Source organism: Eubalaena glacialis, chromosome 2, assembly GCF_028564815.1.
Source record: "Eubalaena glacialis isolate mEubGla1 chromosome 2, mEubGla1.1.hap2.+ XY, whole genome shotgun sequence".
NCBI classification, from domain to species: Eukaryota; Metazoa; Chordata; class Mammalia; order Artiodactyla; family Balaenidae; genus Eubalaena; species Eubalaena glacialis.
Window position 1 is genome coordinate 165,901,008 of NC_083717.1, and position 559,090 is coordinate 166,460,097.

General features: G+C 43.1%; 6 protein-coding genes and 1 pseudogene across 11 annotated transcripts; 4 read left to right on the plus strand and 3 right to left on the minus strand.

The window, feature by feature from the left end:
* Nucleotides 1-5,151: 5,151 nt before the first annotated feature.
* On the minus strand, nucleotides 5,152-263,525 carry DPF3 (double PHD fingers 3). The gene is made up of 11 exons (XM_061182707.1): nucleotides 263,494-263,525; nucleotides 156,822-156,982; nucleotides 132,667-132,774; nucleotides 118,466-118,593; nucleotides 111,648-111,743; nucleotides 102,944-103,022; nucleotides 83,413-83,550; nucleotides 59,648-59,776; nucleotides 15,887-15,999; nucleotides 6,344-6,425; nucleotides 5,152-5,815 (listed from the first exon to the last, which is right to left on the minus strand). The coding sequence occupies exons 1-11, from the start codon at nucleotides 263,523-263,525 to the stop codon at nucleotides 5,745-5,747; spliced, it is 1,137 nt and encodes a 378-aa protein (XP_061038690.1). The 3' UTR covers nucleotides 5,152-5,744.
* A 37,034-nt stretch (nucleotides 263,526-300,559) lies between these two features.
* DCAF4 (DDB1 and CUL4 associated factor 4) lies at nucleotides 300,560-334,755 on the plus strand. 3 transcript variants are annotated; one of them, XM_061182708.1, is made up of 14 exons: nucleotides 300,560-300,705; nucleotides 311,766-311,862; nucleotides 314,005-314,105; nucleotides 314,497-314,654; nucleotides 315,337-315,419; nucleotides 316,597-316,699; nucleotides 318,525-318,668; nucleotides 319,545-319,594; nucleotides 323,779-323,858; nucleotides 324,943-325,041; nucleotides 325,164-325,261; nucleotides 331,210-331,383; nucleotides 331,742-331,856; nucleotides 333,747-334,755. In XM_061182708.1, the coding sequence occupies exons 2-14, from the start codon at nucleotides 311,774-311,776 to the stop codon at nucleotides 333,938-333,940; spliced, it is 1,488 nt and encodes a 495-aa protein (XP_061038691.1). In that variant the 5' UTR covers nucleotides 300,560-300,705; nucleotides 311,766-311,773; the 3' UTR covers nucleotides 333,941-334,755. The 3 variants fall into 3 exon arrangements, with proteins under 3 accessions (XP_061038691.1, XP_061038692.1, XP_061038693.1); XM_061182709.1 differs by having other exon boundaries at nucleotides 324,946-325,041; XM_061182710.1 differs by lacking the exon at nucleotides 311,766-311,862 and having other exon boundaries at nucleotides 300,618-300,705.
* LOC133084726 (CBY1-interacting BAR domain-containing protein 1-like) lies at nucleotides 300,846-303,125 on the plus strand (annotated as a pseudogene).
* A 3,868-nt stretch (nucleotides 334,756-338,623) lies between the features above and the next one.
* Nucleotides 338,624-388,179, minus strand: ZFYVE1 (zinc finger FYVE-type containing 1). Of its 2 annotated transcripts, XM_061180993.1 has the most exons (13): nucleotides 387,983-388,179; nucleotides 387,687-387,771; nucleotides 385,668-386,598; nucleotides 364,820-365,324; nucleotides 359,215-359,429; nucleotides 349,484-349,590; nucleotides 347,370-347,478; nucleotides 346,022-346,119; nucleotides 345,820-345,937; nucleotides 343,364-343,534; nucleotides 342,445-342,625; nucleotides 341,802-341,915; nucleotides 338,624-340,294 (listed from the first exon to the last, which is right to left on the minus strand). In XM_061180993.1, exons 3-13 carry the CDS (start codon nucleotides 386,178-386,180, stop codon nucleotides 340,062-340,064), a joined length of 2,364 nt encoding a protein of 787 aa, XP_061036976.1. In that variant the 5' UTR covers nucleotides 386,181-386,598; nucleotides 387,687-387,771; nucleotides 387,983-388,179; the 3' UTR covers nucleotides 338,624-340,061. The 2 variants fall into 2 exon arrangements, with proteins under 2 accessions (XP_061036976.1, XP_061036975.1); XM_061180992.1 differs by lacking the exon at nucleotides 387,687-387,771.
* Nucleotides 388,180-411,497: 23,318 nt separating this feature from the next.
* Nucleotides 411,498-463,908, plus strand: RBM25 (RNA binding motif protein 25). Its single transcript, XM_061180994.1, has 19 exons — nucleotides 411,498-411,671; nucleotides 419,289-419,409; nucleotides 425,099-425,148; nucleotides 427,027-427,194; nucleotides 431,485-431,542; nucleotides 434,249-434,409; nucleotides 440,590-440,775; nucleotides 442,189-442,242; nucleotides 442,483-442,566; nucleotides 446,050-446,336; nucleotides 448,299-448,521; nucleotides 448,631-448,720; nucleotides 451,281-451,354; nucleotides 452,847-452,997; nucleotides 456,292-456,616; nucleotides 456,997-457,271; nucleotides 457,611-457,709; nucleotides 458,727-458,774; nucleotides 462,294-463,908. The coding sequence occupies exons 2-19, from the start codon at nucleotides 419,304-419,306 to the stop codon at nucleotides 462,384-462,386; spliced, it is 2,532 nt and encodes an 843-aa protein (XP_061036977.1). The 5' UTR covers nucleotides 411,498-411,671; nucleotides 419,289-419,303; the 3' UTR covers nucleotides 462,387-463,908.
* A 6,781-nt stretch (nucleotides 463,909-470,689) lies between these two features.
* LOC133084727 (transcription and mRNA export factor ENY2-like) lies at nucleotides 470,690-471,043 on the minus strand. The gene has a single exon (XM_061181493.1). The coding sequence runs from the start codon at nucleotides 471,035-471,037 to the stop codon at nucleotides 470,690-470,692; it is 348 nt and encodes a 115-aa protein (XP_061037476.1). The 5' UTR covers nucleotides 471,038-471,043.
* A 1,774-nt stretch (nucleotides 471,044-472,817) lies between these two features.
* On the plus strand, nucleotides 472,818-546,184 carry PSEN1 (presenilin 1). 3 transcript variants are annotated; one of them, XM_061180997.1, is made up of 12 exons: nucleotides 472,818-472,932; nucleotides 481,693-481,774; nucleotides 481,867-482,006; nucleotides 504,695-504,951; nucleotides 507,299-507,440; nucleotides 515,721-515,788; nucleotides 519,150-519,370; nucleotides 523,826-523,924; nucleotides 532,720-532,806; nucleotides 535,760-535,933; nucleotides 543,412-543,530; nucleotides 544,924-546,184. In XM_061180997.1, the coding sequence occupies exons 3-12, from the start codon at nucleotides 481,920-481,922 to the stop codon at nucleotides 545,077-545,079; spliced, it is 1,410 nt and encodes a 469-aa protein (XP_061036980.1). In that variant the 5' UTR covers nucleotides 472,818-472,932; nucleotides 481,693-481,774; nucleotides 481,867-481,919; the 3' UTR covers nucleotides 545,080-546,184. The 3 variants fall into 3 exon arrangements, with proteins under 3 accessions (XP_061036980.1, XP_061036978.1, XP_061036981.1); XM_061180995.1 differs by lacking the exon at nucleotides 481,693-481,774; XM_061180998.1 differs by lacking the exon at nucleotides 481,693-481,774 and having other exon boundaries at nucleotides 481,867-481,994.
* Nucleotides 546,185-559,090: the final 12,906 nt, after the last annotated feature.

A 559,090-nucleotide genomic window follows, 5' to 3' on the forward strand; every position in this document is an offset into this window, starting at 1 on the left:
GGGATGCGGTGAGTGTGAATATAACCTGGAGACTTGAGGGGTCGTGTCGCTGAGGGAGAAGAGAGGTCTTGGGGGCTCACACCCCACCCCCATTTCCTACAGCAACCACTCACCCCTTCATTTCCCCACCACAGCAGCCTTTTTTGCCAGGCTGGGCTGGTGCCATCCTGAATGGCCACTCTGCTCACTGCCTGGGCTAGAGGTCATGATTAGTCATTACATCTCCGTCGAAGAGGGTTCTGGCTGCCCGCCAGCCCCGCTCCCTGCCTTCCTCTGGCCTGCCTGGGAAATGTCACCATCAGCACAAATACTTCCTTCTCTTGGCGGGGCCAAAGAGGGGGAAAGCCTGCAATGACCCTCTTTCAAAACACTGGCGCGAAGAAAGGGAGGGGGCTGGGAACAAAGACCATGAGCAGGGGCGTTCCTGTGCCCTCTGACCCCCGTCCTGCCCCCCACAGCCTCCAGGGACCCTGGGAAGTTACCTCAGGTCTCAGCCATCTGAGGGGACACGACCAGGGCTCACTCAGAGCCCAGAGTGCCTCCTCCGGGAGCCCGCCCCCTTCCAAAGCTTTCCGCTCACACAGGGAGCCCCTGTTCCTTCTGGGCAGGCCCAGACCCTTCCCCTCCCAGCTCCCCGCAGGCGCTTCCTTGGGCCTCTCTTCCCAGCAGCCTGGGGAAGGCGCCATGCAGCCAAGCCTTCCCGGGAGCAGCTGCTGAGAGGCTCAAAGGGCGTCCCTGCTCTCACAGCCAGGGCACCCGGGCAGGCAGCACCCAAAGACATCTTCCTCTCCCTCTTGCCTCCCTCTCAGAACAATTACCTCAGCTGTCCCACCTCCTTAGAAAGGGACCCAGCTTCCCAGGGTCAAAGCCCCGCTCTAGCTGCCTCTAAGGCCCTGAACTAACCCATCTGCTCTGCTGCTTCTCCCCCCAGGGCTGGTGGCTGCAGAGAATCATAACCAGACCCCCAAGCCCTGGAATGTTCAGGAACTCAACCCACTGACAGCTGCAGAGCCCACCTCTGACCACGGACCATTTAGACCCAAGGAAACCAGCAGGGCCGTGGGCCCGGGTGGGGAGGCTTGTAGGCCTGAGGCAAATGAAAGTATCTGTGCTTCCCACCCACTTCCCCATTCCTCACCTGACATCCAGAGGAATCCAATCGCATCCTTTGGGGGCGGGGGGGTAAGATCTCAAAAAGGGGAGCACACAACAGGGGTAGGAGGAACCCCATCCACTTTGCCGGGCGGTGGGGGGGACCGGCCAGGTGCCCCCTCTCTTGGTGTCCCAGATGCTGGCATCCTGGACTCGGGGACTGGAGGGGGAGGGCCTCCCAGGCCTGACCCCTCTGGAAGCAGTGCCTAGAAATCCTCTGTTCCCAAGGTTGCAGGCCGTCCGTGATCTAGCCCGTCCTTTGCTGCCACCTCTTTCCCCACCAAGCCCCCTCCTTCCATCCAGACCAGGAGGACCTCAACAGCTTATCTCACTAAGTTCGAAGGACACTTTCTCTGTGGGGTTGGGAAAATCCACATTGACCAGAAGACCCTCGGTACCTCCCACCTCCAGCTGGGTGAGGGGCACCACTCCTGCCTGCTTTGCCCTCTGAAGCCCCCCAACCAACAGGGAGCCAGAGGCCAGGTGGTCCTCAGCACTCCACACCAACCCCCTACACACAACTCAAAGAGGATACTAGGGGCCCCTCTTCTCTGAGTCTGGAAGCCTAAGGGTGCCCATAATCTTTCTTCAAGAGCAATAGATCTCTCTCCTAAACTTGCCCCCATAGGAAAAGTAATAATAATCCTCTCATTTTTCTTCCTTAAAATATCTGAACTTTTAAAGGGAAGGGCCAAAAGGAATCATGCTGTGTTCAAAGCACAAAGACTAAATAAGATGCACCATGAGTGTAACTCTCCAGGGTATCATGCAACCATCACTGTGAAACCCAAACCCTCCCCCAACCTTAAAACCTGTTATCTTCCCCAGCTCTGAAGGAATCTGGCCTCCCTCCCTCCCCCACCCCCGTGGGCTGGCTACGTCCCAGACGGCATGCGCTGAGCCTGGGGAAGCAGCTGCTCTCCTAGGCCTGCCTGGCTTCCTACCTGACCCTGGGGCAATGACAGGAGCAGGGGCTCCTTGGGACCTGCTGGCTCCTGCCTTAGGGGCTCTGAGCCAGTGGGGGGTTTAGAAGGAAAGCCGCCGGAAGGTAAATCTCCTGGCAGGGGCCTTGTCTCTAATTCCTCACGCCAGTGCCTCCAACTGGATTTGCTGCAGGCCCGAAAAGCAGTTTCAAAAATACCCACAGGAAACAGAGGGTTTCAACTTCCAGCTGGGATCCCGCAGCCTCACCTCCTCTCTGGTCGGCGGGAGCCACAACATCAGGGTGAACAGAAGAAAGGCACCCTGGCGGTTCCCAGGGTTTGAGCTGTGAGGCAACAGCACCATTATCTCCACGTGGTGGCCTCTGTACCCAGTGACCAGAACTACCAAGGTGTGGGTCCCTCCCCACACCAGGGCCCATGCCCAGATCTTCAGCAGCATTACCTCTCATCCCCGCAAAAATCCTGCCGGAGAAGCCATATCTCCCTGCCTCACAGATGTGGGAAATGAGGCTCAGAGAGGTTAAGTCATTTGCCTGAGGTCAACCAGCTAGAAACTAACAGAGCTGGGCTTTAAACCAAAGTTTTTAAGTGACTGTTACACTGAGCTGAATTATAGCCCTCTCCAGAAGTTAGCACCCCATTCTAGGCTGTGTTGACCTTATAGAAGGGAGCATCTTCATTCTGAAATCCCCAGCCCCAGGATAAATCTCTCACCTTCCACCACAGATCCATGCTCAGTCACAGTTTTCTTGTCACAGCTTGACCTAGTGGCCCTGACCACAGGCAGCCTGTTCCTTAAAACATAAACCCCCTTTGGTCAAAATGGAGATTCCAAGAAGGCGTCTAACTCACACAAGAAAGGGGGTGTAGAAATCATTTGGGGTCCCTACCTGACAAGCCCAGCTCTCCAGTGATGATTTATATAACATTATACTTTTTAAGACTCCTGATGTCACTGTGGGACAGGCAGGACAAGTATTTTCTCCATTTCACAGCTGGGCAAACTGAGGTTCAGAGATGTTAAGTGATTTGCCCAAGGTCACACAGCTACTCAATGGCAGGGGCAAAACGAAAACCCTGACCATCCATGTGCACGCTGTGATTCTAGTTCATTCTCTGGGGCTCAAAGAAAGAGCAATTGTTGACCAACACTTTCCTTTTCTCAATACAGAAGGTGATAAATGTGACCATGACTTCTGTTTGCTTGCAGTATCCTGCAAGTGCCATCTCACAAGCTGGCTTTGCTGTCCCCATTTTCCAGATGGGGAAACTGAGGTCTCCAAAGAAGAAGGGGTTGGGCCCATCCTTCAGGGAGTGAAACTGGGAAGGGAACTATGGGCTTTCCTGATGTCTGGTCCAGACTCCTGGCCACCCTCATCCCTGTGGAAGGTTACAGCACTGTCCTTGGTCTGCGAGACCCAATCCTACCCTCTCAGCTTCTGCGGCGGCAAGTGTGGCTGGAGAGAGAACAGAGCCACTCCATCATCTGCGTTGAGGTGGGGAACAGATTTGCACACACTCCAAAGAGGGTCTGTCACTTGTAGGACCACTATTTTGGTTTCAGATTTGCTTTTTTTAACTTTTAAGCCATTTGTGGCGTTTGAGAACATTTTGATGACTTTTCTCCTAAAATTAAATCAAAGTGATTTTTCAAAACCAATAACCAGCCTTTGAGGATGCTCACTTTGGGTTTTGTGGGAGGACAGAGAGCCGAGTGGTCAGGAGAGGAAATCTGGCCCTCTGATATGACCCGCCCGGGGTAAATGGACGAGGCGACCACATAGCAACTTCCCAGACCCTCCCTGGGCCTCCGGAATCCAAAACGGGTTCACCAACTGGCAGGGGGAAGGAAATATCTCATGAGGAAGATGAAAATCTCATCTGGTCAGGCCCTTGAAACGAGGTCATTATGTATGCATGGAACCCCCTCCAAGGCCACAGCCTCCTGCGGGAGACTGACTCCCGTCTCTGGCCACAGGTCACCCCGTAGAGGACCTGGGGGAGACCAGCACAGCTCGGCTGCGCGCCAGGCTGCCCCGGGTCTGCCGGCCAAGAGCAATTAGCCAGGAAGAAGGGCTCTTGCCAAGTCTCGGCGAGAAGGCCGCAGCCGGGCAGAGGTAGCCCAAGCGGCCAGAGCCTCTGGGCCTCCAGGGGCTTCTTCAGGAGCTGAAGAACTAAAAATAACTTGGGCCTTTGTTGTAAGCGGCCGGACCACAGAGATGGAGCTGATTTCAAGGAAGCTGAGCGTGCGCCAGGGTCCTGCTCACCGAGACCTGCCCTTTAGGCAAATGATTTTTCCAGAAATGTGTCAGTTTTTGTGTGTTGCTGCTGTTGCCACTGCTGCGGAGATTCAAAGGCAGCCCGGTCCGCTCCAGCCCACGGGGCTGACTTCCAACACTGACTTCTCGGAACTGAGCCTCCCCACCTCTGGCTTCTCAAAACGAGAGTCCAGCACGTACTGGGGAGCTTAGGAGACAAGAGCAGCCCTCGAGCTGAAGCTTCTGCATGATTGTCGCCCTGGTCGTAAATAATCACATCACCCCAATTATTTGTTTAGGGAACAGTCATTTCTCCCCCATCCTGAAATTTCCAGAGTCAGGTCTCAGTAGACAATGGCAAACATACACTATGTGGAAGGAAGGAATTACTTGGGAAAAGGAATTCGTAGTGTCACATCAATACTGAAGGGTTTCTCAGAGCTGCAGTCCTTGGGACCAACATTCAGATTCTTGACCTGGCAGCCTTCACTCACCTTCCTGGTTCTTGAGTCCCACCAGGGAAAGCTCCAGACCCAGGCTGAGTGGAAGGCAGAGTCTTGGTCTCTTCCTCTGCCACAGGCTGTGGCCTGTCTCTCCTCAAGGATGCCCCAGCTCTGAAGGTCTGGTGCCTTGCCAGGCCGCTCCTGACGGACAGCAAATACTGACTGGCTATGGCGGGGCCTCAGAATTATCTTCACAACATTTCCGTCCACCCCTCAGGGCCTCCCCCCTCCCTCCCCAGCCCCATCAAGAGATCGCCCTGGCTGTGGATGCCACTGGATATCTGCTGGGGAAGCAGCTCTTCCTCTTCACAGGGACCAAGGAACAAGGAGGGATTTCAGGGCTCCATCGTCTAGACAGCCTGTAGGTTCCGAGTCTAGAAGTTTCCAGCGGGGCTTGTAATAAATAAAAACTTCTCCACAGCCCTTTGCTCCTCTGCTGGGTTCAGGATGAAGAGGCTAAGCTGGGGGCAGGGAGGCTGTGCGAAGATTTCTTGGAACACAATAGATAGAAAACACCAAACCACGCATGAGTGACTGATGGGTGGTCACAAAATGGGACCAGTGGTTCCTTAAATGGGAACCAGTGAGAGGGCTGCAGTGCTAGGGTGAATGTGAGGGGGGTCCACAGGGCTGTGGCTGGGGTCCTTCTTCAAAAGTTTACGATCTTTCTGGCAGAAACAGGAGGGGCTGGCTGAAGAACGGAAACCCGTGTATAGGATTAAGCAGATATCTCGCCCCCTCGGTTCCACGTGTCCACGCCCTCTGTGGTTACTGATGTCCCTTATGGTTGGTCTGTCTGGATATATGGGAGTAGGGGCTCCATCTGGTTTCAACTGGGCTCTGCTTCAGCCTTTCCGGCGGCAAGCCACATTCTGTGACCTGGGGCCCTAGGCCTGGCAGCCGAAGGCTGAGGCTTTTTCTTTGAGCAGTTCCCAGCATAAGTGGCAGCTCCAGCTCCCTACGAGAAATGAGATGGCATTACTAGCAGCCCCTCCCCCAACCCTCAAGCCCCACCCGTTGACCCTAACCTTTCTGTAAGCCCTGTTTTAGTCTGACTTTCACGATTCAGAGACAGAGTCCCAGTTCTGAAAATGTGCTGGAGTCCGTCGCTCAGCTGCTCGGGAAACAGTAAGTGCTCAGAGATGATTGGTTGAACTGCGGTGAAGACCCTCCCTCCTTGGCTGTGCCTCTTAACCAGCATCACCGGGTCTGGACCACTTCCCCTAGAAGCTCACACCTCCCCCACCCTCTCAGCCATATGTCTGGGAAACATCTCCTTGGCCCTCGAGTTGAAATTTCAGCTGGTTGAGCTGTGCCTCAGTTTCATCATCTGTAAAATGGTAGTGGTCACACCTGCTCCGTAGGGCTGTGACGATTAAATGAGACAAGACACGTAAAGCCCTTAGCACAAGGCCTGCACATTAGTGAGGGCTCGGTAAGTGGTAGAAGTAGCTGTTGTTGTTATTGTTGACTTCATCACCATTACCTTCTGGGGGCTCAGCCACTGGGGGATTTAAACAGTACATGTGGTAGCCGCGGTCACAGTCATCGCAGAAGAGGAGCTGGTCCTGGTGGAATGCAGAGTAGGAGGAGAGGAGGAAAGATTGAATTATTTAGAACCAACATCTGGCCCCCACCTACTCCGCCTGCCTTATTTCCATTGATCACCTTCCCTGGATGCCCCTTTCCAGGCCCCATTTAGAGTCCTCACTGTCCCTTGAACATGCCTTGTGCTTTGCCCACACCTGGAATTTCCCCCTCTGTCTCCCAAACTATGCACATCCTACTCCCACTTAAGAGTTCCGCTCAAATCATAGCTCCTCCAGGAAGCCTTCCTACACCACCACCTCACACCCAAGCTTAAAGGGATTCTTTATCCTTCTGAACTCACATAGCCAATAATTCTGCCTCCATAAGGGCGGAGAAATAATTTCATGCATTTCTGTGTTCTCCAGGACGATTGCCTAGTGCACAGAAAGTACTTTCAATGTTTGCAAATTTTAATTGAATTCCTCTCAACCTCACTCTTTCCATTTGTGCAATGGGCAGCAACCATACTTGCTGGTAACATCCATAACACCTCAGAACTTTTTCAGGGTTTCATTATGCAAGGTCAGAGAAATGCAAGTGATGTGATGCCACCTTTCAGCTCTCAAAAGCCTCTTCGGGGGCTGGAGGCTGGAGCCAGATGAGAAGAGTCCCCTCCAGTGCTGTGGTTAACTTCCAAGGACACAGTAGGCATCTTTGCTCCTGCAGTTCCCTCTGCCTGGAGACTCTGCCGGTGCCTGACCCCTTCTCTTCTGGACCATTCCCTACCCACCCTTCAAGTCTTCAAACACTTCTCTTCCACAAAGACTTCACTAATCTACGTCAAGTGGAATTTCTCTGACCCCTCTTGCATCCTCATAGTACTTTCTCTTCCTTAGGACATTTAATTGCACTTTCCTTTATGCTACAAAGCCTGGCATGTGGTAGACATGTACACCCAGTCCATCTGGAACATGCCTCTTTTGTCCACTCCTTTATAGATTGCAAGGCCCTTGGGGCAGAACCTTGTCTTACTCATCTCCACATCTCCTTCAGAACTTCCTTGCTCATAGTAGCTACTCAGTAAGTGTTTGTGATCTGGTCCCCATTCTCCAGGTTCAGCCCTGTTCTATTCAGTGACCTTTGCGCCTGCTTTGATGGCTTATAAGACGTCTGCAAAGTTAAGTTCTGTATCAAATCTCACCTTGGCTCTCACCAGTGTAGAGATCCTAGAAAAAGTAGATATAGAAATTGAAAACCCCTGTGAGCAAGCAATGGGGCAGGAGAGATCATGAATGATCTTTTTTTTTATATTCAATAGGACAATGGGAAGCTTTCGAAGAGTTAGCAATAGAGGAATAACATGGTCAGACTTGCAGTATAGAAAGATCTCACTAGCTGCTGTATAAGAAAAGATATCCAGGTGGAGAGAGATTGGTTTTTGAGGCCGGAAGGCCACTTAGGAGGCTACTATAGTCGTCCAGGTAAGAGATAACTTATGATGGTGGCCTGAACTAGGGTTGTGGCTTGGGGGAGAGAAAAGGGGCTTGCTTCCATCTGAGAGTCATTGATTAGATGTAGAGAGTGATAAGGAAGAAATCAAGAATGTCTTCTAGGTGGTGGCTTGGCCGGCAAGCCAAACGATGTAGCCATCCACTAAGGCGTGGGCAGAGGAGCAGACCTGTGGGAGGCAGAAGGCAACCTCAGCTATGAACATGATCTGTAGGTCTACAGATCACCTGGTGAGGGTGCCTGGAGGAAGCTAGAGGTCAGGAGAGAGGCCTGGGCGTAAGACATGGACTGGGGAGTCACTGGTGATGAGATGGCACTGGAGGTCCTGGGAAGGGAAGCCCAGAGTACGTGAGAGCAGATGTCTTTGAACTTGTGCTCATAGAGGGGTGTTCATGAACTCCTTGAAATTATATGCACAACTCTGTGTATAGGTACAGAGGTACATTTTTCTGAGCAAAGGGTAAATCCATAGCTTTCGTTGAATTTTCTGAAAAATCAAGGACTCAAAAAAGTTACTGAGGAGAAGGCCAAGAATAGATGCTTGGGGAACACCAAAGCTAAGGCCCAGGCAGAGAAGAAAGAGACTAAGAAACAGCAGTCAGAAAGGTAGGATGAAAACCAGAACAGTGTGGTTTATTCCAAAAGAGTTACACCATTATTGTTGGAGCTGAAATAAGCTAAATGACAATATGATTTAGGGATAATACAAGGAGAAACCAGTTAGGATAGGGACAGAAAACAGGGAGAGACTTGTGAGAAACAGTATTATTAATATCTGAAATACATTGATAACTCCTACTCTAGTGCTGACACGAGAAATACAAGGAGGTAGAATATCCTGGATGGGACTTTCCCAAAGGGAGACCAAGGCATCTGTGGGTTTAAATGTCTCTTTCATGGGTTGATCATTGTCTAGCACCATATTCTCTTCTTTTCCATTTGCTTCTCAGATAATTGCCAGCCAAAACCACCAAAAAAAACCCAGCTCATGTGGACCCCCATGAGAAACACAATTTAAGAACATCTTACTTCCAAGTATTCAAGAACCAGAATTCACCTATGGCTACAGTTCCAATAGAATGGGAATCCCTTTCTGGGATGTGCAGGGTAAATCCCTGGCTATGTGAGAGGAACCTCCTGTTGCCCGAGCAGCCTCACTCCTTGATTCCTCCCCTAAGGTTCTGCCAAGTCAACAAAAAACCTCTACATTAACACTATTTGTAAAGCCAAAGACCAGAATCAACCCAAATGTCCATCAATAAAGGACTGGTTGAATAAACTAATGAAGAGCTATGCAACTGTAGGAAGGAGTTAAGATTATGTCTATACATTGCTGTGGAGTAACCTCCAGGATATTCAGTGAAAAAGCAAAGTAAAGAAAACAGGTATATCTTTCTACCATTTTCTAAGAAAATGCATCCACTTTCTTATGGATTCATGTGCACGTACACATGTTTCCATTTAACAAAATAGAAAGATAAACCATAATTTTTTTAAATGGTCCTATAAGCAGAGTGTAAAAGAGGTAGGGATAGAAGCTAGATTTCTTTGAACATACTGTTTATTTTAAAATTTTGATTCTGGAGCCAGTAAATATTTTACATGGTCATAAAGCAAAATTCACATGGTAACTGTCACTTAAAAAAAAGAAAAATGAAACAAATGAATCTAATCATGTACTAGTTGGTGGCATAACCACACAGAAAGAAACTATTCCAAGTGACTTGGAAACAAGTAGTCTGACTGTACCTCCTCAGTCAAATATATCTTAAGGACAAAAACAAATGCAAATATGCATATACATATACATACATATATATATTTCTTTTCAGCAATCATATTATTGTTGTTAATAGTGGAATTGATATTCTATGTGAGTATCAAATGAGTGCTTATGTTGGTAATGAGAAGCAAAAATTTTGACATGGTTAAAAGAAAATACAGATGTAAGAGTGATAAGGTTAAGTAAAAACCCTATAATTAGTTCTGGCAATGAATTGGAAGTATCAGTGTAAATTCACAGTGTATTTTATCTTTAAAACAAGCAAATCCTATTTTCTAGCTCTGTCCATTGAAAATGCCCCCAAACAATGACTAATGCAGTAAAAATTAGCACCCCATCACCCATATTATATCTTCTAAAGACCATTGCCCACTAAAAGGAACCAGGAGTCCTTGGAGAAATGGCTGATTCCAGGTCTGGAGCATGAAATGTATAAGTATCGTTACATATTGGAAAGCAAGGAAACAAATACTACTGAGATAGGGACTTCCCTTGTGGTCCAGCGGTTAAGAATCCGTCTTGCAATGCAGAGGACGCCAGTTCAATCCCTGGTCAGGGAACTAAGATCCCACATGCCGCGGGGCAACTGAGCCTGCACGCCACAATTACTGAGCCCGCTCTCTCTGGAGCCCCTGTACCTCAACAAAGAGCCTGCGCGCTGCAACAAAAGATCCCGTGAGCCGCAACTAAGACCTGACGCAGCCAAAAAATAAATAAATATTAAAAAAACAAAAAGCGAATACTACTGAGATCATGTCAAAAGGACTCAGGATCCAAACTGTGTTCCCACTGGAATAAAAGTGGGAACACAGTCCCAAAGATGGGACAATTTTAACTGTAATGGATTGAAATAAATCAAGTATGTATAAATCCTCAAGTCCATAAAGATACTATTTTTTAAAAACTTTGTCACTTTTGTTAGATGCCAGGGAAACATCCCATCATTTTTTAATTTATTATATTGAAATAATTTTAGTCTTAGAGAAAATTTGCAAAAATGATACAGAGTTTCTGCGCACACTTTACTGAGCTTCCCCTAAAGTTAACATCTTACCTTACCATAGTACAATCATGAAAAGCAGGGAATCACCATTGCCATTAGCATGACACTATTGACTAATCTGCAGACCTCACCTCATTTGAATTTCACCAGTTTTTTCCCCACTTACGTCCTTTCCCCAGGATTCAATTCAGGATCCTACATTCCATTTAGTTGTTAGGTATTCTTACTGCCCTTGAATCTGTGACAGTTCCTTGGTTTCTTTGTCTTTCATGACTTTGACACTTTTGAAGAGTCCAGGCCAGTGATTTTGTAGAATGTCACTCAGTTTGAGTTTGTCTGATCTTTTTTCCATAAGAGGAGATCTTCTCAGTGCATCTTATCAGGGGGGAACGGATACCAATATATCTTATTACTAGTAATGTTACTCTGATCATATAGTTAAGGTAGTATAGTACATGTAGTGTAGTTTTTCCACTGTAAAGTTACGGTTTTTCCCTTTGTAACATATTAATAAGTAATCGGGTGGGGGAGATACTTTGAGATCAAGCAAATATTCTGCTTCTCACCATACTTTTGCCTGCTAATTTTAGCATCAATTGATGATTCTTGCTTACAACAACCATACCATGATGTTTGCCTATTGGTGATTTCCCTCTTCCTTCTACATTTATTAATTGTAATCCTGCTCTAAGGAAGAGTTTACCTCTTCCCCATTCATTCATTTAATTCATTCATTTATTCAATTTTTAAAATGTTAATATGAATATTTATTTTGTCTTTGGGTTATAATCCAATACTATCATTATTTACTTTGTTGCTCAAATTGTCCCAGATTGGGCCATTAGGAACTCCTTCAAGTTGGCTCCTGTGTCCTTTACCAATTTTTTAGCTCCTCCTTACTTTCTAGTACCACAGGAGGCTCCGGCATCCTCTTACGTTTTCCCAGCTCCAGCCATTTCTCCAAGAACCCCTGGCTCCTTTTACTGGAGAATCGTATTTAGAAACCAATATCTGGGTGCTATGGGTCCTCATTGCTTCTGGGTTGTCATTGCTTCTAGGCCCTTACGACAGAGTTAGGAAATAAATGTACGTGTAGGTGTACATCTATATTTATTTCTGTATTTATCCACATGTGTGTGTACATATAAATAGTTATAGATATATAATATATAAACAAAATATATTACATTTAAAAGCATAAATTCATACTGATACCCCCTATTCCAACCCAGGACCACAGGGTTCAGTCTAGCCTTCCCCCTTTATTTGATTTTTCTTTCTCTGACATTGGGAAACCTGGCTCTCATTATTCACAATATATAGGTATCAGTTCAGACCTGCAGACACATCAAGTAGTTTCAGAATGACTAACTCACATGCCTGTGAGAAACAAATTTACTAACTAGCATATAATATGTGTATAGTCATTTCTGTCTTTAGCCTTAAAATACACAGTCAAATACTACTTTCCAAAGTTATCTAGGTTAATTTTTTCCTTCCCTACCCTTCAGTATGGCCATGTTACTATTTATATTATAGTTAAGTTCATTTGTTACTGTTCATATTCCATTTTCTCTTCCCCCACATCCTGGTTGAATTTCAGTATTTATCTTGAGGGTATGTGAAACAATACCTCGGTTCAAAGAGTCAGAGCTATACAAAAAGGCATTTTCAGAGAAGTGTTAGCCCCCATCCCTACTATTCCACTCCCATTTCCCCATTCTTTCTACCCCATTCCCACCTACCCTGTAGATAACCAATCTCTTTAGTTTTTTGCTTATCCTTCCTATATTTCTTTCACACAAGTAAATAGATACATGTATATTTTCTGATGCCTTTCTTGCAAGAATGGCAGCTTACTGTAGATATCATTTTTACTGTGCTTTTTTATTTAACAATATATTCTGGAAATCACTCCATATTAATTCATAAAGATCTACATCGTGTTGTTGTTGTTTTACAGCTGCCTAGTACTTCATTGTGCCATCCTTTATTCAACCATTTTGTGTATAAGCATTTAGGTCATTTCCAATATTTTCTAATTATAAGCAGTGTGACCATGAATAACCTTACGCATATGTATTTTCATAGAGTTGTGGGTATATCTTTAGGGTAGATTCCTATAGGTGAGATAGCTGAGTCAAAAGTTAAGTGCACAGTAGCTGTGTTAGGTATTGCTAAATTTCCCTCCAGAAGGGTTGTACCACTTTGTATTCCCACTGACAATATATAACGGTGCCACCTTTCCCACAGCTTCATCAACAGAATGCACTGTCATAATTTTTTGCACTGCCATACTTCTTTTTCCCGATCTTATGGGTAAGAAATAATATCTCAGTTTTGTTTACATTTTAATTTCTTTAATTATGAGTGCATTCAAACATTTTTTTTGCAAATACTTAAGGGTCATTTTTATATCTTTTGTGAACTGTTTTTCATATCTTTTTCCCATTTTCTATCAGGTTTATGGTCTCTTGTCCCTCAAATTTTAAGAGTTCTTTATATATTGCCACCTTTATCTGTGGTATATGATGCAAATATTTTCTCCCATTTTGTCAGTTGTCTTTTTACTTTATTGTGTTTTTTACTATGCAAATGTTTATGTGGTCAGATTTGTCAACATTTTCTTTTATTCCTTCCGAATTCTGAGTCACAGAAAATCTTTCCTTATATTTAAAGAGAAATTCACCCATGTTTTCTTCTATTACTAGTATGGTTTTATTTTTTATATTTATATCCCCAGTCCACTTGAAGGCTGCTCTTACATATTACATGAGATATGGACCTAATTTTATCTTTTCCCAAATGGTTACCCTGTTGTCCCAGCACTGTTCATGAAAATGTCCATCTTTGATCCAGTAATTTTAGATACAACCTTTATTTTATACTAAATGTCCGTATGTAGTTGGGTCAATTTGTGGGTTTTCTATTCCATTCCACTGGTCTTTTTGTCCATACTGTTTTAATTTCAGAGGCATTACAGTATGTTTTAATGTCTAGCAGGGCTAGACTCCCTCCATAATTTGTTGTTTTTCAGTGTTTCCTTGGCTATTCTTGCATGTTTGTTTTTCCACATGAACTTTAGTATCAACTTGTCTAGTTCCATTAAAAAGCATGTTGGTGCTTTTACTGGGTTTGAATCAAATTTGTAAATTAACTTAGGAAGAACTGAGATCTTTACAATGTTGAGTCATTCTATCCAAGATCACACAATGTCTTTTCATTTGTTCAAGTCTATTTCTATGTCTTTTCAAAAGCATTTAAAAATTCTCTTCATTTAGGTTTTACGTACTTACGTACTTACTGTTAAGTTTATATCTAAATATTTCTTATTTGTTGCTACTGTAAGTGGAGTTTCTCTACCATAATGTCTTCTAACTGGTTATTATTTGTGCATATGAAAGCTATTAATTTTTGTATGGTAATTTTATATCCTGCTACCTTTAATGTTTGGGTTAGCTTTATTATTGATTTTCTAGACTTTCCCAGATATACTATTAAAGTTATGAAATACAGAAAAACTTTCTACTTTGTTGCCATTCTTATACTTATCATTTTCTCTTGTCTAATTGCATTAGCTAATATCTCTAGAAAAATTATGAATAGTAATAGAGATAGTGGGCATCCTTACCTGGTTCCTGATTCTAGCAGAAATGCCTCTAGTATTTCTCCATTAAATAAGACAATGGCTTTAGTTCTAAGGTATAAAAAGTTTATCATGTTGAGAAAATATCCCACAGTTTCTATTTTCTTGAGGGTTTGATCATGAATATGTGTTGAATCCACCCCTTATTTTGAAAACTGATAAATAAAGGGAAAGAATCTAGTATTTATCTTGCCTTTTCTATATAATCTATACATGAAGGTAACCAAATATGAGGTTGGAAAAGTTTCTCTTTAAAGAATTATTCCAGCTAATAAACAAAGAAGAAATTATGGAATAAGAACATCACTATTTGTAACCCCTAATGAAATAGTCAGTGTAGTCGAAGATGCTACCATCATGAAAAGAGAGACACCAGGTATTACATACCTCCTGATGAAAGTATACCTCACTATTTATGAAGTAGTCTTGCTATTTATATATTTTAGAGACAGAGACAGAAAGAGACAGAGAAAAAGAAAGAGAACCTGGATGTGATCAAGCCTCTAGCTCTAAGCACCAATGTACAAGAAATACAAGAGACAGAGGAAAATGTCAAACACCACCACAGGGATGCAGTTAGTAAAATACAGTCATGGGAAACTCTATTGAACAAATAAATTGATTTCTTCAACCAAAAAATCAAGGGGAAAAAAAAGATCAAAATAGAAGGAAACCCTATATATTAAGAAACTTTAAAGACATATCAACTAATTGCAATGCATGAGTCTTATTTGAATCCCAATTCAAATAAATTGTAAATAAAAACATTTTAAAACAATTTAAGATAATTAACACAATGTTTAAGACAATTGAGGCAATAGGAATGTTGACTGGATGTTTCATTATATTAAGGAATTATTGATTTTTAAAAATATTATTGTTAATATTTTGGTAATTTTTGTTAGTAAGTAAGTCCTTATCTTTTTTTTTCAACTTGAAAATAAATATATTCACAATCTGTAAAGCGTAAGTCCTTATTGTTTTAGACACATATGGTATTTACAGGTGAAATGATATTATGACTAGGACTATAATATCGTGGAGAAAGAGGTGGCAATATTTACAAAACAGGATTGGACATGTATTGATCATTGTTGAAGCTAGTGATGGGGGTACATCAGTTTCACTATTTTCTCTATCTTTGTATATGTTTGAAATTGTCCATAACAAAATGTGGGTTTTTTAAATTCTGCATCTATTATACTTAACATTTAGACCAAGTGAGATGACACACTGCAGAATGTGGTGTAAAGAGCCAAGCACATCCCAACCGTAAGCAGTGCGCACCATTGTCTATCAGTGAACCCTTGAGGGCTAATGGCCAGCAAAGCAGCCTCTGGCCATCATCTCCTGCACCTCTCTCCACAGGCACGAAGAGTACCCAAGGTCCCTGTAGCACAAGGGTCCCAAGGGTCCTCAGGGCAAAAGTCAAGAAGGAGGTCCTGATGGATATTTTCCCCAGGAGTCCAGTGATGAGAATCCTGCCTTCCTCTCCAATCCTCAAAGGACTCCCAGCTCCTTGTATTTCTCCCTCCCATGCGGGAAGCCCCACACTCACATCATTCTCCGAGGTCCCACAGAGGATGCAGGATTTGCACTCTATGCACTGCCACTTGTAGGTCTTGACAGCCTCGGTCATGTTCAGGGTGAATTGCAGGCAGGTGGGGTGACCTGGAGGAAGCAGAAATGGCAGCATTAGGGCCAGAGGGTCTGACCTGTCACCCCTCAATGCCACAACATCATGGCCAACTTGGAGGGAGGGTGGGGTAGCACGGGTTGGGGAGTAAAGTGGGAGCCTGGCTGGAGCCCTACCCACCATCCTCACCACCACCCACAGTTACATCAGATCAATGCCCAAAGAGAGAAATAGGTATTAAGCCTTTTGCTGGGGAGAGATGTCATCCAAGTCCTCTTGCCCTAAAAGCCATGGTCCCGCAGAGATGTAACCAGTTGATGAGGACAGAAAGTGGTGATCAGAGAGAAAGAGAAAGGAAATCGCACAGCACAAAGCGACACCATGAGAGTCAGCAGCATTATCTCGCCGGCATCAATTGTGGTGGGAGGTAACACATATGGGCTATTTGCAGCTGAGCCTTCTGATCTGCAAAGCTGTGCACGCTGCCTTAGGGCACCGGTGGGGAGATCAGAGGGACCATGTGAGGCTCCCGGGGACAGAGCTCGGGGGGCACTGGGAGGCACTACACTGCTACCTAAGGTGTCTATGCCCACACCCAGGGGACAAGCAGAAGTCCACGCTAACAGGCCCTATGGAGGGAAGCAGCCTGGCAGGGAGGGCGAAGAAGTGCAGCGTCACTGCCAGGGCGCACAACAGCCAGGTCTACCCTGAAAGGACTCGTCACGGGCTCCAACTCTTCTCTCCATCCTATGTATCACGTTAGCCAAGCCAATAGTAAGAGCAGGGAGGGACATTAATGTGACCTTAGAGGACCCAGCCCCAGCAGACCTACACCGGAGGCTTGGCCTGCAGAGCCGGGCTCTGCTGTCAGCCACTGCCCGCCCAAAAGAGAGACACCGGCAGCGGGACAACTGTGAGCCGTAGAACGTGAAGACCTTGACCTCCTATTTGGCCGGGAAGGGAAACTTGGATGATGTCCCCAGGTTTCCCAGGGCTGTGAATCAGACGGGAATCTGCCCAGACACCCTGGGCAAAGCCCTTTACTGACTCTGTCACAAAAGAATTGACAGTTTTGCCTATTGCTAGGGGTTCACCCTTCTCCCAATTCTGCCAAATCCACCATATAGTGCATGTGTTGCCTCTTTCACGTGAGGGATTGTGAGCTTCTAAAGAAGGATAGTATAGACGGGGCACCAATTAGGGGCAACCAACACAGCGTCCAACCCAGTGTCCCACACAGACAGTCAAGATCCCACACGGTACCACCACTCCTGGGCAAAGCCACATCCCAGCAAGAGGCCCCCATTTCTTCTTTTCCAAACCCTCACAGAGTTCTGTCATGGTCCTTTGGGGGAAATACTATTCAGTAAATATACGGACCCTTCAGATCTGGGCCGCCACCAATGCAAACCACACTGAGTTATCTCTGAGAGTGAGAGTGGGGACAGAATGACTCATGGTGAGGGGAGTTGGGGACACCTAGCAAATAGCAGGTGGGAGCATTGAGGAGGGGACTGATCTAAAAGCATTTCTAGGACTTCTCAGGAGCCATGCAACTTAGAAACCCTCACAGCTCTGAATAACCCTCTCAAAGTGACACCATGCCAGTGACCCTGGAGAGAGCAAAGCCTTACGTTAAAAGCCTGGATGAACATCCAGCTGATATTCCTGACAGCATCTCAAAGATCTGTCTAAGAAGAACACTAGCCAGGGTTGTTCCCTATTCTGATCTCTCACACAGAACACTGGGATGGGAATAGGAGAGAAAATACCAGTTTGAGATTCTGGGTGTTCTGGGCCACAGATGCGCAGGTTCTCAGGACACCTGAGAAGGTTGAAGATGAATTCATGGAGCATATACCTAGAACAGCAGGTTGATGTTGCCCTGTTCCACAGCCTTAGGGCACACCCAGCCACAACCAGCCAGCTTACAGTAATTGTTCATGAACTAGGGTTTATTGAACACCTGCTAGGCCAGCCATGACACTAGACAGAAAAGATACAGTGGTGAGCAAGACCCCCACCCCCAAATCCCTCTAGTTTGGTCAGAGAGAACTCTAATTAATAAACTACCCACATACCTATTTACCTATAATTGTGTAAGTACTGTAAAGAAAAACCATAATTGGCATTGAAAAATCACAGGAGAATCGAATCTAGTCTGAGATGTCAAGGAAACCTTCCCTGAGAAAGATCTTTAAGCTGATACCTGGCAGATGAGGAGGAGTTAGCTGAGTGGGCGAGGGAGAGGATTCCACGTGAGGAGAACAGCACGTGGAGAGGCTCTGAGCAGTGGAGGAGCTTGGCAAATTCAACGGAAGGGAAAGGCCAGTAGGCAGAGGCTTGGCGAGCAAAAGGAGGAGGGCAAGAAGTGCCCAGAGAGGTAGCTACAGCCAAGTTACATGGGCACTTGTGGCCCTCATTTAAGAATTTGGGGCTTTAAAATCATTAAAGCATTTTGAGCAAGGCAGTGACTGAATTGCCTTGTGTTTTTAAAGGAGCATTCCTTCAGCACGAGGGATCTTTGGGTGGTGAAGCAGTTCTGAACCTTGATTGCAGTGAGTTACGTATTGATAAGATTGCATAGAACTATACACATACATGCATAAACACACATGTGTGTGAATGTAAAACCAAAAACATATGGATAAGGTCTGTGATTGCATCGTGTCAATTGCCTGGTTCTGATAGTGTACTATGGTTACGGAAGATGTTACATTGGGGGAAACTGGGTGAAGAGTGCATGGCACATCTCAGTAATATATTTCGTAACTTTCTATGAAGCTATAATTATTTCAATATAAAAAGTTGAAAGGGTCTTTTTAAATAAGGAAAACACAAAGAAAAATTTAAGTCATCAAAAAGGAGGGAAGGAAAGGGAGGGAGGGAGGGAGGGAAGAAGGGAAAGGAAAGGAAAGGAAAGGAAAGGAAAGGAAAGGAAAGGAAAGGAAAGGAAAGGAAAAGAGGAAGGAAGGAAGGGAAGAAGGAAGGAAGGAAGGAGCTGCTGTCTAAGGAAAGAACTGGGGGGAGGGGGGCAGAGGGAATGTAGAGATGTAAGAATTGTTGCCAGGAAACTAGTTTGGAGGCGGATGCTGCTGTTAGGAGAGAGACAAGGATGGTGGAGGTGGAGATTGGAGAAATATTAAAGAAATCATTAACAGGACTTGACCATTATTTGAGCATTGGGAGTGTGGGAAAGAGATGATGAGAAATAGTTTCAAGATTCCGACCTAAGAAACAAGGTGGGTTGCAGTGAAACTTACTCAAATGAGGAAGACTACAGAAAGCATACAGGGACCAAATGGAGGAGGGGGAGGAGTACTCTCTTTTGAGCATGTTGAATTTGGGAAGTCTGTGAGACTTTGGGTGGAAATGTCAAGCGGATGGTCGAATATAGGGGTTTAGAGCTCAAAAGAAATATGAACCAGACATATAAATTTAGCAGCTTTTGCTAAATAGGTGGTCATTGAAACCATGAGAGTTAATGTAATTATCTAGGAAAAGGAAAAAAAGAGAAAGGAAGAGGAGAGAAGAGAGAAAAAAGTCTAGGACTGAGCTTTGAGTAACTCAACTATTTGAAGATCAAAAGAAAGGACCAACAGAGGAAACTGGAAGGACGGCTGGAGAGAGGTAAGACGCAAACCGTGCAAGTACGGGTCACAGTGGCGCAGAGAAGAGCTTTCAGGAAGGAGAGGATGGTCAGCTGTGTTGACTGCCAAAGGTTCATGAGTTTGTCATTGCTCGATAAGGACCCTGAATGAGGGCGTGCTGACAGAGCTGAGCAGAAGCTGCCCTACTAATAATAATACCCCCAGCAGTGTCACCTTCCCTGGGAAGGAAGGTCAGCACATTCCAGAGCGTGACATGGAACTCCACAGCCAGCTGTGCCTCTGGATGCCTCCGGGGTGGTGGTGGGGGGGGAGGGGCGTGCGTGCTTCATGAAGCTGACAACACTCCCCAAATATTTACTGAGAGCCAACTCTCTTTTCAAGACTTCTCGACCACTGTGCTGAGCTCTGAAGACATTTTCTGGGATAGCTTTGGACCAGTGAACAGTAGCAAGTGGGCTTGAGAAAATCCTGTTGGAAGTGTCTCAAAAAATCCCATGGGCTTTCTCTGTGTTCCGGTTTTGAGAAAGTCACCAGCCTCCCCCCCAAAGACCTTCACACCCAAAGGAAGGGAACGAAGCTCACACAGCCTCCACCCCAGGTAAAATGTAAGACTAAGATTAGCCTCAGCTCTGGCCACAGAGCTCCTTCAGCTCAGAATTCAGACTCAAGTGGGAGAGGAAAGGAGGGGATGCAACTTCTCAGCTGGGCAGGGTGAGACACAAAGAGTTAAGTCACCCAAGCTGCCATTAGCAGGTGCAAAAACTAGGCCCAGAACTAAGTCCTCCTTTCTGTGCCACCAGAACAGGTTGCCTGTCTGCTGCCTTTCTCTACAAACAGGAAAATCATTTCCCAGATAAAACTATAGGGATAAGACTTCTTATCTACCATGGAAATGACTGGAATCAAGCATACTGTTGGACAAAAGGAAAAGTTGCTAAGGAAAGTGCTAGAAGCCCATATCTAAGTTTTACTGCTAGAACTCCTTATTTTTGCCCAGAACTAATTTCTAAAATCCTTGGAAGTAAGTGGATAATAGTCTTTCCAATTCAAGGGTGGTAGAAAACAAAGAGGCACATTGGCAGTAAAGCAATTTACTTATGGCCACCCACTACTTAAAGATTCCTGTCTTAATCTCTTTTGTAAAATTAACCATCATTCTCTAACGTGCTTGCTTGGAAATCTAGATTTTCCATCTATCCAGTTTTCTTAAAGCGAGGAATACCTGCATTGCTATTTAAATGGCCCAATGGAGTGAAGGGGAAACAACACTTCCCGGGTCCCCTGGGTGAGATGATTCAACAGGACATTTATAAGATTTCAATTACCAAAATGGATTTAGAAAGTGGCATGGTGTGCATGATTCATCCCAGCCAGATCATTAAAAACCAAGTCCTTCCTGAGTGTTCCTCCAAATTTGTTCTATTAGGAGGGTTCAATAAACCTTCTGCCCGTTTGTTCAGTTGGTCCAGTGGTGAACTTGGTGTAAAGAGACATTCTTAGTCCAGCCCTAACCCCTTCCAAAACGGACCTCAATCTTCCCTACAAGTTGAAACAGGAAATATAACCCATGGCCACCATATGCAGAGACCTAACTTCTGGACAGGGCTTTCAGACAACGGAGATTTGGCTTTGGGGTGCTATTTCAGCAGCTGGGTAGAAAAGGGAAACCAGCGGGATGTGAGACGCTTCTCAGAAAGAAGATTGTTCATGAGGTTGGTATGTATGAAATTGCAGTCTACTGAACTCAGTGAAAAAGAGAAGGCAGGCATCTGAAAGCAGGGACTGCCCCCTTGCCACCTGAAGGATACATGTCATGGCTTTCCAGAACCCATGTGCATAGACGCTGACAATGTTCAGGACAGCGAACAGGAGTTCGTGGTATTCGAGTGAGAAGGCACACAGATAAATACCCAGGCAAAACCAGTGTTCGTTTTATATTTACAGCTGCCTACTTCCACACATGCTCATACACAACTGCCCACACACATGGATATTTCCAACCTTTTAGGGACAAAAATATCTAAATATACCTTGCTGATTGAGTTCACATTACAACTGTGACTTAGAAGCTAACAGAGTCATCAACCAGTCAGTGTCACTCTGTAGATACTCAGCACAGTGAGAGAAACACAGTTCATTTTCAACAAACCCTGGGCAAAAAGAAATCTACAAATGGCTATGACATGTGTCTCTTACATTATGATCCTTATTAAAAGAGTTTTTCATTACATTATTGCCAATATTTAATTTGGACTACGCTAAGCCAAATCACTGATTAAATTAGAGCTCCAGAAAAAAAATTATCTCGCTAGGTATGTGCTGAAAACATAAATAAAATAGATACAAATAACTGTGGAACCAGCATGGTCTATTATTTATTCATTGTGAAATTATAAACACCCAATTTATTTTATTACCTTATTCATCAATGTTGATCTCTTAAAAACTAATTTCTCAGGAAAGGAAAACCTAAATATCCATGGTTCTCAGGCAAGTAACTGCAAAATTCAAATTGCACTCCCTGGTCTGATGCCTGGTTTATAGAAATCATATTATATAAAATATGTAGGATCGATTCCAATCTGAAAAAGCACCAAAAACAAGTCTCCATAGGCATTCATTAGAAAATAATTTGGCTCAAATTTCTAGCAGTTCTCTATATTCATACACACATACAATTTCTAATATTTACATATTGCAAAAATATATAAGAAGCTTTAGCTAAAGAATTTATGCACAGTGCAGTCAAATCTGAATCACCCATGTTAAAGAGTAATTTGCGGAGAAAAAAATATTACTAGCTCACTCCATCAGATCCATTCATTTTCACTTATCCTCTCTCTCCCTCTCTCCTTCTCTGTCTCTCTCTGTCTCTGTCTCTCCCTTCCTCCCTTTCTCTCTTTCTCTCCTTATCTTCCTCTTTCTAACCTCCTCCACTTTGAGACCCAGTTTGTCAGGTGGAAGAAGGAATGAGGCTCTGAGTTATTATACTTAATCTGCAAAGGGAGGAACCAATTCTGAGCCATCAGGAATTTGAACTCTGTGCACATACATTGTGACAAGCATGTTATCTGGGCACTGCTTCCCCACATGGATTACTTCTCCAGCCCTGCTTTGCAAACCTTCTACAAGGATCTACAGGCTTACCTCCCATCTGCCCCGCAAACCTTTTACAATGATCTACAGGCTTACCTCCCATCTGCCCCAGATGTTCTTCTAACACTAAGACATCTACAAATCAAGGACCACAATGGCACTCCAGAGGCACCTGCATGGCTCCCTTTTTTCTCACCATTTTAATGTACTTCAAAGAGGACAAAGAAGAGAAAGAGAGTAGAAAGGATAAAGACCATACAGACAAAAACGCATTCAAGATAAATGATGGTTTATGCCATGGCTGCCTTTTGCTTGGCTAAAACACTTTACCATCAGCAAGTTTGACCCATCTTAGGGGTCTGTTTATCCTCCCTCAAAGCTGTCACACTCTAGGGCATCCAGGTGTCACACAGGAGACAAGCCACAGGGATTGTTGCTTCAATCATTATCATCAATAATCATAGGAAGCCATTCATGCAAGAACATTAGGAGCACTTTTAATGGGCTAAATCACTAAGGGCTCATGGCTCCATTCTCAAATGGCCCTAGATATTCTCCAAGTTTTCACAGTCAAGTGTGGTCTGAGTAGTCTCATATATAAACCTGAGGGCATTTCAGCTGGTCCTCTTAAAGTGAAATAAGGGGATGGGACAGCCTTGACCTGGTTTTATATAACTTACCTGACTGTCCCAGGTTGGGGCCAAGGTACCAGAAAGATGTCAAGAACCACCGTAATGATCCCAGTGCCCCTAGTTAGTCACTGCAGCTGAGTACCAAGGATAATTTATTCATTTACTCATTCCCTCAACAGTGTTTTTTGAATAAATAAATGTGGCCGGCAGTGTTCTAGGCACTGGGGATACAGTAGTGGGGAAAACCAAAACCTGCCCTCATGGAGCAAGTACCACAATTTGATATATGATGCAGCATCTGAGTCCCTGAGAAAAGTCACTTTGCCTCACAGGCCTTAGTTTTCCAATATATTAAATGAAATGATAGGAATCTGTTATCCATGAAGCTGTGGCTCTGTCTATGCCACCTATAAACACTATTTTTAGAGATATTCGTGATCCCAAATTGCCCATCTGGTTGGTGAAATAAACAAGCCTTCTAAAGTTTGCCAGCTGACACTCAATGTGAAAGAAACTAAGAAGGAAATTAAAGTAACCAGTTAGTTCTGCTAGAATTTCTGGCAAATATTCCACTGAACTAGCCCACTCCTAGTCCAATATCACGACAGAAAGCACACGAAATCTAGAAACCAAAAGCACTTTTCATCAACCACACCACCCACCCCCATGCAAAACGTTGGGTCTGTACAGATGGGTGGTCAATGAGTCTGCAGGCAGCAGAGGCCTTGGGTAAGGTTTCATCATGAGCAATATTGAGCTGTTTGTGTGACAGTGGGCAGATATTGCCAGGCAGGAATGGAAGAAGAGGGTCACCAACATGAGGCAACTCAGGTTAAGTCTCCTTCTAAATCTTTAGTTGGAACTGTAGATTGGAGGCAACCATCTGCCAAAGTGATGCTTGTCCCACAGCAGTGCATGGAGCCCAGACTGAGTCGTTGTCCAGAGCCCAACATCAATATTGGATGTGAATCCCTGACATTGGCTGTGCATATCAGGCCTCTCTGGACATCATGAGCATCTAGCCATGGGCGCTGGCTAAAGGCTTTGGGTTTTCTTTGGAAAAGTGAGCCAGAAGAAGAAATTGTTGCTCAGATTGGAGACCCTGCAATCTTCTGTCTGGGAGGATTTTATGGTATAATTGATGGACAGCTGGTGGAAAAGAGCAGTGATTAGTCAACACTTGATTGTCTGTGATCCTCCAACTGCTGATCTTCCATGAATTGGAAGATGGACTCACGGGTGGTCTAAGTTCTCGAGTTGTCTGAGGAGCTTTGCGATGGTATTCCATTTTTTTCTTTCAAAAATATTTCAGAGTTGTACCAAGTCAAAAGAAAAATGATGCTTTCTTGCTTTTCTGGCCTTTTCTATATGCTACTGGGAAGCAATCATAGAAGTGCCTAGAAATAGAGGACTGACAGTGTGTCCATGACACTTAAACACTTTGTCTTTCATTTTATCTTTTAAATCATTTTTAATTCTAATTTTGAGGGTTCTTCTGACTTTGCAATTTACTTTATTGTGATCAGGTTCTTATAGAAGAATAATTCTATTGAATTTGACCAAATTCAATGAGCACCTACAACTGCCAGGAACTATACTAGGTGCTGAAGTTTCAAAGATGAATGAGGCGTGGATCCTGCCTTGAGGAGTTCAGGTTTAGGAGGTGTGATAGGCAGCTTCTGAGATGACCACCAACGATCCCCATCTCTTGGTATTCATAAGCTTGTGTAATTCTCTCCCCTTGAGGGTAGGCTGGACTTAACTGGCTCACCTCTAGCAAGTAGAATATGACAGAAGTGATAGGATGTCACTCCTAATATTAAGTTATAAAAAGACTGTGGCTTTCATCTTTGGCACTCTGTCTTGTGCTTTCTCACTCATTTGCTCTAAGGGAAGTCAGTTGCTGTGTTGTGAGATGTCCTTGGAAAGGTCTCAGTCCAACTTCCTGGGAGGAAATGAATCCTGCTAAAAACCATGCGAGTGAGCTTGGAACAGGATCCTCTCTCAGTCGAGCCTTCAGATGAGACCATAGCCCTGGATGACAATCTGACTGCAACTTCATGGAAACCTTGATCCAAAGGCACTCAGCAAAACCACACCTAGATTCCTGACCAATACAAACTATGAGATAATATTTATGTTTTAAGCTGTTACGTTTTGGAATAATCTGTTATACAGCAACAGAAAACTATTATAGGTTATATCTTTTGAAATGACTATAATACAATGTAATAAGTGCTATAATAGGGGAATGAATAAAGTGCTTACAGATGGAGAAGCAATCAATAATGGGAAGCTTGGGGAAAGCCACTGAGAGGAGGTAGCATTTGAGCTGTGCCTTGAAGGACGAATTTCCTAAGGGAAAAAAAGGGTAAAGAGAATTACAGGGAGAGGAAATCGCAAGAAAGTTAAGGTGCATGGTTTATTCAGGCAAAGTAGAGTAGCTCAAGAAGAGCAGGAGAAAAGGGAAGTGGCAAAAGATGACGCTGAAGAGGTAAGAGGAAAGATTGTGAAGGGCCCCTTATACAGGCATACAGATTGGAATTTGACTCTGTAAGCAGTGAGGAGTCCTCAGAGTTTTTTAAGCAGGGACCTGATTTGCTTGTACCCATGCTTTAGAGAGATGACTCTGGTGGTTAGGACAGAGGGTTTAGTGGAGACGGCTAGGGCAGGATGACCAGTTACAATACCCATTTATTCAAAAAATTTTTATTGAGCACTTACAATGTGCCAGGCACTGTGTGAGGTGCCAAGCAGTGAATAACACAGATAAAAGTTCCTACTCCTATGCAGCTTATGTTCTAGTGGGGGCACTAGCCCAGGACCAGCCTAGAAGCAGTGGTGATTAATGTAGGAAACATTTGAGAGGTAGAATTAGTCAATGGGACATGATTCTTGCCTGGACATTGGTGTGAGCAAGAGGGAAAAATTAAAAATAACACTGAGATTCTTAGGTTGGGCCACAGAGTAGATGATAACACTGTTAGCTGAGATGGAGACAGCAGGCTTGCAGAGTAACAAAAGATTCATGTTGGTACATTGCACTTGTTGTGATGAGACTTTCAGTGGAGCTGTCCTTGGGTCGCTGAGAAAATACAGGTCTATACTCAGGAGAGATGACCAGGCTGGAGATATAGATTTAGAAATCATCAGGTGTGGGTGGTAGATGAAACCTTGGCACTTGGTGAGATACTCAGTGAGAGACCACAGATTGAAAAATAAAAAGGACCTTGTTGGGAGGAGGGGGGAGGGTAATCACCAGAACTAAAAGCATGAAAGGGCATCAAGAAGAGAATTCAGTGAGAAAGACAGAGACAATGGTCACAAAAGGAGGAGAACCTGGAGAGAGCCCTTCATGGCATCCATGGCCACCACCATCAAGGGAGAGATGAAGTAAGATAAGAACTGAAGAGAACGTATTACACTGTGAACCATTGCTGATTAGAACTGGGTAAAGTGATCCCCAAGAGTAGTGGACCCTCATCGTTCTCTGAATGACTGGGTGGTTTCAGCGTTGTAGAGGGAAGAATTCACCAGTAGATTATCTCACAACATGCTTCTCCTTCCACAGGCTTTGTCCATCAGGCTCAGGTTTGGAAATACCATATAAAATAGTCTTAGGAATATTGCCTTTATCTGATTCCATTCGTTGATAGCAGGGGTCATTTTTTTGATGTAGGTTCCATGGCCAAAGCTAGGCCCTGCCAGCATCACTTTCCATCCTTGCCCTAGGAGATGCATCAAGTCTCTGGAAGCCAGTTCGTTCCTTCTGACCTTGGATTGAAGCTCTTCAGTCCCAGGTGTCAGAGCCCTGCCTGCAAGGCTGGGGCAGGTCCTAGTGGAGGCTTTTCCCACAGTTCCAGAGTTTGGTCGAGTGGCCCTGCATATTCTCCAAGAATGGCCAGATCCAGGAGAGATGCTGGTGCCCAGGCAGGAGAGCAGCATTGCAAGTCAGACTGAACAGTGGAGAGGATGGAAATAATCACCAGCCAGTAATGTTGGTGGCTGTGGTGTTTTTTAAAAATGCTGTTGAATTCTTTGATCCTCCTCTTTTCAAGAGGTGGAGAGGCTATTCCTCAACTGTTGAGTGCGGGCTGAACTTAATGACTTGCTTTAACAGATATAGTAAAAAGGAAGTGACAATATGAAACTTTGGAGGCTAAATTATAAAAAGGCACTCAGGTTTCCATTTTGACCTCTCTCTCTCTCTCTTTCCCTCTCTCTCTATCTCTCTCTCTCTCTCTCCCTCTTTCTCCCTCCTCCTAAAAAAGTCAGCTGCTATGTTATGAGCAGCCCTATGGAAAGGTCCACATAGCAAGGAACTGAGAGGGGCCTCTGGTCATCAGCCAGTAAGGAACTGAGGCCCTCAGTCCAACAGCCCAAGATGAGCTCAGCCCTACCAACACCACATGAGCAAGCTTGGAAGCGACTCCTTCAACCCCAGTCAAGCCTGGAAATGACTGCAGCCCCTTCCAACATCTTGACTACCACCTCCTGAGAGAACACGCACCAAAACCACCCAGCTGAGCCATTCCAAGATTCCTGGTCCACAGAAACTATGACATAATAAATGTTTGCTGCATCTGGGGGTAATTTATTACATAGCCACAGATAACTGAAACAGTAGCAAAGGAGAAACAGTAAGGGGTCTGGTGTGAAGGCTCTAGAAAAACCAGGCACTTGACAGGACTCCTGCTTAGGCGAGTCCCAGACACAGAAGGACCAGCACTGGGCTGAACAATGAAGGGCAGAAGTGGGGTTTGGGATTTTATCTCATTTCCTCTGCTCCACGCAGGGCTGTTAATTTTTTAAACGAACAAATAGCAGGTACTAAGACAATTTATGCAACAATGTGGGGATGACTAAAAAAAGAAGTGAATAGGTCTGAAACCTCACCATGCAACAAGAGCACGTCTGCGGCTTCCTGGGCCCAACCTGTCTGCACGGTGCGGGCCAGAGAGGACCTCTTCACCATAGAAGATGCCATCTTTGGCCTCTGGTCTTGACCTCTATTCCCATCTCACCCTCACCCTGCTCCACCCTCCTTCCACCTTCCTGAGCCCCTCTCTCACCTCCAGCAAGCTTTCTATGTAGGTTTTCTGGAACAAGTCCCCCCATAGTAGAAAGTCAGGGACTTCCTGGAAGTTCCACAGACTGATATGAGCAGAGCAGCAACCTACAGCCAGTATGTTAGCTAAAGAAAGCAATGCCTGGACATCTTAATGATAATTCTCACAACGTTTTCAAGTAAACACCTTTCTATTCCCCGCTTTCCTTTGATTCCCCACAATAATCCTGTGAGGTAGGCAGGACAGATATAAGTATTCCTGATTTACAGGTGAGGAAACTGAGGCTCAGAATGGCTCAGGTGGACAGCAGGTCGTGGAACCAGGGCCAGAAGCCATGTCTTCACACCCTCATCCTTTGGACTCTTTCTACATCATGGTCTCTCACTACATCATGACCCAAGATGGCCAACCCAAACGTGGTGGCCCAGCTTGAGTTCAGCTCCTTACTTGAAGCTGTTAAATATAATAGCATTTTCCCCTTTTATTCACAAGAAGTTTGCTAAGGAACAGTAATGTAGGTCACTGAGTTTCTCTGTGCCTCAGTTTCCTCAATTTGTACCACACACAGGTGACTAGTTGTCCCCTAAGGCCTTTTTGGGCCTCAGTGTTCCATGCCTCTAGCGAAATCCTTCAGGAAGCCGGGCTTGCTCACACGAGGCAGGACATCAAGCTCTCACTATCTGGCAGTGGCTAATCTTGGAAGACTCACCCCAGAGTGAGACAGTCCAGCCCACGCAAAGGGGCCCTGGAGGCTGCAGGAAGTAGGGTAGCAGCCTGTGGTGACACTATTGGGCTTCAGCTCCTGAGAATCTCAACAGAGGTCCCCTGACCCCATTGGCCACAGCTTCTCTGCCAGAGGCTGGGGTGGGGAGGTGTCCTTCCTCTCTCCCCACCTCACCATCCCATGCAGCTTTGCTGGGCCAGTTATCCCACATGGAGCTACCAGGATGGACATCCCATCACCAGCTCCCCCAGTTGAGCCTCTGAGAGGAGCACACAAAGACATCTAGCATCCAAAGCCAATTTCACATCAGCCCCAGACACCTCGAGTACACTGTCAGTTAAGAAAGGATAGGAATGTTTCTTACTCACCTTATTTAGGAGAAGAAGAAAAGAGCAGACAGGGCCCCCCTTTTGCATTCACCAGACTGCACCACAATCAAGACACCTACAACCCTACCACCCACCCTGAAGCCCCAAAAAGGGTTCACCAACTCCTTTTAATCCTTTTCCCTCTTCACTCCCCAATTCCCCCACATCACGAATCCACTTTCCAAGTTGTGATGGCAGGAGAATGGAAAATGACGATGACGGTGGTGACAACCAGCTTCCCCTGAAGCCTCTCTCTCAGGCTCCTTGAGCACCTGAGGTCCCTGATATCTTTCAACACCCTCAATGAGAAGGAAACTAAAATGAAGCTGAACCAACCCTACTTAAAGGAGAAACATCCTTGGGCTCCAAACCCAGCACCATCTGTCTGGCCTTGTATTAACTCAGAATTTGCTTCCAACCCCCAACACAAAGGCAGCACCAGCTTTGCACTCGTCCTGCATCTTCGGGCACTCAGTCCAATGCATAGATCATTTTCCAGCAGTCAAATTCTCATCTAAGATTAATCTGACTTTTCCTTACAATCAAATATTTATCCAACAAATTCATGAATGAGAATTGATCTCGCTGTTTATTTAGAAAGCTGGAGGAGTTGATTTTACACGGGCTTTATTTTTTTCCTCTGGATAAATTAGGGAGTTGAGATAGAACAAGAGAAAGCAAATCAATGGCTATTTCCAGTTACCAGCATTGTCTTCAGATTTAATAGAAATGATGCCCTAAGACACATAGTTTATTCAGTATGAAAATACCCATCGATATTAGAGTAATGCAAAAGGAAAGCCTTTCCTGGTACTTTGTAAATGTAGACAAGAGCCTCACAACTGTTTGAAGATTCACAAAGCCCTTCTGATAGGTGGTCATCAACACCGTTCCATAACCAGGGAAATTAAGGCACTGAGTATCTCTGAAATGGCTCTGGTTCACCTGAGGAATAGGTATGAGAGGATATTCATCACCAGAAATCTGACCTCCCTTCAGAGACAGCTAAACAAGTGGCACATGTGCCACTGTTCCATCCCATACTCATGGCAGACATCATTAATCAATTCAACATGCTCTTCGCTCCTCCTGCTGAGGCCTTGGGTCCTTGTCCACACAGCACTCCAATCCACCATGACCATTCTGTGAGTTTGCATACACGAAGAAACCTAGTTGCTACCTCCGAGCTGGAAACTGTTAAGCTTAATAGGTTAAAAGTCTCATGTGAGCACTAAGGATTCGAACCTTAAGGAGGTCACCAAACAGATATTTAACTCCTGTTTGCCTTTCTGTGAGTCAGAGACCCTATCAAAACAACTAGGACCACAAACCAGATGGTGGCCTTGTTTTGTGGTTGGACTAACAGACAGTATTCCTGCAGTCACATACTTCTGTGTACACAGAAAATCATCTGAAAGACCCTTTCTAAAAAGAAAAAAATTTAATAGTGGTTAGTGTTTTTTTCTACTTCATTAGTTATGAGGTACCAACCCACCCCTCCTTAAGTCATTCCTATGTCTCTCATTGCCCACAGCGGGAAGTAAGCTTCTTCGTGTTACAAGCCTCTTTGCTGCCTGGCCACAACTGCCTGTTTTAGATTCATCTTCTTTCTGACCACTGACCCAGCCACTTCTACACCCTATGCAACAGCCTCAAGGAAAAGTACTTGCCGTGATCCTCCCTCTCCCCACCCCCATCCCTAAAAACCTCCTGCTCTTTTTGCACTTCACACTTTTGCACACAAAGGTCTCTCTGAGCCGTCTCTCAACTCCCATTCACAGCCAAACCTGTCAAGCAGATAGTCTACACTCTGGTTACATGAAGTGTGGTCCATGAACCAGTGGCATGAGTATCACCTAGGGGCTTGTTAGAAACACCCACACCAGACCTATGAACCTAAATCTGCATTTTAACAAGATGCACTGCCCTAAATTCACTCCCTCCCTTTCTGGGAAACCCCACCCAGTCTTCCTTCTCTCTAATCTGACTTCCTTCCCCACCTCTCCATCAAAAAGATTCTCATTGAGTGAGTGAATCCGTCAATTCATATATGAATAAAAGGATCCATGAAATATCACTTCCACTTGTGCCCACCCTAGGAACTTCTATTCAGCCTTCAAGTCCAGTCCAAACAGCCCACTTCTGTGAAGACATTTCTGCTCTCCAATGCAGACAAGGAAACCAAAGTGCTGAGAGGCTGGACAAACTGCCCGAGCACACCCAGTGCACCCATGGTGTGCCACCTTTAAGAATGACATCAGGAAGGATTCCCTTGACCTCCCCAGAAGCCCCTCGTGGCCACTGCCGAGGGCAAAACTCCGTGGCTGCAACGGGTATGGCAAGTCACAAGTTGCTTTGTGGACGAGGCCCCCGCATGGGCTGATCAAAACCAGGTTTCCTTGTTCAGGTTCTTAACCACTGGGGCGCCCTCTACCCAGTCTCTCAATCCCCTTGAAGACTGTTGTATGCTCTCTTCCTTCAACACACATCCAAAGAACACACCTCTTTCACTCTCCTGGCCTCAAGGGGGAATTTTTCCTTCTTCTTTGGCGAACAAAGACCTCAGAGAGGAAATATCAGTTGCTGGTCTTTCCACTTCCCCAGGCCACAGCAACGCCGTTCTGGTGACCCAGTGGCTTTCCAGCTTTAGAGTACAGGGGAGAGGTTCTAAACATGCAGGTCCTGATGCAGTGTCCTTGGGCTGCACTTGGTGACACTCTGCTTCCTAGGCTCTCCTCGAGGCTCCTGCATATCGACAAACTGTGCCATGACGCAGGTGTGTAGGACCACGGGCAAGTCCCCCAGCTACCTTGAGTCCAGCTTGGTCAAAAGAGGGCTCCAAAATCTTTCCTGCCCACCTCATCCTTTTATTGTGAGGATCACAGCAAAAGGGTATGTGCTATGGCTTTGTTAAAATGGAAAACGTTCTTTTTGAAGGCAAGGTTTTACCACTCTTCTGCTTGGTTTTGGCACGAACAAGTAACCCTCTATTCCCATTCCCAGAAATTCTGTATTTCTCTCAACCTCAGAGCCTACTGTCAACATACTCTTAAGTGTTTCAGACAGTCCTGTGATTGTTGGATGCAAAGGACATCAATTCATACTGGCCAGTGTCCAGACATACATAAGCTATCATCCCGATAGCAGTTCTGTTCGCCAGAGACCTGGGGGTCTTGTGCATAAGCAGGAGGCCTTAGCTTCCTCTCAGCAGCTTGAGACCGGCAACACACACTCTCTCCCCAAGATAAGGACTTTCAGACAACAAAGCACTTAGAATATTTCCTTTGTGCTATTAAGAACAAACACAGGAGCCCATCCCAGTGTTTGTGGAACTGCTCTGACAGGGGTAGGAGAGATGAAAGATATCATTTCCATTGTGTCATCATGAACCATTGAAAATCTTTGCAACCTAATTAAACTGCACTCACTGAATGACGAGTGAATTCAACAGCCCCAGAACAAGCATTGCTTTTCACCATTTTCTATTTTAGTGTCTATTCAACTATTTTAAGAAGGACATACCTGAGCCAAAATCAAAAGAGCACAGCTAGTAATAGCCAGCGTGGTCCTAACTTACTGAGGATGCCATCAATTCGTGGGGTCAGGGGCTCCAACACACTGACCTCACTGCTTCTTACCACTTACCACCCTCTCAGTCATCACCTCTCATACGTCCGTAGCCATAGCCTCCATATCCATCCCTAACATCACACCCTTGCATCTATCTACTCACCCCTCTTTCCTACTCACCCCAACTCCAGTTAAGCCCAGCCCTCCACCTCCTCCATGCTGAACCCAAGCAGAGAAAATCACACCCCTGTGCTAACCAGTCTCCACTGAATTGTGACCACAAATCTTGGCAAACCATTCTCCCTCATCTCTCCATCTTCTCAAATCTCCCATACCTCGTATGCCTTTCTCGCACTCTTCTCATTTAGCTGAAAAAATACATAAGCAATGAGCATAAAACTTTCTCATCTTCTCCATGTGCTTCCACCCATCTCCCCGCACCTGTGCCCCTACGCCTGTCTCCCTCCTGTTACCAGGAACAACTCTTCCAGCTCCGACTTGTGCCTGGATCCTGACCTCTCACACCTCCCTGAGAACTTCGTTCCTGCTATAATTCCCTCTTGCATCATCAGTTTCTCTCTCTCTAGTCGACCGTTCTGCCAGCGTACAAATATGCTCTAGACAGAAGAGCACCCATCTCTCAAGGAGACCCTGACCGAGCATCCCCTCCATCGAGAGACACATTCCTTCTCCTCTTTTTAGCACAACTCCTTGAAAGGGCCGGTGCTCTCCATCCCGCTTTCTGCACACTCTCTCCTCGGCATACTCACCTGCCCTTCTCCCACCTCCCCGCTGCCTTTTTTCAGTCTCCTTTACTGGATCCTCTTCCTTACTCCAGTCTCTTATTTTTATCCAGTTAGACTCACTTCCCCTAAATATCATCTACACACTTGTCACTCCCAAAGCGATATCTGCAGCACAGACCTCTCTGCTGAGTTTCAGACTCATATATTCACTGCCACGGTGGTTGGGAACCCGAAGAATAGAAAGTAAGAAAGATCTGAGACGGCAAAGGATCATTGTGGGAAAATTCCCATCTCAAGAGGTGGTGCTGACCCTGCAGCCAGGAAGGGAGGCTGCAGCTGGGGGGCACTGCAGGGTCTTCCTGGGGTTGGGAGGTGGAACTCACAGTGAGCAGAAAAGCTGATGGCACCAGCTTTCGGAACAGCCAGGATGCATTTTGGACCATGAATAAGTAAAGAAAAGAGGTCATCACGGTTCCAGAATCATGAGAACAGAGAAGAGAGAGAAAGTGAGAAGTGGAAGAATTAGTAAATCTTGGGGGAAGGACTGCGGAAGGAAGAACGGAGACAAAAAGGTGGGAGACAAAGAAGAAGGAAGCGAGAAGGAATGGGTAAGAGAATGAAAATAAGAACCCAGAAAAGAGATTTTGGTCCTTGCTTATTCAGGAGATACAACCAGAATTCTGGCTGAATTCTTAACAAGAGGCAGAAACTCAATTCTCTGAGTCTTCCCCAGAGGGGTATTAGTATTATTACTATTAATGGCTACCATTTATCAATGTGTTTCCTGGGTGCTAGGCACTTTGAACACGCTTCCTCATTTAATTCTTAAAACAGCCTGTGACTCGGGTGTCACTGTCCCCATTTGATGGAAGCTAAAGCTCAGAGCAGTGAAGTAATTTACTCAAGACCACCTAGTAAGGGGGTGGCAGAGGCAAGATGTAAACCTACATCTCGTCCCAACCTCCCCACAGGTAAGCACCACACCACCGGGCCACAGGAAACAGGCAGCGGAGAGAGACCTTCTCCTGACACACAGAGGCTGAGGCGGGGGCCGGGGGGCGACGAGCAGCCCTGCGGAGAGCACTGACCACCCGGCAGCTTCCCAGGTCAGAGGGCTGCCCACCTGCGCCAAGGTGCTGCTTTCCTCTCCACAGCCCGCTGTCCCCTGTCCACACTGCCCGCTGCCCGGAGGGGAACCCGAGGACTCAGCAGGGTGGCGTGACGATTCGGGCGAGCTGCTTGTCCCAGCCCTGGCAGCTAATCTAGGATGTGGGATTAAAAGCACTCCCAAATTATCCTAGGGCAAAACCAGGTCAAGCTCACCTCCAAACCCAGCCCTCACAGAGCTAAAGGTGAGGAACTCGACGGGCTTAAAAGGCAAAGAAGTTAAGTAGCTCCCTGAAACCAAAAGGGGAGGAACAGAGCCTGGATAAAGGGGTAGCTGGAGGCGAGGGAGAGAGCTGGGAGTCCAAAGCCTCACACCCGCAGGGCCTCCACGGAGCTCTGAGGTCTGGGCCATGACTCTCCTGTGTCTCTGTTTCCTCCTCTATCGGACCAGGTCTGAGGCCTCTTCTCTGCACCTGACAGCCTAGGACAGAGCAGCATATGGGGCCAACGCAGCCTCGTCTGAAACGGGTCCAGCGGGCAGGACAGTGGGGTCTGACTCTGGAAGTCAGAGCTAGGAGACAGCAGTGATTCTCGGCAGGTGTGCCCTCCACAGGCGCCCCGGACCCACAGGGAAGATGCCCCGTCCAACCCTAACCCAGCCGGGTCTCCATCTGCCTCTTCAATCAGGAGAAGAAGTGGATGGAGCTGGGGGGCCAGGGGAGTCACACGTGTGGCTGGACAGAGAGAGCAGGCGGAGGGGGCAGCTACCTCCCAGACATGATCAGTGGTCATGCTGCAGCGGGTTGGGGGGAGAATATAAACATATAAACCACCAGGTCCCCTCCACGACCCCCGGAACAGTGCCTAAACCTTCCACCACCAGCACAACCCCAGGGGCTTGAAAAATGCAAACCAGTTTCTCTGACAGGATAGCGCAGTGTCCCATTCCTGACTTGATCCACCCGAGCCTCTGACTGTCAGCACAGGGTGAACCTTGGACCACCTGGTCCAAACCCTTCTTTAAAAAATACAAGGAAACTGAGCCCCCAAATGGTGAAGCGACATACCCAGGGTCACAGGGCACGGTGGCAGCAGGGCTGGGACTCTCACCCAGGCCTCATAAATCTTTCCACAGCGCGGACTGTCCCCTGGGAGCGTCCCCTGGGGGGTCTGGCATCCTGGCATCCCATTCCCAGGGCTGCCTCCGCTCCTGTTCAGCCACGACAGCAAACGAGCCCCTGGGACCTTGCCAGCTGACCCCTCCTGACCCTGCCTTCCGGAAGGGTGAATGCACATCAAAACCCTGTGGCTAAAATATTCCTGGGTACCGTCCGCTTGGCGCCCAGCTCCCTTTACCACAGCCTACTGGGAGGGAGAAATTTCCGGAAGGAATAGCTCTAAAGGCTTTCACAGAAGGGGGACTCTCCTTAGAAACATTCCTTTGTTTGGACAATGGGGATAAGGCAGGAAGATGGGGGGGATGGAAGAAAAAGGTTAATTTTTTATAACGTCACATTCTCACTAAAATGGCGCCCTGGAACTTTCAAGATCATCTGACCAATACCAGGTTGGACTCCTTAGTTACAAAGATGGAGACTGAGTTTCTTTTGAAGCAGGTCAACCAAATGATGCCCAGGGGCCTTAAAAAGAAGTAATGAAAGGGAAAGAAGTCCCAGGAAAGGAAAAGTGCCCTACCTGGGAGTGAGAGAGAGCTCTTTGCTCCCCTGCTGACAGGCTCACAGCTACCTAAAATGGTCCTACGGAGCTGCCCGGCACAGAGAGGCCTGGCCAGGGCAGCTGGCTCTGTGCAACTGCCCAGTCTGTCCTTTGCTGGGAAACCCGGGTTCATTAGCATATGGCTAAACCCACAATGCTGGCCAGCCAATGGGTAACAGGACTCCCAGCGAAGATGGATTTGCCCAGTAGCCAGCGGGATTCTTGTTACTATAGGAAAAAGCCAGGTTCCCAGAGGAGGCTGGAGGAGAGGAAACAAGAATGAACAGAAGCCCAGAGCCCATGGTTTAAGGAAGGAGGGGGAGGATGCGGGAGGGTCCACCTCCCTGGGCAATGGTTAAAAGGGAAAGAAAGAAAAAAAAAAAGGAAAGAAAGAACCCAGCCTTTGAAGTCAAATAGACATATGCATTTACCAGGTTTCGGGCAAATTACTATTTAACCTTTCTCCACCTCAGTTCCCTCAGCTGTAATATAGACCCAACATCACAGGTCGTTAAAGGAGGTGAGGAGATTAGAGAACCTATGATGACGTGTAGTTGGCGCTCAGAGAGCCTGGTCCCCCTTCTCTCCTTAGCATCCAAAGCCAGCCCCACCTGGTCCTGGGAAAAACCCACGGAGAAACTCTCACCTAGTGAGCCCCGGACAAAGCACAGGGGCCTTCCAGGGAGGAGGATGGCGGTCCCAGTGATGATGGACTGACCCATTTGGCCAACCATCCTTAATTTCCCTCTTCACATTTTGGGAGCCCTGGAGCGCTCTTCTCCCAAATGAGGCATGCAGCAGAAATGAGCTGTGATTAGCGCAGGGGAGAGACCAGAAGGACAGGAGAGCAGGGAGAGCAGCTGCAGAATTTCCTGGAATTAATGAAGAGGGAGCAGGGAGGGCAAGTTGCCGTCTCTGAAGCTCTGTCTCCCTGCGCCAATCACCAGGCAGAGACTTCGTTTAAAGCCAACCTTCTCAGCCTCTGCAGGGCAAAACCAACTCTGAGGGTTGCCTATGATAGACCTCATGCACCATTTGAGGCAGGCCTGAGGTGTTCTCTGTGGGACACACAGGGAAATTTCAAGCCAGTATGTAGATGCATGAAACACACAGAACACTGCGGTAGAGGCAGTTAAAACTCAGCCCCGGAACGCTGGCTGTTCCAGATCTATGGCAATGTTACAGTCTAAAGGCAGATGAAGGAGAGAGCGATTTTGAAAGAGTTTGGTGAGATAGTGCTGTACGAGGCCCAGGTGCTGCATAAATGTTGGGCGGGTGGGTGGAAGGGGAAGGGGTGGATCCAATCATTTTTTCAGGGAAGGTGGTTATTATTCTACTGTTTCAATTCACAGGGTTTCAATTCTGTGCTGTCAGATGACCTTTTCAGTCCAGGGCTCTGCCACTTTTAGCCATGCTTAAGCCAAGGCAATTGTTACTGAACATTACAGGCGAGTAACAAGCAATGCAAATGCACTCGTGTTAATATCAGAAAGAAGATCTGGAGTCTAGTCTGGGCCCTTCCACTTCTGTGTAGCTTTGGCCAAGTCACTTAACCCTTCTGAGTTTTGGTCTCTCATCTGCTAAGTGGAACAGTAACCCCTGTCAAGGCTGCCAGGAAGATTCCATGGAGAGTGTGGTGGCTATGATTTAGCACGTCAGGAAGAGCCAACCATACTTGGCTACCATGGAGAAGATGGCCCATGAACTTTGAACTTACTGTCCATAGTCTGCACACACGGCTACACCTCTTCCAGCCTCAGGGGCCAGTGAGGAATCCATCAACAAGATGAAGTGGGGAGTATGAGATAGAAATGGAAATGAGGACAGGGGATTGCAATCTCACAGCTTCTTCATCCTCCAACATGTAAATCAGCTAAGGGTGTCCAGACAGTGGTACCAAAAGGAGCTTCTACACCCAAACAAAGGCCATGGCCAGAATCTAAGCCTGGTTTCCTTGATTTTCCTCAATGACATTCACTGACCTTTCAGTCTAAAGGGTGCTTTTCCAAATCAACCCTTTCTCCAACTTGACTAGGAGGACAATCATAGATTTTGATCCCAAATTTCAACTGGTCTGTCAGATATAAAGCTCTCTGGGGCCAACCAGCCTCTTGGGATATCCCATACTCCTCCCCAAATGAATTGCAAACCAATCGGTAGTATAATAGCAGATTCTCTGGTTTCAGAGTATACTTCACGGAAGATGCCCACGGAATCGTTTGATACCAAGCAAGATGAACCTTTCATCAGCTGGACAAGTGTCACAGAGAAGACGGGATACAGTGGGGTTCTGTTAAAAGGCATTTAGAAGGAATTCTGATCACTTCTTTTCCCCACAAGGGCTAGGATCCTATAACCACAACAGGGTCAGAGGCAGCCTGGTGGGAAGCGTGTACGAAACCCAAACTTCTTGACGTGTACATTGGGGCTGTCCTCACGTAACCATCCTAAACATCACATTCTCCTGCTCAAGAACTCACGACGCTCCTACCATTCCTGTTTCCGTTGCTATGGATCAGGCCCCACCACAATGAGGATGCTACTTACATTCCTATGACTCCTCACTACAGCCCAGGATCTCCCCCAACTCCCTTCAGGCTCATCTCTGTGATGGCTTCAAACCTACAGTGTCACTTGCACCTCTGAGCTTTTCTTCAGACATTCCCCACTGCTGCTGTCAGTGGCCTGCCTTCTCTTTACCCACCCGACTCTACTCATCTTTCCATGAAGACATACTTCAGCCTGCACTCCTAATCCTAACTCCCTTTGCTGAACCCATCTGATACTTTGCTGAGCTCCCTTTGCTGGGCCCATTTTGCACCAACTTGGCACTTAATTAGATGGTCTTGTCTTAAATAATATACTAACTGCCTGTCTCTCCTCCTCATGAACAGAAAAGCTGTCTTATACAGTGGAGAGGGTCTTAGGGCCAGAAAACCCTTGATTAGAAATATCAGACTTTACCAGCTGGGACTACTATCTTTGTCAATTCCATCTCCCTGAGCTTCAATTTCCATTTCTGTGAAATAGGAATAATAATCTTAACCTGAAAGGACTAAATATGGCTTTCACAAGCTAACACCTATAAGAAGCCTATCAGTGACTAGCACATAGAAAGTACCCCCAAAAGTTTGTTTCAATTCCCCTTTGCTCCTCTTTTATGTCCTGCAAAACCTAGCACAGTATTGCAACATAGAAGGCCTTCAATAAATGTTTGACTAATTGATCCGTATCATAAAGCAAACCAATAACTAGGGGGTCATTATGCAAGGTAACAGTATACGGTCAAAATGTATTGATCTATTTTTCAATTGTGGACGAAAGGTTGATGTCTACCAAGGGAAAACAATCTATTTTAACCGAAGAAGTTTTCAAGATTACAAACTGCCAATCTCTCTGAACCCATAACTCAGCCAGGTAGCAGTTTCAGCATTGTGTTCATGCTAGCAATTCCTCACGCCCCTCCTCCACCCCCTCTTACACAAGTTACCTCCATTCCCAACCTCTTTTACATATTTCTGGCCCACAGAAAGTTGACTTCACACCCTAAATACAGCACAATCCTTGCTACTTCTTTAAATCAAATACCAAGCAAAACCATTCTATAGGAGTTCTTTTCTAAGTTATTTAGAAAGCATCCTCATCACTGCCTTTCCCAAACAGAATTTTTGTCTAATATACACAAATATAAAATTAACTTTGTCTTCTAATAAGACCTTTCTTCCTCCACCAAGTTGGGGAGAAGAGAGTAGACAACCATGAATATTAGTGAGGTCTTCAACCAAAATCCAGCTGAGAATAATATCCAGGCCCTATGAGCAACTATGAAGTCCATGCACCAAGGATGACACCGGACATGGTGGGGTCCGATGACCTGAGAACTGGAGGGGAATTCAGATGGAGTTTCAACAGAACAATTTTCACTTCGTGGCCTTTTTGGCCTTAGTGGTTTTTTCTGCTGCTTCTCACTGTTCCTTTTTCACATGTTTGGTGTTTCTCTGGAGGAAAATGTCTCTTGCCACCTCATTCACTCTCCAGCTGGTGTCTCACACTATCAAAACAAGAAGAGTCCCCATACGGGCTTGGGACATTGCTTCAGGGTGAATAGGAGCAAGCCTAGAAATGTAATTTTAGTTAATGATCGTAATAAGCATTCATGAGACTAATTTTCCCCATGCCTCCCACACCCTGGTGGTGAGTCAGGCACTCACTCTTTCAGGTTGCCCAGCTGCAATTCAAAGCATTGAAGAGCTAGACAGGTCCCCAAAAGGTCATCTAGCCCACATCCCTAACTCCACGCAGGAGAAATCCTTGACCATCAACGAGTTCCATTTGAGCCTCAATAGTCAAAAATCTTTGATATCAAAAGAAGTTTGTCAACTTGTTCTAAGCCCCAAGGTGCTCCTCCTGTCCTCTCTAGAGACCAAAGGCAACTGGTCAGTCTCTTTTTCTCAACGATACAAATAATGATGGTTACTAAGTGACCCCTAATTCTCTTCCCCAAGTTAAACAAGCCCAAATCCTTTAACCTTTTCTTAAGGGGCTTATTGTCCATCCCTTTAAACATGGTGTTAATCTTTTTTGTACCTTTTGGGTTTTCCACAGTTATTTTCAGCTAATTCGAACATGGTGGTGTCAAATATTAAACAGGGTGGCGAAGTACTTTCCAACCCTTGCACGTTATTCCCAATATAACACGGCCTGGTAACATGCTCACTTAAAAATAAACAACACAACACTCCTTCAGCTAGTGTTCCACTAGGACTTCCAGATCCATCTCAGCTATGATTATGCCTTGCCGGGCGATCACTAACAGCACAGTCAATGTAATTGTATCAGTCAGATTGGTGCTAAACCATTGATGACCACTGTTACCACCTCTCAACAAAGTATTTCCTATTCTGGTGTAAGGAAAGGTCAGGTAACCAAGGGATTGTGCTGCTTATACCATGTTTATGTAAAATACATAACAGGAGTTTCTAACTTTTGGTCTGAAGAATCTTTCTCCTTTTTTTAGTCTATGCCTAAAAGCTGACATCTGGGTGACCTCAGATGTGATCACAGGGTAGAGCCTGCAGCAAATGGAGCTGACATATAACATGCCCATCCCAACCCCTGCCCCTTTTAAGGAAACTTGGAAATAACCAGGGGAACCTAGCAATAAGCGCCACTAAAAGGTATCCTGAGATCTGAAAAGTTACGGATCCTTTCCAAACAACTGAGCATCCTCTAATAAGGGCTAAAGAGGGATCTTGGGTACATTTGGCATAGCTGCTGCCACCTGGCATGACTAGCTCAGAGGCCACCCTTCAGGATCATCTCCTATATTTGTAAGAAGGTTTTTTTTTTGGTAATTTATTTATTTTAATTAATTTTTTTTTTTTGGCTGTGTTGGGTCTTTGTTGCTGCGTGCAGACTTTCTCTAGTTGTGGTGAGCGGGGGCTACTCTTCGTTGCGGTGCGTGGGCTTCTCATTGCGGTGGCTTCTCTTGTTGCAGAGCACAGGCTCTAGGCACATGGGCTTCAGTAGTTGTGGCACACGGGCTCAGTAGTTGCGGCTCGTGCGCCGTAGAGCACAGGCTCAGTAGCTGTGGCGCACGGGCTTAGCTGCTCCGCAGCATGTGGGATCGTCCCGGACCAGGGATCAAGCCCATGTCCCCTGCATTGGCAGGCAGATTCTTAACCACTGCGCCACCAGGGAAGTCTGTGTAAGAAGGTTTTAATTCAATAGGATGTCTGGTATCAGGAATCTTCCCCACCATCCAGGGAGGAAAATTATTTCTTAACAGTTCTTTTGGGATGTGAGGTTGAGGAGGTGGGGGAAGTCTCCTAATTCTAAATATGACCACAAGAATCTGAGTTCTTAGAAAGAAAGGCATCACAGCAACATCCTCAAAGGCATCACAGCAATTGTTAAACACCCCATGATTAACAATTTCAGAGAGCCACAGTCATTGAAGAATCGGTAGTCACCAGAAAGAGACCATTTCTCTAACTACAGCAATTCCATGCCTCCTGTGTCAGGTTCCACTAAATTTCCATTATCATTTATCTCATAAGATGACACGCATTTGCACAAATCCGTCCATTTTAAAGTCGCCCTTTTTTCATACTTAAGTTGCCAGAGATGAACATTAGTCATCATGTCCCCAGAGTCACTATTCTGTATGGCCAGCACATAGACTGGCTAGATTATTGACAGACTCTTTAGATAAGCATTGTACTATTGTAGTTTGGACTCGGCACTCAAACTGGAAAATCTAGTAGACAGCTTTCTAAGATCTTGTGATGGAATATTTTGGCTCTGAAACATTTTGCAAATAGGCCTCAATACAGTTGACATTGCTGACCCTGAAATGCACTCCTAGCCTTTCACCTCATGATGTGAAATTCTTCTCTTTCCTTAGTCCTGAGACCTAGAAAATGCCCTAAATATTACCACCATCCAATTTAACAGTATAATAGTCGCTTTCTAAATCAGGGATCAGCAAACTGTGGTCCCTGGGCCAATCTGGCCAGCTGCCTATTTTTGTAAATAAAGTTTTATAAGAACACAGCCATGTCCATTCATTTACATACTGTCTTGGGCTGTTTTCATGCTACAACTCCAGAGCCCAGTAGTTGCAACAGACTTCTGGCCTACAAAGCCTGAAATATTTACTATCTGGGTCATTATAGGAGAAGTTTGCAAACCCCTCATTATAAACCACAAGGAAAACAAATTGCTTATTCAGAATAACCTTCTCTCTACCCTGACAAAAGAAAACACACACACAAAAAAACCCTGAGCCAAGTGAGTAGTTTTTGCATACTACTTTGCATAAAATCTGGCCTGGCTCTCTTACAAAGTGTCCTCTGAAATAAGATGCATATAAGATGTAAATCACAAGACAAATCTAAATAAAAATTCTAGAGTAATAATAATAATATATAAAAATATGTTATATATAATATATTATGGTATATATAAATATATATTATAAATAATATAAATATATATATCCCTCCGAATTTTTATTTAAATTTATAAGTATTTCACATCTTATATGTATCTTATTTCAGAAGACACTTTGTGAGATATCATATATGTTTTTCTTTAAATCAAAACCAGTTGTGAATTTGCTGGTTTGGGGATACAATAAAACTTGAATTCCGTTCTAGTCTCATGGAATAATTGGAAGTTCTTAGAAAAGAAGGGTAAAAGAAATGTGATATGAGAGATAACTCATCATCAATAATAAAGAGAAATAAAAAACATATCTCTAAACTATACAGCTGTGCCCAGAGTTTTAAAGGGGAGCTCTTTCAGAGGGAAAAGGACTGGATGGGGGGAATGTTTTTTTACTGGAACCCCATCCTGAATCACTAGCATGTGGTGGATAATGATCTAGCTCCATCCAGAGAGCAACCCAGGGACCCATTCCCAGCACATAACAGTTCTAAGGCAGAATACACTAGACACATCCCTAGGTTAAGTCAAGGTTCTGCTGTCATGAAAGAGTTTGGTCAAGGCATCCTAACCTCGACTTCAACTTTAACCAGACTTGCAGCCCTTGGGGAGCTGCCCCAAAGCCTTCAAAGTGTGTCTGCTACATGCTCACCTTTGGTTTCATCCAAACAAAGTTGATCTTCAGTGTTTTTAATTTACAACCAACATTTTAAAATAGGGAGATCTCACCAAAATTTTTGAATTTTTGGCCCCTCTTAAAAACCCAGAAGACCTGGGAACCCGGGGCCCATGTTCTTTCAGGCAGCATCCCTTGAGCTGGTGGCAGCTGCCCCATTCAGAGCACAGGTGCTCTCTGGCTCTACACACCCCCTAACACTCTCTGTTGCTCCCCTGTGCCCTGAAGCTCAGCGTAACGGCTACTCCCTGTCTCCCTGGCACTGTTCATTTTCTCATCCCTGGCCTGCTTTACTCACTAAAGATACCTGCTCTGTAGGTATCTGAATGTCAAACCCAGAGCTAACCCTTTATACAAACTAACATATTTCCAAATGGATGAGGAAAAATGACTTCTTTTCCTCTTTCTCATTCTCTGGCTCACATGTATACTTTCCCCCTCCCACTTGGTCAGTGATCACCTACAGACAGAAAGTACACATAGGCTTTGCCAACAACTCACCATCAGATATTTGGAAAAGGCAGTCCCTGCCCTCAGGACCTGCCATTAGAGACATTAGATTCTCCTGGGTCTCCTCTATCCTTATTTACGCTGATACTATAGCTCCATGCTAGACATCTCGTCCCTACAAGCAGCCCAAAGACAGTCTCTACAAAGAAAGACTTAGTCCTGAGGTAAAACACACTTTCGGTAGAAATTGTTTGCCCATCAAAGTACCCTTTTCCAAGGTATAAAGTAGAAGGAAGATTTCAGGTGTAATCACTTCCCTCCTAAGAAGATACTGAATCCTCTAGGTAACCTCTGAATTGGATAATGTCTCAAATGAGTCGCTGTAGGAAGTGGGTGTGTAATAAATGTGCAAAACTTCCTTTCTATTCCAAGTACCTATAAGCAGATGAATGGGTAAAGAAAAGGTAATATATACACGCAATGGAATATTATTCAACCTTAAAAAGGAATGAAATTCTGACATGTTACAACATGAATGAACCTTGAAGATACTATGCTAAGAGAAACAAGTCTGTCACAAAAGGACAAATATTGCATGATTCTACTTATATGAAGTACCTAGAATAGTCAAATTCACAGAGTCAGAAAGTAGAATGGTGATTGCCACGGGCGGGGTGAGGGAGAAATGGAGAGTTAGTGTTTAATGGGTATAGCGTTTCCATTGAAGAAGATGAAAAAGTTCTGGAGTTGGATGGTGGTAATGGCTGCACAACAATGTGAATGTAATTAATGCCGCTGACCATACATTTAAAACAGTTAAAATGGTAAAGTGTATGTCATGTATATTTTGCCACAGTAGAAAAAAGAAAAAAGCCTAAGGAGGGTATATTGGGGGGAAAAAATCCTTTTCACTGCTAGAGAAATGTATAAAGTCCAAAATGAACGTCACAAGGTGACGTTCATTTTAAAGATAGAACATGCTAGCAGGAGCAACATGATGTCATGTTCCATCTCCACCTGGCCTCAGCGTGAGCTGGCAATGCTCAGAGGGCAAGACCCGGCCTGAGAGGCTGGTCCGGTTCTCTCTGACCTAGAGGACCCAACAGAGAAGATGGGAGAAACCTATCTCAGGTGGGGGGGGTGGTAGGTTTACAGCTGCACCAACTGGCAGCTGGGGAGGCTACGTCACTACCTTTCAGGCAGGGGAAACAGTAACCTCTCAGCTTTTTCCAAGCACACGCTAAATCTTGCATTCTTGTGCAAAAGTATCTTAGCACAGGTGCGACGGCAACATTGTACGGGTATATTAAGTCAGTATCCATAACTAGGCTCTCCATAGATCCATTTAGGCCATGGAGAGGGTGACAGTGGCTGTGGTGATGGTGGGTAGGTGACAGCAACTCTGGACTCAAAGCTCAGATGCTGGTACCAACCCTGGACATTGTTCACTTTCCAAGCCACCTCCTGTCAGCTAAGCCAGTGGCAACCTCTGTTCTAGACTGCGCTTCTAAATAAAACAATAGGGTTCAACAAATCCCAGGCATGCAAATGGGCAGAATCCTTTCAGGAGTCCCTTCTACAGGATGGTATGAAAGTTGAACTCATGCAGGATGAGGTTGGAAAAGCAAAATTTACAGAGATGCTATAGGAGCATTGGAAACAGACTTTTATTTAACAGAAACTTACACAAACTTGATACAAACCCTACATTATGCAAAGCTTTATCATGACTCTACACATGTTATAACTTGTGGGAGTTGGCTGGAGAGCGGATTATTATTATAATTATTAGCATTTTGAAAAAGGACATTTTCTATCAGAAAATGTCAAAGAAAGGACTACAAAATGATACAGAGAACCTCTTGGTGATCTCCCCCAGAGACTGGCCTTGAAAGGGCTGGCAAGAAGTCTGTGCCCATCCAATCTGCCCTTGCAAAGGCGAAAGAGAGATTCTCGGGCTCAGAACCATTTCACTAACACTGTCACTCAAGACTTTTGCGGAGAGGAATATCCAGCGTTAGACTGTACATTGATCATTATGACTCTGCGTACCAGTGAGGGAAACTCAAGAGCATGAACGTGTAAGACTGGGAGTAGAACCCGGTGACCCGGCCGGTCACCCCAGCTCCTTCACTAGGCCTCAGACACAATGTCGAATGCATTTCAGAGTCCACCTTCACTTCCACCAACATGGCCATAGAAGGACAGGTCAGACCACTCGCCTTTTTCCTTTTTACCCCCACCAGCAACTGAATCTGAGGCTTCCGTCTTTCAGGCTGGCCTTCCTTGCCTTGGGGACACCCAGCATCTCAGGCCCCCAAAGCCAGCTCAACAGAAGGCTCCCTTTGCAAGTCTCCTCTAGGAGCTGTTAGGGAACAGAATTAATATCATCCCAGCTGATGTTTATTTTTTGTTTTTTTTCCCCTCTCTCTCTCTGCCTTCACTGCATTATTTTAAACAAAGCTGTCTTTGTTCAAATCTATTGAACTCGTAGAGATACATTTAATCGCTAGATGGAATTCCTTTCAGAACTAGGCCTTGTCAGACATGATAACCAGGAGGCAGGCTGCTTCTTGACATCAGATAAATGGGGCTTGCCTTGGGTGAGGGGAGAGTTTGTTTGTCTGTTTGGTTTGGGTGGAGCAGAGAGACTGCTGATAGCCCTTGTGGCTAATTTATTTCAGTCAAGTCTTAACACATAATCAAACACTTTCAATAGACTTTTGAAGAAGAAGGAAAAAAAAAACTGATCACTCCTCACTTACCACATCCAACTTGCAGAAATAAAAATACCTAAAGAACATACATGAATGGCTTTTTAAAAAGCCTGAGAGAGCAGAGTTGATCTTTATTCTCTTATTAAAAATGTGGGCTATTTTTCCTTAGAGTTAATATGCAGTCTTTATTTTACATTAAGTCCTCTTTTGATTTTCATGTCTTCACAAAATTGCTTTTAACTTTTGAAGTTGAAGGTACTTTAAACAAAAATACTGTGCCACAACAGCACCTTTTCTTTTAAATATTGAAATAAATAAAATAGTTAACTTTTTTCTTTTGTCAGTCTGTATGTGTTCAGTTATTTCTATTGTAGAGCAATTCCAGTCTGACCTGGATACTTTCTCACAGACACTTACAGAAAATGTAATGGAGGATTTTTAAAAGAAAAAAAAAAATCTTCTTATTGCACAAAGTGAGGCCATTCCAGAGACTTCTCTGAGCTGAGCTGAGTTGTGTTGGAGGCTCTTCCACAATCCAGGCTCCTGTGTTGGCGGAAACACATGCGCAGGAGGGGGCCAGGCAAGGGAAGAGGAAGAGGAGGAGGAGGAGGAAGAGGAGGAGGAGGAGGTGCAAATCCTCATGGCTTCTTTCCACCTTCTTCAGAAATGGCTTGCTTGAAGGATGCCGGAGTCCCCGGGTCATAGTGTTGACTGCAGAGGGAAAGGCAATGAAAGATAAAACAAAAAACAACAGCACAGGACAACTGCCTAAAAAAGAAAGATTTAAATTAAGGAAGTGGTGGAAATGAAATGAATTGAAAAAAAAAAAAAGAAAGAACAGAAACAACTAACTAATTGCCACATGAACGAGGCCACAGCTATGTACAACGAGAACCAGACTAGTGTCTCTTGTGCCTTCAACACCAGCAGCTCGAAATCAATCAGGAATAGGGCAGGTCAGTTGCTCCTGGGCAACAGAATGACACAAGAAACAGGATGCAGCTGGATTTTCAATGCCTAGGTGGCGTAGTAGGCAAAACTGGGTGTTGGCAAAATCTTTTTTTTTTCTCTTCTACTTGGAAATGAAACAAACAATCTTTTCCCTGTTAAAATACTCCAGAAAGACCATTACGATATAATCTGTCGCCTGTCACCTAAGTGGAAATGAGTAGTTCTATGGTACAGGACCAGTTGCAGTCATAGAAAACCCCAGCGGACGCCCCATTTGGTCTAAGGCCAAAAGGACACTGCTTTGATGCATACACTCTCACCCTCAATCCTGCCCCAAGTGTTTCCAGGATGTCAGAATTACTCAGAGAATCAAGCCAAGATATCTGTTCCAGTCCTCAACTAGCCCCGTGATCCCAAGTGTCAGCCTTGGAACGTGGTAGCAGTTCAAACCCGGTGGGTCCTTTAGCCTGGATGGTTACCAACCAGGCATGGATTTTGCTTCTAGCCGAAACGAAATCTGCCAAGTTATCTTGGTCTTTGGAATGGATTAGTCGGCACAAAGGAGTAAGCAAGAAAACCAAGTACTATCACGTTTCACCCCAGAAGCAGTTCTTGAGGGCAGAGGTGGGTGCCCCCAAGAGTGTCCAGCTCACTCTGAGTGGCGAGGGAAGGAGGAAAGCAGGGGCCAGGGTGGGGTGGGGTCCAACTGGAAAGCGGCCAAGCCAGCAGGGAACAAAGTTCAAAATCAAATGAGCCAATCAGCCTCTTCCAAGTTGAAACTCCCCTTCCCATCCCCTATCTCTCCTAGTACCCAAGGCATGACTCACTGGTCAGGTGTATAGGACTGGATTAGATGGACTTCCAAAGCTAAGACTCTACCCATCCACCTATGCTTTCAAAGGGAGGCTGAGAAAGGCCTCATTTCCACCCACCACCAAGCCCTCCCTCCACACCTGTTCCTGTTTCTTTCCTCTCCATCCCATCCCATCCCTCTGTCTCCCTCTCAGATATGCTTCTCTGCTGCCCCTTCCCAGGCTCCCCTCCTCTTCCCTCGTGCTCATCTCTTCACTGTTCCACCTCCTCCAGCCCCTTCACTCCAGTGACAGAACCAGCTGGCCTTTCTCCAGACCTCCCAGAGAGCACCTGCCAAGTTGGGCTTTCAGTCAGACTTTCACCACCTGCCAGGAGTCTTCTGTCCCTCTCCCAATGCCCCAGACCCCCTGGCCCCTCTGCCGCTCATTTGGTGAGTCTGTCTCATAACCATACCCCATGCCCTTTCCATTTCCTCGAATTTCTACCTTTGACCCCCCAACACACACACACACACACACACACACACACACACACACGAGTCTTCCTCTGCCCTATTTAAGCCATCTAGAAAATAGCTGGTTGGTTCCCAACTTTCTGCTCCTAAATCCATTTTCTCTTTCTGGGCCAACTGCAGGCCACTGGGAATGTCCTGCTATGTCTTGGTCTCCTCCTCTCAGTCCCCTTCAGGAGGCTTACTTTCCATCCCTCCACACATCTTCAACTTCCCCCTCACCCCATCCTCACATCCTCATTCACTTCCCCCCACCCCACATCACTGCCTCCTGGCTCTCATCTACCTCCTCACTTGACCAATGGATGCTGTGTCCAGCTACGACTTCAACCTTTCTGCCAACAAAATTTCTTGAGCATCCACTATGCATAGAATGAGACACTAAATCCTTCCACTAATTAGCTCAGAAACATTGCTCAGTTCTGTTTGTTTCAACAAATAATTATGGCACAATGGTGTCGGGTACTGTCCAAGGCACACGAATGACATCATCTTTGCCCTCGAGGAACACATCATCTGTTTGATGAGAAAGACCACAAAAAAAGCCTAATATGTTGTAATAAGCACTAATCCTAGTGACATGAACAAAATGCTACAGAACAATACTTAAGCACTTTTTTAAAAATAATGTGATTTTTGCCATTTTACATTTTACATGTTTCAGGTTGTGATTCCCAGCTTTGCTTTTTGTTGAGCTCTATCTCCATTCTCTCTGACAATAGACACTTTTGCCTACAGATTAAATAGTCAAGCTAGAGCTCTTTGTTGATCTGGATGGCTTCCCCTAAGAAAATCTCCCTGACTACTGTGATTCCCAGCAAAAATAATCACATACCACCCCATGACACTCTTACACATTTTTAACTACTTATGAATATCTAGTCTGCCCAACTAGATTACAAATAAATCCACTGGCCCCATGTTTAATTTCATCCTATCCTTCACAGGGCTGAGCTGCTATTACTCAGTCCCTAGCCACAAAATGAGTGAAAATATTATCCTCCAAGGTCTACAAACATACTAGCCTGAACCTCAGCTTAAGGCCAAATTTCTAAGTCACTCGTAATGCAGTAAATCAATCATGAACCCCCTGATACTATGCACTAAGAAGGATACAACCTCATTTTTGTGGTATTCTTACCAAAAATGCATAACCTGCTTTCAATCATTAGGAAACAGCACACAATCTTAAAGTGAAGGACTTCCTATGAAATGATAGCCAGTGTTCTTCAAAGGTGTCAAGGTTATGAAAGTCAGAGAAAGACTGTGGAACTAACTACCCCAGATTAAAGAACTTTAAGAAAACATGACAACTAAATGTAACATGTGATCCTGGATTGGACCCTGGACTAGAAAAAGGACATGAGTGAGACAACTGGCAAAATTTGAATAGAGTCTGTAGATTGTAGTATTGCATCAATGTGAATTTCTTGGTTGTGATCATTGTACTGTGGTTATTTGAAGTATCTGGGTAAAGAGTATGTGGGAACTCTTTGTATTATTTGTGCAAGTTTTTTGTAAGTATGAAATTATTTCAAAACTTAAAAAAAAGTTTAAGTCTTAGTCATTGGTTAAGGACCAGTGTTGAAATACTTTGGAAACCTAATTGCCAATGCTTTTTAGCCAGAAAAAGTTGGTAAAGTTTAGTTCTGACAGGGATCTTCTATCACTCTGAGCTGTTTTGTAAATCAATCAAGCTGAATGTTTTTTCCTAAACCGTTATTTTGAGTAAATGGTCAGAAATCCCTTTTATTAAGTGCAACAGTATCATATAATTCAATGTTTCAGTGTTAGAAGTACTTGGGTATGTGAACAAAACACAGCCTGAAGTGTTCACTCCCTGCCACCTCACCCCTCCCACCCTCACCCCCACCCTGATGTCACCATCAGCACATTGACCATTTAGAAAGCTCAACCTCAGTTCTTTGGGAAAGTTCATGAAGACTTAGACCTAACCTCTCAACAGGATTCTAAGATGATAATAGCTTGGGGTTTTTTTGGTTTGGTTTGTTTTTACAGCATCAGATGCCTCTTCTCAATCCAGTAAGGTTTTGAATGAAAGACCTCAAAGCCCTTGACTAATTTTACTCAAGAAATCTTCAAACTGAGATCTGTGGAGACATCACTACAGACTGAGGAAAGAGTTTTAGAAGACCCAGATAACACCTACTGACCCTGGAACCTCAGACCAGTCATTTAACCTGATCAAACCTCAGTTTCCTCATAAGCAAAATGGAAATAAATAACATCTACTTTACCTCATGGGGTTGTTTTAAGAATCATGGTGAGGTAATGTTGGTTATATATTATGATAGGGTAAGGAACGTCCATATCCTAGGGATAGAGAAACCGTGGCAGAGATACACGGAAACAAACTCACAAAGGAATTGAGTCCAGAATCCAGAACTTTTCTACTCTAGGCTTCTACTCACTGGATCAAAAATGCCTCACTCAGAAAATACACAACACAAGTAACTTCACTTCCAATGGCTGAACAAAATCCCCCACAGAAAAATTCCTAATACATGAGTCTGCTCAAACTTCAAGTACAAGTTCAAGATCATATTCATCAGATGTAACAGGAGGCATATTGGGATAATATTAATTAATTTTATTCCACCATGAAGTGAGAACCTCCAAACAGTCTTTAGTTCTCTCCCCAAGTAATGATCTTGTGTTCCCTCAAGTGCTACATAAAGGCAGTGGGGCAATACCCATTAGGTGCAAAGAGAGATGCAAAGTAAGCAGGAAGACTTAAAGGGACACTATTGATGTGAACATCATATTTTTATTAAATCCTTCTCTCTAAAATACCAGCAGCAAATTGCATTAGTGACTTTAAAGTACCTTTAAAAAAATTAAATGCGTTATTTCTCACTCCCAGTGTTAATGGTGATTAGAGGGTCTAATCTCTACATAGTCTCAGTAACAGATGTAAAGGATTAGATTGTCCTAGGTAGGAAAAAACAACAGGTAGACAACAATGATAATCACCTTTACATCAGCAGTTCCCCCCAGGGGATTTGAATGTTGCAACAAATTTAGAAAGTTCTATTATCTTTGATTCTCCTATCTTTGGGCTAGGTCTCAGAAAATTCGGTGACATTTCTGAAGGATTTGGGGTGGTGCTTTACTGAGATGACGATAAAGGAAACTAGTCAGACCATTTTCATCCTGATGATTCTAATTTATTTTATATTAATATTTGAGTACCGATACTTTTTTAACAAAAGCAACAACAAAACGATAGATGCGCTGACTGCTCACACAACTCTTGCAATTTCTGAGGTCGCAAAAAAGTAGATCTTTGTCCCTAATAGGCATGAGGAGGGAATGTCTGGAAATGATGATTTAGAAGATGAGCTCTCTATAAAATTCTGCATAGAATTTTAATTGGAATTATCTTTTTGGGATCTAATTGCTTACTCTTCAGTTTTGAAATTGCTTTTAATAAAGTCACCTTTTAAAGTTCTCAGGTGGACCTGAGAAAAGGGAAGGGAGATATATATGTATATATATTTTTTCCATGTATATGCAAGGGGCAGCACAGAACAATAACAAAAGTAAATAGTGTAAGTCCTGGGGTCAGGTTGCCAAGGACCAAAATCTGGCTCCTTATTAGCTGCAGGGCTTCAGGTACATTTAATTACTAAGCCTCAATTTCCTCATCTGTAAACTGTGGATAATACAAGCACCTACCTCACGGGTAGTCAAGAGGATTAAATGAACTATTCCAGGGGAAACAGAACAAGACCTGGCATATAAATGTTTGGCCATTGTTATATAAAGAATGGAGGATAAAGATATAACAATGACCATCAAGGCATATGGAAATCCAGGAAAGCCAGCTTCCTCCTCCTATGCCTCCTTTTAGAGTTTTCTTCCTTCCTCTTAAGACATTTTCCTCCAAAGCAATGTCCATTTTACCCTCTCAGATGTAACTCAGTCTCTCCAGGTTGACCTTTCTCAATGAAAAGTGAAAGATTTGAACTTGATTATCTTCAAAGTCCCTTCCAGTTCTTTTCCTGTTTTTTTAAAGGATGTAAATTTTGAGTCTGTTGAAAGATACTATTAGCAAGGTGAGACAAGGTACTCAGGCAATGCTAAGATGCATGACTATGCTCACCTTGGCTACACCAACTGAGAAAGATGAGGACATCTGCCACCTCCAGCAAGAGACCCTGAAGATCAAGCTATACTAGTCAAACTAAAATAGATAAGCAATAGCCATCCTCAGATAAATCTTTCCATGGGAGTTTGTTTAGACAGTTCATTATTTGTTCTCCCTCAGAACCCCAAGCTAGACGCTGAAATTAGGTGACTTTTTATAATTTGTTTTGATTATGCGGGTTTTTAAAAATTTCAAGTTCAAAGTCAAGCTGTCATTGAGAATTTCAGGACTACAAACAACTGTTGGGTTGGCCAAAAAGTTCGTTCAGGTTTTTCCATACGCTCTTACGGAAAAACACGAATGAACTTTTTGGCGAACCCAATACAAGATTACAAATGACGGTATAGATTGGTTGGACATATTTTTATTAATGTAGAAGCTCACATTTTACCAGTGAGAGCAAGTCGTAATGCTGTGAATCCAATGTCTAAGTCGAAGTAACAGAACAGATGAAGTAAAGAGGTGGAGGATGACAGCAAGAGCAGGTTGTATCCACTAAGCAGAAACCAACTGGAACCAACTACGCTGGCTTTTTCACACACGTGAGCATGTAGGAATATTACAATGTTGGAGGTTTATGCCATATTTCCTAGGAACAGGGCCACATACAGATTAGGTAGAACATCCCCAAAGTGGGTGAGGTGGTTACTTTCATTCTCTCACAACTGAGCACAAACGCCCAGGACAGCACTTACACATTTCAAGCAGGAGAAAAGTGGAAGCCCTGTCTGTCTCAGGCTACCAGGGAAGCACAAGGAGTCCATTTGTGGGTTTCTTTGCTTGGTCCTTTCTTCTGTTGGGTTGGTTTGTTATTTTAATGAGAGGTCTAATTCGTGAGGTTCTGCAAAGGCTGGATTGTCAAAGCAGATCTTCCCAGACACTTACAGCCTGTTGCCTGGGCGGCCTCCTGGATCTCCCAACCCAAGCCAAAGGGCAGTGCCTACATCTCTGGACCTACGCTCTCATGAAGGCCGGAGACCCTGACCACATTTAGTGGGAGTTTAGAATCTTCAAATCAACTAGGTTGAATGTTGTGCCTAATCAGAGATCTTCTTTGATTTGGATGCATCCCCCTGGCTGTTGAATTGGTAACTGGAGCAAGGAACTCCACCCTAGACATGCAGTCCCCTCGATTTCTACCCAAGGACAGCAGCCAACTCCAACCTCAGTTCCCTGGACTTTGCTTCCAGGTATGGCCAAGGAAGGCAGAGTTAGCCAAGCACTCCCCAGCCGTTTTCTCTTGCAGTTGAAGCCAGAAGTCCACCATTCTCCACACAGAGCCTCCCAGAGCCCAAGCAAGCCTCAGATCCCACACCTAGGCCCGGGCCCACATAGGTATGCATGCACACACAGACAGCAGATGGCTGGGTAGAAGATGTTCCAGTGGCCACTCCCACACGAATAAGGGGGTCCGAACCCAGAAAAACAAAAGACAAGTTAGGAGCGGTGGAAAGGAAAAAAAGAAAGAAGGAATAAACTTAAAACAACTATGATGGTTTTCCCTTATTGTAAGACAGGTCAGCCAGGACATACCTTTTGACTAGGACCGCACAGCTGTTCATCCTTGGGACCGGCTGGCCAACAAGGTGGATGGTCTTCATCACCCCAGGGGCCTTGAGCAAGTGTTGCTTTGGTTTATTTCAGGAGGTGCTACTGGAAACATAAAACAAAGTGCCTGGAGGGCACTATAAAAAATAGAAGAAATATGGGAGACTTGATCATCCAATGGGTGTTTATACGTTTTTAAACAGGGGTGAGGGGAGAGGGAAATCTACTGTGAAGTAACGTCCTTTCTTCCATGAGCGCGGCCTCGGGTGGTGTGGTCACTGTTGAGTCCACGACTTTCTGCTTATACTCCATTCCTGTGTTTGGAAATTTCTCTTCACCAGGAGGAAAGTGAGGAAAAAACCAGCAACAACAAAACAGCAGCTCGGCTGACGGAGAAGGAGGATCCCACAGGCTCTGCAGGTCAGGGCCCAGGAGTAGGACGGGGGCCACACACGGGCTACCCGGCTTCTCAGGAACTGCTGGCATGTTCTCGCAAGCAGGGAGGAAGATGGAAAGGTCGGGGGAGGAGAAATGGGGAGGGGGTCTGCCGTGGGGAGCCACCAGCTCCATGGGGTACAAAGTGCCATCCTCTCCCGTCAAGGAAATCCTCCCCCATACAGGCTTTCTTCTAAACAGGATATTACTTCAATTTCTTTGATTTCCCTTCTCTCTCTCTCTGTCTCAAAAAAAAAAAAAAAAAAAAAAAAAAAAAAGGCCTGCTTCTAATAATAGCTAGAAGATACAAAAAATCATTTTTTAACCTTATTGGTTCTTTATTTCCAAACCCAATGTTCCTCCTGTCTTCGTTTTGCCAATAAATAGGAAAACTGAGGAAATCAACTCTGCTCATGTCAAAAAGATCCCCTCCCCCACAAAAAAGAGATAATCCGCCTAACTTCCCATTTCTATGGAAAATAAATAGTACATCACGATGCCATCTCTCTGAAGGACCGTTATTCTTTCTTTTGTTCTGTTTCGTTTCAGTAGTCTGTGCTTCTGCTGTATGTACCCTAAATAAAGGGAAGAGGGGGGAGGGACACGTGGAAAGTGAGAGGAAAAAGCAAGGATGAAGGGAAAACCTAAATTGTCTTTCATTAAAAAAATATATATATCAGAACCAGAGCAATGACCAAAGTCACAGGGTGATGGCTAATTGCCCAGAAAGTCCATTCCGTGCGTTTAGCAACTGCCCTTTTTATCTGCTGTGGGCGAACCCCGGCCACTGCGGCGTCCTCGGCAGGAGCGAGGCTCTTCCAAATCGTCCTCATCAAAGCCGTGGAAAGTTGAGGTGTCACTTTCTGATGTGGAACCGAATAAGTCCTCCGTGGTGCGTGCTGCGGCCGCTGCCTCCTTCTCCTTCCTGCCTTCTCCTCCCAAATGAGCTGACATGTATGATGAATATATCAGCACATGGGTTAAGCAACAGACAGCATTATTAATATTCTTATTACATTATTACAGTGTTATTCTTAATAGCAAAATCATAAACCATTTCACACCAAAAGGGATTAACTGGGTGCGTCACCTGGTGACAGGGGTTTGGGGTAACGGGACAAAGGCAACATTTCCAGGGAAAAGGCTTCTCCCCTCCCTGAAAAGGCATCATCTCTACCATAATATATTTGTCCACAGCTCTGACAGCGCAAGATTCAACCACGATCTTTCTTTCTTCTCTTCCGAAGGCACACATTCGCATGCACGCTCGCTCAACCCACCCCAGACAATGCGTTTCCTTGGTGGTTTTTAAGCCTGGTTGGTATTTCTTTGGTGTTTTCAGTTGGCGTTTCTTTGCACAATGTTTGTCCTTCACTTTGACAGTCAGCGTTACAAAGGTATTACTGTCAGATAACCCGGTCAAGGTGGTTAAGCCTCCATCCGTTTTATTTTTATTTTTACCCGTTTCTAATCCCATTCTTTCCATACCCTTTCAATTCTGCCCTTACGTCATGTAGTTCATTTGCACTGAAAGCAAAAAGAAGTTGGAAAGTCTGATAAGTGGTAGGTAATAAAAGAGTCTCCCATTTTCTTTAACCACTGGAGGACATTTCTGTGATCTGCACCCACACACGTGTGCATACACATACACGCGTGTGTGCACACAGGCACGCACACACGCACACCAGGCCCTAAACACACCCAGGTCTGAGTTACTCCAGAAAGTCCAGGGTTGTCAAATCTAACTCAGAGCACTGAGAAAGTGGGAAATAGGGGTGGAAAAGCTGAATAAAAGACTGTATCCTGAAGTCCATAAAACTCCGGTAGAAACTTTTTCATGTTCCAGATGGGCCCCAGGACTGCCCCCGATGAGGTCATAAGGCACCACTTAGGGTGCCAATTTCCGGAATCTCACTTTTTCTCCCAGGAAAAGTAGGTAGTGGGGTAGATGGGAAGGAAAAGACAGCTCTTCCAAGCTCCACACTCTTCCTTGGAAGGACTCCAGGGAGGCCCTAGAGAAGTATTGGCCCACCTGCCTTAATGAGCATATCCCATGGGCTAATGCCACCTGCTTATTCCCAAGGTGTTGACTATTTCAGGAACATCAGAGTCAGACCTTGACTAAATCATCCACCAAAATTAATCCCTGGCGAATGCAATGAGAACACCTAGGCTGGTATAAAATGGCCCCCTGAGTCACATAGCAGACAGATCCTGGGAAGAATAAGCTGAGTAAAGGCTGTGAAGAGAGAAGCTTTGGATAGAAAAAACCAACTGCCCACTTCTGGTCCCCCATGGATCAGATTCAAGTACCCATCTTTTGTAGGAAAGGAAGAGGAGAAATTTCAGAAGTTTTCACTGAGAATTCTGAAGCTGCCCTCTCTAACTCATCCCAAACCCATAGCAGTCCATAAAATTCTGCCTAGAATATCATGCCACCAAGTAACTTTGTTTCTGGTGGTAGAGATTTTGTCTGATCGCTTGCTTTTTAAAAATGCTGAAGTGAATTTCATTTGTTTCATTCTCTTTTTGAGTATCTAAGTCCCTCCACTATCACATGGGCCCTTTCTTCTAAGCTGGCACCAGTAGGATAAAAAGTTCAACGTTAGGTATCACGTTTGGCAAGTAAAGAAATTGACAGAATTGCACAGATGGGCCACCCTGTCAGGGTCCTTAAGGGTTAAATGCGGAGGGTTGTATGCAGTAAAAATCACAGTGCTTTTCCAATTACTGATTTGCTGTTCAAGTCAGTCTTAAAGCTTAAACAACCCAAAACCAAATACAAAAGGACTAAAGTTAAGGTCTGCGGACGGAGCGAGGGAAGAACTGAGCTGCTGTAGTAAAGCCGGGTGTGGTCATCTCAGGCCTTCTCTCACGACTAGGAGTAGAACAGATGCTGGGTAGAAAGGTGGGAAGGAGCCATGACTCCTGGCTGGTGGAACCAACTACCCAACCAAACTGTATTTCACCTACTAGTCAGCAGTTGATGAGACTAAAGATGAGTCTGAAACCTTCTCTCCTCCCTGCCTTGCACTTTGGCCTCGTTATAACATAAAACAATGTGAAAAGCCAACCACGATCCAGCGCAAAATAATGGAATTGAAAAGCAAAACAACAGCTTGCACAAAACTTGAAGACCTGTGCTCATTCTAAGAATGGAAGAACAAGACCAATCTTAGTCTCTGAATAGATTGAAGATGAAAATTCAAAACATCCCAAGTCAACTGCAGAGGAGTCCTAAGAACACCTGCCCTTTGCCTCCTTGATCGACCGGGCTCTCTTTTGCTTTCCGCATGAGAAAAGGGGATGAGTGGCCAATGGGGTGGCATCTATGCAGCTACCCAGGAGCGCAGGGGTCTGTGCCCCCCACAGCTCCAGATGTAGCTGCTCTCCCAGTATTCACGTCTCCACGTTCTTCCGGTTTGCCCCGGGCACTTCCGCAGAACCAACGCATCTCTTTGTTACGGGCACGTCACCCGATAAAAGGAAGCACGTTGCCTGTGTCTCCGGGTGTTTCCACACTGTCTCACTGTCGTCCACAACAACACACACAAAGAAATATCCACCTCATGGAAAGGCCGGACAGACAAAAGCCCACACCTTCTTCTTTCCCTTTTCCCCAGATCCCAGGGCATAACTTCTAGTTCTTACGCCTCAAGAAGAAACAAATCAAAATAACCTGAAAACCCGTCTCCACTCGAAGTATCATCAGCGTCACTTCTGCACCCACCCTTCAGCCCCTGACCCCCACAAGATGGCAGAGAAGTGCGAGTGGAAGAGTTCCTGGTCTACGGGCACATGATGCGAGAAGGGGCCACACTCACCAGAGCGTCCACAGTCTGCACAGGACACCAGCTCTTCTGGCCTCCCACTCTTCTTGTTCATGTTAGAACCCCCCAAGCAGAAGTCACAGTAGTTATTGGGAATGACTGTCCCATCCGGTCCTTTCTGGGCTGTGAAAACATTTTTTAAAAAATCCAATGTTAGGCTCTGGTGAGTCTCCACTGGCCCCTCTTCTCCCACAGTATGGCAGAATCTGCTCCAGAAAGAATATGAAGTTTCAAATCTGACGTTTTGTTACAACCAAGTTGTTAACTTGGGCAAAGTTTTCTTTATGATTCTCCTCGGTTCAACCATGCCAATGTCTTGCAAGCCATCCAGAGCTGAGTTTGAGTGCAATATTTGTCAGCTCTGTGTTTTTATAGAAACTACTCTGCTCTTCTGATTGTATCCCTGGATCAGCGAAGCATCCAGAAGGCCTTACTAATCAAGTGAACTTCTCTTATCCCTGAACAACGAGCCCTTGGGACCCAAACATCAGATGGTAACCATCAACGGTGGTGTGACTAGAGGGAGAGAGAAAGGTCACTACCTAGGCCTTGCCCTTGGGAAAGATGCTCTTGTTTATGAGATATTCCTTCTGTCTCTGAAAAGGAAAACAAAGAAGCATTGATGGGGGATCATTTGCAGGAAGGACCCTGAAGATGATCTGGGGGGCTCTGATGCACATGTGGGCAGGTACACAGGTATCCACTCCTGTTCAGCCGCATCTCCCTGAAGTCCAGACTTGTTGGTCATGGAAAGCACCCAGGACTAGTTAATCAGCAGACCCCAAGTGCCTAGAATCAGAACTGAACACTTAGCTCAGCCTCATACCAGAGATGGGTTGAACGGTGAGTTAGTGAGCATATCTGAGGCTTAAGACTTTCATAAGCCACCCTTACGGAAAGGCCCTACACAAAGACAAAGGAATCTCTTGGGACACGATTTTAGAAACAAAGCCTTGTGAAAACAGCACATGTCCTCAAGCCCTGAAATCTCAGTGTCTAAGGGGCTGGTTAAAAAGCCTGGGACAGGTTCTTTGCATGAGAAGAAATGCCTCCATTTTACTTGTTTTTTGATCCCTACTGTGGACATTTCTTTGTCATGTTAACGCTCCCTATTTGTGACTAAGAAGAAAAGTCTCTCTGTTTATGGGATCAGCCTGAACCACCGGGGTATCTTCCTCCCCCCTATCCCCAATGTCTGCCCCTATCTTTCATTATTCACTGCCTAACATTAATCAGGGTACAAATCTGTAAAAGGAAGCAGATATGTGAGCAGAAATACCATCCAGACAGTAAGTGATAAACGGATTCACCGACTTTAATATGATTCCCCCTGGCCTCTGCTTCCTCCATGCCTCTGCTTTGCCTCTAGGAATAGAAAAACTTACCTGGGGAAGGCGGAAGACAAAAGCTCACAGAATTGCATTATAGAGGGTTAATCCATTTATCAGTTGCTATTTGGATTGTTTAATCAGTTTCTAAGTCATTGATTTTCATCTTCAGGGAGGCAGACAATTCTCTGCAAGAAAAATGTGGGCTGTTTGTGGCAGACAGAGGAGGGGGACACACCCTGTGGCCTGCGGAGTGTGGGGTTTTCTTCATCAGTCACTGCATCTCAAAGACGGATGTGTGTCATACAGAATGGTTTTGCAAATAATCTCCAAAAAGCAGGACGTCCGCAAAAATTTTATTCTGCCTATAAAATTTTCACTGCCCAAATCCAGAAAGAAGTCCCTTTCTTCTTTCTTTCTCAGTTGCCATCTTAACCATTTTTAGAACTCTCTCAGGACTTCCCTGGTGGTCCAGTGGTTAGGACTTTGCCTTCCAATGCAGGGAGTGCAGGTTCAATCCCTGGTGGGGGAGCTAAGATCCCACATGCCTCGCAGCCAAAAAACCAAAGTATAAAACAGAAGTAATATTGTAACAAATTCAATAAAGACTTTTTAAATGGTCCACATCAAAAAAAAAAAAAAAAAAAAAAGAACTCTCTCAAGAAAATCCAAGTATGTCTATGAAGCAAATAAACTCGGGGTTTCCTGATTAAGCGACTATCATGGAAACCAATCAAAAGATGAACAGTAAGAAGAAGTGGGTTATATTAAATGTAGGGGCTGAGTGTAAAACAGAGCTAAGTTTCATGATTGCTATGAACTAGATATAAAATGTGGACATGCCAATCACAACTTAGGTAGCTTCCTGCATGAAGAGTGACCAAAGAATCCCATGTATATCATCACACTAAACCTCTCAGGAAGCCCAGTCTCATCATCTGTCTCCTGTTCTCTTCGGGATTCCCTTTTATGTCAGATTTTCTCCCCTTTCACAAAATCTTTAAGCAACCAAAGCCTCTGGTTTTCCTCCAACACACTATTCCTTGTGATTTATGAGGATGAAGAAGTAGAATATAGAGTATAAGAATGCCCAGATAATTCTACAGTTTTCACCACCAACAGACCATTGGTAGAACACCCTACCGAATCAGGGACGCCAATATGGCAAGAAATAAAAAATTCAGAAACAATCTAGTAGAGCAAAGCAGACAGTGATGGAGAAATCAATCCTATGGAGAAAGACCAATGGAAGAGAATTTAATTCATCTGATGAAGAGAAGCTTCCGAGGAGACTGAAGCAGAGCAGGGTCCCCGCATATATCTGTTGGTTATACAAAGTTCCTGGCCAAAGGGATGAAAATGGTGATAAACTTCCAGCTGCAGGCCCTGGTGTGTACAGCTGTGACATGCCAGGTGAGTGGGTACCATTTTAGTCCAGCTAGGGCCCAGTGTAGAAAGTGATAGTGAGCAGTTAGACTTCATTTTCCAGTGAAATCCTTTCCACTTCAGTTCCTACTCTCCTCTCACAACAGCGAGCTCAAGCTTCCTTCCATCTTGGTAAAATGGCATGGGATGGACTAATCAATAGCTTTCACCTCTGGTTCTCGTACATTTTGGGGTATTTAGGATTAGTGAGAGTTCTCCCATGGAGCTCTCCCAAGTCCCCAGCCAGAAATGACCAGTCAGGCCTTAGGGAGAGCACACTGCTGACATTGCTTCTATGACCCTTCGCTTGTCTATACGTGTATACACCTGCCTCATCACCCCATATTCAGTGGTTTACTCCTTCAGATCAGGGACCACATCCAACTCATTGCTGGAAAACCTATGTGTCCTGCACACAGGAAATGGTTAACAATGATGTGTGAGATGAATGGCTTAGAAAAGGATGGCAAAGAGGTAGGTAGGCAGCCCAGTGATGCCTCGGGAGCTCCTCCTAGGGGGACTGAGGCAGAGTTATCTGTCACTCTGAATATCACTCACTGCCTGGTTTATTTCCCCAGTCCCCAAAACGAAGAGCTGGTCCATGTCCAAATGAATGGTCGGTCATCTGGCCCGGGTCATGTCTAGCTCCCAGAGTACACAGAGTGGGTGGCCGAGAGCCCTGGGTTGCTGGAAGAACAACACTGTACTATTCCCTACTATGGTAGGTGAGACATCCTCCTGTACACAGACATACAAGAAAAGTATAAGACTAGGACTCACTGTCTCTTGAGAAGGGGACACCAGTTTGTGCCTACCCACCCAGCCCCCTCATTCAACTGTTTTTTGAGAAGATGAAGAAACAGACACATATGACACTACAAAATGGTGACAGATCTTACGCTGATGCTTTACACACACTATTTCACTGATTCTCACAAGCATTTTGTGAAGTAGGGAGCATTTGACAGATGAGGTAACTGAAGCCCAAAGAGATTAAGGGGCTGGCTTCAAGCCCCAGTTAAGAAGTGGAGGAAGCGGGATTCACCCCCGGGTTGTCTGTGTCCTCAGAGACTCTGTCTCTAATCACACTTCTCTGCCTCTGGGAAGTCCAGAGCCAACGTTGCATATATAATATTTCATAAACGTGATTCACCCAGTACTTTATTTGGGAAGCCCAAAGCAATAAAAAGTATTGAGATTGGCCTGATGAAGCGGAAATTCCCTTTGAACTTAAGTTTAATGTCTCTACCACTGTAATCCATCCTGGTGGCCCCATTTATTGTCATATACTCCGCGAAAACACTTCTCCAAAGAATTCCAGAGGCTCATGAAGGAATTTTTTTAAGTAAAGCTCACACCGTGGCTTTATTGGCCTTTGGCCTGACCCATCCGTGAGCAATTTCCTGGCACCATCTATGAGGTCATTATAAAAAGGATTTTACTGTAAATAGGAAGCTTGCCCAGACCTTGCAAGTGCATTTAAATAGAGATTCTGCTTCCGCTTATGGGAAATTGAGTCCCACTTTATAGAGCAAGATGACGGGGAGGCCATAGACACGAGTGGTATCTCGATGGCAGCGTCCGCGATGATGGCTTTGGTTTTCTGTTGATGAATGTTCATGGGCTGAGATCATATAAGTGATACAAGGAAGCTGCTGAGAAACTAAAGTGAGGCTTGAGAGCTTAGGAGTTTACTTGGGGGGCGGGAGGGGAATAACTTTAAAAAGCTCAAAGGAAAAAAAATGGAAATCAGAACAAAGTTCATGAGGAAATCCCCAAAAATAATAATAATAATAACAGAAGGTGGGAGGGAACATTCAAATAAGTCAACCCAAGAGAAAGGAAAAGCCAAGCCCCACAGAGTCCCACCAGCACACTCGGGAAAGGGTGAGCAGTCATTCTGGAACGGCAGTGTGGCACATGACCATACTACAGGGTTTTTTACTTCAGTCAGGCCACGTGTCGAGGGCAAATAAGGCCCCAAATCTTCCTGAACTACCCCCGAGACAGGGCTGTCTTTTCCCCTTTCAGCCTGATTTCTGCTGCAATACGCCTGCCGCTCAAGAGGAAAATGAGCGGTGGGCACAGGCTGGGCACAAGCAACAGCCCTTCACCTGCTTCTGCTGAGACCAGAGCTGCAGCCCTAGTGTCCTAGGGAAGGAGGAAGCAAGCCAGAAGTTTAGGCTCCTCCATGGCACATCCATGAAAGCGTGACTTCACATCCTGGGCAGACGCTCCGACCACCTGCCAGGGCCTGGTGTGCACAGACGTGGTGCCATGTCCCGTGCCCGCCACCCAGCCTGACCCCAGCCCCAGGCCAGCAGCTGTCTTCCCAGGGCCTGCTAGCAGGGCTGTGCAGCGCTCCGGGACCCCAGGGGCACAGAGACGAGCCCTCCAGGAGGCGCTGTGCCTTTCCTCGCTCCCCTCACTCATTCCCCCACCACCCTCCACGGCTGACAGCTCCCGTCCCTCCACGGGTCTGACATGTTGCCATGGCAACCAGAATCCTGGGCTCCGGCAGCCTCTGGTCTTGCCACCTGTTATTACTTCATCTCTCAAGTGTAAAGCCTCCTAGCCTGGTGCCATTTGGCGGTGCAGAGCGCATCTTCGGAGGACAGAGTAAAGAGAAGGGGAAAGGAAAAGACGGAGAGCGGAAGGCAGCCTCAGGCTGGCCACATAGGGCATACTGGACAGGCCAGGCTGGAGGAGGAAGCTGCGGAGACGGGGCGGGAGGGGAGGGAGGGGGGGAGCCAACGTGCCTTCCCTTCAGAATCAGCGAGCAGGCCTCAGCTGGAGGCCACCGCCGCAGCCTGCTCCCTTCCACCCAGCCTTTAATGAGGGACCCGGGAGGGGCGGGGGAGGCAGCGGAAGGCTGAGGCTGTGAAGAGATCCGTGCTGGGCCCAAGTGGAGTAGAGCCAGGAGAGGGTTAAAGTGGCAAGATAAAGACTGTGGGGAAGGCTGGACCAGAGGGCACACAGAGCCTCCAAGCCTGGATAAACGGCCTTAATTCTCATGCTCTTGCTCGCCCTACGCCTTACGTGTTTACTCATATAAATTATCCCCAAGGCCTGACACCTTTTCTCATTGCTTCCCTAGAACTGATGAAAAAATAAATCCCACGGATCCAAGGAATAAACATGTTGGGATTCCATTCAGGCTGGTTCTTCTTGGCCACCTAATAGCAACTCTGGTCCCACCCTGGGGCTCCAGAGGGAAGACAAATGATGGCTTCCTCCCTGAAAGTGGAAGGCGGGGCAGCTGGGGAGCCCGGTGGGGGAAACGAACACCAGGGTCCACTCAGCACATGACCGTCAGACCTCACGCACCATTCTGCCACCTGGCCTTGAGCACAGGGTGAGTGTATGATAGGGACTGAGGAGGGGGTACTGCTAATGCAGAATGATTCCAGGCCCCGAGATTAGTCCTCCTGGAGACGAGAAGGCCGAGGGCTGATTTAATAAGCCTTTGGGTTTATGGATGGGCCTAAGTCACCGTATTGTCAAAGACAACAGGAGACAGAAGGAGCTGAAATGGCAGTGCATGCTACCAGAAAGCTGGACTTGAGCGCGATTCAGCAGTTAAAGGCACGGTCGCAGAAGCAGGCTTCTCTGGAGAGGCGTCTGCACCTGGGAAGGTGTCCCTGGCCCAGGTTTGTTTGAGGGCAGGCCCATCTAGAGGCAAGAGAATATGCTAGATGATGTCTTAAGGCCCCTTTTAGGCCTATTATTTGAGGATTATAATAGGGCGAAAGAAGAGCGAAGTTTTTCAAACCCAGAGGAACTCAGCCTTTCATCCTTGCTTCATATTTGTGTACACATCTCTCTCCCTATTAGCCGTGAGCTCCCTGAGGGCAGGAGCGGTGTCTTTAATCTCTGAATCCCCAGCACCTGGCACAGTGATTGACACAGAGCTGACAATAAATACTTAATGAAAGGATGGCAAATCTTCACAGAGGTTTTTGGGAGGGGAAAAAAAAAACAACTGCCAGGCAAAGGGAAGTGAAAGACCAGGAATTCAGTGGATGTAAAGTGTCCCCTGGGCACTGAGTGACCATCCTAAGGCACTGCCAGCATCAGTCCTGCCCATAACAGGGGACATAAAGAGTGAGGGGCAAGGCTTCCCTGGTGGCGCAGTGGTTAAGAATCCGCCTGCCAATGCAGGGGACACGGGTTCGAGCCCTGGTCCGGGAAGATCCCACATGCTGCGGAGCAACTAAGCCCGTGCGCCACAACTACTGAGCCTGCGCTCTAGACCCCGCGAGCTGCAACTGCTGAAGCCCGCGCGCCTAGAGCCCATGCTCCGCAACAAGAGAAGCCACCGCAATGAGAAGCCTGCGCACTGCAACAAAGAGTAGCCCCCGCTCGCCGCGACTAGAGAAAGCCCGCACACAGCAACGAAGACCCAATGCAGCCAAAAATAAATAAATAATTTATTTAAAAAAAAAAAAAAAAAGAGTGAGGGGCAGAAGCAACATAAATTGTGGGGGAGCCCACTGGAGAGAATAAAGTGGTGGTGGAGAAAGCCAGTGGGTCTGCCCTCCCGCGGGAATCCTCTCCCTTAGGCATTTCTTGGAAAACCAGGATGGAAGGAGTTAAGAACTCCCAGATGCATTTGGCCCCCAGGGCCCCTTGAACCTCACGTTTGGTCTCTTGCCAGGAGCCCTGAACCGGCCCGTGAGAATATAGGCCCTGTCTTACTATGTGCTTTGGTAGCTGTAGAATCTTTCTAAAAATTTTAAATGTGTGTCAGTCATCCCACCCTTCCTTGTACCTATCTCCTTTTCCTCTATCTTTATGGAACACAAAACTCATACCGTTAGACACACACCTTGTAAATATTTACTCCAAGACACTGTGCTGTAAGATCAGAAATCACGTGTCTGCTCACACTGATGTCTCCATCTTAATGGATGTATTTGGTTAGAGTTGCCATTTGCCAGGAGTTTGGACACCATGTCACTACTTCGGGGACTAGATGGTCACATGACCCTTCGGTAATGTCCTTTGTGCTCCAGCCTTAGGCCAGCAACCCCAGGTCTGTTACTGACGCTTCGGAAGAGTGAGAAAAAGACTAAGCAAAGTTGATTACTTTTCTCAGTGCTGATTAAGGAAAGCACAAGATGTTTCCATTTTCCAGTGGCAGGTCATGTGGGTCAGTTCATGCCCTGGTGTAGCAACTTGTTATTGCCACCAAATGAGTCAGTTGAGGGGGAAAACGTTTCACTTGAGAGGAACTATGTCAAAACGGCTGTGAATGAAGTGGTGTCATTCCTCTGAGAGAAATGCAGGACATCCCAGTGCTGTAGAGCAGGATAAGCCTCGTCTGCTTCAGTTGTCAGGATATTATTATCGTGATGTCAGAATTCAGCAAGCTCCCTTCCTCTCTTGCTCAGCCTTGCCCCACTCCACCCCTCCTCACCACCACCTCCACAGGACTCGGGTATGTCAACCCCATCAGTCCACAAGGGACCAGCATTTTCTGTGTCCTTCAGACTAAAAAGCAGTACTCAGGCAAAAGAAAAGGTTGAGTCTCAAGCATCAGACCTGAGGATGAGGAGAGAGTCAAGGGACCACAGAGATGACAGGCAGCCCAGCCCAGAGATGAGGGCCCAGACCAGGAACACACCCAGAAAGCAAGCCGGGAAGCGGGTGCTGGGAGCCACAGAGACATTTGCCCGTGGTAGGACAGGGCCTTAGGAAAAGAATGAAAACCAAGTTTCTCCCCCCAGATTTAACAATGCGACCTGTTTCCTTGTTACCTGACTCAATGCATCCAAAAGTAAAAAGAATTAAAGGGAAACACAGATTGGCCATCGGTCTTCGAAAGCTGGATTTCTCTAAGGCAGTGGTTCACATAGTTCACATGACTTCTTAAAAATGCAAATTCTAGGCCTCCACCACAGATCTACTGAATCCAGAATTCTGGGGTGGGAGATCTGGGAGTCTGCGTTTTAAGAACAGGTGATTCTGATGTGCTCAAGCTGGAGGACCACGGCTCTAACAAGACACGTGACAGTCATATCACATTGTGTCATACACATCTGTTAGTGCTGTGCTGTATATGAATTAATTTATTTCACCATTGCATAACGCTATGATACAGAGGCATTAGTGTTCTTATTTTACACAGATGATACTTAAGGCACGAGGAAGCTTGTCTAAAGTCACGCTACGTTGTGCCTGAACCCAGGCAGTATGGCTCTTAGCTGGCCCACCTGATACTATCCTGCCACGGGTACATACAACAACACACCCGAGGGAAGTCAAGTCAGAGTGGTCAGCAGGCCCTGGAGGCAAGGGCTTCTCAAATTTGAGTGTTGTGCAAATAAATCACTTAGGGATCTCATTAAAATTCAGATTAGGATTCATAGGTCCAGGTAGGGCCTGAGAGCCCCCATTGCTTACACGCTTCCCCGTGGGGTAGCCAAACATCCAGGTTTGCCTAGCACTGAGGTGTTTCCAGGGCACAGAACTTTCAGTCTAAAACTGGGAATATCCTGGGCCAACCTGGACAGGTTGATCACCTGAGTCCCGGGTGATGTGGATACTGCTGACCACACTTTGAGAAGCAAAAATGCACGCCCTCAAGGTGAGGAGTTTGGATTGTATTCAAGTGTGATGAAAGTTTTGAGAGCATGGCATGGCATAATCTATTTTATACTTTTGAAAGACCACTTTGGCTACTCCTTGGAAAAAAGACTATAAGAGGTAAGAACGAAGGCAGAGAGACTAATGAAGAAGTTGCAATGATCCAGACAAGAGCCAGTGGTGATAGGGATGGAGAAACAGAAACTGATTCGGGGTATATTTTGGAGGGGAAGCCAAAAGGGTGGTGAAGGAAAACAGAGCCAAGGATTAGTCCTAGGATTTTCACTTCAGGTACAGTATTATTTTTTTTTTTTAAGAACAAGGTCAGAAAGAGATATAAGAGCTTGGAAAGACTGAGATATAGAATGAGAGAGAAAGATGCAGGAAAATTATTGAACTGAGTGATGTGTGATTTTTTTCTAGAGCAAAACTCATTTACAAATTGAAGTCTCAAGCAGAATTTGTAAAGGGGGGTTCCATATAACATCATAAACAGTTAAAGTTCGTTTTGAAGATTAAATTTGCCTGCTATGGACTGAATTGTTTCTCCCCTAAAATGCATATGTTAAAGCCCTAACCCTCAGTGTGATGGTATTGAGAGATGAGACACTTATGGTGGGATTAGTGCCCTTATAAGAAAAGACACCAGAGAGCTTGCTTCTCTCTACTGACATGTACCAAGCAAAGGCCATGTGAGGATACAGCAAAAAGATGGCCATCTCCAACCCAAGGAGAGAGTCCCCACCAGACACCGACCCTGCCATCACTTTTACCTTGGACTTTCAGCCTCTAGAACTGTGAGAAATAAATTCCTATTGTTTAAGCCACCCAGCCTATGGTATTTTGTTACACAGCCCAGGCTGACCTCAATACTGCCCATTAATACATTCATTACTTTTGAAAAGCCACTATGCAATATGATGCACTTGACGATTGGCCTACAGAGGGAAATTAAGGGACATCAGTAGGACTATGATAAACATCCCAGGTTGAGATTGGGATCCATCACTTGGGGTTCCAATGTCCTGACATAACTGAATGGTGTCCAACTCAAGCACTTTCACATCTCAGCTTCTCATCTTGCTAACTGTGTGACCTGGGGAGAGTTCCTCAACCCTTCTGAGCCTCTGTTTCCTCATCTGTAAAATGAGAGTGATAGCATGTGCCTCACAGACTTGCAAACATTACACAAGATGACATGTGTAAAGTGCCTGGCACAAGTAGGTATTCCACCATGTCTCCCCCTCTTTCTTTTCCTCTGTAAAATAATTTTATTTCTGAAAAGGCAGGAAAAAACATCAAAGGTGTAAATAAGTAGGCTTTCCCAAGAAGTGACACATGGCTGGAGAATTCACATTCATGCTCTGTGTCCAAGGGCACATCCCTCAGTCTCTGTGTGCCTTGGTGTCCTCTAGGGGACACGGCACCTACCTTATAAGGTTACTGTGAGGAATGAATGAGATAAACGTGGCATGCCTAGCACAGTGTCTGACACATTCAAGGAATGTCAGCAAGTATTATTGCCCTTGTCATTGATCAGGACATGAAACTCTTCAATCCCGAACATTCTAGGTAATTAGGCCAAAAAGGTGAGAGAAATAAAAGAGGCTCACAGAAAGGCAAGTGGCAGGTAGATGCCGGATCCTGGGGAAACGGGATGGTAAATACAGGGATGCACACCGGCTAGATTCTGCTCCACAGCTTCCTCCCACGGGGTTTCACATATCCATCTTATTTCCCCAATTAGACCAGAAGTGTCCTGGGACCGAGCCCACATGTTATGTCTTTTTGGAGCCCCAATTACACTTGGCCCCGCGAGCGGGTGCCTGCACAGTAAGTGCTCAGTAAATACTCATGTTCAGCTTATGTGGAAGGATTGGGGTCCCATATCTAAGATTTAGCAAAGGATGTGCCAGGGCTGGGTCAGGCTCTGATAGTTCCTCCTGATGCCAGTGAGACCCCCATAGGCAGTTAGCTTCCCAGCAACAACATGGCCACAGACGGGCCCCGACTCAGATTAGCCATTTGTGGTCCTGGACATGCTCTGCTGGCCTGAATGGCACAGAGATGGGATGTCGGCACCCTCAGAGTGTGGGCCTGGTGCCAGACACCCACATCACCTCAGGCAGGCTCACGGCAACCCCGTGAGGGCAGAATGACGGTTCTCTTTGTTTTACGGATGAGGCAATGAAGGAGCAGAGAAATGTAAGTAACTGACCCACATCTACACAGACAGAAGATGGCAGGGTGGCCGAGTTGTGATTCACACACTGGCCCAGCCAATTCCAATGGCATTTTCTCAGTCACTGGGTCAAGAGTGTGGATGACGCACAAGTCTGGAGAGTTAACTCCAAGTATACCTTCAAGGCCAGAGCAACCTCAGATTCTCCTTTGCTTTGTAATCTGTAAAATCTGTTTAGTGAAATCATAATTCACCTAAGGAACACCGGTTGTTAGTTTCCAAATTTGCTCTTTGGGGAGCGAGAAGCAGCTCACTTTTCCAGACAGAGCCCTGGATCTGAATTGCCCTCTCTCTCCCCAGTAACGAAGCCTGAACGTCCTGCGTCAAGGTTGGGTAAGTGGTGAGTTGTGTGGGTTTTATAGGCTTTCAGGCACCTTTCAGACTGATCCAGAATTCTTAAGCTTGTGTCAAACGTGATTTTCACTCTCTCTCTTAAAGCTGTATCCATTGCCCCTGGGCTGTATGTTAGAGGACAGAGATGTCAGAAGACTAACATCTGTTCGATCTTTCCCATCAGTGTGGCAATGACATCATATGCTTCTTTTAGATAATTTACACATTATCAGACTAATTTTCAGATTATCTAATCAGCCAACATTACCCTTAATCAACTCGGCTCTCCTCTTTCAGTTCTGCAGAGTACAACATGCCCTCCACAGGCACACTGGTGTGGGGACTTTTCTTCTCCTGACAGATATTGAGAGCCTAGCTATATGCCAGGCCACCACTATTAGACAGAAGACTGAGACCTCCCGGGACTGAGGACAACCCAACTTCCATTCCAGGGACTGGAGAAATAGGCTTGGAATAAATTTTATAGATCCATACTTTAAAACACATTTCCCTCGTAGGAGCTCCAAGTATGCTGTAGAGAGCATTTTACATTCATTTATGCTATTAAATAAGAGATACACCATACGATAATTTATAATATGCCACACATATTTCTTTATAAATCATTTGTTCTTACTTCTAGTAATTGCTATCATGGTTCTCCCTTTCCTACAAGATGACAACTACACAGCCTGGCAGAGAAGACACTTCCAGCTGTGGCCCCTGCCCACGTTCCATCATTTCTCCAGTACCACTGTCAGACACAACTACTACCAATTGTCTGAACGCACCATGCTGTTTCACACCTCCCTGCCTTTGTACACGCAGTTCCCTCTATCTGGGAAGCCCTCTCCCACCCAGTAAATTTCTCCTCATTCTTCAAGGGCTAACTTGAAGGTCACCTCCTCAGGGAAGCCTTTGCAAACCCCCTAATGCTTTTTAAACGTTCTAATGTTTCTAACGTTCTGAAGCTTTCAATGCCCTGCAGGGCTTTTTAAAACATAGATTGCTGGCCCGCACCCTCAGAGCACCTGTTTCCAGATGGAGCCAAGAATCTGCATTTCCAGGAAGTTCCCAGGTGATGCTGATGCCACACTTAGAGCACTACTGCCCTGAGGAGTAGAAAGTGTGCTGTGCCTTTGAGCCCTTGGCTTCCTTCACCATATTCTATACATACCCTAATACACATTCCTGCTCACAACTGAGAGATCCTCGAGGACAGGGACCAAGGCAGTATTCGATACATGGTTACTAAACCAATAGATGGGTGGTGGATAGATGGATAAATCGATGGATGGACAGATGAATGTATTAGACGGAATTTATTCACACAGCTTTTTCATACAGGTCCATGACCTCAGACATCCCCATACCCACCCCCCAAAAAAGGTACCTTGAAAACATCGTCTATAATAGATTCCCACTGTGCAGAGAAGGTAAAAAGAAATTCAAGAAGAGCTTTCACACTGTGAGCCTGTGTCAAAGGAGTTTTGAATTCTAACCCAGTGCTCTTTCTGCTACCCTGTTTACCAAGGTGACATTTAAGGAGTCACGACAGGATGCCTCTGAGTGACACCTCTCAGAGTCCTAACCTGCCCAAACCCTCCCTCCTTTTATTCGTATATATGTAGTCTATGTGTGTGTGTATCTATATGTATGCACGTATACACACATGTGCACACACACAGTGATTTCATTTGTAGAAAGTAGATGAAGGTGGTCAGAGAAACAGAAGAAGGAAGAAGAATCCAGCCTCCCACAGGGAGGAGAAGGGCAGCAGCTCAGGTAGGGAAGACCCCATCAGAAAATCCGATCTCCCAAGGGGGAGTGTCTGAGCTCCAAGCATCCCTGGGCTGCCTGGAGTTGAGACAGAGAGGTCAGGACACAAAGGAAAGGGGACAAACCTACCAAGGAGACAAACAGTGTATATTCAGGAGAAAATGAGAGACTAGGAGAGGAACAAAGGCGGGAGAACATCAGCTGGGAGGGGGCGGAGGATGGGAGGAATGACAGTCGAGCGCTGAGCTGGCAGCACAGGGCAGCATGGTGGGGGGTGGAGGGGGGGGCGGTCAGTGCTGGCTCCAGCACTCCACTCTGCCCTTTCAGCAGCAGCAGGAGCAAGGATGAGCAACGGGCTTTGCTGGAGACACAGCCGGGGGGATGCAGCAAGGGACAGCAGGAGGACCAAAGTCAAAAGGTCTCTACTGCTGCAGGTGGTGCAAACGCAGATGCCCGTGACATTGACAACTCCTGAGTCTGTAGGGCTATTTTTCCCATAGGCCTGTGCTCACAAGCAGCGGGGGTCCCGCTGCAGCTCTGCTCAAGAGGGAAAAGTCAGCATTCCCACCTCACTGGCATCCAGAACTTTCCCTGGGGGAACTGCAGATTAGCCTCTTGGATTAAGCTCTCTTGCCTCCCTCCCCCACTCCAAAAGCCTTGCCAAGGGAGGATCACAAAGCGGAGACCTTAGGATGCTGCAGAGCTGTCACATTCAATTCACCACAGAGCCCCAGTGGCATTTAGGGGCAGGATGGATGGGAGCCCACCCCCACCCCACACAGTGGGAGCAGCTAACAACTGGCTATTAATGATGCTGGCAATTAGCACTCACGAGAAAATGGTCGGGGGGCCGCTCACCAGGGGAATGTGGGAGGGAACAGAGCACACATTCAGAGAAGCAAACAGATTGGTGGTGTTTGTGGTGCAGGGAACCTGGGAAAAGCCGCTGTCTCTTGGATTTGTCCAGAGAAATTGGGGAAGAGGAAAGGGAGGGCTTCTGTGGACACTGAGGGCCTTTCTGCTGCACCCTCCCCGCTAGTAAAATCAGAGCTAATCACAGACTTCTCAGAGGCCTCATGAGGAGATGTTGTTAAAATGGTGTTTGTGAGGGTTCTGGAACCTTCCTCGTGTGAGAAGACCCCAGATGAGCTCAGGTACAGCTATTCTTTTCTATGCAGTTTTTTTATGTGTGTGTGTGTGTGTGTCTGTGTGTGTGTCTGTGTGTGTGGCCTCACCGCGCGGCATGGGGGATCTTAATTCCCCAACCAGGGATCGAACCCGTGTCCCCTGCAGTAGAAGTGGGGAGTCTTAACCACTGAACCGCCAGGGAAGTCCTCTATGCAGTTTAAATCCCTTGGGTAGTCGGATGACCCTTTAGGAAGAACCCAATTTCTCATCAGCAGGGAGAGGGGAAGGGGAGTCGAGGGGGGCTGGAGTGAGAGTGCTCACGGGCAAACCCACAGAGAGAGGAGAACACACGGCCGGATACTTAGGGATGCGTCTCCATCCAGGAGAAAAGATGCAGCTTCCTCCCTAAGCAAGGCTGTCTGGCCTCACGGTGAGGACATGAAGAGACAGAAGACACTGACCCACAAGACTGCGTGAGGAGATCCTGGTGGACAGAGAAAAATAGGGGCCAGTGCCCATCTTGGAAGTCAACAGACAGGCAGGAGGGGCCCGCAGGAATGGCTAAGGAGGAGACGCCCTGGATCCACTGGGGGTCCGCAATATACTTGGGGGTCACAAGGAACCCTCCTCTGTGGCTGCTATCACCGTGCACACACATGAAAGAGAGCCAGACCAAAGAGAAGCACCCCAAACCCCGTGGCTCGAGGAAAGCGCCTATACACAGGGACAAAACAGCCTGACATTTGAGAGGAGATGTAAAGGAGATAAGCCAGCACTGGGGGAAGTGAGAAATCATACCAAGCTAATAAATAACTTTAGAGAGAGCAACCATCACTAGTAAACACTTTTCAGACAGCAACTCAAATCAAAGGAGATCATTCTCGGACTCCTCGCGGCATGAGACAATAGCTATGCCTTCACCACTTAGATCAGAGAAGGGATGAGAGGAGAGACAGGGAAACGCAAAAACCAGCTGACCAGTACAGGTCAATACATTTTCCTTTCTGGAAGACAAGGGTGACTGGACCAAGGGAACCTCTCCCCAGGGGGCAGGCAGAGACCTCAGCATCATAGCTATTCAGAAGCTGGCATGGGGAGGTGGGTACCTCCTGCCTGCTTTTCAGGTTCTGTCCAGATGACAGTAGTTGGTAAGAAAACAAAGGATCTGTCACATGAAAGGCTTGAACCCTGAAAGAGAGCAAGAATTAAAGAAGGTGCTATGGCCTGAACTGTGCACTCCCCCAAACTCATATGTTGAAGCCCTAACCCCCAGTACCTCAGGATATGACTATATTTGGATCTATGGCCTTTAAAGAGGTGATGTAAGGGCAAAAGTTAAAATGAGACTGTTAGAATGAGCCCTAATCCAATCTGACTGGTGTCCTTATAAAAAGAGGAAATTTGGGGACTTCCCTGGTGGCGCAGTGGTTAAGAATCCACCTGCTAATGCAGGGGACATGGGTTCAAGCCCTGGTCCGGGAAGATCCCACATGCCGCGGAGCAACTAAGCCCATGCGCCACAACTACTGAGCCTGCGCTCTAGAGCCCGTGAGCCATAACTACGGAGCCCGCATGCCACACTACTGAAGCCCGCGTGCCTAGAGTCTGTGCTCTGCAACAAGAGAAGCCACCGCATTGAGAAGCCAGTGTACTTCAATGAAGAGTAGTTCCCGCTCGCCGCAACTAGAGAAAGCCCTCATGCAGCAATGAAGACCCAATGCAGCCAAAAATAAAATAAATAAGTAAATTTATTAAAAAAAAAAAATAGGAAGAGGAAATTTGGACACACAAAGAGACTTTGGAAGTACACGTGCACAGAGAGATGACCATGTGAAGAGGTAGCAAGAGGGCAGCTGCCTGCAAGCCAAGGAGAGAGGCCTCTGAGGAAACCAACCCTCATGGCACATTGATCTGGGACTTCCAGCCTCCAGAACTGTGAGAAAACAAATTTCTTTAAGCCAGCCAGTCTTTGGTATTTTGTTATAGCAGCCAAGGAAACTAAGACAGGAGGCAATGCTACAGGGGGAAAGTTGGGGTGGGGATTAGGGGAAAACCCACACTAATCCAAAGAAAGGTTTTGGCCAAGGTGTGTTCATTGTTTCAGATATTTGGTGAAGGCAGCCAATTGACATCAGCTGATTGAGTTGATTGACTGAAATGCACAGGAATCACCCTCAAACCCTAGAGTCTAAATATTTTTAAAGGTCTGATCCCTTGAATTACACTGAATTGTTCAATTTATGAGCACCTACCACAAAATCCTTTGAGCAAAATTAAAAACACATGGCATGAATCCACGCCCACATGCGCCTTGGCTGTGAAAGCGTGTGCTCGGCTTCCCGAGGCACCCCTTTCCCCTTCACGAGTAGAGCCTGGGTACAGAATGTCACCACCCTTGGCCTGATTTCATCAAACAAGCCTTCTGACAGGTCTCCCATCCTCTAGTTTTCTCCTGGCTTCAGTCCATCTTCTCCAGGATGACCCAGCCATGTGGCTGACAGGGTGTTGGTACTCCGGCCAGGTGTCAGGCCTGAGCCTATGAGGTGGCAGAGTCGAGTTAAGGACATTGGTCCACCAGAGACCTCTCAGCCCCTCGTAATATCAGTCGGTGAGAGCACTCCCGGAGATCTCCATCTCAACGCTAAGACCCACCTCCACTCAACAACCAGCAAGATGCAGTGCTGGACACCCCATGCCAAACAACTAGCAAGACAGGAACACAACCCCACCCATTAGCAGAGAGGCTGCCTAAAATCATAATAGGTTCACAGACACCCCAAAACACACTACCGGATGCAGTCCTGCCACCAGAAAGACAAGATCCAGCCTAATCCATCAGAACACAGGCACCAGCCCCCTCCACCAGGAAGCCTACACAACACACTGAACCAAAATTACCCACTGGGGGCAGACACCAAACACAATGGGAACTACAAACCTGCAGCCTGTGAAAAGGAGACCTCAAACACAGTAAGTTAAGGAAAATGAGAAGATGGAGAAATACACAGCAGATGAAGGAGCAAGGTAAAAACCCACCAGACCAAACAAATGAAGAGGAAATAGGCAGTCTACCTGAAAAAGAATTCAGAGTAATGACAGTAAAGATGATCCAAAATCTTGGAAATAGAATGGAGAAAACACAAGAAATGTTTAACAAGGACCTAGAAGAACTAAAGAGCAAACAAACAATGATGAACACCACAAAAAATGAAATTAAAAATTCTCTAGAAGGAATCAATAGCAGAATAACTGAGGCAGAAGGACGGATAAGTGACCTGGAAGATGAAATAGTGGAAATAACTACCACAGAGCAGAATAAAGATAAAAGGATGAAAAGAATTGAGGACAGTCTCAGAGACCTCTGGGACAACGTTAAACACACCAACATTCGAATTATAGGGGTTCCAGAAGAAGAAGAGAAAAAAAAGGGGGACTGAGAAAATATTTGAAGAGATTATTGTTGAAAACTTCCCTAATATGGGAAAGGAAATAGTCAATCAAGTCCAGGAAGTGCAGAGAGTCCCATACAGGATAAATCCAAGGAGAAAAGCCAATACACATATTAATCAAACTATCAAAAATTAAATACAAATAAAAAATATTAAAAGCAGCAAGGGAAAAGTAACAAATAATATACAAGGGAATCCCATGAGCTTAACAGCTGATCTTTCAGCAGAAACTGCAAGCCAGAAGGGTGTGGCAGGACATATTTAAAGTGATGAAAGGGAAAAACCTACAACCAAGATTACTCTACCCAGCAAGGATCTCATTCAGATTTGACGGAGAAATTAAAACCTTTACAGACAAGCAAAAGCTAAGAGAATTCAGCATCACCAAACCAGCTTTACAACAAATGCTAAAGGAACTTCTCTAGGCAGGAAACACAAGAGAAGGAAAAGACCTACAATAACAAACCCAAAACAATTAAGAAAATGGTAATAGGAACATACATATCGATAATTACCTTAAATGTAAATGGATTAAATGCTCCAACCAAAAGACATAGACTGGCTGAATGGATACAAAAACAAGACCTGTATATATGCTGCCTCCAAGAGACCCACTTCAGACCTAGGGACACATACAAACTGAAAGTGAGGGGATGGAAAAAGATATTCCATGCAAATGAAAATCAAAAGAAACCTGGAGTAGCAATTTTCATATCAGACAGAATAGACTTTAAATAAAGACTATTACAAGAGACAAAGAAGGACACTGCATAATGATCAAGGGATCAATCCAAGAAGAAGATATAACAATTGTAAATATTTATGCACCCAACATAGGAGCACCTCAATACATAAGGCAAATACTAACAGCCATAAAAGGGGAAATCGACAGTAACACAATCATAGTAGGGGACTTTAACACCCCAATTTCACCAATGGACAGATCATCCAAAATGAAAATAAATAAGGAAACACAAGCTTTAAATGACACATTAAACAAGATGGACTTAATTGATATTTATAGGACATTCCATCCAAAAACAACAGAATACACTTTCTTCTCAAGTGCTCAAGGAACATTCTCCAGGATAATCATACCATGGGTCACAAATCAAGCCTTGGTAAATTTAAGAAAATTGAAATCATATCAAGTATCTTTTCCAACCACAACACTATAAGACTAGATATCAATTACAGGAAAAAACCTGTATAAAATACAAACACATGGAGGCTAAACAATACACTACTAAATAACCAAGAGATCACTGAAGAAATCAAAGAGGAAATCAAAAAATACCTAGAAACAAATGACAATGAAAACACGATGACCCAAAACCTATGGGATGCAGCAAGCACAGTTCTAAAAGGGAAGTTTATAGCAATACAATCTTACCTCAAGAAACAAGAAACATCTCAAATAAACAACCTAACCTTACACCTAAAGCAATTAGAGAAAGAAGAACAAAATAACCCCCAAAGTTAGCAGAAGGAAAAAAATCATAAAGATCAGATCAGAAATAACTGAAAGAGAAATGAAGGAAACGATAGCAAAGATCAATAAAACTAAAAGCTGGTTCTTTGAGAAGATAAGCAAAACTGAAAAACCATTAGCTAGTCTCATCAGAAAAAAAGGGAGAAGACTCAAATCAAAAGAATTAGAAATGAAAAAGAAGTAACAACTAACACTGCAGAAATACAAAGGATGATGAGAGATTACTACAAGCAACCATATGCCAATAAAATGGACAACCTGGAAGAAATGGACAAATTCTTAGAAAAGCACAACCTTCCAAGACTGAACCAGGAAGAAATAGCAAATATAAACAACAATCACAAGCACTGAAATTGAGACTGTGATTAAAAATCTTCCAACAAACAAAAGCCCAGGACCAGATGGCTTCACGGGCAAATTCTATCAAACATTTAGAGAAGAGCTAACACCTATCCTTCTCAAACTCTTCCAAAATATAGCAGAGGGAGGAACACTCCCAAACTCATTCTACGAGGCCACCATCACCCTGATACCAAAACCAGACAAAGATGTCACAAAGAAAGAAAACTACAGGCCAATATTTCTGATGAACATAGATGCAAAAATCCTCAACAAAATACTAGCAAACAGAATTCAACAGCACATTAAAAGGATCATACACCATGATCAAGTGGGGTTTATCCCAGGAATGCAAGGATTCTTCAATATACGCAAATCAATCAATGTGATAAACCATATTAACAAATTGAAGGAGAAAAACCATAAGATCGTCTCAATAGATTCAGAAAAAGCTTTTGACAAAATTCAACACCCATTTATGATAAAAACCCTCCAGAAAGTAGGCATAGAGGGAACTTCCCTCAACATAATAAAGGCTATATATGACAAACCCACAGCCAACATCGTTCTCAATGGTGAAAAACTGAGACCATTTCCACTAAGATCAGGAACAAGACAAGGTTGCCCACTCTCACCACTATTATTCAACATAGTTTTGGAAGTTTTAGCCACAGCAATCAGAGAAGGAAAAGAAATAAAAGGAATCCAAATCAGAAAAGAAGAAGTAAAGCTGTCACTGTTTGCAGATGACATGATACTATACATAGAGAATCCTAAAGATGTTACCAGAAAACTACTAGAGCTAATCAATGAATTTGGTAAAGTAGCAGGATACAAAATTAATGCACAGAAATCTCTTGCAATCCTATACACTAATGATGAAAAATGTTAAAGAGAAATTAAGGAAACACTCCCATCTACCACTGCAACAAAAAGAATAAAATACCTAGGAATAAACCTAGTAAGGAGACAAAAGACCTGTATGCAGAAAACTATAAGACACTGATGAAAGAAAATAAAGATGATACAAACAGATGGAGAGATATACCATGTTCTTGGATGGGAAGAACCAACATTGTGAAAATGACTATACTACCCAAAGCAATATACAGATTCAGTGCAATCCCTATCAAACTACCAATGGCATTTTTCACAGAACTAGACCAAAAAATTTCACAATTTGTATGGAAACACAAAAGACCCCGAAGAGCCAAAGCAATCTTGAGAAAGAAAAACAGAGCTGGAAGAAGCAGGCTCCCTGACTTCAGACTATACTACAAAGCTACAGTAATCAAGACAGTATGGTACTGGCACAAAAACAGAATTATAAATCAATGGAACAGGATAGAAAGCCCAGAGATAAACCCACATATGGTCACCTTACCTTTGATAAAGGAGACAAGAATATACAATCGAGAAAAGACAGCCTCTTCAATAAGTGGTGCTGGGAAAACTGGACAGCTACATGTAAAAGAAGGAAATTAGAACACTCCCTAACACCACACACAAAAACAAATGGATTAAAGACCTAAATGTAAGGCCAGACACTATAAAACTCTTAGAGGAAAACATAGGCAGAACACTCTATGACAAAAATCACAGCAAGATCTTTTTGGACCCACCTCCTAGAGAAATGGAAATAAAAACGAAAATAAACAAATGGGACCTAATGAAACTTAAAAGCTCTTGCACAGCAAAGGAAACCATAAACAAGACAAAAAGACAACCCTCAGAATGGGAGAAAATATTTGCAAACGAAGCAACTGACAAAGGATTAATCTCCAAAATATACAAGCAGCTCAGGCAGCTCAATATCCAAAAAACAAATAACCCAATCCAAAAATGGGCAGAAGACCTAAAAAGACATTTCTGCAAAGAAGATATACAGATTGCCAACAAACACATGAAAGGATGCTCAACATCATTAATCATTAGAGAAATGCAAATCAAAACTACGATGAGGTATCACCTCACACCTGTCAGAATGGCCAGCATCAAAAAATCTACAAACAATAAATGCTGGAGAGGGTGTGGAGAAAAGCGAACCCTCTTGCACTGTTGGTGGGAATGTAAATTGATACAGCCACTATGGAGAACTGTATGGAGGTTCCTTAAAAAACTAAAAATAGAACTACCATATGACCTAGCAATCCCACTACTAGGCATATACCCTGAGAGAACCATAATTCAAAAAGAGTCATGTACCACAATGTTCATTGCAGCACTATTTACAATAGCCAGGACATGGAAGCAACCTAAGTGTCCATCAACACATGAATGGTTAAAGAAGATGTGGCACATATATACAGTGGAATATTACTCAGCCATAAAAAGGAACTAAATTGAGTTATTTGTAGTGAGGTGGATAAACCTAGAGTCAGTCATACAGAGTGAACTAAGTCAGAAAGAGAAAAACAAATACCATATGCTAACACATATATATGGAATCTAAAAAATAAAAAATAGTTCTGAAGAACCTAGGGGCAGGACAGAAATAAAGGTGCAGACATAGAGTATGGACTTGAGGATATGGGGAGGGGGAAGGGTAAGCTGGGATGAAGTGAGAGAGTGGCATGGACATATATACACTACCAAATGTAAAATAGATAGCTAGTGGGAAGCAGCCACATAGCACAGGGAGATCAGCTTAGTGCTTTGTGACCACCTAGAGGGGTGGGATAGGGAGGGTGGGAGGCAGATGCAAGAGGGAGGGGATATGGGAATATATGTACACGTGTAGCTGGTTCACTTTGCGATACAGCAGAAACTAACACACCATTGTAAAGCAATTATACTCCAATAAAGATGTTAAAAAAAAAAAAACACATGCCATGTCCACAGTTATTCTTCACCCCATGATCCTAGAATGACCCACATCTTGAAGCAAGCCCTAAAGATCCCATTATCCCATCCCATTCTGATTTTGGGGTGGCCCAGAAACCATAAGGAATGTTGTAGAGGGAAGTCACATGGTGAATGCTAAGCCCTTTGTGACTCCCTAATTCATAACTGGAAGTTGAGGAAGGAAAGAAAGAATAGAAATGGAAACAAAAATCTTCAGGATCATTTTGGGTCTTCAGAGCCCAACATCCCAAGTGACAAGTGTACCCAGATCATGTTTGCTGATTGAGTGCTCAAGCGAAGAGCATGGAGGCTCCAGGGCCGTATTTCTAAGGCAGGAGAGCCCTTACCAAAAGTGTGACCCTATAAGAGCCAAGACAATGAAGCAAGAATATTCTATGTCTCTTGGTGGCCAAGGAGACATTTGGAATGTCTGTCTGAACTGACACACCCCATGGCTTTGCCCACCTCAGGTTAGCAGCTGTGAATGGATCTTCTGGAGCTGAGGGAAAAGAGTAGCAGGTCTGGCATTTGACAATGGCCAGGCAAGGATGTTTCCCTTCCGCCTTAACACTTACCTCTCATCCTCTGGGAACAGAGCTGGGTGTGCCACACCTGCCCGGCTCACTCTAAGCTTAGGGCTCAGCTGACCCACAGGGGCATCTGGGGCTGGGCTGAAATAGCCAACTCACCACAGGTCCTTGAGACCAATCAACAGGTGCCACCAGAAGATGCCCGAGGTGAACAAAAAGGAATGCTCCATAGCCCTGCCCACCCACCTCATCACTCCCCCAACCCAACAACTGGGAACTCACGTCTGTGGTTCTCGTTTCTGTGGTTGGGTGGGGACCGGGTCTCCTGGTCTTGGGCCTCATCCCCCTCCTCGCTGGCCAGGTGAGTGTGAGCGTAGTGGTAGCTGAGTCCCGGCCGGTTTTTATAGCGCTTGCCGCAGACTAGAGAGGAAAAGAGGAAAGGAAGGGAAAACGCAAATGTTAGCAACCTCTGCAGCCACTGCCATCATTCTCCCAGGCAGTGACTCCCATCCATCCACCCCAGAGCTGGGTTTCCCCGAAAAAGTGTCTCCCACTCCCAACACCCCCCCACCCTCACCCCAGCACCAACACCGCTGCAACAGCATGGACCCAGGTAAAGAAAAACCATAGAAGATGGAAGTTGAACTGTGTAAGAGCGCCATCATTTCCTAGCTGTGAGACCCTGGGAAAGTCACTTGCCCTCTCTGTGCCTCAGTTTCTTCAGAGGGAAAATAAGAATAATAGTAGTACTTAGCTCTTCGGTTGTTATGATGAGTTAATCTCTATGCAAAGCACTTAGAACAGTGGTAAGGGTGATAAGTATTATAACTTTGATAAGGGTGACACTTATAACTTTGAAGTTAAAAGGCATTGGGAGTCTATTTAGTCCAACACCCCATGGCACAGATGAAGCAAGTGAGGCCCAGCAAGGTTAAGTGATTTGCCTGGGAACACACAGTGGCAGAGCCACTGGAACCCAGGTCTCCTGGATTCCTGTGCAGTACTCCTTCCACCACCCTGTGGTTGACTCTGTATGAAGTACAAAAGCTTTATATGGATCATATTTTTGATCTATCACCCAGTGATTTTGTGCCAGAAAAACACATTCTACTTCCACCATGAAAACCATGAATCTGAGGCATCCTTGGTAGATTTCGCAACCAAGAGCTTGTGCCCTTGATGGCCCGGGAAGCCTCTGATACCTCGAATCTCTAAAAATGTGTCCTGGCAGGCACTACCTCTCAGGTGGATAGTAGGAGACAAGGGCAACAAGCAACACAAATATGATTTCTTGGAGCCAAGAAGAAGAAAGGGGCAGCTCCCTTGGTTGGCTGCTCAGTACCTAAATGGCTAAGACTAGACCACTGCCACCACCCTCCCCGTCACAAAGCCCAATATCTCAGCCCATGGAGGGATGGCACTGCTGGTAGCAGAAGCCACAAGGGTCTTCCAGTAAAAATCCCGTGCCAACCCTCTCCTCTTGTCCCCACCTCTCCCCAGCAGAGCAAACCCCACCGGATCTGCTGGAGTAGCTGAGGTTGCCAGCTTTAAGAGACTCTCCCTTCACGTGACTGGGTTATAGTTGTGAGTGTAAACACTTCACAAGGTGGAAAGAGTACAGACTTCATCATCAGACATGGGTTCAAATCCCACTTCCAGGTGCCAAAGTTGACCAGCTGCATGACCTCCACAGTATAGAGAAGAGCTATTACCCACCCCTCTTACCCCCTCCCCTTATTATTTCTGGTGGGGTTTCCTTTCTTACTAGATTCTCTTAGGTTTTTCAGGTATTATAACCATTGGCAAAAATGGATAATGTCATCTCTTCTTTCTCATATATATATAAACTATTGTGTCTTCTTAGCTTAATTCATTTGTAAGAATCACCAAGACAATATTTTAAAATAGCAAAAGCAAGCTTTTCCAATTGTAGTGAAATTGGATTTAGTGGTTCACTGTTTAGAATGATATATGTAGCTAGTTTTTAGTCTTTATCAAGTTTAAGTAGTTCTTCTTATTCCTGAGTTAGAGTTTTATTACAGGAGAATTTTACCAGCTGTCCTTTCAGCATCTACTAATATATGACTATCTTTTAGTTTGTTGATATGGTGAATTATGTTGATTTCCTAATGCTTCCTACTATTGAGCCATTCTTGCATTCCTAGAATGTACCCCATTTGGTCAGGGTGTATTATCTATTTGATATACTGCTGCATTCTACTTTCTAATTTTGCATTTTGCATCTATACTCAGACTTGAGATAGATATATAATTTTGGGTCTTTTACCATGATTTTCAATTGCATAGTTATGCTGACTTCCAAAAATGAATTAAGGAGTTCTGTGTGAAATTGGACAAGACACATAATCTCTTTGTGCCTTTTTTTTTTAATCTGAAAATGATGATGGTATTACTTACCTTGAGGGATCATAAATAATATTTGTAAAGTATCTCGCTCAGTACCCAACACCTAATAGATGCTCAATAAACAGTAGTGAGGGGCAAGGGGCTTCAGTGTGGTCTACCACAGCTTAAGTGCTGGAACCTCCTTGAAAGAGGGAGTTTGACCCTTACCTCCACTATGGAATCTGGGAATTGGCTGGACTTTCTTAAGAAGGTGAGAGTCTGAAATTCAAGTTGGTGATCAAGTTGGTGACCTAGTGACTATAAATTCAAGTCCTACAATTGGCTCCTCTCTCCCTCTCTCTCTCTCTCTCGTAAATATTGCAAATAATAATAATAATAACATGTCACTACACAACTCAATTCCATTTGACTCAGGAAGTGGGACCTAAGGAGACCCCTGAGGCACACCGTGGGCCTGCTTGTGGCTTTTTCTATTTAACTTTTAAATGATCTAAGGTCAATAAACAGCAAATTATGGGGTCACTGGATATAAATTCATTTCATTACAAGGAATATTGCTGGTGAGGAATAAATGTTTATTAAAAATAAGGACAATAATGTCAGTATTTATATGGGGAAGCCTCAGCTGCCTCTGCAGATCTCCCCACTGCACACTCCACGGTATTTTATTTGTTTCATTTTGTTGTGTCTTCCTTAATCACAGAATCCCAGGATCTTAAGATCCTGGTCTAACTGACTATCAAATTGTTTTATTCCCATGAACACTCTAGATGCCTTCCTGGAACAACTCCACTGATGGGGAACTCACTACCCACCCGAGCAGGCATTTCTTCTTTGATCTCCTTGAATTATAGTTATGACTGCACTGGAGGACCTCTCTTAAGGACAGTGTCATATCGATTCCATCTTGATGTCAACAACTCCACCTGCCGTGCTGCCATGCACATTTTACACCTTCAAAACATACCCATTGAATAGTTGATGAGTGAACACAGAAACGTTTTGTAGGAAAGCCAGGAGATGGGGGAGGAGGTAAGTGTGTAGAATCGGCTCCATCTATCCACAGTAATCTCACACTAATAGTTCTTAAAACCTACAAAACCAAACCCAAGCAAAAAGCTTCCCATATCTCCTTCCCCAATACCATAGAAAGTTTTAGAGCAGATCCTTTTGCCTAAAGAGAGATTCTCAAAGAGTAGTCACCAGATCAGCCCCATCAGCATCACCTGGGAAGTTGTTAGAGATGCAGTTTCTTGGGCTCCACCCCAGACCTACCAAAGCGGAAAGTCTGGGGGTAGGGCCCGGCAATCTGTGTTTTAACAGGGCCTGCAGATGATTCCAATACACACTACAGTTTGAGAACCACTCTGCTAGAAGATTGAATATATTGAGGCTTGACTCTGCCCGCCCTGCATGCGCCTGCCCTTCTGGATGGATGGAGGTGGCAGGAGGGGGCAGCAGGAGGCAGCCCTGAGACCTGTGTTCAGTTATTAGAGAAAACAGAAGCGGACAGCACACGGTGGCCCTGGAAGCCGGACCCCTTAACCACAATCCCTGTATGCGGAGCTTTCCAGGTGGAGCTTCATTTTTCACCACCTGCTTATATCATGTCATTCCTTCATCACCAGGTCTTCAAGGAAACATTTATTAAACACCTAATGTGTACCCAGCCTTGAAGCACCGGAGGACAAAGATAAATGAGCCCCAGTCCCCTCCCTCCAGGAGTCCGAAGTCTAGCAGAGGAGATATACACTAGCAAGGAGGGAGGTGGGATAAATGCACCAATGCGAGCCTGTGCCCCGCAAAGAGGAGGGGCCAGCTCACAGGCTTAAGTGGGGTGGGGGGATGGCTTCCCAGAGGAGGTGGATGAGCTGCAGCTTGTGAGACAGCAGGACATCACCAGGCAGACAAAGGAGGAGGGCATGAAGGCACCAAAGCACATTCCGCCAGCACCTTTGGGGAACTGCAGGATATTCAGTAAAGCCAGTGGGAAGGGGGCATCGGGGTGGGTGTGAGGGGGACTAAGGAGAGGAAGGTGGGCAGGACTTTATCCCGACAGTGGGAAGTCGGGGGAGGACTGTATGTATCCCGAGGACCAACTTAATCAGATTTACATTTTAGAAGTACTTCTTAAGGTTATAGCGCAGAAGATGGACTTGGAGGTGGCAATAGGCTATTTTAATTTTCCGTGTGTGAACAATGAGGACTTTGGGGTAGGAGAGAGGTTAGAGAGAATCTGGTAGAAGGGGGAGCGGGTGGGAGTCAGCAGAAAGGAGGAGCCCAAAATGACTTCCACTAACTCGGCCTTCCTGGCCACGCGCCCTCCAGCCCCCATCCACCTCCCCAGCCTCACCTGAAGCCACCTTCTGCCTCCTTCTCAGCCCTCCTGCCCACTGGCCTTTTCGTTTCTTAAACATTTTTCTTTCCACCACAGAGCCTTTGCACAAGCTCTTCCCTCTGCCCAGAATGTCCCGCGGCCCCAGTTTGCCTGATTAACGCTTCACAATCCTTCAGTTCTCGAGTCTTTCCAATCAAAACTAGGACACTGGTGTGTTACCTTCCCAGGACTAGTCGTGTATCAATATGTGTCTCTCCCACCAGCAGCAAGCGTGGCAGGCCCTGTGTGCTTGCACGCTGTTGCAGCCCCAGTGGTGAGCTCGGGGCCCGCACTCGATGTCAGCTAAGGGAAGCAATAAAAATACCTAGGTTTCTGACTTGGGCAACTGGGTGGAAGCACGTAGGAGGAAAATCAGATTTAAAGAAGGAAGGGAATGAGTTCAGTCTGGGGTTGGCTTACACACCTGGCGCTTGGGAAAGAGACGTGGATGCTGGAGTTGCCAGGTGGCACTGGAAGTTATGGATATGGAGAGAAAAGTGCCAGGAGAGAACGAGGAAAGAAAGAAGAAAGGTGTGGACACAGGACAGAACTCAGAAAACACCGGTATCTTAAAGAGTCTGGTGGAGAAAGAGACACCGATTTAAAATTTTTAAGAAACACTCACAAAGGAGTGAGCAACGTAAGCCAGAGGAGCAGGGCTTCCAGGTGACAGAAACGATGACACCCCCAGCCACGGCCCCTGCTAACCGCTGCTGAGCATGTACCATGCGCCAGGGCCGTTCTGGCGCTTCAAGTAAATCAGCTCACAGCCACGCGCATCCCCATTTTACAGAGGCAGAGCCAGGATCACGTCAGATGCCCCAGAAGGGCCAAGAGGGCTGGGGACTCAGAAGACAGCCCTGGGCTTGGCAATTAGCAGGTCACCTTAGAGAGCAGGGAATCCACAACCTCGAGTAGGATGACGCAAGACTACAGGGAGCTGGGATGCTTTGGGGAATGAGGAAGTGGTGATGGGGCCGACAGACCATTCCTTCCAGCATGGCTGTGGAAGGGGAAAGAGTCAGCTGGTGGGCAGATGGGACTGCAGAGTCCAGGGAGGCTGAGTGGGGCTTGTCCTTTAACAGTACAGATCTTGAGCAGGCTCGTAGGCTAAAGGGAAGGAGGCAGGAGGGAGGGGAGTTTGAGAGGCAGGGTTAGGAGAGATTGGAGTTCATGGAGCAAGATGCCTGACCCCAAAACAAAGCTGCTGACCCAAGTCCCAGTCCTTCAAATGACTTCATCCTAGGGACGAGAGATCTCTAAGATTTATTTTGGTTGAAGTGCATCTGGGTCAGACTGCTACATTGTGATGAAAAGAAACGCCTTGGAAATCCTGCTTTGACTGGTTTGGAAGAGAAGGAAAATCTAGCACTGTCTCACCTTCTATATGTATTTCATCACATCTCCCTGCCACTCTGAACACTTGTGAGCCAGCTTCGTAGACGTGTGAACTGTACATTCAGACAGGGTCCTGGGCTCGGAAGGGTCCCATACTTAGTTTAATGCCTTGCTCTTACCACATCTTGAAATTTTTAATACTATTAAACAAAGGGCCCCTCATTTGCATTTTGCACTGGGCCCTGTACATTATGCATCTGGCCTTGGAAACCATTTGGGGCAGGGGGTGGAGATCTGGGACTAAGTTATTCCAAACAGCCACCTTGGTCGTGTAAGAGCTGCCACAGTGAATGCAGGACCCAGCCAGCTCTAGTCGAGGGCAAAATTTCCCTCTGAGGTAACTAGGAAGCCTGGCCAGAGGGGTTAGCCACTCAGCAGTGGTCATTTTAGTGCCACCAACAGCTCTGGCCCTTCTTTTGGGTCGACCCTCCCTTCAGAGAGGCAGGCTCTGTATTGATGCGTGGGTAGGCTAGATCCGAACTGCCTGGGTTCAAGTCCCAGCTCCGTTGCTGACTGACTGTGACCTTGGGTGAGTGGCTCAATCTCTCTGTGCCTCAGCATCCTCTCTGGAAAACGGGGATGATCATGACAGCACACCTACTGCACAGTTGTAAGGCTGTGTGAAAGAATACATTGAAAATAGTGCAGGGCTCACAGTAAGCCTCAGCCATCGTCAGCTGCTATTGTCAACACTGTGGACCCGCAAAGGGAATAAACCCGAAAGGGAAGGGGGTGGGGAGGACTAGTAGTTTCTTCTCTGAAGTCTGCGGTGATGGAGTTGCAAGGAAAAGAATGTTGGGAAAGATACATTCTGAAAATAAAGTATTAGAACCATCTGCTATCCCTTTATCATGTCAGCAATCTCACTCCCCACTCCTGTGCAGAATCAGACTGAGAGCCCCAAGACAGCTGAAGCATTCAGAGAGGGCGGCGCCCCCATCCTCCCACTCCAGTCTCCCTCCCCAGGGCAAGCTCCTTGGCGTCATGCGCCCCTGAAGCCATCACCCCTGGGACCAGGTACAGGCCTGTGCACAACCTCAGGTCCTTCTTTTCACCTTGGCAGCACGCACCTGGATTGTGTGTTCCAGGCGCCATGCACGTGGAGAGGAACGGCTGTGACAATGAGGAAGGTCCAGCTTGCCTTCCCCTCTCTCCTTCCCCCTGGGGCAGATCCATCTGTCAAGCTGCAGAATTAGTGCTTGCCCACTTCCCAATCCAGAGCTGCATTCGCCAGGCAGGACCTCCTGTCTGGAGTTATGAATACCTTCAGTGCCACCCCAGAATATTTACAACACGCCTCTGCCACCCCACTCCAACCCTATACCACTCACTCCTTATGAGGATGGGGGAGGAAGCGGAGAAGGGGGAGGAGGGAGGAACAATCAGGGGCAGTTTGTGTGAACAAAGCCGGCTGCAGCAGACAGCAGAATCCTTCCTGCCGGGGAGAAGCGGCTGCCTTCCCCACTGATAACTTAATGACTCTGGCACATTTTCATCAGCCCAACTTGGAGCACGCAGTGGGTATCTGAGCCAGTGGTTTCCAAGAGCCTGAAAGCAGCGACTGAAAGCAATTACAGGATGGGCGTCCAAGACACAAAGCCTGGGCCTTGGGAGTCACCGGGCCACATCTCTTTCCCAGCTCTGCCCTGTGGCACTTACACATAGCCCTGAGGACACCACTTCCCTTTCTCTGCAGCTTGACTTCCTCTTCTGTAAAATCGACCCAGCAGTGCCTGTCACCTGCCGATGCCTCCAAGGCATCATACTTACAGACTATCAGGCAGGCACACCTTCTTACATTGAATCTCACAACAGCTCAGGAGGTAGGGATTATCATCCCATTTTACAGAGAAGGAAACTGAGTCTGGGGGGCACTGAAACAATTCACTAAATGGCAGAGTCGGGATTTGAACTCAGGTCTGTCTGACTTTGAAGCACACAGAATCAAAGATGTGCTAGTCATTCTCCATTCATCACCCCTCCCAGTGCCTGGAGCTGATCTCGATGGCCTCTTGCCCTCTGCTTCCGGTGGAGTTTGGCCATCGGGAGGCACTGGCAGGAGAACGGAGGGTGAGAAGAGAGGAGGTGGGGATCTGTGCCCTGCCCACCCCACTCGGGCTACCCTCCCTCCCAGATCCAGCTACCCCTGGGATCCAATGTCCTCCCTGCTCCTTGGAACTCAGGATGGGGAGGGCTCCCCCTCTCCCCTGTTGCTACCTTTATCCTGCCCACACCTCCACAATCACTCTGACATCAAATTCTCTGCCATTCAGCCCATCTAAGGTTGAAATTTATGTCCTGCTGGAGCCAAGACAGATACAAACAAGGGCCATTTTGACAGGAGAATCATAGCCCACCAGACCGGTTCAGATGTTTGGGGACCTCCACACCTTCCTGAAAACCCTCGGTCTTCTCTCTGCAGAACCATCAAGGCGGGTGGTGGACCGTCTATACCAATCCCCCGGGTGGGAGGAAGCCCCAAGTGAGAAAAGCCCTGCTGTGAATGAGCTTGGGACAAAACCCAGGGAACACTGCAAAAAGCCACTAGCTCAGACTTGTGTACTCAGGGTGGGGTGTTAATCCCTACAACTAGGTTAAATGCCTAGGCTTTTTCAAGAGCCAATGATGGCTCCACAAAGCTCAAGCGATAAAAGTGGTGGCTTCACAAATGGCCCAGGTGCTGCAACATTTAGGCACCAAGAAGCTCCTCTTGGACAAGCACAGGTGGGCTTCCCTCCCCACCCCTTCTCGAGCCAGAGGCCAGCAGCGCGGGTGGCCCTCTGCAGACCTGGCATCTGGCCCTGGCTCTGATACTAACCCACCGTGCATCCTTAGACAAATCCCACAGCTTTCTGGACTTGGTTTCCCTATTTGTAAAATATGGCAGTTGCATCAGATCATCTCTAAGTCTTTCCATTCTAACACTGCACAACGCTTTGTTTCTCTGGGTCCTCCGAGGACTGTGTGCCTCCTGAAGCAATTATTCCCTCAACTGTGATAGAAAAATGATGTAGATTCCCAGCCACAGGATCCATCCAGGGGCTGCCTACGCCCTTCTCCCCACCCCACCAAGCCAGGTCGGCAGATGCCCTTCTGTGGCTTCATGTCTTCTTCCAGGCCACCCTTGATGCTTATTTTAAGCTGAATTCTTCTGGACAGAAACACAGGGGCTGGAGTAGGGGTGGGGTGTAATATCCTGATTTTTCAAAGCCACATTCCTCGGGGCCTGGCACTGATCCATATATTAGGAGTGAGCCCAGAGCCAGGATCTATCAAATGCCAGCGATCCACAAGTCCTGTGTCTTCATCAAGGGAGGGCATTCTGCGTATTTTAGGAATTTACTGTATGTGAACGTGGCTACATGTTTTAAAAAAAAAAAAAAACAGGAAGAACGGAGATAGGCAACAAGGTTTCATTTCAAAATACTCTATAACCTGATTCTGGATCCCCCGCAGAGAAATGCAGAAACTTCCAAAACCAAAGCATTAAATGTGTTAGCAGAACTCTTTCCTGCTCTGTTGGGAAGCAGGGTAACATAATTCTGGTGAACTCTGGGGTCAGTCGTCCTACGTCAGCTAATTGGTTGTGTGACCTTGGGCAAGTTACTTAAACTCTCCAGACCTCAGTTTCCTTGTCTGTAAAATGGGGATAATAATAGTTTTATACCTCATGTGGGTATTGTGAGAACTGAATGAGTCCATCCTTGTAAAAGCACTTAGCACATTGCCTGGCACGCAACAAATGTTCAACAAACAGTAGCTATTTCTGATCATTCAGTTCACTCTCAGAATGCTTCCCTGGTCTCTGACAACTCCAGCAGCCAGAGCACAAAACACCACTGGGGACTCAAGTGTGAAATAAGTACCCTTTCTTGAATTAGTAGAAAAACAATAAATATTTATTGAGCATGTTTATGAACCAGGCAGTGAAATAATTATTTTTACACACGGTCTCATTTCACCCTCTTGAAAACCCTCTAAGGTCAATCTTATTGTCCTCACTTGACAGAAAAAGAAACTGAGGCTCAGAGAGGTTTTTGTGATTTGTCCTAGGTCGTGGCTAGGGAGTGTTGTAGCAAAGACTCAAATCCTGGGCTTCTGATTCAAGAGCCATCTTCTTCGGGCCACCATCCCTTATAGAGATGGTATCTTTGATTCCTTATTCTAGTGAAATCATACATTAGCATGTCCTTAATTCACTTAAAGAGTCAAATATCATTCTTTTTTTAATCATCATGGAAAATAATTTAAATAATAAATATTACTGTCAACATTTCTGGAGAAGATAAACAGAGAAAGGCAAAAAAATCAGATGCAATATCATAAAGTGTGGTAGCCTCCAAACATTTGGGAATCTGGCCAGTGTGCTCTCTTTGGGGATCTCTGGGTGAATACCTGACATAAACGCTCCTTCAGATGCTTGATTTGTGAGTCCTGACCTACCAAGTGCATCTCAAAGACCCTTACCTGAAGCAGGCCCCCATCCACCTGCGACATCGGTATAAGTTCCTCACAAACTTTGGGGAAACAAATGTATACTAGCGTATTTTAGACATTTCTGCCTGGATGTCCTGCCATTTCCACAAACCCATATGTCAAAGTTTCATCACTTCCCCAAATTACCTCCTCCTCCTCTAGAATATTCCAGTTAATCCTCCCTCATGTCTCCATTACTCAAGCTCAAGACTTTAAGAGTCACTGTTGCCACCTCCCTCTCTCTTGTACCCCACATCCTGTCTGTCCTCTGCCAAGTTCTGTGGATTTTTCTTTCATAAAGTCTTGCTTGTTGGCCCCATCCATTTTGTTCCTGCTGTCACCACTGTCCAGACTTCATGTTTTCTCCTTCCTGACTGGAAAAGCCTCCTCTTAGCCACAGGCTTCAGGCTCTCTCCCCTGAACACCTAATCCTCAAGATTAACCATTCCAGAGATGTCTCCAGGATCATCCATGATTCACCATTGACTATACAGGCCAAACTCTAAGCAGCTCAGTCTAATGTTCCCAGCATCCTTATCCAGCTCTGTGCCCCTCAATCTCCCCACCCAAACACTCTGCTTCAGCCACGCTGGTCTATCTTCTGTCCTGGTAGGTGCATCCCACATTCAGCATTTTGGGAGCAGCCGCTGTGCTGGGTCTGGGATACAAGTGGAATATGACACGGTCTCTGCCCTCAGGAGGCCCACAGTCCAGCTTGAAGAATGGACAAATAGACAAATTGTTCTCACACTATGTGAGAGGTAGCCTATGCAGAGTTATGCACAAGGTAAGGTAGATTCCAGGAAGAGAGGAGTGACTGGTGGGGGGATAGGGAGATTGCAGGGGAGGGAGAGAGAGATTGCTAACTGGGATCAAGTCCCGGCTCTGCCACTTACTCACTGGGTGACTTCAGGAAAATTAATTAACCCCTTGTCTCCCCAGAATCCTTATCTGTAGGATGGAGATGATCATGCCATCTATCTCCTGGTATTCTTCAAGGAATAAAGAATTAATATAGATGAAACCTAACATTCCAGGCCCATACTATAAATCAACAAACTTTTGCCATTACTATTATTACCTCCGGCTGATTCCCACGTACCCCTCCTTCTCTGGAGACCTCCGTCAATTCAATACACCCTCACTGAGGACCTGCTTGGCATCCTAGGGAAGCACCCTCTGACATACCGGTCCCCAGCCCCAGACCACTCCCTCCCCTGGACTCCTGCAGTGCTCACTGCCTACTCAGTGAAAACTGCCTGTGTTATCTCCTCCTGGGATATCAGCCTTATCTTGCCAACTACATTGGTGACAGAGGAAATAAGGAAAAGGCAAAGGTGGAAGAAACAGTCATTAAGCACATACCATGTGCAAACATTTTAATATATATTATCACATGTAGCTTTCCTAACCGTGTACATCCCCACTCCACATCTCAGGACAATGGACACTCCCAGAAGCAAGACAATTTTCTCGAAAAATTCTGGATAACAAGCTAACAAGTGGCAGGGTCACAATCTGACCTCAGGCTTCTCACTCCAAAGTCAGCGCACCTTCTTTGTGTAGCTCTTGCTAACCCACTTCCCTGACCCCCTGCCAGGACCTGAAATAAGAGAAATCAAAGGCTGTGCACCAGACACTTTGACCTCACAGTTCTGCTTCTAGGAAATAATAAAAGCATTATGCAAAGATATAGCTGCAATATTGTTTTTAATAGTGAACAAATTTTAAACTGTCTAAACATCCAACAAGTGGAACAATGATTGAGCAAACTGGGGCATGGCCATATCATGGAACACCATATAGCCTTAAAATGTTGTCATAAAAATGTCCTTATTGACATGGAAGGATGGTCCTCACGTGTTGTTGAGTGGGGGGATGGGTTAAAGTGGTATGTATCATTTATTGGGGGGAGGGTATAGTAGACAGAGACAGAGAGAACCCTAAAATAGGATACAACAAAACAAAATGGAAATTACCTCTGAAGAGTAAGAGTATGGGTGATTTTTATTTTTCCCTTTATGCCTATCTGTAATTTCTGATTTTTCTGCAATGAACGTATACTGTTTCTGACTGGATAAGAAAGTAATTCAAGAGGGTGTGCACATAGGTATAAAACAAACTTACGATTACCAAAGGGGAAGGGGAGAGGGATAAATTAGGAGTATGGGATTAACAGATACACACTAGCATATATAAAATAGATAAACAACAAGGATTTACTGTACAGCACAGGGAACTATATTCAGTATCTTGTAATAACCTATAATGGAAAACAATTGAAAAAAAGAATATATATGTATAACTGAGTCACTTTGCTGTACATCTGAAACTAACACAATACTGTAAATTAACTATACTTCAATTAAATAAATAAATAAATAAAAGAGGGTGTGAGTTACACCCCAGAAAAGGCAAACCTAGGTTTGGTGGTCAATGGGCAAGGTTCTTGAGAGAGCTAGAGGGTATGAGGGTATGAATGAGAAATTTCAGCCTCTCCCCAGCCCTGTCTCCTACCAGCCCTGCTGGGGCAACCTGCAACCTGTGTCCATGAAGCGAGGACATTTAAATATTTAAACAGACCCAGCTTTGCAGGAACAAATGCACTCAGTCTCCAGGGATCAATCCCATGCCACAGGCCCTGCTCCACAAATCAAGTTTCTGGGGCACGGAGCCCTTCCCACCCCTCCCCCGCCACACCCCACGCAAAGACCTGCAAGATAATAGCGGCAACAACTGAGTGATGAGGCCGGCTTCCCTTCAGCGGCAAGGGCAGCCAGCCTGAAGGCCGCGTTATTGGCTTTTACCACTGCAGCTCGAAGCTAAAAGCACGTGAGCCTTAGAGAATGGGGGACCTTAATGCCCTCAAAAATTTTTTTAATAAGACTGCAGTAGTCATCTGATTCTTCCTGGGCACTCAGGTATGGGGGAAACCGGAGTGATTTTAAGGAGGTTGAGGTCAAGCAGAGTTTCTAGAACGCCTTGGGAGCAACTGTGCCTGCCCCATGCGCCAATCCAGTCTGCTCTCGGCCCCGCAGGGTGGTCTCCTGATATCCCATGGCCCAGCATCCTGTCTCTCAGGAAAAGAGCCTCATTGTTAAGCTGAGAAGAAAGGAGCCCATGGCGTGGGGGAGACGGCTGATTGAGGAGGTCTAGAGACTCAAGAAAGGAGCTCCCCATCATTGACAAATGAGGAAAATGGTGCCATAGCCACTGAGGAGTGGAACCAAGACTACACCCCCAGACCCTGCTTCTTGCCCCATACATTCTCCCTGGGGTATACACCACCCAGAAGAGCAGGGAGGGACCCAGACCCTATTCTGACACTGCCCCAACTGGACAGAGTTACACCCCACCAGATTTCTAGAAGGGAGGAAACACTGTGAAGTCACAGGCCACACGATCAAAAATACACGTCTGTGGGATGATGGTGGTAGAGGAAAAAGTTCTTGCTGATATGGAGGCTGAGTTGAGAGAGATCACTACTGATGTGTGAATACCTGACATGACTCAGAGGTAAGTCAAGTTCCCAGGAGGGCTTCAATCACGTCTATTTGCCTTTTGTCACTAGGCTACCCTAATGACCCAGTTAGGGGTGGGAGGCAGAGTGATTTTAATAGATTTAAATTTAAAAGGCTCAAAATTATGTAAACTATTCCATTCCACTTCAGCTATAATTACTACCTGACTCCAGCTTACCAACCTGACACCTGGAAGCCGTCTGTCAACAGCAGCCAGGGCTTCACCTCATAAATAAAAAATAAAAATAATGAGCAAGCGCTCACTCATTCACAGTTAAAGCATGTTTTTTCCTCAGCTCTTAGGACAGCGAAACTCCATACTGGTTTGGAGGAGGGCACATTTAGCCAGAGGTTTGTGCAGAGATGTCCTGGGGTGTATCAGCTCTGGAGTTGGAGAAATGAGGATTCACATCCCTGCTTTAGCATTAACCAGCTGTGTGATCTCGGACAAGTCCCCTCACTCCTCTGAGCCTGTTTCTTCTCCGTAAAGTGAGGTCAATTGTCCCTGCCTCTCAAAGTTAGTGTGGGGATTTACAGAAATAAGGTATATAAAATGCTTAGCACAGTGCTCTGCACACATAAGTACCCATTAGCAGGGGTTATCACCGTAATCAGAAAAAGCTGGGAGCAAAAGACAAGTGTTGGCAAGGATGTGGGGAAGTTGGAGCCCTCGTGCGCTGCTGGTGGGAAAGCTAAATGATGCAGCCGCTATGGAGAGCAGTATGGAGGCTCCTCAAAGAATTAAGAATAGAACTACCATCTGATCCAGCAATCCCACGTCTGGGTATTCATCCAAAAGAGTTGAAATCAAGATCTCAAAGAGATATTAACACTCCTATGTTCATTGCAGCGTTATTCCCACTAGCCAAGACGTGGAAACAACCTAAATGCCCATCAATGAATGAATGGATAAAGAAAATGTGGTATACACATACAACGGAATATTAGTCATCCTTTAAAAGGAATATTGCATTATTCAATATGCAATCACACGGATGAACCTCAAGAACATTATGCTAAGTGAAATAAGCCAGTCCTAGAAAGACAAATACTGCGTGAGTCCACCTATATGAGTTATTTAAAGTAGACAAATTCATAGCATCGAAGACTGGAATGGTGGTTGCCAGGGGCTGGTGGGGAGGGGGTGATAGGAAATTGCTAACCAACAAGCATAAAGTTTCCATCAAGCAAGATGAGCAAGCTCTAGAGATCTTCTGTACAACAATGTACCCCTACTGAACAACATATATTGTGCACTTAAAAATTTAAGAGGGTAGGTCTCAGGTTAAGTGTTCTTTCTGCAATGTAATTAAATTTAATTTTTTTTAAAGAAAAAATTGGGAAAGGAAAAAAAAAACTTCACAAATCACTTCCATTGTGCCCCGCAGAAGGGCAAATGGGTGCTTTGTTCCTCCCTAAATGGCTGAAGCTTAGAGACAAAATGTTCTCCTTCTCCCTGAATATCACCCCATCACCACCATCTTCTTTCCTATGATGCTTCTTGAACAAAGAAAATAGAAAAGTGAGTCTCTCATCAGGAGTCTGCCCCAGTGATGCTAACAGAAAATCCAGGGCTGGGAACAGTTACGAAGAGAAGTGGCAAACTCTTGAAATTATTTTCAAAATATCTCAGTAGCCCGAGCCCAAGGATTTCTTTCATATGTCTATCCCCAGTTATCATCTCACCTATAAAAGGGAGTTAATTACATTATTGGGATTTAAAGCCATTAAGTAAACTAAAGTCAAGTGCTGGGTTGCTGAATTTTATTTCGGACTACTGAGTTTTATATCAATGTTGAAAGAACAGGAAAGGAAAGATTCTAAAGAGACCAACTAAAACAGCAATGCAAGCTGGTGGCACTCTGCCTGGAGAATTCCTGGAGATTCCAGAACTTCCAGATGCAAAAAACAGGGAATAATAAAAGGGCTGATCAGTCAGAGGCCAGAAGCCTTCGAATTTGAATGCGGTAGACCAGTCATTCTCAAAAATCAGTATTCATAATTATCGCCTGAGAAGCTCTCAAAAATGCAGATTCCCAGGCCTGCTCCCAGTGATTCTGATGTAGGAGCTCTGGTGTGAGGCCCAAGAATCACATTTTAATAAACATCTCGGTTATCTCTGCACAGGTGGTCCAGGTCCACACTTTGACCAGAACCAACAGCCTTTCCTACAAAGTCACATGTAGGTGCTTTGCTGTAGGGAATGAACACTTTCCCTTTGGCAAGAGATTGAAAGGGAAGAAACAGAACTTTAATCCTGAAGCTGGGTAAACTTTCAGGATAATTAATAGAGATTGGTTACTTGCTGGAAAATGAAGTATTCATCTACACACACACCATGGATTGGGTAAAAAATAAATTATGTTCAGATGATTTTAATATTTCTCTGAGATGGAATAAATTCAAGGGCTGAGTGAAAGGTAACAAGCAAACTATCTATCACCTGAAGTTAGCAGCTAAGATAATATTTCAACCACCCACCTTGAAAGGGAAGCTTGGACCGAGAACAGAGCAGGGCAACTATATAGGAATATACACCAGGGATGGCTAAATACAATCACATCTGAAAAATAGCTACAACTACTCCACAGAAACCCGGAAAGAGGTGGTGGGGTCCAAGGTGGCCTAATATTTTCATAAATAACTCGAAAGATGGAGTGGGGATTATGCAAATCAATCCATAGACAATACAAAAATGGCAGGGATTGTGAATCTGTGGTGAATGAAATTTAACTACTGGGCAATGTCTTTAAATTTGCCTTTATTGAATCTTGCATATTGAAGTCACATATTATTGTATCTCTTTATGGAGACTCAATAGGGCCAAATGCATAGTGATTTATGGAAGCAGGAATAATCAAATGTAGAAGTAGAAAAGAGCACACACCTGGAGAGGCATTAGCCCGGGGGTCAGGACAGGCACCGGGTGGGAAGTGGTTGAGATGGTGCACAGTGCAATGGGGTGGCCAATTACTTCTATTCTCTACAGATGTGGGTGGTGTTAAAAGCCGATGTGTAAAATAAACAAGGAAATGTGTCTGTTACTCTTTGAACCACTTGGCCTGGGTGCTACTTCCAATGAGAGTGCTGAGCTTAAATTAAACCTGGAAGAGAATTCAGAGCCGGCCATCGCAGAAATTATGGGATGCGTCCCTAGGTAAACCAAGAATACAAGGGGATGTTAAGAGGGCCTCCAGCATAGACGAAATCCTGAAGGTGCCTATTTGTTGGGAAAAGATGCACAAAAGCTAAGCGGTCCTGTAGGAGAGAAAAATTTCAGCTCCTATTAAGGAAAAAACAATCATTCAAAGCACAGTTGGAATCATGGAAGAAAGGGCAGCTTATGGTAACACCATCCCTGGGGACATTCAAGGAGTTGACGAGACACCTCTCTACTTAGGATGCATTAGAGATTATTAAAAGCATTCCTTGCTCAGCCTGGGGGGGTGGGAGGTGGGCCTTGTGACCTCTCCAAAGGTCATTCGTATCCCAAAGGATCACATGTCTGAAGGGCACCAGATAAAAATAAAGTCTATTAATCACTGAGCTGCCACACAATTTCCTAAGAGAGCCAGGATAGAGACGGGCGTTTCACGGTGGACCTTGTCCCGCCGAGGGAGGAAAAAGCAGGCAGTGCCTGTGCGGGCAGAGCCAAGACATCAGCCCCTGAGACTTCCAGAAAGCTGCCACCAGGCCTGCAATCAGGCTTCCCAAGCTCCACAGGGTAAACAGGAGGAGGAAGAGAGCCCGTGGGGAGGGGAACAGGAAACAGCAAATGGCACTGAGAGCCCTGAACAAAGCCACAGGAGCTCGGGGGAGAGGGGGTGAGCCAGGCCAGACAGGGACACCCACAAGGGCGCTTTGTGGATTTAATACTAAGGAGGCAAAGGCGGGGAAGACAGGAACTGAGGGGAGGGTGGAGAAGGGCGCACGGGTGTGTCTGGGATTATTTCCGGCTGAGAACCCAATGAAAGCTGGAGAGAGAGCGTGAAAGGTAATCCCACTATCTGCGGTAGCAGAAAATCACCTAAGAAAATACAGCTTTTTAAAAGAGGAATGGAGTGGCAGTGCCCCAGTTCCAAAGCAGCTCTTGGCCTTCTTGATAGCTGGGCTGCTCTGGCCAGACACAGCTGGAAAGCCTGCCCCCTGGGAGTCTGAAGGACCCTTCCCAGCCCAGAATCAGTCTCCTGAGGGCTAGCATGCTTGGGCTTTTATACATCAGAACAAAACTGAACCCCATCCAGGAAGCAAGACCGAGGTGGAAGCAGGCACCTCCTGGTATTGCCGAGAGACATCAGACCCATGCCCTGCTCCCTCCTCATCCTGAACCGGCCTTGGCTTGGGATGGAGATGTTACCTGCAGGAGTCGTCTCAGGAATGTCATCTGCACGGTGTATTAAGCAGCCAAGTGGGGGTCATGGAGTTTGAGTTCTTCTAGCAAAATGTTCTCCAACCAGCTGTCACCCCACCGGGCACAGAACAACTTTTTGAAATCAAAAGAGGCCAGTGAAGAGGGAGGAAAAGGGCACCACCCCCGATGTACTCCCTGTGCCCCATCTTCCCCTGGGTCTCTCCCACTTTCACAGAGACTGCAGACACTGGCAAGACGGGCAGGACGCCCGAGGAACCACTGTGCCCGGGCCCTGCCTCAGCAGTCCCGCTGCCATCCTCACTGCAGCCCCTTCTCGCCCACGGCAGAGCTCTGCTTCCTCAGAGAGGAGAAGGTGGGAAGGGAAGATGGTCAGGGAGAGAGGTTTCGAGGGCTGCCCTTGCCATGGAGAGAGCAGGTGGCACCCGATATGGTGAGAAGACAACTAGGGAAAGGATTTTTTTTTTTTTTTTTTTTTTGGCTGCACCACACGGCATGCGGGAAGGTATCTTAGTTCCCCAACCAGGGATTGAACCCATGCCCCCTGCCGTGGAAGCGGGGAGTCTTAACCACTGGACCACCAGGGAAGTCCTTAAGGCAAGGCTTTTAAATCCACCCCCCAGTGCTCTGATAGGTGAGAAAGACAAAAGCTCTCTCAAGCTGACAGCAATCCCTCGGAAAGCTGCAGGTCTCTGGAGGTCCACCCGCTGCCACTGCTCCCGCTGCTCTGCCCCTCGGCCCCTCCCCAGCTCTGTCTGCAGACCCTAAACCCAGGAGCCGGGCAGTCGCTTGACCAAAGATGTTTCAGAAGCAAGCAAGAGAAGCTGGAGATGGATCGAGGGCCATTTATTAAACTAAGTCATGGTCAGAGAAAGATTCATAACCTGCCCCACCTAGGACAGGAGAGCGAGAAAGAGAAAGGAAGTTAAAGGGAAACAAATGAAAAGCCACAGGAGCCAAGTACCTTTGTCGGAGGATTTTGAGTTATGCTTTTGTTTGAATTCTCTGAAACAGAGAAAGAAAGAAAGGATGAACCTTAAGGAGACAGAGAGTGAGAGAGAGAGAGCTGGAGGAAAGCCACGAAGGAGGGCACTGCAGGGAGAGGAGCATGGGGCCAGGAGGCCTCCCGGGCTTGCTTCTCCCTCCTGCAAGCAACACCAGGGCCTGGAGCAGCAACTAGAGGAGTCAGGGGGTGACTGCGGTGAGGCAGCAGCAGGCAGGCCCGAGAGGAGGAGCCAGCGAGCCTGAGGCTGGGGCACAGGAAGCATGGGGCCCAGGCAGGAAGGCGGCGTCTACCATACTCACTGTCACAGACGTAAGGTTTGTCATGGTCTTCCTGAGAGGCGGCGTCGTGCCTCCTTCTGCCACCTGCAGAGCCACGGGCCTGGGGAGACACGGGAATATTGGGATGCTTGTTATGCTGACAATCACTATGGTTCCTGAGCACGTTTTCTGTGAGGCCCTGAGCGCTTCACCCATATCTCCTCATTCAACCTTATACTACATTTGTAGTCTCTCATATACCAACCCCATTTTACAGGCCAGGAAACTGAGGCCCAGAGACGCTAGGTAACTTGCCCAAATCACTCAGCTACTCACCCGTATCACTTCATTAAATCCTCACAACTCCAAGAAGCAGGTGCTACTATTATCTCCATTTTACAGACTTAGGAGACTGAGGCAACAGAGAGGTTAAGTAGCTTCCCCAAGGTCACTTGCTCACTAAGTGCAGAGCCAGGACGCAAACTCAGGACAGTCTGACTGCAAAGCCTTGAGCAGTCAGAATTCCCATCCTCTACTGTTCCTCCAGCTCCTTAGCCTTCCAGCTTCGCTGACACCACATGTGGGTGCCAACCCAGCTCCCCTCAGCTGCCCAGATAATGGGCTAATTAGAGCAAGTAGCATAATTGCATCTATCACCCCAGACTCCTGTGTTCACACTCCCCTCCAGCTCAAGTCTCTCAAGAGGCAGCCAGGGCATCCCTGGTGGCACAGTGGTTAAGAATCCGCCTGCCAACGCGGGGGGCACAGTTCGAGCCCTGGTCCAGGAAGATCCCACATGCCTCGGAGCGGCTAAGCCCACGAGCCTGCACTCTAGAGCCCGCGAGCCACAACTACTGAGCCCGCGTGCCACAGCTACTGAAGCCCGCGTGCCTAGAGCTCATGTTCCGCAACAAGAGAAGCCACCGCAATGAGAAGCCCACCGCACCGTAGTGAAGAGTAGCCCCCGCTCGCCACAACTAGAGAAAGCCCACGCACAGCAACGAAGACCCAACACAGCCAAAAATAAAATAAATAAAATAAATTTTAAAAAAAGATGAGATAGACCAGAAAATGCTTTAAAAAAAAAAAGAGGCAGCCAGGCCCAGCATCGGGGCGTGAGCTCCCCTCCCCCCTGCTCGGCCTACTCCATGGGGCAAGCTTCCACTGAGGCCCCCCTGTGTGGTCTGCCTCGGGGCTCCAGCCAGTGGCAGAGACCTTGACACCTGACACTCTCCTGGGGCTGGACTCTTGATACCCCCACCCTGTGTGCATCTCCAGAGAGGCCAGCATCATCTGGGGTGAGGGTGGGATGGGCTCTACCTCCAAGGATAGACAAGAGCAGCCAGAGAGGGAGCTGGCGGCTGGGCAGCCCCAGGACAGTGGCTACAAGAACATGGCAAGGTTTATTTTTAGACCTTTGTAAGTCCCACACCGGTCACATGGGTAGCACCCTAGCTTCCTCCAGGTCATTCTCTGGTAATGAGTAGCAGTAAACTCCCAACCAAGGAAAGGGCCTGCTGGGGTCTTTGGGGACAGAGAAGAAGGTGCAGCAGATGAGAAATAAAACATGGCAACATCTGGTGTGCAGGGGAAATGGGGCAGTCCCAGGGGCCTGGTCTGCAAAAGTGACCCCCGGGGGGACTTCATGGTCAAAAGGCCTTGAGGTGCACACACACACACACACACACACACACAGTTTCCCTGGGGATGTCACAGTGGAAAGGCCTGTACGCCAGCCCTACGGGGCTCACACTCTCCCCAAAAACACACCCTTCACAATCAACACCACCTGCCAAGCTACCAAGGCCACCACCTCCTCGGCTGTCTCTTTCCAAAACAAATTACAAAGTTCCACCTCCCTCCTTCCCTCCCCTCCAGGGCGCTTTCCCTCCTTGTCTCCCTGCCCCCCACCCCTGCACACGCACCAGCCCGCAGTCCCCTCCCCTCGCCCTCATTACTCAGAGTTGACCCCAAGAGGGAGCTGTGTGGCACTGGCAGTCACCCCGAGGCACTGACAGGCCTCCCCGCCTGCCCACGTTGAGGGTGGTCACCCTCAGCTGCCCGCGCCCCCGCCCCCGCATCCCCCCTTGGAGAAGCCGGGAACAGCTTGACGTGTGCAGCCCGCAGCCCTGTCACAGGCGCCTGGGAGCAGGTGAAAGCAAGTCAAGCAGAATGACAGAGGCAACAGCAGACTCAGGGAGGGGGTTCTGGGAGACTAAAAATACCACCCAGGAGAAGAGGAGGAGAGCTGGAGCTGGGAGCAGCCAGCAGGAAGCGGGGGCCCTGCCGAGAGCCAGGGTTTCATCGCACTCGGCAGGGCTGCCGGCCGGGCGGCTGCTGCGCCCACTATCTCCCTGCACCTCAGTTTCCTCAACTGCAAAATGGGGATTGTGGCTATAGGGCATTGAGGGGACAGGCAAGGGACGCCTCCTGTGGCTGGAGCACACTTCTAGTCTCCTGGAATGTTTCAAGCTTGGAAACTCGGAATCCTACTTGTCTTGCTCAAATGTCACCTCCTCAGAGAAGCCCTCCTGACCAATGCATGTTCACTCATCCCCTCCATCTCTTACCCCTACCCTACTTAATGTCATAGCACTTAGCACTGTCTGACGTTATACTTGGTGTACTTGTTGGTTTTCCATCTCCCCCACATAAGGGTGGAAAACGTCTATTTGGGTGACCGTTATACTTGGAACCTGGCACAGGGCCAGTCACCTAAGCAGCACTTAATAAATGTTTGCTGCATAAATGAATCAATCCATCAGTCGGCTGGTCAGTGAGTTAATCATCTTTGGTTCTTCTTCTTCATTCTCTGTATCCAAGTGCTATTGTGTCTTCCTTCAAAAGCCATCTTAGGCTTTGCATTTCCCTTCTATTCCACATCTTAATCCAGGAGCTCATCAATTAACCCCTGAACTGCTCAAAGAAGCCGCCAGCTGGGGTTCTACCTCTGCGTTGCCCTACCCAATCCATCCTGCATGAGTCTCAGACCAATTAGACAAAAGGAGTGAAGGACGGGAGCCCATGGTCATCCATTCATTCACTGCCATCCAAAGCCCACTGACATATCCACTGACGACCTAGTGCCAGTCCTACCAGGATCACCTCATGCTAATGCTACGTCCAAGTCTTTGTTTTGATTGATCCCGGTCATGGACCAGCCTCTACTCTGCCCATCCACATCTGGTCCATGCTTTAGCCTTGCTAACATGCCACACCTCCAAGAATCTTCCTCTTGCCACACTGAGGAGTAAAGCATCAGCTTTAAAGTCAGACAGACATAGGTTTAAACACTAGCATGTGTTTTTGGACAAGTTACTTCTCTAAGCGTTAGTTTTCTCAGCTGTAAAATGGGCATAGCAACATCTTTATTGCAGAGTTGTTGCGGTGCTAATAAGGGGGTGTGAAACCACAGGGGACAGAGCTAGGGCTACAGGAAGTACTCAATAAATTATTTCCCCTCCTTGCCCAGTTGATTGCTCTTTCCTCTGAACTCTTATTGCATTTGGTAAGTGCACGGTCAGAAGCCTGCTGCTTTCTAATTGTATCATGACTATTAGCATTTTCTCCTCAATTTAATTCCAAGGTCCTTGAGGGCAAAGATGGCACTTCATACCTTATTATGAACCCGTGACATTTAGCACTATGCTAGGCACACAGCATCCAAAGCTCTTTCACATATACTAGCTCAGTTAATTCCTACAGTACCATCTGAGTTTAACCAAGTAATATTATTCCCATTTGGCACTTGATGAAACAGGTTCTGAGAGGGTTCATGATTTGCCCATAGTCACAGAGCCAGTAGAAGGCGGAGGCTCAGGTTTCCAGAATCTGTTACAGAAAACTTTGAAGCTGATGTCCAAAAGAAACCATCCTCCCTCTCTGAGGACTGCTCACCCGACTCCACTCCTCCCCATTCCACCTCCCCATTCACACACTGGTGGGCCATGGCTGCCATGACTGCACCACACAGCCCTGCCCTACTGGCCGCCGTTGATTGGCTGGCTGAGGAGTAGACATGTGACCCAAGCTGGGCCAATCAGGTTCTACCCCCAAGGTACTCTGAATTGGGAAACAGTGACTCTAGTTTGTACAGGTCACTTGGGGGACCCATAAATTCAGGAACTATGGGGCCACATGCACAGAGAAGCAGGAGAGGCGATCCTGCAAGAGAAGAGTAAAGGAAGGAGAAGTAGAGGCCAGAGCTGCCTGGGTTCCTTACTCTTTCCCAATCCTAAATCCCCGCCACCATCTTGTCCTTCCTGAATCTTCAAAAATTGCTCAGATATGGGACAATGGCTCAGCGGCTTTTCAAATACTTCCCACTTTTGCTTAAGCTGTTGAGTTTCCTACAACTAAAAGACTCTCAACTGGGACAGACTCAGTCCCGAGCAGAGAGCTAGTTGCTCTATACCTGTTGTTCTCAAATAGTGGTCAAGGGATCCCTGGAGGTGTCTGAGACCCTTTCAGGGAGTCTCCAGTGTCAAAACTATTTTTGTAATAGTACTAAAATGTTATTTGAAAGTTTTCACTCTCATTCTCTCACAAGTGCACAGTGGATTTTTCTAGAGGCTACACGACACAATGATGTCATCACTCTGTGTGCTCGTGTATTCTTAAATTTAACGTTTTTTCTGTTTTGATTTCTAATATGGGAAGTATCACTAGTTATAACCCACCAGAACAATAGCTTTTGGGGCTCTCAGTAATTTGTAAGTAAAGAATCCCCGAGACCAAAAAAAAATTGAGAACCACTGCTCTACACTCTTGCCATTTAAAGTGAGGTGCTCAGACCAGCAGCACTGGCATCACCTGGGATCTTGTTAACCAAGCGAGATCTCAGTCCCCACCCACCAAACCTACTGCATCAGAATTTGCACTTGAACAAGATCACCAGGTGCTTTGTATGCACATTAAAGTTTGAAAGTACTGGACTACACCACAGTGCATCATAAACACTTACTGATTGATCAACTGATTGATAATACTCACATGGATGACTCACAGGAATTTCATGAACTTTAAAGAGCTTTGATTTGTTGGGCTAAAGTTACCACAGTTACAATTATTCATTGTTGGGTCTCAATTTCTCTCACCCCTCAGGGAATCTCCATTGTCAAGGTTCTGAGAGTTGTTCCCTTTGCTTGCACCCTCCTAATAATATCTAGCCTTTAAGCACTCAAAATTGGTTGTGTATTATTACCCCAATTTTGATGATGAAGAAACTGAGACCCAGCATACTTATTCAATTTGGTCAGGGTCACAGAGGTTACCTAAACCCCCCAAAGTCTAGTAAGTGGTAGAGCTGGGATTTGAACTCACGGTTCAAACAAAGCAGAGACTGTTCTTGTCATTACTACCTTAGCCCCGACTTCCTCAATGAACACACAGAGCACCTGGGAGTCCTGTTAAACTGCAGACTCTAATTCAGCCCACCTAGGGTAGAGTGTGGGGGTCTGTATTTCTAACAAGCTCCCAGGTGACACTGATGCTGCGGCCCAAGGGCCACATACTGAGATGTACAGCCTCAGACTGCCTCTCAGTCCCGACAACAGAAACGGAGTGACTGTCCTCCAGGAGCCAGTGGCAGCTTGAATACACCTTAAAGGGTAGCTTCATTGAGCCTGTGGGTTAAGCAGCTCCATACCTTATTCCAGCACAGGTAGGCTCACCTGCACTTTCCAGGTCCTTCCATGGCTCCCACCATGGATGTCTACAATGTCACTGCACAACGTAGAGCCGTTTGACTGCCCCTCAGCCAGCCTCGGGTGGGCCCAGAGCTAGTCTAGGCCCCATCCAGCCCCCTCACTGTGTTCAGGCCTTTTCTCAGCTCCCATAAATCTGAAATATGACTTTCTGTTCTTTTTCCATCATTCAATCATTCATTCAACAAAATGGTCAGTGGCCACATGCTGGGCACTGGGCGACGTGTGACCCAGTAGAAAAAGCACAGACCTGTGTTCAAGTCCTAGCTTCTTCCTTACTAGGTTGGATGTCCTTGAACAAATTCCTTAACCTCTCTAGGAGTAATAATACCCACGTACGGGAATGAAAGAAGCAGTGCTGTCCAAGAGAAATACAACGGGGGTCACATGTCATTTTAAATTTTCCAGTAGCCACATTTTTAAAAAAGAGTAAAAACAGAAACAGATGCAATTAATTTTAGTAATACATTTTATTTAATCCAGTCTATCCAAAGTATTACCATTTCAATATGTAATCAATATAAAAATATTAATGAAATGTTCACCATTCTTTTCCTACTATATCTTTGAAATATGGTGAATATTTTACACCTACACCACATTTCAGTTTGAATTAGCAACATGTCAAGTGCTTGGTAGCCACCCACATGTGGCCAGTGGCTGCTGTAAAGGACAGTGCAGAAATAGAGAAGGCAGTATAAAGGACCTATTGTCACTATCGATATCGTGTTTATGATATCGCTATCGACCTATCGTGTTTATGATGCACTGTGGTGTAGTCCAGTAACATAGCTCTTATTGTGAAGAGCTCATCACACTGCCTGATGTATAGGAAGTACACAGTAAGTACAAACGGCTGTTGCTGCCGCTTCTGCTGGTGTTCTTACAGAGAAGACACCCAATTCGTATTTGCCGACTACAAGTTCAATGCCTAGATTTCAGTTGGGAGTGGAGAAGATGTAAAGACGACCATTCTCCATCATCTACTCGAGTAAGTTTGGTTTGGGCTGAGACAAGGGTTGAAAGCAGGCCTGGAGGTACACAGCAATTGGAGTTCACAAAAGGCCCAGAAACTCCACATTCTAAAGCCTCCTTTAACGATGGAATAAGATATCCATTATTTTGTAACCCCCAAAGAAGGCATGGGTCCAGGCAAGTTCATCAGGGGCCACTAAGATGATTAGGTGAAAAGGTGATGGGGCACTTTCTAAGGAGAGATATGGCTGACAACACCCAAATCCACTGATCAATTTTACCACCACTGAAAGCAGAACGAGTGGACAGCATACACCTCCAGATGTGAAGCAATAAGAAGCACACATCACACCTAAGAAAGAGTCTAGCCCCACCAAAAAATATTTACACACACGCACAAATATACCAAATCTAATCAAGTCTCTCATCAGACCACCAGTTTTCAGGAGATAAAGAGGATTGAGGGACACATCAAACACCACCAGTCTGCCAGATCTAGAATATGAGAAATTCCACAAGACCAACCACCCAAGTTCTTCAACAAATAAATGGCATGGAGAAAAAAAAATATGTATGTGGTAGGGAGTAGCAAGGAAGAAGTATGTTATAGAATACAAGAGACCTAAGTTTCAAACAAACCAACTATAAAAAGGCATTTTTGAGAAAATCAGGGGGAAAGGATCAGGGACTGGATAGTAGATATTAGAATAGTTATTTTTATTGGGTATGATAATGATACCTGTTAGAGATATACATTGAGGTATGTACAGGTTAAATGAAAAAATGTCTAGGGGCTTGCATTCAAATATTCCACACACACACACAAATCCCACAAACATACAAACCAACCAAAAGTGAGAGTAAAGAAAAGATTAAACAAGAGTGTCAAAACGTTGATCATGGCTGAAGCTGAGTCGTGACTCTATAAGGTGTGCAGCATCAGAGGACCGCCCCGTCCAGACTGAGAAATTCCAGCTCCTGTCCAAGTCGGAGCATCTTAGCTCTGCATGGGCACTGCTAGGCCGCTTGCACCAGTCACCTAGGAACTTGCTTATAATACAGCTCTCCAGGCCGTACCCCAGACTTCCTAAATCAGAACTTCTGGGAGTGGGTCCTGCAGATTTGCATTTCGATAGGCTCTCATGGTGTTTCTGATGTGTACGCAGACACAAGAACCACGGGGATAGAGAGGCTTGCCATAATTATCACTGGACCCAAGCTCAGAGGGCATCCAGGACTAGCCTCTCATCCACAGGAGGGGTAAGCATCCCGCCTAGAGCCTGAAGGAGCCAGACAGGCCTCAGAGAGTTAATTCTCCAGATGGAAAGCAGCACTTCATCCCCGCAGGTCCCGCTTCATCTGGTTTTTGTCAGATACTCCTGCAGACCCCTGAAGGTAATCACAGAAAACCCCTCTGGGCTTGAACGTGAGGACTCTGGAGGACCACCCCGAATGCCAGAGAGCACCACTCAGGCTTGGCTCCCTCCCCTGAAGAGTCACCCTCATATTTTTATTCCTTCCACCATGGAGTTCTCCTCTGCCATTCCCCAGGCTTCTGGCCTTTCCTTGTCACATTCCAGGCCCACAGGCCTCCAAAGCCCCTGCCACACTGGCTTGGGAACCATCAGCTGCAGCCCCCATGCTTTCCCAGTTTGCTCCCACTCTCTGCCTAGTGAAACATACCCCAAAGCAGGTGTCCTGACCCTGTCATTCTGGGGCAGCGCCAGGGACGGGACACTTTCCGCCTTGTTCTATGACTGAGGAATGGGGACAGCAGTCACGTTCTCCTCATCCCCCATCCTCACCCACACCTCAACCTCCACCTTCCCCAGACCCGCACCATCCCCTCGGGGCACCGTCTGCCTCTTCTCTCCCTCTTGCCAGCTCTAAACTCTTGCAGGTTATCACTTGAGAACCAGAACTCTTCTGGAGGTTTCCTCTCTGGGTGTCCTGCAAGGAAGACCATGGATACACCCTCTATCTAGCTGCAGTGGGACTTTGAATCTAGGGACCAGATGTTTGCCAGGCCCCGGCCTCCCTGATCTCTTTCCTCCCTCACGACTTACCCGTCCTCTGGTCCGATTCTTCCGCTTGGGAATATCTTCTTCTAAATCCTCTTCTTCATTTCCTTCTTCTACATTTTCATCATTTTCCAAAACCCTCTGAAATGACAAGAAAATAGAAGCATTGAGAAATAAAATGCAAAGGAGAAAACCATCAGAGGGTAATTTGGAGGGTGTTCTGTTTTGGTGTTGTTTTTTAACACAGTGAAGATGCTGCCATGGCTTGGGAAGCTAGGCCTCCAAAATGCTGGCCAGGAATTGGAGCTCTTGGCGGTACCAACTCTCTCTCCTGGGACCCTTCCAGCCAACTCCTCCTAGAACACCGACCTTTTTCAACTCTTTTTGCCCAAGAAATGTTTTCTAAAAAGAGAATACTCTGGTAGGGGTACCCTTCTATGTGGGCCCAAGATGTCTGGTCAAAACTTACTTTAATGTAATTTTCCTTTTGTTCCTAAAGGGCCACCTCAAATATATGAAAATATGTTTCTCCTTTCCCTGGCATTCTGGAATCCTGCCCTGTTTGATGAAAACAAGTAACTTCCTCTCCATCTGACCAGAATTTGACATGAATGTGTTATTCATAATCTTCCATTGTTATTTTTTTAAGAGTAATGGATTTTCGTTACAGCACATTACTTATAATGGAGCTCAAAGATCATTAATTTAATTCTCTCTCTCCAACAGCCCCGTGAGTCACACTGCAGCAGAGAATCCAATTTCCATTTTACAGGTAAATAAACTGAGGCTGAAAACAGTTTCGACTGCTCAAGATCATATAGCAGAACCCACGACCAAAGCAAGGTCAGGTTCATCAGCTCAGAGTTTCCCATTTCTCTCTCAGCCCTTGTGTCTGAGAATTCCAAGGCATATTGCAGTACTTCCTATAGGACCTGAGCACCTCACTCGCTTTGGCAGAGGGGAGGAAAGGGGAAGTAAGGTACATATCTCTAGGTTTAAGGGAGGGATAAGAGACTGTGGCAGAGGACCCAGCCCCCCAGAGTGGAAGTGGGATAAGGGGAAGGGGAGCCCATGGATTCCATGTCAGGAGCCCTGGGGGCTTCTTTATAAGCTCACTGTGTGACCTTGGGTGAGTCATCATCGCTTCATGCCTCAGTTTCCCCAATTATAAAATAGGAACTCATTCATTCAATCAACAAACATTTGTCTAGGGCTGACTACATGGCAGGTACTGTGCTAGATAAGCCAAAAAATGGCTACAGTCCTGGCCCCAAGTGGACTCTACAGTCTAATGAAGGAAGGACAGATTCAAACAACACACATAACCATATAATTACAACTGCTATGAAAACAGTGACAGGCAAGTTCAAGGTGCTATGAGAGGTTGTTAGAAGGGACCTTTACCTAATCTGAGGTCAGGTAAGGCTTACCTGTGGAAGTGAACTAAGGAAGTTGAGATGTAAAGGATAGACAGACACTAACCTTGGGAACAGGGACCAAAGGGAGGAGAGGAGGGAAAGTATTCTACGCAAAGGGAACAGCATGAGCAAACTCCCTGAAGCAGGGAGGGGAATATGGCTTGTCCAGAGAGCATGAAGAGGCCAGTGTGACCAGAGCTCAGTGGCTCAGGAAGAGACTGGCCTAAGATGAAGCTAGAAAGGTGGGTGGGCACCAAGTTATACAGGACAACAGCATCCACCCATCCTTGTGGTAATAGTGCGACAATCACACAAGCTATGAAAAGACTTAGAAAGCGGGACTTCCCTCGTGGCGCAGTGGTTAAGAATCCGCCTGCCAATGCAGGGGACATGGGTTCGAGCCCTGGTCCAGGAAGATCCCACATGCCACGGAGCAACTAAGCCCGTGCGCCACAACTACTGAGCCTGCGCTCTAGAGCCCACGAGCCACAACTACTGAGCCCGCGTGCCTACAGCCCGTGCTCTACAAAAAGAGAAGCCACTGCAATGAGAAGCCCGCACCCTGCAACAAAGAGTAGCCCCTGCTCACTGCAACTAGAGAAAGCCCGTGCACAACAATGAAGACCCAACACAGACAAAAAATAAAAATTAATAAAATTGAAAAAAAAAAATTCATGCTGCTAAATAATTTTTTAAAAAAGACTTAGAAAGCAGCATGCATGGTACTGACTTCTGGTATCACCATCACTGTTCCAGTGGCCTCCTGGACAATGCCCTTGGCCTGTCCTCAAAGCAGGAAGCCCAGGGGTGAGTTTCCAGTGACCTTCTCCCATTGCCTTCTTGTCAGAGAGTTCCATTCCCATCGCAGGGGTCAGGATATTGCTAATTGCCAAATCCTCCCAAAGAACTCAAAATAGGTCTAGTAAATTCTTCTCTGGCTTCTCTACCAGGTTTATATGGGAAGCCATCAGCTGATAGTACTTAGGCTCTCTGGGCCAACCTTAGCCACCTAACAGAGAAGCAACGGCATCTGCCGGACACGACCTCTGGCCCACAGCTAGGAAACGCTGGCCCGGGTCCACAGCAAGCGTCCTAGCCTTCCTGCGCCTTGGCTTCCTGAACCGTAGAAGGGAACACTAGTGAGACAATGACAAGTCAGATGCTCTGCAGCCTTTGGTGAAAAGATGTAGCATAAATACAAGGTGTCGTTCTTACGACAACTGTTGCTGTTTGTATAGCCATCTTGCAAACTCTCTGGGTGTTGAAGCCATTTAATCATGGTAAGTTCCAAGTGTCTCGAATTTAAAGATCATTGCCTCTGGCATCTCAGCGCAATTCTGATGCCACTCTCATTTTTTATTATGAAGGTAGTTATTACCTGCAATATGGACTCTGGGTTGGAAGGTGAAAGCTGGTGAAGGCAGCTGCACTAGTCCCTAGACGTGCCGCACAGCTTCATCATCCCGGAGAAAACTGACTTCTCCCTCCCTCTTCCGACTGGCTTCCCTGTGTCCCTAGAACCTCTGGTCCGAGCCCCAGGCCTCACATGTGACAGCAGCATTTCCTGTGTTTCTGCATTTCCTGCGACGTGGCCCTGACACCAGAAGCCTCTCTACACAACTCGGGAGAAGCCAGGAGTTCCTAACAAACAAAGCCCATATTCAGGGCTCAGGAAGCAGAGGGAGCATCCTGTACTAGGAATGAAGGGCAGGGGTGTCCCGCTAGAGATGCAGCTCATCCCCCGTGACACACTTGCATTCCCTGTCCAAGGACATTATCTGGAAAATAGACACATTTTAAAACAACTTTGCTCCCTGCTACTCTAACCAGTCTTTACGGTGATGATAATGATCGTTTGTGGTTGTGCTTTTTTAGAAAAGAAGGAATTCCTCTTTTTTTTTTTTTTTGCGTATCAGAGGAATTCCTCTTTAAAGATTCCATTATCTCCAGCTGGAAGAGTGCAAAATTCTCCTATTTCCCTCCTTGCACTGCTGGCCCTGCATCCAGTCTCCTTTCCATGCAGCATCCAGAGGGGTCTTAAGGAAACACAAATTCACTGCCCTGGTTAAAATCCTCCAAATGGCTTCCTTTTTCATGTCCCATGAATCCAAGAGCCTCCTGCAGGTCTGGCCCTGCCCACCTCTCCAAGTGCCTCCCCGGCCCTTCCCTCCCTGGCACCCTGCTCCAGCCACACCAGCCTCTGTCTGTTCTTTCCACACAACGTGCTCAGAACTATCGCGATGCATTCAAGAGCACTGTTCCTCCGCCCAGAAAGCCCTTCCCAGGTTCCTCACTTTGCTGGCTCCTTCTCATCTCACAGGACCGGGGTATAGCCCTTGTCTCCCTTAGGATGCTACCTAGAATCTGTCCCTCCTCTTATACTGAGCCTTCATAGTCTGTTCTTTTCATGGCATTTATCCTGAAATGCAGTTATTTTACTTGTTCGTTTACTTGCTTTCTGTCTGTATGTCATGCTACAAAATAAGTATGAGAAGAGGGGACAGGTCTCTCTTGGTTTCCCTGTCACCCCAGAGCCCAGCACAATGCCTGCTCAGACGAGGCACTCAATAAACTTTGATGGAATGAATGAATGAATGGAAAAATGAACAAAACAGTCCATTTGTTACATGTGCACTTTATTTTAATAATCAAAGCCAATAAAAACATGTAAACTCATCTGGCTTTGGTCCTGGTTTCGGCTTCTAGCACAGCAGGTGGTAGGCCCATGTTTTGCATATAGTAGACATTCTGGTTACATCGGGGATGATGGTGATGATGATGATTCGACAATGACAACCCGTATACTGGCCCAATGCTGCCTGAGAAGGACTCGAACCCACCGCCAGCTCGAAAAGGAAAGGGCTGCCTGTCTCTAGAGCATCAAGGCTTCTGGGCAATAGTTCTGTCCCACCCATTGACTCAGTCAAATTACCCCAACTGAGCAAAAATACTCTTAACAGGCAATACAGATGGGACAGACGGTGACTTCAAAGATCTAAAAGTCCAAAAATGGGGGATAATACATGAATAGCAAAAAAAAAAAAAAAAAAAAAAGATGAAGAAGAAAAAGAAAGTACTAGGTGCCCTAAATGCCAGCGGTAAAAAGAGAACTAGGGGGCGGGGGGTGATCAAGAAAGGCTTCATGGGGAAGGTGGTATCAGGGCTGAGCCTAATAGGTGGGTGGAATTTGTACACGTGGTGATGGAAGAAAAGGCACGCCAGATAAAGGGCACAGCATGACCAGAGGCATGGAGGGAAGGAGGCTGGAGAACAGAGGGAGTAAAGGAATCGTGGGAAATAAGCCTGAAAACTAGGTTAGGAGTGGAGAGAGGAGGCCCAAGAAGATCACACTCATCACCTTAGATTTATTTAGCGAGAAACAAAAGTGTTTTAGCCAAGTTTTTTAAACAAGGGCATGGCACAAGCAGCACTGTGTTTTGGGATGAAAGGTCAGCTATCAAAGTAGGACATGGTGGAGAGGGGACAGACTGGGGACGGGCAACTCACAGGAATCTGTTCACTCGTGCATCCATGCAATAAATATTTATTGTGCACCTACTATGTGCAGGCACTGTTTAGGTCTTGAGATACAAAGGGGTGCAAGCAAGAGAGACAAAGATTCCTGCCCTTGAGGAGTTTACATTCTACTAGAAGAAAACAGAAAATAAACAATAGCATCATAAATCAGTAAATTATGAAGTATGTTAGATGTTGATAAAACCTATGGGGAAAAAGAAGAAGAAAAGGAAAGCAGAGTAAGAGAATCGGGAGTGCTGCGGGGCGGAGAGGGCACAGGATGTGGTATTACATTCAGTGGTCAGGGTAAACTTCACAGAGAAGAAGAGACAGGAGCCAAAACTTGAAGAAGGTGAGGGTGAGAGCCCAGCATATGGGGAGAGGGCCGTGAGGCAGAGGAAGCAGCCAGGGCACAGCCGGAGGTGGAGCGCGCCTGGTGTGTACGTGAGTAGCCGAAGGTCGGTGTGCCTGGAGCTGAGTCAGCCAGGAAGAGAGGAAGCAGCGAGTCAGAGAGAGGTGAGAGGGCCGCGACTTTTTCTCTGGAGAACAGGGGCCAGTGCAGGGTATGAGCACAGGAAAGGCTCCCTCTCAGCCGCGAGCAGGGGACTACTTAGAAAGCAATCGCAACCGTTCAGACAGGAGATGTGAGTGCCTTGGACCAGGGCAGCAGCAGTGGATGTGGTGAGAAGGGGCCACGCTCTGGATTTGTGTTGAGGGCACAGTGGACAAGATTCCTGATGAATGGATATTGGGTGTGAGAGAAAGACAGGGGTCGAAGACAACTCCAAGGTGTGTCAGACATATAAAGGTTTCAGTCAATAAGGATCTTTACTAGGGCTGTAGATCTGACAAGTAGAGGAGGGAACAAATATAAGCCATGTTGTGACGACCAAACGGAAAAGACTGGACCATTCATCTGAACGCAGGAATGGCGGAGAAGGAGGCCACATTCACTGACTCATTCAACGCCTTTATTGAGACCAGACTCTGCCGGGCACATGCAAGGCCCCAAGGGTACAACAGTGAACATGAAGGCACGGTCTCTGACTCGACGGAACCCACACACTGTGGTACTGACGAAGCAAACCAAACATTTTACTGGTAGTCATTTAATTACAATGTTAATAAATTAATATGTAAATATTAGATTGGATATAAAATTAATAAATATGTAATTGTATAATATATGTATAACATAAAATATATAATTTTAATATAAAGTATTAATGTAATACAAATGTAATTTAATTTTAATAATTTCATTATGTTTAATTATTAAAAACTACGATTTCATGTTTGTATTCATTAATATTATTACAAGCTTCTGTGCCAACCATTGGATTCAACAATGGGGACTCAAGACACATAAATAAGACACTGTCAGAGCGCACCATTGTAATCCTGCGTGGTGACCCTGCGTGGTGGCAGCCTTGGCCATGCTGTGCACAGAGGGTGGTGAACACATGGGGACGGGAGCCACCAACCCTGCCTGGGGGATGACTTCTAAACTGGCCTTGAAGGAGAGGTGGGTGGTGCTGGGGAAAGACAAGACAGCCGGTGAACTAGAGCTGAGGAGGGGGTGTGAGGCAGGGGTGCGGTGGGGATCCCTGCGGGGGCTGGCTGCCCCAGACAACCGAGCTTTCCAAGCCTGGGCTGTGGCTGCTGGCTCCCGCGGGGGTGGGGACGCGGTCAGTTTCGCTCACCACTGTGTCCCCAGAACCTCGCACGGTGCCTGGTGCACAGTAGGCTCCAGAACTACATTTTGAGTGGGCTAACAGGGAGACCAAGGCCAGCTTCCCAGTTGTGGTGGGAAGTTGAGACGCAGCCCTGGCCCTTGAGAGGACGACCGGAGCTGGGGCTGGAGTTCCGGAAGCACGACGGTGATGCTTGGGGGCCACCCCCCAACCCGTCCCGCAGGCACACAAATACCTGTATTTCCTGGATGTTTTCCTCCTCCCTGGTGTCCACCTTCTTCTCGATCCCCTCACCACGGAGCAAGGCTTCCAGGGTGGTGCTTTCTGAGGTGAACCCATCTTTCTTCAGAGGCAGCTCCACTTCTGAAAAACAAGGACAGGAAAGCAGTGTCAGGCCACTGGAAACAGGAGAGACAGGAGGGACAGGAAGGGTGGCCCTTGAGGGCATGCGGGAACCGCAGCCCCCGGCAAGGATTCAAGATGCCTGCGATCTCTCCTCCGGGCCGAACAGGAACACTGGAGTTCAGCTTTTCCATCTCCAGTTCACAGTCCCAGAGCCAGAGCCCAGCCCTGCCTGCTGCCTCAGAGACGGCGGAGACAGGGCAGAAGGGGCGCCAGAAGAACACGGGGTCAGACGGCCCGCGTCTCTGTCCTGCTTCTGCCACCCTCCGGCTCTGTGACTTTGGGCGAGGCGCTCAAGGATCCCCGAGCCCTTTTGCACATCTACAAAGTGAGGGTGACAATGCCCAGCACCCCACCAGGCCATTTTGTGGAGCATAAATGTGTTCCTTTACATTCAAGCACTTTGAAAACTCTAAAGCGGTGCACCAATGTCGGCCTCAAGTTTTATTATCCTCTCCCTCTATGCCAACTCTTGTCTGCCAACTCCATGACCTCCCCCTGGCCATGCTGGCTGCCCAGCTCCAGTCTGCTCCATGAAAAGCTATTTCAACCTCAGAGAGGCTGTTCTTATCAACTCACCAGGGAAGTAAAGGCCTCTGAAGCCCAGGGAAGAAAAAGAACGAGAGCAGATGCCTAACAGGCCCCTGATCAGCAGCTGGGAGCTGCAGTGCCCGCACACTTGGGCATTTGTTCTGAAGACATCAGAGTTTGATTGGCTTCGTGGGGCTCGAGATCATGGGGCCACCTGAGCAGTGGCAGCCAGAGCCGGCCCTGCCCATGAGAGAAATCAGAGAGAGAAACTGAACCCCTTTCTCAAGAATTCCCCCAACTCCGAACCCAAAGGAGGGTGGTTGAGCGTCTTTTGGTTTGTTTTTTGGGGGGGGGAGGTTCTGTTTTTTTCATTAAAAACAGAAACCTCAGGTACAGGCGATCATACTCGGATTTACTACAAAATATTCCTCCCACCTCTTCCCGGACCCTGTACTTCATACCCCCTGCGATTAGATGCATAGTCCCTACCCTGTATCAGGTAAGATGGGTGCAAGACCATGAGGGGGTGGTGCCAGAGCAAACGCTCAGGGGAACGAATGGCCCATCTGTATGGAGTTTACAGACGTGTGGATAGGAATTAGGGGACAAGGAATGGGGAAGCACCAGGGCAGTTAACAGTGGGGGGTCAGGAGCCCTGCTATCCCTGGAGGGACAGAGAGAGTGTGTTTGCAAGACCTGGAGAGAGCCATGGAAGGCTCTCGGGCCAGAGAATCTGGGTACACACCCCCAACCTCTCTCTCCTTGCCCTGTCTTCCTGCTCTGCCCTCCCACTGGCCAAGCTCAACCAGAAGCCACAGGGCAAGGGAGCCTCACTGATGCAGCCATTGAGGTCAGCTTCCTGGGGCACAGGGCAGCGTAAAGAAGGGCAAAAGACTGATCTGGGGGGACAAACAGAAATAACCAGCACAATCAACCCGCGTTCCACTGGCCTTTATTCAAATGGAGCTCCACATTCCCCTTCTATCTCCTCCACCAGAGCCAGATGCAGGCTGGCCAGCCCATAAGAAAGGGTGCTCAGGCAGTCCATTAAAACTGAAGAAACTCACACCCATGCATGACCAGCCCCCAGGAGATGATGGTGGGAAGGAGAAACAGTATCTCAAGTCCCTTGAAAGACAAGGTCTTTGGGATTTTCTTACCAAAAAAGGCAAGCAGAGGATCCACCTCCATCAAAAAGTACTACCCCCAAATCAACCACCTCTGAAACTCATTCACCCACTTATTCATTCAACAAATATTTACTGAGCACCTGCTATGTGACGACCACCGTGTTAGAACTAGGTACATAGGAGGTGAACCAAATAGCGACCAACCCGGCCTTTAGATGGTTGACAATCTAAAGAGACAGAATTGGGAGATTGGGATGGACATATATACACTAATATGTATAAAATGGATAACTAATAAGAACCTGCTGTATAAAAACATAAATTAAATAAAATTCAAAAAAAAATAAAGAGACAGACATTAAATGCTAAGTACAAAATAAATATGCAATTACAAAATGTCATAGGTGCTACAGAGAAAAGCAACAGGGTGAAATGTGAAGAAAGAATACAGTGCGGGGGGCGGTGTCTACTTTAGATCGGGGGTCAAGGAAGGGCTGTGTGGTGAAGTTACATCACACAGAAAAATAGCCAACTGTCTGCTTTGGTGAGTGTGCAGCTCCAGAGCCTGCTCCAATGACATATTAGTCCTTCTCCCAAGTCACAAAAGGCTTCCAAGTGTCTAATCTAAAACAATTAAAATATGTTGCCTCATGCCCTGTCCTCAGCCAAAAGAGAACAGCTGTTCACCATCCCTCAGATTTATAATAACCATATATATATATTCATTTATGAAGTTCATATTTTAGTATCCCCCTTAGCCTTCTCGACACTAAATAAATCCTATTTCCAGAATTGCACAGTATTTTAGAGCTGAAAAGACCTTACAAATCATCTGCTTTAATCATCTCATTTTCTTTTTCTTTTTTTTTTTTTTTTTTTTATTTTGTCCGCACCGTGCAGCATGTGGGATCTTAATTCCCCAACCAGGGATCGAACCCTTGTCCCCTGCATTGGGAACATGGAGTCTTAACCACTGGACCACCAGGGAAGTCCTATCATCTCATTTTATAAATGAGTCACCTGAGGCTCAGAAAAGTTAAGTAACGTCACCGAAAGCCACACAGCAGGACAAGAATGCAGCCAAAGGATCTTTCCTAGACACGGTTAAGATCGTGACAAGAGCCCCACTCATTGTATTCTTATTAGTAGTTTGCAGGCTCAGGCTGAGTCCCAACAAGCACTGATATGTTTGTGTACATGCAGAGTGCCTGGCACATAGCAAACATTCAAAATGTGTCAGCTGTTATTGCTATGTATCACTTAATCCCCACCGCCACCCAAGTGGTGAGCACAGATATCATCCCATTTCACAGATGAGGATGCTGCAGCTTAGGGAGGCTTAAACTTGCTCAGTATCAGACACCTGGTAAGGGGCAAAGTCCAGCCTTGACCCCAATCTGCCTCAGAACCCATTCACCTAATCTCTAGGCTGTATGGACTTCACCTTGCCTCGATCTGGTCCCTCCCTGAAAAGTCGTTTCCCAAACCTTTGTGCATGTTCACTGCCCTCCTAGACCACCTCCACAGTTTTCATATTTCAAGATAAAAGGCAGACCTTTGCTGAGGCTGAGGGCAGGTCTGTGTCAAGGTCCTGGGCTCTGTTCTATATGAGCATCCCCATGGGGTGTGCACTCAGCACAACAGCACTGAATTTTCCATCACTGGTAGACTCCCCCATGCTCCTCCCCCTACTGCCCCTTCTTCCTCCCCTGCTAACTATTCCTCCATCCTGCTTTCCCATCGTTCAGTCTACCCTGTTGGTCCCCTGGTCCTGATCCTCTGAGATGGGCACAGGGTCAGAAACATGGGGGAGAAGAGAAGCAATATGGGAAGAGTGAAATGGGCTCTCCTACACTCGAAGAGCTAGAAGGGACCCCCAACAGCATCCAATCACTTAACGAGGAAAGTAGAGCACAGAAAGACAAAGAGACTTTCCCAGGGTCACAGAGAAATTTAGTGGCATTATCCTTGCCTAATTACCAAAATATTTAATTGGCTCATAGAAGTTCTGCTTTCAGAAACGCCTGGAGTCAAACCCTGGCCTTGCCATGCATTAGCCAAGGGACCACGGGCTGGTTACCTAAACCTCTAAGTCTGTTTCCTTATATGTTAAATGGGGATGATCATAGTATCTATTTCATCACGTTGGTGTGAGAATTAAACATGGTAATACGCTGCATAAAGAAACTCTGAAAAGATCCCCACAAAAACTAGTGTGAGAAACAGAGTGGAAAAGGAGGCTTACCAATTTTTGCTTCGCTTTTTTTCTATTCAAAACAAGATTCAAAATTAGATCATATAGTAAATAGCCTGGGATGTTCTCAGTGTCCTATAAATGCTACATGTTATTATTATCAAAGTTTGAATGATTCTGATTTAATGGCACAGCAACGCTGTCCAATAGAAATATAATGCAAGCCATTCATGTAATTTTAAACTTTTTAGTAGCCACATTAATAAAAGTAAAGAGCAACAGGTACAATTAATCTTAATATATATTTTATCTAACCCAACATATCCAAAACATTATCACTTCAATGTGTAATCAATATTTTTATATTATTGCGACATTTTACATTATTTTATTCACATTAAGTCTTTGAAATCTAGTGAGTATTTTACACTTACAGTGCATCTCAATTCAGATTAGCTGCATTTCAAGTGTTCCATGGCCACACGTGGCTGGTGGCTACCGTATTATACACTACAGGCTTACAGAATTAAAAGCAACATTTGCTATGATTTTGCTTCTAAAAAATGGAAGGACGTTAAATATGCTCTTAGTGTTGTCTACTTGATACCCGGCTGAGCACCATTCCAGAACAACATTCTAGCTGATCCCTGGCAAACCCTGGTTTCAAAGCACTATGGGTAAAGCCTGCAAGGTCAGAGTGACAGGCTAACCAGTGCCCTCCCAACAAAGCAGCAGAGGGTACATTCTCTGGCTCCAGACCACAGGAGGTCCCAGAGGGAAGGAAAAATAAGGTAACAGGTCCAAGCTCTTGCACAATGCACGTCCTAGACACGCTCCCTATGGAGCCCTTAGGGATTTCATTGATTCGGTTTTATTCTAATACAGCTCATCTGGATATAAGATTGAATAATTCTTTAAAAGCGTATTCATTTTGACCCTCGCACAAATTTGGGGACCGCATAACCTGACAGGAGCCACCAAACACTTAACATTAAAAGAAAATGGTCTAAAACACACACACATAATTCATCTTTAAATTAGCCTGATTTTATACACATGGATACAAACCCACGGATCGGTACTCTCTCCGGAGCGGCAGCAGCTGTCACCCAAGCCAGCCACCTCCCCGGGCCCCCGTATGCAGCACTGCCTGCACTTCTAATTGGGAACAGAGATACTCCTTGGGTGACTTCCAGCACGATCCATCACACCAGAGACAGCTTCTGTGCAAGCCGAAGCAAATCAGTTTCCAAATAAAAAACCTCTCAGACAAACAAGGATTGAAGCATAGAAAGTCTTGGAAGGAAGGAAGGAAGGAAGGAAGGAAGGAAGGAAGGAAGGAAGGGAGGAAGGAAGGAAGGGAGGGAGGAAAGGAAAGCACAAATAAAAGCAAAGCAAAAAAAAAAAAAAAAAAGAAAGAAAAAATCACCAGTGAAGAGCAATGGCTTCTCCCCAGGGCTGTGGACAGGGCAGCCATCCTCTCGGGTGGAGATCAAAGCCACAGGCTTTTGACACAGGTGCCCCAAGCCTGCCACCCAATGCACCAAATGCAAGGCTTCCACTGGGTTGTTGGAACCACTGAGCTCATTAACAGGATGCAGGCAAGATGAGGCTGAAAGTGCAACATGGGAGCACGGTGAGTAATTAAATCCCAGGTCATTTAAAAATGCAAACGCTTGGATGTCACAGGCTCACGGAGCCTCTGACTCCTCGTGCATTTTTTGCCTCAGGATGGAGGACTGGGAACCTGCAAGTCGTATATGGATTACAATAAAATATGCCATATAAAAAACAGATTAAGACAGTTCTTCTTTGGGGACGTATACAAAGAGAGGAGCTGTCTGTTAGCTGTCGAGTTTGCAAGAGATACCACCTTTGGGGAGGCTGCGCTCTGCCTGCCAACAGACAGACTGCCCCCAGGGAGATGGTGGTGAAACACCCTGACAAGGCACATCCATCCGTCCATCCATCACGGGCGCTCTCTGACGCAGGAGCCTAGAGATAGAGTTACGGTGCAAAGGAGGTAGAAACCCCACAGACAATGGCAGACAATCCTCCTGCTACATCACGAGTGTTCAGATTTCTTTTTCCACCCGACGCTAGTTTTTCTTTAAAAATACAAATGTGCAGTTTTCTCTTCTGGCCACTTATTATTATTAATCTTATCACATTTCCTTGGGTTTATACATCAACTTACACCAAGGAGCAAGAAGCTTAAGAATCATTTTTTTCATTGATGCCCAACAGACTCTCGGGCTCATGGGGAAGGAGAGGGGTATTGTTATCGCTCAGCCTACGGAGGAAGAGATTGGAGGGGACCAAAGCCCTGATTTCCTGAGACGGTGGCAGGCCCAGGAATCCGGCTGCTCATTCCTCAGGGGTGCCGTTTTCTTGGCTGCGTTTGACTCCCTGCTTTGTGATTCATAAAGCTCAAAATAGATGAGGTTCACAATGAGGACCCATCACCCAGGCTGCACCCTGCAGGCCCTTGTTACTGCTTCTTTTAGAAGCCCAAGATATGCACACAACAGGAGGACTGATCATGGCCCCAAGAGCCCTGTGGTCCCCACTCTCTGCTGTGCCTACCCACTCACCCCTAAGCCAACACGCAATGATGGGCCCCTGGAAGCAGCACCCAGAGCTTGGCACCATAGATAAGCATTCCCTCACCCCTGAGACACAGAAAAACACCCACACTATCAAAGGAAGCTCACCACTGGGCTGGTCAGCAGACCAAGTCGATACAACTTAGTGGGAAGGTGAGGGAGTGGAAGGACGGTGGGGATGGACTGAGTGGCGAAATGGTTCAAGGGAATACAGATTGCTGGAAAGTGCAAGAAGCTGTGTGGGGTGAATTCTCAGCTCTTGTACCCTACACTGCACACTTGGCCTTGATCTCCTCATCTGTACAACAAAGCCCACTTCCCGGTGTTTTTACAGGGCCAGATGAGATAATGGGTATACAGCGTCTGCACAGGGAGGGATGCTCAATTCATGCGAGCCCCCCCTTTTCCCCTTCTAAAGTCTCCTTCTCCTTGCACTTCTCAGCAAAACTCCTCACCTTCTGACGCTCTCAGACCATCAGACATGGTGAGACACAGCTCCCTGCAACTGGGCATGGGCCCAGGGGGAATGCAAGCGAGGAAGCCAAGTCTAGAGCAGTTAAGAGGACAGAGGAGGCTGAGGATGGGACTCAGCTCACAGGTCGAGATGCTGCTCCAATTCCAGGGGGGCCCATGGAAGAGGCCTTGCTCTACTCATTCATTTTACAAATAATTATTGAGCACTTACTATGTACCAGGCTCTGTTCTAGGTGCTGAGGACACAACTGTGAACAAGAGACAGAAATTCTTGCCCTCATAGAAGTTATATTCTAGTGGGGGAGAAACAAGACATAAACAAGCAAGACCCATAGTATGGCAGATGGTAATCAATGTTTTGGAGACAAACAGAGCAGAGGAGGGGAAGCTGGAGCATCAGGGGTGATGGGAGGGTGGTTCCACTTTTAGATGTGGCCAGGAAAGCACAAGCCTGAAGGAGCAGGAAGGGGGCCATGCGGCTAATAGGAAAGGACGTCCTAAGCAAAGGAGCCATTGCGCAAAGGCCCTGAAACTGGGGCCTGTCTGCCCAGAGCACAGTGAGCCAGGGAAAGGGTAGGAGCCTAGTTCAGAGAGTTCCGGGGTCTTGAAGGGCTGTGTAGGCCATTGCAAGAATGCTGACTTCTAATTCTGAAGCCATTGGTAGTTTCAAGCAAAGGGTGACATTATGATGCTTATATATTTTTTTTAATTTTATTTTATTATTTTTTTATACATCAGGTTCTTTTTAGTTATCTGTTTTATACATATTAGTGTATATATGTCAAGCCCAATCTCCCAATTCATCCCACCACCACCACTACTCCCCCCGCCCACTTTCCCCCCTTGGTGTCCGTATGTTTGTTCTCTACGTCTGTGTCTCTACTTCTGCCTTGCAAACCGATTCAACTGTACCATTTTTCTAGGTTCCACATATATGCGTTAATATACAATATTTGTTTTTCCCTTTCTGACTTCCTTCACTCTGTATGACAGTCTCTAGGTCCATCCACGTCTCTACAAATGACCCAGTTTTGTACCTTTTTATGGCTGAGTAATATTCCATTGTATATATGTACCACATCTTCTTTATCCATTCGTCAGTCGGTGGGCATTTAGGTTGATGATGGCTATATTTTAACAGGATCACTGTGAAGTCAACTGAAGGAAGGTGAGGGTGGAGTGAGGAGACTAGTTAGGAGTGACTGCAGTAGGTGTGGAGCCCCGCCAACGAGCCGGTGCTTAGGAGAGGGCCCTGTCCTCACGGTGCCTGTGTCCTGGTTGCTAGATACAGCCAGAGGGCAGGCCCCTGGCCCCTGAGCAGGGGGCATCCCCACACAGTGAAGGAGGCTGGGTGCCCAGTGCCAAGGGGCAAAGGTACAGAGCCATACCGGAGCAAGTCCACAGAGGAGCGGTTCTCAGAGAAGAAGGCAGATCAGCCTAGGCCAAGGGCAGGAGAAAAGACCCAGCCAGACAGGCCTGGCCCAGCACCATGGGATGACAGGCGTTAGTAAAACAGAGAGGAAGCCTTCCAAGTTTATCCCTGTGCTCTGGACAATGTATGCGAGAGGACTCAGCTCTGGGACACAAGGGGTGAGCTTGGGCAAGCTGTGGTTCTGGGAAAGGTAGATCCCACAGTCAGACGCCAGGTCTTTTCTCCTCAGTATAGAAGATACTAGACTCGGGCTTTTAAAAGACTCTAAGACAGACTGTGTTCCCATTCTGGCCAGACAGCACACACTCTTCCAGCTGGGCAGTGAGCTGCCTGCAGTGAGCACGTGCTGGGGACAGAACAGGGTCAGCTGAGGCCCCCTCGGCCCACCTAGCAGCGCTGCGTGGAGGTGGCATCAGGGTGCCTCCTCACACTTGCCAAGTCCTCCAGCTCCACCCTCCCACTGGACCCCCAGAACAACCCCGGGAAACAAGCAGAGCAGCTGCCATGATCTGCATTTCAGATGAAGAATCAAGGCCAGAGTGGGTAAGTGACTGCGCCAAATCACACAGCCAGTGGGTGGAGAGGTCTGGACTTGAACCCAGGTCTTGTGATTCCTATTTGAGGCCTTTTCTCCTGCAGAGCACAGCTGTTCGACATAATGAAGGCCCCTATGGGCTAAAACCAAAGAGAGGCAAGATGGCAAAGCTGGGACAGGCCCCACAGGCCAGGCTGGGTGCTAGATGGGGAGGCCAAGTCAGCTGCCGAAGGCTCCTCCTCTCCCACTCAATCTCCCTCACCTGTGCAACGGGCACGATGAGAGCTAAGCCACGTTCTTCAAGCTTGAGACCAGACACCAGGCACTTTTCTTTCCTTCAGCCCTTTCATAAATCTTTGCTGTCCACCTACTATGTGCCACGTCCGGTGCTGGGTGTTGGGGATACAGATGAAGGATTGGGTGGGCCTCTGCACTCAAAATGTGCGCCTTCCAGCAGGGAGAGACACAAGTGAACAGGCCCTGGTGTAACAGGGCGACAGCCTTACAACCTATGCTCTAAACGTGGCTCCCCCAGGTCCAACTGAAAAACCCAGCCATGGAAACTCTGCAGCAGCTGTGCACGCCGCCACCCAGCCGACTCCCAGCTGCCGCCCATTTCCTGGGCCAGCCCAGGCTCCCAGAGCCCTGCGAGACTCGAGCAGTGTCACAGGCCCAGGCCCAGGCCCCCGGACCCAGCACCTTCCCCCAGACTGCCAGGAGGGCACGAAGCAGGGGCCGGAGTGGTCTGCCCACCTCTCTCCAGCTCACGAGGCCAACAAGAGCTGTGAAAAAGCTGCTGCTGCCGGCCTCCAGGATGGATGGCTGCAGCTCTGACACTGCAGGAAAGAGATAAATGACTGGTCATTTCCCCCTGATGCACTCGAAGGCATCCATTCTCCCCGCCGTACCACGCTCAAGGAACCCCCTCGCAGAGACAGATAAGCACTGACATATGGGGTGGGAGCTCAGCGTCCTTCCCCCTCGGAAGGACACAGCCAGACTCCTCTGTGGGCCAGGGGACGGTCACGTTGTCCGTTGGCTCACACCTGGCTGGGGGCTCCACGGGTCCCTTCCCCCACCTCCCCCAGTCTCGCCCACCCCACCCGGCTCATCCCTGTGAGGAGCACACGGGAGACGGGGAGGCGGGGGCAGAGGGAGCCAGCTGACAGGCCCATCAATCTCAGGCTACATGCTTGGCACATCGGCGGCGTTCTGTAAGTTGTTCCCGGGCTGGGAGGGCTGGAGGAGTCGAGGGGACTGTCTCGAGGAGAAGAGAAATCGCGCCGAACATCAGAGAGAAAACGGTGGAAGGAGCCCGGAGATTATTAAAATGTGGGCCATGTACAGAAGCAGTAGGGAACTAATTAAGATGCAGGATTTTCAAAAGCTGGGGAAGTTGGCCACAGCCTGCTCCCATCTGTAGAGTTCTGGCAGTTCAGTGCGGCAGGGACAGCACCCCAGGCAGGCAAAGCAGGCCTCTCCACCGCTGCCCTCACAGGTGGGACTCAGGCCTCTGCCTGGACCGCCCCCTTGGGGGGCACCCCTCCGAGGGCCCCTGGGACTTGCTTGTTGGCCAGCTATGGCACCCTCTGCTTTGGGGCCGTACCCTAGCCTACCATCCCCTGAGGGTCCCTGCCTGACTGTTCATGTTCCCCCAGCATGTGGTAGGGTGGTGATTATCCTGGTCATTCATGCCTAGTCACTGAGTGGCTGCCAAAAAAAAACCAAGAGAAAGAACCAGAACCCTATTCCTGGCTGCCTTCCTTCCCATCACCCCTGGAATTTGGCAAGGGTGGCAAAGAGCCAGGCTGCTCCCCAAGTGTCCCGGAGCGGAAGGGCATTACAAGGCCTCAGGTACATTCCGGGAGCCCTACAGGTCTGAGACACCAGGATGAATGTGCGTGTTGAGTCCTGGGGCAACATGGCGCCAGTTCCAACAGGTTCCCCCATAGGGTTCTTTTCCTTGGCTTCACCACTGATATCCCCTTGGGAAATTAACTTCCTAATTCAGTGCCACAGTTTCCCAACCTCTAAAACAAAGATAAAATCTGCTCCAGACCACAGGGACCAAAAGGTCTGGGGTCAGAATATGTTAAATTGATCGAAGCAGACTATCTGAGAATTTAACCCAGAAGGACACAAGTAAAAGTTTGTTCCCAGCCCTTTTTCCTCATTCAAAAAAAAAAGGTGAAGTTAAAGGCTCTTTTTTAATCAGCTGGCTTTTGCCCAACATCTGCCCAGCTTCAGGGCCTTCTGGTGGATATTTACTATCCACCTTTCTCTCCTGCCAGCTCAGCTTCCCCTTTGCAAGGACAGAGCTCCATTCTTGGGGGAATGGTCCAGGGGAGGCCCCTCTCTGGCACCAGGCTCCTGCCCCTCTTCACGTTGCCTGAATTGTGATGGCTGTGCCCTGAAACACCTTGCATGCGCCTCTGCAACCAGGTGCAAGCTGCAGAGAATGCTGAACTCCGTTGTCAGTCAGCGGAGAGAAATAATGTTGCGTGTGTTGTCCTTCAGATGCCCAGGCAAGTGGGAGGTTTGCAAGATGTTTATTCAGGACTGATCGGAGGGGTGATGTCAGGCGTGAGAAACACATAGGTCCAGGGACGTTGAGAATGCTTTCAAATTCCAAAGAGCTCGCCCCAGCTCTCATCCTCATCCCACCCACACACAGACACATTTTTATTTTCAGCAAGTAGTAAAGAAACATAGGCAGGATGGCATATTCACAGTGAGGGCGATGGGATGAGGACTGCAGGCCTAGGGAGGACTCCATCAGTGTATAGTTTAGCCCAGGAACAAACGACTTCACAGCAGCCACGATGGGCTCCCCACTCCCCACCCCGTGATGTCATAGATGAGCTCTGTGCTGGGCGGGGGCTGAACAAGAAGGGGACAGTTCTGCAGCCCTGCCCTCAGACCTGCTCCAAGGTCCCTCAGATTCCTGAGTGGACACCCCCTCCCCTTGCCCTGACCTGGTTTCCTGACAAATCTCTCAGCTCTGAAGACCTGGGGTCAAGGACAAGTCTAAGCCACGTTTAACCCTGGCCTTTGTTGCTGAAAGCTGCCCGCCACTGGCTGGACTCAGGCAGGGACACAAAGGAAGACAGGAGGGACAAACCGGGTGTTGGCATGACAAATTGCTTGTGGCATCTCCTTATTATGCATAGAAAGGTCTGACATGGAAGGAAACTCATGCCTTGAGACAATTCCTCTCCAGGCCGGTGCCCAGTCTCTCACAAGTCAGGGGAACTCTCTCCCCTGAGAACTCTACTGATGGTAGAGCCCAAGGGAGGCTCCAAGAATCACAGACATAACTGCAGTCCTAGAGCCTGTCAAGGGGAGCTCAGCAGCACAGGCATCACCTAGGAGCTTGGTGGAGATGCAGAATCTTGGTCCTCACCCCAGACCTGCTGAATTAGAATCTGCATTTTATCAGATCCCAAGGACTGCATCCCCAGAACGCACACTGAAGTTTGAGAAACACTGGTTTTGCAGACTTACAGGTGGCCGGACCACAAGTCCGTATGGCATGACTCCACACCATCTACGGTTTCTTTATTAAACATAAACGATTGTCAATAAGAACAATTTATTTTGGAGGTATGGGCTTCCTCCTTTGTTGTCCCAGATCTGGAAGTGGTCTGGGTCCTGGTCTCTTGGAAGTGGCATGGATGAGTGATGAGGTAATCCTTAACTGGATTACACTTTGAGTGTAATTCTAGAACCACTCTGGCTAATATGGGTACCACTAGCCACGTGTGGCACTTGAAATGTGGCTAGTTTGCAATGAAATGTGTTAAAAGATACACACTGGAATTAAAAAACAATACCAAAAAAAGTAAAATACCTCGTTCATAATTTTTATACTGATTACATGCTGAAATGATATTATTCATATGTTAAGTTAAATAGAATCTATTGTTAAGATTAATTTCACCTGTTTCTTTTTCCTTTTTTAAATGTGGCTACTAGAAAATGTAAAATGACACGTGTGGCTCACAATCGTGATCCAGGAGACTTGGCTCTCCTACAACCTGCATCTCAGGGAGTTTGGGACAACCCCAGTTATCACCCTGGAGTGTCTGCAAGGGTCTGTAAATTGTGCAAGGCCATTTGAGAACTTGGGTGGAGCACCCACCCCTAACAAATAAAACTTTTGCACAACTGAAATGTGAGTTAGAGTGAAAATCTGAAGTATGCTTAACAATGGAACTGTGAGAGAGCATCCCGAAGAACTGTTAAGTAGAGATTTTGCAGAAAAAACACAGCCTAAGGAGCCAGTGTGGAAAGGCAGGAGTGAGGTAACATTGCCAGGCAGCCGGCCTTGACAGGCCTGTGTTGTTTGGTGACAGTGGGAGGGGGCATGTCAGCTCTGCCCTTGCCCCACTTAACAGCACTGTTGCCACCACTCTGAGTCATGTCGCAGCTCTGGCATCCCCCAAACCAGACATTCCCTTAAAGCTAAGGACCCAGGGCAATCACTTGGCCTTGCTGCAACAAGGTCTGAAGACTGCCACCCGCTCAGAAGTGTAATAACAGATCAGTAGTCAAGAAGACTAACCAATTCCTTCTGCACGGCCACAAAGCAATCAACATCACCTAGAGGCAAATTTTGAACTCAAACTCTTTCATTTCCATATCCAAGATGGGTTCTATTTTTAGTGACTGGCCCCGCTCGTGTAAGATGCTCCATTAGCTCATTTCCAGTAAGGGTGGGAGAGGGTACATGGTGCACTGTCCTCCTCTGAAACAGTCTGGGACGAGTTTTCCTTACTTGAAGCCATGGGAAGGTATCACCTGGCCCAAAAGAGCTGCAGCTCCTTCGGCTCTGTTGGGAAAGTCATTCGTCCTGAGCCTGTTCCCACACTGTGCCTGCTTGCTCTCCTCTCCTGGGGTGGCAAGAGAGAGACAAGAGGAAGGGGAAGGCCCGAAACACCTAGAGGGAGAGAAGCTCGGTGAGGCTGGGGGCACGTGGATGTGTTTATTCCTGAGGGCGCCATGTAGGCACGCTCACTCTCCTGGAAAACTCAGCTCTACGGACAAAGCGGCAGAGCAACCTTGTCCTCAGCCAGCCCAGCACCCCCGACCTCTCCCATCGCTGGCCCAGCCAAGCTCCACAGGGCACTGACCAGGTTTTATTTCCAGCAGCCGCAGCTTCGGATCCTCAGGTGGGTGCAATCGTCTCTTCTTACGCCAGCAGCGGGCAGGGTACGTGTACAGCTGGCCTGGGGCGAGGCCTGTGGACAGAGACAGTGTAAAGATTAAAGGCTCCAGGCTGGATCTAACCTTCTCATTCACAGTGAGGAAAGTGAAGCCCAGAGACGTGAAGTGACTTGTCAAGGTCACACAGCTGGTAGATGGTAGAGCCCAGGCAGAATCTAGGTCATCTGACCCCAGGACCCTTGCTCTGTCTGCTCTACCATGCTGCCTCAGTAGACACATGCCAAAATGAGCCATCACTGTGACCAAAATCAGTTCTGTTCTCTTGGCCTAGGGAGAAGATCAGAGGGACCTCCAAACCACAAGAAGGACTTTTCCAGATTTACCCTCATCACAGTGTTTCCAAGGCAGTGCATATCCAGCTACTGCCCATCAACTGCCCCTCTGTCCAGGTCAAGCAGGTTCCCTTCACGATGGAGCAGCACAAGTCATTCTGTCTACCTACGGACAGCCTGGCTGGGAAACATTTCAAGGAAACAGGATCAAGGCGCTAGATCTCCTACCCACTGGCTTCTTCCACCCACTGATAGCTGCTGGCAGCTCGCTGAAGCCAAAGGGAGCCCTGTGCAACCTCCATCAGAATATAAGCCTGCTCCTGTGAGCAGGCTCCATGCCTGCATAGCCAGCATACCTGTACAGCCCTGCCCACCTGCCTGGGCATTACAAAAAAAAAAATGGGCAGGAGTTCAGTGGCTGGCCTTATGTGTCACACGGTCTCCCAACAAGAATCACCATTTAGATTTGGCTTTTAACACGAAAGCTCCACACCAGCATCATCTGTCATGCCGAGCACCCCATGAGGAGCCTTCCTGCTCAACAGACAACACTCTCGTGGCTCCTGGGGCATATGCTGGGCAGCCAGAGGCCTTGGAGGAATGTGGGCTCCCTGCACTAGACCCTGGTTTGTTCCCAGAGAAAAGGGCAGGGGGTGGAGGCTGAGGGGAGAGGAAGAGGGCTGAAGACTGGTTAGGCGGTTTGCAGATTAAAAAGACTGCTCAATGCACCCCCAAAATAAACCAGCAAGCCCACTGACCCACCCCCGCTAGAGTGAAAGCCTGGTGAGGACAGGGACTTTGTCCTGTTCACGTCGGAATCCCCAGAACCAGAACTGTGGCTGACACAGAGGAGAATCAAACTAAACATTTGCAGAATGAGTGAGTGAGTGAGTGAGTGAATGGAAGAATATGTTCCAGTTCACTTTCATGGAAGTCACAACTCGGTCTTCTGTAGTAAACATGGCATGTGACAGCTGTTAGAGACAGGCAGCCTCCCATGAGAGGGGCACTTCCTAGGCCTAGGACCATGAGTAGAAAACATCAGGACCCTATTCCCATCTGCTGTCTTCCATTTTGGGGGTTTTAAAAGTTAAAAGAAAAACCGGCTTCACTTTTGCATTTTTCAGAGAAAAACCTACAAAAGTTTCATTGCTACACATCCATTCATTCATTTTTCATTTGTACTTGTCATCTCTACCCATGCATAGATTTGGGTCCAAAGCAGAGGCAACTATTCCAGCATTAAAGGAAACAAAATTTTCCAATTCTTTTATGTGCTAAGTTTCGTTTTTAATCACACAGCTGCTCCCACAGGTTGCTAGGCTGTGAACAAGCTGGAGGTTCTGACCCTTCCCCCTTTGATTCTTAGAAACCATCAAGGGTGATAAAGCCTACAGGCTCCAGAAATATCTCTGATGTTATGAGCTAAGGGCTCATCATGTCCTAGAGTCATTCTAATACTTGACTTTGTTGATAACTGTAAGGTCTTCTGCACAGTAGGAGGATCCTGAAGCTCTGAGCGCCTTGAGCCCTGAGGACCAGACTTGTGACTGATTTATAGAAGACACAATGAATCCAGAAAATAAGCTTGGTCTCGCTCCCATATGAGGTCCAGTTTTGACCTCTGTTTGAGGGAAGGCATCACTGGGAATAGTTTGATGTTTCTGGTGTGGTTCACTCCAGGGCCGTGTCACCTCTCACCCCATAATTCCTGAATGGGGACATTGAGTCAGAGTCCCTTCCAGATGTTTTGGCCACTTCTGGGGCTGGTGTTCCCCAGGATCCCAGAGAAGGCCAAGTACAAGGGCTGGCCTGTTGCTCCATATCCCAGAACTCGTCCCATAATCCCACTTATCTTGGATTAGCAATTCTTAATCCAGGCTGAAGCCAAAATCACCTGGAGGACTTCTTATTAACACCAATGCCCCAAATCCATGCCAGAGCTACCCAATCCAAATGTAGGTGGGCGGGGGAATTGAGCAACTCTTTTCTTTTTAAGAACTCTATAGATTGTTACCATAGCTGACAAAGAACCTCTGGATGTCTAAGCATCATCTAGTTACTGGCTGGATGTTCTCTCTGATGTACCAAGACTAGTCTAATGGTTTTTCCAGTAGATTCCCAAGGTTCCCTGTATTTTTCCCAAGCCACTGTCATTACCTGCCTGCTTACTAGACTGTCATCTCCACTGGTTTTATAAGATCCAGGGTGGCAGGAACCATGTCCACCTCAAGTATCCCCAATGCTTAGCACAGTGCCTGGCAGGCATATCAAGAAATACTTATCAAATAAATTCAACCAGAACTGAAGCAGCCTCAGAAACGCGGGAAGTGAATGACCCTTAGCCCCTGCTGTTCCTGGCTCCAGGAGACTCCTCCATCCACATCCAAACCATCCAGGAAGGACCCCTAGAACGGAGCACAGAACCCACCCCACCCATACCAAGATGGGAGTCTCTGTGCCTTAGGCTCTTTCTTGCCCCACACACTGTTTCATGGTATTTCCAACCTGACCAAAAGCAGGTTAGTGAGAAGGAACTGGTCCAGACCAGCATACGCAAAAGGTCTAAGTGACAAGAGGTCAAAACTGTCAGCACTTGTCCAAGTCCTCCACCCTCCCTGAGACTGCGGTCACCACACTTGTTGGTCAGCTGCCTGGGGCCACTCAGCTTGTGGCTGCAGGTCCACTCTCCCAGGAGAGTCCATTTTAGTAAGTAGTTTGAATGTCCAGAAGAAGGGATTGTCTTTATTTCATTCTTTAACCTTCTCTGGTAGATTGGAGAAGCTCCACAGTGCGGAGGACAAGCACGAGTCCTCATACCCCCATTCCCTGTTACCTTGGAAATCTCACCACACCTATCTGAGCCTGTCTCTTTGCCTGTAAGATAAGGGCGGTAATAATACCTACCTTACAAGGACTGTTGTGGGGATTAGCTTATATTCAAGAAGAAGCTCTTTATAACCATGAAGCATTGTACAAATGTCAGTTATTAATTATCATGAATTAGCTGACTTAGACGAGCCTGGACTCTCTGCCCACGTGACATGACAAGGCTGCTCTTTGCTCCTTTAGCCACAAGGGTGGAAACAGGCCTCCCTTTGATGTCTGCTTCAACTCGTATCAACAAGCAAATGGCCCCAAGAACTCTCTCAGGGCTCTCGCCCCCTTCTTTGCCCTCCTCCCTGGGCTGACAGGCACCAGGGTGCCTTTACAGGGCCAACACGTTCAGCCCTGGAGTTCCACTTATAGAGGGATGAGCAGAGCCCTGTGAGAGTTATGTTGTTTATCTCATTAGAACAGGAGGCACATAACTCAAGCCCATGTGTGTGGTAGACAGAGGAGGGAGGAAGAGGAGGGGGGAGGAGGAGGATAGAGGCACAGCTGCGGCCCGGGGAAATTAACCTGAAGGAGGGAGCCTGGGGCTAGGGGGGATATGGAAGAGGGGAAGGGGGAGGCAGGAGACAAGAGGGGGGACCAATCCTCCCAGTAACCAAGGCCACAGCAACTCCTCCATTCACACACCCCACTGAGCAAACTGCTTTGCTATTACTTTGATCTGCAACTCCAGGTACACTTAGTTGCAAGCACAAGCATGACGGACGCACATGCACACACGCACATCCACATGGGAACTCACACACTGGTTGGTGGGAGAACTGGCTTCATAGGAAAAATCAGCAGGATGAGCTCGGTGCCTGTGCAGTCAGCAGACTTCAGGCAAATCACTTGTTATATGCGTGGCCTACGTTCGGCAGGTGGATCCTGAGTGTTATGAGCATCTCTGACAGACACAGCATGAGCCATTAAGAATTCAGAAGATGAAGTGGGATGGGAACAGATGTGTAAAGAAGAAACAGAATGGCTTCCTCTTCCCCGGACCAGAGCTGAGCAGTGGCATTCAAGCCCACCCAGAGAAGGGCTTTGCCTGCAGCAGCTCAGGGAGGTGGCCCGAGGCTCCCCACAACAGAAAGCTCATTACTTCACAGGACAGACTGTCCCACTGTTGGCCAACTCTTACTGTGATAAAGAGTTTCACCTTGCCCTTATTTTGAATCAAAATCTACCTTCCTGTTATATACTTATGCCAATTTGTCCACCCTCTGTCCCAAGAGTGAACAGGTGTCCTCTGCATCCCAACCACCCACCCCATCCACCTGCTTGGGTTTGAAGGAGAGCCTATGGAGAGGACGAAGAACTGGAGGGCAATGGGAGTTGGAGGAAAGAGGCAGTGACTACACCTGCTCGTGAGCCTGGGATTCTTCACCAACACTGGGCATCAGAATTGCAGAAGTAGTTATTGAAAAGGGCAGATGGTTTGGTTCCAGTCCAATCCTACTGAACCAGAATAACAGAGATTCACCAAGACAACTGTAGTTTGAAAAACTCCCACATAAGGAACTTCGAACAAGATCAAATCTTACTCATATTTATTTCCCCAGGGCCCAGCACATAATAGGTGTTCCATTAATGTTTGTGTCTGAGGATGCCAATTTGGACCAACTGCAGAGTTGGAGGGATGAGTGATAAGCCCCGGGTAGGGCTTGAGGAGCGGGGAAGATGTATTTCCCAAGCACTTATAGCCACGTCATTTCCTAGTGCTCTGTCCTCCTCTCTTCTCCTGGCTTATATAAGAGCTGCCCTGATCTCATGGACCACCTCTTCAGTGAAGCATTCCTGAACCACCCCAGGCCACAGTGCCTCTTCTCTTCCCTGTAAGTCTGGAGTCCTGGGCACTTGGCACCACGTGACAGCACTCAGCGTGGCTCTCTGTCTGGTTCCCCGACCATCCCCTTCCTGCCTCCCCTCCCATTCTTCTCTGTGAGCTTCTCTCTAAGATTCAATTTCAGTGTCCCATGTGCCAGGACTGCCCTGGCAAGGTAGACCTCAAATCCATAATGCTGCCTGCTTCTTCTGGCCCAGAGGTTCCCAAGCCCCTCACTGGTCCCATCACACTCAAAAGCTGACAGAGTAACAGTAGCTAACATTTACTGAGCTCTTACTCTGCTCTAGGCTAGCACCTTATACTCAATGCTATCTCATTGTGACAAAAAGCCTACAAGACATTTAAAGGATGAGGGCAGTGATTAAGTAACTGGTGCAGGGTCATACAGCTCATAAGCATAGCCTAGTCCCCAGCCCACACTCAAAATCTCTCCACTATCCTATCTAACTCCCTACTGAGTTGCTGGTACACATGCAAGAGGCTTGAAACGCAGAGCCCTGCCCTTGAGAAAGCAGCTCCCCAAACCAAAGCTCACAGAAAAAGAACCCCTGGCCCACCCACCTGCCCCCATCCAGCCACTTCTTGTGGAATTCATTTTTCCTTTCCTCACATCACCAACTAAAATTGCTCATGGAGAAATGCATCCTGGTATTGTAGTAAGGCATATAAAATGTGTGGAGAATCAGATACTTACCAGGACATGCTTTCTAAATTTATCAGAAGAATTTTTTTCAGTAATAACATTATAATGCGAGGGGGGGGGAGCTGAGATGTTATTGGATCTGACTCTTACCTGATACAAGAATTGCCTCTCCAATATCCTTGACTAGAGTCCCCACCCTGGCCTCTGTTTCAAGAATTCCAGTCCTTACCCTTCCATGAGGCAGTCTGCTATGCTGTTGAAATATTTTGTTGTTAGAGATATGCTTACCAATCTCATCTCATCGGTGAGAACGCAAAATGGCACAACCCTATGAAAGAGAATTTGGCATATCTAGCAAAACCATACATATTTGCCCTTTGATCCAGCAATTCCACTTCTAGGAATCTTCATCACAGATTCACATAAAAAAATATAAAAATATGCATTCATTGTAGTATTTTCAATACTAGAAAAAGACTAGAAACAATCCAATGTCCATCTATAAGGTCCTAGTTGAATAAACAATAGTATATCCACACAATTGACTATAATGAAGCCATTGAGAGAGAGAGAGAGAGAGAGAGAGAAGTATACACTGCAATGGGATATATTGTTAAGTGAAAAAAGCAAGATGGAGAGCAGTATGCGTAGTGTACTATCATTTCTTTAACAAATGGGGATATACACATATATATATATATACATACATATATGTTGTGTGCTTGCATAGAGTTTTTTAATGGAAAGATAAACCAAAAACTAATTTTTTTAAAAAGTTACAGGGAAAATAAAAACAAAATAATAGTAACAAGAAGAAGAGAAAGTTGCCTTTAGAAAGAGGAAAGGAACAGGGTAAAAGAACAGAGATAGAATAGAGCTAGACTCTCTCTCTGAATATACCATGCTTTGTAGATTTGACTTTAGAACCATGTAAATATTTTATAATATTAAATTAAATTAAAATATAAAAGCAAACATCTGCTTCTAGCTAAAATGGTTTACCAAGGACCAGATTTACCTTCCCACCTGAAGCCAAGACAGAGAAAAAAATGAAACAAGAGTTTTCAAGACACTGGCCATCGGGCAATGAAGGACCATGATCCCTGAGATACTGGAAATGAACAAGATGAGTCATATGACTGCCCCAGCTTACTTCCTTGAGAGAGTTTCCAGAGTGCAGCACAGGGAGGAGGAACATGGATAGAACCCAGCCAACTTCCTGAGTCTGAATTGAAGAGAAAGCGCTGAGAGTCTGGGAAGACCAAGGTGACTAGAATTCAAGGAAAAGAATAGTAAACAGAAGAAAGTGGCACAGAGAAAGAACTGTGGAGATACACAAAGGGTTCCCTTCAAGAATTCAGCTCAGTACCGATGAGCGCATGCTTATAAGGAATCTACTCAATGCCGAGGAAAGAACCACCTGTAAGAACAGAGGTGTGCCTGGTGTGCACAAGGGGCTGAGAATAGTCTGTTCCCACAAGCACACTGGGAAAGTCTCATGATTCATGGAGTACTGGGTAGGGTACACAGAATGGTCTTGCCTCACTAATGAGGAATAATTAGCCCTAGGCTAAGCACTGCTCCAGTTCCACCTAACAAATCTTAAAAGCAAGATAAGAAAAGATCAAATTGTTTCCAAGTAATTTGACAGTGAACCAAAACAAAGTTCCAGAATATTTACAGGAATAAAAAATATATACCGTACCCAGCAAGGTAAAATTCACAAAGTTGGACATCCAATCAAAAATTACAAGGCATGTAAAGAAGCTAGAAAATATGACCTACAATGAGAGGGGGAAAAAATCAATTGAAACCAACCCAGAATTGACACTGATGTTAGAATTAGCAGCAAGAACACTAAAACAGTTATTATTTGTATTCCATTTGTTTAAAAGTTAAAAACAGTTTGTTTTAAAAGACTCCAATTTGACTTCTAAAAATGAAAACTACAATGTGTGAGATTAAAAACATACTGGATGGAATTAATGTCAGATTAGACACTGGAGAAGAAAATATTAGAACACTTAAAAACATAGCAGGGGAGGGGAGGGGCAAGATGGCGGAAGAGTAAGACGCGGAGATCACCTTCCTCCCCACAGATACATGAGAAATACATCTACACGTGGAACTGCTCCTACAGAACACCCACTGAACGCTGGCAGAAGACGTCAGACCTCCCAAAAGGCAAGAAAATCCCCACGTACTTGGGTAGGGCAAAAGAAAAAAGAAATAACAGAGACAAAAGAATAGGGACGGGACCTGCACCAGTGGGAGGGAGCTGTGAAGGAGGAAAGGTTTCCACACACTAGGAAGCCCCTTCGTGGGCAGAGACTGCGGGTAGCAGAGGGGGGAAGCTTCGGAGCCACGGAGGAGAGCGCAGCCACAGTGGTGCGGAGGGCAAAGCGGAGACTCCCGCACAGAGGAGCGGTGCCGACCAGCACTCACCAGCCCGAGAGGCTTGTCTGCTCAGCCGCCGGGGCGGGCGGGGCCTGGGAGCTGGGGCTCGGGCTTCGGTGCTAGCCGGGAGGGAGTCCGGGAAAAAGACTGCGGCTGCCAAAGAGGCAAGAGAATTTTTCTTGCCTCTTTGTTTCGCGGCGCGCAAGGAGAGGGGATTCAGAGCGCCGCCTAAACGAGCTCCAGAGACGGGTGCGAGCCGCGGCTATCAGCGCGGATCCCACAGCAACAGGGACGCAGAGGGAAAAACGGAGAGATTCCCGCACAGAGGCTCGGCGCCGAGCAGCACTCACCAGCCTGAGAGGCTTGTCTGCTCACCCGCCGGGGCGGGCGGGGGCTGGGAGCTGAGGCGCGGGCTTCAGTCGGATCCCAGGGAGAGGACTGGGGTTGGCTGCGTGAACACAGCCTGAAGGGTCTAGCGCACCACAACTAGCCGGGAGGGTGCACGAGAAAAAGTCTGCAGCTGCCGAAGAGGCAGGAGACTTTTTCTTGCCTCTTTGTTTCGCGGCGTGCAAGGAGAGGGGATTCAGAGCGCCACTTAAACGAACTCCAGAGACGGGCGCGAGCCGCGGCTATCAGCGCGGACCCCAGAGACGGGCATGAGACGCTAAGGCTGCTGCTGCCGCCACCAAACAGCCTGTGGGCGAGCACAGGTCATTCTCCACACCGCCCCTCCCGGGACCCTGTGCAGCCCGCCACGGCCAGGCTCCCGTAATCCGGGGACAACTTCCCTGGGAGAGCGCACGGCGCGCCTCAGGCTGCTGCAACGTCACGCCGGCTTCTGCCTCCGCAGGCTCGCCCCGCCTCCTCCGTACCGCTCCCTCCCCCCGGCCTGACTGAGCCAGAGCCCCTGAATCAGCTGCTCCTTTCACCCCGTTCTGTCTGGGTGGGGAACAGACGCCCTCAGGGGACCTACATGCAGAGGCGGGTCCAAATCCAAAGCTGAACCCCGGGAGCTGTAGGAACAAAGAAGAGAAAGGGAAATCTCTCCCAGCAGCCTCAGAAGCAGCGGATTAAAGCTCCACAAACAACTTGATGTGCCTGCATCTGTTGAATACCTGAATAGACAACGAATCATCCCAAATTTAGGAGATGGACTTTGGGAGCAGGATATATTAACTTTTCCCCTTTTCCTTTTTTTTGTGAGTGTAGATGTGTATGCTTCTGGGTGAGATTTTGTCTGTATAGCTTTGCTCTCACCGTTAGTCCTAGGGTTAGGTCCGTCCGTTTTTTTTTTTTTTTTTTTTTTTTTTGGCTTAAAAATTTTTTTTTCCCTAATAAATGTTTTCTTAATAATTTTTTCCTTATTTTCTATTTTTAAAAAAATTTTTAATAAGTTTTTTCATATTTTTTATTTTAAAAAATTAAAAAATTTTTTTTCTTAATAAATTTTTTCTAAATATTTTTTTTCTTATTTTTAGTATAAAAAATTAATAAATCTATTTTTAAAAATTAAAAAAAATTTTTTTTTCTTAATAAATTTACTCTTAATAATTTTTTTTCTTATTTTTTATTATAATTGCTTTATTTTATTTTATTTTATCCTCTTTTTTTCTTTCTTTCCATTTTTTCTCCCTTTTATTCTGAGCCGTGTGGATGAAAGGCTCTTGGTGCTCCAGCCAGGCATCAGGGCTGTGCCTCTGAGGTGGGAGAGCCAACTTCAGGACACTGGTCCACAAGAGACCTCCCAGCTCCACGTAATACCAAACGGCGAAAATCTCTCACAGATCTCCATCTCAACATCAAGACCCAGCTTCACTCAACGACCAGCAAGCTACAGTGCTGGACACCCTATGCCAAACAACTAGCAAGAGAGGAACACAGCCCCATCCATTAACAGAGAGGCTGCCTAAAATCATAATAAGGCCACAGACACCCCAAAACACACCACCAGACGTGGACGAACCCACCAGAAAGACAACATCCAGGCTCATCCACCAGAACACAGGCACTAGTTCCCTCCACCAGGAAACCTACAAACCCACTGAACCAACCTTAGCCACTGGGGACAGATACCAAAAACAACGGGAACTACGAACCTGCAGCCTGTGAAAAGGAGACCCCAAACACAGTAAGATAAGCAAAATGAGAAGACAGAAAAACACACAGCAGATGAAGGAGCAGGGTCAAAACACACCAGACCTAACAAATGAAGAGGAAATAGGTAGTCTACCTGAAAAAGAATTCAGAATAATGATAGTAAGGATGATCCAAAGTCTTGGAAATAGAATAGACAAAATGCAAGAAACATTTAACAAGGACGTAGAAGAACTAAAGAGGAACCAAGAAACGATGACAAGCACAATAAATGAAATTAAAAATACTCTAGATGGGATCAATAGCAGAATAACTGAGGCAGAAGAACGGATAAGTGACCTGGAAGATAAAATGGTGGAAATAACTACTGCAGACCAGAATAAAGAAAAAAGAATGAAAAGAACTGAGGACAGTCTCAGAGACCTCTGGGACAACATTAAACGCACCAACATTCGAATTATAGGGGTCCCAGAAGAAGAAGAGAAAAAGAAAGGGACTGAGAAAATATTTGAAGAGATTATAGTTGAAAACTTCTCTAATATGGGAAAGGAAATAGTTAATCAAGTCCTGGAAGCACAGAGAGTCCCATACAGGATAAATCCAAGGAGAAACACACCAAGACACATATTAATCAAACTATCAAAAATTAAATATAAAGAAAACATATTAAAAGCAGCAAGGGAAAAACAACAGATAACACACAAGGGCATCCCCATAAGGTTAACAGCTGATCTTTCAGCAGAAACGCTGCAAGCCAGAAGGGAGTGGCAGGATATACTTAAAGTGATGAAGGAGAAAAACCTACAACCAAGATTACTCTACCCAGCAAGGATCTCATTCAGATTTGATGGAGAAATTAAAACCTTTACAGACAAGCAAAAGCTGAGAGAGTTCAGCACCACCAAACCAGCTTTACAACAAATGCTAAAGGAACTTCTCTAGGCAAGAAACACAAGAGAAGGAAAACACCTACAATAACAAACCCAAAACATTTAAGAAAATGGGAATAGGAACATACATATCGATAATTACCTTAAATGTAAATGGATTAAATGCTCCCACCAAAAGACACAGACTGGCTGAATGGATACAAAAACAAGACCCATATATATGCTGTCTACAAGAGACCCACTTCAGACCTAGAGACACATACAGACTGAAAGTGAGGGGATGGAAAAAGATATTCCATGCAAATGGAAATCAAAAGAAAGCTGGAGTAGCAATTCTCATATCAGACAAAATAGACTTTAAAATAAAGACAATTACAAGAGACAAAGACGGACACTATATAATGATCAAGGGATCGATCCAAGAGGAAGGTATAACAATTGTAAATATTTATGCACCCAACATAGGAGCACCTCAATACATAAGGCAAATACTAACAGCCATAAAAGGGGAAATCGACAGTAACACAATCATAGTAGGGGACTTTAACACCCCACTTTCACCAATGGACAGATCATCCAAAATGAAAATAAATAAGGAAACACAAGCTTTAAATGATACATTAAACAAGATGGACTTAATTGATATTTATAGGACATTCCACCCAAAAACAACAGAATACACATTTTTCTCAAGTGCTCATGGAACATTCTCCAGGATAGATCATATCTTGGGTCACAAATCAAGCCTTGGTAAATTTAAAAAAATTGAAATCGTATCAAGTATCTTTTCCGACCACAACGCTATGAGACTAGATATCAATTACAGGAAAAGATCTGTAAAAAATACAAACACATGGAGGCTACACAATACACTACTTAATAACGAAGTGATCACTGAAGAAATCAAAGGGGAAATCAAAAAATACCTAGAAACAAATGACAATGGAGACACGACGATCCAAAACCTATGGGATGCAGCAAAAGCAGTTCTAAGAGGGAAGTTTATAGCAATACAAGCCTACATCAAGAAACAGGAAACATCTCGAATAAACAACCTAACCTTGCACCTAAAGCAATTAGAGAAAGAAGAACAAAAAAACCCCAAAGCTAGCAGAAGGAAAGAAATCATAAAGATCAGATCAGAAATAAATGAAAAAGAAATGAAGGAAACAATAGCAAAAATCAATGAAACTAAAAGCTGGTTCTTTGAGAAGATAAACAAAATTGATAAACCATTAGCCAGACTCATCAAGAGAAAAAAGGAGAAGACTCAAATTAATAGAATTAGAAATGAAAAAGGAGAAGTAACCACTGACACTGCAGAAATACAAACGATCATAAGAGATTACTACAAGCAACTCTATGCTAATAAAATGGACAACCTGGAAGAAATGGACAGATTCTTAGAAATGCACAACCTGCCGAGACTGAACCAGGAAGAAATAGAAAATATGAACAGACCAATCACAAGCACTGAAATTGAAACTGTGATTAAAAATCTTCCAACACACAAAAGCCCAGGACCAGATGGCTTCACAGGCGAATTCTATCAAACATTTAGAGAAGAGCTAACACCTATCCTTCTCAAACTCTTCCAAAATATCGCAGAGGGAGGAACACTCCCCAACTCATTCTATGAGGCCACCATCACCCTGATACCAAAACCAGGCAAAGATGTCACAAAGAAAGAAAACTACAGGCCAATATCACTGATGAACATAGATGCAAAAATCCTCAACAAAATACTAGCAAACAGAATCCAACAGCACATTAAAAGGATCATACACCATGATCAAGTGGGGTTTATTCCAGGAATGCAAGGATTCTTCAATATACGCAAATCAATCAACGTGATACATCATATTAACAAATTGAAGGAGAAAAACCATATGATCATCTCAATAGATGCAGAGAAAGCTTTCGACAAAATTCAACACCCATTTATGATAAAAGTCCTGCAGAAAGTAGGCATAGAGGGAACTTTCCTCAACATAATAAAGGCCGTATATGACAAACCCACAGCCAACATTGTCCTCAATGGTGAAAAACTGAAACCATTTCCACTAAGATCAGGAACAAGACAAGGTTGCCCACTCTCACCACTATTATTCAACATAGTTTTGGAAGTGTTAGCCACAGCAATCAGAGACGAAAAAGAAATAAAAGGAATCCAAATCGGAAAAGAAGAAGTAAAGCTGTCACTGTTTGCAGATGACATGATACTATACATAGAGAATCCAAAAGATGCTACCAGAAAACTACTAGAGCTAATCAATGAATTTGGTAAAGTAGCAGGATACAAAATTAATGCACAGAAATCTCTTGCATTCCTGTATACTAATGATGAAAAATCTGAAAGTGAAATTAAGAAAACACTCCCGTTTACCATTGCAACAAAAAGAATAAAATACCTAGGAATAAACCTACCTAAGGAGACAAAAGACCTGTATGCAGAAAATTATAGGACACTGATGAAAGAAATTAAAGATGATACAAATAGATGGAGAGATATACCATGTTCTTGGATTGGAAGAATAAACATTGTGAAAATGACTCTGCTACCCAAAGCAATCTACAGATTCAATGCAATCCCTATCAAACTACCACTGGCATTTTTCACAGAACTAGAACAAAAAATTTCACAATTTGTATGGAAACACAAAAGACCCCGAATAGCCAAAGCAATCTTGAGAACGAAAAATGGAGCTGGAGAAATCAGGCTCCCTGACTTCAGACTATATTACAAAGCTACAGTAATCAAGACAGTTTGGTACTGGCACAAAAACAGAAATATAGATCAATGGAACAGGATAGAAAGCCCAGAGATAAGCCCACGCACATATGGTCACCTTATCTTTGATAAAGGAGGCAAGCATATACAGTGGAGAAAAGACAGCCTCTTCAATAAGTGGTGCTGGGAAAATTGGACAGGTACATGTAAAAGTATGAAATTAGAACACTCCCTAACACCATACACAAAAATAAACTCAAAATGGATTAAAGACCTAAGTGTAAGGCCAGACACTATCAAACTCTTAGAGGAAAACATAGGCAGAACACTGTATGACGTAAGTCACAGCAAGATCCTTTTTGACCCAGGTCCTAGAGAAATGGAAATAAAAACACAAATAAACAAATGGGACCTAATGAAACTTAAAAGCTTTTGCACAGCAAAGGAAACCATAAACAAGACCAAAAGACAACCCTCAGAATGGGAGAAAATATTTGCAAATGAAGCAACTGACAAAGGATTAATCTCCAAGATTTACAAGCAGCTCATGCAGCTCAATAACAAAAAAACAAACAACCCAATCCAAAAATGGGCAGAAGACCTAAATAGACATTTCTCCAAAGAAGAGATACAGATTGCCAACAGACACATGAAAGAATGCTCAACATCATTAATCATTAGAGAAATGCAAATCAAAACTACAATGAGGTATCATCTCACACCGGTCAGAATGGCCATCATCAAAAAATCTAGAAACAATAAATGCTGGAGAGGGTGTGGAGAAAAGGGAACACTCTTGCACTGTTGGTGGGAATGTAAATTGATACAGCCACTATGGAGAACAGTATGGAGGTTCCTTAAAAAACTAAAAATAGAACTACCATATGACCCAGCAATCCCACTACTGGGCATATACCCTGAGAAAACCATAATTCAGAAAGAGTCATGTACCAAAATATTCATTGCAGCTCTATTTACAATAGCCAGGACATGGAAGCAACCTAGGTGTCCATCATCGGATGAATGGATAAAGAAGATGTGGCACATATATACAATGGAATATTACTCAGCCATAAAAAGAAATGAAATGGAGGTGTTTGTAATGAGGTGGATGGAGTTAGAGTCTGTCATACAGAGTGAAGTAAGTCAGAAAGAGAAAAACAAATACAGTATGCTAACACATATATATGGAATCTAAGGGAAAAAAAAAAAAAAAAAAAGAGGTCATGAAGAACCTAGTGGCAAGATGGGAATAAAGACACAGACCTACTAGAGAATGGACTTGAGGATAGGGGGAGGGGGAGGGGTGAGATGTGACAGGGTGAGAGAGTGTCATGGACATATATACACTACCAAATGTAAAATAGATAACTAGTGGGAAGCAGCCGCATAGCACAGGGAGATCAGCTCGGTGCTTTGTGACCACCTAGAGGGGTGGGATAGGGAGGGTGGGAGGGAGGGAGATGCAAGAGGAAAGAGATATGGCAACATATGTATATGTGTAACTGATTCACTTTGTTGTAAAGCAGAAGCTAGCACACCATTGTAAAGCAATTATACTTCAATAAAGATGTTTAAAAAAAAAAAATAAAAAAAAAAATAAAAACATAGCAGGGGCTTCCCTGGTGGCGCAGTGGTTGAGAATCTGCCTGCCAATGCGGGGGACACGGGTTCGAGCCCTGGTCTGGGAAGATCCCACATGCCGCAGAGCAACTAGGCCCATGAGCCACAACTACTGAGCCTGCGCGTCTGGAGCCTGTGCTCAGCAACAAGAGAGGCTGCGATAGTAAGAGGCCCGCGCACCACGATGAAGAGTGGCCCCCGCTTGCCACAACTAGAGAAAGCCCTCACACAGAAACAAAGACCCAACACAGCCAAAAATTAAAAATATATATAAATAAATAAATAATTTTTAAAAAAACAAAAAAACCATAGCAATATGGGCTTCTCTGGTGGCGCAGTGGTTAAGAATCCACCTGCCAATGCAGGAGACATGGGTTTGAGCCCTGGTCCGGGAAGATCCCACATGCCGCAGAGCAACTAAGCCCATGTGCAACAACTACTGAGCCTGCATGCCGCCAACTACTGAAGCCCGTGCACCTAGAGCCCGTGCTCCGCAACAAGAGAAGCCACCTCAATGAGAAACCTGTGCACCACAACAGAGAGTAGCCCCGACTTGCCGCAACTAGAGAAAGCCCGCATGTAGCAATGAAGACCCAACACAGCCAAAAATAAAAATAAATAAAATAAATAAATTTAAAAAAAACAATCAATGTAACTCATCATATTAACAAACTACAAAAGCAAAATCACATGATCATCTCAATAGACTCAGCAAGATCAAACATCCAATCCTGATTTAAAACTGTCAAACTAGAAATAGGAGCATCCACAATCTGATAAAGAGCAACTACAAAAAACCTACAGCTGGGACTTCCCTGGCAGTCCACTGGTTAAGACTCCACACTTCCACTGCAGGGGGCAGGGGTCTGATCCCTGGTTGGGGAACTAAGATCCTGCATGCCACGCAGTGTGGCAATAAAAAAAAAAAAAAAAACCTACACCTAACATCATACTTAATAATGAAAGAATGAATGCTTTCATCTTAAGATCAGGAACAACATAAGGATGTCCACTCTTTCCATGTTTACTTAATATTGTACTGGACATTCCAGCCAGTGCAATAGAGAAGTAAAATAAATAAAATGCATAGATATTGAAAAGTTTTCTTTATTCACTAAAATAATCAACTATGTAGAAAACGCTGTGGAATCTATAGAAAGCTTCTAGAACTAATAAATGAGTATAGCAGGATTGTAGGATTCAAGTGAATACACAAAAAATAATTGTATATCTGTATACTAGCAAAGAAAAATCAGAAATTTAAATTTTTTAAATCCATTTACAATATTATCAAAAATATTAAGTGCTTAGAGATAAATCTGACAAAAATGTGAAAGAACTGTACATTGAAAACTAAAAATTATTGATGAGAAAAATTAAAAGGGATAATAATAAATGGGGAGATATATTATATCCATGGGTTGGATGACTCAATATTGAGAACTGTCAGTTTTCCCCAAGTTGATCTATAAACTCCACACAATGTCAATCAAAATCCCAGCAGACTTTTTGTAGAAATTGACAAATTGATTATAAAATTCTTATGGAAGTATGAAGAACCTAGAACAGCTGAAATAACTTCAAAAAAGAAAGACAAATTTGGAGAGGTCTTGTATCTATTTTCATTAATAAGAAAACCAACAAATAACCCAATTTTAAAATGGTCCAAAGATTTGAATATTTTACCAAAGGATATACATGGATAGTAAATAAGCACATGTAAAGATGCCCAACATCATTAATTAGGGAAATGCAAAGTAAAACCACAATGAGATACCACTATATAACAATGGGAATGGCTAAAACTTTAAAAAGTTGACCATACCAAATGTTAGTGAGAATATAGAGGAACTGGAGCTCTCGTACATTGCTGGAATGGATATAAAATGGTACAACCACTTTGAAAAACAGCCTGACAGTTTCTTAAAATGTTAAATATATACCTTCCTTATGATATAGCCGTTACACTCCTAGGTACGTTACCAAGGAGAAATGAAATTATAAGTCCATATGAAGACTTATACACAAATGTTCATAGCAGCTTTATTTAAAATAGCCAAAAACTGGAAACAAATCCAAATGTCCATCAACAGATGAATGAATAAACTGTGATATAGCCATACAATGAAATACTACTCAGCATAAAAAAAAATGAATCATTGATACATGCTAACATGGATGATCTCAAAATAATTACTCTGAGTGAAAGAAGTCAAGACCCCATCCACCAGCAACCAAAAAAAGAAGTACATATTATATGATTCCAGTATAGAAAGCATGCCTGGGGGTTGGGAGACATATAAGGTAGAGGTAGGAGGAAGAACAGGAAGGAGGAATTACAAGGGACACAAGGAAACTTTTGGGAGTCATGGATATATTCATTATATTGATTGTGATGATAGTTCCACAGGTATACAGATGTCAAAACTTATCAAATTGTACATGTTAAATATGTGTAGAGTACTGTATGTCAGTTATACTTCAATAAAGCTGTTAAATTTTTTTAATGAAAAAGCAACCCGGGGACTTCTGCTTCTGGAAAGATAGAGTAGATATACTCTTCCATATTCCTCCCACTAAGTACAACTAAAACTCTTAGACTTTGTTTACACAACAAAAATAAGATACTGAAAGGTAAAGAGGCTGACCAGCTAGGGACTTTCAGACCCAAGAAACAACAGGATGGTGAGTTCCCTGGGCATTCTTTTTGCTTTATATATCCCAGACTGAGTTCTGGAAAAGCTGATAATCCAGAAACACCTACAAATGTAGACCAAAAAAAGCCCCAAGAAAATCCTGCTCTCAGGATTTTCATCAGGATACACCTGGTGGTGCAGTGGTTAAGAATCCATCTGCCAGTGCAGGAGACATGGGTTTGAGCCCTAGTCCAGGAAGATCCCACATGCCATGGAGCAACTAAACCTGTGCGCCACAACTACTGAAGCCCAAGAGCCCTAGAGCCCATGCTCTGCAACAAGAGAAGCCACTGCAATGAGAAGCCTGTGCACCACAACAAAGAGTAGCCCCTGCTCACTGCAACTAGAGAAAGCCCGTGTGCAGCAACAAAGACCCAACGCAGCCAAAAATAAATAAATAAATTTAAAAAAAAAAAGAAAGAAAGGAAATCCTGCTCTCTCTAGCTAAAGGACCAGGAAAGGGGCAGCCTAGCAGGGCATCCCAATATCCTTGCTGGGTTAGTGTCAGAGAAGGTCAAGTAACAAACTGACCCCCCATCGTGTCAGTGGAGCCCGCACAGGGAAGAGTAATGAGGCACTCTTCCTCCTCCCAACTAGGGTGGTATTGGTGAAGGCTTAGTGGGGAATCTGAACTCCCACCCCCACCCAGCAATAATGAGGTACTCCTCCCCCACCAGGGTGTCAACAGAGACCGAGTGGGGAACATGGACTTCCACATCCATCCGACAGTAACAAGGGGCACCTCTCTTCCCCTGTCAGCACAGTGTCAGAGGAGGTCTGTGAAAATAGAAGATTTAGATAACACCTAGAGTCTCATAACATTATAGCCAAAATGTCCAGGATTCAATCAAAATCACTCATATGAAGAACCAGGAAAATCTCAACTTGAATGAGAAAATACAACAGGTACCAACACTGAAATGACACAAATGTTAGAATTATCTGACAAGGATTTTAAAGTAGCCGTCATAAAAATGTTTCAAACAAACAATCATCAACACCTGAAACAAATGAAAAAATATAAAGTCCCACAAAAAAATAGAAGATATAAAGAAGAACTAATAACAAAAACAAAACAAAACAAACCCTCAATGAATGGGCTCAACAGCAGAATGTAGAGGATAGATGAAAGAAGTAATGAATCTGAAGAGTGTATAATAGAAATCCTCCAATCTGAGCAACTGAGAGAAAAATAGATTGGAAAAAAGAAGAAGGAGGAGGAGGAGAAAAGAAGGGAGCCTGGGGGACTTATGGGACTATAACAAAAGATGTAACATTTTGGAGTTCCAGAATTTTCTTTCCCAGTGGAGTCCCAGAAGGAGAAGGGAAAGAGAGTGAGGCTGAAAATATATTCAAAGAAGTAACGGCTGAAAAATTTCCAAATTTGGCAAAAAAACATAAGATTCAAGAAGCTGAGTGAATTCTGACAAGGATAAACTCAAAGAAATCTACACCAAGACATATCAAAATCAAATTTCTGAAAACTAATAACAAAAAATCTCAAAAGCAGTGACAGAAAAATGACACCTCACTTATAAGAGAAAACAATTTGAATGACAGCAGATTTCTCATCACAAACTACGGAGGCCAAAAGGCAGTGGCAAGACATTTTTCAAGTGCTAAAATAAAAGGACTGTCATCCTAGAATTTTATATACAACAAAAAAAAATCCTTCAGATGTGGCACGTATATACAATGGAATATTACTCAGCCATAAAAAGGAGCTAAATTGGGTCATTTGTAGAGACATGGATGGACCTAGAGACTGTCATATAGAGTGAAGTCAGTCAGAAAGAGAAAAACAAGTATCGTATATTAACGCATGTTTGTGGAATCTAGAAAAATGGTACAGATGAACCAGTTTGCAAGGCAGAAATACAGACATAGATGTAGAGAACAAACGTATGGACACCAAGGGGGGAAAGGTGGGGTGGGATGAATTGGGAGATTGGAATTAACATATATACACTAATATGTATAAAATAGATCAACACTTGAAATGAGAACCTGCTGTATAGCACAGGGAACCCTGCTTCACTTCGCTGTACAGTAGAAACTAACATAACATTGTAAAACAACTATACCCCAATAAATAAATAAATAAATAAAATAAAATAAAATAGAAATATCCTTCAGGAATGAGGGGCGGAATTCCCTGGCAGTCCAGGTTAGGCCCAGGTTAGGACTCTGCGCTTCCACTGCAGGGGGCACAGGTTCAATTCCTGGTCAGGGAAATAAGATCCTGCATACTGTGCAGTGTGGCCAAAAAAAAAAAGGAATGAGGGGAAAAATCAAGACATTCTCAGAAGAAGGAAAACTAAGAATTGTTACTATCAGACCTACTTAAAAAGAATGGCTAAAGAAAGTACTTAATCAGAAAGGAATTATAAAAGCAGGCATCTTGGAACATCAGAAAGGAAGAAACAACAGCAAAAGAGTAAAAATATGAGTAAATACAACAGACACTTAAGTTTTCTAAATTATGTTTGACAATTGAAGCAAGAATTAGACATCTGTCTGATGTGGTTTCCAACGTACGTAGAGGAAATATTTAAGATACTGTTGTTACAAATGCGAGAGGATAAAGGATTTAAATGAAGAGAGGAAGGGGTGGGTGCGACTATAAAGGGGTAGGATGAGGGAGATCTTTGTGGTGATGGAATAGTTTTGTATCTTGATTGTGGTGGTGGTTCCACAAATCTATACGTGTGATAAACTGGCATAGAGCTATGCACACACATTTCACCCATGTCAATTTTCTGGTTTTGATATTATACTATAGTTACACAAGATATATCCATTGGGGGAAATTGGATGAAGGGTACAGGTGATCTCTCTGTACTATATTTACAACTTCCTGTGGATTTATAATTATTTCAAAATAAAAAGTTAATTTAAAAATGTAATTACATAAAATCCAAAAAAAAAACCCCAGCAATACCTAATAAGTGAAAGCAAAAATGAAACAAATAAATCCAACTGTGTATTGAGTTAGTAGTACAACCACACAGAGGAATTATTTTAAGTGACCTTAAAACACAGTAATTTAACTCTACATCCTTAATAGGAAATACGCTAAGGACAAAAAAACAATTGCAAAGAAAGAAATAAAAACTTAAACCATTTAAGTAACCTTATTGTTGGTAGTCTCATTTTATTCTGATATTGCTGTGTGTTTATCACAGAATAAAGCAGATAAGTAATTATGCTGGCATCAAGAGCCAGTATCCTTTTTTGGTGTGGGAGAAAGGAGATAGAGAATTAAGATAGTTAAAACTGTCGAAAACTGAATTGAATGGGAAATACCAGTAAATTTCATAATGTATTTTCTCTTAAAAAGAGAAAAAAAGAAAGATGAAACAAGAAATCATATTTCTTAGTTCTGCTCACTGCAAAGTCCTAGAATCAACAACCAACCCAGGAGCAATGAGCACCACGAGATTGTGGTCTCTAAATAATATCCCTACAAAGAGGAAACAGGGTTTCTTAGAGAAATAGCTGATTCTAGGTCTGGGGCAGGACATGTACAAGATGAGCCTGAAACATTTGTCCCAATATTAGGATATCAAAGATGCTAGAGAAACTACTAGGCGGTTTCAAAACACCAGCACTGGACAAAACCCCTACTGTCCAAAGATGGGACAATTTAAGCATCAATAATAACAGTTGCAATGGATTAAAATGTAGCCAAAATGTATAAATCTGTGAATTCATGATGGTACTCAAGATAATAAAAATAACTATATTGATCACCTTTGGAGAATACTAGGGAACCAACGCATTATTTTGAAAACTGATAAATAAAGGGGAAAAATCATTTATCCATCCTTTCATATGTGAACTATACCACACAATAACCAAAACTTTAATGAGGAGATATTTCTCTTTATAAATGCTGTAGAGCTAATAAATGAAGAAATAATGATATCCTCGAATTGAACGCACCATTTTGCAATTCTTTATAGAATAAAGGATCTAGGCAATTTTCATCAAGGGCTGCTAACATCAGTAAAAGAGTGATATCTAGACCCCATGAACCTCCTGATGAATGTACACATCACCACTTAGGAACTGTTCTAGCCCAAAAAATTGAACCTGAATCTGTTCTTACCAATTCACAGGAATAACACCATGGGGATGCAGTGAGAAAATCCAGACTCTGGGAAACCCTACAGTGCAAACAACCCAGTTTCTTCCACAAATAACGAGAGAAAAAGAGAGAGAGAGAAAGAAACCTACAGATTTAAAGAGACTTAAGAGACACATCAACCAATTGTAATGTAGGAGTCCTATTTGGATCCTGATTTCAACTATAGGGGGAAATAAATGTTGAACAAATATTTGATGCTATTAATGTCTTGTTTTTAACTTTGAGCTTTTTTTTTTTTTTAAAGATTTATTGATTGATTGATTGATTGATTGCTATGTTGGGTCTTCGTTTCTGTGCTAGGGCTTTCTCTAGTTGCGGCAAGTGGGGGCCACTCTTCATCGCGGTGCACGGGCCTCTCACTATCGTGGCCTCTCTTGTTGCGGAGCACAGGCTCCAGACGCACAGGCTCAGTAGCTGTGGCTCACGGGCCTAGTTGCTCCGCGGCACGTGGGATCTTCCCAGACCAGCACGCGAACCCGTGTCCCCTGCATTAGCAGGCAGATTCTCAACCACTGCGCCACCAGGGAAGCCCAAACTTTGAGCTTTGATAGCTATGGTTGGTATGTTTATTTATGTTCTTACCATTTAGAGATACATACTGAAAAATTTACAGATGAAATAATATGCTGTCTTGATTTGCTTCAAAATAACCTGGGTTCAAGGAGGAAAGTGGGAGGTGAGTATAAATGAAATGATTGCCTATGAGTTGATCACTGGGTGTTGAGGCTGTGTGATAAGTACGTAGAAATTCATTTTACTAGTCTCTCCACTTTTGTATGGCTTTGAAACTTTTCATAATAAAAATTTTAGGGCTTCCCTGGTGGCACAGTGGTTAAGAATCCACCTGCCAATGAAGGGGACACGGGTTTGAGCCCTGGTCTGGGAAGATCCCACATGCCTCGGAGCAACAAAACCTGTGCGCCACAACTACTGCGCCTGTGCTCTAGAGCCCACAAACCACAACTACTGAGCGCATGGGCCACAACTACTAAAGCCCACGCACCTGGAGCCCTTGCTCCACAGCAGGAGAGGCCACTGCAATGAGAAGCCCGTGCACCGCAACTAAGAGTAGCCCCCACTTGCTGCAACTAGAGAGGGCCCGCACACAGCATCAAAGACCCAAAACACAGCCAAAAATAAAAAACTTTAAAAATTAAAAACAAATTTTTTTAATATACCCATATAGAGCCAGAAAACTGAATTCTTATAATTGCCTCCCTGATCTCCACCCATTGGTCTTTCTTCTGTTCTCTGGAGCCTAGAAGACTAGTATCACAGTAATAGTAATAATAATAATATCAACAATAACAGCCAGCATTTTTGGAGCACATACTTACTATGTGCTAAATTCAGGTTATGAGCTTTTTATGAAGATTTTCATTTAATCCTGACAAGGTCCTGAAGTAGTACAATTATTATCCCATTTTACAGATGAGGAACCTGAGGGCAATAGGTTTGATGACAAAGCTCAGCCTCAAACCAAAATCTGACTGCAGATTTCCAGCTTATAACCACTAAGCTACACCAACACACAGGGTAAAAGGTGAAGAGGGCTGTCATGGCCTCAGTCTTCCCTTTTTGGGGTTAAGCATCCTGACTTCTTTCACTCTGCCCCTCCTTGCCAATGTGGCTTCAATGTCCCACACCATCCTTGGAGCATCCTTGGAGCACCTTGGAGTTACAGAAGCAGTTGAGTTTCTTGAAAGCATCCTGGGCTCCCTGTACAGCTTGCGCCACCCCCATGCCCACACAAGCTGCGGGGATTTCCAGACAATCTCTGGTCGGCCTGCATCCAGGCTGGGATCCTGAACATGTGCAAGTCCCAGGGGTGGCATGGCTCACCTGGGCCTCGGTGCCTCTTCTCCATCCAGATGTAGCAGTTGTTCTGGGCCACCCCGGTCTGCGAGTCCAGGAACGGGAGACGCACGCTGCGCTCTGCGCACAGGCGCGAGTTATAACTCCGGCAGTGCTCAATGGCCTCCTTGTAGAACTGGTCCCCGAGCCTGCCGGGAGACAGAGAGAGGAGGAATGAGGCCAGGGAAAAACCAGAACACACGCAGAAGGAAACTGAAGTCACCCACCCACCTCCTAGGGAAGATTTTGCGGTTATGAAGACCAAGGCAATGTGCACCAAGACCTTTACCAAGCAGCAGAATCCAACTCAGTGTCAGGTCTCCAATAGGTTCTATTTCCTGTACTAAATCCACCAGGGAACTTAGAAACCCCTTTAACAAAGAAATGAGGACCCCAAGAATAAACCACCAGTAAAAGTGACACTTCCCTGTTCTAGGAAGCATGAGGTCCCACTCCAGAATGGAGGTAGCTCTAGAACAACCTTCTGCATGGGATCTACTAGGACACCAGTCTTCTAGAGCCCCCTGCCCCTTAAAATCCCCCATTAGCCACACTTTTTTCTCAGTGGTAACCAACAAAGGCACTCTAGATTGAACCCAAACCACCAGCATAGATACAAAGATTTCCATTACAATAGAAGAGAAACACTCCATAGAAAAGACTAGAAGGTCAGAGGAAACATCCTGTAAAAGTAGAGCTATTATGGGGGAAGGAGGTGAAGAAGGGCATGCACCAATCTTTTAAAACCACACACTTAAAGAAAAATAACTTTCTGATGGAAAACAGACAAAAGAAGCATTTGAAATAATAATAGTTGATTTTTGACCTCAAAATAATTCAATTCCCAGAGTTTAATACACAAATAGAAAGACCTTTCAGGTTTGCTGAAGTGGTGATCTGATTAAGCACAGTAAATTTTAGGTGTCTGAATCTTTGGTATCCTTGGACATGTGGTGATGCTACTAATTTTAAGATAATGTCCTTTTCAAAAACCAAAAATATAACATTCTATAATTGATCAATCTTAAAACACAAACATAATCAATGAGATCAAATACCTAACAAATAAAAGGTAGGCATATGGCAGAGGTTAATAATGGCCCAAGGGAGCTTCCCTGGTGGTGCAGTGGTTAAGAATCCACCTGCCAATGCAGGGGACACGGGTTCGAGCCCTGGTCCGGGAAGATCCCACATGCCGCAGAGCAACTAAGCCTGTTCACCACAACTACTGAGCCTGAGCTCTAGAGCCCATGAGCCACAACTACTGAGCCCTCATGCCACAACTACTAAAGCCCATGCACCTAGAGCCCATGCTCCGCGACAAGAGAAGCCACTGCAATGAGAAGCCCGTGGACTGCAACGAAGAGTAGCCCCCGCTCGCTGCAACTAGAGAAAGCCCGCGCGGCAACAAAGACCCAACGCAGCCAAAAATAAATAATAATAAATAAAATAAATTTTAAAAAAATAATGGCCCAAGGAATTACAGATGTAATCACACGATGTCTACCAGGTAAAGCGGAGCTTCTTAGTGAGGAGAGTGAGGAAAAGGCAGGAAGCGGAGGAGCCTCAGGGATTGCAGAGCCAAAAGGGAGACTCAAGTAGCTCATTTTGAAGGGACATTATGAATGTCCCTTTTTTTTGGTCTATGTAGATCCAAGGATGCCAAAATGGGGGGGGGGGGAGGGGTCTAAGTTTAAAATAATATATTTCTTAACCAAAATATTTAGAGAGTAAAGAAAGAAAAAATTTAAATGGATTCTTGTGTACTCTTTTTCACTTTTTTATTGAAGTGTAGTTGATGTACAATATTTTGTAAGCTACAGGTGTACAATATATAGTGAGTCACAATTTTTAAAGGTTATATTCCATTTATAGTTATCGTAAAATATTGGTTATATTCCCTGTATTGTGCAGTATATCCTTGTAGCTTATTTTATATCTAATAGTTTGTACCTCTTAATCCCCTACCCCTATCTTGCCCCTCCCCCTTCCCCCTCCCCACTGGTAACCACTAGTTTGTTCTCTTTATGTGTGAGTCTGCTTCTTTTTTGTTATATTCACTAGTTTGTTGTATTTTTTAGATTCCACATATAAGTGTTATCATACAGTATTTGTCTTCTTACCCTTTTTTAAAAGTCAGTGGGTCAGATTCCACCAAAAATTTTAAAGCAAATTCCTTATTCTGGGAGGATACAATCATTGAAGCTTCTGAGGCATCTTTTGGAAACTACCTGTGGACATGCCTCCTAAAAAAAGTCCTTTGCTCCTTTTTTACCTCTGGGCATCTTCCCTCTCACAAGGACGGCATAACAGCTCAGAAAGTGTCTAGCAGTTGCAAAACCTAACTGTAATCAAATTATAATAGTCACACAGCTGGAAATGAATTGGGGAGGGGGAATGAAAGCCCATCAAAATGCTATAAAATGGAACTGCACATAAGCTGATGTAATCAAAGTTAGTAACAAGGATCATGAGATTGATCAAAAATAAAGAACCATTTCCTGCGAAGCGTTCGCATCTGTGTCCCACCAGCTTAAATGCCTCCTTCTGCTAAGGCGATGCAGCTCAGTGTAACAGAACTGTCGAGGGCAGCTCAGCCCAGGCAAGGTGACACACAGCCTGTCCAGGGTGTCCTGGGGGCTCCAGCTTCCCTCCACATAACAGAGACCAGTCACATCACATGCATGAGAACTGACAAGAACACACGACAGAGAAGCGTCTGATGTGAGAAGCCGTTATCTGGTTTCCCAGGATATTTTGACAGACTGCCAAAAAAGATGTTAACTATTCCAACTCCAAAAATTCTGCTTAAAGAGAAACCATGGAAGGAAAGGAGGGAGGGACGGAGGGAGAGGAAGGAAGGAAGGAAGGAAGGAAGGGAGGGAGGGAGGGAGGGGAAGGAAGGAAGAAAATTGTACACTAAAACTCATCAACTGGATAGCTAGTGGGAAGCAGCCGCATAGCACAGGGAGATCAGCTTGGTGCTTTGTGACCACCTAGAGGGGTGTGGGATAGGGAGGGTGGGAGGGAGGGAGATGCAAGAGGGAAGAGATATGGGGACATATGTATATGTATAACTGATTCACTTTGTTATAAAGCAGAAGCTGACACACCATTGTAAAGCAATTATACTCCAATAAAGATGTTAAAAATAAATAAAGATGGCTTCAAAAAAATTTTAAAATTAAAAATAAAATAAAACTCATCAACTGGAGAGAAGAGGGTTTCCATTTTCAAAACAAACTTCTGGAAGCCAGTACAAAAGAAATCTACAATAGGATCTCAAATCAGACTTTTCTCGATATGCCTGGAACTCGCTTCCAACAGCTTCAATCCCAAAAAGAGAAACAAGAAAGTGAACTTGCTGAAAATGAGAAGTGCGTTTGGCCAAGTCCATGCCCCATACTGAATGGAACGAAAAAGTCAAACAAAGTGGCTCACTGGGTGAAAATTAATTTCATCTTAAATACTTTCCACTTTCATAACATGCAATGTTATTAGTAACAGGCATGCTGGGGGGAAATGTGTATTTTTTAATGTATCTTTGTGTGAATGATACCTCCCTTATGTAAACAGGAGAGATTTTCTGAGGACTGGAACAACCGTATTAAAGACTGAAGCTACAAAAATGTGACAGCCATCACCCTCTGCCATCGTCTCCAGGGAAGTCACTTTTAAACAGGCCAGGCATTGGCAGCGATTCGGAAACAAAAGTTTAAAGCCTTTTTTAAGATATGTGAGGAGAAAAGAGACTTCATCCTCTGATAAATTCAAGCTGCACTTCTCCAAAAGTTAATTAGCCAAAAGCTTCACAGGGCTTGCTCTGTTATCTAGAAGAAAATCAATGGCCAGGTCTCCCTAACCCATGGAAAGCAATTTAAACAGGAGAGGGGACAAACGTCCTTTTCAATGTGGTATTTCTTTTTTCTTTTATTGAAGTATAGTTGATTTACAATGTTGTGTTAATTTCAAGTGTACAGCAAAGTGATTCAGTTATACATACATATATATATACTTTTTCAGATTCTTTTCCATTATAGGTTATTATAAGATATTGAGCATAGTTCCCTGTGCTACACAGTAGGTCCTTGTTGTTTACCTATTTTATATATAGTAGTATGTATATGTTAACCCCAAACCCCTAATTTATCTCTCCTCTCCCCATGTGGTATTTCTTTTTAAAAAATCCCACATTGATAGGATCCCAGGGGTGACATTTGCATTAAAGTTGCAAGGGGCAGGGACTTCCCTAGTGGTCCAGCGGTTAAGACTCCTCGCTCCCAATGCAGGGGGCCCGAATCAGGGAACTAGATCCCGCATGCATGCCACAACTAAGAGTCCGCATGCTGCAGCTAAGACCCAGCACAGCCAAAATAAAAAATAAATAAATATTTAAAAAAAAAAAAAAAGTTGCAAGGGGCAGAGGAAGCTGGGAAAGGCTGGCAGCAAATGAATCATTTTGTGCAGTGGTGACCAGTGTGCCCCAGGCTGGGACAGGCACGGCCCAGCCTCAGCCATCACCTGTCTACATCAAACCAAGGGGGCTAGATTTTCCACAGGGTGATAGATGTCTTGGGCTCAAAGAAGCTGGCATAAGGCAGAGTAGAATGATGGTCTCATCAACAACTGACTTCAGGCTACTCAAGGCTGCAATCAGAAGCAGGAAAGGCAGGGGGAACAAATTGCTGGGCTCTCTGCCAGAGCAGAAGCCCCTCACGGCGTGTTGCTTGGAGCAACACGGGTTTTGTGGGATCCTTAGCGATCCCTTCTGGAGTGAGAGAGCCATCCTAGCTCCGAGAGCTTTCCAGTGGCCCGCCTTGAGCATATCTGTGGAGAAATGGATTCTAGGCACCAGAGAGGATTCAGAGTGGAAAAAATAAGACTTCTCCAAAATGACTGCCAACTAGGCTCCACATGTGATTTTCAGAGCCTGTCATATCCTCTCCAAGACGCCCTGCTCCTCTTCCTCACATTTCCACCTCCCTCTCTCGAGACCTTGCCTGTTCTCTTGGATTCCATGTCCACTGTGCTAAACAGACTCCCAGCTCCGACCCCCAACCCAGACACCTAGGGCCCCTCCCTCTTCATTGTCCCTGTGGTCCCATGTTCTGACCCAAGGACAGGTGTCCTGCCCTACCTCAAACACGTGTCCAAGAGTGAATTCTTCATGCCCTGCCAAAGCCTGCTCCCTCCCCAGTCCCCATAGGGGTGGGAGCGGGGACCTGAGGGAACCCTGCTCTGTCTCTTCCCAGCACCGTGTCCTTGACCCTCCCCTATCCTTCAGCCCAGCTGGCACCGAATTCTTTCATGTCTCAGGGAGCTCTCCCATTCTCTCCTTTCCCACCCCGTGGCCACAGGTCCCTTCCAGCTGTAAAAACAGGACCTTGGCCCATCACAGCTATTTGTGCTCATAAACAGAGATAAGCAGAGATAAAGAGGAGCTCAGGCCTGTGGCAGATTGCTGGCCCTGCCTTCTCCCATCGGCCCCTCTTCTCTGTGGGCACCTGGCTTTCCTGCTGTCTCACTCAGCTGCCCAACTTCCACAACGGCCCACACACACACATTAAAACTCATCTACACCAATTTGCTAACTTCCTCCTGTTTGCATTTAAACACGTTTAACTCTAACTGTGGCACGGAAAGCCATCTCACATTTGTGTCGCGTTTTGTAATAATTAGCAAGCAGGGGGCAATATTTGGCAAGGTTGGGGAACCTTTTCATTTTCCTCACAGTTACACTGTTCCTAAAGCTGCCCTTGAAAGAAAACCAAGTTTAGTGTTTGCTATGGACTGAATTGCATCCCCCCACCCCTGAAATTCACGTGTTGAAGCCCTAACCCCACAATGGATGGTATTTGGAGATGGGTCCTTTGGGAGGTAATTAGGTCATGAGAGTACAGCACCCACGATGGGATTATCGCTTTCTCTCTCCCTCTCCCTCCCTCTCTGTCTCTGTCTCTCTCTCTCTCTCTGCCATGTGAGGACATAGCAAGAAGGCAATTACCTGCGACCCAAGAAGAGGGCCCTTACCAGACCTCACCTAGACCATGCTGCCACACTGATCTCAGACACCTCAGCCACCAGAATTGTGAGAAATAAACGTCTGTTGTTTAAGCCACCCAGTCTATGGTTATTTTGTTATAGCAGCCCCAGCTAAGACAGTGTTTCTTATATAAAATAGGAAGGGATATAGAGGATTTTAAGAGAGAGATTCAATCCCCTTCCTCCTCATTCTGTCCTCTTCCAACAAAAACAACAATAATAATACTATTAACAATGTCAATTTTAACTCAACTCAATGTTTAATATTTGTCTTCCCTACTAGACTACAAACTCCATGAGGGCAGGGACCACGTCTGCAGGGCCACTGCACACAGCCACTCAGATTTTGCACTAAACCACACCAGGCGCACCTTTCATATAAACTCCAGTGTGAACGGTACTGGAGCAGTGTAACCCAGCAGCCCTGCATACCTGGCTTTTTTACCGGTTCACCTCCAGCATCTAGCACAGAGCCCAGCACACAGTAAGTGCCCAATAATTCTTTGTTGAATTGCTTTCAACAACTCATATACCACTCACTTATGGTAGGAGTTTCAATCAGAGCAGTAAAGCATATGGTGCATGCATGGTCTTCTGAGTTTTTTGCACATATAGGTTGGTGATTTAGATTACATGACTGTCTACTTGCAACTTTAAAAAAAATATTAAACGAATGTTTGCAGGCACTTCCACTTAGTCCTCAGCACCCGGCCCCTGTTATTGCAGCAGTCTCCTGACTGCAATCACTATAGCTCTTCTCCTACCCAGCTGACAAAAAGAAGTCTCCCTCGAACCCAGTTTTCAATCTTGCCTTCCTCAGTACAGAAGCCAAGATGGCTCCCAATAGTGCCAAATTCTTCTACTGAGCTGTTAAGGCCCTTGGAGAGTCTTGGTATTGAGGTAGAACAGAGACTTGGAATCAGGCAGATCTGAGTCCAGCTCCACTGCTTACTGGCTACACAAATCTGGGGCAAGTTACTTACTCTCCCTGAGCCTAAATTCTCCTTCCCACAATATGGGTACATAGCCCCTACTGCAGCTCCAAGATAATTAAATGAGATAGAACCTCTGACTCACAGAGGTAAATGCCTGTAATCAGTGGTGATTCCTCTCTCCTTCCTTCAAAGAGCAGTGTCTTCTGCCAGTTTATGACTTGACCCTCTGCCTGAGCAGGCTAATGCCTTCCATGTGACACACATACACACAACAGTATCTTTGAGGTTGTCAGGTACCCACACAAACCTCCAACCCAAGACATTAGGCAGCAGGGTGGTGAGGCCAACCTCAGGCATCAAGGAGAGCAGAGTAGATGCTGCACGATGATCTCAGGAGTCTAAAGCCTGCCCCAGGTACAGAAACCACATCTGGCTTGTTTGCTGCTCTATCCCCAAGCCCAGCAGAGCTTGCTGTGTTGGGTTGATGATGAAGGATTGAGTGAATGAATGAATGAATGAATGAATCCTTATCTGACCTTCCTGCGTATATGAAGCAGACAGGCCTTCCCTGGACCCCAACAAAATACTTTACTCAGACGCCACCCCACCAAGTCTGGAATTCTTGCCTCCTGTCCTTGGCCTGGCTGATCTTACCCTGTTCAAGGGCTGGCTGAAGTCCCACCTCTTCCAGGAAGCTTCCCCAGTTATTCCTGCCAATGGTTCTTGCTCTCTGCCTCTCTGAGCTCCCTAATTGTCTCACTCATGTTTGCCCAGTCTCTACCACCCTCCTTCTCTCTCCCCACCCAACTAGATTATAAACGTCTTGAAGACAGGGACTAAGGGTTATATACTTGTATGCTACCCCACCAAGCACAGCGCTGAGAATGTAGAAGCATGTGATAAATACAGATTGCTTGTTTGAAATGTCACGCCATCCTTAGCAAACTCATGGAAGCTTCACAGTTGAGGGATGCTGAGGACCTTCTTTCTTCAGATGATAATGAGGTGAGCCTGAAGTTACGTGGCTTCTCCAGAGCACAGGATTAGGCATCTGAAAACAGATATCCTATAAGTTCAAATCCTACTGAATTATCTTCATCATCTTAAAAAGGGTCACTTCAGCTCTTGAGATTATATTTCTCCATCTACAGTACTCACGCCAAGATGCAGAACTAACATTCCTCTTCTGTGAACTCTATAAGAAGCTCACTGAATGTTGTGCTGTGCTGTCATCAGATCACCCCAGGAAGACTTGCTCCTCTTCTGCTGATGCAGGAAACACCCCTTCTGTGCTTATCAAGAATGCCGTCACCCCACCTTCCAGAAGAAGGATCTAGGGCAGAGGTTCTCAAACTTTGGTTTGTATCAGAATCAATGCGGGCAGGAGGGTGGGGTGGCATTGTGAAATTCTGATGCTGGAGGTGTGCCTGTGATCCAGACATCTGGATTTTTGACAGATTCCCCCAGTGATTCTGAGAAATATGAGACTCACTAATTGAAGGACAGCTCCCCCAAACTCCAAAGCAAGGGCAAGAACAAGAGAGCCCTGTGATGCTCTTCAGCCATGTTGTAACAGCAGAGCAGGAAAGCCTGGTTAACTGACTTTAACTCAGCTTGTTTTGTTCCTGTGGGAAATTTTTTTCAGGCAGCAGACATGGATTAACCTGGCAGCACTCACCTGCAGCAGACGAGTCCCACAGAAGTCCGCACCTCTCACAAAACATCCACAAGGCCTGGTCAAGGCAACCGTACGGAGATCCTGACTTCCTTAGGGCGGTCACTCTGGAGGCGACTCTGACCTTCCTAACATCACAGGAAAGGCACCTGGGGAACGAGGGTATCGCCTTGCAAAAGCCAAGTCAAACGAAGAATTTGAACCCTAAAACTCCCATCATGACTTGAAATGCCGCTCAGTCTGACGTTCAGGCCCGATAGACCCAATAAATCCCTTTTCCGGCATCTGCTCTGGTGAAGATTTTTCAGGGACTTATTATGCAAAGCTGCCTAAGCAAGACGGAATTTATATTGAACCGGGCCATGATTTCTGAGCTTGCCACTGGGTGTTCTGATGACATACGCAACTTGGGGTTGAAGTCAAGGGGCAGCCAAGGACAGGAGACTAGAGGTAGGAGAAAAGCAGTGTGATTCCTTCCAGTAAATAATGGGAGAATGGGGGAAGGGAAGTGAGAAAAGGGGGATGCTCTGGGGGGGAGGAAGACTGTAGCTTTTCTTGTATCCAAGGTTTGCCTTTCAAATGGCATCCAGACTTGACAAAATAAATCTCTCCTCCAGAGGCTAAAAAATGTGTAGAATGCAACCAACTTTCAAAAGTGGGGGGAAATAATTGCTTTATCTAGGGTGAAGCATACCTAGAAAGAAAACACACACCCATCACAGAAACTTCATTGATTAAGTATTTTTAGTTTCCCTGGTTCATAGACTAAGTCCTTTCTAAAATCCCAGCTATGTGCTGGACACAAGTATGCTGTCCCCCGAGTGTGATTGCCAGGAGAAGCAGACCATGGATTAGAGACAGTTCTTGGACAAACATATCCTTAGACCCCATCGTTGCTGCTGGAAAATAAGAGCCTCAGTGCTGCCCTCCCCAGTAAAGGGAATATTGGTCTGGCATTTAAAACACAGCCACAAAGAACACATCCTCTGTAGTCAATTCTCGATGCAGCAGTCCAAGGGATCTTTTTAAAATGGAAATCAGATCATGACATTCTCCTCCTTAAATCCTTCCAATGGCTTTCACTGCACTTAGAATATAATTTGAACTCCTTCCCATGGCTACAGGCCCCCAGACTATCTGGCTGTGCCCACTTTGCCTACTTCATCTTGTCTCCTACCCCCCTTCCCTACTGGACTCCACCCTCACTGCACTTCTTTCTGTCCCTCTAATAAACTAAAATCATCTCATCTGAGGATTTTGCACATGCTATTCCCTGTTCCTGGTATACATTTCTCCCAGATCTTCTCATGGCTGGCTTCTCTTCAAAGAAGTCTTTTTTCACTCACCGAATCTAGGGTAGCCCAACCTACTCCACTCCTGCTCTAGCCCTTACTATCTCATATCCTATTTTATTTTTTCCATACTATTTACCACTCTAAAAAAGTCTCTGGGGCTTCCCTGGTGGCTCAGTGGTTGGGAATCTGCCTGCCAATGCGGGGGACACGGGTTCGAGCCCTGGTCCAGGAGGATCCCACACGCCGGGGAGCAACGAAGCCCGTGCGCCACAACTGCTGAGCCTGCGCTCTGGAGCCCGTAAGCCACAACTACGGAAGCCCACGTGCCTGGAGCCCGTGCTCTGCAACAAGAGAGGCCACCATGATGAAAGGCCCACGCGCCGCGGCGAGGGGAGGCCCCGCTCGCCGCAACTAGAGAAGGCATTCACGCAGCAGGGAAGACCCAACACAGCCAAAATAAATAAAATAAATAAATAAATTTTAAAAAATAAAAAAGTCTCTGCTTTCTCTTGGCCTGCTGATCATCTCTACGTAACAAAATTGTGAACTCTGGGCGAGAAGGGCCTTTATCTCCCTGATAACTGGATCCCCTACACCTAACACAGGATTTGGCACATAGGAAATGCTCATCAGATAACACTGAACAAATAAATGAAAGATCCAGGCCAACCTGCAGCAGAGAGTTTGGAGGGTATGGAAGCCCAGCCTTCCAGAGGGCAAGAAGGTCAGTGCTCAGGAGAGGACTGTGCCCCCAGCACAGGCAATGAGAATCACACCGCCACCTTCTCACTTCCGATCCTCTCACACACCCGTGACAGTGGGTGAGGGACCAAGTCTACTGCCCATACCCAAATCCTGCTCATGACCCCACAACGCCAGCTATACAACCCAAAGCCTGGAGAGAAGTGGGACCAAGTGGGTAAATGCTGGCATTCATGGTATCCGCCACTCCTTTCTATGCCCAAAAAGGACTTTCCAGGACTGATACTGGCACCATAAGCTAGTGGTGGCCAGAAGTGGTCCCCAGAGTAACTTACTCCAGTGCCCTGAAAGGGCCTCTCTCTGAATTAACCTCGTCTGCATGTACGTTCTCAGAGAGCTGATCCATGTCCTCTTCCAGAGCCCCAAGCCCACCGGTAGTGGCAGAGGCAGAAGCAGCATGCGGGTGGGGAAGCACTGCTTGATGGGAAATCAATGGGAACTTGAAGGTCATCTGGAGGGCGCTGTCTCCCCATCATGCACCTGCTGGGATGGGATTTGTGGTCCTGACCTCGCTTGGAGACCTCTGCCCTCCTGTCAGAGTTGGTTAAAATCAGCCTGCAGAAGCAAACACCCTGCAGACCAAATGATCTCTGGGCCGTCCTTCTAAGGGACATCAAGCCAAACAAAGAAGCACTGAGTCTCATTTAACCTGCCACAAGGTTGAGAGTCACCCCAATTTCTCTTGGCAGCCCCCTGGGAAAACTGTCCCAGGCCTGCTGCTTTTGGAGGCACATACTTGTAAACCTTTTAATAAAGACAGAACAAAGCCAGGCTAACCAAGAGGCTGGTCATGTCTCCAAATTTAAATTCTCTGGTGGAAAAGGTAGAACAGTCTTGAAAACTCAAGATCAAAACTGAAAGGTGAGTACACTCTAGAAATACCTACATCTGCCCTCATAACCTCTACATCCCAGGATAATGACAAAGGATACCAAAACCTCCACACTGCTTAAAAAAGGTCTATTTTTCTTCCCATCCCAACAACTATTAGGAAACATGACTGGATTTAGAACCTGATTCTCCTTTCCTCATGGATCTATTTTCCCAAGTCCCCTTCCTTCCTTCCATCTTTCCTTCCTCCCTCCCTCCCTCCCTCCCTCCCTCCCTTCCTTCCTTCCTTCCTTCCTCCCCTCCCATGCCTTACCTCATCTTCTTCCCCGAGTCTTTCCACCTCATCAAGAGTCACTTAACATACAGAACAGGAGAAAAGCATTCAGCCCACATCTCCAACCCAAAAGGTGAACATGAGTCTGGTATAAAAATGAGGACGAGACACCCTCAACATATTTACAGAAGGATGACAAGATGATAATGATCATAAAAATAATAGTGGCAAGGTTTCCATTTGTTGGGCACTTACTATGTGTGCCAGGAACTGTTCTCAGCACTTTATACATATAATCTCATTTCATCGTCACAACAACCCCATCCTTCTATTTCCCCCTATTTCACAGATTAGGAAACTGAGGCTCAGAGTTTTAAGCGACGTGCCTAGGGTTTTAAGCGGCACTGTGAAGACAGAAGCCCAGGCAATTTCAGTCTTGCTCTTGGCTGCTACACTATCAACCTCCCACAGGGACACCACCACCCTTTCACGGTGAGTTGAGCCTCCAGAACTGGAATGACTTGAACAATACTTCTTTTTTTGGAGGCACCTGGTTTCTCTAAGAGCATCACCGATTTGCTGGGTAATCTTAGCTACTTCTCTTTTTTGGGCCTCAGTTTCCCAAACTGCCAAACAGTCCAGAGGTAAACCTTCCAGTCACAGAGGCATCCTCAGTAACTCAAGAAGTAGGTTGGTTACGGGGCTGCCTGAGAAGGTACCATCAGAGAAATACAAAATGTCATGGTGTAGTTTAGAAACCACAGCCATCCCAAAGGTGGACAAGTGGTGATGGGCTCTGAGAGGCCCTGTGGGTCTGAACATCTACTGAAGGGAGGAAAAGAAAGATGCCAGGTTATCATAAACTAGGGTCAGAGTTAAGAACCGCAGAGTGTTAGAGACCGTCTGGTCTGATGCCTTTGTTGTACTGCAAGGAAAACCAACAACCAGAAAGGTGAGGTGACTTCCTCCAGTCACACAGGGGCAGGGCTGAGAGTCAGTCCTCAGCCTCCAGGCTCCCAGCTCAGGGACTTCTCCACTGTTTACAGTAGGGGTCCGCAAACTGCAGTCCCTGGGCCAAATCTAGCCCACCGTGAATTTCTATAAATAAAGTGTAACTGGAAGACAGTCACACCTATTCATTTATGTATTGACTATGGCCACTTTCACGCTACTGTGGTAGAACTGAGTAGTTCCAATGGAGATCGCACGGCCTGCAAAGCCTGAAATATTTACCTTCTGGATCTTTATAGAAAAAGTTTGCCAACTCCTGGTTTACAGTATAAGCCTTGAATAATGAAAAGACTCCACCTTTGGAATGAAAGAAAATAGAATGGGAGGCCAAAGAGTCTTAAGCAGATAGTTTTACAATTATCCCAGCTGGGTACAACTTAATAAAAACCCATAAATACAGTTAATAATAAGGAAAACAAGCACTAGCTCACCCTACCTATTTAATAATTATCATTAACCACAGCAAGTAAAACTCATCACTGAAAATTTTTTTCTAGCCTCCCTTGAAAGCCCTTTTTCACTTAGGAAATACTCTCGGCCAATGGGCAAAATGATGCTTCATACAATTGCACAGACCTCATTTCCTCCTGATGAGTTAACGACTATTGCTGAGGCAGTGGGGGAATTGAGAGCAGTGCCCCTCCCTGGGGTGCTCTCTGTCAAAGAGGAGGTGTTAAAACCCACTCGTCCCCCTCACTCTGAATAAAATCGTCAAGGAAAACCAGGCACAGCAGAGACTCTCATTTATGCTTCTTCTGCCCCTGGTGCTTCCCTGCCTCTCTCATCCATCTCTCTCTTCTTCAGAAAGTGGTCAGGATCAGCATAAGGCTGATAGAAGCATCCCAGCCCTTGGCTGTTTTGATGAGGATGGTCCATCCCATGGAACAGAGGGATGGTGCTTGGCCCCTGATAGGCTGAGGTGGGAATCAAGGCTGGACCTCCGTTCTAGGTCAGAGTTGGAACTTAATCACTGTGGGTAGGCAAGTCTCTCAACCTCTCTGGGCCCTGGGCTCCCATCTGTCAAATGGAGAGAATCATCCTCACATATTCCAAATGATGGAATATGGACAGAGCCAAATTAAGGGACAAGGCAGGTCAGCCAGGCAGCACCCTGGGTCCAATCTCTAAGTCATACTAAAACACCACCAGGAATGTAGAAAGCTGGAGAGGCTTATATTTACCAGCATTATCTCAGGCAGAGAACTTCAAGAAGTAGGACCCGGTCTGTGTGGAACAGTCCTGGTTCCCATCGAGGTCCTGACATAACTGCTAATAACGCATGCTTTCCCTCTCAGAAGTGCCTCTGCTTGGCTGATAAATGATCAGGTCACCCTACTGATAAGCTGTTTAGAGTCAGAGAACAGTGAGATCCCCCCACCCAGAACATGGTCAGTGATGGCAGGAAATGGGCTTCTAAGGAAGACATGTCCAGTTCGGTCAAGAATTGGGGTGCAGGTCAGGGGCCAGAACTGAATTGTTTGGGACAAGAAAGGAGAGGTTGCCTCCAGTGACCCGGCTTCTCTGGTGGCCCCTCAGCCAGCCCTTTGCCTCTTCTTATATTTGTTAAATAAATATTTAGAGAATATCAGCCCTGGAGAGAAGAGGGGGCTTCAGAAAGTACTGTAAAAGCAGCGATGTACCAACAGGTACTTACCACCTGCCTGCACTGCTAAGTACCTGATCTAAAATCCCCAGGACCAGGTCCAGTCCAGGCCCTTCACTGAGCCCAACCCTGACTCGTTCTGGGGACCTGGACCCAAGCGAAGCTCAGAGCCTCCTTTTCTTCTTAGAAACTCCTTCCCACGGGGGCTGCACCTCGTCCACCAATCCTGCTCAACCACAGGGATGCACGTGGCCGTGCTGTGTTCTGGGAACTCCATCATTAAGCAAGCTGAGAGGCAAGCGAAAAGAAAGAAAGGTCCAGAAGAGCCACCTTGAGCCAGAGGCTGACATCTGTGGGGGAAGAAGGACGGGCAGGGCAGCTGATTAGAGAAAAGGCAACAGAGGAGGAAGAGGAGGGGGAGGAGGAGGCCGGGGACAGGAGTCAATATTGCAGAAAGGGAGCAACCTGGAGCACCTGCCTGCCCCACAGTCATCAATATCTCTTCTGAGGACAGGTTATCTGGGGAATTTACGCTCTCTAATAATTACCTTGCAGAGGGTTCCACTTATCTTACCAGAAGAATCTGCCAGTTGCCAGACAACACAGGGTTCTGGTTAATTCCACCCACCCTGCCCTCCACCTCTACCCAGCCCTCCCAGCTCCCCAGCTCCAGTCCTCTGACCTCTAACCTTTCCTCACCTCTCTGGCCTGGGGGAAGTTGAGGGTAGAAGAGTCTCAACAACTTCCAGCAGATTTAAAGGCTCACTGGAGCTGACCGAGGAGGTTGGTGGGCTGTCCCATGTTGATAGACATGAGAGATCAGTTGAGGCCGGGCCAGGGGATGCAGCAAAAGGCTACACAGGAAAAGCAGAAGCAATGTTTTGGGGCAGACTGATTTAACTATTTTTGTCTTCAGTTGACTGATGCCAGCAGATCTGGTTAGCATTAATTTTTTTTTTTTTTTTTTTTTTGTCTTCACATCCCTCCTCAAAGCCTTCTGTCCCCACCCCCAGCCCTCCGATGATGGCTCCCTCCAGTAATGGTCTGGCCATTTATGCAGTAACCATCACATGCTGCCTTGGGGGGCCGGGGTCTCTATAAACATATGTCCCAGCCCCAACTGTGAGCTCCTGAGAGCAGGCCTTGGTTCAAGTCCCCTTGTGCCAGCATCTGCTCCTGAGCCTCAGCAGTACCACTGACCGGGCCACGCACTGTTCTAAGCGCTTTAGAAATAGTGATACGGACTTCCCTGGTGGCGCAGTGGTTAAAAGTCCACCTGCCAATGCAGGGGACACAGGTTCGAGCCCTGGTCCAGGAAGATCCCACATGCCGCAGAGTAACTAAGCCTGTGCGCCACAACTACTGAGCCTGCGCTCTAGAGCCCGCGAGCCACAACTCCTGAAGCCCGCGCGCTTAGAGCCCGTGGTCTGCAACAAGAGGAGCCACCGCAATGAGAGGCCCGCGCACCGCAACGAAGAGTAGCCCCCGCTCGCCTCAACTAGAGAAAGCCCGCGTGCAGAAACAAAGACCCAACGCAGCCAAAAATAAAAATTAATTAATTTAAAAATAATAATAAAAAGTGAAAAACACAGATGAAATCAAATTTAATAAAAAATATTAAAAACAAATAGAGATGCATTTCATCTGCACAATGGCCCCATGAGAGAGATGCTCTTCCTATCTCCCATCATTCAGGTGAGGACACTGGGGCTCAGACAGCTTAAGTCATGAGCCCAAGATAACCTAGGGAGTGGCCAAGTCAGGATGTGAGCAGGCCATCTGTCTCAGAATCTCCGCTCTTCAGCATTCCACTCATGCTGCCTTGACAGTAAATGTTTGCCGATCCATCGGAACATTTTACATTGTATCTACCCACTTATTTACGCTACTCTTTTCTAAAATAATAATTTTTCTTAAAGTGATAATAAGAACAGCCATCAGCTAACAGTCGTTGCGCATGTGTAGTTGCACATATGTAGGTGCCCGTCCGCCCGTCCACCCTGCAGGGAGACGCCATTATTCGCCCCATGCTCGGCTCCAGCCGCCTGTCTGCCCCAGAGACACCAACCTCCTCCTCGCTCAGGGCCTTTGCACCTGCAGCTCCCTCTACAGGCACCCTCTCTTCACCGTCACAGGGCTGGCTGCCTCTGCTCCTCCTGCTCCGCTCAGCCCACCCCCTCAGAAAGGCCCTCCCCAAATTCCCGACCCACAACACCCATTCTTAACCCACCTCTCTGGTTTATGGCCTTTTCAGCACCTTGCCAACTATCAAAACTTATTTTATTTATATTTACTTGCTACCTGTCTTCCCCCCACTAGATACGTCAGCTCCCGGAGAGAAAGGCTGGTCTGGTTTGTTCACCCCAGTATTCCCAGTGCCTAAGACTGGGTACCTGGCAGAGAGGAGGCACTCAATAAATATCCCGTAGGCACTGGATAAATGATATACCACTGGGCCTTACGGAACACATGGCGGCTGCTCAGTTGGACACTTTCATGTAAACCCTCCGATCTGTTCAATTTTCATTTATTGAGCCTTTACAGTGTACCAGGAATCTTGCTGAGTACTTAGTATTTCTTTGTATCCCACTATGAGACAGAGAATGTCTTTACCATTCCCATTTTACAGATGAGGAAACTGAGGCTTAGCAAGGTCACACATTCACCCAAGACCACACAGAAGTAGGGTGAGTTCAGTCCCTGTTCTGTCTGCCTCCTGAGTGTCTTGCATTGGCCCTTCTAGGTTCTCTCTGCCATACTTCTTCGGGCTGAGTCCCCCCAGGAGTCCTGTATGGTCAGCCACTTGCTCGCTCCCCTCTGCTTCTGGTGGCCTGGGCCAGCGGCAGATCAGAGCGAAGGAAAAGAGTGAGATGGGGTACTTAATTCCCCCAGTCGCCTCCTCACTGCATCACTGTGGGGTGGCTGCAACATCTACTGAAGGTCCCAGCTCCTGTCGGGCAGCCCTCTCCACACAGCTACCCCCTGCCACCCCAGTGACCTTCCCCTCTCCCCTTGACCTCGCCCTGGGGTACTGCCATCCCCTTGTATGTTTCCCTGTCCGCATTTTCATAAATAGCCATCTTATTAAACACTCCTCGTTTCCTCCGGGGCAGTCTGCGGCTTTCTGCTGGAACCCTGAAACACAGAAACGCCTCCTCCTCCAGTCCCCCCGCCAAGGCCACTGCCCCCTCTGCTGCCCCTGCTCACTGCGGCTGCCCCCGCCAGGCCCTTCCTCACGGCCTGGGGGCTGTCTCCCTCCAGGACCTATAAATAAACGTTGACTTGCTGGCTGGAAGGTTTTCCTGGCAGCCTCTGCTCTTTGCCAACCACTGAGGCAATACTGGGGGGAAAGGGGCGCTCCAGGGCAGCCCTGCAAGGACCACAACAAGCTGTTGCCTGGGACAAGAACGAAAACAGAGGTTATCGGGTCCAGGGTAGGGGTCTCCTTTGCTGGGCTCAGGGGTCTCCTTTGCTGGGCTCAGGCTTCTCCTGGGCAGGCTGCTGGGGACCCTGCAGATGATGCACCAGTAACTCAAACAAAGCCAACCTCCCAACTTCAGTGATCACAGTACCACCTGTCGGGCCACCACAGTGCGGCAGGTACAGAACTCAGTTGCCATGTGCAGACGTTCGCCCTAAAATCAACAGATGAGGAAACTGCAGCTCAAAGAAGACAGAGCATTTAACCAAAGCTGCTAAGTGGTAGAGCTGGGATTAGAATACAGGTCAGTCCGAGGCCACAGACTTTAACTTCCCACCAGTGCACGCATTCTCACAGCCCAGCGCTTCACTCCGCAGGAGCGCCACAGACTCGAACTCAGTCCAGGCAGGCAGCTCAGAGTCACTGGCCGCCCGTGGCCAGATGGGAGTCGGGTGGAGTGGGGTATGGGCTAGGGAAGGGTGTGGAGGGCCCCGTGCTGCCTGGAATCACTTTGTCCAAGGGGCATGGCATCACTTGGCCACAGCGAGCACTGACCAGCCGGGGGTCGGGAACCTGCAGAGCCAGCAGGAAGCCGTGTGCTCGTCCTGGGGCACCAGCATTTCAACAAAACCCGCCGCAGGCTCGGACCTTCCACGCCCCTGCCCTGGACAGTCATGAGGCAACTGTGAAGGGGAAGGTGGAGGGACCAGGTGGAAACAAAAAGGGAGGAAGCCTCCCTGCTGTGGGACCTAATATTCCCCATTCCCCCAATTCAGGGACTAAAGACTTTGTTTTTTGGAAGGCAATGGCAAAAAAACACATTTTTGGTCTTGGGAGTGATTTTTTGGAGGACACGCACTCATGAGGATGCACACACACACACACACACACATACACACCAGCTCTGTCACCACACAGCCCAAAATAGTCCACGCTTTGGTCCTGGCTGCTGGGCTCCTGGAGAACCCAGCTCGGCACAGCCTCCTGACCTCGGTCCACATGACTGCTGGCCTGCTCGTTCCCCAGAGTAACAAAGCACTCCCAGGACCCAGCAGCAGTGACACCTGCTCCTCCAGACCATTCCACCCCCACCAAGCTCGGGTGTCGCCGTGGCCCTGTCTGATGTGTCCTGACAGGACAAGGTCCAATTAGCAGAAGCCATTTCCAGTGACCCAGCGTGAGATGGGGCCCAAATCTCCAGAGCCATCCTGAATCTCCTCTCCCCCAGTCCCTCCAAATCTGAAATCATTGATGTGACATCTCTAGGTGAATGGCTCCCACCGCATTTTATAGACTGTTTGGAAAACATCCAGAACAGAAAATGTCCTTTTAAAAATATATATATATTGAAACACACAAAACTTGTTCTAAATCTGTGTACTACTGTAATTTGAATACTCTCACTCTAATCAAAAACACTCCCTGCCCTTCCCTTTAAACACCAACAATTTAATCTCCCCTAAAGATAGGAGAATGGCAAACATGATTAGACCCAATTAATATACAGAGCAACTGAGAACAAAAGAAGGAAAATCAATACAATTGCCTTGCTCTGACCAGTGCTGCAAATGAAGTAATAAGTTGAGGGAGATTTGGAGAGGAAGGAAACCAAAACTGTCAGACAGCAGTCATGAGGCAATTTAATGAAGCAGCAGCGGCCCATAGGAACTGGCTGGGCAAGGAAGACCACTATGGCTGACAAGACATTCCTGGGGATGGTAGGAGGGGCAGAGACAGCTGGGGTCACTTGCCTTCTATTCATTATCTGCCATGAGGTTCATCAGTGGTAAACTCTCTCTCACAAAAGCAAGACATAAAAGAAAGCAAAAGGGAGGAAGCATCCACGCAAGCTGGCAATCTATTAGGGACATAGGTAATTTCTAAGCAGGCACAGGCCATGTGGGTTCCCCCGACAGTTTCACACTAAGTTTAAATCCGCCATCACTCTCCTCCCATCTCTCTTCCATATTCAGGGAGGAAGAAAGGAAATTAATAAGCCCACACCCAACTCCCACCCTAGTTGGGCCCTTTGGAGCATCCAAAGATGGGGTGAGAGAAGCCCCAGGAAAAGGGAGACCTTGAGAGATCACTATCCCCACCTCCTGCTTGGAGCCTGGAGCTCTGTTGGAGAGAAGACACCAGCAAACTCAACAAGAATTTAGTTGGGCCCGCCCACAAGTCCAGGCACAAGATGCTAAGTGAGATAGCCAGCTCCATGTTATCTTTGCACCAGCAGGAGTAAATTCCTCTCTGTCCAGCTGGGTTTCCTGGCAGCCCCTCAGTCTACCCTGCCACTCCTGGATGGGGGTTCACAAAGCTGCTCCTGGCCTATCTGAGTGACAGCCATTCATTCACTGAGCCAGTAAGTGTGTCAGGAGTGCCTACTCCATGCATGCCACACCACTGAGAGGCAGCAAAGCATTTCAGTGAAGGGCTGGGCGCTGGCATTAGGAGGCCAGGTTTGAGTCCTGGCTCCTCATGTATTCGTTGTCTGACTTGTTGACCTGAGCCTCACTTTCGTCATCTGTAAAATGGGGATAATAGGACCGTCTTCGTAGATCACTGAGAACAGATGAGATAACCTCACTGCGAGCAATGAGTAAATATTAGCTGTTGTCACTATGAGTTGGGGTCTCACCTCCACTCGCTGCTACCACCAGTGGCAGAAAAGACAGCTGGCGTCACTCTCAGAGAGGACTGTCTGTTCCACTAGGCTCTCTGTCCACAAGGATGAAGAGCAGCAGAATGTATTAAAAAATAAAATAGCTCAATGCCACTGGCTCAGATAGCACCTCCACCACCAGTCAGCTGTCTAGCCAATAGGATCAGTGCTCAGAAGCTCAACCGTGAGTGTGTGGTTGATTCAGTACAAACCATCCGCACCAGCAGGAACCTAACTCATAGCACAGATCTTCCCAGTGGTGGGTCAAGGGCTTCTATCCCCTTTGCTTAAAGCGCACTTGGTCACAAAAGAGGAAAAGGCCTTAGCAGGTTGGAACTTTGGAATATTCAACAGGACATGTGGAAAGGTGGTGCAGTGGTTTCCTATTGCTGCTGGATGTAACAAATGATGACAACTTAGTGCCATAAGAAAACACAAATTTATATCTGACAGTTCTGGAGGTTAGAACAAATGATGACAACTTAGTGCCATAAGAAAACACAAATTTATATCTGACAGTTCTGGAGGTCAGAAGTCTGAAATGAGTCCTAGAGGGTTAAAATCGAGGTGTAGTCAGGGCTGTGCTCCCTCTGGAGGCTCTAGGGGAGAATCTGTCTCCTTGCCCTTTCCACCTTCTAGAGGCCGCCCACATTCCTTGGTCTGTGGCTCCTCCCTCCACTGCACCACTTCGATTTCTGCTTCCCCTGTCACATCACCATCTCTGACTCTGACCCTCCTGCTTCCCTCTACAAGGACCCCTGTGACTGCGTCGGGACCACTCACATAATCCAGGATAACTTCCCCATCTCAAAGTCCTTAATTTAATCACATCCGCAAAGTCCCTTTCCCCATATTCACAGGTCCCAGGGGTTAGGGTGTGGACATCTTTGAGGGGCCCCTAGTCTGTCTGCCAAAGGTGGGTTCTGCTGCAAAGGGCACTGGAGAACTGTTACAGCAACAGTGAGACTGTGAAGAGTAAGGTTCCTCCCTAAACTCAAGAATATTGAAGGTGTACACCTGAAACTTACACACTATTGTACATCAACTATAGTTCAATTTTAAAATAAATTAATAAATAATAAAAATAAAAAGAATATTGAAGATGTCCTACTTTGAGAAAAAAAATCTAATTAAAGTGGAAGGCATATGGTGCCTAAGGGCACGGGCTTTGGACACCCAGCCCTAGCTCCATTACTCAGTGTCTGTGTCAGCTTCTATTTCGCCAACTAGAAGTATGTACTAACTTACTACTTATATCATAAGGAATAAAGAATGAAACACACCCTTCTCTCTACGCTGGGTTCACAATAAATGCATAGTAAATGGCAATCAATGAGCTACCCACTAGTCCCATTGGTCAGTTACTCTGCTCTTATCAGCCCAGTAACTAAATAAACCAGTTTGACATGAACTACTTGACTGTCAGCAAATACCAGCAGCTCCTGTCAGGCCCTAGGAAGCAGAAGGGCCACTCAGCCCAATGCAGACTGACCCTATGAGGCCAGAGGGGCCCCAGCAGAGACACCCAAAGACCTAAATTCATGCTCAGAATTTCCTAGTCGGGACATAGTCCTGAAACGGGGATCTCAGTTTACTTTCTGCAGAAAGAAGAGTGTGAGGCCCAAGTACTCTTCTCTTCCACAAACTCATACTCCATTCCCCTATGTGTCTTTTTCTCTTACAGATAATTGCGTATTATTTTAGTTTGTATTGTGATCAATTTGGGCTGCAGGTTACAGTCAACAGTTCCCATTATGAATCTTTCTACCTTCCCATTTTGTAGACGGACAAACTGAGGCCAGGACCCAAGGAAAAAGGACTTTATCTTACAACATCATCGTGAGTCACTTGATTCCTTCACTGAAGTATCTCAAGTGAGGTTAAAAAGAGTTTTAGAATTTGAATCTCAGATCTCCTGCTAAATTAGCTGCGTGACTTCAGGAAAACTGTATAACTTATCTGAGCATCCCTTTCTTCATCTGTAAAGGAGATAGGAAAATTTGCCTTTTACATGGTTGAATGGTTAAATATCACATAAAACCCTCAGCACGTCGGATTTATGGAGCCCTTACCATGTTTTAGACATCTTGAGAGGCATTGTGCATATTAATTCATTTAATCCTTACAACAACTCTATGAGGTAGGTATTGCTTATTATTATTATTATTTCTGTTTTCCTAGAAAGTAGACCTCTTTGGGGGCAGGGATATTCTTTACATCTTCAGCCCCTAATTCAAATACCCTGTGAGTGCTAAATGTAATCTATAAATACTGTTGCTGATAAAAAGAACTGAGAGGTCAGTTGAGTCTAGAATCATCCCCAGAAGGTTTTATGAAGGTAGAATCTGAAAGGTAGGTAGAATTAGAGAAAAGGAAAAAGGAGAGAGGGTAGGTCTTCCCAACAGGGTAAGGTGAGAAGCAAGGCATGTAGGGGATAGGACTAAGCATAGCACCTGGATCGGACACTAAGTAAAACTGCCTTCCTGCAGCTGCAGAGTCTGCTAGGATACACTCATTGACTTGCCTTGGCCAGTAGAATACAATGGAAGCTAGGCTGTGCCAGTTCCAAGCCCAGGCCTCAGGAGGCCTTGCAAGCTTCCACCCTGCTCTCCTGGAAGCCTGCCTAGCTGCTTGGCATGTGAACAAGAGTGGGCTAGCCTGCGGGAGGGTGAATATAGATGTGGAGCAGAGATAAGCCATCCTGGCTGAGGCGCTTCTACTCCAGCCAGCCCACAACCTACTCAGCAGCTGACCAGAAACACATAAGTGAGCCCAGCCAAGATCAGAAGAACCACCCAGCTGAGCCCAGATCAAGCTGTTGACCCACAGAATAGTAAGCAAAATAAATGGCTGCTCTTTGAAGACACTAAGCCTTGGGGCGTTTTGGTAAGAAGCCAAACTAATAGGAACCAGTGTCTCTTTCATCTTTACGTCCTCAATAGCCAATACAAGCCCTGGCATATAACAGTTACACAGTAACTGCTTCATGAATAAAGTATTGAATCAATAAATCAATAAAACTGTGAATTAATGAATGACATGCTGGAAAGTTGAAACTATGTCAGATCGCATAATTCTATTGAGATACCTTGGTTTAAGGAATATTCTCAAATTGGGTTGTGAGATACCTAATAAAAAGACCCACTTCCTTTCTTCTTCTCAGTCAACATTCTTTTTCACCAAGTTTAGTCAAGTGAAAAAGAAAGTTTCACCTGAAGTTATAATGTAGGGTACGGTGATTAAAAAACTAGACTAGTTGTTTAGAGATTTGAGTTCTAGACTCAACTTTTCCAATAACTGCAAGACTTTACTAATTCTCTTAATTACCATTTCTACCTCTGTAAAATAGATATTAAAAAGAAAATGACCCTCCCCTGTCATCCCCTCACTGAGTTGTTGTAGCAAATGAGATAGAATGTGAAGGCTCTTGGGTGCTTTTCGCCATCAATAATTCTACTTCTTAATAAGCAGAGTTTTACTTATTGACAGTTTCAAGTGCTTTTATAAATATATCCTTCTATAAGCTCCATTTACCCTTTCTCTATCTTTCTTTCCACATTTTGCTCTCTGGTAGCCATCTTTTCAACAACAACAAAAACAAGGTAGGAAACAGTTAAAATTATCCTTGATGGTGAGGGGGAAACTGCTGCTCAATCCAAGAGGTGGTATTTCTGGCACTGAGGATTCCATGTGACTAAGGTCAAACCTGACACCTGCCTGATTTACTCTCTGGGACCAAAGTCCCAGTAGAGAACTCTGGGTCCCCACTAGGCCACACCAGGGGCTGCCAGCTGCTGAGGATACAGCCTGGTCCCACTCCTCTTCCAGCAGCTTCTGCCCAGGGTGGAAAATCAAAGTCTCCAAATTCCAAGTAGGGCTCTTCCAACAGCCTCAGTTCCTGCCTTGGGCCCAGTCATGGGATCAGTGTAGCCGAGTTCCGAGCCCAAGTCAGGCACTGTCGAAACGAGTCTTGGCGACCCCTCCTACAATGGCAGGACCAGGTTGGAAGTTCACAGAGTTCTCTGAGCACTTTGTGACCCTCTTGGTTTACTGCCCTCTCCCAAACTGCAAAACCTTTGAAAGTCATAGTTCTGCGGTGAGCGTCAGGTTTGCTTAGACCCAAGCGTCTCGGAGCATAGAGGAGAGATAGTCTGTGCCCACTAAGCCCTGTGCTACATTCATCCTGTGCCTGATGAGGGCTGGACAGAGGTCAGGGGTGGTCGCTACTCAAGCCAGGCGGGTAGGGCTGAAGAGTGGGCAGCTCTGGTCCTGCTCAGTGTCCGGGGTCTCGCTCACAGAGACGGTGCATCAACCCATCCTCCCTGTGCTGGGCTTGGGTTATCTGTCTGCCAAGCTGCCATTCCACCTCCTTCCAGTAACAACACTTCTGATTTCCTCCAGGGAACCAGCTTTCCCCACCATCAGTTGAGTAAAATCAACCCCACTTCATCCCTCAACTTTAGAGAGAGGCTTGTGACCCAGCCCTGGCCAGTGAGAAAACTACCTCCCCAGGCCTTAGTGATTGCTTCAAAGATGAATGAACATGTGGTCCAGGGCAGGCAAATTTGGGCCAGACTTGGAATTGCTGTGAGAAAGAGGCACTTACTTTCTCTTGGTATGGAAAAGCTAACACACTGTATATCTGAAGCTGCTGGGAGACCCCCATGAAGCAGACCTCTCTGCAAAGGAGATGTAGCGGAAAGCAGAACTGAGAGAGAGGGAAGGTGGAGGGAATCCAGATGACCTAGGTGAGCCCTTAGATCCAGGCCCAAATGAAGCAGATGTACTACCGAACTTTTAGTTTCATGAGCCCCTACATTTCTCTTTGTGCTTAAGCAGTCCGAGTTGAGTTTCTTGCCATTCGCAACCTTTAAAAGCCCTGACTGATGCACATTCCAGAGTCTGGTTTTACCAAGACACTCTAGACAAGGCTGAAGAAGAGGCCAAGGGCCCCATCCAAAAAGCTCTAGGCCACTCCAACCCAAATGCTTTTGAGATAAAGATGGTTCACTATGGCCATCAGGTGCCACACATCAAACCTGAGAGGTCAGAGCCAGAGAATGTTATATATGGCAGCTCAGTAAACTGCACTCTCCAGCTCACCACAGTTCCCACCACTCCCTATTGTATTTAACAAGCCCATTTTCCTCATTTACTTTACCTGCCTTGTCTCCTTAAATGGATGGATGGATGGATGGATGGATGGATGGATGGATGGATGGATGGATGGATGGATGAATGTATAGATCAGTTAATCAACCAATGGATGAATTGATGGATGGATGGTAGATGGGCAGACAAGCAAGTGGTTATATATTTGCAAGCTGAGCCTACCTACAAATAGGCATGAGACAAAGAATAATACCCTCAGGCCACTGCATTCAGGGATCACTTGATAATACGGGAAAGGAAATAACCACATGCTTAATTCCATGTGGCTTTCATCTTTGGAATACTAGGGGACAAGACTCTCTGGGTAGCGTTCACCCCGCAGTTATTCTCCTCCCTCCCAAGCCAGGGTGGTTAACATAATCCCACCGATACTGCGGCACAAGAAGGAACCATTCCTGGCATTCACGGGCAGCTACATCACATGAAAAACTGGCCCAAGGCAGTGGCCTCTCCTCAATCCTCAGCATCTACTCAGATCTGGGCAGCAGCCACACAAACAGAAAGAGTTACTGAGGATGCGGGCACTGTGCTTTGGTGTCTGGACTTGGAGTCATTGCAGGCAGACATCCACAAATGTATCTGTGAGGCTCGGGCCTTGAAGCAAAGATATGAGGAGTCCAGGGTGGCTATGGAGGGACACTAAGTGGCTCAAAGAACTAAGAAAAAAAAAAAAAAGAGAGAGATAGCAGCTAGAGAGATAAGGCTCAGAGCAAGGACAAGGCCTGTTCCTCTGCCCCCTGGCTGAAGGCATCACCATGACCTCAGGGAGGTAACAGGTGATTCACACAGAACCACACTGTGAACCACTCATTGTGGTTGTGTATGCTCACAGGCAATCACTTAGGAAACCATATACCATTCACTCCACTATGAACCATAGTCCCCCTTTCATTGTCTTTGTGAAGTCATCTCAAAGTTCTGAGCAAAAGATGTCTCTTTGCTTGGGATGTAGATGCCCAGCGGGGACAGACCAGGAAAGCAGCACCCATACTCAACGCATCTGGACAAGGCACAGTCGTGCTGGGTAAGCCACCACAAAGGTGAGGCACAAACACAAAACGTGAGGCTCTGCATCTCATCTCTCCTTACAGCCAGGAAATGACTGCTTACAAGAGTGGGAGAAAATAGAGCTACACACATAACTAGTCCAAGGACATAAAAGAAGGGTAGCTGCTGGGGGGTAAGAAGTACTATTTTCTTTGGGAATAACCCTTGATGGTGTATACCATCCCTGCCAGGCATCCACCTTCAGGATGACTCAGTCCCAGAGCCCAGGAATCACAAGCATCGAATGAGCCGTGTAAAATAAATTGCCACAGAGGAGCAAAGGGAATGGCACCAACAAATGGCAGCATGTGGCTACCAGTCAGCAAATGTGCCATTGCCTGTGGCTAACAGGAACAGCTGGTGTGCAGGACTGTCATTGGCCCCCTGGGACACTATGAAACAGACGAGGCGCATGGTCCCTGCCCTCAATATGCTTGTATTTGAGAGAGGCTACAAGACCAGTGAGTATACAGTCACAGTAAAACACATACAACCTGGGAGTCAGGAGACCTGGATCTCATCCCGCTCTGTTGCTTTGGGTGTGAAGTTCATCACTAAGTTTTCTGGGCTTCAGTTTCCTCATCTGTAAAGTGAGGCCCCTCACAGCTGGTTAGTTCTGAGTGTTCCTGGTTCTCAGATTGGCTGATCTCCAAGGACTTGCCCAGTGTTCATACATTATGCTTTTGAGAGTCATGTAGAAATCAAAGTTCAGAGTTAACTTCCGGGATTGGGCGCAAAGGTGCTGAGCCCCCAAGCCCTCGCATCAGCACACACCTCAAGGCACACGCCCCCAAGCAGCCCCAGGCCTGAGACACACTTTTGATTGCCCCTGGGCACATGGACTTTCAGCCCTGGGTGTTTGTTTTAATTCATCAGGAGGAAAGAATTCGGATTCTTTTTAAAATATACACAAAGGGAATACATTTGTTTATTTTACGGAATGTATTTTCAGATACAACTGGGTGAGAAGCAAGGCTAAAGACCACTCTTTTCTCTTGGTTCATGAGAGTACAATTCCTCCATGGTGACTTCTCCAAATGGCAGAGATTTTCAGTCTCCTGTCCTCTGATCTGTCTCGTTCGCTCCCCTGTTTATAGGGAACTGTCACATCATCCTTCGGGACCTCGGCACTCCTATAACTGCATCCTGCCACCATCAGCCCTGTGGGGATGCAGGGTACCTGCCCACTGCCCACCTTTCTACCTACCCTGCCCTGTAAGGTCACCAGATAAAATAAGGATCCCCAGTTAAATTTGAGTGTTAAATAAAGAACATAAATTTTTAGTATAACATTTGCCTTTCCAGGTGGCAAAACTGAGGCAGGTTCCTTCCGAGGATAGAAAAGATCTTCTCTCCTTCTAAGCTTGTTTACAGAATCTCAGCCCAGTGGCCCTCATGTCGCCTGGCTTCAGTGAAGCCTGCCTTTGCTTCTTTAAGGGTGAACTGTGAAGGCCATGGCCTCTGAGGTTCATGGTAACATAGGTAGTCATCCCATTCAGATGCCAATGGTGCTTGGTCGAAAAAACTGCTTATGGCTAGAATCCAAAACATTTCTACACATAACTACCAGCCCCAGTGCAGAAGAATCTGGTGAGAGGGGGAGGTGGGAGAGAAGGAGAAATGTGAGACAGGTATTACCCTAAAAATCTCCAAGGGAGATCTCAGTCTAAGAGATCTCACTACCCTTAATAAAAAATAAAAAAAAAAGAAAGAAAGAAAGGTGTTGCCTGGCAATGGCTGACACATGGGCCATGAAGATCTGGTCCTAATTTCTAGCTTCAAGAGACAAGGCCAGCATGTCCCCCAACCCTGGATTCCATAAGGGTTGAGTGGGCCTAACAACACCTGCAAATCTTTCACCTGCCTACATGGGCACCTGGAGTGGAAGCTCCACGAGGGCAAGATTGGTGCCCTTTTCTTCTCATATACCCACCGTCTAGCCCAGGACCTAGCTTCATGGCAAACACTCTGTAAGCTTATGCTCAATGAGTGGATGAATGCCCAGTTATCCAATATGTCCCAGAAAGTAACATGAGCTTTGTAGCGCAAGGGCTGTGAACAACTCAGATGTCCAGTGAAAGGGGTTGGCCTGGATGACGTCTGAGGTCATCTGCAATACCACGAGCCCTTGAGCCATCAGACTCAGGCAAATAACTTCACTGAAACAATTTTTTTTTATTTTAAAAATCATTTTATTACTTTTCTTAAAAATTAAATATGTAAGAGGAAGGTAAAATAACCATTTCACTCTCACTAAAATATGATTAATTACAAATATTTTAAGTAAAAGCAATGTGATTAAACATGATGTTTTTTCCTTGAAACAACAATTCAAAGATCTAGTTCTAAATTCAGTTTATTTCAATACTTGATTCTAAGGGTGCTATGAGCTGAATTAGGTCCAAATTCATATGCTGACGTCCTAACCCCTAGTGCCTCAGAATACAACTGTATTTGGAGATGGCACTGAAACAATTTTAAACACTTCCTTCAACACCCCAGCTCAGCATCTCTAGCTGAAGTCCTCAAACTAGGCCCAGTGATAACCCCAGGAGGGAAGAGTATAGAGAAGCCAAAAATGGGAACTTGGTGAAGAAAATAAGGGATGAACAACTGGGGGAATAGGGCACAGGTGGCTAGGGATCCAAAGAATGGCAAAAGAAAAATAATTCAAGATGCAGCATGGCTGTCCAGGACATACACACTCACACAAGCACAAAGATCCTCCTTCTAGATCCACACTGCACGCCCCCCCAGCCCCATCCCATCACTCTATGACAGTGCTTCTTTGTGGAACAGAACAATAGCTACATTATGCCAACCTATAATTATCCTAGGAGAAGCGATAGTAAAGTCAAGACATTGCGTGAACACTGGGATACTGGACACCATCCCACAAGAACAACAACAAAACAACAACAATCCACAAAATCCCTAATTTAAATAAAGACTGAAAACTGCCCACGCCAGTACCCTTTCACATTTATCTGAGGGCAGGATTTTTTTTTTCCGTGTAATTATCTAAGTACAAGGACTTCTTTCATTGGAATTGATAAAGAGTATTGGGGGAAGGAGTCGGGAGGTTGGTTTTTTGGGTTTATTTTTTTTCAATAAGGAGGCAGAACGTAGAGGAAGCAGTCGGGGGGTGGGGCATGAGAAAACACCAAGGATAGGGGATGACACACAGGAATGCGGGACAGGGGATGACACACAGGAATGTGGGACGGGGATGACACACAGGAATGTGGGATGGGGATGACACAAAGGTAGTTGAACCTGCCTCTACTCAGTGAATCCATTCCATTAATAAAGAGATGCCGTTTCACTACTCCAGTGAAACTAGTTTCCAGGGACTTTGGTATAAAATACACAGAACCCTGGATGGTGACATGGAAAAGACAGCGACCAAAAAAAAAAAAAAAAAATCAGAATACTGAATTCTCATCTCTCTGCAATAACTAGTTCTTTCCTTGGTTTATTCAAGAAACAGGTGTTCCGTTTCTGCCCCATGCAAGGCATCGAGCTAGCAACTGAGGGAAACAACAAAGAAGTAATCACTCTCCTCTCTGAGCCTTAGTTTCCTACTATTGCCAAGTGAGAGTCCCTACCAGCCCTGGCCACACACACACACACACACACACGCACACGGCCACACATACACACACGCACGCTTCTAAGTTCCTGGTGCAGCCCCAGCCCCGCATGGGACCTGCCTCCATAGGCCATCACGGAGGAAGGAGAAAGTCTGCTGCTTCTAAAGCTGAGATGAAGCCTGAACTCTGAGCAAAGGAGCCCCATGCCATGGACACGCAGGGTCATCTTGGTGAGTCCTGGTAACAGCAAGCGTGTGGGAAAGAGGGCTGTCTCTAGTTTCTAAGGAAAAGGTGTCTCTTCTCTCCAAAGGGGCCCATCCTCCTGAAGGGTGGCCTCTGTGTTCTGCCTCTCCTGGACTCCGGGCCGGGCGCCCTCCCACTCAGGCCTTCTCAGCCTCCTTTCCTCTCACCTGCCCCACACACTAACACAGGGGCTGCACGATCATTCTTTTAAATCGTCAAAGGCCCTTCTAGCAATGATCCAACCTCGCTCCTACATTTCCTGAGAAGCTCCTCAAATATACAATATTCTCATCTGTCCATTCTGCTGAGCTCTTCACCATCCTTCCTCTGAACTACTTTTTCATAGTCATTAATTTCCTCCTTTTTTTTTTACCACTTCCTAGTCATAATGCTGCTTTACCAACATTTGACAGTATTAGCCACGTATTCCTTGAAACCCACAGAACCTTGATTCTCATCTTTCATTCAGTTCCCTCAATGAAAGTTCCTGCATCCGGGGCCAGGTGGTGGGGCTAGGGCAATCGTAGGACCCAGTCCTCACCCCTCCACCCATCTCTCCATATCTACTACCTTGGCTCCAACTCTCACCTCACATCAGCCAAGGGCTGTAAAGGACTCAAAGCACCTCCATACTCATCACCTCTTTTTTTTTTTTTAAGTCTTTATTGAATTTGTTACAATATTTCTTCTGTTTTTATGTTTTGGTTTTTTGGCCGCCAGGCATATGGGATCTTAGCTCCCCCACCAGGGATCGAATCTGCACCCCTCGCATTGGGAGGCGAAGTCTTAACCACTGGACCACCAGGGAAGTCCCAGAAATCTGTAACTGGCTATGATCAATTAAGTGTAAACACCACTGCACTCTGACCAGCCCCTACTCATCACCTCTTACAATAACAAAGTTCAGTCCTGCAAACTCTGGGAAATCATTTTACATTTGCAATAATCTCTTTCACTTAGAGAGAGGCTACTCTTGCAAGGAACACTGTTTTGGAAGCGCGGAAAACCTGTAGTGGAAGTGCAACCAAATGACTCCTGAAATGTGACATGCTCTCCCCAAATCCTCCGCTCACTGAGCCGCTCTCCCTTAGCACGGTGCCGTGCGCCTTACCACAGATTAACTGTGTCAGTCTCCCCTGCACCGTGAGCTCCTGGAGGGCAGGCTGGTCTCTTTTTAGTCCCCATACTGCCCAGTGCTTAAATATTAGTCGAAACGCAGCAAGATCAGGGAGAAGTTCAATACCAAATCTCATCTCTATACGATTCGTCCCTTTGGAAAACTATTCCCAGGTTTATTTCTAGCATGGCCCAAGGGAGTGCTTGCCTACCTACCTACAGGGTTTAAGAAGGAGAGCTTTCTCTGATCTTGGGCATTTCAGAGGCCACCATCACACTGCACTAAGATATCCAAGCAGGCCCACCAGTTGGACATCCACAAGGAGGACCTTGAAGGAAACACCTCACAAGGTGTTTCCGTAATTCTGTAATTGCCTTTCAGGACACAAGGCTCCGTAATTCTGTAATTGCCTTTCTTACTTACTGTATGCTTTTGACCAAAATCCTTAAGATGTTTGTTCCTGTTTTCCCATCAATAAAATAAGGATTAACATACCTGACTCCTAGGGTTTGCTGTGAGGGTTTGACAAACAAGTACTAGAGAAAGTGCCTAGTGCTATGCTTAATACGTAATAAAGGCTCAATAAATACTTTATTATTATTATTATTATTAACAGGTTAGAAAGGGGGTATGATATTGACTCCAGCATAACTTTCATACTGCCCTTTGACTTGGCTAGTTTTGACAGAAGGGCCTTTTGACAATGCCTAAAAAACAAACCACTAAACTTTCAGCTTTTAGAAAATACCAGGTAATGTGAGAAACAGATAACCTCCCTCCCTTCCTAAGGTCACCCTACCCTGACCTCAGGGATTGAAAAAGATAAGCTCAGAGATGGGGTGAGGGATGCGGTGAGGGTTAGAACTGGGGTAAAGATCTGGGATAGAGTGATAATTAGGAAAAGAAGAAGGAAAAGCAAAGGGTCAAGGATGGATGGAAGGTCTGGAAGGGGGGAGATCAGAAATGGAGTAAGGGTCAGCTTTGGAGAGCGGCAGAAATTAGGTGAAATTAGGAATATCTGATGGATGCTCACATTAATAATTTTAACTTTCCACCACCATCACCCCCCACTATAGAGTCAAAATGTCCTGCTTTGTAAAGAGGAGTGCATGTGCTGGGGGGGCAGAGGGAAGAACCCTGAACTAAATGAACATTTTTAAACAAACAAGACATTTTAAACTCAAACAGTAAACGTCACTAAGCTGGTCCAATCCCACTGGTCCTTCTCCACAAGTGGGGCTCACAAGTGGGACTGGCAAGAAGGTTCTAGTAACTAGGTCCGCCCACAGGATATAAAATGACTGGTGAATTTTGCATTCCAAGGACAAGAGTTTTCCAAATTAAAATTTTACTAGTGTGTGAAAATAGTTCACCATTTACTTTTAGGATGAGGTAGTGTTTAGAATATCAGCCTAGAAATCCAAGCTAGCATTTTCAGAGATGCTGTCTATTCTGGGAGGGGGGAAAAAACCCTCCCAAAAGCTTGTTGCTTCTATCCAGACCTCTGAGATCTTGGACCCAGAAAGAGAGAGGAGTCTCAACAGCTTCTTCCACCAGGGAACCAGCCAGAGGTCTCTGGGCTTATATTGGGTTGGCCAAAAAGTTCATTAGGGTTTTTCTGTAAGATGTTACAGGAAAACCCAAACGAACTTTTTTGGCCAGCCCCCATAGGATGTAATTCAGAAGCCATGGCTTGGATTTTGATATTCTTGGGAGTTCAGGAACAGTCCTGTTGATCTGAGTTCCAGCCTCAGCCAGACCACCTACTTGCTGTGCAAACTCAGGCAAGTGATTTCCCCTCCCTGAGCCTCTGTTTGCTCATCTGGCCCTTCTGGACAAGCTTAACTTGGCAGTGCCTTTCAGCTCTAATACTCATTCGGTCAAAAAAGAAAGTGTTCACTGAGCACCTACTACATGTCGGACACCTTCTAGACTCTGGGGATACAGCAGGTTCCTGCCCTTATGGGGCTTACATTCTAGCTCCAACGTCCTATGAGCTCCAAAGAGCCTATGAAGAATACACCCTGTATGGTGTGCTTGTACATCTCAGAAAAAGAGATGGGGCAGAGGCTCCATAGGATAGAACGTAAAGTTTATGGGTGATTAAGTAATTGTCGCCCAGTTAGTAAGTAGGACAACAGTAACTTCTTCCTCCAAAAAAGTTTTAAGTTGCTGAAATATACTGGGTTTTTGTGGGGGTTTTTTTGGGGGGGGGGCATTATTTTTTGGTAGTGGTGTGTTTTTTCTGATGAGGGGCTGCAAAATGGAACTGTGGGTACAGGAAGAGCCTTGAGGAAGGTCGAATGTGTGCAGAGGAAGACAGAGCAGAGAACAGATGTGTGACTCTAATGGAGGCCCCGGGAGAACCCCACGCTTCTGCCAGGGTCACAGACTTCACTCCAGAATATCCACTCCCTTTTCAGTCACGGGAAACTTTAATATCATCACCAAACATGGTTCAGGACTGCCCAGCCCTGCCCAGCTACTGCCTGATGACCCAAGACCTGGTCCCTCCACCGGGGCCTTGGGGCAGAGTGGAGCTGGGGAAGGATACGGGGACATGGGGAAAGGGTAAGAAGCCAGCAGGTCAGCACAGGTCACACAAGCCACTCTTTCTCCCAACCCGTGTACAAGCCCGTGTCAGGGAGGAAAAAATTTTCCTCTACCCTTCTAGGTTCTTCTGGCTGGTCTAAGAATTACCTTGACTTGAGACAGATTAATAGGAAAAAAAGCAAACAAAAATTTAATAACATGCATGCATGGGAGAAATCCAGGAAAACTGAGTAATTCCCCAAAACGGCCCAAGTCCTCATCCTAATTACCATTCTCAGCTGAAGACCAGAGAGGCTGCTGGGGCTGGGGGGAAAGGGGGGTGGGGGAGGGGGGGTCAGCTCTGGGGGGTGACCAGGAAAACCACAGTCAAAAAGGGTAAGGTCGTTAGGCAGCTTAAAGTCATTGCCTTCTCCATGGATAGTGTTTCCAGAGATTTGGTCAATCCTTTGGTACAGTGAGAGAGACGCCCTTACAAACGGAGATTTCCCTTACCAATGTAAATGTTGCTTACAAAGCTGTTAACTCCTACTCGGTGTTCAGAGTTCTTTCCCTGTCGGCTGTTTCTTAGAAAATAACTAGCTTAAAATAATTAATATGCCAAAGAGACATATTTGGGGGTGGCAAATTCTGCTCCCCTATGCCCGAATGCCCTCTCTCCACCAGAACTTCCGGGCCGCTCAACACCAGGGAAGGAGGACATGGGGCTGCAGAGAACACGTGCCCTACATTTCAGACGCGATCTGTGGGGAAGGGCAGGTTCTGGGCAGCCACGGTGGAACAGGAAGGGAAGAAGGCGCTGGGGAAGAAGCAGACCCCTGGGAGGGGTTCACAGCCCATGGGGTGTACCAGAGTCCCTGAGGAACTATGAAATGTAGATTCCCGGCGCCCCGCCCCACTCTCTCCTGATTTAGTAGATTAGGGTGGAGACCAGGAGCCTGACTTTTCACTCTGCTCTCCAGCTAATTCTGATGCAAGTGGGCCATTGCCCACCCTTTGAGGCCCCCTGTGGATAAGAAGAGTAGAACTTGAGGTTCTACTTGAGAACTGTATGCATCCCTCTTTAGCTGACTGTTTGGGAAGTTCACATTTCCTTTATTTTCTTTCAAAACTTCAACTGTACATCTGCAAAATGAGGATAAGGAAAGTACCTGCTTCTCGGGATTACTGAGAGAAATAAATAAGAAAAAGGATGGAAAGCACCTAGCACTGTGCCTGGTACATGGTAAGAATTCAGTAGATTCCCTCTTATTATTCAGGGGGTGGTTTTTATAAACGCCTTCTTCCTTGTCAGCCCCTTCCTAAATTGGAGCATGTCCCGGGAAAGATGGTGATGGCCGGCAGTGAAGCCTCAAACACAGAAGGCAGGGCACCAAGGTGTCCCTGTGCCCTCACAACCAGCACCAACACCATGGTCCAGGAACACCACCCAGAACATGCTTTGATGTGCAAGCACCCAGAGCAGAGGGGGGTGCTCATGGAATGAGGGGGATCCCATCAGAGATATGCCCTGGAAAGAGACTGTGGTAGGGGACAAAAAGGGTGACAAAGGGAAACAGGAGGGAAGGGGGCAGGGCACAACCATTAGAGAATGAATTGTGAGTACGACATAAACTGCTTAGAACCAGCTAGGCCCAAGATGGCCAAAGATTTGACATCCAGTGGATTTTGAGCCTTGGTATATTAGCATATGCTAAATGACACACCCACAGGTGCCATGACAGTTCTGAGGCTGATCATAAAAGGCCAAAAAGTAGGCAGCGGCCCAATTCCTGGAAATCCCCACCCCTTCCCCAAAATAGTTGGAATAATCCTCCCACTCGTTAGCATATGATATTACTCAGCCCATAAGAACTAACCACCCCATATTTCAGCCGCTCTTGCCTTTTGACACAGACCACATTCTGTCTGTGGAATGTATATCTCTCTAAATAAATCCACTTCTTACCTATCGCTTTGCCTCTTGCTGAATTCCTTCTGCGCTGACACATAAAGAACCTGAGCTTCATTAAGTCCTGAGACTCAATTAAAAGACAGTGGGTTCGAGTCCCAGCCAGTGGGTTTGAAATCGCGCGCCTCAGATTGGGACTTGAACCCACGTGCCAGGACTAGAACCCAGCCAAAACCAGATTAGGACTTGAATCCATGTGGCCAGGACTCGAACCTGGCCAAACCCCACAATCTTCCAACTGAGATCACACACCTGGTTTCAGAACTTAATGAAGCTCAGGTTCTTGATGTCTCATCACAGAAAGAATTCAGTGAGAGACAAAGTGATAGGTGAGAAGTGGATTTACTTAGAGAGAAACACACCCCGCAGAGTGTGGGCCATCTCAGAATGTGAGAAAGGCACCAGGGTATGGGGTTGTCAGTCTTTATAGTGGTGGGTAATTTCATAGGCTAATGAGTGGGAGGAGTATTCCAGCTATTTCAGGAAGGGGCAGGGATTTCCAGGAATTGGGCCACCACCCATTTTTTGATCCTTATGGTCGCCTTAGAACCATCATGGCGCCTGTGGGTGTGTCATTTAGCTTGCTGATATGTTACAATGAGCGTATACTGAGGCTCAAGGTCTAGTGGAAGTCGACTTGTCCGCCATCTTGGACCCATTTGGTTTTAATCAGTTTATGTCATGTCCTTGGGCTATGGCATTCTTTCAAAGGTTGTGCCCCGCCTCCTTCCCTCCTGTTTCAAGTTCAAGACACAATCTGAAAGTTTTGGCTGGGTTCAAGTCCCACCTGAGTTGTGCAGTTTCAAAAGGAGGAAGGGAAGGGCAGAGAATGGGAACCATATTCACCCCGCAATGTCCTGCATTGGCAACTGAGTACCCACGTTTCAGAGTTGGAAGGTGAGTCCTGCGTGTATGGGGTCAGTGTCTTGAAGGGAAAGAGGGGCACAAAAAAGAAAGGGGGATGAAGAGCAAGAACAGGTATTGCATTTGGGTCTAAACACAAATGGAGAGATTTTATTTAACAGGAACTGCTCAGAAGGAAAAAAAACAAAACAAAACTAAGTCTAGGAACAAACCCCCACACCCCAAATCCAAGAATGGTAGTAGAAAATGGGGTCCCTCACCCACAACCACCTGCATCTGCATCAGAACTCTTTTCCTAATCAGGCTTGGCACACTGCCTTGGTCTTCCCTATCCTCCACTGGCTCCTGGGCTCAGAAGACCCCTGCCCACCATGTCAGGAAATAGGGCTAAGAAGTAATTAGTTAGAATGAGGTTATGAGGGTGGACCCTAATCCAACATGTCTGGTGTCCTTTTAAAAAGGGGAGATTTGGGTACAGAGACATGCGTACAGGGAGGACACTATGTGAAGATGAAGGCAGAGATCAGGGTGATGCTTCAACAAACCAAGGAACACTGAAGGTTGCCAGCAAAGCACCAGAAGCTACGAGAGGCCTAGAACAGATTCTCCCTCACGGCCCTCAGAAGGAACCAACCTTGTGGACACCTTGATCTCAGACTTCTAGCCTCCGGAACTATGAAGCAATAAATTTCTGTTGTTTAAGCCACTTAGTCTGTGGTATTTTGTTACAAAAGCCCTACCAAACTAATACCCCCATAGCCTTACTTTTCTTCACCACACTGACCATCAATGGGCAAATGAGATACTTCCAGAAAATCACCATATTTACTTTTCTATCCAACAAACCAACATGGTAGAAGAAATTCAAAGATGAACAAAACAGAATCCCTGCTCTCCAGGAGCTCACAGAAATACAAATGTTTGCCACTTTACAGTTTACAAAACACTTTCACATACATCATCTCTTGTAGACCCCAGACCTCATACTGAGATGGAGGGGAGGGTCACGTGAGCCCTTCCACAGATGGGAACAGCTGAGTTCTGGAGAGTTGGTGACTTGCTCCAGAGCACTCAGCTACTAAGTGGCAGGAAAACAACTGCAGCAGGTCCAAGAAGATGTTTGGTGGGGCTGTTTCATTTTACTCTGTCTTTCTGCCTCTTGTCTCTCCCACAAGCAGAAGCCACAGCACAGTGGCAACTGGTATCCAAGATCTGTTCCAAGCTAGCTCCAGAAGGCAAGAGGGAGGCCAGCCAGGGAGAAGAGGCTGCTGCGCCCACCACCCCAACCCCAGGACCCCAGCCACTTCCAGCTCACAGGCCCCGCAGGTTCCTGGTAACGGTGCCACCCAGTGTTGTCAAAATAGCGAGCAGCTGGAAAGAATTCCAGAATGAAATCTATGTGCCTCTGCAGCTTCCTAAATGGCTGCAACTGTGGCAGCTAAACCCGCTAATGTGCTAAGCATTTTCTGGCAGGGCCAGGAGGCAGGGCTGGTATTTTGGGAGCTGGGAGGGACTTGGAGGCATCATCCTCGGCAAGTCCTGGAAGGAGGTGGAGGCAAGGAGAACCAACCCAGAACACTTCCCATGAAGTCACCGAGGGCCACCGGGGCTGCACTTCAGAATTCCTGGAGCGCTGCTGGCGGGCAGAGAGTGCGCTTGGCCTGGTGGGCAGGGCCAGCCGGGCGCAGAGCCCTCACAAGGCGGTGGGGGGAGGGCTCTAGGATGCAGGTGACGGTGGATGCTTTTTCTGCTGACACAGAGCAGTGTGTGATGCTGTCCGCAAGGCTGGGCAGCCTGGACCCAGCCCTATCTCTGTTTGCCTCTGAGTTGGCAGGGGCAGGGCCCATCGTGACCAAACAAAGGACAAGAAGCCAATGCCCAGGGCAAGCCGGCAAGACTCCCTGAGAGGGGTCTGAGGATAAGGGCATTCCGTGTGGTCAGGGCATTGGAACAGAGTCGGGGGCAATGGGAACTTTCATACGTGGGGCCCTCTGATTTCCCAGGCACATCCGAGCCCCTCAAGCATTTGCTTCTCATGGTGCCCTTGTTTTTGAGTGCTCTTTTAAAAATATGAGACCAGGGGCTTCCCTGGTGGCGCAGTGGTTAAGAATCCGCCTGCCAGTACAGGACACACGGGTTCAAGCCCTGGTTGGGGAAGATCCCACATGCCTCAGAGCAACTAAGCCCATGCGCCACAGCTACTGAGCCCGCGCTCTAGAGCCCGCGAGCCACAACTACTGAAGCCTGTGGGCCTAGAGCCCGTGCTGTGCAAGGAGAGAAGCCATCGCAATGAGAAGCCCACACACCGCAATGGAGAGTAGCCCCCGCTCACCGCAGCTAGAGAAAGCCCGCGGGCAGCAACGAAGACCCAATGCAGCCAAAAATAAATAAATTAAATAAATAAATTTTTTAAAAAATATGAGACCAGGAAAAGGAGTAAACCCCCAAAGCTGGATCAAAACTAGGTCCTGGCGTTCCTTTGTCCCTGATGTGCTTGAGTCCACATTTCTTGGAGAAACCAGAGGGTTTTGACAGAGTGAAGAGGCAGGTGTTGGGGACCAGAAGGTAGAGGTGGTGAAGAATTCTTTCTTGAGGAGGCACTGGTGACAGGAAACGGTATGAGGACAAAGCAGGGCTGCTCAGGTGAGGGAGACACAAGTCAATCTGGGAACACAGAAGCCAGTAAAACCCTGACAGGATTCAATCTGGGGGGAAAAATCCTGACTGATAGAAACTGCTGAGAGCTTGCAGCTTTTAAAGCCCTCCTAGCAAAAGGATCTTTGGAAGCTTTGCAAACCCTGACCACACAGCCAGTCAGCCGCAGCCCGGCCCAGAGCGCTGAGTGTTTTTGCTAAATCAGAACAAACCCACTCACAAATATCTCGTCCTGACCTCCCCCGGCACCCATTCCTTTCCTGTCTATGTGCCTGCCTTCCTCGGAAGTGAAGTCGTCTCAGAGCCCAGGGGGAGAGTGCTGCAGAGGCCGAGGGGAGCTAGGGGGGCAGACTGCAATCTCAGCTCCGCTACTCACTAGCCGCTGACCCTGGGCGAGGCATTTAGCCTTTACAAGTCTCATTTTTTAATCTGCAAAAGTGGAGATAAAGAAACTGCGATTGTAGAGTTGGTGGGAGAACTGAGATCAGGCACAGAGCCAGGGTGCTCCACAAGGGCTGGTCCCCTTCCTCTGCAGAGCCTCCAGCACCATATTCAATGGGGGGAGGATGCAGATCAGTGGGAGTTTAATTAAAAAGTTGGGGAGACAAAAGCAGTCTTATATAAAACAACCAGTCATGAGTTTAATAGAGTCCCCTCAGAAACGGTACCCCTGCCCACCCCACCCACCTTCCCCATAGTCTTTCAGCTGGTAGATGTATTTTAGCAGGGCCACTGTGCTTACAACTCTAGGTGGGTGCCATCCATGTTCTATTCTATGATCCCTGAAGGGAGCACCATTCAATAGACTAGCGTCTGAACAGTGACCCCAAGGGCGGGCAAAGTTGCAGCCCTACTAAAGCGCTTTTTTAGTGTCACCACCTTCAGGAAGCCTTTCCTGAGGCTTCCCACAGCCTCTTCCTTCTTGCAATGCCAAAAGCAGTTCATCTGTACTTCCCTTATGGAGCTCATTAAACTCTGCCTTTATAATTCTTGGGGTGTCTTTATGTGTGTGACTCCAGCAAGAGTTGGATCTGACCTTTACATTCCCTGCAGCACCTAGTATAATACTAATTCATTTTGTGAGGCCAGCATTAACCTGGTACCCTAACTAGTCAAAGGCATTACCAAATTTTTTTTAATTTTAAAAACCTTAACCCTTACCTCACACCACATATAAAAATCAACTCAATATGGATCATACAGCTAAATATAAGAGCTAAAACTATCAAACTTCTAGAAGAAAATGTGGAAGAAAATCTTTGTGACTTTGGGTTAAGCAAAGATTTCTTAGGACACAAAGAGCATAAGCCATTAAAGAAAAAAAATTGATATATTGGACTTGATCAAAATTGTAAATGCCTGCTCTTTAAAAAGGCACTAATATGAAAATAAAAACACAAGCCACAGACTTGGAGCAGATATTTGCAAAACATATATCTGATAAAGGTTATGTAGTCAGAATATATAAAGAACTCTTAAAGCTTAATAATAAGAAGACAAATGACCCAATTTTTTTTTAATGGCCAAAAGAACTGAAGAGACATTTCACAAAAGAAGTAATATAGATAGCCAAAAAGCCTGTGAAAAAATGTTCAACATCATTTGTCATCAGGAAAATGCAATTAAAATCACAATGAGCTATCACTAAACATCTATTATAATGGCTAAAACTAAAAAGACTGACAATGCCACGCACTGGCAAGGATATAGAATAACTGGAACTCTCATGTACTGCTGGTGGGAATGCACCACTTTGGAAAGCACTTTAGCAGTTCTTATAAAATTAAATATACACTTATGACCCAGCAATCCCACTCCTAGGCATTTGCTCAAGAGAAATGAAAACATATGTCCACACAAAGACCTATATATATGAATGTTCATAGCAGCTTTATTCATAATGGCCCAGACTTGGAAACAACCCAAATGTTCGTCAATTGGTAAATGAATACACAAGTGCTGATACATCCATACAATGGAATGCATCCACACATGCAATAACTTGGATGAATCTTAAGTGCACTGTATTAGTTTCCTATTCCTACTATAACGAATTATCACAAGCTTAGTGGCTTAAAACACCACACATTTACTATCCTATAGTTCTAGAGATCATAAGTCCAAAATCAGTTTCACTGGACTGATGTCAAGGTGTCAGCAGGACTAGATCCTTCTGGAGGCTCTGAGGAGAAAATCCGTTTCCTTACCTTTTTCAGCTTCTAGAGACCACCTGCATTCCTTGGCTCATGTCCCTTCCTCAGGGCCAGCAGTACAGGCCCTTTCTCTCTCTTTCTCTCTCTCTCTCTTTCTCTCTCTCTCTCTTTCTCTCTCTCTCTCTCTCACCTCTGCTTTGAAGGAGCAGGACTTTGACCAAAGGCACAGAGGCATAGCAAGTTTGGGGAACTTATAAGCAGTTCCGTATTTCCAGAGTATATAATGAGATGTTTCAAAGATAAGGAAACTGAGATTCAGAGAGATCAAGTATCCCACCCCAGGTCTAGGGCATGGTGAAAATCACGTGCAAGCCCAAGGCCTCAGAATCCAAATCCAGAGTTTTTCCCAGTACATGTGAGCTCTCAGATGTCCCCATGTTAACCTTGAAGGCCACCAGTCTTGGAGGCTGAATGGGCATCTTCACCACATCTCAGAGCCCTGCATCCCCTCCCCGCTCCATGAGAGATGGTACCTGCCTCTGGACACCTCAGCAGCAACTCGGCCTGTGGAGTCAGGATGACCCTGGGTCTCCGGCTCTCCCTACCCTGGGACCAACCGATTCCCAGCCCCAGTTTGATGAAATTACAACCTTAATAAGATTGATATTTGCATCCTGCTTTATATTTGTCAGCACTCTTTCACACAGGTTATTTTGCTTGGACTTCCCCATTGTGTGAGGCTAAGGGTGCAGATATTATCAACCCCACTTAATAGATCAGAAAGCTGAGGTACTATGGGTGGGAGGCTGGCTACACTCTCCCAGCAAGTAGATAGAAGCCAAATCAGAATTTACTGCAGGCTTCCTGATCCCCACGCCACAGTGCCTGTAACTCAGAGAACAGAATTGGGGCACGCCTGCTAACCTCGCTGAGCCTCACATTCCTCATCTGTAGGACAGATAATGGGGTAATATCTGCCCTGCCTATCACACAATGCATAACTGAAAGAATTTCAAGAGGTGGAAGAAAGTATGTATAAAAGCATTTTGGAAACTTTAAAATGTACAAAAGGTAAGGAACTGTTCTGATTATACTCTTAAGGAATGTCATAAATTCTCTCCAAAAGTATCTTTTTAAAGTTTCTTTGGGGACTTCCCTGGTGGTCCAGTGGTTAAGACTCTGCGCTTCCACTGCAGGGGGGCGCGGGTTTGATCCCTGATCAGGGAACTAAGATCCCGTATGCCTCGCAGCATGGACAAAGAACAAATAAATAAATTGTGCTGGGAAAAATGGACAGCCACATGCAAAAGAATGAAACTGGACCCCTATATCACACCATACACAAAAATTAACTCAAAATGGATTAAAGACTTAAATTTTTTAAAAAATAAAGTTTCTTTTATTCCCTCGGAAAGCCAGTTTCTCCTCCTGCCTTCTTTATTTCTGGTTAGAGCAGAGAAGTTCTACCCAACAGCTCAACTTGAATCTCAAGGTCACTGTTTAATTCCTCCTTCCAGCTTCACCCTTTCTGGGGGCAATTCCTCACCCCCACCCCCATCCCGTCCTCTCTGTCGCAATCAGTCCCCCTTTAATGCTAGAAGTTGCCAGCTCCCACTTTCTGTTCTCCTCCCTCTCGTCTCTCCCTGGTCAGAACCAACCTTCACATTGTTAAAGCAACACTCCCATCGTATCTCTCAGTGGCTCATGACCCCCGAGGGGACAGAGTCCGGGGGTCCTCCATGGGCTGCCGCTACCCCAGCCAATCTCTCTGGCTTGTCTCCGACAACTACGTCTTCCTAGGCGAGCCCAAGTGGCCCGCATTTCACAAAAGCTCTACCCTCTGCCCACCTTATGTCCCCATTAGGAACTCCCTCTCCCACTATTCAGTTAACTGTTGAGGGGGTATCAAATTAGTCCCTCAACTCTTAACATAAAGCTCAACACATTCCAAGTGAATCAAAGAACTGAGGTTTAAAAAAAAAAAAACAGAAACAATTATATAGGTGATTATCTATCTGATGGCTGAATGGGGGTGAGGAATTTCTAAGCTAAACAGCAATGAAATAAATCAGTGGCTAACAAAAAGGAATAATAGTTAACATCTACTAAGTTCTACTTATTTTAAGTGGATATCAGTATTAAAAATAAATAAAATCAAACTTGACCTCATGTAATACACAAAAAAATAACTCCAAATGGATCATAAAATTAAAGTAAGCACTAAAATTATAAAACTTCCAAAAGAAAACATAGGGGGAAATCTTCATGACCTTAGTGTAGACAAAAATTTCTTAGGACACAAAAAGCAAGAACCACAAAAGGAAAAGAATAATTTGAACTTTGTCAAAATTTTCTCTTCTTCAAAAGACCCTTAAAAACAGGAATAACGGTTGCCCAACTATGTAAGTGTAATTGATTCCACTGAATTGTACACTTAACATGGTTAAAGTGGCATCTTGTATGTTACATATAATTTTATTGACACTGTTAAGAAGATGAATAGGCAAAACACAGACTGAGAGAAAGTGTTCATCATACATATATGTGACAAAGGACCTATATCCAGTACATATAAAGAACCCTAGCATCTCAGTACTGAGAAGTCAAACAATCCAATTTTTTTTAAATGGGCAAAGATTTGAACAGACTCTTCACAAAAGAACACAGACAGCCAATAAGCACGTGAAAATATGCTTAGTATCGTTAGTCATCAGGGAAATGCAAACTTAAACTATATCACACCCACTAAAATGGCTAAAAAATTTTTTTTAACTTTTTATTTTATATTGGAGTATAGTTGATTAACAATGTTGTGACAGTTTCAGGTGTACAGCAAAGTGATTCAGTTATACATATACATGTATCAATTCTTTTTCAAATTCTTTTCCCATTTAGGCTGTTACACAATATTGAGCAGAGTTCCCTGTGCTATACAGTAGGTCCTTGTTGGTTATCCATTTTAAATATAGCAGTGTGTACATGTCAATCCCAAACTCCCTACCTATCCTTCCCCCCTCCACCCTTCCCCCCTGGCGACCATAAGTTCATTCTCTAAGTCTGTGAGTCTATTTCTGTGTTACGAATAAGTTGATTTGTATCATTTCTTTTTAGATTCCGCATATAAGCGATAGGTATTTCTCTATCTCTGTCTGACTTACTTCACTCAGTATGACAATCTCTAGGTCCATCCATGTTGCTGCAAATGGCACTATTTCATTCTTTTTAATGGCTGAGTAATATTCTATTGTATATATGTACCACTTCTTTTTTATCCTAAAATGGCTAAAATTTTAAAAATTGATAATATTAAGTGCTGGTGAAGAGGTGTAGCAACCAAAATGCTCATACATTGCTGATGGGAATATAAAATGGCTCAGCCACTTTGGAAGAGTATGGCAGTTGCCTATATAGAAGCATGCTTGCTATATGACTGAGCAGTTTCATTTCTAAGCATTTACCCAAAAAGGCAGGAAAAAATTTGTCTACAAAAAGACTTATACACAGATGCTCATAGCAGCTTCTGTCATAGTAGCCAAAAATCGGAAACAACCCAAATGTCCGTCAAGTGGTGAATGGATAAAAAATTGTGGTATATTCATAGAGTGGAATAAAAAGGAACAAACAAACAAACAAACATACACAATAACATGGATAAATCTTAAAAGAAAAAAAAGGCTGAGTAAAATAAGCTAGATCTAAAAGAATACATACTGTATGATTCTATTTATGTGAAATTGTAGGACCACAAAATTAATCTATAGTGACAGAAAGCAGATCAATGGTCACCTGGGGCAAGAGATGGGGTGGACTGCAAAGAGACACAAGGGAATTTTGGGGGATGATAGAAATATTCTGTTGTGGTTGTGGTTACATGGATATATACATTTGTCAAAACTCATAGAACTCCATACTTAGATTAGTACATTTTATTGTATGTAAATTATACCATAATAAAGTTGATTTAAAATAATTTTTTAAAAGTCAAACCACAAACTAAGAAAAACATTTGCCACATATATGACAGATATGACAAATCAATATCAATAAGTACCCATACAAATTGATATAAGAAGCATTAAGACCTTAACAGATAAAAGGCCAAAGGACACAGACAAGCCACAAAAGAGGAAATAAGAATAGCTAATAAGGGTTTCCCTGGTGGCGCAGTGGTTAAGAATCCGCCTGCCAATGCAGGGGACACGGGTGCGAGCCCTGGTCTAGGAAGATCCCACATGCCGCAGAGCAACTACGCCCGTGAGCCACAACTACTGAACCTGCACTCTATAGCCTGCAAGCCACAACTACTGAGCCCACGTGCCACAACTACTGAAGCCCGCATGCCTAGAGCCCGTGCTCCGCAACAAGAGAAGCCACCGCAATGAGAAGCCCACGCACCACAACAAAGAGTAGCCCCCGCTCACCACAACTAGAGAAAGCCCGCGCGCAGCAACAAAGACCCAACACAGCCAAAAATAATAAATAAATAAAAATAAATAAATTTATTAAAAAAAAGAATAGCTAATAAACAAGAAAAAATTAAAACAATGAAATGCCATATTTCACATACCAAATTAGCAAAGTTTTTTTTTTGTTTGTTTGTTTTAATAATAAGGCTAGTCTTGTAGGGCAAGATAAGCACTCTGCTGGCAAAACATAAGTTGGTACATTTCTGGAATATAATTTGGCAATAAGGATCCAATTAACAATTTCCAGATTATTTGACCTACTTCTAGGAACCTATGCTAAAGAATAATCAAAACTAGAGATCAATATGCAAGAATTTTCATTACTGACTTAGGACAAGCCACTGGGCTGAGTAAATACAAATATCAATATGATGAAATAACAAATATTTGTTCATAGTAGGAACTTAACAAATATCTCTTAAATGTACTTACTTTATATACTACACAAGAATTTTAAGAGGGAAATATATCGATGACTTCCACTAGTGGGTACAGAAATGTATATATAAATTTTTTCATTACAGCAAAGATTGGAAATCACCTAAATGTCCGTCCAGAGAGGTGAAGTTAAATAAATCGTGGTATATCCACACAATGAAACACCATGCATCTGTTAAAAATAGGACAGACGTAAACCTATTGATACGGATCTCTGAAATACATTGTTAAATTGAAAAAGCAAGGTGCAGAAAACCAAGGCACGTAGAATGCAACTATTTTAAGGGGGGAAAAAAAAGGATAGATATACATTTATGCTCATAGAACATCTCCAGAAAGACACAGGGAAGAAACAGAATGGGTGACAGTGGTTGGCTCTGTATTGAAGAACTAGGGGGAGTTCTCTGGTGGTCCAGTGGTTAGGACTCAGCACCTTCACTGCCGTGGCCCGGGTTCAATCCCTGGTCGGGGAACCAAGATCCTGCAAGCCATGCGGCTTGGCCAAAAAAAAAAAAGTAAACTGAAGAACTAGGGACTGAGGATGGGAGGGAGACTTACTTTCCTCTCCTGTTTACTCTCTGTAGTGTTTTAATTTTTTACCACATAGAGGTCTTTCTTTTTCAAAAAGTAAAAACCCCTAAAAAAACAAAAAAACAAAAAACCACCTTTTTCAGAAGAAGAAAGGGGAGTGTTATTGAATTGTGTGTGTCCTCTCAAAATGCATATGTTAAAGTCCTAACCCCCAGTATCTCAGAATATGATCTTATTTGGAAATAGGGTCATTGCAGACCTAATGAGTTAAAATGAGGTAATTACAGTGGGCCCTAATCCAGTATGACTGTTGTCCTTATCAAAGGGGGAAATTTGCACACAGAGACATGCACACAAGGAGAACACTATGTGAAGATGAAGGCAGAGATCGGGGTGATGCTTCTACAAGACAAGGAGCACCAAAGACTGCCAGCAAACCTCCAGAAGCTAAGAGAGGCCTGAACAGTTCTCCCTCACAGCTCTCAGGATTCCACCCCAATGACACCTTGATCTTGGACTTCTGGCCTCCAGAACCGTGAAGCAATAAATTTCTGTTGTTTAAGTCTCTCAGTTTGTGGTACTTTATTACAACAGCCCAAGCAGACTAATACAGGGAGGAATATTAACAAGAAATCAAACAGACAAAAAAAATGATAAGGTTCACAAAGATCAAACTAGCTATCCTAGAAACAAACATCCCCAGCACCTTGTCCCATAGCCAATCAACCCATCAGCTCACCCCACCCCCATGCCTGTAGCTATGGGGTAAATTCTTCACATTCTCTCTCCCTCCCTCCCCCCACCCCTCACACACACACAGACACACACACACACACACAACACTTAATTTAAAAACATAAAACAACAAAGTCATTTGACTTTATTACAATCCCATGCGTGTGTCAGTACTGTCCCACTCACCTAAAGAGAACTGAGCCATTGTCCAGAATCCCATGGTGTTGCATTAAAGGCACTGGAAGAAAAGAACACACCAGGAGACCCCTGGTAACTCTAGCTAGTGACTCAGCTTTTGTCTGGGGAATGGAAACTACCCTTTCTAACAGTGCCCAAGACATCTTCAACAAGGAAGCTTTAGCTTCCACAACTGTACTGCAGCTCTATCAGCCATTGTGCCCAGTATACACCCAAAACAGAGCTGCTCCCACAGCAAGAGCACTCACAGCAGGTTCCCCCACCATGTGCCTCTCCCACACCTCCAGTGCAGGCTCCAGACCCCCAACCAGACCTCTCCAAATTTCCCAGCAGCCCTTGCTCCCATCAGGCTAGACAGGTTCTTCTTTCCAGTGGCCTTTCCTTTCCTCGTCCCTATTTCTGCCAGGTCAAAAAGCAAAACAGAAAGACACTAAAGCAAAACCAAAATACTGGTCATAAAAAGCAAGTGAGCTGGGTGGGGTTTGATAGAGAAGGTTTAAGCTCACAAGGCCCTTTAACTGAGATTTCAAAATGGCAACTAGCTAAATGCCATTTGGCCTAAATCTGCTCACCCAAACCTCCCTCCCATTCTCCAAGGGGTGTCCTAATTACTAGCACAGCCACCTGCAAACATGGAATCTGAATCTCCCTTCTTTCAAAAATTAGAGAGGTGGGACCACAAAGACGAGTTCCCAATGCCAGAGAAAGGTTGGAAGCGGGGAAAGGGGAGAAGGGAGAACTTCACGGCGGCATGCAAGGACGTGGTGGGCTCGCCCCATCCCATATCTCAGCTATTATGCATTCCCAACTGGCTTGGCCAAAATCCAGGGAGACTCCAGGCTGGTAAATCTGTGAATGTGTGAGGCAGAGATAAGCAACTCGGAGAGGGAGCGCTCGCCCACAGTTATATATGGCTGCAGTGCTGCTGGAAAAAGGAGCCAAGGGAATCTTCCGTTTCCAAGACATTTCTGCACTCAATCCTGCTCCTCAAGATTAAGAATTCTCTTTCTTGGCTTCCTCCCACTCTCTGGAAGGTAACTAAGCAGTTACCTTGAGAACATGAAAAATCAGGGGGGTTTGCAACGTTTTTTTTTAATGTGTTAAAAACATGTTGACCCTGGATACTTGTTTGTAATAAAACTGGGACAGTAGGAAGCTCCATTCTTTCCTTCCATCTCTGGGACGGCCATCCTGTGGCATGTCCCAACAGACAGGGAGGGGCCAATCTCCAACCCTGCCCTCGGCAGGAGATCTGCTTTGGGAGCTCAGAAAAAAAAAGATGCATTTCCTTGGGAATGTAAATTGATACAGCCACTATGGAGAACAGTATGGAGGTTCCTTAAAAAACTAAAAATAGAACTACCATAAGACCCAGCAATCCCAGTACTGGGCATATACCCTGAGAAACCCATAATTCAAAAAGACACATACACCCCAATGTTCATTGCAGCTCTATTTACAATAGCCAGGACATGGAAGCAAACTAAGTGTCCATTGACAGATGACTGGATAAAGAAGATGTGGCACATATATACAATGGAATATTACTCAGCCATAAAAAGGAACTAAATTGAGTTATTTGTAGTGAGGTAGATGGACCTAGAGTCTGTCATACAGAGTGAAGTAAGTCAGAAAGAGAAAAATAAATACCGTTTGCTAACACATATATATGGAGTCTAAGAAAAAAAAAAAAAGGTTCTGAAGAACCTAGGGGCAAAACAGGAGTAAAGTTCTACGCAGACGTAGAGAATAGACTTGAGGACATGGGGAAGGGGAAAGGTAAGCTGGGATGAAGTGAGAGAGTGGCATGGACTTACATATACTACCATATGTAAAATAGATAGCTAGTGGGAAGCAGCCACATAGCACAGGGAGATCAGCTCCGTGCTTTGTGACCACCTAGAGAAGTGGGATAGGGAGGGTGGGAGGGAGAAGCAAGAGGCAGGAGATATGGGGGTATATGTATATGTATGGCTGATTCACTTTGTTACAAGGCAGAAACTAACACACCATTGTAAAGCAATTATACTCCAATAAAGATGTTAAAAAAAAAAAAAAAAAAAGGTGCATTTCCTTCCAGAAGGAGGCTGGGCCTTTGGGGAAGGGTGGATGAAGTTGGACAAACAGAAAGGAGAGGAAGGCCTTCCTAGAGAGGGAACAGCATGAGCAAAGCCTCGGAAGAGGGTGACGCCAGTCCTGGCAACGAGAACGGCTGGGGGGAGGGGCAAGAAACTTATGGAGACTGAGGGATCTAGTGCTGGAAGCTTATCCATCCCCTTCACCAACTCCAGGGCATCCCTGAGTTTGTCCTATGCACCCTCCAAAGAGCAAAATCCAGCAACGTGGGGCCCTAGCAGTCTGGAGGAAAGGAATGTCTGCCCCAAGCCTTGCCCCAGGGTCAGACGCCTGGAAAAAATTCCTGGGATTATTTGGTGTTGTCTGAGATGGATTTGGAGCCACCCTGGCTGAAGACAGAAGTGGCTTTGGGTGGCGCTGCCAGGCCTGGTCTGTGGCAAGCTGAGGGCACTGTCATGTATCAAAACTTTTGCCCTTGCTGTTTACCAGTCTGCATCTGCTTTCCTTTCTCTTCTCTTGTTCACTGAAATCCTTAAAAACCATATCCTTCCCCAAGATCTCCTGATCCCTTCATTCAGAATTAACCCACCACCCTTTATACTCCTTCAACAAGTCGCTGTATCTCTATTTCCATGTGTGCTTAGAGTCTCACTTCCCTCCAGATATAAATGCTTGAATATCAAGAACAAGGTCTTACACATCTTTTGACCCCCAGCACCAACTCTTCCGCAGCATAGTCTCAGTAAATACTTAATGAGTTGACTACACAGCCCCATAAGGAGTGCCCTGGTACTTGCTGACATTCCTTATTCCTATATCCATCCATTCATTTGTCCAAAAAGCATGTGAGTGCCCAAGATCTGGCAAGCTGGCTCATCTCTAACAGAGCACACTGGAACTCTTCAATCAATCAGCTGAAAAGTGAGTTTCAGTATCCAGGCTTCAGTATGAGGGCTTCTTTTCAGGTCCAGGACATAGAACATTCCACAGAATCACAGGACAAAAACCTGACCACTGCAAGGTGGGTGCAGCCTACATCCTGATGCCCATATCTATCCAGATGGAAAGTCACACCCCTCAAGAAGGATCCCTGGGGAAGATCGATTGTCTGGGAGGTGGGTAAGGGCCCTCAAGGGCTCTGCCCAGCCCACTCAGGGGAAGCCTAGATAAGCCTATCACAGAAGAGGGCAGAGTAAAGACAACCCCTCCATCTAAGTGCACAGTACTCCGGGAATGCTAGGTAAGGGGCTGGCAATGTGGAGTGTGGGGAGGGCTCTAGGAAGCCTTCTCAGCAGAGTAGACATGATCATGGAGGTGGGAGGATTCACTGAAGGTCATGGTAAAAGTCGCCCTGCTCAGAGCTCAATAGGTGCAAATTCCTTGAGAAGCTGGTATGTCCAGGAACTGCTCTGCTCTGGGGGAAAAATAGGGGTAGAGGTGGGAGAGGGAGGGGGTAGGTTAAGGACAGTCATTTATCTCGGGTCTCTTCCAGTTCCAAAGTTATGGGATCCTAATCTGAACCTCCCCTGCCAACAACTCGAAAAACTTGTCTGAGACCAGGGACGTTGGGAGAGAAAGTTGACTAGTGCGTCAAATAATAAACCAAGAAGAAATTCTGAAGTCAAAACAAGGGATAAATTTTCCTTATCGCTCTAAGACATGCATCAAAGCAGCTAGCTGCTGTCTGCCCAGCCTGGGAAGACAATATTGGTTTTTAATGGCCTGTAAACAATAGGACCAGCCTTTGTAATAAAGTTTAACCAATTCATTCTTTAGGCTCTCTCCCTGCACCCTGTAGGGCTCCGCTCCCCCCAGCTCTGGGACAGGGCAACCTTCAGGAGTCTGAGAAGAGGAGGGATCCAGGCCCAAGACTCAATGCCTCTGAGTCCTCAGGTGGTGTCCAGAGAAATATCAAACCTGTGGGGCAGCAGCAGGGGTGCCCACAGAGAGTGTCAAAGACAATTGACTTGTCCTCCATCTGGGTAAAAGGAAGAAGAATCCCTCCTTTCAGAAAATACCAAAAACAAGAGAGAGACACGACACACCAGGGAATTGGCACAGGGGGTAAACTTTGTCTTTACTCTGTGAGTTCACTCATTCATTCAGCAAACACCCGTGTACACCTACTACGGTGTGAGGCACCTGCAGAGAGTGCCAAAGTATACAAAGAACATACCTGCTCGGGATGGAATTACAGTCTGGGGGCTGGTGCTGGGGATAAGGTACCTATGCAGATATTGATAATAAAGGTGAGTACAATAGTATTTGCAAAGTGCTACCCATGTCCAGACCTCTATTTCCATTTCTTTGCTTCTCCTTTCTTTGATGCACCATGTTCAATGTGGGTGACTAGGGCAGATAATATTCAGAAAACAGAGGAATCAGAAAGAGGGGAAAGAAAGGGGACACAAAAGAAAAAGGAAGCCAAGCCCCGCCCCCTCCTGCCACTGTCCTCTCTACACTCAGCCCCAGTTCTGGGAAAGAAGAGGACCTATTGTCACTAGAGGCCCTGAGCAGGTCCAGGCCACCGAGTCACAATTCATGCCACGTTTGTTCCTGCACCAACGAGGCATATTTTCGCTGAATTGTGCAAAGCTCTGGCTATCTGAATTTTTCTAATTGATACACCCACTCCCAGCACCCGACAACCTTTACTCTTAGACCTGCTCTGTGTGTGTGTGTGTGTGTGTGTGTGTGTGTGTGTGTGTTTAGGCATAAACACATGTGCACACACATGAATGATGATGTGATGGAGGAAATTCTAAGGTTTTTCATCCATGGTTCCAAAGTTAACAATGTCTCCTTTTGAAAACAATGATGAATACCTTGTTTTGCATTTGTATAGCCTCTCATTTTTCAGTTCTTCAAAAAATATTACCTCCCGTTCATGCCACGAGTAACTTTGGATGGTAACAAACAGTAAACACTGTTATCTCCACTCTAAATTTTTCCTCCTTTCTCCATTTGCTTTCTACGCAGCAACGGTTGAGCACCTACCATGTACCACGCAGGGTATGACGTTCACAAGACAGAGCAAGACAAATGCGGGCCCCGCCTTCAACAGCTTCACAGGCCGGTGGGGGAGAGAGACGGGACACGCACTCAGTCTCCAGGATCTGCGGCAGCTTCCAGAGGAGATGACTGAGACAGACCTTAAAAGATACGTATGATTTTGCCGAGAGGAAAGGAAATTCCGAGGAGGTGGGCCTGCCATCTGTGCTCAGAGAAGAGTGATGCTGCGTCCAGATCACGGGGTGAGCGGTGGTGAAGGGCACAGCATGAGAAACGAGACTGGAGGGGTGGGCTGGGGAGCCAAGAAAGTCTTGCCAAGGAGCTTGGACTTTGTCCTGTGGGTAATGAGGAAACCACCAAGGGTTTTAAGCAGAGGCAGGTGACGTGATCAGATTTATGTTTTAGCAAGTTTATTCTGGCTGCTGGGTGGAGAATGCACTGGAATAGGAAGAGACTGAGCAGGCCCTGGAGACTTTTCCAAAATAGAATCAACAGGACTGGGTGTCCCCTTGGCAGTAGGAGGGAAAGGAGGTGTCAGAGACGGCTTTATCACGTGGGCTTGAGGGGCCCTCGTCCAAGACAGGAAACCAATAAGAAAGCAAGAGGCAGAGAAATGAAGTGCTTTGCCTAAGGTCATGTAAACTACCTGATGGCAGACCCAAACCAGGAATCTAAAATTCTTTCTGGTAGAAACCCCTTGGTTTGCCATGTTAGCATCAACCAGTGACTTAGCCATCATCTGCCAGGTTATTTCCTTGTTCCCTACTTGTTTTACGCATGTTCACTTTTTATCCTACAGAGATCACAAGCCCGTCAAGGCAAAATTCCTTTGACCTCCCATAGGGCCTGGCACAGTACTAGGCACTAAGTGGTCAGTGAATGTTAGTTATTAAATCAAATCCAGGAGCCCCAAGGGCACCTTAGGCATTGCCTGCCTTAACTGCAATGTGAGACTGTTTCCTTCTTTAATCCTTAACAAACAGTGTTTTTTAAATAATACCTAAATGGAGTAATTCTTTGATGTTTGGATTTCAAAGTTCAGGAAACTTTTCACAACAACAGAAAAAAAAAAAAATTAGAGAGATCACCATAGTCTTGCCAACTTGTTTATTTTGCCCAATAAGGACATTCTAAAACCCAACTGCCATCTACTAACTGCCATCTACTACACTGTTTCTTAAAAGAAAGGACACAATACATGTCCCACAAGTCAGAATAATATAGTTTTAAGATTAGGGATAATCCTTCAAATAAAATCAGAGTTCCTCAGTCTTAGCACGATTGATGGACACTTTAGGCCAGATAAGGCTTTGCTATGGGGATGGGGGAAGGGAGTGGGGAGCGATCCTGTGCACTGTAGGATGTTCTGCAGCATCCCTGGCAACTACTCAGTATATGCCAGTAGCACTCTCAAGTTTTTTCGTAACAACCAAAAAATGTCTCCAGGCATTGCCAAACAGCCCCTGGGGGCCAGATCATCTCAGTTGAGAAGCACTGAATTAAATAAAGTAAGCCTTATTAAAAATCTAGTTATATTATCCTTATATTTTAGAGCAGTGAAAACTTCATCACAAACTGGCATCAGTCCATAAAACAGCTTTGAGGAAGGAGAGGCACAGAGGTTAAGAAGATGGGATTTGAAATCAGACTTGACCTCAAATCCCAAATCTGCCTCTTACTCATTGCCTGACTTTGAATGAGTGCCTGCTCTAAGCCTCCCTTTCCTCTCCTGAAGGATGAGGACAGCACCTTCCATCAGAGTTGGGAGGATTAAATGGAATCGATGTAACCCACTTAGCAACATGCCTGGCACGTGACTGTTGGGAGAGGGGGTATGACAATTACTAATATTATTTCTACCTCTTCTATACCATATAGCACAGCGTCTGGCACATAATGATGGCTACCCAGATTTAGGATGTTCTGGGTAAAGGGACCTTGCCCATAATGTAGAAGGTCTTTAATAAACATTTATTGAATGAATAAATGAACCCCCAATCACCCTGCTCTCACCAATTCCTTTCCTCAATCCCAGCATATCTAAGTTCGTTCCTCTGTTACCAGAACTTTCTCAAAACCTACTCATGGGAATTAAACCCATAAAAGAAGTCTGGCCACTCCCGGACCCCTGCTCTGCGGGCGAGAACTCTGGGGAACCCTCTAACAATCTGTATCAACACACTACCCACCCAGTACCTGGACTTTGAGTAACTCTCACCCCACATATGAGAGTGCAGCCTTGCTCAGGTCCACCATTTAAGTCACCCATTCCATCAACATCGTCAGGTTGCTGTCATCCTCCTTAGATATTTAAACTGGAGGTAGGCCAGGGACAGAAAAAGGAGGTGGCAATATCCTTGAACAAAAGTAGCTATAAAAGGGCATGGGAAACAAGGCAAGCAACAAATTAAACAAGCAGGCAACCTCAAGGGAAGGGGAGGTGGGGAGGCTCCAACAAAGGGGTCAGAGTTCCCGCTGCTTCCTCTGTCCCCACCAAGCCCACCTCCTGCCCCAGCAGACAGAGCACTGGTAGCTCATACAAGGGGAAAAAACACTCCTCATTATAAACCAGACATGGTGCTGGCCGAAGCCCAGCCAACATACATTTCTGGGGTTCACCTCACACGTACATTAAGCATCTTCTGACAATTTCCCGAAGGACGGAGATTTTCTCTCCATCACAGGGTCATAGGACATAATCACAGGGAGGAGACTTAAAGAGCAGTTGACCCAAGCTCTCGTTTTACAGATGGGGAAACTGAGGCTCAGAGAGAGAAAGGAACTTACTCAGGATCATCTCAGTGTGCTCCAGGCAGCGGCAGCACTGAGCTGAGAGCTCAAGGCTACAGTTTTGGCACACGGCTTTGCTGGGCGCTCCAAAACATACCCAGAGAAGAGCAAGGTGTGTTATGAACTAAACCTCACCATTCCTGAAAATATAGTTGCTCACATTTGCAGCCTCAGATGAGGAGAGGCTTAACAAGTTCTCGGAAGGGGCCACTGATCTAGTCCTATGGCTTCTCCCTCCATTTGGAAACTGTTAAGAGAAGAAATCACCTTCCACAGGAGAATCCAGAAACTCCTTTCTCTGCCCCATCATGTGTCATCTGTCTTCTCCAGACCATTTGATACTATAACCAAAATACAAAGAGAACTGTAAAGACCATTTGGAGGATGGGGGGTGTCGGGGGGTGCAGGGCACACATGTGCATAAGATGGGAGGAGAGAGAGGAAACTACTGTGGCCAAATGCTAGTAAATGGTGAATCTAAGCAAAGAGTATAGAGATGTTCATTGTACCACTCTTGCAACTTTTCAGAAGGTGTGAAATTTTTCTACGTAAAAATTTCAGGGAGAGAAAGCACTAGATCATAATCTAAATTAACTTGTTTTATTTATTTGGAAAGAATCAGGACTCACTCCTTCAGTTTCTCACAGCTTCCCTATCTAAGGACTAACATCCTCAGAAAAAGTTGTAAGACATCCCAGAGGTTAAGAGGTGTAGGGCTCCAGACAAGTATGTGCTCATAGTAGCCAGTAGCTATGGCAACCTTGGGATCCATATCTGATTTCAAATATTTTGTCCCATTAGCTCCCCAAATACATATATGCTTGTCACATCATGTATCATGGTGGTTTTGGTTCAGAAAATAACTAAAGTCACAACAGGTTATGGATGGGGCAAAGTCAGAATTTTCCCAAAACAGTTCATCACCTTTTCAATATAGGTGGTTCATAAATACAACAAAATGCAGTTTAATTCCTATTCAGTATGGAAATTCTTTCACATAAATAAATTATTGAATCAAAATCCACATCTGACCCACAGTCACCATGTTCTCTATTCACAGTAGTATTTAATTTGGGTCATATGGAATCCATAATCCAGCCCTGAAAATCTACCCTTGACCATATATATAAAACTCATGCCAATAGCATAGCATTCAAGGCATGGAGGTTTGAGAGAATACAACCCACTCAAGAAACGCGAAGGAATTCCTTATGGCCAAAGTAAGGGTTGAAAGGAGAATGGGCAGAAGAATATGAGGTTGGAAAGATAGGTAGAGGTCACATCCAGGAGGGCCTGTATGCTGGACAAAGGAATAAGAAGTTTACTTTGAGGGCAACAAGGAAGCACTGGGTTTTAAGATGGGATGGATATAATTGGATCATTCTGGCAGAGGATGGATGGATGGCAGTAACTCAAAACTAGGGAGTCCAATTGGAATGACAAAAATCTGAACAGTCAGAGTGGGAGTGAAGAACTGAGGACAAATTAGAGAGGGCTATTAAAGAGAGCAAATGGACAGTCCTTGACAGGAAGAGGGCGGATGTGCCTGAGAGAGAGAAGCAGTCCAAGGTGACTTCCAGCTCGGCTGACTTGGTAAATGATGCTGCTGGTCATTCAGATGGGGAATCCAGGAGAAGGTTTGGCAGAGGACTGTAGTAAGTTTTGAACATGCTGAGGTTTCACCTGAATATGTAAATATGGAGCCCCAGAGAGAAGTGCGGGTCGGATATACGCATTTGAGAGTAATCAGCATACATATGGTCATGGATGTCATGGGTGTGGAGGTGGTCAACTGGAGAGAAACTGAGAGCAAAACAAGAATTGAATCAAGAACAGAAACTCTGGGGAACAAAAGTGTTTTAAGGGTAGGCAAGGAAGAGGAGACCCCCACCCCCCCAAGAACACTGAGGACTGGTCTAAGAAGCAGAGACCTCAGCCTGATTTTAAGTGGCCTGCTAAACGCCTCCATCTCCGCAAGCTGGTCACACCACGCTGGAGTAGAGGAAGGAACAATAATGTCTTAAAATAAACTCACTTCTTAACAACAAGAAGAGAAACAACCCAATTACAACATGGGCAAAGAATTTGAATGGACATTACTCCAAAGAAAATATACAAATGGTCAATAAGCACATGAAAAGATACCCAGCACCATTAATCATTAGAGAAATGCAAATCAAAACCACAATGAGATGTCACTTCATATCCACTAGGATGGCTATAGTCACAAAGATAATTGCAAGTGTCAGCAAGGATGTGGAGAAATTGGACCCTCATACACCACTGGTAGGAATGTAAAATGGTGGAACCACTCTAAAAACAGTTTGGCAGTTCCTCAAAAAATTAAGTATAGAGTTATCATACAACCCAGCAATTCCACTCCTAGGCATATACCCAAGAGAACTGAAAACATATGTCCACACGAAGACTTGTACTTGAATGCTCATACTAGCATTACTCATAATAGCCAAAAAGTAGAAATAGACAAAATGTCCATCAACTGATGAATGGATAAATAAAACATCCACACAACGGAATATTATTCTACCATAAAAAGGAACAAAGTACTGATATATGGTACAATATGGTTAGACACTGAAAACATGATAAGTTAAAGACCTCAGACACAAAAGGCCACATGTATTGTCTGATTCCATTTGTATGACATATTCAAAACAGGGAAATCCACAGATACAGAAAGCAGATTTGTAGTTGCCAGGCCCTGGGGGAGGGGAGAATGAGAATGACTGCTTATTGGGTAAAAGATTTCTTTCTGGGGTGATGAAATGTTCTGGAATTAGATAGTGGTGATGTTTGTACAACATTGTGAATATACTAAAACCACTCGATTGTACACTTTAAAAATACTAAAAATCAATATTTGAACATTGACTGGATATAAATGTCATAAGGAATTATTTTATGTTGTTTTCAGGTGGAAGAATGGCATGGTTCTGTTTTTATTCTTTTTTAATCCTTTCCATTGAAATAAATAAATAACTTTTAAAATAAAATACTGAAAAAAAAAACCAATTAATTGTACATTGTTAAAATGGTGAACTTTATGTTACGGGAATTTTATCTCAATAAAAACAAATTTTAGACAATAAACTCACTTTACAAAGTTACCCCCAGGCAAGAGGAGCTGGGTAAGCAATTTCTCCAGCTTGCCCAGATATTCTGACTAAAGAAGCCAAAACTCCAGATATTCTAATTAAAGAAGCCAAAGAGCATGCTTCTCAAAAGACACTTAAATGTCTTCAAATGTCCATAGGTTGGGGGTGAGGGACCCTGCTGATGAGTAGAGATGGAGCAGGAGCCTCATGATAGCTACTCATGCCTTGGCCAGGCTGCCTCGCTTCTAGGACCCCAAAATGCCAAACAAGCAGCTCTGATCGGACCTACAGAGAGACAGCAAGCAGACATGGCCTGGGCATAGTAACTCCACAGAGACAGAAAAGAGAAATAATTTCCGGGTCCAGGGTACCCAGAAGCCCCAGAATAGCAACCTCCCAGCTCCTGCCCCTTATTCAACACCTAAAACCCCTGCACTATGTTCAAGACAACCTCGTGAGACAGCATTCCAAGCTGTCCAGAGCATCAGCATTCACCACATATATATAGCAGCTCCCTGCCCACACGGTGCCTCAGGCAGGTGCTCTGAATCTCTTTGGGCTTTGGACACAAGTGACTTTGAAATTAGCACAACTTACGTGGTTGACACCCAGCTCAACACCGTCGGCTGCAAAAGTCAAGGCCCCAAGAAGCCGAGTGAGGGACAGGAGATGGACCGTGAGTTTATCAGAGGAGCTCAGAGTCTCTGGGGAGCAGAACCTGAGGACAGAGCTCTGGGGTTCCGCAGAACTTCCTGATGATGATTTCATCTCTACTTCCCTCTCCAATGATGTGCTTCCCTCTCTTTTTGCTCCCCCTCTCCCACCAAACTCCCAGGGTAACCGTGGGTAGTAAAGTGACAATGAAAATGCTTCAAGGTGGCACCCCACCACCCCAGAGAGACCATCAGAGCAGGGAGGCAGATCTGGAGTGAAAAGCAAAACCTCTGGCCTGTTCTAGCCATGGGGTAAGCAACCCCTCCTCCATGCTTCCCTGCTCCTGCCCGCCCCAAAGGGAAACGGAGCACAATGAAACCAGGTCTTCCCTTGGGGTTCTGACCACCTCGTGGGGAGATTATGATTACCCTGTGGTTGCCATGCCTACTGTGATGTCACTCCTTTTATCATTCCATCTGGGTGGATTTTTTTTCCTTTTCTCTAAAGGACATCCTCCTATCCAATGCCTGGGAGCCCAGTGGGAGCTCTAGCCCTTGTCTTAATCTAGACCCAGGTAAACTACACTGTCTGGGGACCTGAGAAGACTCTACAGCCCTAATGGAAGCAGAGAAGAGTTAGGAGCAGCTCTCAGGACACAAAGAAGCTCTCCTCCCATCTGGTCAATCTCTCCCTGCATTTAAGCAGAGTACAGATTTCACCAGCTCTCAGAAATGCAAACAGGACAGGGATGTGTGATAAGGTCCTGTCAGCTTTACTTAACTGGGCAGAAAGAAATCACTTTCTAAGTAAAATAAAGGCAAAGAAAAATAAGGCTAGAGGGAAAGGTTTACAAACCCATACTTATCATGCACAGAAGAATGCAAAGGAAGAAAGAAAAATATTTCCTAAATGATTACTTTCCACGCTGTCTAGCCATGAAGCTCTAGGGGTTCCATGTCAATGAAAAGCATTTCTTTGGGTCCCTACTGTGTGCCAGGCACTGCACCAGGTACTGGAGTCCCAGTCGTCAAGGAACTAATAACAAGATGACTGTTCACAATCATGACAGCTACACAGGTTTGTCCAAAAAGATTTTGCTCCACTAAAAAGATAGAGAAACTGAGGCTCTGAAAGACCAGGCAGTTTGTCCATGGCCAGGAGGCTCAGTCTACAACCTGTGCGCAGAGAGCAAAAGCTCAGGCATGGGCAGGCCTTTCCCCAAAGCCTCAAGTGAAGACAACAGCCTGCTGCACACTTTCTCCTCCTTCTGTCCTCTGCTCTGGGATCCACAGAGGATCCTTCTCCCGGGCAGTGACGGAAGGCAGCAGGCGGAGACTCCAGCTCCAGCTGCTGCAGCCCCAGCAGGGAAATGGCGGCCATCTGCCATCCAGAAAGGCAGGAGGGCCCAGGGAAGGCCATCCCTGCAGCCAGCTCATCCTCTGCAGTCAAGTTAACCTTTATGCAACAGGACTGCTCCTGGAAGTCATCGATGCCATTGTTAAGACACAGCACCAGGTAGAAAACAGTGGTCCTGCAGCACTGGAAACGTCCAGGCTTATTAAATAAAAATGGCGATTGCTATTGGTGTCAGCAGCACTGTTGTTTTCAGCCAAAACCTAACACACAGAACTGGCTTTATCTTGCTAAATCTATAACATGTCTCTTGTGTTAAAAAAATTATACATCATAAATATATTCTTTTATTCTTAAGCAGGAAAAAAATCCAATCCCCATTTTATGAATGAGGAAACCAGGGCAAAGAAAAGAGAAAGGTCATCCCAGGTGACACTGATATGCAGAACTGAGATTTTTATCTTATGTACTCACTTTGGGGGACCCTTGGTGACAGCACAGGCACTCAGTGATTTGGATGAAAGCCCCATTACCAGGCCACCAAACAAGCCACTACTGTTAGTTCTTTTGTGTTTAGTGGGGCTGGGGGGCGAGTGGTGAGAAGAGGTGGGAGACAGAGCCCCATGAAAGCCCAGCCATTTACTCCCAAAGAGGCTGCTGATATGGTTCGGGGGCCAGGTGTCAGACTTGACTTTCCTCCTTTTTAACAAGCCAGACTGCCTTTCACCTGTCCTGAGGTAGGTGTCCAGATGCCCTACTTTTCCATGTAGCCCTGCTCCCCTGGGACCAGAGGCCCAAACAGACTGCTTTGCCCCCGCACAGGTAAGAAGCTTTACCATCCAAAACCAGGCCAGTGAGTACACACAGGAACATTCACCAGATGATGGCTTGGCTGGTTTCAATAGCAAAACCTGTCCTTTAGGACCCATACCTGTGAGAGAGAGCCCTGCAGAAACCTCAGTTTGGATCAAAGCAAGCTGGCCCTGTTCACCCCACCAAGAGCGGCAGGATGTGAACTCCGAGCATGATGAGGCTTAAAAAGCAGGAGTTCTGGAATCTGACAGACCTGGGCTTGAATCTCAGCAGCACTCACTCACTATGTGGCCTTGAGTGTTTGCTCTCAGTTTTCCTCATCCATAAAATGGGGATAAAAATAACTAACTTTGAGGGCTTCCCTGGTGGCTCAGTGGTTAAGAATCCGCCTGCCAATGCAGGGGACACGGGTTCGAGCCCTGGTCCGGGAAGATCCCACATGACGTGGAGCAACTAAGCCCATGCACCACAACTACTGAACCTGCGCTCTAGAGCCCGCGAGCCACAACTACTGAAGCCCGTGCACCTAGAGCCCGTGCTCCGCAGCAAGAGAAGCCACCGCAATGAGAAGCCCGCGCACCGCAACGAAGAGTAGCTCCTGCTCGCCACAACTAGAGAAAGCCCGCACGCAGCAACGAAGACCCAACGCAGCCAAAGATAAATAAATTTTTAAAAAAATTTTTTTAATTATAAAAGAAAAATAAGTAACTTTGAGAAATTATGAAAATGCCAACTCTTCAAAGATGGTACCTATGATTATCGGTTTGCCAGATGCAGCAGTGTGTCTGTGCTCAGCCACCCACACATTTTCCCTGATCCCCTTCTGCCCGTGTCCTTCACTTGCAACATAACTGACCTGGAGGGTAAAGCCTTCGCTCACAAGACTAAGCTCTCATCCTTGCCAAGCTAACTGACCCATATACGGTTCACAGCCTTGTTCTCATTGGAACCACTCGTTTGTTTATTTGAATTTTTTATTTAGGTATACACTTTTTATGAGTTTCTTTATGCATATATGTATATATATAATTTATTCAAATGCGTTTTATCACTTATGCTATTTTCCTATACTCTATTTTCCCACATTAGCATCCCACCCCTGACCCTGCTTTCCCCAGGTGGCCCATGTTAACATTTTAGTCTGTGTCCTTCCACATTTTTCCCCATACCCATGTAATTTTACACACACACACAAACATACATAAATAGGGGTCTGGGGAGAGGTATACACTCTTCTCCCTCTTGTTTATTCTGCCATACATTGCTAAAATCCCTTTAATAGTTCTGTAATGACCCATGGTATGAAGTTACCATTGCTATCAGACCATTTTCCTACTGATGGGTATTCACTGAGTTTTAATTCTTGGCCACTAACAAACAAAACAGCTATAAAATCCTCCTGTATATGTCCTTACCAAAGATCATTTTCTAACCAGACAAAATGCCCAAGTCTGGATGTGAAAGTCATCCATCAAAAGGACATGATGATGAGCTCCCAATATGGTCACATCATCCTTAAAAGTCCCCTTAGAAAAGGACCCCTCTGCTCTTAGAAGTACAAATCCCAAGCATTGGTCTGACCTCCAACCCCTAGTTCTTCCAGGGTCTTACTGTGTCAACTCTATAGGTCTTAATTTTCCCATCTGTAAAGTAAAATAATAACTGCTCAGTGGGGTAGGATTCAAGAGTGCTTTTGTGAGGGGAGTTTATGAGGGAGCAGTGTGTGAAGTGCTATTTTTGCTGTTATTCCATAGGATGTTGCTTCTAGCTTGTTGTTTGGTGGGTCAAGGAAGGGAGGGTAAGCCAAAACTAACAGTTTCAATTAAACTCCCTCTAAGACTCAGAGGTCCTGGGCTTCCCTGGTGGCGCAGTGGTTAAGAATCCGCCTGCCAATGCAGGGGACACGGGTTCGAGTCCTGGTCTGGGAAGATCCCACATGCCGCGGAGCAACTAAGCCCGTGTGCCACAACTACTGAGCCTGCGCTCTAGAGCCCGCGAGCCACAACTACTGAGCCTGCGTGCTGCAACTACTGAAGCCCGTGTGCCTAGAGCCCATGCTCCGCAACAAGAGAAGCCACCGCAGTGAGAAGCTCAAGCACCGCAATGAAGAGTAGCCCTTGCTTGCGGTAACTAGAGAAAGCCCGCGCGTAGCAACGAAGACACAGTGCAGCCAAAAATAAATAAATAAATTTATAAAGAAAGAAAAAGACTCAGAGGTCCCGCTTTAGAAAGTTGCTGGGGCTGGAGAGGAAGGCCTCTGTCTCTCCGCCTTCCTGAAGCACCTTTTGCACTGAGATTGTCTACAACCCAAAGTCAGAACTAGACAGAGGGACTTTTGACTCTCCACCTGCCGGGCTTTGTCACATTCCAAAGAGGAGCAGCTGTAATTGAAGTTATGAGAGGAATGATCCAGTGACCAGATTTTGGAAAATCAGTCATCTCAGTGACGTCTGATTTTCACTCAAAAGTTCCCTAAGCTCTAAATTTCATTCAGTAAAAGGTATAAGGTTGGGGGAGGGGGTGTACTTCTTTTGCAGGGGGTGTGGTATAGCATTTTCTGTTCTTGAAAAAATGGAGACACTCTGGGGAGGGGTGGACGCCTAAACCTTCCATTTCAGGTAGCAGTTCTAAGTCTTTCAAGAACCTCCCTGAAAAGAAGCAGTTACGGCAACTCGAGTGAATTTGCCTGGTTACCATATGGCTCATAGCACATGAGAGCAGAGCAATAGGAATGATAAAAATCAACAGAATTAGTGTAATGTTATTTTGCTTTAAAACTCAAATCAAATCTGAACACGGAACAATTGTCTTCATCAAACTCAAGCAGATGATGGACACCCCGACTCCGGACGAGCTCTTGGCAGCATCTACTGAACACAGCTTACCCTGGGACCTAGCCGCCCCACTGGCAGGTATGCACACTTCAGATCTCCGAATGTGCCAGCGTGTTCCTCACAGCACAACTCACAGAAGTCCCAAACCGGCAACTGCCAGGTGCCCATCAAGAATAGAAACAGGCAAAGAAATCATAGTAGACTCACATGACGGAATACTACACAGCACCCAGAATGTACAACCTACAAGACCTATAACTACAGCCAACACTATGGATGAATCTCTCAATGTTGATGGGGGAAATCCAGACACTAAAGTGGATATACTAGAAGATTCTACTCCATGGGGGGCTGAAATCAGAATGGTCACCCTTGGTGGTGGGGGGCAGGGATAGGAGGTGTGGTGGTAACTGGAAGGGGCACAGGTGGGCTTCTGTCCTCTTGTTTCTTAATCTGGACATTGATGACACAAGTAAATTTAACTAGTCAGAATTTCTTGAGCTGAATAAGTGTGTACTTTTCTGTATGTATGCTATACTTCAAGTTTTAAAACTTTAACAAATAAGACATTGAGGGACTTCCCCGGTGGTCCAGTGGGTAAGGCTTCACGCTCCCAATGCAGGGGGCCCAGGTTTGATCCCTGCTCAGGGAACTAGACCCCACATGCCTCAACTAAGAGTTCACACACCACAACTAAAAGGTCCTGCATGCTGCAACGAAGATCCCGTGCACCGCAACTAAGACCCGGCGCAGCCAAAATAAATAAATAAATATTTTAAAAAAAATAAGACATTGAACAAAAATAAAAGTGATTAAGAGGAAAATAATCAGGTGGACAGGACTCTTGGAGCCAGGTTTTATCTGGCGTGTGTCATTCCCAAGGACTCTCCTGTCCACGCAAAGACTGCTTAGCTGAATGTGGCAGAAGAGGCTTCTGTGAGAAGAGATTAAAGTGGGAACAGAAACTGGCACTTTCTTTGGAAAAGAGCGGTTTCACAAAATCTAGATGTGCAGCCTCCAGCCAGGTAGTTAATCCAATGCACTATCCATTACAGATGGACCCAGGTTTCCTTCAAAAACATTTGGGATTTTCGTTTTTGCTTTTCTTCTCTTAAAAAAATGTTTGGAGTGAGGGGGAAAGGCATCATTATTTTATATGGAAATCAAATCCATTTTTACAGATAGAGACTGGAAAGAAAAACTGATCAACGATATCAAAGTTGAAGCCAGAGATGGAAAGAGATTCTCTACAAGGCTCTAATACCACAGACAAACTTGGTTTCCATTCACTTCAATAACAATATTTACAGTAACAGCTAACACATATGCAGAGTTTACATATGCTAGGCATGGCTCTGAGCGCTCACATACATTAACTTATTCAATCTCCATCTGTGAGGTAAAGATTGTATAACCCCCACTTTGCAGACTGAGACTGAGGCCCAGAGAGGTTAAGAAACTTGCCCAAAGTCACACAGCTAGTAAGTGACAGAACTAGGCAGTCTGGCTAGAATCTGCTTTCTTAACCATTATATCATATTGCTTTCTAACAAGCGTTTACTAAGCCCTTATTATGTGCTGGGCACTATACTGGGCAAGAGAGGTACTGACACAGAAAACACCGATCCATGGGTTACAGGGTTAGTCCATGCAGTGATGAAGTTCACACAGGCATCCAGAGGTCTAATTCCAGAACGAAAAGTTAGAAAACTCTCTCCAAACGCCTGGATGTAAGTTTTCAATGACTAAAAAGCACTGCCCATTTTCTCAGTAAATTAAAAGAATAAAATTCCTTAATACTTCAAAAAAAAAATTCCTTGATACTATTCTTCTCAGTAAATTATATGGATAAATATTCCTTGACGCCCCACCCACTCCTGGGTCATGAGACTCAATAAAGCTCTCTTCATTTTGATTGGGGGGGAAAAAAACTTGTAAATATGTTTGTTTACTTTTCCTGAACTGCCCTCTTGTGTAAAATGGATTGCTCACCACTGATCTAGCAGGCTCCAATATAGGGGCCTCTCAAAAGGTGCCCAGGTTATTAAAAAATGGAAGAAATGCAAAGCAGGATTACTACACTTATGGCACATTTTAAATGCTCACACTTAACAAATTCACACTTTTTACATATACACACACACAAACTTAAATACAGTGTAAAATAATTATGATCTCAAGAGAATTACAGGATCTTTTTTTAAAATATTAATTCAGAGAGTGCCCCATGGACAGTGTGGTCTAGCCACAGACTATACATTGGATGTCTTGTGATGAACGTCTGGGTAACTACACAATATAATCTCATGCAGAGGTAACAAAGTTTCGTTTGAGTCCTCAATGAATGGGAGACCCAAGTTTAATCAGCTCCCACTACCGCCCCCACCCTCTTAATAAGCCTTTCTTAAGGGAAGAAGAATAAAGTGATTCATCCCAGTGGTAAGGAACAATGAAAGCCTAGCTGGGAAGCAGTGATAGAGAAGAACTGAGGTTCACAGAGCTGGAGAAAATGTGGGTGAAAACTCGAGGACATGGCCACTAAAGACCCAGGCCAGCCAGGTGTAGGCTCTTCATGATACCTAGAGGTCAAATCCAGGAGGTCAACTAAGGTTACAAGAGGCAGGCAGGAACGCAACCACTGCCTACTTGCCCATGAACTAGCTCCGACCCAGGCCTCCAGATGCTACACCCACACCACTGGCCCACCTTTGCTGGCCTCTCTACAGGCACAGAGGGTCCTAAACACAAATGAATCTTCCAATATGTGCTCCCTTCTCCCAAGTCCTCCCCATTTCCTGGGAATCAATTAGATATTTTTAGAGAGTCAAAAATGGTGCCCACTGTGACATGGCATCTTATGCTCCTTTCCAGAATAGTGCGAGGTCCAATTCTAAGACCTGGTAGAAAAAGGTATGAAAGCTCCTCAGACCCAAAGATGAGACAGTGCAGAAAGCTGGTTGAAAACAATTTTCCAATGTCTATTTAATTTTCCTGCTAAAATCTATCCACTGTGTGAGTTGCCAAGGAAAGTTAAGGCTCTTGTTCTAAAGCAAGGAAGGTTCTTTTTCCACACGAAACCTGTAGAGGATGGAAAATGTGATACCCTCTGCATATCACAGGACACCAGCTCCCGGTAAGCGGACACCCCAATTCCTGCCAGTGCAGCACCCAGTGGCGGCAGCTTTTTCATTTTTCTCCTCTTGCTGAAGGGGCCCTAGAAAGGCCACCAGGGCCTTCTCCAAGGGCAAAGTCCTCCCCGGCCCCCAGTGAGGCCTCACTGCTCACTATCCCTTTTATTTAGCTGAGTAGTAGAGTTTTAAAATAATTCCTGGAGCTCTTTACTTGGAGACACACCCAAGAAGAGGCCCGTGGACCATGAACTAAAGGCACTGGCTCCTACTCAAGCTATAGAAGGCTAAGTGTGACCTTGAAACATCCTCCCCTATGTCCAGGCCAGGCAAACACTAATTGATTCTATTTTCTCAAAACACCAGCCCCTTCAGATGGCTTTGTTCATCTTCATTACCATTTCTCAATGACCAAGGGTTCAACGCCCAATGTTGCATCCAGAGAGACAAGGCCCACGGGAAGACATAAGCCTGAGAGAGGTGGTGAATCCATGAGCAATGCCCCAGATACCCTTGAGTCAACTGACTTTCTCAAACACGCCCACCCTCACTCCCCAGCGGGAATGGTTTATACTTCCTGAGCCCTGACTCTGGTTCAGACCATCTTCTAAGAGTTTCGTGTGGGTTAACTCATTTAATCCTCACACCAACCCTATGGGGCAGGTGTCAGAGGTGAAAGAGATAGCTGGGATTTGAACCCAGAAGTCTGATTCCCAAGCCCAGGCTCCCATGAAGACCACAACATATTTCTCTACTCAAGGATTACAGCTGGTACTGTGATGAGGAGCATTTACCTAAATGTGTTGTGAGAGTTCATTTACTTCTCTATCTCCCTGACTCATAAACTGCTAACTGCCCCTCAGTATTCATTCTCCCTTCTCCCTTTTTATAATAACCTCCACCCCCAAGCTTTACCTAAGTATTGACACATGGTCATCAGCTCCAGACTACATTTCCCAGCATCCCTTCCAGCTAGATGTGGCCATGTGACTAAGTTCAAGCCAATGAGATGTGAGTGGAAGCCCCTTAATGACAAACTGCTTGCCTTGGATTTCCTCACCTCCTGCTTCCCACATTTTGAAAAACTAAGAGATGAAAAATGGTAAAAATAAAATAAAATAAAATACCTGGGCCCAAGAATGACTTCATAGAGTTACCTTGCCAGCCTGGTGTGATCCCCCTAGGACTTATATTAAATAAGAACCTGTTTTCTTTAGCCATTCTGTTTGGGGATGTTTATAGCAGCTTACCCTTATATGCTAGATTCAGCATCTGAAGTCCCAAACCTTGTCTTATTCTACTCAGCATCCCCAAAACCCTCTCTTAGTGCTTGGAACATAGTAGGTTCCTCATCAAATATTTGTCAAGATAAATGAAAACACCATTATGTAAACCAGGTGATACTGGGGCCATTATGTAAACCAGGTGATACTGGGGCCAAACAGACTTACCCAAGCTCAGTAGATGACCCTTATCCAGGTGGGTACAATGTCTCCCGCTTTCCTGGCAAACAGGAGCTCAGGCCAGAGACCCTATGTTTAGGGAAGCATTTATAACAGGGGAGGAGTAAATTTGTACTGTATCTGTGTCAGCTCTCTGCTGAGATGATGGATTTTGTGCTTAAGCACAAGTTAGCTGAGGTTACTGCTTGTCTCACAATAATGATGAGTTCAATTTGAGCACTTACTGCGGGCCAGGTACTGTACTAAGCACTTCACACACATTATGGCATTCGTTTTCATTTAATCCTCACAACAACCCTAAAAGGTAGGAACTTTTATTATCCCCAAATGAGCACATCAGGCTCAGAAAGAAGTTAAGTAACGTGCCCCGGCCACATGGCTAGTAAGTGGCAAAGGTCAGAGTCAAACCCAAGTTGCTTGAGCCCTATACTTACTCTTCTTGCCCACTATGCTACTCTGCCTCTCTCCATGTATGGCAGGCTTCTGTTCCCTACCATATTGGGAGGGCTGGGCCAAGTTTTATGCTTATCTGAATAGATGCCTAATGCACCGAGCTTACAGTGTGGACATGACACTTTTCCCCTGTGCATAGTTGGTGAGAGGCTACACACACCCACCAGGCTTCAGCAGGGCAGAGGGCAAACAGCCTCGGCCCCAGGGCCCACCTAGCTCCCTCTTGCTTTCTCCTGCTCCCTGGGCTGCCCTTGCTGTCCCCGGACCTCTGCACCCCGCTTCCCACACCACTGCCACCCACAGACTGCATCCTTTCCCCTCAGCTGCCTCCCCTGGATTTGATCTCTTGCCTGTCTCCATGCACAAGTCTTGCCAGGCCCTGAAACTCTCCTCCTTGAAGCTGCACGGTCCAGATCTGCCCATCTAGCTTGGTAATGGTGTGGTCCAAGTTTCACATCCCACCTTCACCCCAACTTTGTCCTCACAGCCATTCTTCACCTCCACCAGCTCCTTCCTCCTCATGCCCTACACTCAGCAAAGTAGAGTCAGCAGCCAGGGAGGGAGGCACCAAGCAGGCTTTATCCAAAGAGGTTGTAAACCTAGAGTCTATGGGCCAAATATGGCCCCCAAGTATGTTTTGTTTGGTTGTACTATGCTTTTTGAAAATTGAATTAGTTATATCAAAAGTTGTTAGAGCTTACCATAAATGCTGGAGAGGGTGTGGAGAAAAGGGAACCCTCCTGCACCGTTGGTGGGAATGTAAAATGATACAGCCACTATGGAGAACATTATGGAGGTTCATTAAAAAACTAAAAACAGAACTACCATATGACCCAGCAATCCCACTACTGGGCTTATACCCTGAGAAAACCATAATTCAAAAAGACACATGCACCCCAATGTTCATTGCAGCACTATTTACAATAGCCAGGTCATGGAAGCAACCTAAATGTCCATCAACAGATGAATGGACAAAGAAGATGTGGCACATATATACAATGGAATATTACTCAACCATAAAAAGGAACGAAATTGAGTTATTTGTAGTGAGGTAGATGGACCTAGAGTCTGTCATACAGAGTGAAGTAAGTCAGAAAGAGAAAAACAAATGCCGTATGCTAACACATATATATGGAATCTAAAAAAATGGTACTGATGAACCTAGTGGCAGGGCAGGAATAAAGATGCAGATGTAGAGCACAGACTTGAGGACACAGTAGGGGGAAGGGGAAGCTGGGACAAAGTGAGAGAGTAGCATTGAGATATATACACTACCAACTGTAAAATGGATGGCTAGTGGGAAGCTGCTGCATAGCACGGGAGGGCAACTCGATGCTTTGTGACCACCTAGAGGGCTGGGATAGGGATGGTGGGAGGGAGGCTCAAGAGGAAGGGGATATGGGGATATATGTATACATATAGCTGATTCACTTTGTTGTACAGCAAAAACTAACACAACGTTATAAAGCAATTATACAGATGTGAAAAAAAAAGTTGTTAGAGCTTACATACACATTCAGATTTCAAGCCTCTCTTGAAAAATCAGGCGTCCTGGCAACAGTGGGCCCTCCTTCCCATGCGGCAAATGGCTGGAGTTGAATTTGGGCATCCCGATGGGTGGACATGAACTTCCATTTTACCACAGTCCTCTCTATTCCCTGTTCTACTTTTCCCATCCAGACATCCCTTCACTCATTTACACGGCCTGCCTGGCCCCTATGGGCATTTGTGTTTGCAGTGCCTCCTGTGGTGTCTCTGTTTTGCTGATGAGCAAACTGAGAAAGCGGGGAGACAGCTTATTCTTCCAGGTCTCAAATTTGAATTCATCAGCAAAGCCAAGGCTGCCTATCGTTAGATACTATTTATCAAGCTCCTGGGTGTCCCAGGCACTGTCCAGAGCATCACAGAGGTTTAAATACAGGTCCCTTGCCCCTGCCTCTCTCTAGCCACTACCCGCCTCCACACTGCTGCTCCAAACTCATGGACAGGCCGAAGAAAGGCACTGTATTTTTCTTTTTTTTTTTTTTCACTTGTTCATTGATAATGTGAATGTCTTTTTTTTTTGTCTATTTATTTATTTATTTATTTATTTATTTATTTATGGCTGCATTGGGTCTTCATTGCTGCGCTCGGGCTTTCTCTAGTTGCAGAGAGCGGGGGCTACTCTTCGTTGCGGTGTGCGGGCTTCTCATTCCGGTGGCTTCTCGTTACGGAGCACGGGCTCTAGGCACGTGGGCTTCAGTAGCTCCGGCTCACGGGCTCTAGAGCACAGGCTCAGTGGTTGTGGCGCACGGGCTTAGTTGCTCCGAGGCATGTGGGATCTTCCTGGACCAGGGCTTGAACGCATGTCCCCTGAATTGGCAGGCGGATTCTTAACCACTGCGCCACCAGGGAAGTTCCCGGCACTGTATTTTTCAACACTCAGATCACAAACACCTCTTTTATCGTGTACCATGATAATCTGATTCTCCTCATCTCACCCCAGATTAACTTTTTTCAAATCTCTCATTCAGATTATACACTCTGAACCTGCTGAGATGTGACCTTTCTATAAGGTAATCCCCTCGGGGCCGAAATCCTGGATGATGTGTGTGTGTGTTTGTACACAAGTGTGCTCACACATGTGCTTCTGGATTAACACTCTATCTCCTCATGAACTTCCCACACAGGTGAGAAGTCAACATTTGCCCCAAGTGGTGAACCAGTATCTGTCCCACTGCCCCATCAAAAGGGGCAGCAGCTGCTGGTGGTCCCTTGGTGGAATGAAGGTTCAGGGTTGCCACGTCTCCGATTTTTCAAGAATCCAGGAATATAATTTAGAAAAGGGAAACAATGATTGCTATTAATAAAACCTGTGCTGAGAAACAAACCACCCGCACACCCACCCCCAGCCCTGGTGCTTGAGAGACTCTACAAGGAACAGGTGCTGGAGGGCTGATAGGTAATGCAGGCACTGCAGGCTCCCCTTGAAACGCCCCATGGGAACGGTCAGCAGCAGGTCCTCAATCCCTCGTCCCGGGTGTCCTGACACCCATCCTAGGACTTGGAAGAGGACCCTAGCCTGCTTGGCTGGCTTTGCCCTCCAGCTTTGTCCTCCATGATGACAAGACAGCTAAGGTGTCTTTGACTGGTTTGTTTCCTTTTTTTCCTAACTCCCTGTTTGGGCTGTCCTTGAAACAAACCTTATTTTTCTTATTCATCTTCTCCTTAGAACCCTCAGGTTCTTAACTCACACTGCATTATGTGGATCTGTCCAATAAGTAGGTTGCAGCTTCCATTCCTTTGATTAAGCAACTCTAACAAAGAGCTCATTGAGATGCAAGTGCTTATCATGGACCAGGTAACGCCCTTTTCCTCCCCGACCACACGCCATGAACATATAAATGGCAGGCAAAGGGACTTCTTGGGGAGGTGGCAGATTATAACTACTCTGGCTCCTTCACTTCTAAGGCTTTTTTTAAAAAAGAGAGAGAAAAGAACAATTTCCAAACGAGAAAATGTCACAGATTGCCACAAACGGGCTTCCCGTGGGATGATCATTCTGATGCAAATACTCGTTCTCCAAGTGAAAAACATACAATGTACAAAATGTCCACTTGAGGATCTGTGCCTCCTGTTTGGGTAATCGCCCTTCTACTGTGGGTACTGAGCAGGCAAACGATATGCCCAGAAAGGCAGCCAACGAGAGAGGCACGTTTGCCCAGCGTCCCTATTGGCCAGGCCTGGCACCAGCTGGAACCAGGGCCAGCTTTGAGGACAGCAGAGCGACTTGATAGGATTCTCTCTTCAAAGCATAGAGCAAACATCAATTAATCCTCAAAAGATGCTTTCAGGGAGAACATTATCCCTTTTGAGGATGTGGAAGCTAAGAGGTACCGCAGGTAGTTGAAGGGAGGGCAGAGGAGAAAACAGAGCACTGGGCCCTGGGCCCCAGATCTGTTCTCCGGAGAGAGTCAAGTTGCAGGAGAAGAATGAACCAACAGAATTGGGGCAAAGGAGGAGGCGGCTGAGAAGCCACTGCTTTTGAGGGTGCCCCTCAAGGCTCCTACTGCCCCATCCCAGAGGAGGCTGCAAAGTGAAACAGGGTGAGAGCCCTGAGCACGGCTCTGTGTGCACCAAGCCCAGAACCAGAGAAGGAGTTCAAATGACTGGATTTGGGCTCAAAACCCCTTCTTTAGTACCTACTCGCCACTGAACGTGGGAGGAAAAACGGAAATCTGGGCCCAATTTGCCACACTGAGTCTGTTTTGGTACCCCCAGCCCGCTTCTTGAAAGGGGGAGGGGGAGGATTTGTGTGTGTACACAGAGGCCATCCCCTGCCAGGCTGGTCTTTCCATCTCAGGAGAACCGATCCAGAGCTTCCCACAGCTCACAAGGATCACAACCTGTCACTGTGTTTGGCAATAAATGTCACACATTCTCACATTACACGTTTATTCGACCTTTAATATCTTGCTCTGAGATACCTGGAAAAGTTGTATGCCACTGTTAAAAATGTTATAAAACACCCCACAATCTCTTCTCCACACACAGGCAGTAACCTTACACACTGATTTCTACACTGAATGTTTTTAGTCTGTGTCTTGTCAAAAATTTCAAATAACTTTCTTTGTCGCACACTATGTGCTGTTTGCATCCCTAAACAGAGCCCATGCCGTGTGCAAATTATAGGCTTATTGGAGATACTTAAGTTTTTATAGAAAGGATTTTCCTAAAGGGTCTGAATGAGTTTGCTCTCAATTTACCATTTAGTCAAAGAAATAAAAGAAATCATCCTACAATGGACTTTTTTTTTTTCATTCAACTACCAACAGCCATTCTGACATAGCCTTCTGTATACATGTGTATGCTTTCAGAGGCGTAGAAAATATCTGGAAGGATATACAAAAAAACTGTCCTTAACTGTGGGGAGCAGAATGGGCAAGAGGGGAAGAAGTCTTTTTTCTTTTCCTGTTCTTTTTTTTTCTCTTTTTATGCCCTTCTGTACTGTGCATTTTTTTTTTACAATCAGTGCATCACATCTTAAATGCTTAAAATTATAAAATGAAAAGTCACTCTAAGATCATTTTTTCCCCAAGTGTTGCATTTTGTCCCCATGCCAGTGCAAAGTAAGCAAGTAGGTTTTGGAAATAGCTTGCTGTCTTGTACACAAAAAATATTATAAACTTTCATCACAATATTGTCAACACTCGGGCTGCTTCATCTAAAATGCACCAAGCTAAGAAAGGACAATATCTTGAAACGTACTTCACAGAGGAGGGTGAAGCTGCGTCAGTCAGAGGCAGAAATGTACCTCTAATACTTAGGAAACAACTGAGGCTTCTGGACTTGACTTCCTTAGGGATTATCTGAGAAACACAACTGAAAAGCCATCGTTCTACACAAATCAGACACGACTCCCGCTCCCAATTCTTGGTCCCTATGAATGGCCAGAACACACAAACTCACAAAACCAACCGATAGGCTGGAATCCCTCCAATTATTAAAATCATCTTTTTCTTCTCTTAAAGAATGGACTTTTCAAGTGACACCAACCTCTTCCATCATTTAAGTGTTAAGACGTAGAGAATACGTCTGTTGGAAGCTTGAGAGATGCAGATCTAATCTCAAAGGGCTCTTAACCATTTGCAAAGGAATTAGAAATGAGGTTTAAAAAAAAAAAAAAAAACCCACCAGGGTTGAAGTGATGAGGCCAACAGGAAAATCCAATTCATTTACAAAATTTTCACTTACAGCTGTTTTCCTCACGAATACAGCTAGATACAGTTATTATCAGCAAATCAGTGACTAGGAGTCTGAAATGAAGGAAAATGTACACTCTGGGTCTCTTGAACTCCTGGTATTTGGCAGAGCTGGGCAGCAGGATCAAATTGTCGATTTCAGCCTGACCCTGAAATCAAAACTCTAATAGTCACAGAAGTTCTGCAGCTAATCAGTTAGTGTTCACACTTCACTCATCACAATCCTTAAAGTCACCAGAGGGAGCCCAAATTTGCAACAGTCCAGAATGCATTCCTTGGGGGCCATAGATGTTCTTCCAATTCTACTTTTGCCCTCTCCTTCCAGTGACTGATTTAGAAATGAAGGGAAGTAGGCTAAGAAAAATCTCACCTTTAATATTAATAAGAATTGTGCAGTCCCCGGATGATCAGAGCCCAGACTACACAGGACTTGAAAGAACGATTGAGACTTTGATATGGAATATGACAAAATAACAGGCAGGAGGGGCGGGGAGACCAAACTGGGAGGCCCAGGGCCCAGCTTCTGCCAGCTCCAGTACTGACTCACCAATGATGATCGCTCTGATTTATTAAGCAAGGATGATGTACACTTACCTCGCTACCTTTTTATCTGTGAGATGAATGAAATTATCTCTCAAATGGCTTATTTGTCATGACAGGGGGAAAAAAATACACAGTACAATACAAATAAGGGAACTAGGAATTGAGCCCACCCTTGGCCTTCTTTTCAAGGAGATTTCATATATGCTATCTCATCATTATCCCTGGTGAGATAGTAGACCATTATTATTAGCCCCATTTTACAGAAAAAGCAACTGAGGCACAGAGTGGTGAACTGACCTGGGCAGTGTGGTTTGTAGAAGCAGCACTGGTCAGTTCAGAACACTGAAATGCATTCCAGTGATACTGGTCTTGGGTTGTGTCTGGAAGACTCAGCCACCTGGAGATACAGAACTCAGGCTTCCTCTGTACCAGCCTAGAGCTCTCTCCTTGAGCTCACCCTGCTTCTGCACAGAGAGTCTTTTAACTAAGACAGTCTCAGAGTCCCACTGGCCAAGGGGGTAGTAGGGAAAGCAAAGGCTTCTACTGACTCTTTATCCCATGTGTCAGTTTGATACAAAGCAGACATGGACATCCCTGGTCATGAGGCCAGGAGAGAAGATGGAGAGGTCAGGAGTGAACACTTGGGTGCTGTTAGCTGGGAACCCCTATCTCAGGGGGTTTTAACAGCTCAAGGCATGAGTGATCAGCAGTAGCCTCAGATAATGATTCTTGCACTCAGGTGTAGTTTCTATTCTTATGAAACATCAGGAAACTTATGTTCTAGAATCTAGGATCAACCACTGCTATCAAAGACCTGGGTGAATTGGAAGGAAAGACAGAAACAAGTGTATAATGAGCATCTTCTAAGGCCTGGCCTATTTTTTGGGCCCTCACAGAGCTCATCTCATGCAATGGCTTCAGGCAAGGCATGACATGGACTTTCTCCACTGACAGAATGAGGAAGAGGATGTCTCTGGTTCCTTCCAGCCCAGGCACGTTATCAGTCACTGTCCCATCCCCACCCCATTACTCAAATTCTCTTCCACAGGCACCAGGGGATGCTGCTGGGGCTACTCTGACCCCCAAAAATCCTCCCCCCGACCACTCTCTCCGAGGCAGAAGGAGAACACCTTTCCTCTTCTCTTATCACCCCTATTGTAGCCAGCAGGACCCCCACCAGAACACCCTCAAGTTACTCAGGAATCCATGAGGCAACTTTGGGAGAGGCGAGAGGGGTGAGGAGAGAGAGGAGGAAGAATGTCACAGTGGCAGCCTGCCACTTCTGGAAATGCAAGCATTTCCCAGCCTGCTTCATGAAGGCCCCCCAAACCCTGTACTGGTCTAGGGAGGGACACTGCATTCCAGGAATTGCAGGGGACTGAAGAGACCCAGGTGGAGCATGGATCCCACCCCACAGGAGACAATATTTTGAAAAGAGCACACATTTGATCAGGGAAGAAGGAAAGACCATGCTTAAGACCTGCCCCCCACACCCCCAACCCTTCCCAGCCTCAACTTGAAGCAAATGGTTAACCGACCCAAACCCAGAAGTGTGAATAATGCATGGAGCCAGCTCTCGAGCCTCCCACACAGGAGGGCATGTCAGGCTGCACAGAAGGCAGCCTCACGTGTACAGGCCATAGGTCTTCTGTGAGGGCTGAGATCCCAGCACAACCCCTATGCTCCTCAGTAACCACGCAAGAGAAAGCGGGGCTCCCCCAGAGAGGTATGAAATGTGAGGTGAGCTCTTATGAGTGAATGGGGAAGTGCCAGCCATCCTGGGGCGGACACCAACAGCTGGAGTGATTTGTTAGCCCTTTTTTCATGAGTTAATTTGCTTCCAGCAGATTCCATTAGTGACCTGACAGACCCAGGACCTGGAGGAGGGCCTTGGAAGAGCTGCTGAGTCAGCAGACTGGAGGGGCGATGGGGAAGGCCAAATGTCTTGCACCCAGCCCTTTGCCCGGCGTTTCTGTTTGAAGAGCTTAGAATACTTATTTGCGAAGCTCTTGTTAAGGCAGCACCACTAATCTACATACGGTGAGAAGACACACGAACCTTGACCACCAAACTGCCAACAAGAAGCTGATGCAATACAGGAAAAGGATTCCCACATGAGAGAATCCTTTCTTCCCAGTGGCAGGAAGAAAGCAAAAGTCAAAGTTATAGACTGTGTTCCATCTGCAACCAGGAACCTGAGGGGAGTGGAGGCTGGGAGAGGGCTGAGCTTTCTTTGAGTTCCAGGTGACAATTCTAGTAGAATAAGAAAATAATGATACTATTACTACTGCTGCTGCTCTTACTACAAATAATAATAATTACAGTTAACATTTATTTGGCACCTGGTACGAGCTAGGAACCATGCTACAAGCTTTTTAGGCATTATCTCCTTTATTCTCTGCAACAGCCCTTTGAGGTAGGCAAACCGTGTGGGTAAGAGATGTCTCACAGCCACTAAGTCAGGAGAAAGATTCAGAGCAGAAGCCCAGGTGTGTCTGACTCCCAGCTTGTGCACTGAACCGCTTTGCTACAGCTCAATCCCATGGTCCGGAGAGAGAGCATTGAAAGGGGACTTGGGAGCACGGGCTCCAGCCCCACACGTGCTCTAACTAGCTGTGGGATCTCGGCAAGTGATTTCAGCTCATGGGCCATTCTATCTCATAAGGTGGCTGAGTGATTTCTTAAGGGCCCCCTCAATTCAAACTACAGTCACTGACCACCTGAGTGCCACCTGAGTGATGGGGGAATGGGTGTATAAACATAACTGAGGCACGGCCCTGCTCTCAAGGGCTCTGCAGACTAGCCCTGCCTTATGCAAAAGCTAAAGAGCCTTGGGTGCCCTTTCAGCTCTAAAATACTATTCAGCGATTCCTTTTTAATGTAAAAAAGTATTTCTGACAGCATTTATGCCCATCTTCTATTTGTTCTTCTTTGTAAACATAGGCATGGAGAAGTGTCTAAAATGACGTTCATCTAATGGATTTGGGGTGATACTTTTGCTCTCATCTTTTTATATTTTTGTGTTGCTTGAATTTTTAGTAACAAATATACATCATTTTTATAAAAAAATAAATTCATTTTGAAACACCACTAAAACAATAATATATATGCATGTTTATATGCACACACATACATATATACACAGACTTATATATTTCAACACTAACTGGATATTTTATATTATTAAGAAATTATTGTTAACTCCAGTGAGATTGTGACTTTGTTTTTAAAAAGAATCCTTTTGTTTTGTAGAGACATACAGAAGTATTTATAGATAAAATGATGTCTGGAATTTATTTCAAAATATCCCTGGTATGGGAGGGTTGGGGTAGGCTTCTGGTGAGACTGGCTATGAGTTGCTAATTGTTGAAGCTGCGTGATGGGTATATGATATTCATTATACTATGTATGTTTGAAATTTTTCATAATATACAGCAAAAGAGAAACCTCTTTCGAGGCCAACAGGGAAGCAATATTTCCCAAAAGCTAAGCTAAGTCCCCAGCCAGCAATCTTTCTACCTGAGCTTTTCATCATCCTAGGCTAACTCTTCTCTTTCACTGTTACAGTTTAACTTCATTTTTTTCTGTGGCTTTCTTCCACTCCCACACCATTCCCCCAAACTTTCTAGAATCATCCATCAGGTCTGTTGGTACATTCTGTGCCCAGGCCACTCTATCTGACCTTACCCTTGCCCAGGGGACAGAAGGTATGGGCCTGAGCAATACTCCCACACACCCCTGTTCAAAGTCAGCTACTATCGGGCTCTGTTTATTTAGAAGCAGAACAGCTTGACTGGTAGATGGTGGGGGGCACGTTTCACTCACCCATTCAACAAATACTTATCGATCACCTACTTTGTGCCAGAAACTGAGCCAGGGACGGTGAACAAGACAAAAGTGCCACCTTCGCGGAGTTTTCACACTGGAGGAGGGGCTACTGTAGATGTAGCTCCAAGATTTAGGGTCAGGGGTATATTCCCTAAGACATCCCTGAATCACGTGGGATCTTGTCCAAAATAAAGACAAACATGATCTGATGCCAAGATATAGAATTACACCCAACAACCCACCCCAACCCGGTTCCCCATTTCATGGGACACAAAGACCAAACCAAGGCAACCACCGGGTAAGTAAATGATGGCAGAGGAAAGGGCAGCCAGGCCTCACCACGCCGGGCCCACCACTTGCCACATTCGCATCAGAGTGTTTATAAACTTTGCTGCCACTTTGACAAGGGATATGCATCCACATTTCACGGTGAACTAGGTAAAGTTTTACTAGCATGCATGACTGTAGCAGTTTTTAAAAACAAAACTTCCCTTCCAGGAATGACTTATACGACCTCAATAATACAACCAGGGGCCTCCTATGTGAATGTGCGGTCATGGGAAAACGTTTAGCATTATTCAGTGAATCACTTATGCCTGCACTCAGGGCACAAGGACTTCCAAATCAAATTTCTTGGCCAAAAAAAAAATTCAATTTGGAAAAACCACAAACATTTTCTTGCTCTATCACAATAATGGCAATAGAGTGTTATGAGTGAAGGTTTTAATTTATTCATCAAGATATAGGGTCTATTCTCATATTAATTGTGGATTCACCATTGTTCTAATAAAAATGCATGCTTTGCACATTTTCCCCCATTGACTACAAACTCAAAGAGGAAAAAAACCTTTCAGCCCTACTTTTGTGTTTTACCCTCAGCACCTAACACAATGCTTGGCATATAGTTGGTACTGGTAGATATTTCTTGAATTGAATCCAAATATGCTTTAAAAATATTTTTTTAATTAAAGTGCAATGGCACAGGACTTCCCTGGTGCTGCAGTGATTAAGAACCCGCCTGCCAATGCAGGGGACACGGGTTCGAGCCCTGGTCCAGTAAGATCCCACATGCCGCGGAGTAACTAAGCCCGTGCGCCACAACTACTGAGCCTGCGCCCTAGAGCCCGTGAGCCACAGTTACTGAGCCCACGCGCCTAGAGCCCGTGCTCCACAACAAGAGAAGCCACTGCAATGAGAAGCCCATGCACCACAATGAAGAGTAGCCCCCGCTCGCGGTAACTAGAGAAAGCCTGCTCCCAGCAACGAAGACCCAATGCAGCCAAAAATAAATAAAATAAAATAAAATAAATAAAGAAAAGAAATACATATTTAAAAAAAAAAAAGTGCAATGGCACACACCCAGCGCAACCAATCTGCATCCAGGTCCCAACAAGACTCACTGGACCACATCCTAATCTCCTCCCTGGGTGGAGGTCCAACAAGGGCAGATGCAACAACGCCCCTGCCTATTGGACATTTCCATCCAGATGTTGAATCAGCATCTCAAGCCTAACAAGGGCAAAGCTGGGCCCCCACACGCCTGCTCCCCCACGATCCACGCCTGCTCCCCCACGATCCTCACCAGCTCAGCAATCCCATTTTTCTACTTGCTCAGGTCAAAAACCTTGGAGTCATCCACGATGCCTCTCTTGTTGTCACACCCCAATTCCAATTTTTTTGCAAAAGCTGTCTTCCCTATCTACAATATGTATTCCAAATCCATCCGCTTCTTACAACCTTTGCAATCACCACCCTGGTCCCAGCCACTGCCTCGTTACTGGTCTTTCTGTTTACCCTCAACTGAGCAGCCAGGGTGATGCTGTAAAAACCCTCCAGTAGGTTCCCAACTCCAAAGATAAGCCAAAGTTTTCCTATTACTCTCCCCCTCTCTAACTCTGCTCCAGTCACACTGGCCTTCTTGCTATTCTGCAAAGCATCAGGCATACTTTCACCTCTGTCTGCCTTGAATCTTATTCCCCCAGATGACTCTCAAATGTCACTTTTCAGTGAGATCTCCCCTGGCCACCTTAACTGTCCTCCCCTCAACACTCCCTATCCCAACTCCCTGATAGACTTAGCACCATCCCAGTTATCCACTTACTTAGATTACCATCTGTCTGCCTCCACTAGAATGAAAGCTCAAAGAAGGCCAGGATTTGCCCATTTTTTTCACTGCTGGTGTCCAGCACCCAGAATAGTGCTAGGTACTCAGTAAATATTTGCTGAATTAATAAATTAATCCCAGGACACCTGGAAATAGTCTTAACTCCCCATCATGGAGGAAAAAAAAAAATCACAGAATCCCCTTAAAGACATATGATCCAGTTCATAGCAAAACATACATATTTCAGGCCTTTCTCAAGCAAACAAGCAAGTTCTAATGAATCTCGAGAGGGGAGGAAATCTCATTTCATTTTTACTCCCTCTCACCCTTCCTAAATCAGAGACCGCCTCCCCTTCTATCAGGCCCAAAGCTGGAAAACATCTGCTCAAGGGATGGAGGAGGAGGTGCAGGTGCCACCAGACCTGAAGGCGTTACCACCCACAAGTTTGAGGGGAAGAGAAGATGACTGAGAAAGGGAAGAAAAATTAGCACATCGATTAGAAACACATGTTTAAAAACCCATTCCCAGCCCATGAGTCGGCTGAGTGAAGCTGGCATCAGGGTGACAAATTAATTTCATGACCTTCTTGCTTTCACTAAGAACTGCAGAACTTTTTTTAAGCAACTGATGTGTAGAAAAGGGGCATGTATGTCTGTCCATATTTCTATATAGAGAGGTCTGGTAACAAAACAAGATGTTTTGCAACACAACATGCATCGAACCACCTACTGTGTGCCCAACACAGTGCAAGGTGCTGGAGACCCAGGAAGGTCTAAGATATGGTTCCTTCTTACAGGGAGCTCTGGCGGGCGGAGATGACCGGCACAGACACAGCTCACTGGATGTCACCGTGCTAAGTGCTCCCCTGGAATGAACAAAGTGCTATGGGACCCGCAGAGGGGCAACTGGTTCTGCCTGGAGGTGGCTCAGTTCTTGAAGGGTGAGTGGATACTGGAAGAGTTCATCAGGGAGAGGCGTGGGAGTCAGAGGAAGAAGACCTGGCAGAGACGGTCAGAGAAGCAAAGGCCTGGAGGTGGAAAGTCCACAATCTGGCGTGATTCAAGCTTAGAGTCCGTGGACAGGCGGTGGAATGGGAGGCTGAATTGTCATGCTAGGGAGTTTGGCATCCTCCTCTGAGGAGTGCCCCCTGGTCCCTCAGGTAGAGCAGATTCCTCCTCTCCTTTGTACCCCACCATGTCCTGTACACACTCCCCAAAGCACATTCCCAGCCCAGCAGGGCCTTGGCACAGGGCATCGGCTGTGCCTTCTGCTTGGAATGCTTTCCTCCCAAGCTGTCTGCAAGTGCCGCTCCCTCCCGTCCTGCAGGTATCTGCTCAGACATCACCCTCTCTGTGAAGCCATCTCTGAATACCCTCTCCAGGGGGCAACCCACACACATGTGCCCCTTACCCTCACTGTACTTCCCCATAGCATTTATACCTGTGTCTTTGTCCACTGTTGGTCTCCTTCACTAGCATGTATGTTCCGTGAAGGCAGGGACTTTGTTTTATTGACTGGCTGTATCCCCAGCACCTGCAGTGCGTGGCACATAGTGGAAACTCAATAAATAGTTGATGAATGACTAAAAAGCACCTGTAACACTTGAAGATCAGGGTTGTTTATATCTGTCCCCCCCTACAAGGTTGAAAATTGATATGAAAGCAAAGACTGTGCTCTCAGTTCTCTACCCAGCACCTCCCATAGTACACATGATCAGTGCTCAGTAAATAGTTGATGGGTGGGTGGATGGATGGATGGATGGATGGATGGAAAGGATAGATGGTTGGGTGGGTGGGTGGATGGATCGATGGGTGGATGGATGGATGGATGGATGGATGGATGGATGGATGGATGGATGGATGGATGGAAAGGATAGATGGTAGGATGGGTGGGTGGGTGGATGGATCAATGGGTGGATGGATGGATGGATGAATAGGCAGATGCATGGATGGATGGGTAGATGGATGGATTCTATAATCCAATGGCAGATGCATGGATTCTACAATCAGTAGGCACCACTGAAAGTATAAAGAAACTGAACAGTGCAAAGCTCTCCCTGTGGGTAGGGATAGCCTGACATGAGGAGACACTACAAGTTAGGAAGACAATTAGGAAGCTCCTGCCAGTGTCCCTGTGAGCACTTATGTTGCCTGAATGAGAGGTGAATGGAGGAGGGGACAGAGTCCAGAGACATTGCCAAGGTTAAGTCAACAGGACTTGGGGACTAAGTATATGTAGGAGTGAGGAGAGAGAAGAGCCGAAGATGACCCTGAGATTTTTGCTTAAATGATAGTGAACCCCAAGAGGAATAAGCAGCTTTAGGGGAAGAAGACAGTTTTATTTAGAATATAAGTTTGCGGAGGGACAACCCGATGGAGTCGAGGAGGCAGTAGGACAGTCAGGAGGAGAGAGGAAGATCAAATCATGAGCGCTGGCTGAAGTCATGGGAGTCCGCTCATTCATTTCCACGTCTGAGCACCTTCCATTGCTCCAGGCACTTACTATGAGCTAAGACTTCGGATGCCGCAGTGCCCAAGACAGGCACAGTCTGTGCTCTCATGGAACGTAAATTCCAAGAGGAAAGGCAGACATAAGACAGGTGAACAAATGCATAAAGATAATTTCTGATGGTTGTACGCACTGTGAAAAAAAATACACCAGGGTAATGGGAGAGTTATGCAGGGACAGTATTACATGGGGTGGGCAGGGGAGGCCCCTCTGAAGAAGTGGCTTTTGCCATGATGAGGCAGAGGGCAAGAATGACAAGGAAGTTCCTTGCTTCATGGCTTTGATTTTCTTGAATAAGTCTGGGGTGAAATCATCTGCTAAGAGTAAGAGGATGGAGAGGAATTTCACGTAAATGGCAAAATACTGAAACAACTGCTGTCAGGAAGAAATAAAAAGGGGTGAGAAAAGAGATTATGGTGGGGCACCAAGGACCAAGCTGAGGGCTGACACCGTGAATGTGTAAGGTAGCCTATCAATGCAAAGCATATTCATATTTTTAAAATATTATATAATGATGAAGCTCTATGTCCCTGCAGCTATACTGAAACCAGAAATAATGCCCTAGTAAGATCCGGAATCTCTACCTCTACTTGGTATGAGACGGGTTTGCCAGAGTGTTTATTTGATTTTAATTAAGTTTGATGGGCTGTGAGGGTTTTCATTACTTGGTTTGACCAGGCGCATTTCCACCACCACCCCCTCGTAGACCCCAGTCGCTTCCTGCCACAGCTTTCCCACTCAAACCATCCTGCAAATTAATCACCCTCAACATCCATCCTGACATACCTTAAATAACGCCCCAACACCTACAGGATCAGTGCCAAACTTTTCACACAGGTGTCTATAATAGGTCCTTTGTTACCTGTTCAGCCTTCTCTCTCCCAACTACTCAGCCTGGCTGGTATTCACACTTCCTTTTTGAACCCAAGTTCATTTGGATGGACAGACCCAGGTCCACGCCTCAGGTCTTGGGCAAGTTGCTTAAACTCTTTGGAGTGTTCTCATCTATAAAATAGTTAATACTGCCTGCTTCCTAGGAGGATTAAATGAGTTCATGTGTGTAAGCACACAGCACAGGGCTGCCGAGCAGACATAGGTGTTCAAGAGATGGTAGCTGGAACGAGCGTGACTCCTACTTTAAAAGCTGCCGTGTAACGATGCAGTTATCGCCGCATCCAGCACACGGCCACACACGCAGAAGACATTGGGTCCATGCCATTAATATTGTTACTACGTGTTGCTTTGTGATTCACCTCCTAGTTTCCACTGCACTCTTCTTCAGGCTGATCTTAAAAGTCAACTTGCATCTTACCGTCTTAGGGTCTCCCGCTTATATTAATATTCAACATATGTCTTGTCCCTCAACTAGACAGAAAGTTCCTGGAGAAAAGAAATTGTATCCTCTGCTTCTCGGTATCGCCCTCACTGTGAAGTACAGAACCTTCCGCTTCAGCAGGTGCTAAATAATTCCTGATCGATGTGCGGTGCTGAGAGATTGGTTCCCCTCTTAAAGGGAAGCCTTCTCTATCCTCAACTCCCTAACTTCTACCCATCCATCAATACCTACCACCTGCCCCCACCTCCTCCAGGAAGCTGGTCAGTGAAACTGGTTTCTTCCTTTCTTGAAAGTCTATGGCACTCACTAATTTGTCATATTTTGCTTCAGGGCTTCTAAAATTTTAGGGCAGGCAGAGCTAAGGGAGATTGAGCATGTGGCCCACTTTGCTTTCACCAGTACTCATAGATGTATCTATCCTAGCCAGACCAGGAGACCGCTGGGCTACACCAAGGATCTTTTTCACAAAGAGGAAGCAAAAGCTGAGGTGGTCGAATACTGGTATTTCAACCATGAGGGCTCTGGTGGGGTTTCTGTCCCACAATTTCATGCTAGAAAATACTAGAACAAAAATGCCAAGAGACCCTCTGCGCTGTGTAAGGAAGGCAGGGCTGGAGGACCTGTCTCTTATTAGCTGTGCAGAGCCTGAGGACTGTCCCCAAACCTTGCCCTGGCCTCTGCTGCCATGTCCCACAGTGAGGGAGACCACCAATGGTCTCTAAGGTATTTCTTAGATCTACAGTTCCAAGCACTAGCTCTGCCTGTGAGCTGTACTATTGACAGACAAATTGAATCAAAAGAGCTTTGTCCCTCTTTGGTCATTAGTTGGTGGGGTACTTTGAAAGCTTCTCTGTTCCTGCTGCCCACTCACCTATCACGTATTTCATCCAATGGACATAGAAATGAGAGCATCACAGAGCAAAGTCTGAACAATTGAAAAGATGCCCACCCCCCTTGTGACTGTTAAAGCTGGGTTGGGTGTTGGATACATGGAGGTTCTTTGTGTTATTCTGTGTATTTTTGTACAGGTTTGATATCTTCCATATTAGAATGTTATAATAATAATTACGATTAACTCACCTAATTCCACCCTTTCATGTACTAATTGGATACTCACTTTCTAGATGGATCTCACGAGCCCCCAAAAAGGTACTGGATCTTTTTTTAAAAAGGAACTACATCTGGAAATTATAAGTCAGTACTTTTTAACCTTTGCCCACTGGAGAATAGAGTGGGAAGATAGAAAGGCAAAGGAAAGTGCTTGGAGTCAGACATCAATTGGAGCTCTCCCCTCCCACCAACTCCATCTGGTAACTGAAGTTACCAGAGCCTTGTCTCCTCAAGCAAATTATTGTGAGGCCTAAAGAAGACCTTCTTTCCTTCTTTGCTTTGAAAGCACTTGGTACTCATCTACCCCCCACCTCCCATTTAAAGCATCATTACACTTACTGATGCATGTGCAGGGCTGAAAGAACAGCGGTTCTCAAGCTTTAGAAGAACTAAGAACCAGAGGGCACAGCCTCAGCCTTGATTCAGCGGATCCAGGAGGCAGCCCAGAATCCACCTTTCACCAGTCACACCCATGTCCCTTGTGTACGTAATCCTCGGGCCACACCTTGAGATGCTCAAAGGACAGTTGGATTGAGCAGCAGGGACAGCAGAAGGACTGCTCCAGACTCTGCTTAGGAGGAAAACAGATCTCGCCACAGTATCAAAAACTTCCGAGGATGGGGGCGGCCTGTCAGCTTCTTTAAACTACCAAATGGAAAAAAAATAGATAAAAACCACCAAATGGAACTGAGAATGAGCGGAAGGAGGGAAGCAGTTCAAGGGAAAACTCTATCGTCACAACCTTGTCCAGCTAATGCCTGTCCTTCATGACACGCACATGTCTCATTTTTATTTTCTAAATTTTACCCAGAAAAGCCTCCTCAGAACTCATTCATCCCATCCTTTCCAGGCTCTATTGCTAAATCTCCCTTCAGCCAGGGGGAAATTTTTAGAACATAAATGGGATTAAGTCACTTCCCGACTTACACCCTTGACTGCTCACTGCTCTTAGGAGAAAGTACACACCCTTAAAATATCCATCAAGGCCCTGCATGTTCTGGTCCCTCCTGACCTCTCGTACCCTATCATGAGCCACACTTTCCCTTTCTTTCTTGCACTCCAGCCACAGCAGCCTTCCTTGGTTCTTCCAACATGCCACAGGACCTTTGCACGTGCTGTTCCCTCTGCCTGGGATGAAACGTTGACTCTTCAAGGAAACTTTTCCTCAACATACCAGACTAGAGCAATTCCCTCAGCCTACTCTCTTCTATCTTCCTGGACCTTCCAACATAACACAGATTCAACTTTTATTTATATATTTATGTGATTAATGTCTATCTCCCCAACTAGACCACAAGCTCCACAAAGATAGAAGTCCATATCGATTTTGCTTACCGCTGTATACCCAGTGCCAGAGTAGCTGGTACCTCGTACACGCTTGACTAACATAGGTGCTAAGTGCACCATGGTCTAGAGAGATGTGTGAAGGAAAAAGAGAAATGGCACACAAAGCTGGAGAAATTCACAATGCAAATGACAGGCCAGTGTGAGATGGTGCACTTTCTCCTGAACTTGGAGGGCTGAGAATCTTCTCCAGTGTCACAAGGATGGTGGTCACTGACGCCACAAGATCTTGGGTTCTCTGAAATAAGAGCGTCTGTCCAGGACTGTCCCCAGAGGATGATGAGAATGTGACTTGCCCCTCGGGGAATGTGGGGGCTGAAAAAGAGGGCCAGGAGAGATTGCAGGTCCAACTCTTCAATGCCCTGCCTGTTATCTCTCTGAAAACATAGCTTTGTCCCTCACTATCGGGACGCCGAGAGAGAGCGGGGACAAGAAGGTCACAGACAGAAGGGATCTGCCCCCCTCCTATCTGGAGCCACAGAAACAGGCGAGCTCGGGTTATCTTTGTGTTCACTTCTGTTCCCCAGAGATGCGCGGGGTGTGGGGTGGGCATGAAGATTTAGACCAGTCAGCTCTGAAAACAGGGTGTTTTTCTGCTTGGTCATCAGACATATGCCCATTCAAGGGAGGCAAAACAAGCTGAAGTTTAGATTCTCTGACGAGGCTATGGAGTCCCATCAATTACACGACGTGGAAAAAACTTTGGACAGTTAAAAATAACATAGGGGTCTGGTGTTTGGAAGATCTGGAGTTTGGAATGCCAGCTTGTCAAGCACAGATCGCTGCCTACAAAAAGCGTGTGCTGGGAACATGTATACACACACCCGCTGGGCCAGGAGGGCTGCGATCAGCAAGGTGTCCGACAACGTGTTGGCGGGCCACATGGGAGAAAAGTGCACAGACCAGCTCTCACCCCTACACGCTTTGGTCTGAAGGATGTTCAAGCCCTTTTCTAGCTATGGAAAGGGCAGAGCTCATTCAGGCAGAAAGCACTTGCCTCTCCCTTGGAGGAGGCGTCAGTGAATGGAAGCAGGAGCCAGGCGTTCAGTCACATGACAGTTCACCTCAATGTGTTGTGTTTCTGCAGCTGTGAAATTCTCGTTCTTTCTCAGAAGGACCCAATATCAGCACTGATTCAGTGGCATGCAATAACCTGAACTCCCGGACAAAGCATCCCATAGCTAAATCTCTCTCAAAGTCTCTTCTAGCACATTTGTTCTAAGAGTTACTAATAATAATGCCGTCGAGTTCTAGAGTGTCTTTCTTCTAAGAAAATCAGAGCTTCTCCTACTTATTATCTCATATTCCTTAAGAGGCCACTGTGGGAAAAATCAGCTAGTGTGACTGCATTTTACAGATAGAAAAACGGGGTCACTGCCAACATCTATTACGAGGGTAAGAAGCACCAACTCTTCTAAGCACTGTACATATATTAACTTGTTTAATTCTTCCAACAACCCCTCTAAAGGCAGAAACCATCTCTCCCACTTCACAGATGAGAAATTTGAGGCACAGAGGGGTTAGGAATCCTGCCCATGGTCATGGGGCTTGGATGTGAACCCACACTCTCCAGCTCTAGAGCCTGTACCCAAGCTGTAAGCCACATGGCACTGCTCGCCACCCTCTCGCTCCCTAGGACGGGCATCTGAGCTCTCAAAGAGTTCAAGGCTCCAAGGAACCTGAGGACTGGGGTAACACCAGCCTCCCCCTGAAAGCTAGCTCCCTGGGGCCCAGGCCTTCCGGCAGGAGGAAATAAACATTAGGTGGGCAGCTTGAATGGGTAACGGGGTGCCTGGGTGCCTGGGTGGGAGTGGAGAGGCATTACCTTCAGAATAAACCACTTCCATCCTCCCAGGAAGAAACACAGCCTTAGAGACCGGTAGTCTCACTGCCTGCTCCCCATCCCACACTCCCACCTCACTCCCCGCAAACCCCACTCCCATTTGAACCATGAAACTAATCCTTGGGGCACCAGCCTTTGATTGCGCTACAAGGGTCAGCATTTATGTTTTCTTCCCTAGACTGGATTTGTATACTTTACGTATAACCATTTATGGGTTGTTATCATTGTTGCTTTTGTTGAAGAAAGGGGGTGGTGATTAAAGTATAGAAAGGGGGAAAGACCTTTAGATCCAGCACTAGGACGGGCTTTGTCCTACAATCCTGCGCCACTTGGCAAATCTGCCCAAGCAGCTGGCCAGGGCTGTCCTGTACCCGATGGGATGGATGGCTCATCCAGGGCAAGCCGCCGAGAGTCCCCCTCACCCCCACCCCCTCTGGGAGGTGCCCTGGGAAAGACCCAGAACACATAACCAAGGAAACCAAGGACCAAGAATCAGTGAGAGGGAGTCTCTGGAGGTGGACATCCTCCCTGCTGAGGGACACAGGATGACAACCCCTACCTCCCCCTGGAGTCTCTCTTTTGGCCTCTGAGGTGTTCAAGTTCTTCCCAAGAATTGGCTGCCAAACTGGGGCTCCACTCAGAGCAACCTGGCCCCAGGCTATTTCATTTTTTACCTTCTGTTCATAGACCCCTCCCACTCCCATCCAGCCATGGATCCATTTGCTCTCATCCACACATCCCTTCCTACCTGACCCTCCCACCACCACCCCAAAGGAAGAGGGTTCTCTAAGGAATTACTCAAATGCTTCCCAAATCCTTGTTCACGTTCCTTTCATGCCTGACCTTCTCCATCCTCAGCCTCCACCACTCCTGAGCCTGACCAGATCCCACTTTCCTTCCAAACTCAGCTCCAAGCCACCTCCTCCCTGAAACCTTCTCTGACATCCCCACCGTGGGACCGCTTTCTCTCTTCCAATTTCACAGACCCCTCGGGGGCTGGACCGCTCACAGAGCACAGTTAATCCCAGCATGTAACCTCACGCACCCTGTTTCTTCTCCACGGCTTCTCACCTGTTTGCTGTGTGCAAGCTTTGCCTTTTCCTCTTTCTCTCTCCCTGCTCCCACATTGATAAGATAGAGTGTGCCCTCCTGGGGACTAGGCAGAATACTCTTCCCTTCCTTTTGTGCCTCTTCAATGCTTTTTGATCAAGGTGCGATGCATGGGGAAAGGAGAAAGATGTCAACAGGGCACAGATGAAGGGGACAAGGTCAGAACGAAACCGAGGCTGGAGGTGCAAACCTTGATATGAAGCATTAAGTAGATTATTCCTCTATCTAGGGCTCACAGAGCATTGGGGAGGTTTAGGTCTGAGTCAAGGAATGAAATAAGAAGCAGAAAGCAAAAGAGAAGAGTAACCAGTGGGCTTTTCCTTCCTGGGGATTTGAAAAGCTACAATAGAGCCTGAAGGAGAGATGCCAGGAAGTTGGACTGCCCAAGGCTGGGTCTTGAAGAAAGGTGGGGACATTTCAGAGCTTTTATATTGTCCAGACCAGTTCATCTGCGTCTGGACGCAGGAACAGGAACTCCTGGCAACACTGGGCAATGATAGAGATGGTTGCATCCATCAGAGCTTCTTCTGTCCTGTATTTCTCAGGAAGCTGAACACATTCTAGGCAGATAATGGGTGAACATAAATGATCACCAGAAGAGGGACCTATATAATTGGGTCTCTCAGTTAGGCAGATCACCAAATAATAAAAGAATCTTATGCTCCAAGGATAACAAGAGCTAGCTCCGTCTCAGAAAGGTTCCTACATTCAGACCCACGAACCAGTCAGGCTCTATCCCTCCCCCATGCTGACTGAGATCTCCAGCCCCTGAGATAGCAAACAATGCCCCCTGGTGTGCTATGGACCAGGGAACTATGGGAAATTTCTGAATTTCATAGAACTCCGTAGATCAGTGTTCATCTCAGCTACCCTGTGCACAACTGACCTAAAATTGAATGATCCAAACCTGTTTCCCATCCCCCAGAGATGTGTGTAATTAGATAAAATGAGGACAGAATACGTATAAGTACCTGTTATACTGGTATGGCTGCCCAGAAGGGAAATGAGCACCAGGAACCGGATGGCCCCATGTGCACCCTCTGTACTGAAGGGCTATACCCGGGACTGAAGGAGCGTTAACTTCCAAAGTAGGTGCTGGTGCAGTATGAACCTCTCTGAATTCACAAACACTTTGGTACAATCCTGCTCCTCCAGCCTATACTTCGTGCACCATCCGCACTTTTTCTAGCTCTCCACGTTGAAGGATGTCTAGTGGACGAGAATCTGAGTTAAAACTTGACTTGAATAGCCTGTCTCCACCTCTGGCCTTCACCTTCCTTCTGACACAGAATGGCCTCTCCAGGGTGGTGTCTTCCTCCACATGGTCCCAACACTGAATGTTCTGGAGGGTCAAAAAGCAGCAAGAGGACATGCAAAAGTTATGAGGATAGAGATTTCTCTCTCTCTCAATATGAAGAATAAAGGCCCTCACATGATCCCCAGGACATCATTTTTTGTTTCATTGTCACATGAATTTACCTGCACTGAACATGGTTGGGAGAGAGTCATAGGGAAAGTTATATCTATGTAGGCATTATGAAAGTATAGGAAATTCTCTCAAAGAATATCTATCTGAAAACAGTGACTGGGCCACAGTTACCTCCAAAGCTCAGTAGGACAGGCAACAGACTCTCACCAGATCCCAACTTTGGGTTAAACCATTATAGTACCTGTACCTTCTGGTCTCTTCCATCTTAAAAACCCATAGAAGTCCTCAGGTATACCTAAGGCTAAAGGAAATCCCATACACAGCTGAGCATATAGTAGGCACTTACTAAAAGTGTGGTTGATTTATCAGTGGCTAGTCACAAGCCCTGGGTTACTTAGTCCCTGAAAGAGGACAGAGCAAAAAGACTTGCCTTTAATTCCCAAGACCAAAGGGAAGGAAAGCCAAGTTTTTTAGATCCACAAGGATGAAGTGGTAAAGAGACAAAGGGCTAGAATAAATGGCGCTGACAATCATCACAGCCTCACACGCTACATGCAAGCAAGGCAAGCTTGTGCCTATTTTCCGACTACTGAAATTGAAGAATTTGGGGAAAGGAATTCTGCTGCCTTTTCCAAACTCCTGCCAGGGAGAGAATGAGAAACAAGTCGACTCTAAAGAGCTAGAAGCAAATTAGGCGGGAAGAGCCTGCTGGCTTCATTTGCTCAGTTACTCCACACACATTTATTAAGCGCCTGCTATGCTAGATCCTATAGGGATAGAAAGGCACAGGCAGCCACCCTCCCAGTCTTCCAAGGCCTTACATTCTAACCAACCAGGGTTAATTATTTCAGTGGCGGGGAGAGAAGAGTATGCTTGGGACTATGGGGCCAAGGACAGGGGTGGCCAATTCTACCTGAGGGTCAGCAAGGGCTTTGCCAGGGAAGAGGGGACTTTGCAGTGTCTGGAAGATGAGCAAGTAGATGTTTGTCATGTGCCTCTGGGGCAGGATAGAGCTGGGGAGCCACAAGCAGTTTGGTAAGACTATAGGGGAAGTGGGAATGGTGCCACCTGTCTGAGCAGGGATACAGAAGTATCCTTTCAGGGTAACAAGTTCACCCACATCGCTCATTCTAAGGTTCTTAACCTGGAGCCCATGTACCTCTAGGGCATCCGCTGATGGGCTCCTCAGAGTCTGTGAACCCCATAAAACCATAGGCAGATGTTCACACCTATCTGCATTTTTTCTGGGGAGATGATCCAGAACTTTCATAGGATTCTCAAAAGGGCCTGTAATTGCCAAGGAAAAGTGAAAAAGAAACACTCAGTAGGATATTGAGTTGCCTGAACACCAAACTGTGATGTAGAAGCCATGGTTTTCTGTCTCTGTACCCTGAAGATAGCTTAGTACCTGACATATCACAGGTTTTCAGAATTAGCAGAGCTCAAGGGATGAATACAAGGAGATGGGAAGAAATCGCCATTTTCATCATCAAAACAAACATTGTGTGTACAGACATTCCTGTGCCAGTCAGTGGGCTAGATTTTACAAACCAATACCTCTTTCCATAAAGGCACATGGAAAAATACCTTCTCAACTTCCTGTTCACAGGATTGCAAAGCCAAGTCCCTAAATGTGGATACAAGTCACCCAGGGCAATTCACTGCAATCCCAGATCAGGCTCAAACTTTAGTTGGCAGTTGCCTAGCAACAAATAACCCTGAAGACACATCACCAAATAGAGATGCCAAAAGGGCATTCTGTGGGCAAGCTGGTTCTGAAAACTAGCCCCCGCGCAAGTTTGTCTGCCAGGCCTCTCTGGGACTGTTGGGGGAAGAAGCAGACTTTGCAGCCAAAAGGAAGCTGGAAGAGGGGGTGGGAAGGTGTTCAGATGGTGGTGTGTAAGAAGTGGGCACAGAAACAGGGAACCGAGGGCTGAGGGAGCAGACAGCCTCAAATAGAGAAAGCAATTGGTGCCTCTGCAGGTCCTCTTTCAGACCGTACCTACAATTACTCTTCTGAGCAGCTGCTGAGCAAATCCCAGCCATATCTAAAGATGCAGAAAGTGGCGGGAAGACTTGACTGCACCTACATCCAGCCCTGCCCTGAAGTCATCATCCTCCAGCAGTTCCATTGAACTATGTCAGGTTGGGGTGAGCAAGATGACAGACCTCCAGACCCAGGAAGCAGTTTTTAATCCAGCTCTCCAGGGCAGCTCACTCCCTTACAGAGGCAGCAAGCACCAAAGAGGCAAAGAGACCTCACTTTCTAAAATTCAGATTTTTTTTTTTTCTTTAATGAAAAGCTCAGAAACTCCTTCTGCTGAGTCAGGTGAGACTGGGATTCCTAAGACAAAAGTTCTAATCCAAATCATGGCACAGGCCAACACTAGGCACCTCTCCCTGTGCAATGGTAGAAAGCTTGGGAAGAAAGCTTGGGCCTTCTTCAGAACCCGTTCTCCTGGAAGGTCTTGGGGGCCAGGGGGAAGGGGCAAACAAATATGTCAGTCAGGAAGCGACTCAGGAAGAACAAATGCGGAAATCAAACAACAACAAATAAGGCGGATATAAATCCAGATAAAATATTAAAATCATTAAAGGGCTGCTGCTCCCTGAAGATTGGGAAAAATGAAGAGAGTTAATTAAAAGCAATCTCCATGCACTGCTGAGCCAGCCGGCCCTGATAAATCAACAGCTGGGGCTTCTGTGGAGGGCAGTCAGGGGGCTTCAGGAGTGGGGTGCGGGGCGGGGGGGGGGGGGAGGTGCTGGTCGGGGGAGGGAGGCTGCTGCAGAGATGGCAGTGACATCCAGTTGAACACAGTGACTTAAGTTTCGTGTCTTATTAAATATTTTATGACCACTGAATAAAGTTGTTCTTCTAAGGAGGGAGAAAGTGATCATTCCAGTGAACAAAAAGTGAGGAAGATAAGGGTGAAGAGATATTTTTTGTTTGATTCAAGACATACTTGGGACCATGATGTCAGCATCTCTGATCTTGCCCCAGATGCAGAGGCTTTTGTTTCTTCTCTCTACCTGATCTGCACAGGTAGATGCCTCTTCTAAAATCTCTCTGCAAAACCCTGGGCTATGTTTGTTTTGGGGGTTGGGGGAAGCAGTGCAAAGTCAGGGAAAGAAATGAAGAGGAAGAGGAGATAAAAAAGACCTTCAAAATTCTCATTGTTGATCCAAGCCAGACTTTTAGCGCAAAACTAAAAGGTCAGTGGAAATTGTGGGAACTTTCTTTTTTTTCTTTCTTGCTTTCTTTCTTTTTCCTCCTTTCTTTCTCTACTTCCTTCCTTCCCCCTTTTCTCTGCAGTCAGATAAAGTTTTTGTTCTTCATTTTAAACAAAAAAGAGCTCAGAACTTTGGGGGCCAATCTAAGTAAAAAAAAAAAAAAAAAAAAGAAAAACAGCAATTTTAGTGTATTACAAAAACGGCCCTTCTCTATTCTAAGGGAACCCTCCAGTTCTTCCTTGATGGAAATATAATCAAGAGAAATGATTGGGAGAAAGTGTTTTTTTTTTTCCTCCGTAGAATTGGGATTGGAAGGGGGTGTGTGCATGGGGAAACATAAGGAATTATGCATTTGGATATGCATTTTAATTAGGTGGACAGAAGCAGCCGCCTGTTAATTTTTCTTGCTTGTTTCCACTTAGCATTCATCACAGGCAAAACCACCATAGAGCACTCCCACGATAATAGATGGTTCTGCATTGGCTAAGTCCTCGGGGAAAATAATTAGCAGGAGGGAATATATTCTCTCCACTTCAACTACCCCATCCACCCTGCCCTCCCCCACCTCAAGCACCACATTGCCTCTGCCCTCCCCCCCACCCCACAACTGACAGTGGTTTCACTAGAAGCCTAAGGGAGCAGTCCGCCTCCCGGTTTACAAGCACTTACTTTGCCCTGCCAAAGAACAAGGGTCTGGAAGGAGAAACGGACTGGAGGCCTTCACTGGAGTGGAAGCTCCTAGATGCAGGGAGGGAGGCTCTATGCCGCTTAGCTGCGAGGGGCAGGCTCGCAATCAGAATTGGCCAGGACAGGATGAAGAAAGCTCCAAAGAGGGTGAGACAGTTCTCCCTGAGCTCAACTAGCAGCAAACAGAGATATGCAAAGAGTCCTTGGTTGAGGATAATGGGAGTAGGGATGACGTTTCTCACTTAATTTGCTTTTATAAAGTACAGGAATGCTGTGGGTTTGCAGCAAGCTAGGATCTGAAGCATTTCCAAGGCTGGCAAATAACTCTGTCATTCTGAGATTTGACCCTCGCCACGATGCTGTCCATAGTCTACTCTTGTATAAAGAACCAATTCTTGCCGCTGACCCCCTATGTCAACAGCACACCCTCCTTGCTCACAAGCAGATTTAAACCCCAGCCCCCCTGTCACCCCCTCTCCCTCCCTGGAGTCTTCTTGATAGAAGGAGGAGCCAGAGACTGGCTGATGACCGGAGCCCAAGTTCCAGGAGAGCATTCCCTCTGCCCGCCAGCGTCTGATTCCTCTGACCACGGGTGGACTCAGTACACGGCTGACAGTGGGAAATGAAATGAGGGCTTCCCTTGAGCTCATATTCTCACCTATTTCAAACCCAGACGATGTAAAAAAAACCCCACTGAGATCCCAGGGCTATTTACACACAGCTGGACGAGTGAGGCTTTGCATTTACTGAGAAACAATGATTAGATATGATGTGTAATGCCAGGATCTTTTCGTTTATTTTAGTTTTAATATAGTAATGTTTATGAGACATTGCTGACTCTCTGAGAAGGCCTCAGTTAGCTACGAGAAACTTTGCAGTTCTAGTAACACCTCACATTTGTACTTTACACCTTCTGAAATGTTTTCACATCTATTATTTCATCTGGGCCCCTTGCAGGGGGTAAGCAGGTCTGGGTACAGGGAAGGGAAGCGAAAGGAGATACAAGCCTTTCTCACCTTATGAAAAACTAGGCCAGATTTACTACCTCTTGACTTTCAAGCTGTCCTGTCATCCCAGGTGCTCCTTCCACCTGAACCCCTGTTGCCAGATGAAACCTCCACTCTGCCTAGGAAACCTTCACTCCAAGCCTCACCAGGTAACTACTACTGCTGCAGCTTCTGGAGTTCCCCCAAACCCAAGCCCTGACCCCCACAGGGAGTCACCGCCCTCAGAGGGTTGGGGTTAGGGGGACAAAGTGAAGGCAATCCTTGTGGCTGGGGATGAGAGAAGTGAGTCTCTGGGTTCCCAGGGCATTTACTCCTCCTCCCCAAAATAGTGGTTGTTCCATGGGGGAGGGGGGTTAGAAGGTTGAATTCTATGATACTATCAGTATTTTTTTTTTTTTAAGTTTACAAGGAGGGAGTTGCCTGTACTATCTAGAAATGTACTCTCTGGGTTTTAATAAGTCTAAAAATGAAGGGGAACCTAGGCATATACCCAAAAGAACTGAAAGCAGGGACTCAGATAGCTACTTACACACCCATGTTCATAGCAGGATTATTCACAATAGCCAAAAGGTGGAAACAACCCAAGTGCCCATCATTGGATGAACAGATAAACAAAATAAGGCATATACATACAATAGAATATTATTCAGCCATAAAAAGGAAGGAATTTCTGACACATGCTGTAACAAAGCTGAACCTTAAGGACATTATGCTAAGCAAAATAAGCCAGTCACAAAAGGACAAATATGGTATGATTCCATTTATATGAGATGCTTAGAATAGGCAAATTTATAGAGACAGAAAGTAGAATGGTGGCTAGCAGGGACTGGAATGGGGGCGGGAGGAGGATGAGGAGTTATTGTTTAATGGGTACAGAGTTTGTTTAGGATGATTTTTTAAATTCTGGGAATGGATAGTATGGATGGTTGCACGACATTATGAATGTACTTAATACCAGTGAACTGACACTTAAAAATGGTTAAAATGGCACTTCTACATGTCATATATGCTAAATATACATGTTATGTGTATTTTACCACTAGTAGAAAAAAAACGTAAGGGGCTGCCTCTGTATACTGGAGGTCAGGGTGACCATTTTGTTTGGTGTTTCTTTCATTTTACCTCTCACAATTTAGGCTTTTATGAATTCTCTGATAGGTTTTACAACCCCCCTTCCTCCTTTAGACTTGTAGAAAATTGCCAAGGGAGCTTCCAAACAAAGGAAAGCCTGATAATAATGCCCCCAGAAGAATCTGGGATGTTCTGGAGGCATGTCACTGAATGAGAGGCAGTGAATTCCAATTTAGACACTGCTAATACCCACCTGGGTATGGCCAGACTCTGTGGGTCTGCTAGACACCTCCATTTCCTCAGCAGTTATCATGGGATACAACAGAGGAAGCTCACTGAGACATCAGTACAGGCCCACATGCTTCGGCTCACTGAACAGTCAGGTAACTGCAGCTGCCCAGATGGAAGTGAAATAAGCACTTTATTTCCACGTTAATTGGGATGGGCGCCGTGGTAGAGGGGAGGGCTGTTCCAAGGAGACTGTAGATAAATGAAATCCAGAGAAGAAAAATCTTTTGCTTGGTTCCCTGTCTCCCTCCATACATTTAAAGAAAAGAGGAAGAAAAAGATAGATGTTCTCAATAATTCCAGTCTTTTGCACAACCAAAAACTTTATCTGAGTGCTTGTAAACTAGGCTAATTAGTTTTCCCACTTCTTTTTCCATCCTCTAGTTGGAGTGCTAATGAGAAGAAAAGTGTTCAAAAAGGATAATCAGAAGAAAAGTCCACATTCTAAATGGGCCACCACCTGGTCCTCAGGCTTGGGCCCTGAGAAGGGAGAGATTAGAACCCCAAATGGTAGCATAATGTGGCAAGACTGGATCAGAGAAGATGAAACTACGGAAGAGTCTACCAGTCTTAACTCCCCTTTAGAGCCACACTTTAAAAACAAGAAAGGAGACTTCCCTGGTGGCGCAGTGGTTAAGAATCTGCTTGCTAATGCAGGGGACACGGGTTCGAGCGCTGCTCGGGGAAAATCCCACATGCCGGGGAGCAACTGAGCCTGTGCACCACAACCACTAAGCCTGTGCTCTAGAGCCCGTGAGCCACAACTACTGAGCCCACGTACCACAACTACTGAAGCCCGCGCACCTAGAGCCCATGTTCCGCAACAAAGAGAAGCCACTGCAATGAGAAGCCCGTGCACCATAACGAAGAGTAGCCCCTGCTTGCCGCAACTAGAGAAAGCCTGCGTGCAGCAAGGAAGACCCAACGCAACCATAAATAAATAAATAAAATAAAAACAAGGAAGAATTTGAACACTGGACCCTAACTATCCTCCTCATCCTAATTAACCATAGTAAGAGCCACAGGTTATTGACTTGAAAGGAATTTTGGCAATCAAGGGGCATCACCCTCATCTTAAAGACAAGGAATATGCAGCTCAGAGAAGTTCTGTGTCTAAGATCGCATAGTTAGTGGGTGGTAGGGCTGAAAACAGAGCTCAGATCTCTGGGATCCTCTCCCAGAGCTTTTTCTCCCCCATTACTCTGAAGCTACAAAAGAAAAGCCACTGGTGAGAAACAAATGTGGAAGTGGGACAGAGTTTGAGACAGGGCCACACTGATGGCAGGTGAAAGTCTGGGGACTGGAAAACCTTCTCTGGTGGAGCTTCCAATTGAAGTTAATACAAACAGCAGATTTTCAAAATGAATAACAATGAAAAAAACTCACTCATTTCATAGCAACATGAGATGACCACAAGGGGGATTAGACATGTGCCATCATTGTTCCTTGGGCTCTTAACTAAGGCCTGGATAGTGCAGGACTCAATGTGGGCTATTTGAACCCCATTATTAGGAGCTCTGAGCTTAATCCCCTTGCCCCTCCCTGCTTCCAAACACAACCCCCTAAATCTTAGTCTCCTCAAGGCTTCTCTCTTCCCTTGCCACTCCCACCCATTACTACTATTCACAAACACACAACCTAGAAATTCCCACCACAGGCTGCTCCTCTTTTCCCACCCCCCACCAAAACACCTCCTAACCACTACTTTTAAAACTCTGATGCAAATCACAGGCTTCAAAAACCTTCTTTCAGTGACAGTTTTATGATGCTAGCTCCGTTCATCCATATGGTTTGACAGACTGTGAAACACTAGTAACCGGACCAATAAGAGAAACAAATTACAAAAACACCACAACACGTCATCTCTCCCCAGTTGCTCACACAACTAAAGAAAACTTTGGAACTTGCAGTAGATCATAATATCAGTCTCTCTTGCTGTTAAACAATCATCTTTTCAGAGTTCCAGACCACACAGTGGTTTTATCCACTTACCTATCCTCTCCCCACCCCCACCCCAGGCCACTCTTTTATCTTTTCTTGTTAAATACCTACATGTTTAAAGATTATTTAAAGTTAGGGTCATGCTTACATAGGCCCCTGCTGGAAAACCCTGGCTGGGCAAAAACTATTTCAGTGGTTGTGGCACTTCTTTGGCCAGGGGCTTGCCACATTGGGCTACATTTCTGTCTTCTAGTGACTTTCAGAACACTCAGAAACCACAAAAGTTACTTTGCAGAGGTTGGGATAATAAACAGGCCTGGATTCTGGTGCCTTTTTATGACCCACCCCCAGCACCACTACAATCAGCATGGCTGCACTTTCAAAACTGAAACAGCAGCCTCAGTTTCCTTTCTTTTCCTGGCACAGGCTCAGAACAAAGCCTGTTGACCGTGGCATTTTATTTTTTGCCTTGATCTGAGCAGATGGCCCTGGAACAGCTTTAGACATTACGGTGTTTCTCAGATGTGCCTAAATTTCAGCTACCTGCATGATTCCAGAAAGACAAAGGAGGATAAGGAGTCTCCAATTAAGTTGCCTCTGAATTCCTGCTCATTTTATGGAACTGAGCAGCTCCCATTCAACTGGAGACCTCTGGATGTCTCCCAGGTGGTCTGCAGGTCCGGCAATTTTCAGAGGTTTAACCTGTGACGATGCCTTCATTTGGGTTCTGGCAGAAATTAATATCCTTTATGGGTATTTCATCCAAACCAGACATTCTTCCCACTGAAAAATAATGTGTGCTAATGAAGTTTGGAAAATTTAAGGATTTTTTTTTCCAGTGGCAACCATAAGCAGATGCAGAAGTTGGTTCTTAGGCATATGTCAGCTTAAAATGTCTGAGGGTCCTTTTTCATAAGGGGCTAAAATAATGCCCATAAAAAGCTGCAAGTTCACAAATTCCCAACTGCAATGTTCCCCATTTAGTACCTACCCACTTCCCCCCACCCCAACAGAAAGAGCCAGAAGGAGATTAGAACCAGGAATGTGTCCCCCCTACACCATCCTCTCTGATATCTAAACTGAGTGTCACAGCAAGGGTGAAGTCTGGCTTCTAAGTGGCAACAATTACACAACTTTCACAGGCACAAAACCACTTTAGATTAGAATACACTGTCTCCAGATCATAGAATGTATAAAAAGACGAAGATCTGAGGTCCATCTATGCACATGACCAGCTGCTTGACCTTGGCTGAGTAAGTATATTTGCTTCTCCCAGAGCTGTGTCCTTAATAACAAAACAGAGATATAAAACCATGCCTCCAACCAAGCAAGGGAAACTCCTTACAAAAAAGTTTCAATACAATTACGTATCTGTATGTTCACATGTTACAAGCATGACCAAATAGTTTTCTGCTCTCATTATTTATAAACAAATAGTTACTTGGGATAAATCCCTATTGGCTTATATGGAATAATTAAATAATAATAACAGTTATTCTTTTCTAAGCAGGCAATTAGTATAATAGATATATACGTGTATAATCCAGTCTGGCAGAAGGTGGCAGACATTCCCAGTTAAGTGCATACAAACCAGGGTTTTGATAACTTAATAAAAGAGTAAGTTGTTTAAAGTGTTGATAGCAGATTTGGGGGAGGCTGGCTAACCTGAAGTAGAATATCAAATAAGATTAGAATCTATATTAAAAGCAAAAACAAAAAAAGAATATAGGGACTTCCCTGGTGGCGCAGTGCATAAGAATGCGCCTGACAATGCAGGGGACACCGGTTTGATCCCTGGTCCGGGAAGATCCCACATGCCGTGGAGCACCTAAGCCCATGCGCCACAACTACTGAGCCTGCGCTCTAGAGCCCACAAGTCACAACTACTGAGCCCGCATGCCACACCTACTGAAGCCCACGCGCCTAGAGCCCGTAGTCCACAACAAGAGAAGCCACTGCAGTGAGAAGCCTGTGCACCGCAACAGAGAATAGCCCCTGCTCACCACAACTAGAGAAAGCCTGAAAAAATAAAACAATAAAAATTTTTTAAAAATTTTAAAAAAAAATTAAAAAGAATATAGCAGGGCAAAAAAAAAAAAAAAAAAGCTTTATGTTTCCTAGGTATGTAGAAATCAACCAGAATATGATAGGTAATGTGGCGGACTTACACGCAGACCTTTATCAAATCCATATTTATGTTACCTACATAACATGGCCTTTTACTTCACTACATGGCCCTTATCTTGCGTGTATATGTAAGAAATAAGGGTGACTCACACATCTAGGCTCAGACAATGTAGCTGCTAAATTAAATAATGTGCAATACATATTTACACATCATACATGTCCATCGATGCTTTTAAATTCTATCAGCCCAGATGTGACTCCTTGGTTGTGAAGCCACCTGCCGTGTCCCCTTTGTGATCTGATCAGTCCAGGCAGCTCCTGTTTCTACCTCTAACACCCTATTGGGCAGTAATAAGATGTTAAAGGCGACAACAGACAGAAAAGCCAGGCTGTCAGCTTCAGAGAGGACGGGGGTGAAGGGTACAAGGAGGAGGAATAAGAAAGGGAGTTGAGGGGAGATCAAAGACAGGCAGGAAGAAAGCTAAACTGCTGAGAGAGGAGATGTGGCTCCAGGAGCTTGGGGCCCTACAGAAGACCCCAAAGCAATGAGATTCAAATTGTGCCCTCCAGTTACTCAAGCTATTGAATTATTGAATGTCCCACGTGGAAAAAGCTAGTGTAATGAAAAATGGTCTACACTCAGCATAGGCAGAGCCCTACAGAGTTGTTGCATGAAACCTGGGCTTGTTTCTTCCCAGAACATTACCTACCACCACTTTATCCCCCAATCCTAGAGGAAACCTTTGTGTGACCAGTTTCTATAGGGGGCGTCCTTGGTGTTGGCCTTTTTTTTTTTTTTTTCTAAGGGAAGGGAGAGAAAGACTCAGAACGCACACAGAGAAAATGCTGATGTTGTTCAGCTCCGTTTCATTGTCAAGAGGGACACAGGAGAATAAAAACATAGCTCTCCAAACCTTTCTCCCTGCTCCCCTCCTCCCAGCACCCCCATCCATCCCTTCCGCTGGATGTGTCTCTGCGCTTTGTTCTAATTTAGCCCATGCATAATTTATTCACGTGTGTATTGTTTCCTGATCAGCAACTTTTAAAAACAAATGAAACATATAAAGATGATCTATTAAACAAGTTGTTTTTAAAAATAAAGGCAGATGTTGTAGGTCTCGCAGTAACAACATGCGTGCTCCTGCGTTAGCAGTTTAAAACCCATCTAGGGCACAGGAGGCTCGGCTGGTCGGGGGTATTGTTTACACACGCTTACCACCAGGGAAAGGGGTCGGGATGCAAAAAATGAGCGGCTAATTATAAATGACCATTCAACTGCCACCTAGAAAAAGCAGGCTGGGGTGTTGTGTGTATGGCGACACAGAATTACAAATACATCACATTGCAACTGTTTCTAATTATACAAAGTACAAGTGTAATAATTCAGAACTAATTCCAATAACCAGCCCGCTTCTCTGTCCCTTTCCCCACTTCTAACCCCACCCCACACAGACACCCTCCCCAAATACGCACCCTTCTGCGGTCCAAAAAACAAAAACAAAAAACTGGAGCGGCAGGAATGAGTGTAGAGACCTTGCGCCCGCCCGCGCGTAAGCGGGCTCCCGGGCTCCTAGGGTACCGCTTTCCCAGTAGGAAACAAACCTGGCGCACATGTGAAAATAGATTTCTCTAACTTGAGTTTACCAGGAGGCATCAGCCCCGCTATGCGTTTTCGGCTGGAAATGTGAAAACTCCAAATCGGCTGTGGGTTCGGTAAAAACTCACAGCATCAGCTGTGTGGCAGCGCTAGCGACGAGGAGAGGGGATGCGGCGAAGTTACGCCCGTTTTTTCTGCCATAAAACATCTTCTTTCTTGGGTGAAACGCTGTGGCGTTCAAGTGCAGCGTATCCTATCCGAGCTTCCGAGCGAGAACTGAAGCCGAGAGCTGCTCTGTAATCGGCCTCAGCTTCCAGTGTCCTCTTAGCAGCGTTAATACATATACAGACATTTAAAACTCTGAGATCTGGGACATTCCTACCCTTTTCCCCTATTACCGATAGGAGATAAGCTGGTGCAAACACCTCCCGTTCTCCCCGCGCGTTCCTTCGCGTTAAGAACCCCCTGCCGCCCTCCCGCCTCCCCGCGTGCGAACCTGGCTTTCAACTCCTAGGGGAGCCCCGGGTGCTGACGCGGATGCGCTAAGTTGAAAGAACCTGGGTGGGCATCCGCCACGCACCCGCGAGAATTCGGCACGAAACGGCCCCCTCGCGCACCTCTCCCTCCCCTCGCCCGCGACTTCCAGCTGGGAAGTCCTAATCCCAGGCGCGTAGACCCACCCACCCACGCCGCGCCGAGATCCGGAGGGAGCGCCCCTCTGCCAACATTACTGCCAATAGCACCCCTTTTAGAGAGACGCTAGTTTTCCGAAGCCACCCCCGGCTCCGCGATCGCGAGCGGGCTTGGCGGCTTAACAGTTCCACCGACTGGAAGGAAGGAAGGAAGGAGGCCAGGATAAAAAGGAGGGGGAAGGAAGGCGAGCAGGAATTGGCTGTCGGACCCGGGGACTGGCCCCCGCGTGTCCTCGCCCAGCCCGCCCCCTCCGTCCCGGATCTGGGCGTCCGCTCAAAGTCTCCCGGCGGCGGCCAGAGGCACCTGCCCCTCGTCTGGCCGGGAGCAGACGCAGCCCGCTCAGGCGGGGAGCCCCAAGCTGCCTCCCGCCTGCCTCGGCTTTTCACCCGGGGGAGGCGAGAACACCATTCATAAGACCTGCAGCTTCCCGGTCTCCAAATCAACCCCAAGTTAACCAGAGTCGTTAATTTACTACAGCCAGCTCCCCCACAAACACACCCGGAGACACACCGGCGACCGCCCGAAGCGCCGTCATGCTCCGGGGGCTGCCCCGGCAGGAAAGCCCCGGGCAACCACCTGGGCCCCAGGGCTCCCGGGACCCGCTGCTCCCCCTGCGGTCCTCCCAACTCCGGAAGGTTTGCACAAACTCCCCGCAAGCGATCGGAAGGCGGAGAGCGCCTTGCAAACTCCGGAGCTGCCGCGGTCCGCTCACCACGGCGTACCTAGCTGCGGGGCGGGGGCCGCGGGCTCTGGAGGCGCGGGGCTCAGCCAAGTGCACCCAGGCCGCCCCAGCCCGGCGCTCGCCCCCAGCAGGGCCGCCCCCCGCGCCACGCTCACCGCCCCGCGAAGCCGGGGACTCAGGGGACCGTGCTGTCCCCGAGCTGCCCACGATCCCCTAGCTGTAGAGCGCTGGAGCGCCTGGCTTCCCTGCCGATAACCCCTCTCTCTCTGTCCGCCAATTTAGAAGAACACAGATGTAACAATTTTCTTCTTGTTAATTGCATCTCCTGACATTTCTGCGCGTTGGGGGAAAAAAAAAAAAAAAAAAGATGAAGAAGTAAGAGCTGAAAGAAAAGAGAGAAGCCCCGCCGCGGCTGTAGGCGCCTGCAAGCGCAGTGCATAGGCAGCGCTCGGCCCGCAGAAGGCGCCTTTTTTTTTTCAAATTGAAACCACGCGGAATATGTACATTTTTTAGTCTTACTTACGCTTTCAGGGGGTTGTGAATGACAGTCGCCATTTTGCTACAATGTAACAGAATATTGTCTGTCTCGGAGTTCTAAAGGTTTGCTCAGGGGAAGCGGAGAGCCAATCAGAGCACGGGATACCGGCCCGCCGGCCAATCGGTGCGGCTGGTCGCCAGGTGGGCGGGGCCTGCACGGTGGTAGTTATTAGGGGAGCTGTCAAAGCCCAGAGGTCACTCCCTTTTGTAGAGCCCGAGAGCAAGCAGGTCTTAAAGGGGCAGTACCGCGCGAGCAGCTCTTTTTCGGATTGAGGAAAGTGGAGACGCACGGGAGAGTATTTTAGTTTGGTTTGAATCCCTACTTTCTAAATAACTGCAGAGAGTTGCGCTCCTGGACAGAAATGTTTAAGTCCTGGACAGAAATATTTAAGTATTGCCAACAAACCACTGAACCCCATTCATTAGCTTTTGGCTTTGCTGTTACGTTTTTAATCCCCCAAAGGGCAAATCCCCTTGTTCCCGTGCAAAAGTTGAAAGGCGGCCGTTTCGTCTAACAAATTACTACACGTGTCCTGCCGCTTGCTAATACTCCGGGTCCTGCGGCTTCTTAATATTCTCCTTCCCGAAGTGTTGTCTTTATCTCGGCCACCTATCTCTCTTGGTTTCTTGAACTGCCGCCGCCGTTCCTGGCGACTCCAGAACAGCAACTCCCCTCCCCCTGCAATGTCTCAATGTCAGGCTCGCTCCCTCCTGCAGCCTGGGCTTTCGTTACGTAATGCGCGGTGGTCACTCTGGCGGTTCCCCACTACCACCTCTTCTGTTCTCGAACACACCAGAAACTTCTGAAATGGTCAGATTCCGGCTGGCTTGAGAGCTAACTGGGGCCTGACGCTCTGACCTTTAGGCTTAGGGGAGGGGAGGTTTAAGGGAACTTTGGAAACGCTTTCTACGCCTAGGAAAGCGAGTAACTAGACAGAAGTTGTGGAACCTAGGCTGGGTGTTGCCAGGCTCTCTTTCGGGGAGTAGCACACGCGATTCTGGCGTCAGTTTTAACTGATTAGACAGAAGGTGAAAAGAATTTGCTAATGAATAATCCGATGTGACCCGAAGCGTTCAGAGAGTCTCTGTCTGCTTCAAGTCAGTGCGAACGCCTCACTGGCGAACCCCTGACAAAATCGGGAGACTTCTGCGAAGCCAGGCTTCCACTGGGCAGCCTGGAAGGTCGGGGTGGATGAAATCGCACTAAATCATGAATAGGGGCCTCGTCAGTATACAGAAATCTGGCTGCCATCCCAAAGTTGTTTAATCAGGTCAAATAGCTAAGATAGTGGGGGAGGAGTGAAAAGGGGGGAGAGGAGATGCCAAATTGCCAGTTCTTCAAAGCTGTGCCCTCTCACTTCCTTTCTCAGTGCTCCCCTCAGAGCAATGGATAAAATAAAATAAAAAAATTTTTACGTTCCAGAACTTTCAGAGTTCAACTCCATACACTATTAGAGTTACAGATAAACTGAACAGGACTGAATCAGTATGTTTGTAAGACTTGACATTTTTAACCCCTTCTTTCTGCCTACTTAGTAGCAGAGTCAAGTTCTATAGATTGCTTTGTAACTTCTTTTTTTAACTGAAGTATAGTTGATTTACAATGTATTAATTTCTGCTGTACAGCAAAGTGATTCAGTTATACGTATATATATACATTCTTTTTTTATATTCTTTTCCATTATGGTTTATCATAGGATATTGAATATAGTTCCCTGTGCTATACAGTAGGACCTTGTTGTTTATCCATTCTATATATAATCGTTTACATCTGCATCTTACATCTGCTAACCCCAACCTCCCTGTGTAACGTCTTTGCACAGCATCTTGCAGTTTGAAAAAGTTATCCCCTTTAAGTTCAAAAAATCCTGTCCTTATTAATTTGTCAAGGGATTGGTTCAAAAGCTAATACTTTTCTGGGATGGGCCTTGACAACATTAAAAAGCAAGCACTGTTTTCTGACCCAAGAAGTATGAGTTTGAACTACCAGTCAGAACTCCCAAAGCCTCTTTGAGATATCAAAAGCACAGCAATTCAGATTAGAAGACAACAGTGCATTTTAATATATACAGCTAGATAAATAAGCAGGAAAGGTAGTGCCTGCCCTGAACAAGGCTTACAATAGGAAAGGGAAAACAAATTTATATTACATATTAAAGAAAAAATACATACTCTAAGCATGTATGGTCATTTATTGAGTTAAGGCCAAGATGCAGAAACCAGCATAATTTCCAAATATCCAGCACACTTGAAAATGGCAGACCAGATACGTCTTCATTTTGAGAAACTAATCCAGAATTTAAACATTTAAGTTACATTTTATAATGATTGAATTGAAAAAAAATTATTAATTAAAGACAGGATTTGGGTTTTTTAAGTACTATAGCCTTGCCTTTTATAATCTAATGGAATGTCATTTTAACTCTGTCAACACAGGTATGACTTCTAAATAAACAGAATTGTTGTGAATTCACCTTTTATCAATTATAAGACATAAGAGTTATTATTAATTTAACTTTGGTTTTTATGTCATAGATCAAGATTTTTTCTCCAGTAAGACACGTTCTGTCAATTGGCAGATTAATCCCATCTGCAATGAGACCAAATTGTTCAAATAGGACTTAAAATGTACTGATCTCACCTCACAAAAAAGGCACATATTTTTTTGCCAGAATGCCCAAAAGCAAAGGAGCTTAGAGTAGATATGTTTAAATGAGATAAGAACCCTAAAAATTTGGGGAGAATGTTAAATTTTACATTAATTTTGCAAGGAAGTGCTGTATATGGTTTAGAAGTGTGGACTCTGGAATCCACCTGCCTGAGGTCACCATTTGCCAGCTGGGTTATCTTGTTCAAGTTTACTTAGGAACTTGAATGTCTCAGTCTCCTCATCTGATAAATGGCAGTAATAATAGAACCTACTTACCTACTTAAATGAGGTAACACATGTCAAGTGTCTGGTGCATAGCAAGCTCTCAATACATGCTGATTATTATTTTTATATAGATATTTAATTCTTTCCTGTTGGCATAAGGAATGAAAGGGATCCAAATAAAAAGACACATCAGAAAGTGAAACTGTCCATCAAGTTTAGATTTTAAACTCATTAATCCAAGAAAAATAAGCAAAGAACAACTTTGATGAGAACGAAATAATAAATAGGACTAGTTCAGTCTGGGGGGTTTAACTACTTAAACCCCCCAAATGTCCTCTTACTGACTGTAATATCAAGAGACTTTTGAAATCCCATCTCTAAAGCTCTATAGAGAGTCATATATTTGAATACACTCCATCCCTCCCCATCTCTTTCATCATGATTTAGTTGGTTAGGTGGCTTCATTTGGAGGACAGAGTAGGCCCAGAGTAAACACTTCCCCACCCCACCTGGAGAGTCTAGAGCTGTGCTGTCCCATATGGGAGCCATAAGTCACATGTGGCTCCTAAGCATTTGAAATGTGGCTAGTCTGAATCCAGATGTGCTGTAAGTGTACACACACACCAGATGCCATAGACCGAGGACCAAAAAAGAATGTAAGGTATCTCATTAATAATTTTCATATTGATTACATGTTGAAATGACGATATTTTGGATTTACTGGGTTAGATAAAAAATGTTATTAAAACTAATTTTACCTTTCTTTTTAACTTTTTTAATGTGGCTACTAAGAAATTTTAAAATATTCATGTTGTGTTTCTATTGTACAGCTTTGCTCTAGGCAGTGTATGTGACCTGGGAAAGAAGGGTGAGGCCTCTCTGAATCACGTTAATCCATCCTGTGTAGCCTTCTCAAACTCAGCTTTGACATCAGTTAGCAAAACTCCCTGGTCCCGCTTAAGTATGTGTTCCACGCCACCCATCTAGAGGACCATTTGGGGTGTGACCAAGGACCCAAGTACCTGAACCACTAGGGGCACTGGAATCTGTTTTCTCTTAAAGAAAGTTTGAAGACTATTTCAGCAGACAATGAATCAAAGCTGTGAGGAGATGCTCACCCAGAAGCAGGGAAGAGTGGCATTTCTGTAGCAAGTGTCAGCCTTTCCAGCTGACTTCTTTAAGGCACATGGAAATAAGAGAAGTAAGAGAAGGAGATGCAGGCCTCACAAACAGCCAAAGAGTTCATTTGAAAGAGGAAGCTCGCCACAAAAGCCATCCAAAATAAAGGCAGTTCCCAGCGGGCTCTGAGAGCTGAAGGAGTTTGAAGTCTTGTGGGTATTTAAAAAACAAGAACAAGCTCACCCTCAATCCCTCCATTCATCCACAGAACAATCAATCATGACCTTGGCAGCTGGTTGGCCATGCTGGTTCCCTGAGATCCAGAACCAGCTCTGGTATGTTCTAGGCACTGGGCTGAAGAGGGGGCATCAAAACTGTAATCTAGTTTGCTCTCTTCTTGGGGATGGAGGTGGAGGGGTTCTTAATCCATTCCAAAATCTCAAAGCACAGGAAAAAAAAAATCAAAATCTGGATATGGGAGATGCTCCTAGGGCCAGACCTCTGAAACCTCCTGTTTCAGGGAGAGTCGAATTGAAACCAATGCACGCTGCTTCCACTCACTCCGTTCATTCATTCACTCATCTATCGGAGGCTTTCTATAAGGGAGGCTTTGTGCTAGGCACAGGTGGCAAAATAAAAATAAACCAGACGTGGAAACAACCCTCAAAAAAGCAATTCCCATCCATCTGGAGAGAGACTAAAAATAGTAGGCCAACCCTACAAGTAAGCAGAGTAATTACTTGATGTGACTTAAAAGGGAAAAGTTGTCTGCCCAGCCAGTCTTGCATTTTCCTGGCATGGTGCCCATAATCCCATCCTTGGGTGTTTGTTTTTTTTTAATAAATTTATTTATTTTATTTATTTATTTTTGGCTGCATTGGGTCTTCATTGCTGCATGCGGGCTTTCTCTAGCCATGGCGAGTGGGGGCTACTCTTCATTGCGGTGTGCATGCTTTCTCATTGTGGTGGCAGCTTCTCTTGCTGCGAAGCACAGGCCCTAGAGCATGTGGGCTTCAGTAGTTGTGGCGCACAGGCTCAGTAGTTGTGGCTCCATGGGCTCTACAGCACGGGCTCAGTAGTTGTGGCAGCCGGGCTTAGTTGCTCCGCGGTATGTGGGATCTTCCCAGACCAGGGCTCGAACCCGTGTCCCCTGCACTGGCAGGTGGATTCTTAACCACTGCGCCACCAGGGAATTCCCCCTTGGGGATTTATTGAATGCATTCACTCCTTTGGGTTTTCAAGGTTTCATGCTATCGAGATTTTCATAAATTGGCATAAAACAAGGGAGAAGTGATATATGCCAAAGAACCTCAATGGAGGGAGCAAGTACCTCTAACGCTGCGGGAGGGAAAGGCTTCATGAAGATGGTCACATTTAATTTGGGCCCTGGTTGGGTAGATTTCAGAAGTGAGCCAAGAGTTAAAGGCCTTCCAGACCCAAAACATAGCCTAAGAACATCTAATTCATTCATCAAACATTTGTAGATTCCCTACTCTGTGCCACTATGATCCTTTCTGCTGGTCCTAGGGGTATACTGAGACCTGAGACAGTCCCCACCTTTAAAGGACTCATATTTGAAAGGCAGGGGAAGGGGGAGAAGGCAGTGACGATGCCGTGAGGCGGAAGAACAGGGGGCACTATGAGGTTAGATAAGGCACCAACCAGACAGGAGGTCAGGGTTGTCATCTTAGAAGAGGTGAGGGCTTCCCTGGTGGCACAGTGGTTGAGAATCTGCCTGCCAATGCAGGGGACACAGGTTCGAGCCCTGGTCCAGGAAGATCTCACATGCCACGGAGTAACTAAGCCCGGCTGCCACAACTACTGAGCCTGCGCTCTAGAGCCCGCGAGCCACAACTACTGAGCCTGCGTGCCACAACTACTGAAGCCCACATGCCTAGAGCCCGTGCTCCGCAACAAGAGAAGCCCCCGCTCGCCACAACTAGAGAAAGCCCATGCACAGCAACGAAGACTCAACACAGCCAAAAATAAATAAATAAAATAAATTTATAAAAAAAAAAAGAGGTGATACCCGAGCTGAGTCCCCAATGACCTGTGGGACAAGAGATGTCCCTGCAGAGGTGGCAGCACATATAAAACCTTCAGGAGGTGTGACAGGGCATCATGATTTCAGGGGATCCCGTAGGAAGGTAGTTGCAGGGGGACGAACGAGACAGAAAAAGCAAGAGAGGTGGGGCTGTTGCCAATAATAAGAGATATGGAGATTTATCTGGAAGGCAGTCAGGCAGCACTGAAAGATTTTTTTTTAATAAGTTTATTTGTTTTTTATCTATTTTCATTTTTGGCTGCGTTCGGTCTTCATTGCTGCGCACGGGCTTTCACTAGTTGTGGCGAGCGGGGGCTACTCTTGGTTGTGGTGCGCGGGCTTCTCATTGCGGTGGCTTCTCTTTGTTGTGGAGCACAGGCTCTAGGAGCACAGGCTTCAGTAGTTGTGGCTCGCGGGCTCCGTAGTTGTGGCACACGGACTCTAGAGCTCAGGCTCAGTAGTTGTGGCGCACGGGCTTAGTTGCTCCGCAGCATGTGGGATCTTCCCGGACCAGGGCTCAAATCCGTGTCCCCTGCATTGGCAGGCGGATTCTTAACCACTGTGCCATCAGGGAAGTCCAACACTTAAAGATTTTAAGCTAGGGGTGAAAATGAAGTGGTTGCCTTTTCAGAAAGCTCATTTCAGCAGCAATATGACCACAGATTGGAAAGAGGCTGAGCTGGAGGGCAGGGAACCTGCTAGTAGGTGGCACTGGGGTGAAGATAAGGGGCAGGATCGGTGATTTCTAAGGAAGTAGAACCTGCAGGACTTGGTGTCTGGCTTGCTGTGGGATTGAGGGAGATAGGAGGGGCCCAGGATAATGCCAGGTTTCTGGCTCCTGGAAATGCCAGCAGCCAGCTCCCCTTGACTAGAGAAATATGAAGTCAAGGTCAAGGCCTGAAGGCTGGAGGCCAGCGAAGCCCTAGGACTTTCTACTGTGGGAGAGGAGCATGCCTTACTAAAAATCGTCCAAACTCCCCCATAATGTTAGTATAAATCTCTTCCCCTGGGGGAATGGTGACCTAGGCTGGGATTCTCTTATACCCCCTTCCTCTGGTTTTTCCTTTCTCAATGGACTCTACCTTCCATTAAGGGCCTCTTCCAAATCCCTTCCTGCTAATCTCCACCCTTTCTTTCAGGGCATGCTCTGAATCGGCTTAAAGAAGCAACTCCTCCTGGGTAGTTGCACCTTAAGAGGGGATTCTAGGACACCTCAAAACTTTCACAAGAGGGCTTCCCTGGTGGCGCAGTGGTTAAGAATCCACCTGCCAATGCAGGGGACACGGGTTCGAGCCCTGGTCCGGGAGGATCCCACATGCCATGGAGCAACTAAGCCCATGCGCCACAACTACTGAGCCTGAGCTCCAGAGCCCGCGAGCCACAACTCCTGAAGCCCGGGCGCCTGGAGCCTGTGCTCTGCAACAAGAGAAGCCACCGCAGTGGGGAGCCCGCACACCGAGAAGTAGCCCCCGCTCACCGCAACTAGGGAAAGCCCACGCACAGCAACAAAGACCCAACGCAGCCAAAAATTAATTAATTAATTAAAAAAAAAAAAACTTTCACAAGAAAGGGATCAAGACTTCATGAGATATACACACATATACATACGCACGCAGAAGCAGTGGCTTGATCAGAATCGCAGGCACCAGGAAAGGCAGCGAATGGGATATTTTTATACAAGAGCTTTCTCCACTCAAATCACAGGGAGTAATCAGTCTACTCTGAGGACTGGCCCTGGCCCCTTTTCTCCCTCACTAATGCCAGACAATCACAAGTGGGCCTTGGTTCTTCCCGATAGAGGCACTGGTTATAGAGCTCTCACCGAGTCTATTTTTTTAAGATAGCTAACTCCTCTCTCTACCTGCCAAGCCCAAATTTTCCAAGTCTGCCCTCGGCTCATCCACATGGACACCATATCTGAAATCCTGGCAGCTCTTGCATCCTAAATCAAAGCACCTGGCAAGGTCCTCCTGCAGAGAAGAACAGAATGGAGCAGGGAGGGGGGAAACTTCCTTCCACCATTACCACCACGGGGAGTGACTAGAACCATGTTTGGACCAAGACATAAATGAACCAATTTCCCTTCAGACTGTATCCACACATAAAGAAATAACCTCACCCCCTCAGCCATTTCCTGGGTAAAGAAACTTCCTTTCATCTGCAAAATGGCTGCCCCAAGAGCCCCCAAAGAGGGCTTTCCTCGGGGTATTGCTTTACGTGTGGTAACACTCCGAGGCACCTGTCTCCCTCACTCACACCACTGACATGACCTCGGGCTTGTCCTCTGTCATTAGGCAGGACTCATCCAGGAAGAGTGGAAGAGCCAAGCACAGGAGAACACACTAAGTCTGGTTGTTCTGCATATATTTACACCACCATATAAAAATAGGTGTCCACAAGCAGGAGAGATGGACAGAAGCCACAGGACCTAAAATGTCCCACACTCTGGCAAAGAAGGGGACAGAGGCTTGCTGAATTGCAGATGTTTTCTACTCTGACGCTCTAGGCGATGAACTCTGTCCTGCATAGCTGCAGAAGGACCTCAACTCCAAGTTTATTCTACTCAAGAGGAAAAAGGAAGGAGATGAGAAAACGTTCCTGAAGTCCACAGAGGACCCAGTACATTATAAATGCATCTAAGCCAACGGGGGCAGCCAGCCTGGGGGCAGCTCCTCCCAGGGGGTCCAGAACCCAAATGAAAATAATGACAGAGGGTGAGTGAGGTGGGACTGCTAGAAAAGAAAACAGAATGGAAGCAATTTGTTCCTGTAAAGAGGAGAAGCAAAAATCCAATGAAAGGGGATTATTAAGGTCTAGACAAGAAATGAAATTTATTTTGGTACCTAGATTCCCAAAGTCACCATATGTTCTCTGTTCTCACCAACCAAATTTTTTTATCCCTGCACAACAGACAAAACTTTGTATAATTGCCATTTTGTAATAGTTGGGACTCACTGACAATTCTGAAAAACAGGGCTATTTTCTAAACACAAGCGGGCTCACTCACAACGACTGTGAAAACCATCATGTTTCTAAAAAGGCTTTTTATAAAGCTGATATTAAATATTTTAATCATACCCATTTGGTAGGGTGTAGGATGTAAACCTATGTGGATTAAATGGATCTCAAGGGACTTCACTGGTGGTGCAGTGGGTAAGACGCTGTGCTTCCACTGCAGGGGACATGGGTTCAATCCCTGGTTGGGGAACTAAGATCCCGCATGTCGCATGGCATGGCCAAAAAAAAAGAAAGAAAGGAAAATATGCTTGTATTTTAGAGTATCTCATTTTCTGTCTCTCACAAAATGTGGAGGGCAGGTATGGCACCTTTAAATATCCAGAGCCTGGCCCTAAGCCTAGCGGATGGTTAATACCTGGTAGTTGAAACAATAAATAAAATCATAAATAACTATATCTAGTAATAGAAATCCCACCCTATTAAAAAACAACTCTATTTCATACGCACAAGGATGGCTAGAATCAAAAAGTCAAATGACAAGTGTTGACGAGGCTATGGAGAAATCAGAACCCTCTTACACTGCTGGTAGGATTGTAAAATAGTCCAGCTGCTTTGGAAAACAGCCAGGCAGTTCTGCAAACAATTAAACATATCATATGACCCAGCAATTCCACTCCTGGGTATAGATCTAAGAGAAGTGAAAACATATGTCCACACAGAAACTTGTACATGAATGTTCATAGCAGCATTATTCGTAATAGCCAAAAGGTGGAAACACTCAAATGTCCATCAACAGATGAATGGATAAACAAAAGATGGTATATCCACACAACAGAATATTATTCAGCCATAAAAAAGAATGAAGTACTGATACATACAACAACATGGATGAATCTTGAAAATATAATGCTAAGAGAAAGAGGTCAGTCACAAAAGACTACATTCTATGTGATTCCATTCATATGAAAGTCCAGAATAGGGAAACCCATAGAGACTAAAACTATTATTTATTAGTGATTTACTTAGGACTGGAGAGGGCAGGTGCAGGGGAACAGGAGGGTAATAGCTAAAGGATACAGGATTTCTTCTTGAGGTGAAAATGTTCTAAAGTTGACAATGGTGATGGTTGCACATATCTGTGAATAAAATAAAACCCATTCAGTTGTATACTTTAAATGAGTGATTGTACAATATATAAATTTATATCTCAATAAAGTGTTTTTTGATCTCTACTCATAATAATGGCAGAAGCTCACTAACCCAGAAATTTCTATGGCCATTTTCTCCCTGAGAACTGCATCAGACAGTAGAAAACGTCGACTACTGGAGAGAATTCAACCTTCAACTGGATAATTCTATATTCACATTAGCCTCTTGCTTTATATCAAGTAACACAGAGAGAAATTCCTTGCCATGAAAAGCTTGAAATATTGAAGCTATGACTATGACCAAACAAATGAGCTCATTAACAGATTCTAAAGGCCGATGGATTTCTGGTCTTTCTATAAAGTCAAATACAAGTGTTGTGATCTTGCATAATAGCCTCCGTGGGGTGCTTCCTAAAGTGAAATCTCATAAAGTGGGGGCTGAACCAAGAATGCATTTTACTTAATGACCAAAGCTACTCCCATCCCAAGTTTGATTTCTTTTTAATCCTTATTTATACGGGGGGTAGGAGGGCCAATTTCATCAGAATTGGGGTCTATTTTCATTTTCATAATGTCTTTAGCTAGTGTTTATCATAAATTGTGAATTTTGGTTAAACTCTCCTATGGTAAAACCAAGGAACGTGACAATGAATGTTATGACTGGATACATTGATGACAATACTGAAGAGTAAGGAGGGAGGTACAGAGGAAAGCATAATCAGAAAACCTCAGAACTAAACCCTGGCTCGACTACTTACAAGATATACAACCTCTGGCCTATGATTTAACCCGGTACCTCAGTTGATTCATCTGTAAAATGGGGATATCGATACCAGCTCCTAAGGGTTTCTGGGAAGAACACATGTCATAGCGTAAGTGACGTAAGGAAAAGCACCTGAGAAATACTTCTCCCTTCTCCTTAGGAAGAGGATGAAAGATGGAGTGCTCGTTGGTGCTTAAGATGTACAAAGAAGGGAAAGAACAGAAGATAAGGGACGGTGGAGTTAGGGGGAGTCTGAGGTAAACAGCATGTGGTCCACTAAATCTGCTGAAGCCAGATAATCCTCGGCCAAAATGGGAGGCAAGACGTGCCTGTGCTCAAGGAGAAAGGGCATTAGACGTAACAGAAAGCAAAATGAGAGGCAAATTGGTCTGTCAGTAAATTCTTTGAGTTTATAAAGGAGTCCGTCCTTTCAAGAATTTCCTTTGGGGATATCTAGGGATTAGATGTGGATGACAATAGGATGTGATTAAACGTAATATCCAGGATGTGTGTACTAGCAAGTTACTCACTGTTAACAGGGATATTTCAAAAGCCTGGATTTTCAGGGAGAAAGCCGTCATGGAAGCCAACATCTAGTCAACGTTAGAGTGTCTCCTCTTTTGACACCCCATTAGGAGGAGGATGGAGTTGTGCAACTGTTCTTTACTTAAAAGAATAAAACCGACGTCTTGGAAAAAATGCACGAAGTCCACCCGCCCAAATTTGTTACTGGCAATTGAGCGCCCTCTAGTGTCAGTTAGTGGGGAAGACAGACTTTGAAAGCGGCAAAAGTTGGGAAATCCTACAGTGTCCCAGCCCTGGAAGAAACTGCCAAACCGCGGCAATGCTTACACAGATACCTCCAAGGCAGAAAAGGGTTGAAAAAGAATCAAGATGATACAAGTGAGTCCTTCTGTCATGAACATCGTAGGTATTCACAAGATGTTTGTTGAATGATTTAATGGCATTAGGTCCATGGCAAACAGTCCTGAATTAATGCCACATCAGGGTATTGACATGTAATGAACATGCCACCTGTCAAATGGATACAGCAATGGAAAACTTCATTGTTCAAATTTTAGAATGTATTCTGAGTGATACAGTTGAGTAAGAACCATGGCAGGGTCACCTGTTTGAAATTAAGGAACTGCTCAATTGGGTCTACCAAATGTGCATGCTGTCAATAAAAGCAAGTCACCTTTTCCTCCATGAGCTTTGGTGAGTCCATCTGCAAAGCTGGGGGAAGTGGGGAACATGGCTTGCCTATGAAGAAAGATTACCCATGATCCCACATACTGTTAAAACAGTAAAACATAGTTGATTTATTTATCATCCATGCTGAGTCAGGTGGGGAAAAAAATGCCCAGTTCCATAGCCAAAGCTGTTTTGGCATCAGACCTATGATTCACTGTGAGGGGAAGAAAAAATTCACCACACACACTTACCTCAAATTGCTTGCCAGGCCAGTTTCTTTTGTTGCCAGAAACTTATATTCAGTGGATTCGACAATATATGGAGCAAATATTCCCTGGTTATTCCAGGTTTGCCCAGGAGGATTGCAAGGATTTTTTCTTAAGGAGAAAAAAAACCCAGCCCCAGCATGCAATGATCCACTTTTATCAGAGTACCTGGATTTCTGGGACAGCCAGCAATACACTGGAACCTGCATGCTCCCTGTTTTGAGAACTTAGACAATCCCTATACAACTTCAGGGTGAATATATGACACACACCATATTACTTCCTTCACTTATGAAATCTACAACAACTTTTACTTCTTTCTATGAGAATGCCAAGTTGTATCTACAGCCCTTACTTATGTCCCCTGGATGAATGGTCAATTACCTGAAACTGAATATCCAGCAGAATGGCCTGAGATGCCCTGCCCTGCCTTTTGGAAAAGCCCTACAGGTCACACCTCCTGAAGGTTGATACTCCCGATAACTACTCATTTGGCCTAGAAGTCACAGACATTTATGCCTCAGACAGTCTGGAGAGAGGTGCCCAGAGCACAGACTGAGAACTCAAAAGACTGTTCCCAATCTTCTTTCCAGTACCAAGAGAATAAAGGGACACCAGGTGCCTTAAATGCATCAAGGGCAAATGGTACTGCTAGGAAAGGGATACAAATCTGTCCTCCAGACAAAGCCCTTTAGGAGAGATGCCAAAAACAAGCTGGAACTTACTCAACATTTCCAAAAGTAAAGCAGGCAGGTGAGCACTAGGAGTAAAAACTGAGGCTACCATTGGTCAGCACATTTGACTGGTTTCTATTTTAATAGAAATGGAATGAGTTGGAGAGGGGCAGAGTCTTCCTGCATTTGCTCTGCACTCACACAATTGTCATTAAGCACCAGGGTGCTTTTAAAATCTGGAAGCCCCGCAGGAGGTTTGCTGGCTCACAGCTAATGCAGGAGGAATGAGGCCTTCTCATCTCCTGCCTTCTTTTCAGGGTTCCTGACCTTCCAATACCAGGAGTGCTCTCCCAGTGAGTGGGTCAAAATAGCTAATCCAGAACTCGAGGGAGGGTGAAGGAGGTACAAAGAGTTAGTAATGGTATTCTAAGACTCTGCTCTCAGAACTGCAGAGGTCACATAGGTGATGGGACATTATATCTGGATGAAACAAAATACCAAACCCATGAGCAAAACCCCTTAATTCATCCTCATCGCATGATGTTGTAAAAGGTTCTTTTTTTTTAATTATTAGAAAAAGACACCCTTAAAAAAAAAAAGAAAAAGACACCCTTGACAAAAACTGCTAGATATCCCGCAGACCTATACTTTCTATGTGTCCTATCCCAACTAGAGCATCAGTAACACCTGATTTTATTGAAAACCACATTTATTTAAGGAAGCCAAAAATATTTTTTATATCCTATTAAATCCCTAAGTGTCATTAGGAGGTGACTATAAGTAACCATTGATTTAATTTTGCCACCAAATAGAATTTAATGCCCTCAAGTTCATGGTGTCGAATGAAGTATCATACGCAAAGTAATTCACACAGCATCTCAGAATCTTAAACTACATCAATACAGTATATTATTAGCCATTTCCAAAATAAAAAAACCAAAGTGCACACTGTGCAACCAGACGGTCAAGCCCAACCTACGAGAAAAGATTGATAATAATAATAGTAATAATAATAAGATCAATACTTATGGCATGCTTCCCAAGGGCAGGCCCTGTTCTAAAGCACTTTATCCATATGAGCCCATTTAAATCTCTCAACAACTCTTGGCCATACTCTCAGGATGCTCATTTTAAGGGCAGGAAAGATTTCCCTTTTTTTTCTCAGTTTGCTAAAGGATAACGGAGTAAAAGTAAACCCAGGCTAACTACCAGCATCGACTCTTCTATCAAGTCCAAAACACAAAAGTGAATTTCATTCTCAAATCTAAAATGTACAATGCTGGGTTTGTAATATCACATAATGCTATTTTCATTAGCCATCTGAAAAGCAGGGAGGAAACATCTCTCTCAAACAGACAAAACTGTACTCCTTCAGAGAACTCCCTGGTAGTCCAGTGGTTAAGACTCCATGCTTCCACTGCAGGGGGCACGGGGTTCGATCCCTGGTCAGGGAACTAAGATCCAGCATGCTGCAGGGTGAGGCCAAAAAAAAACCCTGTACCCCTTCAAAGCAGCAAGCAACACTGAGCCAGTGACCCCAGCTGCTGGAGAGGCCTCCCAACCTCTTCCTTACACAGTCCTTTACCTCTCATGACCTTCCACCCCCCTGCTGTGTTCTCCCATAAAGAAAAAACAAATACCAAAATATCAAACTTCTACTGAAAGTTTCTAAAAGTTTACAAAAAGCAGCAAATAATTCTGCTGACACAGTGAAACCATCAAAAACAGGTGTTGTAACAAATATATGTGTGACTTTGAACATTTTCCCAACTGCCCCATAATTTGTGATGGAGGCAATACTTCAGAGCAACAGACCTTTGCTTTGTTCTTTCTTTCCCATCCCCTTTTCAAGCTGAGTCCCCTCCAGCCAACTATAAAGAATGTGTGTGTTACTGGGTCATATTAGTATTTCCAGTTTGGGGTTTAGTTGGGTTTCATTGTTATTTTTATTTTCAAAATGAAATTAACTTCATCTTCTTCCTGGATATAAAAATAATACATGTCCATTATAAAGAATTGGAACAATATATAAAGAAACAATCGTGAAAATAAAAGTCCACTGAAATCTCACCATCCTACCAGTAATACTGAGGTGAACTTCCTTTGCTGCATTTACATACACACATATGTACGTGCATACACACCTATGTACAGATATTCCCACAATTTTACATGAATGGGATTATAGCATACTTGCTGTTTTTATTGTGGGCAACTTTTTCCCTCTTTTCCTCTCTTCTCTCAACATTAACAATCTAGAGTCCATATAGATTTTCTTTTGTTATCATACACACTCACACATACATATTCATATATACCCACATATATAGGGAGGGTTTTTGGTTCTGTTTTTTACCATAACGGAATAATATTACACTCATTTTGCATCTTGCTTTTCTCACTAACCAGTATCTCATGGAAATCTCTCTCAGACATCTGGCAAGGCTATAATTCATTCCATTTAATGGCCATGTAATATTCTATGGAGTAATATATTTTAATTTTTCAGCCATTCCCTGATTAATGGCCATTCACCATGTTTCCAGTTCTTGGCAGCTACAAACAATGCTGCAATAAACATTCTCGCACACATGTCCTTACAAATTAGCACTTTTATTTTTATGGAATAGATTCCTAGGAGTAGGATTCTGGGGTCAAGGGGAATATGTATTTTTAATTTTAATAGATATTGCCAGGTTGCCTTCCAAAAGGGCTGGAACAACTCCAATGTATGAGAGCACACTTCCCCCACACCCCTGCTGGCAACAGGTACCATAGCTCAAGTTTTTGCCAGTTTAATGGATTTACAGCAATATTTCATGATTATTTTGCATTTCTCTTAGTCTGGACCCCAGCATGCATTGTACAGCTTGCACACAGTTTGTCGGGGCTGAAATCCAGTCCACAAATGGCTTGCAAAACCAAGCATCCTGGCTGTGTTCAGTGCGGAGGAAGCTCCCTGACCTTTTCTAGTTTATGGGAAGGTGCTACCAATGGCCTTGTCCTGACCACCAAGAAATTTGAGCATATTTTTATATGGCAGAAGATATTTGCACTTGTTCTGTGAATTTTTTCTTCATATCTGTTGCTCATTTTTCTATTGCATTACTTAGTATTTTTCTTGTCAATTTTTATGAGCTGAAATTTGTTAAGATTAACTTTATAGAAATTAAGTCTTTGACTTTCATCTGCATTACAGATATTATCATTTGCCCATTAACTTAGTTTATTGTACCATTTATAATATAAAAGATTTTAAATGTTTTAGTCCAATATATTTATCTTTTCTTTATAACTTCTGGATTTCCAGTCTTGGTTAAAGAGATCTCCTTGATCCTTGGAAAATACATGTAGCATCCTAAATTATCTTATAAAATATTTATTTTATTTTTTACATTTATCTTTTTTTCCAACTGGAATTTATTTGTGGATATGAAGTAAAATAGGGGTCCAAATTTATTTTCTTCTGGCAGAATAACCAGCTGAACCAACATTATTTAAACATGTTCATCCTTTATCTACTAAATTCAAATACCTCTTTATTGTGTATTAACCTCTTATGTGTACCAATTCTGGATTCTCAGTTGCGGTCCACTGCTCTAATAATTCCTATACCAACATCAGTCCCTATATCAATAAGTTCTTATATCTGATGTTCTTTTTTTCTTCAGTATCTCAGTTATTCTTTGTGTAAAGTTTAAGATTATTTTATCTAATTAAGAAAAAACTTATGGGACTTCCCTGGTGGCGCAATGGTTAAGAATCTGCCTGCCAATGCAGGGGACATGGGTTCGAGCTCTGCTCTGGGAAGATCCCACACACCACGGAGCAACTAAGCCCGAACACCACAACTACTAAGTCTGCGCTCTAGAGCCCGCGAGCCACAACTGCTGAGCCCATGCACTGCAACTACTAAAGCTCCCATGCCTAGAGCCCATGCTCCGCAACAAGAGAAGCCACCGCAATGAGAAGCCCACGCACCGCAACGAAGAGTAGCCCCAGCTCACCACAACTAGAGAAAGCCGACATGTAGCAACGAAGACTCAACTCAGCCAAAATAATAATAATAACAATAAAAATTTTATAAAAGAAAAAACCTATGAGCACCGTAAGTGGACTTGCATTAAATGTATATATTTTGTGGAGAATTGACATTCTAAATATTGTCTTTATATCCAAGAACATGATATGGCTTTGCATTTATTCAGATCTTTGTGGTTTTATACTACTAATGATAATATTTTGTATTTTTCTCTATCTAGGTCCTGTGTCTTGTTAGATTTATGTCGAAGTATTTCATTATTTTTGTTGCTATTATAAATGCAATACTTTTTCCATTTTGTTGTTATTATAAATGCAATACTTTTTCCATTTCCACATTTAGTAAAGTTCCTGATCTTTATACTTATTTAAAATCTATCCACACTACCAAATTATCTTTTTTAAACTAGAGTCTCACAGTTTTTCTAAGTATTTAATCATATCATCAAGAACAAAAAGATAACTTTTCTCTTGTTTTCCAATTTGCTAGTCAAATTATAATGGTGATTTTAATGGAAATTATTTTCATGTTTCACCATGAAGGACAATATTTGCTGTTAGTTTTTGGTAAATAGCTCTCTACGTATTTAAGTTGTTTCATTCTATTACTATTAGAGTTTTATTAGGAATGAGATAAATTTTATCAGATGCATTTTTAGCAGCTATTGATAGGATCATATGGTTTTTCTCCATTATTTAAATCATGGATTTTATTGAAAAGTGTCCTGATATTGAATCACCTTAACAAAGCCCTCCCAATCCTGGTTATATCAGGAGGGTTTTGTTGTTGTTGTTTGTTCTTGTTGTTTTGTCTGTGTGTGTGTGAGAGAGAGAGAGAGATTTCTAGGTTCTTTTTGCTAGATTCTATTTGCTGATATTTTATTTAAAATTTCTGCAAATACATATTCATTAGTGAGATGGGTCTATAATTCTACTTTTGTACTACGTTTATCAAGTTTTGGTTGTAAAATTATACTGGCTTTGTAAAACAAATTGGAGGATTTTACCTTTTTTCTGTAGCCTGGAATATTTTAAATAACTTCAGAATCATCCATTATTTAAAGGTTAGGTAATATTCAGCTTTGACTCTACCTGGCCCCCTTTTTTAAAAAGTAGATTTTTAAAATGGTAGATTTTGAATCATCTTTCTGATTTCTCCTATGATAAGTAATCTATTCTGGTTTTTCATTTCTTCTTGGGTCAAATTTGATTGTTTGTATTTTGATAGGAAATAATCCTTTTCTCTAAGACTTCAAATTTGCTGCATAGAGTTGTATGTCACAGTCTCTCAAAATTGTTTTGGGGCTTCCCTGGTGGCGCAGTGGTTGAGAATCTGCCTGCCAGTGCAGGGCACACGGGTTCTTGCCCTGGTCTGGGAGGATCCCACGTGCCGCGGAGCAGCTGGGCCCGTGAGCCACAATTACTGAGCCTGCGCGTCTGGAGCCTGTGCTCCGCAACGAGAGGCCGCGATAGTGAGAGGCCCGCGCAACGCGATGAAGAGTGGTCCCCGCTTGACACAGCTAGAGAAAGCCCTCGCGCAGAGACGAAGACCCAACACAGCAATCAATCAATAAATCAATCAATAAATAAGAACGTGAATTTCTTAAAAAAAAAAAAAAATTGTTTTGATCTTTCTGTTTTGTACTATGGTTATGTCTCCCTTCTCATTCCTAAACTAGTTTCTTTTTGTTCTTTCTCTTTTTCCTTTCAATCCCCTCAAGCCAAGTGTATATAAGAAATGGATGCATTATGAGCCATACTCAATACCGTGTTTTCCTAAAAATAAATTATAAGTGCATATGGTATGAAATTTAAAAGATGAAAAGGATATACAGTGAAAAATAATTCTTTCTACTCCTGTCCCCCAGCCACCCAGTACCCTCCTAAGACACAACCACTATGGAGTATTCTTTTTCTCACTTCCTGAGGTAAATGCTTATCCCATTAATTTTCAGTCTTTCTTCATTTTTAACATATGCATTTAAGTATATAACTTCGTCTAAGAACTGCTTTAGCTGTATCCTAGGGTTTTAATACGTTGGGTTTTTAAATTATTAATTAAATTTTTTACCTAATGTCCATTGTGATTTCTTCTTTGAATCATGGGTTATGTAGAAATGGATTTCTTAAGGCGTAAATATATTATTTTTCTCAGCTAGTCACTCCCTCCTAAACTGTAATAGGATAATACATGCCCATTCACCTTGGATTTGACCATGTGGCTTTCTTGGGCCCATGGACTGTTATATGTATGCTATATTGGAGCAGAGCTTTTACATTAAATTGTGTGGTTTGGCTAGGCCTTTTGCACTCCAGTGCCTTCTGCCACAAGAATGGCATGTCCCACTTAGCGGCTGCTCCTTCAGCCTGGATCCCAGAATAAGGAGACACAGAAAGCAGACCTAAAGCTAATCCATAGCTCGGATGGAGCAGAGCTGCAACAGCGAAAATATTAACATGAATGGAAAACAAATGTGTTGTAAGTCAAGGAGAGTCTGAGGTTGTTTATTTGCAGGATAACCTAACTAAAGACGCCTAATATGATTTGCATACACAAGGGTATTTATTTTCTAGTTATCTTTTCGTTATTGATTTATGGTATAATTGCATTGTGGTCACAAAATGCACACTATTATTTCAACCATTTGAAGTCTGTCAGAGACTGCTTTATAGCCCATGATATATCCAAGTTTAGTAAATACTACTTGGTCTTGAAAAGAATATGTATTCTGCAGTTATTGGATGCAGTATTGTGCATACTGATATGTCCATTAAATTAAGTTTGCTCATCGTGTTGTTCAAATCTTTTATGCACTTCCTGACTTTTGTCTGCTTGTCCTATGAATTATTGAGAGACATACATTAAAATAGCCCATTATTATGGATTTGCCAGTTTCTCCTTGTTAGTTCTATCAATTTTTGTTTTATATAATTTTATATGTTCAAAGGTGGATTTATTATCTCACCCTAGTAAATTGAACCTGTAATCATCATGAAGTGACCATTTTATTTCTAGTTATGCTTTTTGCCTTAAAATAAATCTATGTTGTTCAGTACTTACACAGCCATACAACTGTCTCTTCTGTTTAACATGGTATATTTTTACTCTCCTTTGATTCTCAGATTTTTCGTATCCTTATGTTTCAGATGTGTTTCTTGTAAATAGTGAATAGTTAGGTTTTGTTTTGTTTTTTATCCAGTATGATAATCTTTGTCTTTTAACTGAAGCACTTAGTCCACATACAGTTAATGTAAATTCTGATATATTTGGATTAAAGTCTATTACATTATTATGTGCTTGCTTCTTGTTCCGTATGTTTTATGTTCCTTTTTCTCTCCTTTTTGCCTTCTTCTGGATTGACTGAGCATTTTTTTATCATTTTATTTTCTTACACACTTTGAAGCTCTATATTATTTTTCTATTCTTTTACTTTTAGTGTGTACATTAAAAATTATAATACATATCCATGACTTATCAAAATCTAACGAAATCAGTTTATCTAACCTTCCTCCCCAAAAATTCAATAAATTTTTAGAACATTTAACTCCATATATCTCCCTCTAATTTATATGTTATTATTGTCATGTATTTTACTTTGAAATTCTACAGTCGATATTCTCCTAGATTACCCATTTATTTATCCCTTTCTTTGTTCTTTATTCCTTAATGTATTTCTAACCTTTCACCTGAGATCTTTTTCATCCTACTTGGAAAAAAAAAAAAAAAAACGTGCTTTAGAATTTCCTTTAGTGGGTTTGCTGATAGTGAACTCTCAGTTTTTGTTTGGCCAAAAAAATATCTTTATTTTCCCTTCACTTTTTGTCTAGATAATTTTGTAACTTAGAAATAATTTTAAATGCAAAGAAATTTGTAAAACTAGGACAAAGAAAGAACCTCTTGTTTTCCTGCCCATTTGCAAATAAGTTGCCAACAGGAAGCCCCATCATACTTAAACACTTTGTGGTATAATTCTTATAAACAAGGACATTCCACATACTTAACCAAAATAAAACATAAAAATCAGAAAATTAACATTACACATTATCACTATCTAATATAGAGACCCATTCAAGTTTTGCTAATTGTTTCAATAATATCCTCTAGAAAACTAAAAGATCCAATTCAGGTGACATGTTGCATAAAATTGTCTTGTCTCTTTAGTCCCCTTCAACCTGGAATAGTTCCTCAGACTTCCCTTGTCTTTCATGACCTTGAAACTTTTGAAGATTACAGGACAGTTATTTTGTAGAATGTCCCTCAATATGGGTTTATCTGGTGTTTTTTCATGATTAGTTTCAAGTTATGTGTTTTGGGCAGGAATACCACAGAAGTGATGCTATGTTCTTCTCACTGCATTTTTTTAAATTTATTTGTTTGTTTGTTTGTTTATTTATTTTGGCTGTGCCGGGTCTTAGTTGCAGCACGCAGGATCTTTGTTGTGGCATGCAGGATTTTTAGTTGTGGCATGCAGGATCTTTCAGTTGCAGCACGCGGGCTTCTTAGTTGCGGCATGCGTGCGGGATCTAGCTCCCCAACCAGGGATCGAACTCGGGCCTCCTACATTGAGAGCGCAGAGTCTTACCCACTGGACCACCAGGGAAGTCCCCTTCTCACTGCATATTATCAGATGGTACCCAATCCAGATTTGTGTCATTACAGGTGATATTAACTTTGGTCACTTGATTAAGGTGGTATCTGCCAGGTTTCTCCACTGTATAAATTACCCTTTCCCACTATGTAATTAACAAGTATTCTTTTAGGCAGTATCTTGAAATTATGTATATATCCTTACCTCATCAAATTTTTACCCTCTAAAATGCAAATCAAAACTACAGTGAGTATCACCTCACTCTGGTCAGAATGGCCATCATCAAAAAGTCTACAAATAATAAATGCTGGAGAAAGTGTGGAGGAAAAGGAACCCTTCCACACTGTCAGTGGGAATGTAAATTGGTGCAGCCACCATGGAAAACAGTATGGAGGTTCCTTAAAACACTAAAAATAGAGCTACCATATGATCCAGCCATCCCATTCCTGGGCATATATCCAGAGAAAACTATAATTCGAAAAGATACATGCACCTCAATGTTGACTGCAGCACTATTTACAATAGCCGAGACAAGGAAGCAACCTAAATGTCCATCCACAAATGAATGGATAAAGAAGATGTGGTATATATACACAATGGAATATTGCTCAGCCATAAAAAAGAATTAAATAACGCCATTTGCAGCAACATGGATGGATCTAGAGATTATCATACGAAGTGAAGTAAGCCAGACAGAGAAAGACAAATATATGATATCGCTTATATGTGGAATCTAAAAAAAAAAAAAAAAGATACAAATGAACTTATTGACAAAACAGAAATAGACCCACAGACATAGAAATCAAACTTATGGTTACCAAAGAGGAAAGGGGGAGGGAAGGATAAATTAGGAGTTTGGGATTTACATATATACACTACTATATATAAAATAGATAATCAACAAGGACCTACTGTATAGCATAGGGAACTGTATTTTGTAATAACCTATAAGGGAAAAGAATCTGGAAAAGAATATATATATATATATATATTCACTTTGCTGTATACCTGAAACTAACACAACATTGTAAATCAACTATACTTCAATTAAAAAAAAAAACTTTTACCCTCTAGTTTCAGCATCCACTGATGTTTCTTTGCTGAATTATTTCTATATGGTTGACAAACAGTGATTTTCTAACCCCACCATCCCTTCTCCATTTGTTGGCATTCTACTGTTAGAAAAAGTTTTCTCCTCTCTTCACTTATTTATTCATTTAGTTATATCAGTATGGACTCAATGATTCCTACTTATTCAATGGTTTAGAATCCATTACTACCATCATTCATTTTGATGCTCAAATTGCCCCAGATTTAACCAGTAGGAGTCCCTTCAAACTGGATATTCCAGATTCATCTTAGACTTTCTCTGCCCTAACCCTGGAATCAGGCATTTCTTAAAAAAAAAAAAGAAAGAAAGAAAGAAAGAGAAAGAAAAACAGATTCCTTTTACTAGAAAATAGTGTTTAGGAACCAGGTCTGAACACTAAGTGTGCTTATTGCTATTAGGGTGTTGCTGTTCCTAGGCCCTCTCAGTGGCCAGGGATATGGAATATATGCATATGTGTACACACACACATTTACATCTGTATTTGTTTTTCTATATATCTGTACATACTGGAAACAATGATTTTACTTTAGTACCTCAATTCCAATGTAGTTTTCTATCTTTCTATATTTATAGCTCCCTTCTCCAACAGTAAGAACCCTCTCTCCCATTATTCTCAATATATTTGTTTATTGAATCGTGTTATTGTTTATTGAATCATATTATGGGCCGAATTGCATCCTCCCCCCCGCCCCCAGTTTATATGTTGAAGCCTTAACCACACTCCTGTACCTCAGAATGTGACTCTATTTGGAGATAGGGCCATTAAAGAGGTGATTAAGTTTAAATGAGGCCCTAATTTTAATTTTAGGGTGGGCCCTAATCCAATATGACTGGGGTCCTTATTAGAAGAGGAAATCTGAGAGACACAGAGAGATTCCAAGAATGCATGCAGAGAGGAAAGAACATGTGAGGACAGTGAGAGGGTGGCCATCTGCAAGCCAAGGAGAGAGGCCTCAGGAGAAACCAATCCTGCCAACACTGTGATCTTGGACATCCAGCCTTCAGAACCGTGAGAAAATAAATTTCTGATGTTTAAAGCTACCCAGTCTGTTGTGTTTTGTTATGGCAGCCCAGGCGAATTAATACAGATCAATTCCTGCCCTCCTTCCTTACCCTCCCACTCCTGCCCCAGTTTGTAACCAGTCTCCCATCACCACCCCACCCATTCTCCCCAGCCCACCCCTCGGCTGAGTATATATAGCCTCCTTACCGCGTTCAGGCTCTAATATCACACACTGGGCTTACCTTGCTGCTACTAACATCATTAACATCCCCCCACCTTGTATAAGCCCTCCTTGTCCCACTCAGGATCTGACAGCCCCATCACATGGCTACTTATCTTGCTTAGCCTTACTTAATGACTTTTGGACTAAATCTCACCTTCATTCTTACAGGGTATTTTTCACCTTTTCCAGGACAGCTTTCTGTAGTAGCAATGCCAACTAGAAAAACAGGTGAGGCTGCAAGGATATGTCCAATTTATTACCCGTATTGCCTAGACCTGAGTCAGCAGGACAGTCCTACAGAAATCAAAAAATTCTCAAACACACAGACCTGATTTCAGTATGTATAAGATATGAGTCTCTCCTCCTCCTGCTTCCTCTTGACTCCACCCATGTTCCTGCCTGGTACCTCACTCAGGGAAGTGTGACAGTCCTGGTTCCCTCCACTCTCATATTATCATTGGAGTACCAGGACGTTTCTTCCCTCCTAGTGATGCCAATTGATGCCAAGGAAATCTGAATCTTTCTTCATTTTCCTTGAACTCTGGGTTCTACTTTTTTTTTGGCAGAGGCCTCTTTTCCTTAATATATTTTTTTTGGTTATATCTCCTCATTTCTAAAACATTATTAGACCTTTTTTTTTAATATCTTTATTGCAGTATAATTGCTTTACAATGTTGTGTTAGTTTCTGCTGTACAACAAAGTGAATCAGCTATATGTATACATACATCCCCATATCTGCTCCCTCTTGAGTCTCCCTCCCACCCTCCTTATCCCACCCCTCTAGGTCATCACAAAGTATCGAGCTGATCTCCCTGTGCTATGCAGCAGCCTCCCACTAGCCATCCATTTTACATTTGGTAGCATATATATGTCAGTGCTACTCTCTCACTTCGTCCCAGCTTCCCCTTCCCTCCCCCCACACCATGTCCTCAAGTCCGTTCTCTACATCTGTGTCTTTATTCCTGCCTTGCAACTAAGTTCATCAGTACTGTTTTTTTAGATTCCATATATGTGCGTTATCATACAGTGTCTGATTCTCTCTTTCTGACTTACTTCACTCTGTATGACAGACTCTAGGTCCATCCACCTCATTATAAATAACTCAATTTCATTCCTTTTTATGGCTGAGTAATATTCCATTGTATATATGTGCCACATCTTCTTTATCCATTCATCTGTCGATGGACATTTACGTTGCTTCCACGTCCTGGCTATTGTAAATAGTGCTGCAACGAACATTGTGGTACATGTCCCTTTTTGAATTATGGTTTTCTCAGGGTATATGCCCAGTAGTGGGATTGCTGGGTCATATGGTAGTTCTATTTTTAGTTTTTTAAGGAACCTCCATACTGTTCTCCATAGTGGCTGTATCAATTTACATTCATACCAACAGTGCAGGAAGGTTCAAGACAGTATGGTACTGGCACAAAAACAGAAATATAGATCAATGGAACAGGATAGAAATCCCAGAGATAAACCCACGCACATATGGTCACCTTATCTTTGACAGAGGAGGCAAGAATATACAATGGAGAAAAGACAGCCTTTTCAATAAGTGGTGCTGGGAAAACTGGACAGCTACATGTAAAAGAATGAATTTAGAACACTTCCTAACACCATACACAAAAGTAAACTCAAAATGGATTAAAGACCTAAATGTAAGGCCAGACACTATAAAACTCTTAGAGGAAAACATAAGCAGAACACTGTATGACATAAATCACAGCTAGATCCTTTTTGACCTACCTCCTAGAGTAATGGAAATAAAATCAAAAATTAACAAATGGGACCTAATGAAACTTCAGAGCTTTTGCACAGCAAAGGAAACCATAAATAAGACGAAAAGCCATCACCCAGAATGGGAGAAAATATTTGCAAATGAAGCAACTGACAAAGGATTAATCTCCAAAATATACAAGCAACTTATGCAGCTCAATATCAAAAAAACAAACAACCCAATCCAAAAATGGGCAGACCTAAATAGACATTTCTCCAAAGAAGATATACAGATTGCCAACAAACACATGAAAAGATGCTCAACATCACTAATCATTAGAGAAATGCAAATCAAAACCACAATGAGGCATCACCTCACACCAGTCAGAATGGCCATCATCAAAAAATCTACAAACAATAGATGCTGGAGAGGGTGTGGAGAAAAGGGAACCTTCCTGCACTGTTAGACCTTTTATTTTTAACTTTACTGCTCATGTGAGTAGGCACGAGGCTGCAGAGATTTAGTGTCAAGGAGTACAATCAGATATGCAGAGAGAAGCAGAGATGAAAGTTTTCACATAGCTCTCAAAAGGCAGAGAGAAAATCACCTGGGTTCCTGATACTCCAGTTCTTAACTCCAGTGCCGCCACCTCTTAGATACCAAGACATATCCCAAAATCCTTCCGCTAAATTCTACTTTGGCTTGTGCTAACCTGACAGGTTTTCTGGTACTTTGCACAAAGAGGAGTGAGTAGGACATCCATCTATCTGCAAATCTCAGTCCATCTGGCCAAAAACATACTCGTCTAAACTCAGCACCTACAAATGCTTTGTGATGGATTGTCCAGCCTGCCTTAAGCAAATTCTGAGAAGCACCTATTCCTGTAGCAATCTCATGTTCATATAAATTCAGCATTCTCTGCCAACCAGCTGGCCACGCACAATCCCAGTGTATTTGCAGAGGCTGGTGTGGTCATAATTCAGGGACCAGTGGATTTTGTCACATTTATTCTGTGCATATTGCACTGTGATGGGCCCTATTCATTCTGAAGATCTCCCCTACAGCTCAGCACCTACAATGCATATTTACTGAGCACCAGAGAATGTAGGCTTCCCCCAGAGAATGCAAACTCGGACAAGGAAACCAACTCAGAGTTCACTCCTTAATGTGGAACTACTCAAAGTTTTACCCTCTTATGAAGTGTCCTTTCAATTGCATTGTCATATTACCTTAACTTATTCAACATTTCAGAAACCTGAAAAATGACTCTAAATCATAGACCTCAAATCCTTTATCTCACCCATTTTTATTCCTCTTAGAATTTATATCCTGACTTCACAAGTCTAAGAATGATTGGTCTGGCTACTTGCACTGCATGATCTGCTGGGGGCAGAAAGCCCCATCTGTGCCTCTGACACCTCCCCTGTCAATCAACAGAACTCTATCAGCCCTAATGGCTCCTGCAGCAGTGGGCAATGCTGCCGCTCATTACTAGTGGTACTATCACCATGGGGCTAGTGTGAACATATGTTTATTTGGCTCCAGAAAATGAGCCAACCCCACCATTAGACACTGTCCACAAAGGTGCAGTGAGAGGAAACCATTTATAGAAAGAGAAGCTTATTTTGCTGAAGCCTCCACTGTAAAATGAAGTGGTTAAAGCTTCTGCAGCAAAACCCACCATGGCTGACACTTAGCCTCATTTGAAGGAGCTACCTCTTCAGAGGAGAGGGAGGGAAATCACACCCATGCTTCAAAACGGGAAGACGGATGCCTGGGAAGAAATCTCCCTCTGCGATTCTCCTTTACCTTTCCTGCTCTCTCAAGAGGGTACAGCTAAGCTGCTGGGATGCCCACTGTGTGGAACAAGGTTACAATGCAGCTTTGGGGGTTCTGTTCCACTGAGTTCTCAGGTGCTCACGGTGGGTCAGGCACTGTTCTAAGTGCTTTGCATAATCCACGTGTACTTAATCCTCATGTGGAAGGGGATACCCTTAGTATCCTCATTTTTCATTTGGGGATATAGGCTCAGAGAAGTCAAGAAACATGCCCAAGGTCCCACAGCTAAACTGTGAGGGAACAGGAATTTGAAAACAGGCCGACTGGCTCCACAGTACACAGTCTTAAACTCTAGACTGTATTTCAGATGATGGTTAACAATAATAAGCAGCATTATTTATAAAGTGTCTTCCTTCCAATACACAAAACACCTTCAAATACGTTGTCTTGTTTATCCATAGTGTAGTATTTCTCTAATCTGGAAAAGTGGGGTCACAATACCTCAAATTACCTCCTTTTATGCTTAACAGAGGACTAGGTAGTGAAATCTGGGACAAAACGAGGAAGAAATTAATCTTGTGAGAGCACGTAGCTTCTGAGAGTTGGGGAGGGCACGCTATTTGTGGTTGAAGAGCTTCCTTACGTCAGCCTTCTTGCTTTACCTGACCGTCTACGGATGTAATTCCGGAAAACGCAGCAGATTCCTCTCCTGGGCTCAGGAACAACATTCTCACCAGATTTTTTAAAAGCCTCCCCAGGCGCAAGTACATATGGGTTTCTTGATGAATTCAGTTCTGCTTCAAGTCCTTCTATAGTTTCCTAAATCTAAACTGAAGCCGAATTCGTCCCTATTCCCTTCCTCGTATCCCCTAAAGGCAATCCTCCTATCAGTGTTAAACAGAAATTCAAATGCAGGGGAAACCAGGGAGGCAGTAAGATTTGGAACAATTACATGCCCGAATTTTTTTTTTTTCTACTCTTATTCTGCAGGATATTTTTTTCCTTCTCTCAATCTACAGCTTTTTACTTCTATAAAGCTGTTGACACTGATAAAGCCAGTCACAGGAAACAATGCACATCTTTTTAATGTCCTTCAGTCTTGCTGAGGAAATGAATGATGCTTCTGGAAGCTATAGCAAGGTACTCTTCCTGCAAGCCCCTTCTCACTCTCCAATCTAGACCATCCTGGGAAGACCCCACAGTCTTGCAAATGTCTAACAGAGGCAGAAAAAAGTTTTTAAAATTATTTGAAGAATCCTCCAAATGGTACAATTCTTGGCATTAAGAAGACAAGGTAATAAAAGAAAAAGGAGGCTCCTGCAATGGGCTGCGTATCCAGGAAAGGGCTCTGTTGACTCCTAATGGCTGAGAACCCTCCCTAGGCGGGCAGGGATTGAAGAACTGCACAACTGAGGACAAATTCTGATGAAGGAAATACTGTCCGTATCATAAAGAGGCCAAAAAATCGCATTTCTTGGCTAATCTGGATGCCTGGGGGTAGAGTCACAACAGTGTGCATATCACCCCCTTGAAAGCACAACTCAAGCTTCTTAGGCCTCAGGTCAGGGGCAGGAGAATCCATCCTGCACACAATTCCAGAAAGACAAGCCTGGCTAATGTTTTCCTTTTTCAACTGATCAAACTGAGTTTTTGAAAATCATATTGTATAAGAATATGTATTGACCTGAAAAACGATTCACAATAATTGTTTAAACAAAAAGAGTCATTTCCTCCAAGAACCCTTTCCTAAAATAGAATCCAACTCGATGGTTCAAAAGAATTTAATGAAGGTACTCTTAACAAAGGTGTAAGCAGAATACGGTATTTGTTTTTCCTTTCTGACTTACTTCACTCTGTATGACAGACTCTAGGTCCATCCACGTCACTACAAATAACTCAATTTCGTTTCTTTTTATGGCTGAGTAATATTCCATTGTATATATGTGCCACATCTTCTTTATCCATTCATCTGTTAATGGACACTTAGGTTGCTTCCATGTCCTGGCTATTGTAAATAGAGCTGCAATGAACATTTTGGTACACAACTCTTTTTGAATTATGGTTTTCTCAGGGTATATGCCCAGTAGTGGGATTGCTGGCTCGTATGGTAGTTCTATTTTTAGTTTTTTAAGGAACCTCCATACTGGAATCCAAAAAAAAAAAAAAAAAAATGGTCATGAAAAACCTAGGGGCAAGACGGGAATAAAGACACAGACCTACTAGAGGATGGACCTGAGGATACAGGGAGGGGGAAGGGTAAGCTGGAACAAAGTGAGAGAGTGGCATGGACATATATACACTACCAAACATAAAATAGATAGCTAGTGGGAAGCAGCCACATAGCACAGGGAGATCAGCTCGGTGCTTTGTGGCCACTTGGAGGGGTGGGATAGGGAGGGTGGGAGGGAGGGAAACGCGGGAGGGAGGAGATGTGGGGACATATGTATATGTATAACTGATTCATTTTGTTATAAAGCAGAAACTAACACACCATTGTAAAGCAATTATACTCCAATAAAGATGTTAAAAAAAAAAAAAAGGTGTAAGCAGAATAAAAAGAGACAAGGCCATTGGGGCACCCACGAGCTAGCAACAGTGGGAACCTATTACCACTAGGAGCCTTGAAGGGACAAGGGGACGAAATGGAATTTTTGGAGCCTGATAAGAGCTGGAGCCAGAGGAGGGGCCGCAAGCAGATAATACATCCCAAATCAGGCAAGGGATTCTCTCTCCTCCCACTCACCAATCTCCTGCTTGTTGAACTCAATCAGAAAGCAGGCTGCAGAGGAGCCAACGTAATACATTTTGTAGATATGCAGAGAGCAGGGCAAAGAAGGATGGCGGGGTACATAAAGAGAATAATCAACATCACCAACCCACAGTAGCACCCCAGTCACTTCTTATCACATTATCCTGTTTCTTTTAATTGCACTTATCATTGCCTCATTTTATTTTTATTTCTTTTTTCCCCTCTTCCCCCCACCATTAGAATGTAAGCTCCTTGAAATTAAGGATTTTGTCTCTCCAAAACTATATTCTCACATGGAGTGCTGGAGCCCAGGAGGAGTGAGGAAGGCATCCTCTTTGTGGGGGGTGGAGAGTATGGCCCAGCACAGGTTCTCAGAACCTGTGTGGGGTTAGGAGGGCATCTGCATTGGGGAGGGGGTAGTGGCAGAGACTCCTCTATGTATGGCCACATACAGAGGGACTGTTCAAATAAGTAAATAAAAAAAGATAATGGGAACTTCACTGTTGGAGAAAGGAGATACAAATATAGAAAGGGAAAAAACTTGAATGAGCCCTGTGGTGATGGATTACAATTGGAAGTATTGGTGTGAACTCATGGTTTTCAAGATAGATAGATAGATAAATGTAGATGTAAATGCATATGCATGTTTGTGTTGTGTGTGGGAGTGTGTGGGTATATATTCCCAACTGCAACCCTGAGTTCCAGTATCCTTGGAATAGGGGTACCCTAATAGCAATGAGTACACTTGGCACTCAGATCTTGGCTTCTAAATACCAATTTCCACTAAATGGGACTTGGACTCCTTAGAGAAATGACTCATTCCAGGCCTGGGCAGAAAAAGTACAAGATGAGCCTGGAATATCTTTTGCCAGAAAAGAATGATCAAAGAATGATGAGAACATGTCAAAAGAACACAGAAGTAGGTAGGAAGAGCTTCTACTAGCAAAACTGGGACTATTTGAGCATCAAAATAAATGATAAGCATGGATTTAACCCACTGAATGACAGAGGAAACCATAAGCCCATAAATTAATTAAATGTTTGATAAAGAGTAGGATATTTACATAGACTTACAAATACTAGCCAAATTACAAAAAGATAAAGAGTGATATTGTACCATGGTTATATGAGATGTTACCACTGGGGAAGTTATATGAAAGGTACAGGGACCTCTCTGCACTATTTTTGCAACTTCCTGTGAGTCTATAATTAGTCTATAATTATTTCAATTTTTTTTTTAATTTTTATTTTTTAAATAAAAAAAAAAGAGTAACTTTACATTGCAAAAGCCTGGCTGGCATCACCTTAATCAAGAAGTGAAAATTAATAAAATACAGTGTGTGTGTGTATGAAAAAAAAAAAAAAAAGTGAAAATTAACGTCATCAATAATGGGACCAACCAAAATCACGTGCCACCTGATAGGATGCAATGAGAAGAATGCCGTGTCACTTCTCTGATTTTCCTGTTGAACATGCAGTCTGAATCCAATCATGGTAAACATTAGACAAACCCAAATTGAGGGCCCAAACTGAGGGACATTCTACAAATTAACTGGACCGTAATCTTCAAAAGTGTCAAGGTTATGAAAATTAAAAAAGGACTTAAGAGACATAACTAAATATATGTGATTCTGAATAGATCCTTTTGCCGTTAAGAAAAGTATTGGGACAATGGGTGATACCTGAGTGGGACCAAGGATTAGATGGTAGTGGTCTAAAAATGTTAATTTCCTGATTTTGATGGTTATCTTGAGAATATGTAGGAGAGTACCCTTGTTTGCAGAAAATACAACTAAAAGTATTCCAGTGTGAAAGTTCTCTGTACATAGTTGGAATTTTCTATTAGTTTGTGATTGTTTCAAAAAGAAATTTTTTTAATTATTAAAAAAATACAACTACATCTCTAGCACCTAGAACAGGCATGGCATTCCAAGGGCTCAATAAATATTTGTTGAAGGAATTAATGAACTATATAAACAACTACAACAAATACATGCTTAGAAATAAAGACATCCAAATATTAACAGTGGTTTTTTGGAGGTATGGATTTATCATAGGTAATTTGGGTATATTTTTTATTTTATGCTTCTCTGTTTCTTAAATTTTCTGAATCAAGCATGTTTTTATTAATTGTTAAATTGGTCAGGCTGCTAACTAGCTAAGAATAATATTTTAGAAGCACCACAAGTCTCATCCTTGGGTTTCTGGATTCCGACATTTGATGTTATCAGTTACTTGGACCAGACCCTTGGAAACTGCTTCCGTCCACCCAAGTACATAGAATACCAATACTATAGGTTAATTATTACTGGGATATATAACTTCCTGGTGTCTAGAATATTCTTGCCCATTACTCAGGGCTCCCTCCTTCCCAGAATCATATCCTGAGTCATAGAATCGGTCATCAGCAGTTCAGTGAACGTGTAATCATAATAAGGGGTTTGGAGAGTTTTGTGGGATGTTTAATTCACGTTAGGGAAAGGACTGGAGAATTACTCTGGATCCAGATTTCCAGTGACCAAGACATTCACATCCCTTGGATACTACTGAATAAACATTGGTGAATTCTGATGAAAAGAATCCTTTTTCTGGGCTCTGGGTGGACTGTTATCACATAATGGACATGTTGATTATGTTTCTCTTGTATTGATTATATTTTGGATCAGTGTCTCCATGATGGGATTTGACAGACGTCTTAGTTCCTTTAATAACTCATTTACATGTCACCTCTTAAAATGAACAACTTCTGCAGTTGGTTGCTGTGCATAGTATGCAGATTTAATTAACATTTAAATTTTATATTTTAATAGGTAATATATGCCAATAGTCAAAATTCAAAAGGTACAAAGAGGTGAAAAGCTCTCTCCCATCCCTGTCACCTAACCACCCAGGTCCCCTCCCTAGAGGTAACTGATATCATTCCAGGCAGATATACATACATACACATATATTTTTCACCCTATGTAATTTTTTTTTTAATTTTCATTTATTTATTTATTTATTTATGGCTGCTTTGGTTCTTTGTTGCTGTGCGCGGGCTTTCTCTAGTTGCCGCGAGCAGGGGCTACTCTTTGCTGCGGTGTGCGGGCTTCTCATTGCGGTGGCTTCTCTTGCTGCAGAGCACGGGTTCTAGGCGCGTGGGCTTCAGTAGTTGTGGCATGCAGGCTCTAGAGCACGGGCTCAGTAGTTGTGGCACACGGGCTTAATTGCTCTGAGGCATGTGGGATCTTCCCAGACCAGGGCTTGAACCCGTGTCCCCTGCATTGACAGGCGGACTCCCTACCACTGCACCACAAGGGAAGCCCACCCTATGTAATATTTTATGTACTGTTCTTCACCTTCCTTTTTTCACCAAGAATCTATCTTGGAGGTAATTTTACGTTAGTATATAAAGAGCCTCCTTTTTTTTATTTTAAGTACACAGTATTCCACTGAATGAATGTACCATCACTTTTTTAACTAGTCTCTAACTAATGGACACTAAGATGGCTTCCAAACTTTCACTATTACATGATGTTCCATGTACCTAAGTTATTTTGCACATAAGCAAATATATTTTTAGGATGAATTCCTAGTAGTGTGATTGCTAGGTCAAAGGTATATGCATTTTTAATTTTGATAAATATTGATATATTGCCAAAATGTCTCCCTTAGAGCTTGTATGAGAGCTTCACTGAATATTAACAAACTTTTGGATTTTGCCTATCTGGTTATGAAAAAGGATATGTCAGAGGAGTTTTAAACTATACTTTCCTTACACTGAGTGAGGTTGAGCATCCTTTCATGTTGACTTCCTTTTCTGCATAGTTGGTATAGCCACGGCTCCTTTTTCTATTGAGTTTATTTGTAGAAGCACTTTATGTTTTAGGAAAATTAGCCTTTTCTGTGATACAAGCTGTAGATATTTTATACCAAATTGGAGTATGTCTTTCGACTTTCATTTTGATAGTTTTCGCCTTGAGAGCTCAAATTCTGGAAACTACCTGGGTTTGAATCTTGGCTCTGCCACTCGCTAGCTTGAGCAAGTTACTTAAACTCTCTGTGACTCAATTCATCAGTAAAGTGGTGATATTAATAGCACCTGCCTCACAGGGTTGTTGTAATTAAAAGAACAATATATGGAAAGGGCTTAGAAAATACGTGGCGCATGACAAGGACTATAAAAAGTATTGTGGTTTTTTTTAATGTAGTCAAAGTTAATGCTGATTCATTTTAGGTGCCGTTTCAAAGAAAAACATATTTGCCTTGGCTTCAAATTCTGGAGATAAATGAAAAAAAGAAATTATTCTCACTTTCGATAAGTAATATGCACTATTTACATACCAAGCCATCCACATAATAAAGGGTGCCCAGTCCATGGGAGTGTAGACCAAGCAGTGAGGTGCTTTATGGTCACTGCATTTACTCCTCACAACCACTCTCTTCAATAAACAAGGTCCCACTGTATAGCACAGGAAACTGTATTCAATATTCTGTGATAAGCCAGAATGGAAAGGAATATGAAAAAGAATATATATATGTCTAACTGAATCACTCTCCTGTAGAGCAGAAATTAACACAACATTGTAAATCAACTATACTTCAATAAAATAAATTTAAATACATATATTTAAATATTATATATGTATTTGGGGAAAAAACCCACTTCAGTAGGTATCATTATCCTCATTTTACCTATGAGGAAATTGAGGTTCAGAGATGCCAAAAGACTTGCCCAAGGTCAAGCTTCCTTTGTGCATGGATTTGCAAATATTCTTTAATCCTTTCTCTTGGCATGCCTGCTGCAGGTCCGCAAGGCATATCCTGTGCCTATACCCGGTTCCCTCAGTGAATACTCAAGAGACCCCTCTGGCTGGCTGTTTGCCATTCATTCACTCAGCAAGCCCCAAGCCAACTCCTTCTGACTTCCTCCCGTGACCCTGGCTCCTCAGCTTGGAATCCCTTTTGACTCCTGACACAGAGTTCGTCAAGTCTTACAGATTCTCCCTCCTCTGAAATGTGTCTCGACTCTACCCCTCCCTTCCATGCCAGCTGCCACCACTATGTTTCAACCCTGACTACCTTTTGCAGGGACCGTAGCTGCACTAAGCTGCTAAGGAAGTTTCCAGCTGCCTTCCACAATCTTTCCTCTCCAGTTTCTTCTACAGTGCTGCCCAGGTGATTTCCCTAAACCATAGCTCTAGTCTTATCACTCCCCAACTCTCAAACCTTCAGAGGCTCCCTCTGCCAGCTCCTTACCCTTGACATTTGACCCAACCTATTCTGCCAGTTTTGCTTCCAAGACTCCCTACCCATCCAGCCAAAATGAATGCTTCACTACTCCATGAACAGGCTTCCAGTCAGCTTGTTTGTTCAGCTTCGGATTTCCCTCTCTGCTCTCTCTTCCAGGCAGCTCAAGCTTCAAGAAGCTGTCCTTTATTCTGACTATACTCACTTCTCTCCTTACCCTCATCACCTCTTCCCACTCCACACCCTTTCTTATACAAAATCCTTTAGAGGCGGAATCCTACCTTCCTTGTTATTTACTGAAATGCTTTCACACACAGGTACAACTGATAAACCCCACAACCTATTTTCTAATGGGTCTAGCCACTCAACAGGGCCCTGGGTTAACAGGGCACATGGTGTGCCAGGCCTGCTCGTGGCAACAACCAAGCCTGGCCCATTTGAACCCAGCTCTCCTCACAAAACTGTGACTTCTGCATAAAGAACAGACCTGTAGTTGCCAAGGGGAAGTCAGGTGAGGGAAGGATGGAGTGGGAGGTTGGGGTTAGCAGAGTATAAATAGGATGGATAAACAACAAGGTCCTACTGCATAGCACAGGGAACTATAGACAATATCCCGTAATAAACCATAATGGAAAAGAACATGAAAAAGAATATATATATGTATAACTGAATCATTTTGTTGTACACCAGAAACGAATACCTTGTAAATCAACTATACTTCAATAAAAATAAAAATAAGCCAGATCTAGATTAAAAAAAAAAAAAGCAAACTGTCACTTCTGGTCAAGGGCCCTTCACAGGCTTACATTTTTCTTTTAGATCTGACGGCTGTCAACTGATACATAGAACAGGCACAGCACAAAGAGACCATTCTGGAAATATTAGTGGTATGAACGAACTTTGCACTGGAGAGAACATCAGAACGTTAGATCAACTTCCTTGTTTCAACAGAAGAAATCAAGGCACAGAAAGGGAAGAGACTCGCCCTAGTTCACACAGCAAGAAGGAACCAGAACTAGATCTAGAACCAAGGCCTCCTGACTGAAGTTCAGGGCACGCTCCTCTGCACCTTGGAGCCACGCAGACCTAGGGTCAGCAGCCTCAGCTACCAGAGGTCACAACCAAACACGTCACCACCAGTACAACACGTGTTGCTTTTTCCTCGCACTCATCTCAGAGCCTCCTTCGCCCTTTCCACAACACAATCTTTCCTCCTCCCTAAGTAACAGTTTTAAAGGTAGGGATCGTCAGCGGCGAGAGGGCTTCCCTGTCAACCGGGTTGGACACAGAAAACACCCAGTGCTGGGTGGGTTCCCACCGCCAGAGAAGAGTTAGCCTCGGAGCTCCCGGGGTCCGAACTCAGCCTCCGGCCCCGCCCCGGCCCTGCCCCCAAGCGCGCCCGGCCCCGCCCCAAACGCGCCAAGCCCAATCAAGCCTGCCGCCGACTCGCTGCATCGTCGCCAGGCCTGGGCGGAGCCGAGCTCCCAATCCCCTCCCCCTCCCTAAGATCCGCCCCATTGGCGTAGACAGTCAGAAAACGCGTCCAATGAGAAGGAAGGGGCGGCCGCTATGGCCCTATCCGCTGCGACAACGCGAGAACGGACACAACTAACTGGCAGACTCTAGACCTCGGTCTTTCCGCGTCCTTTTACGCTTAGCTCCCACTCTTGCAGACCCTGCGCCCGAGGGAGAGTCGGAAAGGCCCCTCTGATCAAGTAAGTCTACGCTGACTGAAGTAGTGTTGGCGTCGGTCCGGGAGCGGCTGCTGCTACCCTGACAGAGCTCGGGGTAGGATGGGGGTGGGGGGAAGGCCCGAGAAAGGGGCGGGGAGGAGCCGAGCACGTGGAACGCCGGCATGACCCTGGCGTGGGTGGCTGGCTGGCCCGGCGAGCTCCGGCTGTGAGGAATTGGTGGGCGGGTGGAGCTCGCGCGTCTTGTCGGATCTGCCGCCGTAAAGACGGGGGGAGGGGCACCCCGAGTGTCGCCTCTCCGTGTCCGCCCTGAAGGAGAGTTTTTCTGAATCCTTATGTGAAGTTGCCACCCAACACCTGCCAATGGCTGGACTGCGGGCCCTTGGTGGCGGCTTACCTGAAAGTTCAGGTTGAGGTTGATTTTTTCAGACAGGTCAGCATAACAGCTAACGCAAGCGCCTCGTGAGTGCTTAGGCACTGCCAACTGCTTTACAGACATTAACTAAGCTTTCCATACACCAGCCCAGTGAGGTAGGTGGTAGTGTAATACCTCCGTCAGACGCAGAAGAGCTCTAGTGAGGTTGTCGCTTACCTGAGGTAACTCGCGAACTAGTAAAGTGACGGAGCCGTGGGATGAACCCAAGCTTCCCGAGGTAACCTCCACACCGAGTTACGGTAGCGACAAAGCCACGCCTTCCACGCTAGCGCTCGCCGTGTCCAGGAAGCCTCGTCGTCTCCCCAATTGTCCTTAGAAACCATGACACCCCGTCCCCCGGGACGGGCGTGGTGTGGTCCACAGACCTTGGCAGACGCAGAAACAGCCGGAAGGAAAGAAGACTGAGACCACAGCTTCCTGGAGGAAACAGAAGTCCAAAGCCCCACACTTCAGTTTTAAATAACGGTGGAGACTGTAGTTGAGGTGGTGTCCTGGGGCCGGACCAGCAGGGGTGGAATGCCGTTTCCCCCACGCATTGTGTCTTTCTGGGCACCATGCTTGGCCCTCTAAGCTTCCATGTCCTCATTTGTGAGGTAGAGTTTTAAATAAACGCCGACGCAGGGTGGCCACGGCAAGCCCCCTGTGGAGGCCATTTTGCGTAGGGCTTTTCAAACCAGTGGCGTTAGCGTTTTCCACGCTGCAGTCCAGTAGCCTCTATAATCCCCATAAACCTATCGCTGGATATTTAGGATGTGCCTCACTCATAAATGGTATAGTACTGCTGTAGTAGAAAATCTTTTTTTGTTTGAGGGATATAATTCACATACCATAAAATTCTCCGTTTTACAGTGTACGGTTTGGCAGGTTTTGTAGAATATTCGCAAGGTTGTGCGACCATCTTATTCCAGAACATTTTCATCACGCCAAAAATAAGCACTGTGGCCCCGGCGCGGCCTAGGCCGAGGCATTGTTAGGCTCCGGGCCACGTGCTCGGCAGGATGCTGAGGCGGCTGCTCAGGTGCGGGCAGTGGACCCTCCGCCCCGTGCTGAATTTCGGCTGTGGGCCGCAGCCGAGACCGGGCCCACCTCTCACAGAGGCCGGGAGGGAGGCTGCCCGCCACCCCTCAAGCCTGAGGCCCCCAGGCCGGGCCTTTTCTGGGTCGCACCGTCGGAATTTGGCGGCCAGGCCCAGAATGGCGTCTTGGGGGAGGGGAAGGAAGCGGTACCCGGAAACTGGGCCGCTCAAACCGGGAGCAGTTTGGAGAGCTGTGCCAAGTCTTTGGCGCGCCTGCGCAGAAAACTGCCCGGCTGCGAGACAGAGCCGACTCTTAAGCGAGAGCGTCTCCGTGAAGACCACAGATTTGAACAAGGGCCGGAAAAACCGCTGAGGAGTGTGCCGTACTTAAGGATTATCGGTACGCCACCGCAGCTGAGAGACTTGCGGCCAAAGCAACCATTGTAGAAACGAAACGGGATGACCTCACAGCGACATCAGCATCAAGGAATGGAGAAGCTAAGCAGCCACCTGAAGTAGAAAGGACAAGTCAGCACACCCATCCGCTGGACCTGTTATTTCATGGCGAACCCACATACAGAGAGCTACCCTGGATGCTGTGCAAACAACGCTCATCTGGAGGAAACTGTTGGCAGTTTTGAAAAGCAGAAAGTAAAGGATATAAAAACTGTATTTTCAGAATTTATCACTACTGAAATGCTATTTCAGAGCAAAGCTCCAGAGGTATACACTGGTGCCTTCCAAAATATACAAAAGATTGATGAGAAAATGTGAGGTTTTCAGAAGCTCTAGGTATTCACCCGATTATCCATCTCACTTGTAAGAGCAAATTCAAAGTTGCCTTTTCAGAGATTTTTTTTAGCTAAGTGTCTGCAACAGGACAGGTGTCCACTTGTGGACTAAGGGGATCAACAAGAAGAAGATGAATTAGACATTACAGAAGAAGAAAATTATTTTTCCTCAGTACATGTCTCATTTCCGTTTTTATCTTAATATGACTCAGAATTCAGGATTGCTGAATTGTAAAACTTTATTCTGGCTTGCTATGCTAAACATCAAAATGGAATGCTCCTGAAAATAGGGGAGAAAAATGGAAGGATATTTATGCTGATCCAAAATGAAGGTTTTAAAAAATATTACACACCCAGTCATTTCAACTTCCTACCTAGTGATATATGATCTTTTTGTATAACTCTCACACTTTTTTTTTTTTTTTAAGATTATGGGTTTCAAAGTATTTCATATTAATGTACTGTACCTGGTTGGGAGTCCTATAGTAAAGTAGATATCAAAAACCAAAAGATCTACCAATTCCATTTAGTTTCTTTTAGATTGACTCCGCAAAAGGATCCTATCTAGTCATTCTGATTAAATATAAATTCTATCCCATGAAGCTTTAAATAAAAAGACAAGTTTTCTTTTCTTGAAAAAACTTTTACTGAAACATGAAGTTTCATCATTTGATCTGTAAATTTACCTTTCAACAAGTGTATAATCAAACAGAATAAAGGAAATATGACACCAATATATCCATGTTTTACAAATGAACAAAGCATAAATTTTAGTTTAGAGTCACATTCAACTTGATTCTGGCTTTAAAGCGAAACTGCTGTCATACTCAGAACAGACTTGTGGTGCCAGGGGGGAGGGGCGGGGGGAGGTTGGGGTTAGCAGATGTAAGCTGTTATATATAGAATGGATGGATAAAGAACAAGATCCTACTGTATAGCACGGAGAAGTATATTCAATATCCTATGATAAACCATAATTGAAAAGAATATTTAAAAAAGAATATATATGTATAACTGAATCATTTTGCTGTATGGCAGAAATTAACACGTTATAAATCAACTATACTTGAATTAAAAAAATTCTTTTTAAACTGTTGTCGTACTAAAGTATTATACATGGTACTACAGCCTTTGGAAAGCTAGTAATTTGGTGGAATGTTGCCTAAAAAAACATAAACTAGAACACATGGAACACCATAAATCATTTAAAATTCTATAAAAAATTTTCTGAGCTACCACCTAGATAATAAAAAGATACAACAGTTATTCTTGGAAACATAAAACAATTTAATCAGAGTCTTTATCAACTCATCTGGGGTAACTGGAAAAAGCAATTATTCATAACAGAAAAGTAGACTTTCGAGAAGCTATAAAAAAAGGACCTGAACCTTTATACTCCCTGTTCAGTACCCCCTCTTCCTTCAGCACCTGGAAAACCACTTCTCTCTTTCTCCCTCTCTGGATGTGCCTATTCTGGAGATTTCATATACATCAAATAAATAATACAGTGTGTGGCCTTTTGTGTCCCACTTCTTTCACTTAGCATAGTGTTTTCAAGGTTCATCCACATTGTAGCATGCCTCAGTACTACATTCTTTTTATGGCTGAATAACATTCTGTTGTATGGATGTGCTATATTTTGTTTATTGAGTCATCAGTTGATGGAAACTTGGATTGTTTACACTTTGGGGCAATTATGAATAATGCTGCTATGAACATTACTGTCCAGATTTTTATATGGCCATATGTTTTCATTTCTGCTGGATTTTGCTAGGTCATATGGTAACTCTATGTCGAACCTTTTGAGGAACTGCCAAACTGTTTTCCAAAGTGACTGCAGCATTTACGTTCCCACCGGCAGTGTATGAGGGTTCCAGTTTCTCCACATTCTCACCAATACTTGTTATTTGGATTTGTTTGTTTTTTTATTATAACAATCTTGGTAGGTATAAAGTGGTATCTTATTGTGGTTTTTATTTTCATCTACCTATTGACTAATGATGAGCATCTTTTCGTGTTCTAAGTGGCCATTTGTGTATCTTTGAAGAAATGTCTTCAGATTTTTTTCCTTACTTTTTGAGTTATTTTTTTCTTGTTGAGTTTATATATTCTGGATGCTAGGTCCTTATCAAATATATGATTTAAAAATATTTTCTCCCATTTTGTGGGTTGTCCTTTCACTTTCTTTTTTTTTTTTGAAGTGAATGGTGTTTCTTTTTTTTAATTTATTTTATTTTTGGCTGCATTGGGTCTTTGTGGCTGCACGCGGGCTTTTCTCTAGTTGTGGCGAGTGGGGCCTACTCTTCGTTGCAGTGCACAGGCTTCTTATTGCTGTGGCTTCTCTTGTTGCAGAGCACGGGCTCTAGGTGCGCGGGCTCAGTAGTTGTGCCTCGTGGGCTTAGTTGCTCCATGGCATGTGGGATCTTCCCGGACCAGGGCTCAAACCCGTGTCCCCTGCGTTGGCAGGCGGATTCTTAACCACTGCGCCACCAGGGAAGCCCCCTTTTCACTTTCTTGATAGTGTGTTTGCACAAAAGTTTTTACTTTTGATGAAGTCTACTTAATCTATTTTTTCTTGTGCTTTGGGTGTCATATTTAAGAAACCATTGCTTATTGAAAGTTCATGATGATTTATACCTTTGTTTTCTTCTAAAAGTCTTACAGTTTTAGAGCTTGGATCCATGAGTTAATTTTTATATATGATGTGAAGTAGGGATCGGATTCATTCTTTTGCAGGTGAGTGTCCAGGTGTCCGAGCAGTTGAAAAGATTATTCTTTCCCCCACTGAATGGTCTTGGTCAAAAATCAATTGGCATAGGTATATGGGTTTATTTCTGGACTCTCAGTTCTACTCCATTGATCTATGTTGCTATCCTTGTGCCAGTACCAGTGTCTTGATTACTGTAGCATTGAAATTGGAAAGTGTGAGTCCTCCAACTTTGCTCTTTTTTCAAGATTGTTTTCACTCTTCTGTGTCCCTTGAATTTCCATATGAATTTCAGGATCAGCTTGTCGATCTCTCCAAAGATGGCAGTTGGAATTTTGATAGTGGTTGTGTTAAATCTGTACATCAATTTGTAGACCATGTGAAGTCTTCCAATCCATGACATGGATGTCTTCCCATTTATGTAGGTCCTCTTTAATTTCTTTCAACAATGTCTTATACTTTAAGTGTACGAGTTATGCACTTATTTGTTAAGTTTATTCCTAAATACTTTATTCTTTTTGATGCTAATGTAATGTAATGCTATTGTATGGTTTTGTATTAATTTCATTTTTAGATTATTCATTGCTAGTGTATAGAAGTACAATTGATTTTTTTATACATTTATTTATTTATTTATTTTATTTATCTTTGGCTTCGTTGGGTCTTCGTTGCTGTGCACGGGATTTCTCTAGTTGTGGCGAACGTGGGCTACTCTAAATTGCAGTGCGCGGGCTTCTCATTACAGTGGCTTCTCGTTGTGGAGCACAGGCTCTAGGCTCACGGGCTTCAGTAGCTGTGCCATGCAGGCTCAGTAGTTGTGGCTCGCGGGCTCTAGAGTGCAGGCTCAGTAGTTGTGGCACCTGGGCTTAGTTGCTGCGCAGCATGTGGGATCTTCCCAGATCAGGGCCCGAACCTGTGTCCCCTGCATTGTTAGGCGGGTTCTTAACCACTGCGCCACCAGGGAAGCCCTGATTTTTATATATTAATCTTGTATCCTGCAACTTTGCTTAAATCATTTATTAGCTCCAGTAGTTTTTGTGTGTGTGTGTGGATTCTTTAGGATTTTCTCTATGTATAACATCATGTCATCTGCCAATAGAAATAGTTTTACTTCTTCCTTTCCTGTTTGCATGCCTTTTATTTCTTTTTCTTGCCTAATTGCCCCTGGCTAGAACTTCCAATACAATGTTGAATGGAAATGGTAAGAACAGACATCCTTGTCTTGTTCCTAACCTTAGGAGAAAAGCTTCCAGTCTTTCACTATTATGATGTTAGCTGTGGGGTAGATGCTCTTTATCAAGTTGTGGAAGTGCCTAGTTTTTGTCATGACAGGGTATTGGATTTTGTCTGGTGTTTTTTCTGCGTCTCTTGAGAAAATCACGTGGAGGTTTTTCCCCTCATTTATTCTGTTAATATGGTGTATGGCATTGATTGATTTTTGTATGTTGAACTTGGGGTAAATCCTACTTGGTCATGGTGTATTATCCATTTTATATGCATCTAGATTTGGTTTGCTAGGATTTGGTTGAGGATCTGTGGCTGTGTCCATAAGGTAGGTTGATCTATAGTTTTCTTGTCTTGTGATACCTCTGTCTGGTTTTGGCAACAGAGGACTACTAGCTTTAGAAAGTGAGTTGGAAAATTGTAGTAAATATCTTGCCTATAATTCTTACAACCTTTTGGATTATTTTCTTCGGATCTATTCCCAGAAGAAGGCATGTACATTTAAATTACTTGGTAAGTATTGCTCAATCATTTTCCAAAAAGTTAAATCATGTTTGTTTATTTGTTTGAGATTAACGTTGTCTTTCTAGAATAATGGTCTCTTAGAAATTATTATTCTTTATCCTTCAAGTACTTGAAAGCTTGTGTAAAAGGCAAAGCCAAGCTCAGCCTTCCACAACACATCTTATTTAATGTCTGTGCCTGGCAGAGTGGCTCCAGAGGAGATGGGATTCAACATTTCACCCAGAAAATTATGATTGAGTGCTTCCTATCTAGGGCAGGGTTTCTTAACCTCAGCACTATTTGGGGCTGGATAATTTGTTGTAAGGGGCTGTCCTGTATTGTAGGATGGTTAGCAGCATCCCTGGCTTCTACCCACTAAATGCCATAGGAGCCCACCCCTCCCTGCCCCCAAGTTGTGACAAACAAAAATGTCCCTGGACATTGCCAAATGTCCCCTGGTGGGTGAAATTGCCCTTGGTTGAGAAATACCAATCTAAAAACTGATTGTGCTGACTTCATATTACTGTCCAATAAAATTGTCTCTAATTTTGAATTTTAATCCTTGCTATATATATACATATATATATTTGGCTTTGGAGCCACATTTGTCTCACTCTGTTACCATGTGCTGGTGACTTTCAAATCTATATCTTTAGTTTCATTTTCCCTCTGAATTCCCAGACCCCTATTTACAAACATCTTGAGATTGGTTTGTTCAAAATCAGACTTACTGTCTTCGTTCCCCAAACTGCTCCTCCTCCTTGTCTCTCAGGTCAGAACACTACCAGTTATTCATTTATCAGGTTTCAGCTGCTGTCTCTCCACCTCTCCCATGAAATTCACCTCCTAAATCTTTCTAAATTCAGGGTTCTCTATCCCAAGTATCACTTCCATGTTTGTGGGTTCATGTAACCTGAGTTGCTACAGCAGTCCTTAACTTCCAACTTATTCCCTCCACCGCTGCCTTTCTAAAATGCAGGTCTAGTCATGTTACTCAGCGAACTTACCGAGCACCCAGAGACCTCAGCATCTGACCCTGCCTGCCTCTCTAGCCTAATCTCCCAGCCCCTGTACTTTAGGCTCTGGCCATACCAAACTGCTTGCAGGCCCCTCACTCTGCCAACCTTGCCTGATGGACTGGGTTCAAACTCACTCTCCCCTCTGGCTCTTCTATTCAGAGCCATCACTCCCTTCTCTCCCACTGCAGTGCCTGCACCTGTGCTTGTGTGAGGTGGTGGTTTAGAAATATTGTCTTGGGGCTTTCCTGGTGGCGCAGTGGTTGAGAATCTGCCTGCCAATGCAGGGGACACGGGTTCGAGCCCTGGTCTGGGAAGATCCCACGTGCCGCGGAACGGCTGGGCCCGTGAGCCACAATTGCTGAGCCTGCGCGTCTGGAGCCTGTGCTCCGCAACAAGAGAGGCCGCGACAGTGAGAGGGCCGCGCACCGCGATGAAGAGTGGCCCCCACTTGCCGCAACTAGAGAAAGCCCTCGCACAGAAACGAAGACCCAACACAGCCATAAATAAATAAATAAACAAATACTTTAAAAAAAAAAAAAGAAAACGAAGACCCAACACAGCCAAAAATAAATAAATAAATAGAAATATTGTCTTTGGCCAAAACCAGCACTCAACATTTATTTCGTTATTTACCATGTCCTTCTGATTGTGCAGCGCTCTACCGAGGACAGTGGTGCAGGTGGGCCAATGACCCTGCCTCCTGATGGGTGATCTGACGCCTTTGACTCGCCGTTACCTATGCTTTTCCACTATTCATGCATCATTTCATAACTAAAGCAAACTGAAATCATGTACGGAATGTGCAATCTAAATAAGTTTTCATCTTTTTTTGTAGAGTTGGTTGGTAATAATGATAATCTTATGTCAATATGGCTTATTTTTCTTACCAGTTTTCTTATCACCATCCATACGTATTTCCCTTCCTGTGCACAGTGCCTTTAGCCTGTAACGTAACTAATTAATAAATACAACTTTATTCTTTGTCTGAGGCTTAAGATAATTGATCCAAAGGGAAACCTATACATGTGGTATTCAGGAGCCATTAAAGTGGTTGCTGAGGAAAATGAATAAAATTATTATATTTTTGGATGGGGGTGGGGCAGTAGTAGAATTTCAGAGAAAGGAAATACAGATAGGTGAAAGAGCAGACTAGGAACTAGAGAGAGATCATGAACTCGCTTTGGAACATGGTCTGTGAAAGTAGACAGGAGGTAGCCTTTTATAAGAACTTGATGTTAGGTTAGAGATGAAACAGTGTTTGCAGGTGAGATTGTATTAAGTATAAAATGAAGAGGATCTAGGACAGAATGTTGGTAAACACAGAGTGGGTGACCCAAGAGAAACTAGAGAAGGATGAACTTGACAAGTACGAGGAGAACCAAGAGAAAGATATTCCAGAAACCTAGGGAAGAGTGAAGCTTTGTGGTGTCATGTGTTGTAGGAATAAGGGCTAAACAGAGACCACTAACTTTGGCAAGTAGGTGATCATTAACCTCAGCAAGAGCCTTTTAGCAGAACGGTGAGGATGGAGGAGGCCTGACTGCAGTGAGTTGAAGAATGATTGGAAAATAAAGAAGTGGCATGTGTACATATAGACCATGCTTCCAGAACATTTCTGTGCCTTTTGGATTGGAAGTGGAGCACATACGAATGAAAAACCTGAGCGTGTTCATAAGCTGAGATAAGGAGAGGGGGAGATTGATTAAACATATATGAACACAGATGTCTGCAGAGTTTGAGAAGGAAATGAGATCAACAGCCAGGAGGGATGGGTTTGCCTGGAAAAGGCACAGGGACACCTGTTTCTCCAAGACAAAAAGGAAGATGATAAGAATTAGTAAAGGCAGGCGTTTGTGGAGGGGATGAAAAAGAAGTTGGGGGTGTTCGTACTGGTAACATCTCTCTTCTGGGTGAGGTAGGGAGCTATGCTGTCTACTAAGTGTGACTAAGAGGAAGTGGGAAGGGATTTTAGGAGAGTGATAACACCCTGGATTGTCGGGAGTGAATCAGATTAGGAATAAATAAAACTAGGTCAATTTATAATGTCCCAGCAGAGGATGAAAGTGAGACATTTGTGATGACTCCAAGTCGGCATGGCTATATTGATGAGCTTTTGTAGTGCTTATTCATTCTGGCACAGGACTAGAGAGTGGCTGGTTAAACTAATCCAGGTTGTGGAGTCTGCTTCCCACTGACTCTGAAGCAGGCAAATCAAGGACTTCATTACAGAATTCACGAAATGTTTGGTTAAGTACTATACTCACTAAATTTTTCTTCCTTTGTATCGAATAGCCCCAACTCACAATCATAGGTTGACACAGAAGTCGTTGGGTAAATACTGAATTCTGGAATGTAGGTCCAGACTTCTGGTGCTCTGTTTGATGATAACAGGCACTTCCTACTCAAAAGTAGAAGTTGGAAAATAAAAGCAAATAGATTTTCTAATCTATTCTTTGGTTGCATTCAGCCCTAGAAATTTTTTTCTAATTTTGTTAACGGCATTTGAATATACTTTTAAAGTGTATTCTGTAAACTGTCACAGTGTCTCCACTGAGTGGGGAAAGGATCACCAGGTGTTGGGAAAGCATGAAACTCGCAGCAGCTGGTCTGTGTACTACAGTTCAGTCTCTTTAAGAATTCCTAATGTGATTCCCAATGTTAAAACTTGTGATGATTTGATGATTAAGTGATAAATTCAGGCCATACAAGATAAGACTTGAAAAAGCCACTCAAAATAGTTATGGCAACATCAGTGTCTTTAAGACATCATTCCTTATTTCAACAAATGCATGTGCACATCCTTCCCTTTAACAGCTAGTGTACTTCAGGAAACTAAAACACTCTCTAAAGCACATTGAGAAGTCACATGCCACTGGCCCCATTTAATTTGTTCACAATTTTTCCTGCTTGATACTGAAACCGAGGAAGAGATAGTGTTCACGATTAACTATTCTCTATGAATAGGGATGTGTGTGGATTGAAAGAAAAATTATTTTATGCTCTGGAGTTAATCTGGTAACGAAAAGAAGACTAGCTTAGGAGGGTTCTCATGCCAGGCTCAAACTGTTGTCAGAAAGTAATTGTGAGAGTCTGTCAACACGTCACACAGTGACCTGGGGAATGGAGGTTGGCAGGTTGTCGGGCCAGGTATCAGCTGTGAGGTAAGAGGACTGCAGCCAGAGAGATGGCTACAGACGCGTTGGGTTTTATTTGTGTGTCCACCTGGTGGCAGTCCTACAGGTAAGGCTTAGTGGCAGCTTTAATGATAACCCAGGTTGGGCCATCCTTTTGCCTAGTTCTGAGCATGAAGGAACTATCAACAAGCAAACAGAAGAGAAGGTGTGCACACGTGCATTTGTATGTAATTTTCTTTCTTTTTCTCTTTTAGCAGCTGAAATGCATAAAAGCAGGGGGCAGAGTAGAAGACATGGGAGAAGGAGCCACCGACACAACCCTTGGTTCAGACAGCATGGTTCTAATGAGAGGCAAGTGCTGTTGCCCAGTGTCTGCCTAGCATTGACAGCACCTTCACACGCACATGACTCCCTGGGGGTCTCAGCAAAATGCAGGCTCTGAGGTCCGGCCGACTAGAGTCTGTGCTTCTCACATGCTCCCAAGGGGGTGTCTGCTGGGGGCCAGCCCGCCTGCCACACTTTGAGTAGTGAGGAGGTGGCCACACTTGTCTTTCTTTTCAGTGTGACCATGACTTCTGGCTGGAGCCTTAGCCACAGGCTTAGAAGTAAACATTATCTGATACAACTGGGGAGCTCTTTCTCCATTTTTTAGTCTTTTTTCTTCTTTTTTTTCAGCCTATGAAAATAGCTTTCTGGAAACCTAATTTCATTAATTCAGCCTAAATCCTAGGTAAGGCTATATAATATATAACACGATATAGTATTTAATAAACACAAAAAGGTATAAAGAATAATACAATGAATATTAGGTACCTACCACCCAGCTTGAAAAATAGAACAGTGTATACTTAGGTGAAATCCCCATAATAAATATTTTCCACACTCTACTTATTTTTCTGCATAAATGAAATACAGTCTAATCTCAAAACATGATTCACCCCACCCCACCCCAGGAGAGGATACCTCTTCACAGTTCAGGGCTGCTGACGTGACTTCTGGCCATAGGAAGTCTTTGCACAGCCCTCTCCTCACCAAAGGAGACCCGTATGCCAATTTCAAAACTCTTTCACACTCCAGATCTCCTTTTAAAATGGACAGATTTCTAGCTATAGGGTCAGAAGATGTCAAATGCCAGTATGCTTCTCTAGAACAGATTAACTCAAACAGAAAAAAAAAAAAAAGCATCAGAACGTTGTGGAAGAAACAAGGGCTTTGGAATTAGGAGGTCTGGGTTTGACGCTCTACTTTTTCCTGTGTGAAATTGGTCAAGCTATTTAATCACCTGAGTCACTCTTCTTGTACCATACTTCTCTTGTGAGGCTCATAATAATGTATGTAAAGCCCCATCAGGCTGCCTGTCTCTGAGTAGGCCCTGTGTATATGGTGGGCCTCATTTGGTGCAGAATAATAGGGACTCTGAGCCAAAGTCCCCAACATGACCCATACTGTAGAAAGATCAGGACCCAATGTTTGTATGTTTTATGAGGAGAACCATGGATACTCTTTGGGCCCCAGGCCTTCCCTCAAGAGCGCGTCGTGCAGCAAACTGTGATCTGTGCAGGGAGAGAGTCTTGATTCAGCTTGGCAGAGTCATGTGGAAGCCGGCTGGACAGCCACCTTCCGGGCTCCCTGTGGAAAGAATGGGGCAGCAGTCCTTGGGCTAGAGATGCAGACGTTTGTTATAACACTTAATCCATCCTCCTCTTGCTGCTGATCACAGGTGAACTTCCTCAGGAAGCTCTGGGCCGTAAAAAGGGAGAATAAATAATTTTCTCTGAAACTGTGCATAGTTAGTATTTATAGACAAAAGAGAGGGTTCTGTGATTCCTTTAACCTAGTTTTGCAGTTTGTATTCCTTTTGGTGTTATAGGGGGCAGGGGAAGTTCTTGATTTTAAAGTGGATTTTACCAGAATTCTAAAATTAGGTCTTTTGTTCTTTCATTATATCCTTCAGCCTATAATTGCCACAGAAGCCTCTTGTAGCTTTGCAAAATGAGTATTTAAACCATGGCTCTATCCCAGTATTGCTGAGCAAATCACCTCTGTGCCCTGAACCCCAGTTTCTCCATCTGCAGGGTTGAGTAGCCAAGTAAAATTTAAACTTTTGTACTGCTGAATCCAATAAAAAATGAAATTCACCTGCCCTTTTAACTGCTGTTGAGCTGACAAATGAGCCCAGCTGGTAAAATTCTTATTGGCCAAGATTTCTGTTCTCATTTTCATCTGGAAAATTCCAAAAGACCTCACAAAATGCTCAAATGAGATACAAAAGAGGAACTACTGTGACCTGCATCCTCTTAAGGATGAGAAACCAAAAACCATGCCCTAACTTTGGTGTATTTGCAGTAGGTAAACTGCTTCCAAGAAAAAGAGGGGTCAGTGCTCCTCAAGTAATCGAGGGTTGGGGTGAAGGCTATGGAACTGCAGGACCCCAGAATCAAAGAATGACTAGGACTCATTGGCTGCAAGTTAACCTTGGCTGTGTGTCAACAGGAATAATACAGGGGCACAGCAAAGCCCACAGGGTTCCAGCCACAGCAATGACGAGGCCCCGTCGACCTCCTCCAGCACAGCTGGCAGTTCTTCTGTGCCAGGTAAGGCAGCCTGCTGGACAGGGCTCCTCCGGCCCTGCCTGTGGGGAAAGATGAAACCTAGTTGTGCCTCGTCATCTAGTTATGTCTGTTCTGGCTGCCCTTCTCCTCAGTCCTGTGTGTCTTCACTTGTGTGTGGGTACACTCCATGTGTGTGATCAGCCCATTCCTGGCTTGGAGGAAATTCTGGGAGCAAATTGAAACAAGAACTGTGATCCTGAGTCAAACAGCCCCCCACAGGACTGAACTGGGCCCGGGATGGTGACTGGCAGTGCAAGCCCACCTCCTGCCCCTCAGGAAAGGCCGGCAGCTGTGAGGGGTGGTAGACAGGCCCCTGGGCTCCTCACTGGGTGGCTCGGTGTTTTAAGTTGGATTTTATTTCTTTTGACTAAAGATCTACCAGGTTATTACTTTGACCCTGAAAAGAAACGCTACTTCCGCTTGCTCCCTGGACATAACAACTGCAACCCCCTCACGAAGGAGAGCATCCGGCAGAAGGAAATGGAGAGCAAAAGGCTGCAGCTGCTAGAGGAAGAGGACAAGCAGGGAAAGGTAGGCTCCACAGCCCCGGGAGCTGCCCTGTCCCCTCCACTCCCGCCAGCATCCACCCACTGCCGCAAGGAGGTGCCAATTAAACGCCCCTGTAACCCTCAGCGTAGCGCACTTTAGGAGAGTGGTGTCGAATTTTCCCTGACAGGAACCTGATGAAGAGAATAGGAACAGGCAAGAAATCTCCTCCCACCACCACCCCCCGTTTCTTATTTGCTGGGTTTCATCAGGAATTCTTACATTCTGTCCTTTCCCAGGAGTCTCTTGGGTAGCAGCCCAATACAGCCTCTGTAACTGTGTATTTTAAATAGAAAACCAGAGTGTGTGGTTTGGATACGAGGGTTTCTGGTACCCCTTCTGGAGATGAGATGCCAGGACATTTCCGTGATCATGAGGACAATGGAATGGAAAGTCTGGGCCCCACAGTAACCGTAGGTCGAATGGAAAGCGTGTTGCAGACCTGAGTGTCCAGCGCCGTTCCTGCACTCACTAGCTCAGTGGCCTCATCCCCTCGGGTATAAACTGATGGGGGACTTGGAGAGGTGCTGAGCAGACTTCCCAACTCACACATACTTCGTTGTGATAGGCTTTTCCTCTTTCCAAGGAGAGGAGACTAGAATCCTAAAAACACAATTCATTATACAATAACATAAAACTTCACTGAATCTTTCTCTCTTTAATTTAGAAAATAGCCAGGTTGGGATTTAATGCATCTTCCTTACTACAAAAAAGCAAGCTGGGTTTTCTCAACGTCACCAGTTACTGCCGGTAAGATAATACCTCTTTGTTATGTTTTCTTCATGAATGTTCTTTTGCTGTTTCTTATTTCCATGATCCAAGAATTGTCAGGATAGAGCATGTGGCTACTCCGTGAGGAGCGTTCACAGCTGAGGAGCTTCAGCTCAGCAGCCTGCTTCTGCCGCTGAAATCAGCCCTGAGAGAATAATCCTTCCTTTAGAGCCAGGGAGAGAGGAGAGGGGATCTAGGCAGAGAAACTGGGCAGAAATTTCTCAGGATGGCTCCTCTTTGTTACTTGTAAATCATTTCTAGTTAAGTAGAAGGTCCTTTAACTTTCTCCCGTCAGCCTTCTGCCTCTTTTTCTCCTTCTAATGAGTTGTCACCAAAAAGGGAACATTAAATGGATGTGTACTAAACTTTAAATACTGGTGATGTCTGATACAGTTGTAACTAAAGCCCTGTGAGATAGGTTGACACTTTCCCCAGGTTCCAGAAGAAGAGACTGAGACTCAGAGTGGAATGATTTGCTCAAGGTAAAGCTAGCAAGCGGGGGGATCTGTCTGACTCCCCGGCCTGAGCTCCTAACCCCTGCATTCTGCTGCCTCCTGCTCTACCTGGGCCAGTGAAGAAACAACATGAGTGTGGGTGGCTTACCCAGGGAGGCCCCTTCAGGGAAGGCCAGCCCTGCAGGCAGTGTCAGCCAGGGCAGGTAGGGGTGTGCCTGTCCTCTGTTTCTCTCCTCCTGAGAAGGAAAAGAGTTAAAGGTCTAGTTAGAAAGATCTGTTCTTCACCCTAAAACATGCTCGGTCTTTGGTGGAGAGGAAAAGGGGCAATCGGATGGGCAGCTGAATGCCTGGCTCTTCATGAACTGTGTGCCCTTCAGCAGGTTGTTTCATTTCTCAGGCCCATTCTCTTCATCTCAAGAGAACGAGTTACGCTAGATGATCCAAAACAAGTCCTTCTAGTTTTGACTTTCTTTGACACTGTGAATGAGCCACCCATTTCTTTGCTTTAGTTTTCCTAAGAGTTCTAAAATTGAGATTCTTTGGGGCCTTGCTCATCTCCATTGCTGAGATTTAATATGGAGAGAGAGCTGACGAGAGAAGGTAGTCTTCAGGGTGTGGGACAGAGCAGAACCCCTGCATCTTCATGGATATCTAGGTATGACGTCCATACCTCCCCTGCCCCCGCTCTTTCTCCTCTGCAGTTTAGCCCATGAGCTGCGAGTGAGCTGCATGCAGAGGAAAAAGGTCCAAATTCAGAGCTCGGATCCCTCCGCTTTGGCAAGTGACCGATTTAACCTGATACTGGTGAGTGGGAGGGAGCCATCTGTGGGTTCCAGAGATATAGTTGCCATCCCCTGGACAATTCGTGGCTTTGCATTTGTTTTCATCAAGCCTGGCTATGTAGAAGCCACTAGCCATGAAAGCAGGTTTTATGGTTTTAACAAGCACCTACCAGCTACCCATTGGCAGATGCCAAGCTGGCAAGACAGGCTGTGCTGTGACCATTGTCACCCCCACTACAGCTCTGTCATTTGACATTAGAGCCGGGGTCCACACACGCTGACAGAGAACCATCACAAAGTAACTTCCCCATGGGTATGTTGTGTACACAGTTGAAAAGTTACATGGCGGACCAGGGGCTTCTGATCCTTTCCATACTGGACAGGATTTGGTGGTCAAACCTGAAGCACCAGTGTCCTTCAGTAGCAACAGCGTATTAGTTTCTTGCTTTCTGTCCCTGACCTCAGTAACAGGGGCCTGCAGGCCATGTCTCTGGGCCTGCACATCCAGCACACCTCCATTGCATCATTTGTGGGGAGCAGAAAATGATCTCTCTGCTTCTGGTTAGACCCGGACTGGAAGCCAGGGGGCAGAGAAATGTTGGCAGAGGATCAGAGCGTCCACTGCAAACAGAAGTAGCCAGACCTCTCAGCTGGACTGGCAACTCCTGGAGGCCTTCCTGGAGGCTGAGGGACAGCCAAGGAGAGTGAGAGAAGGACACGAAATAGAGAGCCTCAGCCTGGTGGTCTACTGACAGGTCTACTGACAGGACTGGAGGCTGAGGCTACGGAATTTACCCTTGAGGTCCTGCCCCAGGACCTCTACAACAGAGCCCTTCACGTAAGGAGTGTCGGGGGCCAGGACTCATGTTTTCTCCTGTGTTTGGGGTACAGTTTGACCTGAATCAAGTAGAATACTTTCTTGTGGTGGGTTCCCCTCAGGAGCCCCTTCCCTGGGGTTCTTCAGTAAAGCGGGTGGGGACAGTGGAAATCACTGTGCACCTGCTGCGTAGCATGGCCTGAGCACCTGGTCTCCATGCTTTGTGTGCTGGTGTTTGGAAGACCCTCCCCATGATCCAGAGTTACGATGACTGGATGGCTGGTGTGACCCAGATCAGAGTTTTCAGATCTGACTCTAGTCACTGGTAATGATTCTTCAGGAATATAACTATTCTTGCCGAGTAAACTTGCAAAGTGAGTGTGTTTTCACCAGCACCCAAACCCATGTGTATTTGTGTATATTTATAAATATATTTTAAAAACACATAAACATATAAAGGTTTTGCTTTGAAATAATTATTAACCACATTTTTTAAATGAAAAAAGAAAATCTTAAAAATAACCCACATCCCAGGACCATCTTTTCTGTTGTAATGTTTTTTTCCCCATGCGATGCCTTTCTTTTTACTTGGTGATAATCACAATGCCTATGTAATAGGAATACAATTTTGCTTTCTTCTTTTATCCGTTGGCAGTAATAATTAGCATTTTCCACATTGCTGTGTGGCTTTCATGATGGCCACATGCTCTGTCACCGTGTGGCTCATCTAAACTCCTCTGGGTGGACGTTAGGACTCTCCCAAACCCAGTTCTGAGAGGGGTCACTGTGCAGACTGGCCATGCCCCCTCACTGCCTTTTTTGCTCCTGAACTGTGAGACCAGATGCCTGTCAGCTTTGCCCAGTGATGGCTACACCAAGTAGGGGCAAGTCAGGTCATTCCGCACTTCCTCATGGGTGAGAACCCTCACCTGGTGAAAACACACAGAGCGTGGGGGCTGGGTAGACGGTCTTTTGGCAGACCGCGTGGCTCAGCCTGGGAGGCCACCCACAGTCCGCCTCCCTTCTCCAGGCAGATACCAACAGTGACCGGCTCTTCACCGTGAACGATGTCAAAGTCGGGGGCTCCAAGTACGGCATCATCAACCTGCACGGCCTGAAGACCCCCACGCTCAGGGTGCACATGCATGAAAACCTCTACTTCACCAACCGGAAGGTACGCTGCCCTTCCCTTTAGCCATGGCAGCCTGCTCTGCCATTGGATCCAGGGCACTGCGGTAATTGGCCAAATTCAGAGTAGAGGAGAGAGCTTTGTGAAGAAGGCAGGGTTCGGTTACCTCATTTTCTCAAGGGAAAAAATGGAGTTTTAGATCCTGAGAACTCATAGGGGAAGAAAAGGGCCTCATTAGTTTCTCATCTTGGAAGAGAAATGAATTTACATGGGGGAGGACTTGAAGCAGTGCTGCTTTAATTAAACTGTTGCAGGGACTTCCCTCCAGGAGGGTTAAGTTGATCCAAAGGAGCCCATGCTAAAGCACAGAGTTCCTGGGAGGTGGGCCACAGAGGGCTGGGTGGAGGGAGGGTCCTCCCAATATGTCAGAATATTGTGTCAATCTTCCAGTCAATCGTAGCCAGCACTGAAATTTATGTAAATGTAAGGAGCTTGCTGTCTAGGGGGCAACTTTTAACATTGCAGTGGGTGATGGCTGCATCTGTAAGAAGCTGTGATTTTCTGTTCTGTTGAGACATGAGCCACAAGATGGACACAGGTTGAAAATGGTTTCTGGGTGAAGTGAGGTCCATTGCAGAGAATTCATCCCTGGCCTATACCAGAGGGTATACCAGATGGCCCATGCTGATGATGAAGGACTGAGGCCTGAGGTTTACTTCTTCTGTTTCCCCTTGAGGTTCTGCATGGTGGGGCAGGGAGCTTCCTTGTTCTCAGAATGCTTGTTCCAGCCCCTATTCAAGGAGTGAGACCTGAAGAAAGCAGTCAGTCACATGTCTGTTCTATAAGAAAGTATTTGTCTGTTTCTCTCCATAAGTTGGCATCAAACCAATCTTTCCATCTTGCTGTGTGTTTCCTCACCAGGTGAACGCTGTGAGCTGGGCCTCGCTGAATCACCTGGATTCCCACATTCTGTATCTTTTGGCAGGTGAAGGAAGAGGTTTGGTGGGCCGGCCATGCCCTGATGTAGACCGGGGCATCTGTGGGGTTTGTGAGATGGTGTTTTAGTGTCCAGAGGTCTAGGCCATTCTGCACGAATGTCTCACCTTGTAGGAAAAAGCTGTGCACCTGCTAGAAAACAAGGATTCCCATGGAGCACAGAGAAGTAGCTGAGGTCCTGGAATGATGTCAATGTTACCAGGTGCCAGACACTGTTCTGGAACTTGAGAGTTGGTGCTTTAGCAGAGGAACAAAGCAGAAAGGAACAGTAAAGCCTTGAAAAGGAACCCCAAATCCTCCTGAGGCAGAGGAGGAGGAGCCTCCCAAGGCAGGGAGGCTGAGGACACACACCAGAGAAGGGTGTTCCTTTGACATCGGACTGGGGCTGTGGGCTCTGGGCCTAGGTTCCCTGCCCAGAGATGGCCTTCTTTAGAGCACTCTTCATTCTAGTCTCTTCCTTCCCTTCCCAGAGAGCCATCTGGGCTTTGTAGGAGCACACAGTACAGTGTCAGGGTAGCTGGGATCCCTGGGGTCTCTTGATGATGCAGAGGACAGCTGTCCATCGTGTCCTTCATGGAGTGATATTGTTTGACCCAAAGCCACATGTTAATGAGTCTTGTTGTGGTTCATTTCCATAATAAATGAGTTCGCTCACATAAATGAAACTATGTGACCACTTGTCATACCTAACGCCAGCTTCGGAGTTGTCATAAGGTTAACTAGTTAACGTCTGTGAATACACTTAGCACAGTGCTTGGCCATGTCATGGGTCCTCAACAAATGATGCCTGAATTGGGATCTGTTGGTTTGGGGTTTTTTTTGTTTTGGGGGGGGGGTTTGTTTGTTTGTTATTTTATTTATTTATTTGGCTGCACTGGGTCTTAGTTGTGGCACGTGGGATCTTTTTTTTTTTTAAGTTGCGCATGTGGGCTCTTAGTTGCCGCATGCGGGATCTAGTTCCCTGACCAGGGATCGAACCCAGGTCCCCTGCATTGAGAGCACGGAGTCTTAACCACTGGACCACCAGGGAAGTCCCTCAAAGGGTTTTAAAGCCTAAAGCACGTTAGAGATCTGATTATAACTTTTATGTAAGACAAACACAAAACTGTGTGTGTTCTGTAAATTGAAAGTTTTATGTGGCTTTCATTTGGTGGGGTTTGTGGGGTGACAGGACCACCTGTTACTGTCTTGATCTTACCAGAGGGCAGAAGAGATCAAGCCTTTAAAAGAGAGAAAACAAGAACCTTGCTCTCATTTCTGATCTTCAGACAGTATGGCGTTTATCCATGCTTTGTGAGGATAAAAATCCATATATAGGCATACCTCAGAGATAGACAGATACAGATATAGATATAAAAGTTACGTTTACACTATACTGTAGTCTGTTAAGTGTGCAGTAGCATTATGTTTGAAAAACAATGTACATACCTTAACTTAAAAATACTTTTTTGCTAAAAAATGCTAATCATCTGAGCCGTCAACAAGTCATAATCTTTTTGCAATAGTAACATCAAAGATCACTGGTCACAGATCACCATTAACAAAATAGTAATGAAAAAGTTTGAAATATTGTGAGAATTACCAAAATGTGACACAAAGACACAAAATGAGCAAATGCCACTGGGAAAATAGCACCAGTGGACTTGTTCAACACCAGGTTGCCACAAATCTTCAATTTGAAGGAAAAAAAAAAAAAAAAACCACACTGCGAAGGGCAGCAAAGGAAAGCACAGTAAAAGAAACGAGTGTGGTCTATTGTGGTTTGATCAGCGGCTTGCCCTCTGGTGGTCGTTTCAGGTAATCTTCAGGCTTTTGTGCACCTGATGCTTCTGCTGAAGGTCTTAAACTTTCTCCCTTTACAAAAATGACACATGGTTCAGACCTGCACTCTGCACTTTTCCCCAGAGTGGTGGGAGGTTAGACTGAACTTTTTCTACACTTACCAGGTTCTTCATTGACCTGTGGCCTTTTAAAGGATTAGCTCTGTGATACTGGCTCTGTAAGTGCCATACAAAGATTGAGTGTAACCTGGGTTTCAGCCATAGTAACATGGGTAAGTGCACATGGGTAAGGACTTTCTCCCCACATCCTTGCCCTACAAACGTAGAAGGAAAAGAGATTTATCTCAGAAGGAATTGAGCTGCCCAGATACAGTGTTCTCATTTATAGTTTCAGCAGCCCCTATACTAGAGATATTTAACATGGGGCTTACCACCCAAGGCAACACGATACCCACACATCACACATTCAGATGGTCAAGATCGTTGCCTGATTGCTTGGCAAAGATGTACCTTTTTCAGTGAGGTGTGTGTGTGCATTCCACCAGCATCTATTGGGCATCTAGAATCCCTGTGCAAGGTGCTGGAGCTGGGCACCTCAGCAGGTGGTCAGTCTTTGCAGTCATGTCAATGGGGAATTGTAGGGTGCAGGGATTGGGGTGGCCTTCCTGGAGGTGGTTCCCACATGGGAAGGAGGGCACGGAGCTCCCATTAGAAGAGTGAGAAGAGAGCTTGGCACATTTGGCAGCAGTAAGTGGTTTGGTATCAGTGACGTCTCTGGCTAGGTAGCACCTTGCAAAACCAAATCCTTGGGGCTGTGGGATGCCCCTGGAGGACTGTAGTCATGGATTCATTTCTCATAGCAGTGAGGGTGGTAGGCTGGTGAGGGTGAGACCTCGGATGGGAGGCTGTTGCAAGACTAAAGACCATGGTGGAAAGGATGTGAACTGATGAGCAGGAGTGGAGGAGAGACACGAGTTTAAGAGGCTTAGGACCTAGGCCAGGGAATCTTGGTGATAGGAGAAGGTCCAAGGATGGAACGCCAGGAGAGTGGTTGTGGAGGCCAAGAAGGAGTGTCTAGGTAGAAATTGTGCTGCATGGTCCCGGGTAGGACTGGAAATCCTTCATCAGATTTAGTATTAGGAGCTTACTGGAGATCTTGGGGAGAACATTTCACTGGAAAGGTGAGGGTCTGACCTGGATTTCAGTGGGTTGAAGAGTAAAAGAAAGGCGAGGAAGTGGGGATAAACATAGGCTCCTCTTGAAGCTCTGAAGGGAAAGGGAAAGGAACCAAATCAATCAGAAGACAGTCCGATAGAAAAGCAGGCAAAGGATATAGAGAGGCAGTTCACAGTAAGGGAAACCCAAATAACTATAATCAGATGTAGTTCAGAGAAATGCAAATTGAAAGGAGATATTTTATGCCCATTCAGATAAACACGATTTTTAAGGTCTGATAGTGCCAAGTTTTGGCCTAGGTGGAGAATGGGGGGAAATGCTGGTATAAGTAAACGATACAGCCACTTCAAGTTGGAGATGCGTGTACTTTACAACCCCCCAGTTCCACTCTAGGTATAGCAGTGTTCTCAAATTGTGAGTCATGACCTATCCTATAAACTGTGGCCCAGGAAATCAACTTATTGAGCAGCTTTTTTATTTTTTTTTAATGAAATAGGTTAGAAAATACCAGTTTCATATTTAGTAAGGGTAAATATTTTATGAAACTTTTGTTTCAAATGTTTGTGTGTATATAGCACACTGTGGTGAAAAATGAAATTCTTAACCACAGATGTAAGAAACTGTCTTAGAGAAGCCTCCCATACATGGGAGTGGGAGACAGGAGGACAGGAAGAGAGGCTCATTTCAGCAGCAGAGGGGAAAAAAAAAAGCGAAAACCATCTCAGTGCCCATCAGCAGGAGACTGGATAAATAAATTGTGGTCTGTTCATACAAAGGAATGCTCTGCGGTGAAAACAGATGAACTGGAGTTACAAACATGAATACAGTTGCATCTAGGAGACAATGCAGATTGAGCTGTTGTAGAAGATTCTGTGTGATGCCATTTACATGCGTTTTAAAATCAAACACATAAATGTGTTCTTTATATTGTTCATGGACAAATGTTGTGTAGTGGAAATACTAAGGCCTAGAACTCAGACCAGTTTTAGAATAGCGATTCTCTCTGGGTGGAGGAAAGTTAAAAGGGGGCCTTTAACTGTATCTGTGACATTTTCTTCCTTTTAAAAAATCTGAAACTAAATATGGAAAATGTAAACATGTTAAATGTGGATGATGGGTATTGTACCTTTTTTGAAGGGTACTGATGCCCATTCTCCTCCCAGAGGAGACTTGTACTTGGCTGTCCTTAACGGCTTTTCCAGGCTGTGCCTCATGGGAATTGCAGAGACTCCAGGCTGTGCCACCCTGCTCCCAGCATCATTGTTTGTCAGTAGTCATCCAGGTACAAGGGGTCCTTTTCCTTTGGATAAGGAGGTGCTAAGGGACATCTTTGTCCTCTGCCTCCCAGGAGCTGCAGCCAACAGCAGCATAAGCTCCGTGGTGATGGCTTGGACAGGAGGGGTGGGAACCACGGGCTGGTGAGCCCAAGTTGGAGCTCGCAGGGTGGGGACGGTCTGCAGAGCACCTGGGAGGATTTCTTAAACCTGACCCAGGATTTGTACTAGAAGCATGTGCATCTTTACTTTTTCCCTCCTTTTGGGTCATTTCAGCAGCCGGAACAGTTAAAAGTGTGTGTAACCAGTACAAGAGATGGAAATATTTATTGGGACTGCCTATACAGATAGCCCAGAGAGCATCTGTTAAGCTCCCACTGTATGGCAGGTTCTGTCAGGGATACTTACATTCCGTCTGGCTGAAGGCAGTCCAACTGCCTGGCAGCATTCTGGATATTAAGTTTTCAGTCTTTCAGAGAATTAGGGTCAATTAGACAAGGATCAGGCCTCTGAGAGTGCAGGCTTCAGGCAGACCTGGCATGAATCCCAGCTGTGCCCCTTACCAGTTTGAACAGATCGCTTAAGCTCTCTAAAGTAAATACCTGCCCCCTCAGGTTACGTGGAGGATTAAATGATTTAACGTGCACTTACCCTGGTGCCTGGCATTTCATCATACAGCAAGCTTATGAGGTGGGAGTATATATTATCACCATTTTACAGATGAGGAGACTGAGGCAAAAAGAGGTTCGGAATTTCCCTTACAAAACCAAGAGATGGTGTTAGAAGTCAGGATAGTGGTTCCCTTTAGGGAGGAGTGAGGAGGGTAGTAATTGGGAGGGGACAGGAACGGTACCAGGGTACTAGAATGTTCTATTTCTTAACCTGGGTAGTGGTTACATAGCTATACTTTACATAGTATACATTAAAGTGTATACTATGATTTGTACCCTTAATGTATGTTTTATCAATTTAAAGAAATTATTTTTGAAAAAAGTTTGAGATCACACAGCTGGAATTGAAACCCTCCTATCTGACACCATACTGCCTCCCTGATAGCTGTTAGTCTTTCTAACACTACTACTGTCCCCTCAGCAGGAGACCGGCCTGGCATGCTCTGCAGTTTTCGGATCCCTGGGGCCTGGTCCTGTGCGTGGTCCCTGAACATCCAGGCAAATAACTGCTTTAGTACAGGTGAGCTACGGCTGCCTCCCCAGGTGCCCAGGGTAAAGGATTTCACAGACCCTAAACCCCTGTCCACAGTCCCACTCCCCAGACCTCGAGTGACACTGTCCGCCCATCTCCGTCTCTGTCAGGATTGTCTCGGCGAGTCCTGGTGACCAGCGTGGTGACGGGACACCGGCAGTCATTTGGGACCAGCAGTGACGTCTTGGCCCAGCAGTTTGCTATTACGGTTGGTTGGATTGGGAAGGGCTTGATACAAAGTTTCCCAAGAGTGGACATTTTGCTGGATTGGAATGGGATTCCCCTGTGTGGAATCTAGTCCTCCTCCCTCTTTTACAGGGAGAAAGAGGGCACCAGAAGAGATTAACAGGTTACTTGGTGAATAAGTCGGCGCTGAATGAAATTTGGCTGATCTGGAAAGGCGTGGCTCAGCTGCCTTTAAACAACTTATGAATTGTTAGCAATTCTTGAGTACTTGGATTAGCCAGCAGGACCGTAAAAAAATTTTTTTTTTTTTAATCAGTCATCAATTTTATACGCATCACTGTATACATGTCAATCCCAATCGCCCAATTCAGCACACCACCAGCCCCACCCCACCGCAGTTTTCCCCCCTTGGTGTCCATATGTTTGTTCTCTACATCTGTGTCTCAACTTCTGCCCTGCAACCCGGTTCATCTGTACCATTTTTCTAGGTTCCACATACATGCGTAAATACACGATATTTGTTTTTCTCTTTCTGACTTACTTCACTCTGTATGACAGTCTCTAGATCCATCTACGTCTCAACAAATGACTCAATTTTGTTCCTTTTTATGGCTGAGTAATATTCCATTGTATATATGTACCACAACTTCTTTATTCATTCATCTGTCGATGGGCATTTAGGTTGCTTCCATGACCTGGCTATTGTAAATAGTGCTGCAATGAACATTGGGGTGCATGTGTCTCTTTGAATTACGGTTTTCTCTGGGTATATGCCCAGTAGTGGGATTGCTGGGTCATATAGTAATTCTATTTTTAGTTTTTTAAGGAACCTCCATATTGTTCTCCATAGTGGCTGTATCAATTTACATTCCCACCAACAGTGCAAGAGGGTTCCCTTTTCTCCACACCCTCTCCAGCGTTTGTTGTTTGTAGATTTTCTGATGATGCCCATTCTAACTGGTGTGAGGTGATACCTCATTGTAGTTTTGATTTGCATTTCTCTAATGATTAGTGATGTTGAGCATCTTTTCATGTGCTTCGTGGCCGTCTGTAAGTCTTCTTTGGAGAAATGTCTATTTAGGTCTTCTGCCCATTTTTGGATTGGGGTGTTTGTTTCTTTAATATTGAGCTGAATGAGCTGTTTATATATTTTGGAGATTAATCCTTTGTCCGTTGATTCGTTTGCAAATATTTTCTCCCATTCTGAGGGTTGTCTTTTCGTCTTGTTTATGGTTTCCTTTGCTGTGCAAAAGCTTTGAAGTTTCATTAGGTCCCATTTGTTTATTTTTGTTTTTATTTCCATTACTCTAGGAGGTGGATCAAAAAAGATCTTGCTGTGATTTATGTCAAAGAGTGTTCTTCCTGTTTTCCTCTAGGAGTTTTATAGTGTCCAGTCTTACATTTAGATCTCTAATCCATTTTGAGTTTATTTTTGTGTATGGTGTTAGGGAGTATTCTAATTTCATTCTTTTACACGTAGCTGTCCAGTTTTCCCAGCACCACTTATTGAAGAGACTGTCTTTTCTCCATTGTATATCCTTGCCTCCTTTGTCATAGATGAGTTGACCATAGGTGCGTGGGTTTATCTCTGGGCTTTCTATCTTGTTCCATTGATCTATGTTTCTGTTTTTGTGCCAGTACCATATTGTCTTGATTACTGTAGCTTTGTAGTATAGTCTGAAGTCCTCCAGCTCCGTTTTTTTCCCTCAAGACTGCTTTGGCTATTTGGGGTCTTTTGTGTCTCCATACAAATTTTAAGATGATTTGTTCTAGTTCCGTAAAAAATGTCATTGGTAATTTGATAGGGATTGCATTGAATCTGTAGATTGCTTTGGGTAGTATAGTCATTTTCACAGTGTTGATTCTTCCAATCCAAGAACATGGTATATCTCTCCATCTGTTGGTATCATCTTTAATTTCTTTCATCAGTGTCTTATAGTTTTCTGCATACAGGTCTTTTGTCTCCCTAGGTAGGTTTATTCCTAGGTATTTCATTCTTCTTGTTGCAATGGTAAATGGGAGTGTTTCCATAATTTCTCTTTCAGATTTTTCATCATTAGTGTATAGGAATGCAAGAGATTTCTGTGCATTAATTTTGTATCCTGCAACTTTACCAAATTCATTAATTAGCTCTAGCAGTTTTCTGGTGGCAGTTTTAGGATTCTCTATGTATCTCATGTCATCTGCAGACAGTGACAGTTTTACTTCTTCTTTTCCAATTTGTATTCCTTTTATTTCTTTTTCTTCTCTGATTGCCGTGGCTAGGACTTCCAGAACTATGTTGAATAATAGTGGTGAGAGTGGACATCCTTGTCTCGTTCCTGATCTTAGAGGAAATGCTTTCAGTTTTTCACCGTTGAGAATGATGTTTCCTGTGGGTTTGTCATATATGGCCTTTATTATGTTGAGGTAGGTTCCCTCTATGCCCACTTTCTGGAGAGTTTTTATCATAAATGGGTGTTGAATTTTGTCAAAAGCTTTTTCTGCATTTATTGAGATGATCATATGGTTTTTATTCTTCAATTTGTTAATATGGTGTATCACATTGATTGATTTGCATATATTGAAGAATCCTTGCATCCCTGGGATAAATCCCACTTGATCGTGGTGTATGATCCTTTTAATGTGTTGTTGGATTCTGTTTGCTAGTATTTTGTTGAGGAATTTTGCATCTATATTCATCAGAGATATTGGTCTGTAATTTTCTTTTTTTGTAGTGTCTTTGTCTGGTTTTGGTATCAGGGTGATGGTGGCCTCATAGAATGAGTTTGAGAGTGTTCCTTCCTCTGCAATTTTTTGGAAGAGTTTGAGAAGGATGGGTGTTAGCTCTTCTCTAAATGTTTGATAGAATTCACCTGTGAAGCCATCTGGTCCTGGACTTTTGTTTGTTGGAAGATTTTTAATCACAGTTTCAATTTCATTACTTGTGATTGGTCTGTTCATATTTTCTGTTTCTTCCTGGTTCAGTCTTGGAAGGTTATACCTTTCTAAGAATTTGTCCATTTCTTCCAGGTTGTCCATTTTATTGGCATAGAGTTGCTTGTAGTAGTCTCTTAGGATGCTTTGTATTTCTGCAGTGTCTGTTGTAACTTCTCCTTTTTCATTTCTGATTTTATTGATTTGAGTCCTCTCCCTCTTTTTCTTGATGAGTCTGGCTAATGGCTTATCAATTTTGTTTATCTTCTCAAAGAACCAGCTTTTAGTTTTATTGATCTTTGCTATTGTTTTCTTTGTTTCTATTTCATTTATTTCCGCTCTGATCTTTATGATTTCTTTCCTTCTGCTAACTTTGGGTTTTGTTTGTTCTTCTTTCTCTAGTTTCTTTAGGTGTAAGGTTAGATTGTTTACTTGAGATTTTTCTTGTTTCTTGAGGTAGGCTTGTATAGCTATAAACTTCCCTCTTAGAACTGCTTTTGCTGCATCCCATAGGTTTTGGGTCGTCGTGTTTTCATTGTCATTTTTCTCTAGGTATTTTTTGATTTCTTCAGTGATCTCTTGGTTATTTAGTAACGTATTCTTTAGCCTCCATGTGTTTGTGTTTTTTACGTTTTTTTCCCTGTAATTCATTTCTAATCTCATAGCATTGTGGTCAGAAAAGATGCTTGATATGATTTCAATTTTCTTGAATTTACTGAGGCTTGATTTGTGACCCAGGATGTGATCTATCCTGGAGAATGTTCTGTGCGCACTTGAGAAGAACGTGTAATCTGTTTTTGGATGGAATGTCCTATAAATATCAATTAAATCTATCTGGTCTATTGTGTCATTTAAAGCTTCTGTTTCCTTATTTATTTTCATTTTGGATGATCTGTCCATTGGTGTAAGTGAGGTGTTAAAGTCCCCCACTATTATTGTGTTACTGTCGATTTCCTCTTTTATAGCTGTTAGCAGTTGCCTTATGTATTGAGGTGCTCCTATGTTGGGTGCATATATATTTATAATTGTTATATCTTCTTCTTGGATTGATCCCTTGATCATTATGTAGTGTCCTTCCTTGTCTCTTGTAACATTCTTTATTTTAAAGTCTATTTTATCTGATATGAGTATAGCTACTCCAGCTTTCTTTTGATTTCCATTTGCATGGAATCTTTTTCCATCCCCTCACTTTCAGTCTGTATGTGTCCCTAGGTCTAAAGTGGGTCTCTTGTAGACAGCATATATATGGGTCTTGTTTTTGTATCCATTCAGCAAGCCTGTGTCTTTTGGTTGGAGCATTTAATCCATTCACGTTTAAGGTAATTATCGATATGTATGTTCCTATCACCATTTTCTTAATTGTTTCGGGTTTGTTTTTGTAGGTCCTTTTCTTCTCTTGTGTTTCCCACTTAGAGAAGTTCCTTTAGCATTTGTTGTAGAGCTGGTTTGGTGGTGCTGAATTCTCTTAGCTTTTGCTTGTCTGTAAAGCTTTTGATTTCTCCATCAAATCTAAATGAGATCCTTGATGGGTAGAGTAATCTTGGTTGTAGGTTCTTCCCTTTCATCACTTTAAGTATATCATGCCACTCCCTTCTGGCTTGTAGAGTTTCTGCTGAGAAATCAGCTGTTAACCTTATGGGAGTTCCCTTGTATGTTATTTGTCGTTTTTCCCTTGCTGCTTTCAATAATTTTTCTTTGTCTTTAATTTTTGCCAATTTGATTACTATGTGTCTCGGCGTGTTTCTCCTTGGGTTTATCCTGTATGGGACTCTCTGCGCTTCCTGGACTTGGGTGGCTATTTCCCTTCCCATGTTAGGGAAGTTTTTGACTATAATCTCTTCAAATATTTTCTCTGGTCCTTTCTCTCTCTCTTCTCCTTCTGGGACCCCTATAATGCGAATATTGTTGCATTTCATCTTGTCCCAGAGGTCTCTTAGGCTGTCTTCATTTCTTTTCATTCTTTTTTCTTTATTCTGTTCCGCAGCAGTGAATTCCACCATTCTGTCTTCCAGGTCACTTATCCGTTCTTCTGCCTCAGTTATTCTGCTATTGATTCCTTCTAGTGTAGTTTTCATTTCAGTTATTCTATTGGTCATCTCTGTTTGTTTGTTCTTTAATTCTTCTAGGTCTTTGTTAATCATTTCTTGCATCTTCTCGATCTTTGCCTCCATTCTTATTCCGAGGTCCTGGATCATCTTCACTATCATTATTCTGAATTCTTTTTCTGGAAGGTTGCCTATCTCCACTTCATTTAGTTGTTTTTCTGGGTTTTTTTCTTGTTCCTTCATCTGGTATATAGCCCTCTGCCTTTTCATCTTGTCTATCTTTCTGTAAATGTGGTTTTTATTCCACAGGCTGCAGGGTTGTAGTTTTTCTTGCTTCTGCTGTCTGCCCTCTGGTGGTTGAGGCTATCTAAGAGGCTTGATGGGAGGCTCTGGTGGTGGGTACAGCTGACTCAAAATTTTTTAATGTATAAATTAACTATGTCCCAATTCATAACACTTTTATCTGCAGCTGTCAAGTTACACATTTTATAAATTTAAAAATCAAAATTCTAGTCATTACTACGTTTCAAAGACTTGACCTGTAGAAAATGCCACCTTTCTTTAAAAGTGTGGAAGATGTGCCAACCTGCTTTGGGCATAAGCACAGAATTCATTATTCAGGTTTCTTCAGCCATCTTCTCACTCAGTTTGGGACCCCATGTCTTACCTGGATTTCTGATCTCTCTTACTCCACTCTCATCACCCAGCTTCTAATGACCTGGGAGGAGTGAGGGCGCACCCTCACTTCACAGGGAGGGGTTCAGGGTGAGGCCTTAGGGGCCAGTTGCAGCCAGCGGGGAGGACACTGGAGGGACACATGGTGTCCAGTTCTTGACCCTTTGATAAGGAACCCTTCCATCTCCACTGAGGCTCAAACCCTAACCAGCCTGCTTCACACATACCTCTGACCTAGGGGCTGGGATAGGGGAGGGGAGGCAGGGTTGTATTCTGGAGGGCACACCCCTCCCAGCCTCGGGAGGGAGGTACTGAGCAGGCCCTCTTTCTGCAGGCTCCTTTGCTGTTTAATGGCTGTCGTTCCGGCGAAATCTTTGCCATTGATCTGCGTTGTCGAAATCAGGGCAAGGGCTGGAAAGCCACCCGCCTGTTCCACGACTCAGCAGTTACCTCTGTGCAAATTCTGCAAGAAGAGCAATGCCTGATGGCATCTGACATGGCTGGAACGGTACGGGTACCAGTGACTTTCTCCAGCCGCTGGAGCTGGCTCTGGGTCGGGGGAGGGGCTCTGCAGGAGAGACTCTGACGTCAGACAGCGGCAGGGGAAAGGCATCTGGAGACCATGTGAGTTGTGAGTTGTGCGGGGCAGCTGCTTTGCTGCCCGCTGGGAGCCCAATCTGGTCTAAACAGACGTGAAACTGGTCATGGTGCTTTTGATGGACTCTGTGGCTCGGGGGTTTGAGACGTATTTTTCTAACTTGAAGAGGTCTTTGGAGACCACCTCGCCCTCTCTGGCTTTCGTGCCTGGGGTTCACCAGTGTACCTGTTGGACCCTCCCTAACCGCCCCTTGTGCTTCTCCCCACAGATCAAGCTGTGGGACCTGAGGACCACTAAGTGTATTAGGCAGTACGAAGGGCACGTGAACGAGTATGCCCACCTGCCCCTGCACGTGCATGAGGAAGAAGGAATCGTGGTGGCAGGTATCTGGGGAGGAGGAGATCCATACCATCGAACGCTGTCCCTTAGGACCACCAGCAGCTTAAGCAGATAAGGGAGAAATTTCTCTAAAACAAAACCGAATAAAGGGGATTTTGGACAGTTGGGGTCAGGGAGTTAAGATGGGATGTAGAGTTGGACATCAGTAAGCAACAGTTTAAACACTCACCAGGTGGATAGCCCTGTGTCCCCACGTGACTGGGCAAATGTCACTTCAGTTACAGGTGAGTGAGGAGCAATAAAACATAGTGGCTTAGGAGACCTGGGTGTGGAGTTTAAGTCTATTCACCAGGTCAGCATTCAGTGTGACCCTCAATCCCATCGTGCAGCTGTCCTGTGGAAAAGCTTGGGCTCCCTGTTCTTTGTGCTCCCGTTTCCACCAGAGGATGCTAAGAAAAGAGATGGAGGTCATTGTAAAGGAACCTGGTTCCTTTAACACCACTGCTGTGAACCCATGATTTGTAGAATAGAAGCAGAGCTTTCTAGCACCAAACCCCCTTGAAAGGAGTTAACAAGTTGATCACAGATTATATGATTATTTGGCAGTTTGACAAACGAAATAGTAGGCCCTTGGCATTAAGGAATATGTTTCCAGTCTTCACAGATGTCAAATTTTCTAATATTCCTACGGAAAGTATTTATTTGCTATGAAACTTTCTGTGGCTAAGAAGCATCACTTTGCTAGAACTTTCTTAGACTTATTTACTACTGTCACCACCACCAGCAATTAGCTTCCTTGAGTCTGTTTTCCACAAATTTTCATCTCCAGAGAGTTTCTGTGTTCTGGACAGTAGAAAAGATATGAGCCTTGTTGAGAGGCAGATGTGGGGAGTGGGCTGGCTGCAGTAATCCTTGAACTGTACAACCTGAATGACCCCACACCTAAGGTCATACAGTCAACTCAGATGGTCAAAAGCACACTAAAATCCGTGATGCCTAAGGTCTGCCCTTCTCCCCCTGAAGATCTCCAGTAGCACATATTGCCTATCTGAGCTGCGGTAACCAGTGGTGTCAGGTGTCAGATTCCTCTCAACTATGAACCCTGAAAGACTATGAAGTCTTGTGAACTGAACCATTGAACCAGAAAATACTCTGGGGAGAGTTGTCACCTGATTTGTCCCCAGGATGTAATGAAGTTATGAGATCTTCCTGGTTACTCTCTCATAAAAAGGAAATCAGCTGCATGTCATCTAGAACAGGTGGCCTGGGCTCCCTCTTGAATAGCCCTTGTCACCAAGAAAAGCAGAATGGGCCACCTGATAGCCAAGATGCCCCGTGAACACCCCAGGGCGTCACAGCCCACCAGTGCATCTTGTCACTTTGAACACCTGCAATCAGTGGTTCTAGAGCACCAGGGCGACCTGTAACTTTAATTTTCTTTTTATTATTCATTCATTCATTCACTCATTTATTTATGGCTGCGTTGGGTCTTCGTTGCTGTGCACGGGCTTTCTCTAGTTGCGGCGAGCGGGGGCTACTCTTCATTGCGGTGCGTGGGCTTCTCATTGCGGTGGCTTCTCTTGTTGCAGAGCATGGGCTCTAGGCGCGCGGGCTTCAGTAGTTGTAGCAGGCTCAGTAGTTGTGGCGCATGGGCTTAGCTGCTCCACGGCATGTGGGATCTTCCCGGACCAGGGCTTGAACCCGTGTCCCCTGCATTGGCAGGTGGATTCTTAACCAGTGCACCACCAGGGAAGTCCTGTAACTTTAATTTTCAAAAGGGACATCTTATCAGTAGAAATAATTTCCATTTGTGAGTTTGTTTGGCTCACATGAAATCACCTTTAGCCCTTAGGAATCCTAGAAGCCAGGGCCACAGGTACACAGGCTCTCTGCATTCTCTCACTAACTTGCCACGTGTCTTCCCTCTTTCTTAGTGGGCCAGGACTGCTACACGAGAATCTGGAGCCTCCATGATGCCCAGCTGCTCAGAACCATACCCTCCCCACACCCCACTTCCAAGGCCGACATTCCCAGTGTGGCCTTCTCTTCTCGGCTTGGAGGCTTCCGGGGAGCGCCAGGGCTGCTCATGGCCATCCGGCAGGACCTTTACTGCTTCTCCTACAGCTAATTCTGCAGGTTGCAGCCTGGAGGGACATGGATGTGACTCAGGGGAGCATAGGTAGCCATATTTTTGCCACAATTGCCATTTTCAGTGAGGGCATTTCAAATGGATGCTCTTGTGTATGCATATCCCATCCATCCAGCTGCTGGGGAAAAGGTGCTGTATTTTATGTGGAGACACTTCAGTAAAGTTATTTCAGTTAAGTTGTGGGTTCAAGAAGCTTAAAAGTCCTTTTCATAAAAGGTACCTATTTCCTTTTCTTGTTGAATTCCTTAGAGTAGTTCCTCCACCTTTTTTTTTTTTTTTTAAACAAAAAATACTTTTCTAAGGGCTGAAGATTGACAATAACTAAAGCTGCTGCTTTCACCAAAAGCCCTTTCGAGAAGCCTGATGATGAGACTGGGTGAAACTGTTGACAGTCAGTGCCTGGGTCCCAGAAAGACATGCATCTATACTTGAGAAAGCCAGCTGGAGAGAAGGGGGAGTCATTTCTCTGAGTCTCTAGAGATTTTACGGCTGAGTTGGGAATCATTAAACTAGCCTTCTCAAACTCACTCGATAACCAGTGTCAGATCTCTGGTATTCTCATTCATTACCATGTATAGGCATTGTAAGGAAAGATGGATCCTTTTAGATGCTAGACAGGCCTTAGCATGCATATGTTGAAGTACCTTCCAGAATGTTAGGTACAGCAGCTCCTGTTTCTATCATGGTGACTTGAATGTCAGATTCAAGGGCCCCATCTCAAAGAAAATTGGCTTTGACTTTTTGTAATCTAGGAGAAGCAGTTTGTGAGATGTTTATACAACACGTTAATACAAAGAGCCTTTCTACCAAACAATAAACTAGAAAGTAGAAAGAACCAGAACATGGTATGTTGCTTCTGTTAATGGTTTAGAAGATGATGATGCTTGGCTGCTGTAGCATCAAACCAGCTACAGTAACATCTGCTCAAACCCTGTGTGAGGAAGAGACTGAGACCAGTTTTAATGGCTTTGCTGGAAAGCTTCCACTTGCTCCTGTGCCCCAAGAAGCTATGGACTACCTCAGCAGGCTTTCTGGCCCGGGGTGGATTCAGCCTATGGGATGTAGCAGCAGGAAAGCAGAGGGCAGAAGACTGAGGGATTGTTAGTCCCCTGGCTCCCCTTCTGCTGGGCTGTGGTGGGCTGTGGCTGTGCTCCTCTACCCAAGTCTGCAGCTTCTGCTGGAACACAGCTCTCTGGATTCCAGTGACTTCTCTCCATTTGTCCCTTCAGACCTGCAGCTGATAATTGCATCTCACTGTTGCTAGCCCAGGGTGCTTCACCAATTAAACTCTCGTCGGTTACCCCCTTGAGTGTTATGCATCTGTGTCCTGCCAGAACCCTACTACAACTTAATGTACAGAGAGAAATCCAAAAAACATGAGAGTATCAGATTGGTCATCTGGTAGATGAGCAATGTGTTACAACAAATATTTTTAGTGCCTTAGGTTTTATAAATAACTTTCATCCGTCTTAGCTGACTTGATCCTTAAAACAACGTATGAAGGAGGTAGGACAGTAGTAATGATATAAAAATTATTAGCATCATTTTCTGGGCACAGAGAAATTGAATGACTTGCCTCAGAATGCAGACCTGTTAAGTGGAGAGCTGGGACTTGGCACCAGAAGAGATCACGTTCTCTACTTTCCACACTCCTCCATTTGCTGACAATACTTGTGTATCACACACAGCTAGTGCTAAGGAGAAATCACAGAGTGGCTTGGTGCGAGTGTAAACATGCAGTGCTAACATTTCATATTTAATTGCTAAGTAAATGAATTTTTCTGGCACTCACCAAAGACTAAGAAGCTTGCCAGTTACCAAATTTCTTAGGTGTTTGTTTAATCTTTGAGACATCGCCCCTGTATCTTTACAGCCTTGGCATACCGACCTGCACATAGGTCCCGGGAAATAGCTGTATGATTGAAGGGTCCTGGTGACTGCAGTCACAGCAGGGTCTTTTGGATTAATTTTGGTGACATGCCCCTCCCCAACAGCACAAAAAAGCATAAGTGCTGAGCCATGACCCTAATGTCACTCATACTTTTTCCCCCAAAGTTAAAAGTTCTCACAACACACTAGTTTGTTCATTACATGATCTGCTTTTTACAGTCACTGGTATTGCACCTCTGGTGAAGAGCCTTTGCCACTATTCTGTACTATTTCAATGGAGCTGTGGCTCTTCAGTCTAACTTTGATCTCTCATAGACAGTGGAGACAACTGACTACTCGGAATACCTGGTGAGTTCTGACGTGTGGGGCTCTATCCCCATATACCTTCCTAACTCATCAGCTGTGCCATAGCCCAAATTTCTTGCTAGGCAAATACAGTTGTCAAAGAATTAGTTTTATGTTTCCCTTAGGCTTTTAAAAAAAGGAGGTGGGGGACATCTTCAAAATCTGTTCTTTATCTTTAGTGAGCAGTCACTGCTCCTAACATTTGGTCTAGAGCAACGGTCCCCAACCTTTTTGGCACCAGGGACCGGTTTTGCGGGAGACAGTTTTTCCACGGACCAGGGTGTGGGGTGGGGCGGGGGAACAACGGCAGATGAAGCTTCGCTCGCCCGCCGCTCACCTCTGCTGTGCGGCCCAGTTCCTAACAGGCCACCGACCAATACGGGTCTGCAGCCCGGGGGTTGGGGACCCCTGGTCTAGAGTATATGAGAAGTGGTTAAACTCAGCTGAGAAGCTGATTAAGCATTTTGGTATGTTTGCTTGTTAGTGTCCCAAAGATTAGTATGTTACACAGTCTGGAAGCATTTTTCACTTGCAGGTCTGTTAGGGCATTTTGCCCCATTCCCCAGGTGACAGTGAAAGTTAGCGAATGAGCAGGGGGTGGTGGCAGCAGCACTGAGCTCCAATAAACCCTTTGCTGTTGTGCTTGCTTGTAGCCTTCTAAACAGATGAGAAGAGTGGCACAAACTGGTTACCAGAAATGTCCACAGATCAACACTCGGTGTCCCCCAGCAAGGGCACCCAGAGACAAAGTTAGCCCCACTTACCTGTCAGCCCTCGATCTGCCCTGGTCTAAATCTTCCATGTAACCACCTCTGAAAACAACTGCAGGCTAAACTCAGTTTCTTCTTCCATTTCTCCATTCATGTATGTTAGTAAAAGCCTTTCCTTTCATTTTTATTTATTTTCTTTGGCCGCGCCACGCTGCTCGTGGGATCTTAGTTCCCCGACCAGGGATTGAACCTGGGCCGTTGGCAGTGAAAGCACAGAGTCCTAACCACTGGACCTCCAAGGAATTCCCTGGGCCCACTCCTTTAAGTCTGCCTCTCCAGGCCACCCACCACGTGGCCACTGCCACGGGAATGACCTTCCCAAAGATCCCTGCACTCAACGCCTTCTTGTACCTTGGAATAAAATGTGCGGCATCTTGAGATTTGATCACATATGCCTCACCCTGTTGCCCCTTCTCCACCTCCCACCTGGTGCTCTCAGGACACATGTTACAAGTCCCTCCGTCATCTGGGCCTCTGCTCAAGCTGTCCTCCACTCCTTTCATCTGTTGAGTCTCAGCTTCACAGAAACCTCGAGGAAGCTTAGTTTCCCCAGCACTTGCCACATCTAGACACTTAGTATGTTGAATGAACAATTTTTGCCAGCATTATTCCCTTTTAATTCTTAGAACCCTACGAAGCACGTGAAGGTCACTCCTATATACCAAAGAAAAAACTGAGACTAAAGCAATTTGTCCAAGGTCTCCTGCTAATAAGTAGCAGAGCCAACGGGGTCTCCTGCTCAAGAAATCTATTGGGCCCCATGTGTTGGAGGGAACGGAATTTTTACTTTTCCTCTGGAAGTTTAAGATCTCCTTAAGATAATTTTCCGGGACTTCCCTGGTGGCGCAGTGGTTAAGAATCCACCTGCCAATGCAGGGGACACGGGTTCAAGCCCTGGTCCGGGAAGATCCCACATGCTGTGGAGCAACTAAACCCATGTGCCACAACTACTGAGCCTGTACTCTAGAGCCCATGAGCCACAGCTGCTGAGCCCGTGTGCCACAACTACTGAAGCTCATGCGCCTAGAGCCCGTGCTCTGCAATGAGAAGCCCATGCACCGCAACGAAGACTAGCCCCCGCTCGCCGCAAGTAGACAAAGCCCGTGCGCAGCAACGAAGACCCAACGCAGCCAAAAATAAATTTTTTAAAAAAAGAAAAGAAAAAGATGAACCTTGGGTATGTAGGGCAAGAAAAGAGAACCTTTGGTTATTTTGACACCGGGTTACCTTCCTTTCCTCTACCGGTCTGACTAGCGTAAGGAAGAGAGTTCGGAAGACTTTTCTGCATCCTCCCTATGTGGTCCAGCAGACTCCCACGCTCAGGGGTGCCCCTGAATGACAGAACAGGAGATAGATAGTGGATAGCAGTTCAACAGGAGCTGAACAGACAAAGCAAGGCAGGGCAGAGGAACAAAGAGCAACAGATACAAAGGGAGAAAAGTCTTTTCCCAGTGTTTCCATAGGTCACTAGTAACACCTACTCTCTTCTGTGATTGATAGAGTATTCGCCGGGGAATAAACTGAGGTATTTACAGGTAAAATATACCTCTCACTTGGCTTCTGCTCTAAAAGCCACCAGCTGCTTTCTTATCATCAACTAGAAAGAGGCAGCAAGATATACTGATGACGTTAAAGGAAAGCAGCAGCACAGTCCATATTCCGCAGGAAGACTCCTTTATAACGGCGAACTCAATGATACACAGGACTAGAGCAGGGCCTCGGTCACAGGCCATAGGAGGCAGTAAGGAAGCAGGTCTGAGAGGGACCACCACATTCCAGGGCTCACGTCACAGTAACACTCACGCCAAGAATGACCGCCACGCACCTCCCTGAAGCTCGGCCCACCCACCAGTTCACTCAAGAACTATGTCACTTTTAATTCTTCAGTTTTGGCCACTGACGATAAAATCCACCATGATGACAGGATTTCAGCACAACAGTCTCTTTCCAGTCACGATAGAAATGGATGTCCCAGCTCTTGAGAAACAAAGTTCATCTGACTTCTCTTGCCAGGACCGGAGAATTTTTTCTTAATGGTCTGTTGAAATATTTATATATACTTTAAAAAAACCCCACTAACAGTCCATTCGGTACTCTGTTTCCCTGGAAGATTTCTCATGATCACCCCTCCAATAGCTAGAGGGGTCGTGTGTCTGGGAGTAAAGAATTAAGACACTTCAAAACAAGCAAAAACCCTAGTGCAACACTCAGTAGATGGTGGGCTCAAGGGGGTTGGTAGGGGAGGGAAGCAGGTGCTCTATTTCTGGGCAGGGAAAGCCAAGTGGTCGCATAGACGGAAGCATCAACAAGCAGGAAACACTGCTGGGGAAGGCCCATCTCCTTCCGTGTTCCCCCTGTATGAGGGCCATCGCGTCACCTGCACTTGGACTTGAGGTCTAAGGACCGTACCCCCCACCTGCCACCCATCCGTGACCTGCATGCTAAGCTGGGTGGTCTCTGACCGCAACAGGCCTACGCAAGGAATTGGGATCCGACTCTGGAGGGCCCAGGGAGACCCTCCACAGGCTCTCCCAAGCGAGAAGTACCTGGAAAGCTCACTTGCCCCGGCAGCTGAGGGGCATGAAGGCTTCGAAGGCTTCGAAGGCTCAGAGAGGAGCAGCAAAAGGTGACTAGCAACGCAGTGGCCTTGGACATGGCTCGGTTTTGTGGGGAAGACCTGCTGCCACTGCCACCTGATTCTGTGCTGGGGACAGACTGTGCAGGTCTTCACAGCCAGCAGCAGCCTGAATACACTCCACGTTCCTTTCATATGTATATACAGGGGTGGGTGGGTGTGTGTGTGTGTATATATATGTATTTTTAACTGAAATAAAATGCGATGGATTCAGGTTCGTTCCCCTTCACTATAAGCTGCTCGGTCCCCTGCCCTGAGGGGTTCGTGCCTTCAGGCCCGCCACCAGGCTCACCCTGGCTCGCCATCTGTCCTACCCCCCACCGTGGGAAAGTGGCCTCAGGATGAGCAGAGAGGACACATACCACAACAGGTGACCAGGAGGAGGGCCTACCTCAGCGAGATCTCATTTCTAACCCTGAGAACCTAAGGAATTGTGAAGGACTCGGAGAGGGAGCTGGGGTTAAAGGTCACCAGGCTTTTTATTGCAGTTAAAGCAGACTCGGACAGGATGGTCCCAGCCTCGAGAGGGGACAGCCCGGCGGTCATGGGAACACTCGTCACAGAAGCCCTGTCCGCAGGCCCGGCAGTGGTGCTTGGAAAGCTTGACGCTGAACTCCTTCCGGCAGTTGTGGCAGTGCAGGATCTCATGGTCTGGTACCCAGTACGCCGGCCTGGCCGCATCCTTCACCAGACCTGCAGCACGGAAGGAACCATGACAGGCGGCACACGTGGAACCCATCACCCCGAGTCCCACGAGGCAAGAAGCCATCCACAGACACTTCATTGGCTCTCAGTCTGACTGCACACAGATCACCCCCTTCCACCCAGGTCTCCTTCACCGCCTACCACCCAGGTCAGGATCTCGGGGGCTGGGACCTAGGCACTGACAATTGTATACCTATTAAGCTCTCCAAGTGAGCCTAAAGTGGGGCTGAATTAAGAACCAGTGGAGTAACGATAAAGAAGTTTGGGCTTTGGAGTCAGGACATACCTTCATCCCAGTTCCACTGAGCCTGAGTCAGTTAGTAGCTGCGGGATTAAGAAGTTCCTTAAATTCTCAGGGCCTTAGTTTACTCATCTTTAACAACACACCTTCAAAAGTGGTTACAGGATTACAAGAAATAATGTGTCTGATGCACTGGGACCCAATGGCCAGTGAGTGCTCAGCAGGTGAGCGCCTGTGAGCACAGTTGGCAGACTCTGTGCCAAGGGCAGCCCCTGCCTCTCCCGGTTACCCCTGAGAGCAGATGCAACCTGAGCATCAAGCCTCGACAAACCCATCTATTCCCACACCCTTAAGTCAAAAGCTCATCATGAGCTCATTCTGTGAGCCACAGTGATTAAATCTGACCCAAGCAATTTTCATCACACCCACCCAGGAACCCTTGGTCTCTCCCCTACAATGGGCTGAAATACCCCAGGCCCGGCCAGCCTTGCCTAAGCCCTCAGCACGCTGGCGGGGCTTCCCTTCCTCTCCCTCTTCCCATCCTGGTTATAAGCATCCCTCACATCCAGAGGTGAGTGGCTGTCTTAAATCTTAAAGGAATAACAGCTTGGCTGGTGTGGCGGATTAAAGACAGCCACAAATTCTTTGATAACCTGCCCCCTCCCTCGAATCTAGGCAGGCTCTGTGACTACAGCAGACTGTAGTAGAAGAGCTAGTTTCTAGGCCCAGGCCTGTCTCCGAGAGTCCTGAGCCACCATGTAAGAAGCCCACTACCACTGGAGAAACCACGTGGAGAGGCCTGGAGAATATGGGGAATGGCGGGGGGGGGGGGGTTCTCCTGAGCCCAGCCTTCGAGGCATCCCTGCCAGGCTACCCAGCGTGTAAGTGAGGTTGGTTTGGCTCCTCGAGACCAGTCCAGCTACCAAACTGGAAAATCCAGCAGTAATTCCAGTCAATGCCACTTGGAGCAAAATAATTGCCCTTCCTGTGAGACATGATAAAATGCGGTTGTTTTAAGCCTTTACATTTTCAGGTAGTTTGTTATGCAGCAATAAATGATATAAGAGGATGGCCTCCAGGAATAAACATGAAACCACCAAGGTATTCAGCAGAAGGAAATGTAAATTTTCAGTCACCTCCTTGCTGCCCAACTCAATCTATGTCAGTAAGACTTTGACAAAACGACAGCCCAAGGCACTATGAAAGCCCTCATCCCACATACACTGCACCCAAGAGAGGCACTGCCAGGCCCACCTAGTGGTATGTCAATGGCTGTCACCACGGCTCCCAAAGTGTTCTGCACGGCCTCGCCCACCTTCCGAGCAATCAGCGTCCCGCCTTCATCGTCCGCCTGTGCCTCAGTAACATCTGCAGACGATGATGAAGGAAAAGCTGTTATCTCTTAGTCATTTCCCAAATGGAAAACTCAGGGGCAACAGCAGAGCATTCTGGATGCTTCTCCCAGGGTACCACTGTGCTGTCCTGCAAGGATGGCAAGGGTCTGGGCTGTGGGCACCAACACTGCAGCCAGTGAGATCTGTTAGTCCTCTACCTCAGCCCTCTGGGGCTATTTTACAACCTTCCTTTACAGTGAGCCAGAAGGGTTCAAGGAGCATGACCAGAACCTCCTCCAGGGAGAAGACTCAGTCTAAAGCCTGTGGTAAACACAGAACAGGTTTAACACGCCCCCTCCCCCTGGCCCCGCAAGGAATAGCACCCCAGGACCCTGTTAACAAAGAACTTAAGAGGATGACTGGGCAAGACCAGGGAGCAACTACTCTCAGAAGAGTGACGTGGTGAGGAACAGAGTTAGGCAGGTGGGGGTCCCGTTCCCAACACCCAATGCCAAGGAGAGAGGTTCCCCCTCCACCCTTGCAGTTCGCGGGCCCCACGTTACCTAACTGGGAATTCCTGGCTTCATAGCAGTTGTCACACACCCGCACGGGCGCAGGGCCCCAGCCCCGCTCCGGCACTGGCCGGGTCTTGGATGAACAGCTGTCACAGAAGCCCTCCCCACAGGCCCGGCAGTGATGCTTGGTGTCGTTATCTTTAAAGGATGTAGCGCACTTGTTGCAGCTCTGTTCCAAGCCCAAAACAGAGAGGCAGGTAACATTCATGTCTGCTCAGCTGAGAAAGTCAACCCAGGGGAGATGCCCAGGACCATCTGGGAATGGCAGGACCCCGATGATCACAAAGGACGGGACCTAAGATCTCCAGCCACATGAAAATACCCCTACTGAAGCACAGCTGTGATTAACATTTTCTTCCAAGAAGTGCCTGGAAAGGTACCAAATCCATCTGGCTGAGTCACAGGGTTCCAGAAGGGACTACACCAATTCCAGCTATGAGAGCAATGAGGATTCACTGCTTTCACGGCTTCTCAAAAGAGCCTCTGGGAAGCTGATGAGGAACGGGTTTCCTGTCATAAGTGCTTGGGCCAAAGCTGGGTGCTCCCTTGCTGTAGGTGCCATGAGGTTTATGTCTCAAGCTGAGGATGACCCTAAATGACCTCTAAAGGCCCCTTTTCCTCCAGATTCTGTATGTATGACCTCAGACATCTGACCAATGATAACTGGCCCTTGCAGGGAAAGAAACTAAAATCCACCGCAAGGAAAATACTTGCAAAATAACAAAGGGAAATCAGTGGGCAAAGAGGACACTGGCTGCCTCAACATACCCCACCCTTTCCAACACTCTGAGAGCTAATCCGAGAGAGAAATTCAGAGCCTCCCTCACAGAGCAAGCTTAGGACAGGGCAAAGCAGCACAAGCAGAATGGGCCGTGCCAGGGATGCAGGGCATCCTGCCACACCGTACCAGGATCTGGGAGTTGGGCCTCCAGTAGGCAGGGGCGATCTGGTCTGTCAGCCAGGACGTCACAGCCTTGGTGGGCCCAAGGCTAAGCTCAGACACCGACTGAGCCATGAAGTTCATCCCATCCAAGAGGCGCTGGGCAGCATTGTTGTTGTCCTTCAGAAATCCATCAGTCTGAAATGAAAATGCAGGCTCCCATCATGCTCTGAGCGAAGGGAGTAAAAGGAAGGAGAGAGAGGGGTCTCGAACAAGTTATACACTCATCCCAGCCAACTCAGAACCACAAACTCCCTGGCAGAGAAGAACGGGGACAGGCCAGGAATCCCTCTGGCTTCTAGACAATATCATACCCATGAGTCATTGCTGATATTATTCTTCTCTTCAAGGTGACCATAAGACTTGGTGCACAACTGTTCAATTCAGAACTTACTTTGCCTGTAAGTGAGATACACAACCCAGGAAATACTTACGTAAAGAGGACACCTCGGGCCTCCCTGGTGGCGCAGTGGTTAAGAATCCGCCTGCCAATGCAGGGGACACGGGTTCGAGCCCTGGTCTGGGAAGATACCACATGCCGCGGAGCAACTAAGCCTGTGCACCACAACTACTGAGCCCACGTGCTACAACTACTGAAGCCCACGCACCTAGAGCCCGCGCTTCACAACAAGAGAAGCCACCATAATGAGAAGCCGCACACCACAATGAAGAGTAGCCCCCGCTCGCTGCAACTAGAGAAAGCCCGAGCACAGCAATGAAGACCCAACGCAGCCAAAATAAGTGAATAAATAAGAGGGTTAACATAAATTATTAAAAAAAAAAAGAGGACACCTCTTTCAGGAGGCCTCCCACCCCAGGCTGGGTTAGGAACACTTCATCTCAGTTCCTCTAATATCTGCACATCTCTAGGAATCCTATTTCCACATGTAAGTGCAATGTCTCTTTACGCATCCAACTCCCTATTAGACTGAACTGAGAACAATAATCCTTTTTCTTTTTTGTAAGTATCTAGGTTCAATTCTGGGCACATAGTACTCAACAACGTATGGTGATGAATGAGTGAACAAAGAGAAGGGGAGGAGCCTATATTCCCTAATCCCAAGGACTATGAGGAATACAGCCTAAAAATAAACTGGTATTACTGTTTTCTTGGAATATAAACTACCACAAGGATGATAGCTTTTACAAGAAAGAACACAGATCAAAAACAAAAGATATTGATCAAAGAAGTCTAGTGAGAAAGTTATACTAGTTCAAGACCACATTAAATCCTTGGGACAGAATGGCCTGGATCATCATGTCAAGGGGGCGGCCTGCAGAAATGAGACCACACTGCAGTAACCAATTCCAGTGGAGCTGGAAACTGGAAAGAAGATGACAAAACAATAAGGAAATCTTCAGTTCTCTGGTATCTGCAGGATCCAGGAAAGCTCAAAGGTGGATCTGCAGATAGGCCTATTAGGCTGACCGGAGGCTTTAGGAATCACCCAGCAAGGGGAACACCACCAAGTAAAATAAGTCCCTTAGAGAAAATCGCTTATCTTTCTTCTGTGAAGGAAAAAGGTTTTGGATGTGTTGTGATTGATGGGTAATTCCAAGTGTGAATTGTGGTTTAATGCAGAATGAACACACCATATCACTGCCTCATGAACAGATGTGTTTTTCCAACATCTTGAATTCAAAAGTCAAATTAAAAACAGTAAAGGTCCATAGTAATTCCGCTTCTCAGAATATACTTCAAGAAGAATATACTCCAAAACAAAGTCTCTCTTACATGAAGATGGTCACTATAGCATTTTCTTCGATAATAAAAAAAAAATCATAAACAGCATGAACAAAATCGAACTATAATACTAGACAGAATATTACACAGTGATTACAAATGAGAACTGTGAAAAGTGAAAACAATGTAGAAACAAAGCAAAATTGTGTATGAGAAAAAAGCAGTTAAGTGGCACATAAATTGTAACTGCATCTATACAAACATACACATATGGAAAATGAGTGAGGAGAATATGAAAAAATAAAGCTTTATTTGCTAAGGCAATGTAACTATACAGCAATTTTTAGTTTATTTCAAGTTGTGCTTCTAGGGACTTCCCTGGTGGTCCAGTGGTTAGGACTCCACGCTCCCAATGTAGGGGGCCTGGGTTCGATCCCTGGTCGGGGAACTAGATCCCGCATGCTGCAACTAAGAGCCTGCATGATGAAACTAAGACTTGGTGTAGCCAAATAAATAAATTTTTTTTTAATAAATAAATAAAGTTGTGCTTCTAATATTTATGCAAGAAAAAATGGAAAAAATTTAAGGGTCTAGAACAAGAAAGGCTCTCCAGATCACACCTTCCTAAACCACCAGTATATTGAAATTCATGGTTAACCTTAATTGTAAACAAGTTCTGCTTTCCCACACACAGGACTGGACAATACAAGAGAAAACAGAAAAATAAAACAGCTCTTACTCCAGGCCACACATGCACAATCTCTGTCCGCACCACTGTATCCACAGGATCTTGGTTTCCAAACCAGTACTGCCGGCTACGATAGACCACGCCGCAATTGGGACATTCAATTACGTACCTACAAGGAAGGCAAATAGATACTGTAACCCCACCAGGTGCCTGGAGAGACAAACACACCAAACAACCGGTAGCTGAAACTCACCCAGACCAGGCATATTTTGCGAGACCCATCCAGGGGGAGTCGGTGGAAGCAGCCGTCTTGGGCACCACGCTGACTTCATCGCCTCTCTCGTAGCAGGCCTGAAACATGGAGCACTCTGCCAGCTTCTGCTCTGTCCACCAGACCCCCTGGCCTCTCCACATCCCTGTCCAGCCCCACTGCCCACAAACCAGACCAGGAGGTTTACAGACCCTGAGTTTAGCACAGCAGAAGAAAGTCTTTCTCTAAAGAAGTCAGTGCCCTATATATACAATGGAATAGTACTCAGCCATAAAAAGAAACAAAATTGAGTTATCTGTAGTGAGGTGGATGGACCTAGAGTCTGTCAAACAGAGTGAAGTAAGTCAGAAAGACAAAAACAAATATCGTATGCTAACACATATATATGGAATCTAAAAAAAAAAAAAAATGGTTCTGAAGAACCTAGGGGCAGGACAAGAATAAAGACGCAGACGTACAGAATGGACCTGAGGACATGGGGAGGGGGCAGGGTACGCTGGGACGAAGTGAGAGAGTGGCACTGACATATATACACTACCAAATGTAAAATAGATAGCTAGTGGGAAGCAGCTGCATAGCACAGGGAGATCAGCTCGGTGCTTTGTGACCATCTAGAGAGGAGGGATAGGGAGGGTGGGAGGGCGACGCAACAGGGAGGAGATATGGGGATGTATGTATACATATAACTGATGCACTTTGTTATACAGCAGAAACTAACACAACTTTGTAAAGCAATTATACTCCAATAAAGATGTTTAAAAAAAAAAATCTCAAGAGAAAAAAAAAGGAAGTCAGTGCCCTAAATGATTATGAATTGAATGTATACCCATCCCAGGCCCCAAAACTGAGCTATAAATTATATCCCTGTCACAGACAGGAGAAATCCATCAAAATTGGGTTTCTGCACAGCAATTCTGCTCTTAAGAATGAATAGTCAATGTATGGGAATTCCCTGGCGGTCCAGTGGTTACGACTCCACACTCTCACTGCCAAGGGCTCAGGTTCCATCCCTGGTCAGGGAACTAAAACCCCACAAGCCGTGCGGTGCAGCCAAAAAAAAAAAAAAAAAAGAAAAGAATGATAGTCAATGTAGATGACCCTTGCATATAAGCATAAATAAGGGGGATTGAAGCTTAAAAAAATAAACCAAGGAGTCCCCAGCAACAGACATGTGAGTTCTTATGGTTAGAGCTGGAGAGAAGTTCCAGAGATATTCAATTTGAGTATCAAATACTTTGGGATGCAGCAAAGAATGGTCCCAAGCCAGTCTTCCCAAAAGGAGAGTGTGGCCAGCAAGCCAGCTGCTAGGGAAGAAGCTGGGTGGACTCACCTTGCAGGTAAAAACCCGGTTGTCATACTGGTGAGAGTATCTGCAGCGGCTGTTGGCTTCATGAGATACTCCTTCTTTCCCGTGATTCATGCTGTTCTTACATCCAGCCCTGAGTGAAGCCCAAAAGCTGACAATGAAGCCGCTAAAAGGAGCCAGCGCCGCTTACGCTGAAGAGTCTCTGACCCTGAGCCAGACCCAGGGCCAAAACCACAGCTCCATTATTAACCAGGCCCTGAATACTGAGCAGAGAGAGGGCAGTTTGTTTCAGAAACCCACGTGCCTCTCTCATACTTGCAATCAACATCACTACACAGGTAAAGCAACTATTACTCTTGTGTGAGGACAAAGGGCCAAAGGAGATTTTCCAATCTCTTCTTGGAAAACCACCTGGTCCCTCAGTAGGAACGGAGGAGCCAGAAGACACCACCTTGACCAGAGATAAAACCTGAATGGCCGTCAGGGAACTCAAAAATCCAAACAGCATGAAATGGGAAGTTTAACCAGAACAGGCTGCCAAGACGTAAAACAAAGACCAACCCTCAAAATTTGGCAGTGCATTACGAGGAGGCTTAAGCTGAACAAGAAAACCTTCCAAATGAATAGTGAGCTCTGCTATACTGACAACGCAAAACCAGGGATCGGGACTTTAGAATTTCACTGCGATAGAAGGGAAAGTTCTGGAAACCCTAGTGAGGCACAGTTAGCATGGAAAAGTGATGATCTAACAGAGCCTAAGCCTCCTGCTGGGCTCATGGGGCCCGCTAAAGGAAGGCAAGTCACACTGGCAATTACCATCCCTCCCTCCTCTCCAAGACAATGCCCAGTTCTCCGTAGCCCAGACTGTATAATCCAAGAGCCAAGTCCTTTTTACAAACCCAGAGCCAAGGTGGTGACCCAGCAGGTGGCCTACAGGGATCAATGCAAAAAGGCCATTCATAACAGAAAAGGTTCAGGTCTCCTCTGTATGGACGAATGTGAAGGACAGGAGCAGAAGTCCTGTTGAGAGCAAAGACACTGCAGTGGTGAAGAGGGTGGAGAGCTGGGGGAGTGTCTGCAAGACACAGTCTGCAATCTGACCCTGACACACTGCATTTAAATCCCCTGAGCTCCATCAGACAAGTCACTAGACTGTGATTAAAGAGCCATTAACGGCTCAAATTAATCCAGTGAGCCTCAAAGTGTGGTCCCCATCCAGCAACATCAGCATCACCTGGGAACGTATCAGAGGTGCAAATTCGCAGGCCCTACATCAGACCTACTGAATCAGAAACTGGGGGCAAGGCCCAACTACGTGTTTTAACATGTCCTTCAGGTTTTTCTGATGCATGCTAAAATCTGAGAACCACCGCTCTGTCCCCCTGTAATAAAGTGCGATCCACGGACCAGCAGCACAGGCGTCACCTGGGCATTTGTTGGAAATGCAGAATCTCACCCAGACCTGCCGATTCAGAATCTGCATTTAACAAAATCCTGAGGTGATGCATACACGGATTAAAGTTTGAGAATACTGCCCTAACTCAATGTTCTCAAGTGAGCTACGTATCAGAATCATCTGAGGAGCCTTTTAAATGCACCAGTGCTGAGGCCCCACTCCAGATCTGTTAAATGAGAATCCCTGGAGGTGAGGCCCAGGCCTCAATAATTCTGAAAGCTCCCTGGATAATTCTAATGTGTTCTAAGCATCTGCCCTCATTGTGAAAGCAGTCAACTAGAAATGATACCTACCCTAGCACTTTGCACACACCGGGCTACCAAATATTAGTTGAATGGATGGAATGACTACCATTGAAAGCTCTGGTAAGAGAAACATAGAAAAACAGGCAACCTAAAGTTTTCTGTGGTAAAAATTACCCAAACCAGTCAATTTCACATCTAAACCAGGTTGGAATCTTCAGGGGATTCTTCATAACCATGTGTCCCGGGATCCCCTGCAACCTCAAAGTGTGGTCCCCAGACCATCAGGATCACCTGCAAACTTGCTAGAAGTACCCCATCTCAGCCCCCACCCCATCCTTAAATCACAATCTAATTTAACCAGACCCCACATGATCTGCATGCACAGTGAAGTCTGTGAAGCACCGTTCTGAGTCTCTTTGCCCAAGATGGGGACTTACCCGCAGCTGAGGCACAGGACGGAGCAGGTGAAGTACTCATCTGGAAAAAAGGAGCTGTGTGCCATCTGGTCATCGGGGATCTCACCGCTGAAGCGGTCGCTCAGGGCCTGCGTGGAGGGAAGGTGATACATGAAGGGACACGGCGGACAGCCCAGAGCTCTGGCCCTTGCACTGCTTGCCTTTTGTTTTTTTTGAAATGAACTTTATCAGTTATTGTTTTCCTTTTCTTTTTTTTTTTTTTTTCCGCACCGCCCGGCATGTGGAACTTCCCTGACCAGGGATCAAACCCATGCCCTCTGCAGTGGAAGCACAGAGTCTTAACCACTGGACCACCAGGGAAGTCCCACTGCTTGCCTTTCTAATATGCCCTCACTGCTGGCTTATTTCTTATGGGCTCCACAACTAGAAGAGGGAAGCCAATGACTTCTGCTCTTTACCCTAGATCTTCGTGGCCCAACTTACACCAATCCTCACCACAGGAAACCTCAGAAAGAACCAGCCCATTTCCCACGAGGTCAGAAGTAAGCAAACAAAGTTACTGTTCTCTCCTAATTACCATGGAAGTTATAAACACCTCACACACTCTCCTTCTTTCATTCAAAACCACCAGATATTGACTAATAATGCCCACTTCATCTTTGTGAAGCTGGGACCAAGAAACCAACACTCAAGAAGGTGGCTTGTCTTTCAGTGAGAGGCAGGCAGAGCTGAGAAGTGAGCTGGGAGTTTCCTGGGCATCTCCACCAGTTCTAACCAAAGGCGCTCACTGGAGTTTATGAAACCACAGAACTATATGTAGAATAAAGGATTATCAGCCAAAAAGCAAGGAGGAATTATTATAGGTTCTGGCAGTCCTTTATCAACTACAGTAACCTAAAAGACAGCAAGTGGCCAAAATAAATGCTAAGAAGAAAGATAAAAGTATTTGCAGAAGCAAACTGAAAATTTTATGTTTAAAGGCAGCGTCCAAGAAAAAAAAAAAAAGGCAGCTTCCATTTCTAAACCTCTGTTTTCACTCACTACTTTATATTGAAAGTATTCTTCAGGCTGGTTTTTTCCTTCCAGGCCCTTACTCGTATGCAGTGTAAAAAGTTATATAAATTAAACAGAAATGGGCTTTCCAGGCTTTAAAAATTATTAAATGCTCGCAATTCCAAGCTTCTCTCAATCTCTCATGCTGATGCAGCCAGGCACTATTCAGGGGAAGAGAAGGAACAGTAGCTTAAAACAAAATGTTACTTCCTTTAGTAAAAAGGCAAAAGAAATTTTGAGACTTGGAAAAGGGACAGATTAGGTTTTAAACTAAGGTTCTCAAGCTCTAAATGGAATTTCGCTTAAGGAGAACTTATTTATTAAAGTTCCTTTCCCTTTTTTCAATGAAACCTAATACCCTGAGTTGTAAACCAAGTGTTTATAAAAGCACATGCTCTCAATGTTGAGTCAGGTCAGGTGTTCAGACAAGAGTAGCGGCAAAGAATGTGTCAAACTAAGGGTGAGGGCCTCACCCACGTGCATTAAAATTCAGCTCCTGCAAGGATAATGCACAGGCTCATAAGACACCATCTGCCAGCGATGGCCGACCATGTGGCAATCCTTGACTCAGACCAAAACAAACCAATCTAACAATAATACATGTATGTCCTGTTCTCTTGCGGGTAATTCTGTAAAGAGTAACTTAGGGAAAACAACTAAGATTTTGAGAGAGACTGTAAAGGCATATACCTATGAATATTAAAGAGAATAAACAAGAAGCAAGGCAAGTAGAATCACTTACTAGCCTACACGGTCCTCCTCTTACTTCAGAATATGACCCGTCCTTCGGGGATCTTTTTGGTCTCACCTTTTCCATGAAGCCTTCCCAACCACTCTAGAAAGACCACGCTTTGCCTTCTCTGAGCACCTGCCGTCCTCAACATCTGAACCAGGTAGTGAGTGATGAGGTGATGAGGCATAAGCCTGCTGAGCCTGTTATATGTATTTTACCTCCCAGACTAGATCGCTAACCCCGTGAAAGACATTTCCTACCTTTGTATCCTCCTCTCACTAGCAAATGTCCTAACAAGTACTCAACTAGGACCTCTGGAATGAAGTGCCCCAGCACCAACCCCCATGTGCACACCAACCCCTGCCCTCTCCTCCTCACCTTGGCCCTGCCTCTGCGCTAGGCTTCATCCCAGGCCCACGGGCCCCCTCTAATTTATGGCTAACTACTCGTTGATTGGCCAAATCACTGATAACTCTTAGGGCTGTATTTCTCAAACAGCTGTGTGCATAACTCTCTGGGGCTAGCTGGTGGAAAAATAGAGCATTATCTTCCCAATGCATCAATTTACTGAAAGATTGGGGGAGGAAGTTATTTTTAGATTAAAAAAAAAACATGGATATAGTATGAAACTAAATGGAAAATTTGCATAAATAAAACATGAGACCCCCCACCAAAGTTATTTCAGCTTGCAGTTGGCAGCTCTGCACTCTCTGTGCCTTTATTTCCTTATCTATAAAATGGGGGTGCTAGTAGTACCTTCCTCAGTAGGGGTCTCCATGGATTACACTGTGAAGATCAAATGAAGTTACTCATGTAGAGCACTTGGCACAGACTGAGAGCTCAGAAAACGTTAGCTGCCATTATTAATATCATTTTTATTTTTTATGCTGAGAATTCTCTTATTCCCTCCCTTGGATACCCTCACTAATTCAGGTAACACAGGGGATATAAGAACTTCTCTCCCTTCCATGATGGCTCATTGGTCTTCATGGCTGTTTGCATTTGTCGGTGAATATTTAGCTGCAAAAAGATGCTTATGTACCTAAAGCAGTGTTAAAATAAGAAAGAAAAAACGCAGAGCTATCTAAGGAATGCAGAAGTTACTGAAGAGGTATAAGGAAAACCAAAGAAGAGCATTTTTAGCCCCAGGTAACTGAAAGGATAACCTAAGTACTAGTTTTCCTTAGGAAAAATAATATCAAATTTAGCATGAATCCAACAGCTGGGTTGAATTCAGAAGGCATGCCACTCCCCAGTAAATATAAAATTGCAGCCCAATAATAGTGATAAGCACAAGGTTTTTTCTGTTCCAAATTCAAGTGGCCTGGTCCACTTCTCTGAAAGTTCTTCAGAAAAATGGGGGCATTTCTAAGTGTCTCAAGGCTTAGCATGAAACAAGCTGCAGCCTGATTCCCATGGGACAAATCCCCACAGAACCACCATCATCACCTGCCCTAGACATTACGTTGGCCAAGGCAACAGTAACTTCTTGTGACATCAGAAAGAGAAGAACTCCTAGACCAACCAGCCTCATCACTTCAGATGCTGGTCACCCATCCTCTCAAATGCTGGGTAACACAAGCATCTCATTTCCCTCACAAGTCACTGAAGAGCTGGCAGTCAGTAATGAATGAGACCTTACAAGCATCAGGAGGACTTACTGAATCATGAGTATGTGAATAAAACAGTAACTGTTAAAAAGAAAATCGGATGTTCACATGTTTTAGATACAAGGGTAAGGAGACACTGTTTTCCTTCCTCTATAACCTGATTGTTCCTTTCCAGCGTGGACACGACCACCTAATCCATATACTTCGTCCTTCAAAAATTCCAAACCTCACATCATTCCAGGGTTTCTTGGGCTCTCCCCCTCTTGAGGTCCCAAAGCCGTAAGAGGCAGGGAAGGACCTTTCCTGAGAAAGCACTTGAGGCCAATCTGGAAAAGGTTGCCTGGAGGGCTTCCCTGGTGGCACAGTGGTTAAGAATCTGCCTGCCAATGCAGGGGACATGGGTTCGAGCCCTGGTCCGGGAAGATCCCACATGCCGCGAAGCAGCTAAGCCCGTGCGCCACAACTACTGAGCCTGCGCTCTGGGGCCCGTGAGCCACAACTGCTGAGCCCATGTGCCACAACTACTGAAGCCCGCACGCCTAGAGCCCGTGCTCTGCAACAAGAGAAGCCACCGCAATGAGGAGCCCGTGCACCGCAACGAAGAGTAGCCCCCGCTCGCCGCAACTAGAGAAAGCCTGCACGCAGCAACAAAGACCCAGTGCAGCCAAAAATAAATAAATAAAATAAATAAATTTATTCAAAAAAAAAAAAAAGGTTGCCTGGAAGCCAGATGATCTTGAACTTTAGTTGCCTTGGCAACAGTAGGGCTCTTACTACTGAACCTGTAAGTTTAGCCCCAGTCACCAAAGGCTAGCAGTGAATTTTCTGATTTGAAATGGAGACTCTTATGTAATCCATGATGCCACCCACCCCCCCAAAAATATAATAACTTTATAAATACTTAATAGGTGCTTCCTGATGTGACAGAATTAGAAAGTCAGAGTTTCTACATTTAGAGATCAGAGGCTAAAGGAGGTATTACATAAAACCTATCGAATTCAACTTTAAAATGGTTCTCTCCATTATTCAGAACTGTAAATACAGGCAACAATAGTTAATTCAATATTCAATTCCCTTATTCAATAGGGACCTAAGCATCTCTTTTCTTTAAATAGACTTACTTGATCAGTGAGAATATGCCCTGCTGGTAGGTATCTGGACTGTTGCTACTGTGGAAACAGAGCAAAGGAGTGAGTGGTCAAGAAGTGGGGGAAATAACCCAGCTGGAAAAAAGGGACTGTGGCCTGGACCACAACATGGCTAAATGGTAAGAAGAGTGGTCAGGTCGGCAGGATGAATCGGGAAACAGAGGGGCAAGCAGCCAGAGCAGAAAGAGACTGTACATCTCTCTCTCACTCACGCTCACTCACATACACACACACACACACTCACACACATTCTACAAACTCCTCAATCTTTCTCATTAATCACATTTCCTTTTCAATAACGAACATGAAAAGAGAATATGGAGAAGGAAAAAAGATTTAACTTCTCTAGGATCCGATATATTTAGGGAGAAAATATACATATACATTATATACATATACTTCTGTATGCACTTATGTAGCACCAAAAATTTCTAGAGGCATAAACAAGAAAGTATTAACAACAGTTATCATACAGTGAGAGGGGAGAGGAGAGAAAGGGACTTAAGTCATACCTTACATGTTTCTGTACTATTTGAGTTGTTTATCACAAACACACATTGCTTTCTAATTTAAAAAATAACTTTTTAAATTAACCAAACACACAAATACAACTTATAAGAATGTCCTTTCTAAAGGCAACTGGCAATATGCATCAGGAACCTTTAAAGATGACCACACCTTCTGACCTTCTTACAAGTTGAGTAACTACTGAGAAGCAATACAACACAGGGTTATATAGACTTGGGAGTCAGACTACCTGGTTCAAACTCTCCACCACTTATTAGAGGAGTCATCTCAGGCCAATCAATGAACGCCTCTGTGCCTCCATTTCTCCACCTCAGAGTTGGTATGAGGATTAAAAGAATGAATACACGTGCGGTGCAGAGCACAGTACATGGCATTAGTAAACACTCCAGAAAGGATGGCCCGCAGTAGTATTGGGAGTTGTAATTTATCCTAAGGAAATAGGCAGAATGTGGGCAATACCTTTAAATACTTGGAAAATATAATAAGGAAAAAGGGAAACTACTATTAAAATAAGGGCAGAGGGCTTCCCTGATGGCACAGTGGTTAAGAATCTGCCTGCCAATGCAGGGGACACGGGTTCGAGCCCTGGTCTGGGAAGATCCCACATGCCGCAGAGCAACTAAGCCCGTGAGCCCCAACTACTGAGCCTGCGCGTCTGGAGCCTGTGCTCCGCAACGGGAGAGGCCGCGACAGTGTGAGGCCCGCGCACCGCGATGAAGAGTGGCCCCCGCTCGCCGCAACTGGAGAAAGCCCTTGCACAGAAACGAAGACCCAACACAGCCAAAAATAAATATAAATAAATAAATAAATAAATAAAATAAGGGCAGAATTACTAAATGTAAAAAATGATCCATTCATATAAATGAAAAAGCATGGAGCTATTTAAAAAACATGTTTTCATAGAAATATTTAATAGCATGGAAAAAATGCTAGGCTTCAATGTTCCATGAAAAAAAAGGTATATAAGTGTACATACATACATCACAACCCCAATTCTCTTTTTAAAATAAGTATCAAAGAATCATATAATGGCCCATTTTTATTTATCTGCACACTGTTTTTCTTTGCTATTACAAGGATGCTGCTATTAACTTCCTCACATAGTTCTCTGTGTTCCTATGGGAGAGTTTAAGGCAAATTCCTAGAAATGATATGGTTAGAATATATATTATGCATATCTTTACCTATACTATTGCATTTCAAAGTGGTTGTACTAATTTTACTTCCACTGGAAGTTTATAAGAGTTTACATTGCTTCATATCCTTTTTGACATTTTATTGCCAAACTTGTCAGTGTTTGCCCTTGCATGGTTGTGGTCTTAATTTCTTTGATTACTAGAGAGTTGAGATTTTTTTATTTGTGCATCACAGTCTTGACTGCCTCTTATGTGATTTGTCTCTCCATTTTTCCAAAAGGTTTATATATTTTTTCCTAACAATATTCCTGCATATTTTATGTAAAATAAAAAGAAAATCATATAGGAAACAAAATCATATTAGAATATATTCCTAGGCTTCTTGAAGTGTTTACTCAGTGAGTTAGTGAGGAACTGGACAAGGAAAAGCATAAATACCAGGTGAGAAAGAAAAAAAATGGAAGAAACAGAAAGCCAAACAAGTTATTTTGGCACTGATAATTTATCTGCTTATGACCATCCCTACTCTTTTGTTCCAAAAAGGATACTTATTTTTTTAAAAAATACAACACAAAACAAAAAATAAGTGGAGAAAAATAAACGACCATTATATTATCCACTGCTATGAACTATGAAGAGTGTATTCTAACAGCGATAAAACTCTCCTGGGTCAATTTGCCTAATGCAGACCTAAAAGGTAGTTTTCTATTAGAGTGATTACCAGAGAATTAACAACTTCTAATTTAAAGAAGAGGATTAAAAACAAAACAACAACCAGAAAAAGACAAAAACAATTTTTTCAAGGATTTGAGTAAGTTCCAAGACCCCACAGCTCCCTGGGGAGAGCCCAAAACACATGCTTAAACAGGTAACTCCTTCCCATGCACAGAGCAGTGGGCCCACATCTCAGTACAGCACAGACCCTGCCTCAGAGAACAGAAAATATAGGAGCCAGGTAAACTCTGAGGACAGCAGTTACCAAGAAGCCTCAAAACTCCAGCTGACCAGGCTCATTTTAATCACAGAAAGCTTCATGAATCATATCACCTCATAAGAATACACTATAACTCTTTTTCTCAAAAGTACCTAACGATGGGACTTCCCAGTGGTTAAGAATCCACCTGCCAATGCAGGGGACACAGGTTCGATCCCTAGTCCGGGAAGATACCACATGCCGCGGAGCAATTAAGCCTGCGCACCACAACTACTGAGCCTGCGCTCTAGAGCCCGCGAGCCACAACTACCGAGCATGCGTGCCACAACTACTGAAGCCCGCGTGCCTAGAGCCCGTGCTCCACAAGAGAAGCCACCGCAATGAGAAGCCCGCACACCGCAACAAAGAGTAGCCCCTGCTCGCCACAACTAGAGAAAGCCTGCGTGCAGCAACGAAGACCCAAGGTAGCCATAAATAAATAAATGAATGAATGAATAAATAAATTTATTTTTTTTTATTTTTTTATTTTTTTAAAGTACCTAACACACTGGCCTGGAGCAGGACATCCAAGACACCTGAGGGTAGAATCCCTGACCACTAACTACTGCTTAGAGCACTCAGTGTCCCTGAAGGTCTTATTTAAACTTTAAGCTGGGTTAGCTTTGAGAAAACCTAAGGAACTCTATAATCCAGCCATTGGCCTAGTCGTCAATATTCATACTGATCAGATTTTACAGCCCTTTGTATAACATAGCATGGATCGGCCTCTTTTAAGGATGCTTGCAATACTTGGGTGTAATCTTCCACTTGACTACCTTTGAGCCATTACATGGACACTAGCCAATAAATCTAAGTATACTTTAACCTCAAATTCTAATTAAAAATATGTATTTCATGAATTATTCAAATATAATATTTTTCATAGTTTTTTTCCCTTAACATTATTCATATTAGTTAACACTTATGGAACATTTACTATATACCAAGTACTTTGCTTCTTAAAGTATGCGTTCTCATTTAATCCCCTCCTCAACTTCATTAGGAACATCCTACTATTGCCCCTTTTTTACAGACGAGGAAAAAGGTCTGAATAAGTACTATAAGGGCAAGGATTGTTGTCTATCTTATTCTCCACTGTATTCCCAGCACCTGAAACTCTACCTGGCACAAAGATTCACTCATTTATTTGTTGAATGAATGAATAAACGAAAGACAAACTAATTTCCTAAGACCAAGCAGCAGGTAAATGGCAGAACTGGGATTCCAACACAAGTCTGTCTGACTCCAAAGCCCAAGCTTTTATAGTCTATTCAGGCTGCTATAACGAAATACCACAGACTGGGTAGCTTATTAACAACAGAAATTTATTCCCCACAGTTCTGCAGGCTGGAAGTCCAAGATCAGGGTGCCAGCATGGTGGCCTTCCAGTGAGGGCCTGCTTTCTGGTTCACAGATGGTGCCTTCTCACTGTGTCCTCTCTTGGTGGAAGGGGCTAGGGAGCTCTCTGGGGCTTCTTCTTTTTATTTTTTTTTAACATCTTTGTTGGAGTATAGTTGCTTTACAATTTTGTGTTAGTTTCTGCTGTATAACAGAGTTAATCAGCCATATATATACACATATCCCCATATCCCCTCCCTCTCACGTCTCCCTCCCTATCCCACTCTGGGGCTTCTTTTACAAGAGCACTAATGTCACTCCTGAGGGCTCCATCTTGATGACCCAATCACCTCCCAAAAGCTCTCCAAATATCATCACACTGGGCATTAGGATTTCAACATATGAATTTTGGGAGGATACAAACATCCAGTCTTTACCAAGCACTATGCAAAAACCATAAACCTTTTTTGAGGGGTAACTTTTCATCCACCACCCCCCCTTTTTCTTTTTATCTTTTGATTTTGATATAATTTCAAACTCGTAGAAAAGTTGCAAGAATAGTACAAGGAACTCCCATATACAATTTACCCAGATTCATAAATTGTTTACATTATGTCCCACTGAAAACTTTTTAAACTCAATGGATTAAGCAAATCAGCATATGCCCAAAGTTTGTTCCTGGGTAAACCAGGGCTGGCCTAGCTTTACGCAAAAGCGCTCCTCCTATCCCTTCCAGTCTCAGGCTCTATGCCCTAACCCTCAAGGCACCCTCAAACCCCTAGCTCAAGTCTTCATGTCCACACTTGCCTGTCCCTTCTCCAAATCGCACACTCCCAGCACTGCCCCAAAGGCCCTGCTCCCTCCCTGCTCCTCTGTACTCAGTCTGCAGGCATGGTGACACAGAGGTATACACAAAGCAAACTGCAAAAAAGGAAGCAGAACTGGCAGGAATTGATTCGATGAATTCATTATAAAGAATGGTAAAATAAGGTTTTTCTCCAAGATGAGGACCTATCACCTTTTAACTATCATCCAAGATTCCTCCGTACTCGTGTTCCTGGCAAGAGGAGGCCATTCAACAGGTGCAAACTCCACTCATGCCCTTCCTTTCATATATCCTCTCTTTCAAGCCCAGATTTCTAATCACCAGCACCGACAAAAGCTGGAGAATTGAGTGTTCTTACCACCCACTGGTACCCCAATGAGAAGCACTCAGGGCAGAAGCCAACTGACCTTCAGGGCTTTGAAGATGACCCCCGGGTGCCGGGGGGAACGGGTGGTGTTATTCTCTAGTTGTTGCTCCAAAGCACGCCGAAGACCAGAAAAGTCTGTGGGAGGATTGTATGTCCTCGTTCCCTTGTAATGAATAGAACTGAAGGCTTCAGGGAAGCGGCCCAGCTTCCGGAACCGGTCCTGGATGAGCTTCTCGGGCACCTCGGAGGGGTGATCTGGACAAGCAGAAACAGGTACGTGAACAGTGGCCTCTCTTTACAAGAAAAAAAAAAAGTCGCCTGTCTTTCATTATTAAAGGGATATATTGTCTGACTCCGTAAATATAAAGTACATAAACAGGCAGAACTGATCTATGCTGTTGGAATTCAGGTTACCTTTGCCTAGAAGGGAGCACAAGCTGGGACGTGGGTGCTGGTGTGTCATGATCTAGTACTGAATTCACATGTATGCTCAGCTTGTGAAAATGCATCACATATACACTTTTGATACAATGTGCACTTTTTGGTATGTATGTTACACTTCAAGGAAGTGCCTTTTTAAAAAAAATGTGCTCACTGTAAAAAATCCAAACATGGACTTCCCTGGTGGCTCAGTGGTTAAGAATCCGCCTGCCAATGCAGCAGACACGGGTCCTATCCCTGGTCTGGGAAGATCCCACATGCCACGGAGCAACTAAGCCTGTGCACCACAACTACTGAGCCTGAGCTCTAGAGTCCGTAAGCCACAACTACTGAGCCTGCGTGCCACAACTACTGAAACCCAGGCGCCTAGAGCCCATGCTCCGCAACAGACAAGCCACCGCAATGAGAAGCCCACACAACAAAGAGTAGTCCCCGCTCGCCACAACTAGAGAAAGCCCGCATGCAGCAACGAAGACCCAACGCAGCCAAAAGAAATAATAAATAAATAATTAAAAAAAAAAATCCAAACATGTCAAAGCATAAAAGGAAAGAAATGTACATCCTCTGCTCCCTCCTCCTCCTTGTCAAAGGTAACTACAGGCCAATGTTTATCCTTTCAGACTTTCTTTTCCTACTCAGTTACCAACACATTTATGCAACTTGCTTTCATCACTTAATAACATACTGTAAATATGTGTCCTTGTCATGTTATACTCTGAGACATTCCTTATTCTTTTTTAACAGCTACACAGTCTTTCATTCTATGGACGTATTCCACCAGTCACTTACGAACGAACATTTAAAATAAATAGCTACTTTGAAAGTGCTGGTCTTATGCTGGTGAAGCTGTGGACAAACTGCCAGCGTGTGAGGGTATCAGCCTCCCCCCAGTTTCACCAACATTTATCCAGAAATCTGGGGAGTAGCAGTATAAACAGATGCAATAAATATTTTGGAGGTAAAACTTGGAAGGACTTTTTGTTTTAATTTCCTTTAATACTTTAACAACAAAATCACTCCAATTAACACTGGAAATGTGGCTTTAGTTCATATTTAAAGGTACAGTCATCAAAGAGAAGTAGCCAAAATTCTGCAGTCAATCCCTAACCCCATCCCCTCCTGAACTTTTCCTGTGAGTCACTCTTGAAGGAAGGAGCAGCCCATCAGCAAGTGACTTCTCCCAAAGGCACCCAGAAGCCTGACCACCTTCACTTTCTCCCAACATCAGCTCACAGCTTGTCCCTGAACAAGTAATCGCTCCCAAATGATTATGGGAGCTTGGTCTGCTCATTTGTAAAACAGAGATAATTCATTTGCCTACTAACTCCCACCTAGGAATTCTCTGTCCAGAAAAAGACCAGGATCTAACAAAATCCAAAAGTCTACAAGACAGAGAAATATGTAATTATCAATTTGCCCACAATTCTGGCACCTCTCCTACCCTGCATAAACTCTGGCTGTCTTGGTTCCACCTCAAGGTTTCAGCAAACAGTGATGGTATTCCAGAAACAACTCTGGATTTAGGAGTTAGAGACCTTGTTTTGAATCCCAATTTTGCAACCTGCTAGTTGGAACCTCCTTGGTTACATAACCTAAGCTGAGTTCAGTTTCTTCATCTGTAAAATATGGCTGCTGTTGACTGAGCTGAATAACAAAGATATCTTAAGTTAGCATTTATTTTTAGAAAGTGTTGGGACTTCCCTGGCAGTCGAGTGGTTAAGACTCCACGCTTCCACTGCAGGGGGTGCAGGTTCGATCCCTGGTCAGGGAACTAAGATCCCACAATGCCGCGTGTCGCAGGCAAAAAATAAAAATAAATTAAAGACATAAATTCTAAAAAATATTTTTTAATGTTATTTTCGTTATTCAGCATTTTTTTTTTTTTTTTGGCTGCATTGGGTCTCTGTTGCTGCGCGTGGGCTTTCTCTAGTTGCAGCGAGCGAGGGCTACTCTTTGTTGCAGCGTGCGGGCTTCTCATTGCGGTGGCTTCTCTTGTTGGGAGCATGGGCTCTAGAGTGCAGGCTCAGTAGTTGTGGCACATGGGCTTAGTTGCTCCGCGACATGTAGGATCTTCCCGGACCAGGGCTCGAACCCATGTCCCCTGCATTGGCAGGTGGATTCTTAACCACTGCGCCACCAGGGAAGCCCTCAGCATTTATTTTTAAAAAAACAAATAAATAAACAAACACCTAGCATAGTGCATGGCACACAGCAAAAAAAAAAGTTACTTTTGAAAGGCTAGTTATTTCAAAATCCTGAACTGGAAGTTAGACCTTCCCCTCACCAAAGTTGTAAAGATCCAAAGTGGCATAAAAATGCTGATCACAGGAGGCATCCTAAAGTCAGCATTTCCAACCCCCTCTCCTTATCTCAGAGTCGCATGCTAATGAGGCTCTTCTTCCATTCTGGAATATTTAGATTTCTCATCTTCCCACTAGACCCAGGTCCTTCAGATTCTAACTCCTTAATACAGTCCCCGTCTGTCCACTTCCCGCCTACTGCCCCTGCCCTGGCTCAGGCCCCATCACTCCTCACCTAGTACGGTGGTAACCTTCTGGCCATCTCCCTGCCTCCAGGCATGCCTCTCTAGTTCATCCTGCAAAAGGCCGCAGGGGATCTTTTGAAAATACAGATCTGATCACTTAACCCCCTGCTTAAAATCCTTCAGGGGCTCTTGTCATACTTGTGACCTAAATCAAGGCTATCCACGCATGATCTGATCCCGGAGTATGTCCACTACTCCCTCCCACACCATCTATGCTTCAGACACACTGAGCCCCTTCATTCAGCAAACATCTGATGAGAGCCTACTGTGTGTCAAGCACTCATCCAGGCTCTTCAAAGGCAGCAGTGAATAAGACAGGCAAGGTTCCTGCCTTCATGGAGTTTCCATTCCAAGGGGAAAAGGCCAAAAACAAGTAAGCAAACAAACAGGATGATTTCAGACAGCGACGGGTGCCCTGATGCACATGAACAAGGTGATGCAGTAAGACCGTGACCACCAGGGTGCAGGAAGGACCACTTTAAAGGAGACACTTGGGAAAGGCTCCAATGGGGTGAGAGTTGAGCTGAATCTGAAAGAGGATGGCTAACTGGGGAAAGACTGTTCCAGGCAGACAGAGTAGCATATGCAAAGATGGGAACAGAGAAAAGGCTGGTATAGCTAGTGGAGAGAGTGAAAGGGGGTAACTAGAGAAAGAGTTCAGAAACAGAGGCAGGAGGTAGAGTGAGGACACCGTAATTAGGAGTTTGGATTTTTTTTTTTTTTTTGGCTGCTTTGGGTCTTCATTGCTGCGCATGGGCTTTCTCTAGTTGCAGCGAGCGGGGGCTACTCTTCGTTGCGGTGCGCAGGCTTCTCATTGCAGTGGCTTCTTTTGTTGTGGAGCACAGGCTCTAGGCACGTGGGATTCAGTAGTTGTGGCATGCGGGCTCAGTAGCTGTGGTTCGCAGGCTCTAGAGCTCAGGCTCAGTAGCTGCGCACGGGCTTAGCTGCTCCGCGGCATGTGGGATCTTCCCGGACCAGGGCTCGAACCCATATGCCCTGCATTGGCAGGCGGATTCTTAACCACTGTGCCACCAGGGAAGTCCTGGATTTTTATTTATTTATTTATTTATTTATTTATTTTTGGCTGCGTTGGGTCTTCGTTGCTGCGCGCAGGCTTTCTCTAGTTGCAGTGAGTGGGGGCTACTCTTTGTTGTGGTGCGCAGGCTTCTCATTGCGGTGGCTTCTCTTGTTGCGGAGCATGGGCTCCAGTAGTTGTGGCACGTGGGCTCAGTAGTTGTGGCTCATGGGCTCTAGAGCACAGGCTCAGTAGTTGTGGCGCACGGGCTTAGTTGCTCCGCAGCATGTGGGATCTTCCTGGACCAGGGCTCAAACCCGTGTCGCCTACACTGGCAGGCAGATTCTTAACCACTGTGCCACCAGGGAAGTCCTGGATTTTATTTTGATTTAGTGGAAAGCTATTGGCAGGTTGGAAGCAAGAGTATGACATGATCTAAATTATAAATTAAGCTTTTAAAAAGCATCACTCCCCATGCTTTGTGGAGGACGCATTGAAGGGGGTGAGAATGGAATCCAGGAACTCACTGTACAACTACCTACAGTTCCCTGGACACAACGAGCTCTTCAAAACACTAGGGGTTTGCTCTTTCTGGAGCATCCTTACTCCCCTCCTCTATCTAGCCGAGTCTCTAGAGTTCAAATGTCACCTCCTCTTTCCTAGATCCCATAAGGAGGTGTAAAGGGTCCCTCTTCTGCACTCTCACAGCTCCAGGACCTACATCCACCGCAGAACAGAACACATGTGGTCTCTCCAACTAGACTATCAGCTATTCGAGGGTGGGAACTGTTTTTTGTTTTTCAGCTTGGGGCCCCAGTGCTCAGCACATGACATTGTGCACTTAATAGACTTCGTTGACTGAATGAACATAAATAATGTAACTGTTTTAGGGGCCCACACTACCGTCCCCACCTGCATCCAATCACTGTCACTGCACCTGCTCCCTCATCCTCCCACACAGGTGATGCTCTTGCTTCCCATTTCTTTAAGAAAATAGAAACAATAGGACAACTTCCACACACACATCCACCACATCTACCTACTTACCGGTAACCATGTCCATATAATCTACCTTCTCTCCTGCTGTTATGGATGAACTGTCCATGCCCCTAAGGTCAACCCTCCACCTGTACATCACTCCTGCTCTCTCTCTTACATCTGCACTTCTTCTTTTCTAGTGAATCATTCCCATCAGTACACAAGTATCTGCAATACCTCACATCTTAAATTTTTAAAAAGGGAAAACTCCTTGAAGTCCCAAATCAGCCGCCAGCTATCACTTCATTTGTCTGCTTCCCTTTATAGAAAGAACTCTTTGAAAGAGGTGAATATACTACCTTAAGTTTTCTCCTTCTGTTCTCTTGATCCCACTCTGATTAGGCTTTCATGCCCACCATCCCTGGGAAACAGTCTTATCCAGATTCCCAAGGACCTCTAAATCGCCAAAGCCAACAGGCAATTCTCAATCCACATCCTGATCATGAGCAGATTCTGACATGGTTAATCACTCCATCCTTCTTGAGACACTTCCTTATGTCTTGCCCAAGCAGAAATTTTTCTGGGCAATCTACCACCACCAAGTTGCTACTGCAGCCCAGTGTACCCAGGAAGGTCAATGTGTGACATAGTATCCCATCTACTCACCAGAGCCTAGCAGCTGAGTGTGCACAGTCTCATGGAAAATGATAACAGCAGGGCCCAGGGTGGACAGGGGGACATCCAGGCCACAGCGGGCAGTGGTAGCCTTGAGCTCCTTGGTGAAGTGCTTCAGATAAGCTTCTGAGGCGTCCCCAAGGAACTTGAAGAGGTCATTGTGCAGTCGGTCTGCGTGAGTTCGATAGATGACGAGGTCTGAGATGGCCAGGACCTTAAGCAGCAGCCGTGTTCTCTGGCTTAGATTCACTGTAGCCCCCAAGAGCCCTTCTGTGTCTATCACTGCTACTTTGTGGACTGGGTCATATGCTGCCCACACTCCCACAGTGCAGGACTCCTGGGCAGGGGAGGTTTTGAAGACTTCCCGGCCGTAAAAGAAAGTGTGGTTGAGGGTATGAGACTTCCCATCCCCAGTATTTCCAAAAATGGAAACCACTTTCAGATGCTGATCAGGTTTGCAGTCCAATTTCCTAATAAAGTCCTCTTCATTCGTTACCTTCCCAAAAAAAGGAAAAAAAAAAAAAAAAGACAATGAAATATGGAAACTGCAAAATAGCTAGAACACCTGCAAGAAGAACAAGTGCTTCCCAGTGCCCCTTGATTGACTTGTCAAGGTGGCAAGGAAAAGAAGTCCCAGGATAAAAGCCTCTCACCCAGCACTTACCCCTAGCAAACAGCTAACGGGAACTTTTAAAGCCTCAGTCAGTATAAGAACTTAGTGGTCATGAAAGAGCTAAAACTATAAACTCTTAGAAGAAGACATAGGAGGAAATTTTATGACCATGGATTAGGCAATGGCTTCTTAGATATGACACCAAAAGCAATACAACAGAAGAAAAAATAGATAAAATGAACTTCATCAAAATTAAAAGCTTTTATTCTGCAAAGGATTCCATCAAGTGAAAAGACAACCCAAAGAATGGGAAAAATATTTGCAAATCACATATCTGATAAGGGACTAGTGGTCCAGAATATAGACATAATTCCTATAACTGAACAAGAAAAAAATAACCTAATTAAATATTAAGCAAAAAATCTGCATAGACATTTCTCCAAAGAAGATATATAAATGGTCAATAAGCACATGAAAAGATGCTCAACACCACAGTCATCAGGGAAATGCAAATCAAAACCACAACGAGATATCCCTTCACACCCACTAGGATGGCTATGATCAAAAAGGTAATAGCAAGTTTTGGTGAGAATATGGAGAAATTTCAATGCTCATACACTGCTGGTGAGAATGTTAAATGGCACAGCCACTCTGGAAAACAGTATGGCAGTTTCTCAAAAAGTGAAACATAGACTTACCATATGTCTCAGTAGTTCCACTCCTAGGTATAAACCCAAGAGAACTAAAAACACATGTCCACACAAAACTTGAACATGAATGTTCATAGCAGCATTATCCATAATAGCCAAAGGCGGAAACAAGCCACATGTCCATCAACTGATGAATGGATAAACAAAATGTGGTATATCCATACAATGAAATATTATTCAACCATAAAAAGGAAGTACTGATATATGCTACAACGTGGATGAACCTTAAAAACATTATATTAAGTGAAAGAAGCCGGACACAAAATGATACATATTCTATAATTCCATTTATATGAAATGTCCACAACAGGCCAATTCATAGAGACAGAAAGTATGTTAGTGGTTGCCAGAGGCTAGGGGAAGCAGGAATAGGGAGTGACTGCTAATGAATGGTACAGGGTTTCTATTTGGGGTGATGAAAATGTTCTGGAATTAGATAGTGCTAAGGGCTGTACAACTTTATAAATATACTAAAAACACTGAATTGTAGAATTGTATACTTTAAAAGGATGACAAATACATGGTATGTGAATTACATCTAAATAAAACTGTTTAAAAAAAAGCAGAACAACTTATTAGTCAAACTTCATCCGTCCATAATTCCTCTGTACAGTTTAAAGAACACTGCAGTCCTTGTAAAAAGTCAGGCCAGGGGACTTCCCTGGTGGTCCAGTGGGTAAGACTCCACGCTCCCAATACAGGAGGCCGAGGTTCAATCCCTGGTCGGGGAACTAGATCCCGCATGCATGCTGCAACTAAGAAGTCCTCATGCCACAATGAAGATCCCATGTGCCGCAACTAAGACCCGGCGCAGCATGAATGTGTGAATGAATGAATAAATAAATAAATCTTTTAAAAAAAAAAAAGTCGTGCCAGGAAGGAAGAGACCTGGTGCCAGTGAGATCCCAGAGTGATCCTTGTCTGGATCCAACAACTGCTATCCAGGATACTTGCAGTTCCAGAAAGATGCTCAGGGTCTCTAACTCTTATAATACAGAACCCCAGGGTCAAAGCTCCTAATTCAAATAGTCAGTGTTCTACTCCAGCTAAAGGAGTGATGAACCTTTACACCTAGCATCCTCCAGCCACAAGAGAAAAAACACTGCTGTCATTGTCACTGTCATTGTCACTGTTCTGTCATTAACACGGTTCAGCTGGGAACTACATTTCCTAGAACCCCTTTCCCCCTACGATTCTGGGTTAGAGTTGGCCAAAGAGGAACGTGCATAATATTTGGAAGGCAGAAGTGAAGGGCTGGCCATCCCTTTCTGAAGGTCTTTTCACAGTCAGATACAGTACAAGTCATAATCAGAGAGGCCCTGTCAGTTCTCCGGCTGGATCCCCCACGTCCCAAACGTTTTCTGTGTGTATTTTTGTTCCAAAGGCTCACACCTGCAACTCTTCTTCAGAGGCTGATTATCAGGCTACTAGAGTTAGTCAAAATCACCTGGGAGTTTACGGCCCCTGAGGGTGACCCTTGGAAATGACCTATGGCTGCAAACATCACGAAAGCTATGAGGCCACTCACATGCCAGAGCTCCCCTGGGGGCCAGGCTGGAGTGGCCCTTGGAGGCCTGGTTGCATCCTGCCTACACCACCCACAATAAGTCACTCACACAGGACCCTGATTCTCAAGAGTCTGCTGGTTTGATAAAGAGAAGTTAGAGAAATGTAGACAGACCACTGGGTGTGATAATATGATGTCTTCATTTCTCATAATCTCATCAAGATGGTAAACCACTCATTATTCTATTAATAACATCACTACTGCTATATTAATAGCCTCAATGTTAATATTAATAATTTCATTTACTGAATGCCCACTGCAGTGACAGTGCCCTTCACTAGATCCATGAGGGCAGAACCAAGTCTATCTTTACATCCCTAGTACTTCGGACACAGCCTGGCACATAAGAGGAGTTCAATATCTAGTTACTGAATGACTGAATGCCAGGCACCTTGCTAGGTACTTTAACCACTTTTCTCCACCCTGTATCTTCCACAGGGCTTAACACACAGCAGCATTTGATACTGGGCTCACTGATCTCCCAAGCAACCGAGAGGAACAAGAAGTTACACAGAACAGCCCATTCTGGACTGGTGTCACTCAGTCAGCCTTGTTCCAAGCTGCTAAGCTGGACACAAAAGAAACAAAACAAAATCTCCATAAACCTCTACCAGCAAGGAGTCAGATAAGGTCAGAGTGGCCAGCTGCAAGAGCCACGAAACAGTCCTGGGGAAGAAGACTAAGCCCAGGAGTTTTCTCCCCTGAAAATCTACTCCTTCATCAATCTGTTACCCAAAAAACAACAACTGCTATCCAGGATACTCAAGAGTGGGCACCTGAAAAGGGGCCTGTAGGAGCCGTTAGGTACAGAATTAAGTGTCTCAAGATTCATATTGATTAAGTACCACCAAATGACATACATAATATATAGAAATAACTCATTCGAGTCAGCATTTGGGGATACTATTTTGGAACCAGGTGTCCTGGGGTATGTTAAACATACAAGTTCATGTGTTGGGCATGTGCAGATGGGTCCAGTGCAAAGAATTCTGGGAGGTGGAACTCAAACCTCAGGCCGATTTTTCTACCAAGGAGCCCTAGATGATCATTTAATATGCACTGATAGCACTTTTTCACGTGTAAAATGAGGATACAACCATCTTTGCCTCCCCTGACTGGGTATTGGTTGCTAATCAAATCAACAGATAAATGAGAAAATGCCTGGCAAACTGAAACCACGCTTCATTTTTCCTTCTGCATTTCACATTATTTTGCTCCCTGTTATGCTACTCAATTCATCCTTACCCTGTGGGCATTTTCCCCTGAGCCAGGAAGGAGAGAACAGCCTAGGTGGTAGCAAGACTGGTTTTCAATCAGGGGAGGAGAAGGTCAAGAAAAGATAAGGACTTCCCTGGTGGCGCAGTGGTTAAGAATCCGCCTGCCAATGCAGGGGACACGGGTTCGAGCCCTGGTCCGGGAAGATCCCACGTGCCGCGGAGCAACTAAGCCCGTGCGCCACAACTACTGAGCCTGTGCTCTAGAGCCCGCGAGCCACAACTACTGAGCCCACGTGCCACAACTACTGAAGCCCGCGCGCCTAGAGCCCGTGCTCCACAACAAGAGAAGCCACCAAAACGAGAAGCCCACGGCACAGCAACGAAGAGTAGCCCCCACTCTCAGCAACTAGAGAAAGACCCAACACAGCCAAAAGTAAATAAATGAATAAATAAATTTATTTAAAAAAAAAAAAGAAAAGATAAGAAGATTCCTTTTGATGAAGGAAGGAAGGGGCCAGAGGGAACTAGGCTGCTGCTCTACTCGTTCTGCCTGTTCGCAATCAATGATACCACTTTGCTCCATTCCTGGAGTGAAATAAGCTACTTGACTCTGAGCCCTGCCAACTGGCCACCCCACCCAACTCGACATGTTGGAAATGGTCCTCGGCCCTTACATAACAGCAGAAGCAGGAGCAACACCCCAAAGCCGCTCCTCCCCAACCTCTGCCTTCCGTCCTCCCCCAGCTTGCGTGGACCTCAGGCAAGTCAGAAACACCCAAATTCCACTCCCATCTTTGCCACTATGTGGCCTTGGAAAAGCTACTTAACTACTGAAGCCTCAGGGAAATGAGATAATAACAGATACTACTGAAAGGACTAAATGATAAAGCACACAAAGGGCACAGCACAACGCCTGGCAGCAGTAGGCACCTGATGAATATCACTCATTATCTGTAAAGAGCCCACTGGGAAAGCCTCCAGGGGCACGGCAGCGGCACCAGCAGCGGGGCTCGGGCCTGCTTGTGGCTCTGAAGTTGCTCATCCAGGGACTAAAGTAGCCAATGTGGTGAGATCTAAACTGATTCTATCTGAAAATGAAAGATCTCACTGCTTGCTCCTGATAACTCCTTTCCACTCCCGCTAAGCAAAGCAACATAGTATTATTAATACTGACTTTATAGCTGACTCTTAGTCAAGGTACTATCTAATATCACATCCATCTTGAAAAAACCAAACAGTACACCCCTCTCTCTATCACTGTCTCACCCACAAAGCTTTTCACTTTGCGTAGAGTTCCAAGAAGAGTTTCTAAAATGAAATGTAACAGTACTCGATCATCTCCACTGTTCCAATTCAGAGTTCAAAGCAGTTTACAGCAGTGCAAAGTCAACCTCTGCCCCAAGCAGGCAATGGGAATGATGACAGTCTCCCTCAAGAAATTCCTTCTTAGGGACTTCCCTGGTGGCGCAGTGGTTGAGAATCCACCTGCCAATGCAGGGAACACGGGTTCAACCCCTGGTCCGGGAAGATCCCACATGCCACGGAGCAACTAAGCCCATGCGCCACAACTACTGAGCCTGCGCTCTAGAGCCTGCGTGCCACAACTACTGAGCCTGTATGCCACAACTACTGAAGCCCGTGCCCCGCAACAAGGGAAGCCACTGCAATGAGAAGCCCGTGCACCGCAACGAAGAGTAGCCCCCGCTCACCTCAACTAGAGAAAGACTGAGCAGCAACGAAGACCCAACACAGCCAAAAATAAATAAATAAATTAAAAAAAAAGAAATTCCGTCTTAGCCATCAGAGAATTATTCCAAGAAGAATGACCACATGGGCTTTGTTCTGAGGAAGCCTGGGAAGGGAAAAGCAAGAGATGGGATAGAAACTGAAGTAAAAAGCCTTGGAAGGAAGAAAGTTCAACAGAGCACAGAGACTAAAAGTTAAACTCCAAAGACACCGGCAAACACTCCAAAGGAAAGAAGCTCCGCACTGAGGTCCTTTCAGTTCTGGTCTCTCTGGGTGAAAAGATCTGATTTGTACCAACGACAATCAGACAGTCCTCTAAATTTTTATGGTGTTCCCTTAGCTGAGGGCAAAAATCAGCTCCTTCCCCAAAGTAATGGAAAGGGCTAAAGGAAGCGTGGCTGCTCCCCACCACAACCTAAGGCTCATGATAAATCCCACCCCTGAGCCAACGAAGACGATCTTATATCTCTCCATTGAGATTCTAAAATTAATCTAAATTAATGAATTATTCCCAAAGTTAAGTTCCCACTAATTACTTTTATGTGATGGTCTGTGGGTTATTCTGCTTTCATTCCTTTTTTGCCTGAGTTCAGAGAAAGAGACAGAACCCAAAGAAACCAAAACAGATTCTCGATATTATCAGAACTGGGACCACTATTCCAGAAGAAAACTAAAACTCGATTACTTCATTTAATCTGTAGACAAAAAAAAAAAAAAAAGTTGCCTGCCATTTCAGTAAACAAAGAATGCTGCCTGCCATTCTGGTAAACAACGAATGTTGCCCCCATCAAGCCATCAGTCACTGCAGCCACCCCATCCCTCCCCCCATGGTTCACCCTGAGGGGGATTCAGGATGGAGAAAAACAGGATACTGACCCTAGATAGTGAAGATGTATATCAAAGGAATCATTTCAGTGAGCCCAGACTCTTGCATGTTCCCATACACAGAAAAGCACTGAAATCATTAACTTGAGGTGTCTGTTCTTTGTGATTAGCAGTCATCTTCTGATGTTGGACGACAAGGTTTTGGGGGTTTTTTTCCCAGCAAAAACTCCCATATATCCTGGCTCCTCCCTTAACCCCTATGAAACAGTTCCTCAGAGCCATCTAAGAGGCTGTAGCCCAGGCTATAGTCCTCAGTAAGGTCACGGAGTAAAACATAATTCTCAGCTTTCAGGTTGTGTGGTTTTTTTTCAGTCCGCAAATCAACAGACATGTATCGAGCTTCATCTAGTGTCTGGCACTGACCTAATGATGTTAGACCAGCACAAGTATAGAATTTAGGTAACATTTTCCTTCTTCTGTGGGAAGGAAAGGAGTCGCGGAAAGTGAGGGAACTCAAACTCCAGCCAATGATTTAAGTCCATGGCCTAATTTTCAGGCAGAATTTTACTTAAACAGTGTCATACAGATCAGTAGCCACTCCATTTTTAAAGTCCAAAACCAAAGGAGGTTCCATTCCAATAGCAAACTCCTATTGCCAGAAAGTTCTAGTAAGCCTGTTTCCCCCAACCCAACTAGTTCAGAAAATTACCTTTCATTCTATCCTCAAAGGAGTGTATATTTTTGTGTTTATCCATGTATGTGTCAATAGAGTTTCATGTTAAAACAACTGTTTCTCAATCAAATGTTTTCTTAAGACTGCTGAAGTCACAAGATTGGCCTCGCAAACACATGGAGCACATCTGATAAGGGCAAAGATCACTTTCTTCCACTCCAGTGTCCCCAAAGAGTTCCATTACTTGAGAGGTCAGGAATTCTCCTCCCATGTCTTCTAACTACCAGTGGTGCTTCTGACACATAACCTCACAGCGCTGCCTGCAGCTCCCCTCCTCCTCTAGCAGGAAAGAGAAATGTTTCTGTGTAGAGATGACCCACAAAATAAATTTTTTTAAAAGGATCATTTTTAGCATGGTCAGTTTCTTTGACTTCACCCAACCCACCCAGTTCAGCTCTCCATTTCTATCTCCATAAAAAGCTTTCCAAAGCCATGCTGAATTCTGAGGACAGACTGGAAATACCAAGTCACCCTCAAGATCCACGTCATCCTCAAGGGACTCTTCCAAGGAGCTTCCAGATGGAAGATGGAGGCCCCCTTTTAAGTGGCATAGCATACCCATATCTGGCCAGCTATAAAAACAGACACAAGCTCTGGTAAAGGCTCTAGGACCTAGCAGTAACAACACCAGGCTAGACAGAAGACGAGAGCTGAGCACAGGGAACTATATTCAATATCCTGTGATAAACCCCAATGGAAAAATTTTTTTAATTTTTTTAAAAAGAAAGAGCTAGGCCATCATCAAAAACTCTAGAAACAATAAATGCTGGACTGTTGGTGGGAATGTAAATTGATACAGCCACTATGGAGAACAGTATGGAGGTTCCTTAAAAAACTAAAAATAGAACTACCATATGACCCAGCAATCTCACTACTGGGCATATACCCTCAGAAAACCGTAATTCAAAAAGGTACATGTGGGCTTCCCTGGTGGCGCAGTGGTTGAGAATCTGCCTGCCAATGCAGGGGACACGGGTTCGAGCCCTGGTCTGGGAAGATCCCACATGCCGCGGAGCAACTAGGCCCGTGAGCCACAACTACTGAGCCTGCGCGTCTGGAGCCTGTGCTCCGCAACAAGAGAGGCCGCGATAATGAGAGGCCCGCGCACCGCGATGAAGAGTGGCCCCCACTTGCCGCAACTAGAGAAAGCCCTCGCCCAGAAACAAAGACCCAACACAGCCATAAATAAATAAATAAATAAATAAAAATTAAAAAAAAAAAAAAAAGGTACATGTACCACAGTGTTCACTGCAGCACTATTTACAACAGCCAGGACATGGAAGCAACCTAAATGTCCATCGACAGATGAATGGATAAAGATGTGGCACATATATACAATGGAATATTACTCAGCCATAAAAAGGAACGAAACTGAGTTATTTGTAATGAGATGGATGGACCTAGAGTCTGTCATACAGAGTAAAGTAAGTCAGAAAGAGAAAAACAAATACCATATGCTAACGCATATATATGGAATCTAGAAAAATGGTACTGATGAACCTAGTGACACAGCAGGAATAAAGACGCAGACGTAGAGAACAGACTTGAGGACACAGGGGAGAAGGGGAGGCTGGGACGAAGTGAGAGAGTGGCATGGACATATATACACTACCAAATGTAAAATAGATAGCTAGTGGGAAGCAGCTGCACGGCACAGGGAGATCAGCTCAGTGCTTTGTGACCACCTAGAGGGGCGGGATAGGGAGGGTGGAAGGGAGGCTCAAGAGGGAGGGAATATGGGGATATATTTATACATATAGCTGATTCACTTTGTTGTACAGCAGAAACTAACACAACATTGTAAAGCAATTATACTCCAATAAAGATGTTAAAAAAAAAAAAGAAAGAGCTAGGTTCAGATCCACCTCTACCTGGATCACACTATGGACAATTTACTCAACCCTTGCTCACAGCCTCCATTCCTCACCCACCATCTCTGATAACATTTTCCCATTATTCCTGGTTCCAAGCTTCCCACTAGAATGTACTCCAGGCTGGCAAGGGTCTGGGCCATGTTGTTAGGCTACCACTGTAGCCTTAGCACAGAGCCTGACATGTAACAGGAAATCTACACTTATTTGTTAAACGAATAAATGGACACAGCACAGAATGTCTAAATGCTATATTCTCTCTGGGGAAGGGAACAGCGTAGTGTTACAATTAAGGGTCCAATCTGCCTCGACCACTCACTGACTTCAGAATAAAGAAGTTACTTAACTTCTCTGGGCCTCTGTTTTCTCTCCTGTGAAATGAGGATAACAACGCAATCTACTTTACAGGGTCACTGTGAGGATTAAGTGAGTTAATGCACATCAGGCACTCAGCACAGTGGAAACATGCAGTAAATGTGAGAAGCGCTGACTGACATTACTGCTGCAGTTGCCCTAGTCTGCCTCTAGGCCACACTCATCACCACCACCGCAGAATTTCATTCCATTCCATTATCTATCCCAAGCAAAAACCCTCCTGAAGGAAGGTTTCCAATAAATGCCTCATTAAAGAATCAGGGATAATGGGACAAAGGAAGAAACTTACTCAACACATACCACTCCCTCCCTCAAAAGGATGTATATTTTCAATTTAAAAAAAAAAAGCTGTTAGGACTTCCCTGGTGGCGCAGTGGTTAAGAATCCGCCTGCCAATGCAGGGGACACGGGTTTGAGCCCTGCTCCAGGAGGATCCCACATGCCGCGGAGCAACTAAGCCCATGCGCCACAACTACTGAGCCTGTGCTCTAGAGCCCGCGAGCCACAACTACTGAGCCTGCGAGCCACAACTACTGAAGCCCACGCGCCTAGAGCCCATGCTCCGCAACAAGAAAAGCCACCGCAATGAGAAACCCGCGCACTACAACGAAGAGTAGCCCGTGCTCGCCGCAACTAGAGAAAGCCCACACGCAGCAATGAAGACCCAATGCAACCAAAAATAAATTTTAAAATAAAAGCTGTTATAAGATTGCATAATACATATATTATGCATAAGAAAGCATTCAGTCTTCATAACAATGAGGTCACATGATTCCAAGAATTATTAGTACACTAGAGACTCCCTAAAGTGCCTTTCTCACAGTTTATGTCGAAGATCTTAATAGATGACACAACTTTATAAGGAGATCTTTGATGTCTGAGGTGGACACTGAAAGGGGCCTGCTTTCTGTTCTACATGGAATGTGATAGTGGAGCCCTGGTGAAGTAACAGTATAGCATATAACTATTTAAATAACAATAGTAACCACTCCAGCAATATCAGCCTCCTCTGAATTTCCATAATGGCCTCTCTATACTGCTCTGAGGTCATCCACCTTCTTTTTTTTTTTTAATTTATTTATTTTATTTACTTTATTTTTGGCTGTGTTGGGTCTTCGTTGCTCTGTGCGGGCTTTCTCTAGTTGTGGCGAGCGGGGGCTACTCTCCGTTGTGGTGTGCAGGTTTCTCATTGCGGTGGCTTCTCTTGTTGCAGAGCACGGGCTCTAGGCGCGTGGGCTTCAGTATTTGTGGCTCGCGGGCTCTAGAACGCTGGCTCAGTAGTTGTGGCGCACGGGCTCAGTAGTTGTGGCGCACGGGCTTAGTTGCTCTGCGGCATGTGGGATCTTCCCGGACCAGGGCTGGAACCCGTGTCCCCTGCATTGGCAGGCGGACTCCTAACCACTGCACCACCAGGGAAGCCCCACCTTACGTCTATGTATTTGGTTGTTGTGGTTGTTGTTGCTCACTGAGCAGCTTGTGGGATCTCAGTTCCCCGACCAGGGATCAAACTGGGGTCAATGGCAGTGGAAGCCCAAGTCTTAACAACTGGACCGCCAGGGAATTCCCTATGTATTTGTTTTCTATTACCGCTCGACTGTCCTCTCCTCAAGGGCGAGTTCAGTGTCTTAGTGCCACTTTCTATCTCCCTCAGTTGTCAGCACATCGTAGGCACTCATTAAATGTTTGCTGAATAATGATTAAACTGATTTATTCTCATTAATGCATTTTATTCATTCGACAAATATTATTTGAGTACCTACCATATGCCAAACACTGTTCTAGATGAGGATGAACAGAAGAGGAAAACAATCACTGTCTGATGAAAATGTTCTAAAATTGACTGTGATGATGGGTGCATAGATCTGTGAATATACTAAAAGCCACTAAACTATACACTTCAAACTGGTGAATCGTATGGTATGTGAATTATATCTCAATAAAACTATTTTTGAAAAAAGTAAATGCAACCTTAAAAAGGATTGAGATACTAGTGGCCTTCTTTTATTGTAAAATTAAGATAAAATTGTATACTTTTCTGTAGTTCTGTATTTTCAGTATTTTAACATGATAAGTCTATGTTATTTTTAATTGGAAAATAATAAACGTTGTATAAAAAAGACAAAAAAAAGCACCACTGCCCTCTGGGATGGACTGCTAAACAGGTACAGGGTTTTCTTTTGGGATGATGAAAATGTTTTAGAACTAGACAGAGGTGGTAGCTGCACAACATTGTGAATATACCAAATACCAATGAACTGTTCGCTTTAAAATGGTTAATTTTATGTTACATGAATTATATACCCCAATAAAAAAAAAAATCACTGTCCTCATAAAGCTTACATTGTAATGGAGAGAAGAAAGACAATAATCAAACAATATATGTGGTATACAAAATGTCCATCGACAAGTGAGTGAAGATATCACAGTATATCCACACAATGGAACAAATTACTGGCCACAAGAACCAGAAAGGGTGTGCAGAAAGAATTACGGGATTCTCAAACAGCCTCTACTCAGAGACAAGTGCAAAAGACAGTGGGGCTTTCCCAGGAATGAAGGCCTCTGCCATCCCTCCCCAGTCTTGCTTAACCGCTGAATTTTCATTTTAAAGTATTTTTCACAGAGATTACTCAAACTAATAAAGCATATAATTGACACTCAATAAATGTTTATGACTGCTGTTGAATGATACATGTAAACTGAATTAAGCTCTTTGAAAGAAAAGGTTATGAGAGATTATGGAAAACAGTTTAGCCATGTAGTTTAGCCATGTATTCGCCAGGCAGGAGAATGGGCTGAGAAGTAGAGGAATTTCTAGAATACTCTATGACTGCTGAATTGCTCGGGATTATGTTCTCTCTTAACTTGAACTTGGGGTGTCTGTGTCTACATGCCAGAATCAGGCTCTGTCTGTTCTCTTCCAGTACTCTAACATCTAGAGTCAAATTCCCTGGGAAAGACAGCAATAATCCAGTCAACAAGTAGAAGAAAATCAGGAAGGAGGAAAAAAAATTCCAGAAGCTACCAGAAAACAGATCATCCTCCAGTGAAGTCAAGCCAGAGGTCAGGTGCTTACGTATGGCGGGTATACATACTTCTCTACCCAAGGACTCCAGCCACCAACAAGCTAACCTCACAAACTGGTCAAAGAGAGCCTCTTAATTACCAGCCAAAAGCCATTGAAAAGAGGGGCAAAATGAACAAAACATCCTCCAGGGAAACATCCACCCTTTCCTGCCTCCAAAAGTTCCTCTGTGTCCCTTCCCGTAGGTGTTTCCAATTCTTCTTGCCTGGAACTTTCTACATCCTTGTTTTCTTTCCCTCCTTTGTGGTCTCGCCCATTAGCTTTCCTCTGGTTGCCCCTCACTGATCAAATGTGCTCAATACATTTAGCAGTTCTAACCTCAGCCAGAGATAATCTCTTGGGAGCTCTTCCCAAAGCAGGCAGGACTCCCCTGAAAAGTCCAGCCAGGCATCAGAAGGCTTCCATGTGACACAATCTGCAGGATAAACTCAAGAGCGGTACAGCCAGGAGATGCATCCACAGGGAAAACATACACTGTCAACTTAATAAGAAATCTGCCTTTTATATTAACCCTGACTCAAAAAGCCAAATGTTTGCTGAATTACAGAAAAAAATCAATCACTTCAAGGAACTGACAGACCAAAAAAAATCAGAATCACACAAACTGGAGGTAACTTGAAATAGTTAAAGATAGGTTCCCTGAAAAGCTGACTCACAGTGGTTTTGATGGCTTGTAGGCGTCAAATTTTAAACAGCCCTGGACTAAACAAAATAGCCTCCCAGGTTAAATGCCAGGAGCCTGTTACAACTGAATGAGCCCAAGGCTGAGAGAGCTCAGAAGATGCTGAGCAGAAACCAGAGGCATATAATGGGGGCTCTTTCATCATCCTGTTTGTCTGAGTCATCCTCAACCCTGGTTTCCCAGTAATACATACAATGCCCTCCCCTTACTACTATTACTAAACAAAAGGGCTTTTACTTGAGTTTCTATGAGTAAAAGGTGGGGGAGGTGGAGGGAGCCTTTGCTGTTCTACCAATTACTGCTTATTATTTTGACAGACAGCTCCTAAGCAGATCTATAGGAATTTTTTTTTGTTACATTTTTTAATATGGCACCTGATAACTGACCGTAAATATATTTGTGTTCTGACCAGAATTTGCCAAAGGGCTAACCAGCCACAGCACCAAAATTAGTCCTTACATTATAAAAGTTTGACCATTCAAAGAGAAAAATGGGGAAGTTCCACAATTTAGAAGATTATGATGCCCAGGTTCCTGACCTATTGACCAATTAAGTCCTGAGGGGTTTCCGCCAGCCTGTCTTAAACAGAGATCCTGGAAAGAGCAAGCCCCAGAAAGGTGCCCTAGGCCAGGAAGCGGAAGACAAGGCCAAGGGGTCACCCACAGGGGAGTCTAAGACAGAAGGAGCATAGAAATGGGGCAGACAAGCACAGGCAGTTTGTGGTCAAGGATTCTCATACAGTACAAAACATCCTCTGCTCTTTTCCATTCCTGAATCCCAGTAGAATAATGTCTCTTTCAGCCAATTTAAAAAAAAAAAAAAAAGCCAAGTCCCAGTATTTTGAGCCACACTATTCTGGGACTGTAAACAAGTGAAGCAGCCAAACAACGTGATGGGTCTTCTTAAAGGAACGGTTTCAGTGAGATGAGGTCCACCACTGACTTCACTGAAGGAAGGACTTGAAGACGACTCACCTTGGCCTTCCCTTTCAGACAGGGCCCAAGGCTGTCTATTTCTGAGTCCAGGAGGGCCTGCCCCAGGGGACACTTTCTTAGCTTCTCATTGACCACTCCTGGGTCACTGGGCTTCCCTATCACCCTGCATGTTCAGCAGGAGGGATTTAACTTCAGGAGTCTTTTGGCATGAAAAGCTCTGCAGATTTGGGGCTTTCCTGGTGGTGCAGATGTTAAGAATCCGCCTGCCAATGCAGGGGACACGGGTTCGAGCCCTGGTCTGGGAAGATCCCACATGCCGGGGAGCAACTGGGCCCGTGAGCCACAACTACTGAGCCTGCGCGTCCGGAGCCTGTGCTCCGCAACAAGAGAGGCCGCGATAGTGAGAGGCCCGCGCACCACGATGAAGAGTGGCCCCCGCTCGCCACAACCAGAGAAAGCCCTCGCACAGAAACGAAGACCCAACACAGCCAAAAATAAATTAATTAATTAATTAATTTTTAAAAAAATAAAGCTCCGCAAATCTGCTACCATCAGGGGTCAGTCAGCATGAAGATGAAACACGGGCAATTGCTTGCCAGTGTGCTGCTCTATTCTCTTGGAAAGGGGGAAGTTGTAGGAGGTTTGTAGAAAAGAGACAGTGGAGAATAAAGTGGTTGTGAAAGAAAAACTTGTACGGGGTTTAAATATTTATATATATATTAAACTTATATATAGACATATAATTTTATCATATACATATATATGATTTTTTTCACCTTTTCTCTGTGACTAGAAATATTCTGCTAAGACAAGATGTCTGAATCCCTCACAAGACTCAACAGATAGGAAAATACTACCCCCTACCTCCACTAAGAACTCTAATTGTTAGAACTTTATTCTTCTAACCTTCGAGTTATTTGCTAAGGGTGTCCTCTCTAACTTCAAGAGATTATAGATGACTTGTCAGTGTGGATCATTTACTTATTGTGGCTCTAAATAATGGGTCCATGAGTCATTTGGTTTTCCAAGTACAGTTCCACTAAGGTCTAGAAAAATCAATGAATACAACACAGAAAGTCTAACCATTTCACTAGAAAGGTTACAAAATATGCCAAAAGAGAATACTGATTTCAGAAGTTAAATTACTTCTGAGGAACGAACAGAACGAAAAGAGGGAGGAAAAAGTGGCGTATTGGTTAAATGTTTCCCACTTCACTGGAATCCAGATCTCCTATCACATCGAACCTTCATCTCTTAGATGAGTTTTCTCAATCTCAGCACTCTTGACATTTTGTACCAAATAATTCTTTATGTGGGGGTTGCCCTATGCCTTTTAAGATATTTAGCAGCATCCTGGACTCTATCCACTAGCCGGTAGCACATAATCCCCATGCCCCAGCTGTGACAACCAGAGATGTCTCCAAACATTGCCCAATGCCCCCTGCGGGAGCAAAACCTCTCCTGGTTGAGAACTACTGTGTTAGACAATACCAAATGAGATTATTTTAACTCTCTTTATTGTGTGAATTGAGTTCTTAAAGTTTTATCAATTTAAGTCAATAAAACCTGGGGTATTAAGCAGGTGTTATTTGCACAAACCAAATGCCTAGGAGTCACCACTGAGTTCTCTCATTCCCTCACCCCTCCACCCAATATATCAGCATTCCCGTTTTACATCCAAACTTTGTCCCAAATTCATCAATGTCTTTCCATCTCACCATGTCACTGATCGCACCAAATTGAAGCCACTTCTCCCCTCAGCATCTTCAATAGCCTCCTAAGTGGTTTCCCTGCTTTCCCTCTTGCCCTCCCACAGTCACTACAATCTAGTCTTCACACCAGCTCCTGTGACCTTCTAGCATAAAGCAGTCTGGTGCTTCCCATTACACTTAAAATCCACACTTATTTCCCTGGCCTACAAGGCCCCACAGGATCTGGCACCCGCTTACCTCTGCACCTCTATCCTCACCACTCTCTGCCAGCTCACTCCAGCCACAGAGGCATTCTTTCTCTACTCAAACATGCCATCCCACCTGCTTTCTGTTCTCATTCCCCTCTGCCTGGAGGTCTATTTCCCCAGGTAGTATTAACCATCAGGTCTTTGCTTAAAAGTCACCTTTACAATGAAACCTTCCCTAACTATCCGGCAAAAGTGGCTTCCCAGTCACTCTTCCTTGATTATACATCTGAACCACCTTTTTATGTGTTTGACATGTGTGAACTCTGCTCTCCTGGAGCCTAGAAAATGCCTGGCACCAGAACATATACTCAGTAAATGTGATGAATGAATGAATGTCTTTGGCTAGTAGGCCAGATGTGTCCATTTAAAAGCCACCAATGAGTTCCTGCTTCTGAGACCAAAAGTCAATCTCTCCTCAAATTTGCCATTCTAGTATACACTCAAATGGCAACAAGGTAATGATAAAACTGTCACCACCAAAAGGAAGCTTTTTGTCCTTTTAGGTTTTCCAAAAGAAACTAAATAATACTCAAATCACAAACAACAAATCTAGGAGACTCTAGGCCAGAGAATTTGAGGGAACCACACATAAGAATAACAGCCTACAAGCTACTAAAATAATCCCTATGTACTAAACTGAAAATGATCAAAACCCACAAATGCCTAGAAACATGAAAAGAAAAACAAAGTTGGGACCTAAATCATGGAATCTTCACTGCTACGAGGAAGGAGTTCTTCAATGGTAACGTCTTGCATTTATATAGAGCTATGTTTCATTTGATTCTCACAGCAGCCATGAGGAATTGGTGAGTTGATGCTATTGACCAGAATGAAGTTTGATTAGAAAGTTTAAGTGACTTGGTGAGACAGAACAGCAGTATCATAGAGCAAGGATCTTAGATCGCAAATCCTCTGCCACTAATCGTAACTTGATCTTGGCAAGTCACTTCTCTCTGTGCTTCAGTGTCCTCGTCTAGAAAATACAATGCTATATACGAAATGCTTGTATCCCCCTGAAATGCATATGCTGAAATCTAACCCCCAAGGTGATGGCATTAGGAGGTAAGGCCTGTGAGAGGTGATTATGTCATGAGGGTAGAACCCTTATGAATAGGATTAGTGCCCTTATGAAACAGACCCCAGAGAGCTTCTTTCTGCAATGTGAGGACACGGTGAGAAGACAGCTGTCATGAACCAAGCCCTCATCAGACACCGAATCTGTCAGTGCCATGATTTTGAACTTCCCAGCCTTTTGAACTGTGAGAAATAGACTTCTGTTGTTTCTAAGCCACCTCATCTATGCTATTCTGTCACAGTAGCCCAACTGACTAAGACATACAACTTACTTCATAGGGTGTGGTAGGCTGAAACTGCCCCCGACCCCCGAAGATGTCCACATCCTAATGCCCAGAACCTGTGAATACGTCACTTCATGGGGCAAAAGGCTCTGCAGATGTGACTGAATTAAGGACCTTGAGGTGGGGAGATTATGCTGGATTATCCAAGTGGATCCAATGTAACCACAAACACCCCTGTGAGAGGGAGGCAGAAGGGCCACAGAGAGACAAGTGACAACAGAAGAAAAAAGACAGAGAAAGGGATTGGAAGATGTTAACACTACTAGCTTTGAAGCTGGATGATGGGGCCACAAGCCAAAGTACACGGGAGGCCTCTTGAAGCTAGAAAGATAAGGAAACACATTCTTCCCTAGAGCTTCCAGAAGGAACACAGCCCTATCGGGTCCATTTTAGGACTTCTGACCTCCAACCAATGAGAGAATAAACTTGTGTTGCTTTAAGCCACTAGATTTGTGGTAATTTGTTACAGCAACAGTAAGAAACTAATACACAGAGTTCTCATCAGGACTCAATGAGCTCAAATGCTAAGAACAGTGCCAAGCACCACAGTAAGAGCTCTTTAAATTTCAACTATCATGAGCCAAGACCAGAACCCAGGGGAGACTCAGAGAAGTACTGCAGAAGCTAAGAAAATAAGGTTCAGGAATTTGGTAATATCAATCTAAATTTAAAATGTACATATCATTTGACAAAAAGATTCCATTTCTAAATAGATTTATAGGATATTCAACACATCCTTGGTTGTAATAACTCAAATATCCCTTAATAGGCTAAAATTATAGAAAAACCATTCAACAGAGTACTAGCCAGCCTTTAAATAATGAGGTAGACCTCAATGTGCTGATAAGGAAAATTCTACAAGATGTATCCTTCAGTGAAAAACAGCCAAGGACAGAACAGCAAGTATATCAGATTCCCTTTTTGTTGAAAAATTAAAAGGATACATACATATATTCGTAAGTATACGTGAAAAAAACTCTAGAAGTGCATGTAGTTAACTGTTAATAGTGATTGTTCTAACGAAAGAGACTAAGGGTATGGAGTAGGAGGGAAACTTGTCATTGTATGCCCTTTCAAATGAGTTTAGTTTTGTTTTGTTTTTTACTAAGTATGTGTGTGATATTCATTTCTAAAAAGCTGAGGTTGAGATGTGACATCACCAATCAAGTATTTATGCGCTGACAGCATGCCCACCATTGTACGTGATCCAGGGCACAAGACATGGTCCTGCTCTCCAGGAGTCTACAATTTAGCTGAATTCATCATCTAGATTTATATCAGACAATCATCTCTCTAACTGTTTTAGACATTCACATTAGAAAAGTGAACTAGATATTTTCCCCAAGTACTCTTCCACCATGACCCTATGAGAACAAGTCACCACCTAAAATTCTTGTCCCATCCATTAGTCCCAACCAGTGCTTCTTACAATTAATAAACTGTTATTTCCGGGGAAGTGGTCAATGTTTATGAAGGGAGAAATCTTTACAAAACAACCTAATTATATACACATTACACACTACAAGAAAAAAAGATGGATTTGTCTGCTTCAGTACACTTCCTTATATTTTCTTAATTCTCTGCTAAGAAATATGTATCAGTGCTACAAAAAGAAAAAAGAAAATACATCCTCCTCCCCTCAAAAAATACTCTTTTTGGTGCTGACACAATATCCACTGGTTCATCCCATATCTTCCTCTCATTTTACAAAAGTGACAACAATTCGAAGTATGACTTTCCAAAGGCTGACGTTAAAGAGAACTGGTGGCAAAACCAACAGGAATCATCCAAATCCAAGTGTTCCATTTGTAAAACATTTAGTGCACACTGTCACCCAATTAGAGCAGAATCCATCGAGGAGACACTATTGCTAGCAAGGGAGGCAGAATGGGATCTGGCTCACTCTTCCATAACTCTGTTAGTTCCTCTCAACCAAGCAAGAAAAGCCTGTGTTAGCAAAGTATTTAGCTGACAATAGACGTACACAGAAATCATGACGTAATTCATTTCCATAACCTTACCTAAGGCGGAAAAAGATGAAAAATACTCACTGGGTAATTAGAAAGTTTTCAAGCGGTAACTTACAAAGGTACTCCTCCAATCTGGAGACTTGAGGAGTCATCACAGCTAAAAGTACTGAATGTACCACAAACACTCCCTGATACTGACAAACACAACAAAGTGGTGCTGGACTCCACGTGCCAGGCCCTGTGATAAGGGCCTTTCCATTTCTATTCCTGATTTCTTTGAATCCTCTCAACTACTGCTGCGATGTAGAAGTGAAATTGAGGCATGGAGTTTAAATAACTTGCCCTTGGTTATACAGCCAGTGAGTGAAGCCAGGATGTGAAATGAAGCAGTCTTCATTTGTTAAGTATAGACATGATAATTGTACTACCTTCACTGGAAAGTATAAACATTCTACTACCCCTTTCCCAATCGCCCCGGTCACACACTTCCATCTCCCCAACTTGCTCCTATCAGACGCCACCCTCTCCCCAGCTCAGAATCAAACCAAATATTCTCCAGTCCTTCTGTAATCCCAGATGCCCTTACTGGCTTCTATTGATCAGAAGCCAATACATGAAAATAAGAGGTCATCTGGAGAGGATACTACCCTTACGAAAAGCCACTTTTCAAACACCTGTCTCTAAATGGAGTTAGCAGGGTGACAACTTACAGCTTTGCACTCCTATGGGACCCACCAGAAGTCAGTGTTTCTTTCCCTGCACACACACAGTCCCTCCTCATTCACATGTATTCACAACTTGCCAAAGTGCTCTCATTGAGAAAACGGTTCTAAATCAGTTCTTCCTGATAATAATCCTAAAAGTAGTAATGACAGCTACCACACACTGAGCATTTATTAGGTAACAGGCTTTACAAACACTGTGTCATTTCATCCTCACTACAACCCAATGAACTAGGCACTGTCCCCAGTTTATAAATGAGAAAACTAAGGCTCAGAGACGTAAAGTAATTCAGCCCAAGGTCATGCAGTTGGTAAGAAACTAAATGTGACTCCATGCAGATTTAAGCTTTCCGGGGTCTTGCCTCTTACTGATTAAAATGCGAGCTCCTCCTGGACCTCCCCTGAGAGCCAGCGGCCAACATCAGATCTGTTCCGCCACCACATGAATCCTACTACCACTGAGCGCTTACCTGAATTTCTTCATTCTCATCTACTAGGAGGAAACTCACAACCTTCTCAGTCACCTTCTTCCTCCTGCTGTCCTCATCCATCCCTTCTTCCTCCAGCAACTCCTGGACCTTAGCCACATGGTACACAGTAACGGGGTGCCTCCTTTTGTTACCCCCGGAATGAGTCCTCTTCTGGCACTCCAGGCACAAGTTGATTTTACAGGTCTGGCACCTCACGACTGCCCTCTGCTTCATACCTGGAGAATGCCCACTGGGGCCCTTGCAGGGGTCACAGTAAGGGACGTGGCCAGCTTTGAGTCTGATCCGCTCATGGTTTCTCAGGCGCTCCTGCCGATGGAGCTCCTCCTCGCAGCGGAGACACTGCAGGCTGCAGCACTCGTCACACTCGAAGACGGCTTCGTCAGTCCCGCTGCAGGTGTAACTCTCCTGGCACAACAGCCCAGGGTTCAGGCTCTTCTCTGCTGGGGAAGTCTGTGCACTCATATTCAGACCGGGAAGGAAAGCACCTACCATGTAACGGTACCTGGGCTTTCCCCAGAAGTGAAGACAAAGGCGTTGAGTCCTAAGACTGAGCACAGCCTCCACAGGGTTCTGAACACCCTTAAAAAAATGTTTTTAAAAAAACATTCGATGACTTATTAGAATTCTTCACACATTTACAAATGTTTGGATGTTTAATTTCCTGCTGCCAAGACTCCTGAATCAGCAGCAACGTTGACTTGGTTTGGTAGTTTCATCCTCCATAAAGTGCAGGCAAATATGTGGTTAAAATTAACTTGAGAGGATCTGTTATGGCTATCTGAGAGAGATCTGATGGGTTCACTGAGGTGGGCGCATGCATGGGGCCTCAGACACAAGGTTTTGGTAATGAAAGAGAGTGGTCAGGAACTTTTCAATATTATCCAGCTCAAGTCAGTATTTCAGAGGATACCTAGAATAGAGGCAGGAAAAGGATTTCACTCATCTAAAAACAAAAATGCACCTTAAAAAAAAAAAAAAAAGATTGTGATTAAACAGGCCAAAACTCCCAAGAGAACTCTCACTCTCACTTGTAAAAATCACACTGGCTCATTCTGATCCTAGAAATTTCTCCTCAAAATCATGGTTAAGCCCGCTCCTTTTGAAAACAACCACTACCTCTAGTCTCAAGGCATTTAAGAGACTGTGTTGCTTTATTTCCCAGACTGAAATTCTCTGTTCCCTCAGTTATTAAATTAAGAATCAAAAGCACTAAGCAAATAGTCCTTGGAGGGGCAACCCTCTGCACCCTTACCTGCACCCCACAATTGGGAGAAGTGGAGAAAGACGCTTGTAAAAAGCTAAAGAAACAATAATAATAAACTTTAGCTCCATCAAAGTCCTGCGCAGATCCAACTAACCTTGTGACTGGATTGCTTCAACTCTAGACAGAGGCCTATTAAGGACTCTAAACCTGGAAACAAGAGTCACCATTCCATGTTTAAAAACAATTAAAAACAATTATTGTACTTCCTTTTGTCCTTTTCTCTAACTGCAAAAAAAGGGAGCAACAGGAGACAGAATTCCTCCACTATGGTCCACTGCAAAGCCAGGCCTGAAGTGAGTTAAAACAAATAATTTTTCTCTTTGTCACTCAAAACCCAACTTTAAAATAACTTAAAAAAAAAAGAAAGAAAGAAAGAAAGAAAGATAGATAACTGGGGCAAAAAAGGGGCTTTTTGTCAAATCATATTCCTAACCCCCCCTCGCCTCGACACCCAAACTAACGCTCCAAGGAAATGTAAAGCCCTGCTTTCGGGTATTCACTCCTCCCATACAGTAATCAATCTATCCATTTTATTTTTAGATAAACAAGGAAGGCGAAAGGAGTGACTAGGAGACCTTATTTACACCCTAATCACAGAAGTGCCCAACCAGCTCCCACAACGTTAATAAAAATCAAAATTTGTCACAATTGAGAAAAAAATAAAACCAACCTTCAAAAAGATACCTCTCCGCCCACCAGACCCAAGCAAACAATCTACCCACTCGGCCTCCCACCTCGACGCCTCTCTCCAGCCGGGGATTCCTCACCCTTCCTTCCTTCCGGACACCACCACCACAACCCGAGGGGCAGGAGCAAGGTCTAAGAACAAAGGAGGTCCCCCCAAATCGCCCCCACGCTGGCAGAGGCCAAAGCCGAATCCATTGTTTATACCACCCCACCCCCACCTCCACCCCCGCCGCACCCGCCCCCCCCCCTTCCTCCCGGGGGCAGAGGGAGCTCCAGGGCTAGCGCTCGTCCGGCGCAGGGCCGTGCCCTTCCCTCCCCGACGGCGGCGTCCCGGGAACCCCACCACGAAGCAGCTCTGCTGCGGCGAGGAGGCGTCGGGGGACCCCGGGGCGCCGGTGGAGGCGGGGGCTGTTCCTCAGGGCACCGGTGGATCCATCCTCCTCTCCATCTCCACCCCCCTCCTCCTTCGCTGCCTCCCGGGCTTCCTCCTCTCCTGTTGTCAGTTAGGATCAGCTGATCTGAGCGAACTTCTCCCTGCTCGGACTAACAGGAAGGCGTGAGCGGTGCAGCCCAGTGAGGGAGGAGCGGGAGAGGTGGAGCCTGACGCCGGCGGGGGCGGAGAAGGACGCGCATAGCCTCCTGGGAAATGTAGTTCTCCGGAGGCGCGTCCTTCCCCCAACTTCCTGGAAGTGAAGCCCCCCCCCCACCCCCCCCACCCCGAATGACTACAACTCCCAGTACCGAAAACGCTGCTCTTGCGAAGAGGCGGTAGAGACTGCCCTTCGAGCATTATGGGACTTGGAGTTTTTGCGCTGACTGTGGTTTCCGCAGGTTTCAGCACGTTGTTTTGGGTAGTGGCCAGAGAAGGAGTGGCGCTAAATTAGAGAACTGATGTAATATGTAGTATAGGCGAGGCAAATAATTCGATTTCAAGTAACCCTTAATGCACACCATTCCTTCAGGAATGTATAAAAACAGGCAGTCTCCTCTTACCCAAGTTCATCTTGCACTAAGAAAAGACCAGAAAGAATTTATAAGAGAATATAAGTACTCTTGTGGGAGTTTTGTTTTCCCTTCAAGAGTGTTCTGCAAGCCAACCATTAATTTTTTTTCTCCATTAATTTATTTTTCTGACTTTTCCTTACATACCTGAAGAACTTCCAAATTTTAAATCGTCTTTTACTTAGAAGGGGTACATTTATTCAAGTAAGCTTTCAGGCTACAGTAAGGCTAATGGTTAACACCGTTATCTGGCTTTTCGTAAATGGTCTTATACTTGTGCTCAGTGCTTTCACTTTTTGTTTTTTTCGTTTGTTTCTTAGAACAACACTGAAAGAAAGCCTGATGTAAAGAGCACTGGTTTGAGATGCTGAAGACGGGGTACTTGTTCTAGAAAGCTCTTGGGTAAATCATGCAACTCTCCATGAAATAAAAGGATTATATCCTGTAAACTCTGAGGTCCCTGCCAGTTTTAATGTTCTATGATTCTATCTTGGTAATTGTTAACCCAGGAGAGAAAACGAAGGTTATGTGACTTGCCAAGGTCATAAAGCAAATTATTGACAAAGCTGGGACAAGAACCCATCTCCTGACTTAAAGTGAGATAATTTTGTACGCTATGATTCAAGGGACATAGTTAGACCAATAGTAAAACCAAATCTACATAATAATGAATCAGCCATGTGTGAGGGTTATATTGCTGAAAATTATGTCTTCAAGACTGGGCAGATAGCCAACAGTGGGACTAACAACAGTGGGACTAACAGCACAATGGTTGAGAAATGCCACATCACAAACAAAGATACTAAGACCTAAGCTATCTGTAGTACTTTACAATTTCGAAGTTTTAAGGGGAGAAGAGGAAAAGAGGGATTTTAGAAAGGAACTTAAGATAACAGGTCTTGAGCTAGGCTCTTGAGACTGGCCAGCATGGCATAAAATTTCCCTAGAAGGTTTTGTTCCTAACCTACCACTATAATTTTTTGTAGCCTTAATGGTTTGCTTCATACTCCTAATTATAAAATGAGGCTATTAATATATCCTGAGAACAAAATGGTATTTAACCCTTTTTAAAAGCAACGTGCCCATTTTAAAGTACATTTTTTTAAGTTAAAATAAGAACCCCTAAAACTGTGGAAAATGGTTGCCTCCAAGGAAGGTAACTAAGGTGAGGAAAAAGAAAGACTTTTGAAACAGTTATACTCTTGAAATTTCTTACTATTTAAGTGCAATATGTCAATAATGGAAAAAAACTATTTTACTTTTATTTCTTGTAATAGATCATTGGAATTATCAGATCCCTTTCAGCTGTTGGATGGTTTTACTCATTCTCATTCTTTGTGTGCTTAGTTATTTTTTACTATGAGCTGCACGCTCCTTGGAAAATTATTTGTGGGAGTTTTGAAAGCTAAGATAAAGGTTCATTCCTCCTGAGAGAATTTAGTTTTGCTTCTGCGAGTAGAGATAACTTTGAACTAGCACTGTTTGGGATTTTTTTTTTTTAAACCACCAAGAGATGTATATTTAGGCTACATATCCCTGAGAGGGCTGGCTTATGGGTCCAGTACCCCTCTACAGCTCCCCACAATCACCCCTTCCAAGACAACTTTCTTTACAATCTGTTAGGTGGGGGTGTGTTTACTTGCAATTCACCCTTACACTGAGGTCCCGGCTTTAGAATTCCCCATTCGACCAGGCCCTGGGCTTAGCCTTCTGTCCTACTTGCCCCCTAGGCCTAGAAAAAACAAGTTTAAGTTCTCTAGGTCCATCCATGTTGCTGCAGATGGCATTATTTCATTTTTTTTACGGCTAATATTCCATTGTGTATATGCACCACATCTTCTTTATCCATTCATCTGTTGATGGACACTTAGGTTGTTTCCATGTCTTGGCGATTGTAAATAGTGCTGCAATGAATATTGGGGTGCATGTATCTTTTCAAATTATAGTTTTCTCCGGATATATGCCCAGGAGTGGGATTGCAGGATCACATGGTAACTCTGTTTTTAGTTTTTTAAGGAAACTCCATACTGTTCTCCATAGTGGCTATACCAGTTTACGTTCCCACCAACAGTGTAGGAGGGTTCCTTTTTCTTCATACCCTCTCCAGCATTTAATATTTGTAGACTTTTTGATGATGGCCATTCTGATGGGTTTGAGGTGAAACCTCATTGTAGTTTTGATTTGCATTTCTCAAATAATTACCAATGTTAAGCATTTTTTTCATGTGCCTGTTGGCCATCTGTATGTCTTCTTCAGAGAAATGTCTATTTAGATCTTCTGCCCATTTTTTGATCGGTTGTTTTTTTGATATTGAGCTGTATGAGCTGTTTGTATATTTTGGAAATTAATCCCTTGTCAGTCGCATTGTTTGCAAATACTCTCTCCCATTCTGTAGGTTGTCTTTTCATTTTGTTTATGGTTTCCTTTGCTGTGCAGAAGCTTTTAAGTTTAATTAGGTCCCATTTGTTTATTTTTAGTTTTATTTCCATTACTCTAGGAGACGGATCCAAAAACATATTGCTGTGATTTATGTCAAAAAGTGTTCTGCCTGTGTTTTCCTCTAGGAGTTTTATAGTACCCGGTCTTACATTTAGGTCTTTAATCCATTTTGTTTATTTTTGTATATGGTGTTAGAGAATGTTCTAATTTCATTCTTTTACATGTAGTTGTCTAGTATTCCCAGCACTACTTGTTGAAGAGACTGTCTTTTCTCCATTGTATATTCTTGCCTCCTTTGTCATAGATTAATTGACCATAGGTGCATGGGTTTATCTAGAGATTATCATATTAAGTGAAGTAAGCCAGACAGAGAAAGACAAATATTACATGGTATCATTTATATGTGGAATCTAAAAAAAGAAAATAAGATACAAATGAACTTGTGTACGAAACAGAAATAGACCCACAGACATAGAAACAAACTTATGGTTACCAAAGAGGAAAGGAGAGGAGGGATAAATTATGAGGTTAGAATTAACACATACACACTACTATACATAAAATAGATAACTAACAAGGACCTACTGCATAGCACAGGAAACTATACTCAATATTTTGTAATAACCAATAAGGGAAAAGAATCTGAAAAAGTATATATATATATGTGTGTGTATATATAACTGAATCACTGTGCTGTATACCTGAAACTAACACGACATTGTAAACTCAACTGTACTTTAATACATAAATAAATAAAATAAAAATTATATATTTTCAAGGAGCCCTGAAAACAAAAGAATAAAACAGGATATGAAAAAAAAAAAAGCCATATAAGAGAAAGACAAAAAAAAAAAGTTTAAGTTCTCAAGTAAGACATGTGCCCTAGGGTAAAAGTAACATCATTGCTCTATTTACTCTCTGGATCCTGCCTTCACCTAGATTTTGGTCTGATTTTTCCTGGTCTTCTTATTGACTCTTCACTATTTTACCAGCATTTTTCATTGTTTCCAGTAGGATGGCCAATTTGCCATATTATGAGCCATTATACAAAAAAGAACAGTCAAGCTAGTGGTTAGCTCAGGGAGGAGCCAATATGATCAGGGCACACGATGGACATCTGGGTGTTTGTTGGCAGTGTTCTACTCTTTTTTTTTTTTTTTTTATTCAAACAGAAAGTCACAGGCACTGTTCTACTCTTGACCTTTGTGGTGGTTGCACCAATGTTCACTTGATACTTTTGCTTTAAACAATTTATATGTTTTTCATACTTTCCCATTTGCATATCTCACCATGTAAAATAAAATTTAAAAATTTTTAATTAGAAAAAAATGAATAAAGTAAAAGGTGACTGGAAAGTAGAATCTACAAAGTAAGCAAACCAAGCTTTTGGACTTAATAATTTCCTTAGGTCACTCAACACAGCATTTTAAAGGTCTTAACCACAATAGGACATACAAAACAAGTAGAAGAAAGGTTTTCAGGTTTGTCCCCTTCAACTTCCCCCATAAAAGGAGCCCTCAGTACAAACACACACACACACACACACACACACACACACACCACTGGTCTTTAGCTATTAAAATACACACTCCTAAACTGTGTGGCTACATCCAGGTATCCTGTGTGGATTAAGCTATCTGTTTCCCAAATGGTGCTAAGGGATGGCATTCATTTCCTTGGTAAGTTTGTCAGAGCCCAGATCCACCCTTCGGCCTTGCAGACACAGAAACTTGATTTTATCACCCACCTAGATGGAGCCATCTCTTAGCGGTAGACACACACTAAGTTTACCAGGCTGAGGATGCCAAGCCAATAGTTTACAATGACATATTACTATTACGCAGACTGGAATGCTCAAAATTAACACAGCACATTTGTTCCTCTGATAATAGTCCTATAGGAGAAACCTATTGAAAAAGTGCTTGGTGGGTATAGAATCAGAACAAGAGGGAAGTATTCAAATCAATTGAATATTTATGATAAAAGGCTAACATGTATAGACCTCCTGTTAGAGATAGTCTCTACCCATGGAACCAGAATAATTGAATTCCTCTAAAGTTACCTTTCTGGACTTCCCTGGTGGTGCAGTGGTTAAGAATCTGCCTGTCAGTGCAGGAGACACGGGTTCGAGCCCTGGTCCGGGAAGATCCCACATGCCATGGAGTGACTAAGCCCGTGCGCCACAACTACTGAGCCTGTGCTCTGAAGCCTGCAAGCCACAACTACTGAGCCTGTGAGCCACAACTACTGAAGGCCACGTGCCTAGAGCCCATGCTCCCAACAAGAGAAGCCACCGCAATGAGGAGCCCCTGCACCGCAACACAGAGTTGCCCCCGCTCGCCGCAACTAGAGAAAGCCCGCGTGCAGCAACGAAGACCCAACGCAACCAAAAAAAAATAAAAATATAAATAAAGTTACCTTTCTACTTGACATTACATGGCTATCCACTAAGACAGAGCTTGGACATTCACTCTGTGTAATTAAGAAGTTATTTTTATTGGAAGGCTATAAGGTATCTTAGAATTGTTGAGAAGTTTGGGAAACCTGGCTCAAAAACTAGTCAAGGGAGGCAGTTAGGTGGAATCACAACCAAATTCTCACCACAGGAGGTCAAGGCGGGACACCATGATTAGCACCATCTCCCCTGAAGACGTTTTCCAGTACATTCTATGCTACTGCCACCACTGCATTCTCAGTGATGGCAACTGTGGTAGGCAGAATAATGGTCTTCCAAATATGTCCACATCCAGACCCCGACAACCTGTATACACGTTACACTACATGGCAAAAGGGACTTTGCACATGCGACTAAGATTAAGGACCTTTTTTTTTCAATTAAAAACTTACTATTAGATTCAAAGGAAATAAAATGACTCTGCCAAATTGCTATAAAAGTTTCTAGATGCTTCCTTTCGATTTCTGTGTTCGTCTCGTCAGAGACCAGTAGCCCTCATTTCAGGGAGGGATGCCCGGCCCCAGACCTCAGCAGGTGGAGCCACTGTCCCAGGCTCTGTTAGTTCTTTTCATCAGTCACTCAAAACTGGGCACTTCTGGGGCCCCGCCACGTACAGCACCTTGGACTAGGGTGAGGGCTGGCGGGGTAAGGGAACTGGAGCTCTGGGGAAAGGATTGCCACTGTCATCGTCAGGAGCAGGAAGAAGAGGCCAGCAGGTCGCTGCTCATTCTTTGGGGGCTGCACCTGCTTCAGAATTTTTGTTTGTTTGTTTCTTTATGTATATATATATATATATGTGTGTGTGTGTGTGTGTGTGTGTGTATGTATATGTATGTGTATATATGGTTTATATTTTTTTTGTTTTTGTTTTTTTGGCCATACTGTGCGGCATATGGGATCTTAGTTCCCCGACCGGGGATCAAACCCGCGCCCCCTGCAGTGGCGGCGTGGAGTCTTAACCACTGGACCGCTGTGGAGGTCCTGTTTCTTTTTTTTTAATATTTTAATTTTATTGGAGTATAGTTGATTTACAATGTTGTGTTAGTTTCAGGTGCACAGCAAAGTGATTCAGTTATACATATGCATATATCCATTATTTTTTACATTCTTTTCTCCTATAGGTTATCACAGAATATTGAGTAGAGTTCCCTGTGCTATACAGTAGGTCCTTGTTGGTTATCTATCTTATATATAGTAGTGTGTTTATGTTCATCCCATAAGTTTAAGGACCTTGAGATAGGAAGATTAGCCTGCATTATCCAGGGGGGCCCAATTTAATCACAGAGCAGAGAACCTTTCCCAGCTGTGGTCAAAGACAGATGTGATGACAGAAGGAGTCAGAGTTGCTGACTTTGAAAATGGAGAAAGGGTACCGTGAGCCAAGGAATGCTGGGAGCCTCTCAGAGTTAGAAAAGGTAAGGAAACAGATTATCCCCTACAGCCTCGGAAAGGAACACAGTCCTGCCAACAACTTGATTTCAGCCCAGTGATACCTATATCTGACTTCTGACATGTAAAACTGTAAGATAATAAATCTATGTTGTTTTAGCCAATAAATTTGTGGTTATTTGTTACAGCAGCCACAGAAAACTAATACAGCAGTGCTGCTGTGAATAATTTCTTAACTGTCTCTGCATCTTTATATATCTCTCAAGCTTCAAAATCCTAGGCAGGAAATCTACTTGGATCACATATTTGTGGCCTGGATGTAAGGAAAGTGGAGAGAGGGAGGATCTTTTCTCTTGAGTTCTGGAGTAGGAGGCATGATATAGTGGGAGACTACCTACAAATAGGAAAGGAGGTGGGATGTTGGACTGCAAAATAACAAGTGTCCAAAAGAGGCAATCCTATATTTTACTAAGAGGACTTTGCTTTTTCTATACTTAAATGGATTACTTACTCTACTCTGGTTGGTAGTTTTTAAATATGATAATATATTTCATCATATTATGATTGAGTCCACTGACCTATGAGCTATATTTTCCTTCCAGTAGTTAAGGCAGAAATTGCAAATCGAACTGCCTTAATCAATAAAAGAAATGTACTGGCTCACATAACTGAACAATCTGGTGATTATAATTTCTGGCAAATCTCAATCTTGGAGTCAAATAGCATGCTCAGGACCTTGTTTCCTTCTCTATTTCTCAACTTTGAGAAATGCACTCAACTAATGTTTGACAAAGTTGCAAAAGCAATTCATTTACAGGAAGGATAAGTCTTTCCTCTATCCTAGAGGAAGGATGGTGCTGGAGTAATTGGACAAAAAATAAGCAAAAAATAACCTCAACCTGAACCTCATACCTTATACAAAAATTCATTCAAAACTGATCATAGATTTAAAAGTAAAATGCAAAACTATAAAACTTTAAGAAGAAAACATATGAGAAAAATTTCAAGATCTAGGCTAGGTGAAGAGTTCTTAGACATGATAGCAAAAGCACAATTCATAAAAGAGAAAATTGATAAAATTAGATGTTAACAAATTACAACTTTTTTCTCTGTTAAAAAGGTACTAGAGGACTTCCCTCGTGACACAGTAGTTAATAATCTGCCTGCCAATACAGGGGACATGGGTTCGATCCCTGGTCCAGGAAGATCCCACATGCCGCAGAGCTGCTAAGCCCATGAACCACAACTACTGAGCCTGTGCTCTAGAGCCCACAAGCCACAACTACTAAGCCCGTGTGCCACAGCTACTGAAGCCCACACGCCTAGAGCCGAGCTCCACAATAAAGACAAGCCACCGCAATGAGAAGCCCGCGCACCGCAACAAAGAGGAGCCCCTGCTCGCCGCAACAAGAGAAAGCTCGCGCTTAGCAATGAAGACCCAACGCAGCCAAAAAAAATTAATTAATTAAAAAAAATACACTATCTCAAATGAAAGATATACTGTATAGGATTAACAACAGATTAAACACCACAGAGGGTGGAAAACATAGCCATAGAAGGTACTGAATATGAAACACTGGAAGAAAAATGGCTGGGAAAAAAAATGAACAGAGCATCAGCAATCTGTGGAACAATATCAAGCAATCTAGTATATGTGTAATTAAAGTCACAAAAGGAAAGGAGAGCAAGAGAAAGGACAGAAAAATATTTCAAGAAATAAATGGCCAAAAGTTTTCCAAATTTGATGAAACCTATAAACCCACAGATGGAAGCTCAGTGAACCCCAAGCAGAAAAGACATGAAGAAAACCACAGCAAGGTCCTTATAATCAAATTGCTGAAAATGAGTGATAAAGAGAAAATCTTGAAAATGGCCCAAGAGAAAAAAAGATATATAACAGAGAGGGGAAAAAATAATGATAGCAGGCTTCTCATCAAAAATCATGTAAGCCAGGGAACAATGTAGCAACATCTTAAAAGTAATGAATGAAAAAAAACCTGTCAATCTAGAATTCCTTACTAGTAAACGTCTTTTATAAATGAAGGCAAAATAAAGACTTTTTCAAACAAAAGTAATCACAGAGAATTCATAATAAGCAGACCTGCACTACAAGAAATGATAAAGAACATTATTCAGGCAAAAGGATATGATACTAGAGGGAAATTTAGATAGATACAAAATAATGAAGAATGATGGAATTGTCAAATATATGGATAAATATAAAAATATTTTTCCCATTGTTAAAATATTTTTTAAAGATAATTGTTTATAATAAAAACAATAACAATGTATCATGGAGTTTATAACATAGTTTATAAAGTAAAATGTAGGAAAATAATAGTACAAAGGATGGGAGAGAAGATGGAAGTATGCAGTGGTAAATTCTATATAAATGGTATTACATTTTTTGAAGTTAGAGTATGATAAGTTAGCAATATATATTGTGAACCCCAGATCAACTAAAAAACAAAACAAGATGTATAGCAGATAAGCCAATGTTAGCAAGAAAATTGAATAATAAAATGTACTCAATCCAAAATAAGATAAGATGGGAAAAGGAGTAAAGGACATACAGAACAAGTAGAAAACAAATAGCAAGATGGCATACGTAAACCCAGCCATGATGAAAATCACATTAAGTGTAAATGGTTTAAACACTGCAGTGAAAAGGCAAAAATTGTCCAACTGGATAAAAAAAGCAAGGTCCAACTGTATGCCATCTACAAGAAACACACTTTAAGGGTAAAGACATAGAGTAAAAGGATTGAAAAAGTTATATTATGAAAACATTAATCAAAACAAATCTGCAATGGCCACATTAATATCAGACAAAGAAAATTTTAGAATAAGAAATATTATCAGGTTTAGAAAGAGACATTTCATCAAGAGGACATATGCATTCACCTAATAACAGAACTTCAAAATACATAAAGCAAAAACTGAAAGAACTGGAAGGAGGAATAGACAAATCCACAAATAGAGTTGGAGATTTCTATACTCCTGACAGTAATTAATACAAGTAGGAAGGAAATCAGTAAGAATAGGGAAGACTTGAACAACATTATCAACTAACTTGGCATTCCCAACGACAGAAAAATATACCTTCTTTTCAAGTGCACACAGGTCATTCATCAAGATAGATCATGAAAAAAAAAAAAAGATAGATCATGTTAGGCAGTAAAATAAATCTCAGTAAATTTAAAAGTATTGAAATCATATAAAGTGTTTTCTCTAACCACAATGGAATTAGCTAGAAATCTGTATCTGAAATATAACTGGAAAATCCCTAAATATTTGGAAATTAAACGATACACTTCTAAACAACACTTTGGTCAAAGAAGCCACAAGGGAAATTAGAAAGTATTCTGGGCTGAATGAAAATGAAAACACAACAAATAAAGACAATGCTTAGAGAGAAATTTGTAGGATATAATGCTTGTCTCAGAAAAGAATAAAGGTCTCAGAGCAATTATTTAGGCTATCATCTTATGGAACTAGAGAACAAGAGCAACTTAAATCTAAAATAAACAGAGAGAAGAAAATAATTAAGATCAGAGCAGAAATGATGACATAGAAAACAATAGAGAAAATAATCCAAAAGATGGTTCTTTGACAAGATTTTTAAAAATTGATAAATTTATATCTAGACTTACCCCAAAAAGAGAGAAAAGACACAAATACTGTTACAGAAATGGAAACGAAAATCACTACAAATCCTAATATAGTAAAAGAATAATAAAGAAATATTATTAATAACTTTAGGTTATTATAAATTCAACTACTTACAAGAAATGGCCAATTCCTTAAAGGACACAAACTGCCAAACATGACTCAAGGAAAAACGTAACTGGAATAACCCTTTATCTATTAAGATGAATTTTAGTTTAAAACCTTCTCACAAGGACAATTCCAAGACCAGATGGCTTTGCTACTGAATTCTACCAAACACTTAAGGAAGAAACAATACCAATTCTACACAAATTCTTCCAGAGGATAGAAGAGGGAACACTTCCCAACTCATTTTTTAAAATTTAGGCATAATTGGCATATAACATTATATTAGTTTCAGGTGTACAACATAATGATTGGATATGTGTATACATTATAAAATAATCACCACAATAAGTCTAGTTAATATCTATCACCATATATAGTTACAAATTTTTCTTTCTTTTTATTTATGTATTTATTTTTGGCTACACCGCGCAGCTTGTGGGATCTTAGTTCCCCAGTCAACTAGGGATCGAACCTGAGACCTCGACAGTGAAAGCGCAGAGTCCTAACCGCTGGACCTACAGGGAATTCCCCAAATTTTTTTTCTTATAGTGAAAAAGTTTAAGATTTACTTTAAGCTTTCAAGTATGCAATACAGTATTATTTACTATAGTCACAATGTTGTATTCAGTACATTACATCCCCATGGTTTATTTATTTTATAACTAAAAGTTTGTACTTTGGACCCCCTTCACCCATTTTGCCCACCCCCAAATCTCCACCTCTGGTAGCCACCAATCCATTCTCTGTATCTTGGAGCTTGGTTCTGTTTTCTTTTGTTTTTTAGATTCCACACAAACATGGGAGCATACAGTGTTCATCTTTCTCTGTCTGATTTATTTCACCTAGCATAGTGCCTTCAAGGTCCATCCATGTTGTCACAAGTGGCAAAATTTCATTATTTTTATGGCTGAACAATATAACATTATTTATGTATTTCACATATTTTTTATCCATTCATCCATCGATGAACATTTAGGTTGTTTCCATATTTTGGCTATTGTAAATAATGCTGCAGTGAACATGGGGGTGCATATATCCTTTTGAATTAGTGTTTTCATTTTCTTCCAGTAAATACTCAGAAGTGGAATTGCTGGATCCTATGGTAGTTCTACTTTTAATTTTTTTGGAAACTCCATACTGTTTTCCATAGTGGCTGCACCTATTTACAGTCCCACCAACAGTGCACAAGGGCTTCCTTTTCTCCACATCCTCACTAACATTTGTTATCCCTCGTCTTTTTGATAATAGCTATTCTAACAGGTGTGAGGTGATGGTGAGGTGGTTTTGATTTGCATTTCCCTGATGATTAGTGATGAGCGTATTTTCATGTACCTGTTGGCCATCTGTAGGGTCTTCTTTGGAAAAATGTCTATTCAGATATTCTGTGCAGTTTTGAATTATATCTGTTTTTGTTGTTGTTATTGAGTTGTATGAGTTCTTTATGTATTTTGGATATTAATCCCTTATCAGATATATGATTTGCAAATATTTTCTCCCGTTCTGTAGGTTACCTTTTAATTTCATGGATGGTTTCTTTTGCTGTGCAGAAACCTTTTAGCTTCATGAAGTCCTACTTGTTTATTTTTGCTTTTGTTGCCTTTGTTTTTGGTGTCAGATCCAAAACATCATTGCCAAGACTGATGTCAAGTAGTTTACCAGCTATGTTTTCTTCCAGGAGTTTTATGGTCTCAGGAGAAAACAATTCCACTTACAATAGCATCAAAAAGAATAAACTACCTTGGAATAAAGTTATCCACGGAGATGCAAGACTTATACAGTGAAAACAACAAAATGTTATTGAAAGAAATTAAAGAAGACATGGGACTTCCCTGGTGGCGCAGTGGTTAAGAATCTGCCTGCCAATGCAGGGGACACGGGTTCGATCCCTGGTCCAGGATCCCACATGCCATGGAGCAACTAAGTCCGTGTGCCACAACCACTGAGCCTGCACTCTAGAGTCTGCATGCCACAACTACTGAGCCCATGCGCTGCATCTACTGAAGCCTGCACACTCTAGAGCCTGTGCTCCAGAACAAGAGAAGCCACCACAGTGAGAAGCCTGTGCACCGCAACGAAGAATAGCCCCTGCTCACCGCAAATAGAGAAAGCCCGCGCATAGCAATGAAGACTCAACACAGCCAAAAAATAAATAAAAATTAAGAAAAAATTAAAGACATGAGTAAGTGGAAAGATATCCTGTGTTCATGGATTGAAAGACTTAATATTGTTATGATGCCAATACTCCCCAGATTGATCTACAGATTCAATGAAATTTCTATCAAAATTCCAAACACTTTTTTCTGTAGAAGTGGACAGCTGATCTTAAAATTCATGTGGAATTGCAAGGAACCCCGAGTAGCAGTCTTGAAAGTCCTAAAAAGAACAAAGCTGGAGTACTCACAGTTCCTGACTTCAAAACTTATTACAAAGATACAATGATCAAAGCAGTGTGGTACTGGTATAAGGATAGAAGTATAGATCAAAGGAATATAATTGAGAGTCTATAATTAAACCCACCCATCTACTGTCAATTGATTTTCTACAAGGGTTCCAGGACTATTCAATGGAGGAAAGAATAGTCTTTCAACAAGTGGTGCTGGGATAATTGGATATCCACATGCAAAAGAATAGACCTAGGGAATTTGGACCCCTATATTACAACATATACAAAAGTTAACTCAAATGAATCCAAGACTTAAATGTAAAAGCTACAACAACAAAACTTTTATTAAAAATATAAGTATAATAGGAATTTCCTGGCAGTCCAGTGGTGAGGACTTGGTGCTTGCACTGCAATGGGACTGGGTTCAATCCCTGATTGGGGAACTAAGATCTCACAAGGCCTGCTGTGTGGCCAAAAAAAAAGTAAAAATACAGGTATAAATCCACATGAATTTGTGCTAAGGTCTGAATGTTTATGTTCCCCCAAAATTCACGTGGTGATATCTTAATCCCCAAAGGTGATAATATTAATAGGATATTGATAGGTGCGGCCTTTAGGAGGTGATTAGGTCATGAGGGTGGAGCCCTCATGAATGGGATTCGTGCTCTTATAGAACAGATCCCACACAGCTTTCTAGCCCCTTTCTGCCATGTGAGGACATAAGTCTGCAACTAGGAGGAGTGCTCTCACCTGGCCATGCTTGTACCCTGATGTTGACTTCTATCCTCCAGAATTGTGGGCAGTAAATTTCTGCTGTTCATAAAGCTACCCAGTCTGTGGTATTTCACTATAGAAGCCCGAACACACTAAGACACCTTAGATTTGGCAACAGTTTCTTAAATATGACACCAAAAGCACAAACAAACAAACAAACAAAAGGTAAATTGGACTTCATCAAAATTTAAAATTTTGTGCATCAAAGGATGCTGTAAAGAAAGTGAAAAGACAACTCACAGAATGGAAAAAAAATTTGCAAATCATATATCTGATGAGTCTAATATTCAGAATACATAAAGAATTCTTAAAACTTAATAATAAAAAGTCAAATAGGGGGCTTCCCTGGTGGCACAGTGGTTAAGAACCCGCCTGCCAATGCAGGGGACACAGGTTCAAGCCCTGGTCTGGGAGGATCCCACACGCCGCGGAGCAACTAAGCCCGTGCGCCACAACTACTGAGCCTGCGCTCTAAGGCCCGTGAGCCACAGTTACTGAGCCTGCGTGCCACAACTACTGAAGCCCACACACCTAGAGCCTGTGAGCTCCGCAACAAGAGAAGCCACCTCAGTGAGAAGCCCGTGCACCGCAATGAAGAGCAGCCCGCACTCGACACGACTAAAGAAAGCATGCGTACAGCAACGAAGACCCAATGCAGCCAAAAATAAATAAATAAAATAAATAAATAAAGTAAAAAAGTCAATAACCCAATTTAAAAAGGGCAAAGGATGTAAATAGACGTTTCTCCAAATAAGATATACATATGGCCAACAAGCACAGGGACAGATGCTCATTAGAGAAGTGCAAATCAAAACCCAATGAGATACCACTTCACATCCACTAGGACAGGTATAATTAGGGAAAAACCCCAGAGAAAAACAAGTACTGGCAATTGGAATCCTCAAACTTTGCTGGTGGGGATGTAAAATGGTGTAGCTGCTGCGGAAAACAGTATGATATTTCTTTAAAATGTTAAACATAAAGCTTCCATATAATCCCACATTTCCACTCTCAGAGATGTAGCCAAGAGAATGGAAAATATATGTTCAAACAAAATTTGTACACAAATGTATATAGTACCATTATTCACAGTGGAAACAATTCAAATGTCCATCAACTGATAGATGGATAAATAAAATCTGGCATATCCATACAACAGCATGTTATTCAGCCATAAAAAGGAATGAAGTACTGTCACATGGTTTAAATGGATGAAACTTCACAACATGTTGAGTGAAAGAAGCCAAGCGCAAATCATATTCTATATTTCTGTTTATAGGAAGTGCTCAGAATAGGCAAATCCATAGAAACAAAAAGCCGATTAGTGGTTGCCAGGGGCTGTGGGGAGCAGGTAATAGGGAGTGACTGCTCAATGTACAGTGTTTTATTTGGGGGTATGAAAATGTTCTGGAATTAGTGGTGATTGTTGTACAACACTGTGAATACACTAAACGCCACTGAATTGTAGACCTAAGAATGTTTAAAATTGTGAATTTTATGTGAATTCTACTTTTAAAACAAAACAAAACAACAGAGGAGACAATAATGAGTGTAGTGTTGCCTAAGTTGGGTTTGAGGTGCCCAGGAAATATCCTAATGGAGATACTCAGTAGGTAGCTGGCCAGTAAGAGAAGGGAATTCATGTGATCTAGGCTACAGATATAGATCTGGGAATAGATCTATATATGTAGATTTATTGTTGGAGCCCTAAGAGTAGATGAGTCAGCTGTGGAATTACGTAGCGTAAGAAGAGAGGAATGCCTGCAACAGGACACTGAGGAGGATCAACATTTTAAGATACGAGAATAAGAAAAGGACCCTCCGAAGCAGATTGAGAAGGAGGAAGCAGTGTGCTAGGAGGAAGAGTCTGGGACATGGAAACCAAGGAAAAAGGATTTGTCAAAGGTAGTGGTCAGGGAGTTCCCTGGTGACCTAGTGGTTAGGATTCGGCGCTTTTACTGCCTTGGTCTGCCTTCAATCCCTGGTCAGAGAGCTGATCTCACAAGCTGTGTGGCGCGGTCAAAAAAAAAAAAGGTAGTGGTCAGAGGTGTTAAATACTAGAGGAGTAAAATAAGATAAAGGCTAGGACTTCCCTGGTGGTCCAGTGGTTTAGACTCTGTGCTTCCAATGCAGGGGGCATGGGTTCCATCCCTGGTCAGAGAAATAGGATCCCACATGCCATACCGCAAGGCCAAAAAAAAAAGACTAAGAAATGTCCATTGGACTTAGCAAAAAAGTAGGCATAGTTTCATTGAATTGGTGGGGAACAGGTTGAGATAACAGTTGTAGGATAAGATACCTTCACTAGGGGAAGTCAGGGAAATGTAAGTTAAACTAAATTAAATGTCATTGTCTCCCATTAGAGCCGTGTGTATATATATGTGTATGTATACATGTGTATTTAAGTTTAAACTATTTGTAGAAAAGTAATTGGTATAGCCCCTTTGAAGAACTACTTGGTAGTATCTATTCAAATTTAGAAATTAGCATACCCTTCCACCTTTCCTTTCCACTCCTAGGTATCAGTCCTAGAGAATTATGGACACATATTTTGAAGGAAACATGTATAAAGATGGTAATTGCAGGACTGTTTAAATGCATACAAATTGGAAACAAATGTTCATAAATAAATGATTAAAAAAAAACTGTATAGTAGACTATGGTTGCCTTCTCAGTATCCATTCCCCTCCTTCTCTTTTCTAACATAATTCTAATTTTGTTCAAATATCCACATTTCCCCAGCACAGACCTTAGATTTCAGAGAAAGTCAACCTCACTCTTACGTCAAGGGATAGGCTTGATTTTCTAAGGGTATTTGCATCTATCTTGCCAATTATTATTTTAGGCAAGAACAAGAAACTTAGTTTAGGATGTGATTCAATTCAGGTTCCTGGGGCTTCTAGAAAGTTCTCTCTTGACCTTCTGGAAGAAATTCTGACCATAAACAAGATGAAAAGACAACCTACGAACTGGGAGAAAACATTTGCAAACGATGTGACCGACAAGGGCTTAATTTCCAAAATATACAAACAGCTCATACAATTCAATAACAAAAAAACAAATAACCCAATCAAAAAATGGGCAGAAGACCTAAATAGACATTTCTCCAAAGAAGACATACAGATGGCCAAGAAACACATGAAAAGCTGCTCAACATCATTAATTATTAGAGAAATGCAAATCAAAACCACAATTAGGTACCTCCTCACACCAGTCAGAATGGCCATCATTAAAAAGTCTACAAATAATAAATGTTGGAGAGGGTGTGGAGAAAAGGGAACTCTCTTGCACTGTTGGTGGGAATGTAAATTGATACAGCCACTATGGAGAACAGTATGGAGGTTCTTTAAAAAACTAAAAATAGAGTTGCCATATGATCCAGCAATCCCACTCCTGGGCATATACCCAGACAAAGCTATAATTTGAAAAGATACATGCACCCCTATGTTCATATGTTCATAGCAGCACTATTTACAATAGCCAAGACATGGAAACAATCTAAATGTCCATTGACAGATGAATGGATAGACGATGTGATATATATATATATATATAACATATATATATGTTATATATATATATAAAACATGGAAATATTACTCAGCCATAAAAAGGAATGAAATAATGCCATTTGCAGCAACATGGATGGACCTAGAGACTATCATACTAAGCGAAGTAAATCAGAAAGAGAGTACTTCCCTGGTGGCGCAGTGGTTAAGAATCCGCCTGCCAATGCAGGGGACACGGGTTTGAGCCCTGTTCCGGGAAGATCCCACATGCCACGGAGCAACTAAGCCCCTGCACCACAACTACTGAGCCTGTGCTCTAGAGCCCACGAGCAACAACTACTGAGCCTGTGTGGCACAACTACTGAAGCTCACTCACCTAGAGCCCGTGCTCTGCAACAAGAGAAGCCACCACAATGAGAATCCCCTGGCAACAAAGACTCAACACAGCCAAAAATAAATTTTTTTAAAAATCATAAAGAGAAAGACAAATACCGTATGACATCACTTATAAGTGGAATCTAAAATATGACGCTAATGACCATATCTATGAAACAGAAACAGACTCACAGACACAGAGAACAGACCGTGGTTGCCAAGGGGGGTGGGGGTGGGGGAGGGAAGGATTGGGAGTTTGGGATTAGCAGGTGCAAACTATTATACATAGAATGAATAAACAACAAGGTCCTATTGCATAGCACAGGGGACTATATGCAATATCCTGTGACAAACCATAATGGAAAAGAATACAAAAAAATATATATATGTATAACTGAATCACTTTGCTGTACAGCAGAAATTAACAAAACATTGTAAATCAACTATACTTCAATAAAATTTAAAAAAAAAAGAACTTCTGAAATCCACTTATACTTTCTCCTAAATTAAAAAGCACGTGGGCTCAAAGTAGCCATGTATGACCATGAGGGGAGCTAGCCTTAGAACAAGGCCCCCATTGTAGATGGTAGAGCAGAGAGGTAGGAAGAAATAAAGACAGGAAGAACCTCATTCTTGATAAAATTACTGAGGTTCTGGATCACTTAGCCCTGAAGGGCAGCCTAGCTAGTCTTTCTGCTGAATGGGCCAGTACATTTCCTTACTGGCTAAGCCAGGTTGAGTGAGTTGTTTGTTTCTTGTTTTTGAAAACTTTCTAGTCCAGACATTATGACACAACCGTATTACGGAGTACAATGCAGCAGTTTTAAAGCCAGATTTCTGGGCTTCCCAGGTGGTGCAGTGGTTGAGAATCTGCCTGCCAATGCTGGGGACACGGGTTCAAATCCTGGTCCGGAAAGATCCCACATGCCGCGGAGCAACTAAGCCCGTGTGCCACAATTACTGAGCCTGTGCTCTAGAGCCCGCGAGCCACAACTACTGAGCCTGTGTGGTGAAACTACTGAAGCCCGCGTGCCTAGAGCCCGTGCTCCGCAACAAGAGAAGCCACCACAATGAGAAGCCCGTGCACCGCAACAAAGAGTAGCCCCCGTTCGCCACAATTAGAGAAAGCCCGTGCGCAGCAACGAAGACCCAACATAGCCAAAAATAAGTAAATAAATAAATAAATAAATGTATAACAAAAGAAAAAAACATTAAACAGAACAAAACATTGAGGCTACCTATATGTTCTTTTCCAATCTCCACCTTTGCTCTCTCCAAAAGGGAAATAGTAATTCCAAGAGGTAACCACTACCCTGAATTTTTCATTAATTTTTTTTAAAGTATAGTTTTACCAGGTTTTTTTAAACAATAGATTCTTACTTATACCATTTTTTAAATTTTTTATTTTATTCATTTATTTTTGGCTGCGTTGGGTCTTCGTTGCTGCATGCAGGCTTTCTCTAGTTGTGGTGAGCAGGGGCTTCTCTTGTTGCCAAGCATGGACTCTAGGCGTGCGGGCTTCAGTAGTTGTGGCACGTGGGCTCAGTAGTTGTGGCTTGCAGGCTCTAGAGCGCAGGCTCAGTAGTTGTGGTGCATGGGCTTAGTTGCTCTGAGGCATGTGGAATCTTCCCGGACCAGGGCTCAAACCCGTGTCCCCTGCATTGGCAGGTGGATTCTTAACCACTGCACTACCAGGGAAGCCCTTTTTGTATCTTTTTTTTTTTTTTTTTTTTTAATTTTTGGCCGTGCCACGTGGCATGTGGGATCTTAGTTCCCTAACCAGGGATCGAACTCGTGCCTCCTGCAGTGGAAGCACAGATTCTTAACCATTGGACCACCAGGGAAGTCCCAGGTTCTTACTTATACCATTTTTAAATTTTGATAGTAATGGTATCATACAATATACAGACTTATGACTTTTTTTACTCAACACATCATGTGTGTAACTGTAGTTTATTCATTCTATTTTTATAAAATGCTCATTATGTGAATTTTTGAAAATATGTACATTTATTCTCCTGTCAGACATTTGAGTACTTTCCATTATTTTTTTCCTTTATGAACAATGGTGCCATGGACATTCTTGAACATGTGTCCTGGTGCATATATGCAAAGGTTTCTCTATAAAATTAAGAGTAGAACTGCTGGGTCTTAGGCAAAGCACATGCTTTATTTTTCTAGGTTATACTAAAATAGTTCTATCAATATACATTTCCACCAGCAATCCCTAAGTGTTCCTATTATTCTACATCCTTGTATTATTAGACTTCTTATTTTGTACCAATGAAATGACTTTAAAATGATATCTCACTATGGTATTAGCATTTCTATGATTACTAATAAATGGTAACAATTTTCATATCTTATTCATTATTTGTCCTCCTTCTGCAGTCCTAGTTAAACATAGCTCAGGATAATACTTCCCCCTAGAAGCCTTCCCTGACTTCCCCAGATCCTCAGGCTAGCCTAAGTGTTGCTACTAATACTTTGCATATTTCTATCATTACATTTTAACAAACCCTCCATTTTTCAAGGCTACTTGACTATCTCTTCTTTATATCCCAAAGTATAGTCTAATTCATCATTTCATATAGAAGACTGCCCTTTTTTATACCCATTTCCTCTTCCACCCAATGTTATTACTTGTTTTTTGATAATTTTAGAAGACCTAACACAAGGATATCTCTATCTTCTATAATTACATATATATTTTAATAATGCCAAGTGACAGCAGTTTGAATTCACATAAAGTCTAGATCTTGATGACAAAGTAGCCTAAATTGGAGCTCTAGGCAGAGATGTAGAGAAAAACTGATTATCTGGTTGTTTAAAACTATTTTCCTATATTTTAAAGATATGCTGTGATTTTTAAAAATCTACGTATCTAGTTTGGCAATTTAAAAATGAATAAACACATGGTCCCTTCCTTGAGGGAACTCAACGTCTAATACAGAAACTATGTGACAAACAGATGACTATCATACAGGAAGCTACGTGGGTAGGCCTTTGGGAGAATAGAGCTTCATCAGGATACCACCTTAGCTCCAGCAGCTCTGATGACAGCTCAGGTGCCTTGATAAGAATTCCAATAATTTCCTCTTCTCAATCCAGGGCACAAACGTGCCTATTCTACTGACCTGTTTTTGACGTAATTCACCTACTTTCTCACCTACCACTGCATTTCTCTTTTATTTATTTATTTTGGCATGCGGGATCTTAATTCCCCAACCAGGGTTTGAACCCGCCCCTCCTACAGTGGAAGCGTGGAGTCTTAACCACTGGACTGCCAGGGAAATCCCTGCATTTCTCCTTTGCTATCAATTCATTGACTCCACTATATTTTCAGTTTAAATTGAGAGGATCTGCTTGGTCCAGCTAAAGAATGTTTTTCTCATAGGTCACCTGATATTTTGCTGACCAGTTGGCTCAGATACAGCAGTAGGAATAAGGCCAGAATGTACATAATGCAGTTAGCAATATCCAAATTAATTATCTACAGCCACATTCCTCAGCAAGGGCCTATGAGAAAAACTCCTCAGGAGGGGGATGAGGATCATTACAAATGAATGGCTTGGCCTGTGCTCTACAAGTCATATATAAATGTATTATTTAGGACTCTTTCCATGGAAGGGATAGAACACTCAATTCAAACTGATTTAGGAAAAGGAATTTATTGGCTTACGTACCAAGAAGCCTAGAAGCATAACTGGCTTAAAGAATGGCTGAATCCATGGTTTCAAACGATATTGTCAAAAATCTCTCATCTTCTCTTAGCTCTGCTTTCTTCTGTGCTGGTTTCATTTTATCCCCGCTAGTTCTAAGTTTAAATCCTCCCAGATGTAAGCTAAGTGAAAAAAGGGAGTCCTCCCCCTCTCCCCTTTAAGCATTATTCCTGATAGGATGAGGCACATAGTGTAGTGGTTGAGAGCATGGACTCAGGAACTAGGTTGGTTCCTCAATTACCTACTATTCCTATGATCTTGGGCAAGTTATTTAACCTCTTCAAGACTTAATTTTTTTTCATCTGTATTACACTAGCTCCTACTTCCCTCGGTGGCTGTGAGGTTTAAAGTTGCTGATGTTTGCATGATGCTTAAAATAGTGCCCGATACAATGCAAGGGCTAAATTACCACCTGTGATTGGGTCATAAGTCCACCCCTATGTCCTAAGGGTTCTGGCTAAGGTTGGGACTTTCTATCCAAACTACAAAGATCTGGAGTAGTGGAGGGATGGTTTATTTTAAGAAATTTGGAGTGCCTTTACCAAAGGCTGGGGAATGGGTGCTGGGTCAACGTAAACAACAAATGTCAACTACAGGAAAGCAAACTGTTGCTTGAGACAACTTCCCTCTCTAAGGTTTTATTTTATGATACAGAGTAACCTGAAAGGATTTCTCTGTTTATGCTTGTGGTTGTAAAAAAGAATGCACAAACTCTTTTTATTTGCAAAATGTAACCAGCATTTGACTAGCGCTTTACTGAACAAAGTATTTTCACATGCATTAGCTAAGTTAACCCCCGCCAACAGCTCTGGGGAGTAGGTATTATTAACCTTTCTTAATGGTAACAAACCCAGCAAGCCGAAATACAGATGGATGTAAATTTTACAAATGGTGGTACTGTTAGCGTTTCACATTAGTCTCCCACTGCATTTTATGTTCTGTTGGTACCCATGTATAATCATTTCCTTCATTCAACATGTATTTTTTGAGCCCTTGCTATGTATCAGGCATTCTTCTAGGCACTGGAGATACACAGCAGTGAACAAAACACAATACTCGCACTCCTTAAGTTTACATTCTAGTGGGGTATGTGCAGACAAACCATAAAATAAATAAGAAAAGTGTTAGAGAGTAATATTAAACAGGAAAAGCTGATAGGAAGTATACAGATATGTTCAATTTTATATGCAGTGGTCAGTTTGTCATCTACTCTGCGCTGTTTGCAGCTCTCCCGAACAAAGATAACGTCTCCCTCCTATTTACCATACTCCCAGCACCAGGCACTCAGAGAGACAATAACTGTATACTGAATAAGTTATAAGCCTTCTGAGAAGCAAGCAGTTGGGAAGCAAAGGCCTGTAAATAGATACTGACCATACAGTCCATAAACTGAATAACTTAATCATTCCTGATTAGTTTATTTCTTATAATCTAATAAGTGAAATTCTTTTTAGCACGTTTACATTACAGAATGAAAGCTGTGTTAAATGTTTTTACAGGCCGTTTTAGGAACTTCAAACATGTTTTAGCCGCCTCTTTGGCCCTACCAGCGCGCGTAAGCTTTGTGTTTGTGCATGTATGTGCGCACTTCTTAAAAACCGCAGCCTGTGCCACTTATCTCTTGGTATTAACAGAAGTTTTCTAGGATTAGCACTTGGGGTTTCTTCTGAGGTGCTGGGTGAGGGCCAGTTATCAGCCCATTGAACCTCAAAGAGCCTAAGAGCGAGGTTCTAAGGCCCGAAACACAAACTACAAAAAGTGGGAAACCCTCTTACAGCCCTCGCGCAGTGTCCGGCCGGAACCTTGACCTCAAGATGGCGTCGCGTAATCATAAGATTCAATCAGCTCCAATCAAAAATGGCAGGGTGGGTCGTAACATACAGCTCGAGCCTTTCTAGCTCTCATTAGGCGCTCCTCTCTATGGTTGTTCGCCGCTGCGTGGTGATTCAGAGCCAAGAGTGACGATTACCTACCTACGCTCTTCTCTATGATCCTCCTCGCCACGCCCCCAGCCGCAGTGCACGCCGGGCAATAGGAAGACCTCCAGAAGCTCCCCGCTCAGCGCGGATGTGTTTGCGGCCTGTGAGAGTAGGCGCTTCGGCACTAGTCTCTCGGGTAGCGGCGCGCAGAAATCTCGAGCTGGTGGAACCCCCTTGTAATCTGGAGTCCGGAAGGCCGCGAAGACAATACAGTTTCCTCAGCGGCGGGTGAGTTCGCTCCTCTGAACGCGTGTGGAAACCGGGAGACAGGGTACTTCGGCTGAGGGAGGAGGGAAAGCCGGGGAGCCTGCGAAAGGGCCGGGGTGGGATGGGGATAAGGGGGGGTGGGGGTGGGGTGGGGTGGGGGAGGGGATGGGCACGGGCACGAGGCTTGGGTTTCTCCACTTCTTTAAGGCCTCGAAAACGAGTGGGCCCAGTAGGAGCCCGTGGAGGCCGGACCTACTGCCAGAGCCTTCCTCCTTGCATTGTCGCCCACTTTCCCTTTCCTTTCCACGGCTCGCCACAGAGAGGCCTCGGCCCATTCTGGGCTCCACGTTTGCCACAAAACGCTCGGTCGGCCGCTGGGGAGCCCTTCCCTGAGGCCCCTTTCTAACCTGAGCCTGCGGAAGCCCTGTGGTAGATATTCCGGGCCTAGGATACAGTTGCCCCAGGCTCTGCCTAGAAGCCGGCTAGCACCCACCCTTTCTTTTAGCGGGGGGCTGGCCACCAACTGTTTTCTGTCCCTTCTTCGGTCGTCTAAAGCCCGCCACCGAGTGAACTGCCTTCCCTCCCCCCGCCCCCGACTTGAATTTAGCTACTGCCCACCTTTTCTAGCACCCTTCTGGTTGGTTTGCTTGTCTAAGATTGTGGTGAGTGGTGTGGCCTTGCCCCCTTCCTCCCCTGGAGGTTAAAGTAAACTATATCTTCATTGATTCTAGGGGAGGACCCAGCTCCACGTTAAAATATGTTGCTTCGTTCTCATGCTTCTTTGGTCTTCAATACTACTTTTAAAACACGTTTTTCGAAATAATTCTAGGAGTATGAAGATTTTTGAAGTTATGTAATATGGTTGTATATTGCCATGGAAAAGCCATTTTGATACTGGGCAGAGTGGAGCCGACCAAAAGGAGGGAGGAGATTGGACTTCTCTTGCCCCAGACTGCTATAGTGTGAAGTACTGTGAATTGGGTAGTTGGCAGTAGTGTATAAACAGTTCTTATATAGTTTTAGGAGCTTTAATTTCTAAAAGGTTATTTCCAAAAATGTTCAGAGGCCTAGAAAGGCATTCAGTGGTCATTAGTTCCTCACGATTCAAGTAGATACTATGCTATTCTCATTTAATTTTTCTTAAAGCCTTGGTTTTCTTCACTTGTAAAATGAGGATTATTAATTGTATTCACCTCATAGGTTATTGGAATTGGGAATTAATTGAAAAAAAATATGTAAAATCCTTAGTGCAATACCCAAGTAACATAGTGTTCAGTCCACATTAACTGATAGTGTTTCTTATTTAAGAATTTTCAGTGAAGTATCAATACAAGACCCTAACCCTGACTCTAACATTTCGTCCAGTGTACTCTGGATAGACTTTTGTAAATAAAGTCAGAGTTAATCATTGGTATGTCATTACTAGAAAGAGGCATTGTGATAAGCGAAAACAGCCTTTGGATTGGTAATTTCAGGATAGTGGGGACTGTGGAGTCCCTACCCATTTATTGTGTTCCTTTGGACAAGTTAGCTTCTTCATCTGTAAAAGAAGAAAAAAATATCTACGCTAGGTAATTTGGTAGGTTAAGTGAGGTAATGTTGAAAGCTTTTGTAAACAAAAGTAGATTAATATCTTACCTGTTATTTTTATTAAATAATTCATCTTCTTGGGGTTACCAATTTCCTTTTTCTTTTTTGGCTACAGGCAAGTTAGCTATATACCTTTTTCATTTACACATGATTTAGGGAAAAATCATTTTGACTTTTATACTATAGAAGCAAAAGTAATCATTGAATCTTTTAACATCTTATAAAAACATTCTGTTTATTTTTTTAATCTCTTGATAGTTTTTTTCTGATTCTACCACTGCTGTTCATGAGAATTTTGATTGATTCCTCAAAGTTTTTGAATAGCTTTCTTCCTTTTTTTGAATTTTGAAGCTCCAGAAAATAAAAAGAACATATTTCCACTAACCAGAATTGATATTGCTTTTTAACTTTTTATTTTGACATAATTTCAGAGTTCAAAGAATTCTCAGATATCTTTCATCTAGATTCCCCAGATGTTAACGTTTTAGCAATTTGCTTTATTCTCCTCTCCTTTTTATCCCCATAGTTTTCTTCTGAAATCTTTTGCTAGTAAGTTGCAGATGTGGTGTCCCTCTTAACCCCTGAATACTTAAGTGTGTATTTTTTACAGACAGTTACATTCTCTTAATTAACAACAGTACAGTGATCAAAATCAGGAAATTAATATTGGTACAGTATAATCTACCGGTTTTAACTGGGTTTTGCCTGAAATTGTCCTGAAGTCGTATTGCTACCTTTTATTAAGGTATAATTAACATGTAAAATGCACTCATTGTAAATGTACAATTCAGTGTTTTTCAGTAAATGTGCAGAGTTGTGCAACCACTACCCCCAAAGGATCCCTGTTTTCTGTTTGAAGTCACTCCCTATTCCCACCTCAGCTCTGGACTACCACTAATCTCTGTCTATAGTTAGGCTTGCTTTGCTTAGGCTGGGGCAGTTATGTCAGTCCATTGTACCTTGAAGGCTATAAGCAGAGCAGGAAACAGTGCATGCTACACTAATCATTCATATTTAATGTAGAGTTACTGGACTGGCTGTATAATTACACATAATAACTTAGAATTTGCTCTTTCAGAACTAATAAAAATAATGCTTAGAAAAGAACCTGGCAAATAATTGGAGCTGGATGTTTTATTGAATAAATGATTAAGTTGTATATGAGTGTTTGCTGAGGAGAATCTGTTGGTTCAGTTGCTTCTTGGCACACAGTGTCCTGATGGGGTTAGCCTGTAAATCTATCCCTGGTGAAATATTTTGTGTCTATCGGGATAAATCTGTAATGGAGGAATGCAAAGAAGCAGTAATAGTATTCTCATGAGTGCAGAAAAAGAGTGGTTTAAGAGAGTAAAGAGAAAAAAGTGAAAAAGAAAAGCAGAATGCATGCATATGTTGAGGGGTAGAGGTAAGCTTCTTTAGAAGTTTGTTTTCTTTTTGGGGAGGACCAAATTTATTGAGATAAAATTTACATACAGTAAAAGGCACCCATTTTAATTTCAGTGAATTTTGATGAATACATAAACCTGTACGACCACTGTCACAGTAGAGATAGGGCACACGTCCAACATAGGGGCTTGTTTTTGTTACTTTGGGCCATAAAGTTTCATACTTAGCAAGTGAAAATGCTTTGAACCTTCTAAAAGTGAAACACTGCTATTCAAGTATTCTTTAAGTGCTGTTTAAGTCAGGTCAGTGCTAATAAAATAACCTCTGCATCTCTCTCAAGCCCCACACACAATCCCTCAGCAATTGACCACATTCAAAGTATATACAGAAACCAATAACTTGTTACCACTTCACTGCTACCACCTGTTCTAGGCCATCTCTTTTGTCTGGATTATTGCAGTAGTCTCTTGCGTCTCTACCCTTGTTCTCCTCCAGTCTTAGTTTCACATAGTGGCCAGTGACAGTGTTAAAATATAAGTCAAGTCAAAACCCTTTCAAATGTTTTGCATCTCATTCAGAGTAAAAACCAGTACTTTTACAGCGGCTTACAAAGCATTACACTCTTTGAACCCCCTTCCCATCTCCAGCTTGCCGCCAGTACTGTGCTCCAACTGTTGGCGTTGTTACTCCTGCAAAACACTGCATTCCCACCTCAGCCTCTTTGTATTTGCTGTTTCCTTTGCTGGGAAGGCTGTTGCCCCCCAGGATAGAGTTTCCTGCCTCAGTCTCTTGCAAGTCTTTCTTCAGATGTTACCTTCTTGGTGAGACCTGACCACCATGTTTAAAATAAAGCACTCCCTAGCTCTCTTCCCTAGTTCATTCTACAAAGTACCTACCAACTTTGACTATCTGTATAATTTATTGTAAGTGAGTATTACAATTTATCAACTATAGGCAAAAATGGTAAGCTTCATTTATTTTAAAAGTTTATTCTCATTCATTTTCACATACATCAGAGTATACCAAACTTTACGTTGAAGTAAGTGGTTGATACTCATTTTAGGATTTTTTTTGGCTGTGTTGGGTCATCATTGCTGCGCGTGGGCTTTCTCTTCGTTGCAGAGCACAGGCTCTAGGCACGTGGGCTTCAGTAGTTGTGGTGCACGGGCTTAGTTGCTCTGTGGCATGTGGGATCTTCCCAGACCAGGGCTCGAACCCGTGTCCCCTGCATTGGCAGGCAGATTCTTAACCACTGTGCCAGCAGGGAAGTCCCTAGGATGTTTAAAGTGAATATTAATATTTATCAGAGATCATCAGAAATGTTTGTTTTCTGAATTTTCATAGGAGGGGCTGTTATCTTATTAAGATTACCTTCACCTCTGAAGTTTAGCCTACAAATAAGCAAGTTTTGAACAGTTCCAAATAAAAGGGACATACTTTGTAGAAAAATTGGAGTGAATGAAATGAGTATATTAGCATAAACTGAAACATAATCTGGTTAACTCTTAACAGAATGAATGATACATTTGAAAACCATGAAAAATAGTTTAAATACCAAGAACTTAGAGGGTTTCTTTTTAAAAGTAGTATTTGTATTTAGTACTTGGGAAAAAGTGATTCTAAAGATGAATTCATGGCCCAATCTTTGTAACCATTGTGAGGCTAGGTACTGAGTCATTGCTAGAATAGTACCTGGCACATGGTAGCTTCTTAATAAATTTATTTAAAGAGGTTCTCAGAGTTTATTTGTTTACTGATTCATTCACTGATTATTTATTTAACAGGTATTAATACCAACTGCCCTGCTAAGAAAGTGCTGAGATAGAGTATTATAATGATAATATAAAAGCTCTGTAAGTAGGACAGTAACCCTCGACGTTTTAAAAGGATATACACTCCTGTCACCTTCCATGTGGAATATTTGTTTTTGTTTTGGGTGAAAAAGTATTTTAAAAAAGATTATTGGGGGGCTTCCCTGGTGGTGCAGTGGTTGAGAGTCTGCCTGCTAGTGCAGGGGACACGGGTTCGACCCCTGGTCTGGGAGGATCCCACATGCCGCGGAGCGGCTGGGCCCGTGAGCCACAACTACTGAGCCTGCGCGTCTGGAGCTTGTGCTCCGCAACAAGAGAGGCCGCCATGGTGAGAGGCCCACGCACCGCGATGAAGAGTGGCCCCCGCTTGCTGCAGCTAGAGAGGTCCCTTGCACAGAAGCGGGGACCCAACACAGCCAAAAATAAATAAATAAATTAATTAATTAATTTTTTAAAAAAAATTTAGAAACAAAGGCAGAGGTGTAGATGAAACAAGTTTGGCAATATATTAAAAAAATTATTAAAAAATTCAACACGTTTACAATCTTAAATTAGTTACATTTTTCTTTTTAACTTAAGTTGATACCTAGTTAATATTTAAGGCATTTCCAGTACTTTATTTGCTGGTATATGACAACATTCTAGGAATTTATTTTACTTGTAAAGCTTCCTAAATATTTTAAGTGTACTGTGTTTTCGAAATTGAAGTTTAGATTTTACAACATATTGTATATCATAACTTATTAAGTGAAAAGAACACTGAGGAAGAAGAGTTGTGAGGATGAAGGACATGCTTTTTAAAGAAATGTCTAATAAACAGGTAGAAAGATACTCAGTCGCACTAGTGATTAGGGAAATGCAAGTTGAAAGTACTTTTTACCTGTCACACTGGAGATTTACTACAGTGATGGTGAGGATATGAGGAAAGGGCATACCCATGTACTGTTGGTGGGAATATTAATTTGTACACTAGATTAGGAGGATGATTTGGAGGTAAAGAGTAGATACATACAGTACTGATCTATATTATAGAATTACTTGCACTGGTGCTTAGAGTTATATGTTCAATATGTTCAAGAATGTTTAATATGATTTGTAAGAGGTAAAATGTGGAGAATCATCAATGTTGGTTAGTTACAGCTATATAGTAATAGTTTACTGCATTATAAAGAATGGAATAGAACTTTATGAACTGACATGAAGAGATGTTAATAATTATGAGGGAGAAATGCACATAACAATATAGTATGATTATATTGTTTGCAGAAAAACATAAGTGATTATATATTAGCTTGTGTCTAGAAAGATATTTTAGAAGAATACAACGAATTATACCAAACTGTTGGAATCAGGGGCGAGGAAGTAGAAGACATGCACATTTTATCCTCTCTCTTCTAAAGGGTGAGTAAAACAATATATAAAACATAGAAAAGAAAATAATAGAGAAAAACATTTTTTAAAAGCTTCTGAAACTCTAGACTCCTTCAGTTACAGAGTGTAGGTGGGGGAGTTTTTCCTAGTGTCCAACAGAAAATCTCCTATTAATCAAATCACCACTTTTAGCTGCATCACTGATAGGAGATCAACCCACTGATTTTGGCTGCTTGTTAAAATTGGTGCATGGAATCCTACTAGGGCATTCTAACATCATTTTTCTACTTTTTTCCAGTAGTTCTGGACACTTGAGTATGTTGACAAAAATATAAAATTTGGGGGGAGGAAAAATCTTAAGTACTTCTATTTTATTTATTTTTTACCCTGTCGGGTCTTCGTTGCTGCTCCCGGGCTTTCTCTAGTTACGGTGAGCGGGGGCTACTCTTCATTGCAGTGCGTGGGCTTCTCATTGCAGTGGCTTCTCTTGCTGCAGAGCATGGGCTCCAGGCGCACGGGCTTCAGTAGTTGTGGCGCGAGGCTAAGTAGTTGTGGCGCACGGGCTTAGCTGCTCCGCGGCATGTGGGATCTTCCTGGACCAGAGCTCAAACCCGTGTCCCCTGCATTGGCAGGCGGATTCTTAATTACTGCGCCACCAGGGAAGCCCAGTACTTCTATTCATTTAGCTAAAAGACAAAAGTTTCTTATTAAGGAATGATACCACAAACCAAATCAAACAGTTCAGTGTGTTCTTGTATTTTTAAAAATCAAATACCAGCGTCTGATTCTTGAGTTTCAGTCATTCATTCATTGAATATCATTCAAGAATGGTTAAGAGGTTTGCTTTTAAGTTTAAGAAAAATTACCACTTTTTTCTCATTGTCACAAGTTGTATGTGAATGGTTTATATTTGAACCATTATATTTGAATGGTTACTATGTGACCTGATATATGGAGGTCGTCCCCCCTTCCCCTCTCAGGTTTGTAGAAAGTCACTGAGGCATTCATTTGTCCTGGAAGAACTGGCCAACACTGAATCAACAAATACTGTGTAACTTTGTAAATTTAGTTTTCAGGGTGCTGATGTGTATAAAAAATTAATGCATCAGAACACTTAAAAACTGTTAGATATCTTCCTGGATTCTGAGTTTGATTTAAAAAGATTCATTGATGTTTGGTATTTAATTTTTGGATATTAACTGAACCTCAAAATTTTTTTCTTCCTTTATATGTATTCCCATATGACTGTAGGAGTCTATCCTGAACTTAGATCGTGTACATTTTGGGAACTTATTTTAGAAAAGATCTAAGTTTAAAAAATTCTCAATGGACAGACAGAGAAAAGAGGGTCTTTGCCAACTCCTTTGGGTAAGAAAACTTGAGAATTTTGCAGATACTCTAAAAATGAAGGCCAACAAACCAAGCATATCAAATTGTAAAGTTTTCAAATAACATGATTTGTCATGATTTCTTTCTTTAGACCGCTGTGGTAAGAATGTCTTTCCCCCCTCATTTGAATCGCCCTCCCATGGGAATCCCAGCACTCCCACCAGGGATCCCACCCCCACAGTTTCCTGGCTTTCCACCACCTGTACCTCCAGGTAAGTTTGTGGATACGGTTGTTTTTGAAGTGTAGTTGATTTACAGTGTTGTGTTAGTTTCTGGTGTACAGCAAAGTGATTCAGTTATTTATATATATAAACACACTTTTTTAGATTCTTTTCCATTATACTTTATTACAAGATATTGAATATAGTTCCCTGTGATATACAGTAAATCCTTGTTTTTTATCTATTTTATATGTAGTAGTTCATATTTGCTAATCCCAAACTCCTAATTTCTCTCTCTCCCCTTCCCCCTTTGGTAACCATGTTTGTTTTCTGTGTCTGTGTGTCTGTTTTGTAAATAAGTTCATTTGTATCATATTTTTAGATTCTACATGTAAATGATATCACATGATATTTGTCTTTCTCTGTCTGACTTCATTTAGTATGATAATCTCTAGGTCCATCCGTGTTGCTGCAAATGGCATTATTTCATTCTTTTTTATGGCTGAGTAATATTCCATTGTAAATATATACCACACCTTCTTTATCCATTCATCTGTCAATGGACATTTAGATTGCTTCCATGTCTTGGCTATTGTAAATAGTGCTGCTGTGAACACTGGGGTGCACGTATGTTTTGAATTAGAGTTTTCTCTGGATATATGCCCAAGAGTGGGATTGCAGGATCATATGGTAGCTCTATTTTTAGTTATTTAGGAACCTCCATACCGTTGCCGTAGTGGCTGCACAATTTTACATTCCCACCAATGATTCTGTGGTTTTTTTTAACCCATCCTTAATGTCATTGCAATATTAACTTTAGGAAGATGATACATATGTGACTGTTGGTAGAAGAGCTGTTAGCATTCTGCAAATGTGCTGTCTCATTTTCCTATGGTGGTAGTTTTCATTTCTGGCTGAGTATCAGACTCATCTGGGAAATTAAGAAGTCTTTATTTAAAAATATAGGTAATACATTTATTTTTAAATACTATACGTTTTAAATAGTATAGTATTTTTAAATACTATACGTTTTAAAAACTATATGTTCAAAAATCAATCAAAAAGGTATACAGTGGAAAATTTTTCTCACGTTCCCATATAACTTGTTACCGTCCCCTTACTGAAAGGGGGAATGAAGCAGGGTTATTAGTTTCTTCTTTATCCTTTCAGATATTTTTATTTTTCTATCCATTTGTTTTGTTTTATTCTTTTAACACTGATACACAGTAACATCCTATGTATTCTATTCTGCCTTGTTTTTTTTTTATATTTGACAAATCTTTTTTTTAATTAATTAATTTATTTATCTTTGGCTGCATTGGGTCTTTGTTGCTGAGCGCAGGCATTCTCTAGTTGCGGCGAGCGGGGGCTATTCTTCGTTGTGGTGCACGGGCTTCTCATTGCGGTGGCTTCTCTTGTTGCAGAGCACGGGCATTCTCTAGTTGCGGCGAGCGGGGGCTATTCTTCGTTGTGGTGCGCGGGCTTCTCATTGCGGTGGCTTCTCTTGTTGCAGAGCACGAGCTTTAGGCGCGCAGGCTTCAGTAGTTGTGGCTCGTGGGCTCTAGGCGCGCAGGCTTCAATAGTTATGGCTCGCAGGCTCTAGAGTGCAGGCTTAGTAGTTGTGGCACATGGGCTTAGTTGCTCCCCAGCATGTGGGATCTTCCTGGACCAGGGCTCGAACCCATGTCCCCTGCATTGGCAGGCGGACTCTTAACCACTGCACCACCAGGGAAATCCTTGACAATAAATCTTGGAGAGCTCTCCAAATAACTGTTTAAAAGCTTTTTCTCTCCAATGTTTCATGAGGTTTAAAAAAAAAAATTTATTTGAGGCCCCACTGCAAGCCATTGAATCAAATCCTCAGAAACTGGGGCTCAGGAGTCTCTTTTTAACAAATTCACAGGTGATTCATAGGTATCCATTTAAGCACAGTTAAGAGAACCCACATTTGAGAACCATTATCTTGAGGTTTGTAATTAACATTGACTTAGGAGAAAGAGTTTTCCTCTGGTTTATGAGTGGTAGTTCACAAATTTTTATATTTTCATGGGGTTGAAAGCATTTCATGCAGAATCAGTTTCCCAGTTTCCCTTCTGAAAGGTAGTATCTAAGAGTTCTCCTTAATTTGCATGTTAGAAGTATTTTCTTTTAACATAGAATCTATGTAATTCAGGCTGAAATGAACAAATGATCTTGTAAACCATCCAGAAGTATTTCTTTTTGAGGAAAGGTCTACTTCAGTGACCTGGCCTTAACCATTGGATTATGTGTTTGAAGTTAACAGTGTTTACTAAAGAACTTGACTGTTGCAAAATCAAAAGTACGTTGCAGTTGGCTCATATGCTGGGTTGTTAATTCATAACATGTACATTATAGAGTGTCAGCTTTGGGGGCCTCCTACTCCTAGGTCAAGTACACAGCAGTGTTGAAGTAAGTGTGAAAAGTCACAAGATAAAAATGGCAATTTTTCTGGGGTATCATTTAAAACTTCAGGAATTTGAGGGTAAATCATAATTTTAAAAAATCAGAACAGGGCTTCCCTGGTGGCACAGTGGTTAAGAATCCGCCTGCCAATGCAGGAGACACGGGTTCAAGCCCTGGTCTGGGAAGATCCCACATGCCGCGGAGCATTTAAGCCCGTGCGCCACAACTACTGAGCCTGTGCTCTAGAGCCCACGAGGCACAACTACTGAGCCCGTGTGCCACAACTACTGAAGCCTGCGCGCCTAGAGCCCATGCTCCCAACAAGAGAAGCCACCACAATGAGAATCCCGCGCACTGCAACGAAGAGTAGCCCCCGCTCACCGCAACTAGAGAAAGCCCGTGCGCAGCAACGAAACGCAGCCAAAATTAAAAAAAAAAATCAGAACAACTACTTATGCATATATATTGTGGAGTAGAATGCAGTACTTGTACAAGTTTTTAAGACATTTATGCTTGTAGCTGGCTGTTTTAAGTTCGTCTTTTAGATAATCATGGATGTGTATTTGTTACCCCTTGCTGCCAGGGACCTAGTGTGAACGTTTGAGTACTATCAGTTTATTATTCCATGTAACAATTACTGAATTTTAGTCAGTAACTTAACTGCTCTGTAATGGACTGTAAAGGAATTTCTCCTGAAAAGGGGGATTAAGAAAATAATGTTAACAGAAAACCGAAAAAAGTTACTTGTCAACCTTCAAACCAATTGATTACTTGAGAAGGATAGTGTCCTGAGCCACTTTAATTTGGGCATCAATATTTGAGGGGGTCCCCATATTTTTTTTTCATTAATTTATAGTCTCATAATACGATCTATTTTTTGATAGTCTTTACTAATAACCATGATACTTTTAGCAAAGTTTGTGTTATTAGAGTTATAGGGAAGAATAGTTTACTTTCTATTTCTGAAGAAATTTTAAGGCATTGGAGATAAAGCTTAATCACTTTTTCAGAATCAGGAAAGGTGACAATGAAAAAATCAGTTCCTCAATTTCCTTACCAGTATATTGGTTTTATAGGAAAGATTTTAAATTCCTTTGAATTTTTAAAAAACACATACTAAATGTAACTTGTTTTCTGATGAACACTATACCAAATTATAAATGGAAGTGGAAGTGGGCCATGTTTCTCTTAAGGCTACTCCTAGTATATCTTTTAAGATGGGTCAGCAGACCTTAAAACCAGATTTTCAGTATTTCTTCTTGTCTGTTTGGTCAGTGCCATACTAATGTAGGCATTTGTTCACAGAGTATTAACGCTATTAAACAATTCTGATTCCATTTGCGATAGCATACAGTATCATTTCTGTTTAGGGAAGCATACTTGAATGATAAATCAGACTTTAGTTACAGCTAGCTCATTCATACCTGCATCCGGTGTGCAGTGTCAGTACTTGAAAAAATAAAAAAAAGAAGTATGCTAAACTAGTATAATAATTCAAGACCACAATACCCATATTCATGTATAATTTTCTTGTGTTGCCTATTGTGCAATTAATTGAACTCTGAGATAACATGTGGCGATCACATTATATATTAAATTAGAAAATAAATTGGAAAAAAACATAATTTTTCCTTAAAAAGTAACGCATGCTATAGATTAAAGGAAGTTTCCCCCCATAGTTCCTGAGCATTCCCTTCCCCAAAGGGGGGGAAGTCTTTCTTACCGGTTTCTGGTGTGTAGCTCTGCAGAGATGTAATGTATATCCCACTGTGTTTGCTTATGTTTATTCTACCCTACTTGTTTTTTCAGACCTCAGCTGGTATATACACTGTTTACACTTTGTGCACTTTGCCTTTTTTTTTTTTTTTCACCGTAGCATGCATAGATCTGTAATGAGCAGCAATACATTTTTGTAAATTCTGCATTTCATGAAATTAGTAAGTTGAGGTGGGAACCATACTATTAAACCTTTTAGTAACTATTAAAAAGGAAAAAAAATTTTTTTTCAAAATGTCTTTTTCTTAAGGTGTTCTTCAATAGAAAGTTTACCTGTGGAAGAGGTGCTGCACAGATTACAGTTGGTAAATGGAGTATTTGCTTTTGTTTTGCAAAGTTAAAAGTGAAAAATTTAGAGTTGATAATAGTTTTGAGTATCCACCTATTTAAGTGCTCCACATAAATGATCTCAGTTAATCTCGTAGGCACTCTGAGGAAATAATTACCTCATTTGAACTGAGGAAACTGAAGCTGAGGTTAAAGAGCTTTCCCAAGTTTGCATAGCTAAAAGTGATAGAACCAAGAATTGAACCCAAGTTTGATTCTGCAGTCTTTTTTTTTTTCTATTTTGTACAGTCTTCTGTAGGTTTATTGATAAGTATCTTGATTTTCATCTTCTAAAAATTTTGTTTAAAACTGAGGTTATTTTAAATAGGTTATATTGGAAAATAAATGGATAGTTGTTAAAAGAGTTTATTACCAGTCTTGGACAGTTATCTTAAGTTGATGCTAAATTTGAACTGAAAAGTGATTTCAGAACTTCTTGAGATACTTCCAGAAGCATTTTAAAATTTGTGTTTTACTAGACAGATCTTTTACTGATTTTACCCTCATTGCAACCTTTTTCTTAGTTCTCAAATGGTAAGATTTCGTCATTAGTTATGTACACAAGGACTGTCAATGTAGCAACTATTGATTAGTAAACAATTTAGTTGAAAACAAAATTGCAGATTCCACTAAGATATCAGTAGTGATAGCCCATTGATAGCTGTCTTAAACCCTTAGGGCAGTAGATGCTTGTCTTAGAGATTTTCTCTTTGACAGTGACTGAGATTACTAATCTTATTTTTTTTTCATGATTTTTGCTTTTATTAAATAACCAGGAATAACAAGATTCTTCCTAGGTTTCCAGATTAATTTCTTATTTGATGCTTTTGTTTTTTAACTTTCAAAGAATTTATTTTTACCTTTAAAGGAGTCATTAATACCATTGTTCACCTGTAAGCAAATCTGTATGAAAGTTGCTGGTTTTGAGGAGGTACTGAACTAGATGAACATGAATTGATAACTATCCACAGTTTTACTCCTTAAGGCAAAAGCAGGCTGTGGTAGTCTTTTTGCTTGTAAGTTTATTTAGACCAACCTGATAACTATGTTGCTTTTGAAAAATATCCATTAATTTCTCATTTTCATTAATCCTACATTTCCCCTTAAAAGAACTGTGAGTTGGAGCTACTTATTTGTATGGCATGTAGTTGATAAACAATATATAATTGTATATGTAATTATATTCTTAAGATTCATTATGCTTTTTTCTTAGGGACTCCAATGATTCCTGTACCAATGAGCATTATGGCTCCTGCTCCAACTGTAAGTATAACTTTAAGGAGGAATTAGGAGTGCCACTGCTTTTAAATCTGAACAACTTTATAAGCCCAGATAAATTATTTTAAATGTTTAAAAGAATAATAGGAAGGGGATAAGAGCGTCCATATATATCATACTACTTATTTAAATAAATATTGTTTTCATTCTATGCATATAAGCAATTGCCCCTAGAATATGCTCCCTAAATAGTTTAGTGATTTCCCTCTTATTCTCTAGACTCTTCATATACTGTTATTTCAGATTTAGACATTGACTCTTTCATCATGCCCTCGTGTCTTGATCCTGGGAGATAGGAGAAGTGATCTACATGTCTGATTTCTTTAAAAAAAAAAGAGGAATGATCTAGCAGAAATCTAAATTTTGAAATGAAAGTTGAATATATTTCTACTCTTTCCTCTCACCTACCTAATTTTTAGCTTCTTCCAAGCTATTTTTTTTCTGTCCTCTAGTATGATACCTTCAAGCTTTGTAAAGTTTTATTGAAGCCTTTCCTCTGCTAAGTGTTTCATTATTCAGTCTTATGTCTTGAACTTTAATTCTCTACATTCATAAAAGCTCTGTACGCTCTAGGCATCTTAGTTAAGAATGCTAATATACTATAACATGTGAATAAATAATAACCCTCTTAAAGCATTTATTTAACTAAAAATTTTCTTTGAGTTAATTAGTAAAATATCGGTCTTAATTTATAATTCATTGTGAGGGAGAGTAGATCTCATTACTTTCAACTGTTTTTGTACCTGTGGGTTTTGAAAAGGGCGGGCAGTGTTATTTATATTAAAAGGGTGATGAGATGGGAACTGCATGAACAAATAAGAATCTGCTGTGAGGCAGACCAAAAGGGAATCCAGCTTTTCTTGCATTGGACATTCATTGGGAAACATTTATTGGGAAACCTCCCCATGACAGGTACTCTTACCCTCTTGCATTTTAGCCTAGGAGAAGGCAGCTCCCCCAGTTCACCACTTCAGTGCCTACTGTGGATGTTTTGCTCAATTCAGTTTCAAATACAAAGATGAATAAGACTATTTCTTTCCTCTGGGAAGTTGAATGTTATGAAGGGAAAATAAGATAGAAACACAAGTAACTGAGAAAAGGTAAACTTTAAGTGTGGCGAGAGTGCTATGGGAGTATTTGAATATTCTACAAGAAGATTAGCAGGGATAATTGAAATTTCCTTTTATATGAATGCAGAGATTTACGATGTCTTAAACATTTAAAAATTGTCTTAAACATAAAAAAATTCTTTCCAAGTTGTTTTTATTTTTTGTTTTTTATAAATTTATTTATTCATTTATTTCTGGCTGCGTTGGATCTTCATCGCTGCGTGCGGGCTTTTTCTAGTTGCAGTGAGCGGGGGCTACTCTTCATTGTGGTGCGCAGGCTTCTCATTGCGGTGGCTTCTCTTATTGCGGAGCATGGGCTCTAGGCCCGTGGGCTTCAGTAGTTGTGGCACATGAGCTCAGTAGTTGTGGCTCACGGGCTCTAGAGCACAGGCTCAGTAGTTGTGGCACACGGGCTTAGTTGCTCTGTGGCAGGTGGGATCTTCCCGGACCAGGGCTCAAATCTGTGTCCCCTGCATTGGCAGGCGGATTCTTAACCACTGAGTCACCAGGGAAGCCCTCCAAGTTGTTTTTAAAAGAAAGGTGATCCAACAGTGGAACTTTACTTGTCATGAATAAGTTCACGTTAATGAAAAATGTGCTTTGGGAGTTTTAGATTAAGTATGTAGAACCTGTAATGGTGATGTGCTATATATTTAATACTTTAAAATTGATGTTTTTAGCCTAATGTTATTACATTAAGCATGATAGCAAATTTAATTGCAAGTTCAAATTTTATTGTCTTTCATCACTTTAGGTCTTAGTACCCACTGTGTCCATGGTTGGAAAACATTTGGGAGCACGGAAGGATCATCCAGGCTTGAAGGCTAAAGAAAATGATGAAAACTGTGGTCCCACTACTACAGTTTTTGTTGGCAACATTTCTGAAAAAGCCTCAGACATGCTTATAAGACAGCTCCTTGCTGTAAGTTAAACTGTTTATTTTTCATTTTTAAAATTTTTTGTTGTTATAAATTTCAAACTAAAGAAAAATTAGCAAGAGGGCTCTGAATTATTTTCTCGTTTTTATTTTGAAAAGTTTGTCCTGCAGAAAAGTTAAATGAATTGAATAGTGAACACCCTTGTAACACATTTTGCCATATTTACACACACTCTCTTTGCATGTACACACACACACCCCTCGATTTTTTTTTTTTCTTCTGAATAATTTGAGAGTAAGTTGTGACATTACATTTCACCTTTGAATACTTCTTATATTTCCTAAGACCAAGGATACTCTCCTACATTTTCACAAAACCATTATCACACTTAGGAAATTTAAGGCTGATATAGTATTGTTAATTAAAATACATATAGTTCATATTTAATTTTTCCAGTAATTTCCAGTCAGGGATATATATATATTGCACTTATTTTTATTATTATTTTTAAAAAATATTTATTTATTTATTTATTTGGCTGCGCTGGGTCTTAGTTGTGGCATGCGGGATCTTTTTCGCTGTGGCATGCAGGATCTAGTTCCCTGACCAGGGATCAAACCGGGACCTCCTGCATTGGGAGTGCACAGTCTTAACCACCAGACAACCAGGGAAGTCCCTATACATTGCATTTAATTGTCATGTTTCTTTAGACAGTTCCTTTATTATAGAACAGTTCCCTGCCTCTTTTTGTTTGCTTGTTTTACGTTTTTGTCTTTCATGACATTGATGTTTTTGAAGCGCCTGGGTCTTTTGCAGAATGTCTCTCCCAATTTGAATTTGATTGATTGCTCATAGTTAGATTCAGAGTAAGCATTCTTTGTAAGAGTGGTTCATGGGTGATGCATTGTTTTCAGGTGCAGCATAGCAAGAGACGTACCACGTCTCTTGGTCCCATTTTTGGTGGTATTAAGTTTAGTTACTTGGTTAAGGTGGTCAGATCTCTCCATTGTAACGGTACCTTTAGTCCCTTTTTCACTAATAAGTAACCTCTGGGTTAGTATTTTGGGACTATGTGAGTCCTTTTCTTTAGCCGCTTTTAAAACAATGATTTTAGCATCTAATTGTGATTGATTGACTCTTTTTGCAGTTTTTATTCTGAGCATACATAAGTTTTTTTGACTTGGTCATTGATTTTCCTTTTTCTCTTAGTTTTAAAAATTTATCCTGGTGCTACATGCACATTTTTTTTAAAGCACTTTTTTTGGCTGCGTTGCGTCTTTGTTGCTGCTCGCGGGCTTTCTCTACTTGCTGCGATTAGGGGCTACTCTTCATCACGGTGCACGGGCTTCTCATTGCGGTGGCTTCTCTTGTTGTGGAGCATGGGCTCTAGGCACGCAGGCTCAGTAGTTGTGGCTCGCAGGCTTAGTTGCTTTGCAGCATGTGGGATCTTCCCAGAACAGGGATGGAACCCGTGTCACCTGCATTGGCAGGCGGATTCTTAACCACTGCGCCACTGTACCCATTAACAATGCTTCCCATTTTCTCCTCCCCTGAGCCTCTGGCAGCCACTATTGTACGTTCTGTCTATGGATTTGCCTATTCTGGGCATTTTATGTAAATGGAATTTTAGAATATGTGGCTTTTTGTGTGTTGTCTTCTTTCACTTAGCATAATGTTTTCAAGGTTCATCTGTAGTGTAGCTTGTTAGCAGTACTTTGTTCCTTTTTATGGCCAGAATATTCCATTTAATGGATGTACCACATTTTGTTTATCCGTCCATCAGTTGATGGACAATTGGATTGTTTCCACTTCGTTATTATGAATAATAATGCTGTGAATATTTGTGTACAAGTTTTTGTGTGGACATATGTGTATGTTTTCAGTTTGAGACATCCCTTTTTAAAACTGTTGTTGATTTATATATGCAGCAGAGTGTTTTTTAAGCTATCTTTGGATTCCTGAATTTCTCTCTTCTATTTCTTTCACTTTTAAGGCTTTACTTAGATGTCTGGTGATCCTTGATTGTCCATATTTAAGAGTTAGGGATTAAAAGGCTTTTTGTGTGTGTAAGCTGAACTTGTAAAATGTTGGGCATCTTTGTAGGGTAATCTAAATGGCAGCCAGAGGTTTTAAATGTTAATCCGTGGGGTCTTTTCTTTGAGGCTGGTTGGTTTCTCTAGAAAATTTCCAATTTTATGCCTAGTGAGTTTATGATTGGCTGCCTGTATGAGGTTGCAGATGCAGGACTGAGTTCAAGCACTTCTTATACCTTTACTTTCTTCCCTTCTTACTCAGTCTGTATCTCATACAGATCTTTCAGATCTGGTGCTCCACATCCCAAGCTTGTTCTGTTCACTTTCTTCAGACTGTAACTCTTCAGGCTATCTTCTCTGGGGATGGGGATAGGGTAGTTGCTTGAAACCTCTGAGGCTTTGATTATTCCATATTTGTATTGTCAGGCAAGAACCTATTTTTATTCAGCTTCACACTTAAGCCCCATTCTCCCCTGTACCTTTCCCCCACAGTCTGGATCCACTGGGTTTTGTAGAATCAGTTAGCTTAATTCTTCTTATCGGTGTCTGCTTCTGTAGACACTTGGTGTCATAGCTTTCTTTGCTCTACTGAATGAGTTATTACCCATCCATTTGTCTTTTGTCTTTGCAAAATTTTTTTGAATTCTGCTGCTGTTCCTTCATGCTATGTTTGACCTTACAGGCAATTTTCTTTTTCTTTCTTTTTTGCGGGGGTACTGCATTGGGTCTTCGTTGCTACGCGCTGGCTTTCTCTAGTTGTGGAGAGTGGGGGCTTATTGCAGTGGCTTCTCTTGTTGCGGAGCACGGGCTCTAGGCTCTCGGCCTTCAGTAGTTGCAGCACATGGGCTCAGTAGTTGCGACACACGGGCCCTAGAGCTCGCGGGCTTCAGTAGTTGTGGCTCACAGGCTCTAGAGTTGTGGCTCGCAGGCTGTAGAGTTGTGGCGCATGAGCTTAGTTGCTCTGCAGCATGTGGGATCTTACCGGACCAGGAATCAAACCCATGTCCCCTACATTGGCAGGTGGATTCTTTTTTTTTTTTTTTTTTTTTTAATTTATTTATTTTTATTTTTGGCTGCGTTGGGTCTTCATAGCTGCGCGCGGGCTTTCTCTAGTTGTGGCGAGCAGGGGCTACTCTTCATTGTGGTGCGCTGACTTCTCATTGCGTTGGCTTCTCTTGTTGCGGAGCACGGGCTCTAGGCGGGCGGGCTTCAGTAGTTGTGGCTCGCGGGCTCTAGAGCGCAGGTTCAGTAGTTGTGGCGCATGGGCTTAGTTGCTCCGCGGATCTTCCTGGACCAGGGCTCAAACCCGTGTCCCCTGCATTGGCAGGCAGATTCTTAACCACTGTGCTGCTAGGGAAGTCCTGGGAAATTTTCTTTTATGCATACATATACATACATATATATATATATATATATTTTTTTTTTTTTTTTTTTTTTTTTTTTTTGACCACGCTGCACAGTATGTGGGATCTTAGTTCTCCAACCAGGGATCAAACCCTCGCCCCCTGCAGTGGAAGCATGGACTCTTAACCATTGAACTGCCAGGGAAGTCCCAATTCTTTGACTGTCATTTTTAGTAATTTCTCTGAAGGGAAATATCTTTTCCTTCAGAGAAAAATCCACTTATTTCTCAGCTTTGACAGGCAATCTTCAGTTATTTTTTTCCACAAAACTTTTTTTAAACCTTCGTTTTTACTTTAATAATTAGAAATAATATTTAAGAACTTAGGAAGTAAACAAAGTGTATAATATCTCACCCTTCAGACAACCTGCCCCATTAACATTTTGGAATATTTCTGATCATTTTATGGAAATTTTTTTTCTTTACATAGTTAAAAATCTTATTGTATGTCTGCAATTTCATGGTTCAAGGTATTTTTGCATCCCATGTCAAGCATTTCCCTGTGTCATTAAAAATCTTTTATAATATATACATGTGTTTTAAAACATAGTCTTTATTAACTCAATATTTACTTAAATTTATTATAGTTTATTATAATATTTGGGCATTTTGGTTTTATATATATATTTGTAGGATAAATATAACTGTAAAGTGTCTAATTTATTGAAAGGTAGGCAGTTTTCTACAAATAAGAATCAGTAAGAATTTATATTTTCCTTTAAAATGATTTGTTGTATGTTTCTTTCATATAGTAGGTTTGTGGGAATTGCAACATTTAGTTGCTGACAAGTTTTTTTTTTTTTTTTAACTTCTATTTTTTTGTAGCGGGAATATAATTGTGCCCTTTATTTGCATGATAAATTAGCTTAGGTGGTAAAGATCTTTGTTTTCTTTTACAGAAATGTGGCTTGGTTTTGAGCTGGAAGAGAGTACAAGGCGCATCTGGAAAACTTCAAGGTAGGTAAATTTTTCCTTATTTATTGAGATCATCTTAACCTGTGTGCATAAGTACATTTGCATTTACTCTCATTGTCCTTAACCATAGGAGTGTTCTACTAGCACTCTGTCTTCACTCTTTAATAGGATTAAAGGGAATTGGGAAGATGTTGGCTGAGAGTTGAGATTAGAAGGTAGAAAAGGATAACATGAAGGAGGTAGGAGAGGGAAAAAAATTATTCAGACTAACTGGTTTCTTATAAGATTACTTTAAGAAGTCCTTTTTGTTTCAGAGCAGGAGTGTATGATCAAGATGGAACAATTAGGACTTAGGAAAAAAGTAGGAGAAGAGATGATGTGATAACCTCTTAGTCTTGAAAGCAAACTGTTCTTTTCATACTAGTTGGTAGAGACACCTGTTTGATACACATCCTTTGAACACTTTTATTATGGAAAACATCATATGTATATAAAATCAACAGAATAGTATGATGAGCTCTCATGTACTCATCACCTAGCTTTTTAACATTTATCAACTTGTGCCATTTGTGCTTAACCTGTACCCTACCCATTTCCTTCTTGTATTATTTTTAAGCAATCTTGAGCACCAGATCATTTTGTCTGTAAATATTTAGTATGTCTCTAAAAGATAAGGTCTTTTAAAAAAACATATCTAAAATACAATTATAAGACCAAAAAAAACACCTTTCTCTTAATTATTAAGTCAGTATTCAGATATCCAACATTCAGTCAATATCCAGTCAATGATCAGATGTCCAGCTGTCTTAAATGTCAGTTTCTTAAATAGTTTTTTGATTCAGGATTCATATAAAGTCCATGCATTGCAATTGATTGACATATTTTTGAATCTCTTTTAATATTTTTAGTTCTTCTGTCTCTCTTATTTCCCTTGAAATTATTTGTTGGTGAAACTGGGTCATTTGCCCAGTAGTGTTTTTTCAGTCTGGATTTGCTTATTGCAGCTCCAGTAGAATTATGTGCCATGCATCTCTATCCTCTGCATTGTATTGCAAACTGGTTGGTAGTTGTAGCTTGAGACTTGATCAGATTTGAGTTTGTGTGCGTTTTTTTTGTTGATTGTTTTTGTATGTAAGAATTCTCTAAAGGTAGTGCTGTTTCATTAGGAGTCATATTGGGTTTTTTGTTTGTTGGTTTTTTTTAATGGTAGCAGCTGTTGATTGTCAGTGCCTATGTTGATTCCCTCACTGGAAGGTTGCAAAATGTAATAGTCTATTTGGAAGAATTCTGTCTTTCCTTCATTGAAGAAAAATCTTCATTTGTTAGTAGAATACATCTATAAGGATAAATTTCTTCCTCCATATACTATTTGGTTACTTAGAGGTATAATTTCTATAAGAAAAACAGGATAAATGCTTTGGTTCTTTCATTTTTCAAAAGAATGATCTTATGTTCTCAGCATCCTCTACCAGTGATTTTTTTTTTAAAGTATTTTGAAGTTTTAAATTGAAGCATATTCAACTGTTATTATGTTTAATGTGGATTAGTTGTCATTATCACTAGTGAAGCTTAAGTTTTCTCAAGTTGCCTCTGGAAATTAGATCTTTGGTGATTTTTGACACAAGCCTAAATGCCTTTGATAGCTTCCTTGTTATCTGGGATGACAAGATATTCAGAGCTCAGCTAGTAGTTTTTCTGCCCCAGACTTGGTATCAGCCATTTCTCAAGAAGCTCTGATTCCTTTCAGTGGGAAATTGTTTTCAAAATGGCCATCTGGAAATGAGGTGTACTCATGGTAGGAGTGGTGTGGTCTTTGCTTTGCCAGTGCACATTAATTCAAATTCAAGCCTAAAAGTTTTTTATTTAATCTTTTCTGTCATATGTCTATATTTCCTTTCTTCCACGTTTAGAATCCTGAGCTTCAACACTGGGGATGATAGACTATTAAATATTTATTATTTATTATTATTATCATCTCACACTTCACATACAGCAGTTTCAGACCAATAGCACCAATACTGTCATCAACAATATGATTATTGAACTTTTCTTTTTTATAGACAGGTCTTTTTGTCCTTAGGATATATCAAACTTAAATCTATGGTCAAATTTTCTGTTTTAAAATCACTCAGAATATGTGGTTGTATCATTAACCGTACACATATTTGGATTCACTTGTTTAATTTTATTTTCAATGTTTACTCTTTTTTAAATTTAATTTTGTTTTAATATCTGTTTAAAGTCATGGTAATAATGGTGAGACTAGTTATTAAAATGAAACAGATACAGAAAAATGAGACTGGTAACTAGAATAAAAGATCAGTACTTTTGTAGTTTAACATCTCTGAATTGAAAAGTGCTGTATTTAGGTTCAGGAAGCCTGTTTTCACTTATCTGTAGCTGTTAGGAAGTCAGGATGGAATGAATTGATGAAATAATTAAAAGAATTAATCATGAAATTTGTTGATTCTGCTAAATATTTTATCAGCACTTCTAATAAGTAGCAATTTGCCTGATGAGAATTTTTCTTCTTTTCCCCCTTTTTTGTTTTCTCTTATTTCTTTTGGTTGTTTGAGGGTACTAAAAGTGAAATCCGTATCAAAGGTAATTGAAGGAAAGGGAAGAGTGACAAAATAAATAATCCCTGTATTATAATGTTTGGTCTGTAATGATTTCAATTTTTCATAAATATTTTTCATCTTTCATAATTGTATTGATGTTTCACTAATTCTTTACATCCATTGCTAGCCTTCGGATTCTGTGAGTATAAGGAGCCTGAATCAACCCTCCGTGCACTCAGGTTATTGCATGACCTGCAGATTGGAGAGAAGAAGCTACTTGTTAAAGTTGATGCAAAGACAAAGGCACAACTGGATGAATGGAAAGCAAAGAAGAAAGCTTCTAATGGGGTATGTTTTCTATAGCATTGTCTTCTCTAGGCCAGCTGTGCTCTTTCAGTGTAAATACTTCTCATTATGAAAAATCTAATACGGGGCTTCACAAGATCATCAAGAGGGTGTTTTTATAGTTTATAGTTATTTTAAGTCTTTTATCTACCCATAGTGGGTGGATGACTGTTGGTTTGCTTGTTCCAGGTTGGGATGAAGGTAGTAAGGGAGGCTGGACAAGGTTAACTTGCCAGAGAAAACAGTGGTACAGACTATTCCAAACAGAGCTAATTCATTAAGGCAGCTTTTAAGTAAGTACAAAATATATTTCAACCTACAAAATTTTTATTAGTTGCCCTCTTGTTTAGAAGTACACAGGTTCTAAAATGAATGAAAATAAGTCTTATTACTTTCATCAGGTGGTGGCTCTATTAAGTGAAGCTAAAGTAAAGGAAATTTTTGTATGTTGTATTGTAATGTATACATTATTATTCCCTCTCAACAAAGCAAAAAATAGCTAAAACCTGAGTGTATATTTCCTTGTTTTCCCTTCCTAGTTCCTTTTGACACATCAAGCTGAACAGATCCAAAATAGATTCATTATTACCTTTCTGTCTCTACAAAAACAAAACAGCCTTTTTGCTCTTTTCAGGCTTTTCACTATCATTCAAAGTAGAAATAGGTTTCTTGGTTCCACCACTCCCTCCTTTACAAAAACATTGTAAAAAAAATTCATAAAAATAGAGCAACCTATAAAGAAGACATTAAGGGGCTTCCCTGGTGGCGCAGTGGTTGAGAATCTGCCTGCCAATGCAGGGGACACGGGTTCGAGCCCTGGTTTGGGAAGATCCCACATGCCGCGGAGCAACTAGGCCCGTGAGCCACAATTACTGAGCCTGCGCGCCTGGAGCGTGTGCTCCGCAAAGGGAGAGGCCGCAATAGTGAGAGGCCTGCGCACCGCGAGGAAGAGTGGCCCCCACTTGCCACAACTAGAGAAAGCCCTCGCACAGACATGAAGACCCAACACAGCCATAAATAAATAAATAAATAAATAAAAATGCAGTAAAATTTGAAATTCTAATTTAAAAAAAAAAAAAAAAAAAGAAGACATTAAGTATCACCCATAATTCTATCATCATTAGTAAGCACTGTAGACATTTTTGTTGCATATTCTTCCAGGCATTTTTCTCTGTGTGGGTTAATATAGTTTTAATTGGAATATGTGAGTTTATTTTTCTTTTATAAATGGAGGATTGAATTCTGAAGTATTATTTTGTAAACAGCTTTTTTTTCACTTAATCTTGTCTTTCTCTGGATTTTTAATAGTATTTTAACTGATTTATCTACATTTAGTTTTCTCCTCATCTGCCTGTTACAGTACTGGTCTATATTTCTAAAACATAAGTATAATTATGTCAGCCCCCTCCCCTGCTCATGCATCCTAATGGTTTTGAATTTCTCACAGTGTAAAGCCCATATTCTTAGCATGGCATCCAAGGCTTGCTCCAGTCTACCTTTCTAGCTTTTTCCATCAATTCCCTTCATGTGTCAGTCATGTATCCCTACAAACTCCTTTGTGCTTTGATGTCCTTGTTGCTCATCCAAGCTCCCTGTTGAAATTCTATCCATATAGTTAAAATGTTGCTTGATTCATATAGCTGTCATCAGTCCTAGATTCCTCTCAGGCAGAATTAAATCCTCTCTTCTCATATAAAACAGGATTTTACTGTAGTTACGTCAGTCTGCTTTGTAGTATGTATTGTTTGTATTGCTCTCTCACAGCTCCTTGTACCCTGTTTCATTCCCGTATCCCGCATTCTCTGATTATAAGATAGACAGGACAATAAATTCACAGACTATGTTTTTTCATCTTGTACCTCCACAGAACCTGGGTTAAGGTCTTGCTTATAACAAGAATGGGGTGAACATTTATTATAACAGTTGCAGTTATGTTGCTCACCTGATAATCTTACTGTCTTTCCCTAGCTTTAAAAGGAAGTAACACAATTTACACTCCAGAGAAATTGTATTTTATCTCATATCAGCACTATTGCCTGTCATACCAGTAAAACCTTAAAAAAGCCAACTGTCTGCAGCAAGACTTCTTAGATTTTCCTTGCTGTGATAACTGAATTCTTTTTTAAAATAAAGGATGCATTCAGTGTCTTCAAAGTTTTTTATATAATTCCCTGGATTCATTATTTTACTGTGCTTGAAATTTAGCTTGTGAGGTGGTTTAAATGGTGGCATTTGCAGATGGTGTACTCTGAATATGAAGTAAATCACTTCACTGTATAGTTACGTAATAAGGAAATGTATAATCGTGTGACTTTGATTTATTTTGTAATCACCATTAGTAAGAGGAATCACAATTGAAATCTGTTTATATTTTTCTTCAAGAATGGAATTGAAGCCACCTCCAATAAAAACAGAACGGTTATTTCAGATAAAATGAAATTTTAAAAATTAACAGACATGACTTCTGGGTGCGTTTGGCATGGTGCCCAGAGGTACTTGAAGTCATAAGACAAACATGGTATATTTTCTTGGAGTGTCGATTTTACTCAACAATACTGGTAAAATGAAAATGTTGAGCAATTCTGTCAGTTAAAATTTTTTTTCAAACAGCTTAAGCAAATATGAGTATATTGTGGAGTAGATTGCAGGTTTGTCATGGTTTTTCAGGGTAAAATGTGAAAGTATACTTGTTCTTTCTCTTTTATTGTCAATTTATTGGAGAAATTTAGAAAATAGTGACTTTTAAAGTAGGTGACATGAGAATGAGACATTGAGAAACTTGTATGCTACCTATCCAGACATTTTCCTGATTCCCAGACAGAAGAAAAAATACTTAGTTGTGTAGTTCTCCGATTCAAAAAGAACCACGAGTTTGGCTAGAAAGAGAGATTTTTCCTGACCCAGAATTTTAAGAGGAATTATATGCCTTGAGTAGTAGCTTGATTAAAAGCTTTTATTTGGATTTTGCAGAATTTGTAGAAGCAACTTTTATGACCTTTAGTAAAAGTATTTCATTTGGGGTAGCCACGCTGATCTAGTCCATGTCCTGTTGCTTTCTGGTTGTTCAGCAGTAGCGGTATAGGAGTAGAGATATTTGCTTGATCGTCACAGATAGTGCTTGTTAATCACACATGCAAGAATGAATTCTGCCAAGTGGTGGAAGTACAGATAATCTTTGGAAAGAGCTGCTTGCTTTACATTTTAATTGAGGACAGATCAGATACTGCAGGTAGGAACATTTTCATATCTTTGCCTGGAAATTAGTCTGGTTGAATGTACATTTTCTCAAAAGAAAGAACTCTGCATTTGCTTAGTTCCCAAAGAAGTTCTTGTTTTGAACTCGAGGTCAGTGCCAAAGAGTGAGTCTAGTAGAGCTGCTTTCTAACTCTCCAGCTAGCAGCTTTACTATGGAAGCTTTTAATTCCTCTGAAAAGAGCCAAATAGGTGGGCCATGTAAACATCTCAGATATTCAGTTGATTTCTTTGATCCTCTTGTACTTCCAAACCCTTCACTTTTTGCTGCTCAGTATTACTGAATGTGCTTTCTGTTTCTGAAGTGGAAGAAACAACTGGAAATCAGGAAACTGTCTGTGGTTCAGGACCCAGAGGTAGAGTTTAAGTTGAAACTAAAAATAACTTTTCCTTCCATGATATATATTGCTACTTTTGTTTTTCTTACATTAACAATTGGCTAAGAGATTTGGGCTCATAAGCTTTCCTTCTAAAAATGTACATTTTCTCTATAGATCAAGGGGCAGTAGTCATTTTGTAAGGTGGTGTGAACTAGTTCATTGCAAATGCTTTACGTCTAATTTAGGTAAGACCAGCTATACTAATATTTAAGTTTTGGTTTAGGATGATGGTGGTAGCGAATTTAGGGGCTATGAGTATTTTTAGTTGAGTAAGCCTTTGGATTTATAACCCCACCTCAATCCTTATGCTTAAAAAAAGCATGGAGATATAGAGGGTTCATGGAAAGAAATTCAGAATGTAGGGAAAATGCTAAACACAGACTGGATGTTCCCTCATGAGGTATATTTTCATAATAAAGAATTTAGGTCTCAACAGCTGAGTATTTGGGTTGAAATAGCCATATGTATCTCAGGACCTACGGTTTCAATGACAAGTTACTGGTGGTTTAATTCTTTCATTTAAAACCTTTGGAGAAGCAGAGTATCACTTAAGGTATTTTAGTGAAAGCTGCATAATGACCTTATTGTGATATGTTATTGATTTAGAATAAGAAAGGAACAACACATCACCACAATTTTAGTTTACAATATTCTTGGTAAATAATGTAAACAATTTAATTACAGTCCTTGGTTAAAGCATCTTGTCTTTATCCCAGATGCCAAGTAGAAAGTTGGTTATAAGAAGATTAGATGAAGAGGCAGGTTTGAGAAAGTAAAGAGTGATTAGTTTTATAATATCACATTTAATGACTTACGTGAAGGTTGTCTATATCATATCCTTCTCTTTCCCTGTATTGTTAAATGCTTAAGGGCAAGTTATTTCTTTTTTTAATTTTGAATTTTTTACCATCTAACATAGTATCTTGCATAGGGTAGGCTCTTAAAAGTTTGTTGAGCAAATTAATTTAAGAAATAAATGCTTGTTGAGTAAGTATCCATTGGAGATAGCTTTTCAGAATGCCAGTTGTTATGAAATCACGGCTAGGTTATATGAAGGAGGTACAAGGTATGAAACTCACCTTGAATAGAGTTGCATGCATTGTGACCAAGAGCCAGCATTTGTCCAGAAGAGCAGGATTCTTGTTTGTATCTGAAACTTTGCACAATATATGTTTACCCAAGTATGTATGTAGTTTTAAGTTACAAAAATTTTTGTACACATACATCTTTATGTTTATCTTGTTGCTTCTTTGTCTTACTTTCCCACCTTTCCAGGTTTTAAGAAGAGTTGAGGGTAATGAAATTATCTAGAGGTCATGCTCTAAATTTTGTCATTTGAACTGGATTAATTCCTTAACTAGGAGCCTTAAAATAAAACAGACAGAAACAAGAAGGATAGTAGGACATTGGAAACCAATAAAAAAAAATTTTTTTTTTTTTTCACATCAACACAAGTAACAGTCGACTTCTTTTAAAAAATAATAAAGTCCTGGGAATTCCCTGGTGGTCCAGTGGTTAAGACTGTGCTTTCACTGCCGAGGGCCTGGGTTCAATCCCTGGTCAGGAAACTAAGATCCCACAAGCCACGTGGCTTGGCCAAAAATACAATAATAATAATAATGATAATAAAGTCCTACAAATAGTTACTTATTTGTGAGAAGTATTACAACATGAATTTGTATTTTTATAATGTTACAATTGCAAGTCATGGGGAGAAAGATGTGCAGTATTTAGAGTCAATTCCTTTTTAGTGTATAATATATGAGCTTTATAAGTGGTATTCCCACATTGTAAAAAGCAGAGGGGAAAAAAGAAGCCATCATTTCGGCCCCTGACCTTCCTGATGCTTGCATTTTGTTGTATATAGCCATCAAGTGTTTTTTATTTGTTTAACCTACATATGTTTTTGTTTATTTTACTTTTTAAATTTTTTTGAACACTTTATTATATTTGTTTATTTTTGTTTTGTTTTGGCTGTGCCGCACGGCATATGGGATCTTAGTTCCCCGATCAGGGATCAAACCCGCGCTCCCTACAGTGGAAGTGCAGAGTCTTAACCACTGGACCGCCAGGGAAGTCGCTGTTTTTGTTTATTTTAAATGGTGGCTACCATAGTGTACATAAAATAGTATTTTGCTTTTTTCATGTAATAAAGTTTTCAACTTTGAATGAGTTATTCAGTAAACATCATTAGTTTGTGCAGGTATTGAGCAAGACAATCTGAAAAATTGTGAAAGCTTTGCAGATGTGTAGTATGCTAGCCCTGTGATTTCGGTCTTTCTGTAGCTGGTTAGGGGTCAGAATGTTAACTATCAAGGGTAGAAAGGAAAAGAAAATCGTAAAGTACAGTGTATCGAAGGAAAAAATAATAAAACAAATGAAGTTTAGTTTTGTGAAGTTAGGAATAAATCCAAATCTGCGTTTAATAGGACTGCAGAGATGTTTGGGAGAAAACATGTTTGTTTTGTGTACTAACTTGTTTTAGAATGATTTTGATTTTCTTGTTTGATTTCCCCCTTCCCTCTCCTGAATCTGCCTTGTTTTTTTTAAGAATGCCAGGCCAGAAACTGTCACTAATGATGATGAAGAAGCCTTAGATGAAGAAACAAAGAGAAGAGATCAGATGATCAAAGGGGCCATTGAAGTTTTAATACGGGAATACTCCAGCGAGCTCAATGCCCCCTCGCAAGAATCTGACTCTCACCCCAGGAAGAAGAAGAAGGAAAAGAAGGAGGACGTATGTGTTACTGATTTCTGACAACAGAGTCATTCCTACAGTTTACATTTTGTACTGTCACTCTTGTGCTTTCATTATTTCCAACTTCTGAGGGGAAAGTAGAGTGACTAGCGTTTATAACAATATAGTGTTAAGGCTAATTTGACCATGTTTTACCAACTAACTTCCTAATTTTTTTTTTACCACAACGTTCCTGTTTCGCATGTTTGAAATGCAGTGACATGGAAGCTTGTGCGTATTTGTGGATTCATTAAGTAAGAGGGGGGAAAAAAAAACCCCAGACTTGAGTGATGAATAGGAACTGATATTAAGGGGCAAAGTAAGATTTTTTTTTTTCCCTTTTGTCACAAAGGGGTTGGCCTTGTTTCGCCTTACTCCCTTATTATTTTTCTTCTGTCTCTGCTCCAAGCGGGATACCAGGTCTCATTCAGTGAGGATTTTGACCCATTTTCAAGTTTTTAGCCACCTTTCCTTATAAGTCACGTCTCATTTCCTTCCATGGACAGTAATGCTATTGGCCTTATAACTGGAGTACTATGAAAGAGCATCATGAGATGAAACACTCCTCCCCAGTGTATTATATCATCACCTACTTTCGTCACCCTAAGCTAATTGAACAGTAGGGAGTCCAGGTTGAAAGAAAATGTTTGGTTTTCTTATATTCATTTAATTTGCATATACTTAGAGAAATTATAGGGAGTGTTCTTTAAAAATATTGGAAGTGTATTGTATGAATGGGTTGTATATGCCCTGGAAAAGTAGTACTATGAAACATATATTGTGATTTAATATCAAGGGGTAGTTATAGTTCATACTATTTTGGATTTTATTGCCTTATTAGTCCATCTTCAGTTTTCTTCGTGGCCAGATACATCAGATACATTTTTATTACTTGGCTTGTTCTTCCTCATGGGGCCATAAGAACCTGTCTAGTGAACTGCCAATCATTGGGAATGGTAATTGTTAAGAGTCAGTCAGGTATAGGGTAATTGAGACCTGTAGGGTTTGTTCTTCCTCTTCCCCCATTAATGGCAAAGGAGAAAATAACTTGACATATTTGTTTGATATGGGTTGGGAGGAGAGAATCAAAGAAATTCTGCTCTATGGCAGGAATTATGGGTAAATTTTGTTGTTACGATTGTTTCCTCTGTCTTGGAAGGGATCAAGGAAAAAGCACTGCTAGTGCAAGACCCTCCTTATTCCACTGGTTGGGGGTGTTGGAGGGAGAGGAAGTGGTGGGTCATGGGAGGGGTTATAGAGTGAGTGAAATCTTTTTTATTATCAAGTAATTTGAAATCAAGAAAATGTTACAGAAATCTTGCATTGCTTACAGTATAAACATATAGAAAATTGTTTTTCAGAGTAATATGAACTCTTGTTTGTTTGTTTTAATCTTTGTGGATTTTTCCGCAGATTTTTCGCAGGTTTCCAGTGGCCCCACTGATCCCTTATCCACTCATCACTAAGGTTAGTTTACATTATAGGCTTTGGCAATAACTTATGTTTACTGCTAATTGCCAGATTTGTGATTCTTGTCTATCTAACTCTTTAACTTAGATTGTTGGATTTGTTACTACATAAGTTTTTTATTTACTCCTGTCTTTTGTAAAACCTGTACAGAATATCTAACTTTTAATTTCTGTGTATCTGTTTATATCAATGTAGATTGATCGTTATGCATTCCCACCTGTCCCCCTTGTCTTTTAGGAGGATATAAATGCTATAGAAATGGAAGAAGACAAAAGAGACCTGATATCCCGAGAGATCAGCAAATTCAGAGACACACACAAGGTAGTATTCTTGTTTTTTCACTTGATACCAATCTAGACTTTTTACAGAATCCAAAGCAAACAGACAAAAAAAGAAAAATCAACCTTACAGTAGAATATAATTTTAAATGCTTTTTATATAGGTTTAATTGATATTTAGATAGAAACAAAGAAACAGAAGACCATTACCATATTAGAGTAGTCCTTGGCATATTGTACATAGCTTTTTCAGTTACTGACTACTCTGCAGTCATCTCACTTTAATATGAATAAAAGCTAGTTTTATTTTTAGATTTCAACATAAACATCAAGGTCAGATTTAAACTAGATTCAAGGGGGCAGCAGAATAACATACACTGTAGTGTATTTCTGGGGGCAGTTATTTAACTTAATCTTAGGAAAACCTTTTCTTTAGAGCTGAGATTAAAATTTAAGATTATATTTGTATAGATTTGAGAGGGGGAGATTTTAAAAAGTAGGTCAGTGGTTACCAGACTTACCAAATTTTAGATGCATGGAAGAACTGTAAATTCCCATAAAGCTAATCTATTCATTGACCCCCACCATTATGATAGAGATCATATGGTGACTAATGCAAGATGAAACTCTCAGCTTGGAAAGTAACAAGGAATAGGATGTAAGTATGAGCTTCTGTTTTTTATTATATTTATGGATGCCCCCTCAGAAAAATATGCAAAGGGGTAACTGGCTTGGAAATGGGTATTTGTTCATAGTAAATCCCACTCACGAGTTTTGCCTATTGAAAGCTTCTCTCAATGACAGTGCATCTGTGAATGTTCCCTGGTGTTGAAGGTGATGCTTATGGACGGTGAAATGCAAACACTGTGTGAAATGTATTTTGATGTTACAGATAATAAGATGTTACTGGTTCTTTCCTAAGATTGAGTGACCTTTAACTCAGTGAGATGTTAAGTGTTCATTTTTTCTTTTATTTAATCTTACTTTTTCTTATAGCTTTCGAAATCCCACGTTGACAATTAATGCCATCGACTCAATGCTGTTGAACACATTATTATCATGATGCCGAGCCCTAGCTCACATACACAGGGCCTTTTCAGGAATTAAGTATGTCTAAAAGCACGACTGTAGTTCTCCCAGATTAATTTTGAGAGTTAGAAAGTTAGTCCATGGGAAGTCATTTTAGAGGAATGCTTTTGGTTAGGTTCAGTACTCAAAATTTTCTGAGCAAGCTTGAAAATGGTATACAGTGTGTGTGTGGTTTACCCCCTTTTTGTTATTTGTTAAATCCTGTCATATCATTGGTAAAGTATAAGGAAATCATGTTTTAAAAAATTAATTCAAAAGGTAATTGCTTCAGAGTTTGAGAAGCTGTCAGGCCTTTGACTGCCTTACACGTATTTCACTGTGGGGAGAATGTTTTGAATTTCTAAAATGTGTTTTAAAAATAAAAATCAAAGTGAAAAAGAAAAACAGTTTTTTTTATTGGGTGGTATGGTTAAAGGGGATATTTGAAACTTCGGTAACAAAAATTGAGCTCAGTGAACCTTTGCATGTTTTGGTATGAGTTTATTAAATAACCACAGACTGTCAGGGTATCAGCGTGGCAGGGGGCGTCCATTTACAGCACGGACGAGTCTGAAGAGAGAATAAGGTAAGATTTATGATTTTTTTTTCTGTCCTTTCCTCTTCATTATTTCACTACTTTCTTATGTCTTTTTAGACCACCTCATTTCCTCTTTCTCCAGTCTTTGTCTTAAAAAATATATACGTGTGTGTGTGTGTATCTATTTACTGCATATATAATCTGATATAATCTTTTAGAATTGCATTTAGTATGGACAAGATTCACTCACTTTTTCATTTACTTAGAACAAAACTTTTGAAATGAGTTCTGAAACAAATCATTATTTACATAAGTGGAACTATACATTTAAGAAATAAGTAGTGTAGTGAATAGGCAAGCATAAAACAGTTGAGGGACTCTACAAAAGAAATTATTGGAACAGCTAAAATAATCTGTAAGTATTTATTATCTCAGAAATAAACAAATTTCTTTATAAGTGTATGACACTGAGGTAAGTTTTATGTAGTCTAGCCTCATTTTACAGTACACATTTTTTTATTCCATTATAGTACTGTTTCAAAAATTAGAATTTACCCCTTTAAATAGTTTTCAGTTTCTATCCTCTTTTTGCCATTTCTTTTCTCTTCCCTTTGTAATGTCAATGTATTCAGTATTGGCTTTGCCTACGTTCCATTTTGATATAAGACTGGCACCACAGCTGAATATATTGATTTCTCATGCATTAGCTTTTCTTTCATAATCTTCTATCAGTTCTCTGATCCATGAGCAAGAGAAAGAGAGTATAACAGGTAAGATTGCTTTTTAAAGTTGTTTTAAATGCTTTACATGACTGAGAAAAGAAAAAAATGCACATTTTATTGTTGTCATTTAAATTTCGGTGACACTAAACATGGAACCAAAGGAAAAATGTTTTGTTTTTGTTTTGTTTTTCCTGTTTGGGGCATTTTTTTTTCTGAGTTTGTGCAGAAACCGTGTGGTACGCTGGTAATCTTGTCAGGGTACAAACTTGGTCTGAATGTTATTTGGTTTATTTGTGAACCATGTACTTGCTCTTCCTCCCAGAAGCATAGCTTGTAGGCAAGGTTAATCCAGTGTTGGCGATCCATGTCCTAGCACAGCATCTGTAAGTTAATACGCAATCATTCCTTCCAAGGATGGATTTATCACTGTTAATGTATTTTCATTGTCTTATAGGCATAATGGGCATAAATATGTTGCTTTTAACAGTAAGCCAAAAATTAATCTAATTAAATAAAAATATTATGATTTTGTACATTTTTGCTTGAAGCGAGTGATTTTCAAACTTTTTGTATTTGGTGGGCTGTCCGTCTTGTAATGGTGGGAGTAAATGTTTCCATAGGTGATAGGGCAGATATTGGCTGAATTCAGCTTGTCTTTTGGAGGGTGGGCAAACCAGAGGGCAGAAGATTATTTAGTTGCATTCCAGTGACCTGACTCTCTTCCCCCACCTCCCCTTTAAAACACTCAACTAATAATCGTTAGGTAATGGGAAGTCTGGGGTTATAGTTAGCAGCAGTAGTCCCACTGATTTAAAGAAATTCATAATGGGAAGAATTACATTTTAGCCAAGTGATTGTATTTCTAGAAATTATTATGAACCATCACATTCCTCATGGTCATTTTAGTTATTACATAATCATTGAGTGGTCAGCCACACTTGACACAATCTCCCAGCATCCAAGATTGGAGATTCCTGGTCTGTTTAGAGTGTATGGTTTTGCACGAAATCTATCTAGGCTTGTGATTGCTTCAGTTTTATTTGTTAAGTAAAACCACAAGTATTTAATAGTAAAGTACCAGTGGTTTGGTTTTTTTTTTTTTTTTTTTGGTCGTTCCCAGTATTGGGCTTTGCGCCGGGAAAAGTCTGAATACTGGAGCTATAGAGTTAACTCTAAAAGTACTTTTATTGGTTTCTAGAAACTGGAAGAAGAGAAAGGCAAAAAGGAAAAAGAAAGACAGGAAATTGAGAAAGAACGGAGAGAAAGAGAGAGGGAGCGTGAAAGGGAACGAGAAAGGCGAGAACGGGAACGAGAAAGGGAAAGAGAACGTGAACGAGAAAAGGAGAAGGAACGGGAGCGGGAACGAGAACGGGATAGGGATCGTGACCGGACAAAAGAGAGAGATCGAGATCGGGATCGAGAGAGAGATCGGGACCGTGATCGAGAAAGGAGCTCAGATCGGAATAAGGATCGCAGTCGATCAAGGTAAGGCTTTATGGAAGTTACTATGTGCTTGATAGCTTTAATAGAACTGCAGGTTAGTACTCTCTTGGGCCATTTGCATGGATGTGGTGATAGAACTTCCTGAGACACGAAGCATGCCTGGCTTGCTGTCTCACACACATGTAAAATATTGGTTAAGGGCTTCCCTGGTGGTGCAGTGTATAAGAATCTGCCTCCCAGTGCAGGGGACACAGGTTCGATCCCTGGTCCGGGAAGATCCCACATGCCGCGGAGCAACTAAGCCCGTGCACCACAACTACTGAGCCTGCACTCTAGAGCCCGTGAGCCACAACTACTGAAGCCCGCGTGCCTAGAGCCCGTGCTCCGCAATAAGAGAAGCCACTGCAATGAGAAGCCCGCGCAACGCAATGAAGAGTAGCCCCCACTCACCGCAACTAGAGAAAGCCTGCACACAGCAACGAAGACCCAACACAGCCAAAAGTAAATAAATTAAAAAAAAGAAAATATATTGGTTAAATTAACAATTTTCAACTTTAGTGTTAGTTTCTGTCTGAAGCCAGTTTTGATACAGAGCCAGCACACACCAGCCGTCCACCCAGTGTTTTGGATAGACATGATTCCTTGTTCTCTCCCTTGGTCAGTGGGCATTTTCTCTAGTTACTGTTTGATTGAGGTCCCCTCTAGTGGGAAATCAGCTCTAGTACCACTGCTTTTAGCTCCTGGTGTCTGTTTGGTCCTATAGCCCACTGGATGGCCACAACTTAACCTCCCAGGCTCTAAGTTTACTTTTTCTTTATGGCTCCTAGTAATTTATTTCACTTTGGTTTGGTTTTGTTTTATTTAAAATTTTTTCATAATTATATTGAATTCATATCATCTCAAATTCTTTAGGAATGAGGTAGAGCAAAAGTGAACAAAGGAAGTGGAGAAGGGCGTTAGTAGAAGGAAGCCAGTAGACGGAAGAGAGGAAATCCCACCTTTTTTTTCCCAGGCTAGTTTTCAAATATACATTACTGTGTTGAGGTACTATTCTACCTGATTATAGCTGAAGGGAGGTCCCCCGGTTGCGTTAACTGGAATTCAGTACTCTTATTAATCTTTAGTGGGCATTAAAATCCTTCCCTTCCTTCCTCCACTGGAATAACCATTATTCTCTTGAATAACCACTATTGAGAATTTGACATGTATTAAAATGAGTGGTTTATACTTTTACTACAGTGTACTGTTTCATATCGTATATATACATAAATTTGTATAATTATATCCATGGTATCACAAATCTGCAGTTTGGTTTTATCACTCTGAATTAAGTACTTGAGAACTTTTTATTGCTGATAGATGTACAGTTGACCCTTGAACAATGCCGGGGTTAGGGGTGCTGACCCTCTGTGCAGGCAAAAATTCGAGTATAACTTATAGTTGGCCCTCTGTATACACGGTTTTCCATATCTGCAGTTCTTCGTCCGTGGATTCAACCAACTGTGGATTCGACCTACCTTGGATCGTGTAATACTGTAGTATTTACTATTGAGAAAACTCTGTGTATAAGTGGACCTGCACAATTCAAACTCATGTTGTTCAAGGGTCAACTGTAGTTCTAGTTTACCCATGCAACATGCCAGAATGCTCTTTGCTTCTCACCTTTGCCAATATCTGTATTCCTTGATCACTAGTGAAGTAGACTATGTTGTAACATATTCGTTGGCCCTTAGTATTTCTCATATCCAGGTTTTTTTGTTTGTTTTCTGAGATGCTGATAAGCATTAACATTGAGTTTAGAAAGCAGTTCAGAATTTGGGGCCAGGATTATATTCTGTGTCTTTCTGACTTGTATAGAGGAGTTTACAATTCTGCAGAAACCAAATGCTAAATTCTGGCTAGTGAGTTTGTATATTATTTCATAATATATGTTGTCCTACCTTCTCTTGTGTTTAAACGAAAACACAAAGACTGACAGATTTTTTAAATCTTTTGTTTATGTAGAGAAAAGAGCAGAGATCGTGAAAGGGAACGGGAGAGGGAAAGAGAGAGAGAGAGAGAACGGGAACGAGAAAGAGAACGAGAGCGAGAGAGAGAGCGAGAAAGGGAACGGGAGCGCGAGAGAGAAAAAGACAAGAAGCGGGACCGAGAAGAGGATGAAGAAGATGCATATGAACGAAGAAAACTTGAAAGAAAGCTCCGAGAGAAAGAGGCTGCTTATCAAGAGGTAAATTGAGGGAAAGCTTTTATTCTTAAATCTTGGTACTTAGTAGGTTAGTCAAAAATTTTAGAACCCTTTGTATACATTTTTAAGCTTTGACAATTTCTTTTTTTAGCGCCTTAAGAATTGGGAAATCAGAGAACGAAAGAAAACCCGGGAGTATGAGAAAGAGGCTGAAAGAGAAGAAGAAAGAAGAAGAGAAATGGTAATTTTCTTGGTTAAAAATAAGTGATTTTTCAGATAAAAGTCAGATCAAATCTTTATTGTTAAGTAGAAGTGACTTTATAGTTAAAAAGTATGAGCTCCCAGTATAGATAATTTTTATATATTTCAAGTAACTTTGAGACAATTTCAGTACACCAAAATGTTTTTCCCTCCTATTTTTCACGTTTTTGCTCCCTATAAACTAAATTACCATTTGGCATACTGTCAAAGTAAATCTGTCATAGTATAAAATGAGAATTTATAGACCTTTCTTTGATTAAGAATCTGCAATATTTTTGAATTTCAAGAGGCTTTAAGAGGCTTTGATATTCTGTATTAGTGTAGTACCTTTGGGTGAAGGAAATAGTCTCATGAGAAGACCTGTTTTTAGAAATCAAAATTATTGACTTCAGTATATAGCACTTATAAATTATTGTTTTTCCTTATGTTACTACATTATCCTTCCTTTTAACTACATGATAATCATAAAAATGAATGTTGTTTTTTTCATATATACTGTTTGATAGACTGTAACAGTGAAAGCAATTGGCCAAGGTTGTTACCTAAGTAAAATGACAAAAAGATAATTTATTTTATCATAGTACTTGCTTCAGTATTATGTTCCATATGTTCTATCATTGCCAGAAGTTCATGAAGGTTTCTTTATCTCCAGTTTGGAGATTATTCTTCCAAAAACATTATTGAAGTTAGGAATCTTCTTCAAATAGCTTTCGAACATGAGACATAGAGGGAATTTTTGTAAGTAACCAAAAGAGTGCATGCAGCAACTAGATAGATAATATGGGTTTTCCGGATGGTAGGTCTTTTAAGGTCCTACAGTTATTTAAAATAATTTGATTTCCCTGGATTGTAGCTCCCATTCTAGAATTTCTTCTTAAACCCTGGGTTAGAAAATAGAGAGTAATATAGTAAGAGACATAATTATTTGAAGAAGTGATTCCGCTTCCTGCAAGCAAATCTGAAACCTGTTTTTCTAGAGAAAAATTTCCTATTAGTTATTTTTTGTTTGGGAGCTTAAAAAAATATCCAGTTAGAAAAGCAGTTACTTGCGCATTAAAAAATGTTCAAGTAACAGAAGTGTATAGTGTAAAAAGTCACCTCATGAAAGGTGACTTATGTTAATATTTTAGTATGTACATTATGGGCCTTCCTGTGTGTGTGTGTGTGTGTGTGTGTGTGTGTATTTATTTGGCTGCATTGGTTTTCGTTGCTGCATGCGGGCTTTCTCTAGTTTGTCGAGCGGGGACTACTCTTTGCTGTGGTGCGCAGGCTTCTCATTGGGGTGGCTTCTCTTGTTGCGGAGCACGGGCTCTAGGCACATGGGCTTCAGTAGTTGCGGCATGTGGGCTCGGTAGTTGCGGCTCATGGGCTCTAGAGCGCAGGCTCAGTAGTTGTGGCGCACGGGCTTAGTTGCTCCGCGGCATGTGGGATCTTCCCGGACCAGGGTTCGAACCTGTGTCCCCTGTATTGGCAGGCAGGTTCTTAACCACTGCCCCACCAGGGAAGTCCCCTGTGTTTTATTTAGATATTTGTAAATATTGTCATCACTACCTGACAATCTACTTGAATGCATTTGACAAATTTTGTGCTAGGTACTGGGTGTACAAGAATAACTAATGCTTCAAACTCTTAAACAGTTGGGTAGTATTGTCAGAGAGATGAAGTAGTTGATGTATTTTGTGTGTGTGTGTGTGTGAGAGTGTTTAAGGTATGATAATGGTGTGTTCATAGTATTTTGGGAGTGAAGTACAGAGAAAGTGATTAATTTTGTCTGGAGGAAGGAGTTGGTCATTGATAGGTGGTTACATTGGGGAAGTCTTTAGAGAGGTGTAACATTTGAACTGGATGGAATGTGTTAATATTTTACTGTAGTCAGAAGCCTACATCTGCTTTGTATATAATATTGTTGGTATAGTAGATAGAGATGTAGATTATAAATACTTATTTTAAAGTATTTTTTATGCCTGTATACAATGGTTCGATATAATTTCTGTGAAATGTAATAGTTGTTGTATTTAAAATTCCAAAAATAGGAGAGATTCATGTACTTCCATGGTTTGTGTACTCAAAGTTAGGCAGGCATTACCTTTGGATTGATGCATAAACGTGATTTAAATTTTTAATCCTGCAATTCATAAAAACTACTTGTACCATCATCTACCTATAAACGAAATGTAAAATATTTTTGTCCGGTTAACAGATTCAATAAGATAACTTTCAGTTTTCTTTCTTGGTGTGCTTAGGTTTGATTAGAAAAAAATTACTGTACTTTGAAGCTTATCTTCAGAGAGAAAATTTATTGTAGCATACCATCAGTATATGTGGCTTTCATTTCATGGATAAGTCCTAAATCTGACTTGCTTTTAAGAGTAAAAGATTTTAAAAATCTAATGTTATTTACATTTAATATATGAAGTTTATGAGAATGAAAAAGTTCAAGTGGTATGGATAAGAAAAATCTGTTCCCAAGAAAGGGGGAGGGGGTAATCTAAATTACCTTTATGTTAATTTTGCACACTTCGTCCTTCATTTCCTCAAAGGCAAAAGAAGCTAAACGACTAAAAGAATTCTTAGAAGATTATGATGATGATAGAGATGATCCCAAATATTACAGGTAAAGAAGCCTTGCTTTATGAACTCATACTGTCAGCTTTTTATTAGCTGTATCTTCTCTTGTCTACAAGAGAGTGCAAGTTCACTCAGTGGAATAAGAAAGAAATCTTTGAATTCATCTTGTAATTATCCCCATAGTTGATAATGCTGTTTTCCGGGGGTCCAGGCCTGTTAGAAAAGAATTGACAATTCTATGCACCTTCTTTGGAGGAAGGTTCATAATAGTATTGTGACAAATTAACTTTTCTTCCTGTGTTTTATTTCTTATTTATTTATTTATTAAAATGTGTGTTTGTTTATTTATTTTGACTGCACTGGGTCTTAGTTGCAGCATGCAGAATCTTTAGTTGCAGCATGCGGGCTCTTAGTTGCTGCATGCATGCGGGATCTAGTTCCCCAACCAGGGATCAAACCCCGGCCCCCTGCATTGGGAGTGCGGAGTCTTACCCTCTGGACCACCAGGGAAGTCCCTCATGTGTTTTAAAGAACTTCAATTTTTATAGCAAATTATAACTTACCTTTATGACTATCTAAGGTGGCCTAGAGATTTTTGTCTTCAAAGATTTCTAGAGTGCTACATAGGAATCTGAACACCCTCCCACCCTCCTTCACCCAATTGCTATACTATTATGAAGTGAGAGTTGTGAAGCCTGCATTTCTTGATATCTGTTCCCGTGGCATTTCTAAACTGCTCTCATTCTTCTAACATTTATGGCACTATGGTAAAATTGTTTGGTTTGTTCTGCTCCCTCCACTCCAAACGATAATTTCCCTAAGGTTATGAACCATATTTTGATTTTTTTCTCACGTGCCTGGCATGATACAGGCATGTAGTGAATGCATTTAATATATATAATTTAATACACTGTAGCTGAAATAATCAAAACATTGGATTAACACCTTAAATTGAATGAATGCCAAGGATTTGACTTTGTAGAAAATGCAAAGTAAAATTATTGAATCATAGATTAGCAGTACATTATTTCAACATTCTGAGATATAATAAAGTGCTAAATAGAACCTCTGCTTTCTCTTGATTATGCCCTGCTTCTTCTGTTAATTTTTTTTTTTCCACAAGGAAAGGAGTTGATTTAAATTGAAGGTACAAAACTAATATTTGGGATATTACTACTCCTTGTATTAATTTTTCACAACTTGGCCTCCAAGACAACACAGATTACCTGTTAGTTTCTCTGTGGAATAGGTATAAAATGAGAGCATTCTTCCCTCTGAAAGCTACTTTTTTACTTGTAGATACTCATTTAGAATGACTTAAGAATGAGGCATGGTGATATGTGACAAGACAGTGCTGACTTAGTAAACATTAACATAAAGAGAGCACACTGTCTTGGGTGTTCTACAGATACAGAGCATTAAGACAGTCTTCAGTCTCTTAGCATGCAGCTGTTAGTATGGAAAGAACTTGCTTTTGGAGACAGTATGTATAGTAGTTTAGACCTGAGTATTAAATAAGGCCTGATTTACTTTTGCAGAGGAAGCGCTCTTCAGAAAAGGTTGCGTGATAGGGAAAAGGAAATGGAAGCAGATGAACGGGATAGGAAGAGAGAGAAGGAAGAGCTAGAGGAAATCAGGCAGCGCCTTCTGGCAGAAGGGCACCCGGATCCAGATGCAGAGCTCCAGAGGGTAAGATACTATGACATCCATAACCATATTCTTTTAAGACTGTCATGTCATCTTAAGCCAGCCAACTATGATATAGTTTAGTTTATAAGGGAAATGTTTACACTCCATGCGTCTTGCTATTTTGGGGGAGGATATTAGTATTTTTTCTTTATCTTATTATGTAAGTCATCAGTATTAGTTGATTTACAGGTTTATTTTCAACATCTTCTATATGTCTTACTCCTTTATTTCTGTGAAGTATTACTTACTAAGTGAATGTCTTTTAATGTAACTTTGCTAGAAACTGTCCTTCCTGTATGTGCTCTGACACTTAATGACTTTTGTAGTTTGAATTCTCTCATTACCACCCTAAATATTTTATTTCCAAAATAAAGATGTTTTCATGAGCAGCTTGTCATTTAAAAATGAAAAAGAAAAAGACTGTGTCATAGGACATGGCATACCCATTCTTGCTTTTAAGAATAGTGTCATGTTAGAAAAGTTTTTAGTTCTTAGTGTATCACAGATCTTAATACTGTAAATTCTTTGTATCAACTTTTAAAAATCTGTTATATGCTATTAACAGGAACCACGTCTTCTTACATGTCCCTTTATTTTTCAAAATGAAATAGTGTTATTTTTTTCTGTTAAGTACTTACATGAGTAAATAGAAAGTTCAGACAACATAGAACACAGTAATGAAGAAATTAAAAACTGGCTGATTTCTCATAACCCCCCTCACACATAAGTTTTATAAGTGGGAATATTGTTACGTGTGCTTTTTTTCTAATGTGCTTTTTTTTCATTTTTAGATTTTTATTGAAGTATAGTTGACATACAGTATTATATTAGTTTCAGGTGTACAACAGTGATTTGACATGTGTATACATTATGAATTGATCACCACGATAAGTCTAGTAACCATCTGTCACCATACCAAGTTATTATAACAATATTGACTATATTCCCTATGCTGTATGTTACATTCCCCATGAGTTATTTTATAACTGGAAGTTTGTACCTCTTAATCCCCTTCACGTTTTTGCCCTACCCCCCATTCTGCTCCCCTCTGGTGACCACCAGCTTGTTCTCTGTATCTATCAATCTCTTTCTGTTTTGTTTTGTTTTCTAATGTGCTTTTACTTCAGGTATGATCTTCCACCAAGAATTTCTCCAGTTTATAGTCCAGGTGTCTTTTTTTCATCATCATGGTGATATTGTCAGTGTTTTAAATCCTTGCCATTATAACATTTAGGTTGGGGAATATTACTATGTTTTAATTCTCTGATTACCAGTGGGTTTGAATGCCTTGCAGATGGTTTAATGGTCATTGTACTTCCTTTGTGAGTTGATAAATGGTGTTATGCACAGATTTTAAATTTTTGTGTAGTTCAGGATATGTTATTTTTACTTTTGTTTTTCCTATGTTTGTTTGTTTCATGCTCAGAAAACTTGCTGATGTATTCATCCCAGTTTATAATGCTCTTATGATGATTATTTTTTATTATATTTTGTAATTTCAGGGGGAGTGTTCATTTTGGTTTAGGACTTTGACTTCAGAGTTCTCCCTCCCGCCACTTCTTCCTTTTCCTGTTTGTGAATGCAGAAGTGACTACCACCTTCAGCCATTACCAAGAAATAAAAAATGATTATCTATGACCAGGCTGAGGATTTGAGTTGCCTCTTGTGTATTGTGTATACTATTGGGTTCTATTGGGTTGGCCAAAAAGTGCCTTTGGTTTTTAAGTAAAAATAAAAGACACATTTTTCATTTTCACCAAGAACTTTACTGAACAACGTATTCACCCTTTTGTTCGACCTACCTTCTGCCATTTTTCAGGCAACTTCATAATTCCATCTTCCCGAAACTTTTTATCTTTTTGAGCAAAGAACTGTTCCAGGTGCCTTTTACAGTCTTCCAGGGAATTGAAATTTTTTCCATTAAGAGAATTTTGTAAAGACCGAAATAAATGGAAATCCGAAGGTGCAATATCTGGTGAATACGGGGAATGAATCAGAACTTCCCAGCCAAGCTGTAAGAGTTTTTGCCTGGTCATGAAAGAAACATGCAGTCTTGTGTTATCCTGATGGAAGATTATGCATTTTCTGTTGACTAATTCTGGACTGTTTTCGTCGAGTGCTGCTTTCAGTTGGTCTCATTGGGAGCAGTACTTGTTGGAATTAATCATTTGATTTTCTGGAAGGAGCTCATATAGTAGCGGGCTCCCAATCCCACCATATATACAACATCACCTTCTTTGGATGAAGACTGGCCTTTGGTGTGGTTGGTGGTTGTATGTTTTGCTTGCCCCACGATCTCTTCCGTTCCACATTATTGTACAGTATCCACTTTTCATCACCCATCACAATATGTTTTAGAAATGGAACATTGTCATTACGTTTAAGGAGAGAATCGCATGCAGAAATACGGTTAAGTTTTTTTCGCTTAACTTACATGGAACCCAAACATCAAAGCGATTCACATAACCAAGCTGGTGCAAATGATTTTCAATGCTTGATTTGGATATTTTGAGTATGTTGGCTATCTCCTGCGTGGTATAACGTTGATTGTTCTCAGTGTCTCGATTTGATTGCTATCAACTTGAACTGGTCTACCCAACCATGGAGCATCGTCCAGTGAGAAATCTCCAGCATGAAACTTTGCAAACCACTTTTGACATGTTCGATCGGTCACAGCACCTTCTCCGTACACGGCACAAATCTTTTTTTGCATTTCAGTTGCGTTTTAACCTTTCTTGAAGTAATAAAGAGTAATATGCCAAAAATGTTGTTTTTTTTCTTCTATCTTCAATATTAAAATGGCTACACAAAAATTCACCAATTTTGATGTCTTTTTTTAAATGCACGCTGATATGACAGCTGTCACATACAGCCTAACAAAATTGTTTCGAATGAAGTTAAAGACAACTAAGTGCTACTAGAGCCAAAAAAAACCGAGCAAACCTTTTGGCCAACCCAATAAAATAAAATTTCTGATTATAATTTCTTTAATAAAGATATAAAAACATACTTTTTCATTTTGGATTAGCCAACTATTAGCAATTACCTTTGTCATCTCTGAAGAGTGTATACAAGCCACTGAAGAATGGTAATATATGTGAAATACTAAAAAAAAATTTTGCAGAGTACCTAATATATTCTATAGATTTACTTCTGATTATAGAAGGAGGCAATGTTTTGTTATTCCTAAGGAAAAAGAAAAATAGAGATTTTGTGAAAGATAAAACATAGAGCTGGTTGAATTGAAGATAGTTGGGGTCTGTTTCAGTTGACCAGGTTATTTTCTGGTTTTAGATGGAACAAGAGGCTGAGAGGCGCAGACAACCACAAATAAAGCAAGAACCAGAATCAGAGGAAGAGGAAGAAGAAAAGCAAGAAAAAGAAGAAAAACGAGAGGAACCCATGGAAGAGGAAGAAGAGCCAGAGCAAAAGCCCTGTCTCAAACCAACTCTGAGGCCCATCAGTTCTGCCCCATCTGTTTCCTCTGCCAGTGGCAATGCAACTCCCAACACTCCTGGAGATGAGTCTCCCTGTGGTATTATTATTCCTCATGAAAATTCACCAGATCAACAACAACCTGAGGAGCATAGGCCAAAAATAGGACTAAGTCTTAAACTGGGTATGTTAGCATTTCCTTCCTTCCTTTTTTCCTCCTTTCCCCCTCTACTCGCCACAACTACATAAATTTTGCCTTAAGGAAAAAATAAGTATGTACTGCTTGGTAGGTAGGTAGAAAACTGGTTTAAAAAAAAATGCCTTTCTAGCTCATGATAGTTTTCATAGTTCTACTAGTGCTCCTGTATCTGCAGCTGCCTTGAGTTCTGAGAAGAAGCGAAAAGTTAAATTTTCTAGCGCTTGTGAGTAGTGAGTTATTTTTTACAGCTGGGATCTTTCTCAGAATTGTGGAGGTATATTTACACTGCTTTTTAGGCATGGTGGGTTGTAAAATGTAACATTTGAAAATTAAGTCATTGTGCTAATACAGTGTTTTTACTGTAGGTGCTTCCAATAGTCCTGGTCAGCCTAATTCTGTGAAGAGAAAGAAACTCCCTGTAGATAGTGTCTTTAACAAATTTGAGGATGAAGACAGTGATGATGTACCCCGAAAAAGGAAACTGGTTCCCTTGGATTATGGTGAAGATGATAAAAATGCTGCCAAAGGCACTGTGAACACTGAAGAAAAGCGCAAACACATTAAGAGTCTCATTGAAAAAATCCCTACAGCCAAACCTGAGCTCTTTGCTTATCCCCTGGATTGGTCTATTGTGGATTCTGTAAGTAGCAAATTGTATTTCATTATTTTATTGCAAGTTTTTGGTTTTGACTATAGCACACAAACTCAGTTCATTCCGTTTATGACAAATAGGGGTGATAAGGTGGCTAGAATCTTGACATGGTCAATAATAATAGATTATTATGGAAATTCTTAGTGGTACCTGAGGTCTTCATAAATTAGAAGCAAATAATTTTGTCTCGATACATATCTGTCTTAGTTCAACTTGTTAATGATCATACTGTATTTTAGCCTTAAGAAAAATTATGAAGTTATATAGGTTTTTTAAGTAAATGTAATAAAAAGCTCTTCAATTTAGTAACCATGCTTTATTTTATAGATATTGATGGAACGACGAATTAGACCATGGATTAATAAAAAAATCATAGAATATATAGGTGAAGAAGAAGCTACATTAGTTGATTTTGTTTGTTCTAAGGTTAGTCTTTTACTCTTTCCCCAACATTTGTCATATACTTCAAAATGTTAGAGACTTTCTAAATTGAAAATTTTTACAGGGCCAAGTCAGTGATAATTTAGTTTTAATTACAAGAGTCATGGCTACTTAAGTGAACCCCTCTATACTATTTCAGACCCCACACTGCATGCTTTCATTTCAGAGGGTCAGAGAGGACAGAATTGCTGGCTGCTGCCAATTTTGCTCTCTCCCTGCCCCTGAGAATGCCTTGCCACCCCCTTCTTATCTTAATGGTTAGAATGTTGCTGAAGTACAGTTGAGGTTTTGTGGAGACAGCCAATAGCTTGTCTCAATTCTTTGTCAGTCATCCATCCTTTGGAAAAGAAAGTAGTGCCCTTCATAGCATAATAGTGGTGTTAACTGATTACTGTGTGCCAGGCTTCTTTCCTGGGAGGTACGGTGTTAAGCATTTTACAAAACTTCATCTTCTTCAAACCTCCCAACAACCTTAGGAAGTGGAAGTTACTAACGATATCCCCATTCAATACATGAAGAAATTGAGGCTTAGGGAGAGATCATGTCTTGACCATGGTTACATGATAAGTAGCCTGTAGAACTCATGCTCTTAACCACCAAGGTATACCACATCCTTTCATTGTCCCCTGAAGGCAAAGTATTTCTATAAAGGAATAGCTAATTGCATTTTAAGGAAATGGTATTTTTCTAACAGTACTGCTCTTTTAACATTAAGCATAGCTAATTTAAGTGATCCTTTCCACTTGTCATTACTGTAGCATAAACACTTATAAGTCTGGATTTGAATTAGAAGACAAATAATGTGATGATTAAGATCCCAGGTTTTAGTGTCAGACTTTTATTGAAAAGAGGGAGATTCTGGGAATTAAGAAATTTATAGAAAGGTTCTAAAGTCACAAGAAATTCTAATACTAGTTTGAGGATACCTTAAAAAATTTTTTTTTACTGTATTGCTAATGTTTTATTTATTTTCAAAGTGACAGTTATTTTTTTTTCTCTTAGGTTATGGCTCATAGTTCACCTCAGAGCATTTTAGATGATGTTGCCATGGTAAGTTAGAAATTTACTGTTGTTAATATTTTAATTACACAGGAAGATCAGCTCAGTGCTTTGTCACGACCTAGAGGGATGGGATAGGGAGGGTGGGAGGGAGCTTCAAGAGGGAGGGGGTATGGGGATATATGTATACATATAGCTGATTCACTTTGTTGTACAGCAGAAACTAACACAACACTGTAAAGCATTTATACTCCAATAAAGATGTGAAAAAAAAATTTAATATCAGTGAGAACAAACTAATTTCTCTGAATTTGATTGAATTTCTCCCTTTATCATTCTCTCCCCTCCCCTGTTTTTGGTGTTTGTGTGTATAAATAGAAATTCTGAATCTATTCATAAATTTAGAGACCACTTATTAAGTGTTTACTGGGTAGAGCAATGTGCTAGAAGCACGGAAAGGTGGAATATCTGCCCTTAAAGAACCAGCAGGGAAACAGGTGTACCAATATTGATACTGTAATATCCTTATTATAATGGGGATATATAAAAATGATCATGGGGGCAGAGGAGATAGTTAGGTGTTGAGGGCAGTTAGGGAAACCATCACAGGAATTACCATGTAAACTGAGACTTGAAGATTGTATTACTTTTTTGTCACTTGGGCAGGTGTCTGTTGGGTTGGCAGTAGTTAAACATCAAATCCCAAATTGCATTTAATTTGGATATTAGAGTTAGTGGTTGTGGTTGCATTGATTTTGTGAGAAAAGAAAGGAGGAAGAGAATTGATTTTAAAGGTGAGAGAGTGATTGAATGGACTGTGAACTCCAGTCTAGGAAGAAAAGGAAATAATGTCAGAACAGAGTTGGTGGTCTGAATAAATCAAGGACTGGTGGTTCCAGTGAAGCTGTGGGAGATGTGTTTGAATGAAATAACTGGAAAGAGAGGTTTAGTTAGAGAGTAGAATGTTTAAGAATACAATTGGTAAATTAATCCAGATGATGGCAAGGTGCAAAGTATGGCCATGGGAGTTTATGGGGCAGAGTTGATGTCATTGTTTAGAATATCAGTGAATTTTAAGCTGGGTTATAACACACAGAAATAGAAATTACTGTGTGTTGGGACTGGGATTGGAGAGAAATACAAGAACCAGCTGCTAGAGCACTCACTTAATGTGGATGAAAGACTAGATATTTACTAGACAGCTGCTGTTGGAGTGAACCGGTGGTGTAATGAGATCTCGTGAACCTCAGTGGAGTTATTGTTTACAAGGAGAGAAACAATGAAGATCCAGCAGCTTCCCCTCTCTTGTGGAGACTAAAGCTTTGAAAGTGAGGAACTTTCTCAGAAGGCCACAGGGGTGTCAGGGTCTTTAGGGGGCGTACCACATTTTCAGGTAAGGTAAGGAGAGGAAAAGTCTAAAGAAGTTGGGGCTGGTTAGCATAAAGTGGAATAGGGTCTAAAGGGCAGAGTGGGAAAGTAGCAACGGGAAGAAGAGTCAGAGAGGAAGAAGAAACGTCAAGCATGATGTGAGATGATAGGTGACCAGGGAAACTTTCATTTTGAGCTGCAATTAAAGTTGTCAGGGAGTGGCATAGGAGGGTGCCTAACTAAAAGGAGCTCTAAGGTCAAGCTGTTATGTGTCCAAGCACTATATGATGTCTAAAGCCAGATAACATTAGTTTTCTGCTGCCTAGCTAGCCTAATGCATCTGTTGTCTAAAATTCCTGAAAAACCGTTTGTGAAAAGTTTGATGCCATAATGCTGAGCCTCAGATGAGAGGAGAAATGTGAATAGATCCCAGTCCTTAGGGATACAATCTGAACTTCCTTGACCTTCCAGCCTCTTCACAAAGTTATCCTTGGGTGAAGAGAGGGTTTTGTAGTTAGGCCTGAGTTAAGGAATTAAAAAAAAAAAATCAGGGAATTCCTGGCAGTCCAGTGGTTAGGACTCTACACTTTCACTGCCAAGGGCCCAGGTTCAATCCCTGGTCGGGGAACTGAGATCCCACAAGCCATGCAGCCAAAAAAAAAAAAAATCAGTGTTCTGGTTTGTGGCCTTGGCAGAGGTATAATCACTGTTGGTGTAGATGTCATGTGTCACTATTAATCTGTTTTGATCTGTTGAAATAGTTTGATATTTAGAGTATAATTAAACTCTACCGCTTATTCGCTTATATTGTTTTTGATTATTTTCTGGCTCATTGTTGATCAGAGTGGGAGGAAACCAATTGAGCTAGTGTTGTCAGCCAGTTCTGGTAATAGCTCATGGATCCTCTAAATATTTCTTGAATAAATAAGGTTGAAATTTTAGCTCAAGTAGTATTTTGCTCTTATTAGAAATCTGACTTTTTCAAACTGTACCTTTCCTCATTTTATGTAAGTTAATGAACTTTGGTGGCATTTTTGTACCTGGGTTCAATTCCTCATTAATTAGTGTTGCAGTGTAGTTCATTTTTTTTTTTGGCTGCGGGATCTTAGTTCCCTGACCAGGGATTGAATCTGCGCCCTTGGCAGTGAGAACATGGAGTCCTAACCACTGGACCACAAGGGAATTCCCACAGCATAGTTTTTTTTAAACTATGGGTTAAGTCTGGCTCATAGATATCTTGTTTAAGTTCTTTATTTGTCACCACTGAGAAATGTAAGGAAATTTCTCAGGAAAATCCATTTCTGGCTTGTCTTAGGTACTTACTGATTGTACTAATAAGCACTCTTCAAAGCACTTGGAACATATCAACTCTTAATTCCCACAGTAGAAGCAGTATGACATAACTACTATAACCTCTATCTTACAGATGAGAGAACTGAGGCTCATTGTGATTAAGTAACCCAACCAAGAACACGTAACTAATAGGAGGTAGAAGAGCTATTTGAATCCAAGTAGTCTGGCTAGAGATCTGGTTTGCTTAACTCCTAACCTGGCCTGCTTCTCCAGAGTCTTGGCAGCATTAGGCCAGATGCCATTATGACCGTGGTACCGTGGAACTCAGTCATTGCTGCCTTCTGTAGAAGGAAGCATGCTATTCCAGTTTACTGCATAGCAGCCCTGGTGTAGAGTGCCACATATGTGTGGGTGATGAGGGCAGGAGTAGTGCAGTGGTGAGGACATGATGCAACTAACTCATAGGTAGATAGAAAAAATAACTTGATTTGCCAAGGAGAAAAGACCTTTTATTTATTCAGTAGTCTTGTGTCCCTTGTGATGATAGTGTTCACTTTGTTTACTCTATCCCAGATACTATATTAAAATGCTATACATATATTCTCATTTAATATTTCAGTGTCACTTATGTAATAAGTGCTCAATAAACGTTAAGATTGTGAGGTTCTTGGGGAGGGGTAAATGAGATACTCTGTATTAAGTATTATGTAGTTATATAACCAGTTCTGTCTAAATTACGATGTTCTTTATAACAAACATTTGCTTTCCTCAGGAGGTAGTTTTTCAAGACATGTATAAATAAATGCTTGTTGGTAGATAAAAGCCTTTTTTATTCCAGTCACCTTGTTGGGAGATGCTTATGATTGCTTCTCTTACGTGTGTAACTTTTTTGTCTTCTTCCTTTTCTAGGTACTTGATGAAGAAGCAGAAGTTTTTATAGTCAAGATGTGGAGATTATTGATATATGAAACAGAAGCCAAGAAAATTGGTCTTGTGAAGTAAAATTCATTTTACATTTAGAGTTCCATTTCAGATTTCTTCTTTCCCACCCTTCAAAGGACTTTAAATTTTTTTTTTTGTCTTCAAAGACGTTTGTGAGATCTGTAATTTTTTTTTTAATGTAGAAAATGTGAATTTTTTTGTCCTCTAATTTGTTAATGCCATGTGTACTCCCTTGGTTGTAAAGACATCTGAATCCTACCATGGTTCTCTTTATACTCACCAGGTACAAATTACTGGTATGTTTTATAAGCCGCAGCTACTGTACACAGCCTGATATAATTTTGTTCTGCTGATTTGTTCCTTGTAAATATTAAAATGACTCCCCAATTCTTTTGCAGAATTGCACTTAATATTGAACTGTACTGTATAGGCACCAACATGAACGATTTTAAATTGAAAGAATACCAGTCATACCTATTACCCTTATCCCCTTGATCAAAAATGGCAGGCCCTCATGATGGCATGGAATTTAAAATTAGAGTGCAAAAAGTAGCAGACAATCCATTCCTACTGTATCTCTGTATGAATGTGTTTGTGTGAATGTATGTATAAAAGTCTTACTTTTCCCTGATTTGCTTTGGAAGTTTCCCTGAAACATTTCCTAATTGAAGACTAGAATTGTAAAGGAAACATGGTATTGTGCCAACCCAAATGTCTGGGATAATTAGGTTATTAGTCTCCCGGAGTATGGTATTCTCTTGTGGCAAGCAACAGTCTGTTGAACGGAATGGGTTTTTCTGTTGAAAGCTGGCTGCGTCAGCCTCTCTTTTAAGGGAGAGTGAGTCACAGTGGTTTTCCCCCCTGATTTCATTGTTCAGGTATGAGGCAGATCCTTAGATTCTGGAGAGCTTTATTTAATGCATTTTTTGCACTAATTGGTCCTTAGTTTAATTTTGTACCCCTTTGTTTAAAAAAAAAAAAACTTCATTCAAAAAGCTTAAGTGAAAAAAATCTTTTTTAAAAATAAGCAAAAGATAAAATTAGGCAATTTTACAGACTAGGAATGTTTGACAAAATACAATAGGAATTTAGCATGGCAGTTTACGAAGTTTACATCTTATTTCTGAGGATAAAGTAAATCGTTTAAAGCAGTTACCACTAGTTTTTTGTTTTGTAAAGGGTTTCTATCTTGTGTGTGTATATGCAGGCACACACCTTGTTTACCTCTGCTCATCAAAGTTTAAAAACATACTGATGGTGTTCTTAGAGACATACATGGGGCTTTCTTTACTGTAGATCAGAAATTCACCAGGGAGCAAAATTACCTGAAAATGTAACAAGTTTTAAATAGTTCTTAACAGAAATTAGGTGCAGCTATTCCTGTGTCTGAGTATTTATTTTTAAAAAAGATTGGGCGGGGGAGGGGGTGTTAAAAAAAGCATAAAAAGCATAACTGAGCTTGAGTTACTAGATTTTTTTTTTTAATCTTAAGAGGACATTTGAAAACACTGTTCTTAACATTGGACCATGACATGGTTCCATTATGTAAATATTTCAAATATTAAAAATGTATATATTTGATCTTGGGGACTCATTCTTTCAGAGTCTTGTTAAATAAATGGCATCATGTTGTAATTATGGGGTGCATACTAGAACCTTAACTTGAAAATATGGGCTGAATTTTTGACGGACTCAATTTTTGAGTATTAGTAACTAAAGGTCAAAGAGGCCGTTTGCCTTATTTTGGATTAATCTAGACATCTGTGGAGATATTCCCTCCTTTAGTGTTATAATATTTTAAATTGTGGTTTCTGAAGGGAAAATTTTAGAAACATGCTCCTTGCCATTTACAAATTCTTTTACTAGCCTTTTCTCAGATTGACCCCCAGCATAACTCCCTGTTCAAGCAGTTTATTATGGCTCTCTATCTTCTCTTACCATATTATTGCTTCTAAGGCATCATATTAGGTTGTTTTTATTTAGCCAGCATTAGCATGGAAGTTTATTCAGGTAGATTTAATTTTCCTTGTTTTGGTCTCTTCTGCTCTTTCAATTACATTTACCTTAAAAGGGCCCTTGTGTGAAACCCTTGGGGGCACATACCATATACTGCGTAACACTTCCAGTGAGATTTGTGTCAGGATCCCAAATTTATACATTAACATTTCTGCAGCAAAACAGGAATGATCACAGTCAGTGGGTTAAAGACCACTACATTAATAGCTTAATGTCAGTTCAAGTCAGGTTTTGCCACAAAGGTTAAACTTCAAGGTTTTCAGAGTTCTTATTTTTCAGGTTTGTATATAAAGAACTGGACATGTATAAGCTGGCATATTGTAATGTCAGGAAGAATACACATAAGAAAATTTTTACTAAATTGCTTGAACTTTCTGGGTTGTCTTTACCATTTGTCCATAGGTTTATTTCAACTTGGAAACCTTAGTTAATCCATATTGCCCATTCAGGTTGTTACAAAATTAGATGAAAGTCTTGACAACCATTCTTGATGTGGCAGTTAGGAAACCAATGTGCTTTTTCCTCATTTGACCCTGTAAATAAAATAATTTTAAATGTGTATATCTGTGTACAGGGAGAAAGTGGTTTTTCTCAAACTTTAACATGCAGCTGAATCACCTGGGGGATCTTGTTAAAATGCAGACTTAGGGCTAGAGTGGGCCTGAGAGTTTGCCTTTCTCAACAGCTACCACATGTTGCCAGTGCTAAGTGATCCAAGCACTACTTTGATTAGCAGTTTAAAGTGTCTACTCAGTACTAGTGTTTTATCCTAATAGACTGTACTAATGCAGCTTAATTTTCTTTTTAAGTTCATTTTAAGGAGAAAAACATTTTTTGAGGCAAATAAAGAGGTAGGTATTATTTATGTTTATGAACATAAAGTAGTCTTCCAAAAAGGTTGCCTGAGAACAACTCCAATATTCTAGGCTTTATTCCCAGCCAGCCCCAGCACATTTTCTCCTGAGAGAAATTTATGTTGTTACTCACTCTGAATCTTAACCATAGCACTTCCTGATATGTAATAGTAGAGACCGATGATTATTTTGTGGAGAGTGCAGTTTCAGGTACTAATCAGGCATGGATACTAGATATGGTGGACAAACTGAGAAAACAATGAGCTCAGGAGTCAAATTGGACTAAACATTATTAAAATTTTTTTCTCCTTTAATATGAAGAAAAAATTTTAATGCAAATAAATGTAAGCAGGTATACAATGTGTATATGAGGCTTATTTACCCAGCTCTTTCAAATAAGTTCTATGAATGTTTCCACTTTCTACCCAAAAACTGCTGAAAGGTTTTATGTCAAAGTGGTTACACATTTTTCCAAGTCATATTTCAGCCTTCTACTAATATGAAATTGAGAAATTGTTTTGCTTAGCAAAAGATGGTGAAATTGATTTGTGAATACCAGTAGCTAAAGAAAGGTATTAGAAGGAATCCCAAACAGGCAAAGAAATAGGCAGTCCAAGTGTCAGGAAGAAAACTAGGGAAATTCACATGTGTATATTTTAAACCCAGGAATTATTACTATTACATTCATACTATAGACCAAGGTGAGCTTATAATTTTTGATAAACTGGTAGATTTTTCGAAATGTGATTGTTAAATTATTGAAATATTTGTTTATTTGCATTTGAATGCTTAATTTTCATCTTTATTTAAAAGATTCTTTGCCTTTCATTTTATTACTTGACTCATACGAAGGCTAAATTAGGAATGGCAATCTGAAATGCCCAGGAAGAAAAGATAATTTCTATAAACAAAAATGAATAAAAATTTTTTTCAAGCCACGTTGTTTGAATTAAATGACGCTCTAAGTCTGCCTACTCTGCCACATCATGTATTAGTTGGATAGATGACTTTTGGATTCTCTTGCACAGAGTGGTAGCTGAAATATTAAGCCAGGTAACCCTTTCGTCTTTTCGTGTATGACTTATATTTGCCATTGAAGCACAATTAATATGTGCCATTCATGTTTTAAGCTAGATGGAGTGATAGACATAAATAAGACAAGATCTCTCTAGTAGCTGACAGTCTAGTGGTGGAGAAAAAAATAATGCGAGGATCACTAATAGATATACAATGTACTATATGAACTGTCAAACTTGATGAGCTAACTTCAAGGTTGAGAGGAAAGGGATAGATAGTAGGAAGCTTCTCAGCAGAGGTAGTAATATGTAGAGGGGACCTTAGAGATCACATAGTCTCTCTTTTTTGGCTGCACTGCACGGCATGCCGGATCTTAGCTTGCACCCACACCAGTGAAAGCGCGGAGTCCTAACCACTGGACCGCCAGGGAATTCCCGAGATCACATAGTCTTAACTACTCACTGCAACACTGCTACAATGTTCCTTACGTTGGATATCTGGAGGCCTGCATATTGGATTCTATCTAATTCATGGTCTAGATCTGCACTATCAAGTTTTTTAATTCATTAAAATTAAATAAAATTTAAAACTCAGTTCTTCAGTTACACTAGCCATATTTCAAGTGTTCAGAAGTGATGTGTGACTAAATTGAATTTAAAAATCCAGTTTTTTGTTTGCAATATTCATATTTTAAGTGCTCAATAGACATATTTAGCTAATGGTTACCAATATTGGGTAGACATTGCAGATTAAAGAACATTATTTTGACTAAAAGTTACATTGGATAGATATGGTCTAGATGCTAATAGCCACCTAAGGGCAGAGGAAAGTGCTTGTTAATAAAATTCCCTCAGGAAGCATTTTTAGCAAATCTTTGTTGAGGCAAAAAGTATTGTGAATTTAAAAATAGTTCTAAACAATTTTTCCTGTTTTTTTTTCCTCATAACAAAAGGAAAAACTAGAGAACACTTCACATTGTAGAATCTAGAAACTATGAAGGTTCATTTTTTTTCCCTGTCAATTAAAAGATAATGGCAAATATACCCAGGTGAAGAGATTTGGCTAATTGTTACAGCAGGTGGAAAAGCTAGATATTAAAGTTTCATTTTGAGTATATTCTTGAGACAAATTTTATTTTAAAGGGAGCTCAGGTTCTTTGTTAAGGAAATTAGATTTAATAATATATTGACAGTCATAACAGAACTTAAGACTAAAAATGCAAGATGAGTAAGCTAAAGCCAGCCCTTCATCTTGAGCTGTTCCAAATCTGAGCCAGATCCTTGCAAAGAATGAAAACGATGTGAGAGCTAGTAAGATAGAATATGGCCAAGCACCTAGTCTTGATGACAGTATTATTTTTCATTTTTCAATTCTACTTTACTCCCGTGGCAAACAGAGCAATGATGTGTAAATAAAGGTAAACTGCTTTTATGTGGGAAGTGTTAATCAATTGGATTGCCTTGCTGAATCTATGGTATAAGGAACTGGCCTTGAATCCTGACTTTATTTACTTGTGACTAGTGACTGCTCTAGCCTCTCTAGAGGCTCGAACAGCCCCTCTCCCCAAGTAGCTCTAACAGGTCCGGCACTGGATTTCCTGTCTGCTTCATCTTTCACTGCTTACTATTGATTTTTGCCACCATTTTTTTCTTTTTTTTTTTGGTCATTTGTTTCTCCATTCCTGCTCCCAAGTTCCAGACACTTCTGGGGAAAATATAAATGCACCACTGCAGATAGTCTGGACCCTCTACTATTTTTCTCATTCTTTTACTGAACTTCACTTCTTAACCACAAACACTGCAGCTTTTATAGTTCTTAAACTTCCAGTGCTGGGACTTCCATGGTGGTCCAATGGTTAAGACACTGCACTTCCACTTCAAGGGAAACAGATGGTTTCAATCCGTTGTCGGGGGACTAAGATCCTGCATGCTGTGCGGCACGGCAAAAAAACAAAAAACTTCCAGTGCTATCTTAGGTAGGTATGAATGAGTAAAAGTCATTTGATTTTCCCTCTTACTTAGCAAATAACTCTCAAGGTTAACAAAAGCTTAACTTTAAAAAAGTCATTTAGGGCTTCCCTGGTGGCGCAGTGGTTGAGAATCTGCCTGCCAATGCAGGGGACACGGGTTCGAGCCCTGGTCTGGGAAGATCCCACATGCCGCGGAGCAACTAGGCCCGTGAGCCACAATTACTGAGCCTGCGCATCTGGAGCTTGTGCTCCGCAACAAGAGAGGCCGCGATAATGAGAGGCCCGCACACCACGATGAAGAGTGGCCCCCACTTGCCGCAACTAGAGAAAGCCCTCGCACAGAAACGAAGACCCAACACGGCCATAAATAAATAAATGAATTAAAAAAAAGATGCTTTAAAAAAAAAAAAGTCATTTAGGCACATTCTCTCCAGTTTATAGCTCTCCAGTTTATGATGACATGCATCTTGAACCTTTGCTTTCTATAAGGATGGGTACTCCTATCCAGAAGACCTCCCCCACTCCTGTTTCTGGTTTCTAACTACAGTTTGCAGTTTCTTGAGCCTTGTTCTGGAGTTTCCGTTATCTTCTTTCTTCCTTCAGGCTGGAATAAGTTTTTAAAGAAAACAGAAACTTAACCTTAGGTCCTCTCGTTTTCACTACAGTAGAGATTCCACAAAGAGTAGCTTATAGTTATATGTACTCTCCAAATTTCTTTTTTTTTTTTTAACATCTTCGTTGGAGTATAATTGCTTTACAATGGTGTGTTAGTTTCTGCTTTATAACAAAGTGAATCAGTTATACATATGTCCCCACATCTCTTCCCTCTTGCATCTCCCTGCCTCCCACCCTCCCTATCCCACCCCTCTAGGTGGTCACAAAGCACCAAGCTGATCTCCCTGTGCTATGCGGCTGCTTCCCACTAGTTATTTATTTTACATTTGGTAGTGTATATGTCCATGCCACTCTCTCACTTTATCCCAGCTTACCCTTCCCCCTCCCCGTATCCTCAAGTCCATTCTCTAGTAGGTCTGCATCTTTACCATCTTGCCCCTAGGTTCTTCTGACCATTTTTTTTTCTTTTTTTTTTTTTAGATTCCATATATATGTGTTAGCATACGGTATTTGTTTTTCTCTTTCTGACTTCACTCTGTATGACAGTCTCTAGGTCCATCCACCTCACTACAGATAACTCAGTTTCGTTCCTTCTTATGGCTGAGTAATATTCCATTGTATATATGTGCCACATCATCTTTATCCATTCATCTGTTGATGGACACTTAGGTTGCTTCCATGTCTTGGCTATTGTAAATAGAGCTGCAATGAACATTTTGGTACATGACTCTTTGAATTATGGTTTTCTCAGGGTATATGCCCAGTAGTGGGATTGCTGGGTCATATGGTAGTTCTATTTTTAGTTTTTTAAGGAACCTCCATACTGTTCTCCATAGTGGCTGTATCAGTTTACATTCCCACCAACAGTGCAAGAGAGTTCCCTTTTCTCCACACCCTCTCCAGCATGCATTGTTTGTAGATTTCTTGATGATGGCCATTCTGACAGGTGTGAGATGATATCTCATTGTAGTTTTGATTTGCATTTCTCTAATGATTAATGATGTTGAGCATTCTTTCATGTGTTGGCAATCTGTATATCTTCTTTGGAGAAATGTCTATTTAGGTCCTCTGCCCATTTTTGGATTGGGTTGTTTGTTTTTTTGATATTGAGCTGCATGAGTTGCTTGTATGTTTTGGAGATTAATCCTTTGTCAGTTGCTTCATTTGCAAATATTTTCTCCCATTCTGAGGGTTGTCTTTTCGTCTTGTTTATAGTTTCCTTTGCTGTGCAAAAGCTTTTAAGTTTCATTAGGTCCCATTTGTTTATTTTTGTTTTTATTTCCATTCCTCTAGGAGGTGAGTCAAAAAGGATCTTGCTTCCAAATTTCTTAAGTCTCAGTCAGTAGTCTGTATCTCTCCATTCCACTGGTGACTGGTGATAGCTTAAATGAGACTCTGGCTTTTGAAGAGGCTACACCCTAGTTTACCTCTTAGCACTATGGATGTTTGCTCTCTATTTGGGACTCTTCTTCGTTGGTGTCTAGGATGTCACTTTAGCCTTGTTCCTCTAGTCTGTGTCTTTTTTTTTTTTTTACAAGATGGGACATATATTATAAAATACAGGAATTCAAAAGAGGCATACACTACATCCAAACAATCAGAAGAGGCTGCTTACCTCTCCTTAATTGTTACTACAGAGATTTGCTTACTTAACGTTTACATACTTAACACTTAAAGTATATTAGCTGCTTGACTTTTTCTCTTAACAAATCTGATGAATTATTAATAAAGTCCCATTTATTCCAAAATCCAAGGAAACTTCAAACTCATTCATGAGATAGTTATTAAAATAATACATTTAGGGGGGGAAAATCTATACAATTGTATATATACATTACTGAAAACTGTATACCATCATACAAAAAAAGGATTTTATTTTGGGAACTCGATTCCTAATTTATGGCAAGTTTTACTTTCAGAAATAAAACCACAAAACAACAATCTAATTCAATCTTAAAGGCTGCATGCTGAGCAAGGAATGTTCTTATTCTTTGTAGGAGCTCCTTTACACTGTCAGGTACCAGGGCTCTGCCTTTTGGTGTGATTTCAGCCACCAAGTCATCAACAGTAACGTGTTCTAGTCCTTTTTCTTTAATTACTTCTTTGCAGTGTGACTTCAACTGATCCTTCCAGCCACATTCAATTAATTTAGCTCTCAGCAACTCTTTGAGGCATTCTCTTTCTCCAGTTTCTATCAACTTTTGGTTAATTGCTGCTCTCATCTGAGCATCTTTGTTCATCTTGCTAATCACACTCTTTTCGGCTGTCCGGACCTAGACCCTCAGTAGCTCGGGCACCTAAGCACACAGAAAGCTAGCACACGCATTTCCGGGGCGGGGTCTAGTCTGTGTCTTTTTACTGGTTCTTCCTCAGCGCTTTCTGGGTTTCCATATTCCTAAAAAGGTGAAGAAATACAGAAAACTGGAGGAAAATGTATCTTTAGTCCAGTAATTCAGCCACTGGTTGCTTTTTTAATCACTTTTATTTCCTTTTTGCAGGAATGTGTTTTGACGTACACATTAATGTTATGTCTTATTTTTTAATTAACAGGATTAGAATGTTTCTGTTACACATAATCTTCATAAACAATTTTAATGATATTAGGTGAAGTGGGTGAACCGTACTTTATTGTAGGACATTTAGCATTCCAATTTTTGCTATTAATAATACTCCATGAACATCTTTGCACAAAATTTTTGTATTGAATTGTTTCTAAGAATAGTTTACCAGAATTTTAACACTTTCTACTTACATCCCAGATTGCATTCAAAGAGATGGAACTAGTTCACAAATGGATGGGTTTTAGCCTATGCTTGTTTGACAAATGTATTGAACTGTTTTATGTGCTAGGCATTGTTCTCAGCACTTGCAATATATGTAAACAAACGGGCAAAAATTCCTACCCTTGTGAAGTTTGAGGACGGAAGAGAGAACTTCAAAAAAAATTTTTTTTGGGGGGTGTCAACCTTTTTATTTCCCCAACATTCTCTGTTAATGGAAAAACTTGCTACTGCTACTTCTGTTCTTAAATATAAAGTGTGTAAAACCTATTTAAAACCGTTCATGTACTCGAGGGGGGCAGGGAGGAGAGAGGGCTCTAGGAATATGAAGGGTTATCTTGGGGGAAGAATTTAAGAGAAATTAAAAAATCTCATTTGGCCAGATGCCATGTTATTGATTTCAGTTTTCTGATTACCTGTGAATTTGAACATTTCTCCATTGTTCACCTTTGGTTTTACATGATAGTATTCATGTTAACTTTTAGCTTTCAGATGAATGTATGTGTGTGGTATGCTACTTACGGAGTTATTGGTACTGTTTTTACAGCCATTTGAATGGAAAGCTGGAAGATGCAAAAATCAAACGACCATAGAGCAACTCACTGTGTACCAGATACTATGTTAGGTTTTGGGATTACAAAAATAACACAATTTATGCTCTCTGAAAGCTTACCATCCAGGAAAACTGGTTCTTACACTTGGAGCGGAAGAATCCCAGACGATGTTTGTTTAAAATGCAGTTTCTCGGGTTCTCCTCACCCACCAAAAGTTTTGATTCATTGGGTAGGGGATGGAGGGCACAGGTAGTTACAATTTAAGTTAGCTTCCTTTTGATAGTGGTGCCGCTGATTCGCACTGAGAAACACTGTACAAATAGGACTATAGAGAAATGAAAGAAACGTTAGATTTAAGATGCCAGCACTTGTAGGCCGGGAGAAGCACACACTGGGTCCAGTTTCCGTAGAAATTTTGATCCTCAGCCCGAGAGCAGTAGATCTCTGACAACCTCATACCGGTGCTGGCACCATCAGGGTTCGGGGGGGTGCCGAGCGGGGAGCGGGGTGTCCCTCCGGGTCGGAAGGCCAACGGCAGCGCAAGGCCTCCTCCTCAGTCCCCACTCACCACCGGAAGATCCACCCCCTTCCTCTGGGCCACGCCCCTCCGCCATTGGTCCCGCCCCTCGGAGGCCGGTCACCAACGACGCCAGGGCCGGAAGTGACGACACCGGTGAAGCCTTTTGGGCGGGGCCTGGGCCGGGCAGCTCCAAAGGCCGCGATTTCACATCGGAAACAAAACAGCGGCTGCTCGGGAAGGAACCTCAGCTGCTAGAGGCCGGTGGTGGCGGCGAGGAAAGGGTAGGTGCCCGATGGGGAGCTGGGGAGAGAGAAACACACCCCTCATCTGGTGCCGACACGGGTGGCTGCGGGCAGGGCCGGGCCCTTTGTCGTTGTCTGGGCCGCGGAGCCGGTGTCCTCGAGAATGGGGAGCGGGGTGCGGTCGGGCGGGCACCGGGGAGCCCCGTGTGGAGAACGAGTAGGGGCGGCCCGTTTCTCGGGCTCCGGGCGCGGCGCGCGATCAGGTTGAAGAGAGGTTCCCCTTCGCAGCCTTGGTCCGGAAGTGCTGGTTTCTCGAAGACATCTCAGGGCGCAGGTGCCTTGGGCGGGGATTGACCGTCTTGCCTGGAGTGGAGCAGGAGAAAGAGGAAGCGCCTGGCGCTGGGTCTGGTTGAGCAACTGTTGAAACTCTGCGCCTCATGCCCTGAATGTGTCCTTGTCCAGGGGAAGCGAGTGGCACTCAGGGCTAAGTTCCTTCTGTCTCAGTTCGGGGCGGAATACAACAGGGTCTGCCTGATCGGGACTGTCACGAGGCATATATGTCCAGTGCTTTGCATGTATTTTAGATACTTGACGTTTTCATCCCGCTCAAATTCCTTTCAAATAAATATCTGCTTCTCTTGTAGGAAAGTAACTTAATAATTTTAAAAGCATTGCTTGCCTGCTTTGGACAAGATGAATAAAGTGTTCAAGGTTTACTATGGAAGATACGAATAGTATGCAAATTATGGCAGAGTACATTGTAAAAGTCATAGTATTCTCTGGAGTTTGAGGCAGGTAGAGATTACATCTGGTTAAGGGCATCTTGTTATTTGCGTTATCTTTTACAATGGAAAGGTTTTCACCCTCGGAGTTGAATTGAGGAGGGCATTATATCAGAGGGTGTACTAGGAAGAGGGGCCCTCTGGATCCTAAGGGTCCAGTGACCCAGTGTGCACATTTAATAACTGTTATGAAGGAGGATAAAAACAGGAAAGTAGATTGGAGCCTGTTGCATTTGGATGATTTCAGTCACCTGCAAAAGCCAATTTCAGTTCTCCTTAACTCATTTGCAGGGTTCAGCCAACTTAAACCCCCTCCCACCTCCATTTAATAACAAGCCCTTAATAATGAAAAGGAGCCTATTTATTGAGTGGATGGATTCCCTCACCTCTACCCGCCTTCCCCAAAGTAAAGTAGATGATAGAAGCGGCATCGATCATCAGCTTTTCCATTCGTCTACTCCTCGTCCTTGGGTAGATAGTTACCACAATTCTGGGCATACTTTCCTCTGAATGGATATGATCTAGTGCCGAGTTTTAAGTTAATGGCTGCCCCTAGTCCTAGACTGCTGCGTGAATTTCCATTTGGGGAGAACTGGAGGATTGGAGTTGGTCTCTGAGAATCATTCTAGCAGGAAAGATATAACATTTGTCAGCAAGGCTAATGTGGTCCTCTTCTCTCTCAGATCCAGGTTGCCTCTGCTCCTGCGCTCCCACTACTGTTACATCAGATTGCAGGGAGAGACTTCTTTTGGATGTATTCTGAAAAACCTTTCAGAGCCCGCTAATACTGCCTCTCCTTCATGTGATAGATGCCAGGCAGATTTGGAAGGTGTTTTGAGCTTTGCTTTTCATAAGTTTTGTGATAAGAACTTTGCTTTAGGTATGTGGGGGCTAGAACGGATAAGAAATTTGAGGTAACTTTTGCATAATCTGGGTGAGATATAATGAAAATTTGACCTTTGGTGGTGGCAGAAGCTTAGAAAGGAAAAATATCAATATGAAGAGGACATAACAGCCAATTGAGGCGCAAGGAGTAAAGTGTAAAGTTGACTAGGAGGCTTTAAGTTTAGAGAATGGGGGAGACGATTACAGAAATAAGGAAGTTAGAGGCAAAGAACTAGTCTAGAGAGGAAGATGATGAGGAAGCAGTTCGGAAGTATCACTTTTGAAGTGCCAGCAGTTAAATATCCCATGGACAGGCCTGGAGCTGTAAACATGGGTCACTTAAATAGACTTAGCAGTTGATGTTGGAGCAGTGGAGGAGATGCCTAAGGAAAGAGGGGGGACAAGGAAGCCCAGACAGAGCCTTAGGAACACTTATAATGAGGGGGTGGAAGAGGATGAGGAACCAGCTGAGGGGAATGAGTGGTGGGAGGAGAACCTCCATAGTGCAGTGTCATAAAAACTGAGGAAGGGAGGGAAGCTTCAGGAAGGAAAAGGTTGTCAGGGATTTTCAGTATTAAGCCTGTTTGTAGGAGAAAAAACCTGAAGCTTTAGAGCAGCACTGTCCATTAGAAACATAATGTGAGCTACAAAGGTTAATTTTACATTTTCTAATGAGCAAAAATGTTTGAGATAGAAATAGGTAAAATTAACTTGAATGATATATTTTATATAACCCAATACATTTAAAATATTTTTATTTCAACATGTAATTCATGTAAAAACATACTTGTCTGTCTTCCCCTCTAGATAGTAAGCTCCTTAGGTGAACAGAAGCACCATCTGATTCACTGGCACCCCTGGTACCTATCACAGTGTATGGTTATGTAGAAGAAACCCAATAAGTGTTTGTTGATTAAAGGGTATTAATGTTTGGTTTTCACAATGCCTTGTACAGTTCCTTAAGTTGATCTAAAGCAAATGAGAGAATGCAAGAATTACTGAGTATAGTCAATGATTTACAAATTAATTAGGTGTGAATAGTCATTTTCATCATTAAAGATTAGTTGTGTTCTATCCATTTCCACAACAAATTTGATACGATGACTCAGGGTAATTTTATCTTCCATGTAGAAATTAAATTTGGGGGGGAAAAGAATCTATAATAATACAGAACCATGGTCCCATATCCACGATTCTCAAATCCAAAAGCTCCTGAAAAAACTGAAAGGAAAAGCAACACACTTTGGGTTTCACTGTCTCCCATCACCCTCAGATGGGACCATCTAGTTGCAGGAAAGCAAGCTCAGGGCTCCCACTGATTCTGCATTATGGTCAGTTGTATAATTATTTCATTATATAGAAATAAAGTGCACAATAAATGTAATGCGCTTGAACCATCTTGAAACCATCCCCCCGCCCCCGGTCCTTGGAAAAGTTGTCTTCCACAAAACCGGTCCCTGGTGCCAGAAAGGTTGTGGACCGCTGCCTTACAGCATTAGCTCTCGCTCTGCTTAAAGGGGACAGCTAAGGCAATTCTGCTTTGCTTGTCTTGTTCTGGGGCCCAGGCTGAAGGGGCAGTGGCTACCCAAAGTAAGTTCTTCGTGAGGGAACAGCAGAAGTACAGAAGGCAAGGCCACCTGCACAAGCACAGTTTAACTGTCTGTGCCACATCTGCCAAGATCCCATCGACCAAAGCAAGTCATAAGATTGTGCCCAAAGGCCTGGAGTGGGTAGTAGACTGCACCTACCTTGAGGCCAAAGCAAGTCACAGAGCCAAGCTCAACATCACTGGAGAGAAGTATTCCTCCCTTGGGGATGCTGGGGGAGGGAGTGAATATTTGCTGAATAATAATCTAATCTACCACAGATGGTTCACAGAAGTAGAGTGGGAAGCAAGGAGGGGAAAAAAATCACCAAATAGGATGTATCACTATCCTTGCTCTTTTTAGAGCCTACCACTTTCACAAAGCCTCTTGTAGGGCTGGGGAAATTATTTGCTCCTAGCCTCTTAAAATTTTGAGGGTCTTTCTAGGCTGTATTCCTGAAGTTTTAAATTAATTTCAAGTTATTTTTATTTATTTTAATTTGTTACCTTGGATGGACTTCCCTGGCAGTCCAATGGTTAAGACTCCACACTTCCAGTGCAGGGGGCACGGGTTCGATCCCTGATCAGGGAACTAAGATCCCACATGCCGCGTGGCATGACCAAAAAAAAAAAAAAAATTGCTACCTTGGGATGTAGTGAGAGACAGAAATGTACTTTTCTGTTGGTGTTTCCTTAAATGGAATTTTTAATAAGCTCCTTTTTGGGATTTTAAACCCTGCTCCTGTGATACTTTTCGAAGTGCTGATGGATAGAAGGTTTTCTGGTTAGATAGACTTTTCTGTTCAGCACATCTGAACTTCGAGATTATTTGTATTCTCCTGGAGCTTTTTTTTAGTCTTTGTATATAATAGAAAGAAATTGTAGTTGCCCATCAGAGAAGGATTTCTTTTTCCTTTTGTCTGATTGAGCAAGTGTCTTGAGAAAAAGGGAATGGATGGCAGTGAATTCGAGTGTTGTGCTGTTATCAGTCTCAGAAAATCTTTAGCAGGTGGCCAGAGAGAGAAAACACCAAAATCTACTTACATTCCTACTCCCACTCCCTATGCAATCCAGGTCACATGAAAGATCCTCACTTCCCAACAACTATCTTTTCTTGTTCTCAGGGCACTGTTAAGAATGTTACAAAGTACACTGGTGTCTTTTGCCACGCTGCGGGAACAGTGGGTCCGGGAACAGTGGGTCCGGGAACAGTGGGTCGTTGGCTTTCTCCGTGCAGTCATCAATTGTTTTCAGCTGTTACTGGACCAGAATCAAATCCAGCTTTGCCTGCCCCTTTCTTTGTACCAACAATGATTGTTTGTTCACCAGACCTGACTGAAGACCTAGCTAACCCTGTTGCCTACCTTTGCTTCCTACTGAGCTCCATGTAAAGAGCAGCTCTTCCAGGGAGGGTCACCCTGCGGCATTGTGATCTTCAACACATCAGTGGAGGCATGAGCTTTCTCCTGTTGAACTGGCAAACACCTGGGCTGGGCATCAGAAGATCTGGGTTCTGGAACTGGTGTTACTTGCCTCATAATTGTACACTGACAAATTCTTTCACCTTGCCTGAGCCTTAGTGTTTTACATGTAAATACAGATGTGTCTTTTAAATACAGTCGTCCCTTGTGGTTGAGGGGGTGGGGGTGGAGGAGAAGTGATTTCAGGACTCCCCACACCCCCCACCCCCATGGGCACCAAAATCCTCAGATGCTCAAGTCCCTTATATAAAATGGCATAGTATTTGCATGTAATCTACACACATTCTCCTGTATACTTTAAATCATCTCTAGATTACTTATAATACCTAATACAATGAAATGGTATGTATATAGTTGTAAATACAATGTAAATACTATTGTAATTATTTGCTGGCACAAGCAAATTAAGTTTTACTTAATTTTGGAATTTTTTTCAAATATTTTTGATCTGCGGTTGGTTCATTCTGGGTCGACTATAGTATTGGAATATGTTAAAGTGACTACTGTATTATAGATGATTCTTACAAGATTCGTCTGAGAAAGCTCCAGTATGATAATCAGTTTGTGTGATTTCTTTTAATAGCTGGACAGAGCCTATAAGCATAAGATTAATAATGGGAACCACTTAAATTAAAATGACCAGATTCTCATTATAGCTTATCTTTAAAAAAAAAAAAAAAAAAAAAAAGAAGTACCAGGACTGTATATTGGGAATGCTTTTGGCACTAGTTTTTTTTTTTTAATAAATTTATTTTATTTTATTTATTTTATTTTTGGCTGTGTTGGGTCTTCATTGCTGCACACGGGCTTTTCTCTGGTTGTGGCGAGCGGGGGCTCCTCTTCGTTGCCATGTGCAGGCTTCTCATTGCGGTGGCTTCTTTTGTTGTAGAGCACGGGCTCCAGTAGCTGTGGCGCACGGGCTTAGTTGCTCGGTGGCATGTGGGATCATCCCAGACCAGGGCTCGAACCAGTGTCCCCTGAATTGGCAGGCGGATTCCCAACCACTGCGCCACCAGGAAAGCCCTGGCACTAATTTTTAATTTCTAGTTAGACCAGTTATTGAAGTTTAAGATCTCATTTACTACTTTTTTTTTTTTTAAGATCTCATTTACGTCAAAGCAATAGTTTTACTAGTAATAAAAATCAGCTCAGTGTGTCTTAATGCTCACTATTATAAACTCCGAGATGGCAGGGATGAAATTTTATATAGAGGCAAAGTAGTGTAATACGTGAACCTTTGCTTTGCTCCTTTGCTTACTGGATGTGACTTTGGGCAGGTTCATGAACTTCTGTGTGCCACATTGTTTTCATCTGTAAAATGGATAAAGTGAACATAATTAATTAAATCCTCTCAGTGTCTGTCTTTGAGTTTTGATATAAGTAGACAGCCAGTAAACTCCTGTTTAGTGAATGAACAATCACTTTTCTTCTGCTCATATTTTACCTGTAAATGTACTACACTTTATTTACTTTTTATTTATTTTTGCCTGCATCGCCTTTTCTTGCGTTTTGCTTGTTTCGTTTGGCTAACACTGTCTTGCGTACTTGGTTTTGTTTCTGAGGGATTGTATGAGAATATCAGTGACAGATTTCTAAGGGTTTTTTGGTAATAGAGCTGTACTTTTTTTTTTTTTTAATTAATTTATTTATTTATTTTTGGCTGCATTGGGTCTTCGTTGCTGTGCACGGGCTGTCTTTAGTTGCGTCGAGTGGGGGCTACTCTTCGTTGCGGTGTGTGGGCTTCTCATTCCTGTGGCTTCTGTTGTTGCAGAGCACGGGCTCTAGGCGCACAGGCTTCAATAGTTGTGGCACGTGGGCTCAGTAGTTGTGGCGCACGGGCTTAGTTGCTCCGTGGCATGTGGAATCTTCCCGTACCAGGGCTCGAACCCGTATCCCCTGCATTGGCAGGCGGATTCTTAACCACTGCGCCACAAGGGAAGCCCTAGAGCTGTACTTTAAATGACGTGGTATAGTCTTCAGAGCAGCCAGTGGAGGTAACCAGTTGCAACTTTTTCTGTTTGCCATCCTGTGGCATTTCTGCATTAGCTGAGGTAGTAGGTGCTGTACTAAATGTTTTTGTGAAAAAGAAGGGAATAATATGTGCTGTGTTGCTGATCATTAATGCTACATTAATGTTAAATTTTCAATTAGATAGTCAACTTTTAAAAATATAGAAGCATAGGTCAGGACATTTACTTTCAATACTTTGAAAATATAACTGTTCTATTGGAATCCACCTCCCTTTTGGGTAAGCTGACATACATATTGCCAAACCCTAAATATAGGTTTACACCCACAAAAATCTATTTGACTCTTTAAATTGAAGTATATAGGAATGTACACAGATCGTAGGTGTACAACTCAGTGAATTTTCACAGACTGAAACCTCTCTGTAACTAGCACCCAGATCAAGAAACAAAGCATTACCAGTACCCCCAGAAGCTTCTTGTGTACCCCCTCCCAGTGATTAACCCCATAAAAGTAACTATTGAATCTATTCTTAATTTTAATTCATTGTATTTTTAAAACAAATTAACATTACATATTTAAAACAGAATTGCATAAGTACATCATGTTTAGTTAATATTAATTAGCAATCCTCTGATCTCATGCCAGCTAACTATGGGCTGAAGTTGGAGGGGTGGAGAAAGGTAGGCACAGTATTTAGTTATTTTATTATTATTTTTTTAAAAATATTTATTTACTTATTTATTTGGTTGTGCTGGGTCTTAGTTGCAGCAGGCGGGCTCCTTAGTTGTGGCTGATGAGCTCCTTAGTTGTGGCTCACCCGGCTCTTTAGTTGTGGCATGCGAACTCTTAGCTGCGGCATGCATGTGGGATCTAGTTCCCTGACCAGGGATCAGACCCCAGCCCCCTGTGGAGCGTGGAATCTTAACCACTGTGTTACCAGGGAACTCCCAGGCACGGTATTTAAAAGCATGTAGGATAGGGACTTCTCTGGTGGTCCGGTGGTTAAGACTCTGCGCTTCCACCGCACGGAGCGCGAGTTTGATCCCTGGTGGAGGAATTAAGATCCTGCATGCCGCATGGCGTGGCCAAAATAAAAAAAAAAAAAGCATGTAGGATAAAAGGGAAAGCATACCTTGATTAAGAATTTGTTATGATTTGAATGATCCAAATATAGGTAATTAAAGGTTAATTGGAAGTCAATACCTTTACTGGAGGAAAAAGTTGCTTTATGTATTTTTGATGAAAAAATCATTAGAATAAGAAAGTAGAATATTTAGAGTGTAGAAGATCCTGAAGTTAAAAGTCAAAATGAAACAAGACATTGACAAAATGCTTTCTTGTAAATATGTACATGGTAATGTTTTGGATACTATAAGTGAATTAGAATACTGCTTAGGTATGCAAACAGATTTTTTTCCTTCTATATTTCTGAAGACTTTCAATGAAAAGGATAGTTGAAGTCATAAGGAATTGGCTGATGGAAATTCAGGTGGACAGGCAAATGGGAGTGTGGCCCCCACAGGAGGCTGAAGTGTGGGAGACAGAATGATGTGTGTAAGCAAGGCTGTGCCAGGATGCAGAGGAGAGGCTGGGAGTTAGGAGTCTGCGATTTTGGTCCTGGTCTGCCCAGTTGTGTGCTTTTAAGCAAGTCACTGAACTTGGGTCCCCTTTTGCTTTTGTAAAATAGATATGTTACCTGTTTACCCTGCCTTGGGTCATGTGGTAAAGAAATAAAATGAGATGATAAAAAGAAATTTTGCAAAATTAAAAGCACTAGACAAATAATTTTATGGTGATGTAAATTAGGTTGGATTGGAAGAGGGATGTTGATGAGAACATTCTTTAAGATCATTTAGCTCCCTTTGCTCTAGATCTGAAATCATTAGATATCATTGTGATTGAAAATATTTGGTTTCTCAAGTAGATCTACTCATTACCAGGAGGTATCTTGAGCTGACAAAAGTTTGTCAGTTGAAGGTCCTGGCAAATTAATACATTACTGGTTTACAAATTAGTCTTATAAGTATTTAATTGGTGTGAATGGATTTACTAGGATTTGACCAACTCTGGGTAACCCAGTAAAATCCTATTTCAGACCTCATCCAGGAGCCTGCAAGTGACAGCAGCCTGGGAGGTCCTTAGAAAGCTTGGCCTGGAGGATAACACATGAAAGAAAGGTTTGTTTTTGGTGAAAGTAACTTATGAAAGTGTTTCAAAATAAAAGTATAACTGTAATGCACAAAAGACTGTTTTCTTTTTCCCTTTTCAGAACCCCAAGAGGCTCTGTTTTCTGTGAAAAAGTATTTCTATACAGTTGCTCCAATGACAGAGTTACCTGCACCCTTGTCCTACTTCCAGAATGCACAGATGTCCGAGGACAACCACCTGAGCAATACTGTACGTAGCCAGGTACAGTGTCAACCTCTACAACTGCCCTTTCAGACTGTGGATTCAGTGACCACCCTCCCTTGCCTCCAGGAGAGGCTCAGGGGGCTGAGCAGGCTTTCTCTACTTTATCAAATTTACATATTTGCTGAACTTCAAGTAAGGGAAAGCATTGTACCATTTGGTGCAGGGGACACAAGGCTGTGTGAGACTTGGGTGTTGAAACAGTTCCTCCCTGGCTCAGGCATCACCTCCTCCTCTGACGCCTTTTCCAACTTCCCCGGCTATTTATTATTTTACCTAGCTTGCTCTTATTCTTCTATGAGCTGAGTACATTTTATTTACTTTTAGTTTTTCAGTGCCTAGCCTGGTTCTTTTTTTTTTTCTTTCTTAATTTTTTTTCTTTTTTAATTTATTTTTGGCTGTGTTGGGTCTTCCTTGCTGCGCGCGGGCTTTCTCTAGTTGTGGCGAGCGGGGGCTACTCTTCGTGCGGTGCACGGGCTTCTCATTGCGGTGGCTTCTCGTTGCGGAGCACAGGCTCGAGGTGTCCGGGCTTCAGTAGTTGCAACACGCGGGCTCAGTAGTTGTGGGACGCGGGCTCTGGAGCACAGGCTCAGTAGTTGTGGTGCATGGGCTTAGTTGCTCCGCGGCATGTGGGATCTTCCCGGACCAGGGATCAAACCTGTGTCCCCTGCATTGGCAGGCGGATTCTTAACCACTGCGCCACCAGGGAAGACCCTAGCCTGGTTCTTGACAGTGCTCAGTAAGTGCTCATTGACCAAATGATGAATGCAGGGCTAAGGGTAGAAGTCCTAGGATAGGTCAAAGGAGAGAATCAGGAAGGGGGTGTAGTCAGTGGCATGGGACACAGACACTTAACTGGCTGCACACACAGACCAGAGCTGCCTGCCACTCTGTTAGCTAACCATTACAGGTTGAAGGCAGAGTCCGCAGATGGCTTGTGAGATGGCTGGGGCATCAGCCGCATTTGTAGAGGTGGAGCCAGAATGGGGAAAAACACAAGGCCAACTGTAAGCTATGCTGGATGCAGGGGATGGGGGGCGGAGGGCAGACTTTCCTCATTTCGAACCAGAGGGCAGAACCAGTGATAGAAGGAAACAGGTTCTGGATCAGTAAGAAGAAATTTCCACACAAGTACTTTACGTCTGAAAGAGCGTAGGCTGCCTTGTGGGCTAGTGTGTGCATGTCACTAAAAGCAGTTACGGAGGCTGGAAGACTACCAGCCAGATCTGCAGAGGGTTAGTTCGTGGAATGAGCTGTGAACTAGAGCACTAGGTGGCCTGGAAGTTCCTTTCACACTCCAGAGATTTAGGATTCCAACTCAGGGTCAAAATGTGGGAGGAGGGCTTCACAAAGTAAACTTTGATGGGTGCATAGGATTAGAATAGAGCAAACTGGGAAGTCATTACTGAGAGAAGAAATAACACTGGTGGAGGAAGAATTTTCCTACCATATCAATTGACAGGGGACTCTATCTGGAGATACGTCAGCAGAGGCAGATGACACTGTATTGCTAGAGCTTTTTTTTTTTCTTTTAATTTATTTATTGATTTATTGATTTATGGCTGTGTTGGATCTTCGCTTCGGTGCAAGGGCTTTCTCTAGTTGTGGCAAGCGGGGGCCACTCTTCATCGCGGTGCGTGGGCCTCTTACTCTCGCGGCCTCTCTCGTTGCGGAGCACAGGCTCCAGACGCGCAGGCTCAGTAATTGTGGCTCACGGGCCCATTTGCTCCGTGGCATGTGGGATCTTCCCGGACCAGGGCTCGAACCCATGTCCCCTGCATTGGCATGCAGACTCTCAACCACTGCGCCGCTAGAGCATTTTTAAACAAGTGAAATCAAGTTAAAATGAATTTCAAGGGACGCCCTGAAAGAGAACACCTGAGGGGTTGGGGGAGGGAAGAGGGGCTGTCGCAGCTGGTGCCTGGGCAGGTGGTTAATAAGCAGTGGCACGAAGGACTGATTTTTCTGACAGCGCTCGTGCTCCTCTGCTGTGTGTCAGCAGCTTGACTTACTCCTTTTTGCTGTTCCCCAGGAATGGCCTTTTGAAAAGATAGGCTGGGCAGGATTATAAGGTTCCTGGGGTACAGGCTGTGAAAGTTTGGATGCTACAGACTTTGTACTCATTTTCAAACTGTTGCTTCAGAGGAGAGAGGGGAAAAGTGGGAACAGTTGACGTAGGTCTCTGGGTGCCCCTTCCTTAACCAGAGCGTCTCCTATTTTATCTGTTTTATATATTGATCTTCTGTGGATCCCTTTGAACAAAAGATTCCACGGCTAAGAAGTTAATTGTCACTCATCTGCCCCAAACCCTCCAAAGACATCTCATCTCAGAATAAAATCTAGTCTCTGAGGTTTAAACTGTCCTCTCCCCCAGCCTCTGTTGTCTCTCACCATCTTCCCCCTCCCTCACTGCTTCCTCTGGGCCCTGGGTTCTCCTCCCACTCTTCTCTCTGGCTCTCTTCAGTTCCTTCAGGCCACCTCCTGAGTCACCTTATCAGTGAGGCCATGCCTTCCTTCCCTGCCACTGGGCACTCCCTGTACCCTTCCTTGGCTTTACTTGTACGTAGCACTTACCAGTGTTCCTAACATACTGTCTAGTTAGATATGATTTGCTTACCTGTTTCCCTCCAAGAACAGTGCTTGGCACATAGGAAGCTCTCCACTGTTGGTGTAATATTGTTTATATCCCTCACACTCAGGTTTTGTGGGGCTTTCTTGGTATTTTTTACTGCCTTTCTTTTTTTTTTTTAACACCTCAGTGACTGATAAATTGAAAAAAGGGTAGCTCTAGAGGAGGTACAAATGATGTAGGATTGTTATTGATAATTACATGTGTTCATGGTCTAATTTTAGCAAGGCTTAGACCTCGTGTTCTCAGTGGTACCTTCCATATCAGGGCATCACTGTCTAGAAAATCAGACCTAATTTATTTGTTTACTTTTGACTCTGCTGTTGATAATGTGATGTTAATTGAGTTTATCTTTTATCTCCTTAAAAATATCTTCTACAGCTTATGAAGATCTTATGCATGCATTCTCATATTTTCCAGTTACCACGGGATAGGTATTATTGCCAGTTTACAGTTAAAATGCTTGTCCAAGACCACATAGAAAGTTAAATAACAGACCTGGAACTTAAAACTGTGCTTTCTAATCCCAAACTCGCTCCAGTATTTTTTCTGTTCTTCCAACGATCTCATACCCCAGAAAAATGTTGTAATACTGAAAGGAGATATTGTATGAAAAAATGCTGGGGAAGAAAAATACGAAGTCTATGTATTCATTTTGCACCAACGTACTTTAAAAAACCCCAAAGAACGAGGAAAAGAATCTCATCGTTAAGGTTTTTAGCTATAAAGAAGCCATTGTTTAAATATATGCTCTGGTTGGTTATGAAAAAATGGGGGTAGGTCCAGATTTAAATTGGACATAGAAGACTGTTTTTGCAGATTAATTGAAAGCAGCTCTTTTATTTCTGCTGTTGGATAGTGGAGTTGTTAAATACAAGTACCCGAAGACAAGCCTCTGCAGGCACAAAAAGTCCTTATCAGACTTATTTCTTCTTTATTTGCTCAGGACTAGTTTAGAGGAATTAAAAGGAAATTGACAGATGTGGAAAGTGAATCTTTCCACACTACTCAGGAGAGGAAACTCTCATGTTGAATGTCTTCAGTGTGTTGGACTCTGTGCTAGGTGCTGTGACAAACATTATGTAGTTTTAGGGCCTGGCATTTTGGGGACATTTATCATAAAGGAGCAGGTTTTCCTTTTTCCTCTGTCTTCCCCTCCTTTGAATAGCTACTCTAGTAAAGTGCTTATCTGTATGACTCTATATTCTAGAGTACTCAAACATGCTATTTTACAGTAGATATTACAAAAAGAAAATTCATTTAAAAATATTTTTGAAACCAGGAGAGTGAATATCTTCCCTACAGACTAGGTAAAGGTCAGTGTAAAGTGGAGCCTCTGTTCCTTTCTTCTACTCAGTATCTCCCTCCAAGGTCAGGAGCATCCCAAGTATTGAACTCATATCATGGGGCAATGCTTTGAGTTTGGGAAAGAAGTGAGAGGTTAACCGGGTATTCAGAATTGTCCAAGAACACTGATGAATTGGCATTTAGGGCCTGTGGCTGAATGAGATGTAAACAGGTTCCTCAGAAGGAAGAACTAAGTTTGATCCACTTGTAATTTGAAGTAGCTGTGTGTAAGTTTGGTTTAATTCAGCTAATTTCTTAGTACCTTATTTTTCCCATCTGTAAAATTAGCTGATTTGCTAAATAAATTCTCTTCCAGAAGTTTTTTTGTGACCAGAAGTTAGGGTGGCCAGCTGCCCCAGTGTGCCTGAGACTGAGAGGTTCCTGGAAGGCAAGACTTTCAGTTTTAAAACTGGGGCAGTCCTGAGAAAATAGGATCAAGTTGGTTACCCTGTAAGAAGTATAATGAAATTGAAACAATTTTGGATCTGATTAACCAAATCTTACTCAATTAGATGACTTTTCTTGTGTAACTTCAAGTATTGTTACATGATATATTGTTAGTATTCAGTAGAAGATAACATTTAAAGCATTTTTCTCTTTCCAAAGGTCAAATGTTGCCGGTGGCTTTATTCTTCAACCCTTAGCCCATACAGTGAGGGCAACCTTAGCCCAGAAAATAGGTTTTCCTTTTGTAGGCTGCTATAGATAATCTCATTCACAGTGAAGGGATTTGAAGTTTATGAGATTAGTCAGAGAGCTGAAAATTAGTGGGCTTCTTTTAATCCTAATATTTATTTCTTAAATTTTTATTACATAATATTTTAAGCATGTAGAGAAAATATGGCAAATAATATAATGAGCACCCATGTACCTGCCACCCAACTTTATTAAACTTTAACATATTGTCTTTTTTTTTAATTGCACCATTTTATTGTTGAGGTAAAATTTATAAATAGTGAAATATGTAGATCCGAAATGTATAATTCAATGGATTTTTAAAAATATGTATACCTGTATAACCAATATGACAATCGAGTTATAAAACATTTACATTACCTCAGAAAGTACTTTTGTGGCCCGTTATAGTCAGTTCCTACCCACCATAGACAATCATCATTCTGATTTCTTCCTTTTTTTTTTTAACTTTTATTTTATATTGGAATATAGTTGATTAACAATGTTGTGTTAGTTTCAGGTGTACGGCAAAGTGATTCAGTTATGCATATACATGTATTTCTTCTTTTTCAAATTCTTTTCCCATTTAGGTTATTACAAAATACTGAGCAGAGTTCCCGGTGCTATACAGTTATATATATAGCACAGGGAACTCTACTGTATAACATATTGTCTTATTTGCTGTGTGTACTTTTTTTACTAAGTTTTTTCTTATCCTGTTATATGTTGATTGTACACTAAATGAAATCGTAACCAAACAAGACAAAATTTTGCATTTAATTTGCAAAGATAGTCTAGTTATACAACAAAAAGAAATTACAGATAAAATTGAAGCACCTCTCCCACATTCCCCTTCTTCTCCCAGGATAGTAGTTACTATCCTGAATTTGGAGTTTGTCATGCTTACTATAAATATTTATGAACATAAACAATATTGAATATTATATAATATTACTTTGCATGTTTTAAAACTTTATATAGAGTGTGTGTGTGTAAAAGTTGTAGAAGAAAGTTCCCACTTTTTTTTTTAATTAATTAATTTTATTTTTGGCTGTGTTGGGTCTTCGTTGCTGCACGTGGGCTTTCTCTAGTTGTGGCGAGCAGGGGCTACTCTTCATTGCGGTGCGCTGGCTTCTCATTTCGGTGGCTTCTCTTCTTGTGGAGCACGGGCTCTAGGCGTGCAGGCTTCAGTAGTTGTGGCACACGGGCTCAGTAGCTGTGGCTCGCCGGCTCTAGAGCACAGGCTCAGCAGTTGTGGTGCACGGGCTTAGTTGCTCCGTGGCATGTGGGATCTTCCCAGACCAGGGTTTGAACCTGTGTCCCCTGCATTGGCAGGCAGATTATTAACCACTGTGCCACCAGGGAAGGCCTTCCCACATTTTTGAAATTTATATATGTAGGTGTATGCTGCAGAAGACACATGTTTTGGGAATTTATATGTAGGTGCATGTATCTCTAGTTCATTCATTTTATTTTGTGAATATATTAAAATGATCTATTCTCCTGTTTATAAATATTTGGTAGTTTCCAATTTTCACAGTAACCGACAGTGTTGCAGTGACATTCTAATTCATGAGTCCTTCTGCACATGTGTGAGTTTCTCAAGGATCATTGCTGCGATTGGATATAATGATCTTAAACTATATTTGAGATTGCCAGTATGCTCTCCAAAGTGGTTGCACATCAAGAGTGTATGGCTGTTTGCATTCTTTTACATCCTTGCCAGTTCTTGACATTGTCTGACTTATTATGTGTCTGTTGGATGGTTTTTTTTTTTTAATAAATTTATTTATTTATTTATTTATTTTTGGCTGCATTGGGTCTTCGTTGCTGCATGTGGGCTTTCTCTAGTTGCGGAGAGTGGGGGCTACTCTTTGTTGAGGTGCGCAGCCTATTGCGGTGGCTTCTCATTGCAGAGCACGGGCTCTAGGCGTGCAGGCTTTAGTAGTTGTGGCACGTGGGCTCAGTAGTTGTGGCTCACGGGCTCTAGAGTGCAGGCTCAGTAGTTGTGGTGCACGGGTTTAGTTGTTCCATGGCACGTGGGATCTTCCCGGACCAGGGCTCGAACCGGTGTCCCCTGCATTGGCAGGTGGATTCTTAACCACTGCGCCACTAGGGAAGCCTGATTGGATGGGTTTGAAATGTTATCTTATGTTATTTTAATTGTATTTCCCAAATTTCTAATAAAGTTGAGCTTTTTTTTTTTTTCTTATTGGCCATTTGCATTTCCTCTTTTGTGAATTGCCTGTTCATGATCTTTGCCCATTTTTCAATTGGTTACTTGTCTTTTTCTTACTGATTTTGTAGAAGTATATTTTTGGAGGGAGGAGGGATGCTAATCTCATGTTAGCTATATGCTTTTCAAATATTTTCTCCCATCTGTGGCTTCAGTTTGTTGATGGTGCCTAGTTTAAATGTTTTAAGTAGGTGAATTATCCTTTCCTTTTAAAAACGAAAATTATTTGGTTTTTTTCAATTAAAAATAGATTAAGAAAGATATTCAACAGCCCTGAATACAAAAAATACTTTTCCATATCCTATAAAGACAGAATGAACTGAAGTAAACTATACTGGAAACTGCTGTGTAGTCCACCTAATGTTCAACTGTTCCAGTTATTGTTTTTCACCCCTACCAGAAAAGTCTGACAAGGAAAAGATGGGTGATTTTGGTGATTTTCCCCTTTTATTTTTTTCCACATGTTCTATAATATTGTTATCTCATAATTTAAAAAGAAAGGTATTTTTAAAGGGGAAATTTTTTGAATGTAAAGAAAGGTCACAAAAGGACAATATGCTACCTGGGGAATATCTGTGGAAAGGGGAGAAGCATTCAAGGTGTCCATGATGACTGACTAACAGTAGTGGGGGAATTAGAGCAGCTGATGTAAAAGAAACTAAAAAAGCATGATAGCCTGGGGTCTTGGTAATTGGAGTTTATATTATGCCCTTGATAAAAGCTTCAATTGTGTTTGTCAGTCTCCATTTTAAAAGACTGAAATGTTTACAGTGCACTATAGAAACTTTTCATTAAAAATACCGAGTTTTTGGACTTACACCTTAAGCAAGCTTTCATTTTCTAGAAAACTAGCTCATATAAAAATCTTAATTCCTGCTAATAACAGATGAGAGGAGTTACGTCGTTTTCACCTTTTCACTTTTTAGAATTTTTTACTTTTTTATGGTTGTTGACCCCATCTAGGCTGTAAAATCCCGAAAGGCAGAACTTCGTTCATGTTTCTGAGCTGACTTTAGAGTTTATTGATCACCCAGTATCTCTAAACCAGTTCAATACAAATCTCCCTGCAAAGGAGCAAAGCGGCTTTTGTTTTTTTCTCACATTAGCAAGAGAAAATTTTAAATTTTCTATCTGCAAATAAAAGTCTGAAGTGAATCTTATCAGTTGCTTAAGGACTTCATCTTTCATGTGAGAGGGTGCTCTGGGCTCCCTGTGCTCTGGACACACTTCCTTAGCCATCTCACATCACTGCTGTTGCCACCGTGTCATTATCTGCACTGCTGTCACCATGTGGGGCAGAGCTCCAGTTTTTATGTAGAACAGCTGTCAAACATTGGCATGTCACAAGAACCAAGTGGAGAATCCATTTTATTTATTTCTCCCTCAAGAGTGCGTGTCCTGATTCCTTAAGATGGCATTCAACCAAAAATTTTACTACTTTCCATTAGTTTACCCACCACCTCTAACTAGAAGCTAGCATGGACTTCATGTTTGTTTTTGCTGTTGGTTGGCTGTGTCTATAGGGACTGGAGACTGGAAGGTCGACTAACTAATGACAACTGTTTCTGACAAAGGGCAAAGCTTATAAGTTGTAAAATAACGGAAATTCTTTGTTTTCTAAATGTATTTTGCAGGTAAGATATTAAAGTAGCTCTAAGAAGTACATTATTTGGGCCTTTTTCTATAGTTTGTGATCTGTCATCATCCTTTGGTTTACTTTTACTATACCTATTAATTTGTAAAGTTTTATTTTCTGGTGCAAAATTTTGATGGGTAGAGTTCATGTTTTGGTTTGATGTAGACTTACAACTTTTATGTGGATTAGCTGAGACCTTTTTGCTTTTCTAAGATACAAAGAAGTGATTTTTTTGAAGTCAGTCTAAAATTCATTTATATTGTTAATTAAGCCTTATAAAATGTATGTTACAGCAGTGACTTTCAAACCTTAGTGTGCATTGGAATCCCTGGAGGAATTGTTAGTACAAATTCTCTGGCCCCAAATCCAGAATTCCTGATTTTGTAGGCCTGGGATGGGGCCAGAGAATTTGCATTTCTGACCAATTCCCAGATCATGCCAATGCTTCTGGTCCAGGGGCCATAATTTGAGAACCACTATATTTGAATAAAGAATTAAAGGGAAAGTGACATTAGAGAAAAACAATTAGATTTATAAATTGAATACTTAGTGTTTTAATTCATATTAGTTTATTCTGACCCAAATTTTCTAGTCCTTAAGGAAATAAATTGTCAACAGCCTTTTTGATTTAGAATAGAAAAAAATTAGTCATTTGCTAACTAAAAAAGAAGCCTTAAAGTAGTAATCCATTGAAAGGTCAATAATAATTCTCTATGTAAAGCAATTGCTGAAGAAGACATGTAAATCGTTACCTTCAGCTGCTAAATTTACAACATTAAAATGTGTCTGGTCTTTATAAAAGAAGGTCATCTGCAGTATCTTTTCTGAATTCAAAATATTAAATGCAGAGAACTTTATTAAGTTACTAGCAAATCATAAACTGGCAGAACTAACCCCCTCATTTTCTAGATGATAGTGGGTCACTTTTTTAAAGTGTGAGAAATCCTATAAAATTAAATAGAATGCAAACCTATAAGCTGTTGAAAGTGGTGATTAAGTACTTGGGACCTTGAGGAGAAAAAAAATAAATGAAAGGAACGATCTAAATTTAAGCTGAATCGGGTCCACGGGCTCAATCAGCCTTTGGATGATGGTGTTACTGTACTGTTTATGGTAATGAATTTGTTTTCCCATTTATGCCAAAATGAAATAAGGAGAAAGAAAAACGTAAAATCTTGGTGACCTCCAGAGGAACATGCTTGTTTTTGCATGAGAGTAAAGTCAGAAATCTTTGGCACAGATCTTCATAGTTTGTTAAAAAAAAAAAAACTCTAGGTTCAAGCCTAACACAACAGTACCATAAATGTTAAATATTATCTCTCACCAGTTATATCAACTGTTCAGGGAAATGACAACCTTCCTTGATGGCAGAGTGATGGTTAAAGCTCTAACTCTGGGCAATCACAAAGCTTGGGCAGGTGCTGGATGGAATTCTGCTTGCTGTTGGAAACATATTGCGTATGATTAATAAATATTTTCAAGTTTCCACGTAACTTGCCAGTTCTTCAGTTAAGCTCCTCTTCTAGTTTTTCCTACAGTGCAGGGCTTAGGAGCCTCACATTTCTATTTGTGGAAATCTGAACAATATGTATAAAGTCTTATAAGATTGATAGTTTTCCTTATAAATAAATATCCATCTTTAAGTAAGTAAATAATATGCAGATTATTTATATCAACATAATGGAATACAGTGTTAATTTTTACATGGGACTTATTACATGGGAATGTATACATGAAATAATATTCGATGAAAAAAGTAGGATGCAATATTTGTGAATGTTCACTGTAACTATGTACCTATGTGTGTATGTTGAAAAACACTAGAATTTGAGACGTAAAAATGAGTTGTTTTCCTTATAAAATCATCTAAGTTCATATTCAGCAATACAAAATTATAAAATTAAATGTGGCAAAACTGCCATGAACAAAGTCAAAAAACAAACTGGGCAAAGGCTTATAATGCCTAATGACAGATATATCTTAATATACAAAGAATTCTTATGAAGCCAAAAGGGACATAAACAACTCATAAACAATATTACCAAAGGATACGAGCAATATATGTATATGGAGGAGGAAGAAGAAATATACATGGTAATAAATATATGAAAAGACTAGTTGATCAACCTTACTAGTAATGAGACATAGAAATGAAAACCTTTCATTTTTCACCTATCAGTGAGTAAGGCTTGATCCCCATTGCTACTAAAAGTGTGGGGAAATAGGCATTGTCATTTGATGTTCACGGGAGTTAAATTTGTGTTTATTTGGAGGCAAGTTTTCAAGTGAATCCGCTACATATACATGCCTTTTAGAGATAATTTGGCAATTAAATCTAAAAAGGCATATACCTTGTGACCTGGCATTTCCACTTCTAGAAACTTGTCCTATAAAAACATTTCCATAAGAGTGCCGGGAAATATAGACAAGAATATTTATTGAAACATTGTTTGTAACAGTGAGAATTTGGAGATAACCTCAGTCTTTTCTTATGGTTTACCCAGTCAGTAGTATAAGGTAATGGCAAATAGTACGATCTTTGGGCTAAACTGTCCAAATTAGAATCTCTGCTCTAGAACTTCTTAGCTCTGGGAGCTTTGGCACACTATCTGATCTCTCTGAGCGTCGATTTCTTTATCTGTTAATGAAGTTTAGAATATTAATAAACTCAGAGTTTTATTAGGATTAAATGAGACAACTCATCTGAAGTGCTTAGAGTGTCTTGCACATACATAGTCAATAAATCTTAACAATTATTATCATAATTGTCATTATTACTGTGCCGTTACTGTAGTGTTTAAGTTGAGGTATATTTACAAATGTTGGTATAGAAAGGTATCTGACATATCATTAAGTGACAAAAGCAAATTGCGGAACACGGCTTTAAAAGTATCTGAAAGTACATCAGATTGCTTACCATGTTCATATTGTGGAACAGAGATTAGGGAGGACACTTAGTTTCTATGTTATAAACACAAGTTGATAACACTTTTTAAAACTTCTAAAAATGTTTATAAACTTTTGTTTATAATATTTCTTTTAACTACAGAAATAAAACTAAAAACCAGGGGCAGGCAGGCAGAAAACAAGGTTAAAAAAAAAAATGGGCAAGCCCTATGCTCTATTGAAAATACCTCCACAATTTTTGCTGCCTGAGAACTATCCCTGCCTGAGGGTCCACATGCTTTAGTGCCTCGACCTGTACTCGCATCATGTTCTGAAGTGAGAGAAAGGAGAAAGAATTAAAATGAAGCCTCTGACGTAATTGTGTAGGAGCTCTGGGGAATGTGGCTTCATAGGAACTCACTTCCCACATGCTGGCCACTTCCCATAGGACCCTGCCCTCCCTGAAACTTACAACATTTATACAGTGAGTAATCCTTCCTCTGCCACTGAAATGAAATCATTTATAATGGCTACAACACTGGTTTTTCTGAATCTTAAAAATAGCCTTTAAGGGCAGATCTGTGCAGGCTATAAAAAGATCCTTGGTGGCCAGAGCATAGGGGGAAGGTGAGGGATCAATAGGCAGAGAACAGAGGATTTTTAGGACAGTGGAACTATTCTATATGGTACTATGGTAGATGCATTTATTATGCATTCTTCAAAACCCACATAATGTACAATACCAAGAGTGAACCCTAAAGCTAACTATGGACTTTGGGTGATAATGAGGTGTCGGTGTAGATTTGTTGATTGTAAAATGTACCACTTTAGTGTAGGATGTTGATGGGGGAAGGCCGTGTGGGGCAAGGGGTGTAGGGTGTATGGGAACTCTTCGTACTTTCTGCCGTTTTGCCGTGAACCTAAAACTGCTCTAAAAAATAGTTGTTTTTTTTTTTAATTAAGAAAGAAATGAGCTACTAAGCCACACACACAAAGAGACCTTTATGTTCTTATCTTTTAGAAATATATACTAAAATATTTATGAAGGAAATGATACGTCCGAAAATAATACTGGGGGCAAAGTGGGTGGGAAAACAAACGGAATAAGATTAACCATGAGATGACAATAATTGAAGCTGGTAAAGTGCACGTGGGGCTTCATTATACACTTCTGGCAGTATTTGCTTTAACTTATTCCATAGTAAAAAGTTTGTTTTTAATTAGCCTTAAAAATAATGCTAAGTCGTCATTCTAATATTTAGCCAAGATTTTTCATTTTGGAAATCCCTCAGTAGTTCTAGTGTCACCTTCCTAATGTGACAGTTTTCAAAGGCTCTACACACCTCTTTGCGAAAAACACTTTTTTCTTAAACATTCACTTTTTAAAAAAAAAATTTATTTATTTAGGGACTTCCCTGGTGGCGCAGTGGTTAAGAATCTGCCTGCCAATGCAGGGGACACGGGTTCAAGCCCTGGTCCAGGAAGATACCACATGCTGCAGAGCAACTAAGCCCGTGCACCACAACTACTGAGCCTGCTCTCTAGAGCCCGCGAGCCACAACTACTGAGCCCACGTGCCACAACTACTGAATCCTGCGCCCCTAGAGCCCTTGCTCCACAACAAGAGAAGCCACAGCAATGAGAAGCCCTCACACCACAACGAAGAGTAGCCCCCGCTCGCTGCAACTAGAGAAAGCCCACACGCAGCAACCAAGACCCAGTGCAGCCATAAATAAATGAATGAATGAATGAATGAATATATATATATTTTGGCTGCACTGGGTCCTAGCTGCAGCATGCAGGATCCTTTAGTTGTGATGTGTGGACTTTTAGTTGCGGCACGTGGACTTCTTCTTAGTTGTGGCATGTGGACTCCTAGTTGTGGCATGAGGACTCCTAGTTGCAGCATGAGGACTTCTTAGTTGCGGCATGCAGACTCTTAGTTGCAGCATGCATGCAGGATCTAGTTCCCCGACCGGGGATCAAACCCGGGCTCCCCTGCACTGGGAGCATGGAGTCCTACCCACTGGACCACCAGGGAAGTCCCTAGAAATACACTTTTTAAAAAACAGCTTTATTGAAGTATAATTGTCACACAGTGAACTGCACGTATTTAAAGTGTACACTTTGATCAGTTTTGACGTATATTTGTACCCTGGAAACCACCACCACAGTCACAATAATGAACATAACCATTGCACCTAAAAGTTTCCTCACGCTCCCTTGTAATCTCTCCCTCCTGTCCCTCCCCAACTGCTGTCTATTCCCAGGGAACCACTGATCAGATTTTTGTCACTGTATTCTAGTTTTCATTTTGTAGAATTTTATATAAATGAAATCATACGGTACATACTCTTTTGAAAGGCTTTTTCATTCAGTATAACTCCTTCTAGTCAAGATTCATCAGTCTTATAGCATGTGGCAGTAGTTCCTTTTTATTGCTGTGTTGTATTCCGTTATATAGATATACCACAGGTTTTTTTGTTTGTTTTGTTTTTTTTATCCCTTCACTTGTTCATGGGTATTTGCATTGTTTCTGGTTTTGGGTTATTACAAATAAGGCTGTTGTGGATGTTTGTGTACAGATCTTTGAATAGACATAATTCTTTCATTTATTTTGAGTAAATACCTAAGAGTAGAACATGATCCAATGTAGAAGGTATATATTTAGTTTTTTAAGATACTGTCAAACAGTTTTGCAAATTGGTTGTATAATCTTGCACCAGCAGCATATGAGAGTTCCAGTTCCTCCACATCCTCATCAGCCCTTGGTACAGTCAGTCTTTTCAGTTTCTCAGCCATTCTAGTGGGTGGGTACTAATATCATTGTGGTTTTAATTTGCATTTCTCTGAATAATTATGTTAAGTATCTCTTCATGTGCTTGTCATCCTAATATCTTTGGTGAAGTATCTGTTCAAATCTCTTACTCGATTTTTAAATTGGGTTGTTTGTTTTCTTTTTCTTTCTTGTTTGTTTGGAGAGGGTTGTTTTATTGAGTTTTGAGAGTTCTTTATATATTCCAGATACAAGTCCTCTATGATATATATGATTTTCAAACATTTTCTCCCAGTCTATGGCTTGTCTTTTTATTTTCTTAACAGTGTTTTTTAAAGAGCAGAAATAGATCAGTTAAAATATTGATAAAGTCCCTTTTATCTATTTTTCCTTTTGTGGATCTTTTTTTTCTTTATGTCATACCTGAGAAATCTTGCTTAACTCAAGTTCTCAAAAGTTTTTTCTTACATTACTTTCTTCTGGAAACTGTAGTTTTAGGTTTTACATTTAGGTCTGTATTGTAAGTATAACTTTTTGTATATGGTATGAGGTATGGATCACAGTTCAATTTTCTCCATTTGGATATCCAGTTGTTTCAGCGTCATTTGTTCAAAAAGACTATCCTTTCTCCACTGAATTGCCTTTGCACCTTTGGGAAAAATCAGCTGTCCATATGTGTCAGGCTGTTTCTGGGCTCTCTGTTTTGTCTATTTGTGCCAATATTACATTTTTTGATAACCATAACTGTATAAGAAGTCTTGTGACATTAGTTCTCCAACTTTCAAAGTTGTTTTGGATATCCTAGGTCCTTTATTTCCATATTAACTTAATAAACATTTCTACAGAAAAGCCAATTGAGGTTGCATTGAACCTTCAGATCACTCGGCAGGGGGGTGGGGGGGTGGCGTTGGTAGAATTGACACATTAACAATATTGAGCCTTTCAATCCAGGAATACACAGTATAGCTCTACATTTATCAAATATTTAGGTCTTTAAAAAATTTTTTTTAATTGTGATAAATGACATGACATAAATTTTAAAATTTACCATCTTAACCATTTTTAAGTGTACAGTTCAGTAGTGTTAACTATATTCACATTGTGGCACAGTAGATTTCTAGAACTTTTTCAACTTGCAAAACTGATACTCTGCACCTATTGAACAACTCCCTATTTCCCCATCCCCACAGCCCCTAGCAACCACAGTTATACTCTTTTTTGAGTTGGACTACTTTAGATACTTCATATAAGTGGAATCATGCAGTATTTGTCTTTTTGTGACTTGCTTATTTCACAGTATAATGTCCTCAAGATTCATCCATGTTTTAGCAAGTGACACGATTTCCTTCTCTTTTAAGGCTGAATAATATTCCATTGTACATATGTATCACATTTCCTTTATCTGTCTATTGATAGACATTTGAGTTTCTTCTGTCTCCTGGCTCTTGTGAATAATGCTGCAGTGATCATGGGTGCACAAATATCTCTTTGAGATACTGCTTTTAATTCTTTTGGATATGTACCTAGAAGTGGGGTTGCTGAATCATATGACAATTCTGTTTTTAATTTTTTTGAGGAACCTGCGTACTATTTCCTATAGCGGCTGTACCATTTTACATTCCCACCAACAGGGCTTCAATTTCTCTGCACCCTTGCTAATACTTGTTATTTTCTGTTTTTTTGGTAGTAGCCATCCTAATGCATATAAGATACCTCATTTTAGTTTTCATTTGAATTTCTCTGATGAATAGTGATATTGAGCATCTTTTGTTATGCTTTTTGGCCGTTTGTATATATTCTTCGGAGAAATGTCTATTCAAGTCTTTTGCCATTTTAAAAGCAGATTATTTGTTTCTTTGTTGTTAAATTTTAGGAGTTCTTTATATATTCTGGATATTAACCTATTATCAGGTATGTAATTTGCAAACATTTTCTTTCATTCTGTGGTTGCCTTTTTACTCTGTTGATTGTTTCTTTGATGCACAGAAGTTTTAAAGTTTGATGTAGTCCCATTTGTCTATTTTTGCTTTTGATCTTTAATTTCTCTTAGCAATATTTTAGAGTTTTCAGTGTACACATATATTTGGGGTTCCTCAAGACCATGCTCAGGTTCAGTGATTAGGTAGTAGAAGGACCCACAGATCTCAGAAAAGCCATTATACTCACTGTTACAGTTTATTACAGTGAAAAGGCAAAGATTAAAGTTAGCTACAGAAAAGGGCACAAAGGGCAAGAAGGATCCAGGAGACACCAGGCCCAAGCTTCCAGTTGTCCTCTCCCAATGGAGTCATGCGAAAGGTGCTTAATTCTCCCAGGAACAGTGTGAGACAACATGCACGGACTATTGCTCACCAGGGAAGCATACTTGAGCCTTGGTGTCCAGGAGTTTTATTGGGGGTTGGTCAGGTAGACATGTCTGAACATAGTTCTGTAGCCCCTCCTAAGGTCAAGCAGATACCATGTGGCCCAAGACTCCCACCATGGATCACATTGTTAACAATGTGACCCAAGGCCTCGTGTAAACAGAAACACTCTTAACAGGCAGCCTATTCCAAAGGCTTAGAGGTTATCTCCTAGGAAGCAGACCAGGTCTTTCTTTGGTGTGTGCAGGGTTTGGACACCCCTGACCTGCTGAGTTAATCCTTTACAGTACCAAAGCCCTTTCACATCTTTTCATCCTTCAGGTCTCAGCTCAAATGTCACTTCCTCAGAAAGATATTCTCTGGTCACATTACTTGAAAGTAGTCCCATTCTATGTATTTATCACATCACCCTATTATAGTACTATTCCAATCTGTAATTATTTTGTTTATTATCTGTCTTCCCCTGCTTGAAATCATTTCATGAGGGCAGTCTTGTTGACTGCTATGTCCTTGTACATAGCTGGCATTCACTTTTTTAAATTAGTAAGTTTTAACTAAAACAAAGTACCACAAGCCAAATAGAAAGATGACAAAGGATATGAATACTTAGTTCATTAAAAAAAAAATACTCATCCTTTCTAATAATAAGAGACGTAAAAGTTAAAATTACACTGAGATCCCATATTTTAATACCTATCAGACTGGTATAAATTCAGGCCTCTCATGGCTTACTATGTTGACAAGGGCTTGTTGAAACAGGCACTCTCCTGCATTGCTTAGACTTTAAACTGGTACAACCCTTAAAGAGGGCTATTTGGCAATATAAATCAGGATTTCAAATGCATGTATACTTTGACCCCGTACTTTTACTTCAGGGAATTTATCCTGCAAATATGGCCCCGTACACGTGAAGTAACTTACAGGGGGCATTCATTGCAGCAGTGTTTGGAACGGCAAAATGTTGGAAACAAGTTTAATGTCCATCATTAGGGGATTGGCCTAGTAAATTATGATATATTCATATACTGACTATACAGCTGGCTAAAAAAAAATTTTTTTTTTAGAGAATAAGGATATTCTTTACTGATGTGTAAAAAACTCTCTAAGATACATAGTTCAAAAAAGAAAGCAAAGTACAGGACAGTGCATTTATTGTGCTACCATTTGTGTGGACAAGGGGAATGAGAATATATATTTGTATTTGCTTGTATATGCATAAGGAAACTTTAAAAGGATTTGCCGAGAACAGTGACAGTGGTAACCTGGGGGATTAGGAAACTAAGTAGATAGTTAAGTGGGAGGTTTTTTACTGTATACCTTTTTATACTTCCTGGCTTTAGAACCGTATGTATGTTTTACCTGTTTAAATAAATAAATTATACTTTAAAAGACAATAATATGGTTAGTTTTAAAAATAGTATCTGAAGTATTACTATAAAGATGAAGGGGTGTGTGTGTGTGTGTGTGTGTGAGAGAGAGAGAGAGAGAGAGAGAGAGAGAGAAACAGTGCTCTAGTATCCCATATCAGCTCCAGGGGCGGGGCAGGGTGGGGTTCGCTAATGTTCATCATAAACCGGAACATCCAGTAGAGTACCATAAACAAGCATTTTATGATTGCCGCTTTCATGCTAGGCTCACCCAGTTACAGCTCACGTAACCTGGTAGGACAGCTGTGGTGCCATAGCAAGAACTCACGTTTTGAAGCAAGAGACTTGGATTTGATTCCTGCCTCTGCTGTTTTCTGGCTGTGAGATTTTGGACCAGTTGCTTTAGTGTTCATCTGCCAAAACCTCCCAACATATGAAAAGAATAAATGAGATGACATGAGAGTGCTTTGTAAATTATATAAGTACTTTATATCAATTATATAATACTAAATTATATAAATGCTTTGTAAATACTATATAAAGGGAGCTGTTATTACTTGCATTTTAGTTTATATTGAACATTAATCAGCCCATCAAGTTGGTCGTAATAGTATTGCTGAATATTAGTCACAAACGTAACATTCTTAGCGTATGACGTAGTCACCTCCTTCTAAGAAAGTAGAAGTATGAATTCCCTCAACCCTCCTGCTCCTCAGCTATCTATCACACTATGCCCCTGTTTTCCAGATCCCACCTTCCTCATAACCATTTCCTTCCTACTGAACTTTAGTGACTTGTGTTCGGCAAAAATTATCTTTCTTGGTGAGTGGTATACATATTTCTATCTTTTGTGCTTTGCAGTAGTTTCCTTTCCGCTCCTCATAGGGCTTGAGTCTTCATAAATGTTTTCTCCATGAGGTCAGACTGAGGCAGAGGGCACCAGTGCCTTTGTAAGGCCAACTTTTCTCTCTCCTTCTGTTCTCCGCCATTTATCCCTTACCCTGTTTCATTAATTATCGTCTCGCTGTCTTGTATCATTACCCTTTTACTCTAATCCTAATTCTATACTTTGACCTGACAAGTATGCTTAAGTCTGTAAAATAACTTTTTCAAATTTGAATCCCTTCTGTTGTCACTTTTTTTGTTTTTGTTTTGCTTCAAGGAATGATTGCCTCTAATTTCTCAGTTTCCATTCAATCTCCAGTCCATTATGATTTATGAATAACCTGCTGCTTCTCTCGTTGGTCGTCATCCCACTCTGTATTTTTCCTTCCACAGCTGTTGTAGTACATTAATGACCAACATGTCCATCTATACTTTCTCCCTGAGATTTCATCCACTTGCATAGCAATGGAAACTAATGACTTCCCCCAACTCTCTTCTGAGCTTGAAATCCTTATTAACCTATCTCCCTAACTAAAATTCACCTATCTCCCTAACTAAAATCTCTCTCCTCTCCTCTAGCCTGCTCATCTTCTTGTGTTCCCTATATCTATCAGTGCCATCACCACCTTCCTAGTCCCTTATGCCTAAACCTCCAGAGTCATCCTTGACTCCTTCCTGACCATTCACATGTAATTTGCCACAAAGCCCTGTCAATTCCACTTCTGAAATATTCTTCTCATACCTCTCCTATTTTCCATCGTCACTCAGTCAAGTTTCTTAAAAATGAAACATTATCTGATGTGTCACTTCCTCAACCTTAACAATTTTTATGACTTTCTGTTTCCTACAGGACAAAGTCTAAAGTCCCTGGCATGGCAAACAAGGTTCTTTACAACCTGTTCCTAACCTTCCTTTCCTGCCACCAGCCCTGACCACCCTATCCTCCAGCCACCTCAGGAGTACTCACTGATTTTCTGCATAGGCCTGTGCCACTCTACATGTTGTCTCTGCCAGGAGCCCATTCACCTTCCACTCTTGAAGCTTCTGCTCAAGAATTATATCTTTTATGTTGTGTTTCTTTTTTATTTTATTCTTAATTTTTTATTGACATATAGTTGATTTACAATGTTGTGTTAGTTTTAGGTGTATAGCAAAGTGATTGTTATACATATATTTTTTTTTTTTCTTTTTCAGATTATTTTCCATTGTGGTTTATTACAGGGTATTGAATATAGTTCCCTGTGCTATACAGTAGGACTTTGTTGTTTATCTGTTTTATATATAGTAGTTTGTATCTGCTAATCCCAAACTCCTAATTTATCCCTCCTCCACCCCCTTTCCCCTTTGGTAACCATAATTTTGTTTTCTATGTCTATGGGTTTGTTTCTGTTTTGTAAATATGTTCATTTGTATCATATTTTAGATTCCACATATAAGTGAGATCATATGATACTTGCCTTTCTCTTTCTGATTTACTTCACTTCGTATGATAATCTCCAGGTCCATCCATGTTGCTGCAAATGGCATTATTTCATTCTTTTTTATGGCTGAGTAATATTCCATTATATATATGTGTGTGTTGCATATATATATATGCCACATCTTCTTTATCCATTCGTTTGTTGATGGACATTTAGGTTGCATCCATATCTTGGTTATTGTAAATAGTGCTGCTGTGAACATTGGGGTGCATGTATCTTTTCAAATTAGAGTTTTGTCTGGATATATGCCCAGGAGTGGGATTGCTGGATCCTATGGCAACTCTATTTTTAGTTTTTCAAGGAACCTTCAGACTGTTTTCCATAGTGGCTGTACCAATTTACATTCCCACCATATGTTGCCTTTCTTGATCATACAAAATTAATCAGTCCTGTAGCACTTTGTTCACATCTCTAGTATAATATTTCTCCTATGCTAAAACTATCTCATGAGCTACTTAAGGACAGCACCTAGATCTTTTTAATTTCAGTATTGCCACAGCAGAATACCTGGAATATAGAACTCCGATTACTTGTGGAATGAATAAATTGAAAGTCAAAGGAAAAAGAAAGCCCACACTGAGTGTGCAGAGCTTCCATGTTGTCTTGTGAATGGCAAATTGAGAGGGCGTTAAAAACTTGATTTCTGCAGTCTGGCACACCTGGGTTCAAACCATTTCTGTAACACTTACTAGCCTTGCCTGTAAAGTGGTGACGATGAGGTGGCTGTGAGAATTAAACGTAAAACACATCTCAGGGCTTCCCTGGTGGCCTGGTGGTTGAGACTCTGCACTCTCACTGCCAAGGGCACGGGTTCAGTCCCTGGTCGGGGAACTAAGATCCTGCAAGCCGTGCAGTGCAGCCAAAAAAAAAAAAAAAAAAAAGGACATATCACAATCCGTAGTACCTTGTAATAGTTTTAAGCTATTATTAAGCATGTTATGTATTTTTATTGAATAATAGTATTCCTCTGTAGTGATACTTGGTTAAACTCTAGTCAAAAATGAGGTACAAGAGTGGCATGTTCTCACGTGAGCTTCCTCAGAGAACCCTGTCTTAACCAAGCTGATTTTATCTTATCAGCAACAGTGACTATCAGTCTACTTTCATCTCCTGTTTTATTTACTTCTCTGTTATTTTTCTCCTTTTGTCTTATTATTTTTATTTTGCTGTTGTTGTTAGTGCTCTTGGGATTCATTCTACCCTTTACAAAAAGTGAGTTTTAGATACAGTAATACCAAAAAGGAAACTGAACTTGAAGAATAGGAAAGGATAAACCCAGGATAAGGATGAAGGTAACAAAGTGGTGGTTAGGTTAAGAGGAAAGTAGAATCTAAGGAAGTTCTACTTCCATTCCTTTATCCATCACATATTTATTGTTCTCTTCCTCTATACAGGGCAAGATGGGAATGGGGTGGGAACAGGGTGGGAGGGCATCAGAATTAAGGCCTAGTTTCTCTCTGTAAAGGTTTTTTTTTAATTGAATACTTTTTTGAGATAACTGTAGATGGTAAGAAATAATACCGAGAGATCCCTTGTAAATCACTTCAAGGATTTTTAAGTCTTATTAATAATGAAGGTGAGGGACTTCCCTGGTGGTGAGGTGGTTAAGAATCTGCCTGCCAATGCAGGGGATATGGGTTTGAGCCCTGGTTCGGGAAGACCCCACATGCCGCAGAGCAACTAAGCAACTAAAGCCATGCACCACAACTACTTAGCCTGCACTCCAGAGCCCGCGAGTCACCGCTGCTGAGCCCGCACGCCACAACTACTGAAACCCGCGCACCTAGAGCCCGTGCTCTGCAACAAGAGATGCCACCGCAATGAGAAGCCCGCGCACCGCAACGAAGAGTAGCCCCTGCTGCCGCAACTAGGGAAAGCCCGCACACAGCAACGAAGACCCAATGCAGCCAAAAATAAATAAATAAATAAATATATTAAAAAAAAATAATGAAGGTGAGATAGTTCCTTGTATAACTGATATGAAACCACAGGTAGAAAGCACTTCATGATTTTGAAAAAGGTGAGTGTACTCTGCTTGCAGCTGCAGCAAGTAAAGAAGGCTTCATGCAGGTGTCGTTTTTAAGTCAAACCTCAAAGGATGAGTACAATTGTATTAGGTTGAGAATGGAAGGTGAGAATGAGGTAAGCCACGAGCCAGGTGAAAGGGAGGACCTGGGTTCCTTCAGTGGACAGTGGTAAATAATCTAGGCTTTTAAACTGCATACTTCTTGTAAATTGATTCTTTCTTGCCTCAGGTTTTTGGAACTCATGTAATAATGGGCCTGTTGATAATCTCGGGCCTGTTGATAATCTTGGGTCTAATCATTAAATTTTCTGTTTCTGATACAGAACACCTTGATTCTACTGGGAGTCTAATTTACTGAACAAGTCTCTCTTGTGCTTTTAGAATGACAGTAGAGAGCGGCATGAGCACAGCAGCGAGAGACGGAGGCATGGCAACTCTGAGTCGTTATCCAATGGCCGAGCCCCCGGTAACTCGCAGCAGCAGGTTGTGGAACAAGAGGAAGAGGAAGATGAGGAGCTGACGTTGAAATATGGCGCCAAACATGTGATCATGCTCTTTGTCCCTGTGACTCTCTGTATGGTGGTGGTCGTGGCCACCATCAAATCAGTCAGCTTTTATACCCGGAAGGATGGGCAGCTGTACGTATGAGTATTGTGTATCATTATGCTCAAGGCCAGCATAGCTGTCCTTCATAGCGTGTCATCACCACCTTGAAGGCCTCTGCACTGAAGGGACATGAAGGCTAGAGAGTCCATCCTCTCTGATGGCCAGAAGCAGATGATGCTTTAAGTAGAGAAAATGAAAGCTGCAGAATTATATTTTTTATGTGGTGTCCCTAGACAGGGTTGAGTTTATTTGGAATTGAGCAGTTGAGTAGTGATTTTACCACCTCAGGGCCACTGGGCCCTTTGTTCTTCTCCCTGGAATGTTCTTTTCCTTTTCTAACTTTGGTGGATTAATTCCTATCATCCTTCTCATCTTGGCTTAAATGTTGAGTCCTAAAAGATAACTTCCCTGATCCTCCTAACAGAATTAGGTCCTTCCTGGTATCCTTTCTCATAGCAACCTGTTCTTTTATCACTTGTTACAATATGCAAGTATATATTTATTTTCATTATTTAATGCTTGGTTTCCTTCTGTACTATGAGGGCACTTTGTTTCCAGGGTGAGGTATGTAATAAATGCTCAGCAAAAAAAACAGTTGTTCAGTGAAAGGATGAAGAAGTAATGCAGGCTGGCACTAAGTGTTTGCGGAACTGTCATGTAGATTTCTCTGATGCTGTTGGTGTCGGCCCTTTGTCTCCAAGAAAAATGCTTTGATTCAGATGTCACCTAGTTCTGTCTCTAGGACTCTTATGGGGCTCAAAAAGTTTTAAATGAATTTTGAAATTGGCAAGTGTCTGGAAAACTCTGTGGGGTTCTGAAAGCCAAGCTTTTAACCTTTTGGGAGAAAGGGTAAGACAGTGAGTGAAGGACAGGGATTGGAGACAATAACCAAAAGAGGTTGGGGAAAATTATCTCTGTAAGTTAGAGTTAGGTTTGGCTGCATATTAAAGAACAGGGGTTAGCAAGCTATGCCCCACAGGCCAGATCTGCCTGCCACCTCCTTTTGTAAATGAAGTTTTATTGAAACGCTGCCATGTCCATTCGTTTATATATTGTCTACAGCTGCTTTCATACTACAGTGGCAGAGTTGAGTGGTTGCAACAGAGACCATATGACACACAAAGCTTAAAATATTTACTCTCTAGTTTTTTACAGGAAGTTTGCTGAGCCCATTATAGAAAATCAAAACAGGGAATTCCCTGGCGGTCCAGTGGTTAGGGCTCGGTGCTTTCATTGCCGGGGCCCGGCTTCGATCCCTGGTTGGGGAACTAAGATCCTGCAAGCCGTGTGGCGCGGCCAAAAGAAAGAAAATCAAAACAACTGGTTTGACTGATGCACATATTTTCTCTCTCTCCCACAGAGTAGTGCAGAGGTAGTAGTTCAGATTGTGTAGTGGCTTCTCTTCATCAAGGACTGAGGCTCCTTCGTTCCTTCTTTTTTGGCTTCTACCCTCTAGGTTATTTCGGGGTCCAGTATTGGTGCTGGAGCCCCAGCCTTCATTCAGACAGCAGGAAGGAGTGGGGGAGAAAAGGACATGAGATGTGACTCTCAGCAGAACTAACTCCTCCCTTAGAAGTTCCACACAACACATCTGCCTATAACTCATTGGCCATTACTTATTCTCATGGCCACATGTAACTGTAGGGGAGGCAGAAGTAAAGTCTTCTACTGGGAACATTGGTACCTGGGATAAAAGTGTTTTCATGTGAATGAGAAGCAAGGGCAAGCTGGATATGTGACATTATCTCAAGACAACTTCAGTTGCAGTCACCGTACAGATGAAGGATAATTATCAGCCATTTTACCTTCCTCTGTCAACCACTTGTAGCCTAGGTAGTTTATGGCAGAATCTGGTACTTTTTTTTTTTTTTTTTAATGTTTTCGGAGTATAGTTGCTTTACAATGTTGTGTTAGTTTCTGCTGTACAGCAAAGTGAATCAGCTATACATATACATCTATCCCCTCTTTTTTGGATTTCCTTCCCATTTAGGTCACCACAGAGCACTGAGGAAAGTTCCCTGTGCTGTGTAGTAGGTTCTCATTGGTTATCAGAATCCGGTACTTTAACAAATCACTAATAAGCTGTGGAGAAAGAACATTTGATGAGGTAATTATTTCAGTATAAATCATCCACTAGATGGAGCCAGTGTCTGGCTCACATAGGTCCACTTCCATATTTTAACTATCTCCTTTTATTTTGAAGGACTTATTTTAGCATATAGCTATTTTTATTAGGCTAAAAATTCTTGGTTAGATTGATGAGATGGAAAAAAGTGACATATCAGTTGAATCAAGGAAACAAAACTGGTGTTGGAGAGCATGTAGTTTGGAATCTCCATTAACACTTACCTGGGGCTTCTGTGTTTTATTTTATTTTAGAATCTATACGCCATTCACAGAAGACACCGAGACTGTGGGGCAGAGAGCCCTGCACTCAATTCTGAATGCTGCTATCATGATCAGCGTCATTGTCATCATGACTATTCTCCTGGTGGTTCTATATAAATACAGGTGCTATAAGGTGAGCGTGAGACACAGAGCTTTGCTTTCCACCATCTTCTTTTCATGGTTGGGTTTTGTTGTCACCTTACTTGGTCTAGTAAAGAAAAAAGTCTTATATTCTAGAACTAAGTTAATTTTTAGTTTCCCCCCTCATTTGTGGAACATTTAAAAAATACAAAAAGGCATAAATGAAAAACAAATGTTTTCATATAACATCACACTCTAAATGGTTTTAACGTTTTGATTTGCTGTATACTTCGGACATTCCAGAAGGATATATCCTGAACCTTTGTGAATTCCCTCATTGACAGATAGCGCTGTAGCATATAATTGTCCCCATAAAATAACGTATAACTACAAAAATTCAGATTCTCAACTTGAGTACAGAACAGCAAAGCCACCTTCAGCTGCTCTTGTTAAACTCATTGGTGACTGGCCGAATTCCCGGTTCTAAATTCGTAGACGTCCATTCCCTCTCTCTCTCCTGCAGGAACACAAATTCTTTGCTTGGGAAACAAAGGCAGGGGAGGTTGTGCAGGAAAGACACAGGCCCAGCCCTCCCAGCCTCTGGTCCCCTACCTCACTCTCTACCTAAGTGACCTGCTTGTGAATTTCAGCTATCTGGCACATGTTTCAGATTCATGCCTCAGAAAAAGGACAAATTATTACAGGTCATGAACCTTTAGGCTCATTCTCAAATAAAAGAAATATTAACTTTTCAAATATTGAATTCTACTTTCTTTTTAGTATTTACTTCTGTATATTCTTTAACATGGTTAAAATCAAGTGCATAATCAGTATGTGTCCTTTTTTAACTTTTACTTTGGCATAAGCATTTTTCCATATTATAAATTCTTAGCAAATATGTCTAATGGTTACATAATATTTGACTCAATGAGTGTATTGTAATTCACTTCCCCTAATTTGGACATTTAAGTTGTTTCCAGATTTTCGCTCTTCTAAAAAACAATGAATGTCTTTATGCATAGAACTTTTCAGTTTTTCAAATTATTTCCTTAGGGTAAAATCCTAGGCACAGAATTTCTGGAGCAAATTATCTACATATTTTTAACTGTCTTGCTATGCAGAATTTTGTTTTCAAGATGATAGTATCAATTTGTACTTAACACTGGTAGTGAAAAAGGCTGTCTTACCCCACCTTCACCAGCGCTGAATTTTTTTTTTAAAAAATCTGTGCTAACCCTCATAGGCAAAGCAAAAATGTCTTAATTTGCATTTAGTTGATTATTAATAAGATGGAATACCTTTTCAATTGTTCACAAACTCTAAAATTATACAGCGTTTAACCTTGTTTGTTGAGTGGGTGGAAGTATTAACCCAAGTGATGACCATTTGCAGTCTGACATCAGAATCTAGAGATTGAAGACAAAAGATGTGTGTGATGGTGACAGGTAGTCATCAACACTCAGGGAGCCAAAGAGCAAATGATGTTGTGTTGAGAAGCATACTCCTCCTCCCCCTGCTTAAATATGCTCATGTCTCAATTACTGCATCTTTTTTTGTCCACTATATATATTTGTTTACATATAAGTGTTTACCTACCAGTTCCATTTCTCTGCTTTATTGGACTTTCTTTGTGACTTGTATCTGGATTATATGCTACTTTTGTTCCTCACATGTTATTGGGAGTCACCTGGGGTTTTGCATTCTTCTTTGGTGTTAGGAGACCTCTTTCTGCTTTGCTAGCAGGAACTTAGAGGGCTTCTCCTGGAGCTCATAGTCTTGCTAATGTCCACTTGGGTTGTGTTGAGTTCAGGTGGAGGAGGGTAGTACTGGAGGGAAAAAGTGGTAAACTCATTGCTGGCTTCCTGGTACTTCTGACTCCCCAGCCTACTGGCAGCTGCACGCATTCGATCCAGGTGTTGTAGCTGTATTCGGTAGGTAGAACTAGAACTTATCCTGATGTATTTTTGGTCAGTTTTGTGCATATTTTAGTTAATGCTTCATATTAGACAATCTAAAAGGTTTATACTTAGCTGGATTTCCACTTTCACCCATTCATTTTTGTGTTGTTTTCTTTTGCTTTTTAATATTCAAGTCTTAGCAAACACAGCCAATTCTATAGAAACAAGTTGTTAATTTTGACTCCTAGTATAAAAATAAAAGGAGCTTTTGAGTCAGAAATTCAGAAACTTGCCAGGACCTGTTTGGAAATAAGCCCTGAGGATTTTTGTGTCACTGGTTGATTGTGCAATGTCTCTGAGAAGCACAAGAAGCTAAAAGACCAAACAAACCTTAAAAAGGAAGAAATGGAAAAGGCAGTTAATTATTATATATCATTTGTTATAGATGAAACTGTATAGCTTACTAAAGTCACATGATTTCTGGCCTAGATAGTTCAGTGTTTAGAGGAGATCCTTGCTGTTCTGTACTGAAGCAGGGGCTCTTTTCTTTCAGAGCCTTTAGCACAGGAAAGCTGAACTAGGGATTGTAGCAAGATGAGAAAGGCCTGTTTTACCACCTGATGTTCTAGAAAAAGAGAAGGTGTTATTTAGTCATCATCAGAAGAGGCTTTGAATTTAGGTAATAATTCAGAAAATCATAACATCAGTGATTAACCTAAATAAGAAGACCATTTATAACCATTATTACAGGCAGAGGGCTAATATTTTTACCATATGAAGAGCAGTTACAAATAGCTAAAATTATGAACATCCTAATAAGAAATTTTAAAAATCCAAGCAGAGAAATTATGAAGGAAATATAGATGGCCAGGAGAGGGAGAGGAAGAGAGAGGGAGAGAGAGGTGTATGCATATTTCCTCACTAGCAAAAAATATATATATTAAAATAACAAATTAACATATTTAACTTATTGACTTGGTGAAGGTTAATCAGGCCTTTTTTGCGGAGTCACTAAGCCAGTATGTATCAATAGTCAGTAATTAGAAAATGTCTGTACACTTTGGTTCTGTATTTTGCTTTCATGATTTATCCCAAAGACTTAAAAATGCTGGAAAATATTTGCATACTAGATATTACTCCTAGCATAAAATATAATTGGAAAAAGAAGGAAAACCCCACAAATTCCATGCATAAGGGAAAAGTTAAATTGTGGGTTCATGCATGTAAGTAGACTATTATTTAGTCATTTAGAAATCATATTTTAGAAAAATATTTGGTGGGATGAGAATTTGTCTTTAATAAAAAATTAATTTAAAAAGCAGAATGTAAAATTTTCTATTACCTGATTCTAATTTTTTTAAGAGGTCTCTACATATGCAGACAGAAAACATGTCTGAAAGGAAATGTTAATGTCAACTTTGGTTCACATTGGTCAGTGGGAATTGTTTTTTCTTTTAGTGTTTCTATATTTTCTATATGTTATAAGCATATGTTACTTTGTATTCAGAAAAATGCTGTTTTTTTTAAATAAAAAACATTCCCATGTTCCCTTGCCCCTTCCCCCATAAAACAAGGTAAAAAGCATTTCTTAAGAAAGTGGAGGATTTCTGGTACATAATATTTACTCTAGCCCTTAATTTGGAGCTCAATATGGAATACCAGTGTACATCTCCCACTCTTTAAAGTTTTTCTGTTTTGTAATATTTTATATACTTTTTAGTTTTATAACTTGGATTATTTCTAAAGCTAAGACTTGTGATGGGCTGGGATGCAGGTGGGAAGATTCATTTCTGCTTATTATTTTTTTTTTTGCAGATGAACTAGAGTAAGGACTCCCTTTAGAATATTTTGCTAAAGTTGAAGTACTTAGAGGGAAACGTACAGGTGTCTTCAGTTTACTTTGATATGTATTAAAATGGGCTAATGGGTGGAGAGATGGATAGATGTGTTGCAAAGCAAGTACAGCAAAATGTGAATGGTAGAATTTTGGTGGTATCTGGGCAGTGGTTCACTGTGTGTTTGAAAATTTTTAGAATAAAATGTTAGGGGAGGGCTTCCCTGGTGGCGCAGTGGTTGAGAATCTGCCTGCCAATGCAGGGGACACGGGTTCGAGCCCTGGTCTGGGAAGATTCCACATGCCGCGGAGCGGCTGGGCCCGTGAGCCACAGTTACTGAGCCTGTGCATCTGGAGCCTGTGCTCCGCAACAAGAGAGGCCGCGATAGTGAGAGGCCCGCGCACCGCGATGAAGAGTGGCCCCCACTTGCCGCAACTAGAGAAAGCCCTCGCACAGAAGCGAAGACCCAACACAGCCATAAATAAATAAATTAAAAAAAAAAAAAAAAAAGTTAAGACCTGTCCTTAAAGAAAAAAAAAAAAAAAATGTTAGGGGAGGGGCTTCCCTGGTGGCCCAGTGGTTAAGAATCCGCCTGCCAATGCAGGGGACACGGGTTCGAGCCCGTGGACCATGATACTGGTCCAGGAAGATCCTACATGCCGCGGAGCAGCTAAGCCCGTGTGCCACAACTACTGAGCCTGTGCTCTAGAGCCCGCGAGCCACAACTACTGAAGCCCGTGTGCCACCACTACTGAAGCCTGCGCGCCTAGAGCCTGTGCTCTGCAACAAGAGAAGCCACCACAATGAGAAGCCTGCGCCCCGCAACAAAGAGTAGCCCCCGCTCACTGCAAATAGAGAAAGCCCGCGTGCAACAGCAAAGACCCAATGCAGCCAAAAATTAAATAAATGAATACATTAATTAATTTAAAAAAATATATTAGGGGAGGTTTTTATGGAGGAACACCAGATATTAAATTTGTTGTATTCGGATAGTCAATTTAGAATATTTAAATGTCAAAGGAATACCAACTTTAGTGGTGTAAAGCCACTCTTTTGACCTTTTCCCAAATTGTAACATTTTATAAAATTGTTTTAAAGAAAGAGAGAATTTTTAAGAAATCTTTTCTTCAAAAGAATTAACAATCACAGATCACCTTGGGTGATCAAAATGGAACCACAAGACAAAATTAACATAGATTCTAATGTTAACATTAGTAACAACTAGATTTTTGATAGCTTAGAGTGGGATAATTGGAACAACTGGATCTGGGAGGTGGGTGAGGGAGATTTTTTTAAAAAAGAAGACAAAATAATATTCTTGATTTGGAACTTTTCTTCTTTTTCTTTAAGGTTTGATTTGGTCTTTTCTGATTAAGAGATATGTTTGGGAAAGTTGTTGATTAAGTAGCTCCTTCTTTCATTAAACAGTAAAGTTCATTGAAAGCATAAAGCATATTATGGCTGTATCTACCTCAAAATAATTTCACTTTTGGTTAAAAATTACCTGACAATTTATCATGCTTCTCCATTCTGTTTTTTAAAACCCCAGACTCTTTGGGTTGTATAGTATTTTCCCCAACATACTCATTACATAAAATTACCATAAAATTTTTTTATCTTGTGTAATAGATTATAAAAATCAAGTTCTGGGGACTTCCCTAGCGGCCTAGTGGTTAAGACTCCACGCTTCCACTGCAGGGGGCACGGGTTCGACCCCTTGTTGGGGACCTCAGATCCCGCCTGCCACATAGCGTGGCCAAAAAAATTAATTATTTAATTAATTAAAAATCAGGCTCTGATTCTATCTCTCATATTAATAAGCTGTACATGAGTAATAATGACTATATTTATATAGTTCTATATGAATTCTGCATAATATTAATGGACTGACATATAAGTATTAACTTATTAATGAACCAAGTAAAATAAACATAGCATAGCAATACTTATTGAAACCTCAGATTCAATAATACTTATTGAAACCTCAGAATATTCTTTTGTCAAATGGTTATGTAATTTAGAAGACCTATTTTCTCTGTACAGTTAAAGTATGTGTACATAGGTCACTTAACTGAATATCTGATTTTCAATTTTATTGAATTTATCAATTATTTTATTTTATCAATTTATTATCAATTATTTATCAATTAATTTATTGTTTATTTAAGAAATACATCAAAATTCCTCCATTGAAAATATTGCTGCTTTAAAGTTTAAATGTTAACTGTTGACTCTGTTGATAATTTTTTTAATTGAAGTATAGTTAATTTACAGTATTATATTAGTTTCAGGTATACAGAATAGTGATTCATTATTTTTACAGATTATACTCCATTAAAAGTTATTACAAGATAATGGCTATAATTCCATGTGCTATAAAATATATTCTTGTTGCTTATCTATTTTATACATAGTGGTTTGTACCTCCTAATCCCATACCCCTAATTTGTTTTTGTTTTTGTTTTTTTATTTTTATTGGAGTATAGTTGATTTACAATGTTGTGTTGGTTTCAGGAGTACAGCAAAGTGAATCAGTTATATGTCTATATATATCCACTCTTTTTTTTTTTTTAAATTCTTTCCCATATAGGCCATTACAGAGTATTGAGTAGAGTCCCCTGTGCTATACAGCAGGTTCTTATTAGTTATCTATCTTATATATAGTAGTGTGTATATGTCCATTCCAATCTCCCAGTTTATCCCTCCCCACCCTTATCCCCTGGCAACCATAAGTTTGTTTTCTACATCTATGAGTCTACTTCTGTTTTGTAAATAAGCTCATTTGTACTCTTATTTTTAGATTCCACATATAAGCAGTATCATATGATATTTGTCTTTCTGTGTCTGACTTCACTCAGTATGACAATCTCTAGGTCCATCCATGTTGCTGCAAGTGGCATTATTTTGTTCTTTTTTATGGCTGATTAATATTCCATTGTATATATGTCCCACATCTTCTTTATCCATTCATCTGTCGATGGACATTTAGGTTGCTTCCATGTCCTGGCTATTGTAAATAGTGCTTCAATGAACATTGGCATACCTCTAATTTGTACCCCTCACTTCCCATTCCCCTTTGGTAACCACTAGTCTGTTTTCTAGATCTGTGCATCTGTTTCTGTTTTACATGTACATTTATTTGTATTATTTTTTAGATTCCACATATAAGTGGTATCATACAGTATTTGTCTTTCTCTGTCTGACTTATTTCACTAAGCTTAATACTCTCTAGGTCCATCCACACTGCTGCAAATGGAAGAATTTTATTCTTTTTTAAGGCTGAATAATATTCCCGTGTGTGTGTGTGTGTGTATGTTTGTGTGTGTGTACACATCTTATTTATCTGTTCGTTCTTCTGTTGATGGACAGTTGGGTTGCTTCCATATCTTGCCTGTTGTAAATAGTGCTTCTGTGAACATAGGAGTGCATGTATCTTTTCAAATTAGTGTTTTTGTTTTTCCTGGATACATACCCAGGAGTGGAATTGCTGGATCATATGGTAGTTTTATTTTTAGTTTTTTGAGGAACCTCCATACTGGTTTCCACAGTGGCTGCACAAATTTACATTCCCACCAACAGGGTACAAAACTTCCCTTTTCTCCACATCGTCTCCAACACTTGTTATTTGTGGTCATTTTGATGATAGCTATTCTGACAAGTATGAGGTGATAACTCGTTGTTTTGATTTGCATTTCTCTAATAATTAACAATATTGAGCATCTTTTCATGTGCCTGTTGGCCATGTGTATGTATTCTTTGGAAAAATGTCTCTAGGTCTTCTGCCCATTTTTTGATTGGGTTGTTTGTTTTTTGACATTGAGTTGTTTGGTTTGTTCATATATTTTGGATATTAACCCCTTGTCAGTCATATCATTTGCAAATATTTTCTCCCATTCCGTAGGTTGTCTTTGTTTTTGTTTTTGTTTTTTTAACACAATAACCCTTAAAATTTTATTTATTTATTTATTTATTTATTTATTTATTTTGGCTGCGTTGGGTCTTCATTGCTGCTTGCGGGCTTTCTCTAGTTGTGGCGAGCGGGGGCTACTCTTCATTGCTGTGTGCCGGCATCTTACTGTGGTGGCTTCTCTTGTTGCAGACCATGAGTTCGAGGTGCATGGGCTTTGGTAGTTGTGGCACGCGGGCTCAGTAGTTGTGACTCACGGGCCCTAGAGCACAGGCTCAGTAGTTGTGGTACAGGGGCTTAGTTGCTCCGCGGCGTGGGATCTTCCCGGACCAGGGCTCGAACCTGTGTCCCCTGCACTGGTAGGTGGATTCTTAACCACTGCACCACCAGGGAAGTTCCATAGGTTGTCTTCGATAATTTGGTTTTTTTAATGTATTCTTTTCTTTTTAAAATTTTACCTATTTTTAAAGGAACGAAGGTCTACATGTATTTTGGTGAAATTTCTATTTCGATTATGAGTAGTTCAGCACCAAGGAGTTCTGTTATAGGTACTCACTGATCCCAAAGCTGCTTGTGTTTTGCCATTTGAAAATCATAACACATACAGAAGTAATATACAATTTTTGAAGTAAGAAATTTGGATTTTTTTTAGGGTTATGGGATCTGTTAATTATACTGAAACTCTTTTCTAGGTCATCCATGCCTGGCTTATTATTTCATCCCTATTGTTGCTGTTCTTTTTCTCATTCATTTACTTGGGGTAAGTAGTGAAATATTTGGTCTGTTTTTCAGAAATTAACTTTATTTGGGCTCTGTAACTGTCACTTAAAGAAATGTACTTTGTTGATGAATTATTCTTAAATTATAATTGTTTCCATGTATAGGCCATACTTGGTATATATACAACTAGTTAATATTATCGATAGGGATATTCTTTTGTTGATCCTTGTTTATAATAAGTAGAACTGAAAGAACTCAAGACTACAGTTATTTCTAAGTCTTTTTAGTAAAGAATTTACTGTATTCTTTACTTCTAGTAATAATCTTTGAATCAGAATGTTAAAGCGTTTCAAGCATGTGTATAAACATGAATTGATTTTTAAACTTTTATAGTGTTTCATCAGTTAGTCTTTCGCCTTTCAAATGAAATCTTACATGAGAACTTCGCATATAAAATAGAAAAAAGTGGAGCTGCTCTGTTGAAGAGAATAGAGAGGCTCAGAGATTTGCCCGCCTTGCCTTTCTCTCAGCCCCAGTGGCAGAATACAGGTCATAAACCATTGCACTAGCTCTTAAATTAGGAAGAAACAATAAAGCTAAAAAATAAATTGAAGAGTTAACTCTTTGGTTGAAGCAGGGGGAATGACCATAGACAAAAGAAATAAATGTAATAATCTCTATGAAATGGATGATTTTTTAGGAAAAAACTAGTTACCAAAACTGACCACTGAAGTGGTAGAAAATCTAAGTAGAGCAAAGAAAAAATACAGAAGGTTGTTGAGGAGGTTCTCATCCCACCTCCACCAGTAACAACAATACCAGGCCCAAATGGTTTCATAGGGAAATTCTATTAAACCTTTAAGGAGCGGATAAATCTAATGCTATTTTAACTGTTCCAGGACATAGAAAAAGAAGAAAAGCTTCCAGATTCTTTTTAAGAAGGCAGGGTAACACTGGTACCAAAACCCTATGAATTATCAAGAAAAAGGAAACTGTGGATCAGTCCTATTTATTGATGCCAAAAGAATAACTAAATATTCACTAACAGGATTCAGCAACAACCCTTCGAGGCTATAATACATATGACCAAATGGAGTTTGTTTGCAGAATGGGAGACTGGTTTATTATGAGGAAATATCAATACAAGTCACCATGTTACTAAGTCATCATCTCGTACATGCTAACAAGAATTTGACAAAATTCAACACTTGTCCTTGGTCAAATTCCATAATAAAACAGATGATTAGTTCTCTAACATGATAAAATATATGAATCTTATTCTAAAGATTGGTATCATCCTCTTAGGAAAACTTCAGAAGCACACCTGTTACTGTTAGGACAAGATGAGGATTTCCTTTATCACTATTGTTGTCAATCATTGCTCTGGAGGGACTAGTGAACGCCATTAAATAAGACAAAGAAATAAGAGCTACACAATTTGGAAGAGAAGGTTAAATTATCAGTAATTAGAGATAAAATGATTGTTTACTTGGTTTCAGAATTAACCAAAAAAACAATTAGAATCACTAAGTAAATTTGTTAAGGCAACTGCATACAAAATTAATTAACATAAATCAATAGCCATCATGTAAACAACTAGTTAGAAAACATAATGAAAAGAAAAAAATCCCATCTATGAGAGCAGCAAGAAAGAGAAAATATCTGGGATTAAACAGTAATTGTTTAAGCTCTATTATTAAGAAATTTTAGGGAGTTCCCTGGTGGTTTAACGGTTAGGATTTGGTGCCTTCACTGCTGTCGCCCAGATTCAATCCCTGGTCAGGGAGGGAACTGAGATCCTGCAAGCCATGCGGCGTGGCCAAACTTTTAAAAATAAATAAATAAATAAAATAAAGAAATTTTAAAATGCCTCTTCAGGGCTTAAAAAGAAGACTTAAAGAAATGGAAAATTATACCAGGTTACATAGAAAGAATATCATCATAAAGATATCAGTTCTCTCTAAGTTTATTTTAAATTTTAATATAAGCCCAATAAAAATACAAATAAGATTTATTTTTAATCTGGACAAGATAATTTTAAAATTTATTTGAAAAAATAAATAAGTGAAGGTACCCCAAAGAATCGTAAAAAAGAAGAAAACTGAGGGATACTACTCCTACCTGATACAAAATTATAAAACTAGGGACTTCCCTGGTGGCGCAGTGGTTAAGAATCCTCCTGCCAATGCAGGGGACATGGGTTCGAGCCCTGGTCTGGGAAGATCCCACATGCCGTGGAGCAGCTAAGCCCGTGCGCCTAGAGCCCGTGCTCTGCAACAAGAGAAGCCACTGCAATAAGAATCCCGCGCACTGCAACGAAGAGTAGCCCCCGCTCGCCGCAACTAGAGAAAGCCCATGCGCAGCAACGAAGAGCCAACACAACCAAAAATAAATATATAAATAAATAATTTTTTAAAAAAACCAAAATTATAAAACTATAATAATTAAAATAGTGACACCTGCACTATAAACAGATAATCAGTAGAAAAGATTAGAAGGACTAAAAAAAAATGCTCAAATATATAAAGGAATTTAATTTATGATACAGGTAGTATAGAATCAGTAGGCTGTAAATGCATTATTTAGTAATTGGTGTTGAGATAATTGGGTAGTCATCCAGAGAAAAATTTGAATTTCTTCTTTATATCTATACCAGGATAAATTCCAATGGATTAAAAATTTAAATATGAAAGTAAAACCATAAAAGGACTAGAGAAAACCATGGGGGATGGGGAATTTAAGTATATATATATATATATATTTAATTATATAACTTAAAAGGTCCTTCCTTAAATCTAATGTTTTATATATAAATATATACACATATATATATATACACACACACACACACATTCACACAAAACCCAAAAAACAAGCCAACCAGCCACACCATGAAAAAAATCAGAAGATGAATGACCAACTGCTAAGTGTGTTTTCAACTCATTTTATAGACAAAGGCTAATTTACTTTATATATAAACCTCTACATGGCAATAAGATCAACAACAATCTAACAGAAAAAAAATGGGCGAAGGGTATGAAAAAATAGGCAACAGAAAGAGAAAGACAAGTTACTTTTAAATATATGAAAATATGCACACCCTCCTTATAAAATTAATGCTAATTAAAGCTGTACATTAGGTTAACAAGGATCAAATAGTTTAATAAATGTTCTAATTTGGCAAGTTTGCAGGAAAATAAACATGCACACATTGGTGTAAAACTTTGATTAAGAGCAGTTGAGGAAAAAAGTGCATTAATTTAAAGAAAAATATGGTAAAAGTGTGAAGCTGGGATATGAATATCTAATGAATATCTATGTTAGGACCATAGTTCTAAAAAATGTTTTGGTGAAACTTATTGTATGCAAATCTTTTTGGAAATCTGTTTAATTTTTTTCAGGGAAGTGTTTAAAACCTATAATGTTGCCATGGACTACATTACAGTTGCACTCCTGATCTGGAATTTTGGTGTGGTGGGAATGATTGCCATTCACTGGAAAGGTCCACTGAGACTCCAGCAGGCATATCTCATTATGATCAGTGCCCTCATGGCCCTGGTATTTATCAAGTACCTCCCAGAATGGACTGCGTGGCTCATCTTGGCTGTGATTTCAGTATATGGTAAAACCCAAGACTGACATTTTGTTCATCACAGAAATACCTCCTGGTGTGTTTTCCTTCCTCTTCTAGTTATCTTGACTTAGGGAAAATGACAACAGTAATGTCCCATAGCTTTTCAGTAAATAATCAGTTAACTCTACTATCTTTTTCATATAAAGATTTCAAATTTTTTGCGGTTAAGTTCTTTAAAAATGTTTTATTAATCCCCCCAGTTTAACTCAGTGATGAGTTAGTGGAAGGATCCATAGACTGCTGGTCCTAAGACTTAGATTCAAATCCCATCGCTACCACTGATAGCCTTTGTGACTTTATGAAGGTGATTCGGACCCTTCGAGCTTCAGTTTCCTCATTTGGAAAATGGGAATAATGCTTCTCAGAATATTTGTTGGAAAGCACTAGCAGAGTGCTTGACACACATATAGTGCTCAACTAATTTTTAATATAAAAATTAAGTTAACTACTTTTTATAAGGCAACTTGGGTAGAATTACTTTTTTAAAGATAAAACTTATTTGGCCAGTGTGAGCTTCAAATTTATTAGCAACCCATGTGACATGGGTCCTGAAAAGTCAGAATATACCTTAGCCGTGAATAACCAAGATATGAACTCTGTAACTCTCACTTTGCATAAAAGCCAAAAAGAGATCCATTTTCAGAGGTCAATTTGTGGTCTCTGTATGATAACTGCAGTGTTCTTTCATCCCTATTCAAATGCTTATTAAAATGTCAGGTGACCTGTAGTAGAAAACCTCATCATTCCCCCTTGATTGATGAATAAAACGTCTGTGGAAATAGAATTGGATTGGCTCCGTTCTCATATTTGAGCAGTCAGTCACAGAACTGTAGAAGTCATATACTCTTTGTGACGGACTTTTCATAGTGACCTTAGGTTGTATAGTATTTGATGGCTTGCAAAGTACTCATCGTTTCATTGCACAGCTGCGATCAAGAATGCCAGTTCTGAGCTCCGTCCAGTCAGCAGCTGGTTAATACTTTGCAGTCAGAGATTTTACCAATATGTTCTTCTGTTCCATGCCTTTTTCGACAGCCACAGTTTGCCTTCTCCTTCAAAGGGACACATTATATCTTTACCTAGCGACTCGGGTACTTTAGCAGCCCTACTACTGTTGCACAAAATCTTTGCAGGCTGGATCTTAACCACATCCACCTTTGTCCAAGAGCACAGATATAACATTACACTGATGATACCATCCTCTGAATAAATTCACTGGACCTACTTGGTGAGGACATACAGATATTCACAATAGAGCTCAAAAGGGAGGTGGCATTTCCCTGTACATAGTACAAGGCTCTGCCACCCCAGTTAAATTCCTGAAAGTTACTTGGTAAGCTGAGGGCTTCTGCATCTCTGGCACTGTCAAGAAATAGCAGCTGACCCTCTCTGCACCCACGATGTTAAAACAAGCCCACTATGTTTCAGGCCCTTTGCGGATCTGGAGGCAATATACTCTTCATTTACAAATTTTACTTAAGCCTATTTATACTGTTACAAATTGGCCCACCTTGAATGGGGACCTCCTACAACATAAGGTTCTAGAATCTGTCCAAGCTGTAATACAGTAGTTACTTCCGTTAGTGTCCCTTCTCCCGCCCCAGAGAATCATTCACTGTAGAGGCTTTAGCAACCTCTTCTCATACCTTCTGAAATCTCTGGATCACACACTATGATCATAAGTTGCCCACGGATCTCTGGTGTGAGAAACTACCCTTTTCAGTCGCATGCTGTACACATTTAGAATGGCCGTTTCTGACTACATACCGAGCTCTCCTGGAAACAGGTTTTCACAGGCCCTGAACCTGTGGAGCTCCGCATCCATCCGCTCCTTATCTTCATATCATGGAGACAGCATTCTACAAGCTCAGCACAGCCACCAGGGCCTCCTGGCTAAGACAGAAATGTTAGCCATATGATAGAGCTGAGTCTGGGCCCCTGGAATATCTCACCCACAGGAGAGGGTGGCCTCTTCTTTCCTCAGTCCCTTGCCAGTTGACAAGGTGCTAGAGGAGGTCACCCCTCTCTTGGACCCCTGGCTACCACGGGAGCCCTTTGGGATCAAATGAGTGAAAGAACAGCAGTGGGAGTTTGTACACTTTATGGACAGCATCAAAACTACATGTAAAGGAGCTCGCTGGAGAGCTCTGCTTTTCATTGCTTAATCCAGGCATCCTTGATCAAAGAATGGGATCCAAGGGTCAGCAAAATTAGCTGAACTTTGGGCAGTTGTCTTAATCTGGCCAACAGTTGGCTCCATCTGTGCATTTTTACGACCCTTGGGACATTGCAAGTGGTCTAGCCACCTGGTTCTGCCAGTGGTAGCAACAGCAATTACTTATCCAAGGTTTCCCTCTTTAGGGGAAATAACTGAGAATCTTTTGCCTCACAGATACCAAAAATAGAAATCAAAGTTATACATGTCTCAGTACGTATTAAACCCACAATACAGGCCTCCTCACTTTATCCACTTTGGAGTTCCAGATATTGTTATAGTGACTATTTCACTTCTAAATATACAATGCTGGGCTCTTGAACAAGGTGTGCAGTGGAACTTTCACCACCATACAAGTCTCACGCTACAGGCCTCACAAGGCACCATTATGACATACTAGAGCAAGTTAAAACTTGATTAAATGAAACATCAGGGTTGAATCATAATAAAGAGTCTGATTCCAATTTTGCTATTAAAAAAAGCCAGTTCTGGAGACAGACTGCCTGGGTTCAAATCCAGACTCTTCTACTCCTATCATTTATTGGGTATGTGGCCACAGACACGTTACTCAACCCCCAAGTCTTAGTTATTATGAAGATTAAATTAATATGTACAGTACACACGTATAACGGTATCTATCAGTAAATATTAGCTGTTTCTTTAAAATATATAATCCTGTGAAGTAAGCAAGGCAGTTATTCTTGTTTTACTGCTAAGAACCTGAAGTTTGTAGAGGTAAAGTATTTGCCCAAGTTTAACATCATTTGATCTAGAATATGAGTCCTAAGTCCCATATTCTTTCTACTACATTACACTGTTTCTCCCATCAACCCTCTGTTTCTTCCATACATATACAAATTATCTCCACAGACCTTTGAGTTCCTTTAAAATAAAAGACTTTTGTGTCCAATATTTAGAGTAATGATTCTTAACTCCATTTCCATAAGATCTCAAGATGTCACAAAGATTGTTCTAAGAATTTCAAAACAAAATATTTTAATTCACTTTAATTGCTCCAAAAAATAAGGGTTTATCATTTAACAATTCTATAAGGAGTAGTGTGTCGTAAAACCAAGATAGTTACAGGACATCGCAGGTTGAAACAGGTTAGAAATCTCATTATTTCAGAGCATGGCAAATTCCCCTTTTCTCTTCCCAAACAAATCAAAATGGAAGCAGTGAGAGTAGAGATTTCTGTGTGTGTGTGTGTGTGTGCATGTGCGTGTGTGTGTGTGTTTTATTGTTGTAGTAGTAGTAGTAGTAGTAGTGTACAAGAAGACATGACCACTTGCAGGTGTGAGGTTTTTTACTTTAATGCATCTGAATGATAGTAATGTCAACACAAGCTATCAAATCTTCCTTTACAAATTTACCTATATCTGTTTCACATTATTAAATGTTTGAAATTATTTTCTGTATTTCTATACTCTGAATTTTCACGACATAGCAAATGTAAGAAAAACTGCAGTTATTAGAGAGAGATGGCGGTAGAATCAAGAATAATTTATGCATATTACTTCCTCCTCCGAGTTGCTGTTTTCATAAAATAAGACACTTTTCAGCACCACATGTATTCTGAGACCTAAATATTTGTGAAGTGCTTTTGACAGGAGAACTAAAGAAATGCTAAACTCATGCAGAGGTTTATTAGTTATTTTGTTTTGTTTAAATTTACTGCCCTCTTATTTCAAGTATCCCTAAATAGTACATATACTGTTTTCAAAAAGGGGAGAAGATGAATCTCTTCTACTCTGTTCTTCATATTTTGAAAAGTTCAGTCAAATCCCCTCTATTAAATCCCTCCTAAAGTAAACCTTCAGTTTGTGGCTCATACGTTTGTTTTGTTTGGAAATGGCTTGTCCTTGTTTCTGCTTTGGAAATTGACAACTGCTCTAGAATAATTCTGTCTTGTCATTATTTCTGCCTCTTTTCTTCAAACTGGGAAGACTTATTCCTAGAACCCAACAATGATACACTGTAAACTAACCAAATAGCAGTCAAACCAAAATGAAGTTTGCACAGGTCTCTGTGTGGTTTTGTGTATTTTGTTTAGATTGTCTCCATCCACCTCCCCCATCAGCTTACCTGCTGTTTATTTCATATTCATTCAACATCTTTCTGTGTAAAAAAATTAAACCTTTTCAACTGGTTAATTCCTCCCTCACACACCCATTTACAAGTTTAGCCAATACATTTTTCAGATGTCTTTTCTATTTTTCTTTTTCTAGATTTAGTGGCTGTTTTGTGTCCAAAAGGCCCACTTCGTATGCTGGTTGAAACAGCTCAGGAGAGAAATGAAACTCTCTTTCCGGCTCTTATTTACTCTTGTAAGTATTTCAGAATGATGTTAAGTTAGTGAACAGCTTAGAATTTACAGAGATTCAAACACATGTAATTATGGTCATTATCATGGTACTTTTTCTCACCTTAAATGCATAGCATTGATGGAACTACTGCAGATCTGTTTCCTTGCAAATTATTATCTTCTGCCTGACATTGGTTCAAGAGAGTTTTCAGTGTGTGTGGAGATAGGAGAAATATTTAGAGACTGAGGAGCCAGTATTCTCATTTAAAATCTTATTAATCAAGAACTACTGAGTACTCGTTATATACATATATTGTAGGTGGATCTTGCACTAGCATGTTGAAAGAATTGTACTTTTCCTTCAGAATGTGTTTGCCCTTTTTTTGGTTTTAGAGTCATACTCTTCCTAATCATTCAGTAAATATTTATTCATCATTGACCCGATCTGCTCCCACAGAGCACTGTGGAGGATATAAAGATGATTAAGAGGGACTTCCCTGGCGGTCCAGTGGTTAAGACTCCATGCTTCCAGTGCAGGGGGACTGATCGGGGAACTAAGATCCCACCTGCCGTGGCATGGCCAAAAACTAAATTAAAAAAAAAAAAAGATGATTAAGATACTTTGCTTTCCCTCAGAGTGCATTTACTTACATTTTTTTTTTTTTTTTTTGGCCGTGCTGCACGGCACGTGAGATCTTATTTCCCCGACCAGGAATCGAACCCGAGCCCTCAGCAGTGAAAACTCAGAGTCGTAACCACTGGACCGCCAGGGAATTCCCTTGCTTACAATTTAGAAGTGAGATAAGACAAGTATATAAACAACATTCGAGGCAGACTGTTATCAGTTTATTCAGAAGGAACGCAAAGTGCAGAAAGAGCTCAAAACAGGGAAAATCTAAATGGGGAATCAGGGAAAGGCTTCATGGAAGAGACAGCATTTGGATTGAACCTTCGAAGTGTGGGTAGGATTTCAGCAAGCACAGATGGAAGAGTCAATTCCAAAAGTGGGCTTGGGGACTTCCCTGGTGGCGCAGTGGTTAAGAATCCGCCTGCCAGTGCAGGGGACACGGGTTCGATCCCTGGTCCGGGGAGATCCCACACGCCACGGAGCAACTAAGCCCATGTGCCACAACTACTGAGCCTGCGCACCACAACTACTGAAGCCCGCGCAGCAACGAAGACCCAATGCAGCCAAATAAATTAAAAAAAAAAAAAAAGTGGGCTTGTCACAAAGAATGGCTTGGAGGCATAAGTGTGGGGCATCTTTTTCAAATTTCAAGTGTTCCAGTTGACTAGAACATGGAATACAAAATAGGGAGAGTACTAGGAGATGGGTTTGGAAAGGCACTTAGGGCAAGATCAAGGATAGCTTTGAGGGACTGGTTTAGATCTCTGTATTCTATTCATGATCACTTGGGAATCATAGAAGGTTCTTAACAAAAGAGTAATGTGATCAGAGCTGTGCCTTTGTAAGCTTGCAGCATTGTGCAAGATGAATGGGAGGGAGTGAGAACAGGAAGCATAACTAAGCAGATATTGCCATGATCTAGATGGAAAGTAATGAGACCCTGAATTATGGGATAGGTAATGGCAGTCAAGGGAAAGGCCTTGATGAGAGCTTTTGGAGGTAGTTTCAGTCATTCTTAGTGATGAGTGAGAGAAGTTTAAAGCTTAAAAGAAGGATGATAAAGAAGAGAGGTTTTTCCTATTTGAGAAATCTGTGTAGTGTTGCCTGTAGCCCATATCTAATTTTCTTGGCAGGACCTGTGAGCCATCCAGGTAGAAATTTCCAGCAGGAGTTTAGAAATGAAGTACCAGTGCAAAGGAAAAGGTTGATAATAGAGATGCAGAATTGAAGAACATCAGCATGCAGGTGACAGTTGCAGCTGTGGGAGTGGATGAGTGATTCAAATCAAAGGAGAAGAGAAGAGGACACCAGAAGTAGATCTTTGTCAACTACTATGTTTAGAGAGTGAGAAATGAAGAGAGAATAGTAAAGGGAACATAAGAAAATATCAGAAAATTGGGAAAGCCAACATTTTTCACTTAGCAGTAGCATGACTGTTTTTTCATATCAGTACATGAAATGTCTGAATAGTTTTCTCTTATATAGATATTAAATAAAGGGTATCTTTATTGATCATTTCCCATTACAAACAGTACTTGCAGAGAACATTTATGAATTTGTGAATATTGTTGTACAGATACATTCATAGAAATGGAATTGCTAAGTCAAAGGACGTGTGCCTTTAAATTTTTATAGATACTGCCAGATTGCCTCCTCAAAAGGCTATACCAATTTATATTCCCTTCAGTAGTATGAAGGTCCTAATTTCCTAAAACCTTCATTATCACTTGTTTGTATATGTGTATGGGAAACTAATAGACAAAAAACATCTTGTTTCAGTTTTCATCTTGGCTTATTGACTAATAACTATTAGTTAATAGTAATCAACTAATAACTATTAGTTAATAGTAATTAATAACTGTTAGTTAATAGTAATTAATAACTATTAATGATTATTTGGACTTTTTAATGTATTTTTTAGCTGCATATTTAAATTTCTTGTTTTATGACTGGCTTGGTATTGTATTTTTCCATATTTTTATAATTAATTTTTAATTATACAAGTAATACATTAATACTTTATCATTGAAAAAATTTTTGAATTACAGATAAAGTTAAATTTCATTATAACTGTCATCCCCAATCTTAATACTTTACCAAGCAGTTACTTACCAGTATTATCAGTGTGATATATATCCTTGTGGACTTTTGGCCTATTTTTCTGTCGAGTTATTGAAAAAGCAGAGTTTCAAGAAGGAGAGAACGTCAGATGCTATAAAGAAGTGAAGGATGATGAGGACTAAGTAAACCATATAGAATTTGGTGCTTTAGACATCTTTAGTGACATTTAAGAGAGCAATTTCAGTATAATGATAGGACCAGAAGCAGTATTCCAAAGGGCAGAAAGTGTGCATCTGTGTGTGTGTGTCTGTGTGTGTCTGTCTGGGTTTTGCTGACACTGGCAGTGGAGGTGATACAGTGAACAGAGACTGGGTGATGAAGAAGGAGAGGTAAGTATCACCTACTAGTTCACAGGCAGAACAGTGGTGACTGGAGAAGAGAACACGTTTGAGGAAAGATGGTTCCAGGAGAGAGAAGGTTGAGGGAAAGGAGCCAGTGGAGAAAGGCTTTGAAGAGACCAGCAAGAAGAAGTAATTACTGGAGCAAAGTAATAAACGAAGCAGGTAGAAATAGCTCTAAGAGTTCAGTAAGAGGAATTAGATGAGAATAGTGAAAGACCCAGAAGGAAGGAAAAGACAGAAAAGCAGAAGACAGTGGAACGTAGAGAGAGGTCAAGTTGGGAGCACGTGTTAGTTCACCTCAGTCTTTCTTGTGAACTTGCTGTTAGGTCCTTTGTGGGAAGTGGAGAAGGTGGGGATTGTGCTTGTAGCTGGAGAAGTCTGGTAAAGCTTTAGAGCACCCAGTGTCTGAAATGCAAGGATCTTTCTCTTACTTTTTTCCCATATAAATTTATTATCATGTGTTTATGGTGTTTTTGGCCAAAGAGAACAGACGAGGTTTTGAGCATCAACATATTCCTCTTAATGAGCATTTGCGTGTGAGCTTCTTCTGTGTTATTCCTGGAAATGAAAATCTACTATTCATATATTTTATATTTGTGCATACAGAATGTTACACCAAATGTTAATAGTGAATGCTAGGAATTAAGAGTAATGAATATACTTGTAAAAGTATAGAAGGATGTTCACTGAAGCAGTGCTTATATTAAGAAGTAAATGGAAATAACCTAAGTGTCCATCAAAAAGGGACACTTTCAAATAATTACGGTACATTCATACAATGGATAGTTGTGCAGCCATTTAAAAGAATGAAATAGCTCTATATATTTCTGATTGTTTTTTGTAAATGTCAAAGATTATATATTAAATACAAAAAGCAAGATTTAAAACAATACATTCAATATCCTGTGGAAGGAGTAGGGGAAAGGAGCTGTATATGTATGGATGTGTGTGTATATATATAAAATCCCAGTGACACATTTCAAAACTGATAGTCTCGAGGTCCATCCATGTCTCTACAAAGAGACTGTCATACAGAGTGAAGTAAGTCAGAAAGAGAAAAACAAATATCGTATATTAACACATATATGTGGAATCTAGAAAAATGGTATAGGTGATCTTATTTGCAAAGCAGAAATAGAGACACAGACGTAGAGAACAAACTATGGATACCAAGGGGGAAGCGGTGGGGGTGGGATGAATTGGGAGATTGGGATTGACGTATATACACTATTGATACTATGTATAAAATAGATAACTAATGAGAACCTACTGTATAGCATAGGGAACTCTACTCGGTGCTCTGTGGTGACCTAAATGAGAAGGAAATCCAAAACAGAGGGATATATGTATACGTATAGCTGATTCACTTTACTGTACAGTAGAAACTAACACAATATTGTAAAGCAACTATATGCCAATAGAAAAAAACAAAAAACTGATAATATACTACTAGTGTTTACCTCTGGGAAGTGCGATTTAGAGACTGAGACAACTTTTACATTTTTCCTTATATCTTTCTCTACTTGTAGATTTTTAATGTTGTACTCTATATTTTTTTTAATTTTTAAAAAAAATTTTAATAAATTTATTTATTTATTTATTTATTTATGGCTGCGTTGGGTCTTTGTTGCTGCACATGGGCTTTCTCTAGTTGCAGCGAGCGGGGGCTACTCTTCGTTGCGGTGCGCGGGCTTCTCATTGTGGTGGTTTCTCTTGTTGCAGAGCACGGGCTCTAGGCGCGTGGACTTCAGTAGTTGTGGTACGCAGGCTCAGTAGTTGCGGCACACGGGCTCAGTAGTTGTGGCGCACGGGCTTAGTTGCTCCTAGGGCATGTGGGATCTTCCCAGACCAGGGCTCGAACCTGTGTCCCATGCATTGGCAGGTGGATTCTTAACCACTGTGCCACCAGGGAAGTCCCTGTTGTACTCTATATTTTTTAATTGTGGATGTCAAAGTGAAGGAATTGTGAGTTTTAAATTTTTTCTTAGTTTTAGGATTTACATTGTTCTACCATTGTATCTATTGTTAGTACCACGATAATGCTGTGTAACAAACCACCTCAAAACGTAATGCCTTAGGGGACTTCCCTGGTGGCACAGTGGTTAAGAATCCGCCTGCCAATGCAGGGGACACAGGTTCAAGCCCTGGTCCAGGAAGATCCCACATGCCATGCAACAACTAAGCCCATGCGCCACAACTGCTGTAGCCCGCGTGCCTGGAGCCCGTGCTCCGCAACAAAGAATAGCCCCCGCTCGCCGCAACTAGAGAAAGCCCACACACAGCAAAGAAGACCCAACGCAGCCAAAAATAAATAAATAAATTTATTTTAAAAACCCCAAAAACTTAATGCCTTAAAAATAATAATCAGTCACCATCACTCCTGCACCTGTGGGTCAGTTGACTCAGCTGATCAGACTTGGCTGTGGTACCTCTGCTCCACGTGTTCCCTGTCCTCCTTGGGCCAGTGGGTTAGCTGAAGATGTTCTTGTATCTGGAGAAACAAGAGGGCAGCAGGCCTGTTAAGGCCTAGGCTCAGTATTAGCACACTGTCATCTCTGTCCATGTGCCATTGGTTGAAGCAAGTCACATAGCTGAGCCCCTGGTCAGGAAGAGGAAAACCGCATTCCAATCTCAGCGAGGCCATGGCAAGAGTGTGGGTGCAGGAGGGGTGAAGAAGAAGGGATCTTTCAGTCTGCCACAACGTTAAGCATGTATGTTAATTTTATACTCAGAAAAAGGATTTACTGTTTTTAAAAAATCATTCGTATATAATATTTTTAAAAACTCAAGTCTGTATAACAATCAATATTGAGATATTTTTGCAGTAATTCCACATATATGGGAAAATATAAGCATAAACCTTTACCTCCTGTGTAGATGAAATAGGTTCAAGAAAGTATCTGTTCTCATGAAATACTGACTCTTTAGTGAGCATTTCATAAATCATTGAGTTTGACAGGTTTTTTTTCAAGTAGAATATATAAAAAACAGCAATATTAATCAGTTCTTTCCCCCTGAAATGGATATAAACATGAATATGAAAAGTTTTAAGTCAGTCCTCTCAGTTATTTGTTCTTTAAAAATACAATCCTTTGATGCATTTGTATACTCTTCCCCAGTTAAGAGTATTCAGTTTGCAAAAGGGTCTTACCCTCAGGAAACGTGAGCATTTTTGTTTGTTTACCCTATCCCTTGTTTGGACAGGAAGAATGTACACCTACTCTTTGGTAGCTTTTCAGAAAACAAAGGTAACATTTCCTTGAGGTTGACCATTATGTAAAGTTTTTCTCTGATTTCATATCAGTTTGGGAAGTTTTTAGATTGTTAATTTTTAATTCGCATATTTTTCTATTGATCTAAGATGTTTAGTGTTAAGTTGAAAGATTGGAAAGTGGGTTTTTTAGATATTATTTTAGTAATATTAATTCATTCAGCAAATATATATTCTGCTCACGATAATTTACATCAGGGGTTAGCAAACTACTGCCCATAGCCAAATCTGGCCCGTGGCCTGTTTTTGTATAGGCCTGAAAGCTAAGAATGGTTTTTACATGTTTAAAGAGTTAATGAAAAAGAAAAGAACAAAGAAGAATATGTGACAGAGGCCAGATGTTGACCCACAAGCCCCAAATATTTACTATCCGGCACTTTACAGAAAAAGTTTGCTGACCCCTGATTTCCATGGTTAATATTAAGTGTTAAAAGAGTTTGTAGCTTTATTTTTCTATACTTGCATAAAGGAAGAAAATCAAATAAATACCTGCTGCCTTCATTGCCAAGAAGACTACAGAAATTCGTAAACCCCGTTGGTTGCCCTATTTCCTCTTCATTGGGTTTGGATTTAGTTACAGTGAATCGCCAACCTGGCTAATATTTACTTTGATCAGTTAGTCGGGTTATCATATAATGAAACTTGTCTGACCTCTGAATTACAAAGCTATGGTGAATGAGTAAGTGCAGCTATTACAGGATTTTTATCCTCTTTGATTATGTATTTCTTTCACAAGCTATTCAAGAAGCCTTAGAGTATTAGGAAAATGGATATAATTGTAAAATCAGTGACAAAATGCCAGAGAAACACAGAAAATGCCAAGTATCTTGTTTAAAATTGCTTACCATTACTAGATTGGACTCAGGTTGCTGCTGGCTTGGTTTTTGCTGTCACCCTGTATGGCACATGTTTGTATGTATTTTTGTATTATTGTTGGTGTATCTTCAGGATAAATTCCAAAAGTGTTATTGCTGGGTCAGAGGGTAAATGTACATGTAGTTTTGTTAGATGTTACCAAATTCCCCACCATGTTTCATCCTACCTGCAGTATGTAAGAGAAGCACCATTTTAAAGTATTCACATTGCCTCTTAATTAAAATGTGACAAGATGTGTGTGTATATCTAGAGCTATATAGATATATTGATATATATGTATTTTTGTGGCGGGGACATAGAAAAGGCAATTGACTATCCATTTATGTTTATTGCTTTTAACTTTTTTTTTTCTTATTCCCTGTATATAACACAGTTTAGCATTATTGAAAATCCCAGAAGTGAGACATAGCATGAAGGGAGCATATGCCTTGCATCTTTCGAATTATAGTAATTCATTTGATGCTTTGTGAGCCCCAGTTTGTCCTCTAATTCAGTTCCAATAAGTAATTTTCACCAGTGAATTCACACTATTTTAGGATATTCAACTAGCCGAGCTGTTGTTTCAGTGCAATCTTGCTGGCCTGAACAATTTTCCTTCTGGTTACTTTTCAGGGATTATAAATAACAATGAACAGTTGTATTATAGCAGCTGCAGTTTGAAAGCTACAGTAAATGTCCAGTTTCAGAATTTTTTCTTTTATCTGCCAAAATCAAAGAGAACCTTTTGTGGTTTTTATTTTTTTTAATAAGTTAATTTATTTATTTTTGGCTGCATTGGGTCTTCGCTGCTGCGCGCGAGCTTTCTCTAGTTGTGGTGAGCGGGGGCTGCTCTTCGTTGCGGTGCGCGGACTTCTCATTGTGGTGGCTTTTCGTTGCGGAGCAAAGGCTCTAGGCGCGCAGGCTCAGTACTTGTGGCGCACAGGCTTAGTACTTGTGGCGCACAGGCTTAGTTGCTCCGCGGCATGTGGGTTCGCGGACCAGGGCTAGAACCCGTGTTCCCTGCATTGGCAGGCAGATTCTAACTACTGCACCACCAGGGAAGTCCCTGTAGTTTTCTCTTTTTTTTTTTTTTTTTAAATATTTATTTATTTATGGCTGCGTTGGGTCTTCGTTGCTGTGCGCGGGCTTTCTCTGGTTGTGGCGAGCGGGGGCTACTCTTCGTTGCAGTGCACAGGCTTCTCATTGCGGTGGCTTCTCTTGTTGCAGAGCACGGGCTCTAGGCGCGCGGGCTTCAGTAGTTGTGGCACACGGGTTCAGTAGCTGTGGCTCGTGGGCTGTAGAGCGCAGGCTTCAGCAGCTGTGGTGCGCGGGCTTAGTTGCTCCACAGCATGTGGGATCTTCCTGGACCAGGGCTCGAACCCGTGTCTCCTGCATTGGCAGGTGGATTCTTAAGCACTGCACCACCAGGGAAGCCCCGTCCCAGTAGTTTTTAATATGCATTTGCTTCTGATCGTTAGGGATTCTTATGGTGACATTAAGAAGATTGGTGATTTGTGTGGAGAAATAACAGCCTGCTCTGTATTCGTGAGCTTTCCTTCTGTGTTTCCAGTCCTTACCTAGACTTTTGTCTTTCTCAACAGCAACAATGGTATGGTTGGTGGATATGGCAGAAGGAGACCCAGAAGCCCAAAGGAAGGTATCCAAAAACTCCAATTATAATGCACAAAGTAGGTGGCTTTTATTTGGTAATTTCCTGGTTTTCACGGTCATTGTCATCTTATGAGTTATGAAGCAATGATTTTTTAACCACTTTCTTTTGAGAATCTCCTGGAAGCTGTGGTAATACCTAGCAAACACAGATAAATATTTGAGTTCACATGCTCCAAACCCAACAATCAGCCAAGGCACCCTAGGTTAAGAATTTCTACCATTAAGCACTATTAATTCCAGTATGGAAAGGTTCAAGTTGAGGCTATGATTTTAAAAAGGTAGAATAAACACTCTCTTCAAACATGTAAAAATGAGAACCTCTTGTCTGAAAAGGCCAGAGTAACTGAAATATAATTTGATTTGAGTTGTGATAATATTTATGTTGAGAAGATAAAATATTCCAGGTGAACATGACTTTCTGGAGGAGGGTAAGAGTGATGACCTAGGGTGGGAGATTGAAAGGCCCACTTGTGGGTACTACAGAAGATGTTAAGGCAAACACAAGTTAGGAGGAGTTATAATTAGAAAAGTTGAGGAATAACAGCACGATATCAATAGTCAAAAAGAAAGGAAACCTTTTTTTTTTTTTTTTAAGAAAAACAAGGACTAACCTTATGAGGAAGCTGACAAACAGAGGCGGAATAAAGGTTGGTCAGAGAAGAAAAAAGGGCCTTAACTGAGTTGCTGTTTGTCAGGAAAGGGAGAGTTTAGGTTTTCTAGAGCCAAGAAAACTGCTGATTTAGCATTTGGGTAACTGCAAGGAGGACGCTTTCAACTTAGAATTTGCGTATTTGGGACCGAAAGATATTAGGCCCATTCGGCAGTGAGCGAGGCAGCAAAGCAGGGTGGCATTAGACCAGCAGTAGACCTAGTAGAGAAGTGGGAAATAGAGGAAACAGTTGCTCCAGGTCTGGTTGTTGTGTTAACCTTGTTAAGCTAAAGAAAATTGAAAGATTAGTTGTCTGTGAGTATATATGTATATATATGTGAGTATGAGTGTCTTTTGGGTACATCAAGATTTTATTCTTTTGACAAATGTTGATTGAGCACCTAACTGTGTGGCTAGTATTTGTTAGGCACTGCAGATATAGCTCTGAACGAGAGGTCCCATTCCTGTGGAGTTCATAGCCTATTTGGGGAGACACGCATGTTGAACAAATAATTCATTCAGTTTGTGAGAAGCACTACAAAGGAGAAGTGTAAGTTGCTATGAAAGTTTATAGTGGAAGAACTTCATTTATTCTGGAAAGTCAGGAGGGCTTCCCTGAGGAAGTGATAACAGGAGATGGCCAGCCAAAGAGAGGAAGAAGAGCTTTCCAGAAGAGGAAGCACCATGGGCAAGGGCCTTGACGTGAGGAGGAGCTGGATGAACTGCAGAGCTCCTCAGTGGGAGTGTGGTTGGTGTTTCGGGTGGGCGTTCTTAACTGTGCTGACTCCCCTCACATTGTTTAGCATTCCTGGCCCCTCACCCACTAAATGCCAAGGGTAGCTTCGAGGTTTGCAATAACCAAAAACTCCCCATCCTAGTTATTTCCAAATACCCTATGGAAGGGAGGTGCTACCCCCGGTTGAAAACCTCTGTGTTACAGGAACTAGAAGTTAGTTTGGAACAAGAGGGTGTAGGATTCCAAGAGGGATGTCTGTAAAGGAAAAAAGTAATAGAACTCAGAGGTTGCCCGAGTGAGCACCTAAGATAAAAACATCAAGATACAACATTATGAGCGTGCTATTTATAATTAATTATGGAGGTAAATACCAAAATAAACAGCTGAAAGCGTTGAAGGTAGGGTGAGGATCAGGAGTGAGGAGGGATAGGGCAGAGCAGGGACTGATGTTTTTATTTCTAAATCATATACTTTTATGATTTTATAAACTAGCTCAGGGAAGATTCAGGTTTTGTGGAGACCTGGTTAAGAAAACAATGCAAATCAAAAATACAAAATTGCTAGAGCCCCTTTCAGAAAAAAGTCCATGCAAGCGAGAGGCCTGAAGTATGCAAGCTTCATTTATTCATGGTAGATGAATAAATATGAACATGTATTAATTTTATAAAAATAAATGAGAAAAAAGAGTATTATCAACTTCACTTATGTATTTTAATTACTTTTGATGTATGGAAAGATCTTGAGACAATCATGTTATACTCACAATTTTCAGTCAGACCGAGTCATTATAACAAAATGACTAGCCCATAAAAAAATTCACTCCCTCCTTTCTCTTCCTCCCAGCCCCCAATAGTGGTCTACTTTTATAACTTAGTCACTAAAGCCAGTGGTGAGTGCCATCAATTAGTGAGTGCCAGCAGCTCCAGCTGCAAAAATCAGAGAAATGTTCTCTCACCTGACCAGAAGTCCTGAGGTGTAGGCATTTGCACGGCTGGCTAACTTTATGACTCGATGATTATCAGGGGCCCCAGTTCCTTCCTGTCTTCCTGCTCTGCTCTCCTGAGATATGAGCTTGGTCCTCAGCCCTCTGCTCCTCATGGTCACAAGATGACAACTGCAGTGCCAGGCATCATATCCAGATAACACAACATCCAGGGGAAGAAAGGGGCTGTTTGTGTCTCCTTAAGTCTCTCTCAAAGAGTGAGAAAATTTTTCCCCAAATTTCCAGCAGACTTTGTCTCACCACACATTGGCTGGTACCAACCCCACAGCTTTAGAGCTTTCATTGGGAAGAGGAATTGTAGGATGACCACACTTAGCTTGGACTGAACTGGATTTACCACCGGAGTCATGGGTGGGAGGTGGAAACCCAAATAAATCAGTACTCTGCCATCAGGAAAAAAGGGGAGAACTAGCTGTTGGGGAAGCAACCAACAGGCCTGAAATAACCCGTGATTTGTGGTTTAAGAGCCAGCTAACCCACCTAGTTACAATGACAGGTAATTACTGTTTCCATGTAATTTTCTTAAAGGTATTAGGAGATTTTTCTAAATATTACAACTGTGATGTTCACTTTTTCTTGAAGGCACAGAAAGTGCGTCACAAGACCCTGTGACAGAGAGTGATGATGGTGGCTTCAGCGAAGAGTGGGAAGCCCAGAGGAACAGTCGCCTGGGGCCTCATCACTCTACGGCTGAGTCGCGATCTGCTGTACAGGATCTTTCCAGCAGCATCCTGGCCAGTGATGACCCAGAGGAAAGTATGTGCCTTTCTCTACATTGGAAATTCATGGATTCCTTTAGGTGCTGCAGTATCAAACTCTCCCAAAATAAAATGAATCAAAGTGTTACAGTCTAATTCTAAACAGCAGTGCAGCTTTTAGTAGGAAATAACAATAGTTGGTGCTTTTCTCATAGTTAAATTTGTTAATGGACCAAATTCTGCACCTCAGATTTTTGAAATTATCCCTTTACAGCCTGATCTTTGGCACTGATTTTATAAGGTAAAAAAAAAAATTTTAATATTATTCTGATAAGACTTCATGTCTACAAAATTTTCATTAATATATTTCACTCTTGCTGCACAGAGACCTATGGATTTAAATGCTTCACCCTTTTACATTGTTACTGCCCTTTGTCGGCAAGCACTGTATTTTATTAATTTTAAAGAAAATCAAAGGGATTTAGGTTCTCTGCAGAAATGTAAGAGTTTGTTCAGTGTCTAAGGTGTGCTGTCACTGGGATTCAGGTCAGCACTTGGGGCTTCTTAGGATATTAGCCAGCAGAGCCCCCTGGTTAGGGCTCAATCATCTCTTTACTTAGTCTTAGTTAGAGAGGTGATTTACTGAATAAGAAGAGATTAGCACATTTCCCAACTAAGTTACCCTCAGTTTTTTCGTTTTCACAAAAGTGAAACGCTTGATTAAAATATTATAGCGAAAATATTAAGTAGTTTCAAAGAAACGGACACCTAGATTCCTTAGCTTCTCTAATCACTATTAATTGTGACCTTGACATTATCCTTCAGCTTGAGCAGAACACTTCTTACAACTCACCATTAGTCTTTTACCTGGGTCAGAACCTGGGCAGATCCATGACTTTGGTGCTGGGCGAGTTTTCCAGATTTTAGAGCCAGCTGCAGCCTGCAGCTTTCACACTCTGGGAAACCAGACACAGTTGCCTCCTCTTATGGCCAGCCTTGAGCTTGCGTTTGCTGATATTTTCTCTGCCTTCAAAGTTATCACTGTAATTAGGTTGCCTCTTCTGTTCCTTTCCTCTTTTCTCAAAGATGCATAGAGCCAAAAGAAAGCAGAAATATAGCTGTTAAGCATAGCTGCAGTGTGATTCTTTCACGACTGCCTTTCCTACTTGAAGATTCTCTCTCCTGATCATCTCTTTGTGTCCTTCTCTTCATCTCTAACTTTTTTATTTTTTATTTTTTTTAAGAAAAACCCAAGTATTGCCCCTTCCAACTTCAGATTAATATTTTCTTTATCTGGGACCAATATAAACTAATAATTGATATTCTTTCCTTATCTTAGCATCCAGAACACACATAACCATATCTGATTGCATTAATGTGTTAAACCAGACTTGTTACTTACAGAAAAGTCTCAGTTTACAATAGAATTTGATATGTAAAGGCACATGTGTCTTCCAGAACAACCTTTTAAAAATCAAAAATTAATCAGAAAGCTGAACACTGAGAGTTTTTAATTAGAAATGTAAAACATGTTTATTCAATGTACAGTTGGTCTTCTAGTGAATTTCAAAATACACTTCTTCCAAACATCATGCCAATAGCAGGCCTCAGTGTACTACTGATAGATTTAAAATTTATCAGAGTAGTGAAATTAACCTGTTGTTTCCAGGAGTAGAAATTTAACTCATAGAGCTTCTTTTTCTATAACCTCAAGGGAAGAGTGGGAGATGGATTTTCTTATTTTCTTCAAGTGGAGGAAGAGGTTTTAGTAGTTAAAACACAAAATAATAAATTTCAGGAAGTTTTTTATATGTTTCTGTTTATTAAAAAGATAGTAGGAAATATTCATTATTTTATTATGTTATAGTTACATTTAAGCTAGGCATATATTCTGCTAGATGTCCTGTAGCGAAATCTTACAATTAAAGTAAATATTCACCATCATTTATTATTTTTACCATGTCTTGTGTTTGGTAGACCTGCAAATGCCCCTTTTAATACTAAAGGAACTCCATCATTACTTAAAATGATTTTTCAGAGTTGGCCAAAACAAAACAAAACAGTAGGAGACCTAGACAGCAGTAAAACAACTAGCATCCAATCTCAGCATTAGCACTTGGCAGTGGAATACTGATAATACTTTGTCTAACTTAAGCAGTTTCCATTGCTGTGATTTTAGTTGTTTGGCCATGGCATATCTTTACTGAATAAATCAAAGAAGCTGTTTAAAGAAAACATATTCCCGAGCAACATGATTTTTCTTAGGTTTTATATACTGATTCATCCAGTCTCTTCTGGTTATGGAATATAACTTGTTGCTTCTGTAAGTGCCTAAAGAAAAAAAATTGATGGTTACTTCTTTGTTTCCTGACTCTTTTAATTTTGATAATAAAATATATCTATATTTCTCTCTCCATTAAAATGAATTCTGTAAAGTATAACTATAGCATTTGCTATAATGTTATTATTTAAACAAACATAAGCCTTTAAATGAAAAACATGTGAGGCTATAATTTTAAGCTTGATTTGGTACATTATTTTTATTTTTTGATACCTCTGTTGAGACATAATTCACATACTATACAATTCACCCATTTAAAGTGGTGACATTAGTATATTCACAGAATTGTTCAACCATCACCACAATTGCTTTTAGAACATTTTCAATACCCCATAAAGAAACCCCATACTCCTTAACATCACCTCTACAATCCCTCTCATTCCCCCCCATTTAAAGTGGACAATGCAATGGTTTGTTTTTTTTTTTAATAAATTTATTTATTTATTTATTTATTTATTTATTTTTGGCTGTGTTGGGTCTTCGTTGCTGTGCGCGGGCTTTCTCTAGTTGCAGCGAGCAGGGGTGCACAGGCTTCTCATTGCGGTGGCTTCTCTTGTTGCGGAGCATGGGCTCTAGGCACACGGGCTTCAGTAGCTGTGGCACGTGGGCTCAGTAGTTGTGGTGCATGGGCTTAGTTGCTCTGTGGCATGTGCCATCTTCCTGGACCAGGGATCGAACCCGTGACCCCTGCATTGGCAGGCGGATTCTTAACCACTGCGCCACCAGGGAAGTCCCTCTCAGTAAGATCTTATTAATCAGAACTCTGCCCCTTTCTCCTGCAGACTCTGCTTCTCAAGGCCCTCAACACCTATCTTCCAGAAGTAGTTTCTGTAACTCAGGCAACAGAACTTTAAGATCAGGATCACACTTAAGTTGGGAATAGTTACATAACAACCAGAAAGGCAAAAGCCAGTAGTAAAGCTTAATGGGTTACTGTTGAGCCCCAAGTCAAAGCATATTTTTATTTATTTATTTATTTATTTATTTATATATTTTTTAAAACAGTACATGTTTATTGTGGAACTTTTTTTTTTTAATAAATGTATCTATTTATTTTTGGCTGTGTTGGGTCTTCGTTGATGCACGTGGGCTTCCTATAGTTGTGGTGAGCCAGGGTTACTCTTCGTTGCAGTGTGCGGGCTTCTCATTGCGGTGGCTTCTCTTGTTGCAGAGCACAGGCTCTAGGCTTGCAGGCTTCAGTAGTTGTGACATGCAGGCTCAGTAGTTGTGGCTCGCAGGCTCTAGAGCGCAGGCTCAGTAGTTGTGGCGCACGGGCTTGGTTGCTCCGCGGCATGTGGGATCTTCCCAGATCAGGGGTCGAACTCGTGTCCCCTGCATTGGCAGGCGGATTCTTAACCACTGAGCCAGGAGGGAAGTCCAAAGCATATTTTTAAATACATAGTTTTGTTTATCATTTTGAAAAGAACTTGAAAAGTTAAAAATAATGTTTGACAACAGAAAACCTAGGGCCTTTGCATTTCTGTGTATGTTTTAGGATCAGCTTGTCAATTTCTACAAGCTGATCCTAAAATTTTTTGGAAGTGTAAAGAACTTAGAATACCCAAAACAATTTTGAAAGAGAAGAAAAAAGTTGGTGGACTTAAACTATCTGATTTCAAAACTTACTCTAAAGCCATAGTAATCAAGGACAGACATATAAATCAAAGGAATAGAACTGAGAGTCCAGAAGTAAACCCTTATATTTATGATCAATGATTTTTTACAAAGGTGCTAAAATAATTCAATGGCAAAAGGATATAATCTTTTCAACAAATGGTGCTGGGACAATTGGATATCCACATGCAAAAGAATGAATGGAAACCCCTGTCTCACCCTATCCATCATGCACACAATCTAGAATTAACCCCAAATTGGTCATAAACTGAAATGTAAGTGGTAAAACTCTAAAACTTCTAGAAGAAAACGTAGGAGAAAAACTTCATGACGTTGGGTTGGGCAAAGAGTTCCTTAATATAACACTGATACGTAGAAGAAAAAATTGATAGATTGGACTTTGTCAAAATTGAAAACTTTCACACTTCAAAAGATACCATTAAGAGAAGAAGTATATAGGGAAGTCCCTGGCAGTTCAGTGGTTAGAACAATGCGCTTTCACTGCTGAGGGCACCGGTTTGATCCCTGGTTGGGGAACTAAGATCCCATAAGCCACACAGAGAGGCCAAAAGAAAAAAAAAGAGAGAGAGAGAGAAGAGGTATTTATATACCCGTGTTCATAGCACTGTTCACAGTAGCCATGAGATGGAAGCAACCTAAGTGTCCACTGGCTGATGAATGGATAGACAAAATGTGGTGTATACATACAATGGGATATTATTCAGCTTTAAAAAGGAAGGAAAATCCAATACATCCTGCAGCATGGATGAGCCAGGACATTATGCTAAGTGAAATAAGCCAGTCACAGTAAGACAAATACTGTATGATTCCACTTAAATGAAATACCTGGAGTAGTCAAACTCAGAGATGGAGAGTGGAATGGTGGTTTCCAGGGGCTGGAGGGAGAGAGGAAGGAGGAGTTACTGTTTAATGGGTACAGAGGTTCAGTTTTGCAAGATGAAAAGAGTTCCGTGGATGGATGGTGGTGATGGTAGCACAACAGTATGAACATACTTAATGCCATTGAACTGTGTATTTTACCACAATAAAAAAAAAAAAAAAAAAAAAAGATACCATTAAGAAAAGGAAAAGGAGCCACAGACTGAGAGAAAATATTTGCAAATCATTGCAAATCCTGTTAAAGGATTTATAATTAGGGTATACAGAGAATGCTTACAACTCAGTAATAGGAAGATAACCTAAGTAAAAAATAGGGTAACACTTTGGGTAGATATTTCCCCAAAGGAGAGATATAATGGCTAATAAGCACATGAAAAGATACTCAACATCATGAATCAGAATGGCTATTATCAAAAAGACAGCAATGTGAAGTGCTGGTGAGGACTGAAGAAACTGGAACCATTGTGCACTGCTGGTGGGAATGTACTGGTACAGCCAGTATGGAAAACAGTTTGGCAGTTTCTCAAAAGGCTAATCATAAACTTTCCATATAACCCAACAGTTCCACTCCTAGGAATCTACCCAATGGAACTGAAAGCAGTCTGCCCACACAAAGATGTGTGCACTGATGTTCGTAGCAGCATTATTCATAATAGCCCAAAACTGAAAACAATCTAAATGTCCATCAACTGGTAAATGGATAAACAAAATATAGTATATCCATACAATGAAAAACTATTCACCAGTGAAAAGCAACAAACTACAGACACATGCAATATCATGGATAAACCTCAAAAATATTATGTTAATACAGATGGCCAACAGGCACATGAAAAGATGCTCAACATCACTAATTATTAGAGAAATGCAAATCAAAACTACAATGAGGTATCACCTCGCACCGGTCAGAATGACCATTATCAAAAAGTCTACAAATAATAAATGCTGGAGAGGGTGTGGAGAAAAGGGAACCCTCCTACACTGTTGGTGGGAATGTAAATTGGTGCAGCCACTATGGAGAACAGTATGGAGGTTCCTTAAAAAACTAAAAATAGAGTTACCATAGGATCCTGCAACCTCACTCCTGGGCATGTATCTGGAAAAGACGAAAACTCTAATTCAAAAAGATACACGCACCCCAGTGTTCATAGCAGCACTATTTACAATAGCCAAGACATGGAAACAATCTAAATGCCCATTGACAGGAGAATGGATAAAGAAGATGTGGTATATATACACAATGGAATATTACTCAGCCATATAAAAGAATGAAATAATGCCATTTGCAGCAACATGGATGGACCTAGAGATTATCATACAGAGTGAAGTAAATCAGACAGAGAAAGACAAATATCATATGATATCACTTATACGTGGAATCTAAAATATGATACAAATGAACTTACATACAAAACAGAAATAGACTCACAGACATAGAAAACAAACTTATGGTTACCAAAGGGGGAAGTGTGGGGCAGGGGGGATAATTTAGAAGTTTGGGATTAACAGATATACAGTACTATATTTAAAATAGATTAAACAACAAGGACCTACTGTATAGCACAGGGAGCTATTTTCAATATCTTGTAATAACCTATAATGGAAAAGAATCTGGAAAAAATATATATATATATATATATCTGAATCACTTTGTTGTACACCTGGAACTAACACAACATTGTATGTCAACTATACTTCAATTTTAAAAAATTATTGGGCTTCCCTGGTGGCGCAGTGGTTGAGAATCCGCCTGCCAATGCAGGGGACACGGGTTCAAGCCCTGGTCTGGGAAGATCCCACATGCCGCGGAGCACCTGGGCCCGTGAGCCACAATTACTGAGCCTACGCGTCTGGAGCCTGCGCTCCGCAACAAGAGAGGCCGTGATAGTGAGAGGCCCGCGCACCGCGATGAGGAGTGACCCCCACTTGCCGCAACTAGAGAAAGCCCTCGCACAGAAACGAAGACCCAACACAGCCATAAATAAATAAATAAATAAATTTTAAAAAAATTATGTTAAATGAAAGAAGCCAGTCACAAAAGACTTCATATTGTATGAGTCCATTTCTGTGCAGTGTCTAGAAAAGGCAGATTTATAGAGTTAGAAAGCAGATCAGAGGTTGCTTAAGGCCTGGGAGGGGAGTGGAGATTAACTGTAAATGAACACAAGGTATCTTAATTGAGGTGATGGAAATATGGTGGATTGTGGTGATGGTTGCACAACTCTAAATTTTTTCAGTCATTGAATTGTACATTTTACAGTGGGTGCATTTTATGAAATAAATTATACCTCAGTAAAGCTGTTTTTCAAAAAAAAGATACCTATCTCATAGGGGTTCTTGTGAGGATTTATTAGAACAAGTGCAGTTATAAACTAGGCATTCAGTAGATGACAATTTTTATTTATTGTTATTATTTTTGCTATATAACAGCAGCATCTACTGTTAAGATGCCAGAGTTAGCCACATAACATCTGAACCTCCTTTTATAGAAAACCAAAAAAGAAAGGGAAAATGTAGCTAAAGCCTAATTTTGTATGATATCATTTACTGACTTCTCATTCAGCATAGGATGGGGGGTGGGGGTCAGCGACAGTTTTGAATTGTGAAGTCATAGCAAAGAGTGACAAACTTTCTTTTTTTTAAGAGTGACAAACTTTATATTCATAATCTTTCTTTTTTAGGGGGAGTAAAACTTGGATTAGGAGATTTCATTTTCTACAGTGTTCTGGTTGGTAAAGCTTCCGCAACAGCCAGTGGAGACTGGAACACAACCATAGCCTGTTTTGTAGCCATATTAATTGTAAGTATACACGGATTAAAAACGTGTCAGAACTCCTCATCTCAAAATTCTGATTAAAAGGTGGTCCTTTTAACCCCTAGGCTGAGTATTCCAATCACCTGGGGAGCTTTTTAAAAAACACAAATAATTGGACCTCACCTGAGTAATTGTCTACCTGGCCACACATTAAAATCACCTGGAAACTTTTAAAACTGGGGGTCTCTACCCTGAGATATTAGTGGGTTGGCCAAAAAGTTCATTCAGGCTTTTCCATAAGATGTTATGGAAAACCCAAACAAAGTTTTTGGCCAACCGAATATTTAATTTGTTTTAATTGTGTATTTTTTTTAAAGTTCCCCAGGAAATTCTGGTAAGTACCTCAGAGTAGGAACCATTGCTTCAAGCCCAGCAGCATAGATAATGTAAGGAATTAGATCAGTCTTAAAGGGGTAAGCAGATCCTCACTTAGTCTGCGTTTGGTGGTGGCATTGTGTTTAAGGCCACGACCTGCAGCATACAGTGTCCTTTGGGCAGTAAGTATGAGGCAAGAAAAGCTAACTCAGTGCACGATCGCACATAGATTTTGCTTATAGTGCTACAACGTGAGCCTGAAGCTTTCAAGACTATGATTTAAGTAAATAACTCATAGTTCTTATTGCTATTTTTGCTAAAGATGTGATATCTTTGATATATGTGAGTGAAGTTGGATGAGAGGTTAGACGAGAGCCTTTACTTATGCATTTATTTTATGATTACACTTGTGATTTATCTTGATCATATGACCAGTTAGAATTTTCATTTATTTTATTTCTCTTTTTGAGGTTAGTTTTCTGGATGTGTTGAAGCTTTTAAGAAGAAAATTACCTACTTTGGATAAACCTTAAATGCAGCTCACCCTCCAGACTTTATAGTTAATATCTCAGTAACTAGGATAAAAAATGGGGTGTATTATATAGCTGCTCTGTGTTTATAAGAAAACAGTATACACTTTATAAACAAACTTTTATTGGTTTATTCCATGAGCACCTCTTTGCCCCCAGACAGCATAAAGAATGTTCTTCACCTCTGGGGTTTTTAGCTAGCCAAACTAAACCTACAGTAGCCAACCCAATAGTTTAGATAGAAATTTCAGTATTTCTTATTTGTTTTCAAAAATAATTTTACTTATTTTCAGATTCTATTCCCTACCTAGAATTAGGGATGAAATATCAACAATGTATGGATAATGATCTCTCTTGCAAAGGAAAATAAATGTTGTTTCCAGATTTAATGAAAAAATTTTGTTCTAAAAGTTAACGTCAAAGGATTGTATTGAATTAACTAAATTAAAACTGAGACTTGTGATTGAGTTGATTTGCACAAAATACTTGCATAATTATGTCTGGGTTTGTGTCTTTTCCCCTCTTCTCCACAGGGTTTGTGCCTTACATTATTGCTCCTTGCCATTTTCAAGAAAGCATTGCCAGCTCTTCCAATCTCTATCACCTTTGGGCTTGTTTTCTACTTTGCCACAGATTATCTTGTGCAACCCTTTATGGACCAATTAGCATTCCATCAGTTTTATATCTAGCATATTTGCAGTTAGAATCTCATGGATTTTTCTCCTTTGACTATAATAAAATCTGGGGAGGACAAAGGTGATTTTCCTGTGTCCACATCTAACAAAGTCAAGATTCCCAGCTGGACTTTTTGCAGCTTCCTTCCAAGTCTTCCTGACCACCTGCACTATTGGGCGTTGGAAGGAGGTGTCTACAGAAAATGGTTTTGAACATGTCATTGTGGTGGACTGAGTCCCTCAGTGCAGAAACTGCCAGATTTGAGGGACAAGAACAAGGCAAAGTGATGGGCCAGAAAGTTGCTGTGGTCCCACCAGCAGGTGGACCTTTGGTCACAGGTGGATTTTACCAACGCTGCAGACTCTCAGGACTACCATTACCAAGAGGTTAAATGAAATGGTTTAAACCAAACAGGACTCTTCATCTTAAACTACATGTTGAAAGTCAACCTAATAAATCTGTATTGAATTCTGAACCTTTTCGGGAGATACTGTAAGGAGAGCAGGCACCAGAGCAAAATGGAAAGATGGAAAGGGGCTCAAACTTTCAGATTTTTTGCTGCAGACTTACCATTTTTAAATAAGACTATTTTTCACCTGAGTCAAGTCAGAGGTGTAGGTTGATTTTGACACTTCTTGTTCTCAAGCACTGAAGCTCATTACCATCTGTGGCTGCCATTTCTTCCCAAGGCCAGTCTGAACTTATTTGAGGTTGCTTTATCTTAAAAGTCTTAACCTCAGGTTCCAAATGCAGTCATTTATTTCTGGAAAGAGTGGAACTATAACTCAACGATTCCCTATTACCCTTAGGTAAATTCTGGATTTTCCACCAAATTCGTAACTTTTAGGCATACTTGTAGGTTCACTTGCCCCCAGGTCCCTCCCTCCTTCCGTCTCTCTCCCGGTACTCCCCTCACAAGCACTTCTCCTATACAGCGAATAAGACAGCTCTGTTGTGGAAGCAGATGATCCAGTTGTTCTAGGATTTTGCTCTGTGTGTGGTGCAAAGAATGTGTCATGAGTCAGTGCTATCAGCCTTGCTGTCATACTTTCTTAAATAGCAAATGCAATGTGCCCAAAGACAGTAGGATTAAAGAAGAGTAAGATGGCTGGTGAAGTACTTTCTGTCCTGGTTTGTCTTTTCTTTTTAACTACAACCCATTGTCTCTTGACAGTAGGTCAGAATTTGAACCAATAGCCAAAAGCTGGTGGTTTATAAAGTTTATGAGTCGGTTGTATCAGTACAAAGCTTGGAGATAGCTGTTACTTCACTTGGTGAGCTGTGGGAGAACCAAGGGTCAGGGGGAGAACCAGCGGCCAAGAGGAGAGAGGAGGGGCCTCCAACAGCCAATGGGACAAGATGAGCTCACGGCCTGGGAAGGAGGGGATCCAAGTGATTCCTCAAGAACCTCACAATGGGTGTTTTGTGTTTTCTCTTCCGCGTTACCTTTCGTTTCAATGTACGTTTGTGAGAATTGGGCTGCAGAGTTCAGGCCCTGTGTAGTTCAGCTGTGCAATGCATATGAACAGAGCCCGCCGCCTGCGGGCACACGGCACCTCTGGATGAAGCTTTGCCGGGGCACACCCCCTCTTTTACCACGAACAGCCCTCAGCCATGGTGATCAGACTCTAAGCATTTGTGAGAAACTTAGTTTCTCCTTGTGGCTGAAGAGAGGCCAGCTTTCCCTCTGTTTCCTGCTGCTTGCTGTCTCTCCAGCCATCATTTGATCTGGTTTGGGGTTCTCCTTGGAGTTTAGAGTATTTGTTTTCTGCCATGGAATATTTCTTATAAGAAACTAACTTTAGGGTAATGTGCTGGTACTAATCTATGTGTAAAAACTGGCTCATCTTAGGCCCTTTTCCCCAAGATTTTCTTTTTCTCCTCAGATATGTGACAGTGTGGGTATTATCTTCCAGGAAGACATGCAGTTCAACAGTTACAACAAAGCCACCTGAACACTAATGTGTGATTTGAAGATTTGAAGCAGTCTTGAAGGGAGCCCTGACCTAGAGTAGTTTATTTGTGTGAGGATCCCAAACATGCTATGTCTTTCATGAAGGGTTTATCTCTGAAGAGGGTGTGTGGTGTGTGTGATTGTGTTCAAATCCATCCTATGTATTGCTGTCCTATGTAGAAAGATTGCAATAGACCTGTCACTTTCTGCAAGATGGAACCACATCTCAGCATAGAGAGAATACATCTTATTTCTTTAAAGCACCGGTCTCAGATGCAGACTTTTCCATAGAACCTTCTTAGAGTCAATTCAGTTGTTTCTGAAATATCAAAATGCTAGTCTTTCACCATGAAAAATAGATTGTCACCAGAGAAAACAGTAGCAATTCCACTGAGGATGCGCCCTCACCCAGGGGCAAGGGGTGGCTGTGGAACCAGACAGAACAAATGATAAAACCTGACCAGCCCAGCTGACCTGCTTAATAAAAAAGGGAGGACAGTAGGAAGAAGGGCGACCACTGATGTCTGTGTCTGACTGGCCTACAGAAGAATAGAGAGTGTTTACATACAGAATGTTGCCACAGACTAGCCTATGGAAATGCCAACCATATTTGGAGGATTTGTAGAGGATTTTTTTTCAAAGAGGAAGGGATCGCTTCTCTGTTTTTGATTCTCACCAGGTTAGTGTGTGGTCCTCAGATCACAGCTCTCACTGTAAATAACTCTCTTGGTCAGAAAAAGGAGAAGCTTTCTAAGCAACTTGAAAGAAAATCATAAGTGAACAATTTATTGATTTCACTACAGAAACAACAACTGACGAGGTGGTGTTTTTACTTTTAAACTCCCGGATCCCCATTTTTCAAAGTGTCCCTTGATTTTGAAAACCCTCCTTCCGTAACAGATGCCCAAACAAATAATATGTTTAGTACTTGCCCTTTACTTGGCCTCAACAAACTTTATATATGTAGTCTTGATCGTATTTTGTAAAATGTGAGACAGAACTACCACATAAGATCTTCCAGGGTCAGACATCTTAAGGAAGCCTCTGCTCCTGACCCCGTGCCTGGCCTTGCGTATTTGCCCATTCATGATCTAGCCCTGAAGAAAATGAGCTCAGAAACCACTATGAAAAATTTTGTTCAATGTCTTCTGTGTTGCTGGCATGGTGCTGGAGTCTAAGGATGCAAAAATGAGTAAGATGTAACCTCAGAATGTAGCTGTAGTCTCTTGTTTTCTGGTAAATACCAGCTTTAACTTCTCTAAAATATTAGCTACCTGTCAATAACCCCTTTTCATGGTAACTGTTATTGAGGGCTTATAAAATTGATGTTATAAAATGGTGACTTGAGTCTTCCAGAAACCAATCCTTCCAGTAAAGTACTCCTTTTTCTCTAGATTTGCTTTTGTCATTCTCCTCAACTCCAAGAGGATCCTGAACGCTGAGTTTGGGAAGAGACTTGAAAACTGGATGTTTGGTTTTGCCCTGGGATGAGACAATATCATCATAAATTTGAGCCAAGAAGTGATCCTTGTGATCATCTTGCCTCATTTTAAATTCCCCAGACACAGGAGATTAAAAACAGTGGTTTCAGCTCTTCACAACCCTCATTGAAGCTGCAGAGCAGGGTATCCCAACAAGGCCACCATCACGCTCACATCCCAAATCATCTGGATAGCATCATTGGAACAGTCCTCTCCTCTGGCAAGAAACACCTCAGATCTGTGCATTAAAGATCAGCCTGGTGCTGAAGTGAACTCCCTTCTTGAATGTCTAAGCTGTTTCCCAGGGCCTCGGACAGCTTCAGCGTTGCCCTGAGGAAGTAGTTGGGTCCACCCTGGGCCCTGGAATCTGGTGTTAGCACTTCAGCCTGGTCTGTGTAGCAGGAAGGACTTCCCAGAAAGCAATTTTCCTTTTAAAATAAGTAAGTGTTGCAACAGGACAGTTTCCAAGTCAACTATGTAGAGTATTGAGTACAGGACTGTCATGTTTATGGTGCTATCAATGTGCCGGGGTGTGGGTTTCAGTGGGATCATTTACCCTCACGTGTTCATTGTCTGGCTTTTGCTCCTACAGACACTGCTTTGTACACGATTCAGACAGACTGTGAATACATCTTTTTTAAATACCTTTCAAATTCTTGGTAAGATATAATTTTGATAGATGAGTGCAGATTTTCCTGTTTTTTGGTCAAATTAATAAAGACCGCATGACTCCAGCTGTGCTAATTTTCTTACATGAAATATTGTAATATGTAACTGTGAAAACTATTCAGCGATTATCAGGAAACAGTTTAGAAACGCAAATGCATTGTTTCCATCGTTCACTCATAATAAAGTGGTATGGATTATAGCAGGCCACATCTCTGAAGGGTACTATATTAAATCTATTTATGGAAAGTCTCAACTATTCTTTTTTTTTTAATTAATGTATTTATTTATTTATTTTTGGCTGCATTGCGTTTTCGTTGCTGCACGCAGGCTTTCTCTAGTTGCGGCGAGCGGGGTCTACTCTTGGTTGCGGTCCACGGGCTCTAGGCACGTGGGCTTCAGTAGTTGTGGCATATGGGCTCAGTAGTTGTGGCTTGCGGGCTCTGGAGCACAGCCTCAGTAGTTGTGGCGCACAGGCTTAGTTGCTCTGCGGCATGTGGGATCTTCCTGGACCAGGGCTCGAACCCGTGTCCCCTGCACTAGCAGGTAGATTCTTAACCACTGTGCCACCAGGGAAGCCTTCAACTATTCTTAACACTTAGTTTCTGAAAAATGTTTCTTCTAGAAAACATCTAACTCAAATTAATGTAAAGACTATCAAAATAACTTATAGGATGTATGTTGTAGTACAGTGTAGATATTTCATAAGCTAGAGGATTATCTTTTAAAAATTATTACGTAGGTCACATGAATGGAAAAAAGCAACATTACTTTTATTGACCTGGTAGAGCATAGGTTGTCCTATCACTCTACTCCCAAACTCTACAAAGCCTTTTGTTTCTAAACAGTGAATTGCATACACGGTGTTGGGAATTATTGGTCAAAAATAAGTTTGTGGCAGAAAAACCAGAGTTGGCCTATTTGTCTTCAGAAGAAGCAGAGAAGAGGTGGTAGATGTGTTCCTGGGTACATTGGCCAGGGGCATCAAGAAGCAAAGAAGGTGTCTTTCCCTCCTATGGGAATCAGAAGCATCATTTGCTTTTATGAATCTTGTAGGCAGTGTCACTAGAGTCTGCCAGAGCAGCATCATGACTTGTCCTCATCAGCTGATAGGTATCTGATTCTTAGGGGCCCTGATAATGGTGCTCTCGATGAGAAGGAAGAATGTCCTCAAGCAGATTGAGAAGCAGGAGTAATGAGGCTGGATTTCCTGCATCACTAGGTAAGTACCACAGCTTTTTGTAGCACAACCACTCTCCCTGGGGATTCTTCTGTGGGTCAGAGTCGGAGGAGGCCCTGCCCACCAGTAGCTTAGGATCTGGTTAAAAGTGAAACAGCATGCTTGAGTACAAGCAAGTACAATGTTGGCTCACTGCATGATCTAAATGGGAAAGCAGAGTAAGGAGGGATCCACAAAAGACAGGGTTTAAAAGCAGAGTTTCCTCCAGCAGCATAAGGTTTGAACCAAGTTTGGGAACAAGGGAAGAATCTGAATCGGCAAGAAGACAAAGAGCATACGCTAAAAACAAAATCAGGAAAGAGAAACGTGGGAGACACCCAAGGATAACTGGATTTTGAATTCAGTTGATTTACTCAGAGGGAAACCTAATTTGTTAACTAAATCTGTTTCCATTTTTACTTAGACTATACCTCCTTCATTAAATGACTTGTAGAAACCGTGGAGGACGATGACCTGACCTACCACAGGGACCTTTCAACACAGGGCCTCTTATTCTTGACAAAGATTGATTCTCGTACATGGGCTGGCCCTTCTGTGCCTGGTATGCCAGACCCTTTAATGGAGGGAGATGGAAGAGCCTCAGAAACCAAGTTTGTGGGAGTCTTAATTCTTGGGAGAAAGGGTGACATACTCTTGCTGCCTCTGTCTTTTTTTTTCCCTAAAACTGTTTTAATTATGTAGTAACCCAAGGTCAATTCCTCATTCAAAAGAGAAAAGGATTTTGTTACCCTTTTACCCATAGAACACCTCAAAGTGGACCGAGGGTGAAATTCTGATTGGTTTCGTTTTCTTGGGTAGCAGACCTAGTCAAGAACCACTAAACTCAAAGGTATACATACAAGGATGATTTAAAAGTGGAAACAACACTGGCAGCTAGATAAAAATGTTTATACTACACCTAAATACCTGAAATTAAGTGAGTTTTTTAAGGGTTGGTGCATCCTTTCCCAGTAAGGTTATCACATATCTGTCGAGGAAACTGAGGAGAGATTTTATTTGAACTTTATCCTGCACTTAGATTTTCAGAGATTTTGTCCACCAAGAACTGTATAACTCATTTGGGAAATAATTTGTTTTTCTATTTACTAATCGGATTTACCTACATCTGCCGTAAGATAGCATAAATGTTTAGTGAAATGACTTGAGTTTTAACTTGCTTGAGCCAGATAGACGTGAATGTGTGATTTCCTCAGATTTTCTGAGATGTTGAAAATGACCTCCCTGCCACCTTCCGCCGTCGTGGAATCTCCTTGGGAAGTCTTATTTCTGAGACGCCAAACCCAGCCAGAAGGTCATCCAGTTTGAAAAGGTCATCAGGCTTGAGTACTGTAACATCCCAGTGGGAGGGAAAGGGCTTTCCTATCCTGGGTAACCTGCACAGGGCCCGGGGGCAAGGTCTGAGGATGCCAAGAGGGTGTCCGCTTTCACCCTGATTCCCTCCATGTCTGTGCTGTCTCTAAGGCAGCCCTGGGAGAGATGGGCTAGACTTTGCTTTTGTTAATGTGGCTACTCGGGTTCTCAGGTTACTTCATTGGGCATTTGGAAGTGAGTTCCATGGCTGTTTGTTAAGGGCCTTCAGCCTCTGTGGGAATGTCACGGTGCAGCCAGCCTGCCTAGCGGGTTAATGTGCTATTGACGGCATCGCCTTTTTACTCTCTGCTGATGTTGGATCCTGTCCTCTAAGCCCGGGCACCCCTTTGGTGTCAGATGGGCCCGTGGCAATGACCCCAGAGCAGCCCACCCTCAGGAGTGACAGGGACCCGGGTCCTCTCCCTGTCCCATCATCCTTTGGGGAACTCTTTCTAACCAACAAGGGTTAGAATTCCCCCTTTCCTCGCTTGTGCAATAGATAAACTAATGACTTAAATAAGTAACTAATGAAGTCATAGACTTGTTACAAGTGATTATGCAACTTTTGTCATTAAAGAGATGATTCACCAAGGCACTCCAAGCATTCATTAATTGCTGCATAAATTGATTTTTGTTTTTAAGTCAAATGCACTGGTGAACATTTTTGTGAGGGGAGGCAGGTGATGTGACCCAGAGAGGCCCTGTCCCAGTTGGAGCTCCCCAGAGACCAGGCCTGGGAGCTGCCAAGCTGGGGGCTGAGCAGAGCGGCCAGCAGCGAGCTGGGCTCCCTCCCCATCGGCCCCTGGGTGCTTGGAAGGCTGCCTGTCTCTTCCTGGCAGTGCTCCAGCCTTCTGGCGGGCGAGGCCTGGACGCCCCCTCAGCGGGCCCCGGCTCCTGCCCCTGGGGCTGGAGATAAGTCTGGCCGCATCCCCCCACTGGGAACTCAGCCAAGCCAGCTGTTTCCCACGGCCCCTCCCTGACTCACCCCGCCTCTGCCCAGCCAGTTTCTCACACGACAAGCCCCTCCCTCCCAGACTGTGTTGCCCCAGGATTCTGTCTCTGGCTGGTGGGGGGCCGGGGACCTGCTTCTTGCCTCCATCTCCCCGAGGTTTGACGTTCCTGTGGCTCCCCCTCCCTCCCCAACACATTCCTTCTTCGTTATTCTCAGAGCAGACAGCCTTTGTCTGCAGACTGGCTCTCTGGACAGGGAGGCTGGCAGAGGAAACTGTCTCATGCACCCTGATGCCTCTGAGCCAGACCAACGTGGGCACCTTCACATAGACCACAGAGGTGTGCCTTCTGCCCAGCCACCCAAACCCTCCTGCTGCCAGGTGTGGGGGGACGCTGGCCGGAGTGGTAAGGGGGAGCTGGGTGCATGCACTCACCCACCCATCTGGGGCTCCTGGAAATTGCTCAATAAATGTTTGGTGAATACGTGAAGTAATGGGTGGATTAGGGGTCCACAGGAGGGGATTTCCATGCAGGATGATATAAACAGGGCACATGTATGGGAACATGTTTTAAGTAAGAACAAACATTAACCAATTTGCCCTTGTTTACAAGGCTGTGCTGGAGTTGGTGGAGCCTGAGGTCAGTTGGCCTTATCTGCTTAAGAGACCGAGTATTTATAAACTGGTGGTCGGGGTTGAATCCACACAGGATTACTCCCCAGGGAGCACTTGTGACATCTTGAGAAATACATGGGTTTGTCCTCGGCCAGTGTCACCATGTTGAATGCAGGAGGAATAAAGGGTGGTACGGTTCTTAATACTTCTCCTTACCCCTCATTTAACCAAGAAAAGCCCCAGAGGAACGTACTTGCCCCATAAAACCAACGTCCATTGAGCATTTACTATTAACGTGCCCAGACCCTACACTGAGCCCATCACAAGCATTGTCTCAGGTCATCCTCACCTCACCCATGAGTAGGGTTATCCTCATTTTACAGGTGAGAAAATGGAAGCTTCGAGAAGATGAATAACAGTCCCAGACACATACAGCAAGAAAGTGGGAGGGGCTGCCCCAGGCCTGTGCTTCTTACCTCCAGGAAAGAGGGCACTGTGAGTTGTATCACCTCTCTGGGCCTCCGGTTTCTCTTCTGTAAAGGCAGACAGCATTTCTCAAATTTTCTACCTAAAGCTGCTCAAGCAACAGAGGAACATGAGAGACCCTGAGGGTCTAGGGCATAGCCCAGAGTGGCAGCCACAGGCAGAAATGTCTCTGGAGTTTTAAGAAAACAAAAGTTTTAATTTTATTTCATAATGCATTTTGTTGTTGTTTTATTCTGGTAAAATACACATGACATAAAATTTACCATCTTAATCACTTTTTTTTGTTTGTTTTTTGGCCGTGCCACGAGGCTTGCGGGATCTCAGTTCCCTGACCAGGAATTGAACCTGGGCCATGGCAGTGAAAGGCCGGAATCCTAACTACGAGGACACTAGGGAACTCCCTTAATCATTTTTAATGATTATAGTTCAGTGGTATTTGTATTCATAATGTTGTGAATAGTTTAAATGTATAGTTCAGTGGTATTTGTATTTATAATGTTGTGAATAGTTGAAATGTATATTTCAGTGGTATTTGTATTCATAATGTTGTAAATAGTTTAAATGTATAGTTCAGTGGTGTTTGCATTTATAATGTGAATAGTTTAAATGTATAGTTCAGTGGTGTTTGTATTCATAATGTTGTGAATAGTTTAAACGTATAGTTCAGTGGTGTTTGTATTCAAAATGTGAATAGTTTACACGTATAGTTCAGTGGTATTTGTATTTATAATGTTGTGAATAGTTTAAACGTATAATTCAGTGGTAGTTGTATTCATACTGTGAATAGTTTAAACGTATAGTTCAGTGGTATTTGTATTTATAATGTTGTGAATAGTTTAAATGTATAGTTCAGTGGTATTTGTATTCATAATGTTGTGCAACCATCACCACCATCCATCTCCAGGACTCTTTTCATCTTGCTAAACTGAAACTCTGTATCCATTAAACACTAGCTCCCCATTCCTCCTCCACCCCCCTCCCCAGCCTCTGGTAACCACTATTCCACTTTGTCTCCATGAATTGCCTACTCTAGGTAACTCCTATAAGTGGAATCATACAATGTTTGTCTTTCTGTATCTGGCTTATTTCACTTAGCACCCTGTTCTCAAGGTTTGTCCATGTTGTATGTCTGTAAGTCTGTTTTAATACAAAAGTAACCACAACACCACTTATCTTTAAGTGGCATTATACTCTAAAATAGGGGTCCAGGATAACGGGTCTGAAATTTACTGGTTAGAGAAGCACAGCAAAAAGATAAAAAGTTAGTACTTTCCCCCTCGTTGAGTGTTGGAAAGTCTGTTTCTGAATTGCGTGGCGTGGATCCTCTAACTTTCTGGGTAATGTTTCCAGGCCTTGGGCACAAGGCACAGTCACCTCTCCATTTCTGGGCTGAGAATCATCCAAATACAGAGGCTGAAGCAGCAGAGGAGGTAAGCAGTGTCCTGAGAGAGTGATGGAGAGAAACCCAGAGGAGAGGATTTCAGGAGCCTTGGCTGCTGGCCTCCAGGGCCCCCAATCCAGGACCCGTCCCTGGCAGCCCACAGGGACAGCAGCCACAGAGCAGGAGACGCCGAGCCAGAGTCAGAACCCACAACAAGAGAATGACACCTTGCCCTCTCTCTGCAACGACTGAGGCACCGAGGCCACACTGCTCAGCCGCGGGACACCAGCTATGCTCTAGAGGCCAGGCCACCCACGCTAGGCTGAGAGGGACCCTCCAGGCCTGTGCTCTACAGGCTGGCCTCACACCCCACGAAGGCCAGAGCCCTTCCCCCTCAGGAAGCAGAGGGTGGGCGAGGGGGACTCCTTACACCAGCCCCTTAATGTCTCCAGGAGTTCAGGCAACTGGCTTCTCCAGAGGAGACTGTAGCCCGGATCCTTGCAGCGTGCGTGTGTGTGTGTGTGTGTGTGTGTGTGTGTGTGTGTGTGTCCATGTGGAAGGAAGGGGATGAGATCTCTGAGGATAGACCTGCTGGGTGGGAGCCAATCAGGACAAGATTTCTGGAAAACCCCTTCTTTTCCTCCTTTTTGTTGCTCTCCGGTCTTCCGCCCCAGGGCAGTGTTCTGCCCACACCCCAGGGTCTTCACAAGGCCTCAACCTCCCCCTGGTGCCCTGTCCCAGGATCTGGATTCAGGCCCCAGGGCACGGAAGGACATCCCAGGAATTCTGTTCTGTTTTGGATGGCCCTTGTGTCAGTGGGATGGTTGAGGAACCTATATTTCTGTCCCAGCTTTGAGGGTAACACTTCCTTCCAAGGCCAGGTGGCGTGTGACAGCCTCTCGTCAGCGATACTGAGCATTGCCCTCTCACGTCTCACTTCCGGTTCAAGGTCCTGACTTGGATGTGGCAGCAGGAAGGAGGAAAGGGGATTGGTGTGGAAGGGTGCAGACTGGCACCGAGTGTTTGAACACTCTCCTTCCCACCCCCCCAACTTTGAGTGGCTATATCGAGGGAGATGGATGTATGTATTGAAGGGTGGGGAGAAGGTAGAGAGGTAAATGGAGAAATCCTCAAATGTGAAGTGTTTTTTTTTCCCTTTTGGATTCCTAGTGGGCTGCAGCATAAGTTGTGACTTTTATAGTGGAAATATTTGAATATTCAGGTTGTAAGCTTTGTTTTATTCTAAAGGAACCCACAAGGGTAGAATGCAGTGCCCTACTGGAAGGTAAACTCAGCAAGGGCAGGACGATCTGTGTGTTACAGGCCAGGCTTGGGAGAGCTGCTGTGCAACCCTGTGCTTAGTGACATTGCCTCGGTAGCTTGAAAACAGCCATGGGGTGTTTACACCATGGAAACTGATCAACGCTGCAAAGCAGTGCTTTTTCTCCTCCAGAGAGCTGGTTGTTAAGCATTTACCGCCGCTGGACATTTACTCTCCCCATAGGCACTCAGGTGTTCAAGGACTGAATAAATTAATAAACCACCATCCAAAACAACAGAAAGGAGAGAAGCAGCGTTCTCTAAGTTCAGGTCAACAGATACCGAGTGCTGGTGCCACAGGGTGAGAGTGGACATTTGTTCTCTGGGGTAGCCCCACGCCTGAACTCCCATCTGGGGAGCCTGCCAAGTCTTGTTTCCCGGGTCCTGGCAGTCAGGGTGCCGACATGCTCCTGTTGGGGCTGGAGTCTACAAGGGGTTTTTTCTGGGGGTGACATGGGTCAGTATTGCCTAAAGTCAAGTGTCCAGCAGGATGTCCTAACCAGCACTGGTCCTGGGCCATGATCTATGACCGTTTCTGTGATTCCAGCCCATTTCTGTGCCTGATTCTCCAGCTTCCTGTCAATTCCATGAGCTCCCAATGTCCTTCCTCTGAATAACTTTTCTAAGCTAGCCATGTCCTTTTCTGCAGATTGTAACCAAGAGCCCCGGGTGTCAGGTCAGGTTAGATGCACAGGAGATCTACTGGGGGAAATGCAGCAAAGATAAAAAGAAGGAAGCAGAAGCAGAGAGAGCCTTTCGGAATGTGGTGTAGATCTGGCAGCTGGAGACTGTCAGTCAGCCGTGGTTCCCGCACCACTCTCTTCAGGGGCACCTTCAGGGCCACCACCAACCCCTGGTACAGGGCACAATGATGAAAAACACAGACCACTGCCCTTGCAAAGTTCACAACTTAAAGGGAGAAAGAGAGACAAATGCATCACTGCAGTAGTTCAAAGTGCTAGGGCAAACCCCATACCATGAGAGCACAGGCGGGTGTAGGGAAGGCTTCCTGGACGAGGTGCATGCCGGGAGCCCTGAGGCTTTTGAGGTTTTGCCATCTCCCTCTTCTCTCAGCTCTCCATCCCAACCCAGCCTCTCACAAAGAGATCTGGCCACTTATTTCTTGGCTGTGTCCCTGGATCTGCAATCTACAAAGATGTTCAAGATGTAGGGAATCCAGGATACGGGTGGAGGGAGCATGGGACAAAAGGAACTAACTTTTATTGAGCACCTAGTAGCAGCTTTATAGAAGCCAGTTACTTCCCTACTCCACCACCCTCTGCGTGAGGCTCGAGTGAGCAAGTTGAGACAAGGAGGTGACATGACTTGCCCGAGTTCACACACCATGAGAGGTAGAGCAGGTTCCTGCTCCTTCTGCCACCCCAGGCTAACCCTACCCCCAGCCCCAAGTGGAAGGGAGCCTGGTGCAGCCACAGTGAGTGACACAGGGCCAGTACAGAGGGGAATTTACAATGGAAGAAAGGTCTTACACTTTTTCCTGGAATCTTCCTTCTAAACCACCATGTTTTTGTGCACACATTTTTTTATGAACAAGAATTATGTGCTGGGCACCGTGCTCACCATGTCTCTCTGAGGTGGTGGGACGTGAGGCTTAAAGGCCAGTGCTTGCCCTAACCAGTAACTGCCAGAGCCCAGTTGGTGGGTCCAAGGATGTACTGTGTGTGGGTTCTGCCTCCCCAGCCTCTGGGTCTCCTTTGCAGCTGGGGTGAGGAGTAAGAAATCATGGGCCGGGGTGTCTGAGAAGAAGGGATCATAGATCGTAGAGGGAAACCAGGAACAGATCCGGGAGGTGCCTCGGCTGCTCAACCCCACAGCAGGAGAAGCAGCTGCCTCCCACTTTACAGGGACCCTTGACCAAGCTCCGAAAATTCCTGGCTGAGGGGAGCAGGGAGTGGGGCTTTTTGAATGGAAGAAACAGATTTTCCTTTTCTAGAGAGGCTTTGGGTAATCCCACTCCCTTTTCTCTGCCAAGCTTTATCTTTGCCTAAGAATTCACAGAAGTCCCCAGGGGCCCCTGCCACACAGCTGCTGCATCTCCTCTCTTCACTGATAGTTAAGAAATGAGCCAGATTTAACATGCTTATGTTTTAATAAGCATTTTGTCTGAGCATCTGTGATGGCCCAGGGAGATGAGTTGCAGGAGCTGGAGGTCTGAAGAGGGGTTGAGCTCCCCCCTGGTGACTTTTCTCTGACCCTCAGGAGGCCAGGGGAGAAATGCCCAATAGCTGGGCTGGGAAAGGGGCTGAAGACAGAAGAGGATGAGGGAAAGGGATCAACCTTGTGACCTCTCCACCTCCGAGTGCCCCAGAGCCAGTGCTATTTTTCTGGGGATAGGTGATTTCCAGTTCCAAAACAGAGATGGCAGACAAGGAGTGCCTTGGTTGAGAAAAAGAAGGACAACTAGGAAAGGAAATTAAATGTATCGCATTTATTGAGCTCCTACCTTGATCCCAACTAGTGGGATGAACTCACATGACAGGGATGCATGCTTTACCCTCAGGGACCTCACAGCTGAGTTAGGGAGACTCAGATCCCTGCTGTGTGATGCACCATAGAACTAT

Coding starts and splice junctions, on each gene's coding strand:
- DPF3 (XM_061182707.1), bottom strand. CDS start 263,525: ATGGCGACTGTCATTCACAACCCCCTGAAAGC. Junction 132,775..156,821: donor GAAGAGGCACCGAGGCCCAG/GTGAGCCATGCC, acceptor CTCTGTCCACAG/GCCTCGCCCCAGGCCAGCTG. Junction 6,426..15,886: donor GTGGGACCTCGGAGAATGAT/GTGAGTGTGGGG, acceptor GCATTCCACCAG/GACCAGCTCCTCTTCTGCGA.
- DCAF4 (XM_061182708.1), top strand. CDS start 311,774: ATGCATAAAAGCAGGGGGCAGAGTAGAAGACATGGGAGAAGGAGCCAC. Junction 319,595..323,778: donor CACCTGGATTCCCACATTCT/GTATCTTTTGGC, acceptor CGGCTTTTCCAG/GCTGTGCCTCATGGGAATTG. Junction 325,042..325,163: donor AAATAACTGCTTTAGTACAG/GTGAGCTACGGC, acceptor CGTCTCTGTCAG/GATTGTCTCGGCGAGTCCTG.
- ZFYVE1 (XM_061180992.1), bottom strand. CDS start 386,180: ATGGTAGGTGCTTTCCTTCCCGGTCTGAATATGAGTGCACAGACTTCC. Junction 365,325..385,667: donor ATGAGAATGAAGAAATTCAG/GTAAGCGCTCAG, acceptor TTTTTTGGGAAG/GTAACGAATGAAGAGGACTT. Junction 347,479..349,483: donor GTCCTGTGCCTCAGCTGCGG/GTAAGTCCCCAT, acceptor GGCTTCACTCAG/GGCTGGATGTAAGAACAGCA.
- RBM25 (XM_061180994.1), top strand. CDS start 419,304: ATGTCTTTCCCCCCTCATTTGAATCGCCCTCCCATGGGAATCCCAGCA. Junction 446,337..448,298: donor AAGGATCGCAGTCGATCAAG/GTAAGGCTTTAT, acceptor TTGTTTATGTAG/AGAAAAGAGCAGAGATCGTG. Junction 456,617..456,996: donor AGGACTAAGTCTTAAACTGG/GTATGTTAGCAT, acceptor TTTTTACTGTAG/GTGCTTCCAATAGTCCTGGT.
- LOC133084727 (XM_061181493.1), bottom strand. CDS start 471,037: ATGAACAAAGATGCTCAGATGAGAGCAGCAATTAACCAAAAGTTGATA.
- PSEN1 (XM_061180997.1), top strand. CDS start 481,920: ATGACAGAGTTACCTGCACCCTTGTCCTACTTCCAGAATGCACAGATG. Junction 507,441..515,720: donor ATAAATACAGGTGCTATAAG/GTGAGCGTGAGA, acceptor ACTCTTTTCTAG/GTCATCCATGCCTGGCTTAT. Junction 535,934..543,411: donor CAGTGATGACCCAGAGGAAA/GTATGTGCCTTT, acceptor TTTCTTTTTTAG/GGGGAGTAAAACTTGGATTA.